Source organism: Harpia harpyja, chromosome 14 (genome assembly GCF_026419915.1).
Source record: "Harpia harpyja isolate bHarHar1 chromosome 14, bHarHar1 primary haplotype, whole genome shotgun sequence".
Lineage (NCBI taxonomy): Eukaryota > Metazoa > Chordata > Aves > Accipitriformes > Accipitridae > Harpia > Harpia harpyja.
This window is the reverse complement of record NC_068953.1, coordinates 952,677-1,504,207: the sequence shown is the minus strand read 5'-3', so window position 1 is coordinate 1,504,207 and position 551,531 is coordinate 952,677. Positions and strand designations below refer to the sequence as shown.

The 551,531-nt window shown below is 50.8% G+C and overlaps 19 protein-coding genes and 1 long non-coding RNA gene across 55 annotated transcripts; 10 read left to right on the top strand and 10 right to left on the bottom strand.

The window, feature by feature from the left end:
- The first annotated feature begins 6,459 nt into the window (after window positions 1–6,459).
- Window positions 6,460–7,337, top strand: LOC128151479 (uncharacterized). Its single transcript, XR_008238382.1, has 2 exons — window positions 6,460–6,603; window positions 7,207–7,337. It is a non-coding gene; the product is annotated as an uncharacterized LOC128151479 (long non-coding RNA).
- A 4,456-nt stretch (window positions 7,338–11,793) lies between these two features.
- On the top strand, window positions 11,794–50,368 carry SLC38A10 (solute carrier family 38 member 10). The gene is made up of 16 exons (XM_052808965.1): window positions 11,794–11,988; window positions 13,325–13,442; window positions 16,958–17,003; window positions 18,961–19,054; window positions 20,284–20,427; window positions 22,166–22,290; window positions 25,618–25,720; window positions 26,545–26,727; window positions 28,679–28,790; window positions 28,986–29,092; window positions 35,084–35,237; window positions 41,663–41,833; window positions 42,116–42,595; window positions 43,171–43,278; window positions 46,480–46,659; window positions 46,966–50,368. The coding sequence occupies exons 1-16, from the start codon at window positions 11,881–11,883 to the stop codon at window positions 48,144–48,146; spliced, it is 3,414 nt and encodes a 1,137-aa protein (XP_052664925.1). The 5' UTR covers window positions 11,794–11,880; the 3' UTR covers window positions 48,147–50,368.
- An 861-nt stretch (window positions 50,369–51,229) lies between these two features.
- Window positions 51,230–51,796, bottom strand: NDUFAF8 (NADH:ubiquinone oxidoreductase complex assembly factor 8). The gene is made up of 3 exons (XM_052808968.1): window positions 51,640–51,796; window positions 51,426–51,536; window positions 51,230–51,315 (listed from the first exon to the last, which is right to left on the bottom strand). Exons 1-3 carry the CDS (start codon window positions 51,718–51,720, stop codon window positions 51,295–51,297), a joined length of 213 nt encoding a protein of 70 aa, XP_052664928.1. The 5' UTR covers window positions 51,721–51,796; the 3' UTR covers window positions 51,230–51,294.
- A 385-nt stretch (window positions 51,797–52,181) lies between these two features.
- Window positions 52,182–57,779, top strand: TEPSIN (TEPSIN adaptor related protein complex 4 accessory protein). 2 transcript variants are annotated; one of them, XM_052808966.1, is made up of 13 exons: window positions 52,183–52,289; window positions 52,645–52,717; window positions 52,878–52,969; window positions 53,149–53,242; window positions 53,464–53,531; window positions 53,687–53,765; window positions 54,187–54,258; window positions 54,829–55,035; window positions 55,155–55,329; window positions 55,632–55,745; window positions 55,980–56,058; window positions 56,237–56,371; window positions 56,674–57,779. In XM_052808966.1, the coding sequence occupies exons 1-13, from the start codon at window positions 52,248–52,250 to the stop codon at window positions 57,163–57,165; spliced, it is 1,722 nt and encodes a 573-aa protein (XP_052664926.1). In that variant the 5' UTR covers window positions 52,183–52,247; the 3' UTR covers window positions 57,166–57,779. The 2 variants fall into 2 exon arrangements, with proteins under 2 accessions (XP_052664927.1, XP_052664926.1); XM_052808967.1 differs by lacking the exon at window positions 55,632–55,745 and having other exon boundaries at window positions 52,182–52,289.
- Window positions 57,780–58,209: 430 nt separating this feature from the next.
- CEP131 (centrosomal protein 131) lies at window positions 58,210–76,004 on the top strand. Of its 10 annotated transcripts, none has more exons than XM_052808377.1 (27): window positions 58,210–58,243; window positions 60,091–60,383; window positions 61,447–61,532; window positions 62,287–62,401; window positions 62,821–62,939; window positions 63,482–63,595; window positions 63,707–63,856; window positions 64,250–64,367; window positions 65,168–65,284; window positions 66,283–66,451; window positions 66,600–66,700; window positions 66,831–67,013; window positions 67,369–67,563; window positions 67,707–67,844; window positions 68,431–68,556; window positions 68,657–68,773; window positions 70,329–70,358; window positions 71,451–71,553; window positions 71,888–72,089; window positions 72,376–72,483; window positions 72,681–72,798; window positions 73,003–73,077; window positions 73,164–73,306; window positions 73,620–73,797; window positions 73,880–74,076; window positions 75,537–75,597; window positions 75,700–76,004. In XM_052808377.1, the coding sequence occupies exons 2-27, from the start codon at window positions 60,129–60,131 to the stop codon at window positions 75,772–75,774; spliced, it is 3,393 nt and encodes a 1,130-aa protein (XP_052664337.1). In that variant the 5' UTR covers window positions 58,210–58,243; window positions 60,091–60,128; the 3' UTR covers window positions 75,775–76,004. The 10 variants fall into 10 exon arrangements, with proteins under 10 accessions (XP_052664337.1, XP_052664346.1, XP_052664341.1 ...); XM_052808378.1 differs by lacking the exon at window positions 58,210–58,243 and adding an exon at window positions 59,192–59,966; XM_052808383.1 differs by lacking the exon at window positions 58,210–58,243 and having other exon boundaries at window positions 59,191–60,383; window positions 66,621–66,700.
- Window positions 76,005–80,767: 4,763 nt separating this feature from the next.
- AATK (apoptosis associated tyrosine kinase) lies at window positions 80,768–102,850 on the top strand. The gene is given in 18 exon segments (XM_052807302.1): window positions 80,768–80,924; window positions 93,036–93,169; window positions 94,270–94,411; window positions 95,283–95,362; window positions 95,502–95,620; window positions 96,146–96,233; window positions 96,469–96,519; window positions 96,521–96,603; window positions 97,373–97,457; window positions 98,135–98,256; window positions 98,443–98,592; window positions 98,699–99,518; window positions 99,520–101,094; window positions 101,096–101,866; window positions 102,020–102,100; window positions 102,102–102,168; window positions 102,268–102,495; window positions 102,689–102,850. Coding segments are annotated over 18 exon segments (4,710 nt in total). The 5' UTR covers window positions 80,768–80,839; the 3' UTR covers window positions 102,718–102,850.
- A 2,643-nt stretch (window positions 102,851–105,493) lies between these two features.
- Window positions 105,494–154,577, bottom strand: BAIAP2 (BAR/IMD domain containing adaptor protein 2). 8 transcript variants are annotated; one of them, XM_052807296.1, is made up of 16 exons: window positions 154,476–154,549; window positions 144,538–144,613; window positions 142,400–142,486; window positions 130,765–130,826; window positions 130,360–130,431; window positions 129,873–130,010; window positions 118,403–118,555; window positions 115,794–116,021; window positions 114,895–115,096; window positions 114,192–114,393; window positions 114,014–114,082; window positions 113,591–113,753; window positions 113,231–113,329; window positions 111,719–111,753; window positions 109,057–109,104; window positions 105,494–107,093 (listed from the first exon to the last, which is right to left on the bottom strand). In XM_052807296.1, the coding sequence occupies exons 1-15, from the start codon at window positions 154,545–154,547 to the stop codon at window positions 109,077–109,079; spliced, it is 1,686 nt and encodes a 561-aa protein (XP_052663256.1). In that variant the 5' UTR covers window positions 154,548–154,549; the 3' UTR covers window positions 105,494–107,093; window positions 109,057–109,076. The 8 variants fall into 8 exon arrangements, with proteins under 8 accessions (XP_052663256.1, XP_052663254.1, XP_052663258.1 ...); XM_052807294.1 differs by lacking the exon at window positions 109,057–109,104 and having other exon boundaries at window positions 154,476–154,577; XM_052807298.1 differs by lacking the exon at window positions 109,057–109,104 and having other exon boundaries at window positions 114,895–114,976; window positions 154,476–154,552.
- Window positions 154,578–161,107: 6,530 nt separating this feature from the next.
- On the top strand, window positions 161,108–167,539 carry LOC128151485 (uncharacterized). Of its 3 annotated transcripts, none has more exons than XR_008238384.1 (2): window positions 161,108–161,349; window positions 166,985–167,539. XR_008238384.1 is itself a non-coding variant. In XM_052808989.1 (2 exons), the coding sequence occupies exons 1-2, from the start codon at window positions 165,029–165,031 to the stop codon at window positions 167,171–167,173; spliced, it is 774 nt and encodes a 257-aa protein (XP_052664949.1). In that variant the 5' UTR covers window positions 164,964–165,028; the 3' UTR covers window positions 167,174–167,539. The 3 variants fall into 3 exon arrangements, 1 of the variants encoding a protein (XP_052664949.1); XM_052808989.1 differs by lacking the exon at window positions 161,108–161,349 and adding an exon at window positions 164,964–165,613; XR_008238383.1 differs by lacking the exon at window positions 161,108–161,349 and adding an exon at window positions 165,654–166,012.
- Window positions 167,540–173,969: 6,430 nt separating this feature from the next.
- CHMP6 (charged multivesicular body protein 6) lies at window positions 173,970–181,731 on the bottom strand. The gene is made up of 8 exons (XM_052808427.1): window positions 181,605–181,731; window positions 181,000–181,109; window positions 180,328–180,415; window positions 179,615–179,701; window positions 179,431–179,496; window positions 179,075–179,155; window positions 178,277–178,331; window positions 173,970–176,745 (listed from the first exon to the last, which is right to left on the bottom strand). The coding sequence occupies exons 1-8, from the start codon at window positions 181,665–181,667 to the stop codon at window positions 176,693–176,695; spliced, it is 603 nt and encodes a 200-aa protein (XP_052664387.1). The 5' UTR covers window positions 181,668–181,731; the 3' UTR covers window positions 173,970–176,692.
- A 2,253-nt stretch (window positions 181,732–183,984) lies between these two features.
- On the bottom strand, window positions 183,985–385,905 carry RPTOR (regulatory associated protein of MTOR complex 1). Of its 4 annotated transcripts, XM_052808232.1 has the most exons (36): window positions 347,082–347,794; window positions 332,802–332,904; window positions 329,485–329,567; window positions 301,606–301,764; window positions 294,709–294,855; window positions 287,098–287,273; window positions 280,100–280,159; window positions 268,425–268,525; window positions 267,330–267,474; window positions 257,552–257,627; window positions 254,003–254,104; window positions 250,343–250,426; window positions 248,782–248,892; window positions 242,912–242,986; window positions 242,206–242,271; window positions 241,371–241,562; window positions 239,950–240,090; window positions 237,254–237,371; window positions 235,659–235,799; window positions 235,052–235,210; window positions 228,125–228,243; window positions 227,704–227,772; window positions 222,421–222,524; window positions 221,241–221,424; window positions 219,256–219,366; window positions 210,550–210,655; window positions 208,062–208,176; window positions 207,434–207,558; window positions 206,048–206,152; window positions 201,908–201,955; window positions 195,085–195,191; window positions 191,816–191,943; window positions 191,644–191,730; window positions 188,864–188,980; window positions 188,148–188,277; window positions 183,985–186,596 (listed from the first exon to the last, which is right to left on the bottom strand). In XM_052808232.1, exons 1-36 carry the CDS (start codon window positions 347,241–347,243, stop codon window positions 186,528–186,530), a joined length of 4,125 nt encoding a protein of 1,374 aa, XP_052664192.1. In that variant the 5' UTR covers window positions 347,244–347,794; the 3' UTR covers window positions 183,985–186,527. The 4 variants fall into 4 exon arrangements, with proteins under 4 accessions (XP_052664192.1, XP_052664193.1, XP_052664194.1 ...); XM_052808233.1 differs by lacking the exons at window positions 280,100–280,159; window positions 347,082–347,794 and adding an exon at window positions 385,677–385,905; XM_052808234.1 differs by lacking the exons at window positions 201,908–201,955; window positions 227,704–227,772; window positions 347,082–347,794 and adding an exon at window positions 385,677–385,905.
- NPTX1 (neuronal pentraxin 1) lies at window positions 364,492–368,943 on the top strand. The gene is made up of 5 exons (XM_052808275.1): window positions 364,492–365,012; window positions 365,138–365,345; window positions 366,157–366,401; window positions 366,485–366,664; window positions 366,804–368,943. The coding sequence occupies exons 1-5, from the start codon at window positions 364,545–364,547 to the stop codon at window positions 367,023–367,025; spliced, it is 1,323 nt and encodes a 440-aa protein (XP_052664235.1). The 5' UTR covers window positions 364,492–364,544; the 3' UTR covers window positions 367,026–368,943.
- A 26-nt stretch (window positions 385,906–385,931) lies between the features above and the next one.
- Window positions 385,932–397,441, bottom strand: ENDOV (endonuclease V). Of its 2 annotated transcripts, none has more exons than XM_052808279.1 (9): window positions 397,359–397,441; window positions 396,633–396,804; window positions 395,331–395,465; window positions 394,850–394,889; window positions 394,635–394,747; window positions 394,457–394,525; window positions 393,661–393,789; window positions 387,350–387,426; window positions 385,932–386,242 (listed from the first exon to the last, which is right to left on the bottom strand). In XM_052808279.1, the coding sequence occupies exons 1-9, from the start codon at window positions 397,412–397,414 to the stop codon at window positions 386,212–386,214; spliced, it is 822 nt and encodes a 273-aa protein (XP_052664239.1). In that variant the 5' UTR covers window positions 397,415–397,441; the 3' UTR covers window positions 385,932–386,211. The 2 variants fall into 2 exon arrangements, with proteins under 2 accessions (XP_052664239.1, XP_052664240.1); XM_052808280.1 differs by having other exon boundaries at window positions 385,932–386,239.
- A 197-nt stretch (window positions 397,442–397,638) lies between these two features.
- LOC128151139 (E3 ubiquitin-protein ligase RNF213-like) lies at window positions 397,639–412,796 on the bottom strand. 2 transcript variants are annotated; one of them, XM_052808237.1, is made up of 22 exons: window positions 412,707–412,796; window positions 410,776–410,986; window positions 409,592–409,782; window positions 409,149–409,277; window positions 408,227–408,337; window positions 407,799–408,041; window positions 407,135–407,216; window positions 406,475–406,509; window positions 406,051–406,145; window positions 405,140–405,299; window positions 404,631–404,811; window positions 403,705–403,799; window positions 402,869–403,120; window positions 402,413–402,545; window positions 401,619–401,702; window positions 401,065–401,245; window positions 400,737–400,938; window positions 400,512–400,589; window positions 400,000–400,197; window positions 399,083–399,172; window positions 398,787–398,965; window positions 397,639–398,254 (listed from the first exon to the last, which is right to left on the bottom strand). In XM_052808237.1, exons 2-22 carry the CDS (start codon window positions 410,978–410,980, stop codon window positions 398,101–398,103), a joined length of 3,078 nt encoding a protein of 1,025 aa, XP_052664197.1. In that variant the 5' UTR covers window positions 410,981–410,986; window positions 412,707–412,796; the 3' UTR covers window positions 397,639–398,100. The 2 variants fall into 2 exon arrangements, with proteins under 2 accessions (XP_052664197.1, XP_052664198.1); XM_052808238.1 differs by lacking the exons at window positions 409,592–409,782; window positions 412,707–412,796 and adding an exon at window positions 411,874–411,988.
- On the bottom strand, window positions 411,598–451,368 carry RNF213 (ring finger protein 213). The gene is made up of 47 exons (XM_052808476.1): window positions 451,260–451,368; window positions 449,585–449,910; window positions 448,348–449,037; window positions 447,429–447,704; window positions 446,192–446,881; window positions 445,367–445,548; window positions 444,495–444,653; window positions 444,022–444,215; window positions 443,509–443,789; window positions 442,062–442,330; window positions 440,830–441,018; window positions 440,106–440,304; window positions 439,378–439,433; window positions 438,959–439,112; window positions 438,331–438,456; window positions 437,548–437,646; window positions 436,002–436,182; window positions 435,550–435,633; window positions 435,220–435,393; window positions 434,770–434,928; window positions 433,879–434,489; window positions 433,409–433,574; window positions 432,545–432,762; window positions 431,832–431,972; window positions 431,463–431,624; window positions 429,880–431,020; window positions 427,994–428,187; window positions 423,151–426,744; window positions 422,120–422,256; window positions 421,702–421,797; window positions 421,124–421,242; window positions 420,396–420,518; window positions 419,617–419,699; window positions 418,658–418,805; window positions 418,152–418,287; window positions 417,527–417,715; window positions 416,921–417,060; window positions 416,325–416,479; window positions 415,749–415,961; window positions 415,180–415,361; window positions 414,269–414,389; window positions 414,057–414,157; window positions 413,606–413,785; window positions 412,906–413,069; window positions 412,707–412,809; window positions 411,874–411,988; window positions 411,598–411,654 (listed from the first exon to the last, which is right to left on the bottom strand). The coding sequence occupies exons 1-47, from the start codon at window positions 451,366–451,368 to the stop codon at window positions 411,598–411,600; spliced, it is 13,386 nt and encodes a 4,461-aa protein (XP_052664436.1).
- SLC26A11 (solute carrier family 26 member 11) lies at window positions 451,260–463,265 on the bottom strand. 4 transcript variants are annotated; one of them, XM_052808250.1, is made up of 17 exons: window positions 462,818–463,265; window positions 462,299–462,491; window positions 462,023–462,108; window positions 461,043–461,122; window positions 460,086–460,228; window positions 459,623–459,798; window positions 459,393–459,465; window positions 458,937–458,987; window positions 458,525–458,585; window positions 458,104–458,159; window positions 457,853–457,993; window positions 457,597–457,724; window positions 457,071–457,170; window positions 456,652–456,788; window positions 456,213–456,285; window positions 453,813–455,421; window positions 451,260–451,396 (listed from the first exon to the last, which is right to left on the bottom strand). In XM_052808250.1, the coding sequence occupies exons 1-16, from the start codon at window positions 463,250–463,252 to the stop codon at window positions 455,327–455,329; spliced, it is 2,028 nt and encodes a 675-aa protein (XP_052664210.1). In that variant the 5' UTR covers window positions 463,253–463,265; the 3' UTR covers window positions 451,260–451,396; window positions 453,813–455,326. The 4 variants fall into 4 exon arrangements, with proteins under 4 accessions (XP_052664210.1, XP_052664211.1, XP_052664213.1 ...); XM_052808251.1 differs by having other exon boundaries at window positions 456,652–456,785; XM_052808253.1 differs by lacking the exon at window positions 457,071–457,170 and having other exon boundaries at window positions 456,652–456,785.
- A 119-nt stretch (window positions 463,266–463,384) lies between these two features.
- SGSH (N-sulfoglucosamine sulfohydrolase) lies at window positions 463,385–467,267 on the top strand. Of its 2 annotated transcripts, XM_052808274.1 has the most exons (9): window positions 463,385–463,513; window positions 463,846–464,006; window positions 464,253–464,358; window positions 464,930–465,080; window positions 465,353–465,509; window positions 465,753–465,834; window positions 465,921–466,124; window positions 466,470–466,627; window positions 466,721–467,267. In XM_052808274.1, exons 1-9 carry the CDS (start codon window positions 463,411–463,413, stop codon window positions 467,027–467,029), a joined length of 1,431 nt encoding a protein of 476 aa, XP_052664234.1. In that variant the 5' UTR covers window positions 463,385–463,410; the 3' UTR covers window positions 467,030–467,267. The 2 variants fall into 2 exon arrangements, with proteins under 2 accessions (XP_052664234.1, XP_052664233.1); XM_052808273.1 differs by having other exon boundaries at window positions 466,470–467,267.
- A 530-nt stretch (window positions 467,268–467,797) lies between these two features.
- On the bottom strand, window positions 467,798–474,994 carry GAA (alpha glucosidase). Of its 2 annotated transcripts, XM_052808247.1 has the most exons (19): window positions 474,549–474,993; window positions 474,326–474,471; window positions 473,783–473,948; window positions 473,262–473,358; window positions 473,059–473,178; window positions 472,783–472,901; window positions 472,510–472,641; window positions 472,240–472,350; window positions 471,946–472,059; window positions 471,739–471,823; window positions 471,498–471,615; window positions 470,945–471,078; window positions 470,660–470,811; window positions 470,298–470,446; window positions 470,046–470,187; window positions 469,732–469,830; window positions 469,364–469,528; window positions 468,739–468,891; window positions 467,798–468,274 (listed from the first exon to the last, which is right to left on the bottom strand). In XM_052808247.1, exons 1-19 carry the CDS (start codon window positions 474,957–474,959, stop codon window positions 468,215–468,217), a joined length of 2,673 nt encoding a protein of 890 aa, XP_052664207.1. In that variant the 5' UTR covers window positions 474,960–474,993; the 3' UTR covers window positions 467,798–468,214. The 2 variants fall into 2 exon arrangements, with proteins under 2 accessions (XP_052664207.1, XP_052664206.1); XM_052808246.1 differs by lacking the exons at window positions 467,798–468,274; window positions 468,739–468,891 and having other exon boundaries at window positions 469,366–469,528; window positions 470,000–470,187; window positions 474,549–474,994.
- Window positions 474,995–475,246: 252 nt separating this feature from the next.
- On the bottom strand, window positions 475,247–488,770 carry CCDC40 (coiled-coil domain containing 40). Its single transcript, XM_052808236.1, has 20 exons — window positions 488,631–488,770; window positions 488,345–488,464; window positions 487,491–487,622; window positions 486,948–487,119; window positions 486,596–486,753; window positions 485,989–486,072; window positions 485,681–485,900; window positions 484,671–484,828; window positions 483,682–483,804; window positions 483,163–483,284; window positions 482,176–482,419; window positions 481,886–482,068; window positions 480,331–480,576; window positions 479,347–479,560; window positions 478,632–478,801; window positions 478,417–478,508; window positions 477,699–477,819; window positions 476,836–477,021; window positions 476,389–476,547; window positions 475,247–475,622 (listed from the first exon to the last, which is right to left on the bottom strand). Exons 2-20 carry the CDS (start codon window positions 488,441–488,443, stop codon window positions 475,377–475,379), a joined length of 3,129 nt encoding a protein of 1,042 aa, XP_052664196.1. The 5' UTR covers window positions 488,444–488,464; window positions 488,631–488,770; the 3' UTR covers window positions 475,247–475,376.
- A 302-nt stretch (window positions 488,771–489,072) lies between these two features.
- On the top strand, window positions 489,073–521,803 carry TBC1D16 (TBC1 domain family member 16). Of its 7 annotated transcripts, none has more exons than XM_052808241.1 (12): window positions 489,073–489,186; window positions 495,899–496,134; window positions 497,176–497,806; window positions 511,522–511,719; window positions 512,555–512,702; window positions 513,756–513,923; window positions 514,619–514,767; window positions 515,551–515,685; window positions 516,825–517,011; window positions 518,162–518,341; window positions 518,884–519,030; window positions 519,558–521,803. In XM_052808241.1, the coding sequence occupies exons 2-12, from the start codon at window positions 495,957–495,959 to the stop codon at window positions 519,801–519,803; spliced, it is 2,367 nt and encodes a 788-aa protein (XP_052664201.1). In that variant the 5' UTR covers window positions 489,073–489,186; window positions 495,899–495,956; the 3' UTR covers window positions 519,804–521,803. The 7 variants fall into 7 exon arrangements, with proteins under 7 accessions (XP_052664201.1, XP_052664204.1, XP_052664199.1 ...); XM_052808244.1 differs by having other exon boundaries at window positions 489,084–489,200; window positions 513,759–513,923; XM_052808239.1 differs by having other exon boundaries at window positions 489,084–489,200.
- Window positions 521,804–544,351: 22,548 nt separating this feature from the next.
- On the top strand, window positions 544,352–549,276 carry CBX4 (chromobox 4). Its single transcript, XM_052808272.1, has 5 exons — window positions 544,352–544,584; window positions 544,670–544,713; window positions 545,579–545,644; window positions 546,411–546,477; window positions 547,022–549,276. Exons 1-5 carry the CDS (start codon window positions 544,516–544,518, stop codon window positions 548,348–548,350), a joined length of 1,575 nt encoding a protein of 524 aa, XP_052664232.1. The 5' UTR covers window positions 544,352–544,515; the 3' UTR covers window positions 548,351–549,276.
- Window positions 549,277–551,531: the final 2,255 nt, after the last annotated feature.

Genomic DNA, 551,531 nt, shown 5'->3' with positions numbered 1-551,531 from the left:
CCCCTCTTCTTCTCCCACTCCTCTCCCCTCCGCGCGCCCGGCGTCAAGGGAAGCCCTTCCTATTGGCTGGCTCCCCGCCAGCCGCCTGCCAATCAGAACGCGGCGAGGGTGGAGACCCTCGACGGCGGCGCCTAATTCAAGCCCGGCGGATGAATGGGGAGGGGAGGGAGGAGGGAGGAGCGCGCATGCGCCGCGCAGCGCAGCGGCGGGGGTGTTGCGTTGCAGCGGGGGTTGCATTGCACCTTCGGTGCAATGCAACCCCCGCTGCAACGCAACACCCTCCCCCCTCCTCCCCCGCCCCCGGGTGCTGATTGGCTGGCCGCCCGCCAGCCCGCTGTCAATCACGCAGTGTAAACAAGGCGCTGATTGGCCGGCCCCTGCCAACAGCGAGGACGGGCCCCGCGCGCGGTTTCAAGGCGGCCCCCGGCCGGGAAAAGGGAAGGGAAGGGAAGGGGGGGGGGAAGAACCGGGGGCTGTTTCTAGGCTCCCCCCCCCGGGCAGACCCCGAGGGCCGGGAGCGGCGCGGGGGAGATCAAAGGCGGCGGCGAGAGGGGAACGGGCCGGAGTCCGCCACCGGCTCCGCCGCACTGCCGGCAGGTCGGGGGGGGGGGCAGGGGGTTATAAGGGGGGGGACACGCAGGACTGCAACGCTGGGGGGCCCTGCGAGGTGGAGGTTTGCGGTGTTGGGGGGGTGGGGGTCCTGCGGTGCGAAGTTGGGGGGCTGTGCAGTGGGGGGGGGGGGTGCAATGCTGGGGGGCCGTGCGGGGCGATGTTGGGGGGCTGTGCAATGGGGGGGGTGCAACGTTGGGGGGCCGCGCAGTGTGTGCGGGGGTGCAGTGTTAAGGGGGCTGTGCAATGGGGGGGTGCAATGCTGCGGGGGCCGTGCGGTGCGATGTTGGGGGGCTGTGCAGTGTGGACGGGGGTGTGCAATGCTGGGGGGCCGTGCAATGTGTGTGGGGGTGCAGTGTTAAGGGGGCTGTGCAATGGGGGTTGCAATGCTGGGGAGCCCTGCAGTGCAATGTTGGGAGGCTGTGCGATGCAGAGGGGGGAGTGTGCAATGTTGGGAGGCCGTGCAGTGTGTGGGGGGGTGCAATGTTAAGGGGGTTCTGCGGTGCAATGTTGGGGGGCTGTGCAACGTGGGAGGGGGGTGTGCAATGCTGGGGGGGTGCAATGTTAAGGGGGCTGTGCAATGGGGGGAGTTGCAATGCTGGGGGGCCTTCCAGTGCAAGGTGGGGGGGCTGGCTGTGCAATGTGGAGGGGGGAGTGTGCAATGCTGGGGAGGCCACACGGTGCAAGGTGGGGGGGAGGCAGTGCAATATTAAGGGGCTGTACGATGCAGGGGGGCTGCACGGGGTGAGGGGAGCCGGGGGCCGTGCATCCCTCAGGACCGTGCAGCGGGAAGGGCGGCGAGCAGGCGGCGGAGGTAGAGCAGCGGCGGGGAGGCCGGGGCTGGTACCGGGAGCAACGGGGGCTGACGGTGCCTGCCACCGCGGGTCCCCGGCAGGGCGCTGCAGGTTGGTTTCTTTTTTTCGAAATAAAAGGACATAATTGATTGAAAATGCTCAAATAAATCTAAATAACTTGTAAAAGCTATTAGATTACAACGGAGCTATTCATTACGCCGGGACGACAATCGAGTTAGGAGGGCAAGCGGCCGGGGGACGCGGCACAGCCCGTGGGGACTCTCCGGCATCACGGCCGCACCGCGCCCCGGCACCGCACGGACAGACCTGCGCACACCGGGACGTACGAACGCAGCACGCTCCTGCACCCGCCGGGACGGGGCACAAGGACAGCCAGCTGGGGCCAGCCGGCTGCACCGCGGGGCACAGCCCTGGCACACGCTCTAGTGCAGGGGGACGTGCAGCTGCAGCAGGGAGCGATGCACAGGGACACATGGACACACGCCCAGAGGGACGCGGGATCGCACCCAGCCTCCTCCACGGCCGCGGTGCGAAGGCCGCGGTGCCAGTAGGCACCGGCGCGGTGCAGGCAGCGCTGCCCGGGGTGAGCACCGCGGTGCTGCGGGCCCGTCGGCACAGCGGGGATTTCTCCTCCACCCGGGTGAGGAGTGGGGCGGGGGCCGGGTTGCAGGAGGGGAGATGTGCTGGGACCCTTGGGGGACAGACCCTCGCTGCATGCTGCCCCCCGAGAAGTTCTTTTTTTTTTTTCCTGGATTATTTTCCCTATGGCGTTTCAATGCAACTGCTGGAGCAGAGCAGCCTGGCCGGCACGGGCTGAGCACTGCGGCCAGATCCGGGGCTCCCACTCGCCTGGGGAAACCTGCTGTGGGGAGTGGGGCTGGCCGCATCCTGACCATCCTGGGGAGCATCTTCCCGTGGATGTTCACGGCAGCGCCGAGCTGCAGCCCATAGTCACCCCCGCGTTCTGGGAAATGTGCTAAAAACATCCCTGTTGGATCCCTCTCCATCCAAGAAAGGCATTCCGGCCTGATAAATAACATTACGGATTAACCCAGCGCACAGAAGCAACGCCGAGCGGCAGCGCGAGGCAAATCCCGGCGTTGGGGTAACGGTGTGCCGGGTGCCAGCAGCCCGGTGGGTTGGGGCCGGCATATTGTTCTGCTGCTGGTGGCCGGGGAGCGCTTGGAAATGATTTCTTACTGGAAAAACCAAAAAAGAACAAAAAGAAAAACCCCCAAAGCGGCTGTGAGGCTCTTCTTTCCCCCAGTGAGCACCGGGGCGGGGGGGGGGGGGGAAGCGGGAGTGAGCAGACCCCCCCGTGGGCAGACCCCCCCCCGTGAGCAGACCCTCCCCCCACGGACAGATTCCCTGGGGGGCACCCCCCCCACCAGTGTGTATACATCCCCCGTGGGCAGCCCCCCCCCACCCCCGCGTGGGCTCCCCGAGCGAGTTTGATCAATGAAGCGAGCCTAGACGAGTGCAATTAAAGCCAGTTTAATGACGGCCCCCCCTCTCACATACACCCACCCCCCCGCCCCCGTAGACGCCTTTGTCCGCGCCCGGGGCGGCCCCACCGGGACCGGAGACAAAGGGCGGCGGGAGGGGCCCGGTCCGTGGAGCCCCGGGACGGGGCTCCACGGACCGGGCCCCTCCCGCCGCCCATTGTCGGGGCCGGGCCGAGCTCTCCGCCCCTTCCCGGCCCCCCCCCGGCCCCCCCAGAGACCAGGAGCTGCTGCTGGATGGGCCCTGCGCAGCTCCCAGCCCTGCGCCGCTGCTGCATGCATGCACCGTGCTCAGCCCCAAAGCCCTGCGCCGCTGCTGCGTGCATGCACGGTGCTCGTCGTGTCGTCCCCCCCCTCCCCCGAGTCCTGCACCTGCGTTGCTCCCACCTGGGTGCATGGGCTGCAGCTCCCGGGCTTTGCCGCTCGGTGCCGGTGCGTGCGTGGCACGGTGCCCGCGGGGAGCGTTTGCGCCACTGGCCCTGCATGCTGCTGCACGGCTGCGTCGTGTCCGGCAGCGGGAGCCAGGCTGGGGCCGTGCCATCGCAGAGCACCCTGAACACGGAGCAACCCTTGGGTGGGCAAGAGAGGACCCTGAGGAAGGGGTGCGGTGGCAGAGGCAGGGGCTGCAGGCAGGGCACTGCCTGTCCCTGCGCAGGGGGGTCTTCCTCTGGCCTGGCCACGTTTGGGGGTGCAGCGAGGAGGCTGCGACCGGCATGCTGGCACCCTGACCCGGCACGGTCCCCAGCTCCTCTGCCTGCCTGGCTGGAGCCGCTCTCCCAGGAGCAGGCACCTGCCCCGGCCGTTTCGGTGCTTCATCCTCTCGGGAGCTGCCGAACCCCCCTGGAAAGGGTCAGCCCCGAGCCAGGGCCAGAGCAACCCCCTGCTCTCCCCGGTCCTCCCTGGCACTGCCATGGTGGGACCCCCCGGGTGATGTGACCCCGCTGCTGCCCATGCACGGCCCGTCCCAGGCCTCTGCGGCACGGCACGGCACGGCACGACATGGCGCAACGCAGGCGGCTCAGCCTCCTGGCGCGCGGGGCAGGCGGGTTTCCAGCTGGCCGCGGGTTTGCCGGCGTGTTGCAAGGCCGTCTGCGACCAAGGGTCGTGTTTGCAGATGCGGAGGGAAGAGGCAGCTCAGCGCTGCCGTCACCTCCGCTCCCAGCCTGGGGACGTCGTCCCCCTGCCCCGTGGCCCGGGGAGGTTTCTGCAGGTGGGGGGTGGCGGGGGGGGGCACAGAGCCGCAGCCGCTCTGGGGTCCCAAGGAAAAAGGAAGGAACTTAACTCCCATTAACTGTCCCATTGTATCGGCCGTGGTAATAATCGGGTTTGCTAATGCAATTGCTGCTGCGATGCGAAAATCCTACTGGAAAATGTATTAGAGCAATTATCCGTCTCACTCCGCAGCCGGGTGTAGCATTAATATTCAATTTTGATGTGGAAGTCCTATTATGTTAATGACTTCGGTGACAAAAGTCGTTAATGTAAGACGTTTCCTTTATGGCGCGGCATTAGCCGGGGTGAATACCACCGCGACACCGGTGCGCATGGTGGGATTGAACGGTGCACGCCGCGAGGGCGGCAGGCCGGGGCTGCAGTGCTGCGGGGGGAGCCAGGCCGGGCCCCCTCCCCTGGCTCTGCACGAACCCTCGCGTCTCCGTCGGAGCAGCCGCTTTCCCTGGCACACGGTGCTGCCGGTGCAAGGGACAGTCGGTGCACGGGGCCGTGCGGGAGGGCTGTGCCGGGGGCACGCCGGCGGCGAGGGCACAGCGGCAGCGGGGTGTGCCGGGGCCCCGAGGAGGGCGCGGGGCGGATTAGCTGCGCCGCAGCGCATCCGGCAGCGGCACTCCCTCTGCCGCAGATGCCCTCCTTTGTTCTCTCCCCGAGCCAGGGGAGATGCACCGGCGCTTCCCCGCCTGCCAGAGAGCACGGCGGTGCTGGCCCGGGGTTCGCCGGCATCCCTGACTCCCCCCGTAACACCGGGGCTGCCCCCCTGCCTGGCTGCTGCGGTGCTGCTGCCTGCGGTTTGGGCAGCATCACAGCCAGGCCTGGACGGATGGATGGACAGACGGCTCTTCCTCGGGATGTGCCGGAGACGTGCGGGAGGCCGGCACCGGAGCTGCAGGCTCATGGCGGGGGGGGACACAGGGAGGGGGATGAGAAGCACAGCCAGGGCCCGGCAAACCCGGCAGCAGAAGCAGCACCCCTCAATCTGGCCATCCCCGGCCACCACCACGGCTCCTGGACGGGAATGGCAGTGCCGTGGCCGGCGCGAGGCTGAGTCCCCGCCGTGACAGACAGCGTCCTGGAGCGCTGGAGGGGATTGGAACTGTCAAACACGGGAGCCGGGATGGTAAAAACGACCGTGACCTTCACCTTTCCAGCAAAAGGCTCATCTCAAGCAGCCATGCTCGCCACCGTCGGCCTGGGAGTGACTTAACACACCGGCTTTGCCGTGAGTGTGGCCCAGCAGCAGGCGGCCCTACGGCACAAGCACGTGGCCCACCTGGCGTTGGGGCCGGTTGGGAAGCAGGAAATTTCTCATGGCCGAGGAGGGGCTGGCGGTTCCCGGACAGAACCCCGGCACGGGCTGGGATTTCCGGGTGGCCTTTTCCGGGCCCCTCAGGATGTTCCCATCCGGCACAGCTGCGGCGGTGGCAGCTCCCTGCTCCCCTGCGTGCGGTGGGTGCTCGGCACAGCCGGCTCCCAGCACACGGATCGGCACATGGCCATACGTCCCAGCCCTGAGGGTCCACGCGTGGGTCCACAGGGTGGGGGCTGCAGGCAGTTGGGCTTTGCTGCCCAACCGGGCACCCGGGACAGAGCCTTGAGGGACCCGTCCGGGGCTGGGACCCCTCCTCACCATGGTCCCCCCGGGGTTTGCCGGGGCAGGAAGGTGCCGAGGTGGTGCCGGCACACAGGGTCCAGCATCGACAGTGCACGGCCGGCCACCTCTCCTTGGGGCTGCCGGGTGCTGGGGGGGTGCCCGGAGCACCGTGCCCCTGGGGTGGCCATCGGCAGGGCCCCAGCCCAGCGCGGTGGGAGCCCCCCCAGGGCCCGGGATTACCGGGATGGGGGGGGGTGGGGGGTCACGGCCACATCCCCACCCGTGGGGAGCGGCTCCGGGCGGGCGGGGGGGGGAGCTCGGTCTTCCCGGGAGAGTGGGACGTGACGGGAGCGGCGGGGCCGGGACTCGACACGTCCCGGGGCTGCTCCGTGTCCCCGGGCACGGCGGTGGCGGCTCCGCGAGCACGTGGCCGGGCCGGGCCATAAGCGGCCGCCCCGCCTCGCCCCTCCCCCCGCGCGCCCATTGGCTCACCCTTCCCCCTCCCGCTCGCCCATTGGCCCCGGCGCCCTCCACAAACAAAGGCCGGCGCCCGCGGGGGGCCCGGCGCGCCGCTCTGATTGGTGAAACCGCGGCGAGGGGGCGGGACGAAGGGGGAGGAAGGAACGCGGGCGAGCCCCTCCCTCCGAGCCGCGCCAGATGCCTTATAAGGGGCGGGGCGGGGTGCGTCCATTCATGCGCGTAGAGGAGAGGCGGGCCTATCGCGTGGCTCCGCCCCCGCCGGCGGCGCGCGCTCCGGGAGGGGGCGGGGCTCTGTCCCACGGTGCCGCGCAGGCGGGAGGAGCGGCCCGGTACGGCAAGGCCAGGTTCGGTTCGGTTTGGTTCGGTACAGATGGTACGTGCGGCTGTGACGGTGCCGGGGCTGGTGGGGGACGGGGGGGGGGAGGGGGGCGGTGGCCCGTCTGATGCGTGTCCCGCGTGTTCGCGGGTGGATCCCCGTCCGGTCCCCGCGGGTCTCCTCGGCCCCGGTGCTGCCGTCCTCCGTTGGCCCGCACGGCTCTGTGCGCCTCGCACAAACACGCGTGTGTGGCTGTGCCTTCCCTGCACGCCCACGCGTGTGTTATGCTGGGGCGGGGGGGGGGGGGGGGTCCCTTTCGGCCCCGTGCAGGCCCCCCCCCCCCCTTACCGGCCGGGGCTCCGCATCACCCCGGGGGTCCGCCGGCCCGAGCAGCCCCAGCTTTCCCCATGCCCTGGGGGGGGGACATCTGCCCTGAAATCCACCCCACGGCGAGCACAGGCTGCGGGACCCCACGGCTCGTGTGCCAGGACATTGGGGTGACACCGGGGTTGGGGGGGGGGTGTCACCACAGCCTCTCACCTCCCCCCGGGACGGTTTGTGCTGTTTAACCCCCACTGCTTCTCGCCTAGATAAATCGGGTCCCTCTCCTCCATTTTCCTAATAGCGACCATAAATTTATTTACATTTCCAATCTGCCAGGTACTCGCATGACACACGGCGGCTTCCAGCCTGCGCCGCAGATATGGATTGAACTTTAGTCTCTGAGCAATTAAGGTGCCTGAAACTGCACTTCATTAATGGTTGTTATGCAATAAAACCGATAAAACTGCCCTTATTTGCAATATAAAAACGCAATTTGTTTTAATTTATGTTTTTAAATACTTGCCGGGTTGTTCCTGGGCTCTGCCAGGCATCTGTCATTGGGGCCGGCTGCGGCGGGGAGCAAAGCGGCCCTGGCCTGCTTGGCGGTGGGTGCTGACCCCTGCAGGGAGGGGGGGACACGGGGTGCTCTGGGTGGTGTGTGGGCGCAGACCCTCGGGTGCACCCACCTCTGGGCTGTGGCATGAGTGCACTCTGCCCTGGCAGCCTGGGAAGGGGGTTCCCATTCCTCCGGGACTCTGCACTGGGGCCCCCCCCAGCCTGCAGTCCCATACATTGTGCCCCCCTCGCCCCAGGGAAGCTGCCTGGCAGAGAAGGGAGGGAGGGCAGGGATGCTCCCAGGGGCCTCGTGGTCCTGGGGGAGAGCTGCCCTGTGCCGTGGGTGGTTCATGCGAGCCCCATGGCACACTGCGGCACAGAGCCCCCCGACCCGGAGCTGCCACCGAGGTGAATTCTTGCAGAGGCAAATACCAGCCATGAGTGAGGAAGGGATGGTGGGGCAGGGATGGGAGCTCCCATGCCTGCATCCCACTGGGCAGAGCCAAACTGGGACATTTTTCCTGGGATACCACCACCCGTGAGAGTTGCAAATCTGTCTCTGCCTGGTTCTGCTCAGCACGGTGTGTGCACACAAGCACGTGCCTGCACACCCAAGCACACGCGTGCACGTGCACGGAGGTGCGTGCATCCCTGCGGAGCAGCATCAGACAAAGCAGCGCTCCCTGCCCAGCCCCAGCAGCTGCCGGACCTCCCCGGGGGGGGGTGTTGCATTTTCATAAAACAGCTCGGGATCCCCAGCCGGCCCTAAGCCACCTTTTCTAATTACAGTAATTGCGGCTCCGGCAGCCCTCTGGGGCTGTTTATTCTCCGTGGCTCCAAATCCAGGCGGGAGGAATCTGGGCCATCGAGCAGGACTGGGAAGGGCTCTGAGCCGCAGGGGCTTCCCGGCAGATCCCGCGGTAGGGATGCTGCCGCCAGCTCCGTTCCTCTCTCTCGCGCCAACAAAACAAATGGGGCCTTGCTTTGCCCTTTGCCGGCTTCCAGGAGCCAGCCGGAGATGCCATGCCCCACGCCGTGCCGGCTGAGCGGGGCTGGGGGGTCCACGGCGCAAGCCCGTTGTCCCAGTCCCCATCCCGGTTGGCATTTCCTCGTGCCGGTGGCTGGCCGTGCTCCCGGGGGGTGCAGGGGGCTTCAGCGCTTTCCAGGGAGTTTTGCGCTTGCTCTTGGCACGTTTGCGGTGGGGAAATGGCCCTGGTGCTGCTGGGGAGGGTCTGGCCTTGGCTGGGACGCAGACAGATGGCTGGACAGAGACCCCGGCACATGCCAGAGGCAGGATTTGGCCCTGGGCTGTTAGTAACGGCCGAGCAGCTGAAGGCACCTGAGGAGCTGGAGAGAACTGTGGTCCCTCAGGACGGGCATGGACGAGCCCTGGGAGCAGTGGCGCAGGAGGAGGGGATGGTGCCGGGTGGGAGCTGCTGCTCCCAGGGCTGCTGGGGGGATAAATAAAGAAAATAACCCTGAGGAGGAGGCAGCCACAAGCACGTGGCCACCGCTGCAATATTGGGCAGTTATTACGAGCAATAAATATACCGCTGGCTCGCAGGGTGCCCTTTGGGCTGGTGGTAATTGCCCTTCGCAGCAGCTCCCGCTGGCGACTGCGGGATGCCCCCCCACCCCCTGCCATGGCCAGCTCTGCTTTCCTTCATTTTAGTCCTTATCTGTCTTATTATTTCACCCCTTTCACAGCCCGTCCCCTTTCCCGTTTGCTGACCAGCAGCATGTTGAGCCCCTGTTGATTTTGGGGGGAAGAAGGTGGGTTAGCTGGGGTGGGGGCCCTCATCCTCCCCCCAGCAAGGTGCACGAGGATGCTGGTGAAGGGGAGCGATGGGGGCTTGCCCCGGCTGAGCCTGGCACCACCGAGGGGATCGGGGTTCCCCAGGACCCTGAGCAGCACCCAACTTGGGGTGCAGCCCCGGTGCCACCCTGGGAGTCCCGGTCGCGTCCCCCCAGTGCCACGCATGGTGCAGACGGTGCCGGGCAGGAGAGCGCGGCTGTCCCATGGCACTGCAAGGGGATGCTGGCAGCCGGGCACCGGGCCACGGGCCACCGCAGGCACCCACCGGAGGAATAGGCTAGTTTTGGAGGGGATGGACGTGCCAACATCGTTCCCAGGGCCCGGGATGGGGGTGGGATGGAGACCACCCTGCACGGGCAGGGGCTGCAGGCAATGCCAGCCTCAGGTTTGCCCCGGGAAGCGGCAGCTGCCTGTCCCTGCCTGCGGCGCCACGGCAAGCGGTGGCCGGCCCGTGGCGTGTGATCCATTTATTTGGTAGTCGGGAGCTGATGGATTGCAGGCGAGCGGCCGCAGGTGGTTTGGATTGCAGCGGGGCTGGGGACACAGCGATTGGAAACACATTGTCCCAGCAGCACCGACCGGCACTATGTGGGGAGCCGGGCAGTGCCAGAGCCGTCCCAGCCTGTCCCAGTGACCCACACCGGTGGCTCCACTCGTGCTGGTGACCCCGTGTCGGTGCCTGCCATGCTGGAGAGCACCAGGGCATTGGAGCTGGGGCCACCGTGCCCCCCGCCGCACCGCGTCCCCAAGCTGGCGCTCGCCCACCCGGGCTGGTGACAGGGTCAGGGGCCACAGAGCGGGGGCTGCTCCCCCAGCATCCCCGTCCCACGGCGCGGGGACTCACAGCCGGCCGGGTCTCGGTGGTTGCCGGGCTCCTGGCTGCCGGCGGCTGCTCACACGCGGAGAAGCCACCTGAGCCCTTTTTTCTGCCAGTGCTGAGTTAGGGGCCGTGTAACGCTAATTGGATAAACATGATTTCCCCTCTAACTCGCTGCAGATGTCTCCTCTGCACGGGAGCAAGGTGCTCTCCCTTCCCGGCACGGCGGGTGGCTGCCGCCGGTGCCTGGCGGCGGCTCTGCCCTCCCCAGCGGGTGCTCAGGCACCCATGGGTGGGAGATGCCCAGCTCCACGCCACCCCCAGCCTGTGGCAACAAGTGGGTGCCGGGGCAGGGCTGCGGGGTGGTCCTGGGACACGCACACATGGGCCTCGCTGTGTGTTCCTGGGGGCACAGGGGAACCCCCACAGCACGCAGGGGTTCCCTTCCCCTGCAGCCCCCCTCGTCCCGTGCCTGGGTGCTGCATCCCATGTCGGGCTACCACGTCCCACGCCTGGGCGCTGCAGGCCACGACCGCGGCTCCCCCAGATCAAGGCAGCGACAGCCCCGAGGGGACCCCCCGTCCCACCTGGGGGACATGCAGGGACGCAGGCACGGCCCCGGCACAGCAGGCAGAGAAACGCAGCCGGCACTGCCGCCACCGCCGCCGGCCCCCGAGCCCGTGCGGCACCTGGAGGGAATTAGGCAGGCGTGTTCACCTCCCTGCAAACCTTTTGTAGAGCAAATTCCTGCGGTTACCCATTGCAATTGCTGCAAATTATACAAGCGCCGCGTGTTTCATTCCAACGGCAGCGTGCAGTTGGCGTGCGCCGCTCCGACCTGCCGTGGTGCGTGGCCCCGGGGGAACCGTCCAGAGCCCCCCGCGTCTTTCCTTTTATTTTCTTTCTTTTTTTTGCTTTCTCCTCCTCAGGAGATGAAGAGCAAGCAGGCAGGTGGGAAGGGCCGGGGGGAGATGCCTGCGGCGGGCAGGGAGCCCCCCGGGTGTTGGGTGATCGTCCGCCGTGGCCTCGTGGGTGCCTCATGGAGGTTGGCACCCATGGCTCGGACACCCCCCCCCCCGAGAGCAGGCTGCGGGGGGTACCCCCGCTGCGGACAGACAGACCCACGGCCACGCCGGAGTCGGGGACCGCTCCGGCCAGGATGGGGACCGCCGGACCTGCTGCGTGCGTCGCGCGGGCACAGCTGGATGCTACGCCCAGATGCGCGCCCAAGGGTCTGCCCACCCCAGCAGGGGGGACCCTGGGCGACGGGCTGCCCTCGGGGTGCGTGCAGCTGCGTTGCGCACACGCGTGGGCGTGCGTGTGCATTCGTTCGCACGCCTGCATCTGCACGGGGGGGGGGTGGGGGTGTTGCGGGGGTGCCGGTGCACGTGTGCGGGCGTGCGCGGGCACGTGCTCGCACCTGCAGGCGCGTGCCCGCCCCTCGGGGGGTTCCCCCGGGCCGGGGGGGGGGGGGGGCGGGGGGGGACCCCCCGGTTTCACTCCCACCCCGGTTCTCCCAGGAGCAGCGGGTACGGTCCTCCAAGGCGGCAGGAGTAGCCCGTTCGACGCCGCTCTGCCCTTCTCCTCGCATTACCCGGCCTTTTGACTTCCCGGAAGCGCCAGCGGAGCAGCGGAACCCGGAAGTGCCGCTGTGGCCGGTGCCGGGGCCGGCGGCGGGGACGGGGGCGGGTCGGGTTTGGTCACCGCTATGGCGGGCACGGGTGGCTGAGGAGTCGCTTGGGGACGCGGGTGGTGGTGGCGGCGGCGGCGGCGGCGGCTGCGAGCCGGACCCCGCGCCACGGGGACTCTCCCGCCGCGGGTCATGGCGGCGGCGGCGGCGGCGGCGGGCTCCAACTGGGGCCTGATCATGAACGTGGTGAACAGCATCGTGGGGGTGAGCGTCCTCACCGTGCCCTTCTGCTTCCGACAGGTGAGCGCTCCGCCGCCCACCCCCCCCGGGCCGCCCTCCCGTCGCCGGTGTTCCCCCGTTCCCCCCCCCCCCTCCCCCGCCGGTTCCCGGTGCTGGGGGGGTGCTTCTCCGGGGGGCGGCGGGGCCGGCCGGTTAGCCCCTCGTCGCCGTCTCCGGCAGAGACTGGTGGGGTCGGCTACCCGCGGGTCTCACCGAACCGGGCGGTCCTGCCGGTGTCCCCGTCGCTCTGAGGCCGGTGAGAGGCACCAGGAGGGTCGGGAGGGACATCGGGGACCGTCGCCGGTTTCCCCCCGCCAAGAGAGCCCCGTGCGGGGCTGGGGGCTGGGTGCGTCGGTCCGTTCTCTAGTCAGCTGGAAGTCCCCAGGGGTTCCTTGGCGCGGTGTCTGCCCCAAGCCCTGGGGGCTGGGGAGGGCAGTCGGGGGCACGTTTGCCCCTGGCCCCAATTTGAAGGGCGGTTCAGTGTTTTGGGGTGGTTGGTAGAGGACGGTCAGTGAAGGAACCGCTACAGACTGAGGTCTCTTGCACCAAACTACGAGTTTTTCCTTGTTGTGAGGTCTGCAGGTAACCATTTCTGCCTTTCCTGTGAGTAGAAGGGAAAAACAATTGAAGAATTTATCCATATGATAAATGTGGGTCAGCTCGGAGGTGTTTGCAAACCAGGTGTTGAGCCCTTACGCTGAGCTGTGCCCCCGCTCCCCCTCTCCAGGAGCTGCCGCCATCCCTGTGGCCGCACCAGGTTTAAATACACAGAAAAGGAGATGGCTGTGATAGAGATCTGGCATCACTTGTACCTCTTTAAAGTCACCTGCTTAAAAAGTGTCCAGTGTTTAATATCCCCTGCTGCAAATGCATGAACCAGCAAGGCAGGACAGCACTGGTAGCGAGCTTGGTAATTAGTTCACGCTATCAAATAGTTCTTATTAAATAAATTTACAACAGAGTTTGCACCTCAGGATTAGGAGTGGTCTTTCTTTGCTCTGTGTGAAGCTGCTGAGAGCTGTGGAGAGCACTGGGGGAATGAATGAGGGGAGCTGTGGAAGTTCTGCTCCACAAACGGCTCCCAGTTCACTCTTTGGTGCTTAAATTGGTGCAGCTGGAAGCTGTGGGAAACAGGTGGCTGCTCCGCGTTGTCCTTGGGCTGCGGAGAGTAAAATTGAGCTTGTACGTCATGTTTCTCCTGGCTGCTCTGAAGTTGAGGGAACTCTCTAAACAGGCAAAAGTGTGGCTGGAAATGTGTGAGGGAGCCTAAAGGGGGTAAGGGACGGCAATAAGGCTGTGCAGAATGACTGACTTTCCATCTTGTGCTTGTCTTTTCCCCCCTCTTCTCCCGTTTCAGTGTGGCATTGTCCTGGGAGCTCTGCTGCTGATTTTCTGTTCTTGGATGACTCATCAATCCTGCATGTTCCTGGTGAAATCGGCCAATCTCAGCAAGCGCAGGACCTACCCCGGCCTGGGTGAGAATTTTCAGCTCTAGGGCTTGTTGGTTTGTTTTTTTTTTTTTTAACTGCAATTTTTCTTTGACCTCTTAATTTACAACTTTCATACTGATATTGTTGGAATAGCAAATGGTTTCTTGATGTAGTTTTCAATTTGTGTTGTCTTCCTCTGTCAGTCTCTCCCCCCTGCCCCATGTCCCCAGGGGAACGCGAGGGTTTAATTCTGCTCTTGACAGTGAATAGGCGCAGAATTGTTTTGACTCTGCAGGGCAGGGGAGGAGATGCAGCACTGACTGATCAAAACCCAAGTTTTCGGGAGCTGGCGTAGTGGGTGTCTGGTGTAAATTATTGGTCTCGGCATGAAAGCCGCGAGCTTCCCCACCCAGTGTGCTGCTGAGGACATCGGGTTCTGCCAGCGGAGAGCCTGGCATGGAGCTCAGGCCGCCTGGATCCGAGCTGTGTGCGCGTTTATGGCAGAGCAGAGAGGAAAGAGTGTGCAAGGTTCCAAGTGGCCAAGAAAATAAAAACATCTGCAAGATTCATGTGTGGGTTTTTGGCAGACTCTGCCAGCCCTCTTCCTCAGAGCTCGTCGCCTCTGCGCTGGCGCCAGGGTTGGCCTCTGCTCGTGACCTCGCTTCTCATTCTGACCGACTTGGGGGGTAGGAGGAGGTGGTCGGGTTCCAGTCCTCTGCATCGGCATGTGAAACGACAGGAAAAGTCGTCTTTCACTCGGTTTCCCTTATTTCTCTGGTGTGGGGGGGAGAGAGTTGGCTGGCATTGGCCTTGGTAAAAGAACTAAAGAAACGCATGACTCACTCGCTGACCGTGTTGTTGACAGATGGGTTTCCTCCATCCTCAGCGTGCCCGAGGTGTTGTTACCGGGCTGCACGTTTTGGCTTCTGCCAAGTTATATCTGCTAGAAACTGAAGAGATCAAGAAGTTCTGTGGTCTGGGAGGTTTTGCCTGTGGTGCTGGAGGGAAGGGGGAGCCCCCACGTAGTGTCCGACTTGTCCCTGCTGCTCCCAGCCCAGCTGCCTGGGTTGCCTCTCCCTGCCCCCTCACAACACGTCTTTGTGTATGCTGCTTCCCCGAAGTACAGAGAGTCCCCTCCACCTTGGAGCGTCTCCCGGGAAGAAGGGATCCTCTGCACTCCCTGAAGCCAAGGGGCTGGAATACACAGAGGGCCAGTAATGCTTCTAAACTTCCTGGCACCTCCTGGCACGCAAACGCTGGCGCTGAAAGAAATGCCTCTGCTCCCTCCCTCTGCCCTGGGAGAGGTGCCACCGGGAGGGACAGCCCTGAGAGGAAAGGCAGCGCTGCTATAATGCATCCTAATGCATCAAGGTTGAGCAGCTCCACACAGACAGCCTTTGTCACTGTGGGCTTGTGCCCTGGTACATCTGCGAGAGATCCTGGCAGCCCCTGCAGCTGATTGTGTGGGAGGCTTTGGCAGTGCTGAAAGATGTAAGAAAGTTTTGCAAATTAACTTTGGTCAGCCAGTCCCTTCCGGAGGAACATTGAGAGCGATCGTTACAGCTACAAAAGAGCCAGGGTCGCAACAGGCTGATATCTAGCCCGGGCGTCTTTGCTCAGCAGCGCTCTGTGCCTGAAGGGGTTGGCTATTAAAAATATTTTGCTCTTTGCCGCTGTTCTCCTGCACTGCGTGGAAGGGAGGGGCCTTGGACGGATGAGGACAAGAAGTGGGATGCAGTTCCCAGACAGACTTTAACCAGGAGATGAGTTCATGCCTCCCCTTACAGCTGCTGAAAGTGGCCTGGGTCTTTGCAGACTACTTGTGTTGGGTACCGACCCCGTCAGCAGCACGCTGCACCCCTGGGAGGCAGCTCGGTTCCGCTCCCTGCAGAGAAAAGTGCTGAAATACAGGCTGCCCGTTCTAGTAACCACACTTGGTTTAAAAGGGCTTCTCTAATTACTGAGCCGATTCAGCTCTGCCCAGCTTGTTAGGCATCTAGAGATCCCATTCCGAAGATGCTTGACTGTACAATTTATTTTACAGTCGTCGTCTCCTTCCTCCTTGCGAAGGTAAAAGATCCAATTTTTCCAGTGTCCCCAGATGGGGACATCTGACATAGTGTTTGAAGGCTTGTTCTCATTAGAACAGCACTTCAGAACAGCCAAGGAGACCGATTGTTTCTCAGCATCTCCAGCCTAGACGACTGCCAGCAGCTGTAGCTGTTTTCTGGAGGCACCTACCTTTCTGTGTGATGAGTAAGAGGAGCTTGCAGGAGCAGTGCAGCAGCAGCAATCCTTGTAGAGGTTGGCTCATTAATGACCCAGTCACCGGGAGGGATGTTTTCCTCTTGCTGGTTCCCCTCTCTCATCCCTGGCCCTTTGGATGTGTGACTGAATCCCCTAAGGGCTGTTGCCTTTTCCCCTTATGGTTGCGAGTTCCCAAAGGAGGTGAGAGCTGGAGGCCAAAGCGGTGCGGCCGCTCTTCGCACTCGGGCAGCGCGCCTGGTGGCGGTTGTTCCACCCGGTCTGTCACCAAGCCATCGGCTATTTTCAGTGCTACCCCACATAACAGCTCTGGTTTATTTTTCTGCTGTGGGTCTCCTGCCATGCTTTTTTCTCATTCTGTGGGAGAACATCTTGTTTCCTTAATTTTTAGCTCAAGCAGTGTCCAAAGAAATCAGAGTTTGTGTATTTAAAATAGCTGAAGATGCTTCCAGAAGCAAATAAAGTTTGTTTTCTGGTGGCCTGCAGGAATGTGTGCTGTACCTTGAGAGAAGACAAAGGGGAATCCAGGGTGGTGGTTTTCATGTTGGACCTCTGCAGTTAAAAGACTGACAGAATTGGGCAATGTGGTCGGTGCTTGGAACTGGAGGTCTCAATTCCCATTCTACCCAGTAAGATCTAAAAATACAAGCGGAGTTTTCTTGGCATTTTCTTTTTAAGAAAAAACACAATGATTTAAAGACTACTGATTATTTTCTGCTACAAGCTACAACCCAAGTATGGGAGGGGAAAAAAAAAAAAAGTCTCTTGGCAGCAGCCCTTTGGTGTGGGTTGTGAATACTGGGTATTCTGGGTATGGGATTGAACATTCTGGGCACCATCTCAGATCTCCCATCCAGCAACGTCAGGCGGTTCAGTTATAGTGGGAAGATAAAAATAAAAATGAGAGTTTGATGAAATTTTGCACTGCAGTAACTTTTTGCCACACAGCATCTTATACATGCATATTTTCTCTTCCGCGCTGACTTTCTTTTAATGGTTGCCATGTGTGACTGCTACTTCACACCACTTTTTTTTTAAAGAGAAAAAAAAAAAAAGAACCTGCTTTCTATCTTTTCCTCATCTTTGTTCCTGTCTTATGTGGTTTTCAGTTTGTGGAGGGCATGTCTGAAAAAGAAAGTGGGAGGGTGGGCAGGGAACAGCCCCAAAACACAACACCGGTGGGTTCCCGCTGCGCTGCCCTTTGTCACTGTTATTGTTTAATTTTGAACTGACGTGTGTGCCACGTTCTGGACCTTTCCTTGTCTAACTGCAACCTTTTTTTCCTCTTATGCCAGCATTTCACGCCTATGGAAAAGCAGGAAAAATGTTGGTGGAAACAAGGTAATCTGCTGCTTTTTTAAAGCTTGAACAGTTTGGTTTTCTTTAATGAAAAATACTGCTTTGTAGCCTCTTGTGGCCTTGCTGCGCTCTTGTTTCTTACCCTCCTGCCTTTTCTGGTACCAGAAGTCTTCCTTGCCACCTAGAATTTGAACAAGACTGTAAGTGAGATTCCCTAAACACAGCTCACAGGTGTCGCCTTCAGCATATCCCACCTGTTCCTGCATAGAGACAGGAGCACTTTCCAGACAGTGGGAGCACAGAAGTCGGGGAATGAACTCATCTCCTGCTCTGCTGCGTGTGCTGTGAAATCATGGGCATGTCACTTGTGGCCGTTTTCCAGGGGTGAAATCCCTGCCAAGATCGCCGTGAGTTAGTGGGAGGGAGAGCGTTCAGTACCTCGGATCCACCCTTTAGCTGCTCTGGTCCTGCCCGCTCCTTGCCCCGCTCTCTGCATTAGGAGATGCTTTGTGCGGGGAAATCCTGTCTCCATTTCAGGGCAGACTCTGCTTCCTCAGATGACCCCAATGCAAGGAGAAGCTCCCCCACAGGTCTCATTCAGCAGTCATGATGGGCAATGGGACATCGTTACACCACTGCTTTTTCCAGCAGAGATTCTTTGGTGGAGGCGTCTTGAGCCCAGGCCAGTCGTGGTGCTGGCTCCTTCCCTCTCCCCAGCTGCAGACTGCTGCAGAACACTAAAAATACGCAGAATATTTCTCAGATGTTACTTGTCCATGCAAGCAATTGCTGTAATTGCCACAGGGATGTTATATAATTGGAACTGGGAGGGAAAGTGGTCCATGCAATCATGAATGGGAGGAGAAGCAGTTCATAAGACAATCTTTTCATTAAAGTGTGGTCCATTTTGTGGAAAGAAGTTTGAGAGCTGATTTGGTATCGAGACTTTCATGGTAGGCGCCTGCTGTGGGGTGTGGGGCTGAGAGAGCCTCTTGTTGATTCTTTTAAATGTTTTTGCAAGAAATAAAGGAGTGCTTGCCATCTCCAAGGTTTGTTTTTTATTGTGGCTCCAAACTGCAGTTAAACCCACACACGGGTTGTCACCAGAACGGCATCTCTAGCCGAGATGTTAGGTGTGGATGCAAGGTGGATGCAAGTTCTCTGGTTTTTATTTTACCAAGGCTGAATGCAGAACTGGTGGCCTGCCCTTCACAAGCCTGATGACAGAAGCATGGTCCTCCCCTCTAGCACCAGTAGTGATGCGCAGCTTGCTCATACGGCTGTGAGAGCTCACTCGCAGCCCACTGTATCCCTGTAGACGGAAAACCTACTTTACTGCTGGTTGCCAAACGTGTTTTCGGTGTGGGTTCAGCAAAATCTGGGGCTCGTCTCCACTGTGACTTGCCAGAAAGTTGTGTTAGAGGGTGGATGTACACTGAAGCAGGGCACACTGAGGCTGCTTTACCTCTGAACACAAGCGAATGACTGCACAAGATTTTAAGTCACTTTAAATGTACCCTTTTAGCTGTTTTCTGTTTAACTCTTCTGGATGTTCCTTGGTAAGCTGGGGGGTGCAGTAGGATCCTAACCAATCTTTAGCTGTTGCGATTGTGTGCAGGATGTAGCCCTTGTGACCTTGTCGGTGCTAAACCTTTGTCTTAATCCTTCAGCAGCAGCTGCAGTGTATGTAGGATGTCTCTTGCTCCCAGCGTATGAACTGTAGCTCCATGCAGGACACGTAGCAGTGTTCTCACTACTCACGTGTCATTTGTGGGGGCCCCATCGCCGCAGGCTCAGTTACGGCAGTCCCAGGCAGCGTCTCCAGGTGTCTCTAAGGTAGCCTTAGCGTTAACAAAGCCTCGTCCTCTCGCGAGGGCTGTGCGGAGTACAAATCCACTGGGAATGTGACTGCTGACACACACCTGCCCAGGAGCAGGGGCCGTGTTCCAGGGTTCCTGCTCCAGTCTCCTAACCTTTGTGTATTTTGTTGTTTTTGCAGCATGATTGGGCTGATGCTGGGAACTTGCATTGCTTTCTATGTTGTCATTGGTGATCTGGGGTCCAACTTCTTTGCTCGGCTGCTTGGATTTCAGGTAAATAAATCCTCACTGGATCACATCTACAATGCAGACAGCGGTCCTAATTCTTGCGTCGAGCTGTGTGTGCCTTAGATACAGCAAAGAGCGTCCTGCCTTAGTAGTGTGCTCAGCAGTGCACAAGGCGTTGTGGGGTCATCTCATGGTGAGCTTTAATGGCACACCTTGTGCACAGAGCATTTAGCTCTATGAAGCGCTGGAAGCCCAGACGTATGGCGAGCAATTAGATGTGTAAAACCTCCAATGAGGCACGTCCAACAAAGGAAGTATTTTTAACTTGGTCTCTATTAATTCTGGAGCAGATTCCTGGAGGAGACGATGCTTCCTGTCTTAATTCCTGCCCCTAAAGTGTAGTGACAGACAGTTCCTCTGTCTGAGCTCTCATCCGCTTGCAGCCCTCTAGTTCAAGAGGGATGTTTGTCCTGTCCCTTGCTGTTTTGGTGGCCAAAGTTACTGTGCGTCTGCCTCCTCCTTAAGATAAAATAAGCTGTGCGATGAGCCCAGTGTTGGCTCAAGATGCGTGGTGGCAAGAGGTGCTCCTTGTGGGCAGGAGGCTCTTGCTGCTCTTTCTGGAGAGCTGTGAGCAGCAGCACTCGGAGCCAGCGTGAGGGCCATGTGGGGAAGCAAAATGGACATGTGGAAGGATTTTTGGCGGGGCTGTTATCTGCTCCGCCTGATGCTGCTAAGCTCCGATTAAGGGACTGTGAAGTTAAAAAGATGCGTTGTGGCTGCAGCCAAATTAGGTATTAAATATTTCCAAGCATTTCAGTGTGTTCTGCTATAATAAATACCAATGTGAGGTTTTGATTAATTTTCTGGATCAGAATTTTCAAGACTTCAGTCTCTTGTCTCCCAAGTAAGTTTAGTTTTTATTTAATTGCATGAAAATACCTAAATAGCTTGTGCTGGATTAGCATTTAAACACCTTCCCCCTGCCCCCCCCCCCCAAATACTTCCACTTCAGGATGGACCTGTCACACACTGTGTAGAGCAACAGTGGCACCCAGTGACTGTATAAGCTAATCACAGACCTAGCCAAAGAAACAGCAAGCTTTCAGTATCAAATCTTTAAATACGTACGGAAGTAGAATTTCACGTTTGAAATCGATCCTGGCTTTGCATTGTTTCTCACTGTGGAAAAGTTAACCACATCAGGGTTTGCTAATTTGGTGGGATGTTTTGAGTATCCTCCGTGCTCCAGTTCTTTATGCAGGTCCCTTTTCCAGGTGTCTGGCAGTTTCCGGATAGTCCTGCTCTTTGCCGTCTCCCTGTGCATTGTACTTCCATTGAGCCTCCAGAGGAACATGATGGCCTCCATACAGTCATTCAGTGCCATGGCTCTGATCTTTTACACGGTGTTCATGTTCGTGGTGAGTATCAACGCTGGGAATGCTGTTTTCCTATTGTTTTAACACAGATGTTCCCACTGGGACAGCCTGCAGGTGCAGGCCTGAAGTTTAAAATGTCCTTCCTGATAATTAGTGCTGCTAGTCCCGGGCATAATGAGTGATCTGGGTGCCTGTGCTCTTGAGCTGGTGGAGGTGGGGAGGTACAGACTGTAGAAACTGGCCAGTGGGTCTGTAAGCTATTACACATGCTAGGGACTGCGGTGGCACAAATAATAACAAACCACAAATCAAGCTGTGGTTTATTCTGCTTGTTGGTGTCTTATAATTTAGGGCTCTGAACTTTGAATCAAAGGATGGAAGATGTGGGGAAGAGCGCCTGGAAGCAGAAGGACTTTCATCATGCGTTAGTGTTTTGCCTTGAAAACCTCAATGCTTCTAATCTGTAGGGGGAAGGCAGCTCTCGTTAAGAACTCAAGCATGTACTTTGCATGCTTTTTTGCAGCTGATGGTTAATGTCTTTCAGGCTGCAAGTAGTTTTATTTGTTAGACACCAGCACTTCTATTTCTTGAGAGTTGAAAGCTTCGTAAAGCCTTAAGTCTGGTACGTGGCGTATACTTGTTCTTGGATATTTCTAGAAAAGTTTTTCTTCACTGAGGTGAATGGATTCTTGACCATTTAGATTAAGTAGGGTAAGCTGAGAGTTACCTAAAGCTGGCCCTGTTTGGCTTGGCCAAGCCCCATTGTATAGTACCATTTACTGAGTGGTGGAGACTTTCACTTGCTTTTTAATGACTTCAAGTTTCTCCTCATGGATGCTCATGTGGTTTGTTCGTGGAGCCCCAGCCACTGGAAGAGCTGAAACAAAAGGAAGAAAAGGGAGGTGTGGAAATTCTTTCCACTTAACTTTTTTTAGTAGGTTGTGCTGGGTCACGCTTCTAAGCTTGCCTCTGTAAGGAGGCTGGACACTGTAAATAAATGAGTGTTTTACAAAACTGCTGTGTTCCAGGAGCTGTACCTTTAAGAAAACCACAACATTTCATGAGAGTTGGCTGCACTAAAACATAATCTCTGGGGATTAGAAAACCCCCATTCAGGCGATATTATAAACAGGCATTCAGACATATTTACCTTCTGTTTCCTGTGCAACCCAATGCCTGCCAGCTTCTCTGTCAATGGCTAAAGAGCTCCCCTGGCCTCGTCTGGGTACCTCGCTCCCCCTGTTTTCCTGAAGTTTATCCTTGTCTTTGGTGAACTGGTGTTGTTAAATGGCTCTGGAGTAGCAGTGTGCAGGTGGGGGTCCTGTTTTAGGAACCTTTGTCTCTCTCTGCTGAACAGGATTCTCCAAGGCAAATGTCGCTTCCCGTTTGGATTTAAAAATGTGTTTAAAAAAGCGCAAAAGAAATTGCTGGGAACAACAATTCTCCCAGCTAAATGTGTCAGTGGAAATTGTTCCACCCTGGTGCGTGCTATGATGTCTGATGGCATCAAACAAGGGGGGAATGTCATAGATCTTTTAAAATACACCCCAGGATCCTTGGTGGCAAGAGGCCTATGGAGGTTGCTGGGAGCTTTAATAACGTGTGTGGGTGGGGTGGGGAGCTGGGGAATTTGACTAATAGAGATTGGGCTGTGGTAGGCAGTGTAAGCTGTTCCTTGCAGAGCTGCCACATGCTGCCTTTTATCCCAGCACCGGCATTACTGCTGCCGTAAAGTTGTTTTGGGTTGGATCTTAACCCCTTTTCTTTCTCTTGGCTACAGATCGTGCTGTCGTCCTTCAAGCATGGCCTCTTCAGCGGGCAGTGGCTGCAGCGAGTTAGTTACACTCGTTGGGAGGGCATTTTTCGCTGCATCCCCATCTTTGGCATGTCTTTCGCCTGTCAGTCGTAAGTACCTGCCATTCCAACTTCTGGCAGTTGTGGTGCGCAATGAGTTTCTGTGAGGGCAGAGGGTCATGAGGATCTGCAAGGGATAGATACCATCTGGTTTCCTATTTTATTTTAATCAAAATATTTTACAGCCCACTGAAATACAGCATCTCATTCAGTTGTGACCCTTTTGTTACCTAGATGTGGGAGGGAGTTATATTTCACTTGGGAGTTTTTGTACTTGAGCAACACAAGATCATTTGGGCCAAACAGATCCTCAGTGTAATGCACGTTGCTTCTGGTACAGCTGCATAAGTGATGAATTTCCCCCGTTTCTTGAAGGGAATGATTTAGTACCAGGAAAGGCTGCGGGGCTGTGTTGCCTAATGGCCGCAGGGCCCCCTGCAGGGTAACGTACACTCCCGGCTGCTCTCTGCTTCCCCGATTTTTTTTTTTTTGAGAATACTCAGAAGATCACACAGTCGTTGACTTTGGAGAGTTGTTCGTGTGTTTCCAGTTACCTGCTTTTAATGAGGGTTTCCATTGGCACGTGGAAGGACGTGACGGCAGACCAGGCTGTTTTCACGTTTCTAGCAGCATTACCTTCTGCACCAAAATGGCAAGTGAGCAATACGTGCCTGGCCAGAATAGTAACAGGCTTTAAATAGAAGTGTAAATCCAAATGTGGACACGGAAAAGACCATCCTCATTTGGAAGGCTGGCAGAGTTGGGCTTTCCCCCCTGTAGTTCTAGCAAATGGGTAGCATGCCAACAGTAAATGAATGTGACAGATAAAATTTGTTCAGACTGCTGTGTTTACACCCACATGCAAGATCCAAATCATCATTTTCCACTTATCGGCTCTCTTGGCAGCTCAGTTCCTACCCGAACACGCTCCAGTCTTGCTGTTTAATGTCTCTATTGCAACTGGCGAAGGGAATTGTATTCTTTTACAGCTTTACCTTGTTAACATTTTAAAGTTTTTAAATTCTAACTTCTTTTTTTTTTTTTTCCTTATGGTAGCCACGCAGTAACCAGCACAATTTTGCTGGGAGTTGGAAATGCGGGGAAATCATTTGGTCGGGACCAGTGTGCACATACCTAAATATAGGCTCCATTACAGCACTTACGTGGCAAGCCGAACCTAAAGCAATGCGTTTTTTCCAAGCATCAGGGCAATACGCTGTCCTCAGCGCAGGCAATCTTTCTAAGTATGTTATTCTCAGCTAGGTAGGTTTAATTTTGCTAGCCTCTGAATCACCTTTTTAAAAAATAAATAACATAAAGCAGAAATCCTTTTCCTTCAGCACGTAAATGCAGCATACAGTAGGGACAAATAAATGCACTATTATTCTAGCTTGAAAAACTTGACCCTGCTTTACTTGTGAGTTCAATACCCTTTGCTTTTTAAAAGCTATCCTGTTGTTGCTGAAGTTGCAAAGTAGGTCACTCCTCTACAGTTATGTAGCATGGAAATTTGCTGTGGAGCTGAGAGCTGGGAGTGCGAGGACTCCAGGGTTACCTCTGCTGCAGACTCCTTGCGTGACCTTGGTCAAGTCACTGAACCCTCTAATTAAAGAAGTGTCAGTAGAGCTTTCCAGGAGAAAACTTCTAACTTCTGGAGATGGCTATTCTGGTGCAGATGGATGCAAAAATGCTGAATTCACAGGGACAGTAAAAGTCAGGATGTTGTTCATTGCCTCTGTGAGCATCAGTTCCCTGCAGGCTGAGTTAGTACTGTGCTCACAGAGCCTGTACAAGGTGGTCCCTACAGTGAAGGTGTAGAACAGATACTCTGAGGTAGCTCTGGCCATCTCTGAAGCAAGGCTGCTTTCTCTGAGACTGCTCTTAACGCTTGTGCTGACTTGCCTGCTCTCTGCTCAGGAGGAGCCATCTACTTGTGCCCTCTTTGAGGTGCAGTGTAACAGATAATGCAGGGGAGGATCCCTGATCCTTTGCTGGCCTTCAGTGCAGTCATTTTGCTTAAAAATAAACCCTGGGCGTGTCAGGACATGCTGCTTGTTGTATGCTTCTTGTCCTCTTGCTCTGCCTTGAGAAGTGGTGATGGTCAGGAGGGCCCAACAGCGTGTCGTGGGGGCTTGAGGGACACTGTGCTGGTCCTCCAAACCCAAGTTGACCAAATGGGTGCAGTTAGGTCATCGCAGGAAGCCTGGGTGCAGCTGGCCTTTGCACGGCTCTTTTTCCCGTGTCACTGCTGTTGCTCCTGCACTAATGCGAACCTGGCCTGGCTGTGCCATCCCGTGCACTGCAGAGCCTCTCTGCTTCCCTCCTTTCCTCTCCTTCTTGGGCCTGGATGTTTGGCTGGCTCCCTTCCCCTCGTGGGGCTGAAGTACAGGACATAGTTGGTTAATTTGGCGGAGGTCGCTGCATTGAGGGCAGGGAGGAATCCGAAATGGAGCTGGTCTCCTCGCTCCCTGCTGGTAAATGGCTGTCACGGTGCTGCATTTGCAGACCCCGCATGTGTCTCGCGGGTTCCTGCGAGCCGATGTGCTCAGCTTCCTTTGTGCAGAACTGTTTGATGTTAAGGGATTAAGGGTTAAGGATTTTTCTGCTTGGCCTCAGCTTGACACACTTTCTCTTAATGGCTTTGTGCCCACTGGAGCTGGGGATACCCCCTTCCCATCTAACTGGATGCTCGCCCCCTTCTCATGAGAGTTACTTCAGTAACATGAAGCCAGGATGTAGCCACTTGAATTAAAGTAACAAGAGGTTAATGAGTTGCTAAAATATGCACCTGATGTCAAAAAGTACATTCCACATGCTTTCCAAGTCTGTAAATACCCCAAATCCTGTGTAATTGGTGCTCCCAGCTTTCTATGAACTGAGCTCTAGCAGCAGCGCTGAAATATGACAGGCGCTGCGTTTAGTTTTGTTTGTTTAACTTTTCTTTTAGACAGTGTGATGCTCTAACCTTCTTCCTGCTTTTACTCTGTAAACACTGCGTTGCTTTAATTATCAGCATAGAGAGCTCCAAGAACAATAATCTGCAATGCGCTGCCTGGCCTGGTGCCACTGGTGTTTCACTGGAACAAACGGTCATTCATTTTGCAACACTTTTGAACCAAAATGTTTACATCACACGTTTAGCTCCACGTGGTGGGGTGGGGAGAGCAGGAATATTTTTGCAACACTTAAAGTTATGAGTGTTCTGAAATCTCTTGGCATTAGCAATATAAATTGTGGAATAGCAGCGAGTGTTTATGCTCCATAGGGGGAAGGTGTCAGGGATTCTTTGCTGCTGGGCTGAGGCAGAGAACGTGCTGAAGTTGGGTTTTTCTCTCTCTCTGCAGAAAGTTTCCTTAAATAATTTACCCTTTTCTACAGTCAGGTCTTGCCTACCTATGATAGCTTGGATGAGCCGTCTGTTAAAATCATGAGCTCCATATTTGCTTCTTCCCTAAACGTGGTCACCACCTTTTACATTACGGTAAGAAACTTCCCCTTCTCTTTCCTTGCCAGAAGTCAGGCTCTGGAGGGGCATCAGGGATGATGATTTATCTTCAGTTGGGGCTGGTTTCTGCTTATCTGTATTTATTCTGAAAGATAAGTCATTTTGATGGAAGTAAAATTAGATGGGAGATGATGAACCAAACAGTGCAGGAGGCATTTGGAGAGTCCAAATTTTCAGCGTGGCACACTTCCTTGGGTGGAGGCAGAGTGGAGACCCAGCTCTTCCATGCGCATCAGCCTGCTGTCTGCCTTCCAGGGCCCAGCCTGGAGCTACAGATGCTGCCCAGAGTTTAGGAAAGCTTCTTTCAGCCTGTTGCAATTGGAAAGATGTGAAGGAAGTTATGCCTCATAAAGCACCGGTTAATAAAACCGAGTTAATAATTCCTGAGAAGAGCCTTGCTGTGTGAGCTAGGCTGCTGTGGGGAATCGTTACGGCCCCTCCTTCGTTGGAGGGGGCTGGTCTGTGGCCCAGGCAGCAAGCAGAATGTCACTGCTCTGTGTCACAGGCAGTGGCAGCGTTCCCTCACTGCAACGTCCTCCATGAAATACCCCAGTATTTGGTGAGAAACTTGCCTCTGCTTTTAGGAAGGTCTCACTATTCATTAACCGCCTGTCTCAACTTTTGGGGGTGCTGCAGCTGGGGTTGCTGCAGGTTGCCCGTGGAGGTGGCCCCACGCTCCCTCCTTGGCTGGCTGGTCCTAACTCATAGGAGGACGCTGTCCTCCACCCTTTTGTAAAGAGCAGATATGAATATGCTTTGGAGTCAAACCCCATCCGCTCACTTCCCCTCCTGCCGGACAGGTGGGCTTCTTTGGCTACGTGAGTTACACTGAAGCCATTGCTGGGAACGTCCTAATGAACTTCCCTTCCAACCTTGTGACGGAGATGATTCGAGTGGGATTCATGATGTCGGTAGCTGTGGGGTTTCCGATGATGATTCTCCCGTGCAGACAGGCGCTGAACACCCTTCTGTTTGAGCAGCAGGTAAGATCTTCTTGTGTGGCCAGGAGCAGCTGGCTGCCTTGGTGTGCACCTTTGAAACTTGCTTTTTGAAGCGCTACTGTGACTCTTTGGCTTCTGCTGCTGGCTGCTGACCTGGGCTACAAATGTGCCTTGGTTCTGTGAGACTCCATTGACAACTGCATGTTTCTGACTCGTGGTAGGTACTCGCTATCCAGAGGGACAAACCCCCAACTGACAGTGAAATTATAAGTGCCTGGTGTGTGGTAACGGTGCAGCAGGAGGCCTGTGGCAGTCTGTAAATCCTGCTCTGCAGAATGATTAATCTCTGGTACTTTGAGTTTCTTGTCCTCTCTGCAGAGGAATTTTGTGGGCAGAAGTGCTGGAGTTGTGAGCCTGAAGCCTACTATCGCTGTGCTGCACCCCAGGTCCCGTGGCTGCTACTTCCCTGCTCCGCTGGGGATTTCAGCTCTCGTGCAGAAGTGTTACACAGTTCAGAGCCGAGGTGGTTCTCCCCCTCAGAAAGAGAGAGAAATGTGCTTTTGGGAACAGAGAAGCCTCCTTATTTCCTGCTGCTCCAGCTGGCATCCTTTTGCTGGCCAGCTCGATCTTGCTTTGCATTTAGCTCAAGCTTCTGTTCCTCGCCTCAGAGCCCAGCCCAGCCTTGTTTCTTCTTGCTTCTGTGTGTGCCTGCTCATTTCTGCTCTTTTATTATTATTCTTATCCTTGCACCTTTGTCAATAGTCCCCTGAGCAGCCTTCTCCCCTCTGGGTTCAGATGTCCCCTTCCTCCAGTGCCTCCCCTGGCTGTTTGGTGCCGGTCTGGTGCAGAAGCATGCGGTGGAATACAGCCCTCTCCCACACGTTCACCTTTCCCAGGGTCAGATCTTCAGACAGCCTTTGTGACTATAGTTGGTCTGTCTGATTTAGACTGTAAGTCCCTTGTGGCAGTAGCGTGTTCTCCTCTGTGTATTGTACGGCACTAAGCATGCCGATGGTATTCAGTAAATAACAGTAAGAGATTGTGGGAATGTTCTGAGGCCTTTGTGTATCTGCATAAATAGAAACCTCTTAGGGCAGGAAATAAAACTTGAGCAATTTATAGCTCTAAATCCTGCCACTTCTGCCTGTGAGAAGCCCCAAGCTCTTTTCTCACGTCGGGAGGGCCTGAGGATGGGGGAAGACGATCGGTGAAAGCCAGCGGGTGCAGAGGAGTAAGCGCTGGAAACACTTGGGAAGACTTTGGTTCTCGCCTGGGCTCAGCTCGTTGCTCTTTCGGCTCTGAACGTGTCACTTTGCGTTCCTCTTCCATCTGTGCAGCCAGGAGAGCAGGGACCCGCTGGTTCTCCCGGGCATGTGGGTTCGCTGGCACCTCTGCCTTCCGCACCTCCCGCTCGGAGGGTGGGGATGGGAAGCGGAGGGCATCTGGAAACCCTCCAGTATCAGCAGCTCCTCAGCAGCACCGATCCTCCTCTCTGCCATCTAGCTGGGGTGTCTTCTGTCAAGTCGGAGGAGCTGGTACATGTGTTATAACGCAGTGAGAATAGCCCTGTTCCCCGAGATGTTAGGGGACACCTTGCTGTAGCAAAACCAGAACTCTTCCCCCTGTGATCATTCTCCCTCCTGCCTTCTCAGCTGCGCTTCTTTCTCATGCCCTTGGCCTTGGGGCTGCTCGCCGAGGCCGGGGGGGCTGCAGCACTGGCACAGGCGCTGGGATACAGCTGCACAGTTCACGTTTGGGACAGGATGGAAACAGCAGCTCTGGCTCCGTACCCCCCCATCACTCTTGTTTTGAAGGTTCAAATGCAGTTGCATATTAAAACTGCTCAACCACATCTAACTGCCCCCCCTAGCATTCACCTCTGCGGGGACCATAGCGTGGAGGTGACAAAGCTGCTGGAGTAATTGCTTAGGAGCTGTGGGGTTGTGATACAGGAGCTAAACTCATTCTCCCCCTCCTGCCCTTTCTCTTCCAGCAAAAAGATGGCACCTTTGCTGCTGGGGGTTATATGCCCCCGCTTCGGTTCAAAGCCCTGACACTGGCTGTTGTGTTTGGAACCATGATAGGAGGCATCATGATCCCGAATGGTGAGTGAGGAGTTGGGGGCAAGGGCTGGTTGCTTGACTATTTTCTCTGGTTTCTTTTATTTGCTTTTCTGGGTTGGATGGCCGGGCTCTCTGGGCTCGCACCCCAGCCTGCCTGGGGGCTCAGACAGCTGCCACGTGCTGCTGCTCTGGCAGTCCTGGAAGGGACCTTTGCTGACTTCTCTTCTTCTTTGCCAGTGGAAACAGTCCTGGGCCTGACAGGTGCGACGATGGGAAGCCTCATTTGTTTTATCTGCCCAGCTCTTATTTACAAGAAGATCCACAAGAATGCGCTGTGTTCACAGGTCAGTGCTGATGCTGCTTGACATCCCCCTAAGCCCTCTTCAGAGCCTGGGAATGTAGTTAATTTGGCTGCAGTGGAGAAACTGCTTGGCACCTCCTCCAGCCGCCCCCTCCAGTTTGCCCAGTACAGGTGGGAGCTGTTCTGGTCGGCTGCTCTGAGCAGCATCACTGATGGACATGCAGACAGCAGCAGAGGAGGTGCTGGCCCAGTGCATGGCCTGCCCCATGCTGGAACACCAGCTCTTTTTGTCCCTCTAGCAGCAAGTGAAGCATTCATTTGGTGCATAAAATGCTGCTTCCAGTCCGCCTTCTGGTGAGCTTCAGGTTCTATATCTGCAGAATGGGAAATCCAGGCAGCCTATAAAACCTTAACAGGCCTTACATCCCAACCTGCCTGGGCTGGGTAAAATAAACAGGGTTTCTCAGCGATGCGGTTCTTGCTGCTGACCCTCAGCTTTCTGGTTTCAACCAAAATAATAATAAAAAGGAACACACACATAGAGGTGTTGCTCCAGGAATTGATTTTTTAAAAATTGGGGTCATTCAGAGGCTGTTAGAAGTTTAGCTTTTCCTCTTGCTCCAGTTTGAATTGGCCTCCTCCGGGACTGAAACAAAGTGGCTCTTTGCTGGGCTTGATCTCTCTGCTTCTGCAAATGCTGTGCTTTTGTGGGGCTGAAATTAACATGTTTTGTTTTTTTCTAACAATAACTTAATACACTGCCTTTTAGCAGGCCTCTGCCCCAGCATTACCAGTCACGACAGTGCTGGGCTGGGAATAAGGTTTTCGGCAAACTGCAGAGTCAGCAGGGGGAGAGCACGACATTTTTGTGGGTCCTACAGAACTAATGGCTTTTTCTGTGTTTAATGACTTGTGGGTTTGCAAACGTACATGAAGTTTTTAAGCAGGGTGTATTTTTTTATTTCCCCATGCTTTCTCTGACACAAGGAAATAGTCCAACTTTCCAGCTTTCACTCTGAATTCTGACACTTTGGTCCTAACTTCTTTGACTGAAACCCCAAGCAGGAGTCTGAATGCCAGCCTGGATTTTTCAGGGAAACAAAGAGCACTTTCAAGAATTGCTTTCTATTCCGGCTGAGCCAGAACGTTTCTCTGCAGTGCCTTGAAACTGCACTTAGGATGTGCTGAGCTCTTAGACTGGCTGCCCAGAGGCGGCTGTCAGCTGCCTAGTGTTGAACACTGGGGCCCTCACAATGCTTGACCTGAAACACTGGTCACAAGGCTGGTGAAGATGTTGGTCCTGCAGAAATCCCCGCAAAGAAGTAAGGGCTTATCTAAAGCATCAGCCCCCAGGTTACCCTGGCATTTCAAGGGGCTGGTGGCAAGCTGTCCAGCCTTCTCTTGGATGATCCATCACCTGTCAAGTTCGCATACTTGCTTTGACCGATGCTCTGAAGTGCTGCAGAAAGGGCACACCTGCCTTCAGAAACACGCTAGGCTGCAGAGCACCTCCCCGCCTCCACTCTGGAGCTGAATTCTGAGTCCACCCTCTCCTCGTTCCTCCAGGTCTTCTGCAAAGACTCATTTATTCTTTCCCTGAAGCTCTGTCTTTGGTCTCCTCCTTCATTCCTGCTTTTCTTTGATCAGGCGCTCCACTCCATCAAAATATGCTCCTGTGAAAAGTGGCAGTCAAGGGGGAGAAGGAGCCAGCCCTGGGCATAGCTGTCCCTCCCTGCTTTTCCCTGTCTGAATACTGTACACGTATGTTCTCCCTCCCTCCACCATCTTTAGCTTTCTTCCAAAGCAGCAGACCTTCTCAACGCCAGCTCTTATGCTTGCCTGAATTATCTTGACTCTTGTGGTGCTGCTGCTGAGAACTGGCTGCTTTTATTGGGCTACCTCGGGCATCCAGCAAAGTCCTGTCTCAGGCAGCTGTCCTGTGTTCAGCTGGGATAGAGTTTATTTTCACAGGCAGCTTACGGGGCTGGTGAGATAGGAAGTTCAGATTTACCGAGCTGGGGAGATGGTGCGAGCTGGGGAGATGGTGCAGGCTGAGGCTATAAAATGGGGAAGTTGCACTAGGAGGAGTGAAGAGGGTTCCAGGGGGAGGGATATGGGCAATCTCAGATGTTTGCTGGCTAGCAAAGAGCACTAGTGGCTTCTGCCAGTGAGTTGTTAATTATCGCAGCCACTGGTCAGCCGGCTGGGGCTGGGGACAGCAGCTTGGGCTAGGCTGGGGGGTGGCTTGGTTGAAAGGCTTGCTGTGTTGCAAAGACGATCAGGTAACAGAGGAGTTAAAAAGCTTGAAGTCAGGCGTGCAGCGCTGTGAATAAATTGGAGAAAGCGTTCCCTTTCTTGTGGTTAAGCATCAAGTGTGTTCCTGTAAAGGTGCAGGTCTGTGTCCTGCTGCCCTCTGGGAGCCTTGAGTGGGGAGGGGGGGGACACGGGACAGCATGAGGTTTGGCAGAGTGCTGCTGAAGGTCGTGTTAAGGTCTGTAAACAGAGTGTTTAACTTCTAACAGGAAGGTGTTGGCTTCCCAGTGTTGACACAAGCCTGTCCGAGAGGCCCCTCCTAGGGAGGCTGGAGTTGCTGTTGTCCCAGTTGGGAAGAGGAGCTGCAGAGAGGCTGCTCGAGGTCAGGAAATGACCCCTCGGTCTCGCTCCTGTGCGGATGGAAAAGAAATTCCCCTCTGCCCTCCCCTGGTAGTGTGGCAGCCAGCACACCTTCACCACAGGCGCTTTCGGTCGGTATAGCCCTTCAAGCGCAGCATCTCTGTCGCAGCGCAGCGGAGGAACCCGGCAGTGACCGGGGCTCTGCATTCCTTCGCCATGACTCTGTCCCTCCAAACACTCAGTGTCCAAAACAGCACAGTTTGGAGGATGTCGTCACTCTACACAAATGCAGTTTTTTTGCTTCCCACTGATGGCTCAGGCGTGGTTAGAGGAGATGGTCTGAGCTAATGATACTTCTGTACAAAGTTCGAGTTATCTTCTGGGAGGAAGGACGGCCGAGGGAAAGCGACCAGCAGAGGAAACGGCCGCGTAAACTTCCTCTCCTGAATTCCCGTCCGTGCTCAGAGCGCTCCTCTTGGGAGACAGGCCCTTGCCTTGCTGACCTGCCTGTTGGAGGACGCTGCAGCCAGAGGGGTTTGCACATCCCCTTGCCATGTCCACGTTGAGAGGTGCTTCTGGAGAAGGATCCCTGCTCTCCTGGGGTTCGCTTTTCAGAGATGTGGGGGAGATCCTTCCTGTGGCATCAGACGCTGGCTTATAACTGCTCTGCACTGTTGTCCCTCTCCTTGTTCCAGGTTCTCAGCTCTTCAGCTGGATGCTTTGGGAGTAGGTGGCTCCTCTGCCTGTGTTTGGTTCCTCAGGACACCGGGTCCTTGCACCCCACGTTCCTCTTCCTTCAATTGTCAGATTAGCCTTGGTGGTCCCTTGAGTACAAACTGCTTGGTTTTCCGTGTCATAAGTATCTCCATGGAATTAAGCCAAATCATGGACCTCTTTATTTTGGTCTTCTGTTGTTGACGGGGTAGGTGAGGAGGAGGTGTGCTGACAGGGGGGAGCTGAAGGTGAGGGATGGCTGCTGGTTTGTGGACAGCCCAGCCTGTGGACTTTTCATGGGCTGCCATGTGTGCCCGTACCCGCTGCTCTGGGAAGCTCACAGATGAACTCCAAATGTTAAACAATCAAAGGGGTTTGAATCCAAGGCATTCAAGCCCATGGTTCCCCACTAAGATAAGAAACAACAAAAATCCTTTTAAAACATTTAATGTTTTCAGTCGTTTCCTACAGTTCCTTTCTCTCCCACGTTGCTCCTAGTTCCTGTGGCACCAGAATAGATCCTCTTTGTGGAAATGTTCTTCCTCTCCGCTGTTGTTTCTGGAAGATGCCAGAACAGCCTTCCAGTTGCAAAATGCATTTCTGCCGGGGCTGTAGATTGTGTGAGGGGAGGAAGTGGACGAACTCCAAGCCGAGGGCAGCAGTGGCAGGGACCTGCTGACTCTGCTTTTGGCCTGAGTGGGGTGGCAGGATATCTGCTCTTTGTGCACCCACACGGCAAGGCAGGGAGCAGATTTTACTTCTGTTTCCTTTGCAACATCTCTTAAGGTCTGGCCTCTGCTCCCTGGCCACATTGCTCACCCCTTGTCCAGAGCTGCTTTGCATCCCGCCAGCCTTTTCCTTCTGAAGGCGTCTGTCTGTCTGCAGGGGTGTGCTGAGAACGGGGTCTCCTGGGCCCGAAGGGGAGAGGAAAGCATTAGCCTCTCCTCCTTCCCCTGGAGGTGCCAACTTTTAAACTTCTCCTTTCAATTTCACTTTTCCCCTTTATTTTCAGTTTTCTCCCTCTGGCAGCTTCCAGTTGTAGCAATGCTCCCCTGTGGCTATTCCTGGTTTTCCTCACACTGAGTAGCATCCTTTTGTTGTGCTTTTTGTGAATCATGATGTAAATACTGCAGGGTAAGGATTCTGAGAGAAGAGGACGAATCCTGCAGGATGTGGTCCTCTCGTGAGCTGGTATGACAGCCCAAGGCAGAATCACCAGTACTCTGGGTGTTGCGCCGCTCTGCAAAGGGGCCAGGCGGCTTGTGTGGTTCCTACTGGACAGCAACAAGATTGTGTACCAAAGCAGCATTTTTACTTCGCAGACTGAGACTTTTATACGGTTGCCTCGTGAAGCATGCGTAGCAAGTTGTTGTTTTTAGGCACGTGGTGGAAAAAGTGGTGTCCTCTCCCCAGCAGCCTGCAGTCAGCATGCACACAGCAGGAGTGGGAAAGAGGGGGGGAGTTGCTGCATCATAAATACCAATTTGCTGCAAACTTTCAGCTTCCCAGCATTGCAGAGGCATTTTCTGTTGCATATGATGGGTCCTGTTGCTTCCATGGTCTGTTCTGAAGAGGAGTTTGTGGGGAGACCCATGCTTCTAGCAGAGGGTGCCGCTTCTTTGCCTGCTTCCTTCAGCACAAACTCTCACCAACTTTCTCCTACCAGTTGTTCACAGCGCTGTTGATGCGTTGACGTGCAGACTAGGTTCCATGAGAAGCCCTTACTGTGACAATTGCAGTGATTAACTAGGTAAAAATAATATATTAGAGTTTAATTAAATCTCCCCAGTCAGTGTTGTGAGCCAGCAATCCATCCGCTCAGCTCTTTGAACTGGTTCCGCTCTCGTCTGGAGGAGCAGGCAGGCGTTTGGCAGCCCTGGCACCGAACACGTTCCTCTGCCCCTGCTGCTGTTGCGCATCGTTTTGCTTGTCCTTCTCGAGTTACCCCGTGAATTGCTAGTGTTCCCAGAGATTTTTTTTTTTTCTGTGCAGAGAGTTTTTTTTATTCTTTCTTATGGCTCATGTGGAATCAGATCCTTTTACATCAATTTATCATTAGATTATAAGTTGTAGAAATGTTCTTTTTGGTGGTGGTCACTTTCTCCTTTTTGAGCTAGAGAAATTCGTAGAGCCCTTCCCTCCACAGGATCCAGATTCTGTCTTTATTTTTATTCTATTTGGTCCCAGCTTTCTGGAAATCTGTGAGTTACTTGTTATCAGCTGCTTGAGCACTGGCCACCAAGACTTGTGTGTAGACATCTTATTCTTGCTTTCAAATATAAGAATTTTTAAACTGCTCCCTAGATCTCAGCCAGACCTGATTTCATGGTGTTCTAATGTAGCTGCTGGAAATAGCAGGGAATGAGTCTTTGCAGCTGGACTCATGTCTGCCACATACATTTTTTTTCTATCCTTACATCCTGTCCACTTGCCTTTGAGCCGTTCTGATACAGGAGTCGCCTTTTCAACAGCTTCCAGCATCTGAAACTCTCATTGGTATGTCTCTACATCCAAATACAAACCTCAGCCAAAAGCTACTGTTTTTTCTCATTTGCCTCTTAAATTTCTCTCCTTTTCTCTCTCTTATTGACATGTGTAGTTGCACTGAGCTTTGAATTGTTTGGAGACACTGTTTGCATGAAGAATGCTGTACAGAGCAGTCCTGTTTGTTTTGCTGTGCTAACTGAAGCTCTGGCATGTTGTGCAGATTATACTGTGGATTGGCCTTGGAATACTGGTTATCAGTACGTATACCACCTTGTCTGCAACGGAGGACGCCCCTGTGAAGACAGAAGCGGTGGGCTTGGAGCACCTGGACAGAGAGGAGAACAGAATTGACCAGGATTCGGTCAAAATCCCAGGTATGTGTCTGCTTGAGTTGTGCTTCCCAGCCCTGCTCCCAGCTCCACCTCTTAAAAAAAAAAAAAAAAGAAAAAATTTTTTTTAAAAAGCGTGGTGGAAGCAGGGTCATTTCCAGGCAGCTCTGTGCATCTAGACAGCATCCTGGGGAGTTTTCCCAAGAAAGTCTGCAGTTTTGCCTTCTGCAAAAGCCTGGTGCAAGCTCCGATGGTACCTTGTGGAAGTTGTTCTTTTGGGAAGGGAAAGGAAAGGTAGGGTGCGGGGCTGGGGTCCGCCGTAAGGCCAGAGCACAGGTCTTCCCATTCGGAGTAATAAACGCAGCTCTGTGAGCACAGCCCAGTGATGGCTCTGTGCTGGCCACCTGTACGAGGGGTGTGAGCGGCCAAACAGGGCTGCTTTCACCATTTCTGCCAGCGCATTGTCCGTGGTTCCAATAACAAGCCATTCATTGCGCTCAAAGGTATGTAAATTTATGGGCACTGACTTTTTTTGGTTGTGAGGATATAAATTTGGATTCGGTTTTAGCTCTGACAAAGCCTGTGATTATGTCTCAGCTTTGTTTACTGGTTCACGTTATTTATTATTTGTTTACTGTGGCCGTTGATAGAATTACGGCTGATCCCTCCCTTCCCCAGCTGCAGGCTTGCCTTGCAAGGCCATCGCTAGCAGGTGTCGTGTGACCCTGTGCTGCCCCTCATCTGTGGCTGTGTCCTGTTTCTTTATTTTATTTTTGTTTGGTTCTGCTCGTGCTTTTTTTTTTTTTTTTTTTTTTTGTTCTTTGGGGGCCTTGAAATATCCTTGCAGAGATTGAGAACGGAAGGGAGAAAGGGGCTGTCTCTTCTGGAGATTATCCTCCCTCCTGGTTGTTGGCTGTGTTCCTGCCGAGCAGCTTTGAGTGTCTCCGAGACACTGGTGCTGCCGCCGATAACATTCACTCCTGGGTTGCTTCGTCCCTGGCAGCGGTGGAGTTTTATGCGTTCGTGCTCCTGGTTTACGCAAAGCGTGCATGCCTTCTCAGGCACTAGGATGCCCGTGAACTCTGAGCAAAAGATGCTCTCAATCCCTTAATCGAGCACACTCAGCAGGGCTGGGAGGAGGGATGCAATTGAATTCTTCCGTCTTGGTTAATTTTGGAGCAGTAATGGCCAAAGAACAGCTGCTCGTTTCAGGAGGAGTCGTTAATGACACGTGTTCTTGTGACTGGGAAAATAAAAAAAGTCCCATAAAAGATGGTGTCCGCTGGAGTTTGCTAAATCTCTTCTCCACTTCTCCGCGTGAACCGGGGCGGCAGAGCAGGACGCCTGCGTCTAATCATCGCGTAGCGCAGCGACTCGTCGGTCGCCCTGCCGTACCCACCGCGTGTGCCCAGAGCTCGTCGGCATTAGCCCTTATTGCGTGGTACTTGCTGCTGGATTAAATAATCCTACCTGGGAGGAAGGCGGTTTTAGTGCTCTTGGTTCGTAAACTTCCCAGGGAGGAGCTGTGCAGCTCCTAATGCGCTGACGAGCATCTGCCCAGGGAAAGCTCAGCTGCCCTCCGGTCCCTTTCGTAGCAGGGGGGCTGCTGGCTCTGCCCTGGGGAGCGGAGCCTGGCCTGGGTGCTCCATTCCGTGGGAGGAGGAAGCGGGATGGCACGGAGGGAGATGGAGCTGGGCGGAGGAAGGGGGACAAGGACTCGCAGGGCGGCCGGCGCTGGGGAAGCGGTGATGGGTGGACGTGGGGCTGCCCCCGGGAGAGCCGCTGCTGCGAACCGCCCCGTGCCTTGGATCCGTGCCCTCCCTGTGCTTCTGCAGGATGTTGGCTTGACTAGCAATGAGAGGCATTAAATGGTGCCCTTCATCCCCCGGCCCGCGGCTCCCCCCTCGTCCTCACCCCGCTTGTTTTGCAGAGCCAGGAGCCTGCAGCCTGGAAAACGCTGCAGCAGCTGCATCCTGTCATTCAAGGGGAGCGCAGGATGCGGGCTGCCCCGCATCACCTGGGTGCCCTCGCCGGCGCACATCTGGTTCGTATTCCTTGCACGGGGCTTTAGCAGAAACACGCGGCTTCTCCCCAGGCACCAGTGGTGGGTGCTCGGCTCCTTCCCCGGGTGGAGGGAGCTGCCGCGTCCCTTCCCTGCACCCCCCCTGCCCCGGGCCGGGAGCTGCCTGGCCGAGGCAAAGCTGGGGGCTGCGCGGGGCCTTTTCCCAGCCCTGCCTTCACCGTCTGACTTTTGCCTGTCAGCATGTGAGAGGAGTTTTATTGGCCTCTTTGATGTTACGGAGACCAGAACTGTACAGACTTTCATTAAAACCCTGCCCTGTGGGCCCTGGGATTATGAATATTAGAACATTGCCCTTTTATGTGAACACGTATTGACCAGCAAACTCTGAATAGTGTTTTTACTAACGACACCCAAGTGCCCATTACAGCCCCTGCCTGTATTGCTTGAGGTTTACTGTCAGCAGCTCTTCGGGAAAGGTATAAAACCCCTTTCAGAAACGTTCTACCGCTCCATGCAGCGTGTGCGCGTATGTTAAAAGGTTGCTAAGCTGCCTGTGAAAGCTCATGAAGGCAATTATCCATTTAAAAAAAAAAAAAAGCTAATTAGGCAATTTCTCTCTGTATTTGAAAGCACCCTAGAGGGTCTCATGGGGTGGATTAAGATTTTGTAATATTTTTCAGCTCCTTACTTGATCATTGCTGCTTCATTTTCTTTCTCTGGCGTTGTGCAATATCGGGTAACAAAGACCTGATTCACGCTCCTTATGTAAGAGCGCCCTTTCCCCGGCGCTCCTGGGAGCTGGCATGCTGGGGACCCTTCTCCATCCATCCCACGTGTCCTCCTGGATGTGGTGGTCTGCATTATATGGACTTGGGTGAAACTTGGGTCTGCGTTCGGCTTCTCCGCTGGCTGCCGGTGAGCTGCAAGGCACGATGCCGAGGGCTTCGCTGTCCCTGCGCTGCATCTGCGTGTTTGCCCCCGAAAAAGAGACCTGCCTGGCCGCAGGCTGCGTCCCTGCAGGCGTTATTAGCCAGAGCAGCCCCGAACATGTGTGAAACGTGGATTATGCACAGCTCCTAATAGCTGCAGGAACAGCTTGACTCTGCTGCAGCTCTCCCTGGTGCTTTGTGCGAGCGAGCTTTTAATAGTGCCTGTGACACAGAAAAGGAACTATCAGCCTCTTGTAATTTGGGTTCGTTTTTACTGCTGGTGCGTCAGGAGACAACTGTGAACTAATTTCAGTGATGCCATTCGATAACCTTGTGAAATCTGTAACCGTTTCAGGGGGAGGGGGGTTCCTGGAGGCACAGCTGGGGCCGGGGGGGCTGCGTGGGGCTCCCCGGGGAGGGCTTGTCCCTGTCCTGCTCGGGCGTGCAGGGCTGCTCGGCATATTTGAGGGCAGAGGTTTTCCCCCATCCCTCTGCCCTGCTTGTTCTTCGTTTTCCTTAGCACGAGCTCTTGGATCTTGTTCCATTTCACTGCGCTGAAAGCGATTTAAGCGAGTCTGGAGCTGGACCGGCACGAGCAGATCCTGAACCCCGTGTCCCTCATCAGCTCTTGGCCGATGCTCCGGGCATCGCTCAGCGGCACGGAGAGGGTGGTGTGTCCCTGAGCTCCCTGTGCTGTCCCTGGGGCTCCCCCGGTCATAGAATCATAGAATCATTTCGGTTGGAAAAGACCTTCAAGATCATCAAGTCCGGATCCCCCTCGGCTCAGGGGGAGCGCAGCGGGGCCCGTCTCGCTGCCTCTGCTGAGAGCAGGCTGTGTGGACCCAGCTTTCAGCTACAGTCATTGCTGCGGTGGACGAGAGCGATAGGAAAACCGTGTGAGGAGGGATTTAATGCCTTTCTGGGACTGTTGCTACTATCCAAACCAGGAGCGGGGAGGGGGGAAGGGAAGCTTTTAGGTTGCTAATCATGAAATTTTATTGCAGCCTAGAGAGGCTGTTGGCAAACCACAACACATACGCGCGCGCACGCACACACACAAATCAGTTGCAGAAAGCCCTGGCTTCCCTTCGCCGCCCCGCGCGTGTGAGCGGAGCTGCTGAAGAGCATCGTGAGCCGGGGCGGCTCGGCAGGACCCGCCGGCAGCAGGGGCTGTGCCGAGGCAAAGCAAACCCTCCTGGTGCTGCCTAACGCCCAGGTCCTGTTGTTGTAAGCCAAAAAGCTTTTACAGCCTCTCAGCCCTTGCCTGTAAAGTCCAACGCCACTCATAAAACATTAAGAGGCGCAGCATTACTGTAACGCTCTCCAAAGGGACCTGGAGGGCGACTAGACAGTTAGAGCGATTATTACACATCCTGAGCAAAATTGTTCTCTGCAAACCACATATAGCCCCTTATAGATTTCCATGCAGTGTGAGAGGTCGTTAATTCACGCCCTGATGATGAACTTAATTTTGTTTCCTGCTGAGCAAATGACGGCTTAGAGGCAACTTTGTCTTATTATGGCGTGGAGACTTTTATTTTTGTTTGTGTTTTGTTTGTGTTTTGGTCTTTTCTTGCATTGTTTGCAGAACAGGGAACATGCCTCTGCCTCTTGATTTATGATTGACGCTTCTGCCAGCAGCGGGTCTCCCCCAGCCCCTCGGTCGTGTCCCGGACCCGCGGGGGGTTTCACCTGCTGCAGGGTCCTCTGGCCAAACCCTGCTGTGCACATGGGGGTAGTTCGGGTTTTAACTCCTCCATTACCCACTTGCGTGGAGAGCTTCCCCCCCACTCTTCCTTTTTATTTCCCCTCTTGAACATCATCTTGCTGCACGGCTGCCTCGGGTCGTCATTCCCTTCTGCCGTGGGAACAGCTCTGCCCATGTTGAGGTTCCCTGGATCCTCTGGTTTCAGATGCACCGCAGCCTTCTCCAAATGCAGCCATCTCCCGGCTTCATGAACCAATTAACGACAAACTTTACTCCAATAGAGTAAATAATTTTTTGCTGCGAGGCCAGAATTTAGCTGGGAACATCCGCAGCCGTGCCGAGCACTCCCCTCCCCGGCCTCAGCCTCCTGCTTCCCAGGGCCCCCGTCCAGGGCTGGGCACTGGTTCCTGCAGTCCATTTTTTCCTGAAAGGAGGAGTGTCCTGCCCTGACTTGCTGAACCCTGGGAAGTCCCTCAATGGAGAGAGGGACCCTTGGGTACTAGACTCAAATTTCTCAGAAAATCTGAGTCCTTTTCCCCTCCCACCGTCATTCCCGAACCAAAGAAACTTTGAAAGCCGGCCAGCCCCAGCGCACGTCCCTTCAACTGGGTGCAGAGCTCTGGGCCAGAGAGTCCAGGTTTCTGGAGAGGCGGTGGGTCCTTCTGGCACGGATCCCTCTGGGCCAGGATTTTGTACTTATTTCGTTGGGTTTTTTTTCCCCCCAACTTGGGTAAGGCCCACGCAGCTGAAGTTGTGGCAATCTCTTCTTTCCCATGAGTTCATCTTGTAATAAATCGCACCAGCCCTGCGGAGGGGGAGGAGAAAATTGAAAGATGTTTATAGAATTAATTCCCCAAAGGAAATCGCATGGGGGAGGGCAAATGGGGGGAAGAGTTGGGAATTTTTTTTTGTTACAGAAGATAGATTTTTTTTTTTTTTCAGTGTTTGTTGGATGGAAAAAAATCTGCAGAACAACTTTAGTGCTGGGAAACAATTAGATTTCCTCCTCTGCTGCTCTTCTAAGGAAGAGTTCACTCCCTGTTCGCGCCGTGTGGGTTGTCTTCTGCCACCCTGGGGTCGGAAGGGACCGTTCCCATCCTGTGGGACGTGCCACGAATTCCACGTGGTTACTCCAGCGCTGAACCCAGTAACTGGTCTGACTGGGATGCATCTTCCGGAAACATCCCATCTCTTTGAGAGAGAGATGGGGAGAGTCCCCCGTCTCCCTCGGGAGTTTCCCCTAATGCCTTATTTAATCGTGCTCCTCAAAACTTCGTGCCTTCCGCGGGGTCGTGCAGCTCTTCTCCCTCCTTCCCTCCCATCCTCCTTGCGTCATTCCAAGGGCTGGGGAAATGCTCGTGCACAAAAAGAATAAAAAAATAAAAATCAAAGAGGTTTTAAGCCGCTTTGCGGCACGCAGCCAGCACAGGCGGGTGATGGGGGGCTGCGGCCGGACCCTCGCCTCGGTTTCTCCCGGTGCTCGGGGGTCCGGTGTGGGGGAGCCGGGAGGATGCTACCATCTGGCGGCATGGGCTCGCAGCGGCAGCCGGCTCCATCCCGGCCCTGCCTCGCTGCCTGGCCTGGGCTTCTGTGCCAGCAGCTCCATAAAAAGCCACTGTAGGGAAAACAAACAAGCGACCCCAGAACAAAAGCCCAAACCCTCCGTACGCTGAAGGGAAAATAGCTGTTCAGCTTGTGTTGGGGGGGGGGGGGGGGTTTGCAGCAGACAAAGCAATTGCCTTGATCCTGCCGGTGGACCGACAATGCAGCTGTGTGTAACCTCGTGCAATTAACTGTCCTGCGTTTGCAGACCAGAACCCGGCAGTAGAGGAGGCGGAGGATGACCGTGATAAACCGAAGCTGCTGGATGAGAAGGAGGAGATGGAGCAGCCACAAATTAAGGTGCCCATGGAGGTACCCAAGAGAGAGGAGGAGAGAGGAAAGCCAGAGGAGAAAGTGCAGCTTGACCGTCCTGATCAAGGTAACGAGGAACCTGGGGAAAGGGTGCCAGCTTTGGAGCTGAGGCGCGTACGTTCCAGGACTATTTCAGATAAAGATTCTGATACCTGCTTGTTACTTCATGGACTGAAGGTGATTTAGTATTTGATGCTCTCGAGGCTCGTTAGGAATGCAGCCGCCTGATGAGGAAGGAAAGATAGGGCTGAAAAAGGGCAGCAGGTAGCTGGGTGCGCTGTGAACCTGCTGCCTGTTACTTTCTCCCATCAGTCTCAAGCCCCCTAACCCTGCCTGTCGTCCGCCCTAGGGATTGCCCTGCCCGTGGGGGAAGCGCATCGCCATGAACCACCTGTCCCACACGACGAAGTGGTCGTGGACATGGGGCGGGAGCGGGAGGAATCTGATGAGAACAAGCTTGTGCCCAGAGGAGCCAACGATGGTCTGCTTAAGCCGGCGCTGGAGGAGCCAGCCGCACTGAATCCCCAGAAAGAGGCACTTGGCCCGAAACAAGGGAAGGAAGCGATTGCTGAGAACCAACTGCAGGGAGGGACTGACGAGCCCGTTAAGAATCCGAAGAACGTCCTGGAGGTGATCGTGCAGCAGGATGGCAGGCCGCCATACAAAGAGCTGGAGCCAGACAAACAAGCGCTGGAAGCCAAGGCACAAGCTGCCATGCCGGACGGTGAGAAGAAAGCTGAGGCTGCAGGTGACAGGGAGAAATCAAAGCTCCAACTCCCCAGGAAAGCAGAGGAGGCTGCAAAGTCCTTGGAGAAGGAAGGCGACCCTGGTAAGCTCCCTCCACGGCAGCTTGTCTGAACAAACTCTCCTCTTGGCCTGTAATCCCCCCCCAGAGACTGGGCAATTTGGTTATTCCTACCTCCATCCCAGTGTTCGCTTTTAATTTCACGAGATTAGCCTATGAGCATGCACAGCCCCTTCAGCAGCTGTTGGGGAGAAGGAGGAATCTGGTGGCTTTGACAGCTACTATAATATCTGTCAAACAGTTGTTCGCTAGCCTACTAAATGTCAGGTGCCATGCTGTTCCTGTGCGTCTCTGAACTCACTGGGGACACGGAGCCGGGAGATCTTGACAGGTAACACATTGCTAAGTGCCCGTCTAAAAGCTAGTTAGAACCGTTCTTGCATTTTAATTGGCTGAGGTAGTTAGCGCTGGCTCGCTGCCACGAGTCTATAAGATTGTTAAATATTTTTTTTATTACTTCCCTTGCAGTCGTCGGGTTGAATTTAAACTGCGCTGGCTTAGGCAGGGAGGGACAACACGATGTGGAGTCATTTTAGAGAACATCTGCTGCTGGAGCATCCTTATTGACTGCAAAGGTCTGTCGATCTGTTTGTCCACAGGTGAAAAGCAGGAGCTGCCCCTCCCAGACAGAGCAGATCAGCTGGAGCCCAGGGAGGCCCGAAACACCGAGGACAAGCAACAAGAGAACGCGGAGAGCAAGCTGGAGGGTGAGCGTGCGTCCCCGGGGTGTGTGGGGAGGGGAAGGCACTGGGCTCCCCCCGGGAGCCGGGGCTGTGAGTGCAGGATTTCTCACTGCTGGAGGACTGTGCCAGCCAGCACTGTTCTTGGCTCTTGCCAGCACATAGCTTTAGGCCGTAGTCACCTCCGCGACGGCAGCAATTAGTGCCTGTCGCCAGCGGGCTCACGCCTGCGGCTGTTCTGCGGTGCAGCCCCTGGCAGGGCTGCTCAAGGACGTGAGTCACGCTGGCACCCGGGCCCGGCTGCTCCCCGGCTTTGGCGGCTTGAGCGCAGGCGGTGCTGCCCCAGCAAGAGCGGGACTGGAATGAAACTGTTTGGCTGGTGCAAAACGGAGGGACCCAGCAGCATGGTGGGGAGGTGGGTGGGCATCGCCCTACAGCCTCGGGGCGTGGGGCAGACGCGGGCTGTAGCACATGGGGAGACCTGGGCACGTAGTCGTGCGGGGCAGCGGTGACAAAGCCCCGTCTGCTCCTTCCACGGAGCCTCGGTGCTGGTACTGGTGTGGTGAGCCCTTCCTCAGGCTGAGCTCGTTGCCTTCGACCTCTGCCTTGCAAGAGGGGTTGGAGCCCAAGCTTGGACTCGCAGCCTGTGCGTGATGGGGTCCAAAGGCTCTTTGCCTTCGTTCTGGTCTGAAGGTGATGGGTGTTTGGTCCGATGAGCGATAGCAGTGGGCAGGCTCTGCTCCTGGGGAGCGTATTGCCCTCCTCTTTTTTTAGCGGTTACATCTTGGTTTTCTAATTATTTTCTTTCCATTCTGTATTGCAATGGGACTTTAAAAACTGAGTGTAAAAAGCTAGTGGTGGGTACGGACTATGAGGATTCTTCATGTTTCAAGGAGGATGAAGGGACCTGAGTTTCTGTGGAGTTTTCCATCGGTCTGTGTGGGACTTGCTGGGGATGCTCTCCCACGAGCATGTCACCAAAAGGTGCTCTGGGTTTGTTCTGCTCCTCTGCTCTGAGCTGAGCTTCATACCCAGAGGCTGGGAGAGGGTGGAAAGGGTGAAAAGGCTTCACGGGAACAAGGCGGAGGGTGTGCAGCTCTGTAGATGCTCTCTGCAAACAGCTGCCTCGCCAGGACCGTTGGTGAGCGCTCCGGCTGTAGCTGCCCTGGGCCATGTGAACTCAGGTACTTTCATTTTATAATGATTTAAGATTTTTTTTTTTATGAAGAGTGCCTGTTAAAATCCAGCCAAAGCACTGGCTGAGGCCTGCTTCCCCCACGATCAAAGGAGGAGCCGGGAGATAGCGCTGCCTTTGGTTTGTGTGGAAGAGGTGTGCTGCACAAACACAGGAGTTACACGTGTTTGCAGAGCTCTGGGTGAGAAATGCTTTGATTTGGCATTAAACCTTTGCCTGCTGTGTGTTCAACCCAAACATTCCCATGCCGAGCTGGGACCTGGCAGTCTTGGAGAGCGAGACAGTAGAAATGACTTCTGTTTTCATTGTTTATTCTGAGCAAAGTGCAAAAAATAAACAGATCTCCAGAAGTCAATTGCTCTCTTGAAACGACCAAATTCCCCTTCACAGCCCAGCTTTCTTTAAACGGAGTGGAAGGGGAATTCCAGGGGCCCTCAGCTAATAGCGCCATAATGTGAACTGGAAATATTTCTCTGTAATCACCTTGTGGGTGATTAGCGGGACAGGGGGAGGCAGTGCATGCTGGAGAAGGATTAACCTGGACAGCATCCCTTTTTAATTTAAATGGCATTTTACAGGCTATTAATTTTGACATTATTTCCTGTGAGGCATAATAGTCTCGAAACACCTTGAGTTTCGGAGGAAAGCTGCTTGCTGGTGTGGGAGGCAAGCAACACACAGGTTCATACCCTCCAGATAAGATACAATACGTCTGGGTGTCTGTCCAGGCGGAGAAAAGGCAGCAACGTTTCCGTGCAGACCTGGGACTCATATTTTGTGCGTGACGTGTCGCTTGCAGCGAGTGAATCAACGTGAGTCACTTCTGCTTGGCCCGAAATGCACTCGTCTGTTTTGTGTGACTTTGCGGCTGCGAAGGGCCAGTGGGCAGGGATTTCCTCCTGTTACGTGACGCGGGGAGCTCAGTTTTATTGCGGTGGCGGCTCGGCTCGGCGGAAGGTAGGGCTGCCTTTCTGCACCGCTGTGGTTTCAACCTGCCTGACCACCTGCGCTGCTGCGTGCGAGAGTTCTCGGCCGTTAAACCGTTGATTGCAGCTCGGGATCCCAGCCCTTTCACTGTGCTCAAAGCCAAAAACTTCGGGAGTGTTGTTCAGTGGGTGTTTTCCTGCCATGGGCTGGGCTAGACCTTCACTTGTCTAAGCCAGGAGAAGAGACAACAGCAGCCTCATCGCTCTGGCTGTAACACAGGACTTGCCCCCTGAAAAGACCCAGCTCAGCGACTGTACCTCACGTGTTGGGTCAATGTTTCTTTGTAGGTTTATCCCACCATGCAGGTAGTTCCCCTCTGAGGGCAGCTCCCACTGCTGCACCTTAGCCGATTTCTTCCAGTTCCTCCTAGGACTACCAGTTTGCTGCCTGCGGCCTTTCCAGGCTCGGTTTAGCTGGGATGAAGTCTTTGCAGTGTGTTAAGGAGGTAGATCATCACACATAGAACATCTGTGTTTGAGAAGCCTGGCTGATCTTGAGAGCCGAGCTGCAGCAGCGCTGGGGCTTCCCCAGGTACCGCAGGCAGCTCTAAAAGCAGCTAATCTCACTTGGGCAGTTGAGCCCCTCACTCTTGACCAACTTCTGCCAGTCCTGTCCTCTTCCAGCTCCTGTGCCAAGCAGCTGCCTCGTCCTTCCCTGCGCTGGGACCCCAGCAGACCTGCTCCCCTGTACCTCTTCTTCACGGCTCCTCTCCCTGAGCAGTTAATGAGAGCTTGGTTTTGATCCTTCAGCCCAGATCTTGGGAGGGCAATGTCCTGTGTTAGTACACGTGGCAGTGAGCAGCCAGTCTGGGCTTTTGGCTGCCGTCCTTGGCGGAGGTACACCGGAGCGGTGCTGCCGTGGTTGCCATCAGTGCCAGCAGCAGAGCTGTGCCGCATCCTTCCCTCCCTTCTGGTGAATGGGCAGCGTTTGCAGAGTGGGACCTTCCTGCCAAGGAAAGCCCCTGCAGCCCCTCCAGTGCTGAGAGATGATTAGTGCGGGGTTTGGGTCATGGATTTTTTTTTCTTTCTTTTTTTTCCCTTTTCTAGAAGCGGGGCAGGCGAAACTGCTGGATCATGCTGTGCTGCTGCAGGTGATCAAAGAACAGCAGGTACAGCAGAAGCAGCTACTTGACCAGCAGGCAAAATTGCTGGCTGTAATTGAAGAGCAGCACAAGGAGATCCACCAGCAGAGGCAGGAGGAGGGAGGAGAGGAGAAGCCAAAGCAAGGTAAGGACATCGCCAAAGAGCGCGACCCCTCCAAGGGCTGGTCACTGTTCAAAGCAGCTTTAAAATCGGACTGGGAGAGATCTGAGTCTGTCTGGCACATGGCAGAGTCTGCTCTGCAAAAGCCATTCCTGTATCTGACCCTGACCTCCGAGGTGGGGATCCCCCCATGACTCTCCTTGTTCTCCTGCATGGCCTTTGGTAGTGTGATCTCTTCTCCTGTCCCTTGTTGTACAGAACATGGTGGCAGAAGAAGGGAATCTCTCACTCGTAGGAAAAAGCTTTTACACGTAGGTTTTTGTTCTGCAGCGGAAACGCAGCAGGAGCCCGCTGTGCCTCTCTCCAAGAGCAAGGAGGATGAGGGCCTCGGAGCTAAGCAAGAAGCCGCTGCAAAGCCGCTCAGCAAAGAGCTGTTGGAGCACCCTGCGCAGGACCCGGGCAGGCAGCCTGCTGACTCTGTGGAGCAGCGCAGGGGGACTGCAGGAAAGCTGGAAGAGGTTGGGCACAGGCGTGAGATTCCTGGGGTTCTTCCCAAGGAGCGGAAGGTACTGCCACAGGAGAATGATAGAGCTGTTAAAAATCCCGCGGAGAACTGGGATCCCCTTCACGGGGATGCCCAACACATTCCAGCTGCCAGAAACCACCTAGAAAAGAAGCCCTTGGCGGAGGATTTAGGAGGAGATCATGAAGCCAAAGTTGGAAGAGACGTCCATGAGAAGAAGAATTCCCTGAAAGCCATGGAAGTAGCTACAGCTTCCATCCAAAGAGAACAGCTGGGGGCTGCCAAAGTTCAGGGAGTAGCAGGAAAGAGTCTGGAAAGAGACTCAGGAATAGACCTTAAAGCCAAAGCACTGAGTCAGGTGGAGCCCAAAGACCTGGCAGTTGCGCTGGACTCCTCCAGTAAAAGGAACGTGGCAGAGAGCGAGCAGCACCTACGGGAGCGTCAGAGAGGTGCAGACGCCGAGGGAGCTGAGGGTGCTGGCAGACGGCAGCAGGCCTCACAGAGGGACCTGGCTGGCAAAGGGGAGGTAATGGAAGAAGCTCCTCGGGAGAACGTGGCGGACATGGCCCAGGACCCGCAGGGAGGTCTGCGGAGCAAGCAGAGGCAGGGGGATGGAGGTCTCTCAAATGATGCTGAGAAGAAACCAGGCCCTGAGAATGCTCCTGCCCAAAAGTCTGAGAAAGGAGCAGCTGCCCAGGGGGACCAGAAGCTGGACCATGACGTCAAACCGAACCGGGACCTGAAACTGCAGGCGGACCTGGACCTCCGCCGGAGGAGACGGGACCTGCTGCCTCCCGAGGAGGGGGAGGAGGAGGAGGCTGCACAGGGGGCGGGGGTCTTAATTGGCCTGAACCCCCTTCCAGATGTGAAAGTAAACGACCTCCGGAGTGCTCTAGAGACACGATTAAACCAAGTTGCGGAGGGGGCTCAGCAGGTGGTCCACAGCCGGCAGATCAAGCAGATGACGCAGGCGGACGGGAGCGTGTGAGCGGGGTGGTTGGGCTCGGTGGGTGGCTGCGAGTGTTGGCCACAGGCACAGGGCTGAGGAGCTCCGTAGGGAAGGTTCAAGTTAACCAGCTGTTTTTTTGGCCACTGTTGCTCAGGCAGTGGTTGGTCTAAGCCAGCAGCACTTTGCTGGACACAGTGCTTGGACCTACAGGATCTCCTTGGACCCGTGAGCACCATTCAGGGGACCGTGGGCTTCTTGAGTCTCTGCGACGGTAGCACCTCGCTGCATGTGCCTGCCGGTGGCTGAGGAGATGGCAACCCTGAAAGAAAAGCTCCCGCTGTCCTCTGGCTTTCAGAGGTTGCCATCTACCTTGGCTCCCTGCCAGGCTGGCTTTTCGAGGACCTTTTTCAACATCTCGTTCATATCAAATTGCCTTCTCCATCTGGCTCTCAACTCTCCTTTCAGAACCGAGGTGGTCTTCCCCGAGGTTGCCCCGCCTGCTTGGAAAAGCTTCCCTGGCACCTGCCTTGGGTTCCTTTGCCCAGGCTGTGTGGGGCTTCGGGGCAGAGGCCTGGGGCTGCGGAAGGAGGGGAACCAGGGATTGCAACATCTCGGGAAAGGCTTTATTCTGGAGAAGCATCAAGTCATGAGTTGAGGACCAGCTTAGCCAATTGCTTTGGTGTTTCTCTTGAAATGGGAGCTGTTAGTCTTGCATGTTTAGGAGATAGTTGTGGTTTAGGAACCTAGTTTAGTAGAAATGCTGCCTTAAACGGGCACAACTGCTGCTGTTGTGCTGCCTCTACTCCCAGGGATTTAATTGGTTGGCCACACACTAGCAATAACACGGAGCTTTGCTCTTGCCACCCTCCCCGGACGCTCAACTCTCATCTGGGCTTTCAAGCTTGACTTCTCCTGTCCAAAGTGCATTATGAAGCTCAACCTGGGGGCTGCAGAATGCCCCCCCCGCCCCTTCCCAAACCAGCTTGATTTTTCTGCAAGAGATGACTAATTTGGGAACAAAAGATGTGGCTTAAAAGGGCGGACTCAGGGGCTTGGCTCAAGCATACCTACCTCTTCTCTCTGTAACGCGGTGGAGCGTGTTTGTTTTGTGCGTTCTTCCCAGCCCCCCTCTGTGCTGTGTTTTACATCCATAGATGTCAGTACTCTGCCCCTGGAAATGTATTTTATGAGCAAGGAAGGGAAGAGCTTCTATGAGAGCCCTGGTTGGTTTCAGGCTCCCAGACAGTGATTCATCCCTTTGTTGGTTTTTTTTTTTTTGGTTGTTTTTACATCCTGACTTGCGAATGTAAGAAATCAAATCCCAAAGCTCTCACTAGAATGGCTGAAATTTCCCAGCCTGGAATCTACAGACCTCATCACTGTGGTGGTTTTTATATCTGTATCTCAAAGTGTCTTTGGTAAACTAGCCTCGTCGAGTTCATGTCCGATGGGACCTCGCAGAGCCAGGGATGGGTCGTTATCGGACAAGTAGGACTGTCACACCGGTTCTGGTCACTTGGGAACTCTGCTGCCGCCTGCCTGGGATGTGTGCTTGTTGCTTGAAGGATGTCATCTTAATTTCTCATTAAAATGACACAGAGCCACAGGGCAACAGCCACAGACTTGGGCATACTTCTTCAGGAGGACCACCCGTGCTACTTCCCCGTGACTGTCATGGCCTTAACCCTCAGGGCTTCCCCCATAGTACCAGTGAGCTTCTCCATTACGCTGTCTTAAAGCACAAGCAACGCGGCCGGGAGTCCTGGAGCCGCTCCGCAGCCGTGTATGTGTCTATTAGGGCAGGGATGGTGGCAGCAGGCTCCGGAGCATGTCTCTCAGCCTGCGGTGGGGATGCATTGTCCCCTGCGGCACCAGCCAGCCTTTCTAAAGTGAGAGGGAGCTGGAGCAGGAGCTGGATCTGCCCCTTCTTGCCCTTTGCTGCCTGCCAGGGTCTGGCCTGGGCTGTCCCGGGCAGGGTGAGGGCAGGGTGAGGGCTGGCTCCTGCCCTGCAGGGTCAGACCTGCCTGTAGTTTGTTGGCATTGAGTTGTCTGCGTGAACACAAAAGGACCAAAGATGCTCCCGATGTTCCTCAGCAGCTGGGAACGGCGCAGGCCGTGGGCAACCCCAAACCGGGCTGGAAGCCGGCAGTAGCCGCATTGCCTCTGCTTGCCGGGGACTGCTCGTACTGGGGTGGAGCGCTTGGTGGGAGAGAGCGGAGGGGAGGCTGAGCTGATCAATAAAAGAAGCTGAAGCATTTTGATCCACGTTCTCTTTTTTTTTTTAAGTAAAAAAAAAGATCGGTAAGCCTTATTTGGCCACAGACCTGTGGCTGCCTGGGCAGGCACCAGCGTCCGCTTTGCTTTGTACCTGCAGGGAGTTACGCCCCGAAGGAAAAAAGAGGCTTTTGTGCTTTTTTTGAGATTTGCTCCTCCGTGCTGCTGCTGCTGCTGGGGAAGAGGAGGGGAGACCGCGATCCTCCCGCTGCTCTTGCACGCGGGGCCTGGCTTGGGGAGGAAAACGTCTAATTTGACATTCAGGTGATCAAGCAGCTGCAGCAGAGCCGCTGCCAGAGCAGGAGTGTTCAGAACCTGATGGCGGGGATGCGGGCTGCTATCCCGAAGCGCCATGCACCTGGCTGTTCCCCGAGCTCCTGCCATCCCCGGGGGGCCGGTGTCCGTCTCGCCCCTGCAGTTCCTGCTGCAGTTGCAGGAAATTTTCTTGTTGAGCAAAGCTGGAGCTCGCCGGCAGCTGGAAAACGGGTCTTGAATGTCGGGAGCGCAGCGAGGGAGAGGAGGAAAGGGCTCCCTGAAGCGCAGATGAAGGCATGGGGTGGGGGGGTGCAAGGGGCTGCTCTCTCCACGCCATGGGGGGATTTCGGTCTCCGCTCTGTCACCCTGGGCACCTTGTCCCACGGCCGTGCTGCCTCTGTGGGCTACCTGGAACCGGGCCGTGGCTTCCAGCAGCCCCGGGGGCCGGTGGCTGCCGGAGCCTGGCAGCCCACCCCGGGCCCGAGGTGCTGGGGTAGCAGCCGGGGGCTCCACCTGCCTCTTTATTCTGTAATTTAAGGACAAACTGGGCCGGGTTTGAGAGGTTTTGGTGTTTTGGAGGGTTTTTTTTATTATTATTTTTTCCGAAGCATCTTCAGGCCGGTGCGCAGGGTGAGGGGCACCGGGGCCGGCACCGTGGTCACTTCGGCGTCGCTTTTGCCTGCAAAGAGTCGCGGTTCAGGCCGGGCTGAGGCACCGGCGGCCACCGGGACCGGGACCGGGACCGGGACCGAGACCGGGGCGGCCACCGGGACCGGGACCGGGACCTACCGCCCGGGCGAAGCAATCCCGCAGCGCCCGGAACTCCTCCAGGCAGACGTCCCTCCGCAGCTCCGCCGTCCCGCCCGCCGCCGCGGCCACGCACCGGCCGTAGGCAGCCGCCTGCGGGGAACGACAGGGGAACCGGAGCGGGGTGCCGGGCTCACCGGGCCGCCCCCACCCCCGGAACCGATCCCCCCCCCCCTCCCCGCCCCGCGGCCCACACCTGCTCCCCGCAGCCCGCCAGCAGCGTGGGGAAACGCCGCAGCCGCGCCCGCGCCCGCAGCCAGACGCCCCGGCCCGACATCGCCGCCGCCGCCGCCGCCGCCTCACGGCCTGGGCGCCGCCATGGCGGAGCAACCGCGATTGGCCGTTCGCCCCGCTCATCGAAGAGACTCGCCCTCGTATTGGGTGGCGGTGGATGCCCGCCCCCTGGACTCGACGATAGGTGAAGCGGAACGCCTATCAAAGCGCGCTGGCTCTCTGATTGGGTGGTGGCTGAAGGTCGTCCCCTCCGCCTTCTCGGGTTGGCCGGAGGGGCCTGCCGAAAGTGCGGATTGGTCATCCGCGGCACCCACCTCCCGATCCCCTTCCGATTGGTCTCTCGTCGCTGGTAGCTCTGATTGGCGGAGACGCCGGTTGTTTACTTCCCGCCTCCCGCCCTTTTGCCGCTGGCGTCAGCCTTGAGCGGCACTTCCGCCCGGAGCTCCGCCCTCCCTCGCCGATGACTGGCCGAACGGCAGCGCCTCGCACTCTCATTGGCGCGCCGCGCCTTCCGGGGGGCGGAGCCGCGAGGCCGCTTTCGGGCCGGGCAGGGCCGGCGCTGGGAGTGTCATGGCGGCGCCGCTGAGAGACCGGTTGAGTTTCCTGAGCCGGGTACGGGCCGGGCCGGGGAGCGGGTGGGGGTGGGAGTGGGGCGGTTGGGGGGTTGGGGTGGGGCTGCCTGAGGGCGTGACGTCACTCCCCCACCCGTCACGTCATCGCTGCACCTTCCCACCTCCCGTGCTGTCGGAGCCCGGGGCCCTTCGGCCTTGCCGTGGCACCCCTGCCCTGCCACTCTGATGTCACAGCTGTGACGTCACTTGCTTCGAGGGCTGTGATGTCAGCGCGGCGGTATGGTCTCCCCGGGTTGTGGGGGGGTTGGGTGGGTTTCTATATTGGCCTTGCAGAGCCTGCGCCGGCCCCGCTTACGCCGTCCGTCCTCCTCCTCCTCTTCCTCTTCCTCCTCCAGCTGCCGGTGCTGCTGAGGGGCACGGCGGACGACGACATCCCCTGCCCCGGGTACCTGTTCGAGGAGATCGCCAGTATCCTTCCAGGGAGCCAGGCTGGGTGCGGGAGGCCTGCGGGGCTGGGGCTGGAGGGGGAGAGGTGCTGGCAACTGGGGGGTGTGGGGGGCTGCTGCTGCCCCCCGATGCGGGCTGCGGTCCCAGTTGGGGGGAGCAGGATCCCTAACCCCCGCCCCAGAGATCTCCCATGAGTCGCCCGGCAGCAGCCAGTGCCTGCTGGAGTATCTCCTCAACCGGCTGCAGAGCAACTCCTGCCACGTCAAGCTGAAGGTAGGTCGGTGGTGGTGAGGGTGAGGAGGGGGGGGAGCGGCTGCTGCGGGGCTCCCCCCCGGCCGCAGAGGAGCCCCGGGGCCGGGGTGATGGGCCAGAGCGTGGGCATTGCCGCAGGGCCGGGGGCTGGCGGGGCAGCCGTGATTTGCCCCTTCTCACCCCAAGCCCCGCGTGCGCAGGTGCTGAAGATCCTGCTGCACACATGTGCCCAGGGCTCCCCTCAGTTCGTCCTGCAGCTGAAGAGGAACGCCTGCTTCATCCGGGAGGCAACAGGTAACGGGGTGAGGAGTGGGGGAGCTGGGGCAGGAGAGCGGGGAGCCACCCTGCGTGGTTCTGGAAAACCCAGCCTGGCAGCTGGGGAGAGCCCAGGGTGGCTCCTGCCTGCAGGGGCTGCTCCAGAGGCCAAGCACTGGCCGGGGCCGGGGTCCTGCCCCATCCTGCCTCGTACCTGGGAGCCGAGCGTCCCCCAGCCCACCCGCCCTCGTGCCTTGCAGTGTTCACTGGGCCCCCAGATCCCCTCCACGGCAACAGCTTGAACCAGAAGGTCCGGGCGGCCGCTCAGGTGAGTGCTGGCCCCGCTCCCACTGTGCCTGATGGACCGCTCAGGCCCCACCTGGAGCGGCAGGGCAGCTCTGCCTCCCAGACCCCCACCTCAGGGCCCCGCTGGGTGCCTGGCGCTCCCCAGCTCTCTGCCCACACCCCCCTCTCTCCCGGCAGGACTTGGCCAGCGTTCTCTTTTCGGATGCACCGCTCCCCCAGCCTGCCGCGCTGCTTGCCCGTCCCCTGCCTCCCACGGGTAAGCCCAGGCCCCTCACAGCCCTGTTACCTCCCATGGGCTGTGCTGGCAGTGCCGGGCTGGTTTGGCTCCCTTTGACTGGAGCTGTGGTTGTGCAGAGAGGCCACTGGCCAGGGGGACTGTTGGGGGCGAGGGCAGGGTGCTGCAGGCCCTGGTGACGGGTGGCTGGCTGCTTCCCCTGCCCCACTGCGGGCCCTGGCACTGCTCGCTGGGGATGTCCCAAAGCTCTGGCCAGAGCCGGCTGCAGGGTACTGTGTCAGAGGGAAAAGCATGCCTGGGGGAGTGGAGGGATGCTGCCCTGCTCCCCAGCTCCTTCCAACTGCTCCAGGCACTCCCCTGTGCTTGCAAGAGGGAGGAACAGCAGGGGAGGGTGACCCCAAATGCCTCTGCTCCCTCTGAACATGCCTTGTGCCTCCCCCAGGCATGGGCTCCAGCCCCAGCCCCTGCGGCTCCTTGCAAGGATTCGGCTTCAGCAGTGAGAAAAGTGGCTCCGGTAAGTCCTTGGCTGTGCCCTCGCCTGCTGCTGCCCCCTTGCCCCGTGTGGGTCCTCTGGTCGGTACAACCCTCCCTGCACACCGTGATGCTGCAGCCCTGGGGGTCCTGCCTGGGGTTAGACCAGGTTTCCAGTGTTTGGAGATGCCTAACATGGTTGCCAGCACTCTCTCAGTGGGTGTTTCTGGGTAGCTCAGAGCAGAGCCACGCTGCACCCTTTGCTTTGGGAAGCTCTCCCCTTTCCCAAGCTGTGTGATGGGTGCCGGGACTGGCGTTGCGGCCGCAGGGCTGGCAGTGGGGGGCTCTGCCCGGGTTCTTCCCTGCTGGGAGGTGTGACAGGGATGTGGGAGGCTGGCTTGTGCCCCGTGGCTTGTCCCAGTAGCTCCCAGGTCTTCCTCGCCCCACCTTTTCCAGCCAGAAGTCCAGGCTGTGCCTGGAACCCAGCTGCCGGGGCTGCTCCTCTCTGCCGGCAGGTCCCCACCGTCCCCTCATGACACCCTGCGAGGTGGTGGGTGCCCAGGGGCTGGACTGGGCTCCCCGGGAAGTGCCTGACGCCCTGGCCTTTCCCCAGCTTCGACGGGGGAAGCCCTGCTCAGCACCATCCAGCGAGCGGCCGAAGCGGTGGCCCATGCCGTGCTCCCCTCCCCGGAGGGGCCCCGGCCTTGCCGCAGGGAGCTCCACGAGGACGCCTACCAGCCCGTGAGAGCCCCCTCACCTGCCAGGAGCCCGGCCGGGGCTGTGAAGCCACCAGCGGCCACCGCAGCGCACAGCACCCGAGGTAGGTCCCCCTGCCGCTGGGCTGGGGCGGCTAGCAGCTGCTGGGGGTCCTGGTGGGGGTCCCCATGAGGTACTGGGGCTGTTTTGGGGGTCAGCACCTCACTGCTGCTGTCCCTGCAGTGAGCCACCAGCCGGGGCTGGCTGGGGGCGGCTGGGAGGAGGCAGACAGCGGGCACAGCTCCCAGGACTCCTCGCAGGGGAACGGCGAGTTGAGCCGCACCTCGGACTCCTGCAGTAAATCGGGCAGCGACAGTCACTCCGGGGCCAGCCGGGAGCTGACCCACGTGGCCGAGAGGTGAGAACGGGGCTGTGGGGGGGTTCCCCTTCCCCCGGGACCTTCTGAGATGCTTTCCGTCTCCAGGAATAGCGCCCTCGTTTTCCACACCATTAATTTGAGTCCCCTGGCACTGCTGGGCTGAATTCCTCCTGGGATGTTTGGCCTCCCAGCCCGGGCAGTCTGTGGGTGGACAGAGCCACGGGCAGGGGAGCTGATCTGGGAGGGACTCCCTGCCTGCCGGAGGGTGGTGGAGTCTGCGCTGGGACCCCAGGAGGGAGCAGGGCTGGCCCCTGTCCCCACCGAGGCATCTCCCTGAGCAGGGTGGATGCTGACAGCCTGGGCGACTGCGTGCGGGAGGTGAGCCTGGTGTCAGCGCTGACCCGTGGTGCCAGGGTTTTCCTCACCAGGGAGGAAGCACAGCACTTCGTCAAGGAGTAAGTGCCTGAGGCGGACGCTTCCCGGGATCGTGGGTGCTGCGGGGCTGGGTGGGGAGTGCTGCGGGGGCTTTGAGGAACAGCCTGAGCCCTTCTCACCCCCCTGGCTACCTTGACCCAGATCTCCGGGGCTGAAATGCTGCCAGACAGGAGGGCTGCCCACTCCCAGCCGGCTCCCGGGGCTGTGGGTGCTGCGTGTGGCCAGCGCGGCCGTAATCCCTTCCTCTTGGCCAGGTGCGGGCTGCTGAACTGCGAGGTGGTGCTGGAGCTGCTCAGCCGGGCGCTGGAGGACCCCAGTGACAGCGTCCGCATGGTGAGCATGGGGGAGTCCCGGTGTGCCGCCGGCACGTTCCTGCGGTGCTGCCCTACCCCGGGCTGTGCCGCTGCAGTTGGAGGGTGGAGGGACGGGGGGAAGAAGCGCTGCTGAGCCGGGGCATTTCGGTGTCTGCCTGTCTTGCCTGTCGGGCTCAGCCGCGCTCTCGTCCCCGCAGAGGTCCATGTGCGCCATCTCCTCCCTCATGTGCTCCGACCTGCTCTCCCTGGACCAGATCTTTGCCGTGACTCGGCAGCACCTGCAGCAGCTCAGCCAAGGCAGCCCCGGCCCCGTCGCCAACCGAGCAACGAAGGTGACTCCTGGGACGTCCCTGTGCCCTCTCCCCGGGGCAGGGGGCTCCTGGGGACTGGCCTGCCCGTCGCTGGGGTCACCCAGCTCTTGGGAATGATTCCGTGCTTGTCCCAGAGGGATGGGAATTGTCTGCCTCTCCCAGGAATGGGGAGCATGGGGGTGTGTGATGCTCCCTGCGTAGGAGACAAGGCTGAGCCCTGGGAGGGGACACCAGGGCTGATCCCCAGCACTGGGAAAAGGGGTTGGGACGTGGCCCCCTTCCCGACACCGCTCTCACTCCCGCCCATCCCACTCTTCTCCCAGATCCTGCGGCAGTTCGAGGCTCTCTGCAGAGGCCAGCCCTCCCCGAAGAACGCATGCCTGGACTTGGACCCCTCTGCCCTTGCCGTGGGCTCAGCCCCATGCGCCGGGGACCTGCTGACGGACATCCCACTCCTGGCAGGCGAAAGCATCCTCACCCCCCTGAACGCAGCTCCGGTCCCTGTGGCCGTGTCGGCCCGCAGCGAGGAGCAGGGGGTAGAAGCGGAGACCCATGGGCAGCCCGGTGCCGTGGTGCCAGCCTGTCCCTGCGAGCAGGAGGCGGTGAGCAGGCTGGCGGGGGACACGGTGGGCACACCTGCACCTTCCCACAGCCTGTCCCTCTTCGCTGGCATGGATCTGGTGGCCCGTCCCAGCGCGGTGCTCTGCCCAGACTCTCCGCCGGCAGAGCCGCAGACGCTGTCCCAGCCTAAGGACAGGCAGACGGACGTAGAGGGCAGCCAGCAGACGTCAGCCTTTGCCTTTCTCAACATGTAGCTGCTGTTGGGCTCCCGGGGGGCTGTGAGGGCTTTGCCCTCCCTCCCTGCGGGGCCTGTTGTGCCACAGCCCTCCGTGGGCTCCTCCGTGGGCAGCCAGCTGCTCCCATACCGGGCTTGGGGGAAATGGGGGTCCTACTCCCCCAGCTTCCCCCACGGCACCCCGGGGAAAAGCAAACGAGCAGCCCTACATGCCCCGTCCTGCAGGGGCAAGGGCAGGGGGGCTGCCGAGGGTACATGGGGTGTGAAATGGCCGTGGGGGCCAGGGCTTTGATAAGGTTATAGTGTCCCTCTCACTGTTTTTTTTTTTTTTTGCCAAAAGTCCCCGGTTTCCCAGGGCTGGTCGAAGGGCACGGCTGCTAGCACCCCTCGCTTGGCGGGGCTGTGAGGGGGGTGCAGGGGAGCCAGGGCAGAGATCTGCCAGCGCCTGCTGGAGCTGAGCTGGGGGGCGGTTTGGGGACCCCGGCAGGGCCATGGGGGGGGCTCCTGGGTGGCCCACTGCCTCTGGCCTCCCCCCCCTGCTCCATCCTTGGCAGCTGTGGGGTTGGAGTGGGAGACTGCGCCGTCCCAGTGGGGCCGGGACCCACCAATAAACCCCACACTTGGGTCTGGGAACTTGAGACTTCTTCCTGCGCCGTTGCTGGAGCCTGCCCCACAGATCCCCCTGCCCCACAGGTCCGTGTGTCCCCCCCAACCTCTAGCTGGGCCTGTGCCGAGCTTCCCCCAGTCCCTGCGGCGCAAGCCCCGCCCCTCGCCCCTCCCTCCTCCTACGGGCTCCGCCCCTCCCTCCTCCTGGCCCCGCCTCTCACCTTCTCCGAATGATTCTCTAGTCTCCAAGCCCAGCTCTTCGCCCCTCCCTCCCACTCAGGCCCCGCCCCTCGCCCCCCTCAGACCCCGCCCCTCGCCCCTCCCTCCTCCCCAAGCCCCACCTCTTCGCCCCTCCCTCATCCCACCCCTTTCTACACCTCAACCTACCCCCTCTCTTCTCCCAGCCCCGCCCCTCCCTTCCCATTGGTAGTCACCTCCCTTTCCCCCGCGCCCCGCCCAATGGCCGGGGCGGGGCGGTGCGCGCGGCGCCGGTAGGCTGCGCTCCAGTGGGCGCGGGGCGGCTTGAGGCGGGGGCGGGGGGGGGAGAGAACCGGGAGCGGGGCCTGCTCCGACGGGGGGGACCGGTACGGGGGGGCCGGGGCCTCGTAACGGCCCCCGGGGCCCTTTGTTGGGGGGGTTGGAGCTCGGCGAGGAGGGGGCCAGGGCCTCGGGTGAGGCGGGGGGCCCCCGGCCCTGGTCTCGCCCTCGGTGCTGCCGCCCCCTCAGCAGGCCCCGGGAGGGGGAGGTGCGGGTCTCTCTCACCCTCCTCTGGGTCCTTCTCGCTGCTTGGAGACCCTTACCCCTGTCACCTCTCTTGTATGGGGCCTGGGGGGTCCTGAGCCTTGGGGGTCTTGGGTCTGGGGTGTCCTGGGCCTTGGGACCTCGGGGTCTTGGGTGTGGGGGTCCTGGGCCTGGGGGGGAGGTCCTGAGCCTTGGGACCTTGGGGGTCCTGAGTCTTGGGGGTGTTTGGTCTGGGGTGTCCTGGGCCTTGGGACCTCGGGGTCTTGGGTGTGGGGGTCCTGGGCCTGGGGGGGAGGTCCTGAGCCTTGGGACCTTGGGGGTCCTGAGTCTTGGGGGTGTTTGGTCTGGGGTGTCCTGGGCCTTGGGACTTTGGGGGTCCTGAGCCTGGGGGTTCCTGGACCTTGGGCATCTTGGGTCTGGGGGTTCTGAGCCTTGGGGTCTTGGGTGTGGGGGTCCTGGGCCTTGGGGGTCTTTGGTTTGGGTGTCCTGAGCCTTGGGACCTTGGGGGTCCTGAGCCTGGGGGTTCCTGGACCTTGGGGGCCTCGAGGTCCTGAGCCTGGGGGTTCCTGAGCCTTGAGGGTCTTGGGTCTGGGGGTTCTGAGCGTAGGGACGGCCCTGAGCATTGGGATCTTAGGGGTCCTGAGTCTTGGGGGTCTTTGGTCTGGGGTGTCCTGGGCCTTGAGACCTTAGGGGTCTTGGGTCTGGGGGTCCTGGCCCTGAGTGGGGGGGGATCCTGAGGCTTGGGACCTTGGGGGTCCTGAGCCTTGGGGGTCTTTGGTCTGGGTGTCCCGGGCCTGGACTGTGGGCCTGAGCTCTGTTTTCCCAGCATGAGCCCGGTGGTTTCCATCGAGAGCCTTTTGTTTACCCGGGTTGTTGCAGCCTGAGGCATTGCCAAGGTCTCCGGTGGAGCCCCAAGGGGAGGGTGAAACCAGACCTGCTGGGGAAGAGGGGTTTAGGGAGGGTTTGGGTAGCAGTATTTAAAGAAATAAAGTGATGTCGCAGTGGCATTTGCCTGGGGACAGCGACAGCTCCTGGCTCAGCGCTGTGGCAGGATGGAATGCAAAGGGATAAAGCGGGCAGTGCTGCCTCCCGAGCAGGGAAGGGGGCTCAGAGGCGAGGGCACGGCCGCTTCTGAACAGCTTCTTGGCAGAAATGGGGAGTGCTTGGTGGGGGAAGGATCTCTTGGGAGCTGCCCAGTTGCTTCTTCAGCATTGCTGCCCGAGGAAGGGTGCTGGGTGAGCTGATCCTCCGGCCGTGGTTGAAGGGGCCGTTCTGGGCTTGCCTGACCCTCTGTCAGCCACGGTCTGTATGGAGTGAAGGAGCCCGGTGTGGGGAGCGGGGCTTTTCTCCGTTGTCTTAGGCACCCACTGGCCTTGAAGCGAGCGTCCCAGTCTGTAAATGGGGCAGCGGGATGTGGGACGGCCAGGGCGTTCGGTCAAAGCAGTGAGGAGATGGCTGCTGGTGTCAGGCACTGTGAGGAGTTCACCTGGAGCCTCTCCAGGCCTTGTGTTCAGGGTTATTTGGTATGTGGAAATACGGTGGAAGATGTTTTGTCCCGCTTGAAAACAGTTACATCTCTGTGTGCCGGCATTTGTAGGAGACAGCTAGGAGCAGAGCACGTCGTTTCCTTGACGCATGAGGCTGGATGCGCTCTCCGTGCCTTCACTTCTCCGTCTGCGCTGTGCTTCCAGGACCCCTTCGTTCTGCTCGAGCATGAAGAGCACCCGCAGCAGCTCCTCCTTCCAGGGCGCCGGTTCCGGCGGCGTGGATCTGAGCCTGACGGGTCTCCCCGCGCCGGTCTCGCGGCGCCCCAGCAGCGCTTCTCCCGCCAAGCACATGGCACGCTCCGTCTCGGTCACTGCCGACGGCAAACCGAAGAGGAACACTTTGGTGAGTCTTGGGCAGGAGAGCTCCTTCGTCCCTCCTGCTGCTCGGGGCAGGGAGGCACGTGTGCGCGGGCGAGCGTGTGGGATGCCTCGATGCAGGACCGCTTTGCCGTCTGCCTGACGCTGGGCTGCGCTGATCCTGCAGGCTGAGCTTTGAAGCGCAGTATGGGGCTGGAGGTCTCACTGGGGAGGGCCCTGGCTCCCCCTGCCCTGAAAGCGTGTAGCAAGGCTGCGTGTTTATGGAGAGCAGCCGCACCGCCTTCGGGAGAGGAGAATTGGGCTGGTCCAGGTGCTAGTTGGAGCTGCAGCTCTCGGTGCTGCAGTGCCATGCGCTCTCTCCAAATCTGATCGTCCTCAATGATCGGCTGCTCGTTAAGTCTCTTCTCAGCGCTTTAATGTATGCAGAAGAGCAAACAGGGAAGCATCAGGCTTCACTCTTTTCCCTTCCTTGCCCTTCACTTCCCTGTGCTGATTTCCTTCCGGAAACTCCCGAGTTCCTGGTATCTTCTGCTGGATGCTGCGGTGCTTTCAGGCCCAGCCTGCTCCTTGCCGAGCACCCTCCATCCCTGCTGGGGTCAGCAGGAGCTGGGGGCTCGGTGTCTCGCTGAGCGGGGGTTTCTGTGAGTGTTTTTTCAGCAGAGTGAATGAGCCCCAGGTACTTACGGGGCTCTGTTAAGATCCAGTAGTGGAGAGTCTCTGTGCTCTTTGCTGAGTAATCCCTGCTATCTTGGCAGCCTTCGTTCACACTCGTTCCCAGGGCAGGTAACGAGCACAGCCCTTCTTGGCTGGGGAGCTCACACAAATGAACACGTTCCTGCTGGCTCAGCAGCAGCGCAGAGGGAGCGAGGTGTCATTGCACTCTGCCTCAAGGAGAGGTTGGCAGCTGCGGGGATATCGGAAACATCGTGTCGGGGCTGTTTTGAAGGGGGTGGAAGGGTCGCACCACCAGCAGTGCTATTTTAGGATGCCTGACTCACGGGGGAAGCCTGCCTAGGCCAGGCATCCCAGCTCTGCCTGCCTGTGCTTCTCCTTAACATCACTGCTGATTTTAGCTCTCTCCCCCGCAGGAAGATGCGGGATCCCGGGCAATGAACAACCTCCGGAGGTCCAACAGCACCACCCAGGTTAACCAGCGGGTGAACAGCACGCGCAGGTACAGCTCCAGCCACCGACATGTGTCCGTCTGTCCCGTGGATGGGGCTGTGTGAAACCCCACCCATTTGTCTGACCTTTCTTGTCCTACGAGGGAACCAGAGCCTTTCAAAAATGTACATTAAGCTCTGTCGTACACATTGGGGGTTATAACCTGGCCTTGGAAAGCCAAGGTCTGGCTTTTTGTTTGGGTTTTTTTGGAGGGGAGGTCACTTGGTTAGGATTTGGGGAAATAGAGTGTATTTCTGTGGCTGGGAAGCCTCTGTCACAAAAGACACTCAATTTAATTCCAAGGGACAGGACCATTCAATTATAACAGCCCCTCATGGACCCTCTGGACCATAGCTGGACTGTGTTAGCAGACAAAAAGTTCTTTTGTCTCCAGTGACCTCCTAGAGCTGTCTCTGTATCGTGATTTTTCCATTCTCTTGTTGCCCTATGCCCATCCCTTTAATGTATTCTATCTCTGCACGTCATGCTGAAATCTAAAGCTCTGTGTAAAAAAGAGTCATTCACAGATTTCATGACTGTGTAATGATTCTCCATCCCTTTTCTCCTCCGGGTCATGATGGCAGGCAGTAGGTGTGCCTCGGCTCTCTGCTGTGCATGTTGTCAGAGCCTGCTTCTCGCTGAAGCAGCCTGTGCAGGATAAGAATCCTGCTATCACTGTCCTGTTGCTCTGTGTCTGCATGCAATATTAACTTCAGAACACATGTTCTTTCCTTCTCTCTGCCTTCCCTGGGTTCGGGCTGAAGCTCAGAGCAGATGGGAGACTTCCTGACTTTCTTTGAGAGTGGTTCTGGGGGAAGAAAGAAACTGGCGAGTCTGAGCAAAACCTCCCCAGAAAAGAAAACCACGTGGAACATCTTGGTGAGGATGGGGACATCCTGGGGTGGGTGGGCTGTCAGCTCTGCTTTCCTGAGGAGTTGGCTGGGTTTGGTGGAGGAGTGGGAGGGTTTCCCTAGAGGCGAGGATGGGGTGGTACATCTGTGGCGGCCAGGCTGGTCCTTCCTCAGCCTGCGGTCAAAGCTGGCACGGTTTGAATGGCCGACATGCTTGGCTGGTCCTCTAGCCTCTGTTGGCCTTGTCTCTGGCCCAGGGCTTTTGGATCTTCACTTCCATGCTTCTGGTGGAGGCAGGCAGAGGCGCAGGGAAAGCCTCGAGGCTGCCGTGCTGTGGAACGGAGGTTTCTTGCATGGGGAAGAAACTGGCTTGTGAAGGAAGAGGGTGGTGTTTGAGGACGTGGGTTTGGCGCTTGCCTGCACTTACTCCTGCTGACTCCGTGGCAGGATGATCAGCCGCGAGCATTCCCGGGCCACTCCGGCTCTCGTGGCGTTGAGCCACCAGCGGGGATGAGGAGGAAAGAAGCCACCGTGCTCCTGGCAGCCAACTTCACCGCCAACAACAGGTAGGAGAGGCGGTGCTGAACCGGAGCCGGTCTGGTGTTGGGAGGAACTACGCCAAGAAAACACTCGGGCAGAGGAGGGGGTGCCGGTGCTCTGCCGCTGCCAGGGCACGGGGGGTCAAGTGTAGGGCAGACTGATGATGGTGCGCCAGGCTGGCTGGCCAGGATGTGTTTGGAAGCCACGCAGGAGCTTGATGGATGTGTGGGAGGGCTGCTCTCGCTCTAGGAAAGGGAACGGGTAAAACTTGAACCCTTCAGGGCCAGGAGAGACTTAAGCCAAGGCTGCGTGTAGAACAGCCTGAACAGCAGGCTGTTAGGTCTGCTTGGGCTGTGTCTGTCTGTGCGTCAGGTAACAGCTACTGAGGAGCAAGCTCTAGAGAGCGGGTGAGTTGCTTTGTGAGGCTTCGCCTGCTCCTCGCCTTGGGAGATGCTCCAGACGGTCACGGTTGGGTTGAGGGTTGCAATGCAGGGAGTGCCCGTCGTTGGTGTGTGCTGTCCCCTTCAGATCCAGCAAGCCCTAACGCCTCGTCTTCTCTCCACAAAAGGAGCAACAAGGGCGCGATGGGCAACTGTGTCACCACCATGGTGCACAACAACTACTCCACCACTGAGAAGGGCCCCGCACCCAAAAGCTCCAACCAGGCACCCAGTTCCCTCAAGTAAGTGTGGTGAGGTCCCGTCTTGGAGGCTGTGCTGACCCTGTGTTCCTGTGCTGATGTGGCACGGGTTGGGGCAGGATGGTGCCAAGTAGCTTGCATCTTCTGCCTTAGCAATGTTGTCAAAGCGACCTCAAACGAGGACGGTGAAAGCAGCAGCTTTGTGAAGTCTCAGAAGAATTTCTCCAGCAACAACATCATGACCCGCAACAACAACAGTAGCCTGCCTCGGAGGAAGGAGGTGACCGAGGAAGAGGCGGAGAGGTGAGGCAGGCCGGTGCGTGATGGCTGGTGGGAAGAGGCAGAACGGTGCCAGGCGGAGGGGTGAGCTCCAGGGGAGCTGGTACTGGTTTGTTCTTGTCCTGTGGGGCTTCAGATTTGGGAAAGGCCCCTCTTAGGGCACCTGCAGTGGCCGATTTACCCTCCCTGTGACTTGGCTCTGAGCTTTTGAGTTGTCTTCATCAAAGGCACAAGTTCCTCCCACCCCAAAAGTCAGCCCGGGAAAAGGCCTCATTGAGTTGGGGTGTGAGGGGACAGAACAGGTCCCGGTGCCATGGGCGAGCAGCCTGCGCTCTGCTGCAGCGGGATGGGTTGGTGCTGCCCGGCCGGCAGCCGAGGAGGACCCCGGGGCCGCGGTGACCCTCCCTCTCCCTGTAGGTTCATCCAGCAGGTGAACCTGGCCGCCGTGACCATCCAGCGCTGGTACCGACGCCATTCGCAACGGCACAGGGCGGCAGCGGCGGCTCTGGGGCGCTTGCTGGCTTCCAAAAGGGAGGTCAGTCCTGTCCGCTGCCTTGTAGCACAGACCCTTCTGATACCCATGTCTCGCTTGCCTCGCTGGTGGGAGAATTGGAGTCCCTTTAGTCACCAGACCCCCCAACTGAGACCTGAGCTGTGGGAGACGAGGGGGCTTTGGCTTTGCATCTAGCCAGCCCCTTGCGGTCCAGAGAGCTGGGGAAGGGTCCTGTCCCCGCAGAGATGTGCTGGCTGTGGAGGGGGAAAGCCCGGGTTTGGTTCCAGGGTGGGGGGGCTCAGGCCAGGAGCCCCCGTGCTCAGCGCTGCATGGCTCCGGTCTACCAGCTCCCTTCAGCTGTGAGCAGGCAGACGCTTGGCAGTAACAGCACAAATCCTGCAGAATTCTTATTGTCTCGGACACGCTCCTGGCCAGAGGAGGGATACCCTGTCTCAGCTCATCGTAGCGAATCAGTAACAAGTTGGCTCATTAGAGAGTGACGAGTCATCTGCAGCTATTTGTGTTTCTTTGTGTTTAATTATTTATCTCAATAACAAAAAGTACTGTAGCTCTTGCATGTGAGAGTCTATTTTTAAGCCTTGTCTCCTTGGTGGTTTCAGACCCAGATGACTAATAATTGCATTTAGTATCTAAAGAAAATAAGCTGCTCTAAAGTGGAGCTTTTCTGAGGGCTCTTTACCTGCATGGAGGGGAGGATTAGGGGGATGGAAAGCCTGGATATGGGGTGACCTCAGGTGCGGTGTGCCATTTCCCACTTCTCTGCTGTGGGTGGTGGGCGCTGGAGAGCTCTCAGTAACATTTTTGACCCTCCTCTCTGGAAGGAAAGGCAGCAGCAGATGGAGGAAGGGAATATCCTGGATTTGCATGAGAGGAAGGATGAGGAACGCCGGAAGATTCGAGAGGAGAAGGCACGCCTGGCCCGACATGCTGCTATCCAGGTACGGACAAGGAAAAGGCGTTGTGACCTGGGTGAGGCCAGTTTGTTGGCGTCTTCTTGTGAGGCAGCGAGAGGGCCTCTCCTCTGTGTCTCTAGGGGCTTTGCATGAAGCAGAATTAGAGCCAGCCTTGGAAATGGAGTGCTCCCTATGGAGACGGAGGTGCCATAGAGCAGTTTCCCGTTGTGCTCCTGCCAAGCCTTGGCAGCTCATTCAGAGCTTGCGAAGACAGTCCTGATTTCGATCTGGTTTTTGGGAAAAGGGTGACTGTGTTGAAACAAGGAGACTGTAACTGCAGCTCCTCGGACAAGAGTGCCCTGGGAAAGGGACCCTCCTTGGGAGCGGGGTCCCTCCAGGGTGGCCTGAGCTTCCTTCCTTCTCTGTCTTCACCCTGTTCTTGCAGCCCTGTTTGCAGCAGGAAAGGGCTGGTGCTCCTGGGGCACAGATGGGAGGCTGGCACAGACTGTGGGGAGTTGCATGTTGGCTTGCGGTACAGCTGAAGATTTTTTTAAAACCCCAGTTTCTCTTTGCCCTAAATGGAATCATGTTTCATCAGGGGGGCTCAGGGGAGACACAGCAGTGAGCAGCTGGAGAACGGCAAAATGCTGCAACAGCCTCGCAAACACGTGCTTGTGCCTTAAGTGACTTCCCAAAACTTGGCTAAGGCAGCCCCCTGGGCATTGCGGCATCGCCGTGCTGTGCGGTGCTTGGCCCTTGGGATTCGGAGGCCCTTTACGGAGCAGCAAAGGACACTGCGCAGGGGCATGGGAGCAGCCCTTGTTCACATGTGGAGCTGGCAAGACCTTGGCCACCACAGAGCAGTGAAGAGTAGAGCTGTTGTTCCTGTGCTTTCTCTAGAGTTGTCCTTGTTAACCCTTCAGCAGCAAGCACGTGTGTTGTTGCTGTCTCGCAGGCCCTTGCTAGCACTTAAAACAGTGCAGGCGTGTGTCAAAGCATGTCCTGTGCTGGGCAGGACGCTGACGGCTTGTCTGTCCCTACAGGAACTGCACCAGAAAAGGGCCCAAAAGGCTTCAGATGCAAAGCGCTTGGCAGAAGAAGAGCTTGCGCGGGTGAAGGAGAGCAGAAGGGTAGCAAAGAAGAAGCCTGCCAAACCTGCTTCTACAAGGAACGTCAGTCCAGCCAGCAGCGTCGCCAAAGCCAATAATGCTGGTGAGTCCCTTCTGCAGGTCTCCAAGCTTTTGGAGCAGTGTGTGACATGAAGGGGAAGGAGGAGGATGGAGGGGCGGTTCTCATTCTGGGGAGCTGCTTCGAAGGGGCTGGTTGTTGCAAGTGCCTGAGAGCAGTCTGGTTCCTGCAGAGGCCAATTTCCACTCAGTAGCTGCAGAGCCAGAAGAAAGTGGCCTCCCAGACCTTGGCTCTGTGCCCTTGCGGGACCCTGGGGCAGACGACAAGCTGCAGGTAGGTCTGGCTTTGCCTCATGGGGCTCCTGGCACCAGCTATTCTGCCAGGGCGGCTTTGGAGCCTTCGTTGACTTCTGGGGAGATCCTTCAAGCTCTTTTACCGCAAGGTACGTCGTCTTCTCGCCTAGGATGTGAGCTCCAGAGAGACGGGTGGCGAGGATGTGGAGACAGTGGTGACTGCTGTCAGCAGGACTCAGTCCAAGGTCACTCTCAATGAGCTGCTGGACACACTTAGGCTGTTGGAGGAAGAGCCAGAACTGCTGCCCCCACCGAAGCTCTTCAAGAAGGACAGATATGCCTGGGTAGACGGGGTAAGCAGAGGTCTGAGGCTGGTCATGTCCACCCTCAGACAGCGACGGCTGCCTGGTGAGAGCAGGTTCTCCGATGGGCTGCCCTCTCCCAGCACTTGCTGGGTGGTGGAGGGTGAGAAACACAGCTGGTTCACTGCCAGAGAAGGCGGTGGAGGAGTTTGCTGCAGCCAGGGCTTGGGCATCTGCAAGGAGGAGCAAAACCGTGCAAGGGCTGTGGCAGGAGTGGGGTTAGCATAGAGGGTAAGGCTAGTTACTGGGGTGCAGTGGGAGGACTGGGCTCCAGTGATGGGGAAGAGCCAGCACCTCTTCTCCCGAGCCTTCCCCTGGTTGCTCATTCGCGGCTGTGTCTGCCCAGCAGGAGGCCAGCTCCAATTCCCTGACTGCTGATAATTTGGAGAAGTTTGGGAAGCTGAACCACTCCCCGGGGGTCCCTGAGGATGGGGCTCTGCTCTCAGAGGCCAAGCTCCAAAGCATCATCAGTTTCCTGGATGAGATGGAGAAGTCGGAACAGGAGAGGCCCAGGTCGGCCGCCTCCGCCACGCAGCGGGAGGTGAGTGCTGAAGTGAAAGCCCGTCTGTATTGGAGAGGTGGTGCGAGACCCTAGTGGGAAGGGTCTCTGATCTCCTGTCTCCTTGTCCTCGTTCCAGGTGGTCCCCACCACTTTTTTTAATAATTTTTTTTTCACTGTGGCAGGGTCTCCTCTTGGAAGAGGAGCTGGCTCACTTGGAGCAGGCATCGGCTGTTGCCACAGAGGTCACAGGCTCCATCATGAGGCTGAAGCTGGAAGTGGAGGAGAAGAAGCGAGCCATCAGCCTGCTGCAGACGGCCCTGGTGTGTGAGCCAGATGCGCTTGCTTGCTGGGGAATGAAGACCAAGAGCCCTCAGCAGATGTTTCTTGGGGCTGTGGCTTTGAAGCACAAGATCAGGGCTCCGTGAATAGGGCTTCCCATCTGTGTCCCCAGCAAAGTACGGCAGCGCTCCCGGAGCTAGTGCCAATAAGCCGGAGGGCCAGAGGCTGCCGGGTATGCCGCAGTCCCAGGCGCTGTTTAGCGTGGGAAAGACCTGCAAGGTCCTTCCCAGCCTGGTGTGGGCTTCACTCAGATTTCTCCTTGCTGGCCCCCTGATTTGAAAGGCATCCTCAAACTCCCTGTCCTGGCAGGGGCCTGACTAGTCCAGAAACCCTTGGTCAGGACCTGCGCTGAACTCTCTTGTCCTCTGTCCCACGGGGGTTTGGGTGGTCCTGCTGGACAGTGGGGCAGGAGGTGTGAGTACCAGGGACTTTGATTTAGCTTTGCTCCTCCTTGTTCTGATCTGACACTGCCTTCCAGGTTCAGTAGTTACCTCCTGTACATGTTCTGGGGCTGGTGTAACTTCTCCCTCTAATGTCTTGTGGCTGTTTCTTCCCTAAATCCAAAAGGCTCAGCAGAGGGAACTGACTGTCCGGCACGTCAAACAGACTGAGAAGGAGCTCAGCCACCAGCTCAGGCTGCAGAGGGAACAGTATGAGGCAGCTATCCAAAGGCATCTGGCCTTCATCGACCAGGTAATCTCTCATCCCACCTTGGGCTGATGCTTCTGAAGCCAGAAGCTGAGGTGGCTCTACCCTACCTGGCTGGCTGATGCCTCTTCTTTACCCTGCCCAGCTCATTGACGACAAGAAAGTGCTGAGTGAGAAGTGTGAGGCTGTGGTAGCTGAGCTGAAACAAGTGGACCAGAAGTACGGCAAGAAGATCACCCAGATGCAGGAGCAGCACGAGCTGGTGAGGGGATAGGAGAGGTGGGGGGGTAGGGAGAGGAGACATGCCAGAGCCGGAGTTGGTTGGTTTTGCTCAAATGGGGCCTCTGCCCAGAGCAGTATGGTTTCTCTCATCTCAGTGGGTCCTGGTTGTTCTGGGAAGCCCTTCTCTGTGCACAGAAAGTCCGTATCACCCACAGAGCTTTGCCCTGGCTCCCCAAGAGGCTGCTGTCCTCTGCTGCCCAAAGCCAGGTGCACGGGACTGACCAGGAGACAGTGCCAGCTCCCAGGGACTCTGCTCGGAAAGACCCTTCCCACACACCCCGCTGTGGACAGAGCTCTTCCCCCTGCTGAGGGGTGACTGGGGGACCTCGCTTCGGCAGAGGTGAAAGCAGGCGCTGGCACAAACCTGATGCCACAGAGGAATTTGTACCTGTGGCCATATCCTCCTGAGCTGGGTGATTTTTTCAGCCCCCTTTGCAGGAGCAAGGGTACTCTCAGAGCTAAATGGGGATAAGATTATAAAGGAACATGGAGCGTATAAGCAATAGTAACAGACCTCTGGGGGTTTCACTGGCCTGTTACCCTGACCAGTGCCCGAACGCACAGAGAGCTGTTTCCCCGGTGAGGATGTGCTGCCTGCTCGTAGGAGCTGGCTGGCAGCTTCCCTCGGGAGCATGCAGAGAGCTCCCTCTCCCGCAGACAGAGACAGCTCGGCTCGCCCTGTGCCGGGCCTGGCAGGAAAGCAGTGCCGCCGGCTCGCAGCTTGGCCGCAGGACTCGTCCTGGCTCTGCTGCCCCGGTCTCTGCTCACCCTTGGCTTGCGGCTGAGCCCATGCCCAGGGCTCTGGAGCGAGGCAGACGTTTGCACCAGCCTGAGCCTGTTGAGAGACGCCCTCACGCAAACAAAGTGAAGGCTTGCTTGGCTCACTTTGCATTACTGTTTCAGCCTGAGTTCTGAGCCCAGCCGAGAGGAAGAAGCCAGCACAGTATTGCTGTGTGTGGTGCCTGGAGGGGCCCCTTCTCGTGGAGGGACGGGGCTGGTTTTGCTGCTGCAGCCTGCACGGGGCAGAGGAGGTGCCTCTGTTCTGTCTTGCTCCCTGCTCGCAGCAGGGCAGCAGCAGTGGGAATGGCCCGGGATCCTTTCTATGTTTGCTCTGCGGCCCCTTTGTTGTCCCTGCTCCTGGTGAGCCGGGCTCCTGGCTCTGCCGTACGGCTCCCTGCTTCCTCTGCATGGTGGGGGAAAGCCACTGAGTAACGTTTGTCCCCCGTGGGCATCCCCTGGTCGCCAGAGCAGGCTCCCAACCATGCGGCACACTCCCCGGTGGGGCTGGCTCTGCCCTTGTCCCAGAGCTGCTGTCACCGGCCGTGCTGCCGGGCCCTTGGCACATCTGTGTAACTGCCCAATTTGGCTGTGCCTCCCCTCGCTCCTGTGGGACCCCTGCCTCCCCGTCTGCCCTGCCTGTGGCTCTTGCATACACACGGCTGTTCGGTCTTGCCTCTCTCCCCTCCCGTCTCCCCTCTCCCCCGTGACTCTGCGATTCCCCTTCTCTCTCCATCCGCTCCTTTCTTTCTCCCCAGGTCTGGCGCACTTTGGGCCCCTTTTGCGAGGTAAATGTGGTCTTTGCTCTTTTTTGTGCCTTGCCCTTCTGCTCTCGCACCCTGACCTGCTCCGGCTCCGCAGGTGCCTGCAGGCAGCAGGGCTGGGCTGGAAACTCCCTGCTCAGCAGCAGGGTCAGCCCCATGAAGGAACCCCTTCATCCCATCTCCCCAGGCTATGTGCTCAACTGCTGCCTTCCCATGTTGATTTTCCTGCCCTTTTTTCCCTAAGAGCAAGTCCCAGGCTGTGCGGGCAGCCCCCTGCTATTCCCTGCCCCTCTCTGCACGGTGGTCAGGTAACGAGCTCCTGGGTGTCCAGCCGCACACTCATCCTCCGGAGCTGTGACATGTCCCATGTCCTCCACGCGGACATCACCTCCCCGTGCTGAAACGGAGCCATTTCTGCTGGGCCTTCCATCGCCCGGTGCTTTTGCCGAGGGGAGTGCTGGGGAAGAGCTCCGTGGGCAGCAGGGCCTGGGTGTTTCTCCAGCTTTTTTGCTGGTGAGGAGGGCCGAGGAAGTAAACGGTGGCAGAGGAGGAAGCGAGGGCAGCAGCTGTGCCTGGGCTGTGCAGCATTCAAGTCTTTGAAGAGTTTTGGGGTGCTGCAGGAGCTTGGTCTGCAGTGGTACTGTGGTGTTGGGAGGTGTGCCTGTCTGTCTGTCCTCCTGCCGGAGGGTCTTCCATGTGAGGGAGAGGGAAGGTTGGAGAAGAAAGCATCTTCACACACGACCCCGTATCTGCTGACAGATGGGCTGCCCTGCACGCAAGGACCACGAGCAGCCCCGAATTCTCTCCTCTCTGTAGGTGCTCTCATGTCTCAGCCAGTGAGTGCTTTCCCAAGGGTTTTTCTCTTTTCCCCCGTGCTCAAGGTCTGTGGGGCAGCATCAGTCCCATCCCATGAGAGAGAAGAAGGTACTGGGAGAGCACAGGACTGCTTCTCTGGACTGGGAGAACATGCCTGGCCTGGGCTCTGCGAGTCATCTGTGCGGAGCTCAGGCTGTCTGCTCTTGCCTGCATCTTCCTTCTCAACAGCCGGGCTCCCAGGCTAACAGGGGTTTTCTCCCCGAGCTTGTTTCTGAAGCTTTCCTGTTTGCTTCCAAATAGGAGATTAAGAAACTGAAGGAACTGATGAGCGCAACCGAGAAAATCAGGCGGGAGAAGTGGATTGATGAGAAAACCAAAAAGATCAAAGAAATCACCGTGAAAGGTATGGGCACATTCCCTCGGCGGTGGCTGGAGTCGGGCTGGTGCAGGGGTCGTGTCCATGCTGGTCCAGGAGAGGGGCCGTGTCTGCAGAAGCTGCTGGCAGCTCGGGGAAGAGCTGCTCGGCGTGGGTAGTCTCTGCTCCCTGTGTTTGGTAGAGACAGATGCTAGAAGGCAAGAAAACCTGTGCGTGCTCACCCCCCCCTTTCTTACCAGCCCCTCTTTGCCAAGTTGATGTGTTTGCAGCCTCCTCACCAGCTGGCCAAGTCCAAGGGCACCGGTGTTGGGGTCTGGACAGCCCCGAGGCTGAGCGGTAACTGTTCTTCCCGCTGTCTCAGGGCTGGAGCCGGAGATCCAGAAGCTCATCGCCAAACACCGGCAGGACATCAGGAAGCTGAAGATGCTGCACGAGGCCGAGCTGCTGCAGTCGGATGAGCGGGCTGCCCAGCGCTACGGCCGGCAGGCAGAGGAGCTGCGGGGCCTGCTGGAGCGGGAGAAGGAGGAGGAGAGCCAGCGGGAGAGGGAGCGGGCCCGGCAGCGGTACGTCATTGCAGTGGGGTCCTCAATGGTGGTTTGGGGCTCACGGCACGGGGGTGGTGTCCAACACCCATGTGCCGGCGGGTTCCCGATATTTGCAGCAGTTAATATCCATGGGGAGCAGCCCCTTTCTCTCCATCGGCCCTGAGGTGGGAGAAGGCGGTGAACCAGGGGCATCCTCCAGCGTCAAGCCCGTGGTCGGCCGCAGAAGGGATGGAATGGGTCAAGGGTGGAGAGGCGGACGAATGCCTGAAGGCAGGCACGTCCCTGAGGCTGCTGTGCCCTGCAGGTGCGAGCAGCAGCTGGAGCAGGAGGAGCAGGCGCTGCAGCAGCAGCGGCGCCGGCTCTACGCGGAGGTGGCTGAGGAGAAGGAGCGGCTCAGCCAGCAAGCGGCCAGGTGAGCGGGCTGGCAGCGGAGCCCGTGCGGTGGCCAAGGGCTGGAGGCGGCCCGAAGCTCGGGAGCAGTGGAGTTGGTTTCCCCAAGTCAGGCTCTGGTGGGGAGAGGGCTGGTGCTCGAGGCGGGCTAAGCGGGGAAGCAGCCTGATGAGGCTGGGCCGGCGCAGATGTTGGGAGGTGCCGTTTGTGTGCGGGCAGGCAGAGAGCGGAGGTGGAGGAGCTGCGGCGGCAGCTGGAGGCGAGCAGCTCAGCCGTCACCAGGGCGCTGAAGGAGGAGTACGCAAAGGAGAAGGAGGAGCAGGAGAGGCGGCATCAGGTCTGGTTTTCCCCTCGTCTCTGGGCCCTGGATTGCTGTTCTTGGGTGCGAGAAGCCCGGTCCCCAGCGTGTGGCTGCGGTGACATGCGCTGGCACCGCTGAGCCTTGTACCCCCACCGGGGCAGTGCCGGGGATGCTGCTCCCAGCCGGCGTGGGGTGCCGCGGCTGCCGGAGCTGAGCGGTTGTTTTCTTGTCTGTCCACAGGCAGAAGTGAAGGTGCTGAAGGACCGGCTGGAGATGGAGAAGCAGGCCTGGGAGGCAAACTACGTGAAGAAGGAGGTAACAGCAAGAGCTGCCCTTCTCCAAAGGGACCACCCTCGGGCTCCGAGAGGGATCGAGGCAACGTTTGCCATCTCTGTCCCCAGGAAGCCTGGCTGCTCTCCCGGGAGCGGGAGCTGCGGGAGGAGGTGAGGAAGGAGAGAGACAAAGAGATCGAGTTGGTGATCCAGCGCCTGGAGGCCGACATGTCCTCGGCCAAGGAGGAGTGCGAGAGGGCAGCAGAGAACAGGTAGGGGGGAGAGGGAGAAGGGAGCCTGCGAGTCCCAGCTCTTCAGGGGGGCTTGTCCGCTTCCCCTGAGCCCTCCATGTTTCTCCAGTGAGCTCTGGATGCTGCAGCTTGCGGGCGTGAGCAGCGTTAGTGCAGGAGGGAGCGGTTGGCGGGGGCAAATTTTACCTCTCACTGAGGAAACAGCCCTGAATCTCCCGTGGGGCTCTCCTCCCTTCGCTGCTGTGTCGTGGTCCCTCCTGCAGCACGAAGGTGGCTGGGGATGGTCCCTGCAGCGCTGGGCTGAGCCAGACTGCCTGTCCTTTCCTCCCGTTAGGATTAAGAGGATCAGAGACAAGTACGAGGTAGAGCTCCAGGAGCTGGAGAGGTCTGAGCGGAAGCTGCAGGAGCGCTGCAATGAGCTGAAGGGGCGGCTGGCAGAGCTGGAAGGGGAGAGCATTCGTCTGCAGGGCCTGCTGAAGCACAAGGAGCAGGAGGTGGAGGAGATCCAGAAGGTGGGTGCCCTGCCTGGCTCTGTCCCTCTGCATTGCTCTGTGCCTGTCAGCGCCTTAATGTCACCTCTTTGCCCTGCTGCAGGTGAGGGACCAGCTGGCCCAGGAGCGGAGCAGCCTGGCAGAAGTGATCCGGCAGGAGTTTGCTGACAGGCTGGTGGGGACAGAGGAGGAGAACAAGCGGCTAAAGGCGGAGATGGCGGAGATGAGAGCCCGGCAACGCCTGGAGCTGGACAGGGTAGTGCGGGAGAAGGACAAAGAGCTGGAGGAGGTTCACAGGAGGTGAGGCTGCCTGGGCTTCGCTGACCCGGGCTGGGCTCATAGCTGGGGCTGTGGGTGCAGAGTTGTCCTGGGCTGCGTTGCAGGAGCATGTCTGCAGTGCTGGATCCTCAGGCATGGCTTCCAGTCCTGTCAGGTCAAAATGGGGAGCAGAGTCTCACCCGAGCTGGCTGCCTGCTCAGCCAGCGTGAATCCTCTGGCCCTTGTGACTTCTAGCCTGCTCTGTGTCATCCTGTCCCCAGGGCTGCTCCCTTGCATGCCTGGAGGTGGGCAGCTGGAGCAGTGTGTGGAGAGGCCAGTGGTGCACAGCTCTGTCTGCGGTTCCTCGCTGGCAGGAGCACTGCGAGCCGGCCCGGTTCACAAGGGCTCCGCTGTGGGTAGTGCATGATACCGGTGATTGCAGCCACAGCATCTTGCTCTGCAGATTTGCCGCTCCAGAGGGGCCAGGCAATGGATTCCACCCCCCCTGAGCATAGGGGAGAGAGCAGCCTGCTGCTGGGTCAGGGCTCAGGTGGCCGCTGTATAGCCGTGGAGGTTGACGGCAGCTGAGACATCCCCAAAATGCGCCGGGGCCCCAGGCTGTTGGCTGCAGGGAGCAGGGGCTGTGCTCGCGAGCAGGGCTCCGGCACTGCGGGGCTGTGCCACGGGGCTCGGCTCCATCCTGCGCTCAGTGGGGAGACGGTGCTGGGAGCCGGGCTCAGTGTCAGGCAGAGACATAAGGCTTCCTCTTCCCTCGAGTCTGCCTCGTGGGAGGCATTTTGCAAGTGAAAGGAGAATCGGAAGGGGAAGCGCATCGTCTCCTGCAGGAGCTCTTTCTGCGTGGGGCAGAGCGCTGTGCTGAGGACTCCAGCGTGGTGCAGAGCCGTCCCTCCTGTCGGTGTCTGTTCAGAGCTGCTCGCCACCAGCTGTAACGAGAGGCTGTTGTACGAGCACACGGAGCTTGCTGGCTTTCCCAGATCTTGCCAAGTGATTCCCACTCGCTCTGAGAGCCAGGGTCATACCTTGAATATGAGATAACGAGGATCCCCTTTCTGCTTCCATCCCTTGCGTACAGCATGGCAAAGGTTGAAACGCAGGAAGTCTGGTGCTCTGAGAGCCGTGGGGAAGAGTCCAGCCATGAGGCAGCAACCGTGGGCTTGAGAAATGGGAAGAAACTTAAAATCCCCTCCCTGTGGTCCTGTTAATTAATTAAGTCTTGTGAAACTGATGTCCCCTTCTTCCTATAGATGACTTGATCCAAACCACATGACGCTCACCAAAGGAATTAAGGCCCTTCTGGCGTGTAACGGCACCCCGAGCCCAGAGCCGCTGCTCTTTGGCTTGCTGCAGAGCGCCGGGTGGGGGGAGAGGGGCTGTGCCTCCCCCGGTGCTGAAATCGCCCTCCTGGGGCACAGGGTCAGCCCGGCGTTTGGGGCTGGGCACTGGGGATGGGGTCCTCAGCCTCTCCGTGTCCATCTGCTCAGGGTGAAGACGGCGGTGATGAGGAAGGAGGAGAGCGTGAGCAGCCTTCGGAAGCAGTACGAAGTGAGTGAGGGGGGCAGCCGGCCCCGGCCCCCCCTTAACCCCTTGGGCTGTAGCTCTGCCCCGGGGCGCAGCGAGCTCTCCCTCTCCTGTGCTCTGTTGCAGGCGGCTATGCAGAGAGCCGACCGCCTGGAAGCCCTCCTGGAGCAACAGCGAAAGCAGCTGCTGGCCACTAAATGACCACCCTGCCGTGCAGGGCTGGGGGTGCTCCGGGGCCCCCGCTGGACCTGCGCTCGGGGGGAGCGGACACCCGTGCGCATGGGGCTGGGGTCAGGCTCTCCCTTCCCTCCCTCTACGCTCGTTTTTTACAGCCCGGTCCCTGTGCCACGGCCGTGAGCCCTGCCGGAGCACTCGGCAACCTTCAGGTGTTTGGTGGTTGTGTTTTAACAATAAATCTGCGCTGGTTTCTACGGCTGTTCCTGTTCCACCTGTGTCCCCTGGAGGAAGGGAGAGCCTCTGCTCCCCCGGCATCCACGCCGCCTTTTTCTTCACTGGTGCGTTTCTCCCCATGTGTATCGGTGCCAGGGCATGAGCCGCTCTTCCTCACGGTGCGAGCGGGCAGCAGACCCTCCCTACCCTGTGTTCCTGCTTCCCAACATCTTCCCCGTGGTGGGATGTGTGGGACCTGTGGGTTGGGTCTGCGCCGGGGGACGGGAACCTCCTCTTGCGAGCAGCTGGAGATTTTGAAGTTGGGGGGCCGGGCTGAGGACCCCCTGTTTTGGCTGGTCAGGGAGGGATGGGTGGAGGTGGGAGCTGTCACCCAGCAGCCCAGGCACATGGGTGCTTGCTTTTGACCCTGCGCCTTGCTCCCCCTCCTAAAACAAAACACCCAGGGTGATGCGGGGAGGCACGGCCAGGGCAGGACGTGATCCCGCAGCCTCTGCTACCTGCAAATCTCTCGGCACCCCGTGACAGTGACGGGAAATGCCTGGGACGGGCCGGCGGCATCTGTTTCCTCTCGGCAGGGAGCGTGCGACCGCTCCTCTGCAGCCTTTTCCCTCCAAGGAGGCCAGGGCTCGGTGCGGGGGGCGAGCAGATGTTTGCTCGCCGGATTCCCAAGCTGTTTTCCATCCGTCCTGCCGGTGCGTGCGCTCAGCTGGGCAGCGCGGGGAAGGAGGTGGGCTTCCCTCTGCCCCGCGGCAGCATGGCCAGAGCCCCCTTCCTCCCGGGGAGACCCCACCACGATGTGGAGCTGCAGGGTGAGGGGCCCTTTGTCACCCTGGGAAGCTGCAGCGGAGCTCGGCTGCTTTCCGGCGCTGGCATTTGTCCTGGCGTGGGTTCCCGGCTGCAGCTTTCCTGGGGGGATGCGGTCCCAAGGCACCCATGGGTGCCATCAGCCCACAAATGCCCCTTTCCCCTGCCCATGCTTTGGCACTTGGCATGGATTTCCTGGGACCTGGGCAGCTCCTCCAGCCCCAGAGTGCTGCTGGCTGGGGCAGAGGCAGAGGGTGGCTGGGTTCTGTCCGGCTCCTTTCCCTTTTGCGCTGGTCTGGCCGTGCCGGTCTCCGCAGCCCCTCTCAGCCATCCGAACAAGCAGAAAAGGACAGGGAGGAGCGCGCAGCCCCGTTTTGCCGGGAAAGGCTGGGCACCGTGCTTGTTTTTGCTTTTCTGACGACCGTTTCCTGAGCGCCGCTTCCGTCCTCCACCCCTTCGCAGCCTCCGCTTGGGCCACCCGGAGCCTTTTGCCGGTGTCTCCTGCTCCCGGCCCAGCGCAGCTCGGGCTGGGTGCTGGAAACTGCTGTGGTTAAATCGATTAATCATGCAAAATCTGGCGTGGGAGGAGAAGAGGGGATCGGCCCCCTCGCTGCCTGTCCTGGGGGGGCTTGCTGCCTGCGCGCAGCCCCGTTGACCGCGTGTAGGATGGCAGCACCCTGTGCCCTGTCCGGCATCACCGGCTGTGGTGTGAGCACCCCTGGGTGCCCCGTGTGCTCCTGCAGCCTCCCCTGGGGCTCAGCCCTCCCCTGGGGCTCAATTCTGCAGCATCTTCCCAGCCCTGCCCCTCCTCAGCATCGCCAAGGCTAATTTCTAGGCCAGTGCCCGGTTCAGGCATGAATAAATCAGCGGCGTTGCATAACCGGGGATGCAGATTTTCACCGGATGGCTGCCTGTGCCCTGCTGCTGCGCCAGCGCCGGACGCCCACCTCCCCGCACCCCGGGGGTCCCCTGGGACCGGAGCTGTCGGCCGTGTGGCACAATCCCCGTCCCTGTCGGCACAATGGGCGGTTAGCAAGGCTGGCGGTGGCGGCGCGGCCGTTGCAGGCTCTGCCAAAGATCCCTGATTAAGGAGCCCCTCTCCCCCTGCCCCAGGATTAGGGTGGGATGAGCGGAACCCGTTGGTTGCCGGCGAGCCCAACCGGTGGGCCGGGAAGGAGGTTAGGAGTGCAGGGTGCTTTTGGCAGCCGCCGCGCAGAGATCACGGCTCAATCTGGTGTCTGCCCCGGAGGGGATTAGCCGCAGCCCCAGACAAATCAGCCGGGAAGCCGGAGCAAGTTGGCAGGATCCGTGCGGGGTAATCTCCCCTGCTAATTGGGGCGAGCGTGCTGCTCGCCTCCCTGAGACGCGGCAGCAGCAGAGCCCGGCCGAGGAGGGGATGCCGGTGGGGCTGGTGCCACGTCGTGCCTCTTGCCGGGCACGTGCCTTGCCCAGGGTGGGACTGTCCCCGCCGTAGCCCTGAGCTCAGGGCTGCACCCTGGGTGGTGCATGGGGGGATTCTTGCTGGGGCTTTTGGCCTCAATTCTTCTTTGGGATCTTCCCCTTTGCAGCCACGTCAGAGAACTGCAAAGAACCGGGGCGAGAGGAGGGCGGCTGGGGGCTCGGGGCGGGCCCAGGGGCGGTGGGCAGCACTGGGGGTGGCGGTGGGTTTGGGGGACCCTAACAGGGCTCAACCCTGCTCCCCGCCACGTCAAATGGATCTGCTGGGGCTGAGCGCCAGGGCTGTCACCTGGGCAAGGAGGGTGCCCGGGCATGGGGCTGCTGTGCAGAGGGTCCCGGCTGAGCTGGGGGTCCCAGGTCTCCCCAAGGAGAGCAGGGCAGTGCAGCCAGACTGGGCAGGCACACGCACCATCCCATCCCTGACCTCATCCTTGTCCCCCATCCCTATCCTTATCCTATCCCAGCCCCAGCCCTAGCTCACCCCGTCCTTGTCCTCTTCCCCATCCCATCCCATTCTCATCTTCATCCCATCCCCATCCCATCCCAGTCCTCATCCTCATCCCATCCTGCCCCAGATACGGGCTGTGCTGGGCTCCTGCATGCCGGGAGGGAAGGGATGCTGGGCACCGGGGCTGCCTCCGCGGGGAGCTGCCCTGCCACCCCCGAACACGTCAGCCGGGTGATTTCATCCCCTCCCACCCGCCGAAGCCACCGCTGCCCAGCGGCAGGAGGGCCTCGAGCTCGTCCTCTTCCCGCCCCGCTCTTGGGTCCGGCTATGTGTCCTCGAGGTGCTGAGGGCGGCTGGGACGGGTGGGTGCCCAGCATGGGCTGCAGGATGGGCTGGTGGGTGCCGGTGAGGGCTCTGCGCAGCCGCCCGCCCCCACCTGCATCCAGGCTTGCCGTGACTCAGCCGACGCCAGCTCAGCCGCACGAGGAGCGGGGCTGGCCGTGCAAACCATCCTGCCGGTGCATGGCCACCCGCTCCCCACGGGACCCCGGCTGCTCCGGCAGGTGCAGATGCCACCGCAGCTCCGAGAGAGCCCAAATCCCCCCCCCACCCCGGCGTGCCGGGCACCGTGCCGGGGCAGTGCCACATTTGCTCGGCTGCTCGGAGGCCCGGGAAGGCATATGGGGGAGATGGGGGGACTCCCAGGCTGTGCCGAGCAGGCGCACAGGGACGTGGCCCTTTGCACGGTGAGGGGGGACCCAGGGCTCAGGGGGTGGCTGGTGACAGCAGTGGGGGGCAGTGGGATGCCAGTGGGCTGCACCCTGGCTGGGAGGGTCACGGAAAGCAAAATGAGTGATGGGGGGGGGTCAGCGGTCCCCTGCTGCCTCTCACAGAGGGACCTTGGGGCCGTGTGGGTCGGAGCTGCTCCGGAGCAGCGAAATGCGGAGGCTTGGGAAAAGCGAGCTGGCTCGGGCTGACGGGAACGTGTTTATTCTCCCAGCAGCCTGTAATTTTTCCAGCCCTGTATCTATTTGCGGCGACGTGACATGTGCAGCGTGGTGTTCTTTGCAAGCTTGAAGCCTTGTAAAAAATTAATCGTGTACGCAAAATTTGGCTTTAAATATTAAAACTGATGGTGGGGAAGCGCGAGCCCCTTGCTAGGAGCTGAGTCCTGCACCGGTCGGGCCGATGTCCTGCAGCGGTGGCTCCTGGATGGGGGCTCATAGGGCCGGGCTGGGCCCATCCCACCATCATCCTGAAGAAAAGTCCAACGTGGGTCCCGGCTGCTCTCTGGGATCGGGTGGGCTCGGTGACCGGCTGCACCCGCAGCTTTGCTGGGGCGCTGGTTGGGAGCTGCCCGGGGCTGTGGGCAAAGCCGTGGGCTGTTCCCTGCCAGGGGGTCGGGACCGTTCGGTTTTTAGAGGATCCCATATTCGAGGGCATGGTCCCACGTGCCGGGGCTGCGGCGTCGAGCACACGAGGCCGAGCTGTGCGGCCGCACAGCGGGGCAGCCCCACGGGCACCCCACGCCGCGGGCTGGCCGGGCTGGGTCTGGGGGCTGCGGGTGCAGAGCCGGGGTGCTGGGGGTGTCCAGGTGGGGTGCGAGGTCGGGGCGCGTGGGACAGCGCTGGGGGCGGCAGAGCCACCCGTCCTGGCCCTGGTCCCCATCCCGGGTCCCATCCCCGCTCCCGGGATGCCGGCGGTGCCCGGAGCAGGTCAGCACTGGAACAGCGGAGCCGAGGGGGGGGGTGGCTGCCCCTCGGCGTGGGCTGGTGGTCCCGGCCCCCTCTCCCCCCGCCGGGGAGGGGGGGGGGGTGTTGGGGTGTCCCGCCGGGTCCCGGCCGAGCCGCGCGGGGGCGGCGGCGGCGGCGACGCCGCCGCGTCCCGGGGGGGAGCAGCGGGTCCCGGTGCGGACCCGGGGCTGCGGCTCCGCCACCTGCCGCCCCCGCCCGCCGGAGCCCCCGCTCCTCGGCGGCGGCGGCGCGGCCCCTCCCCGGGGCACGGGGCGCGGGGCCGCGGCGGCCGCCATGGAGGAGGAGCCGCCGCCGCCGCCGCCGCCGCCGCCGCCGCCGCCGCCGCCGCCGCCGTGCCCAGCGCGGGGCCAGCGGCAGCCGGCGGCCGTGAGGCTCCCGCCGCCGCCGCGCCATGGGCCGCCTCGCCGCCGCCGCCGCTGCCATGTCGGCCGCTTTCCTCAGCCCCAGCCTCGCCTTCAGCTCCCACTTCGACCCCGGTGAGTACCGCAACCCCGGGGCCGCCCCGGTAGCCGCATCCCAACCTCCGCTCCCGGTACCCCCGGGGGGGGGGGGGGGTGTCCCTCCCGGGCAGCCCCCCCCCCCCCCCCCCCGACCCCCGTCCCCGGTTCAGCCCCGCACCGGCCCCCCGCGCTGCCGACAGGCACCGGGAGCGAAGCATCCATCCCCTTCGCCTTCATCGCCGTGAAATGTCACTCGGTGGGCTGCCGGCTCTGCCGACCGCACCGGACCCGCACCGGACCCGCACCCGCCGGGTTCGGCCGCGCTGGGACACGTCGGTGCGGCGGTGGGACCGCTGCCGCAACCGGGCGGCATTTTGTTCCCCGGGGCCGGAGCTTGCGGAGGAATCCCGGGGGTCGCGCTGCCTCTGAAGGCATCTCTGGGATTGAAGTGGAATAATACCGACAGGGATAATGGTGATGGGGAGAGGGAGGAAGATGGTGCCGGGGACTGAGCCCCCGGCTGCCTGGGACGCCCGCCCGCCGGCTGGGGGGCCGGTGGTCGCCCCTTGGGCTGGGAGAACCGGCGGGGGCTCGGCGAGGTGTCGGGGGACGGGGAGCGGGCGTTTTGGGGCGCAGGCTGTTATGTAAGGCGCCGTGTTACGGCCTCGGCCGCGTCGCAGCTGCGGGAAGATGCTGCAGACGCGGGAGCGGAGCAGGGGCTGGCTTTTGTGTGTGCGTGTTTTGGGGCTGCTGCAGCAGCAGCCTCCCCCCCTCTCCGATGCCTTTCGCTCCGCTGCTGCCAAACGCCGGCAGCCGCCTCTCGCCTCGTGTCCCTCCCGGTGCGGCGATCGCACCCGCGTAGGGCATCGAGAACCCCTCGTGCGTGGGACCCGCTGCCCGCTGAGCAGCCGCTGAGGCGGGAAGCCCCGGCGAGGCGTGGGACTGTCCGGTGGGGCTGGCGGTGTGCTCGGCACCGGTTCTTTGTTTACCAAACCGGGGAAAACGCGTGTCAGGGTCCGGCAGCCAAGCGTCGGTGCTGCGGCTCCCGCGCCTCTCCCGTCGCCTTCTCCGTCACCGCGAAGGAGGCGAAGTGTTGACCGTGCCGGACGCGGTGGTGGCGGAGGCTCTGGCTGTCGGTGCCGGGCTCCTGCATCCCTCCCGGCCGGGTTCCTGGTCCCTCCTTCCTTCACAGCACGCTGCTCCCCGCTCCCCTGGCCCTGGGTCTGGCGGCTGCGGACGGTCTGAATCCGTGGAGGGATTTAAATACAAACCGTGCCAGGATTCACCAAACCGCGTCCCCGTTGCCGGAGACTTTGTTCCCAGCCTGCTTGGCATTGATTTCTGTTCAGGAGGAAACCTCTTTATTTGCATCTAAAATGCGGTAGCGCTGGGAACGGAGCCGTGTTTTCTGTCCTCAGCCTCCCGCGTGATTTTTCTCTGGGTTTTCGTGAGGTGCCCCATTTGCTGTGCTAATCCCATCAACCTGGGGATTTGCAGGGCATGTTTGATTTAAAAATCCTTCTGCAAGAAGGTTTCCATCGCTGCCGGTCGCCGTGCTGCCGCGCGCCTGGGCCCAGGGCTCGGCCGCCGCCGTATGGCTGCCACCCACGGCTACTGGCAGGGAGAGGAATTAAAGGGGGGAACAAACCGTGTTCTCTATTTCATGGCTTTGTTGATTTTGTCCGTTTGGCAGCACCTCCTGCCTGCACGGCATCGCCGGCCACCCGCGCCAGCCCGGTTTCCCTGGGGTTTGCTTGTGCCAGCGTGGAAGAGGAGGAAGCGCTTTGCAGGGCACGGTGGCACCGTGGCACCGCGACACTGCGACCGGGGTCCAGGCCGGGCGCGGGGGCTCCGGCACAAAGGGGAGCAAAGACACTCCTGGCCCCGTGTCCCCGCGTTCCCCAGAGAGGGACGGTGGGAAGCTGCAGCTGCCGGGGCTGGGCCGTGGGCTGAGCCGGCCGCGGGGAACGGTGACAGCGGTGTCACCTGGAGGTGGAGGTGCCGAGGGGATGTGCTGAACAGCAGCAGCCCGGGCTCTGGCCTCACCTGTTTGCAGTGAGGCTGCTTGGCTCAACTGTTGGATGCACCCATGCCAGGCTGTGCCGGCTGCCCGGGCCGGCATGCACCGCATGGGGGGATGCATTCACTCCCAGCGCCGGGGGCTCCGGGGAGGGGTCTCAGCCCGTTGGCCTCACGGTTCCCATCTTGCTTTGCCCATCCGCAGGCCAGACCCAGAGGTGCTCCCGTGCGGTGCACGGAGCGCTGGAGCTACCGGCAAAACACCGAACGCCCTGCCAGCGCCACGCCGCCTGCCCCAACCTGTAGCCTGGATCTTCTGGGGTTTCCCATGGGAATTCGGTGCCCTGGGCAGAAGCGCCACGTCCCCTGTGTCACCCGAACAGTGGTTTGCTTTGGGGTCAACAGCACCCCGTCCTCTCGCAGTGAAGGTGACGACAGCTGCTCGGGGGCACGAGGACGTCTCTGTTGTTGGGGGAAAGGCCCGCTCCCCTCCTCGCCCCGCTGCCTGCCCTGCCTGCCCTGCCTGCCCCAGCTGCCCTTCCTGCTCCCAGCCTGCACTTCCCTGTCTCAGACCCAAGAGCGCGTTTTGAAATCGTGAGAAACATCCTCTCTCCCCCACCTATTTCTTCTTCCCCTTTTTTTCCTCCCTTTGGCCACCCCGGCCTTTCACCCCATCCCTTGGCGGCCGGTGAGGTGTCGCTGGCTGCCGGTGGCCGTGGCATTGCTGCTCCCCGCTTCGGCTACGGGACCCTGCTCCTGGACCCTGCGGTTTGGAGGGGTTGTGTGCCGGGGCAGTGTGCCCGCGCCGGGGTCAGCCGGAGCTCGAGGTGCTGGGTGGGGATGGGGGGGTTGAGGTTTAGGGAGGGCAGGGGTTCCCCCCAGCCCGGTGTTTACGGTCCCGGCTGGCACATGCTGCCGTCCACTGCCCCAGGCCACACGGCGGCAACAGCTCGGTGAGTGCTGGTGCTCCGCGTCCGGCATCACCATCCACTGCTGGCACAAGGATGGGAGAAGACTTGGGGGACCGCAGTGGCAAAGGGGCCATAGCGCCCAGGAGGACCCTGGCAGCCCAAACCCAGGGCTGGGCACCCCTGTGCTCCCATCCTGGCACCAACCGCGCCGCTGGCTGCCGGCGATGCTGGGGGAGGACGGAGGGAAAAGTGCCGCTGGGGCTGGACGCAGAGGGGGATTTGGGGCAGGGAGGTGGGAGCTCCTCCGGCGGGAGATGAAGGTGGCTGCTACAGGGAGGTGTAACGTCCTGCACAGCCGGGGCAGCCCGGTGGCCGGCGTCCCGTCTCGCCACACGTTTCCCACGAGGGGACGGTGCGCGGGAGGTGCCAGCGGCGCGGGGCCCGTCCATCTGTCCGGGCTGGCGGGCAGCAGGAGCTGGGCACACAGGCGGGGGGGGTGAGTCCCAGTGCCTGCAGGGATGCCGAGGGTGGGCAGAGGTGGGGTGGCACGCCGTGAGCCCCCTGCCCCGGCACAGCCTGGCAGCTGGGCTGCCGCGGGAAATGGCGTTGGCGCAGCGCTGCAGTGCAGCAGGGCAGCTGGGCCCTGCTTGGCGGGGGGGGAACGGATCCAGGCAGCCGGCAGCGCCGCTCCCCCGGGGGTACCGCTTTGCTCCCCCCTTCTCCCCTCCTTCCCTCCCTCTGCGTGCCGCTCCCGCCCCGCTCCCCCGCCCCGCGCACACGGGCGATTGCGTTCTGGATGGCGATACGGATCCCTGTCAAAGCCAATTAGGAGAAATTAATATGCCGGGGTTGAAAGGGCTCCGCGCTTTGGGGCGGGGGGGGGGGAGCGGGCCGTGACTCACGGGCTCCCTGCCCAGCACTCCCGGCCCTCCGTGGGATGCCATGTGCCAGAGCAGCCCACGGGCTCTGCCGGCTCCAGCACCGCGTGCTCCCGGCCAGAGCAGGGCTCCGATGCCCGCCTCACCGTGCCACGCAGCGCGCCTCGGCCCAAGCCTTGCCGCCCCGGCAACAACTGGGGACGTGGGGCAGAAATGGCAAAATGGCACTGCCAAGGTGCTGCCTGGCTCGGGGCTGCGACGGGGGGGCTGCGCTGTGCACCTGTGTGCGTGGCCACATCCTATCTGCTGACACGAGGGGTCTGCATTTAGCTGGGGGGGGTCTGCATTTAGCTGGGGGTCTGCCCAGTCCTGGCTGCCTGCGGCCAGGGCAGGTAGAGCGGGCGACTCGTGCTTCCCAGGTTTTGCCTCGTTCATGTTACGCTGCCTCGCCATCCCGCTAGTTCCCTGGGCTGGAAAATCCGCTCCAGGTCAGGCAGCTCCTGCGCTCGGGTCAAGGGGGCTGTTGGGCCACTCTCGTCCCACGGCTGAGCCTGTTTCTATCCCGTGCCGCACCGACTCGGCTGCCTGGGATGGAGGGAAGGAGGTCGCGGCCATGCCCTGCAGCCGCTGCTCGTCTCCGGCTGCTCCTGCCCCGGCGAACGCCCCGGCGCGGGGCTTTAAATGTTGGCGTGGGCTGAGCTGAAGGGACCCTGCGGGGACACGGTGCAGGGCACCAGGCTGGGGTAGCTGTGGGGAGGGCTGGAGGGTGACAGTGCTGGCGCGGAGAGCAGCCGAGCCGTGCTGACTCAGCGTGCCCGGTGGCAGGAAAATAAATCTCCTCTGGGCATTAATCCCCCTGACAGCCCAGGGAAGCGTCGGCGGAGCATGCTGCGCGGCCGTCTTAGCGCAATTACTGCCATAATATTGTTTGCCATCGGCTGAGCTCTGTGAGCTGCTCCAGCCTGGCCTAATGGCCAGGGGTGCGGAGGGGACGGGGGGCATCCCGGGTTGCACCGGAGCTGGTGCAGGGCTCGCGGTGGTGCTCGGAGCTGGCTGAGGGACGGAGAGGACGTGGGGCTGGAGGGTGAGGGAGGGCTCAGCACCGGAGGAAGGGGGAGCAGGTCCAGGATTTCCTGCAGAGCCACTGTCCCCCAGCCCGGGATGAAGGCAGCGAGCGTCGGGGGGGTCCCGCTTCCCGTCCCTTCCCTTCTACCAGCCGCGGCCGGCATCCTCCTCTGCAGCCTGGTGCCAGCAGCCGTGTGAAAGCGGTTTGTTTTAATTACGGGAGCGAAGGAAAATTCCAGTGTAGGCAAATGCAGTAAATGGAGCAGCGCTGCCCGCCTGGCTGGGCAGGGACCGGCTCTCCCGTGAGTGCTCCCAGGCTCCCATCCTGGCTGTGCCGGGGTGTCCCGCTGCCGGGCCGCCGCATCGGTGTCCGTGGCCCTTCGTCTTTCCGAAATACCTGTGAGGTTGTGTGCACCCCCCGGCGCTCGCCCGCTCTGCAGGCTGCGGTGGCTGCACCCCAGGCGGGTGTTTGGGAGCAGGGCTGAGACCTGCTCCCGCCCTTGGGTCATCCCTACCGCCATCCCTACGGCAAAGTAGGGTTTTTTTCTGGGCTCCCCGGTCTGTGTGTTCCCGCACACGTGTGTGACGGGTGATTTGGGCGCCGTGGGGATGGCTGAGAGCAGGCGTGGTGCAGAGGGGTGCCGGGCTGGCTGGTGCCGAGCATCCCCCTGGTTCGTGTTCCGAGCATCCTCGACGCTGAGCCCCGCTCCCTGCCGCGCCGTGGGCTGGGGCGGTCAGGCTCTGGGCTGTGCCGGCCTGCCAGGGCTGTGGTGGGGGATGCCCTGACGGCTGCCTGGGAGCGGGGGTCTCCCTGATGCCCACCCCGGTGAGCAGCCCCGGCAGCCGTCCCCTGGCAGGGCCGTGCAGGGCCCTCGACACACGCTGCTGCTTGGGACCGGGACTGGCCACCGCGACTTCGGCCGCCTCCCGCTCTGCCGGCACCATGGCTGCAGCAGCCACGGAGCATCCCGTTGCCGGCAGTCCCCCGGGTCCCCTCCGCACGCCTCACCCAATCCACCCAGGCGGTGTTTGGGCGCGCGGGGCTGTGACGTGCCCTCGGCTGCTGCCAGGTGCTCGGCGATCCTTGCGGTGACGGCACTGCGCGGCTCTCGGGTGTGGGGCAGGCGAGATGGGAGCCCCCGGCTTTGCCACCGGAGCAGCTTGAGGCTCGACAGCAGGGAGGGGAGCCCCTCCGGGGCTGCTGCGGCTGTCAGACCCCATGCCCGGGTTTCTGCCTGCTCCACGGAGCATCCCCCTGCCCGTTCGCCCCTCGACCGCCTCCTGCACGGGGCCCTGCTCCGCCGCCTCTCCGCTTTGGAGCCAAAGCTTCTCGTTTCATAACGTCGCCGAGCGTTTCTGATAAAAATAGGCTGCCCCGCTCCGCGCTGCTTCTCTCCCGCTGTTACGTAAATGCTGCTCTGCCGGCTGGCGAGAGCCTCGTCTTGGCCGGTGCCGCACGCTGCTGGCGGCCGGACCGCGGTGCCATGCTCACGGGCAGCCCTGGATGCATCGCTCCCGGCATTGCTCCTGGCATGGGGCTGGCGGGGTCCCTGCCGGGGCACGGGCAGGGGAGGGGTGGGTGCTCCCACCGGGTACGAAGGGCCGAGGTCGCTCCCTGTCCCTCGGGACAGTGGTTTTACCGTGATGCAGCCGTAGCATCCCTGGTGTCGTGGGAGGCTTTACAGCCCCTGGTTCAGACCTGATTTAAAACACCAAGCACGAGAATTTGGTCTAAATAATCAATTGAATCTTGCTTGGCATGCTTTTTTATATATTACTGTTTTCTCAGAAAATGGAGAAAGTTGGTCGCGGTTGGGCTGTGTCGGCTGGAAACCCGGCTCTGCAGCAGGGCAGGCTTTGATGGAGGAACTTGATTTTTTGTTTCTAATCAGGCTGACACGCTTGGTGTATGCACAACAATGATGCGGCTTGGCCTGTACTTATTACAGTCCTAATTTTTATTTCATCACGTTAGAAAATGATGGATGATCTTTTTTTATTTTCCATCTAATTATTTTTTTACTGCTAATTCATCCCAAGATGATAAAACCAGAATTAAGAGACAAGAATCAATCCTTTTAAAATACTTCTGCATTGGTTAAATAAGCCCACATTAAAAGATACATAAGGAGAACAGATTAACAAGGCGTGCCTTGCATTTAAAATTAACAGATCTATTAATCACCGGAGAGGTTGCCCAAATGGCTCTGGCTGTTTCTGGCGGGAAAAGGTCTTCAGGGCTCGGGGGTACGGGGTGCTGCTTCCTCGCACCCCGGTTTCGGCCGGCCACTGCGAGGGGATGCATAGCTCCCATGGCGTCTTGGTGGAGGATGCTGTGGGTACCGGCTCTGTGCTGGGCTCCCGGCTGACATCGGTGGGTAGTGCCAGCCCCGACCCTGCTCCCTGCTCCTGGCTGCTCCCGTGGCAGGAGGGATCCGGGCTCAGGGGTGCAGCAGCCAGGGCCATCCCGCTTCTTCCCCGCTGCCCAGCTTCCCAGTGCCTCAGTTTCCCTGCGGAGCTGCAGCCGGACTGCGAGGAGCAGCCTCGCGTTTGCGTGCTAAATGGCAGCGGATGGTTTCTTGCCGCCTGGATGCATGTGGGTGAGCAGAGCGCTCGTCCTGTGGGGTGTAAAATTGCTTTCCTGGAAGCTGCCCATGGACCTGGGGATTAACACGTTACCAGGGCTGTGTCTGTGCCGGGAGAGCTGCTGGCACAGGGGAACGCTGAGCCTGGGGCTGAAGGTGCTGATGGGTCCTGTGTGTTTGGATCCTGCCCTGCTCCCTGCCCCAATCCTGCCCTGCTCCCTGCCCAAATCCTGCCCTGCTCCCTGCCCAAATCCTGCCCTGCACCCTGCCCCAATCCTGCCCTACTCCTGCCCCGAATCCTGCCCTGCTCCCTGCCTGAATCCTGCCCTGCTCCCTGTCCCAATCCTGCCCTGCACCCTGCCCGAATCCTGCCCTACTCCTGCCCAAATCCTGCTCTGCACCCTGCCCGAATCCTGCCCTGCTCCTGCCCCGAATCCTGCCCAAATCCTGCCCTGCACCCTGCCCTGCTCCTGCCACAAATCCTGCCCTACTCCTGCCCTGAATCCTGCCCTGCTCCTGCCCTGCACCCTGCCACGAATCCTGCCCTGCTCCTGCCACAAATCCTGCTCTACTCCTGCCCTAATCCTGCCCTGCTCCCTGCCCAAATCCTGCCCTGCACCCTGCCCAAATCCTGCCCTGCTCCTGCCACAAATCCTGCCCTACTCCTGCCCTGAATCCTGCCCTGCTCCTGCCCTAATCCTGCCCTGCACCCTGCCACGAATCCTGCCCTGCTCCTGCCGCAAATCCTGCTCTACTCCTGCCCTAATCCTGCCCTGCACCCTGCCACGAATCCTGCCCTGCTCCTGCCGCAAATCCTGCTCTACTCCTGCCCCAAATCCTGCCCTGCACCCTGCCCTGCTCCTGCCCTGCTCCTGCCGCAAATCCTGCTCTACTCCTGCCCCAAATCCTGCCCTGCACCCTGCCCTGCTCCTGCCCTGCTCCTGCCCCAATCCTGCCCTGCTCCTGCCCAAAATCCTGCCCTGCTCCCTGCCTGACTCCTGCCCTGCACGCTGCCCAACACCTGCCCTGCACCCTGCCCGAATCCTGCCTCTCCCAGCTGGGCACCTGCTGCAGGATGCTGCAGCCTGGCCCAGGATGCTGCACCCTGGGGTGCAGGTCCTGGCAGGTTCATGGGGTGGGGGCCGTGGTGGGGTGGCAAAGGGGCAGGGGAAGATGTGCAGACCATGCTCCCGAGGCGGCGGAGCATCCGTTGCCTCCTGGACGGCCCTGCGAGCCCTCGCCCCTCCGTGCAGCCCCTCGGCAGTCCCGGGGTCAGCCACACTCCCTGAATTACAGATGGGGAAACTGAGGCACGGCACTGTGGCTTGCACCAGGTCCTGCAGCAAGAGGCCAGGCCGGAGCAGGGGGGGGTCACGATGCGCTGTGCCCTGCAGCTTTCTGTCCCGGAGCTATCGTGCGTGCTCTGCCCGGTTGGGGAGGATGCTGGGCAGCCCTGCCTGTACCCGGGTGGGTGGGCAGGAGCCAGGTGCTGCCTGCCCGTGGCTGGCCCCGCACGCAGGCTTCGCCCTGGGCTGGGAGCCCTGAGCTGCCGCCGGCCTCTGCGGGAGCCCCTGGCTCGTCCCTTCCGTACACGTCAGCCTCCGCTCGCCGTGCCGGGCTCCGTTCTCCGCCGGGGAAAGACGAGCGGCGGCCACAGCATCGTCCCAGCTCGCAGAGCGGCCCAGAGGCAGCGTGCCATGGCCGGCGAGGCGGCCGCAGGCACCCGGCAAACGTGAGTCAGCAAAGGCATGGCGGCCGGCAGAGCAGGCAGCGGTGGCGTGCTGCAGGGCTGGGACCCCACACTCGGGCCCCCCCTGAGCTTTTTCCCATCCCTGTTAGGAACCGGCGTTCAGGGCTGCGACCTGGGCTGGGTGGGCAACGCATTCGGCTGGGGGTGCAGGCAGGGCTCTGCCAGCTGCGGGGTGAGCGGCAGCAGCTCCATGGGGTGGGAGGGCAGCGTGTGCCCCGCTGCACCCCGCTGCATCCCGCTGCATCCCGCTGCACCCAGCATCCCTGGTCTCCCTCCGTTGCCATTCTGCTCCTGTTTGCCGGAGCTGGACGTGGGGCTGGGGCTGGAGCTGTGGCCTCGCTGCTGCCACCAAACCCCCGCCTGTCCCCACGCCGCAGGGCTGGCCGGCGTGAGGGGTCGGTGTTACCTGGCTTGCACGCAGCCGTCGGTGCATCGCGGCCCCGCTGCCGGGTGGGTCGCTGGCCCGGGCTGGCCATGGGTGCTGGGGGCTGCCTGAGTGATGCAGCAGTTCCTGCTGGCCAGGCTGGAGGATGCACCGAGTTGGCCGTTCTCAGCCTGACCCCCAGTGGTGAGGCCGGCTCCGCACGAGCGGTTTTTTTTTTTTTTTAGGGTGGGGGAGTGCTGCAGAGCTGCAGCTGGAAGAGTCCCATGGGACCCCCACAGCTGGGGTGGGGGTTCGTGATGGTGCCAGGCAGGGCTGTGCAATGGTCCCAGTCCTCCTACGGTGGTCACCCCCCCACACACCTACCCCGGCCTGGTGCCTGTACCGGCGCGGTGTGCAGGGCTCAGCCGTGGGGTGCTGCTCCCCCTGCCCCACCAGCGCCGCTGCCATGCTTCTCCCTGCGCGGCGGTGCTCCGGCAGCTGCTGCTGCAGGTGCATTCGACCTGGTTTTGGGAGCATTTGGCCTCTGAAACGATGCCACGTTTCCCATCGCCATACCGAATGCCTGTGCTGTGGTTATGGGGAAGGGCAGCGCGTGCTTGCCTGGATAGTGGCAGTGGGTCACGGTGGTGGTGGTGCCCCTGCCCCAGCGCGGCACCCTGCCCAGGCTGGGCTGGTCACAGCTCCCAGGTCGCCGGTTGCGCAGATGGGGAAACTGAGGCAGGACCAGCCGGACCTCACCGGCCCGTTGGTTTGGACAGTGGTTCGTTTGCAAAGCTCCAGCCGCGGCCGAGGGGCGGCTCAGCTGACGGTCGCTGTTGGAAAGGCTTCTGTCGCTGCGCTCTGCTCCCCGTCGACGTTCAAAAGGCTCTTTTCAGTGAGTCATTTTCTCTCTTGCTGTCCCACTATCCAGGGAAAATGGTGACATTCGCGGTACAAAGTGTGTTCACCATGGAAACCAGCTGAAAGGAGCGGGAACGCCACCCCCTGCTCCTCCCAGATTCGGCTTTGCATCCACGAGCCTTAGAAGATGGCTCTTGAGCTCCTTCGCAAGCGCCAGCAAAGAGTTTGCCGTGGCCCAGGCTATGCCAAAGCACATGGGGCCGGTGCATCCGCTCACCACCGTGCCGGGAGCCGGGGTGCTCCATGCCCGTGCCGGGCAGTGCCCGGGAGCAGCCGTGCGCCGCCAGCTCCCGCCGGGGCGGCAAGACCTTTCCCCAGACCCTCTGTGCCCTTCAGGTGCTTTTCTCAAGGACACACGGGAGCTGGCAGCACGGCGTTGAGCCCCAGCGTGGGCGGCAGCAGCGGGACGGCGTGGTCGGGGCGCGGGACGGTGATGGGTCAATACGCCGTGGTCCACGTGCGGGAGCCGCGCGTGCGCCATGAGCGTCCCCGAGGGGCTCGGCACCGCGCTCGGTGGCCTGGGGAGGGACTGCGGCGCTGGACGGGGGTTTGGGTCGGGGGGGTACGGCTGAGCGGGGCCGTGGGTTAGGGCAGGGCACCCCAATGTCCCGCGGGGAAGGCACCGTGCTGGGCACCGCGGGGCTGCGTGCGGGTCCCCGGCGAGGCCGGTTCCGCCGGCGGCACCGTGGCCTTCCGGCTTTCTCCCACCACAATCACGCCGGTTGTTCGGGCAGGCTCTGGGCAGAATAGTAATGTGGCAGCTGCAGCTGGCGGCAGCGGCCTGGCAGGGACGGGCAGCTGGGCCGCGATCGCCACCGCCGCCACCGTGGTCCCTGCCGCCCCGAGGGGACACGGCGCAGGCTGGAGTGGGGTGAGCGGGTGCCCGGCCGGAGCAGCCGTGTCCCCATCCCCGTGGCCTGCGGTCTGGAGCCGGCGCAGGGCTCGGGGACAGGAGCTGCGGTTTGCCCGGCGGTGCTTGCACGTGGGATGGTTTGGGGCAGAGGCAGAGCTGTCGGTGTCAGCAGGAGCTGGGTCTACCCTGTGCCGGGCTGGGGGCTCCCGGCAGCACTGGCAGGTCTCCGGCAGACCCTTCCCTTGGGGGATCTCATCTCCGAGCTCCGCGGATGGGACAGGGCAGGAGCTGGCTCTGCCTGGGTACCGTTTTCCCGTCCTCCCGGCTCCTGCAGGCACAGCATCCAGCCGGCCTCGGGATGCCGCCTCGACCGGGGCTGCTGCCGCTGTTGCCGTATCCACCCAAGGGCAAACCCCGGGGCCGCAGCTCGGCTGGGCAGGGGCGCGTGGGACCCCTGAGCCCGTGCAACCGCTCTCCAAGGGGTGTCATTGCCACCCTGCATCCATGGGGACGGTACCCCCGTCCCGCTCCGTGCAGGCTGCCGGCAGGGTCCTGCCTCGGCTCTGGGGTCCCTCCTGGGCTCCCCACCCGTCCTGGGCACAAGCTGAGCCAGCAAAGGGGGCACAGCGGTGCTGGGACCCCCGCTCCCCCGAGTGCTCCCTGCCAAAGCCTCCCTGAGCCCCAATGTGCCCCTGCATCCTGTGACCCCCACCCAGGCAGGACCCCCCCGACACAGCCTCATCCCTCCCCGGTTCCCCCCATGCACCCTGCCCTGAGCCCGTGCCCCTCCTGTCCCTACAGACGGCACCCCCCTTAGCGAGCTCTCCTGGTCCTCCTCGCTGGCCGTCGTGGCTGTTTCCTTCTCGGGGCTCTTCACCTTCATCTTCCTCATGTTGGCCTGCCTGTGCTGCAAGAAGGGGGACATCGGCTTCAAGGTGAGCTGGGGACGCAGGGACACGGAGGGCAGGGGTATCCCCGGGGCCAGGCTTGCCCAGGGACCCGGGGCAGCAGGGGGGCTTCTCCTGGGAGCCCAGCGAAGGATGGAGGCACCCGGAGGATCCCGGTGCAGGATCCCCCGCTCCTGCCAGGGCCAACCCCAGCACCGGTGCAGGATGTGTTCTGTCTCAGGATAGCTTTGCTCAAGGGGAGCTCAGCCCCCGCCCGTGCCTGCCAGGGTGCTACGAGGTCTCAGCATCACTGTGGGTCATATCCTGACCCAGCCAAGCTCCCTGCTCTGCAGAGCCTGGATCTGCAGGGCTCAGCATCTCTGCGGGACGTATCCTGACCCATCCAGGCTCCCGGCTCTGTGCGGGGCCAGGCCACGGCATGGTTAAGGGCCGCAGCGGTCCCACCCGCACGCCCCCGGGGGTGGGAGGCACCCTGACCTCACAGGCACAGAATGTGCCGAGAAACGGTTTTTTTTCTCTAATTGCTGGGATTTTTGTGGAGGCTTGTGGCGCCCGCGGCGGGAGGGGGTCAGGCGGAGGGGGGGGACACGCCGGGCCATTGTGTGACCATCCCACACCGGCCGCAGCACCTCGCCGTGCCGGAGGGGAACAATGAGTCCCCCCGAGCCCCCGCACCGGTTATATAGGGGTGCACGGCCGGGGCCGGCCACTGCCCGTGTCCGGCGGGTCGTGGCACATGGCACACGGCGAGGCAGCACCATGAGGCAGGGCTGGGCAGGGCGAGATGCTCACCATCGCCTACCTGCTCACCCGGGCGGCTTTCGGGAGCCGAGGGCTGGCCAGACGGCACAGCCAGGTAATGGGATGGGGCGGTGGGGAGTGGGTGCCTGCCCAGGTGGTGGTGGTGGGGGGGGGGGTCTGCTGTCAGGGTGCAGACCGGGTTGTGTGCTTGGGAGGGTGTGATTTTTGGGGTCCCCGTGCCTGGGGGTGTGCGACGTGTGGGGCACGGGTGAGCCCGTCGGGGCGGCGGGCGGAGGGGCGTGCGGGGCAGGTTGCCGGCAGTGGGGAACCCACAGGGTCGGTTGTCTCTGCTCGGTGTGTGCCCCCCCGCGTGCCCCCCGGCCCAGGAGTTTGAGAACGCCGAGGGGGATGACTACGTGACGGAGCTCTCGGCCCAGGGCTCGCCCGCCCCCCAGCATGGCCCCGAGGTCTACGTCCTGCCCCTCACCAAGGTCTCCCTGCCCATGGCCAAGCAGCCCGGGCGCTCAGGTAAGCCATGCAGGACCCCCGAGCACCGCAGTTGGGGGTCCCGCATCACCGCGCGGCGGGGTGGTGGGTCTCCCCTGCTAAGGAGGGACGGCTTCAGCAGAGCCCCGGCTCTGGCAGGAGCAGCTCCTGGGCAGGGGACAGGCAGCCGAGGTCCCCGGGGAATGCTGCCGCTGTCCCTCTGTGCAAGGGTCCCCGGTGGTCTGTCCCCAGCCATGTGCATGGCACCATCGCGGGGGAGCAGCGTGCACCCCGCTGGGGTGGGACAGGACCCGGGCACCCCGAACTGTGACACCCGTTAGCCCCGGTCCCGCGTAAACAAGCCCGCGAGTGGGAGAGGAATGTGGGGGGTGCCTGGCCGCGGCCCCCTCTCGCCCAGCATTGCTCCCCAGCCTGGAGAATGGCAGCAGTGTGGCGGGGCCGGCGCGGTGCGAGGCGGCGCGGCACAGCCCAACAATGGCCCCATTGCTGCCCGCCCTTGGCATGGGTGTCCGAGGGGCAGGACCCGGGAAGGAGCTAAATGCCAGAGCTCCCACTGGGCTTGGCTTTGCTCTCCCTGGTCCCTGGGGAGGAGAAGGGGCAGGGAGCCAGCTCGCCGCCACCGCCCGGTTTGGGGACACCGGTACCCCACGTCCCCCGGCAGGCGTGGCTGCGGAAGGATGCCAGGACGGGAGGATGCCCTGGCTGCAGGGTGCCTGGGGATGGCTGCTGTCGGGGATGCTCCGGAGCCCTCCGGGGCGATGCAGGGCCTGGCACCGGGCGGCACGGTGGGGATGCCAGGGCTCGGCCGGGACCGGCGGGTAACGCAGGCAGGCTGGGCAGGCGGGCGGGCGGACGGGAGGGCGCGCAGGCAGCTGGATGTGCTCTGTTACAGTGCAGCTCCTCAAGTCGGCGGACCTGGGGCGGCAGAGCCTGCTCTACCTGAAGGAGATCGGGCACGGCTGGTTCGGCAAGGTGAGCGGCAGGGGCAGGGTCCCCCGGGGATACCCCAATGGGACACTGGCCGAGGGGTCTGGGCTGCGCGAGACGGTGTTTGGGGTGAGGACGGGGTGCGCGGTGAGGACGGAGGGGACGAGCCTGTCCCTTGCCCCAGGTGTTCCTGGGGGAGGTGAACTCGGGCATCAGCAGCACCCAGGTGGTGGTGAAGGAGCTGAAGGCGAGCGCCAGCGTGCAGGACCAGATGCAGTTCCTGGAGGAAGCGCAGCCCTACAGGTACATCTGGGGTCACTCCGCCGTGCTGCTGCTGCACCGGGCACAGCCGGGAGCGGGGATGCTGGTGGATGGCGCCTGGTCCCCTCCGTGCCGTTTTCGGCTGCCGAGCAGAGCTGCGGCTGCCCCGTGGAGGTGCCCAGCCGAGCTCTCCGGGCAGCACGGCTCTGTCCCGGCCCCACTGTCCATCTGCCTGGGGCTCATTGCGGCAGAATGAGGGCTGTGCCGGGAGCCGCTGGCCGTGGTGCGGGGGCAGCGGGCTGCGGTGAGGTCATGGGCAGAGTGGGGCCGAGGGGGAGGCACGGAGCTGCTCCCTGCCCCAGCAGAGCCGAACAAATGTCCCTTTGTGGCATGTCCTGGGGTGCTGGGACGTGCTGGTACCCGCTCCCGGCGCTCCCGGCAGTCCCTGCGCTGGCCCCCAGCGCAGCAGCAGAGGAGGCAGGGAGACGGTTCCCCAGGGGCTGCCACTGTCCCCCCAGCCCCAGCCGGCGTGATGCCGACATGCCCCCGTTGCTCTGCCCCGCACAGGGCTCTCCAGCACACCAACCTCCTGCAGTGCCTGGCCCAGTGCGCCGAAGTCACCCCGTACCTGCTGGTGATGGAGTTCTGCCCGCTGGTGAGTCCCGTGCGTGTCCCCCCCCGCCGTGTCCCGTCCCGCTGCCTGTGGAGCTGCCGTGGGGCTGGGGAGCGAGGTCTGGTCGTGCGGTACCACGGAGGGGATGGCAGGGCTGCAGGCAGGGCTGCAGGCAGGGCTGCAGGCAGGGCGTGTGGCAGTGCTCTGCCTTGCTGGGCACGGCTGAGCCCCCGGCGAGCCGAGCGCCGGGGAGGGTGACAGTGGCACTGCCCTGCAGGGTGACCTGAAGGGGTACCTGCGGAGCTGCCGGGGGGCCGAGGCCATGACCCCCGGACCCGCTGACCCTGCAGAGGATGGCGTGCGAGGTGGCCTGCGGCGTCCTGCACCTGCACAGGAACAACTACATCCACAGGTAGGCTGGCCTGGTGCCCCGGGGTGGGGGGGGGGATGCTGGGGAGGAATCGGGGGGGGGGGGTTCGGATGTGTGGGGACCCCAGGATGCCGGCGTTCCCGCCCCACCGCTGCTCCTCCTGCCCAACAATATCCTGGTGCTGAGTGAGTTGCAGACAGAGACTCCAGCATCAGTGATTTTGTTGAGGAGGGGGGTGCGCTGCCGTCGGGGGCCACCGGACCTTCCCCACCCGAGCCAGGCTCTGCGGGTGGGTCCCCATCAGGGTGCCCAGTGCTGTGGCTGGGGGGACGCGGGTTCCCCGGCTGTGCCGGAGAAGGACTTTCCTATGGGCATCCCGGCCTCGGTGGGCTCTGCCGCACTGGGGGGGGGGGGGGGGGGGGGGGGTGTCTCGTGTGTGCCCCATCTGCGTGACCCCTCCAGGGCTGGAGCAGCCGCCCAGGAGCCCGGCCCCATGCCAGGGCTCACGTTGCCTGGGGACACCCGCTTTCTGCTTGGCTCAGCGCGTGATGGATGGACGGACAGACGGAGGCGCAGCTGGAGCCGCGCAGGCATTCCTGCTGTGCATTTGGTGGCTGGTTATCGGCACGCCCAGTGTTCAGCAGTGAGACCACTGGCCCCGCCGCTGCACGGCCGTCCCGCTCCCACCACCGGCCCGCCGGCCGCGGCGCTGCCCGGAGGGTCCCCATGCATAGACCCTTGGTCCTCTGGGTGGTGGGTGCCCCTCCTGCCCCTCGCGGCGGTGGTGACAGCACCGGGGTTTGCTTGGCAGCGACCTGGCCCTGCGGAATTGCCTGCTCACCGCTGACCTGACGGTCAAGATCGGAGACTATGGGCTCTCGCACTGCAAGTACAAAGTAAGGCTGGTTTGGGGGACGAGGGGGCTGCATGCTGGGACCCTGCAGCACAGACACAGACACACACTGCACCGAGCCCTGCAGCCCCCCCCTCCACACACACATCTCCCCTCCCCAGGGGTGCCGGGGCAGCCCCCTGGGCTTTGCTGGGACAGAGGGGGGGTGCTGGCCCGCAGACCACCCTGTGAGGGACTCTCTGTGCCCTGGGACCAAGCTGCCCCCCCCATGCTTGTCCCACTGGGCTGGCAGCTCCCCCCCGAGCACCAAGAGGGGGTTTTCTCCCACACATCAGCCTGGGGGCTGTCCGTCTGTCCTGCCTGCCAGTGACTCCTGGCAAGGCTGTGATTGCAGGGCTGGGGCCAGGCAGTGGAGGGGGGGGCAGCGGGAGGAGGCTGTGGGGCTGGAGGGGGCTCAGGATGGGGAGATGGGGGGGGAGCAGGCGGAGGGGAGGAAGGATGCGCTGGGAGGCAGAAAGGAGAGGTGGGTGCCAGGAGGAGCAGAGGATGGGGCTGGGGCGAAGGGAGCAGAGCACATGCTGGGGGGGCATCAGGGACCTGGGGTGCAGCGATGGATGGCTGGGGGTGGCGGGGCCGGGGACAGCTCTCGCCGCGGTGTGGCCAGTCCTTTACGCGTAGGTTTGACGTTCTCTTCTCGTACTGACCCTGCATACTTGGCAGGACGACTACTTTGTGACGGCCGACCAGCTGTGGGTGCCGCTGCGCTGGATCGCACCCGAGCTCATCGACGAAGTGCACGGCAACCTGCTCATCGTGGACCAGACCAAGTCCAGCAACGTCTGGTGAGCAGGGTCTGGGGGGGGACACAGGGGGCTGCTGCCAGGCACGGCACGGGCTGGTGGCCGGAGGACGGAGAAGGCACGAGGGCAGCCTCAGTGGGATGCGTCAGGGTGGCTCATTTTTGGGGCTGCCGGTCGGTAGCGGGGTGGGGGTCTCCCCGTGCCCCCAGCATCCCGCCCTGCCTGCAGGTCGCTGGGCGTCACCATCTGGGAGCTGTTTGAGCTGGGCAGCCAACCCTACGACCACTACTCCGACCGGCAAGTGCTCGCCTATGCCATCAAGGAGCAGCAGCTCAAGCTGCCCAAGCCCCAGCTGAAGCTCTCGCTGTCAGAGCGCTGGTGAGGACCCGGGCCGGGCTGCGGCCGCATCCTGCCCCCTCCCTCTCCCCGTCCCCAAGCGGGCAGGGGGGGGGCCGGGGCTGACCCTCGCCCCTCGCCACGGCAGGTACGAGGTGATGCAGTTCTGCTGGCTGCAGCCGGAACAGCGACCGACGGCGGAGGAGGTGCACCTCCTGCTCTCCTACCTCTGCGCCAAAGGGGCGACGGAAGCGGAGGAGGAGTTCGAGAAGCGCTGGAACTCCATGAAGCCCAACGGCAGCGCCAGCGCCAGCCACCACGGCCCCGAGCTCTCTTCCTTCCCGCTGCTGGAGCAGTTCTCGGCCGACGGGTTCCCCTCGGACGGAGACGACATCCTCACCGTCATGGAGACCAGCCACGGCCTCAATTTCGAGTACAAGTGGGAGCACACCAAGACCGAGCACTTCCAGGCACCCCTGGGGTCCCTGAGCCCCAGCAGCGCTGCCCGCTACCACGACCTCTACTACCCGGCCACGACCGCGGGGCGCCTGAGTTTGGGGGTCTCGCCCTCCTGCTACGAGTGCAAGCCGCCGGGCTGCCCTGGCCTGCCGGCGCCCGGCGTGGTGCCCATCCTGGGCGCCCACAGCCCCTCGCTCGGCAGCGAGTACTACATCCGCATCGAGGGGCCCGGGGAGGGCAGCGCCGAGCTGGACTACGCCATGTGCGCCTACAGCCCCGTGGGCGAGCGGGGGTCCCCGCACCCCCCATCCTGCTGGAGAGCCCAAGGCGCCCGGAGCGGCAGCACCTACGACTCCGACAGCAGCCCCACCGTCTCCCTCAGCATGGAGCCGCTGCTGGGCCACACGCCGGCGGGCGAGGGCTCCTGGGAGTGCGCCGAGTACTACCCCTACCCCTGCCCGGGGCAGGAGCCGCGGGGCTACGAGCCGCCCCCCAGCCACGGGGCCGAGGGGGTACCTGCTGGAGGAGGAGCCCACCCAGCCGGGCAGCCAGGACTGGCCCGTCCCCGGCTTCCAGCCCAGCGTCTTCGCCGACCCGCTGGGCGTCTCGCCGTCGGTGAACTGCGCCTACAGCCCCCGGGGTTACGGGGAGCCGCGGGCAGCCCCCCCGGGCGGGCGACTGCCGGGGCAGAGCAGGGCCCGGCCGGACTGCGTGGCGCTGGAGCTGGGCGACGACAGCCCCCCCGGCGCCCCCCGCCCGCACGGCACGAGCCCCCCGGCTCAGCGGCATCCCTGGGCCTCCAACAGCTCCTCCAACAACAACATCGGCAGCGGCAGCCCGGCGTCCCGCGAGCCCCCGGCCGGCGACAGCTGGTGCTACCGCCGCATGATCACCTTCCGCGGGCTGATGGCCAAGCCGCTGGGCACCGTGCCGCGTGGCCAGCCCCAGCTCGGGGGGTCTCCACCGGGCCACGACTTCCGTCGCCCACGGCAGGATCAGGCCGCCGGCACGGCCGGCGGCTCCTCCTCCCCGTACCGCTCGCCCTCCCTGCGGCGCCAGGCCTGGCACGGCCGTGACTCATCAACCTCCGGCCGCTCGCCGGCAGCGGCACTGGCTGGCAGCCCCGGCATGCCGTGGGGCCCCGGTACGGCTCCGCCAGCCGGAGCGGGGGCCCAGCACGATGCCTGCCCGGACGAGAGCGTGGAGGGGAGCAGCCCTGCCCGCAGCCCGCTGCCCCGTGCCGTGGCTCCACCGGGGCTGGGGGAGGCCGCCCCCATGGCCGGCACGGCCGCCCCGAACCCCGGCCCCCCCGCGGAGCCCAGCCTAGACGGCGCCCAGCCCGTGCCGGAGGCCTCCGAGGCACCCGCGCCAGCGCCCGGGGAGGCTGCCGCCGAGAGCGGCGCGTGTGCCGCCGGCGATGCGGACCAGACGCCGGACAAGACCTTCTCCAGCGCCAGCTTCCCCAGCGCAGACGAGGGGAGCGACGAGGACACGGCGGAGCTGACCTCCGGCGTCTTCACCGACTTCTCCGGGGACTACATGGAGCGGGTGGAGGCAGCCCCGGCGTTCAAGTCCCTGCAGAAGCAGGTGGGGACGCCGGACTCCCTGGAGTCGCTGGACATCCCCTCCACAGCCAGCTCCTGCGAGGTCTTCAGTCCCACCGCCTTCATGCCCGCCGGCCAGCCCAAGGCCCTCGACAGTGGCTACGACACCGAGAATAATGAGTCCCCCGAGTTTGTCCTCAAGGAACCCCACGAGCCCCGAGAGCCGGAGGCCTTCAGCCAGCTGGGGAAGCCGCCCCCGGGGCTGCCGGGGGGTGAGGGCGAGGGTTCGGCCCCCGAAACGCAGCTCTCCACCTCCCTGGGGTCGGAGCTGCACGGCCTCGCCGAGAAGAACCCCTACCGCGACTCTGCCTACTTCTCCGACTACGACGCCGAGGCCGAGCGCGGCCCCAAGGACGAGGAGGACAGCGACGGGTCCCGGACCCCAGAGGCAGAGGAGGGTTCCCAGTCCCCTGCGCAGGACCTAGGGCGAGCCCCCGGGCCAGCAGAGGACCCGCTGCACCCCCCAGGGGCGCCCGGCAGCCCCCCCGGCAGCGCCCGGAGTTGCAGTGGCAGCGGACGCGCCGATGGCGGGGCTTTTGGTGGGGGACTCGTGGGGGGCAGAGGACGGGAGCGCCCCGGCCGGACCCACGGGGCAGGTGCCTGGCACCGAGCAGCGACCCGCTGGCACGGGGCTGGTGCTGGGCAGCTCCCCGCGCCCCGACGGAGACGCCTGTCCCCCGGGCTCTGCGCTGCCAAAGACTTTCTTCTTGACGCCGGTGCCGGCAAGCCCCGGGGAGCCGGCGTCCATCGGAGGGACCCACGTGCTGGAGGATGTCCCTGGACTTGGGGCAGCTGCGGCCGGGGGCGAACAGACTGTGCCCCCCGTGCCGGGGCTTGGGGAAGCAGGGCTGCCCCTGGAGGGGACCGGGGTGGGCGATGCGCCGGGGGGTCCCAGCACGCTGCTACCGGGGGACGACTCGCCCCCGGGCCTCTCCCCGCTCCCGTCCACCCGGGAGCTGCGGCCGGTCACCCCTGAGCACCGCGAAGAGCCGGAGGAGGAGGAGGAGGACACGGAGGACAGCGACGAGTCGGACGAGGAGCTGCGCTGCTACAACATCCAGGAGCAAAGCGAGGAGAGCGAGGAGGAGCCGGCGGCCGTGCCCATCGTGGTGGCCGAGAGCCAGAGCGGCAGGAACCTGCGCAGCCTCCTCAAGATGCCCAGCCTGCTCTCCGAGGCCTTCTGCGAGGATCTGGAGCGCAAGAAGAAGGCCGTCTCCTTCTACGATGATGTTACCATCTACCTCTTCGACCAGGTGGGCAGCCGCGGGGTGGGCAGAGCCGGGTGCCGGGCACGGCCCCACGGCGTTTTTTCGGATGCCGTCCTCGTGCACGGGGACCGGTGGCGGGAGCCGTCCCCAGGCATGTGTCCAGCGAGGGTCCCTTCCCGCCTGTCTCCCCTTCCGCAGGAAAGCCCCACGCGGGAGCTGGCTGAGCAGAGCTTCCCAGAGCCCCCCCAGCCTTCGGGGCAGCCCCCCGCCGGTGGCAGCCCCCCCCAGCCCGGCAGACAGGCTCGGCGCCTCGGACGACTCCTCGGACGGCAACGCCTCGGAAGAGAGTAAGGGGCTGGGGGTGGGTTCACGGGGGGGGGGGGAGGCGGTGGGCTGGGCTGGGGTGACCCCCGTGGTGGGCTCAGTCCCCTCGCTCCGTGTCGCAGGCGGTGGCTTCGAGTGGGACGACGACTTTCCGCTCATGCCCGTGAAGCCATCCCTGATGGCCTCGCTGACGGGGACGCCGGCGGAGCCCGACCCAGCCGTGCCCGCCCTGGTGCCGGCGCAGAAACAGGTGCTGCCTATCCAGTTCTCCCGGTTCACGGTCTCGCCTGCCCCGGTGTCCCGGTTCTCCATCACCCACGTCTCCGACTCGGACATGGACTCCATAGGAGGTGAGTCCCAGGACCCACCGCCACCCCCGGGGGTCTGGAGAGCTGCCGTCGCCCGGTGCCAGCCGCGGTGGGAGCCGGGAGCGTGCGGGACACTCTGCCCTCGTGCCCCGTGGGGACGGTCACGTCCTCCAAAGGGCCGGGTGTCCCACGGGAGCACCGGGACCCACTCATGCCGCCTCTCCGCTCGTTGCAGGCAGCGGCGAAGACGGCGACCGGGAGTGAGCCAGCCGGCACGCTGGTCGGGCATTGCCCCCGGTACCGGCGCGGGGCGGCAGAGGACGGCGGGGCCGGGAGCGGTGTCCGGCCGTGGGCTCCCAGACTGCGCTCTGGATTTTTTTTTAGACAGATTTTATCGGAAGGAACTCGTTTGCTGCTGCGAGTGGGAGCGGGGCCGGCGCGGCCCGGGGCCAGGCGGTGGGTGACGGCCGTGCGTGCGTGTGCGGGTGCGGGTGGCTGTGTGTGTGCGTGTATAAATAGACACATATATATATATAGACATATATATATATATATATAAAAATTATAGCATTTAAAGGGGTAGTGCCCTGACCTTGCTAACATTTGCGGAGTGTCCCCCCTAGTGAAGTCCCCCCGCCTTGGCTTCTTGCCCACGTGTGCTCCCTGAGCCGGTGTTTGTCCCCACGCCCCCCCCACCCAGTGCCGTGCGCTTGGCCTTGCACTTCACTGCCGGTGGCCCCACACGGCGGATTGGCCCCCCCCACGGCTGCCCCACGGTGTTCCCGAGCAAGGGGGTCGCTGGCTGCTGCCGCTGCTTGATGTCGCCCCAAGTGCACCCCCTCCCTGTGCCGGGGCTGCCGCCGGCTCTCGTGACCCCCCCACGTCCAGGGTGGGAAGCATAACCTGGGCGGGGGGGCTGGGGAGCTCCCCTCTCCCTTGCTTTTTGGGGAACAGTCCCGGCCCCGTGAGGGACCCCGAGGGCTGGCGGGACCCCTGCCCCGCTGCGGCGGGGAGCAGCATGGGGAGGGCTGGCGGAGGGGATCCCGGCTGCCCCCCACGTGGGGTGGCCCCCCCCCAGGACCCGCCAACCCGACTATTTTTGTATTTAAAGAAAAGGATAAAAAAAAAAACAAACCCAAACCCACCCTAAAAAAACAAAACTTGCTGTCGACAGAACCCACATTGATGCGATTTTAAGTTATTGCTGCCAAAGAGACGTAACGAGTCGGGGGGTGGGGGGGGGGTAGGGCGTGCTCGCGGTTCTTTGTTCATTTTTTTTTTGTTTGTTTGTTTGTTTTTTTTTAATTGATTTGAGGCTTAGGATAATTGTGCAATTCCAGCTTCCAGAAGGAAATGGAAGTAAGCGGAGCTGAGCGAAACCTTGAAATCAGGGCTGGTTCCTTTGGGGTCTATAGACCAAACCCTGAGGTGAGACATGTACCCCCCCCCGCCCCACACCCCCAGCCCCCCACCCCATGTCCCGCAGCCCCGGCGGGCTCCTGCCGCCCCGTGCACATGGGGCGAGGGCACACGTACTCATGCGTGGACACACACATGCGGAGACACGCAAACGCACATGCACCCACGTGGGGATGAGGCTGGTGCCGGGGGGTTTCTGCTCCACACCGGGGCATGGTGCTGTGGGACGAGCCCGTCCCCGGCTTGGCACAGCTCCGGCACTGCTCGGTGCCCAGCCTGGTGCTGAGCCCAAGCGTTACCGTACTCGCCCAGCCTTCTCCCACCCTCACGGCCAGCCCAGCCTGGAGCTGTGTTCCCAGCCGGGGCCCTCTCGGCGGTCAGGAGGCTGTTGTAGGGGGCTGTGCCCCCCCCTCCCACCAGGGACCCCGGCTTCAGCCCCAAAATCCAGGGCGGCTGTGCCTGCCCCGTACCACCGCCCCCCCCCAGCTGCTGGTTGCTTCTCCCACGGCACCCAGTTGGCAAGTCACTGATGGCAATTATTGCTTTATTTAAGTGTTTTATTTAAGCTCCAACCTGGCCTGTAACATTCCCCCCCCCCCCAGCTCTTGCAAGCTCTTCGCTTACGCTTTGCAGCTGCGGGGGGCCAGGCCCCCCCCCCATGGTGGCCAATAGCATGGGGCACAGCACCCACCGGTGCTGGTGGGATGCTGCCTGTGCAGGAGTGGGATGCGCTGGGGGGGGTTGGTGGGGTGCCAGGGATGCACCCACCCTGCTGCCACCCCTGCCCTGTGCCCCCCACCCTGCCTGCATTGCGGGGGGCTTGCTCAGCACTGCAAGGGGGGGGTTGTTCCTCGACCCCCCCCAACCCCAGGTGTCCCCCACTCCCCCCTCGCACCCAGGGCGGTGGGATGCTGGTCCTGGCCCCCCACCCTCGTTCCTCCCCCCCCCAAGCCCCCCCCCAGCAGCCCGGGTTTGGTCTATGGCGCCGCAGGTCCCTGCCTCTGGAGGGCAGCATGAGGACAGAGCTGTGTCTTGGATATTTTTTTTAATAGAAAGGCTACTATTACATTGTCTATTTTATCAATACGGGTCATAATTGCTGTATTTTTTATCAGTGCTGATTTCCATACAGCTCCCAGCATGTGTGTCAAATATCATCGGGCCAATAATAAAGTTTTTAAAATATCTTAAGCCGTTTCCTGCCCAGATCATTGCCCGGCACGCAGGCAGCTGCCAGCTCTTGCCCCGTGCGGGCCGGACGCTGTGCATCAGCCCGGGGCTGGGACCAGGGCTGCTCGGGATGGAGCCCAGCGATGCTCTGGGGTCAGGCAGATGCCTCCAGCCAAGGAAAACACAGGGGGTGGGTGGGGGGATTTTATTGCTCATAAATTACTTTTTCTCATAAAAAATTATTTCAGGTTACATCTTGCAGGTGCCATCAAGCCAGGAGGTGCAGCGAAGCCTCAGGGGCTGGCTGGAGCCCGGGGTGGCTGCCCCGGGGGGTCCCGGGTGGGCGGCAGCCCCCGGCACAGGGCTGGAAGAGGACAACGCCAGTCCGGTGACCAAGGGGACCCCGGGCTGTGACACCCCCCCCCCCCCAAGCCCTCTCCCACCCACCACCCTGCACCCCAGCGAAGCCCTTCCCCTCACCCCTGCCCCATCTGGCCCCACATCCATCTGCTCCAGCCCTGGGAGAGGAAGAAGCAGCACATGGACCAGAGACCCAGCCAGCCCTTTCGCACAGCCAAAACCCCGGGCGGTGGCAGGAGAAGCCGCTTTTTCCTGTGGCGGAGCCGCAAAAACCATCGGAGGGGACACGGCAGCGATGAGCCATCACATCTGCCTGGGAAAGAGCCCTGCCTGCATGGAAACCCACAGGCAGCGACCCACGCGCCCGGGGCTCTCTGTGCTCGGCAAAGCACCCGCTGAACAGGCTGCGGTGCGCTAGTGATTAAAAGTGCAAAATGACAAATACGACGGAAAAGGCAAAAACCTCTGAGGGCGCTGCCCTCCCCACGCTGCCTGGCGCGCAACCGCTCGCCCACGGGAGACATGGTTCCTGCTTGGAAAACCACTTCTCCCTGTTCCCGTAGCAGGGATGCAACCCCCGTGCTGGCTCGGCTCGGGGCAAGCGGCAGCTGGGAGCTGTGGGAACAGCCCAGGAGCTTGCCTGCTCGTGGGCGCACACCCCAGCAATAAGCTTAGCAAGTGTGTGTGTGTATATATATATATATTTATCTATATCTATCTCTCTCTCTCATGCAGCCCTAGTAATAGAGGAAGAGCAAAGAGCCAAGCAAGAGGTCTGGATGGGAGAGCCTGTCTGAGGGGAGCAGGGTGCCCCTTCAACCGCTGGGCAACCCCAGGCACCTCAAGGCACGCTTAAACAGAGCCCTCACCTCCAGAAGTATTTTTTTTCTAGCTTATATTTTACAGCAGTACCGTAATACCCTACTATACACAGAGACCTGGCGCTGCAGGAGCTCTGGGAGCGGAGCCGTCCCTGTCCCCGTCCCGGCGGGGTCCGCAGTGCCGGCACCCCACTGCCAGCATCCCACTGCCTCCCAGCATCCCACCGCTTCCCAGCATCCCACCGCCTCCCAGCCCGGGGCAGGCAGCCGGGGTCTTGCAGGGGCCTGGGAGCTGCCTACGGCTCCCACCACCCCTTTGGCTTGCACAGGGGATCCTGGCTATCCTGCCTGTCCCAGGGGTCCCCCCCAGCCAGGCAGTGGGAGAAGCATCTCCCCTCTGCCATCATCGCTCTGCCCTGTGCGAGCCCGAAGCACAGCTCACCTCTGGAGAGCTCTTTTCCAGCTGAGGCCTTTTTCCCAACCATGGCAAGCTGCTGCTAAGCCTAGAAGCAAACCTGGCTACGGGCCATGCTGGGAGTATGTGTGGGGGGGCTGCCATCGCGCTAATTCTGCGCAGTCAAAGGACGGGCTACAAGGCAGCGGTTTAACCCTCTGCCACCGAGAGGAATAAGCTGGGTCTAGAGAAGAGAGAACTAGGGCACTAGCTTTAGCCTTTGGCTTTCGAAGCAGCAGGATTAAATAAACTCTGCCTAAAAATGAAGTCCTGGAAAGCCAGACATGCAGCGGCGAGGAGGAGGTGGCGAGTGCCGCGCGGCACGGCAGGTACCAGCGCTGCCGGATCAGCTGATGAGCGGAGCCGAGCGGTCGTTCGTCACCGTTGGCTTCAGCTGGACGTTGGCAAAGGGGTTTCTGCAGAGAAAGAGGAAGGCAGAGTTTAGCAGGAGGGATGGCGGCAGCGGGGCCTGCGAGGACGGGGCACCGGCACAGCGAGCGACAATCTGGTGAGACCTCGAAAAGCTTCGGCTGCAGAGCCGAGGTGGCTCCGCTGGCTGCAGAGGCTGCGCTGGGCACGCTTCAAGGCTAAACCCAAGCCCGAGCGGGGCGGTCAGGGAGCCCGGAGCCGCCAGCCCCGTCCCCTCCACCCGCCCGGGTTCAGCAGGATTTGGGAAGGGGTTAAGCTGGAGCTGCTCTGCCCTGCAGAGCCCTTGGGCCGAGCTGCCCCTCGCTCATCCGCTTTTCTCAGTTAAAGCAGTGGTGGACCTAAGAGATGAGCCGGCAAGGGCTGCTGCATGCTGGATGTTCTCCTACCTTGCTTTCCAGCCAGCCTAAAGCTGGGGCTGCCAAGGAGGGGACGGGGGGGGGGGGCCAGGGCTGGAAAAGCTGCTCCAGCCCGGACTCGAGCCATTCCCACGTGTGGGAGCACCCCGAGATCACCCGGCTCTGCACCTTGCTGCTATGGGGGAGCAGGGGGTTACAGCTCCCACATCCCATCTGCCAAGGGAAGCGCGGGGATACCCGGGCAAGAGCAGAGCTTGCAGCTCCGTGCCGTGCTGGCTGGGAAGCCTTTGGAGAAGCCAAATGATGGAGAGGCAGAGCACGGGGAGAGGAAGGGCACACGGATGAGCTGGCTGCGCAGGAGGAGCTCGGCTCCCGGCAAGCCAGCCTCGGCCACCCTGAGGAACGGCAACGTCCCACAGCCAGAGCCGTGACAGCCGGGCTTTACCTACCTGGGGCCTCCCCAGCGCCGTCCCGCTGCCACCGGCACTTGCCGGCTACGGGCAGGAGGTAACTCCCCTGGGGTGCAGGCAGCCACGGGGGTACTGTCGGCTGCCTGCGGTGCACGGCCACCCTGGGCTGCCCTGAGCCATTGGGTCTAAACCTGCTGCCTGGCCAGCCCCCAGCCCTCCCCAGGGAGCTGCACAAACCCTCGCCTTTCTGCAACAGGAGCAATGGCCACGTAACCTGCGGCAGCGAGACCCGCTTGGCCCCTGGCCCCCGCCATCCCTCACCTCTCCAAGCACGCTTTTCTTTCCTCAAAAGATAAATGGCTTTTGCTTAAAAATAGGGTAATTAATTTCCCACCTAATTAATGCAGATTCTTAGATCACTTTTCCCTCCAGGATGCCAAAATAGATTCTCAGGACTGGAGGGAGAGGAAAGGTTGCTTTGATGAGTCACCAGGGCTTATTATTTAACTATTTTTGCTCTGGCAGAGAAGAGCCATTGGGACTGGAGCCCACAGCTCTGGCAGCCGCGGGAAAACCAGCTCACAGATCAAAGAGAAACAGGGAAGGGGCTCTCCTGGGGTCTGCAATACTGGCGAGGGGGGGGTCTCTGCTCCTGGGACAACTCCTCCATCCCTGCCCTGGGGCCACAGCTGGGGTCGGGACGAGGAGGCTCCCGAGACACTTCCCCAGGGCGGTCTACAAGCAAAAGAAGCTGCTCAAAAAACTTGACATTAGTGCGGATCTGCTCTGTCCCATGGGAGAGGGCTGGGGATGGCGACGCAGCGACTAGGCGCTGGTGGGACAGCAGACACCGGAGACCTACAACCAAAGAGACTGGTTATGGGGAGCAGGGGAAGCGGCAGGAGCAGGAGGAGCAGCTCAGCATCCCCGAGGGAAGCGCGGCAGCCCCAGCGGGCCGCTCGGCATGGCGGTGGTGCGAGGAGCCGTGCAGATGCAGAGCGATTAGACCGGGAGCTCCCGCCACCGGGACGGGGACAAGCGGTGACCAAGGGAGGGGACGCGCTCGGCCGGGTGCAGGGGGGAAGCAGAGCGGTGGCACCGTCCCCACGCAGCCCCACGGCTGTCACCCGCTGCCCAGCACCAGCACACCCAGGGCTCGGCCCCCCCCGAGACCGTCAACTTACTAACTACGGGCAGGGGCACCTCAAAACCTGGCCACTTCAACATCGGGGCTGCAAGGGAAAGAGAAGGCAGGTTGGAGGACACCGGGATGCGCTCCGACCCCTTGATGGGAACAGAAGGTGTTGGTTAAGGAGAGGAACGGGGCTACGAGCCAGCGGCCACCCCGGTGCAAGAGCCCACCGAGCCCGCCGGCTGCACCGCACGCAGCGCCTCCGGGCAGAGGAAGCAGGAGGAAAAAGAAGAAAAAGGAGGAAAAGTTGTGTTTATTGAGTTGCTGGTGCTGCCCGCCGGCTCCCTGCGAGGAGGGGAAGGAAGGGCATGGCCAGCCGGGCTGCCGGGAGCCACCTGCGGAGAGGAGAGGCCAGGCATGGTGGGGGCTACGGAAGGGAGGGGGGCAGCTTCCTTCCCCCCCAGCCCCGGCCATCGCCGCTTTCCCACCACCGCCGGGCCAGGAAAGCGCAGCCGCAGCCTCGGCATGCAGCAAGCAGCAGCAGCAGCAGCATCCCCTCAAGACGCACACGGAGGAGGGACCCGGCCCTTAAACAGTTTTAGCTGCTCCCGCTCAGCAAAGCTGTTTAAAGTCTGCAGGGGCTGAGCGCAGGCAGGCAATACCCAGGGTTTCCCATGGCTATGTAAATGCCGAGGGGATGGAGATGGGAAAAAAAAAAAAAAAAAAAAAAAAGGCATGGCAATGTGCAATGGGCAATGCAGGCGGCGATGGGCAGCACACAGGCACGGCAGCCGAAAAAGACACCGAGGCCCAGCTCAATGCAATAAATAAAACTTTTATTCAAACAATAACTCAGTACAGGGCACATTTCTCTCTGACTTTTAAAAAAGGTTTTTCAGCACTTTACAGTCTCCATACAGGCTTTGCTAGGCTGGGTGGTTTTTTTTTCCCCCCTCTACAGTCATTCATTCAGCATGAAATATCCTGGGTTAAAAATCTTTAGCAAAATTAGGACATCGATGCAGGAGGGTCTTGTTACAATATGCCCATAGGCAAGTATATAAAACAAAAACTTTTCTGTGTGTGTGTCTGTATTGCCAGCAATGTCCTAGTAAACAGGCAATGTAAGAGGTTTTAAAAATCACATCAGAAAAAGAAAGCGTGTACAGCTCTGCGGTGGAGACAGCCACGGGCACTGGAAGGGCTACGGCCGGGCTCAGCTGTGGGAGCGGGACCCCGAGCGCCAGCCCAACGCCGGGGTGGGAGACCCCCGGGTGCTGCCGAGCCCCCCCGGCACAGCACGGGGGCTGCCTCGCTCAAGCCCGGTTTAGGGACGCGAGCACGTCCTCAGACGGCTCCGCACCAGCCCCCAGCGCTAACGTGAGGTAACAATACCTTGCTACAAAAAATATATATATATATTTATAAAACAACCAGGAGTAACCCTTCCAGGGGGGCTGCTGGCTGCGCCCACAGCCAGCAGGACCCCCAGCCGAGAAGCAGCCCTTTCCCTGGAGCGGGAGCTCTGCGCTATCCGCTTCTCCCAAAGCCACCGCGGCGGGTGGTTGGATGGAAGCGGATCAGGCCGAGGGGGAGGCGCGGGGCTGCTGCCCCCCACGGGAACGGCATCCCGGGCACGGGCATCCCGGATGCTCGGTAACAGTACGGACACCAGAGACCATGCATATTTGTTCCAGTCTGGGAGGTTTTGTCCAGGCTCGTGCGAGGCGGCTGGCGTGCAGCCCCAGAGGAGGGATAGTGCATCGCTAACATTCACACAGGAGTACAAAAACTAGGTCCCACTAAAGTGTAAACTGCATCCAGGCTGCTTCAAAGCGAGCACAGACCGATCGGCAGTTTCTGCTCTGAAAAGGCTTCAGAAACAAGGGCACTGTGAACACCAGGGAGGGGTGGAGAAGCACCATGGTTTCCTTGAAGATCACAAGAGTTTAAAATCCAAAAGAAGTAGAGAAAGAGAAACGAAGGGGAAAGAAAAAAAGGGGGGAAAGAAGCAGAAAGCTCTTCCAAGCAGCAAGGGGCCGCCGATAGCCAAGGTGTCCTCACACCGTTGATACCAAACTGCCACTGCCGCTGCGGAACAAAGCACAGGAGACTGCCAGAGTGGCCGGGATCGCCGGCGCGCGCCGCGAGGCAGCACCGTGCCCAGGAGCCCAGCTCCCCGGCACAGTGCCACGGGGACCGGCAGCAGCACCCCCGCCGCGGTGAGCTTGACCCCGGCCCGTCACCGCTTCGCTCGCAGCCCGTGCCCGTGGGTTTGGGGTTTAAACCCAAAAGCAAGATGGGGCAGCTCCAAGGCAGAGGGAACGGGGACGGAGGAGCTGCTGGGTGGGAGAAGGTGCCGGGGAAGAGACCCCGAGAGCGCGCATTCTCCGTGGCCTCGCTATCCGGGCGCAAGCCCCAGAGAGGAGGCTGGGGAGACGGGACTCTTTCTGGAAAAGCACAAGGGGTGCGAGGTCGGGGACGGCAGGGGCTGGCCCTGGGACCCGTCCTCCCCAGGAGACGCTGGGTCCCTCCGCGCTGACAGACGAGACCTGCACCGCGTCCCCTCCGCCACACGACCCCGTCCCAGCCACTGCCTGTCCCCCGGGGAGCCCACGCAGGGACCCCCACGGGGACACGGCACCACGGCTTCACCCAGAGCCAACACCAACAGTTCACTTTCAGGTAACGCAACAGGAAGGTTCAAGTCTTACCTGCTGACGGACCTCGTCCCGTAGTCATCGAGACCCTGCGGAGAGGAGGGAAGGGAGCACGGTGAGGGGTGGGGGACGTGGGCTGTGCCCGTTCAGGTGCTGCCGGAGGGTCACGCGAACAGACCAAAGTGCATCGGGACCCAGGGATGCCGGGGCCGAGAGCCAATGCATTTGGAGAGGAAAGGGAGTTATGGAGGTGATTCGAATGGGGTTTAGACAGCAGGGAGTACAGCTGCACCACTTTCTTCGGAGCAGGACTTTATCCGGCAAGACAAGGGAAAGCAAGAGCCGGGAGAGCCCCGGTCTGCTCTGCCCAGCCCCACTGCGGTACAGAGCTCCAGCCGCTTTCGAGATGCGAGACTCGAAAAGGGATCGAACAAGTCTGAGACACATCAGCGAAATGTTCTGTGGAAAGAGGTGTTTGTCTGTGTTAACTCCCACCAGAAACCCACAGGGTTTTGGACCATTTTCTCCTTCAGCCGGCACTGAACGGCCTTTACAGCGGGGAAGGACTGCACTGGTCCAAGGAGCAGATGGGGACCAGGCTGAGAGGACACCCCTCAAGGACACTGCTCCCTGGGTGAGGACCTGCCCTGGGATACGGCCACAGAGCAGCTCTGCTCTTCATGGCAAACACAGGACCGCTCCAGGAAGGACTGGGAGTTGCTGGTCTCTGAGCTGGCCATGCACCAGGGATCAGAGAACCAAGTTCCCACCGTCCCAGGAACGCTCCCAATCACAAAACCCCAAAACCAGCAGCAAACCCTGCTGGGAAAACCCAGCAAACAGCAAGTGGGGCCACACTTGCCCATCCTCTGCAGAGAGGACCAGATCCCAGCTGGAGCTGCCGCCTCTCTGGAGCACCCTGCCAAAAGGTCGGGTGCTGCGTGGCCACCTCTCCCCCTCCTCATCCTCTCCCCATCTGCCAGCATGTGCCGAGAGCTCCAGGGAAGCCAATGTGGCTCATCCCATCATGCTCGTGCTGGCAGGCAAGCCCCGCTACACCAGCAGCTCCTGGGTTAAACTGAAGCCATCCACACATGCATCCTCCCCAATTTGTTAACTGAGAAGCCCCGAGCTTGTTTTGGACAACTGCCGGCACCCTGGCCGGGGTCTGCCCCAGCCTCGCACGCTCACTCCAGTGTCCTCACGGGACCGTCACCGGCTTGAATAGGCACGTGCCAGAGAAAACGCTTCCAGCTGCCTGTGAACAGCCTGTTTCTGGTGGGAGGCTCCCATAGCGTTGGCAAGTGTTGTCCTTTGGGGGTTTACGGTGCCGTTTTGTGCCACTCGCTCCCCGTGCCTTGCCCGTTCCGCGCAGGCGAGCCAAACCGGCCCATCCTCCCCATCCGCTGCTCTCCTCTCCCACTGCCTCCCTGCATCCCCATCCCTTCTCCCCAGGAGAGACGCTCAGCAAGAGATGGGGCCTCGGACAAGGCACACGGGTCACCAGGCAAAAGCGGCCAACTACCCGTAAATCCCAAGGGAAACATTGCGTGCATTCCGACTTACAGCTGTCGACCTAGTGTAAGGCTTGTAGTGAGCGGAGGGTGGTTGGCAGAGGCCACTGGAATAGTCTTTAATTGCACAACCATAGGGCATTAGGTAGTCCTACAAACAACGAACACAAGTTGGAGAGCAGTCCTCCTGCACCCGCACACCATCTACATCACGCCAAGACTGAGAAGATGCTTTAACACATTTCACCCTTCTGCTTTAAAACCACAGGTGGGACGGAGATGGCACAGACACCCAGGCCACCACACGCAGGGCTCCGGCAGGGACTAACGCCCAGGGCTTTGCTCAAGCATCTCCCATTCATAGAAAGCCCTCCCTAAAGTGGGAGAAGCCCCCGCTGCCCCGTGGGCTCACCTGGGAGAAGGCAGGTACGGCCACGCTGTACGGCCTCTGCTTGAAGGTGTTGACGCCTTGCGCCGGGAAGGCTTGGGAGGCCATGCCGTAGTCGGGCGGCGGGATGGCGATGTCGTCTTTGTCCAGCAGGTTGCCGGTGCTGCTGCTCTTCCCTTGCTGCAGGCTGGGTGGGGGCACCCAAAGCAGAGGCATCAGCACCAGCCCACTCCAGGCTGAGATGCCCAGGCTGCCCATCCACCCGCGGCAGGGGACACCGTGGCCAAAGCCCCCCTGAGCCAGCTACCACCCGCCTGTGACGGGAGTTATTCCTAACGACATGTGTCATGTCCAGGGGAAGCGGAGTATTCCCATCCCAAGCCCACAAACCTGCCCTAGGAGGGGTGCAGGGACCCACCCGGCACGGCACCCGTGCGATGCTCCTACCTTGCGTGGACCCGCTCGCTGCCATCACTGTCGAGGACCCGCGTGTAAGAGAAAGGAAACCAGCCCCTCCTGAAAGGCAAAGGCATGGGATGAAGCCAAACCCACACTTATTCGTGGGGGATCCAGAAGAGGCTGCGCCCGGGGTGCAGCAGTTCACGGGGACAGCCATGGCACTCACATTTTTGTTTTCTCGCTCTCTCCGTAATGCCAGCCGTCCCTGGCCTCCGGCACCAGCAGCGTGATGAGGTCACCCTCCTTGAAGCTCAGGAGGGTGCTGTTATCTCCGGCAGCGTGAGAGAAAATGGCCTGCACCCTCGTCCTGCCGTTCCTCTCAAGCCCTGCGGCCATGGAGCTGGAGCGTGGCAGCGTCTTGTTTTCGGCTGGTGGGAGACAGAGGCCAACGAGTGCCCCAAGTCCTTCACCCCGCGGCCAAACCCAAGCACAAGTAGGGATAGGTCCCTAACCTTGCTTATTTTACCCCAGGTACCAATAAAACCTTCAGTGTTTGACTCCCATCTTCCCCCTTAATGAGCAGGATCCCAGGCAGGATCTGCCACTCTTGGCATCGCCCACCAGCCACGGCAAAGGGAGCAGCCTCCCTGCGTGAGATTCCTTGACGTTTTCCTCCTGGAAATGCTGTCCGTTGGCTGAAACCCACCCACCCAAAAACCCATGGCAGAACCCAGCTCCGCTCGTTTCCTAACGCCACATCCAGAAGCACGAGCGGCACTTGATGCCGGAGGAATGCTGCCGGTCACTGCCCTGCCACCACCAGCATCCCCGGTGACCCTGCTCACCGCGGCTGCGACCCCCCCGGCACAGCCAGCCCCACAGCACCCCGGCAGCCCCCGCAGCAGAGGAGGGGGAGGACGAAGCCTCACCTGATGCGTAGCTGTTTTTCGGTGGCACATTTTTGCGAACTGGGAGTGTATTGGAGTAAGAGTCACTCAGCTGCTTCTGAGGCTGGGGAGGAGATAAAGATTTGGGCTGTGCTGGCTTCATCTCAGACCAGTGGTTGTACCCGTCACTGTCTGGGCCTGAGACTCCGTTCATCACCGGCATGGCCTCCTGTGCCGACATGCGCTACGGAGAGAGGAGAGGAGGGGGGGGAAGACGGGGAACGTCTTCATTAGGGCATCCCAGCACAGCTCCCGCAGCGGGATGCAGCTCCAGGGAAGGTGGTTCACAGCAGACCAGAGCTTCAGCTTGATGGGTTTAGTTCTCGACCTGAGACAAACTGCTCTGGGGGGAGCAGCGGGGTCACCTCTACGGTATTTTACTGCACCAAGCTGCCTTGCACCTGATAAATCCCTCCTGAGCTCTACTGCTCAGCTCAGGCCCCCACATCACAGGGGAGACCCTTTTCTGAAGGGTCTTTCATCCCACAGGTCACTCCAAGCACCTTCTCCTGCAGTTACTGGGGTACCTTGGTTCAGCCCCACAGCTCTGGGACCAGCCTGACTGGGACCAGCCTGGCCAGGCGAGTCCAGCTTGTGGGTTCCCCAAATTCCCCCCCGGGAGGCCCTGCAGCCCCTGCCCCTCTGGAGCTCAGCAATCCCAGGTGGGATGGGATGGGACAGGCTGCCCATCCCCACGTCAGCCATGCCGTACTCTCCTTCCCGCATCCCAGGGCGGTGTGTGCACGGAGCTGCCCACCCCTGCGTATCAGTGACAGTCCACCAAAAGGCAACTTGCTGAGGACAACGGTGACACCGGCCCGGGCTCGTCCCTCCAGCTTTGCTCAGAAGGGCAGGACAATTTCCACCACAGAGATACTTACTCCTACAAAAGGTGCCAGCTCCGGGGGGACAGGGAGAGGTTTGGCACCAGGGATGGGGTCAGAGATGATGAGGTTGGATTTGGATGTAGACAGAGGGCTGGGCATAATGGTGCCATTGCTGCTGGCAGCCATCTGCTGCATGAGCTGTATAGCGCGGTCCGGGATCTTGTTGGGATCCGAGCAGGACTGCTGCCACAGTGGCAGCTTCTGCGTCAGCATCTCCTTCCCCTGCAACAGAGAAAAACGAGGCGTGAGGGCACAGGGGTGCAGGAAAACCACCCAGCTCTGCACCCCTCCCTGGGCAGCACTGCACGGATCCGGAGCTGGCCTGATCCTGGCCGCAAGATCAATTGACTCCCCTGTGCATGGCACAGATGAGATAAAACACAGGGACTTACCACTTCCAGGCTCTGACAGCAGCTAAGCCAGGAAGGTGTCATGAAAAATGGAAAGGAGGGAAGGAAAAGGTAATTCATCTCCCCAGCTTATTCTGAGATATCCTGTGTGGGGCAGCTCCAGGAGCAGAGGGGCCATAGGAAGCTGGGCAGGGTGCTGGGCTCCTTGGGGAACAGCACCGCTCGACCAAGCGGAGAAATAAAACCTGACCAAAGGCTTGGCAGGGCACAGCCCATACTCTGTGCTGTCACCCAGGTCCTGAGGGATCAGCTTCTTGTTTAGGGCTGCTCAGCACCGACAGCCTCTGGCCCCACCGCCCTGCAGCTAAACCCCGCTGTTCCCTGCCCGTGGGCAGGACCTGCAGCCATCCACTGCGGTGCTCCGAGCCAAGGAGGAAAAAAAAAAAAAGAATAAAAAAAAAAGATGGAGCTAAACTTGCCCTTATTCACCTAACACACCCATGCCGTGTGAGTGAGCATCTCATCGTGTGACTCTCCGAGGCAGGAGATGTCCCAAACCACCCCAAGGTCGTTCCTCAGCCAAGCACCCCACCGACCCCCAGGCACCTGCCTAAACACCTCCCCGAGAAACGCGCCGTGAAGAGAAGCGGAGGAGAAGCTCCGGTAACCCTGACGGCCAACTCACCCACCGGCTCACCCCGCAGCAGAGCCGCGCGGCAGAGGGTGACCCAACACCTCTGCGCGGCTTTGCGTCCGGTCTCATCTGGAGATGACTTGGTCCCCATGTATCAAAAAAACCTCTAAAGCCAATTTCAAAGTCCCAGAACGTTTCCCCACTATCGGCCACTGGTTCCAGCTGAGGCGCAGCCTCGCCACCCAGACTGCGGCTGCCGCCAGCATCCTCCGGGAGCTGCAGGCAGCAGCAGGACGGCGTTTTTAGCCGGCAAGGCCCACGCCGGCTGCCAGGCTGGTGCGGGGCCGGGCACCCACATCACACGTACGCCCACCGCGCTCTGGATGAGCCACCTGCAGAGTCCCTCTTGCAGAATCACCCTCCATGTGCTGCTGCTGCAAGAAGTTTTTGGTTTCCCCGTGCCGCAGCCACGCTGCGGGTGCCAGCACCCTCATGCCTGCTGATCTCCCCCCGCCACCAACCCCTGGGGAGGATTTTTTTTTCCCCTCCTGCACTACAGGAGGAGTTTGCATATGCCAAGCATCGATCCGGTCCGCAGCACAGCACGAGGACAGAGCTGACTAATCCAAACTCCTTCTCCTGCTCCCTGGTGCCAAGCGCGGCGGTGACAGATGGGTGCTGTGAGCGACGGGGGGTGGCGATGGGGAACAACCAGAACAGGAGCAAAAGGCTGCGGGAGCAGCACCAGCGTTCCCAGCCCTCATCCGGATGGATTCCGCTCTGGACCAGCGCAGGGGGCTGCTGCTCCCCAGGCTGGCAGGCAGCAGCTCCAGCCCCCAGCCCAGGCAACATGGGCTGTCTGGGAATGGGCAAGAGGGGGTTTGGAGCAGCAATTTAATCTCTGGTTTAATACCTGCCTTTGCTAAGGCCAGGGGGTAAGGCGAGGGTCAGAGTGAGCTCTGCCAGGCGGGCAGCGCTGCTCTGACTCTGAGCAGGAATATTGCTGCTTTGCATTTCTTCTGCTTTTGCAAATCACGAGCTGATGCATGAGGAACCTGAGAAACCTCTGCTGGGGCAGAGCCCTCAGACCTCAGTGACCACGACATGCAGGAGAGGTGAACTCGGCCCCATCCATCTACCATGAGCTCTCCTGCGCAGGTGAAGTCGCACCACGGAGGGGCTGGCACCGCCAGACAGCGGGATGCGCCGCCAGGCTCTGCCGTCACCACCGCCACGTTGGCACTCGAGCAAACCGCAGTCGGTCCCGTCCACCTCGTGCAGCCAGAAGCTGCTTTGAAATGCAGACCAGCACCCATGGGAGACGTGGCCCCTCGTCGGACGAAGTGCAGCTCGGTGTGCAGCCCTGCCTCTCCCAGTCTGGGAGCACATGTATCTCCCAGGGCATCTTGTCCGTGGGTCACCCACGGGTATATTCCCTCCCGCCTCTCTCCCCCGAGCCGCAGGGGCTGCACCAGCTGCGGCTGTCAGGATACCAGCCTGTTCCATAGGCAACGGCTCACGACAGGAGTATCCCCCCGGTGACGGGGCAGCCGGGACCTGCAGCCCAGCAGCCGCGGGAACACGGCAGCAGAACGGCAGCTCCGGCAGGGCCGACTCACCTTGGCATGGTAGGTGATAGCACTCTTCGCTACGGCACACTGTTTCTCTACCAGGAAGCAGAACCGTCTCCTCTCTTCCGTGAGAGCTGTCTTATAGCCATCCGAGACGTAGTTTTCCAGCTCGCCTTGCTTGTTGCTGATGGCTTCGATGTACTAGAACAGAAAGAGGAGCCGCCTTCACCGCTTTGCCCGCCGAGCCCCTGCCCCTCGGTGTGCCGCAGGATCCTCCGGAGAGGGGTCAGCGGTGCGGCCATGGGGCTGGCGAGGGCGGCCAGCAGGCAGGGTGCCCGCAGGGTCCGTCTCCCCCCAGGACACGCACACGTGTGCCTGTGCGGCCCCTCCAACCCACCCTTACTCATTGGAGCCCCCCCACTCCCCGCCACGCAGAGGCGCTGACTCAGCACGTGGGCCGGGAGCCGCGCGGGCGGCGGGACGAGCTGTACCGCGTGCAGCCGCCCTCTCACCAAACGGGCGCCCGAGCCGCGCCGAGGCAATCGCACCGGCGGCGGTGGAGGCCGAGGAGGGTTGCCCCCATCGCCCAGGGCTGCCAACGGCCCCCGCAGCCCCCTGCTCGTCCCTGCCAGGCACCGCGGCGCACAAACCACCACGAAACCCAGCCCGGGCTGAACGCCTCCGGCACCTCCGCCGCTGCCGGCGTCTTTGCCGAATCCCATCGCTGCCTGCAAGGACGGGCAGGGCCACGCTGCTGAGAGCCGGTGGGCCGCAGCAGGGACAGCACGTGAACCCCTCCAACACACGCAACCATCGGCAATGCTAAAACTACCGGCTTTCAGTTTGCGTTTGCCAGTCGGCCGCGCGGTGAGCGGTGCAGGGGACGCAGGGATGGTGCCAGGGCAGCGTTGCACGCTGGCACAGCACTCCCTGCCCGGCTGCAAGCAGAAAGGGGACTGCCGGCACAGCCGTTCCTCGATGCCGCGCGCCGGGGCTGCGCAGACGCCGGGGACCCCGCCAGCGCCGGGCAGAGATGCCGCAGACGCAGCAGCGGGAGGCTCCTCCGCTGGCACGGGCTCCTGCTCTACCTACGTGACTTCTGCCAGCACGGCTGTGCCACGCGGGGCTTTGCCAGCGCCGTACAGGGCACGGAATCGGCACGCGGGGCTGGGGTAAGCCGGCCGCTCAGGCTGATCCCTGTGATGCGAACGTGGCACACGGGAGGGCTCGAGAGCAACACCTGGGACCGCAGGGCTGCTGATCGGCCACACCATCGGCATCCCTGAGCACAGAGGGCATGAGATGTCCCCGGCTCCCCGACCCGGCTGCTTTCTCCTCCCTCAATCCTCTCGGGATGCCCCCAGATCCTCCGCAAGGAGCTTCCACCCTCGATGTGGCACTGGGAGAGCAGTCACCAAGCCTCTAAGAGGAGCATCTCTCTCGCCCATCCCTGTCCTGCCCTGCAACACCTCCTTGGCACCGGCTCTTCCCTGGCACGGCAGCACCGCACTGAAGAGCCACAACCAACCGTGCAGCCCAGGCGCTGCTAAACCTGTTTCAGAAAGTCTGAGCTTCCCTGAGAAGGGAATTAAACTGGAAATTCAGGGCCCAAAGCAGCTTTACTTCTTTCTTCATGTTTAACAGTTATTTTTAGCATGCTACAATATTTATTAGCAGACGCATAAAATGGAACAAACCTCAACAAAAGCAGCGAGATTAGGCGACGTCCCAGACTTCAAAGGGGGCTCATTTCAGAGCTGGAGCTCCTACCGCTGTCACCCTGCTCAGAGCACCCTCCCTCAAGAGCAAACCCTGCGCAGAGCTCGCGGCGGACCCAGCAGGTTTTGGGTCTCCCCACATGCACCAACACAGGTGCGGGAAAGGGGGTCGGCGAGAAATGAATAAAAACCCAGTTTGCAACCATCAACCCTGCTTCAAGAAGAATTTTTTTTTTCCCCAAATGAGAAAATCCAGTGCAAACACCTGTGTTTAGGAACAGAAATAAATGAAGGTAACCGAGCTGATGCCACTGGGCACAGAAGCAGAAATAACAGCGGTTTTTGCATCACCCCCAAGTGAAGCTGCAGGGAGAGCTGAGCCGAGTGGGGGCTGGCAGGGATATAGGGGAGGGCATCGGGAAAGCCGGCAGGCAGCGGGGCTGTGCCGGCAGCAGGCACAGAGACGCCGGGGCCGGCATGGCACGGGGAAGAGGCGGCAGCAGCCCTGGGCACGTGCCGGCAGGCGGGAGCAGGCGGCCGTGGGAGGACGTGCTTGGCGTGAGCGGGGAAAGCATCGCTCCCCGGAGTGGGCTTGGGACAGAGACGCTGCCGGCAGCACGCCGCCTCCTCCCGGGTATTATTAGCCCCGGGAACAGCAAAGGGACAGAGCCCAGAGGCATCAGCCTGGCAGCGAGGATGGGGAGCCAGGAGGGAAAGATGCCCCAGCACCATCCCGGAGAGCCCCCGGCTCCCCCAGGGTCCGGTGCCCCGACCCCTCCATCGCAGCCCTGCTGTGCCCGGGACAGACCGAGCCGCGCTGTCCCCACAGCCCTGTGCTACAGACAGCTCCTGAAAAAGTTTCCTTCCCTTCTCTCCCGAGGGAAGCGGCAGGACGATGCTCCCCCTCCTGCAGAACCCCATTTCTGGAAGGAAGCACAACCATGACAGCACCTGAAATAGCAGGAGCGCAGGAACAAACGCGGCCCCCAACACCCTAAACTCATCCTGCTTAATTTACTAACTGGGCCATCAAGAGCGAGAAGGTGAGGAGTGAAATGAGTCCACCACCGGCTAATTTAGTTCAGTAGCACAAGGACCATCCCACCGCGATTCAGGTTTCCCCAGGTCAGACACAGCCATGCCCAAGGTACGGCGGGGCGGGGGGGCAAGGCTCAGCTCCAGTCCCATAAACACCATACACCGCAACACGGGAAATTCTTCCTTACCTTAGCAATGTTAGATTTTTAGTTTTAATCATGATTTAAAGACGCAAGTTAAAGCCTTATTTACATCTCTGATTTCAATCTTGTTTTGCAAGTGTACTTTTAATTGTTTGCTAAAGAAAGGCTGGTCTTAATGGCTGCAGCCAGTTAGAACATGTCAATTTGCAAGCAGAGAGCCTATGCTCTAAATTTAGTATTCTCAGCGCTTTATATACTTTATGTAAATATGCTTGATGTGCCATTGATTTATTCAGAGCCTTGATTTTTACACGTTATTACATTACAAAATGGCGAGCAACACTTCTTGTTCACTAGATAGCTTTCATTTTGGATTTGCTCAAAATGACAATGGGCTTTCAAACGATGCCTGGAAAGACAATTTAAATGAGAACCTTGTTAAATATGCCAGATGCACAGGAAAAAAAGTAACACGCAAAGCACAATGCAAGATCTCACTACTGTACGCCAAGGAGAAGCACTGTCTTTAATCAGTGAGCAGTCCTTTACCTGCAGCCAGGTGCCCGTCAGCACCATCGGGCTCGTGGCCGCAGGTCACATCTCCTTTCCCTGGGGACGGGGGGGGATCCTGCAGCCATCCTGCGTTTTGAACCCCAGCCAAATGCATTTCTCAGCTTGGCATGACCTGACAACTGGCGTAAGGGCCAGGGGACGGTGCCTCCCCGCCGGCCTCGGCGCGCTCGGTCTCCGTGGCTCGGCAGCATCCCCGCCAAGACCTCACTGACAAGCACGTACCGCTCGAGTGCTGCATTTTAAATTCAGACCTCGATTTAGGTTGTCGGCTTCAAATTCAGATTTTAAGCATTGTCTAAATAAAATTCCCAGTTTCAAGGAGGGAAAAAAACCCTCATTTGTGACCCGAGCGCCCGAGGAGGCAGGGAGCCGGCCAGGGCAGCGCTCATGGTGGTCACGGCCGTGCCAAAAGCCAGAGCACACGCCAGAGCCACCCAACAGCTCCAGAAACCTTTTCTGGGTTTCTAGGTTGGAGAGGCCTCAAATAACTCCCCCGTTCCTCCCCCCGCCTCCCGAATGCATCCACTTCAATTCACCGGGAGCCGCTGACCTAATTAGCAATGTCAGCACGCGGCGGCGCCGGGCACAGCCGGGCAAAAGGTTTGGTTTAAGATGCTGTCGTGGCTCAGGAGCGGGAGCCAGCGGAGCGAGGGCTCCTGCCTGGTCCCGGGAAGCAGCAATCCTGGGGAGGGGGAACCACCCAGGCGGTGGTGGCTCAGCCAGGGACCTGCCGGTTCAACCCGTCCCGGCTTCCCGATTCCCGGGGGAGACGAGCGATGCTGGAGCAAAGCTTGGCAATCTCCATTCAGAAGCCAGACCAAGTTACCCTGATGGGTCAGACAGTAAATTAGGAACAAGAAAACATGAAAGAGGAAACAAGATGCTGAAAAGTCCCTGGCTCAAACAGCTGCTGTCATCCCCAGCACAGAAAAGCCAGGGCACACAAGGGCCCTGCTGCTTACGCTGACATCTTCCCAATGCCACTCCAAAGCTGACAGCTAGAGGTGTGTGAAGATGAAAAAGCAACCGAGAAATGTCAAGACCCAAGTTCTTTTCAAGTGCACGCTGCCATCAGTGTAGTTAGCGCAGGTGAAACAGTAACATCAATACCGAACTTCAGTCAAGCCTTTAATAACCACCCATCCTTACTGGAAAAAAATTAGTTCAAACCGTTCTATCCAAGCAAAGAACGTGCAAGCCAGTCAGGAATATGAGCCAAGGGCAATGCTAATCACCACCATGCTGAGCACAACTGCAGAAATCATCATTACAGATCTTTATCTGCGATCAGATGCGTCTGCTGCTGCCAGTAACAGGCTGAGCAAAGGACCGGCCACAGGGACAAGAGGGAACCAACAGCAGGCAGAAGCCAGCAAGGCTGCCTGTCAGGGGTCACCAGCTAACCACAGTGAGCACAGCAAGGAGTTTTGAGACCACAAAGCCAGTGACACCGCAGAGGAGCATGCAGCGGGCATGATTCTAACCGGCACCAGGAAAGATGCCGAGCAGGGAGGGGACCGTGCCTCCGTGCTGGCTCCAAACACCGGGCTCTCATCCCAGGGAGGGACAGGTCAGGACCAGCGGCACAGAGCAGTGGGGAAAACAGAGGGGAAGGGAGAGAGCTCGGCAAGCTGTGCTGGACCAATGCGGCAGGCTGAAATACCTGGAAGGAGTAAAGACCAAGAGAAGGGAGGATTTATTTAGGGAACCACAAGGGAGAATAATTAGAAAGTAATGGGATAAAATAAGAAAGAAGTTAGGCTGATTAACAGAGGAAGAGCATCTAAGCTGTTGAACAGTCTCAAGGAGAAAGAGCTGAAACCCTACCACGGCATATAGCCAAACTGAGGAAAACAAGAAGCCTGGGGGTCCTCAGCCCTGACAGCTCCTGGGGAAGGAGACAGCTTTTCCTCATTCCCAGGATTTGCTCCTTGTGTGGAAGCTGGTGGACCCTGGAGCAGCCTCGGGAGAGATGCTGTCCCCTCCCGGCTCCCTCCAGCCTCCATCATCGCCCAAGTGTGTTACAGATGGAGAGGGAGGTCGGTCGGTTTGTTTAGCCAGACAGAGCGATGCCATATTCAAGCCCTGGGGTATCAGCAGCTCTTCCCAGTAGAGCATGGTCAGGAAGGAGACTGGAGCTCGGAAAGAAGCCTGAGGTGACCTAACCTCTCTTGTAGTAAGGCAAATAAATCAACAGACCAAACCCTCTCCTGCAGCAGAGAACACCCGTATGCGGGTCACCGTGGGAGCCAAAACACATTGCACTGCCTTTTGCAGGGACAAAGCACCCCCGCAGAGCCGGGGGACCCCACATTGCCACAGCCGTCCACTGTTGGATGGTTGGACAGCTGCCCTGCTCCAAGGATGCCGGTCTCCCCTTCCTCCCCCGAGAAGGGCTGTCTCCCCTCCTTACATTGCCTGTCTCACACATCTGTTCATCGGGGCATCAGCCTCATCCTTTCACTGCTCCTATAAAGCACCATCCACGCACGCATGTGATGTTACATAAAATTTACAGAGAGCAAAACAGCAGGCAAGTGCTTTCTCCAGCCAGCTGTGCAGGGCTTTCGTGATCAGCTGTTTAAAACGTTCCCCTAATACAGGGACACCCCAGATCAATGGCTCTATGCACAAGGTTTGGTACCAAAATACTCATCAGACGCGGCCCTGACCTGTGCCGGCACAGGGACCAAGGGACCAGCTTTCCAGAAGAGGCATTTGAGGTATCTCAGCCCAGAGGAAAAGAAGTTTAAGACTTCATTTTGCATATGTGTAGCAGCTGCTTACAGATTTGTAGAGCCGGTTTCAGGAAACCACGCTTTGTGCCAGAGCCTGCAGCTCTCCCAGGGTGGGAGGGATGCCGCCAGCCAGCCACAGCAGCTGAGCAAACCCACCCGGCCACAGCCACCAGAAAGAGGAGATGGAGACTTTCCTCCTCTCAGTGCTGCCTCTTTCATAAGCACTCACAGACCACAAAGTCTGAAAAAGCCACTTCAGCATATGGCTCTTGTGGCACTGTGTCTGGAGAGAAGAGGTCCAGTGCCTTGCCAGAGCAAGGTGTGCTGAAACCCCACCAGCAGCCAAAGCCTCCCCAGACACGCGGGGCTATGCCCCATGGTAAGAGGGGCCAATGTCACCGGCACGCGAGTTCATGGCTGATTACAGAGTAAACAGAGGCAAAAAATACCACAAGGGATGAGATCTTCAATAAGGTCCCAAGACACAAGCAGGTAATGCTGCCGAGCTACACGAACGCTCAGGTTGGTAATTCCGAGCAGGGATCCCTGTCGGTCCCGACCTGGCCATGGCAAGAAGGACACCGAGATGCTGCCCACGACCAGAGCAGCTCAGCCCCAGGCCTGATGCATCTCCCACCAAGCATTTCACAACCGCTTCCCCTCCCTGCACCCGCTGACTGTATTTGCTGGGTTTGGACACACACCCTAACTCAGCTTAAAGCACGATAAAACCTGGAGAGAGTTACCTGGAACCACCGAGCTTTTACATAATTCTTCCCTATTTGACTTTTACATAAGCCCTTGTAACCTGGTTTGTGCAAACTCCTTATCAGTTAGAGCTTCTTGACCTGTACCTAAAATTATTTCTCCTGATGGGAATATCAAAATGAGGTTTCAATTACAAAAGTTTATAAACCCCCCCCGGGTTATTTGGCACAGTGGTATTTAATGCTTAAAATATTCCCTTAGGAGCAGGTGTAGGTGTGGACAGAAGACACATCTGGGCAGGAGCTGAGCTCAGCCTCCACAGCCCAGTGCGCCCGGCTCAGTAAAGCCCTGGTTTTGCAGGGGCTGGGACGAGCAGGGAGCTCCCTCTGCCCCTCTGGAGTTACTGGTGTGGCTGCTCGCCGGCACGGCCGCACTGAAAGCCCTTTTGCCCGGGTCAGGCGCAGCCTCTCACTGCAAACAGCCGGCTTCAGCTTCGCTATTTAGGATGAATTACAGTCAGCTTCGTCTCAGCCCGATGGAGAAATCCAATTGTTCGTAGTGCTAATAAGATTTGATAAATAGTTTGAACCAACGTAACTTCATTGTTGAGCTGCTGATTCAATCAAGGTCCTAAACCCATCATGACCTTGATTTCATAGCTTGATCATAACCAGCGTTTAATGAAATTACAGCAGTTTAGCTTCCTTGGTGATTGTTTAATCTTAATATTGTTTTCATTCTTCTTCATAAAAGACGTGAAGTGAATGGAATTGGCTTATTCTCCTGGTTTTCAACACAGGTCAAAAAAAATCTCGGTAACTGCATAACTAAGATGAGACATTTGAGGTAGTTAGCTGTCTCAGCTTTCATTCCTTGTGTATAACAAAAGGTCTGGACTGATTCATAAGGAATAAAAAGCCTGGCTTTATTGCGACATTCAGCAGTAACAACCCACAACCACAGCATCTCCCTTGACCATGACAGACAAAGCTTTGGAGGTGGAAAATCACTCCTGCAGCCTAATTACACTTTGAGCTGCTTTTAAGCTACGCAAGTTGTCTTTACTGCAAACCACAAGGTGTTTCAAATCCTCAACCATTTTAATTCTGTGATGCCCGTCCTCATCTATTAAACTCCACAAAACAAGCAGAAGAGACAGTGGCCAGATGATGTGGGACTTGCAGACAACCCTGGATCAGCTCTCTCCATGCAACAAGTGGCTGATGCAGCTCAGGAGATGCCTCCTGCAAGTGTCCATGAGCATCGCACTGCTGCCTTATCCCAAGCAGAACTCCTCAACCCCCGTGTGCCCAAAGCTACTGCTCACCAGCCACAAGATCATTAGTTATGTGCAGTGCCTGCTGAATATCAGCATTTATTTCTGCTTTAGGAAGGGGGAAAACCTGAACTGAAGAGTCACAGGTGAGATGTTTGGGCTGTTTTACTGGGCTTTCTGATCAATCTAGCAGAGGATGGAGCCTGAGCCATGCTGGTACCCTGGCCCAGGTGAGGGCTGTCCTCTGCCACCCAGCAAACCAGAGCCCGAACAGCCCCAAATCTCCTCTCACCTCGGCAGAACAAGACGATGTTACAGAAACCACATCCTGAAGCTCCCCGAAGGAGGACAGCACTGCCTCTCCCACCGTGCTCGTCTCACCCACCCATCTCACTTGCAGGCGATGACAAGATGTGGTCACTCCACATGTGGTGAAAAGGCAGAAAGGAGCAGTTCTGCTTCCCGTAGCATTAAATACGAAAAGAGATGATGACAGAGCATCAGACTCCCGGCTGCCGACGGCTACAGTAGCTTAAGTGGATGAGTCTTCAAAAGAAGAGTAAGATGTTATTGCTTTATTGAAGGAGATGACTGATGCAGCTACCAGGACGTTTCCATCAACAGCAGCTTCTCCCATTATGAGAAAAGTAATCTGCGACAGCCCATTAGAAGAGCTCCATCCAGCTGTTGTCTGATCCATCTGTGGTCCCCAGGCACCAGCCTAATGAAGTCTTCAGCTTCCCCCCAGCATCACGAGGTACCTTCAGCAGCCTCCTCGGAGGTCACTGGGGGTTTTACAAGCCGGCCGCAGGGGTGGCTCTGGGCCAGCTAAACAAACCAAACTGCATGCAGCAGCTCCCCAGGGAAAACTGCGTGGTTCTCCGTTTTAAACCGGTTTAGAAAGTTTTTTTTTGTGGAGCAAAGGCCCACGGTGCGACACCAGCAGCTCTGCTGATGCTCCTGGTTCACTAAGCCTGGCTTCACTAAGCCCCACACAAGGCTCAGGCTGGTACCAACACTTGCGTAGCTCTAGGCTGGACCCACCCTTGCAGCAATCCCCCCGCCCTCCGATGCCCAGGCAATGGTAAGAAGAGCATCAAAGGTGGCCCAAAATACCCTCTATTTCTGTTGAAAGGGAATACCAGGACCGAAGCCAGCAGAGAACAGAGGGAAAACTGCCCTCTTGGCTGAATTCAGCCATTTAACTCCGTATTTTGATCTAGGGGGAAAAAAAAGAAGTAAGCAGTTGAGCAGTCTCATAGCTCTTTAAGCTCAAAAGCCATCATAAGGCTTTTTCAGAGATAAGCGCTTCCTAAATACTTACTGCTGAAAGATTAAGAGAACGAAAGCCTGATCCTGTTTCCCTGCCCAAAGCGGCCGCGCTAACAGGACTACCCCATCCCCGCCACATCACAGCAGGAGGATCAAACCATCGCTCTCTCCCAGCTATATAAACCGATCACCGGGCTGGATTTTCTCCTCCTCTGACTCCGGGTGTGGGATGGAGATCCCTGCATGGCAGCAGCCGGGGGGGGGTTAGGCAGGAGAGGGCTGGCTCTGGCAGCAATTTCGCCCTGTTGTCCCTATCAGCAGCTTTCGCAGGTGGGGGATAACAAAGCAGGTTTAATCCCCGAGTTTCCCCACGCCAAGCCTCGTTGCCTAACAGGGTTTTTCTTGCTCAGCAGGAATTTCAGAGCAAGGGCTTGCGGACATGCCACCGCTCAGAAGTGGTTTAGGCTGCTCAGCTCTCAAGAACGCGCCAGCCCCGGCCTCAACGGGCAGGACACCCGACTCGGGCTGCACTGACACCTTCCAGCGATGCTCCGGCCAGCCGTGCCTCCTGCAAGGAGCTCAGCACGGTCTCGGCAGACGGGGGCTGCAAATGAGCAGGAGCTCAGGGCATCGCGCTCCGGCTCAGCACGAGAGCTGCACGCCGAGCCGGGGTGGATGACTACAGGTGCGGTTTTTCTCTTTCAGTGCTTATTCTGATTCATGCCACCGAGAGAATGACTGATTTCCCAAATTTTAGTGCAATTAAGAATGTCACTTCCCCAGCACAACCTTCATGGTAACGATCTGCCGATTACTTTAAATGCCACCCTGTACACAGCCCTGGCGAGTGAAGTGCCACCGACATTTAGATCCCCTTCAGCAGACACGGATCATTTTGACACATTACTGGCCCATGGTATCCGAAGTAACAGATCCTGGTCCCAACATAATCCATACTCTCATGCCTCAGAGACAGGACTAGGTAATTTCTGGCTTCAGGGTTCATCCTCCCCTTTTCAAGGTACTACCCAAAGTACTACTAGTGCTGCAATCACTCAACAGCCTTAACTCAAGTAGCAGCAGATTACCATTGCCTTAACTCAGGCAGAGCATTAACTCGAGTAGCAGCACGAGAACTTTCAGGCAGAGCAGATTTGCAGGTAGGTGCATCAATTATTCGTTAAAGTTTGCCATGTTCAGCCATGGTCCAGGCAAAGCTCGAACCAAAGGTTGCAGACTTCAGAAGACATGAAACTCCTGCTGCGAACGCATCGGTAACCGTGTGCCACAGCCCGCCGGCACGTCCCGCTCACGGCCCCGGCTCAGCCGGCACCAGCCAGGGATGTGCCCTAGGTGCTCTTCAGTGAAATTCCAACCCCAACTCCCTCCCTGTAGGCAATCCCAACACCTCAACCTCCGACACGTGCCCACCCCGCAGCACAAACCATCCAGGCGGGTGCCGTGAGGGACCCCAGCCCCGCGCAGCCGGGACCCGATTAGCAAACGGCGCGTGGTCGGCGAGGGAGCCCACACCACGATCACACCGCAGTGATTCACCGCAGCCGCCCCCGGCCCGCGCCGCCACCCCGGCAGGCTGGGGGAAGGGGCACCCCGGCAGCAGGCACAGAAAATATTTAAGCAAAACACCATCCAGGGGAAGATGGATCTGGGCACAACAGAAGTTAATGATCTTTTTGGGTTCATTCATTAAGCAAAAAAAAAAAAATAAAAAGCACCAGGAGCAGAGGACTGAGCAGGGTTAGTCACCACCGCACCTCCCGGCACAACATCTGCCGTAAGCAGAGCTGGCAGCCTCCCCCTCTGCACCGTCCTCCCCCGGGGTGGCCATGAGACCAACCCGCTCCCATCTCAGGCTGCCGCCCCCTCCCTATCCACACTTCCCACACCCCACCACGCTCCCGTTCCTCTAAAGAAAACAGCAAGCCTTTATCGAAAGGCTTGCAAGAGCCAGGCCACCTCTAGCATGTGGTACCAAGCATCCGCTGCCCGGCACGGGATGCTCGTCCCCCCCCGCTGCGCCCGGGGTCCTACCTGCAGCTCCTTGTCAGAGTATTTCTGGGGGTTTTTGCTGCCTTGGCTCTTCTTCCGAAGTTTCTTCAGCTCTGCCTGGCACTTGTCGAGCGAGTCCCCCTTGCTCCTTTGCTCCGTCTGGTATTTTTTCAGCGCAGCCTGGATGCGACAGGAGAAAGCTCTGAGCAGCCAAAGCCAAATCCCTGCCTCGGCCGCAGCTCCTGCTGTCGAGGGGTGGCAGAAGCAAGCAGACCCCCCCGGCCTTTGGGAGAAGCAGGTTCCCCACGGCCCGGAGAGCAAACAGGGGCTGCAATAGTCTGACATTGGGGAAAATGCTGTTCTGCGCGTGGTGACGTGTGTGATGGTCGGGGACCCATCTGTAACCAGGGGCATGAGCAGTGTCTGGGCACAACCGTGCCCAAGCAGGGAGCCGGGCGGCAGGAATGGGAAACGCGGAGATGCCCGAGCCAACGTTTGTGCTGCCGGACTACACGAGTCTGTAACTCACACTCAGGTACCGGGAGTCCAGCTCCACCTTCTGCTCCAGCTGCGTCAGGAGCTCGTTGTGGAAGGACTTGAGCTGCAGGCAGAAAAAAAAAACATGGTTCCTTGGTGAGGGCTGGCAAACCCTGCCCGGGGAGCACTGGATGGCACTGGGGAGCACTGGGGCGGGCAGGGGAGAGGGTCTGTACAGAGCGGAGGCTGACAGCAGCAAGGGACAGACAGACACTCAAGAGAGGACCCAGCAGAAGCGGATGCCCAAGGAGACCAAACCCTTTGCAGCTCAGCAAATCCACTTCAGAGGGGCTGGTGTCACCCGGACAAGACATGGAAAACCATTTTGCTTGGCTGCAACACCAGCAGAGCCCATGGCCAGGCAGAGAGCCCAGCATGCCGGGACTGGGGCACTCACCATCTCCTCCAGCTGGTTCTGGATCTGCCTGTGGACTTCTGCCATCTGGAAGAGCACGTCTCCTGCAAAGACAAGACATGGGGAGGGGGCTTGAGGCACCGAGCTTGGGGGGACACCCCAGGGCTGGGGCAGGTGGCACCCCACCAGCAGGGAGAGGTCTGCAGCCAGACCCATGGGTGCTCCTGGAGTACCCCTGGTGCCCATCTTCAGGGAGCTGTAGGCGAGCAGGTCTTCCTCCGAGACACTTGGACAAACACGCACGTCTTATGTAGCATGAAGGGAAACAAGGACAAGCAGCAGCGGGACCCCAGCACCCAGGGGCAGCCCTGCCCGCAACACACTCTGCCGTCGACCACCCCAGCCCTTAGCCTGGCCACAGGGATGGGACAAAGGAGCCAGAGACGATGGGACCAGGAAAGGTCCCTCATCTTGACCTGATTCACGGTCCAGATATTGAAGGGAGCAGGTGGAGATGAGAGATGCTGCACTAATAACAGAGATGGGAATTTAAACAGCACAGTTACAGCCAGGAGCTTCACCCAGTGCTCTCCCAGCTGTGTGTACAGCCCAAAGCCAAGCACAGAGCACCTGCATCCCTTGCCCCCAGCAGCGGGGCAGTGGAAAGACACAGCCCTGGGACTCAGTCCAGGTGACAGGACACGCAGCTGCAAACGGAGCTAAGCCCTAGGTCGATATTTGTCTCAAAACCACTGGACCAGTTCAACCTCGGCGGTGGAGCCAGGCACGGGCAGCCCTGCCCTGGGCAGGCGAGCTGGGCAGCGAGGGCAGAGCCGTGGCACACAGCTGCTGCAAACGCCGCAGGTCAGTCCCAAGAATGGAGAATGGCTGCCCACGGCCAAAGGATCCCAGCTCTGCTCTGTCTCTTCCTTTAATTCTTCTTTTCAAATGCAGAATTCATCGAGCCACACACCCACGGTGCTTTTCCTGGGAGGAAGGGCAGTGTCCTGCCTCAGCAAAAGCCCCAACGTGGCTGGAGCCAGACACACACGTGGGAGCTGCAGGAGCGTCTTCTAGGAGAGGAGCCAGTGCTACCGCTCGACTAAAAGCATCATCTCTGGACCAGAGCAAGCTTTCAGGGAGAGCCGAGCTCTGTCAGCTATTTGTAAGGGCTGAGTTAGGAAGCTCTTACTTCCAGCACAGCAGGTCACAGCTTCCCAGGAGGCTTTCAGCCTACATGGAACTGTTCGTAAACTGAAAGCCATGAGCCGTGTGTCTCTGAGCTGCTCCTGTCTCAGGACTCAGCCCTGGCAGGTCGCACAGCCAGCGGTGGCTGGGAGCCCCCCCGAACACCCACAGGGGCTCTCCAAAGGGAAGCAGCATCCCTCATCCCATCCCAGAAAAAGCAGAGCAGCGCCTGGGGTAACTCAAAGCCCCAAACGTACAGCCCATAAAAACATACGTGGAGTTTTAAGTGACAAAACAGCAACTCCAGGGATGGGAAATGCAATGGGAAGGGGACACCAGCCCTGGAGCCCCAGGACAACGTGTGGGAGGAGATGGTGCAATGCTCCCAGGGCTGCTCAAGGTGGAGGTGGCGGCTCCCGGCAAGGATGAACGTGGGAACCCACTGGGGATCTGGGGGTGAGCAGCCACAGCCCTAATCCCACCCGGCAGTGGGTCCCCCCTTCCCTGGCGTGCCCGGCCCCCCAGCAGCCGAGACATGCACAGCCCAGGTTTGCTTCTACAAGGGGCTGCTCACTCCTGTCCTGCTCCAGCAAGAGCCCGGCCCTGGCAGCAAACGCTGTGGTTTTGGTGTATTTCGAGAGTGCAGGAAAACGTGAGTCCTCCGTGGAAGACAGGTCCCTCCTGGGCTCCAGGACAACTGCATTCTCTGTACATGGAGTCAAACCTTAGCAACAGTGGGACTGGGATGAGCCCAACCAGCATCTCACCAGTACAAGGGAACCATTGGGACCCTCGTTCAGCACAAAACCAGATGGCATACACTGGGCCAGCCCCAGCCCACCGCTCGGTCAGCCCAGCCCTGGCCCACCACATGCCTGGGCACACGGGCCGTATGCCAGCCGAGTGTCAACACGACCAGCCGATCGGGAACAACCTGGCCAAACAGTTCTTTGCTCTTGTGGCTGAAGCAATTTGTACTTTGCACCATACACCATGTCTCAAAACCTTCTGCAAACATTAAAGTCTGATCCCTTTTTGTCCTTGGCAGGCACCAGCCCCCTCCGCCACAGGTCGATCCAGTATCAGAACCAGCTGCGGCACCAGCCAGCACCGACTGGCACCAGGGCCACCGTCCCCCCGTGCCCTCCGCTCAGCTCCTCAAGAGAGCGACGATGCACAAAGCATCCCGCAAAGCGAGGAGGTGACCAGATGGCGTGGCTGCAGCTCCGCTCCTTCACCGGGAGGAAACCGCGCGCCGAGATTTCCGCAGCCACCGCAGCCAGCTGTAACTTTTACGGCAGCTTCGCAAGGTGCTGAACAAAGCGGAGCGGCCCCCGGCGCTCACGCCGAGCAGGCAGCCGGCTGCGGCAATTACGCACATCTGCGGTGAAGAGGTTCATGCATGAACAGGGAGGTCCGGGCGAGGGGTCACCACCACGAGACTGCCAGGAAATTGCTCTCCGGTTGGGCTGCGACAGCTCAATCATGGGAAGTGCACAAATTCCCACTGCAAGAAGGCAATGACGTAACGCCGTCGCTTGGCTGAGACTGCTTTTTTCAAGAGTATATCAACGCAAGGGTGGCTCACTTATTATTTCCAAAGCTCGCGCCACCCCCTCTCCCTTTCGCTTCCCGTTTGGCCGGAGTGGAAACCCCAGCTGAGAAAGCTGGTGCAGGGCTGGCCAAGGGCTTTCTGGCCACTGCTGCTGAGCTCCCAACCCACCCAAAGAGCAGGGACCAGGGCGCTCCGAAATAATACACATATCCCCAAATCTAGCACTGGGTACACCCAGTCCCCTGCACTGGGACAACAAGGCTCTACACCCACCGCATTCCTCACCCAGGGAATGAACCTGTTCCCAGCAGCGGGGAGGTGCTTCTCTCAACAGATACACATCTTTTAGTTTAGACTTTCTCCTCCACCACCACCCCCTTAGCTCTTATCGCAGCGACAGCACGGGGCGTTTCAGCCCCACATCAAAGCAACCAGCGGTGCGGAGCCCTTCCCACCCAGCACAGCATCCCTGTTGCAAGACGCTCCGTGTCCCAGCCCGGGCGAGGGGACACTGCCATTCCCCCCCGGCAGCAGGCTCCCCTGCCACAGCCGGTTTTGCGGCACCTTTGCCGGCGGTGCGGTGCGGCACGGCCAGCCCAGCACCAAGAGCGGCTCAAGGTGAGCGCGGTGCTGCAGCCGGCGCGGCGCAGGAAGGCGGCTGGATGCCTGCCCGGCGTTGGGCTGCGTGGAGGACCAAGAGCTTCCTCTGGAGCCTCTCCCGGGGCTGAGACAGCCCAACCGGCTCCGAAGGAATCGGCTCCAGCCTTCCCACGGCTGCCGCCATCGCTGGGCAGCAGGATTTGAACTAAATCCCCTAAACAGTAGCTGCAGCGCTGTGTGAATTCACGTATAGCACCTCGGACACGCCGATACCTCCGCACCACGAGCTGCTTCACCACCGCAAAAAACCTACAGACCTTGTTAGACATTAACTGACATTTTACCCTGAAAACGCGCAGGCTAACCCGGCGTGGCAGCAGGGAAGAAGTTAAACTGTGACTAAGAGATACCATGGTAGTTGGAAAGCCTAAATATTTCAAACCCTGGCTCAGAAGAGGATCTGCGGCATTGTGCTGACGGTAGATACCGCAAGGCGTTAGCAGAACTCGGCGGCAGGGCCGGGACCACGGCACACGCCCCGGCAGCAGCACGGCTGCCCACGCCACGGGCGTTTTGCATCACCTACCAGTGGTATTTATAAGTTAAACACAGTAATTACCGCTGCGCAGCAGGGCAGAGAACAGGGCAAGAGCTTGGGTCACGGTGTAAATTGTATACAGAGCACGAGCACCGTACTAGCCTTGCTGCCAAAATGCACATCCTATAGGTCAAGAAACCCAAGGTGAAGAGCCTCGCCTAAGCCCAGAGGCAAAAATAAAGATGGGGAAGGGTAGGACTGCAGAGCAAGGGCTTCACCTGCCCATGCCGGGCTCTCACACCTTTCCGCAGGCTGCAAAGCACAAACGGGCAAGGAGGAGTTGCTATTTACGTCTGTCTGACTCACAGTATCGTTCTGGGAGAACTATAGGGGCTATTGTGGGCCCTTCCCTACCACACCCAGCCAGGAACAGGCAAACAGGTTGTTCCACATCCCTCCCATTGCTATCGGCACAGCAAGCCCCGCACAGGAGCCAGCTGCCCCTCCAGAAGGCAGAGCAGTAGGAACCCATCTCACAGGGTTTTGCTTTTGAGTTTTCAGAGCCGAAGGATTTTTCCGCCCCCCCCCCCCCCGCCTCGGGCTAGATAGGAGTCATTTTTAATAAAAATACAAAACAATGCATGGGCGAAGGAGCCAAACTGCTCCGAGCCAGAACATGTTGGTGCTTGTGCAGGGCTGAAGCAGCCCAGCCTGTCCTGCAAGAGCAGCGGGAGCCGGTGGCCACCAGCTCCGGCTGCCACTGGCATCAGCCCAGCAGCAAGGGATGCTTTGACAAGCAAACCGCACTGCACCCTTGCCAGCATCGCTCCTTGCTCCTGTGACACAGAGGACGCAGCACTGTTGGCATCGCTCACCATCAAGATCACTTGCTCTGGAGATTCAGATCCCAAATAAAGAGCATGAAAGGATGGAACAGGGAGTCCAGGGGCTCAGCTCCTCCACTATTTGACATTGCGCTGAGCTTCTCCCTGTTGCTTTTTGTTAAGGGAGACCAGGAAAGGTGCTGTCAAGGGAAGTGACCAAGCTGGCAGAAAAGGAATATTAGCTCCTTAATGAAAAAAAGCAACAGACAGTAACAGGGCAAATTGTTTGAGCTCCTGAAGCCTAAGAGGGAAAAAAAAAAAAATAATCTGCTTTTCAATGGCTGGTTAAATGCTGTCAGCCAAATCCTTTGATGCCAAGCAAGCACTTGAACCCAGGGAGGGGATGTGCCTGTGCCAGCACATTCCCAGAGCAGGCGGAGATGCGAAAGCACGGGGTGCCTGGAGGAGAGGGGGCCAGGAGGTCCCTGCACCAGGCACTGCTCCAACACAGGCACCCATTTCACTCCTCGCAGACTTCGCTGAGCAAAAGTACCTGCTGGACAGGAGAGCTCCATTGGTTTGGGGGTTTTTTTGGAGGCGGGGAGCGGGGTAGAGAGCATCAGCCTTGTGCACATTATTAACAAAGCATTGCTCCAGGGTGAAATCCTGCTCCCCCCCCAGCCCCAGCCTCGCACTTGGCAGAGCGGGGCTCTCAGCCCAGCAGTTACCAGTTCCCCTTTCAGCACTGCATGCCACCCAGTTTCACACCTTCTGTTTTCCACCAGCAGCAAGCGTGGCTGTCCCCCCCCCAGCTCCTGCGGTCACAGCCCATCCCTGCTGCCGCACAGCTGCCTCCCCCCATCCCGTAAACACAGACTGGCAGTAACTCTGCTTGCACATCATGTCATGTGCTGAAGATCTGATCGAGCCAGATTTAAGGCAGAAGTGTGCCGCTGAAAACTTCTGCAATCTTTTTTTCTCTTCCCTCACATTAATGGCTCTTGATCCAAGTTCAAAGACACAGCACAAGCCACAGACAAGCCCTCAAGCCAGAGAGAAGCGCTTTGCAGCCCCACACCTCATCCAGACAAGAAGGCTCTGACTTGATCAGCGCTGACATTCGATTGCAAGACAACTTGGGGGAAGATCCGTGTGTGTGCAGTGGCAAGGATACGAGTGTGGGGAAACAATCAGCTTCTGCACACTGACTCATCTATTTCCTCTTCAAAAAGGTTTCACTTATCACAGCCCCAAAGGATGGTACCGATTTGTTGATGTTGTATTAGCGACTCATCAGCATTATAATGATCAGCTCTGTTTGCAGCTTCTGCTTCAACCCAGCTTGGCAAAGCTTAAGACATTTTTTATTTATTTATCGAGAGACTAGGTGAAGAAAAAAGCAAAAGCTTCCCAAGGCACCCTGACTCAGGCAAGTTCAATGACACACTTCTAGTAATCGGCTCCCTCAGGCTGAGCAGTTGCCATTGACACTTTTACCAGGGACAGATTAGAGACCTGGGTGACCTGTGATGCCCCACGCTTCCCAACAGCCACCCCCAGATATGAACCGATCATGTACCTGTATCATGATGTACAGACCAGCGAGTCCCTAGCACCCAACTGCTCTGGCAGCAGCTGTATCGGTGGCACAGGATCAATTAGCACAGGAGAACACGACTGCACAGACCTCACATTCACCAGCCCGGAACCACCCGGCTCGGACCCGCACGAACAGATCCGTCCTGCGCTCCAGCAGTCCCAGGAGGGGAAGCAAACACCTCCAGGACCCAGGGCTGGCCGCACAACAAGCTGCACCCCTTCCTAAAATCTGCCAAGCTCAGGGCATTGCCGATGGATGGCAGAAACCAGCCCACGGACACACTCGCGTGGCCCGTCCGTCCCTCCCGAAAGCATGGAGCATCCCTGCGGGAGCTCATCCCAGGCTCGGTGCCTGCAGCAGGTAGGCATCCCTGGAAGATGTCGCTGCTGAAGGTGAAACCCAAACGTTACACACAGCTGCTACGCGTTAGAAACTCCAGCCAGGCAACATGCTCTTCGCAGATGCTCATTTAACAACCCTCCACCATTACTTACCCAAACACAGGTTGGTGAGAACAAGCCTACTGCTATGGCAGTCTGCTTTTCATCAGATGATTTGAAGTCAGTGAAAAGGCAATGCAGACAGCAGAAGAGTCCCTTTCTGAGGCAGGCAGCAGTTTTTAAGAGGTCTTTCTTGTGTTTCTGCACCCTTAGCAAGCCCATTCCTACCAGTTCCTTCCCCAAGTGAACTACACAGCTTGGAAGCCAAACCCTGAATTTCTGGAACAGTTTCTCTGGCAAATTAGGCTTTTTTACAGAATCGCAGCTGGAAATGCAGGTCCAGAGCACCCATTCTTCCACCAGTGCAAAGTTGCTACCCTCAAGCCATTAAGTACATCGCCAAGTCCAATTTTAAAAGGATCGAGCAACAAGATTACCGCTGCTCTCCCACCCAGGAGCTCATCTCCACAGGCAGAGGGACCTCACTGCAGGGACACCAAGTCACCCATCACAGGCAAATACTTTCTGCAGTTCAGCTTTGGTTTTTTCTGGGCACTGCTCTGGCAGGTCCCCAGCAGACATCGGGCACCACGGCCACCACCAGCAACGCCGGTCCCCGGTCACACGCTGAACACTGCGCCAACCCTTGACATTCACGGTATCTATATCTGCATCTCTGCTGCTGCAGGAAGCATCTACCCAAAACAACTGCAAATACAATTAACAGATTAACACATCTCCCCGGAGGATTCAGTGCAGCACAAAGCCTCCGAACTACGCCACTGCGAGCCGGGCCAGGAGCTTCCCCGAGGAGCTGCAGGGAAGACAAGAGGCTGAACTTGCCGGGGCAGCCGTGGGCATCCCACCAGGCTGGTCTGCTCCTCACCAGGAGCTGCCACGTTGGCCATCCCACCAGGGCACAGGCTGGTGGCACCCTGGCTCTACGGCAGCATCACGGACAGGACCAGGCTCTGCGCCCAGCTCCGACCGCAGAACCCCTTCTCGGTGCACAGCATGCCCGGTGGAGATGGCTCAACCCCGCATCCCTCCGTGATGCTTATCAGTGGTTTAAAAGCTGTACGGAGATGGTTTAAAATTCTTGAAGCCCAGCATCCTCCACTGACACCAAACAGCTCCACAGCAAACGACTGGACCACGACGGTGCTACTGGTCCTGATTTGATTGTGCAAATTGTCTATCAGAAAGCCATTATCTACCAGAGGCTCATTTCAGCTCAACAGTGATCAACTAATTACTGCATGTCTTGCCCTTTCATAGCACCATGCTTCAGCCAGAGCAGCCTTCACTAAATCAAGAGGACCTTTGAGAAAACCAACCACTAAGCAAAATCCACCTCCAGCCCCAGAGGAGTTTCCTGCAGGTGCCATTCAGCCCCAGCATCCCGGCACATTCCCAGCCTGGAGGGAACTGGTTCTGGCTCCGCTCACCAGGCAAGTACTTCCCTTGGGAAGAAAAATCCCCTTCCCATGACTTTGCCATGGCCTAGTTTTCAAGGGGGGACAAAAGAAACAACATTTTGAGTAGCATCCAAGGGCCCTAAGCAGGAGCCGGACAAGGGCCAAAGTCACCCGAGCACTTGCGCGTGTGAGACTGGAGCTCCTCAGAAGTGTCTACAAAGCGTTCCCAGATCAAGCCTGGAACAAACCTTCACTGAGCAGACACGCAATGTTCATGCTCTTCACACCAGCTTCTCAGCTTCCCAAAAGCCACGGCAGCAACCATGGAAGATGTGAAAAATAGCATAAGGAACCCCTCTCAGAGAGGAACTGTGGGGATGGGTCTAATCCTCCAAGTGCCTGAAACCAGGCAGCAGCCCAGAGAGCAGAGCAGGGAGGGGAGAAGCTTTCCTGCCACCCCTCCGGCTCCCGGGAATGCCACGGCAATGGGGTTCAGACAGAGGTACACCCCTGCCAGACACTTGCACCTGAAAACTCAAGCCACAGAGCCGATTACAACTCAAGTACTTTATTATCACTAAGTTTTCCATTACCACGCAGGATTATCCTGTCTACACACAATTGCTAAAATCTGATGGAGAATTTACAAAAAATGTCAAGTGCTAAGCAGCTGGTGAGCAGAGACCTAAGCTTGGGGGTAGCGTTATTAGGTCGCTAACTCTTTTCAGCAAGACAAACGTGCAGCATCACTACCATCACAGGAACGTGTTTTTAAACAAGCCAGCACCGAGCAGAATGGACCACTCTGGCTCACTGCACCAGACAGCCGGCATGGCTGCACACAGCCGGGGACCGGCCATCGACGGGCAGTTTTCCAGTGTCCAACTTAAAGAGCAGCTCCTTGGAGTCACAAGTACTATCAGAGAGACGACAACAGCAAAACGCGGCCAGTTTTGAGCACTGATCGACAGAGCCACAGCAGCTCTCCCAGCACAGGGCAGCCTCTGAGTGTTCACCCAGCTCCCCGGGGTGCTGCAAACCTGCCCGGAGCTCCCGGTCCCCATCCGTGCTGTGTCACCCAGGGGGTGCAGAGCCCCTGCAGCCACCCCAGCATCACTGCAGCACAGGCAGGAGAGCTAGGGAAAAAGATGTGGCCGCCTTCATCACCTTTTAGACACAGGATCTGTGTATTATGTTTTTTTTGACACCTCCTGTCCCAGAAATAGCATCAGAAAAGTATCCACATTCAGAAAAGAAAGGGTTAAGGAGGGGTAAAAAAAAAAAAAAGAATAATCTCAGATTCTTTTCCATGGAGGCTGGAAACAGATGCAAGCTGCAGCCCCAACCAGAGCATCCCAGAGTCCTGCCTGACCTCTTGGAGCAGCTTTCCCTGTGCTGTTGGTCATGGAGGAAACCACCCACACAGGGAGGGAGCAGCAGGGGCACAACATTAATGCAAGTGGCAATTATGAACATCCCCATTTGCTGCAGCTTCTAGTAAGGAATGAAATAACCCAGACCCCAGCGCTCCTTTCCGGCACTATCAGTAATCACAGCACAGGAACCGATAAGGTAAAGGTGTTCCCAGGAAAAGCTGTACCTTTGGTGAGCACAGCCCCGATCTAAAACATTTTTCAGCCCCTGTTTATACATCCCGCTGGGAGGGGGTTGTGTCCCCAGCTGTTATCGGCTCCAGTAAACAGCAGCCAGAAATTTTATCTTAACTTTCTTCTGCATGGAGCAGCTGCCACAATAAATATCAGCAAGATCAACAAAGCAAGAGGTCCGAGGAGCAGCTGCTCGTCACAGCTCTGGGCTGAGCAGGAGCTGCCAGGATCCTCCCTCGGATGCGCTCACACCAAGAGCAGAAGGCACAGTAATTTGGAAAGATTTTAAACCAACCTCAAAATACTCAAGCCACACACCAAGTGCCCATTGGGAGCCCATGGGAGGGCACTAAGGATGCTTGCTGTCAAACCGCCGTCCTTAGGCGAGGAAGCAGGACCACCAGAAGACACCAAAGCCAGGTTTTAAGTGTGAGCAAAGCCTGGAGCTGCTCTGGAGGGAAGGCAGGGTTTGTGGTCCCCAAGCTCCTGCCCTCGCCTGGCTGAGCTGCCTCTGATAAAGCTTTCCCAAGCTTTCACTCCCAGGAGGACAGAGCTGCTTCGTCTTTCACCCCCAAAGAGGCAGAAGAGGAAGCCCTTGGACAGTAAGGTCTGCACAGCCCTTACAATCTCAGTCGCTGCATGCATCACGCAGAAGGCTCTTGTTTTATTTATTAAACAGAAACAGATTGCTATAGGCAGCTTTAATCCAAGTGATAGAATTGGTTTCCATAGACACTTACTGCTTCCCCATCAAAATTCAGACGCAGGCAGCGAGCTGTGCACGGCCGAGCTGGAGCAGCCCGTGGCTGGGGGTAAGCAGTGTCTGACAGCAAGCACAAGCAGCCTGGCCCCTCCGAGGGGCTGTTCACCGATTGCTTCATCAGTCTTTAGAGCCATTTCAGCGCAACCTCTTCTATTAATTGACTGCCTCAGAGATCGCATTAATGAGTACAGTTTGCCATCTCCTAGCACGGTGACCTGGTGAGCCAGACCTGCAGGAGGGACTGGGAGGAGGAGGAGTTGTTCACCCGGGACTGCGAAGGCAACGAGACCAAAACCCATCTCGGCCCCACAAGAACCTTAACAAGAGGCTGCGGGAGCCCTGGGGGGAACTGGGAGAGGAGCCACCTCCAACCATGTCTGCGCAGCGAGACAGCAGCAAGGAGGGGGCAGCTCAGAGGGAGAGCACAGGAGCCATGTCCAAGCGACGGGAAGACTGGAAAAGCAGCTCCCAAAGGACTTACCAGAGGAGCAAGCGTAAGAAAGGGAAAGGAGGCACCGAGCATCACAGCTCGTGACGCCTGTCGCAACTGTGATCGACTGAGCAAATACAAGTCCCCAGCTGCGTTGCACTGGGAAGCTGCAGACAGCGTGCAGCAGATCTTGCAACAGCTCTGCCGCACTCAGCGGGGCTTAGGGCATAAACACAGCCCTCACCGCGCACAGCCCGAGTGCTGGGGGACTTCCACCAGGAGAAATACTGCTTCAGTACAGCTGACCTGCCCCATTCCCCAAACCGCTGCCTCTCCCCTGCGTCGTCCCCTTCTCCTTCAGAGGACGAAGGCAGGCAGCGCTGCCTCAGCTCCCAGACCAGAAGCCGGTGCTTTTGTCTCCTTTGCAAAGGAAGACAAAAATGCCAGCAAAGCTGCTCTCTGCAAACACTTCCTCTTTGCAAACACCACAAGCTGACAGTGCCCCAAAATCCTGATGCTAAGAATAGCAGGCTTTTTTTTTTTTTTTAAGCTACATTAACAGTAAATACAGAGACACTTTCACCATTCACATGAGGCAGGATCAGCTCCACATTGAGCTTGTTATCCCCATCAACAGCAAAAAACTGGTTTCATTCCTGTGCTTAGAGCCTGCTCCAGACTGCGACTCCATTTAGCAGTAAATAGGCAACTTACCCAATTCTTTAGATCCTTGGCTTTCACTGGCCAACTCTCCCATCTTAACCAGAGCATCAAAGTATCCTTTTGCTGCATATGTCATACCTAAAAGCATCAAAAAACACAGGTTATATTCTCTTTAATGGCTATTATAACTTCTGTGGCACTGAATAGATGCTAGACACTAAAATAGACATTACTTCAAAGGGCTTAACCCCACGGGGAGGGACTAGACAACAAACAGAAGAAAAATGAGTGAAGAAAGAAGAAAGATCGAGCAGCAAGATCACAGAGCTATTTAGGAGGAAAAAAAAAAGGTACATGCAGGACCTAGGTGGTTTTCATTCCAGTTTAACCATCAGCCTGCTTAATGCCGCTCAGAAAAATCACTGTGGAATAATTGAATATCACAGACTTTCATTATAGTTCAGTCTTGTTTGTTGACATTCCAGCTACACACTCCACTTTAATCAGATAAGCAGGGGGTTTCCTCTAATCACGAGAACATGTTGTACAGCTTTAGCTCAACACCATCAAATTATGTGCTGAAACCTCTTCCAGCATGATTTACTGATTAAGACACTTCCTTCAGATGCCCCCACAAGCTCAGAGATGCAAAGTAAAGGATGACCAAAGACAATTTCAAAAATTACAGGAAGATCTTTGCCTTCAAAGCTTATTCACAGCAGGGATGCAAGAAGAACAGAAAACAAGCGATCATACTGGTTATCCACAAAACACTGCAGTTAGTGTGCTCAACTTAAGTGTGATAAAATAGCACATCACAAAGGGACTCCACCACCCGGGTAATTACAAGCTGCATTATCAGTATAACGTTTCAGAAGAACAAATAAAAAAACCCCACAGTCCCAAGTGCAACCTCCTCCTGTCAGACCCTGCCTCTCCTCCCTTCCCTGCTGCCTGCACCTGGCTGGAGACCCAGCAGGGAAAGAGCAGGCAGAAGCACACCCAAATCATGAATCCCTGCTTCGTTAGCATCATTAGGAATAGCTGGGAAATGCTGCTGCTTGTAAGGGTGTAGTAAGTGCCCCATCCCTGGGGATCAGAGTCCACAGCCCCTGTGCAGTGGACCAGGATGGACAGGCACTGCCTACGTTATGGCCAGTTGATCCATTAAAACCTAGTTAAAAACAAGGCTGAGAACTGGCAAGAAAGCAGCATGCAGGGGAGCACCTGCACCTGAGAACGGTAGGAGGTCTGCATCTTAAAAGATCCTTCACTGAAACGTCCAGGAACCTCATTTGACTTGTGGGAAATAAAATTTGCTCCAGGCACAAAGCAAGAAGGCAGAGATCCTTCCCAAAGGTCATATTTCAAACACTGGTGTTTAAGAACATAAGACACCAAAGTTTTGGGGTTTTTTGCACTGGTTTAAGATTTTGACAGCCTCTTCCCTTACAGGCATTTTCACTGAACCAATTAAAAAAATAAAATCCAAGAGACATGTGCAGTGCAGCTCTGAAGTGAGCAGAGCCCTCCCCAAAAGAAAGCAGCTGCCTCTGGGGTGAACAGAGCCTGCCTTAAACCTGCTTAAAACTGAGCCGAGAAGGTCCCAGGCAGTATGCAAAGTCATTTTAAGCCAAATTAGTCCATTTTTTGGTTTTCATCAATTTGTATTTGACTTTTGATCATTTAAATCTACACCTCCCTAACAGCTCCCAATAGGACCCAGTATGCCCAATCAAGAGTTGCCACCAATATTTTTAGGTTTTTTCCTTCTCTCCCAATGCATTCTTCTGGGCAATTCGAACATTTTAATAACACAGCTTTAAACAGAGCTTAAAATCTTAATTCTAAATATTTTAAAGTAACATTTAAAGACAAACTGGTTGATGTATTTGTCATCCAGTTGCCACCCAACATTTTAACACTCAAATCCTTTCCACAGCTGTGGCCCTGCAGCACGCGTGTGCCTTGCACATCCTAACAACATGAGCTTTGCATTGAGGTCCAAGAACCACCTCCCCAGTTTCCTCCCCTCGCTCCCCTTGGGAACAAAGAGCATCCCAAGCTGGTTTTCCAGCTTTCCTCCTTTCCGAGGCCATGCTGGCCAGATGGACCCAGCTGGACCCTCACCAGCTTTCCAGCCCCCAGCGTTTCAGCAATAAACACATCAGCAATGCAGTTTCACTTACTTGCTAAGGCTTTTTCATAGGTCTTCCCCATAGAAATGAAATTCCTGAGGCTGGGATTGAACTGTTCCATGATCGTCTAAAGGAAAGAGAAGAATATCATCAGGGGTTAGCAGAGATGATCGGGAGCTGGACAGAGCAGCTCCGTGCTCCCCTGGGGCAGCCACACTGAACTCGATGCTCATCAATGCAATAATGGAACAAAAAGTCCTCCCATGCCCCTCACAGCAACTCAGCCCAAGCTTCCCAACATCTGCAAGAGGATGCTGGGTTTTGACCGAGAAGCCCACGTCTTGCGAACAATGCTCCAAAGCAATGGCCCTATTGGTCTGGAAGGGCAAATATTCTTTTCATTTGGGGTAAAGTCAAAAGTACAGGATCAGGGCAGGGCAGAAGTAGCTCAATGCTAAACCAAACACTATGATAAGAGCTGTTGAACATAGCCAGGACGTCAGCCGAATGCAACAACCCGTGCTGCCGCTTCAAGCCGTGCCTCCTCCAGCCCTCTGCGAGAACGGTTGGGAGGTACCTTCACCTCTCACCAAGGACAACCGCTCCAAAGGGCTCTTCCCAAACCAGCTCCAGCAAGAGCCGTTGGCACTGCCCTGACACCAGGCGAGAGCAGAGCCCGCACACAGCGATGGGGAGAAGGTGCCCCAGATATCCTCCCTTCATCCCACAGCTTTATTGAGGAAGACCAAGCTCGGGTTTTGAACGCCACGAGGCAGAGGGTCAAAACCAAGCCAGCATGAGATGCCTTGTGTAGGTCCTTCGCCATAAGAGATAAGTGAATGTCCCAAACCAGCAAGTGATCAGATATGGCAAATATAACCAAAAGAACCATAAGTGGCTGTTTAAGACAGCAGGCAATGGCCCTCAGACCGACCATGAAGTTGACCTGAGTTCTGGGAGATGATGGCTGGTGATGTCCCACTCCTGGGGTGGGCTCGGAGAGCAACACCAGCTTGGTCTATCATGGACAAGCAGAAATGGCTGAAGAGAGGTATTTGAAATAACCACCAAGGAGCTGAAGACAGAACAAAGCCACCACCATCCCCACCGAGCTGGGGCCAGCCACAGCTGATGCCATGTGCAAGGAATTACACCTCAGTCTCAAAGCACTTGGTGTCACTTTCCACCTGCCTCTAAATGCATAAATTAGGGTGTCAGTGAACACCAGAAGCGCTGTCTGACAGCTTTTCCTCCCTCGCTTTAAGGTCCTTATTTAAACATGGAGGGGGAAGGAATAATCGGATCACAAAGAAGAACGGCTCTTTGTACGTTTGGCACAGCAGCTATTGACCCTCCCCTGCCAGAGCTATTCAATCCCCGCCGCCGATAGCATCTCTAAAACCAGACACCGATTCCCAGCCGAGCTGTGGAAGAGACAACAAAATCTCCATTCTCTCCCTGCAAATCCGGCCTCCGGACCAAGCCTGGATGCAGTGGAGCAGCCCTGAAGCAGTCCCAAGCCCCGGCCCCACCTCGGGGACAGCCCCTCGCCCTGTCCCAATAGCCTCCCGCCAAGGATACCACCGCAAAATTAAGTTTAATGCCTAAACGTCCCTGCACACCCCAAGCAGGGATGCACGGGCATTCCCCCCGGGGAGGCGAGGGCTCTGCACCCCCCCACACCACGCTGCTGGCAGCGTCCCATCCCGGGAAGGGGAGGGAAGACGACAGACAGACACTTATGGCAAATAAGCTGATTAAGCATCTGTCACCTCATCTGAAGCTGGCCAAACACTATAAAGCTCATTTTCTGCCTGAGGCATTTTTATCCCGAGTTCCTGCTGCCTGGTCTTTGGAGAATGTGACAGTTTAATTTTCTTCCGCGGGTGCACGTGTACGAGGCTCAGCCAGCGCCTTCCCCCAGCTCAAAACAGCCATTTTCTAATGTCAGTGAGCAGGAACCTGCGCGGGACACCAGCTCGGAGGCCAGTGTCGAGCACGCTATCCGGGGGGAGCGTCACCCGGGTGCTGGTATTTGTTGGCAGGAGAAATCCTTGTAATACTCCAAGGAGCACACAGCAGCAGCCCCGCTCCGGGCTGGAGCAGCGGGTTGATGATGGCTGCTCCAAAGCTGGAGCACCAACCCACCAACCCAGCCCGAGCTGTGATGCCCCAAAAGCCGCCATCCCACCGCCCCAGCAGCTCTCAGTGCTTTCGGGTCCATCCTACAGCACCACACGCAGCCCTGCAAAGGACTGAAAATGACTGCAGAGAGCTGACAGGCAAGCATGAGGCTAACGAGAGTCTTCACTGCTAATTAAGGCTGCAGGTCAAGCTACACAGCAACATAGCGCACATGGAAGCTGCTTTGGGGCAGCACAGAGCAGTTTAGAGAACACGCTCGGCTTGGAAGGAGAAAATTAACCTGTAGCAACAAGCCACGTAGCGAGTTGTTTTCCCTAATTGTAGGAGACAATTGCACAGGAGTTAATTAACAGTGATGAGGATTGCTCCATCCTTCCCACGTCACGTTTAACCTCCATCAAAAAAATCTACCTGTGTTATCCCACAAAGCAGCTGGAGGCATGGCATCGCTGCCCACAGTGGGGACAGGGACACGGACACGTCCCCGCCACCGGCAGAGCCGTGGCTACAGCCTCCACCACGCTCGAGCTCAGGCTGTGCAGTCTGAGGCTGAGTAACATTTACGCAGAAGAAATATTGGCAGCATTTCTGTGGGGAAGGGATTTTTAAACAGTTTGCTAGGTTAAGTGCAGTAAGTGTTTATGTATATGTCTGTATACGTGTATATATAAATAAAATTATTTTTGCAGCAGTGCCTATGTAAACATATCTTCCTGAAGCATGAAGCTTAGCGAATAAATGATGGAATAGGATCCACAGACACAGCATCAGCCGCAGAGCAGTAGCACCGGCGACATCGGCGAGCACCGGCCGTCCCCACGGCACAGCATGCTGAGCACGGGTGGGCGCAGACAGCAGTGATGGAGAGCAGCCCCTGGGAGGGCAGCACCGTGCCTGAAGGCTTAAAGCAGCCAAGATGCTCTCTTGATCTGCAGGTCTCGTGGGGATGGATGCAATGGAACAGACTCAAGGAAATCCCCTTCCAAAATTCAGCTCATCTTCCCCAAACTGGAGGGAACCAAAGCATGGCTCAACTCCACAGCTGCCAGCACCGCTGAGGGCAGGACCCCACTCGTCACCGAGCAACAACTGCCATTTTAAAGCAATAAATAAAGAGAAAAAGCCCCCAGAAAGGGTCCCACTGATCAGCTGAAGAAAAGGGGGAGGCGACTCTCTGCTGGCCAAATAAAGTTCATGAAACCTTAGGAGGAAGTTTGCTGAAAGTGAATGTTTTTAAAACATTGCCTGAAGACTCCAACAAAAACAGCCCAGCAGGATGAGGGCACTGAAAAAGGCTCTTCACTACGGAGATAAAAATAGAGTTTTTCAAGCCACCTTCTCACTCCCAGGGTGGGAAGAGAAGGTGACTCCAGAACTAACACACCTTCGCACCCCCCTCCAGGTGAGAAGCTGAAAAGCTACCAGCTGCTAAGGAGAAACACTGAAAAACAAACATATTTATGGCACTGAATACGCTCAACAAGCAATCGCTTCGCACACCCAGGTCAGCCAGCAAGGTGCTCTAACTGCTCCCGTGATGCTGCAGGTTGCATCGCCGGTGGATGCACCCCCCCAGCCACCCCCCCCTTGGCCCCATGGAGCGGGGAGGGCAGAGGTGCCCGCACGGGCTTTGGCAGGGCTTTCCTTCAGCTGGCAAGGCGAAGCCAGGTTTGCAGGACACTACGGCAAAGCCGATATTCAGCAAAATTCTGGTAACGAAAGCAAATCTCGTTCTCCCTCAAATTTTGCTCCATCAGCACCACCCACAAGTTGTTTGCCTTCCACACGCCGCCTGGGCAGAGTTTAGAAAAACACAGACAAAAAAACCTGGCAGCTAAAGGTTGAAAGGGCTTTGCTTTGTTCCACTGCACTAAATTCCCTGGGTAATACCACTCAGCTCTCTGGGATTGGCACGGCTTTATTCAGCTGCCAAAAATGAAACTAATGCAAAGCACGAGGTCTCCAGGACACAGTCCTGCTGAATTAGGGGGAGAAGAGGCAACAGAAAATAAGGTCCCTCTGAGTGCACCCCATGCTACACCAAGGATCTACCGGCTGCTCCGATGCCGTAATAGTCAGCCTGTTAAGTAAGAGTTTAAGTTGTCCCCAAGAACAAGCTGGAAATGGAGCTGGCTCAGGTTGTATCAGGTTTCTCCTGTGTAGGAAAGACCTGCACAACACCTCCTTAAGGGCTTTTAAAAACATTTAAAAACAGCCTACACAGTTCTCCCCAGGTCCATCCCTGCAGCCTCCCAGGTAGCTCCTAAAACCAAATACAGAGCAAAATAAAAAGCAGGCACTGCTTTGCTTTGCTGGGGCAGGAGATGGTCAGCAGCCGCGGTCTGCTGGGCACCCGGGCTCTGCACCACTGGCAGCACCGGCTGCGGTGCATCACCGCACAGTGGGATGGGACCTCAGCCCGCACGGCTGTGTCAGGCCGTTAGCAACATATGCGCTGCCCTGATTACAGTGCCGTAATTACAGCCAGACTTCATGTCCAGTCTCTCCTCCACATGGCAATACGGCAAATGGCTGGACAACCGGGGATCGGGGCGAGGAGGCTCCTGGATTTGACCAAGGGATGAGCATCACCACAAATGCCCCAGCGTGTGCCGTGTCCCGGGCTCCTCTCCCAGCCACCCCGCCGCAGGGACAGCCTGGGCAGCACTCGCTGGGGACATCCCAGACACCTCAGTGAACACAAGTGATGGACTTTGAGCTAAAAAAACCAACTTCGATGTTTTCCTAGCGCCACTCTTTGATGCCCCCACGCAGCAGTAAGGCGCGATGGCTCCTTGCAAGACTGATGCTGCACAGCGGCATGGGTGGCCTGAGCTCAGCCTGGCACCCACGGCTTTCCTGGGCAACTCATGGGTGACAGCAGGACATTACGTGACCATGACGAGTGCCATCAGAGGGGGCAGCACCATGGGACGCTCCGCCACGCCACAGTCACGCTGCAGAAGTGGCTCAGCTATAAGGAAGTTTTGTTTCTAAATGGGTCAGCCCTGCTCCAGGAACACCTTCATTATTTCTGCATTAATATTTAATGCCCAAACCAACCCCAGCGCTGCCTCCATCTCGGCTCATCCTGCCCTGCGCCATCAGAAGACACCCTGTAGTTTTAAGAGCCAAGTTACTGCCGGGAGGGAAGCCTCGCTGGACTCGTCAGTGGGGCTGATTTCAATTGCTTACAACACACCCACCTCGCAGCTCTGCCGCCGGGAACATCCCCATCCAGCCAAAGTCCCTGGCATCTCAGTGTACCAGAACACACAACACAGCAGCAGCGTTTCACAACCCGAGCTGCTGACGGCTGCTGTGCTGCGTCCCTCCCTCACCGCTGGCAAGCCCACCTCGCCGAGCGCTCCCAAAGCTCGCTCCAAGCCCACGGGAACAGCAGAGCCTTTGTCCCCCAGCTAGGGCTCTCACGAGGTCCTGCCCCAAAGCCAGATGGCTCAGTGCAATTTTTACTGGAGAAAAAGCTCAGGAGCAAGGGAATCTGGAAAAAAAAAAAAAAAAAACAAAACCCAGGGTCCACATCTAAAGTCATTTAATTTCTACTAGCTGTCATGTAGGAGGATGAAGGGACCCAAGTTCCAGGGCAAGAGCTCTGAACATCTTTGTCACTGGGGTCTAGGCTTGAAGGAAACCAGAATGGGGATCTGCACGGTGCACAGAGCCCCCCCCCAGCATGCTGGCTCACAGCACCCACTGGGGAACACCTCATCAGTACCCACCAGCAGTCACCCCTGCAAGGCAGACCCGTCCCCCAGTCCCCCGAGGTTGGGATCTCTCGGGGCTGCCGAGCTGGGAGGGTCACCCAGCCCCAGCCCCTTCCCCGCAGACCTCGCACCAAAGGGCTTGACTCGGCCAAAGGCTTCAGCTCCAAGAGCTCGGGGCAGGAGAGGTTCGACGTGCGCCGGCTTACGCCGTACCCTGCCCTGCAACACGAGCAGCACGGGAGCAAAACCTCAGCCATGAGCAGACCCAACGCAACGAGGCACCGAAGGCGAAGCCAGCGGCTGCCTCCATCCCAGGGAGCAGCATCTCTCATCGGCAAGAGCTGCAGGCAGCACGGGAAGCTATTTGGGGTACCTTCGGCAAGTTAGGAGCTACCTGCTTTATAACACTTCTTAATCCATGAGTTTCAACAGTCTGGAGATGCACCATCTCAGCAGAGGTCAGAAACCACTCTCCCAGCCCGCAGCAGCACGGTACGCACGCAGAGGGGATGGAGCAGCAGAAGGCGAGGGCAGCCCCACATCACCACCCCTGTGCCGAGCCACAGGGCAGTGCCGGAGCCGGACCAGAGCCCACGACACGGTGGCCGGACCAGCACAAAGCCTCGCTTCAAATGGACTCAGCTGCAGAGCCAAGACCCCTACAAAGATGCAACTCCGGCAAAAGCGTGTTGCCTTATAAAAACACCACAGCCCTGTGGGTCCTGCGCACCACAGCCGTGCAACGGTGCTGCCAACCGCCGCGATGCACCGGTCAGCTCAGAGCCCCGGTACCCAGCCAACAGGTTTCCTACATCTGGGGTGTGGGAAGCCCCAACGCAGGGAGCGGCGACAGCGGGGAGCACAGTGCATGGAATCTGGGGATGACTCCAGGGGCCAGCTCCTTCCTCCTGTCACACCGCATCGTCCCTCCGCTGCCAAACACACCAAACCACCCGCGATTTGCCTTCTGATTCACTTGAGCAAGAATCGCTCCCCTTCCCTCTGGACTTGGAGATAATGAGGCAAGAGGCTGTTATGCCGGCAATAACATTTATTACAGCTGATGTGTAGCAAATGACTATCAGGAATTATGCCTGCATTTGTGCAAGACAATTAGGCTTTGAGTTTGGGGTGTTTTTAAGCAAACACCTCTTCAAAACGCAGAGCTATTCATACACCATTGCAAAACAATCTTCCACACAAAGAAATAGCTTTAAAATGAAATGGAGGATAGCCTGTAAATGGCAATAATCTAATCCGTCATAAATGAGACAGATTCGCCAGTCCCTCCTTTCTGCAAATAGACAATCCTGTACAAGGGATGAGTGGAGCTCGGCAGCGGTGCCCGGAGAGCTGCCCTTCCACCGAGGTGCCCGACCCTGCGCCCACAGCCGGCGAGGTTTCACCCCCCCTCCGTGCTCGCAGCAGAGCCCAGCAGCTGCACCGCTACGACAGGGTCCACGCGAGTGAATCAGCGCCAGGGAAGGTGGGATTACGTTGGTGGAAGGTGCCAGCAGCCTCCGTCTCCCTCTGTAATTACTACACATGTGTAGGCAGCTGCCTGTAGTGGCAGCATCGGCAAGGGGGCAGCTGACAGCTCCTACACCATCTCATTAGCACAGTCACTCCGAGGGTGAGCACTGGTTCTGGAAAATTATTACAATGGGCTTCCCGAGCAGAACGCCTTGGGAAAGCCTGCGCGGGAGGGGGTGCCTGGCACGGGGAGCAGCCAGAGAGCTGCCTGCTCCAGACTTTGCGGGGAACCGGCTCGACCCCCTGGTCCGGCTGCTGCTGAAACCCCGGCAAGACGATGGCAGCGGCTGGAAGCAAAGCGTGGGGCAGCCGCCCATCCCGCAGCCCTGTGGCTTGGGGTTCAGGGGCTGCGAGGAGGCGATGGCCAAACCTCCCTCAGCATCGTTCCCCCTTCCTCGGGGTTGTCTCCTCCTGACCATGGCAGCGTTCAAGGCTACTGCACACGCCAGAAAAGCATGGGCCAAAAAACATACTTGGGCGATGGGGATGTGAAGCATCGGAGGAGGTTTTGGACTGGGAGACTCCAAAGCTTACAGAGCTCTGGAGAGTCCACACAGTCCCTGAGTCTCCAGCCCTCACGCTGGGCTCCAGGAGGTTGCAGAATTCTTTAAAGAAACAGGCAAACACCTGGTTCCTGCACACACCCCATGCCACACATCTCCAGAGGCCAAGAAAAGCATCATCATCTTCAGAGGAGAAAAGGCTCCTCATTCACTGCAGAAAACGCAAACGGAGTCAGGACAGTCCTCCTCCAGCTCCCAGCGCAGAGATGTGGTTTTACCCAACATCAGCAAGATCTGCCTCCAGCTCCACGTCCTCACTCCCTACACCCCAGCTGCTCCCACTAAAATACCAAGAAATTGAAGTGTTCGCTACCTGATGGAGGCCTTTGGACTCCTCTCGAGTCCATCTTTGGCTCTTGGAGCCAAGAGGCCCCCGTGCACCCTCTGCACCAGCTGCATTTCAGCCAGATCAGCCAGGCTTCGATGGAGACGGTGCTGCCACTTGCTCCGGGCCAAGGGCGCTCTGCTCCCTTTGGCCCACGGCTCACGCAGCGCAGGAGCTCCGAAGCTGATGGTCAGAGGCAAGGGAAAAGCCCAGCCTGTATTCTTCCCTCATCTCTTGGGGGGAAACGAGCATCACTTAAGCGCAGTTGTTGCGATGGCCCACGAGCTGCCCTGCACGCTCCTTACAGGGCTGCGCACGGGCGCCCGGGGAAATTGCGACCTGCTCCACAAACCTGCTATTAGCGCAGTTCTTCGAGGACAACACACCTCAAACAACAACTGAGTCACTAGCTGAAACTGTTCCCAGCAACTGTCCCCAGACCGACCAGACCACCACCCAGTCCGGGGGACCGGCAGGGCCGGGTGATGATCTCCAGCAGCTCTCGCCCTGTTTGCCCAGGCAGCTCCCAGGACCCGAGCCGTGCTGATACGCCAACACTCAGCTCCGTGGGAGGGAAAGACTCCCGCCTGCGTGGGGACCTGACCACGTTAACACCCTGTGGGTGCTGGGCTCTACCCAAGTCCAAGAGCAACCCACACGGCGGTGGGTCTGGGTACACCGGCTGCATTTAGACGGTGGAAGGGAGCCCCAGATACCCAAGCCCCAGCTGTAGTTAAATGCCATAACCAGAAAACTCCATTTGTGGACCTGTTCTACATCCAGCGTAGCCAAGATTTGGGGTGCCATTAGCTCTGTCTGAACAGCTGTTATGCCCCAGGATCCCCAAACCCAAGACTTCAGAACTTCAGTACCTTAGTATTTTTTGTACTAAGTTCTTCTCCTAGAGGTTTTCTTTTTTTTCTGCTTAATGCTCCCAGGTAACTCAACCTAACTACTTAAAATGCAGGAAATCATGCAAGCTTTCCAGTTTAACAAATGACATCCTGCATTACATGTTAGGCTAGAAAGGTTTTATTAGACTCGGTCACAGGACCCAGCAGAGCAGAAACCACTTCCTTCACAAGGAAAATTAAAGCACATAAATTATTTCATTTTTCTCATGACACTGGGAGCAAAGTAGAAAAAAAAAAAACCCAACCCCGAGAGATTCACAAACTCCGGCTATAACCAAGACACAGAAAAGGCTCCGATCGCTTTTAATCGCTGCAGGAAAGCGAGAAACCGCCGCAAACCTGCCCCGGATCGAGGTGATTTGGGGACAGCACTGCCCGCCCGTGGGATGAGACCAATTCCCACGCACACTCCCGGTCCCCGCGGGCTCCCCCACAGCACCGGGGTGGACTCGGGGCTGTTCCCCGTTCCGGAGCGGCGGGGCCGCCGGCAGCGGCTCGGGCAGCCGCTCTCCCTCCCCGGGCTCCGGTCGCTGCCGCCGTACCGACAGCCCGAGCGCATCCCCCGGGAGGGAGCGGGGGCGGCCGCGGCCCCCGGCGGCACCTCCTCCCGCCGCCCACCGCAACCCGCTCTGCCCCCGCTCCCGGCGGAGAAGATGGTGGGGGGGGGGGGGAAGAAAAGGAGGAAAAAAAAAAAAAAAAAAAAAAAAATAAACCCCCAAATAAAGGGCAGCGGTGCCCTGGAGCCGGCGGCAGCGCCGGGCCGGCACCTGTTGCCGGGGCTCACCTTGTAGACATTCTCGGTGAGCCGGTGCACCTCCTCGGAGCGGGACATGCCGGGCGGACCGGGCAGCACCATGGGCGGGCGGCGGCGACGACGACGACGACGGCGACGACGACGGGGGAAAGGGGAAAAGGGGGGGCCTGCGCGGCAGCGGTGCGGAGCGGCGCGGAGCCGTGCGGCGGGCGCGGAGAGCAGCGCGGAGGACCGGCCGCGCCGGCTTTTATCAGCTCCCGGCGGTGGCCGCCCGCCCCGGCCCGCCCCGCGGGGAGGAGCCGCTCCGAGCCGGGCCGGGCCGGGCCGGGCTCCGCGCCCCGGGCGGTGACGGCAGGGCGGGGCGGGGGGTGGGGGCAGGGACCGACCGCGGGGTGGGGATGGGGTCGGAGGGGGGGACACGCACCGGGGAGGGAGGGCTGTGAGCACCGGGGGGGGGTGCGCCGTGCTGTGCCCCCTCCTGTGACCCGCCTCCTGCACCCCGCTATGCCCCATCCTGTACCCCAACCCATTCCCCATTCCATAACCCCATTCCCCATCCCATACCCCAGTCCCCATTCCCCATCCCGTAACCCCATTCCCCATTCCCCATCCCATACCCCAACGCATTCCCCATCCCCTAACCCCATTCCCCATCCCCTAACCCCATTCCCCATCCCGTAACCCCATTCTCCATGCCCTACCCCAGTCCCCATTTCCCATCCTGTAACCCCATTCCCCATCCCATAACCCCGTTCCCCATCCCATACCCCAACGCATTCCCCATCCCCTAACCCCATTCCCCGTCCCGTAACCACATCCCCCATCCCATACCCCATTCCATTCCAAAACCCATCCTCCATTTCCCATCCCGTAACCCCATTCCCCATCCCGCACCCCAACCCATTCCCCACTCCCCATCCCGTAACCCCATTCCCCATCCCGTACCCCATTCCATTCCCCATTCCCCATTTCCCATCCTGTAACCCCATCCTATACCCCATTCCCCATGCTGTACCCCCTTCCATGCCCCATCCCATACCCCATTCCCCATCCCATACCCCATTCCCCAGGCCGTACCCCCACTATGCCCCATAACCCATCCTACACCCCATACGATAGCCCATGATACTCCATACTATACCCCTACTTTACCCCACCCCATGGCTCTTGCTGTACCCCACATCCCTAAGATACCTCATACCACAGCCCCTGCTGTACCCCACACCCTCACTGTACCCCACACGCCTGGTGCTGTGCCCCGATCCTCAGCTCTGCAGTGTGGGGTGGATGGGTGAGGAGCAGCTGGAAGGGGAAGACCAGCCGGTGGTTTTGGTTTTATACCTGGAAGGATGGTGGATGCTGTCCAGGACAGCAGAGGTGGGATGAGCAGTCACCACGGTGCATGGCCGGCGCGGTGCGGCACAGCTCACGGTGCATGGCTGGTGCGGCGCGGCACAGCTCGCGGTGCCTGTCCTCAGCCTGGAGCAGCGCTCGGACCAGGGGACACCAGCCCAGGCAGGAGGAGATGTACATGTCCCACCGCCTGGCCAGCCAGCAGAGCTGGCCTCACACCGCATCACCCTGCAAGCACCGGGATTTCCCCGGGAGGACCTCGCCAGCCCTCCCGGCTGTCAGGTCCCCACGGAACGGCAAAGCTATGGTTCCCCATCCTTCCCGTCCCTCGGGCCAGCGGCGACAGCTTTTGCACAGGTCCTGAGGGACACGAGGAGTGGGGCCGTGCTCCGGGGCCAGCATCCCGCATCCCCCGGCCTTACAGCCCTCCCCACCATGGCTGCTGCTCTCCGAAAGGGTGATCGCTGGTTAAAAGGGAGCTTTACGCGGCCGGGGTGTCACCGTCTGCCTGTGGCCGTACAGAGGAGGAACATCTGGAGGGCACCGGGCACAGACTGCCACCGGCTGCCTCATCCCAGCCCTCGGACCAAGCCTTCCTCTCCCTCCTCTCTGCCGCGAGAAGTGGTGAACCAGTTAAGCAGCTGAGCGTGGTTTTTTCCCATCATCTCCTCCATCAATTCCGAGAACAAGGAGCCCAAGCAGCCGAGGTCGATACCTTGGCCCCAAACCTCCCGTTTCTATTCCCCTTGCTGCCTCCTGCCCTCCATCCCAGCCCCGGCGAGGAGCAGGGGGGGCACCAAAGGTGACCGCTCACTCTGGCTGCGTTTGGGTCCCATTTTGGCTTCTACCCCCTCAGAGATTTCACACTCCAGAGGACAGGGAAGAATTTATGACCCCTGAGGAGGGTTTTTCTCATTTTTCTGGAGCAGCCAGTTAACCCTTTCCCACGAGGGCTGAGAAAGAGAAGCGGCAGTGGGATGTAACCCCAGGGGGGACCTGGGAACAAGGCTGCCATGGGAGACATTCCCAGGAGGGATGCTCGGCTGCCTGCATCGGTGCTGGGATCTTGTGGTGTCCCTTTCCCGCTCGAGTCCGCTCCATCCCGAGCGGCCAGGCTGTGATGGGCCCTGGCAGGATGCCGCTCCCTCGACTGGACACCGGCGCCTCGCTGGCTTTCCAGTGCCGGCAAAGGATTTCAGATCAAGCGTCCAGGAAGAGAGTGCCTCTATCCGCATCTCCATCACCTTATTTTTAGTTACGTTATGTAAGTTCTTCGCTACGTCATGGATGTGGGGGGTTCTTGCATCTAATTCCAGCGTGACAGCCCAGCAATTCAAACAAGCTGTTCCTCTGGTGAAGAAGATAAAAGGATTTGTAATTTCTCATAATATAAGAGGCCTTTTGGGACGACCCTCAGAGAATCTCTCGCATCTAGGCCTGCTCTCAGACAGCCGCTCCACTTTCCTCCCATCCTCTGCTTCTCCTTATCCCCAGGAAGTCTCAGTACTGAAAACCTTTCTCCCTCGTACCCCCTGCTCCCAAAGAGAGTCTTTGGCTGGAAGCAGCCAGTGATTTCTTATCCTCACATTAAGAGGCAGATTTAGCAAATTATCGTTGCCCCTGGCTTTTCCCATGTCACAAACTCTTGATTGGCAATGGCTGCCCGGGGCTGGTCCGTGCTGCCCGTGCTGCCTGCGCTTCCCATGCCCCGCGGGGCTGTGCCGGAGCCCAAGGTAGAGCTGCCGCCCCGCAGCCACCCGGAGCACCCTGGGAACTCGTGGCAGGAAAAACCTGCCTTTGCCTCGTGCAGTGCCGTAACATTTGCTTTGATTGTCTTTTTTTTTTTTTTTTGGTTTTTTGTTTTTGTTGCTAGCTGTCTTTTTGTCAGAGTGATTCACTCCCCAGGGCTCAGCGGCAGCTGGAGCGTGCCCAGGGTAACCATGGTGGCAGAGTCCCTCTAAATCCCCGCGGCACCTCCCGGCACTTCTCACGCGCCCTTTCCAAAGACAGGGACCTTCCACCGCGCGGGCTGCGCCGGAGGAGCAAAACCCGGTGGGTGCAACGTGGGAAACCCACCACGCCAGACCTTTAACACCAGCGGGATAAACACGCAGCAGCCCTGCACTGACCCGGAGATGGCCTCGCCGGCACTGGAGCTGGCACCATCCCCATCCCCGGAGCAATCCCTCCCCTTGGCAAAATCAGGGTCTCTCCCCAGGGCGACGGCACATCGGCACACGCGGCACCGGCCACCTCCAGCCCCGGGTGGAGCGAAGTTGCTGTGGCAACACCAACTTATGCAATCCACCCCGCTCGGCTGCAGGTGTGGGGAGGAAATTGTGCTATTTTCGAAGTTTCATTAGGTTCCTTCTTAATTACCAGCGTGGCGTCACGCCAGCTCTCCCGGCCGGGTCACGCGCCCCGGAGCAGGGACCAAGCGCCGTGCCGGGGCAGCGATGGCCGAGGGCAGCGGCTGCGCGGAGGGATTGTTAGGACCAACAGCTCCTCCGGGTTTCCAGCGAGGTGGACACGCACTCCCCGCTCACCGAAATGCCTCCACGGGTGGGTGCAGTGCCCGCCTGGGGAGGGAGGTGGCTGCAGGGTGGCATAGCTGCCCAGGGAGGGGAAAACGATGCTGCGTGGGGTCAGCGGGAGCTGCCGCATCCTCAGCGCCTCAGGAAAGCCTCCTGTGATGCAGGAGAGAGAGAAAAAAAATAAAGGTGGGTTATAACCTCTCATAGGTTTGAACGTGATGTGTCACCGGCCAATACAGAGAGGAGGAAACAGGTACAGCCCCCCCCCTCGCCATCCCCCTGGCATTTCTGCCGAGGGGCACGGGCGCAGTTGGGTGAGTTGCCACCAGGAACGGCTCCGGGTGGTCGCTGCTTGCTCCTCGGCACCTGGAAAGAAGACAAATGGTGTCAGAGTAGGAGCCACCGAGCAGGGAACAGGGAGCTTTTGCAGGCAGCTGGACGAGGCTGAAGAAGCCGCCTCCATCTCTAACTCACCTGCTCGTCCAACACAGTCCCACGGCGGGGACGGAGGCAGCGGCTGCCCCGCTCCCTGCACACCCACACCTCAGGGTGACAGTGCCCTTCGTTCCCTTTGCCTCCTTTTTGTTATGTACCAAAAGGAAAGGAGAAACCCAACCACCCCTCTGTGACCTCTGCAAACAGCCTGGCTCGGGGCAGGCACGTACCTGCAAGTGTCAACTTGTTAATGAGATTACCAGAAAATTTCCGTGCTTTTTGTCTCAGGCAGATGGCTTCCCCATCAGAGTCCTAATGCGCCGCTGCTGCGCAGTCGGCTGTGAGCCCTCTCCATGCTGCGCCAGGAGTTATTTATTTCTAAAATAATTTAAATGTGATTTTTCTGACATCTGGGGGGGGGGGTCACTGGGGAATCAGCCTGACAGGTTTGAGCAAAACCAACCCAGCCGCAAGCACAGGACGTGCTTTTCCCTGTCCACCTTGCTCAGCTCGGACTCCTGCCTCCCTGGCTCACCGCCGAGCAGGTGGGGGGGGCCCTCCTCAACGCTGGCCTGTCCCCTGCTTTTTTTGAGCACCTCATTAATCTCTGCGAGAGCTGGGGCAGCAAACCCCAAGCCAATACCTGGGTCCCGGAGCCACCCACCGAAACATGGCTTTGCTCTTCCCTTTGCAGCGGTGCTGTTGCTCACCGGGATGCCGGCAAGAGCGGCTGCGGTGCCTCGGTGGTACCCATCGCTGTTTGTACTGGTGAGCACTGGTCCCTCCATCACCACGGGCGCCACGTCCCTCGAATGTGCAATGTTAAGTGTGCAGCTTCAAGTGTGCTGCTCCCAGCCTGTTGCTGCCTGTGCTACCTCAAGGCACACACGAGTTCACACCTTCTGTTTCGTAGGGTCAGGACTTAACAGTTGTCACAAAACTGGAGATTCCCTGCATGTGCCAGCAGCTCTCAGCCAGTTAAATCCTCCCGAGCACAAACAGCAAATCAAGTAAAGCCATTTATTGCAGGTTAGCAAAGGATGAACAATTCGGGCTCTTATTTTACTGGGTGGGAGATGCAGCACTGAAATCCAGCGCAGAGTCTGAAACAGCAGCGACAGAGGTTTCCAGCACCTGCCTCGCACTTTGCCGAGCAGGACCCATGGTAGTTTACAAAGTGGGTCAGGATTATTTCACAAAGGAGGAAACTGAGGCATGGCAGAGTAACTGGCCCCTCACCATCCCAAGCAGGTTTTCCCTAATCCTGTTGGAAGCAGCATTCGAACAAGACTCTCCACAGTGACAGTTGCTGTTTCCAGTAATTTGTATACCGGGAACTGTTTTGCTTACTGATGTGACACAGCAGCTCTTTACCTGCATTGCTCTCTGCATCGGAGCACGTGGCCCTGCTTACGGCAAGGGACGCCGCCGGGCTGAGCCGAGCCGGGCGTCGGAAAGCGGCTCTGCCATCACCGGCCTTTCCATCGGCCGCACTGAGCCAGGGCTGGGGGCTGCGGCCGGGGTCGGGTCTCATCACCGGGGTCACTAATGGCAATAAAATAAGTGGTGGCCCCCGGGGAGGGAGCGTGGGCTGGGGGAGGCGCTGGCAGAGCGCTCGGCTGGCACCGCTGCAGGGACGGACCCCCCTGCTCCCGCTCCCGCATCCCCTGAGGGAACGGGATGCAAAAGGCAGAGTTTTGTTGGTGGGTGTGATGTGAAGACTCAAGAGACTGTTATAAACAATTATATTAATTGTTAATAATTGAGGCCTGTATGTGTAATCTACTGACTGTGGTGATGTCCTTTTTTTGTGTTTTGTATCTTTGTATCCCTTGATTTATGTTCGCCTAGGCAAGTTTAAACCCTTTAGTATGTAAGAAAACCTTGAGCTTTGTTAACAGTAGGCACAAAGAGATAAGAAACCTTGAGTTCTGCTGAGCTTCGTGATTAAAACTGGCCAGGGTCAGCTAACTGGGAAGAAAGAGATAAACCACCTGGGATGACCCACACTGCGCATGCCTTAAGAGAAAGGTCAAATAGCGGACACCGTGAGGAAGACTAGCGAAGACCACCAGAGGACGTCCGAAAGACCACCAGAGGCCTTAACACGCATGCGTAACGAACATTATAATATGTTAATGACTTCTCAGAAAAAGGATGAATATGTAACGTGTTTCTCGGAAATCTAATGCATATACATGAACGCTCTGTATTTAGTCTGTACACTAAAGCCTAACGGTGTGCACGATAGGTGGAGCGATCCCCCGTGCAACCAGCGCTGCTAATAAAGAATACCTACTTAATAGTTAAAATTAACTATTGAGTCAATGTCCTTTGAATCAATCTGGCGACCCAGATGGGACTTTCTCTGCTCGGCTGCAGGACCCGCTGAGAACAGGACTCCCTAGGGTACCCCCGGGATTTTCCCGGAGGGGCTCCTCGCCTCACTCGGATCACTGCGGGAGCAGACAAGAACACCATCGGAAAGAATAAAAGGTATTCTTTAAATTATTAGTTGGGGACCGGTCATTTGGGCTGTCCATAAGTCATAAGATTTACTTATGCAGGATGGCGTATGCCAGGTAGTTGATGCTCTTGGTATACCTTTGGTTTTGGTTTAATACGTGTCTGGACATTTTTGTTGCAGTATACTCTGTATGCTGTTGTGCACTTTGCGTGCTTTTGGTTTAGTGCCCATACATGTATTTTGGTTTCTGGTTTAGCTTTGTTTCAGACCTTTTGGCTAACTGAATGTGGTAAACGACTATTGGATTGGAAACGGATTACGGAGATCATCGTGAGTTTTGAGTCAAAACTGTGATAAAATCGAGTAAAAAAAAAAAAAAAAAAAAAAAAAAAAAAAAAAAAAAAAAAAACGGTGAATTGAATGCTTGGGTGAGTGAGAGGCAGCTGCAAAGTGTGTGTGAAATTCCGATCCGCAGACTCGTATCTCCGTAGGAGGTACGACCGGAGATGAATGAAGTGTGATTGATTTACTGATGATTTGGGACGTGAACTTATACATTACTATTATAGTTATAACTTTGAGCTTGGTTATTTTATTAACCTTGTGTTGTTGTTGTTGGAAGAAGTTCCCTGTCTGGTGTATTCTATAAATGTGGGTATTTGAATGGTGTCTTCTGCATCCAGGAAATGAGTGTAAACCCGTATATATCCTAGAGTGTATGTGGTGTAAACAAAAGCTACAAATAGATTGTGGAAAGGATATTGAATGCCCTAAGTGTCGGGTCTGGGCTTCCTGGGACAAAAGAGAGAGAGTCACGTATATAGCAGGAATAATTTGTGGTTGGGAAGGTAAAAATCAGAGCAAGTAATATGGGAGGTAGACAGAGCGGTGGAATACTGAAAAAGAGCCCCTTAGGTTGTATCCTAGCACATTGGAAGGAAATTGGGGGACCCCCAGGTGGGAATGTGGATAGAAAAACTCTGATAAAATATTGTAATCAATGGTGGCCCTTATATAAATTAGATGATGATGAAAAATGGCCCTTGAATGGGACACTAAACTACAATACTCTGTTGCAATTGATGCTATTTTTGAGACGAGAGGGAAAATGGGATGAAGTAATGTATGCAGATATGTTTTTCACTTTAAGAAATCATTCAGACTGGCAGAAGAAATGTGGCATTAATTTGGCCCCACAAGACCCTCTCGTGCTAGCGATAGAAAAAGAACAAAGAAAGAGTACGGGAAAAATGAAAAGATGTTGCTCAGCATGTAGTATAGGACAAAGGTGTATAAAATTAAAGAAAAATGAAGAAAGGATGGAAGAGGACCTCGATCTCTCTCTTTCTGTATTACCTCCACCATCCTCAGAGGGAAATTCCATTGAGGATGCGGGTGCGGAGGAACCTGAGGAAAATACAAAAACAAAAGATTTAGGTTTCACACCTATAACGGCCCGTACTCGAAGTAAGATGGGCCCTATTATTCAGGCTCCTCTGAGACAAGCGGTGGGGGTTACTGGCCCCACTAGAATTAAGATACCATTTACAATGAATGATTTGGATTCATGGAGAGAAGTAGTAAAGGAATACCGAGACGACCCCGAAGGAGTTGCCAAAAGATTCGAGCTGATTGTTAAAAATCAAGACCCAGATTGGAAGGACATCGATTTAATGTTGGATGCCTTAACTGAGACTGAAAAACAATTAATAATAAAGAATGCACGAACTCAAGTGCAAATTCAAATAACTGCTGGGGTTTTACCCGGTGTGGTAGATAACCACATACCGAGAACCGACCCCAATTGGGACCCTAATGATAACCATGATTACCGATTATTGAAAAAATATCAAGAATGGATAAAAATTGGTATTGAGAATGCAGTACCGAAAGCAGTTAACTGGTCAAGCCTGTACGCAGTAAAACAAGGTCAGACTGAAACTCCCACAGAGTTTCTTGACCGGTTAAGAGCAGCAATGCGGAAATATACTACATTAGACCCTGTTTCTGAGGTAGGGAAACAGCAGCTAGTCTCTTTGTTCTTGGGACAATCCTCAGAGGATATAAGAAGGAAACTTCAGAAATTAAAAGGGACAGAGATAAGGGATTTAGAAAAGTTGATAGAAGAGGCCTGGAGAACGTATCGGAATAGAGAAGGGGAGGAGAGACGAAAAATGGGAACAGCTATTGCCGCAGCTACAGTAGCCGCGCTGGGAAGACAGGATAACTCCCTTCGTGGGAGGGGTCGGGGAACTGGAAGGAGGGGAGGCTCGCGCCAGCCCCTAAGGTCAGATCAATGTGCTTATTGTAAAGAAATAGGTCACTGGAAAGGACAATGTCCCAAGCTGAGTGGAGCACAGGCTGTTGTAGCCAATATCACCTCTGGTCAATGAGGGGGACCGGGGGAATCCACCCTAGCGGATCCACTGGTTAAAATTAAGCTAGGGAAAATAGAACAAGAGGTGGATTTTCTTGTAGATACGGGGGCGTCCTATTCAGTGTTAAATCAAAAGCTGATACCGGAGGATGAAGAGTTTGTGACTGTAATGGGAGCTACTGGCCAGCAGAAAAAGGCTTATTTTCTAAAACCGCTTAAATATAAATTAGGTAAACAAATGGGAATACATAAATTTCTGTATTTGCCCGGATCTCCGAAATCCTTGTTGGGCCGCGATTTGCTAGAACAATTGGAAGCAGAAATTGTTTTTGAAAAAGGAAAAATGAAATTGAAAATCAAGGAGGACCAGCTAATTAACATTCTAAGTTTAGCATTAATACAAACTAAACCAAAATTTGAGGTGCCTCCAGAAATCATTGATCAGGTATATCCTGGAGTCTGGGCCTCCGAGGTTCCGGGAAAAGCTAAAAATGCAGCCCCCATAGTAATTAAACTAAAACCAGGAGCAGAGCCAGTAAAAATTAAACAATACCCCCTGAAATTGGATGACAGAAAAGGAATAAAGGAAATAATTGATAGGTTCCTACAGTATAAAATATTAATTGAATGTGAATCAGAATACAATACCCCCATACTGCCAGTTAAAAAAGCAGATGGAAAAAGTTATAGGTTAGTCCAAGATCTGAGAGCTGTAAATAAGATTACTGAAGATATACATCCAGTAGTTGCAAACCCATACACTTTGTTAACAAAACTAAAAGATAACCAAGTTTGGTTTACCGTACTGGATTTGAAGGATGCCTTTTTTTGCCTGACCCTAGCCACAGAAAGCCAGAATTTGTTTGCTTTTGAATGGGAAAATCCTGAAACTGGAAGAAGAACTCAGTTAACATGGACAGTATTACCACAGGGGTTTAAAAATAGCCCCACTATTTTTGGAAATCAACTGGCAAAAGAACTTGAAACTTGGGTACCTCCGGATAATGAAGGGGTTTTGTTACAGTATGTAGATGATCTCTTAATAGCTACTGAAACCAGAGAAAGTTGTATTCAATGGACTGTGAATCTTCTTAATTTTTTGGGTTTGAGTGGATATCGAGTCTCTCAACAGAAAGCTCAATTAGTCCAGCAACACGTGACCTACTTGGGACTCGTAATCTCGGGAGGACAACGGGAACTTGGGACTGAACGAAAAGAAGCCATTTGCCAAACTCCGGAACCCCAGACGGTGAAAGAGCTGCGGACCTTCTTAGGGATGACAGGTTGGTGTCGCCTTTGGATACATAATTATGGATTATTGGTGAAGCCATTATATGAGCTGATAAAGAAAAACCAGTCAAAATTAATTTGGACTGGAGAAACACGAAATGCATTTAAACAGCTCAAACGAGAGTTAATGAGAGCTCCTGCTCTTGGACTGCCGGATGTTTCAAAACCATTTTGGCTGTTTTCTCATGAAAGACAAGGAATAGCCTTGGGAGTACTAGCACAAAGACTTGGTCCCTATAAACGGGCAGTAGCTTATTTCTCCAAACAACTGGACGAGGTGAGCAGAGGATGGCCTGGTTGCCTTCGAGCTGTCGCAGCAGTTGTTATCAATATTCAAGAAGCCCGAAAGTTTACCATGGGACAGAAAATAACAGTGCTGGTCTCTCATACAGTTTCAACGGTCTTAGAACAAAAAGGAAGCCATTGGCTCTCGCCCCAGAGATTCTTAAAGTACCAAGCAGTATTGATAGAACAAGATGATGTAGAAATTGTGGTTACTAACATTGTCAATCCAGCCTCTTTTCTTAGTGGGACTCTGAATGAACCAGTGATACATGATTGCATAGAAACAGTAGAAGCTATATATTCCAGTCGACCAGACCTCAAAGAAGAACCTCTGGAGGATGCTGAAAACTCCTGGTATACCGACGGGAGTAGTTTTATAAAGCAGGGACAACGTAAAGCAGGATACGCAATCACAACCACCCAACAGGTAATTGAATCTAAGTCTTTACCTCCTGGGACTTCAGCCCAGAAGGCGGAGATAATTGCCCTCACCCGAGCATTGGAATTGGCAAAAGGTAAAAAGATTAACATTTGGACAGATTCTAAATATGCATTTGGAGTAGTTCATGCTCACGGTGCAATTTGGAAAGAACGAGGATTGCTAACTGCTCAAGGAAAACAAATAAAACATGCAGAAGAAATCTTAAAGCTATTAGAGGCTGTAAAGCAACCAGAAAAGGTAGCGATCATGCATTGTCGAGGACATCAGAAAGGAAACACAGATCCAGAAATTGGAAATCGACTGGCAGATTATGAGGCTAGGCGGGTGGCAGAAGAAGCGAAAGCAGAAACATTATCCTTAATACCAGACGGTAAAATCCAAACTGTAAGTACAAATCAAAAACCAAATTATTCAAAAGAAGATCTAAAATTAATTGAAGATTTGGAAGGTAAACTAGAGTCAGATGGATGGGTTCGTTTAGCGGATAATCGTATAGTAATACCATCCAATTTAATATGGACAACAGTTTTAACTGAACACAATAAGACGCATTGGGGAGCAGATACTTTGTACAAGAGCTTAAATCAGAAATTAATAGGACGCAATCTGTATACAATGGTGAAACAAATATCTCAACAGTGTGAAATTTGTTTACGTAATGACCCTAATGTGGCGAATAAAGTAAAGTTAGGAATAATTGGTAAAGGGAATTATCCAGGACAACAGTGGCAAATTGATTTTTCGGAACTCCCAAGAAAAGGGGGGTACCGATACTTGTTAGTCATGGCTGACACATTTTCAGGCTGGCCAGAGGCCTTCCCCTGCCGAACAAACAAAGCAAGGGAAGTAACTAAGATATTGTTGAATGAAATCATTCCTCGTTTTGGAATTCCAGCAACAATATCTTCCGATCGAGGCCCTCATTTTTGTGCCAAAGTAGTACAACAGGTGAGCAAAACTTTGAAGATAGATTGGCAACTACATACCCCATATAGGCCTCAAGCAAGCGGACAGGTTGAAAAAATGAATCATTTAATTAAACAACAAATAGCGAAAATTGGTCAGGAGGCCAATCTAACCTGGCCCCAATCTCTCCCCCTGGCGTTACTTAGAATAAGAGTAAAACCAAAAACCAAGGAAAACCTAAGTCCCTTTGAAATATTGTATGGAAGACCATATCAGTCCCAATTTACAGGGGAGGATTTAACCCAACTAGGTACAGGACATTTGTATGACTACATGATATCCCTCCAAAAACAATTAGAAAATATAAATAAACAGATTTTGGGAACCAGGGCTAGAGGATTAGATCAACCAATTCATCCCATTAAACCAGGTGACTATGTATATGTAAAGATCTTTTCAGGACAACCCCTGGAGGAGAAATGGGATGGCCCCTATCAAGTGTTACTGACGACCTTCACTGCCATTAAGATCAAGGAACAGCCGGCTTGGATTCACTATTCGAGAGTGAAGAAAGCACCTGAGAGGCCATGGACGGTCACCTCTACAGGACCCACAGGTCTGCGATTTTCCAGATCATGATAATAACTGAGTTATTACTTGGTCCAAATGAAGCTCGGTGGAACTCGAACTCACATTTCTCCTTGACACAAAACGTTTCCCAAATTCTGAACAGAACTGATTGTTGGATATGTACTCACATGCCAGAATATGGTGGAAAAGGGATCTCGCTGATTGGCATCCCGATACCAAGTAACCACTCCTGGGCCACTCTTTGGGAAAGTACCACATGGTATACTGGCAATGACGAAGTTCAGAAATTAGAAATAACTAGTCCTAAGGCCCAGGAGCCTTATTGCACGTGTGTACAGAGGTGTAATCCACCTAAAGGACTCGGAAAACTTGACTGCGTTAATGGGACGTATGTAGGGAATCACACAGTTTGTAATAAAACTATAGATATTGGAACTTCAACTTCCGTTAATACTACAGCATGGCCAGTGCCAGAGGGAAAAGGATGGTACTGGCTATGCAATGACACTGCCCGGAAAGTTTTACCAAAGAATTGGATGAGAACATGTACTCTGGGAGCTGTAGTACCGAATATGACTATACACAGTTCTCCACCAAAAGGATGGGTGCGAACACACTTTCACAGGTTTAGACGAGAAGTTGAAAATCCTTTAGTAAGGAGACCTACTGCCTTTCACAGCTTTGTCCGATGGTTCCTTCCATGGTTGGGAGTAAGTGAGCTAGAAAAAGCCATAGTTAATATTTCAGCAGTAATAGAGAATCTTGAAAATAAAACAATTGATGTAATAAAAGCCCAACAATTGGAGATATCCAGTTTATCTCAAATTGTACAACAAAATAGAATGGCATTAGATCTATTATTGGCCTCTCAGGGTGGAGTATGCACAGTTATAAACACGAGTTGTTGCATGTATGTGGATCAAAGTGGAAGGATATCCACTGACTTAGAAGAAATTTGGAAACAGACCAAAATACTACATGAAATAGCAAAGGATGACACTTCATGGGGATTTCAGGAATTATGGGATAAATTAACCTCATGGCTACCGAACTTTAAATGGTTAAAGCAAATATTCATAACATTTATAATTCTCATAGCCTTAGGGATAATAGTATGCGTAATGCTTAAGTGTTTCATGTGGTGTAGCCAGAACACCACCGAGAGCTATGAGAATTGGAAGCGGAATAAAATTAAACATCAAGTAGAAACTGGGAAATATTTCGCTCGGTCTCTTGAAAATAACGGAATTATATGATTGCAAAAGAATTTGCAAAGGTATAAAGAAAAGGGGGGGAATGATGTGAAGACTCAAGAGACTGTTATAAACAATTATATTAATTGTTAATAATTGAGGCCTGTATGTGTAATCTACTGACTGTGGTGATGTCCTTTTTTTGTGTTTTGTATCTTTGTATCCCTTGATTTATGTTCGCCTAGGCAAGTTTAAACCCTTTAGTATGTAAGAAAACCTTGAGCTTTGTTAACAGTAGGCACAAAGAGATAAGAAACCTTGAGTTCTGCTGAGCTTCGTGATTAAAACTGGCCAGGGTCAGCTAACTGGGAAGAAAGAGATAAACCACCTGGGATGACCCACACTGCGCATGCCTTAAGAGAAAGGTCAAATAGCGGACACCGTGAGGAAGACTAGCGAAGACCACCAGAGGACGTCCGAAAGACCACCAGAGGCCTTAACACGCATGCGTAACGAACATTATAATATGTTAATGACTTCTCAGAAAAAGGATGAATATGTAACGTGTTTCTCGGAAATCTAATGCATATACATGAACGCTCTGTATTTAGTCTGTACACTAAAGCCTAACGGTGTGCACGATAGGTGGAGCGATCCCCCGTGCAACCAGCGCTGCTAATAAAGAATACCTACTTAATAGTTAAAATTAACTATTGAGTCAATGTCCTTTGAATCAGGTGTCTGGGATGCTCTTCGGGTCAAAGCCGGAGCCTGCCTGCGCGGTTAAAATAAAGCTGGCAAAGCGGCAGTGTGCCCGCAGCATGGCCCTGGCAGCCCCCGGCCCCCACCTCCTGGCTTGCTCGCATGTCCCCTGCAGACCCCCGCACCCTTCCCGGCTCCTGCGGCGATGGCTACGGGCAGGGCACGGGCAGACCCATGGCAGGGGTGACACAGGCCAGGCCGCACAGGAGAGCGACGGAGCCGACATGGAGGAGCCTGGGCTCTCCCGGGAGGCTCCTGGGGAGAGCAAGCGCAGGGAGGAGCCGGAATGACGGAGGAACCAGGGAGTGGGTGGGAGAACAAAGCGCTGCGGATGCAGAGAGCTGTGATGGGGACTGGGAAGATGGAGGGAGCGGAGGCACCGGGTGGGATGGGGGGAGGTGGTCGCTGCTGGAAGAGGGGAAGGGGCAGCGGGGCTGGCACCGGCCGTGGGAGAGCCGGATGGGTCCCTGGCCGCACTGTCTTCCTCAGGGACCGGGGGAGGCTTGGAAGGGAGAAATCTCAGCTCCAAAGCAAACCCAGCCTGTGCTAAGCCACGCTGGGGTGGGAGCAGGCAGGGGAGCGGTGCTGTGTGTGCTGGAGGAGCCCAGAAATGTGCTGGGGTCGGCGGTTCCTCCGCGCTCCCAGGCTGCTGAGCAGCCCCTCTCGCTCCGCATCTGCCCCAGGTCCTGCTTTCATGAGTGAGTAATGCTGAATTAGAGATCGCTAAGGAGATCTCTGGGGATACTTCTGAATGACAGGAATAGTTTATGTGATTTGCATAATTGGCATGATGGGATTTTGCATCACGTTGCTGAACTCGAGGAAGCGGACGGGGCAGTGCCTCCAGCTGAGACATTGCGCAGGGGCACTGGGTGCTGTAGGGACCTTTGGGTGCTGCCTCCCCACCCTGCCCAGCCCCTGCCTGCCTGAGAAGGACCAGTCGGTTGCAGAGGGGGGGCTCACAGAGAGGAGGCTGAAGGGACAGGATCAGGTCCCGCTGCCATCACCTGCCCTCTCCCTGCCCAGCGTCACCTCTTCCTTTCCATCAAGCCAACACTACTCTGGGCTGGTACGAGACCCCAGCCCCACAGCACCCTTGGTCACGTTTGCTTGTTCCATGGCCCCACCGATGAGCTCAGTCAGGCTGTCGCAGCCCTAACCAGCTCCCAGGCTGCGGCAGAAACGCTGGTTTTGGGGGTTGAAGCACAAGACCGAATTCCCACCGCTCCTCTTCCAGTGCCAAGGCCACCCAGCTCCCAGCATGGCATCTCCAGCCTTTCTGCACGGCTGGGCTCACGCAGGAGCATTGTCTCCTTCTTATTCAAAGGCACAGGCACGGCTCTGGAACTCGTCTCCACTCGTTTCCTCCTCTTCCTAATTAATCGTGCACTGTTGGGCTGTGACTCGTTCCAGCCCTGGGTGCAACCCGGCACCAGCCCTCCTGCGCAGCCCGGTTGCTGGCTGGGAGCCTGTGCCGAAAGCAGCCGGTCCCGCGGCCGGGCCGGCCGGCTGGCAGCCAAGGGCAGGGGACCACTGGTCACGCTGCAGTGCTGGCCCTGCAGGGACGCCCAGCATGTGTCCGCAGCTTGTCCTACAACTTGAGGAGCCACATTCCACTGCGGGGCAGGGAAACCAGCCCACGTTTGGGGGAAGTGGCAAAGGAAGGTGACCCAGGGCCAACAGCCATTTCCCAGTGCTCCTTCCACATTAGACACCACTCTGGCAGGGGGTCTGGTTTTTCCCCAGAAGGCGAAATTCTGGCTTTCCTACGTCAGAGCAGTCACTGCTGAAGCATTTCAGCCACTGCCAAGCACCACCGTACACCGACAGCTCCCGTCTAGCACTAAGAGCCAGCAAAGGTCACATTCCCAAACTCAGCCGCGCAGCTCTCTAACAAATCTGCTTTGTTCCCATCACTGCTCTAATTAGGAAATTGCGCTGATTTTTTTTCCCACAGTTGAACTATCAAAACTCAGGCTTGTTCTCTGCCAAAGCCTCTTCCATCTCTCTGCTGGTGACTCAGTGTGACACCAGGCCACTTAAAATATGTGAACAGGGAAAAGGAAGGAGCCAGCGGCTGATTCCCCATGGTTCTGAGTGTGCAGCGGGGTGGGGGGTTGGCATTGCAAGGCTTTAAGTGCAAAACAAACCACCACCAGTGCTACCCCCAAGCGTGGGCAGCACCTTGCCCCTCGGGCTCATCCCCTCCGCGCAGGGCAGGGCGAGCTCGGGGTGCAGCGTGATGAAGAGGAGGAGAAGGAAAAGAGAAGACCCCCGGCTGCAAACCTCTCCAAACCAGCGCCGGGTCCTGACTCGGTGTTTGCCGAGGAGGGTGGAGGACAAAGGACGCAGGGAGGTTGTTCCCAGCAGGGTGGGAGCCGAAAGCCGCAGCTGGGGGGGCTCCAAGCGGGGCTGCAGGGGCAGCTCTGCCCCAGGGCTGCTGCTCACGGCTGCAGACCCGGGGGGCCGTGCCCCCCCGCCCATGCCCAGCACCCCAGCAGCGGCTCTAAGCTTGTGCCAAAAAGCGACTGGACCCAGACGAAAGACCTACGAATCAGCTGCCACTGGGATTTTCATCTCACCGTTTGTTTTTCCACGGGTGTTTCAGGAACCATTTGAGGCAGCGGGGCGCGCAGCCGTGTCGGGGTGCGCAGCCGTGTCGGGGTGCAGGCAGCCCCTCTGCCTCCCCAGGCAGTGCCGCCATCCAGCTGTGTTGGCATAGAAACTACCACGGCTCTGCCACGGCGTCACCGCGTTACACAATTCAATTAAACACCGAGTGAAAGAGCTGCTGCCATTTAACGAAGAGGGGGGAGAAGCTCCCGGGCCGTCGGCGAGGAGGCCTTTGCCCCAAACCAACTTCGAGACAACTTCCAGAGCATCGCGGGGGTGGGCTGCAGAACAAGAAAACAAAGCCCCAGCGAGTGAGCGAACGGCGCTGATGTTCAGCGGCTCCGCTGCCTCCTGGACAACATTGAATAAGAGTCTATTTAAAGGCAATGCCGCTTGCATAACGCTGGCAGTAATTCCCTCTCCCCCACAGCCTCATGCGTTGCTCCCAGGGACGTTGGCAGGAGGAGGCTCTGTGCAGGCAGCGGTCCCCGGCCGGGCAGAGCCCACGGGACAAGGGCATCCGCGGGCAGCGTCCCCCGGGACGGGGACCTTCTCTGCGGAGGGGAGCGGGGAACCGTCAGCGCCGTCTCCCAGCGGAGCTTCTCCCTTCCCCCAGCCGCTGCCTCCTGCGCCGGGCGATGCTCCTACATTGCCACCCAAGTCACGTTAAATGCCACGGTGGCTGGATCCGGCACCGAGCGGCGCGTTGGAAATACCACAGAGATCTCCGGCAGCCGCTCCGGGAGGAGTGACAAATCACCTTGCTCCTGTAAATGTTAAAGGACTGAAATTCACTGTCACCTTCACACGTGCTGTGTCTGTAACGGGCAGGTTTGCCGCGGTGTTTGTCCGGTGGCCCAAACCTCTCCGGTGCCTCTGGCAAGGAGCCAGGGCCGTGCCAGGGCTGGGGGCACCGGGGAGGGCTCTGGGCGCCGTGTGGGAAGGAAGCAGCGTGAGGTTGCTTGTATTCTCCAGGGTTTAATTAGCAACGAGCAATGTTGCCTCAATGACTTTCTTCGAGGGAGGACACTCCTATTTAACTAAACATCTGGCCAACTAAAACACAGCTGGAAGAGCTCCATGCTCAGCTTGCACTGCAGGGTGCCGGCTCCCACCCCACTGCCACAGCTGAGCGGGTACAAGGGAGTGTTAATTAAACACCGTTAAACACGGCACAGCTGCTTTCCCAGGGACACGGGAACCCCGACACCGCCTCTGGCAGGGACAGGACCCGGGGGGCTGAGCTACCACCGAGGGTCCGGCTGGCCCAGGCAGGAGAGACCCGCAGGCATCCCGCTGCTTCCATCAGCAGAAGGGATGCAAATCCAAAATAACGGGGAACTAGCTGGCGTCAAAGCACCAGCCAGTGGCTCAGACACGTCCCTGGCGAGAGGCCCTTGTCCTGCACCCGTGGGGCCACTCGAGGACCGAGCGTGAAGGTGGTGCTGCATGAGGGCACTGCTCCTGCAAACGGTGCCCTCAAGACCCGTGCCCGTTTGAAACGGGTGCCACTTGCACACAGGAGGTCCTGCGTTGGCTGCTTGGGGCCGTTGGGCAACCCCACCGAGCTGGAAGTAGAAAATCCTGCTGAGGGAGGGGAAACGAGACCCCAGACCAGGCAGGGGCAGGACAACACGGCCACTGCTGCGCTCTGGACAGAGCCACACGCTCCCTGCGAGTCCAGCATCCTGGTGCAGACTGTTTATAGCTCAGTTTGTCAACAATTCCAGAATAATCCTTGCAAAACAAACACCCCAGTTCAAACCACACAGCTGGAAGGCTGCCTTTCCAAACATTCCCCCCCACCCCGTCCTGGGATCCACCCCATGCCCCCTGCCTGCAGGAAAGCCCTTTTCCCCTGGAAGCCATTTCTCCGGGGAGCTCCGAGGGGACCTGCCCTGCTCCTGGCCCGCAGGTGACGAGGGACAGGCAGGCACAGGACTGCAGCACGGGCAGGGGCTGCTCTGCCTTGGCAGCAACGCCACAACGTATGGAACGCCGCAACATATGGGCTCTCTCAAATATCCCTCCAGCTCCTCTGTATTCAGCTCGCAGGCAGTGCCAGGGCTGTCGGGGCACTGCTGCTGTGTGTTACAGACGAGCCTTCCTGGGCCATCCGGGCAAACAGGATTGTTTTTCTATTACACACGGAGCCTGTTCTGAAATTTCCTGCCCACATCTCTCCGAGGAGCAGGGAGTAAGAAGGGGAGGGAGGAGGAAGGCAACTCTTGCTCATCCAAAACATTTACTGTGAAAACACGAGGCTGGAAGATGAATCGGTGAAACCATTAGAAATAGTTTATTGTTACAGCACACCACACCACAGAGGTCACACACCACTCCTGGCTCTTCCTCTCAAGGAGACACAGTACAATCTGTTTGGTGCAGGGATTAGAAGAGGAAGCTGTTGGCAATCTGCTCCAAACTTTCCTGTTAGTTCAGTAAATGGCCTCTTTAATGTATTAACAAATGCAAGGAGCTACATTAACCCTTTCAGCACTAACCTCACTCACTCTCTGGACCAGCTTCCACCCGAGAACGCAGACAGCACCGGGCGTTCAGCTCCCTGGCCGGCAGTCCCCGGGACCTGGCACAGCCTCGCCGCAGCTTCCCCCGGGGACGGTTGGCTCATGTCGCTCTCGCTGCCAGGACGTTCACGAGAAAGAAAACTGGAGCATACGGCCTGCGGCGCTCTCTCCCTCCTCGTGCGTGGTGATGCGTGCCAACCCTATTTAACAGGGTTTACACAAAGTGCTAGCAGCAAAAGCTGTGCTCCCAGGAAAGGTCCCCTCAAGACCTTCTTGGGAGAGTCCAGCATTCACTCCTATGAATTACAAATTAAATAGGGTAAAATTAAACAAGTCGACACCAGGCTAGCAACGGACTGAAGGAGCCTTGAAGGAAAAACGTTGCACAAAAATGCTACAGACACCACCGTGCTGATGAAGACAAGGCTCTCTCTGGTGGAAAAAGTATGCATTACAAGACAGCCAGGATGGTCACTCAGAGCAGAGCAACAGCCTTGCCTAGAGAAAAAAATCACAGGAGCATAGAACAGGATACAGCCCTGTCCCATCTTAGCTCCGGCTGTGAAAGCTGGGTGACGGGTTTGGCTGTTCCAAACACTGGCTGGGGTAACCGGTGCATGCGGCATAGGCACAGGAGCAGTTTAAACCCGCTCTGCCGACTTCAGAGAAAGTTATTTGTTTGCTAAAGTTGCACTGCTTAGTAAACACGGGTCCAAGGCTTGTGGGACCCCAGCTTTGTTACAAAACATTAATTAAGAGAAAGAGCGCAGTGGAATTGAAAACAGGGCAACTCCAAGGTGCATGCTGCCTTGAAGGCACATGCATGCGGGAGGACGAGGATGCCCCGGCCAGTCTTTGGAATGTAACAAACGGAGATGACACGGAAAGCATGACTCAAACAGAGCTGCTGCTGGCCCGCCACCCCATGGAGAGCAGCACGGTCTCTGGGATTACTTATTATTGTCTAGCACCAGATCACATAACCCCAAAGGCAGTCACTAGAAGTCTCCAAGGACCCTCTGGTCCTTCTTCTGCTGTCACAGAAACAGGGACTAAGGGTTGTGGCTTCAAGAACGTAATAAAGAAAGATCTGCAGTGTCCTGAAGAGCATCTGCAAGCTGGCAAGTAAGCTTGCTTCCAAGAACAGCTAAATCTGCCTGCCACCTGGCTGGCCAGGCAGCTCTCCAAACACCTCATCATCCATGCCGACCCGAGCGCCCCGCTACACCACACTAAGCACCAGACCATCCTCCACAGTGCGGGCTCAGAAGGAACTGGTCTCCCCTCTAACTACTTATTGAACAGTCTTTGGAGTGTCGATTTAAGAAGCTTCATGCCTCATGTCTGGTGCAGATCGAGCCTCGTGTTTTCCCCAGCCTGACCTTTCCTGTCTCTAACCCTACGAGGAAATATCAAACACAAACGGACAACTGGAAGCAGAATCGATCTCAGCCCATCTGAACGTTGCAAAGGTGAACTCTGATGATGGTGCAGAGCCAACAAGGGATGACTCCTGGCTCATAACGTAGGCAGAAGACTCCTTGATGTAATTTTAAAAGGCTCATCAGATTTCTGTCACCCCGGGTCTCACTCAGCACCACAGGTTAACAGAGGCAGGCAGACAGAGCGGGATCTGAACGGGAATCGTTACAGACTGCCTCTGACTCACGCCCAGCCAGAGGCCAGCTCTTCACCTCGCACGGAGATCAGGCTTTTCCCCCAGCAAATCAGCACCGCTGCTGCCAAATGCAAAGCCAAGCAATCACTCTGAACTTTGCTCAAATGAAACACCCTCACGCGTAAGCTGGTTTCACACAAGGCTGATGGAACCGTTTTCAACCCCGTAGCATGAAGCGTCGCTGCCTGCAGAAGCTCAGGGTTGCTGCCTTCTTCTAAGCTGCCTGCACTCTGCCTGTGCCCCTTCAGGGCCCATAGAGGCAGCCAGTGTGATTTACACAAGGACAAGAGACACTGGCAGCCCCTCCACAAACAGAATCAGAAGAGGCAAAGCAAAGGGACCGAGAGGAGTGAAGACACCAGTGCGGTCTGGAGGGCTCCCGAGGGCAGTGGCTCGTTGTCGCGCAGCCTGATGCTCAGGAACAGCCATTTCAAACACACGATCGCTCCGAGGGTGGGAATTCCAGGGGACTCGGAGCAAAGGCAGATTTACCACTGAAATCAAACCTAAAGAAAGCATTTGGCTTTGGAAGTTTGAGAGTTGTTGTTTAATCCCGAGACAGCGCAGCTGAGTGAGTTTAGAATTTAAGTTACAAAAAAAGAAAGCACTAGAAAATAATCTTGATACAAGAGCAATAATCAGCTGAGGTTCCCCACCCTGCATGGGGAATCCTGCTCCACAATCCGCCCAGCACAGCTGGGATGCTGCCAAGGCATTGCTTGTTCCCAGCACACGCTGGGATGGCAAACTGTCCTGGATGAAAGTTATGTGGGGGAATCCCCAGACGTGGGAGTTAAGATGCTGCCACCAGTTCTGGTTTTGGCCTGTTCTTGACGGGTGACACTTCTGTGGAAGAAAAAAGAAACTTGTTACAGAAACAGAGAATGCAAATAATCTCCAGTCATCTCCTGCAGAAGAACTAGGACTCGTAATCCACTTCTCTGTAGAATAACAGCTTGCACAGCACCTGGAAACTCACTGGACTAATAAAAGTTCGTTATAAATAATTCCACCTATCAAGTATGCCCCTCTTTTTCACAGCACTTGAAGAATTAAAACAGTTTCAGAATGTACCCAACACAACCTTAGTAAGCCACCAGCCCACAGATCTAGGGCAGCGAGTGATTTCTTGGAGGGCAGTGGGCAGACAAGCTTTTGCCCTCACCCCTTCGATCTGACAACATGAGTCTAAATGAGGCTCAATCAGCTGCACGCAGCAGGGGCAGCTTGTATTTTGTTTGGTCATCCTGCTGCCAACATGCAGATCAGATGACATCTGATCCATGTTTACTAGTAAACAAGCACTAAAAAGAAACCAGCCCTGTTCCCCACATCCCAGATTTCTCCTGGGCAGATTCCACAAAGAGGAAATGGCCTCTTACAGCTCCTGGTTTCCACCAGCACGGATGTCAAGCTTCTGTGACTGATGGTTCAGTGTTCTGCTGCCCCAGGAGACACACTCTTGACCAGTTTGCTTTCTGGCACCCAGCTGAGTCCAGCTCTACCTCACTGTTTGTCTCCAAGGGCAGGCTCCACCTTCAGTTCTTCAGCATGGACAGAAACCTGGTAACGTTCTGTGAAGACTCCGTCCTCACCAGGCCAACAGTGCCCATCTGGTCATTCTGCTTCACGAGCTCTCTCCCGCTTCCCTCTTCACACCCAGCTGCACAAATCCCTGCCACTGAGGTTTTGGATCGCTCAGGAGCAAACACGCATGTAGCAACAGTTGTGAGGAGTTTGCACTCTGACAGTCGTGGAACTGTGGGACTCCAGCGCTCCTCATCCAGCTGGTTCAAAATTACCACTGTTACCTGAAGCAAGGTCACAAGAGCTACGAGTCGTCACGAGCCTCAGTGAAATCCAGTTTTATGCAGTGTGAATGCCAATATCCGTGGCCACAAAACATTGTTCCTGCATAGCAGCATGTTGCAACAACGTGCAGGGGACCAGTTTGAGTGTTGTGTGAGAAAGTCTTGCCTGGGTCAAGCAGAGAGCCAAGGAAGGAGTTCCTCATGGAGTTTCACAATGGAACATACACTGGATGTTTCAAGGCAGCTGGTAGTCTCACAGCAGGTACAAAGCATGACTTAAGAACAGCAGATGTAACAAAAAGGAACTCTTCAAGAGGAATGACTAGATGCCAACTGAACAAAGAGACTAGAGCCTTGGGTCCTCTTACGGTAAAGGGTCAGCTGGATTTGTCAGAACCATGTGAGGGAAGCTTGCGTAGCCCAGATCAACAGGGCTTTAAGGCAGGAAGTTTATATTCCTTAACATTTGCTAGGACAATACTTACAACATGAGAGGGTCTCAGACTATTGCATGGAACTGAGAAGTACAAGAAGCCAAAGCTACAGAGCATATAGAGAAAGCGTACCTGGGATCTTTTCTGGGAGTGGCTCAGAAGGAACTTCTGGAAGCTCCATCTGTTCCTGCAAGAACATTAAAGACAACACATGACACATACCCCCCATACCAGGCAACGGTCACAGACCCCCGCACCACAGTTTTGTGCAAAGACTGTGTGGGAACAGAGTAATAACTTAAGAGATTTCACATACAAACTGACATCTGCCTCCAGAACTGCAGGAAGGGTTATGGGCTTCAGTGCTGCCCAGTAAATGAGTACAAGGCTTTTTTTTTTTTTTTTTTTTTTTCTTCATTATTAAATGAGACTTAATAGGACCCTGTATTAGCTATGAGTCTCCCCAAATCAATGCTACTTGCAGAGCCTCTCCACCTCAATCTCCACTGGCTGCACATTTCCTACAGTGGAGCCAAGCCGAGCCAGTGTTTGGAAGAGCCACAGGGACCACAGAGATGGGTGGGGACAATAACACACACTGAATTCTGTTATCTGAGCATGACCCAGGACTTCCAAGGTCTTCATCTGGTGAAGTGGAACAGATACGCAATAAGAACAGAGATCAACCGACTGTAACAGACAGCAAATAAAGTATAACCCTTAAAAGCATCCCATTTTTAAATGGCCTCTGCATGTGGAGCAATTAGCTTGATCTTTGATGACGCAATAATTGGGCATAAACAGGTATAACTGAGATCTCTGGCAGAATAAGATAAACTATTGATAATGGGAAAAAGATACTTTCTCCCCTATTACAAACAGCTTCCTGAAAATGTAGATTTAAAGTAATTACAAGAACATCAGTCCTACCTGAGTAATAGCGTTTAATTCTTCTAGAATGGCATCTTCATCTTCCTCAGTAAGGCTGCCAGCCAGTATCTCATCTATTTGCTGTGAAAGAGAGGAAAAGACATATTCCAGTCAACACAGCGTAGCAGAAGCAGCTCTATGGCTTGCAGCATGGTACGTGCACACGGGAGAGCAACGTAAACATGGGGTGAAGGGGTACTCCGAAAAACTAACAGAGCTAATTTTTCTGCAGGTAACTGAGATTTAATTCCCAATCTGATTACCTCTTAAATAAGGCTGGGAACACAATGCACATCAGAGAAACTCTGTATGGCAGGCGGTCTCTGCTCACAACTACTCACGCACACAGTACGTACCCTCTGGTACTCCACAGCATCTTGGGTTTCACCTATTATTCTTTCTACTTCTTCTATTGACATAACCTGAAGAAAAGAGCCAAAACCCATGCATGAGTGAGGTCTGCAGGGAGACAGCTACAAACAGCCAGGACTCTGCCTAGTCCAAGGCAAAAGCGTGCTCAGCTGACTTGGTCACACATACCTGGTGCATTTTGTTCAGACATTCATTGCCTATTTTCAGACCCTCGATGACCTTCATTTCAATCTGGGTGAATTCAATATCCTGGACCTGAAACAGAAAGGAGAAGGGGAAACATCAAAGGCTGTCACGTTCCCATCATTAGCCAGATACAGACTGCCAAGATCCCCAGAGAAACTGCAAGGAGAAATCAGCCAAGAGCCCTTTTTCTAGTGAACAGAGGATTAAATTATACCAGTAGTAAGAAACACGCACACAAAAAGCCTTAGCACAGGCAGCTGCAAAAGCATATCCAACAGCCCTTTAGCTGATGTTTGAGCTGCCAGTCTAAGCCGAGGCCATAGTTGCCACGGCCACCCCAGAACAAACACATCCATTTCTGAAATCAAGGTACTGAGGCAAGCCCGAGGAAGTTTCTATGGCAGCTGTCCACCCTGTGACTAAAGTTTTACTAATTTACAAAACACGTATTTAATACATACCCTGCACTACAGACTCAAAACATACTCACCACTTGGTTCTCTAGGGAAGAGTCACGGCATACGTATGATTTCAGAAACGTCTGCCTTTCAGACAGAGGACTAAACCCTTGTTAAGGCTCGACAGTTAAAATGTAATTCCACACAATCAAAAGGAACACCCACCCCAGAAAAAAGACTTATACCAAGTGCACACAGTGGGCCGCTCGCAGCCTACAGCAACTGATTCTCACTTACCATCCGCTCCAAGTTGCTGATTTGGTTTTCCGTTTTATCTAGAAGTTGCTCTTGGTAACGCTTCTTCTTTAGCAAGAGCATGGCTTTTCTGAAGGAAAACAGGAGGAGGAAAACTCAGCACAGATGAAAGCAAATAAGCCTAAAAGAATCACAGCAAAGCCGTATTTGTTTTGTGCTTTTTCCAAGAGAGGAAAAAATCACGTGTAAATTAAATGACAACTCTGAACTGCTCCTGTTAAGAATAAGGAAGAGCAAATTAATCATAAATTTGCTAATCTGGTGCCTGAAAATTTAGGTATATTTGCTGTGGATTAGGAGTTCACTGGGCCAGCTGTGCTGTAACAATGCAAAACAAAGTCCTTGCACAAAAGGCTTGTGACACACACTCAAAACAAGACATAAGAGGCGGCCACTGACACTTTGCAGTAAAGAAAGAGAACCACTTTTTGAAGACCTGTTTTAACAGCAGCCGTGGAACACAGGCAGTCTCTCTTGGCTGTCAGTACAAAACTTTAAACAAAACTTCCTTTCTGAAAGGAGAACTTGGAACTATCTCCACTACGTTCAGTAACTTTTCCTTTCCAGGAAAACGGCCCTTTATTTTGCACTGAGGCTCCCTGCTCCTGCCAGACCCTCGCACCCCCCGGCTGGAGGTGCCACCCCCCTACTCACTCTTTTTTGCCTTCTTTCAGCAGTTGCCTGGCCAGGGCTCGCTCTCTCTCCAGGTTCAGACTTATCCGCTTCTGATACTGCTTCAGCTTGTCTCGCTGCTGCTTCAGTTGCTAAAGGAGACGGATGGATGGATGGACGGACGGACAGGCAGACGGACAGACCCCCCCCAGCCACAAGTCGAGCCCTGATGGTTCCAGCAACACCCCCCCGGTCCCTACGACCCCCCCTCCGACCCCTCCGACCCCCCCGCCGGCTCACACAGGCCCGCCCTCTTCCCCGCCGCGTTACCGGCAGCACAAACACCGGGGATACAGCAGCAGCCGCCGCCGTTAGACCCCACACGAGCCCCCCCAACCCCCCCCCCCCAATCCTTCCGTGCGCCCTCCGCACCGCGGGGACCCGGCTAATCGCCCACCCGCGGGGCCAAGGCCGGGCAGGGCGGCGGCCCGCCCGGGAACAGCGGCTCTGCCGTTCCCTGCGCCGGCGCTGACCGAGCCGGGCCCGGCCTTCCCCGCGGCACCGGCCTAGCACCGGGGCCGGGCGGGGGGGGGGGGGGGGGGGCTCCCCCAGGCCCCCCGCCGGGCCGGGCCCGCCGCCGCGCTCACCAGCACCGCCTTGTCCTGCTCGGTAACGCGGCTCCGCCGCTTTCGCCCGAAGAGGTTCCCCATGGCCCCTCCGCCGCCGCCGCCGCCGCTCCTGCCCCGGGCGGCGCGGCCGCCCCGCTCCGATCCCGCCCCTCGACGGCGGCCGCGCAGGGCCCGGCGCGGCAGAAAGCGAAGGCGAACGCGGTGCAGGGGCGGGGAAGCGCCGCCGGGGGGAGCTATGGGGGCGCGCGGGAAGGGGCGGGGGGGGCTGTAAGGAGGGGGCTATAGGGGGGAGGGGGGCTATAGGGGGGAGGGGGGCTATAGGGGAGGGAGGGGACGGGTCGGTGCAGGGGCCGGGGGGCGGTAGGGCAGAGGAGGGGGCACCGGGGGCTCTGCGGGAGGTGTGAGGGGGCGGTGGGGGGGTGGTGGTGGTGATGGAGACCCTCGTCCCCACCTGCCGCTGCAGGGACGTGCGCCTGTGTCTCCGCGTCCCTGCGACCCCACGTCCCTGTGTTCCCACATCCCTGTGTCCCCATGTCCCTGTGTCCCCATGGCCCCGCATCCCTGCATCCCCATGTCCCTGTGTCCCCATGTCCCTGTGTCCCCGCATCCCCATGTCCCCATGTCCCTGCATCCCTGTGTCCCTGCATCCCCGTGTCCCTGCATCCCCATATCCCTGTGTTCCCATGTCTCCGTGTCCCTGCATCCCCATGAACCCATGTCCCCATGTTTCCATGTCCCTGCATCCCCATGTCCCTGTGTTCCCATGTCCCCATGTCCCTGCATCCCCATGTCCCCATGTCCCTGCATTCCCATGTCCCTGTGTCCCTGTGTCCCCCTGTTCCTGCATCCCCATGTCCCTGCGTTCTCATGTCCCCGCATCACTGCATCCCCACGTTCTTGTGTCCCCATGTCCCCCATCCCCATGTCCCTGCATCCCCGCATCCCCACGTTCTTGTGTCCCCATGTCACCCATCCCCATGTCCCTGCATCCCCATGTCCCTGTGTCCCCACATCCCCATGTCCCTGTGTCCCCACATCCCTATGTCCCTGTGTCCCCATGTCTCCACGTCCCTGCACAGGAGAGGCTCTGGCACTGGCCGCAGGTTTGGGGTCCCTGGGGGCGGTTGCGCAGGAGAAGCAAACGTGGCCCCACCACAAACGGCCTGATGGCGGGGAGAGGGGACGCAGCTGGGGGCCGGGACAGGCCATGGCGGTGGTCGCGGCTGTCACTTCAGCTTTATTATGCCCACACCGAGGGGTGCACCGGGTCTTTCCCCCCGAGGGGTGGGAGTCCTGCCCCGCGCTGCTCCCGTGTCCAGAGCCATTCCCACTCTCCCTTCCCATGTTATTCTGCAGCTCAACCACAACCCGCTTGCAGGGGTTTGCCCAGAAGAAGAGCCTGCAGTACGGCACTCCCCGACGGGATCAAAGCTCACTTAAACAATTTGGGTCTGTGAGGCAACGTGCCAGAAAACGCCACTTTTTTCTTTGCCGTGGTTTTGCTCTGGACCACCCAACTGCTTGTTTTGTGCCACCCTGCATCCCTAATTACAGTTTTGCCTCTGGAGAAAGTGATTAGAGACCGGCCCTTGTGTCTACGCTGCTGCTGCAAATGCAACGCTGTCCTGCAGAGCAGCAGCTGGGTCAAGGTGAAAAACAGTAGAAATAAAACCATGTAGAAGATGGTTCCCAGTGCCATGGCCCCAGCGATGCTGAGCCTTTGGATGCTGTGTGCCATTTAAGCCCACCGGGGTCCATGCGGACGCCCAGTGCTGCCGAGGGGCAGCGGGGACAGGACCCAGCTCTCGGTGGCTTTGACGGTCGCCCCAACAGCTCCTCCTGCGCGCCCTTCCCCGCTCCTGAAGTCCCTGCCCTCTGGATCTAGCCGGGAGAGACCCCCGACGCCCCTGTTCTTTCACTGTGGACACTGGAACAGGAATGTGCAGTACTGGTCCCAGTGCTGGGGGACCCAGCAGGACTGCGGGAGCATCGGTCACCATGCTGGTGGAAGGGACACCCCGGGAAAGGGACGGGATGGTGATACGCACGCCCTCAGGACAAGGACAACACTGACTATTCCAGTTTATGTGCTCGGAGTGAGCTGGCTCTGGGCTGCAGGCAGTGCACAAGAGCTGGACGTGGGGCTCAGACCCACACGCACGTTCCTGCAGAGCTGCGAAGTAGAAACATCACGTTTCTGCTCAGCCTCAGCAGCAGTGACCTGGCTTGTCCAAGTGTCTTTTGCCCAGGATCTCCACACGTAACCAGCCTCTTCTCTGCAGGGAAACGGCCCAGAAACACACAGCCTGACACCTAAAATTTAACTTGGTTCCTTCTGGGGCTGTAGCTGTGTCTCCTCCCCACTTCTGCCCCAGGAAATAATCCTCAGACCGGGAAGTGTTTCTGCATTTATTTTTTATTAACCATTTATTTGTTTGTAATTGTTTTACTCTCACATTACAATCGTGTGGTTTTTTTATATTTTTTTATTTTTGTAAAATAAATAGAGATAAGTGAACTTTTAGGTAGGATGCTCTCCAGATCCTTGGTTAAACTTCATGATTGAATCTCTGCATCAGACCTGTGAAAATACAGCCCACACACGCACACGCTTAGATGAAAGCTAAACAGGCCGAGTTAGTTAAAAACCCACCTCCTGGCCGCAGGGGCTGGCTGGCACCGGGGAGCACTGGCAAGGAGCAGCAGCTTCCCACCACGCACCTTTGCATTTTGCCAGGTATTTCTTGTTCCTTTAATGAATACACTGATATAAGTTAAAAATCTATTGTTTTTTAAGCTGTGTATGTTAATCGGTTATGTGTAGATCCCAAACTCTGGCTCCATGCTTGCCGGGCCCTCGCTGGCATGGGCAGGGACGGAGGGTGTGTGTACCGCTGGGACCCGACACCGGAGCGGCACGGGAGTGGGTCGGGAAGAGGCACAGCTCTGTTAGACCATAATTAACTTTTGGTAACTTAAAAGTGGACTTTTAGGTAGTTTTTCTTAAGTTTAAAGCCTTTGATTCATCATCCTTGTGAAGTGGCCCTCGGCCTCCCTGCTACAGGGGGGACAGTGACGGTGCTTAGGGTAAGGACACAGCGCCCAGCCTTCGGCATCTGCTCCACCTCCACGGCTCAAGGACCCTCACCAAAGCCAGCATCCAGACGTGCGTACGGCACTTTGCATTTGGCTTCCCTGCATCGAGCCTGGGACAGCCACTGGGCCATCCCCACGACCCCTGCACGGCCCAGCTGCCTCAACACATATAGGAAACAAGATTATCTGGTGTATAAGGAGCAGTGACAGGTCAGACGCACTATGTAGGTGCCATGGCAGAGGTGAAGCTGCCATCTGCATAGGGAGAGAGCGTTTCTCACCCCTTCCCTCATTAGTATTTCTTTCACTGTCAGCCTCATCGCTGGCAGAGTTTGCTGGGAGCCTGCAGGCCCCGTGATACCGACTGGAAGAAAAACTGGGGACTTCTGGACTTAGCAGGTCAACCTTTGTCGCCGCAGTGATTTTTGCACAGTGCAAGTTCTGTTCTTGGCCAGCTAAATCGCACCTTGGCAGTGCTTGAAAGAAACCTGCCCCTTTTGCTTTGCCTACCCCCTTCCCCACATCCATCCCCAGACCCATTATGGATTTCAAGGGACAGAAACATTCATTATTCAGACACGGAAGGTGCGGAAGATGGAGCAGGCTTTCCCCTAGATGGCTGGGACAATGCTGTTTTGCTCAAAGCAGGATCACCTGCCGTCTTCCCCCTCTTTAGTGATTCTCTTGTGCTCAGACCATGCGTGGTTACATGCCCAGTTCTGCAGGGACAGACAGACAAGCCACAGCCACATCCACACAAAGGTGTGCAGCTGCATACACACAGCAGCAAGTGTGCAAATTCTCCTGACCATCACCTTGCTGAATATTAGCACATCAGAGCAAATGAAAGCCCGTGGCTTGAACCTGGAGCCTCCCTTGCCGGCTGGGCAGAGCTCCCAGGCTATCAAACATGTTTGCGGAGTTCGCTGTGGGCAGAAGGACAGTGACTGCAGAAGTAACAGTGACCGAGATACCCCAGACCTCCCCACCAGCACCGTGTGCTTGGGTGGAAAGTGGTTATGTGAGTGACTTGCTCCAGGCTTGTTGGGACGTTAGAGACGTTTGTTCTCTTTCTTTCCTCTTCTTGTATGTGCAACCTTACGGTACGGTGGCATCCTGCCCTGCTCCTGTCATCTCCTCAAGCCCCTTTCCTTAGGACCCCTGCCTCCTCTTGCCACCAAGCTGCCTTCTGTCTTTGCTTCCACCGGAGAGGATGCAGCAGAGAGGACAAGGTTCGTGCAGAGGAGACACTTTCCTGCTTCCCTTGCCCACACTCAGGCAGTGCAGGAGCACATACACTGTTCTGCAGACAGACAGCTCGGGTCTCGCTGCCGTGTCGGAGGAATTACTGTTTGGCACAGGGTAGGCAGCAGCTGGAGGGGTCCCACGGTCCGGTTGAACGCACAGAGCTGTAGGTGAGTCCTGACTTCAGTCCTTAAAGCAACCTACGCTCCAGCAAAACAAAGAAACAAAGACTAAAACAGAAAGCCCTTTTCAAGGGTATTGCCTCATCCAGTCCTTCCAAGCTCAGGAGCCGTGTTTCTAACGGAGAAGCCAACCACTGGAAACAAAAATAAAATGTTCCTCTTCTGTAGCTTTTACAGGATATAGCTGGGAAAAAAACCAAAACAAAACCAAAAAACCCAAAACAAAAAAGGAGATTGTCTCTTTTCCCCTCGTCAAAATCATCAGTAGCTAAGTCAGGAAAAAAAAAATGTTCAAGTTATGGGTTGCAGCAGCAGCCAACACTAAACATTCAAGTCGATAATTTCACTATGTACATTATGGGTGAGACATGGCCCTGCCCGCTGGGACTCCCTTCTCCAGTGCCGCTGCCACGAGCCGTTATCTGATCCGCTTCTCCACTGAGTACACCGAGATGTAGTAGTCATTGCTTCCGACTGCCAGATGAGGCTGTGGAAAGAGCAAATCGGGGATAAACGTACAGGTGTCACGCGGTAATGAGAGGCACATCACAGGCAAAATGGTAACGGCCGACATTTTCAGCAGTAACGCCCAGATGCTCGAAAGCTCTTAAGTGCATCTGCCAACGCAGCTCTGACGACATTTCTGCCAGCACCTACATCGTCCCAGCGAGTTATATGCCCGTTTCAGCCAGAGGGAAAAATTATGGTGACTATTAGTTGCCAACTGCTAACATAATTTTTCTAAATGACTGCAAATCTGCTAGTTAGGAATGGTTGCCTGGACTGAAAATTAGCATTCCCTCCACTGAGAGGCCCAGGAACAATCCTAGCCGTGGAGACCCAGGCTGGACAGGGCTTTGTTTGTTTGCTTATTTAAAGAGCAAAACATTTCAAATGACTAGTCACTTCTTTCTTCGTTCCCCCAAACTGCAGAACAGCAAAATCACTCTTTAGCTTTTTGCAAAGCGGCTTTTCAAAGCCGAGGAGACAAGCTTTCCTTTAAACTTGCTATCTTCGGGATGTAAAATGCACATAACCTAGGCAGGGAAGCTGCCTTCCCTCTCCCTGCCCAGCTAATACCAAATCATCACAGGCTAGCACAGCTCTTCCCTCCTCTCTTCTCGGCCCTTTATCATTCCCACCACTCTTTCCCATTACATATTAAATATTTGTGTTCTGATCTGCAGGTTTCTAAAATAACTGTCTAAATGCCTTCTTTAACCTCCTCCTGTTTTTCCTACCCATTCACGTTGTTTTCTTAGGCTTTCAATCTCCTTCATTTATTCTCGTCTCTGGGTGAGCAGAAGTCCATAATGCAGATGGGCACCTGCCACCTAATTAAGTAGCAACCAGATTCTCTCTCTAACAACTACTGCAGAGCCACCTCAGCTCTGATGTATTCCAAAACTTCCTTTTTACTCTGATTCATTCTAGCCTTTATCAGCTTATGCCTTTAATTTTTGCAGTTCTCTCATTTTTCTGACGTGCAGTTTTACTACTGCACAGCATTAGGTCTTCCTAAAGCCTTACATAAGGCGATGTAAAAGCAGCCACAGAGACACGAGGGTAAGCCCACCGTCTGCAAGAGAAGAGGCATGGAATAAATAAGCACATAAAATTTTGTGTGCTGGAAGCGAGAGACTTCACCTCTCCAGTCAGCTCCAGGCAAATTCACCTCGGACAACTTCTGTGGCAAGAACTACAGAGCTAAGCCAGGCTGCAGTCTCAAACTGATAGGAAGAAACGGGAACAGTCTATCAAGTCAACCCGCGAGTAAAAAGGGCTCAGCCATTGGGAGTCCTGTTCTAGTCTTAGGTGCACATCATAAACTGGCAGCACCGGCAGCGTGGTCATCTGGAACAGCCTGGAGGACAAGCACCGAGGACCTGGGCTGAGAGTCAGGCTCAAAGCATCCTCAGAAAACTAGGATGGGACAGCATCTCTCTGTGCTAGAGGAGTGTCTGCGCCTTTCCCTCTTCCAACACAGACATTAACTAAGAAATACAAATTCCAAAATCCAAAGGGAGAGAATACAGACCCAGTGAGGATGGAAAGCCAGACAGCTGATGGCTCCAACTCTTTGTCCCATAAAACCATCGTAGTATTTGATATTGTTGATCAGCTCCCCGTTTCCGTTGTAGATTGCAGTGAACTGATTCATTGAGCCACTGGAAGGGAATCAAGAGAACACGGTGTCACTGAGAATGCTGTGGTAAGAACAATACTGTTGCCTACAGCCCCCTTTCCAGCTGTGTCGACCTGAGCTGTTCATCAGACTAGTGCGCAATGAGTTCTTCTAAGTGGGGAGACTGACTTTAACTGTACCGCGGCAACCTCAGTGCAGAGAGATTTACAGAAAGGCTGGAACCACAGTTACCTGTTACACTGAGACAAAAAAACCACGAAGAGCTGATTCACACACACACACTGAAGGTGGATCCCCCAACAACCCCAGGATACGTGGCTGTGGAGCCGTTGCTGGTCCCCACTCAGAGCCCAAAAACACACATGCTGACTTTGAACAGGGATCTGACATAGGGGTGTAAGACTGTACACCATCACGCCAAGTCACCAGTGCAGAGGTTTCACTAATGCATGCAAGGGATAAAATTCCTGAGCTGCAAAAATGGGAAAGAAGCCGCACTGTTTGTGGCGAGGTTAAAACGAACAACAAAACCAACAGAACGATGTCTGCAGAGACAAATTGTCCTCTCCATCCACTCCAGGGATGCAAGAGATGAAACCAGAACTTACCATGCAAAGAGGTTGGCTTGGGGGTGAATGTCAAGGGCCGTCAGCCCTTTGACTATCTGAAGGACCTTCATGGACTCTGGCATCCGGGGGTCAAAGAACCGCACATCTCCATTTACACTGCCAACACATGAGTTTCACAACGTCAGGCTGTACCCAAACCAGATCCTAAAGCCCAGGAAATGGAGCCATATGCCTGTCGGTGAGCTGCCCACCTCGATCAGAAAATTAGGATAGAGAAGACAGGCACCCTTGCCTTCTCTGTCAGTACAGCTGAACTCCCACTGATGTGACTTATATTTGGTACCATCCCCAACGCATTAAGTGCTGTGCAAACGGCTCTGCCCCTGCCCTCAGGGGTGATCCATTATTACTTTTATCGCTTACAGCTCATCGCTGAGTGTAAGTGCCTTTACTGTTATGTCATAGTCAATACCCCAAGCTGCATGTCAGACCCAAATTCCTTCTCCTTTTCACAGTAGGAAATTGTATTAGAAAACTCTAACCAGATGGGATCTGCTGGTACCATCCATTATGCCAAATGTCTGGACACAGATGCACAAGTCCTCGCTGTCCAAAGTACTCTGTGGACCAGGCGTAACAAACCCTGCTAACGCTCAGGCGATGTGTCAATCCTGTTAATGACTTTATCAAGGAAGAGAAGGTGGGGAAAGCAATAGTGGCCGTGGCAAGATACTGTGCTTAGTAGATCAAGCACCTTTGAAACACAAATTATTTCTTTTCGTTAAGTGATCTCTCTGAAATACATCAGTAGAATCATGTCTGTTAGATGTGAAGAGGGTGCCTCTTTTCCTACAGCCCTGGAATGAACAACTGAAGATTTTGTTATGGTACTTCTGTTCTTCTGAGACCCTTATAAGAGACTGGTCAACTGGTGTACAGAAAGACAAACAGAAAAGTCTCTTATGGAAATTAAATTCAAAATCAACTCATCTGATCTTATTCTGCTGGCAGCAGAAGTAAGGCCTTTGGCATCACAACTTTTAAAGTGTTATTTTTTCCAAGTCACTGATGGCCATACAACTGTGAATCACCATACAGAGTTATGAACAATGAAAGCATTAAGAAGCATATTACCTTCAGTTTCTTTACCTCTAGAATATCTAATACTAATCAAAAGGCTGTTATACAGAATTACTTTTATCATTATAGGAAGCTGCAACTCCAGCTGTCACATAATTAAATTCAAGACAAATTAAACTTGAGGTTGATTTAGATCCCGAAGACTAGATGGAAATATTGTTTGAAAGAGATCAAATAGACAGTAAATTCATTTAAAGCTCTGAACCATTATAAGACTTGAAAATGGTTCTGAATATATTGGAAGACCATGCAAGAGCTTTAAAATGGAAGTGAAGTTCTGTAATGAGGGACTACATAGGAGAACACGTCCCAGGTGAACAATAACAGGCAACAACAAGTCAACAGCAGCTAAGCTACTAAACTAGAATATTCAGAAGGTGTTTAAGGACCTTTTCTAGCAACGCTGTCAGCCCGATAAAAGCAGACTTGCTGGTTAACGAGAAGCACTGTGGCAGCACTAGCACATAGATCAAAGTGGCTGAACCCAGTACGATGTGCTGAACCAGCACTGGGCAATGGAGAGCCGCAGGATCCGGCTCAGAGTCACCATTCCTGTGTTACAAACTCCTGCCTCTGGTCCAGAAAAAAAAGTTTCACTGAGGTTCAGAGAACTGCTCCACAAGCAATACAATGCCTTCAAGTTTTTCAGGAAACAGCTAGACCAAGACCTCGCTACGTCCTAACGTTTTTCTTGGATCTTACTGTCAACTGAAGAAGAGCGTGAACTGGGAGAAACTGAAAGCAAGGTGGCTTGTCTCAACAAACCAAGTTCCTCTGGGATAAGACCAGACCTGTCTTTTGAAGTATGACATTTTCTCATAATTATTCAATCCCAAGAGAAAGCACCACGTGCTGAGAAGGGCACTGAGGAGAGGGAAAAAACGAGCCTGCAGACCCAGGCTGGCCAAGCGTACAGGCCTGACCCCTAGGATTGTTGAAGGAGATTACGGAAAGGAAGATTAAAAACTCTAATATGTGAGCTCGACAAATCTGGCAGCTGCATCACATAATCCCCTTTCTGAAAATCTTAATACATTTTTGCTGGCCCATCCCCCACCTCAGGAATGTTCTGAATCCTGGAAAATTATGTTCTGTTTTCATTTTGTAATCAAGAAAAAGAGCTTCTTTGTGTGCAAACAGTGGCTTTGTGACAATAAATTATATTCTGCTGTTCTTTAATGGCCAAATAAGTATATGCTGCTCTCTCCACAGTATTTACCAGGCAGCAGAAATGGATTTATGTGTAGAAAATTGCTAGACAGCAAAGTAATCCTGCACAGCAATATGCCCAACAGATGCAACATCAACCTTCCTTCTCATGTTCTCTCTAAAATGACCCCACAGAGACGTTGGCAATAAAGAACAACAACCATAAGATATAGTATATCTAGCTTAGGTTTCTGGTTCACTCCATTCCTCCCTCACACGCCTCGTGATAGTGATTTCAGCAAAGACGCCTTCTTGTTTACTCTCAAACCACACTAACAGGCTTCCAAGGAAAGCTTCAAATTTCTTTTTGCCTTCTCTCCACCAAGTTTGGAGCAGGAGTTAATTACTGAAGCAAATGTCAAACTAAAGAGCTTTACCCTCTTAGCTCTTGAAATACCAGAGGCAGAATTTAAATGGAATAACAAACCGTGTTTAAGAGAAAACAGCTCAAACAGTAAAATCTCTTTTACCTGACACTCATGATGTTGCCTTCTGGATGTTTCTGCAAGTACGCTTTCACCACCCAGGCTGTGTGCTCTCGGTAGGTCATGACACGGCTAAGGAACAAGCAGAGAAATGTTTTGAAGGGGAGGAGGAGGAAATGTGAGCACCCCACCGAGCCTGGGAAGGACGGGTAGTTACCATTCACTCAGAGCCATCCTCCTGTCAAACACGCGGATGGAGCCGTCACCCAGCCCCGCCACAATTAATGAACGATGAGAATCACACGAGAGGCTGGTCACACAGCTGTCAGCTCCAGTGGGGATATCCTAAGGAGAAAGCACACAAGAACCAAGCTGAGAACATGATGTGTCTTCAAGTCATTACAGTCAAAGTCCTAAACCAGACAGACCCAATGTCCTCCTCCTCTTCCTCTCCCCATTCTGTAAATCAGTCCAAAACTGAACCAGGGTTTCCACCTGTCACTCAGAACACTATGACACTGCATCAGTGTGAAGTTTTCCTTCAGGCTCTCCAGACATGACCAGAAACGAGGAGGTGGTGACCCTGGGGACGACGGTCACTGCTGCTGCCGTGTTTGAGCCACAAGTCCCACAGTTCAACCCAAAGAGCCAGGCCCAGAGAAGGAATTCCAGAAAAAACAGCTTTTGCAAGTCATTCAGCTTTATAAACCAAAATGAAGGCAAGGTCTATTTTGGGAAGGATGAGTTAACATTATTCTCTACTAAGAATATCTAATTAGTTAAAATAAATGACCAGAGGAATTATTTCTCCATAAACCATCTTTGTTGGGTACAAGTTGTAAATGCCTACATGTAAATGTAGAATGGCAGGAGAGACAGTATATATCTGGAGGAGAAGAATCATATAAGACAAATATACCTGTATAAAGCAAAAACTCGTAATAGCATATATAACACCACATATAAAACCAAACATACAGTATGCTATAGGTAACACCACCCATGCAAAAAAAGGTACAACAAAACTGCAAGGTATTAGGTACAAAGCTGCAAGGTATTAGCCCTTTTTGTGCATCATATCAACACCCAAAAGAGTTCTAGGAAGTTATTTAAATACCTCTTGTAAAAGCAGCTTTTTTTTTTTTTTTTTTTTTTTTTTTGTCCGTACCAGACAAAAAAACATATCTGGGCCGTAGAAACAATAAAACGATTATACCGGAAGGCAGCTCCCTTTACCCAGAATAGCTCCAGTTATCATTAATGAAGTCCATTTCTTTCAGTTTCTTTTTATTTTATTCTTTGAACACTTAGCTCTCTTCCTCCCTTCATCATTAGGATCACCATTACACTTCTGCAGATCCCTGGTGGTGGTGCAAATGGGCCAAACTAAGCAGACTATGGTTGGACTGTCTGAGCGTGACCTTCCTCTTCTCCACACCTGGCAGCCGCAGGCAGCAAGCGGCGGTGAGGCTCTTGAACAACGTCAGAGCGGACACGTAAGCCTCAGACAACACAATGAGCTGCCTGGCTACAATACAGCACCGGAGAATCACTTACACAAGATAAAGAAAGACAGTGCTGTGTCACCTATCAGTCCCCACTTTAGGACATGTGACAAGTAGATCCAGGTTATCTCATTAGATGCCACACACTGTGTGTATTAAAAAAAATGACATGGAAAAGGCTGGAGCTTGCAAGGACAGCTGTGCTGAGAACACGGTGTGCACTCTTACTCTAGCGCTGCTACTTTCCCCCTTTTTACTTGCTATAAGCAAAGTAATTGTTGGGAATAATATCTACGCCTGTTATGAGGAAAACCATTTTCAATTAAACAGGTAAAAAAGCTAAGCAGGACTGACAAAGTAGGATAACAATCATGAGGCACGTTAGAACTGCATTAGCTAATTTCACACTTCAATCCTATTTTTGCTTCTGTGCATATTCACCTTTCCTAGCTGCTATTCACAGCCTCAGCTGAGCAAAGATGCTGCTGGCTAGAGGCACCAACCTTCAGGGCTGTTCTCAGCAGCTCTTCTAACTGCCTAAACCCAGATCCTGTCTTTGAAGCAGGAACAATCAGCAGAAGTGAAAATGAAGTACTTGCTTCTTCAGCTACATCCCAAGTGCTTCCAGAGGTACACTTTTTGTAGTTCAAAGAGTGGGAAGGCACCTTTATTAGCTTGGATTACATAGCTTCGCTGCTCTTTGTGCTGAATTTCACTTTTCCAGTGTTACTGAGTCAGGAAGTTTCAATCACTTGAATTTCAACACAACCAATCTTTGCAATTAAAAAAGAAACAACATGTTTTTAGATACTTTCAGTGCAATCATTAATCATCATAATTTAAAAGATTTTCACCTCCTGAATTTTGCTGTTCCCTAATTTACATAGAAAAAATAATATGTGAAAGTAATTAAGATTAACATAGGCTTAATTATCCTGCATCGCAGGGTCAAAGTGTCGTAATTAATGTTCATCCAAGGGTAATTAATTTCTAGAAGCTTTGAAAACTAGTCTTCCTTTTTTCTCCAGCACAGTGACTCCATTCTCACAGACCAGCTGCTTCTCCTTATAATTTCTGAGAAACTTTCATTTGATTACAAGCAGCATGAACGCTTGCTGCGTCTTTTCTCCATTACACTGCACAGAAAGTTACGTACGACTGAAATACTGCTTTCGTCCTGCCTCGTTTCAGAGGCGAGATGTGAACACCGTGGGGTGCCCCAGTGCACGGGTCTGCCCAGCTCCCCAGGGAGACGCGGGGATGCTGAGGGAGCTGCCAGCAGGCTTGCAGGCATCTTCATCCTTTGCTACCCTGGGCCAGACAACATGGAGCAAACTTCTGACCTGAGTCAGACTGGCCCGAGCTGGCAACAATTCCACTGGCTGCACGTGAGCAGTGCACGGTTAGGAAACGCTTGTGTTTCTGTCCTGTCGAGCACTGGGGTCCTGACTCAGGAGCGGACTGAGCAGGTATGAACGTGCTCTCTGCGTGGGCGCAGATTCCCTGAAAACAGACCTTTGGCTGGCAGGTACCAGTGCAGCGTTGCTCTGTAAATAGCTCTGTGCGTGTCCCAGAGAAGCAGAGATAGCAGCAGTAAGTCTGAATGCTCTACCACCGACCCAACTCACCACTGAATTTCCTCAAGAATTTTTACACTATTTCAATTACGTGCTAATAGGAAACCTTATCTGTATGCTGGGACCTGCCTCTGGATTTCACAGCCTCACCTTTCCCACACACTGCTGCACACTGCCCAGAATAACAGCAGCAGCTTCCAGGAAAGACCTGACATGCTCACTAAGTTCGTGTGTATTTTTATTTATCTTGTAACACGACTCTGAGGCAGGGAAGCAAGAGCTCTAGAACCTGTCAGGTCTTCACAGATGAGTCTCAGATACTTTGGCTGTGCACGGGGTAACTCACTGCATGGCACATCTTCTAGGAGGGAAAAAGGTGAATGGGATAAACACGCAGATGTTACCTGTACTTTCATTTCCCGATCTGTGTCCCAGATCCGGATTATCCTCACATCTCCCGATGTCATCAGGAGCCCGGTTTCTTGTTCCCAGTCGACTACCATTCCTGCTCCTAAGATAAAACACAGGCAGGACATACAAATTACTCTCCGCATCAGCACAGGCAGAGCTGCACTAATTAGAACACCAGCTTTCATGACCTCACGCTACAGAAACTATCATTAGAAGAAATATAAAATTACATACACGTGCATCCATATGTCCTCCGAATGGGATCAGATTAGCTGGTCCTGGATCTGAGTCCAAAACATGTCTTTGACCCCTTGTCTAGCTTAAGTGCTTAGGAAAGCCGAGGTGCAGATGGCCCCTCTGTAGGCAGGTGAATACAGCCTTCCAGGGACCTTGCCAAGCTACTGGGGACTTCCAAGAGAGTCTTAATAAATTATCCACTACTTTAAGAAAACACCAGATTAAATGATGATTGAAGTAGACTAGACTGGTGACATCTCACACAGCAAGACCTGACAGCCTCTGGATTACCATGAGTCCTCATTCTAATAGAAATATCTGGCTAAGGGGAGATGTTTCTAAACAAGGAATAGCATAGTCATTGCTGCAAGATAATGAATTAAAACAACTTGGTAGGAGTAAAAACCAATTTGCTATACAGACAGGTAAGGAGGGGAACATCCTGCAATTACACTAGCTAAAATACATTTACGAGAGCTTTTTTTTCCTCATCTTTGAGGGCATAAACTGATAGCTAGGTGAAGTTTAGAAAAACATCTGATCCATGTTGTAAGAGAATTACAAGGGGTTTTCTATCCCCAGAACACCTGACATGGGCACCTGCCTACAGACAGGTTAGTAGCCTGCATGAACTCATGAACTTTGCCAGCATGGCTATTTCCAGAGAAGAGTAAATGTATGTCACCTCCTTTCCCAGCTGGACGAATAAGATGTCCAAAAGCCATCGAGTGAGCTGGCTCTCTTAAGCACAGAGCACACAAGTATCAGAACAAACTGGATACTGGGACTTGGGAAATAGCTGGCAATAAAACCCCTGATTTGGCAGGGGAAATCTCTGGGGAACAATTCTTGTTCATTTAATTAGAAGGGACTTCTCCGTACCTGTGTGCCGCCTCCACAGTACAGAAACGTTCTGCTTAAAGCAGAGAGCTGTACACCAATTATCTCTTGCTTTTTATGCTGCAAAGGCTGCCCAACCCCAAATCTACTGGTTTTCCAGGGAGACTCTTATTCATACATTAAAAACACAAACAGAAAACCCCAGGAGCGCTACATGAGGGAACCGGACAAGAACTCCATTTTTTGTGTTTGTTTTCATCTCCTCAGGCAGGGCTCTCCCTTCAGCAGAGGCAGAAGCAGGATCCTTGCCTTGCAGAGCAGTGGTTCACCCTCTCATCTGTGCCAAACCGAGACTCTGGTGCTGAGAAGTATTCCATAACCACATGCAAGCCAGAGTCAGAAAGCACTCTGCAATGCATCAGGACTGCAGGCTCCTGCTCCGAGCCATTCGCAGTCGCCTTCAGTGGGATTCCTGTATTTCCACTCCATAACTTGCTTGTCCAGAAGGTACCAATGTGAATTTGTCTCGATTTACTGCTAGGAATTAGCCCCAACAGCAAATTAAACCTACCCCAACATGCTCTTTGTCACCAAAGGTCCCTAAGTACTTTTCACCAGACCAAACACCTTTACAGGGCACAAAGGGAACAAGAGAGGCATCCTACAAACACCGAGTTTTCTTCAAAGATGATGAAATGACCTTGTTTTGCACAGATCCAGATAAAACATTTTGCCCATCTTCCCCTTCCTAAACATCACATCCAAGCTGTTTCCTGATCTTGCTGCATACCACTGAGAAGATTACTGATGTTTATTGACAGTCCGTCATCTTACTGCAGGAAATTCGGGACTCTCAGCTAAGCTGAGAGCTTGTATCTTTATCTTGTGAGTCAAATTGATTGTTACTTCAGATTGCCTGGCAGCTCGGAGGGCTGCTGAAGATCCGAGGCAAACAAGCAGGCAGTGATTTAGATGATAAACATCACTGAAGTGTTTCCATTTGTCATCTTGTTTATGGCCCATGTGACAAGATAAACCTGGCAGGCTGAGATAGATATCGCCATTACCATCACTGATGGAGTTAAGTAGGCAATGTGCTCTTAGGCAGTTTTAAAGCTCCCAATTTTCCAGTTACATTCCCCAGTTTGAAGACAATGTTTTTCTTCAGTCTGATCGGTAGCAAGTCCCCAGCCTGCTGTGGTTCCAGGTGTCTTTTCTGTGGAAGGGGATAGAGCCAGTGAATTCGGAGTGATGACTGGCGGTTTTGGTGCCTATCTTGGTGCATCTGTCAGGAATTTAAGCACTGAGTATATTCAGTGATGCCATCTAGAAGGCTAGGGAAAGTTTCACTGAGGGACGAAGCTCTGGAGGGGTTTCCCTTTATGTAAAATGGCATAGACATCTCCCATGAGAGATGACCAGGTAGAAAGGACAAGGGTTCACCCCAAACCAGGAGCTGACAGAGAGCCCACAGGTGGAAAGAAAGGAGGGAGATGATGTTGGTGTATGTTGTGCTCTTCCAAGCAGCCAATGCAGCTCCTGCCTTTCTTATAAAACTTAAATAGTCCATATAAATGATAACCTCTACTCTCTGGAAGAGGCAAGGGCAGCATTTTGATCATCCCATAACAAGGGATCTTCCCTTTCTTTTATCAGCCTTCTTCTTCTCTCAAGAAAATACAAAATACCGTTTTTGCTGCTTCTGATGCACGGCACTCGCGGGTGGACTAGGCAGTCTCAGAGTACAGTTTGCTCATATTGCACCACAACGCAGGCATCAGAAATCACAGAATATTTGCATAAAAGCCGCAGCCGAGGAGAACTGCTGGCACCTTCCCGCTGGGAGATGGAGCCGGCTCCATCTGCAGCCCGGAACGGTGGCGGGTCCTGGCCGCAGTGGTTGTGCCTGTGCCGAGCACCAGTCCCGGACCAGGGGGGTCCGTCCGCTCCCGCTGCAGCCTAGGCGATGCCCTGACAAAGACGTGAGTGAAGGAAAGGGGGAAAGGGGACCCCAGGATGTGACTGGCAATGCTAAACCAGAATTCAAATGTGTCTGAAAAGAGGAAAAGCCTCTGTACATAAATTTAAGTTGTTCACAAGCGTGTAACAGGGAAGGAAAGCTTCCTCTGAGTGTGAAATGTTAAATTCAAAGACGACACAGTACGAAATGAGACATAAATAGCTGAACCACTTCTGTGTACGAGCAAACGTTTTCATGGTGGAAATGATAACAGTATTGGCTCATGTTTATATGTTAAATTCCTAGTACTTTGGGATGAGAAGCAAACATGGGACTTAATACTAATTATCATTTCCTTTTTAATTAACAGAGGTCCTTCTCCAGGATGTTACAACTGAGACTGCAGTTCACCTGCTGGGTTTTGGCTTGCACATTTGGCACCTAAGATGCTTCTCAGCCTCATTCTAGCAGAGAGGTAATGTACTCTGCAAACCCATGCAATCGCAGCTCCTTGCCTGAGCCACGCAGCCAGGTTTTGCATTACCTGCCACCCCACATCCAAACTCCCACCTACGTACAGAAACGGAGTAAAGAGGGGCAATGCCGTGACACCAACGCAACCATCTGATAAAGGCCAGTAGTGAAACCATGGCACTCTCAGAAGCCAATGAATTGCAGAAACAGGCATCCTAGCAATACATTTCTTTTAATGCATCATTAGTTAAGATTACAGTTTTCCCATAAGGAATGTTATATTCTCAGATAATGAGCAACAAATCTTCCACAGCTCAGGAAAATAAATTTTTAAAGGTTTGTGTTTTTTTTTATCGTTCGGAGTTTTTTGGTGTTTTTTTTTTTTTCTTTTGAGTCTTTTAACACCAGTACTTGCAGTTCTGTATGATGTGAGTTTATATACAAGGCAACACACATCAACAGCCGTTCTTGAAGCTGTAACTTTCTATGGCTGTTCCCTCAGGATTCCCCCTGAGCAACAGATATTTGTCTGGATGGGATAGTTCCTTGTGTAAATTTCAATAAATAACACTGGTGTTGAAAGCGGCTGCACATTCTGAGTGTCTGTACTTATTTTTAATGTCACTGGAATGTGGCCAACCTGTACTTGGCATTTCAATGAAATCAGAAATACCTACATAGAACACAATATAAAAGCATCTCGGATTCTGATTGATGATTTTTTAATCATGGGCCTTCCTAGTTGAGCAATGAGGTGCATCACTGTTTTAATTTCCAGGAAGCAGTGGGAGGGTTGTATGACCTCACTCATCATTAATTTCTACAACATCCTTTCAAAACGTATCGCTCTTTGGATGCCAAGGACTGCGCGCAGCAAGGGAGAAGAGTAGCTGTGATGCTGAGAATCCAATCAAAAGAACACAAACCCCTGGAGCTGCAACTTCTCCAATTATTTTATTGCCATGAAAAAATCTGACCAGAAATAAGGTTCTTCTCCCTAACTTCTTATTCCTAAAGGACAAGATACCAAACCCCAGGGAGATGTGGAGAAGAGCCACTCTACTTTTCTCTCTCCTCCAGTATAAGCTCTGTTTGAGTGTGATCAATTTGATCAGCTCCTTTTGCAGGTTAGAGCCTTCCCTCTGCCAAGGCTCCTCTCTGTCGCAGGCTGCCCCAGGCAGCTCAAGAGCCCTGCAGCTCCCCATGAAACTTCCCTTCCAGTAAGCTGCTAAATTTCTAAGAACGCTGCCTCTCCACCCTCTCCCATCTGGATTGCTGACTGACTGCCAGAAGAGTCAGCAGTATTCAAAGCAGAGCAGAGCCTCCAGAGGGCAAGGTCCTGTTTTTCTGCAGAGCAGGTATTTGACATCTTTCACTTTGTTTCAGAAGCCCCAGGAGAGCAGGAAGGAAGCAGGGAACTGGCAAGTATGTGCTTATTTTTTTTTGCTTGGCATCAGTAGAAATTTTCTCAAGGTAAGACAGATTATGGCTGTTTACATATCAGCACCAACAACCCCCACGAGGCAGCGATGGATAGAGGTGGGCACAGGTCAGATGTATGTTCTCTCATTAACACAGTCTCCTTCTTCGTATCGCACATTCAGTTATGCCGACGGGAGGTAATGCAGCGGTGTGCTGAGACACCCCGAAAGAGCTCTGATGGAGCAGGAGATGAAGCAGCCTGGGCAGAAGGTCACGCTAATGCGTCTCAAGACTCCTGCTAGCTCAGCTGCCTTCACAATGCTGACTTTGCCCTGTGCTCACACGAACTTTAGGGATTCCCGGGCTGACTCGCACAGTGACCTCATATGACCTGGACCATTAAGCCACTGGTCTTTCTCTAATTTACCGCTGATCTGCAATACAGCAGTGCCTGGTAATTCCTGCCTAAAACCAGCACCCAGCGATGCGAGAATGAAGAGACAGTCCCCTATCTTTCTTTCAGTAAAAATTCCTCACAGAAGCCTAGGCAATGAGAACAGATTTTCTGTGCTTTAGTGACAAAACTAGTATATTTTACCTAAATATTGAAGATGTATTTTGCTGTCAAGCAAATAGCTAACCTCATACATTTTTAAGACTTCTTCAGTGGGAGAGAAGAAATCCTTTTGCTGCATTTTTCACTAGGAGAACACCTGGCCAGAAAATGCTGGTGAATGCATTTTATTGATTCACAGTTATTTGCATGCTTGGGACAGAGCGCGATTGCTTGGCATCAGCAGTATTGATCCAGCAAGGGAGTGGCTGGTATTTCCTTAAACTGTTCGGATACCCAGTTTACTGAGCAGGGAATTCCCTGCAGCCAAGCCTTGCTAATTTTAGCCTTTCCATTTGCCAGTGGATTTTTGAGTGAAATGCAGAGCCAGGCAGCTAACAGCAACACATCAGCTTCACTAATTTCCATCCCAGTGCTCTGTCTCTGAACAGTGAGGGAGAGATTTGCAAAGACCTCAAGCTAAAGAGCTCTGAATCACACACCACTGCAATCATCTTTGTCCTATTAATCATTACATACACATTCAGCTCTTATCAGTCAACAAATATTAATAATTGATGAATAATCCAAGATGACTACATCAACATTAACATCCATGGATGTGCATACACACAAAGATGCCCTGACACATTAGCCATCTGTTTCCCCTGAAGACCTCAGCAGCAGAGGAGGGGGCCAGGCAGACATTGCACAGTCCTAGCTTCTACAGATGGAGGCTGGGGAGTTCATTTACCTTCCTTCCACGTGAGAGAAGAGAATTTGTAAAATTTATTAGGCACAGCCTTGCCAAAAGTCCACTATTCTAAGCCTCCCGGGAAAGATTCATCAGCTTCTCCTTTTCACATGATGTTTATAGCAAAAGTGTATTACAAATAAACCCCAGTAAAATCCACAGTAGCTTAATGGTGGTTCACGTTTGGAACCTGTCATTCAAACCCTTTTGTCCAGAGATGCTTTAAAATCTTCCTGGAAAAGAGAGACTTGTACATCCCACCCACACCTCCTCTCACTGCCGAAAGCTCAGAGAGTATGACATGAAGATGCCCTTTTTCTCGGCGGTTGGCTACGCTTACCTAGGGAGCACAGACACCCTCCCTGCGTTTCTCACAGCTGTTACGGACACAGACACAAGGCAAGGAATGGGCGAGGTAGAAGCAGCAAAGCTTTCCAGGAACCACAAGGACACAGCAGTCATTCAAACAATGCCAAAAAACCAACCAACCAACCAACCAGTCAACCAACCCGAAGCCAGACAAGGAGGTCCTTCCCACCCCAGCTGATCGTAGGTAACAGGAAAGAAAGCACTCACCTCCCTGTTTACTTCTGTCAAGATAGATTGAAACCCTTCGGGCCAGACCTGTGAGAAGACAGGGATTAAGGGGTTGATGCTAAGGGTAGGTTGGTCAGCCAGAGGAAAAATAAATCTTAAAAAAGGATTAGAAAAAGCAACTCAAATTAAAGGAAAGAACATAAAAGAGAAGCAGAAGCACCAAAAGCAGCACATGCCTCCATCCAGAGAGCAGGCACTAGTTCAATCACAGCATTCCCTGGGAAGCCATCAACGGTGGTGCTTGTCATGTGTGAAGTGAGTATTCTGGCTGGCTGACAACAGCACAGATTTGACATTTCTTCTTGAACAAGGAGACTATCCTTTGCATGATCTGGTCCCTGTTCTGAAGTAAAATGCATCAGGAAGTGACAGACAGAAATCCAAATAACTCATGGCATCTGTACAAATCAAATGAAGCACAGAACACCAGGCTTCTGCCATGGAAGGTCTGGGCTCCCCGCAGTGAGTGTCGCTGTACTGGGGCTCCTCTGCCCCACACTTTGGTGATAGATAGCTAACCAGCACGCAGAGAGTGCAAACAATTTATGGGTACTCCATCATGGGTGCTGTTTAAACAACTCTTAAATGGGAAGCTAGCCTCAGACACAGACTAGTTTCTAGCCACTGTAAACCTCCAGGCAATAAAAGAGCACAGCAGCAAATGGGGAAGTGAGAGGCACCTTGGGGCAACCCTAGAAAATCTTGCACAGGGAGCTCCAGGTGTTCAGGAAGAGACCTGGCTGAGCCCTTCAGCCCTTGCCCTTTAGAAGCAATAAACTGGTTCTCTTTGCTGGACTGGAGAGGGGAAAACAATGCAGGCATCTGCAGAGAGCACACAAGGAGCTGGGGAGGGAACAGCTGAGCAGACGGCGTTTGGTAATTGTGGAGCAGCTGGTTACACTTCTGTATTTTTCCAAATTCCACAACTGTACTGCTTTCAAGGGCAAAACCATTCTGACCAGGGGATCGTAGCTTGTTTCGCTTTGTCACAAAGAAACAATACAAAACATGTCAGATTTGTTCAGAAGCACGAGCATGGCCACTTTTTGTAAGAGACAGCCTGAGGGTGGCGTGACCCAGCCGGCGGCTCTAAACCGAGCTCTCGTGCAGGCACCAGGCAATGGGTCTCTGTGCTGCTCTGCAAGCTCACGCTACTCACACAACCCGCAGCCTTCAAAGATCCTTTTCTACAGAAATTGCCAGAATTCCCAAAGTCTCCTGCTGTGAAATCACAGCTTCAGAGGACGTCTGGTTTATGTTCTTCCTATGCTGCTCAATAAAAAATGCTTAGTTTTTCCTACACCTTTTGAAACATTAAGCTATTAGCAACAGGTGTTTTGGCTTTTTCTCAGCCTCCTCCATCTCTCATGCTGGGGATTCCCAGTCACTGCCTTACACTAGAGCACCTGGTACCAACACTGCTTTAAATACCCTGATTTTGATTGAAAGAGACTTTCTTGGTGCATCACGAGTGCAGATCTAAACAAGACCAAAATGAAAAAATCCTATACAGGAAAAAGAGGGTGCCCACATAGGAGTTTGCCAGTGTTTAAATGAAGACTCACCTACCCTGAGTCTCAAGTCAACTATTAAGTGCAATGAACCGGGGCCAAGTTTAACTCACTAACTTGGCTGTATCAGCTCATTTCTCTTACCTCAGGCTGCACACCACAAACAAGTCCTTTACAGAGTGCAAAAGCTTAAGTTCTGTGCCTCACTCTGGTCTGCTCCCCCCTCTCAGGCAGCCCCTGAGTATGTTATTGTTGACCTCCCATACTCGGACAACGTGGGGATGCTTTCCAACCTTCCAAAGGATGTATTTAGGTATTGCATATTCCTCTCTCCTTTTGTAAGTGGGAAAACTGCCTAGAAAAGTCAGCATTCTGGTTGCTGTCAAGGTGACTGTTAAATTCAGAGATGAGTATGACACGGGGGAAAAAGGTGGGAGAGGAGAGAAGGAAATCAATAGTAGGAGCAAACAAACTCCAGTAAAACTCCTGAGCTCTGCAGCTTCAAAGATGCATCTTCAGTTTTATGAGCCAGTGCTGGACCACAACTATACTGTTGGCAGCAAAAGATAACTGTTGAAGAGAGTCTCATTTCCAAGGGGACTTGATCCGCGTAGCTCTTTTGAAGCGACTACATTTATTTCTCTCTCCACAAAGAAATCTGTCCTCTTCCTCCAAACTGAATTCTATTGTTCCAAAGGTGCAACAGGACCCAGACTTCCTAAGACCATAAGGGAAAGAAAAGGGCAAACCCCCACAATCTTAAAGAGACCAGACTTGAAAGTTTCAACACTCCTGTTCTGGCAAAAATCAAGCTCTTGCCTCAGCTCTTAACCTATTCTGCAATGCCAAACATTGATGCTTACAATCCTTTCTGCTGTATTAAAGGCCTGTAGAGAGTAAGGTACAATCAGCAAATACTATGCCTTGCTAAGGTGCACGTGGAAAGTAAGGCAGGAAAATGGAATTAGCCTGAAGGAGTTCAGTCGACAGTTGTCAGCATCCTCCCTGAACACGACTGATGCAGCAAGAAGCCGAGGATCAGAGCAGCCTGGGGGAATTCCCAGTTGTTTGGGTGAGTCTGTTACCAGCACCAAGGAAGCAAGATCCTGAATCCAGGGATGGTAAACATTAACCAACATCTTTCAGGAAAGCTGGTGTTGACAAGAAATAAAGACCAACCAAATGACACTACAAAGGGCAACTTGAGATGACTACTGGACACTTTCCTCTCCGCCTAAGGAGATCCAGCCTTTCACCACTTGGTGCGGTACCACTGTTTTCCTCCTGCTTTTAATGACATCTCTGAAAGAGCAGGGTTTGACCATGGCAGTTTTCACAGTAGGCTGCAAACTTCCAGCAGGTTATAATCAGTTTTGTGCACATACCGCAGCGAGGCACAGAGCCTAAAGTTACCTCAAATACAGTTCTTCTTTCCTGTAACACCAGGGACAAACCATGAGGTGTTAAGGAAAACACAACAGATACGAGCTCAACAAGGCAGCACTAGTAAAATCCAATGAATAGCTAAAAGAGCCGTGTAATAGCTAAAAGAGCTGTGTCAGGCTCCTGTGATGAACCGAATAAGCTCAGAAATGAGAACTGTCAGATTTTAAGGTCAGGAAGAATTACGATAGTTGTCTCATCTGACCTCCTGCATAGCACAAGCCAGGGAGCCTCACCCAGCAATTCCTGCATCAATCCCACAAGTGCTGATTGAACTACCGCACATTTTGGGAAACTTGTACCGTTGATGAAAAATATTTAAGTGTCAGAGAATCACCATTAGAGCATTAGCGCATTACCAGGTCTTGGAAGGATGAAATGTCCACCTCCTTTAATGTCCTAAAACAGAGTTCAGGGTTACTCAAACTGGTCTTCTGGCTTCATCCTGTGTATGGCTGGATGCCAGTGCTCCTTTTTACATCTTTTTCTATCCAACTTTTCTAACATTTAAAGCAGGTCAATGTCTAACTGTGCTGTCCTTCTGCACTGTCAGATTTAGATTGCATATTCTCTTGCCACCTCCTGACCCACAACAAACAGCGAAGAGTAAGTGCCAAAATTTGAGCTCAGGCTAAAGGAGGTCACAGGTGCAACATGCAAAGCTGTGCAAAGGCTGAGCGGCCCATCAGACGGAAAGAGGCAATACGTGAGCTACTATCCCACCCAAAGGGGAAGAATAACCTCCTGCCATGACAAGCATGGAGCAGGGCAGTGCCCAGTTCCACCGTTGTTCTACAGTTCTCTCCTTAAGAACACAGTTAAGAGGAACGCTTGGGCAAGCCAGGTGCTGTGAAGCTTGTGAATGGTAAGGACTTTGTACCCCTCTGCTCCCCAGCAAGAGGCTGCTCTGGTTGTTCTTTGGTGTGCGTGTGAGGTTGCTGGTTTGGGCTTTTGGTTATGTTGGTTTGTTTTGCGAGAACTGGAAAAGTAATTCCTCACCAAGGCCTGGCAAAAGGTCATTCCAGAAGGCAGAGACTGTTGAACAAGGATGTTACCAATGGCTGAAGTTGAGAAACCCATTTTACGCTCCCCATCCCTAGGAAAAAACCCTACCATCACAAATTATTTTTACCCACTCCTCCAACAAAACTTAGTGGGAACACACCTCGTGTAGTTGGCAGCATGTCTGACAGCCCCTGCCAGGCAGTGACCATCTCTGGGTTCTTTTCCAGGTCTGCAAAGTTCTTCCATACTCTGATGGCACCATCATCTTGAGGAACACAGCAAAAGAGAACACAATGCAACGTCACTGCTGATGCAACTCTCATAATTACTTGTGCACAACAAAGTAAGAAGAGAAGCAGCAGTGCAGTCATACAAACTCCAAAAGTGAGAATGTCACTTGACCTTAATCCTTTTTATTAGAGTTGTTTTTCCTCTCTAATCTTACATCCATGAAACCTAAAGCATTGTTCTACTGGGAACTGTTCTGGAAGAGCTTTTCTCCTTCCCTTGAATAACACCTGACCGTTAGATGTCACTCCATTTCTTTGACCCATTAATTTTCTCTAGGATTTGTCTCTGTCCTCCTTGCTATTGGTGCTGAGAGCCACAAAAGCATGCTACTAAATAGAAAATACAACCCCACAAAAGCAGCTGAACCAAAGCCCAGCCCATCAGCAGCAAATCTTTCAAGAACATCGTGTATTTTTTCAATTTGTGCCCCATCTGTGAAACTTTTGTGCTAAGAATCAATAAATTGAAAGGAAAATGTCTTAAAGGCCCTCTCAGCTCCTCTTCCACCTCTCCTAATTATACCCTACCTGTACCTTTCAGCATGAAGTTTGAAAAGCTATTGAAAACACTTAGACTGACAGGTTAAGAATGGTTCCTTGGAAGAGAAGCAGATCTTACTCACAGCTTTACAGACCAATGAATGGGAAAGAGCTCTTCATGCCACCTTACGTGATGCAACAGGGCATTCTAGTGAACTGTTTCCCCTGGGTGAGATATGTGGACTAGAGAGAAACTCAGAACTGTTTGAGAAGTTTTGTGCTTAAAATAAGCCCTGCCTGCTCTGGACTTAAAACAGCACAAGTAACAGAATTTGATTTCTTATACTTTGGTTGCAGCATGATTTCCTTTTCAGCTCTGGACAGTAGCTTTTTAACCAAATAAAATCATGTTGCCTGAGGTATCGGAGGAGGTTACCATGAACTTGCAATGATAGATGAAGACTCAGAATGATGTAACATATAAAGCTGTGATTGGAAGTGGTTTCAGCAAGCACTTGTTAGTCATTTGAAAATTTTTGCAGCACCTACTTAAGCAGTTAAGATATTTCAGTACTGCCATAAACAACTTTCAGGTTTGGTCCTGGAAATGCCTCCTCAGCTAACACCAGGCAGGCAAGCCACAGGGGGAAGGGAAGGGTCAGCTCAGGCCAAATTCATAAAGGGGGGGGCAAGAGGTCCAGAACAGCTCACACGGACTTGAATTCTGCAAAGGCCCCCCAGTCCTGCCCTCATACATGGGAAAATGTGTTATTTACCTGTGGCAGTCAGTAGCAAGGAGCAGTCCTGTCCATTCAGGTACTCCATTGCTGTGATCCTGGTGTATCGAGGGTTCCCGTTGTGGAAATAGTCCAGCTTTTCCCCTTTCTCCCAGTCCCAAAAACTGGGGGAAGAAAAAATATCAAGTCAGTTCTTAATTCTCTGTGCAAGTGTAAAGAGATCTACTCATTACACTGAAACTAAAAATTATATACATTCAATACCAATTCAATTTGTTCTTCTCCTTTGGTATTCAGCATCATTTTATTAATAATGTATGTCAACCTTCTGTGAAAGAAATAGGATAAAAGCCCAATTGTAAGTAACTATTATAAATCTGTCAGGACTCACTTGCAGCCCTCTAACCCAGCACCTCCTGTAGAAAAAGACTCAGTGAAATGCTTACAACCATGGCACTGAACTCTGGGAGCACTCTGCCCCGTCTCCCTATCCTGCAAGAGGGAAGGATGGCCACAGAGGGGAGTAGGGAAAAGAAAAGGAACAACATACAGCAGTGCTACCCCATGATAATCCATACATGCTCTTTGATGTGCTGCTCTGAACCCGTCCGCACGTGCTGCGCGGCGGCAGGGCAGCGGCACTTTAGAGACCCGGGGAAACTCTTACCAGATGCTGTCTTTGTCGGCTACGGCAATGCAGGGCGTGAACGGGTGGAACTTCACCACGGAGGGGACGCCCGGGTTCCTGTTGAGGAAGATCTGATCATCCAGCCGGGAAATACCTGCGGGGGACAGGAGGCAGCCACAGCTCAGTGCCTGGGAACATCCCGCCCGAGGGACGAGGCTCGGACCTCCCCCAGCTTCCCGGTGCCATGTGTCACCACTCTCCTCCTCCTTCTCCCCAGTTCTCACCAACAGACCCCCCCCAACGCTTTCCTCCTTCAAGAACCTTCCCAGATCCCAGTTATCTGACAGCCCCGACTCCTCCATGCTGATTGTCATACGTCTTAAGGTACAAACTAAAAAGTGCGATGACAGATCAGGGGGTGCTTTACTTTGGTAACTGAAGAGAACATAGCAAGCAAGCACAACCAAGCCCAGAGAAATACCGGTTTGTGTTGACAGAAAAATCAACATTATTTTTTCAAAATAAAGAAATGAAAACTTTTTTTTTTCCAACTTAAAATACAGCATTTCATTTTAGCTTGTGGATTATTTATTTAACCTTCCATTTCAGTTCTTTTAAATTTTAGGTTAATTTGGAAATGAAAAATGTATTTTCCATGGAGACATTAAAATGATGGTTAAAGACCTTTCCCATCTTTTCTTTAGAACAGTTTGCTGTTCACAAACAGTTTTGGTACCCCTGACACTGCAATTTTTTGGCACAGTATGAATTCATCACACAAAACCATAAGCCCAGGAGACGTTTAGTTATTTCTAGTTTGTTTTAGAATGCATCCATTTAATCTGATTTTCATTAAAAGATTGTAAGTCTATTTTAATTCTTTTTAATATTTCACATTTTCTTTTTTTTTTTTAATAAACACTGGCATTTTAGTCATACGGGTCAAGCAACCAAATAGGAACACTGTCTAGAAAAAGATTTAACTTCTTCAGGCAAGCATGAAAAATCCCCTCCTTTGTATTCAGAAAGATCTCCCAAGCCATCTCCTGGGCTTCAGTTTCATTTCTGTATTACTCTGGTTTATGATATTCTGCAGTTTCACGACATCAAGCTACCCATTGTACCGACCCGAGCCCAGCAAACCTCTAGACAATGAGGTACATGCAGGAGGCTAAGCCTTGGGCAGTTCTTCATTCAGCAAATTATTTCCAACTCCGCGCGCCTCAGCGAGCATCCCAGGAGAGGAACACCACCCACCCGTACGGCTCTGCCCCGGGAATGCTGCCAGGAGGATGCCATAAGAAGAGCTCCCATAAATGCCACTCCCCAGCCTCTGCTGTTCAAGGCTGGAATAATTTAAGTATGCAAATTCCTGAGGAAACTTCATCGGGCTCCACTATATTCGAATAAATTCCTAGGCTAAAAGAATTCTAGCCCAACCGCTGCCTTGCAGAGGCATAAAGAGTCATAAAAAAAAGCAGTATCAGCTTTCTGGAGAGTACACACTAACGAAACATGAACCTGAGGCACGTTAGAGGGAAACGTCTAAGCAGCACACATAAAGCCATACATACAAGTATTAAAAATATAATGGGATATAACGGGTAAGCAATCATTTACAGAGTTCAGCAGAGTGGGGAACGTGAAAGACATCACTGAGATGTCTTCTGAGCATGCGGAGGACATATCCAGCAGCTTGGCAGGGCTGGTTTGCCACAACCGGCCGTCCAAACGGCGTCTGACACACGTCAAACACTGCCTGAGCCTTCTTAGCCAGACTGCAGCTCTGAAGTTCATCCTGCAATATTCTGCCTTCTATCCCTTTAAAAACATAACCTACAGTATCCATCCAAAATTTACAGGACAGGGAGGAAAAGCCCAAATGGTAAATCAATAGCATCTGGTAAGGGCCTCTGAATTATCGATTTCATGCTGACTGCTCCGGCTCTTGCGGAGGTGCCGGCTGTGATCGGGTACGCAGCTGAAGAGCTCAGCTGCTGCCCGTCAGCTGAGATGGCCCGGGAGCCAACACTTGCATTGAAAATTGGATGCTCTGTCAATTCTTGTAAGTGAGGAAACCTGCTTTGGTGGCAAGCTCTCTCCTCCTTCAAAGAAGTCATTACTCTTAGGCTCCTCCACTCCCGTGCTGGACTCGACAGGTTAGCCAGCCCGATGCTACGCTCCGGCTGAGCACTCCACTTGTGACCAACCACATCATTTTCTAACACGGCGCTGTAGTTAAGTTTTCAAAGGGGAAGGCAGACATTTGACATTGTAAGTGGTCACTCCCCTGATCTGGCAAATAAAACCAGCAGCTGAGAACAGAAGGGTGCGTGACGATTAGCAAAACACCCTACAGCAGCATCACCTCGCCTGCACATGGGAGAGAGCACAGGCATCTTTCCAATTTGAGAGTCAGCATGGGGTCATTATTAATTGGGGTTTTACAGTTCAGCACCCTGGCTAAGCGCAGTGCTCGGAGCTCGAGGAAGCTGCCTGCGGCACAGGCAAGAAGGAAATCACTCACCCTTCTGGATGATCTTCTGGGCTTGCTTCCTGACACGAGCATTGCGCAGAAACCGCCACTCTCTCTCCTTGCGAATCTGGCTCTCCAAGTCATGCTCTTCTGGGATCTTTCAGTATATCAACATATCCACAACACAAAACAACAGTAACCATCAAAACTCCACGAATTACCTTTGTAACACATGCTCATACACATGCACGTCAGACTAAGCCATAAATGCTTTAGGGTCTCCAGCTTCAGGCAGTAAACAGAGGAGCTCATGGGACCTTATGTTATTAAATACTTGAGCATCTTTCTGATCTAAATCTTCCCCATCATCTGTAATCTCTTCCCCTTTCCTTTTATTGTCCTGTATTTTGTTTTGTCTTTAAGTCGTAGGCATTTCTCCAAAGTGAATGACATGGGGTTTCTGAAAAGCCACGCACATTCAGATCACCCGTCGCTGTGACACACGTGACGGGTTGGTAAGGAACCTCTTTCTACTGTACACGCAGTCACCGTAACCCCTCTCCTCCCTAAACAATGCAAGTCCGATTTTGGTGCAATACAGATTACTCTACTTAACACTTTTCAGCTGAAAAGCATCACGTAGCAATCTTGAGATTAAAGAGAGAACGCAGCTTTGATACAGAAAGCTCAGAACACATTAAAATCTTTCTTTCATTGCTAATAGATGACTGCAGGCCAAAAAAGGCATTACTTTATTTTCAGATCCCTGAGATGCTCAAGTTACAAACATCACATTTACTAGTAACAGCAACCATTTCAGTTTCCCATACCAGAACTGGCTGCAAGAAAATGATGCCCCCATGTCATCTTGGTTTGATTACATACAAACTTCCACCTGAAGTTGAAGAGAGGCCCTGGAGCAGTCTACAGCCACTCTGATCTATTTTATTATATTTATTCACACCCCATAGCCTCCAGGCTTCAGCATACTCCGTGGCTTTCCTGCAAAATCTGTCCTCTAGCCAGAAGGCCAGTTTGGGATTCTGCACCAGCACTACTGGCAGCTCCTGCTAGGGACTTGAGAAGTCAAGGTGCTGCTCCTAACGATGGGCAGAGACCACAGGTATTCCTACCCTTAGTCAAAGTACAGGATCAGAAGGAATAAACTCGTATGATCTCATCCCCCAAACCACTGCAGGAGTTACGTATGATGTGTCTTTTATTTAATGCTTTAAGAATTACCCAAGACTAGTAACATTACTGCTCTAGAAACATTCTTGGGTCAGTTAAAGGGCTGAGCTACAGGACTCTAGTCTAGCTTCTTTTGATGATGGCTATTCCAAAACGAGTAACTCTTGGAGAAGGCAGACATAAAAGACAAAGTCCTTTCACTCCTCCATTCCCCACAAACACACACTTTTTTTCCCTGAATAAGAAAGTACTTAAATTGTCTGTCACTATTACACAAACTATCTTCAAAATGCACTATACTTTGGAAAACAACTATTATTGAGCTGAATTTCTGCTTCTTTAAAATAAATAAGAAACCCACCCTCCACCTTTCCTCCTGCAAAAAAGAAAAAGCACACTACTATTTCAATTTTTCAAGAACACAACATCTATTAGAAAGGCAATGACAAACGACCAATAATGTAAAGCAATAAACAAACCTAAGACAAAATACATCAAAGGAGATTTGAGAGCGGCGAGATTACACCTACACCTTAATGAAAATCCAGCTTCTCTGGGAATAAATTAAAGACCTAAAAGGCCAAGGGAAGAGAAGGGAATGAGCAGAATGGTAAATTCTCCTACAGCTACCCAGCGGCTTTCACAGTTTAAGACTAAGAAATACACAGTTATGCAGTTGAGCAAAGCACTCTCTATTCTAGCAGATAAAGAATATCAGATTAAAGGAGTTGCTGGGCTTTTCAGGTCTGAAGAAAAATAACTCTTCCAAGGAGGCTGAGCAGGCAGTTGTTTTTATCATCTGATATCTGTAATAAAGATTCCTCCTATAACAGAGATCTCTCAGGGTATGGTCCCTAGACACTATAGCATCAGTACATCGCATATGGCAAGACAAGCCTCACACACAGCTGGAAGTACGCTTAGTGCAAGTGACTGTAGGATGAAATACTCTGACAAGAGGGAGACTGTGCAGGCTCCCCGTCAACAGGAACAGTGATGCAAAAAGGCACATAACGCAGGCCAGGATAGTCACACCAAGCTCATCGAGACCAGCAAACACCCCCCCGCCATGCTACTCAGTGACTGCCCATCCTCCCAAGCTCGCTAGGACAGCTTCTGCCTCAGCCACTGCTGAACACCAGCGAATGGGGTTTGGTGGCAGTAGTGGTCTTTCCATTCAAAAACCCCCTTGCCTGGTGTGTCCTGCCTACTACCTGCAAGCAGAGGAGCAGATGGCAAAAGGGACTGAGCAAGAAACCAAGACAGAAGTATCGCCAGCACCTATAGCTTGTCACCGATGGGATGACAAATCTCTGGGGAAGTTCTGGCAGGCTGGCTTGTGAGAAATCTCCAATACTGCTTGTTAAGTTTAAACTGCACATATTGATTGCTTTGGAGACAATAAACTGCCAATGTCCAACCATCAAAGGTCCAACCACTAACAACCCAAAGCCCCCACGCACCTGAGATCCTTTCAGAAACATAAGTGAAGACCTGCATGACGAACGCAGCAAGAGCACAAGATTTTATTGCAAAAAAAGTACAACTCCTCTTCCCCAACAATGCCAAAACACTTATTTTTGAAAATGCACATACAGATCCTTTGAAAACTGTGTGCAATAACGTGCTGCTTGTGCGATACCACCGACCCATCAGTGGACGTCCCCAAGAGGCTGCAGTGTGCAGGCCAAGCTCTCCGATGGGAGCGTGTGTTCACGGACAGCAGGCTGCTGCAGTGCACTTTCCCAAGGTGCAGAAGGATGCAGGTGCTTGTCTCTATCCACTTGTGCTGGTTCCTGCACCTCCTCCTTTCTAGGCTGCCAGCAGGCAGGGCCCAGCTCCATCCCATGAGTATTCACACACATAGTGCATGTCCTTGGTCCTCACTGAAACCTTGTCTTCTTTTTGCACAATCTCTGGAGCACATTTACTCTCCTTTCAACTGTAGCATTCTGCTGCATCCTTGAGCCCTGCATTCATTTGCAGGTCCTTAAAAAAGGAATTAAAATGGTTATTATAATTTCCTTAGGCAGAGAGTAAAGGCATCTTTATAGCCCACTACTTAAGGCTTTCCTCTCTACTGTCCAGGCAGAACTGACAATGACAAAATCCTTCTATATCTTGTTAGATGTAATCTCTGATTGCTTTGACCATTCTGGAGACAATGCTTGTGCTGGGTGAATAACTCATCTGTGCTCTGCCAGGTCAGCAAACATGATTCTTCACAGAAACCAAACATACCCTGCCTCTGCTACCGCACACAGCTCCTGCAGATACCCTGAACTGCAGGGCAGGGCAGTAGTCAAAGCTGACTCAGTAGATGTATCAGGAAAACATTAGGGAGAGATTATTTCACTACCTCAGATCCCCAGTACATTAGTGAGATCCAATGCATGAGTGAGGCATCAACTGATGAGGGGAGAGAAAGGCCCTGCCTGGATTTTCCTGCATGGAATCCTACTTAAACAGTTGCTTTTTGTTTCAGTTCCCATGTTTGCATCTGCACTGCTGGTGTGCTGCTTGACCGTGACAAACCTAAAAGCTGGACACGACCCCCAGCAAAAGCCTTTACTCCCCCAGGACAGCAAAGAACGGATGATGTCTTTACCTGGCCCGTTCCACTTTTGGTGCCTGGGCATCTTCCTGCAGCACCTGCAATTCACGTATGCTCTAGGGCAGCCTCTGCCTCCACAATCATCTGTTTGCCATCTTTGTCTTCCTCTTCGTCCTCTGAAGAGGTGAACAAAGGGGAGTCCCAGATGCTCACCCAAAGGATCGCTATGTTGTGAAGGGGTTATATCCATGCATCACTTTACAATGCAATCCAGCTCCTTGCAGTAGAACACTAAGGGCATATGTTAAAAAGTCTTGGCTTTGGTACAGTTGACTCAAACAACCATATTCTCTGTGCCAAAGGCTCTGCAGATGGTGAATGTCATCACCTTGGAACTGGTAAGGGAGGTTCCTGCAAAGATGCTTCCGCCAGGATCTGTGTGTGTCCAATAGCTTCCCCCAGGTCCAGCTGGGATCACAGCTGAAAACGCCCAAAATATACTCGCTAAGCACTATATACTTACTCTAGGTGGCTCCACTTCTGGTCCAGACTCTGGGTCTCACCAGTCCCAATGTTATCATTAAGCTGATTGATGCTGGATGGAATTCGGTGAACAGGCAAGTTAAGAAGAGAAAGTAACGGGGCCTGAGCCTGCATAGAAAGAAACCTGGCACAATACTGCAGGAAGGTCACGGAGCTTTGAGAGAATTAAAACGGCAAGAATAATGCAGAAAAAAATCCCTGTGGGTCCTTCTAAAGTGTTATTGGAAAGTAAACATACAATATCCTTAATGAAATAAACTCTGTTGAACTCAACTTATCCTTAAAAATCATTGCAAACAACTGCAACCTAGCAGAGACGCTCTATACCAGTTCAGTTAAGCGTGACGCAGGCAATTAGCATACTTTGCTAAACAGGCAAGGTTTTACTGACCAAGCCCTTAGACCATCACTGTAGCGAGCAGAAAGAGTCAGAGCATGCAGGCAGAATGCAGTCCTTTCCTCCCATGCCCATCCGCCTGCAGGACAGAGCTGTATGGATGATCTTGTCAGGAGGGAGTAACAATCTATGAAAATATGAACCCCACAGAACACATCACAAGGGAGCTTCTGGTGACAAACAAGCACAGGAGTACGTTGGGATGTGTGTGTAGCAGAGAGCCATGACCTCTAGCCCAGCTGCTGCTGGCTGGAAAAACAGAAATTATTATTCAAAAGAACTATTTAGGCTCATCATTCGTGTCTTTGTCTCCCTCCCAGCCAGCTTCCATTTAAGCATCAGAAAGTCATTTTAGTAAAAAAGCACCTGGTTTTGGCTGTTACTCAGCTATCCTCCAAGCAAAGCTCCCAGAGGTACGTGGGAGTCACAAACAGTGCTACACGATGAGGATCATGACATGCCACCGATTCCTAACATCTCTGAGCTTCCACTCACACTGAAACCAATTACAATTCTAAAACCTCCCTACCAAGCAGTGTCATTAAAAAGCCAACTAAGTTTTTCTTCTTTAACACTTTGTCTCTCCCTCTCGACATGGAAGTCAGGGTTTGGAAGGGAGCAGGAAAGATTCAGCAGACTGCTCCAGAAGTAAATACAGTTTTTCCATGGTTAACGTTACTGCAGCAATTGCACGGAAGGCTTGCTTCTCTACCAGGACTTTGAACAACGGCCAAGACACAGTGCTGAAGTTAAGGCGGGGATTTATCAGGAAGGATTTCTTATGTAATTCTCACCTTCCAGGATCCTTACCAGCTCCTGCCTGCATGTTCTGCCAGTTCTGGAAATAACAGATGCTGGCTCCCGCTCTCCTTGACTCAGGGCTTCCTGACAGCTGGCAACAAGGCTTTCCTGTGCCTCTCAGTCCAAGACCGCCTGTGGTTAGCAGAACAGCCTTTTGCCCCAGAGTCTTCAGGAAGAGGAAAGACTTTTGTAGAGATCAGAGCTAGAGTAGGTATCTGTTTTTCCTGGCACACTGAGAATTCACAATGCAGTATTTTCTTTCTCCATTTATTTGATTAGATAATCAATATGTCAACTTCTGTATGATGGCTTGAAACTGAGCCAGTGATTTACACTGGAAATTAATCCCTCAATCTTTCCAGTGAAAGCATTCTCAGAGCAAGGTCTATGAAGCAAAACTAAATTCATAAATTAAATATGACTAAGATGCACTCACAGTCATTTTATGTTTATTCATTACAGGAATAGTTGTCCTGTCTTTCCCTGTTTATGATGGTGGGCAGCATCTCCAAATGAAGCGTCGGAATTAAACACCAATATCATCTTTTTCCATCAGTACTCGTTAGACTTTACTCTTTGCCTTTTTCATGAGGCTGAAGTTCCCAAAAGACAGCAGCCACCAGCCAGGGCTGTTTGTTCCTTGTTCCTGCAGGAACAGCAATGCTAGGAAAGGAGCACTCTAGAAACTCAGCCAACACCCGAGTTACTGGATGGCCAGTCCTGCCTGATTACACAAGCAGCAATCAAGAAACGCCAAAGAAAGTTCCCATAGAGAGACTTCTTTCTGTCCCTTGCACACACACCAGCCACTCTCATTATGAGATTACATGTAATTCCCTGTTAGGACAGGATAACACACAAGTCTTCCAGCAGAAACCCTCTACTGGCCTTTTAAAGCTGCTTTACAGAAGTAATGGGGAAATCAATTCTCTTCCTTGTTTTGTTAGAAAACACAGATTTTGTTTTGCTCAAACTTTACCTAAAACAATGCTGTTGAGGACAGTCTGTGCTCAGAAAGCTCAACCCCAGTCAGTGAGTATTTCCAAACAAAAACACTTAGGAAGCTATTAAAAGACCACCGCTGTCATGCATGCTCCTACATGCTTACTACTCCTGCTACGCTAGTAAAAGCTGAAGACACAGACCACTGCACATGGGGTGTGCACAGGGGTGTAGTCTGCAGCACCTTAATTCTCATGATGAGACACTGAACACTCTGGGACTCACTGGGGTGCAGGGAAGCCCTCAATTTCCATGAGTCCCCCTCCCTGGCTTCTGTAAGTTAGTACAGGAATGCTCCACAGTTTTTATTTCCTCCCCTGAAGTAATTTTCTCTATTTTATGCACATGAAGTGGTAAACCCATACACACACATACAGCTCCCCATCTACTCACTGAACCTGCCTTTGATTGGCTGTCTACCATGATTTATTTTATTAATAAAGACACCCCTCTTCACTGGGAAGAGCTTTCCTTAAAAAGTAGACAAATGTTTTTAATAAGAACTAAGACATGGAACAACATCCACCACCTCCTCCTCCTCCTTCTCTTGTACTCTCTCCTGGACTTGAATCAAGACACCAAAACTCATCTTGATAAGAGAAAACCCTGGTTTAAAGCTTGACCAAGCAACCAAGTCCCACAGGCCAGATGTATGTCCTAATGAATTATTCTGCTAATGATATCAGAAGAAAGTTAATTTCACTAGCAGCTAAGAAAGTGTCAGGCAATCACTTTACCATCTAGTCTTTCCTCCCGGTGATTCTCTAAAGAAATCAAAGCTACACAGAAACTGGCTACCATGTAACTACTTTTCTGATATCCTTAAACTTGGGGGCAATTACCTCACCTCATCACCAATCAATTTAACATGCCTAAAAAGTGTAAGGAGCAGTGACAGATAGCTCAGTGGCAATTCTTGGATGAGACAGCACATAAAACGTACAATTTCTTCATTATTAAGATTTAAATATCAGTGGTTGGATACAAACATCCATTGTGGAGTTGCTCAGGTAACAGCATTAATACAGACTGTGCATCATTATTCACAGAAATTGCAATACCTCCAAGAAATTAAGCTGAAAGTTCTGTCACACTTTGTCCTGCTTGACTCCCAAGGCACCTGGAGACTTGCCTTATCGTGTTTGCTTATAATAAGGTGAGATTTACTGCTTGTTTTGATTTCATACTTAAAATTGAAACCTGATCTTTGGCTAAAAGATTCTGGGAATTCAACAGTTTCTCTTTCCAGTCACTGATTATCTTTGCCCATCTCTTAAGAGCTCTGTTTTGTTTTTTTCCTAGAACAAGGCTCAGGTGTCTCTCTCACTTCACATAAAGCCAACTTAGTTACCAGAACACACTCACTTCTAAAAAGATCTCAGTGGAGATTTGTTATTACCACCCTCATTCTTTGCCATAATAGAACTTTTTTTTTTTTAACTTTACAAAACAACAATGATGCTTCCAAAGTTTCCCCCAGGTAGTCATGTGGATGTCCAGTCACTATCACTTTCTCCTTTTTAAGTTAAAGGCATCTATACAGAGTGCCTGTAAGCAGAGCACAGCTCTGAAGTCACGCTCGAGTACAGAATCAAGCCTCACTTCAAGTAGAGGGTATGTTCTGCTGCCACTGGGATTATGTGGTCTTCACCCAGGGCAGCAGTTTCCACCATTTCTCTGCTTGTTTTAGCATCACCACAGCCAGAAAATTCAGCTAGAATGTCAGTAAGAAACAGCATCTCTCCTCCTCCAGCCTCTCACAGCTCTTTCTGGAATAAAAGACCCTCCCTATTCCATTTTTTTTAAATTAAAAAAATCAATATTTACTATAATGCAATTTTCAATTTACACACAAAGCACAACATTTACAGTGAAAGAACTCTGCAACACAACCTGCAACTGTGCAAAACAGGTGGATCCAGACCAACTATAGAACCTTCCCTCAGTTTTACATTCTTTCTTGAACATGCTCCATGGGGTGCAAGGCTTTTGTTCTGGGCTCTTTCCCTAGTAATACACCGCTGTCCCATCTGTAACTCTTCTGCTCCATCTGATGATTTCTTCCCTCTTACGTTACAAGCACAGTGGTCACACAGCTCCACAGAGCAGCATGATGCAAGTAAGTCCATTCCTTTCCCTCCCCAGACTAAAGGAAAAGGAAGGGAAAAAGAATAGGGAAAGCCACTAGCCTACACTCAGGACACAACCACTTTTCAAGAGCTGCAGTGCCATAATTCAGAAAGCATGCACAGAGATAACAAATAATTACCTTCATGACTGGCTGAGCAAAATACTTCGCACTCCAGTCACAAAACCCCGTCTGCACTGTAGCCGAAATGAAACTTTTGTGTCCAACGGTATCATCAGCATCGTCAGTAGTCTGTCCAGAAAGAGAACAGGATGTTAACCCACGTCCCTCCCATTCACGTGGGCAAGATGCATAGGCAGTAATACCCAGATTGCCTTCAACACATCACCAGGCAGAAAAAAGCTCAAACACATTGCCAAGGATATGAAATTTTTACATCTAGCTTTAAGATCACTGTCATTACATTAACTCTTTGGAAGTGCGCAAATTCCCTCATCTGCACAGCACAAGACATAATCAGGCTACCGTATGAATCAGGGCTGAAGCATCAGTGTATCATCACAATAAAGTCCCAGGATGAGTTTTCTCACGGTCTCCCAAGCATCTGGCATGAGAAACATGGAGCAGTGAAAATGATTCAGGATAAAGCACAGCCAGACACAGCTTCACGTCAAGGGCATATGTGGATTGAATATCTGTTACAAAGCACAAGACATCCAAAAAGAAAACAGAAAGACCACTCCATCCACTGAGGTGTCAGCCATGTTTTCAGACATATGATCCAGGCTAGTGCTGCCATGCCCATGAGAAGTGAAGGTGTTCCTGCTAAGGCTTCACCATTTTTTTCTCATAACCACACAGAAGAATTGACTCCCCACCTCCGGAACCTTCTGTGAGATCATTCATTAAAGAAAGGCAGAAATGCCAATTTAAGTGAAGAGCAGTTATTTCTCAGTAGTCAGACCATGCGAAAGCTGAGCTGTCCACTTGTCCTGTGGACTGCAATGCACACAGCCCACTGCTTCAGATGGGAGAATCCTTCCCTTTTATAGCACCAGGAGGGAGAAAAGGAGGGTCAGTGTCCTCCCTCCATCACACTTTGTGGATTGGTACAGGCAGCAGAGCACACCTGCTGCCTTTTCAGTTTCCTCCCATCCACAGAGCCAGCACCAGAAAAAATCTTGGAAATGCGCTGAAGTAGAGTGAGAGGTAGGCACAAAACTATTGCCAGATAGCTGACTCCTGAAGAACTCTGACCATTTGTAAGTAATAGTCTCTGTCTTCAAGTGATGGGCACAAGCACATCCAAGTGTGCTTGGACTCAACCATATTCATCCAACATGACTCATCTAAAGTTATCTGAAGGTGACATTCAGAGTCCTTCGTGCATACTAAGATCTGACTGATTGCTCTACTTGGCACCACATCAGTCCTTCATGCTGCTGTAAATGGAAAAATGCCCAGTACCTGATGATTATCTTTAGAATGCTAAAATGTATGCAAAACCCTTGCTGGATTGCTTGCATGCCAAAAAGAGGAGTCACTGCTGTTCTTCCCAGAGGTCCTCACAGCTCTTAACTGGTCAGCACTCTTCCAGCAGGGTGACCTGTGTAATGAGCTTTGGTCCTCCTAGTAATAGTCTGGGCTCACATCCTCCCTTGTGCATAGTGAAGAGGGGCTGCCAAGCGTGGAGTGGGTACGGGCTGCTGGAAAAAAGGTGAATATTCTGGTGCAGAAGCACCTAACAGTCTCTCAAGAGGAATGCCAGTTTGTATGTTAAAGGAAGAGGAATCTCCCCTTTTTCCTCCTTGGTCCCTGCTTTGCTTGAGGTTGGAGAAAAAACATCTGAGGGGCACAGATCTGACTCTGTGTTATCACTCAGGCAGACAAATGTTTATGAAAGAATAAATAATTAACTCTGACTAAACACTTCTTAGTAGCAGAAGTGAATAATGCCCTATCAAAAGCTACAAAACAAAATTTATCCTGAAGAAAAAAAATTAAAGTTAATCCATTTTTATTTTGCTGGTTAGAGGAAGCCAATCTGGAGTTAACAGCAGCTAGAAGCAAATGAGATATGTAGAAATAAAACACAAAGAACAGAATGTGTAGCAAAACCCAGTGGAGCACAGAAGTAGTCAGATCTGAAAGGAAAGTCTCTTTACCTGTTCTGGCCCTTTGTCAAACATTTTTCTTGTCCTGGGGAATTGGTGGGAGTGGGGAGTATACTGAACCCCCATGTTGCCGACATTGGCAGGTCTTACAGATGTGATGTCCCGACTGACTGGCTGTTTTGTCACATCATTTGTCAGGCTGGAGCTGCTTGTACTAGTGGTTGGAGGTGACCCTCTAAAGATCAAAAAAGAGGGAGAGGATTTAGGTATCATTGGACACAAGACTCTTGCATGTGAATTACGTTACTTTTATATTTCTTTCTTATAAGATATATACTTCACTGCTGTGCTTCCTCTACAAAAACAAAAGAACACAATCCCCCCATCCCATCCAAAAGCCATACAAACCCAAAACCAAGAGTTAACCTTGAGTGTGCCAACTCCAGATTGAGGATAAGAAAATTAACATTTTCGGGAACCTGCAGGTCCAACAGTCACACGCCCACAGGTTACGATGCCCGACCTAAGGCACACTGATTAGCCATTGTATTTCAATGGGGAGACTGGAAGTCCTGTCAGCCCACAGAAAAGCATTTTAATTTACATGTAAACTGAGATTTATCTTATTGCACAGTTACTATCAGAAAAGATTAAAAAAACATCACTGTGCAGTTCTGGGCCCTCCATTCCAACTCTGAATCTTACTGGTGCATGTTGATTATGGGACCGCTAGATCTAAAGTGTGGTATTTTCTCTTGGAGAGCAGGTTTTGGGAAATAATCAAATTTTCAAATCCTAGCTTCGCCCATACCATTATCTCAATTTCCCTGCAGCTTAGGCATCTCTTGTTGATCATCAGATAACCTTGGCTTTTATCATCGGATGCAGAAAATACAGATCAGACTTCAATGGGAAAGTTGGATACCACACAGGTCAGGCCAGAGTGCATCGGTAAAATCAGCAACAGTTAGCTCTTCCTTTCAATTAATCTTTAGACAATTAGTGTGGCTTGTTACCCTGTCCAAAAAAGAAAAACAGGAGAAACTCCGCACCTTTTCGCAGAGCTTTTGTTTCTGAACACCTTACCAGCGCTAAAACAAGAAGCTACCGAGACCTCGGCATATTCACTCTCTCTGGTACGGTTAACTGGGATGGCTGCTTGAGCAGTGACTGTCAGGGAGCATCTAAACCCACTACAGCAAAAGTGCTAGAAAGCAATGCTGGCGCTTACCCCACTTGGTGGATGTGCATGCCCTTGTTGGTGGGGCTGGCGGGGGCAGACTGAGTCAGCGAGGAGGTGTCGAGGATGCGCTGGGGGCGAGCATTTACTGTTGCCTAGAGAAAAAACACAGCAGAGTCCTGAACAGCCAAGACTGCAAAACACCAACCGCCGTCGTTTATTATCTAATACAATTGCACATCTGGGGTTAACTGAAGTTTAGCTCTCTATCAGTGCGTGTGTGGGTGTTTAAAAACGTATATGAAAAAAAAGCCCCTGTGCAGTTCCCAACACATAAGATGGTTTTACTACTTTTTCAGTCAGAAAACACTTACCAGAAAGTACCCTTCTGTCACTTACAGGGAAACGGCTTTGACTAACACATAAGCTTTTTCCCTAAATCAGTTGTGGCCTCCGACCTGTACCGGCACTTTGAACCAAGCTGCCACTGGGCCGGCAGACAGCCCGGGGGTTCCCCTTCAGCAACCAGGCTTTCCCTCCCACCTCGTGGCAGAGGACTGCAATTCATACCACAACCATAATTCAAGGACACATTCTGACCCTGGTATCATGTTTGAGTCAGAACCCTCCTCGTAAATCTGGCAGCTGCCTGAAACTGTCTCCTGTTGCTGCTCCATCTCCCCTAACGAGCTTTTCCGGAGTTCGTTAGCGGGTGCCCTTTCCAGCAGCACCACATCCACTCTTATGGGGAAGGCAGGGGATTTACATCGTTGGGTTGCTCTAAGCTCTACAAAACACAGCCAGTCCTCCTGCAAAATGGTACCCAGGCACTCAGCCACTAGCTAGAAAAGACCTGTTTCTGAAAGAGCCTGAGAAATTATTGTTCCTTCTCCTGGGGAAGGCCTCAAACATAAGCCAGGTGAAAGGCAGCGAGAAGCGCACAGACCACTACATCACCATCTCGCACTGCTCCAGGCTGAGCACGCTGCTCGCACTGTGCAAATGAGCCTCCCCTTTAGAAAGGGAGAAGTCTTCCATTCCTTATGGACTCCTTTCCTCCTCTTCCACATAACCCCACCTTTTGTGAAATGTTTGAAATTTCTCACATATTGAAATAATTTTTAAAGGAAGCCCCAGACTGGCATAAAAGACCTGGAGGAACAAATATGGCTATCCAACAGGCAAGATGACTTTCATCATCTCTTAGAACACTAAGAAAATCCACCTCGCACAGTGCAAGAGCTGAGCAGGGTTCTCAGGTGATGACACTAGGGTGGTATCCAGCTCAAGCCAAGCAAGGTTAAGACCAGCAGCTACTGAAACACAGAGCCCTCAAAAAGCAAGAGCTGTGTGCATGGTCTTCTGGAGCCCAGACAGCTAACGAGCCTTTCATAAGTTAATGCCTTTACAAGGCAGAACCAACAACCAACATCGTGAACAAGAGTATCTGTCTTTGCACTCAAAGCCCACACGTGTCTCCTGCAGAGAAAAGTCTGAGGCGCTCGAGCTTGGGAGACACCCTGCCCTCTCCTTGCAGGAGCCCAAAGGCCTTCTGAGATGACCTCCACTTCTCCCTTCCTCCAACGACCCAGCGAGGTTGTCACCTCCCTCACTTTGACAGGGTTCAAGCCCTCCTGACCATCATTTGTTTGGCTCCAAAGGGTAGGAGCGGTGACGACCGTCACCGTACAGCACACCTACACCGCAGCAAGCACCAGATTGCTACGGCTGGGAAGGCAAGTGCCATGACCTCTGGTTAGCCTGGCTGCCCCCTGAGCTAGCCTCCTCGTATGAGACACGCTCATTTTATGTGTTATTTTCCTCCTTTTCATATGGGGGTGGGAGAGGTCCTAAAGGCCACTCATCTCTCCATCACTCAGGAATGCAGTGGGGTCTCCGGTGAGCAGATGTTACTACATGGGGACAGACAATCACACCATGAGAATGGAAAGAAAGTAGAAACAATTTAGCAACTAGTGACATATTATTATTCATAACTGATTTTAATTAGTCACAGAAGGCTCAGTTTTAAGATTCTCACAGTCAGGTCTCTGTCACCTGAAACGGGTCAGGTCACCTAGTTTCGCAGCAGAGGGACAAGGTCAACTAACAATAATTTGTTGAAGGGGTACACAGAGAGATGAGCATGGCAGACAGCCTTCCTTTTCCTGGGAAAAATAAAAAAGCAATTTCTTTTCTGAAGGCAGCAAGCAGTGTGAGGGCCACAGTTCAGTGATATGACAGTGTATTTTGCTGGAAGCAGCAGCTCCCCATTTCCTGGGGATTTGCTCCTCTGCTAGCCAAATCATCTCTTTTCAAGAGGGGAGACAGTAATTCATAATTTTGCAAATTGACCCCAGGTTTAAAAAAAACAAAACAACAAAAAAAAAAAGCACACACTGTCAGAATTACTTGCTTATGCACAGAAAAGCCTGTACCAAGGAGTGATGTCGTGGAGGAATAACTCCTGGGATAATTCAGCCTCAAGCCTTCCATTAAAAACAGCTGGATGAAGCAACCTGGGAGGAAGCAAACTTTCCTTAATTGTGATTCAAAAAGTCTTAAAAGGCCAACATTGATTACTGGGTCCTTTTTGTTTGTTTTGGTCCACGCAAAAAGCACGTTTTGGATTTTTTAAAAGATCAGGCTGGGAATGGGAGTTGTACCATTCCAATCTGCATCATAAATATAAATCACAACACAGCCACAATCTGTGTGAGAACTAGCAATGTCTAATCAGCCCGTGAAATAAAACGGTGTATTTCACATCCAGGAAGCATGCACGTCTGTGCAACCTACTCACCGGCTGCTCAGAAAGACATCACCCTATTTAAAGATCACTGGAGTTCTCCTGTAGATAAAGATCTATATTCATGCCTTCATTAAAAAAACTGAATAGGACTGGTCTCATTTGAAAACAAAAATTCTGCTTTAGATTCACGCAGTGCCTTGCAAATAACTATTTTGCAAATGCAGACTCATAATCTGAACTTTTGCAGTCACAAAACTCGCAGTATTGGCCCCATGTTTTACTGCAGGGGATCAAAAGGTGTAGCAACATTTACTTCTAATCTCTCCAGCCACACTGCTCTCAATGTGTTGTCTGATCATCCATCTGGGCAACTGAGTTACATGACTAACACCTGCCTGGTACAAAATACGTTTAAAAATCATAAAGACTTAAAGCACAGAGCTTGGCAACATTTTGAGGCTAAATATTTAGTTCACCAAAATGAAGATGCAGTTCACCAATACCATCCAGAAGTATAAGCCAATGGCTAATTTGTTCAGGTCCTTCAGCTAAGAAGCCCAGCAGTAACAGGCAATGTCATACAGATCGCAGTGTTTTGTTCAGTTGTGTTAATATAAGAAAATTTCAGCTGTCCAAGTTCCAAAATGAAGCCTCTCATTCCCTGAATTTTGTATTATTTAGAACAAAAGGATTAAATCCCTAGAATATTCAAGCGCTTTACTTCACCTGAAGCAGTATTTTTGTTTAAGCAAGAAAATCAACTTTTGTTTTTATTCAATGATAAAATTCAAACAAAATAGAGAATGCATTGTTTGCAAATACTCGGGAGGACCAAAGGGCCTGTGGGCAGCATCCAGGCTGCTCCCTTTTACATCCAACAGAGGTCCATTAGCAGCAAGGAAAGATGTCAGCATACAGTTAGCAAAAATTTAATTGTTACTAATTTGCATTACACATCAGACAACTCCTATAATCTGCCTGAGCTCACACCAGCAGAGACACAGAGTTCAGGCTGTAAATCCTGGCAGCACTGCTCACAGTGGGAGCTTTGTCCATAATGAAATGAATAAAGGCCAGATCATGATCCAGGATCTGAAGCCTTAACTTCCATTTTGGTGGGTTGGTAATAGGGTTGTTTTTTTAGTTTGGGGTTTGTTTGGGTTTTTTTAAATAAAAAAAGCCTTTGTAGAAGCCACCTAAGCCAGGTGGTACTGGCAAAAGCAAAGTCCACAGTATCACAAAGTGCACAGCAGTTAGCCCACTATATATGCAGCTGCCCAAACTGCTGGACAAACTGTGCATTTAAATACTTTCCTTATGGATCTTATGGCAAAGGCAAAGAAGAACAAATAAATTTTGTTCACTGAAGCATCCCCAGATAAAAATTTTTGTAAATGGGAATGCTTCTCTTACTGTTTTGCAAAACCATTTGAAAAGCCACTGCCTTAGAAAGCCAGGGACAGAGCAGCTGTCTGAGAAGCAGAGCATGAGATGCATGATATCCACCCACTCGAGCTTTTGGACTCCATTCAGTACCAAGACATTTAGGTCCAAACTTGTCAGAATCAACACAGAATTTACCAAACCAGTCGTAACATTCACTATGGATATCACAACATAACGATCAAAATTCCTGCTGGCTAAGCGGACCCACAGCAGTGCTAGTGAAGACATCTGCAGGGCACAGCAGCATCTGTATTAATATTGACACATCTCTTTCCACTAGCAAGGGAGTAAGTCCTGAAAAAATATTTAAGACTGGAAAAGCAGATCTGCTTCCTCTTTATATCCCTTTTAATTCCACAGTAGGAGTAAGATTTCATTTTGCAAAGAGCTTTCCAAAATACAAAACTGAAATAGTTTCATGTATCTAGAGCAGAGAGAGGGAAATCTTTAACCTCTTCCCTTTCTTATTCACCTTAGTTTGGCATCTCCAGCCTGACAGTAATTTGTTGTACACCCGTACCATGAGGGAAGGGCTGACCTCGTTGCCCCCACTGGCAAAATAATTCTCTATCCCAAAACGCAGATTTTACCACTCACTGACATGTATACTTAAAACAAATAAGAGTTCAAATAAGTAACTAGTTTCTCAATAGAAAATCAGATTTAAAAGCAAGAAATCTCTAAGGCATTAAAATGGTAGTGCACAATGCTGGCATCTCTTACTGCAACTTTAGCTTAGAAGCCTAAGTCTGAAGATTTAGGATTATTCACTGGAAATCATCAGTAAGAGACGTCATCTTGCATTGCAATGGCTCATGGTCTTGATGCTAGAGCAAATAGAAAGCACGTGGGAAGGACTGCGTTCAGACAGCTTTCTGACACCACCGACCAGGGCAGGAGGAGAAAGGCAGTTGGTGAGAAGATGTTCTGGGGTGGCCTGGTGCTTCGTTTCAGGTGGAAGGTGAGGGTGCTTCTACAGCTCCCCAAGCTGGCAATTCTGAATCAGCAGTGACGGCAGCCTCCAGGGACATCTTGTCACCCTTGGAGGATGAAATGTGATGAGGATGGTGGTTTAGGCGGATTAGGCCTGGGTTGAAGAGGTGAGTAGTGGCAGGGGTGTCTGCATGCTGACTCACATGTACTAGTTCACCTGGATTGGAGAGCCGTTGTGGCTTCAGTCTGCAGGCCAGTCCCACTTGCATAATCTAAATCAGTTTGCAAACGGATAATTTAATGAAGTATATTTAAGGTTTCTCCCAGGGGCTCATCTAGATAAGCAGACTTCTAAACAAGACCTACTGTCTAAGGTCTGTACCTAATTTATATCCTAAACCAATCCCAGGCCCTCCCCCATTCATTTATTTTACCTGATCGAGAGCTCATATGAGTGCTTATCATCTGGAAACATTAAAAGCTCCTTCTGCAACAGATCCAGACTGAACTAGGCAGAGCCCTCCAACGGACCTATTCAGTTCAGTCTGCCTACGCTCTGTCTCAGCATGAAAAAAATTAACATACAAAAACCTCACAGACACACACGAACACAGAAAGGCATACCTTGTAGGCAATACTGTTGAGAACTTTCATAGCCAAGTCGGAGACATCAGGATAGGGGTCAGCAGCTAGGTGAAGGAGTACTCTCCAAATTTGGGTATAAACACTGTTGAAACTCACACCTAAAATAAAAAAAAAACAAAACAAAAAACAAAGCCCCACAGCACATGACAATCCATCAACTCAAACTCTTTGATCTTATGTGAGAAAATTCATTAGAACTCCAAACATCACAATGACATCTAAGAAAACATCAAGAGAAGAGCTCAAAAACACCCTACAGGGGCATTTTGTCTCCATTTTGTCTGTCTTTGTGAACTCTGCAAGGGCTTGTAAAATGAAAGTGGGAGAAAGCAAAATAAATTAGACTACCTAAATAAGCTTCAGTCAAACTGCTAGTTTTCTAGGCTCCTGAAACAATCTGAAAAGGCCAAATGGATAATGTCTTTGGATTTCCTGAGCTAAAACACTAAACAGTATAAAACCACAGTTACTGGCTTATAGTTTTATGGTTATTTTTATTGATGCTTTAAGCATTAATACTCAGCTTGAATGTTCAGGGCTTTATATATTCTACAAGTCTACTAAACATCTAAATGTTAAAAAGGAAGCTTTAGGACCTGTACCTTTGCGAAGCAGTAAGTCTAACTCAGTCTTTCCTATTGACATTTGTATCAATTCCTCAATTGCCAATTTGATATTTAATGAGAGTATCTGCCGTTTGGTATTTCAGCAGAAGGGACTGACAGATTTGAAGTACAAATCAAATTAATAAGCATTTGCAAAACAACTGACAAAATTCTGTGAACATTTTATTTTGCTGCTTTTAGGTGAATCTTCAATTTGTTATTCTTTCTTCTAACCCTCACAATGTCTAATAGTTGTAACACTGTTGTTTGGGAGTTGAGCCATTTGGACAATATTAAAGTGGTTGCACTAACAAAAAAAAGGAACTAAAATAAGGATTTCAGATGAGTCACAATCAATGGTAAATGACAGATCAAGCTGTTGCTGCATTTCCTTTCATGTTTCTGGAGGCATCTAAATATAAAGCGTTAAGTTAGGAAGAAAGGGTTCCTTGGTCAACAAGTAGCTTCTCACCTTGCATAGCTGCTAAACCTGAGACCCAAATCAACAGAAAATAGACCTGGACAGTCCAGCTTTGAACTTTGGCTGAAGAAGGCAAGTAGCACACGATAATGAGCTTCAGGAGTATGCACGCTGCACTTCATATGCTTGTCTGCACTAGCCAAGGGAATCTTTCTTCTGCCAGAAAAATTCCCCAGCATGTGAGAAAGCATTCTGCAAAATGCAAAGGCAATAACCTAACTCCATCCTCTCATTTGATCTGAGAAGAGAAGGGTCTCTTACTCAGCTGACATCCAAAGGATTTTCCAAGTGGCATCCGTGCACGGAGTTTCAGGCAGAAATCTCACAAATATTTATGCTAGTACCACTTGGACAGTGCTGTCCATTTGCTGGGGGCTACCTATACAACAGACTCCTATAGCTAGTCTTAACCTTTCCAAGACAGGTAAGATACAGGGCCTGACAAAGATACAACAATGTTAAATTCACCCAGGAAAAATGAGTAAGTTGATAATCCGAGAAAGCAATAACAACTGTCAAGATACAAGAGAGTCAAAGGGCACTGATATGTGATATTTGGTTTATGCCAGCTGAGGACAGAGCCCAAAGTGGACAAAATCAAGGAACACCTGACTACAGCATGCATGAGTTGAGCAGAACTGAATGGTGCAGATCCAAGTTCAGGTTTTGGCTTTGGTCATAACAGGCAAAAGTCATTGTTTTTTTCAGAAGCTCTTTATCTATGTTCAAATAAAGAAAATGTCAATACACAATAAATAAGTCTTCTCTCAGAAGAAGAGGGTTAGGCCTCCCAACCATAAAGGGTGGTGATACAATGCTTGTCTGTCTTCTCCAGGCTTCTGACCATTTAGGTTTTATTTTTGCCATTGCCATGTTCATCCTGGAAGCTTCTATTACCAGGGAAAGAAAGAGGGGAGGGGGAAGGATAAAGAACAAGACGGGGAGAGAGACAAAGTGCTACGAGCTGTGGGAGTAAAAAAAGCCCCAGCCACTGAAGCAGCTAGCCTGGTAATGTAGTCTGAGGTCTGCTCAGAGCTCTACCCTCTACATTCGGTCCTGTGCAGAAGTTACATAAGGACCGATGGGAAATCTGAACAGCTTGATTTCTTTTAAAGCCCTTGAAAGACAGTAAAAGGAACGGGAGAGAAAGGGAGAGCGAGAGGGTACCCATCAGATTTTCCAGCGTCTCTGATAACCACCTCATTCATGACGCAGTCATGAAGAAAAAAAAACCCAACATTTTTTATACATCTAAGCATCATGAAAAAACAAATTTAAAACAGAACTGCACCAGTGCAATTCCTCATTCATTCGGCAGCCTTTGAAAAGAACAGAGGGAATTTCTACAAAGGCATCTCAGGCTCAGAGCTGGTGCTCGAAGGACTGGTCCTTTCTTCTGCCATCCTCCCCCCGCCCATGTTAGTGTTGTTCATTGCACTGATTCAATCAAGTGACACATCTGACATAGCTCCTTGTAAAAACCTGAGCACCGAGTCAGTGGGATAATGGAAGGCAGCAGAGGTGGCAGGAGGAACAGCAGCTTGATTTCATGTAATGGACTAAAATGCAAAAAATATCCATGAGATGCAAACAAAGAGCCGAGCAAGGGGGACGGGGTGTTAATCTAAGCAGACAGCTCTGTAATTAGTCAGGCTGATTCAAAGCCAGTTAAATGGACCTTGCAGTATAGATTTACGTTTACAAAATGATTCCTCTCTGCTAAGAATGTCAAAAATAAATTGCCTGCCTTTACTGACGACTTTGATTTTCTTTGCATATGCATAACTCCTAGTTCAATTTAACAGCAAGCATCATGCAATGGCCCTGAGGAAGGGACCTGGCTGAGGTCCTGCTGCCAGGTCACTGAGTACACAAAGGGTAGAACCACGCTGGATGCAAAAATGAATGCTAATGTTTTTATTAATTCTTTTTGATTTGCCAGGCTTTGACAGGGTTTCTTTCTAGTCCCTTGTAAAAATCACTGCAGTGATTTTAAGCCTTGATCTCCAGAAGAAGGTGCAGTCCACTCCCCACCCAACACAGCAGCAAAAACTGACCAATGGCTGAACCGGCACTGCTGCACGCCTTGGACCAGAGACAGCTCTCCTCTCCTGCGCCTGCACATCCCGCCTGCGGGGAAAGGCAACTTTCGGACTGGCACGCAACAAAACGTACAGCTGAAATATTTCAGACTGAACGGTATCCGAGGACTTGGGTATCTGCTTCCCATTAACGCTAATCCCACCTGCTTTGTAAATGTGTATCCCGCAAGTCTCTCCTCTTCCCGTGAGTGACAGAGACGGTCCTGTGAGAGCTACTCGGATGAAGAGAACATCTGAAATCCTGATTGCTCTCTGAACTCTACTTCGACAAATGCAGACGGCAGCCTGTTCCCTACAGGAACAGCAAATCAGCGTTTCTTGCACAGACCTGACAGTCTCCAAGGTGGTCTCTTTGCATGGGGCCATGCAAAGGGGTTCCTGCACACTCCAACCCCTGATGGCGATTCAAATGGCAAAGCACAAGCTTTTTCATGTTTCAACAGAAACCAGAAGCAGCTCATGAGGAAAAAGTATGTTCCCTCAGAGAAGGGAATGTTCCCCTGGACCAGGGCTGTCATAGCCAACATGAAAGCAGCCCACCACAACCAGCCTCTACATCAAGCTTCCATTTCCCAAAACCACTCAGATCCCTGTATTTTGCTACTATGCAAGTTAGTATTTATAAATACTGCTTGTTGACCAGTTACTTCTTATTACATCTATGCATTTAAATATATTGCGTAGTGATAGAGAAGGAGGCTCTACCTGTCCCAACAATCCCTCTCATTTGCTGGGGCTCACTGTCCACCTGCATCTCTTGCTCTCCTCATCCTCACTGCAGTAACCTCCCGCTGCAAGTGCTATGTTGAGGCAGCTCTTCAGGACAGATCCTGTGACATGGCAAGTAGTTTTCTGCCCCCAGCCTCTCCTGCTGGAAAAGAGAACTATTCCCCAGCATCTCATCGCTCCAAGATTTATTTTCCTCCTCCTTTGATCATTCCTTAATATAATCTTTCCAGCTATGCTCTCTGTAGGACAAAGACTTTAATCGCACAGTTTGGATACGAATAATCAGCCTCAAGGTATGCAAAACCCCCGTCTTAATTCCCTCCCTTTTCCCATCTTAAAACTAAACTAAACTAAAAATTACCAGGACATCAAGATTAATGACTAGTTGTATGGAAAAAGCAGCAAGGCTCAGCTTCCCGTCCAAACTGATGTCTTTGTTGACTAACCAAAAACTGCCTCTTGCCAGCTTGCAAATGTGAGCCAGACATAAATGTCTCTTCTGGTAACAGGACTGTCTGGCCAAGGAACAGTCTGCCAGAAAACAGCACACCTAGACTATAAGTACATGTTGCATTTGGGGGTGCGGGGGGGCACTACATGGGGCCATTTGGCCTATAGTTAGCTAAGCTGTTTCTAAAATGGCACAAGAAGGAATGAAGAGGTTTTCCTCAAGTTTATGGGAAGAAGTACATCGTATGATGCTGCAATGCCAGTGAATTGGATAGACTGATCCAGAATAACCCCTCTAGCACCATGTTCCTAAAATCGCAAGAGAGGAAGAAAGCCCTGAACACCAGTGAATCAACCTAGGGAATGCACAGTACAGAACATGGAATTAAACTATGGTTGAAAATTTCTACTTTTATTATTACAGACTAGATTTCTGCTTTGGTCTGAGTCTACTCTGTGCCCAGAGCATCCTTTTTACTGCTTTGCCTGTCTCAAATATTTGGCAGAGTCATTCATGCAGAGCCGAATCACCATTACTTCTTCCAAAAGATAGAGAGTAGAGCAAAACATTTCTTCAGTCAAGACAAGTCTGTCACCCAGGTGGACTCCCCTCCGAGTTACCCCAAGTTGCTAGCTGTATTTTATTGCGCACTAAAACTTTACAGAAAGGGGTTAATCTGAGCCCAGGCCAGCTGTGCAGCAGCCACAGCACTACGGAGGGTCGCTGGAGCTGATGGCATTTTGAAAACTCTTTCCCTGGGGAGCAGGCGAGAGCAGGCTGGAAGATGGTAATTCTTCAGTAGAAATGAAAAAAGCCTGGCTGTTCAGCAGGCAAATGCTGAAGGTAATGGGATTCTGTGTGAGTTATGAATTTTAAACACTTCTATAAGCTCTGTCATTTCCAGCTGGATATGAGCTCTTCCGATTGAATAGGAATGAGGGAAGCTTTGGAGAACTGCTCTTTTTGTTTTCCTAGGTCTCCCTCACTCATCTCCAGCTCATCTCTAGATTCTTTTCCAACTGTACTGTAAAGCTCTCATGAGACACGCACAAGCCATCAAGCAGATGCCAGTGTGCACCAGTGGAAATGAGAAAACTCAAGTTCTAGCTTAAGATGGAGAGAAATTTCCTAACGTTCCTGTCACACTTAAGAAGATCTAATTTCAATACCTACAATCAAAAGCAAATTAATTGATCAAGTTTCTAATGAACGCATGATTTTAAACTGCCACAGGGGCTCAGGAATTAAAATCCCAGAATCTTTCAACTCAGGAGAGCCATGTCACCATTACTTCTTCCAGAAAATACAGAATTGAGCAAAATGTTTCTTCATTCAAGGCAAGTCTATCACCCAGGTGGACTCCTCTCTGAGTTACACCACTCTTTTTTTCACTGATTTTTAAAGGCTAGAAAAATATGGGCACATTTACTGATTACAAAGAAAATACAGAGACTTCCTGCAGCATTTCTCCGCTGCATGCTGCCATCCCTGCTCCCTGGAAGGAGGCCATTCCAAAAGCTAGATCCTTCTGCATGTTGTCCATGTTATCATCCCCAATTGGTTTAGATTATATGAAAAACTACAGCTAGTTTAAAGCAAGGCTATTGTTGCAGTCAGACATGACTGCGAAAGTTACTTGAAAAGCAACTGAGTTGAACTAGCTTAATACAAACATTCCAGTTTTGTTCTATAAAAGAAATGCAAATAATCCATTACACGGAAATCAGCCATGCACTGCATAAATACAAGTAAAATTTCCCTTCCTTCTGTGTTATAGCACTTGACTCTGCAGAGTTCTGTGCATTACCCAGAGAGTCAGATGCCAGGAGAGAAAGGGACTGTTGAGTGGTGGTAAAAGGTTCAGTGCTGTTAGTGATGTTAGAGCTGCTTATCTGGGAGGAAATAATGGAGATGGAATTGGAGGCAGCAGGATCAGCCATGAAACTTTTTGCACAAAAGCATATTTCTATGACATAGTCAGTCTTTTTGCTTTTAAGACACAGCCTGGGATTCCTTCTTTTTTAAGTCCTATTTTAACAACGTACATATAAATCTGCATAGGAAATCAGCTAGGTAAGGCTTCCTTGGATGACTAACACAATAAAGTGGCTGTGCTGTACAGAAATACAACCCATGTAAAAAATAACCAGGGGAAGCAGCTAGTGCCAGTGTGCCCAGCTGCTAAGTCCATGGGATGGGGAGCCCTCGCTTTCATTCTCTAGCCCATGAAACTGCAGTGGATATGAAATTCCTGTATACACCACTTTTTTGTGCTTAAATTTCTAACAGGACTGTTGTCCATCATGGTGAAGCTTACAGCTGGAGCCAACAGCTCTCACTTCCAGTCTCTCCATCAGAGCAGGAGTGACTCTGCTCTACATGTAGCCTAACCAAACACAAGAGTAGCATTTCTACTGTTATGAGAAATTTTGCTGGAGTAAGATCTAGCAGAAGCTAAGATCCAAACTTTCCACAAAAGCTAGAGCAAGCATGTGAAGAAAGGTGACACCAAAGGAAGGGAGGAGAGTCTTAACTCACCTATTAGTGAATTCAGAGAAGAGTAAGAGCTGACTCGTCTCATCTTGTCAATAGTCTCAAACGACAGGATATACTCTTCATTCTCAGGGCTGCCCAAGGTGCTGCTGGCACTGCTGCTGGTGCTGAGATTCCCAGGAGAAAATGCAACAGAGCTTCCAGCTGCCAAAAGAAAAGAGGGCAGATGCCGAAACAAGAACTGGTGAGAGAACAATTTTTACCCAGGCATAACAGCCCTTTTCTAAATCCTGCAACACTCAGTGAAGGTGTAGGCAAATCCACAACATTCCCTTTTAAATACTGAATGTTTAAATACAGAGTAAGCATCAAGGGGTCAGAAAAGATTCAGTTAAAAATCCATATATGTCAGGAAGTTGGAAGGTACCTTTTTGGTCCCCACCAAATACTCAGAAAAATCAATACTAATGACCAAAAATTTGAAACTAATTATTAGGGGGCTTCTCATCTAAGCCCTTGGAGCTGGCAGCTGGATAATCTGGGCTAAAGTTTTGGTTTCAGCTCATGTTGTCTTGCACATGGTATTTCCTAGCTTGCAAGAGGCGGGTAAAGAGGAGGTAAAGAAAAATCAAAGAATTTTGAAATGTCTTACATTCTTCATTCAGGCTGAGGTTCTGCAAGGACTTGTTCAGGTTCCTAGCTGTGGTAACCGCTCGGATGTTCCCATAAGAGCTGACAGACCGCAGCCTCGGTGTACATGGACCATCTCGCACTGGTGTCAAACTCCCACCCTCTGTGGATGCAAGATTTAGCAATTAGAGATGTAACCAAAGTGATCATAGCCTTTTGGTTATTTCCCAGCAAATACATAACTAAAATACTACCAATACGAACAGAATTTAGTCATTGCCCCTTAGGCTAAACCAGAATGAGGTATGACGAAAGATCCTCTGTGCACATTATCAGCAAGGACCATGCGTGTCTACTGTTTAAGCTCTGATTTTGTTACATCCAATAAAAGCAGGTGAGTTGAGCCTTGCCAGTGCCTGCAGACTACCCAGAAAGGCATGATGACTCTTCTCTCCAGGTCGATGCTTGGCCACTGCCTAGACATTGTGCTAGCACATGCTGCTACAGCAGACGCCATTTAGTAGGCAGCATTTACAGGCTTCTGTCTGCTTCTGCTCATTAAAAATGCAGTAAATTTTCTCATTATAGAGATTTAGGAAAATTCTGATTTCCTGACCAAATTTCAGGCCTGGTTTCAACTCACATTTCACCCGTGACCTGGATACTTATAATTTCCCAAACTTTCTCATTTTCGTTCCTAAATACGCACACAGTACCATGGCTTCAGAAGAGCTATTATTTCACTGCAGAAGTGGCTGCATTATGGTGGTGGGGCCAATGCTTCCAGCACATCCTGCTTATAAATACTTCAGGATTATTTTGGATAAGGAAAAGCACTATATAAACTGCATGGAATGTTTATCTCCTGCAGCAAAAAGGACAAATGGGGAAAAGCTTATTTTCTGATATGATTTAGTTATTCAGACAATAGGGAGATTCAACTACTCATTGCAGAGACAGCACATGCTCTTGTCTCCAAGTTTCCACTGCAACAGTCCCACTATCCTTCAATATTTCCAATGTACTTATCATCTAAAGAAAATACGAGGTTAGCAACAATTTCACTAGGGCTTTTCATTCCTCACGTAAAGCAATAGACACAACAAAAGGGATGGGACGGGAGGCACAGAGCATAAAGTTCTTCACTGCTTCTTGTCTGGTGCTTTGCAGCAGCAAGGAGTATAGTTGGTTCGTTGTGGTCTGGTGAGGCTTCTCATTAGGTCAACATGACACTGAAGTTTCTGGTGTAATTTGAGGCAGCGGGGGGGAAAGAAGTCTGGTAAGCCTGTGTACTGCCTTGACAAATATACTTCAGTCTTGATCTGAAGGGAAACCCTTTGAATTTGACAGGGTGTTCAGTCTCTACAACTTGCTGGTGAGCTATAGCTGTGTTTTAGATGGAGACTCAGCAGAGGATGCATTTCTCCAGTGCAATATATTATGGTGCTAAACAGACATTAGAGCTACCCACCATGCCGCTCAACTTTGTAGCAATGGTGCTGTTTGGTAAATCACCACCAGCAAGAATTTCATTGTGTTGGGCAAACTCCTTAAATAAAAGTTCCCAAGCACTTTCAGGCTACATGTTTCCTACCCACACAAACACAAAACACGTACCTGTGGCAGCTGGAGAAGGGAGAGGGTAGTTCTTCTCTTCTTCCATGAACTGCAAGGCGACGGTGCAGAAGTTGCTCTCATACTGAACCACCAGGTGACTTAAAGCCACCACCAGCTCCTATGGAAAGAGCGGAAGAAAGGTATTTCATGGTCACGTAGGTCAGAAACAATAGACCAAAGGGAAACACAGAACAATGTGGTCATTATTGTTGACATTATTGGGTGGCCATCCAGGCTAATAATTTTCCCTTCGCTTCACAGGGATGAACTGAAGAAAGCCAGAGCACTCCATTTCAAATCTAATTCTCCACAAGTCTATACACGAACAGGCTACCACTACTCTTTGATTATGCCCAATATTGTCAAACTGATGCAGTGTCACAGAAAGTACTGAACTGGCGACTAACCCCCAGCTCCCTCTGCTCCTGTGCGTGCAGCAGTCTCACCCACAAGAAGCGTGTGTTTCCTGCAGAGCAGCAACGAGCCGTGCCGAGGATCGGTGTCCTCGGCCCTCTGTGGCACAGCCTGACCCTCTCTCCCTGTGCAGCACATGTATGCATGGAGCGGAGCTCTCGTCCTACAGCTTGCCCTATCTTCGCTCTGAGCTGAAGAAAACAGAATCTGACAAGAGGCCCCTGGGGACATGGCTCAGCTCTTCCACAAAGAGCCTTGGTGTTTGAATCCTATGCTGAACCGCAGTGTCTTGTACTGACCTGCAATGTCAGCAGCTGTCCTGGTTTCGGCTGGGATAGAGTTAATTGTCTTCCTCGTAGCTGGTATAGTGCTGTGTTTTGGATTCAGTATTAGAAGAATGTTGATAACACACTGATGTTTTCAGTTGTTGCTAAGTAGTGTTGATACTAAGTCAAGGATTTCTCAGCTTCTCCTGCCCAGCCAGCAAGAAGGCTGGAGGGGCACAAGAAGTTGGGAGGGGACACAGCCAGGGCAGCTGACCCAAACTGGCCAAAGGGATATTCCAGACCATGTGACATCATGCCCAGTATATAAACTGGGGGCAGTTGGCCTGGGGGGAGCGCTGCTCGGGAACTAACTGGGCATTGGTCGGCAAGTGGTGAGCAATTGCATTGTACATCACTTGTTTTGTATATTCCAATCCTTTTATTAGTATTGCCATTCTATTATTGTGATTATTATCATTATTAGTTTCTTCCTTTCTGTTCTATTAAACTGTTCTTATCCCAACCCACGGGTTTTACCTTTTTCCTTCTGATTCTCTCCCCCATACCACTGGATGCGGGGGGAAACGAGTGAGTGGCTGCGTGGTGCTTAGTTGCTGGCTGGGGTTAAACCACGACAGCAGCTAACATGAGAACGGTGCTGCCCACCTGCAAGGGACCATCAGTCCGTTCATTCTCATAGCTGCAACTTGAGAACCTCAATTACTGGGGTGGGGAGGGTAGAGCGGGTGAAGTTCAGACCCTCAGTTAGGTACTGCTTGCTAGGCACTTGGAAATAGCAAACAGGAGAGCTAGAGAGCTGGCTTCGGTTGCTGTTCTCTGTTCAGGGGACTAATCTCCAAAAGAGAGATTTATGAATCTCAAAGAGCATATAGTGTGACATGCATTTCTCTCTTGAATTAAACTGATTAAATGCTGGAACGAGACAACAAAAATTAATCCTCACAATGCTGGTGGCAACTGTCGGGGTATTGATGTTCCAGTTAAGTAAACACAAGCATTAGGACATGTAAGTACACCCATCAAGAACAATCCAGAATGTCAAAAACTATTTAATGTACTATTGATGTACAATGGTGCATCAGAAATTGCAATTCTCCAAAACCTGAAGAATTACTTTGTCTGTCATCCACCCTTGTGGTTTCTAAAAGCAGCAAGATCTTTTTACTGAACGGAGCTCTCCTGTTCCCTCCACAGCACTCTTACTCCCTCTCCTCTTCCTCCCCTAGGACTACCCCATACTCAATGTTTCTAGCAACATATGACTATTTCATGTAAAACCTGAGATCCTGTAATGTAAAATATTTGAATCAAAACACTAATCAACAGAAGAGCATTAGTAGAAGGGTAGCCCAGCAAGAATTCTCAGTGTTTTGTGCACCTGGAAAAGACTTCAGTGTAATTGCTCTCCTTCCTTATCCCTGTCTTCGCATTCTCTTTTAAATTAAAAAAAAAAGGGGGATATAGAAATTCCCACAAAATCCTGAGATTGTTACTCCTATTTCAGATATTTGTTTAGTGGAATACATGAGCTAGATCAGAGGTCCAGTGTTAAAGAGCAGAAACATTTTGATCTGAACAACAATCTTGTCAACACGTGGACACAATGACATACTACACTTGTATTATTCCTGTCAGCAGGCCCCTTATATTGCAGAGTAAATGAAATGTTGTAATATGTGCACTGAAAAAGGGTAAGTGGATAAAACAGCATCCCAGAACGCTACTGCACATGACCACCCTGAGCGTGCAGTGTAAGGCTCAGTGCTCAGCCTTCAGCCACAGCAGCAGGTTCACGCTGCTGTTTTCACTGGTGTCGTCATTTCTGCCTATTGCTTCTTGGCAGGAACTGAAGTTAAAAGACTTCATGATGAAACAGATACTTCCAAATGAGTCAAATTCATTGAAAAGTCTATTAAATAATGCAGTCTCTGATTAGGCATAGTGCAGAGCTCATCAGCATGAATCCAAACTTCTGTACCGCCAGCCTTTCTGTACCTTTCTAACCATGGGGCTCCCATCGTTGATGAGCTGGGCCAACATCATAGCTACATTGTGATCGATGGTGGTGGAGTGATCGGTCCGTTCAGCTGAGTTGCCCACAAATGTTCCCAGTGCAAAGACTGCAGCACAGCGAACCTGTGAGACACAGACATTCGTTATTATTCTCCTCTTGTTTCCAGCCTGAAGTTTGCCAGTGGGATTTTTTTATCCCCAAAAATGGCATCTCTGGAAACCCAGACTACTGTGTCAGGTAAATAGTGAGGGTTAAAGGGAAGCCCATGGAGAGTAAACAGCAAAACAGATTCAGCAAAGCACTGAGTTTTAAGTATTCACAGGTGCAGGAGTATATTTAATTTCCCAGAATACTCAGTGACCTTCCCATGGGTGATGTTCCAGTTGACGTTGCCTAGAATATTAACTAACAGGAATAAGGTACACAGGGAGTCACTGTTGGGATGTGAATCTCTTTAACAATAGAGTGCTGAACTAGAGTCTTCAGATAAGGGCTTACAGAAAGGTAGGAGATGATGGAAAAAAGAAAAGGAGAAAAGACAGCAGCTCTAATCAGGGTAAACTTTGCCAGATTACACAAAGAACAGAGGGATCAGATGGCTTGGTAATCTTACAGCTAGCCTTGGCAGAGCCTGCAAACGCTGGGGATACAGTGCAATCAGCAACCGCAGGATGTGTTTCACAAAGTAGAAACACTCACTCCAGCTTCTCAAGGAGAAGTGCGGGTGTGCCGTTAAGGGCAGTCAACCCATCCTTCGCACAAATACTGCTTATAAAATGGGAGAAAGATGGGGCCAGAGAAAAGAGGTGGAGGATGCAGGAAGAAAGGCTGAATGTAAAGGAGAACCCAATCTTTAATCACTGCACATTAGCAATGGTGTTTATCTCCAGGCTTACTTCTCCCACACACGATGTAATTTCACTGGGGTCTGACAGGCTCTGTCAATCATAGCCGAGTTCTGCACAAGAATTGCTTCTCTCTTGGACAGTTTGTCACAAAAGTAAAACACGTTCAATTAAAGATGTATTTTCACACATACCAGGAGAAGAACAGTTTTTGTACTTGGACAAAAAGACTAGAAGGTGTTTTGCAACGCACAGTGAGTTTTGAGACCACGTTTTTAACAAGCTTCTGATATGCAAGTAAGTAAAAACATGGTGTTTCCTAACTCTGGTGCCAAGATTCCAGGGCTTTTGGGCTGTATGACCCTACATTTCTTTGGTTACTTCTCTTGCAGGCTTGTATGATTTGCACCACCTTGAAGAAACACCAATAAGATCTTTCTTTGAACCAGACACAATCGTAAAGCTCTTGAAGGCCCTGCTTTTGTAAGTATTTCTGTAGTCCTCTGCCACAATTCTGACAATTCAACTGGCGTTTACTTAAAAAGTTGGATTTTTACCTCTGGGATTGGATCCGAGAGGAGACTGTAGAGCTTTTCATGAGCGCTGTCTCTCACACCACACCACCTGGCTGAGTCAAAGTTCTGCCAAATACGTCCTAAACAAATGGCCACCCACTGACGCAGAAGAGGATGCGGATCATTTAACTGCTCCAGGCAAATAGCAATCAGGTTTCCTTGAAGGCAAGCTTCCTAAAACACAAATCAATGCAATTTATTTTGGATGACAGCTTCCCACCTCATCATCAAAAAAGAAGATTATTTCTGAAACAGACAGGAAATCAAGAGAAAATAATCATTCAGTGGTTATATACTGATTTTGTTACAAAATACTATTTGGAAGCAGCATGAAGGGAAGGTCAACTATGTGCTGCTATAGCTAGTTAAATAGTTGAACACTAGAAATGCTTCCTGTAGCACATAAAGCCTGTTTTTTCCTCATTGGAAATACTCCTTGCACCTGTCAGAGCCCCAAGGTTTATGGCTCATTCCATATACCCTTCCCAAGAACTTTATCACAGCCATCAAGTTTCCACTTGACAGAAACTAGGCACCATTTCTTTAATAGCACGTCACTATGCTGCCTGGAGGGGTAGTTGTTGAGTGACTTGTGTCCTTAACCTCCACTTCCAGGTGCCAGGTACATAATGTGTTTGTCACACCTCCAGGTCAATTTTTCTTTTAATCCACACAAAAATAATGTAAAGCAATCTCCTATTTCAGTTTTGCAGTTTGGGGTTGTGCTTTAATGCAAGCAAGGACTTTTATCAAAGTAAAGGCACAATGCAGAGAAGAGGTAGGAGAGAATGAAAGGAAAAAGGATGTTGGGACTCACCTGTCCAGTGTTGTAGTTGTTAACAATTACAGCCAGGATAAAAGCCGTCATTGTCCTGTGTTCAGCCTTAAAACAATATACAACGAATTGTTATCTAGAAAACAGGTCAGAGAACAACTATATCCCTTGCTTTCTGAAACATGAGATTATTCTAAATGCAGTTTGTATCACATTGAAAGAACAAGAAGGGAAAGAAAGCTAGAATTTTCTTGTCATCCAGTCCTGTCACTAGTTACACCTGAGACACTTCATCAGACTGCCAATACGATCCTCCCAACCAGCCTCCATATATTGCTCTGGAGGAGGCATACAAATACCTATCGCAGGAAATCACAAAAAACTTTTACAGAGGGAATTATGAAAGTTGCAGCGCAATTAGACTGCCTCTGCACCCAGCCCCCAGGAGCCCCCAGCTCCCATCATCACCACTGAGTAATCTGCACTTATATAACTTCAAACAAGTTTGCAAATTCTTGTTTGGTTTGGCTGTCTCTATCACACAACCTGGCAGGAGCATTTTTAACTCCCCTGGTCACTGACTCCACAGCTCAGCAATGACTCTCTCCAGTAAAGCAGTGGGTGTCACAGGAGATGGAGGTGGGAGGCAGTCCTACGTTAGCACCGACTGCATCAGAACAGCAACAGATAAGCTAAGACAAGCTAAGCAAATGCTAGAAGAGTCTGAATAAAGATGACTTGTCCTTACTGGCATATAAGGATCTGCCAGAACTGAAAGGAAATACTTGTGACCGTTGTCCTTCACAAGGTCAGCTTGGCATGACTGAAAAATGAGACAGAGACAAAGAAAAAATGATGAGTACAATAACATAAAAATATTTTTTCCTCCAATGACATATGAATATTTCACATCTTAATCATTTTTCTCAAATCTCCTTTTCATGTGAGAAGCAAAATAAAGCACAAGCCCTCCATCAGGGCTGCAAGCAAACATCCCCGCAGGAGAACGGTCGACAGGGAAGAGCGGTGTCTAAAGCAAGGAACCTTCTGCCACCCTCCAACACGACAGAAACAGTAGCTGAAAATGTCACCTCCTGCTTAAGAGAAGAGTTAGACTTGACATCTCTCTGTCCCACATCAAACCTTCACCAGTGTTTGAGAGACACCAAAGGCAAAACCGAGGAGGAATGCAATTAATTTTTTTTCTCTTTTTTACATTTACCAGAATAAAAATTATGTAAGATGAGATCTTCTAAAAGCTCCTAGTCTTAATTTTCCACTTGTTTTCCAATCCCATGTCAAGGCAATTAGCTCACCATAGATCAGGTTTGCTGATAAATGCTGCTCACTAACTTCTAGCTGTACAGTTAAATATCTACCTAACTAGTGCAAAATCCTGGTCAAATCTGTAACGTTCCCCAGGCACAGAGTAAGTGACCTTTCCTTTTAGAGAACATTATGATCACACGCTAGCTACCAAGAGTCAAGCAAGCAGCTTGTGCTGCGTGTTCAGACGTACACGGGTGTTCCTGGCTGCCGAGCACGTGGCACAGGCTGTTGCAGATGCTCTCGGGGTTCGTCCTCTTCCCCCTGGCTGCCCACTCCGTCTTATCCACAGGACTCCAGAGCTAGGGAAGTTTTTGGGTGAGTCTGCTCTGTGACCCTGATTATGGGAGGTACAGTTTGATAGCACAGACAGTCCTTCCTAGTTCTTTCTGTACCATTGTAGCTGATTTTCCAGTTCAGCCTGGCAGCCAGGATGTGAGAGTAAGTGTCTTCTGAATGTTAAAGTGCCATCTTTCACAAGCAGGAGAACTCTCAGAGACTGCCGCATGCAATAAACCTAGCACATGTTTCTCTTACAGTGGCCCACATCACTGAGCAATTACCAGTAAATCTGTAAGGCTGGGGGATGGGGCAGGAATTATTCATTCTTTATATACTCATTCTTTATATTCTGTCTAATCCCCTGCCTAAGTGGGACTAGATTTTGACAAGAAGATTTCAACTCATCTACACAAACGAGACTAATCACTGTATTTATTTGGTCAAGTGCTAAAGTGTATTAAATCCCTACAACAGTAGCATGTAGTAGCATGATCTCCTACTACACACAATCAAAAACTGTGGAGCAACTTCACTGTCTTTAAAAGCTTATAAGGAGAATAATGCAGGTTTTCCTGGGGTAGTATGAGGAGTGAAGCACATGGCATACACCATGGTTTTGCTAACATACCAACTCAGGCTTCAGGTTGACATATTAGGGTCAAATTGAAAGAATACATACTACAACGATGAAAATTTAAGGGAGGAAATACTGACTTGGCAATCAGTCTCCCCCACGACTGTGGTTCTGTTGTATGCCTCATGCCAGAGACAGGATCATGTATTTTTTATCATGCGTAGAAGGTGAAGGAGGGAACTAATTGTTGAAGGGAGAGGGGATGGCAAGACAGAGATGCAAGAGAATATTTTATTGCTGAAGGGAGTGAAGATGCTGGTTTTGGCAGACCAAAGAGCAGAGGGAATGGATTGATGCCAGGCTGCAGCTACAAGAGGCTTTCCTGACTTCTGTGTAATGCTGCACAAAAAACCCAGGAAAAAATTCCCCCTTTTCATCCTCAGCATGAATACTTTCTGTTCCTTACAAAAAACAATCTCTTTGCTATAATGTAGGCAAACAGACACCAGCAAAGAGAAGGCTGCCCATCTTCACACTACATTTATTTTGCTGCCACTGTTACCAAATACCTGAGGCTCAAGGGAGGGAGGCAACTTTTATAAAGACAGCACACTTGCTGAAACCCTCCCTGTTTAGATCCTGTGAACAATATGGAAAGCCAGCATCAGTAACACCTCCTCCTCAAGGAATAAGCAGCTACACTTGTGAATAATAATACAACATGACCAAAACAAGCTGCAGGCTTGGTGTGAAAGTTCAGAACTTACATAAAATATAAAGTTCCCAGTGCTGGGGAGGGACTAGAGCACAGATCTCCTCTTTCTCCTTAATATAACATATGTGCTATGTAACTTATCCCTAAAAATCTCACAAGTTCCTGGAATACAGCAGCACTGCCACAGCTCAGGGGTATCCTGGGCGACCATGCTGGTCAGTGAACCCTCACCGCCCCCCCCCAGGTGGGTACCTTTACCACATTATCCTCAGGGAAAACTTAACTTGAATATTTGTATTAACCATAAGATAGGAAACAGTAGTCACAATCCTGCTAACAAAGGACACATCTGGAAAGTAAGCATGCTATTTATGTCATGCCATTGCTTTAAAAAGTATGAGAAATGTTTGTTTTCCACTGTCTTCGGCCAATTCTTTGGAGTGGTAAGGTCTTTTTTTCGCTGTCCTACTTCAATAGTATTCACATTTTCAGTATTGTTTAATGTGCAGGTTTTTTTGGTCTTGCTTAAATTCCTGATTATAGTCCTTATTACAGGTGGGGGGATTTTTTTTCCCTTTAAATTCAAGTATTTAAGATTTAGAGGGTGCTGTTTACCAAATATTATCAATGTGGCATGTAGCAAATTCTTGACCTAAACTGTATTTGCAAGTGTTATAGCCATCTCCATGTGGCAGCGCACAACACTACTCCTACACCAATCTATACCTGCCAGATACCTACAGTAGGCAACTTTGAACCATCACTTGCTATGCAGCTCTGCAGGTGGATTGTCTAGAAAGACTCCAGCAGGTTTGAGGCAGAGATGACTAGAGTCCTCAATGAATATCCTATGAAAAATCATCTGATTATACATGGAATTAAAGCAGATTAATCTAAATATTCCAATGTTTATTAGGGACACCTAATCACACCTAATATCACCCACAAACAATTCTGCCTGAGGTGCAATGTTTCTTGAATACCATTGATTTATCCTCTAGTTTTTATGACAAAATGCAATTCTTCACAGCATACCATGCCTACTGAAGGTATCGTCTGAACAGACACATGGCATACTACACTGCTGTCCCATGTCAGAACACCTTTCTTCTGCCTCCCTGCCCAAAGAGAGGGAGGGACCAGAACAGAAATACTATCTTAGCAGGATATTCTGCTCTCCAGGGCACTAGCAAGTCTTATATAACTTGTTCTCAGTCACATCCAAATGCAAAGAGGAATGAGCAATTAGCTGAACTCCAGTCTTAAATGAAAGTAATTTCATCAGCTACAGTCTCCTGAAACCAAATGAAATACACGTACAGGGGACAGCAGATGAAGGAGAGAGACAGCACCATACAATTATTGCAAAGATGAAGATTACCTGGCAGAATGTTTGAAAATAAACACGCTCTCATATGCTAGGGCAATGGCTTCTGCCTGGATGATGGAGGTAGCACCCACTCGAACCAGAGCCAAGCCAGGTAGATGCACACCCAGCGCAGGCAGAGGATTGCACCCTCAGACCCACACACCCACCCCACGCGCAGCACTAGTGCTACAGCGATTCCATGCAGCCTAACAATTAATTACTGCATCTACCCTTCGGTCAGCATCTCCAGCCTGCCTGCCTTCATACTCAGAGAGCATGCCCCTGCAGTTGTCATCCCCCTCCGAGTCTTATAAAAGGCCGTCTCTGAGAAAACGATGCTGACATGCAGCATAGCGTGCTCTCCACGGCTCAGGTCATGAACTGCAGCATCACTGGATCAACCAAAACACTAACAGACCTCCTCTCAGCCTGGAGTATGTAAATACCAGTCTTGTGGTTCGTTTAGATAAATTTACCCTCTGGAAATGCAGAGGGCTGGGGAAGTGGAGCGGGCTATAGCGTTAGAGAACTTGGAACCTGCACAACATGCACGCTGCGACACTGGTTTTCGTTAAACTTTGTTTGAAACTGAATTTGTTTCAAACATACATGGCCAAACCTTGTGTCAGCAGAGGAGGGAAAAGACATGTCTCTATTGATATTTAGCATATAACAGGAAAGTATTCTTTTAGCTTCTGATATGACGATGTATTTGTTCTCTTTATGGTATGACAGCTCGAGCCGCTGCCCGTCTCCTCCCTCGGCAGCATTCATTGCACTTTCCTGCTGAAGCTACCCTCTCCTCCCTTCTCACTTGTACCACGTGTTTGTGGAGCTAGTAAGTGAAACAGCAGAAAAAAATCCAAATACAAAATTTAAGAGTATTTTTTCTGTTGTTTTGTTGTAAAGCACAGCCTACCAAATGAGTGAGGCAATAAAATAGAGCATGGGAGGGAGCAACACCAATGGTGGCAGGAGGGGTAGGGGGGAAAGAGCCCTCTCAGATTGGCTTCACCACCAGAGAGAGTGAAGGATGGCATGACACTTCATGTAAATTATACATGAGCCTACTCTGAAACGTACCTGGGGCTGAAGCGTCAGCCATGGAGAGGCATGCATCAAAAAATAAGCTTTTCAAGAGTAGCTTTAAGATGAATAGTTTTCATTTTCTTTGTTTTCCAAAATCCTCTTAGGATGTTAATGAAAATGTATTTATAAAACTAAACCTGACAATGCTAGATCAACAGTGGGGAAAAATTCCAACAAATTCAATATTATTCTCCATACTGAAATGGAAGTGATATAACAAAAATAAACCCCCAAATAAGCAAGATCCAACTTCTACAAGCAGTTCAGACAATTTCATATTGGCTTATAATCATGCCTGCAATTAACTGTGCGCACCACTCCTAATAATTTTATATTGCCCAACTAATTGCACTTACAAACCACAGTCTCATATATATATCACTATACAAATTCATCTGCAATTACTTACCTGCTTAATTATTTATTTTAAACCCCACAAACTAGAGCTCTGGCTAAGGCCATCTTTAAAAATCAGGGCTCAGTTTTTAAACCTCAACCCAAAAGGTGCCAAAATGTTGTAGAGAAGACCAGAATCATGGACCTGTGATAGGAATAATCTGTCTTCTGTGGGGGGTAAATACTTCTATGCCAACCGTCTTCAATGCATCAGCACGTGCATTAGACTTGGAGCAGGATTTATAAGCTGAAGTCACCAAAAATCACTTTCATTTCTAGAAAAATTCTGTGTCTGAAGACTACCCACAGCCTGTTTTGACAACTGACAAAATGGTCTTGAACAAACCAAGTTTAATCACTATCTGAAGTGAACAAATTGAGGGAGAGTATGAGTGCGTGCATGTGCGCTCTCACCTGGGAATATGTGACAGAAGATAGGTGTGCATTTTAAGCCCCTTCAGCAAGCAAAGCAATATCTTCCCCAATAAAGACGCAATCAGCGAGATCTGATGGCTTTTACCTAGAGCACCTACACCCTAGAACCAGAGGAGGAACTAGGAACTGTGAGATGTTAACGTGACGTTGCAGCATTAATAGACAGAGCAAACCTGCTTTCATCCTGGGCAGGCGTGAAGAGGTGGGCAGCCAAACTACCCAGTGTCAGCACCTTAATGGGGGTTTCCCATTCACAAAGTTTTGGAAGCTAGCTTTCATACCAGTCAAATAAATTAATGAGATAATATGCTGGTCTCCAGCTAATGCAGCGTGTTTTTGAAGTACCTCAGGAGAAAGTCCCAAGTCTAAAGCAACTGGATAAAGCAAACGGGAGGGGGAAAAAGGCACATTGCCAAGTTCAGAAGTACTCACACTGTCCACTGCCAGAATTTTGGCCCAGATGAAGACAAGGAGTGGTCTCAGCTCACGAGCTGAACTTTGAAGTAGCTTCAGCACATACGGAAAAATGCCAACAGACAGGGCCTGGGGAGCCAGAGAGAACAGCAAACCCTCGTGAACAGCTCAGCCTTACTGCAGAGGCAGCACCGCGCAGGGGCAGGACTGAGCGCTCTGTGAAGATGCGGCATACTTAATGACACAGATGAGAAATCTGGTAGAAAACAATTTCATACATTTCTAGTAAAGAGGAGATCCCTGTGTACTTGTCTATTGCTTGTTTTCATCTTGGATGTCACCAGATATTTTCAGACTCATTTGGTCCACAGAGACTCAGAGTTAATCTAGCACTAGCTTTTACTCGTTACAGCCTGTGCTATTTTATGCTTCATGATACGTTACGCTCTCCTCAGATGGGGCCATTTGCTCTCACAAGTAAACATATTGCAAAAGCTTAATAATTACAGCCTTCCCACTGGAAATTAAATAAGCCTCTCGCCTTACACAGACTTTTTACCAAGCCTTTTCCATGGGATTAGAGACTATGCTCACAGGAGGACATGCAACACGTAAAATCTTTGAGAATCCCACTGTGATTGCTGATACCCTTCCCAAAGCACAATGTAAAGGAAATGTATGGTGGGGGGCTGGACTTGCAGCACCGGGCTCCCGGGGGGGTTACCACCCACACAACCTGCAGCAGCTGAGCATCACCCAGTGATACGGCCAACGAGGTTTATAAAGCACGTAATAGCCAGAGCAAAGTCCACTGTGGCTGACTTGCAGCTATGTTTTGATCCTCATAGAAGTTTATAATCCAGAGGTCTTAAAATCACCTTTAGTGCATACTTTCTTCCTACCACTGAGGGCTAAGCTGTCCACGAAGGTGGGTAGTCTTGGCTGAGAAGGAGGAAGGTTAAGAAAACCACTAAAAAGTCCCGTCATTGAGCTATTCCACAACCAGCTGGTGGTTCGTCTTCATCACTTTTATCAACAAATAGCTCCATTTACAAGAATGTTTTAAACTGCTCCTCTGTTTAATTCTTATTTACTATCCACACTGTGCTAGCCACTTTCCAAAATGCAGAAGGCAGCTGCTGCATTCTCAGCAGAGCTTATAAAATCCAGAGACCAAATAGATAAAGGAAGAGAAGAAAATGATGCAGCTAGAAAGCTGAGAGAACAGACGATAAATGTATGCGCTATTTTTTTGTTATTTATTTTACATGATAAACCTTATTTGTCCCAGATATTTCCTCCTGTTTTGTCCCTTAGAATATTTTACACTAAACTATTACCAAGGAAATCCTCTTTGTTGTAATGCAAATGAACAGCTATTCAGCCTTTTGATTAATACAAACCACTTTTTTTTAGGGATGCTTGCTCCATTGCACACACACGAACACTTAAAATACTGGTCATTTGTCAAATCTGTGGAATATCTTCCACATCTTCCTTCCATAAATCATCATTTGTATTTATCGCCTATACTGAGATAAACTAGACTTTTACAAGACAATATGCAACATCCACGCACCAAGCTAACTGCCCAGGGACCCAGGTCCAAAAATCTTCCCAGCAAATCAAGAGCCCGCAGCCGATGTACCTGGCTCAGCAGCACCTGCAGAGAAGAGGGATAACGGTTATTGCTAAAAAGAACAAAAATTCTTGGGACTGCAGAGCGAATCTAAGACGACCTCAGGATCATTACATCACTTTGAACAATCTGATGGTCTGAACAAAAAAGCTGGAAGACAAACCCTGACTACTGAAAACTTTCACCCCACTGAACAGTGTCACCAATGGGTTACTGCCCCTCCCGATAACGCTCTCCTTCATGAAGTTTCTGCAGACACATACAAACGTTTTCCTAGGAATGCAGTTATCCTTGATCTCCACGTCATTGCTCCACTTGTTCTCTCTGCTAATTTTTCTCTCAAACGCAGTGCTTCCTATGCAGCATAGCTCTGCTAGATGGAAGCAGCCCCTATGGATTTCAAATATTCTCATCATACCACCTGCCTTTCCCCAGTAAACCAGGAACACAATTGTATCTGCAGGAAAGATTCAAAGGTGAGCAAAAGGCCCAGTCTCCCATTACTCAAAACAGCTCAGAAGCAGAAAAAGAGGCTTTGCTTTCCTTGGCAAATGGATGTAAGAGACTTAAGAGGGAAGCAAAAGGTCACATTAGTCGTTAATAAAAATCTCATTAAAACGGAGTCTGACAACGATAATGAGGCAGTAGTTTACTGGCTTATACCTACCCTGGTGTGAAATATTAACAGACAGACTTTCAGTTCTTAATCTCCTTAACAGATGTAAGATATTGGAATGCAACGTTTAATCCTCAGTTTAAATTGAGTAACATCCCTCAGCATGGATCTCAGGGAAAGCAACTCATTGATTTAGCTCCCCAATTCCATCCCCTTCTCAGTGTTTTTCCACTCTGCATATTCAAATTAAATTATTTTTCATGTTTAATATTGAAGAATAACTAAATTACTTGGCTCATGTCTCATCCTATGGACAACTGATACTAAAGTGCAGAAAAAGTCCAGAAGAAGAAGAGAGGAGGATGTGTTAACGACTCTAATCGTTTCACCTCTGAACATTGGACCTCAGATCTCAGGACAGGTCGTAAGAGAAAGGATTTTGGTCATCCTGCCCTAGTTGGCACCAGTCTATTCCATAAACTTACTACAGAACTTGGCACAATTAACAATGTGCTTTAAAGATGCACAGAACAGGAATAACAGGGGCAGCTGTTTGAGATTAAAGCAGTAATAGAAACCAGGGCATAGTGGAAGCTGGGGCAGGGCTGAAACAACAGACAGGAACATGTTAGGTGCAGGGTGCTTATGCAGACAACGGGAGGCATACAGATAGACAATGCTGTTAGTATCTGACCTGCAGAAAAAAACCCAGTAAATCTACAAATTCTGTCATAGCTGGGGAAAAAAATGGATGTTATTGAAAAGGATTTCCAGGTGAAGATACAAAACCACATCTCAACATTGCTAGCATCCCACGAGAACCTTTAACCAAATCAAATTGTGTCTTATTTTAAAAGCTCCATTTCATTATTTTCAAAAACAAAAAAAAGCCATCAGTCTCTCAGGTTTTTATATTCCCACTTCCCAAACTGATTTGCACAATAACCTGAAGCCAAACCTGACACGAATTCTAGAGACTTGCATGAGGATATGGGGAGTCTATGCACAATTTATGAACTTTTAGTGAAATTATGAAATTGTTACGCTGTGCCACTATATGCACACAGCACTGCGTCACATCCCTCCCTGACATTTGTCCATCGTTATTCCTAAACAGAAGGTAGGGAAGCTAATTATTTCCACACATGCAAGTTAGAGATTAACCAGGAGAAAACAGGATAATTTAGAAGTAACAATCCACATTTTAGCAGGAATCTCCTAACAAATGCAGGAGGGAAGAAGGGGACTGCAGCAGTGGTCTCCCCATGGCCTTCTATGGAGTAAGTGCTACGTTTGTCTGCATGCACTGGAGATCGCATTGCAGGAGGTACGTCCGCAAGGATCGAGCATCTGCTGCTCAGGCTCGTTCAGGCTGTGCGTATGGCTAACTTCTCTTCGATGACTTCTCTCTTCTCTGCACCAGGAACCCACGTGTGTCCAATCTGCCCCATGCACAGCAAGAACTCGAAATGGAAAGAAACTTCTTGAAGTCAATTAAAAGGCCATTTACAAAGGGCCATTTCCCCATCCTTGACAAACCCAAGCTTTGCATGGCTGGCATCATGGCCCTGGCACTCAAATACCTTCTTCCCCCAGTCCCAAATCTAAAATGGGAAAACAGAATCAGCCTTTTTTAGGCTACAGCAGCGTAGTCTAAGCACTCCCAAGGGGACAAAGCAAAAAGACAAACAAAAGGGGTCTGAAATGCACTTCCTTCCCTCTCTGATCAGTTGGTCTCTGATTCAAAGTATCTCAAACCTGTTAGCAAGCAATCTTATTCCACTATAGAATTAATATGCTTTAATTATAAGAATAATTACATTGCCCTAGCTCATTTTTGCTCCAGGAAGGAAAGCAGGTTCCTTTGCCAGGTGACCTCTCAATTCCACTGCAAGGTTAAGCTACCTGCAGAGCCCTCTGGTGCCAAATAATTCACTGGAAAGCAGCAAAGCTGGTGCTAGAGTAGAAGCCTGCCTTCTCCCATTGCAGTGACAGAGATAAACCATACATCTGTTTATCCAACTGATCTCTCAAGGCTTGGGAGGCTCAGGGAAATTCAGATTTGGTCTTACAGAGATTGATGGTGCTGTCAGTCACAAAACAACCTGGTAGCTAACAGAGGGAAGGTGAGTCTTCTCACATTTAGTGAAAGAAATCACATATCCTTGTACAAGTGACTGGAATCATGTTCCTTTAAACGGAAAGACTTTAAATTTTGCTGCCTGGTAGAGAAGAGACCACAGCTACCTTGATGAGGGTTTATATTTCTGTCAATACAAACTCCTGGGGAGGAGAGGGCAAGAGCAGATGACAACTTTAATATGTGCCTGGCCATAAAATATTATTTGAAATGAGGTGTTATGTTTCTCCCAGATTTACTTCTCCTTTATACATATGAACTTTGTCTAGTCTGAGCAAATGCCTACCAGAACTCTACATTCCTTCCAGGCATGGTCTTCAGAGACTTGTTTCTATGTTCTTGCAGCAAAATTTCAGCATCACATTAAAGGGAACACTTTCCAGGCTGTACCAGACAGATAAAGAAGCCATTTCCAAACTATTTACACTGCAGTAACTTCCACTTTCTGAAAGCAGAGAGAAGATAAAGTCTCTGCCTGACAGAGCTGGCATAGAAGAGGAGATACTACAGGAGAAAACAACAAAGATGTGCTACTCTGAAAAAGTCTTGCCACTTCAGAGCAAAAGAGGAGGCAGCAGAGCCTGATACTGTTGAAGCTGCAAATGGACTGTAGCAGGAAGTTTTCCTCAACAGAGAGCGAAGGTATGGGAGAAGAAAAGCACTTTGTCTTCATCTGCACAGGTCTAGTAAACATGCAATCAGCTCTAATTAATCCTGAAGGAGCCCACGTAATTTATGTACCCAAACGCCATCTGGTTGATAGCGCAGCGCTCAGCGGGCAGGGAGAGGCATGCACAAACACTCCATGTCAGCTGTGGCCGAGCCCCCTGCCCCGGCCGCTCACCTGCAGGACGATGGGGAGCTGCTCCGGGGGATTGCGGTTCTCCACACCCATGGTCAGCCACACCTGGAAAGCAGTCAGCTGCTCTGCAAAGAAGGGACTGTGCTGTTGAGGCAAGAACAGGAATGCAAGTTTGGTTTAAAACAAAAACAAGTGAAGCAAACAGTTTTGGCACTTATGGACTCGCACAGTTTATTGTTTCCAAAACCTTCTTTTTAACTGACACACGTTTGTTTGTGTTTTTTTTAAATGTATAAAAATTTTCCAAAGGCTGACCAGATATAATTCACTTTAAATATGTTGGCATTCTCTAATGTAAGTGTTTGGAAAAAAGGAGAAGGAAAGAGTAGAGAACCAGCTAAAGATATCACAAAAGGTCTTAGGGAAATCTGGTTATTCTTTTCCACATGAGAAGCAGATAGAACAGCAGTGGATTTATCTGTTCTGCAGAGGTAGTTTCACTCCCGTAGCAGCACACAGTGCTACCTCTGCCCAGTCCACAGTGAATACTACCCAACAACAACAAAAAAATATGTCCATCCACGTTTCAGTCATCCCTGGCTGCCATAAACCTCTCCTACAAACAGGTGGCAATTCAGATGTGCTGGTTTGGGCTGTAAGAAGGCTACCTCCTATTTATCAGTTTTTTAATTCAAGCCTTTTATTTAGCTATTCATCACTTCTGACACCCGTAATGCAGTAAAAGGACTTCATACAGGCAAACAAAAATCAGAAAATTTACTTAAGATCTTGAATCCGCTAATTTAATTAGAGATATCCTGGTAGCGTGGGTAAATGAGCACAAAAATAACATGTGGAATGCTACAGTATTTAATAGACTTTACACTAGTGCCCTACTAAAGATACAAGGGGTGGGATGAACTCCCACCAGCTAATATCTATCAGTTGTACTTTGGTACTTGGTGCTTAAGACAGTACAATCATATGTTATTTTACAAAATGCATCTGAATGGCATCCAGTAAATATAAAGGATACTAGCTCGTAGGATCTCTAGACATAAAGGAATCTGGTTTAGGGGACAGCAAATACAAGTAGAGAAAATACTGCATACTTTGAAAAACATATGACATAACTATGGTCTTACTCTAACAAGATGTGATTGATTGGGGGTGCACCACACTGGCTGATGAAATAGGAAGTTTACTTGGTGAGATCTGACATTCTGCAGCACATTTTAAGGCCCTGGAGCCTGCTCAAAAGTGCAGAGCAGCTCTCGTCTCCTAACACCGGTGGTGACTGGCCAATGATCTGACACTCATTCCCCAAAGCACTCTACTCTGCAGCGCACACTCAGACAGTCCTTGGGCACATCAGCATCCCCTGCCAGCGCAGCAGCACTTTGAGAAACATTCCTTTTGCCATCTGTCACACCGAGTACGTGGTACAAGCTAGGTATGAGAAAGTACCGACCAAATCTCACAGCAGCTTCCAGTTAGAAATCCACAGAAAAACAGAAATCAAGGGGGAAGGAGGCAGGGAAGAGATGGGAGGAGGGAGAGTAAACCAACCCAAACCTGCCAGAAGCCCAATCGCTCCCCCGCCATCCCCCCCGTACAAGCGCTGTGAGCCCGCAGGCCCTTCTCCATCACGTTATCATATTTTCCAGGTCTGGCTAGGAAAGAACACCTAGAGAATAAGCAGAAGTCAGACACACGTGGTTTTATAATGTGCTGCTGAAACAAAACAGCCCTGAAGAGATTATCAATTGCTTTATCCAGGGCCAGACTGGACTCTAAACCCACAGCAGCCAACGCGGCCGGCGAATGGATGGCAGCAGGTAATCCTGTGACTCACCCGGGCATTTGACATCCCAGACACTGATTGCTGCTTCTGCCAGCCTAGTTATGAAACAGGCTGACTAACCTCAGTAACACAACGCTCCTTCCCCCTGCCTTGCATTGAACAACAATTTCTCCCGGGATTACTGCTGGCCAGCAGCAGCTAACCTCCTCTGATACACAACAGTTCTTGCCGGGCATAAATCAAGGGGTTTGAGGGCAAAACGTTGATTAGAACACAAGGAATAGATCAGCAACTGTCTGTCTGCTCCAAGCATTTGTCACAGCGTAGAGCTAAGCCCCTTCCACTCCCTCCCAAACTAACAGCCAAGTTTCATATTCCTGTAGGTGTCTCAGAGAGAGATGTTCAACAGGTTAATATCCATCCCCTCTCTACAGAGCAGGCACAAACCTACACAGCATTAATCACGCTGGATTTTAAATGAAAGCGTAAGGAATAGCTCAGAAGAGGACTTGAGCCTGCCTTTACATCTAGTGCCCGGGCTAGCTTGGAAATTCGCAGCATTCGGGCTCCCAGCTGTGACTACACATTGATAGCTCTAGCTACCTCAAGTTCTAGCCAACATACACAAGAAATTACATTTGTCAGGCTTGAAAATCTGCTTGCAAATTGCTTCCACCCTATCTTGAATCAATATCACTAGTTGAGAATGACCACTCTTATTTGCTGATCTCTTGTTTAATCTCTAGCAAGTATGTGCCACCTCTCATCCCTGAAACACACAGAAATTTGCTAAATTTCAACTCACTTGACAGTGAGTGCCTAGATGAGGTCTAAGACTAATATAAAAGCACCCACTGACATTGTTAAAGACCCAAAATAAAAATGAACATAAGCTAGAAGAAAAATCATATTTGTTTAAATTTTAAAATACAGCACATACAGTGGGGAAAGAAAGTGGTGGGAGGATAAAAGCCTCAGGGCATCTTTGCCAACCCCCACCCTCGCAGAAGTCCACAGCTCTCCTCCTGTACTTTGGTCTTTGGAGACAACCTGCAATCGCAGCCAGAAAACCTTTCAGGAGCTTGGCAACATAAATAAAATGGAAGAATGTTACTGTAAAATTAGAGAGAACATCACGGCAGAATTGGTATCTGAGGTTGTCCAGTAATTATTATTTAAAGGTTTTCATTCATGAACGTCAAAAGGAATATTGAGAAAAATCCAGTCTGACTAGATGAATTTAAGCCAAATATAATATTAAAAATTTTACTTTTCTGCTCTCTGAGATTAACTAAAGTAGAAAAAACCCCAGTGACTCATGTTAATGATACTACGCTTAAGAAAACTCTTTGGACATAGCCTCAAGCTCTATTTTATGTTTATTTGAAAATAACTCTACTAAGAGACAATTTTTGCATTAAAGTTTTTCATTTAAAAAAATTATGCTGGCACGTTGGGATTTTTTTCCTAACAGCACTGTTAGTCAAGACTCAGGGCTCTGAAATTTTAGGAGTCAGGTCTCAGGCATCATTTCTACTGGTAGGAGTTTCCTCCTTACCAACAGATACAGGCTGAATCAGACATCTTGTACAACAGTGAAGAACTTAAAGTTGCTTTTCTATCTGTTCCTCTAAGTGAGGTGAGTAGACATTTACAATTTTCCAAAAATATAAACCCTTAAACTGCAACAATTCAAGACTCAACAAGCAAAAGTGATGCGCTGAACTGAGGTTTCAAATAATGGGTTAAACTGGGCACACAACACTTCAAGATATTATCCAACTTACCCTAAAAGCAGTTCCTTCCTCTATAATTGTAGGTAACTGGGAAAGGCAAATATCAACTGCAAGGTCCCACGCTTGCCTAGAGAAAAAGGTGAAAGGAAAGATAAGCCATTACAAGTTATCCATAAGTAATATCTAGGTAAATTTGAATTCTGATCATACAAGTACCTGGACAAAGCAGTGTTGTCTGACTGGCTTAGAAATGCTTAATATTCACTTTTTTTAAAAAAACAAGTAAAACATATGAGAACTATTCAGGAAAAACAGTGAGAAGGTCTAGTCCAGCGTCATATCAGGCTGACCAACAAAATGAGAGCAAGGTAAAAAGATCCCTAGCTGAAGTTCACAGAAACTGCTCCTCTCTATAACATAGAAAGAAGCCACAGTGAACTGAAGTCTTATTATATACCTGTCCTCATGCAAAAATGGATGACTTTTTTTTTTTAAGTAGAAAAATGAACTCAATCCTGGATTAGCTCCAACCTATAATCCTTCAACGCACACCTCTATATGCATCCAAACCCTCGCTTGCTCTGATTCAAGTCACATCAGAACGCCTCAGGAAGATGCATTCCTGTCGACAAGCCCTCCAACTCACAATACATGGACACATCTACACCACTACACTAATTCTCCTTTTCCGCATTCTCGACACAGATACCGTATCACTGTACATAGTGCTGAGAAAAGTAACTCGGTCTCCATTAATCTAACTCTGAGTTGGGTTTTGCGTGGCAACCTTGTTTACAAAGATTGGCTCTCCATGACTCACCCTAAGGATGGAGGGATGTACACTAAACTAGAAGAAGAGAAAATATTTAAGGATTTCAGTTTTTACGCTTACCTACTGTATTATTTAATGGCTAAAGTATTGTGACTTACAATATTTTAGTGTTAGTGTTATAACAGCACTTAAATTACATACAGTGGCCAAGGAAACTTGTGGCTGATTCAGTGCAAATGAAATATGTTAAAAGTCTGCTTCAAAATGCTCACAAACAAAAAGAGGACCAAACTAAAATAAATGCGTGTGGTCTCCAAAGTTCCTAAAACACCTCTAAAAAAGTGAGAGAGTTACTTTTTACCCCAGGAATGATTATCCCTGCTCTATCCACAGACATTCCATGCACTTTTCATTTTAACACACGTGCTCCGAAAGGCTAGTGAGTTAAACCACCACCCACTGGGTTTCTTACACAAAAGAAACTAATTTACTCTCCAGACACATTTGCTCTTCCATGGCTTGTGGCCATCATGTGTTAACATCAATAGGCTAAGCAATTTTTCTTCCCCTAGGAACATTTGCAGACATAAGGCTATAGGCGATAATCAATACAGTGTATTTTAGTTACCTGCTCTAATAAGTTCTTAAATCACCCTGTTTTGAGTCAAACAAAGCCTTCCATTAGAACAACTGCCGAGTGAAATCTATCCCATTAGCCTAACTGGCAGCTGTTCTCAACTGAAAACAACCTCTCCAATTAGATAGAAAAATAAACTATAAGGTTCCTGCATTTTTTCTATGGATTTGAGAGATGCAGCTTGTTTTAGTTGCCCCAGACCTTGTCCCTCTGCTTCACAGCATTCACCTTCACTTGACAATATGCTGCCAATATAATTAAGAGGTAATCAAGAGATAATCAAAGCACAGGCAACAAATGCTTCCCACATGCTCAATAAAGACCCATGCTGGAGATAAAATGTTTACACAGAGCTGATGAGAGAGATATTTATTCCTGGTTGAGGCTAAGGCAAAGTCAATTAGTGCAAATACAAAGATAATTTTACTTCAAGCAAAGAATGAATGTTTCCGACTTTCAGGTTTCTTGGGGGAATGGGCAATACCACCTAAAGAAATTCTCTCAAACATTAGAAAATGTCAATACATATTGCCTTTGAGATAAGTTTTGCTGCGCAGCAGAAAAATGGTTTAGAGATCAGAGACAACTAGTCTTATTTTGGCTGCCTACAAAAGGATTCTGCATAGGTCATTATACTGCAGAGACACAGAGCTAAGATGCTGAGCTCCTCAAAGTCATTTTAGGTAAGAAGCACTAATACTGCTACGAAAATGTCCAAAGCAGCCCTGCAAGGTCACATCTCAAAGGTTTTAAGTGCTATCAGAAAGAACAAACAAAAATTTAAAAAGAGATTTTAGTAGATTAAAACAAAATCTCTTTTTACGCTTCTAAAAACAGGCCATTAAAAATCAGTGTAGCCACACAGCCAACATTACTCAATCTTTCAAAAGAGTAACCACCAACATAAAGTCTTAACATTACTGCTCATCACAATCTAGAGAGCTGGTGATTAACATCAACTGTGTAAGAGACTCTAATCAATTCAAATACTTAAAATGATTATTCTCCAGCCTTTCCAGACTAGCCCAACACACCGCTTCTGCTCTATTTCTGCAGGAAACCTCCCCACCCAATGAGACATGTGAGCAAACAGCAGTTTTGCTTGAAGTAAAACTTTGCTATTTCCAACTACTAGAACAGCTACACGTTACTTGCGAGACTTCAAGCTGGACACGAGTTGCCACATAGCTAACTCGGTGTGTTGACAAAATAGACAATGGCATTAAACAGGCATTACAACAATTAAAAGATTCAAACCCTGCCACAAATGAATGGTAAAGGACTAACGCCATCAAGTACGTGAAGAGAAACAGAAGGGGGAAAATACTTGTTATAGTCATGCTGAAAATAACGGCTGTTGGTGGTGGGGAGGAAGAGCAGTGATTGACTGTTTTAATATGCCAAAGGGAACTAGGAAGGTGGGCAAATTGTAGATATGCTCGCTGAACTAATATTACACTTTAGCACACAAACAGAAGATAAATTAGGGAGCAGCAGTGGAACAAGGATAGGTGGTGTTGCATCCTAGAAGTGATTTATAAAGGCCAACCCAAGAGATCACTACTTCTCTTCCTTCTTTGCAGAGATTGCTGTTTGCAAAGCGCTTTGGAAGATTTGTTTTCACTACATTAGCTACAAAAAGAGCTTGGTAATACCTCAGCATTGTTCTTTCCTCCCTCCTTACTGCACTCTTCAAATAACCCCAAACCCGCCACCGTGACAAGACGACACTATGATGTATCCACTGGACAATAACCTACCAAAATATCGCAGTGTTTCGACTTCACTACATTACGCTACTAAAGAATGTCTTTATGAGTTTTTTTTATACTATGTTGTCCTAATCGCTCTGTATGTACAACAAATTGATAAAGCACTTCCATAAGAAGTGAGGACGCCTCCCCTTTGTACATCCCAGTTAAGTTAGAACCTATCATATGCTTAACGTAAGGTTTTATACACATTCCTGTTATGTCTTCCCCAAAAGGGCAATAAAAACAAGCAATCCCACGCCGCGACTGATTTGACCAAGTCCAAAGGATTTCCATCATACACCACCTATCAGGAAGTGGCCGTTTCTATGTGATCTAAACCCAACGTGTATGAGGCAGTAACTAGAGAGAACCTGGGAAGAGGCACCACAGGAGGTGAAGCTCAAGTTACTCATCAGCTGGACCACCAGCCCTCAAACCACAAGTTCAAAAGCTTTTTTTATGCAATCAACCACACAGCACAGCTATACTTACTCTTATGCTTGTTCGGGACCTGGCAATTTTCGTAGTGCAATCTCGTTAAAGAAAGGGGTCAAACCCACAGACTTTCAGCTATGTTAGGATGGGGGACTCCTTAGGTTCAGCTACTGGGAAAACATAGTATCATGCATTTCCCATATATATTTCAGAATAAATGTATATTAAATCCTCTCCTTAGTTAGAAGATTGACTCAGTTAAAAAACAGGCAAGAAAGTGCTTTTGTTTATCCAAAACAAGCAAAGCAATGCAGCATGCCAACAGAAACAGTCTGGAAAGAAAACAAGCTAACAATGCCCTGCATCTCTCTCTGCACTGATCAATCAGTTCAACAAGGTACTCAACATACAAGATGCAAGCCATCATCCTGCAAAAGGACACTGCATTTCAGAATATATGAAAATTAAAAAAGAAAAGGCATTGCTCCTCCATAATTCTACAATAAAAAAATGAAACAGGGAAAGAGCTCCCCCGAATTCCGTCAACCCTCTTCTCCTGTGACAGAAATACTCATACATTTGTCTTTATATTTTAGTTTCAGTTTTTCTTAGCTCTTCAGCACAAAGTTCCTATTCACATGCCCCCCAGACTCCATCTATCTCCCCCGCTCAGTCCAATACCAGTTTCATTACAGTAGGACTGTTTAAACTTTTAATAATTTAACGTGAACTCATCCAGCTGCCTTTATTTTGTTTCCCGGAGGTGCTGCAAAGTTTGGACTTTTAACCAAAGAACAGGCTGAGAGTTCCAGCTTTGCTCAATGACTATTTTATTGTGCAGATCCATGAAACGTTCGGTAATGGAAGCCCACAGTAATACTTTAACAGCATAAATGAAGCATGGTTACAGAGATGCACGTTAGTCTTTCTTCACCCACATGTACTATATTAGCTGGCAGATCATGAAGGCAGATTTTCTTAACCTCAAATTTTGTGGGCTGAGTCAATGCCTAATGCTTTTGATTCTCATGTCACATTTTTTATAACATATTATTGATGTCTTTTAACATTCTCTCTTCTCCTGGGAATAGTTTGTATTATATAGCACTGCACATAATATTAGTGAAAATGAGTATTTCTTACTGGGACAGTCATGCAGCTGAAGCTTTCTGTAGTCTTGGGGCTCAGGCACCAGGGTATCTGCTTGCTTTGAATTGTGTTTCTGGAACTGCTAAATATTTCAGACTTTAACAAGTATGTTGGACAAGATTTTTCATGTTTGTTTTTTCTGCAAGTACAATTCAACACCATACCCTGTTTGATTGAATTTTCAGACTTCAGCCTGAATTCACCTGCTTCACAGTGACACTGTGAACTCCCTAAGCCTGCTTTAGGGGAGACAGCTGGGAAGCTGCTCAGACACAGCTATTTTTAAAAAATATTTATTGCTGTGAATATTTGGTACAACTATGAAATCCTTCTTTCTTCTACCAATGCATTCCCCTGCTCTACCCACAACTTAAAGCACATACTTTGCTATTTTTGTCCTACATTTCTCTCCATTAAACTATTTGTAGTCCATTAATGGGTCTTGGAGATGTTAAGACTAACACATAGACACACAAAAAGAAATCTGGTTAAATCAACAGTGTAATCTGAATTAATCTAATCCTTCAAATGTCAAACAGTTCCAAATACCCTTTCAAACAATCACTTTCTTCTTGCCGAGATACTAAGTCTTTCTGTGCAGCTAAATGAGACTCATTTCTTTGAGAAATCGGCAAGCAGACCTGCATCCATTCTGCAACACTCCCACAGTGTTCAAAGACTCCAGCTCCTCTCTTACCTGTAATTGGGTTGCTATATCATGGTTTTCTTTTCAGCTAGAATTCCAAGATTATTTTATTTGCAGTATGTTATGACTTACTTTCAACTAGAATTTCATGGTTGGTGTACACACTATTGCAATATTTCTATTATGGACAAATCATAGCTCTTCCAAGGCATAATTAAGGCACTTCGTTTTTAATATATGACCTACGTTAGGAAATATTTCCAAACACATTATTAGGTCTTTTCAAAGGCTGTGAATATAACTTGCTGGCAACAGCAGTAATGTATAAACCATAATCCATCACAACAGAGATCAAGATGCTGACAGAGCATCAAGGCCTCCTATTCTTACTGCACAATAGACGGAACAACTCTTAAAGTTGAATAGCACAGCCAGTCAATCAATATATATTAATATTAATACTTGTATTATAGTAGCGCCTGCAGCAGCCAAGAATCTATGGTGCGAGGCACCATACAAATACAAACAGCCTGTGCCCAGAAGGGTTTACGCCTAAGCAGGTAAAACAGAGAAAGCCAATAAAAGTAAGAACAACACGAAGGAATGAAGTAATATGTCAGAGCCTACCAAACAGGGCAAGGTCACAGAGATCAGCTCTCCTGATTCCTAATTATGGTGCCCTTCTTGGTGAAGTAAAAAGACTGACAGCTTGTGGGTCAAATTTTCCCTCAAAAAAAAAAAGTTTTCACTCTTCCTCAGTTGTTCAGGTAAAACGGATAATTAACAGAAGAGGTAACAGTGGTCTCCCAAATGAATTGACTAGAACAACAATTTTATAGGTCAAAATTTTAAAAAGCTGTTTTCAAAAGGACTAAACCAAAAGGAACAGAAGTTCATATCTCCAGCAACCTCAGTGCTTCTATTACAACCGTGCCAGATACTCAAGCCACGAGACATTTGAGTGTAACTTAGGGAAAATTATCAAACAAGCAGAGACAAAGGTAAGAAAAAAGATAAAGAGCAAACGGTTCAGATTTTACATCTGAAAAGGGGCAGTCGTAATTATTCATGAAGTAAACTGATGCTTAATCCAAGCGTAAGGAACATTTTGCAGTGTCTGCCCACCCCTCCAGCACACTCACAGCCAGCTGCACGCCGCCAGCCTCGCTCAGCTCTTCTCTGGCTTCCTCTCAGAACTGGCAGAGCTCTGTCATCCAGCTACAGACAGCAAAGTGGAGAGCAGGAATGTCGTGCTCTGACCTCAGAAGCCCATCTGCATCAGCGAGGCATGAGCTCTTTCTGCTCTTTTCCCTCTCACTCACTGCGAGATGTTCCCAGTAAGAGAGTTGCAAGGCCAGTGCAGAGCACCACGAGTGCAAATTCACGGCTGCTGCTGCGATGAGGAGGGACATCCAGGCAGCGTATGCAAAGTTCAGAAGAGATTGTGCTTACGATGCTATATTCAGTGAAACACTGACATTTACTTGTGCCTTTTCTGCAAAAGATGGTGCAAAAAAAATGTACTAACATACACCAGTAATTTTGCTTCTCCAGTCAGCCTTCTGCTGGGATAGGGATTACGTCTGTATGTAGATCCCATTTTTAGTCACTATCCCAGCTGTGAATGTGCAGAACGGCTTGTGTCCATAACAGCAGAGAAACATGGTAATCTTATATTACCTTTGTCCATGGAGGAGCAAAGCCCAGGAAGCCAGATGAGCATCCAGAGGATAATGGAAGAGAGGAGAATATATGTATGTATGTACTGGAGAAGCTAAAACATCACATCACCACTTAGGCTGCAAGCAATAAACCAAAACCCGAGTCAGGAACACACACCCGGTGCACACGGGATGACAATGAAAGGTATGAGGCCCTGAAACAACCCAAGTAAATGAAGGCCAAAAAGTACAGAAGAGGGGAGGAAGAGGACAAGGGGCAGGGAAGTCCCTTAAAGTCTGAAGTCAGATCCTTGAGGAGCACTGGCCAATATACACCAGAGCCACTATTTGCATTCATTGCGCATTCACAACACTGTAGGAGAGAACCCTGGAGGTTCTTGCCCACTGCTTGCAGATCAAACCATTGCTGACAACGCAGCAGCCAGGACTCGCTCCCCAAAACACTGTCTGACATGCTGGGTATGAAAAAATCTGTGAAAAGTCTCAATAACACAGCAATCGGCAAAACCTCGCTGTATCATCCACCATATAACAATGCAGATGTAGATTCAACGTGGTCACCAAATCACATTGTTTGAAGTTTCCATTCTTTTCAACACTCCTTTGGCCAACTCTCCTGCCCTCCAGTCACATTACCTAGTTTATCTAAACAGTAAAATGGGTTTGGAGGTTTCGGATCAGGGATCCACTAGAAAATTCTTGAATGAAAGGTGATAGATAAGTGCAGATAATTATTTTTAGAAAATATTTAAGCAAGCCCTAAATTACTTTCTAAATCTGTCCTTACTAAAAGTTCATTATAATGAACTGAGCCACCTCTGACAAAAATGGAATTTTCCCCTTTGCTAGATTTGCTTCAAACTGCACATTATTTGGAGGACGCTGAATAAAGTGTGTCAAGGGATTCTCTGCTCACTTGCTGTCTACTTTGCTAGTGTCTAGGATTCACAAGGAAAAAAGCCCTGTGTGTGACTCTTCTTAAGGAATTTCTTCTTCTGGTAAATCCTAAAAAGCAGCACCAATGCCATTATCCTGTAGTATGGTTGAGGGCCTTTACAAAGGTATTTACAGCACCATTTTACACCAGGAGAACTACAATACAAGCGAAGAAAAGAATGCATTTCTAGAATCCATCATGCTACAATACGGGTCTATGAGAGATACAGAATGGGATCCAGGTCTTCCTAGTTTCATTCCTGTGGTTCAGCACTTGGATGGCAACAACACCTCCAAGTCAAGTCATACTCCCATAGGAAACCAGAAATATAGGCTTTTAATACACTGGCAATAAAAATGAATTATATTCCCCCAAGGAACTGGAAATATAGGTTTTTAATATGCTGGCGATAAGCAAGCTATAAATAACTCAAGAAATTTACTGGTTTAATTTCAAAATTTCTGCAAAAACGTGTTCCACTCTACTGCAACTGGAAACACACAGTTCTGTGGCTCAAGCTCTGCCACATCTAGTGGCAACATCATCTGAAAGACACCATGGGAACTCCAGTGTTTTTTCCTACTCTTCACTTACAAATGTCCCAGTCCCTCATGTGACACAATGATAAAACAACTCACCATATTTATAAATGACTGAAACAATTTTCCTTAAAAGTTACTAATCCAAAGCACTGAAGAACATTGTTTGCCATGTACACACAGTACATTTAAAATGTGAGGCTGCCCAGTTGCTAATAATTCCATCCAAAGTCTCCCCTATTGCCTCCATGGTTTTCAATAATTAAAACGTCTTTGTATTACCAGCAAATGCCTCCTCGATGGCTGCTTGCACCTGCAAATGCTCTTGGGGCTCTCTGTTGTTAGCTTGCCTCCGTTTCTTAGAGGAAACCATGCCATATAATTTGAACTCACTGATGCTGCTATCAGTTTTACACTGATCGTCATCACTTCATACCTCCTCTACATTTATTTTCCTCCACAACTTTATGGAGGAAGCTTATCAAAAGGATTTTGAAAATGCAGGCAAATTAAGCCCACTCAGCTACCTTTACCTGTCATTTTATTAGCCTTTTAGCAAGTTACCCAGCTATCATTTTCTCCTACAGGAACTACGTTAGCTTGACTATACCAGTTTGTACTTAGCCAAATTTTGTACTGTTCTATTCTTAATCATACTGAATAAAAAAAAAATGAAAGCAAGCATTTTTGTTATTACTGTTATTATTATTTTTATTATTATTATTCATGGGACATTTGTTTGATAGTCAAAACCACATTTAAGAGGTTTTCGATAACTGCGCCACCTCCATTTCCATTAATCATCTTAAAAGCAACAGTAACAGTAGATGAAATCTGCAGAAAAAAATTTCTTCTACTTCAACAACGCAAGTTAAGAATTTTTCCCTCAGGCCCTCAGCTCTCCCCACCCATCACAATCACAGGTGACCAGCTTTACTTTGTGAAAATAAAGGTAGCAGATGCCCAATGTCTTTTCTATTTGGAGTGAAAGATTACATGGCTGAACTGAAGCTTCTGTATTAGAGAATGTCCTGGTTTAGTTGCCAGCTGGGGTTAAACCACGACACGTTATAATTATGTATGCACAGACAAGAAATAGATTTGGAGATGGGTATTACGCTGCCACATGCTGTTTCATTTTTGATCCACTGACTTAATCAGTAAAGCACTGTGTAGATTTAAGTAGTAACAATCTTTCATGACTACAGTGCCTGAAATCTCCTTAAGGCATCAGCATGCAGCCTTTGCAGCGAGGGTAACCTGTTGGCTGTGACTTACCACATCGCATGCATGTATGTTGGAGGTAGACGAGGGCTGCTGACAGGGGTACAGTTGTAAGATCTCATAATTCTTTCTGCCAAGAGAAAGTTACGAAATAAACTGGCCACAAGCAGGTCTTGCCTGAAGAGCTTCTGGAAAAGATCTGCCAAGAGATTGCATGAATTACTAAATGCATATCTTTGTAATTTAAGTACCTTAGGTAATATGCAAAAATCCTTTAAAACGTAAAAACATGTTACTGGAATAAAATATTAACAAGGAATCTACAACAGTTTACCAGTGACGTGATATGACAACTATTAAAAGGAAATCCTGCCTTCTGAGTTCCCTTAAAGCATCGCAGTTACTCTCCATTTTACATTAACAGAATTAAATGCTTTCTACCTCAGGTTCTTTTTTGCCTTTTCTGGATAGGGTTCTCCTTTTGGTGTTTCACTTAAACTCAGCCTGACTAAGTTTTTGGAAATTACTGAGGGAGAAAAGGACCTCTGTGTACTATTTAATCAAGAACTATACACCTGTTAACTAGCAGTTTGATGTGCTCATGAGAAGCCAAAATGAATCCTAAAAGATAGCAAACGTGCTATCTTCTGTAGAGGTAAAGAAGAATTTATGCTGTACTGAGCATTAGAAAGAGCATAGTTGGAAAAGTGTTTAAAAATTTGGCCACCCATGCTCCAAAAGTACAAATTCAAAGCAGAACATGGGTACAGAAATGGGATGAAGTTACTCATGGGAAATGCAGACTGCCTTACCAGCAAAGAGGATAAAACCCTTTATTTATGATACTAACAAAGGCCAGAAGAAAATAGATTGCTTTTTACAAATACAGTAAGAAAGAAAATTATTAAACCTAAAGCAATCATGTTAGCAGTAGAAAAAAAAACCTTTCTGGTTTCTAATGATCAGGTTGCTGAAATGCTTCTGGTAAAAAGAGCAAATTAAAAAACATTAACTAGCCTTAAGATCCAGTCTGATCTGTTCTTTCAGTATCAGGCTTTAATCTTCTCCTTATTTCACTCTTCATCCTTCTACTTTGAATAAGCAATGCTCACTTGGGATGAGAACTTGATTCACCTGCCCAAGTCTTACCTCTAGGCAAGACATTCCATGCAATGGTGTCTGTGATAGCGGTGAAGATCCAATTCAGCTCTCCCAGGGGAGTTCTCCTGTCATTCAGTCTTCCAGGAATCCTACAAGTGGGGAAAAAAACCCAAGTATGTTTCCTATTAAAAAAACATATTTTTTGAGACACATACACATGCACACCTCTAAGGCTCAATCAAGGCTCACAAAAGGCAGTTTTTCCAGAACCTTAATTCTTAGCCAAGAATTAATGTTGCTAGACAAACTTTCCTTATCCAAAGTCTGTTACATTTGCATTTGCTTGCAAGATTAATTGCCAGATAAAGGATAATAAACAAGGAATTGTTTATAGATAACTGAGCTAAAGGAAAACATCTGGGAAGATATCACAGAGATTATGTTGATTTCCAAGACGCGATGGAAATGCCTTTTTCTTCAAAACTGCCACTCTGCTTCATTTTATCCATTATTTACTTCTTGCTGAAATATTTAATAATAAATACAATTTGTATTACAAACTGTATGTTCACGATCCATAATGTCGCTGTGTAAGAACTTCTGAGTGATCATATTCCAGAAAAAAAAACAATTACTATTTTTTAAACAGAAGTCTCAGAACAGTTAGAAAACAGTCCTTTTGTTAAAAATTGTCTGACAGTGATGCACGTACGTCACAGCTCCCCGTTGCTGCAAAGTACTGCCTGTTCACGAAGAAACGCGACCCAGTAAGATTCACCTTATCGTTCCAGCTAGACTATCTTTTAAGTCAAGATCAGAACATGCATGTGCCTGCTACAGATGGTGCGGCTGCTCGTTTCCAAGGGGCGTGTTTGCTACTCCGTACAAAGAAACACAGTTTTTCACCTAGTAGGTTCTTTGAAAACTTGAATTCATGAATTTAGTCCTTGGTTGTCTACAGATTTGTTGCACTGCCATCATTACTGCATGCAGGTGCAAATACAGTATCTTACTAAAAAAAGTTATTGAGCATAATCAGCAGCTTTTCGTTCAAACAGGAGATGTTTTCTGCAATTAAGAACTTTCCAATGAATACACAGGCATCCATGGAAATCGGTAACTTGCATGTCAGTTCCTTAACCTAATCTAAGATTTAACATACTGCCCCAGAGAAACTCAACAGCAAGAGACATAGTCTTTCTAATTTATATAAATCAGGCATTATTAAAACCAGAGTGAAAAAGATCACTTTGAAAAGCGCCTTCTAATGAACAAACCAAAATGCTGCTGAACGCTGCGCTCTGGAGCCCTCCTATCACAAAGTCACAGCACAAACTGAGGCACCACGCTTTACCCTTCGCTGGCTATATGCAAGGTTTGACGCTTGTCTAGAAAGAAGTATTTACTTAATCCAGGTTTCAGTGTAGTGGTAGTCTACACACACTGTGTGTAGTCACTTCATAATCTTACCCATGTGTGCCATGACGGCACCTACATGCCTAAAGTATAAAATAATAAAGCAAAATTCTTTTCTTTCTATTGTGTTCTCCCCCCCAAAGAGAATGAATTCCTTTCCCCTAAAGAGTCAGGGGACTGGCAGCGCGGCGCGAGGGAAGCAAACAGCAGGCACTGTCACTGCTGCTGCAAGCTGTTCTGCGACCCACAGCATCTCGTGGTCTTCCTCCATCGGGTCAATACGCATATCTACATGGCCTGCAACTGGGAATATAGTTTCAACCCCAAGAATACCAAAATCGCATCAGCAATACATACCAGGAGTCTATTTGTGGTGTAGTAAGGTACCAAAAATGCTGAGGAGTCCAACTGCTAATTTTATTAAATATTTTAAAGTAGAAAAAAGTTGCACTAATCAATATCAGGGATGGCAGCTTTCCAAATAGCGATCTACTCTTGTCCCTGCTCATATGTAGGATATGCAGTGAAAGTGAGCAAAGGGTTGGGTGGTTTGTTTGTTTTTTTAAGATTATATTTTAGACAGGAGAAAATAACCCGAATCATGCAAAAAGCTGAAATATTCATACAGACGTCCCCCTCCTCAAAGAAAGCAAAAGCAGAGGGCCAATTAGTAATTCTGCTGGGACAATCCAGCTGCATGTTACATGAGCATTTAATAAATAAATGTTTTTAAGTGCACTGCCTTAAAGCCAGAGGGTTATTATAGTAAACACAAGTCGCATGGGTCTGAAGTAACAGTTTGGTTTGTCACAGTGAAGGCCTTTCTATGACTATGTGTGTATATTTTGGCTATAAGATGACCTGCATTTAATAGAAGATTCTGAGAAAACCTGAGCTGTTAACCTCTTTTTGAAAAATCACTGGCATCAGGTCCCTTAAATCTTGGATTCTGAAGCTTTACAGCGGTATGCTCACTATGGTTTTAACAGTGACATCTATAAATAAAAAGGAACTCTTTGCTGTAAAATTTCCATGTTGCATTAAGACTCATCAACTAGTCAAAAAAAAAAACCCCAACCAAACAAAAAAAACAACAACCCCCCCCCAACCGAAACAAAAACCAGCCCACTCCAAAGAAACACTAGTTTACCTAGGAAAACCCTATGTATTTAGGGATGGTAACATACAGGCAACCGAGCACAGATCCTTATCACAAGTAGCACAGCAGCCTGTCTTGTACAAGGGAGCGAGCAGTGGACAAAGAGGTGATTTTTGCCTTCTATCACTGAGAATGATACTAGAACATTTTGCCTAGTATTCACATTTTGGCATTCATTTAAACTGCTTAAAAACAGGACATACGGAATATAGAAGATGCAGAAAAAAAAAAAAAAAAAGATAGCAAATGAATGTCATACAGTGAGAAATTTAAGGAGGTCATTCTATCTACACAACCAAGGAACAACTTGAACATTGTGGATAAACACCTGCTAGAGAGAAAAATCTTGGTGCCAACAAATACCTTGCACAAGTGGAGAAAGAAAGAAGAGCACTTGTCCATTAAAAGAAAGGGAAGCAATTCAATCTTCATCTTTCAAAGGTTCAAGGCATACACACTTCAGAGGAGCACGAGTTATTTGACTCTTCTGAGGAGTAACCTAGTGAAATTCTGTAGCCTGAGCTATGCAGGTCAGAGGAGACAAATTAACGGTCTCCCCTGGGCTTAACATTTATTATTCTGAGCATCAATACACCAGCGACAATGGACTGACCAAAGCACATTTGGTGAAGATGGAACAGCAATGTTCCACCAGGAATTTTGCTGTTCCAGGGTCCAAGATCTTGGCTGATCAGGATCTTGCTTTTGTAGATTGAAAAAAGTCACTCAAATTTATTTCATCCAGGAACTGAACGCAGATCTCATACTGTATTTGTTCATCTGTAATACAATGTGAGCTCCAAAGGAACCACAGGACCAACATACAATCTGATTTCTGTGATTTAAGAGATCAAATGACAGACAGTCTACTGTGACTCAAAATCAACATATGTGCAACGCTACTTAAAGAAAGAAAAGTGGCTGTAAACTGTTCTTCAATATCTCTCAGCTTCTGCCTCCACACTGATCAGCTTTCCTAAATATGCCTTCTAATGCTTATTTGCTTCTCACAAAAACAAGAAAAAAAAAAGGAGAAAAAACCCTCAAAACCCAACCAAGACCAACAGACTCAGTCCTAGCTGTCTTATTAATACTCAGACACTCAAATACACAAACACAACGTGGCACTCTCAAGCACAGCTTTTTTCCCCCTTGAGAAAGTATCAGAAATAGGATGGGGAAGTTTCAGAAACATGCACCCCAACCCGGTAAGACATCCTACAGATTTAATCCTAACATACCCTAGCTTCCCTTCTGTAACAAGTTTTCAAATATTAAAAGTATCAAGACAAACTACATGAAGCAAGCGCTTCCTCCGTGGCAACTTATTCTTCTGATATGTATAGCAGTATTATTTCCAATGCAGGTTCAGATGAAGCATATTCACTTGTATAAATACAGTTTCTAAAACAGCTAGAAATTAACATCTTATAAAAAATTCCTGTCTGTCTTGATATCAGAGGAAAAATATACATCTCTGAAACTGTTTGTTAACTGATCCCCCAGAGCAAGCAGAGGGAACACAAGGCCACACAACTGCTCTTGTGAGGATTTCACATAAATATTTGCATTGCAGAACACCCTCTGCAGCAAAATAGCAGCATTTCATAAGTCAGAATGTTATTAATTAGAAACCAAAGTGATCCTTGCTGAGATACCCTAGCAAACCAAATGCTGAGCTTAAACCATTTGATGGCCACTTTCAAGCCAGTTTTCAGTGGAAATAGAAATAGGGTGTTTCACAGTATCGAGTTCGAATCTTTACAGCAGATGGAGAGTTCTGCACAAAGTTCATACTAAATTCTCTTTTATTAAACACAGATTGTGAGTTGATACATATCTTACTGATGGTATTAAGCAGGAATGACAGGCTGAAATCCAAAGTTGCTGCTAGCAGCCCAACCTTAGAAACTCCTTGTGACTTGAATATCTACTTTCTTGGGGAACGAGGTATGCTTCTTATTTTTGTGTTTAAAGATTTAAAATAACTACTCATTAGTATAGTATAGGTTTTATTTTGGATTTTAAAAAGCATTTGGTATTTTTTTCACAATATGACTGTCCTTTCTAAGACTGGCTGCAAAATTCATAGAAAATACAACTACCAAAGGGGGACTGCAGTCAAGAAGCAGAAGTTAATAGGATGTCATTCTCACATCTTATGTGGTGTCAGGTGAGTTCATTTTCTTTCTGCCCTCATATATAGTCAGGAAGATACTAATTTTGTACCTAGCTCCAGCATTGTGAAGATTAATGCTGTTCAGCGCTTTGAAAACCTATGCATTAGGTGTTAATGGCGAGGGCAGAGAGAATGTGGGGAATAGCACAAGCATGAAAGGCAATACATTTCCATAACTGCACAAAACCCTACCAGAGCTTTCAGATTTTGAACTGGCACTAGAAAGCAGCCATTAGAAGGAAATTGGCAGCAGTGCTGTTCTCTATGCTGCACACAGGAATCAATTAAAGTTGGAACAGTCAGCACTATAAATCGGCAGATGAAAATAAACACAACGTATTTTCTGTTCCTAGATGGGACTACTCCAACCCTCATCCCAGAAAGTGGAGCACAGTTTGTAATACTCAAACGACAAGCTGAGTGATCCGAGGAAGGGATTTTTAACACAGTAGTACTCAATGAAAGTAGATCTTAATCATCTTTGAGAATTAAAGTTTAAGCTTCCAAAGGCACGAGAAGAATGATTCTTAACTCTCAGATTACATTCAAACACAATCTGATGATAGGGACAGTGAATCAGCCGACCGTCATTTAAATATGTCAGACAAATTCCATCTCCATGCTCTACAACTCAAAGGTACCAACCTCCCATCCCAGTTAGGAGAGCTGCAGCACAGCACCACATTAAAATAACCAACAACAGCATATACTAGAAAGTCACAAGAGAGACATACAGCAATATCCTATTTGTTGCTTCACACACTTATAAAGATTTATTTGAAATAATCAGTTACACTTTTTTTTTTTAAACATCATCTATACCTCTCTTAAAGAAGTAGAGGTCACTTTACTTTTGTTATTTTTGTGGAGTTCCACTACACAAATTTACTTAATGTCACCTTTCAGATAAAATATTTTGGGGTGAGTACATTTCGCTTGTACAGTGTGCACTTTCAAATCCATCCTGTGGCTATAAACTAAAGCTCCTTTTAATTTCTATTTGGGCATGCATCTACATAACCAGAACATCGCAAGGCTCCTGACAGTATTTTTGCCCACAAGGAATATTGCTATCATCTTGGTATCACTTCTCCCGATGTCTTTCACATTATGCTTTGACAATCAGCAAGAGCCTTTGACAGTAAGGACAAAGCAGACCTCATCTGTAAAAACTATTTTTGAGGAAGGGGAAGAAAAGGAAAAAAGGGCAGGCTGTCTCAGCTGCTGGCTGCAATTTAACATCTCTGGACTCTCAATTGCTTCTTCCATCAACTTCCTGACAGACGCCTTTACAAAGGCCTAAATCACAGCAGTCTATTGTGAAAAGTGAGGACTACAAAATGTCAGGGTCACTAAAGAGCTCGTGCTAGGTGTAACCATCAATGTCCTTGTCAGAAATTTAGCAAAATCCCATGAATCACTTTAATTACAGGGGAAGCATTTACTTCAAAGGATGCCAGGTTTTCCCCTCAGATGGGCTCCATCATTATCTCTACTTTTGGAATATAATATATATAACACTGGGAAACACAATATCATACTTAGACTTCAGAAAAGAAGATGCTTTGGTACTGATGTATATCTGTGAACATTCGCAATAATTTTAGTTTGGGGAAAGAAAATAACATAAGTATATTTCACTTTTCACACAGCAAATGGTGTAACAGTAATTCAGGCAGGATATATGCCATGGAAATCTCTTGAACTGGCAAGAGCTGCTTAGATAGGATCAACATAGTTAACGTGCCCAAAGACAACATGTCCTCGTCACAAGACAACATGAATGATACAGACGTGCCGTGATTGGGCTCCTGAAACCTTGGCAAACTACATGAGAAAGACAAAACATTTGAGGTTCTTAAATTATTTGTTCGAGAGCACTGTAAAGCTTTGTACACTAGTGTTCAATCCTGTCATCTCTCTGTATAAAGATATGAAAGAAGTGTTGCCATGAAAACCATCCTTTCGAGTATGATCTTCACTTTGTATTTACAATAGGCTTTGCCTACACTAGAGACTGATACCCTGTAACAATGGCAGTAAAATTAAATACTCCATTTCAATAAAACCAGATTTATTACAGAAGCGAAACTTTTCAGAATAACATCTTCAAAAGCAAAGGTTTTCCTCAACTCAAGTACTAATGAGCGATATACTACCAACAGGTAGCGTGGCACAGCATCCCTGTTATACTGTGGCTAATAATACTTACTAAAACACTTATATTCTGAAATATGCTCTAATGCCTTCTGCTGAATTTTCTAGAAGAAAATAAAGGGGCCGAAAGCTGCCTAACCTAGGTCTAAAGGCACACTAAGAATTATAGTTTTCCCACTATAAATAAAATAATGAATATAAAAAACCCCCACAAGCTGCAGTATTTCAGAATTTGGCCTAGCACATGGTTAATTAAATATCTGCAAAGACATCTTAACTTGTGGCAGCTGTGATGACACAGACCTGCTACAGAGAGACCACGGTCCTGTCAACATCAGAACTATCATTCTGCCTTCAGCTGCCTTTTAGTCACTTGCCCAGGAGGCAACAGTGTTTGTCCCTGTCTGGTCCTGCTGAAAATAACAGAACTTTTTTCTTTTAATCAAATGCCTTTCTCCATCTAGTTATGGATCTTGCCGATTTCTGCCAAGTCTAAATACCAGCAGCTCTGGCAGTATTTCCTCGCACTGGGTAGGCAGTGTATTTTAGAAGGCAATATTGTAACTTGGAAATACAATTTCAGTTTAGCACTCGGCCTCATTTGCTTACACAGCAACAACAATTGTGTTTGTTTAAACACAAGTACAGTCAGTAAGATTGTTACCATACTTTGATAATTTTTGTCCTTCTGACTTTTTCAAACAACGCATCATTTCCCAGTGACTTTCCACACAAACTCTTTTCCGAGACTGATGTGCTCAACTTCAGTAAGTTAGCAAAAAGCCGCTGTTCATGTTAAACTTTGAGGGGAAAGCACTAAAGCAATACTCATTTAACCCCGAGCAGTGACCGGGCAGCCAGGACCAGGTCTCTCTGTGCGTTCCCCCATTTACCCAACACAATCAGCCCAACCTCCTGCTCTTGGTCACTACGGTGTGGTCCCAGGCAATGTTATCCTAGACCTCTCCAGCCACAACATGCAGTACGCCAGCCCGGCAGAGGAAAATTTACTAAAAGGGACTGGAGTAGCTGATATTTGCTACTGGGACCACCTGGGGAAAAAAAAAATTATGATACTAACCAGCTGCTCTCCTTCACCTGCCCTCCAATTTACCATCCTGAAGGCAACTGATTAGCTAAGTTCTCAGAGCATGCACCAAAGATATTTGTTATATTACAGCATAATTTCTACATTTTCTCCAATTACATTACTTTTGCCGTGTGATATCTTGGGATTTTATTTTTCCTAGTTCATCTTTAAATTAGCTCCTACTGAACCATTACTCATCAATAATCAATAGACATTAAAACATCAGTAATTTCCAGTCTGTGACATTCGACAATACTTAAAGTGGAAACAAAAATTTATTTTAGTCTCAGATTTGTTATTTCTAGTGATTTTTATAAATGGATTTTGTGCTGGTGAATGACAGCCTAGAGATGGGCTCTCCTCTCAGAACAGCAACAGCACACACTGCAGCAAGACGAATTTCTCCCACACTGCTCCTGCCTACGTGATGCAGAGCTGACATTCAGAAAAGGTCCTCTGTCACAAAACCCTGACAGCAAGCGACTAGGCTCCTTTCCAGTTGTGAAAGTAAATTGTGGTACCATATTCACGTGGTCATTTGAAAAGACTGTGTTCTAAGTGGCCCCACCAGAAGCACGAACAGCTCTCGGGTCACCAGGATTTTTGTTTAGAGAACTCCCTCCTTCTGCAAAATGGACCCAGGAAAAAAAAATCCCAGGAAGGCAATACACCATTCTTGCTCCCCTGAGAATGTGATTTCAGAAGAGGGAGCTTAATGCAGCAGTATAGATCAAAGCATTCTTGTACCTCCCTGATTCTTGGCATCCAGCTTTGTATTCCCACCCTACACTAAGTTAAACGATTCCTTAGGATTTTTTTCCAAAATTTTTAAAAAGCAGAACAAAGCCCCAGTTCATTTCACTCAGCAGCCACACAACAAGTGGTGCCAGCACAGATGACAGGATGGCTTGTGATCAAGCAGAAAAGACCAACCAAGGCAGTAGGAATATCTGACACTGATGCTGCCACTGAAGAGTCTTATGAAGTGGTAGTCAGAGGTTTCTAAATTCCTAGAGCTTCGCCAACATAATTTTCCTTCCATTTTTCTTTACGTTTTACTGTCTGGCTCCAGCAAAGATCTTTATTTCTAAACTAGGGATTATTTTGGCTTAATCTCAGAAGATCTGTAATATAAGTGCACATCAGGATACACCACACATTTATTCATCAGGACACTGGTTTAGCCCAGATAATTAGAAATCTGAGCCCTTCAAAGAAGGTGCAGCCTAATTTAGTCTCAAAGTCTGCAGCTTAATTGCAATATAAACTCTTTCCCCCATTTTAAAGACAGCTAAATTATAAATTACAATATACACGCAGGCAATCCAGGAAGTATTCTAGGTGTATCTCGAGACTGTAATAAAAAAACATGTGTTTTCTATAATTAATATATGTAGCAGATTAAGATGCTGAGGTTTAAATATTTGATATCCACAGGAACCTACTTCTGGCATGCTTTCCATGAAGACAGCCTTTAAAGAATGCATGTGTGCTGTGGTATTAACCAACAAGAATAACGAGTAATTTTTTTTTTTTTTTTTTTTTTTTTGCCAGTAAACCATTATTTAAAGAGTATTTAACCCTCAGCAGCACATCCGAGCATTCAGTGAAGCAGATTCTTGAGCTACCTGGCTCAAGACCTTCATTGACCCTTGCCATATGTTCTTTGATTAGATACACTCTTGTAGCAATCTGTTAATTGCAATTAACATAATATAGTCATTGTTCTGGAACACATTTATCAAGTGGCCTGAGGTGATCACTGTCCACGCTGATGATGAGCCCATCAGTTCAGGAAGAACTGCTTACTTTTGCTGTCCAACAGCCAGAGATGACCAAAACAACAATCACTCACTCTGCCCATTTAAACAACAGTCAGGGAACTACGCACCCTTCTACCACTAAATAGCTTTTAACTTCAGGACCATCTAACCTTCTCACACCAAAAAACCCTGTTAGCACACCTTTGAGTACATAGGCAAAGCAAGGTTAACCCCGGGTAGATTTCCTTCCTGCTTCTCATCTCCTTAAAACCAAAAGAAAAACAAAACCTACCACAATGTTTTCTCTGAAAGCCAATTTCCAGTGGTGGACCTTTTCCTAGACTGATGCATCTCTGCAAACCGCTCTAACACTTCCTTTGATAGATGGGGTCCTGTCTCCATTATCTTAGTTGTAAACTGAAAAATTATTTTTGTTTTGGTAAGATTAGTGCCTCTGAAATACAGCTTTACAAGAATCGTTGCTTAGCTTCCCCAACTGAGATGAGATAGGATAATCAAATTTTCACGTAAAAAATTAGCATGATTAAATACCTAAATACTACTGATGAGTTGACTATTCTAAAATGCATATTGTGGAAGAGCTAGTAGCATTGAGAAGCATTTCTAACCTCATCTGAATGTAAAACATGCAAGTTAACATGGAATGATTTACTAAAGCAAAAATTGAACAAGAAATTTTAGCTGATGCAATCTTATCCTCATTGCTTCTGCTATAACAGATAATTTGCTATTGGCAGCATGAGCAATGAATGATTGCTGCACTTCGCTACACCATGCAGAAGCTTATTAAAAAACAAGGAAGTATGATAACATATTTCCATTAAGAATTCATGTTTATTATCCAGATTCCTGTTCTCCTAAACCTTTTCAGGATGCCCTTCAATTCTACAGTTTTCATCTTAGACAAAAGATGATCACTGGACTCTGGACATCCACGTGTCAGAAGAGTTCTAATTAATCTCAACAACAGTATTTCTAGAGTCAAAATTTCTCAGAAATTGAATGAATGATCTTTAATTAATCACTCCCAGACAGTTTGTGCGTGTGTATCAATGTTCCAAGAATAAAGCATTCAAAAACAATCTGCAGGGAGCACAGAACTCCTGCATCTAGTGGCTGCAAGCATCGAAAGACCCTGTCTTTAAGAATATGCTTCCCTTAAGATTTTTTTTTTTTTTTTTTTTTTTAAAACCCAGCAAAGACTACAGTGGACAATTATTATTATTTCAAAGTCCACCTTTTTTGTATAAACTGAAGTAGAATTTGAAGACTAGTTGTCTAGATTAATCAGTTTGCCTCAGCTGCCTGACAACCAGTAATTATGCTCAAATATTGCTTGGATAAAAGGATTATAACATGTTTCAATGGTGTTAAGTCTGAAACATAACACCACTATCAACAAAGAATAGTAGGACAGCATAGTGATGAAATGACAAACAGTATTTTTGGTTGAGTGTTTTTCTGTTCATTAGGTGGTTTTGGTGACGTGGGGTGTACAGCTCGCAGAGCTGCGAGCACGCCTCCTCTGTCAGCGCTCCCATGGTCAAAACCCACACCAAAACCAGCCACGCATGTGGCTTGTCAGTGCTGGAGTTCCAGGAACATGGGCACAATCTGTGTCTGCAGTTGCCATTTCTCTGGCTAGCCCACGACGACAGCACGAGCGGCGAGAGCTACAGGACTCTCGACTCACCGAGCTTAGCAAAGCCCCAGTGCAGCCATAACTCCCGGCTGCAGTGCCGCTCCCCGAGCGACCACTCACTTTTATGGCCACTGCTTATTTCAGCAACACATGGTAAGGCAAGAAATGACAAATACTGTAGGTACAGACTCTGCAAGAAGCTTTCCAAAGAAATTTCCTCACAGACAAACAAGGGAAATGCTAGAAATAATGAGGAAATTAAGAGCAACAGGGGGGAATCATAAAATTTGGCTTACTTCTCTATTAAATCCAGCGTGACTCCCGGCACCAGTCTGACACTCTTCTGCATACAGAACCTGTGGAGAAGAGAATAAAAATAAAACATACTAATTGAATATTTAATGACAAGGTTCTATGGAAAGAATATGGAAGGAGGTTTCTTTATTACAGTGCTTCTGCTTTTAAAATGGTGTTTGGGTAGAAAACTTTGCCGCAGCATAATAAGAATCAAACAAGGCCCTCAATATTTGTCACACTCATGATTATGCGGCGATTTCCATCGTCAGGTGTCAAAACTGGGGTATTGTAACTGTCACGGTGACAAGTTTTCCAACACATAGTGGTGGGGAAAAGGGCTCACAGTCATCCAGCACAGTCTCTCGGGAGGAGCAAGACGACACGAGAGCCGAGGAGGTTTATGCTTCTGGAATAATGATTAGCGTTGGCTGGGTTTCCCCGAAGAGATCTGGCACTGCAGGCAGGAAAGTGAGAAAGGGAGGGAACGAGAGGGATTCATCAAGTTCAAACACCTCCGTTATTTAATTAAAAAAAATGCTGACTCCATTTCCTCAGCATTACAAATACCACCACTTCAGGAACGCCGGCCCTGGAAAACGCAGAGTCCTGTTAGCACCGCCACTCGCTGTGCCTAGAAAATCCCAAGAGTCACTAAACACAAGCGGGTGTGGGAAGACAAGATGACTGCCAGCCCAGTTTCCAAGCACTTGTCTCCCTCCTCCAAAACTCTGGGGGACGCGCTTTGCGGCCCTGAGGGCAGAAGTGGGAAACAATAGATGTGGGAAGAAAAACCAGCAAATTCAACTTGAGAAATTACTTCCTCAGTGATATCACTACCCTCCCAGACCATTTTCCCAGTACTTCATGAAGAATTTACCCATCAGTGTAATGTAAGTTGGTATTTAACCCCTACACTTCACCCCACACAGCAACAGAAAGCTCTGCGGGCAGTGTGGGACCAGGAGGGCTCGGCTGCCCGGGAAACCCACCTCCCGCATCCAGCAGTGCCTGGAGTTGCTGCAGCAGGAGCCCCTCCTTTCACCAGAGCCATGATATCCACATCCAAAAGGCTCTTCCCCAGGAAAAGCAGAAAACAATTACTTCTTTAAAAGACAAGATGTGCAGAGCCCAGTTTTGAAATCTTGAGGATCCTCCAGTTTTCTTGTGGCATCCCCTGCCTGCAGGACATCCATTACTGCCAAGAACAGGGATGGGCTCTGAAAAGCTAAGTGGTCTCCAGGCTGCTTTTCTGATGTGTGCGCCATCCATCATAAAAAAAAAAAAAGGCATAAAGCTATCTGTGAACACTACAGTGGGATCCCTATACAATCTGCTAAAATATAAAAATCTTACAACACCGCTTTACAGAATCATGCAGGTAAATACCCCTCTCAAACAAAACCTGCAGGCACAATTCAGCACGGCAGAATTAGGTCATTGGAATCAGGCTGGAGTCTCCCTACAGACTAAGGATGACAAAAGACTAACTCCTCTGCTCAATGCCTCTACATTACGACATATCTGAAAGAGGACCATAACAGAGCCAGCACAACTTTGTACTGTTACACATTTGCTCTCTATAAGGAATGAAGAGTTCCACCTATCACCATGTCACGCAGTATTTTGTATTTACTTCAGAAGCCTCTCATCCAAGCCATGATTTGACCTAACCTCACTCACTTAGCAATATTTTACAGGCTCACAGATTAACAAGGCAGCACTGCACAATGTTGCAAGACACAACACCAAAAAAAAAAAAAAAAAAAAAAAAAAAAGATGAGCATCCTAACTCTGCTCAGCACAACCAGTCTCCTCCGGGCCAGGGGGCAAGAGTCTGAGAATTGATGAGCAGGCTCTTGCCTGGTAGCAGAGCACATTTGCCAGAGGGTGAACAAATACATTAGCCTCCTTTTTGCAAGGATTTTTCCTAAGCACAAGGCTTTTGATTACAGCTTGTTGGATTAGAAGCAGAAAGCTTGCCCCGCGCGTGCAGACATTCAGGACACACAACAGGAGAAATGCCTGAGTGCCAAGTGTTTCCTACAACTTCTACAAGAGCAGGATAGGCACACCTTTGAGGGTCAACTATAAACAGATACTTTCACATCTAAATGCATTCTGCAGCTGTCATTTCACACTTCCTTAGGGACCTGCTAGTATTGCACCGTGGGCAACATGTAAATAAGCTTAGATTTCAGTTATTTCATTTGAGCTCGTGGCTGCTCAAAGATGACAAAATAAAACCAGATTACATTTGACTAGTGAAAAATCATCCTTTCTGCCCTGACCATGGATCTGTTTGATATTCACCAGAATGGGAGTAAAGCAGCAAGCGCTTACTGCTTTTGCATATACTGGGCCTGTTACAGTAGAAGCCCCCACCATTGCCCTGAATATTTTGAAAGAGATTAGTTCATTAAAACCCCATTTAACCAGTAGCAGACTATCTGCATTTCCTCTTTAACAACCACTGATTGCCAAGAAAATGTACTCGTAAACAAAATGTTCCTCATCCTGTATCTGCAACCCCCTTTCATCACTCCAAGGCTCTAAATGTGAGGTCTCAAGTGATGGTTGGTGTCATCATCACAAACATCAGGCAAAATATGTTAGATCTGCACATAAACGTACCAATAAATGCGAGGCAATAAAGAAGAAAACCAGAAATACACATAACAATGCTCAATCAGGTTCTGCTCAGACATCACAGGAACATTTTGAAACTCAATTTAGTTTCTCTAAATAAATTTGGGACAGAGGATTGGCTTAGTTAACCCCCCCAAAATCTCAAGCACAAATGCAAAATAAATACCTCAGAAAAAAAAAAACCACTTGAAGCATTTGTTTTAATTGATCCAACAGAAAATCAGCTGTCACAGGTCAGGTTCTTTTTTCCATGCACTTAGAAGCTTGCTGTATTAGCGTTCTAGTGTACAAACTGCATATCCAAAATTCCTGAGTCTGAGCAGTTCCCAAACTTTTTGTTTCTTTTTGATTTAGGGGGTTTCCAGCACTTTTCAGGAGCCCTATTACTCTGAGTGGGACTTCATGGTTCAAAGCCTTAGGGTCCTTAAGACAATTTAGACAAGCACAGCCTTCTCCCTGATGTGTAAAATCCTGAATTGCAGCTTGTTTATGTCTTAAGGGACTGATGACAATTTAAGCATGTGACGCACTACTGATCACAACTTTCAATATAGTTGCTTTTTGCTTTAGACAGCATGAGAGAGACACATCTGTGTAAAACAGTGCACCAAACACACCCTAATTTCTGCCTCTTCCTGCAATAGCTGCGTCTACTTCCCGATTAGTGCACATCACTCAAGATTAACAATCCATACAGCTTATCTCTAAGCTTGCCTCACATATAGCTATATATAGTTACATATATTTGGAATACACATATACAACATATATTTGGAATACGTCAGCTCCCAACAGTCACTACACATGAAGATAATCAGTATCAAGTTAGCTAGAATTTAATTCATACACTGGATTCCTGGAATTGTCAGACTGTCATTAAGAGTTTCATGCACCACATTCAGAAGGGCACAATTGACCTGTGTTTCTCCTACCAGCATCAATTTTTCTTCCCCTGAAATCAGACTGAAGTGGATGCAGCTGCAACCCCATTTGGTAAGTGATTTTGTCCATCAGTTGTTTACTTAAAATACAGAGCACAAAATAGGATGTATAGAAATTTATTCATCAAACTTTTATTTGCCCATAAATTCAGTATATGAAACCTCATTAGCCTGTCAGTCCAGAATTGCAAAAATGCTTTATTTCAAAAGCAATTCTGCAGGGTTCTGGATCAGCTTTAGTAAAAGGGCTAGGCCGAAGTAAAAGAGAAGTTTCAATGACAAAGGTTTACATCTTTATTTTTGGTTAACTGCCTGCTTTAAGACACCAACATACGGTTTGCATCAAACAGCTGGAATGCAGGAGGAGAGTCTGCCTTTGCATGTATTATATTTAACAGCAGTGAATAACAATGCTCTGCAAGCAAGCACTTATTATTTACAGGACTTGCATGGATAAAAACATAACCATAATAATGCCAATCAATAGGGAATATGAAAGGAGAACAATTTTCATCAGAGAATAGAGGATAAATTCTTTTGTGTGCAGTAAGCAACACACGTAATCATTGGAGTAGATGTTGTAGGAAATGCTTTACTTGTCCAGGAGTTTGCATGGCATCTACCCCAAGAACAGCTAAGGTTAATAGTTTTAAATCCTTCCCCTGAGCTGCATTTTTTACAAACACAACATGTCCTATCAAACACAAACGAGACACAACTCTGAGAATCTCATGCTTATGCCAGGTGTAGCTCTGCTTGAGAACCTGCCCTGATCACCCCCTCAACCACGTTCCCATGGAGATGAAGTAACAGAAAATTCCTGAACAGATCATAATATCCAAAAAAAACCCTTTCTCAGTTTATATAAACTGTGCATTAAACACTGTTGTATAAAGCAGTATAAATGTTTGGAAGGGACTTCCTAAAAAAAAAAAAAAAAAAAAACCACCTAAAAAACAACAAACCAAAAAACCACCACACCACAAACAAACACCACCAAAACCCAAAAAAACCTCTTACAGACACTCAGCATTTTCAATTTAAATATGGCACAAACTGTAAAGTATGGTTCCAGTAATTGCAAGGGAAAGAGAACCCTGAAGTCCCAATGCTGATAGTTTTCACTTCACTTACAAAGCTTCAGTTTGCTATAAACCAGTTAATCTTCAGTAGGCATCAAAGCCCATGCTAGGGATTCTCACAAAGATTTAATGAATTAGTGAAAACAGCACGAATTAAGTGGTGTCGCTGTGTCTGCATGGTATTGATTTAACACACACGCACAATAATGAGTTATTCAGAATAACTGCAAGCCTCAGCGTATCCACCCTGAAAAGCAATTGTTCCACTCTTCTCCCCACATTAACATGGTGTTTTGGTGAAACATTCTCCCTGAAGCCAAACTTAAACCTCCACTTGCTGAATCCTGTGCCACTTTTTATTTATTAGTTGTGGACTCCATTCAACAAGTAATTTTAAAAAACCACATCATTTGCATTTACCAAATTGCATTCATTGTCACCTGCTGCTAGCCTTGAGCTAATCAGGTGGAACATTCAGTTAAATTTCAAAGTCTTTCTCCATAGATAAAAACAGCAGAAATCTAAACTTCTTCACATTTGAATAGCAGTGATCTGATTAGCAGCCATATGATAAAAGTAGTTCCCTGCGACCATATTTTCTTGGTTATAAAACATAGTATTTCTCGAAGTTCCCCTAAAGGAATTTTGCCGCATAGTAACTTTCTTCAGCTTTTAAAAGACAAGGATTTATGCAGGCAGCTTGAGAATTTTCACATAGCAGGCAGAGTTCAGAGCTAGCCTACCAGCAGCACGTCAGCATCAGGAAAAGCAAGCTAGCAGAGCTCCATGTCAAGGCGGTCACTTCACCAATGAAGAGCTGTCACAGTAACAGCTATATTGGAAGTTAACCTCCTCTTTCTGTTCACCTGTCCCAGAAGAGAAGCACATCATTCTCTTGGGATTAGACAAGATCAAATGTCTCTGGCTAATCAACCAGCTTGATCCTGTTGCATACCTGCAAGTGCTCACTTGTGAGTTTTGATGAGTGGTTAGTATAGCAACCAGACTGGTATCTTAGGAAAACAACATAATGTTTTGTTTTTACAACAGAAGAAAGAAAAAGTAAGATGAAAAGGCTTTTAAAGCTATGAGAGGAGCACACACCTGCCTAACTTAGTTAGAGGTTTGCCATTCCTTGGCTGAAACTCTAGGCTAGTCTCCCATTACTTCAGACTCCTGGTCCATGACACCTGGGTCAGAAAAACCATTCTCTCCTCCCTAGCTCTCTCAAAACCTTCCCTTGAAAATATTCCTAATGTCACTGAAGCTCTTTGCTCTGCTTTTCAAAATTATCCAAGACTTCTGCCAGTGTTTACAAGCTGTGACTCTCTTCTGTAAGAAAATACCCTGTGAGCTCACAAAATCAAAAACAGGACAAAAAATTAAACAGATCTTGTGCTGTCCCTCACAGGAGCAAAGGGTATCAGTCAAAAGCACTACATATCTAAACAAGAACCTGGTCAAGTTAAGTCACATAGTTGGTTGCTTATTAAAGGCAGAAAGAGTATAAGAACTGTAAGTTATTATGAGTATCTCCAAAAGACAGCTAATAACTCTTAAAGCTGTGGCGACTCAATTGCTTACCATTGTCTGCAATGTCTATAGGCTTTCACCTGTTTTAACCTAGTCTAGCAAATGACCTGGAGTTTTTCATTCTGGCCTACACATAACCTTGAGAGGATCAAGTGAAACATGCCGATAGGAATGAATCAACAGAGCTATGTACTACCTGGGCGCACATGCTGGATTCCTCACACCATGTCCTCAGCTGGCACCACAATTGGTCGTGATCTTCTCTGTTGTTGAGTAAAAATATTGCTCTTCGAAAGCTCCTGCTATTTGTAGCAGTCTTTTATAACTTTCTACCTAATTAACTTGGTATGTCATTCCATAACATCTTTCTTTGGTTTATCGCTCAATTTCTTTCACTACAGCATTATTTAATGCTACTGTATTATTTACAGCAACTGCAATATTTGGAATATGATTTGTACAAAGGACAATTTACAAAAAGTTGCATTACACTATGTAGTATTTCTGCTCTCTGAAGAAGCAGATATTTAATTCCCAGAACAGTAAATCCCTTAATCCGAGCAAACCTAGATATTGAGCTGGAATCTAAAACGTATTAAGTAGAAGATAACAATATTTTCACCTTTCTAGTTCTGATTAATAAAACGCTGCCCCAAATGCATAGTTCAAATCCAGTAATTCAATATTGCAGAGAAACTTTAGGTTAGAGAAGCATTTGGATTAACAAATCTACCATTTCAACAGAGAAGCTACACAAATTATGCACTTGCCTTCAATAATGGGGAAGATACTCACCATCTCAGAGCAATTTTGATCGGCGTAGTAAGGCAGGATGTGAAAAGGTCAGCTGGCAGATCAGGGATCATGGGTAGCAATTCATTGGCTTCACATGCTGCCAGCTGTATGCAGTTCTTCATCGATGGCGGCAAAGGCATTTGAGCAAGTGGATGGTTTGGGTTAATTGCAGCCACCTGGAGAGATCAAGGAAATTACTCAGGCAGTGAATTCAGTGAAGTTAATTTCTGTACCATTTTGAAAATAACCAATGGAGAGCTGTCAAATTTCAATGGATCTCTGGATTCGGAGAAATTTATGACATCGTAGCACCAGCCATAGCTTTAACTCACATACAATTAACAGTATTTAAGTGTATTTACCACATGATACCACACACCAAAACCTGCAACTTGCAACAGACTGAACTGTGATCGCCACTTCAGAGTCTTCAGTTCACATCTGCCAGCTTGGAATCAAGCACTGTAGAAGCAAGTTGGGCTAATTATTCTTTCTTTTACATTTAAGCAAAAAACATCCTTCCTGTGGCTCATAACCATTCACCACAGATGGCAGAATAGCTTCAAAAGGAAAAATGCAATTCATTTGGCTGTACTAGGCAGCATTTCCTGCCACGGAGTATAGAGATGACCATTGTTGGTAAGCCAGAAGAATACCGAACTCCCTGTGTTTCTCCCCATACATGTTTCTACTTCACTAGAGCAAAAAGGTCAAGCTGGAAAAAGGAAGAGAGAAAATTACTGTATGTAACTAGAGAGGCTATCTTCCAAATAAAGAGAAAAAGAAATGTGCACTGCCTTCTGCAATGCAAATATTAACATATCAGCAGATACAAGTTTTAATCAATGCTTTAGTAAAAGTGTTCAAGGTCCTTATACATATTCCTCTGGATGGAAAAAACACGGTAATTTCTGCTCTAAGCAGTGAATATTACACTGAAAAATAATTCTAAGGTAAGGTCTTTGCATCTCAAGATCTAGAACTGTTCTAACAAGACATAATTTTCCAAGATTCAATTAGTTTATATTTAATTGGGCTTAATCACCTGTTTAAAATACTCAGAACTGGGACACATGTCAGTGCAGATTTCATGCTAGCCATGGACTGATGGAATGCATTGGTCCGATGGCATTTGTGCATCTGCAGACAAGAACCAGCTTTGCATAAATGTTATTCAACTCTTTCACTCCACATGCTGTCGATCAATTTTCAAAAGGCAAGAAAGAATGGGAAACAGAGCAGACACATGGGCATATTCAGTGGGTTTTTTTAAATCAGAGTCAAGTCTGCTGTGAAAGAGTTGAGTTTCTAAAATTCTGACCTGCACTATGGCAATCGATTAATCTGTCCAAACATCAGTCCATAAAGTAGAAATACCATATATATCAGTATTCCCATTTTTCAAAACCACAGTTATTCTCCTAATTAAAATTTTGATTAAGAGTATGATTTTTGAGACTAATACTTCACAGAAGGAAAAACATAATTTTGATCTATGGTACTCAAAGATTCTTAAAGGAATAGCAGAAAGAAATGTAACACATGCGGTGTCTTCATTGCCCTTTCATGTAACAGTTAGAAAGCAGACACCCATCAAAGCGATCTATATGCTGTGTTATCAAAGTTAACAGAAGTACATTCTTTCAAAGACCAACTCTTCAGCCAGTTTCTTTTTTTTTTGCCAACTGAGTAAGGTGATACAGTTGACTAATAAACTCATTCTTTACCGTCTTTATACGTGAAAAATTCTGTCTATCTGAAGAGGAAATCCATTAGGTGTCTCAGAAAGGTCGATGGGGAACAGAATACTTGTGTTACAAACCAAGAGCCTGGCACAATCATATACCTCTTGTCTAGCAAAGCAACCTCATAAGCTACAGAGAAGTTTCAGATGCTATTTCACAAATTCTGCAACCTATTAAGCTTTTTGATTCTTTAAATATTTTTTTTTCCATTCTAATCCCAGAGGCAGCAGTGACACACTTTGACTTTCCCAAGTTGTCCAAATTAGCTAAGACCTGTCCTTGCTCTCAGTTGAGTTGTGCTGCTCTCAGCAAAGATTCATGCCATACCTTGGGTGGAAATGAAGCTACCCTCAAGTCATCACTTGTCCTCTACTGACATTTACTCTCAATAAAACTTAAGCTGTATGCTAAAAACAAAAAAAAGGTAATTAAAATACTGAAAAGTTCTTTTATTTGAGGAGAAAGGCATAAGACACAGTGTGGAAAAGCATTAGCTCTTCCCAGATTTATAAATATAAAGCAGTCAAACTGCTTAGCTATGGCTATTCATTTCCTAAAGAAAGACTTGCCCTCTGGGCATCCTCATAAATGGGCTCCGTAGGTGGGAAGTACATTTAGATGGATTTTCTGCTTCCTGAGTAGTGTGAAACACTGATGACTTGACATTTGTCATGGTCTGGTAGTGCCCCTCAGTTCTGATGGGGAAGTAGCTCATACTCCAAGACCTGCTCCACTCTTGGCTTCTACACAGTAAAACGAACTAAAGAAGCTGTGACACATGCAGTGTAAATATTTGTCCATTAGGAGACGAACTACTAACAACCATAAAATGAACATACAATACCAGCTAGTAATTACAGATCTTGCCAGACTTCTAAGGATAATGATATAGCAAAACATTCTTTTACAAGTAAAAGAAAGGAGAAAAAGAAAGGAGAAAAAAAAAAAGACGGTTGAGTAAAGCCCACTGTGAACATCTATTTTGCATCCTTAGAACATCCACTGAAGTCAGACTTTCTAGACTGCTTGGTTCCCTCATAAATGTAACTTTTTATTAGGGCAAGATATGGAGTAAGTAGAAGGCTAAAGAAGGATTAAAAAACATAAACTGGCAAAAATGTACTCATTCACAACTGTAAGAATAGTAAATAAAGTACGTAAAGTTACCATATATGAAAGGTTACCAGAATTATCAGTATGCATTTATCTACAGTCTTTAATTGTTTTCTGTAAGCAGTCAACCAGATGTAGACCTTGCAGCACGCCATAACTCGCAACTTCTTTCAGCAGAAACACAGTCTCAAAGCAAAGGGATGCATATTTTCCTGTGTAAGCTTTGTAAGTAAAAATTCCTTACTATCAACAGAGTACTTATTGTGTTACTTATTGTTATTTCAGGGCAACTGACAATCCTCAGCCTTTCAGACAAAATAATAGTTGTAATATTATGTTATCAATTATACTGAAACATGCTATCATTCCTGTAAAATGGTGGCAATCTGAAAACAAATTATAGCTGCCCAAGCCAAGGAGCACTCAGGTTTGCTACTTGCAAGCACTCTGTCTATCCAGAGGAAGAGCTAACAGATTTGCAAGTATTACTGCTTGTAATTAACAAAAAGGGAAACAATATATGTATTTTAAACCACTGTTACTGAAAACATTTATGTACCTATATAATTAGACTGAGAAACAAGCACTTGATAGACAACCAAGCCTTTTTTGAATTAACAGACTTCTTCAAGGTAAACTTGAGAGGAACTGAACTCCTAGTTTCTGTCTCGGGGCAATTTCAAGTATTGACCAGACCTGCCACCTTCACACAACTCCTGCTGTGAGAATCCTCTTCCCCTGTGGAAGGCATTAATGCAACTACAGAAAAGGAGATGTTCCTCTCTCCCAGCAGATGGTGGATTAGAAAAACTCTCCCCCCAGACACGATGCTAATGCCAGATAACATTCTGCTGTGCTGTCGTTAAGCTAATTTTTTGAGAATTAATGTTGAATATGGAAAAATAAAAAATGAGTTCCTCAGCTCCAATTAGGACTCGTTAGTCATATACCCTGCTGGAGGGAAAAACGAACAGGCGCTCCCACCGCAACACCAAATTCCTACACAAAGAACAAAACAAGTTAGTATGCAGCTGTAAGGAACGCTGTTGAAAAATTCAAACAATAAAGCTGCAAACCAAAAAGTTGTATCTCGTGCAGCAAAGCACACATCTAGGAGACATTTCAGCCTTCACTTCTGTACACCTCAAACGTGGCCTTAAGACAGCAGACCTTTGCTGTATGAAACCAAGTATGAGTCAGAGGAAACACAATGTCACAATCACACAGAAAATTAGTCAGAAATAACCAGCCTCCTCTTTTATCATTGTTAGCACAGCACACTTAAAATGCCTGCTTAATTCTCCAGAATTATGGTGTATTTATATACACTCACGGAAGCATCGCAGCTAGCTAATTAGATGATCAAGAGCACCCAGTGCCATCACTTCCACTACACATTACGAACAGAGCTCAGAGCTCCAAGGCAGGCATAGCAAAGGTGTTTTCTAAGCAGGTTACTGCCTGCTCTGTAGACATCATTTCACCTGCCACTTTCTTATAGTGGCAGGAGGTCAAGTGCCTGCCAGGCAGCCCTCTGCACCCTCTTCTGCCACCAATATTCACACTGGCCTTACTGCTGTCGTGCTTAGTGATGCCAAACAGGACAATAACCAGGAATTCCAGTTACTAAAAGCTGGGGTCAGTTTCCAGGTCTGAAAAATGTCTTTTGGGAAAGGAAAACAACAGCATTCTATTACAAATATCAGGACAAAACCAAAACAAACAAAGGCAGGATCAACTAGAAAAATGAACTTTTAAACTAATTTATCACACTTAATACTATGCCACATCATATCCACATCATGCTGCTAAAGGGATGTTTCTTATCTGCAAAATACGTACTTTTGTTTAGCTACATATTAAACCAAATCCTTAACTTCCCATCCAGTTGACAATTAAAACAGTTCACAGATATTTCTCTGAAATAGTCAAGTTTACCACAGTCCAGGGAAACCACCAGTCCTTACATCAACAGCATTTAACTTAAAAGTTTGCAAACACTGTAACATATTACGAATGATGGGGATTGGTAGACCTTATTAGCTTAATTGCTGCCCTATAATTACACAATACAAAGCTATAATCAAGTGACAAAATTATCTCCACTACCCATTCCCCATCCCACCAAAAACCAGTTACAGCTGAACTGGCTCTGGCGTCTTCAGAGCTAGATCTGCCTTCACCCTCACGTCCCTCAGACAAGCAGTCTTGCCGAACATAAAAAATAATTTCCAATTGCAATCTGTCCACCAGGATAAGATATGACAGATTCCTGCCTCTGGTAAACAAAGTCATCTTCTTACTGAAACTGATATACTTCTTTCTATCTACACAGCTCTTCACTCACACACACTAACCATACTTTATTTACTAACAAAGGCAAAAAAAAAAAAAAAAAAAAGGTATTTACTATTCAAGTGCTGTTTTGGAGGCAGCTCTCTTAAGAAGGCAATGTACCATGCAGTGCTACAATATTATCTTTTCTCAGGTACCTTAGAGAAGTGCTAACTGCTTTTCTATCACTCCCAAGTTATCATTTCTTTCTGTGCTTCCCTCTCTTTGGAGGCTGAACAAGATTTAGATTTTACATTAAGAAAGAGTATACCAGCCTTTATATTCCATGAACAATGAAAACACAGTATAATGGGGTTGCAAACTTACCTATAAATATGTTGTAATTAATTTTTACGTTTCTGGTGGAACCATGTATAATCTGATGGCACTTGGCCAGTGCTCTGTGCTATCAAAAAAAAGGGATCCCGAAAAAAATAAAACAAACAGCCATGGCTTCTCTCAGCCTTCACTCTGTCAGATTAAGAGAACGGCAAACTCCTCTAATCTCCTTTCAGTAAGATGGTCTAACAATTATCTTGATCACTCTAGTAGCCCCTCTTGAGTACCAGTTCCAGCTTTACTTCACCTTTCATGAATTTGAACAATTCAATAATTTATAGTTTTCTGAATGAATTCTCATCTATACTTTGTATAACACTGTAAGCACTTTTCTATCTCTGTTACCAGGTCTTCCGCTTTCTATTACTAATAAGCGGTTATCTCAGTAAGTGATCAGCAGCTAATGAAATCTAAAGATACAGAATGGGAAGCTGACATATAAGCCTGAAAGTATTTTCATAATCAAATTAACTGGTAGTTTTATCCTGTGTTGCAAAGAGAAGAAATACTAAAGCAGTTTTCTCATGTAACCTCACATATTTCACAAAACAAAAAAAATAAAACAGAACAAATGGAATTTAGTATTTTTGTTGAAATACAGACTGACATCATTACTCGTGCTTATCTTTCTCTCTGTAACCAACTGTCCTTGTCTGCAGACAGTCTGGTTTGTCTGACTTGCAGAGAGGAACTTTTCCAGCCCAAGCTTCACCTAAGCAATTTATCTGTCTCACAGCAGAAACCAACAGAGACACCTGCGGCTGCCTTCCTTCCAAAACAGCTTCAAAGTCATTCTAGAGCTCAGCAAGAGCCAAGGAAAAAAGGAAATTCATGAAGAAAGCAGGGAAAGGGAAGGTAAAGTTAGGCCCATTTTTAACCTGCTTAGGAATAGAATGAGAAAATGAAACAAAAATCCAGAAGGGTGCTTTGTACGAACAAAAGAGAAAGGCTCCAAAAAATATCACAACGGAAGTCGCAGGCCGATAGGAAACTTGCAAAAGGAGAACAGAACATGACCACCAGACATTTTCCTTGACTTAAAAAGATGGTAACCTTCAAAAAGCATCTACTACCAATACTATTGATCTGTGTCTTGCAGTTTCATGTTCTTCCCAAGCCACAGACTTTGGGAAGTTTCTTATCTTTACAAAAAATGGCATTATCACTGGTTGAAGAGAAGGAATAATGAAACGATCTACATATCTCAAGCTGTTAAGACTGTTTTCTGTCAGTAGAATGGAATTCCCACCTGCCAAAAGAGTCACCACAAAGCATCTCCAAAAACTGGAATTTAGAAGAAAGGAATTGTAGCCAGGGATGCTGTTAAGACCTGCTTGAAGGTTGTATTTGTGACAGTCAGTTGCCTAATTAATTAATATTCCTTCCTTGATTTTTTTTTTCTTTTAAATAGTGTCTTAGAACTGTGAGAGTAAAAAAAGTTAACCTTTGAAAAGTATGCTTTCTCTGTAAGCTAAAGCTAGCAGGAATTTCTGGCCATGGGGAGTCTTGCCATCCCAAGTTGCTGCACAAAGAATCCTGACTTCTTACCTTCTGCTTTGCATTTCAGATTTACTTCAATAAATTTATTAGTAATTACATTTGCAACGAAAGACAGCTTTTCATTAGAAACACATTCAACTTAAGCACTCTGCAAAACTGAAACCACCAGTGACAATCCCTCTGTGCATCAGGTTTCTTTTATTTTGTTTTGCACTTTCACATTCACTTCAACAGCACAAAACTCTAACTGCATCCAAATACATACCCAGATACCAGACTTTTGCAATTAAAATAAATACGTCTAGTTCACCTCAGCATTTATCTTAGCAGAAAAGACCATTAGGGCACAAATTGATTCTATTAACATTACCATTTAATTAGTGCTTGTATTAAAAATTGTTCCAAGTTTAATAGGATAGCAAACTGAACCAGAAAGATTGGAGTGGCAAAATTATCTGCAAATTAATTTGCCTTCCAACAGAGTTTTAAACACATTTTTCAGCTGTATATAGCAAAGCAAGCATAAACTTAACCCTGCAGCACAAACACAAATGAAACCTTTGCAATAGACTGATCTCACCTCCAACTCTTGCTCCCTCTGTAGTGCAAATTGTTTGAATGACTTGACAATAAGGCCAGCATTAGAGCAATCATAGACGAAAATGGAAGGACTGCCCATCCAAGTCTGCAGGTCGTATATGGAGAGAGGAATATACTGAGTGTAGTTCTATAAGAAGAAAAAAAACAAAACACTCAAGTTACAAAGAGACAGAGAAGCAACAAAACGTGCATTGGTGAGATGATAAAATACGTACAAAAAAATTCCAATTCTGAAATAACAAAATAAAACCTAGATTGAACATTGGGCATATTAATCAATACAAATACCAATCAACATCTACTAATAATGAGGACTATGAACCCAATTCCAACAAAAACGACAAGTAGATTTTATTGTGGTATTGTTTGAAACGCTCAACTCTAAACTAAAATTCTAAAACTCAGCAAAGAGTGCTTTTATATATGCTAACAACTCCAACCAGCATTTAATAGTCCAATTTTATCTCAAATTTCTGCAACACTGATAAAGAATGTAAACCAGCTGTCTCTAATTTAACATCAAACATCTTAAACTGAAAACTTCATCAATAAATCAAGATTGATAATTAAGACTCTGTAGCCCATCAGCAGCTATGCTATCTTAGTTTAACGAGATGCTTCATAATTTTATTACAGCCTTTAACTTCTGTGCAACTTCCAGAATTATCCAGTAAAATTAAAACCAACAAAGCCTGCCTTCAACAAAGTGAAGTACCAACAATTCAGTTTCTGTAAATATGAAGTATTTTGTTCCTTGTCTTCCATCTTAACCCCCCTTAAATAATTGGAGGCAAGAGCTTCTTAAAATACAAGGAGGATAAAATATCAGACATTTAAAATTAGCTATGAAAGGCCACACCCTAAACTAAGTGGCAGAACTGGAAATATAAACCAAAGCACATTTCTGCCATTTAAGCCTGCAAAGAGTCACTACCAAATATACAGTGGCTGACTGCATAATCCTTCCCATCCGCAGCCAGAGGGCAACCTGTTCATGTTCGTACAGCATTGAACTCTGCCCAAAATCTACAGTAAAAGCCGTGATGTTCCTATTAACATCAGCAGAATGATGGATGGGATCATAACTCCCATTTAAATTCCAGAGACTTAAAATAGCTGTAATAAAACCAGTAAACTTTTACAAAAATCAAATTTTCAAGGACACATATCAGCATATATAAAGACAGAAGTGATCATAAACCATATGTTAGATAAGGTATGAAACAGTAAGTCATTTCAAAATCCAGTTTTGCCCATATTTAAAAGTTTTGGTTGTTTCATTAAAATTAATAGGAAAAATTGTTTATAAAAGCCAAAGTTTTAGGGAGTTAGGAGCTTTGCAAATGGTTGCAGTATAGAACGATACATGAACAACTCACCCTTGGCCCAGACCTTTGTTAAGGACATCATTCAGTTTAAGCACATTCCAATCATAGTAAGTTACAAAAAAAAAAAAAACAAAAAAACAAAAAAAACCAAAACCCAAACAAACAACCTGCTCTGACACATGTAATCAATAAGATTTTATGGGCATGCACTGTTTTAACTTTGTATTTATAATGCATGTTGCTACAGTTAAGACTGGATTATAGCTCTGATTAATATTGTGATATTTCCAGCCAGAAGAATTTTATGTTCCAACTTTACTGTGGGGTCACATATAACTTATCAAATTTGCTAATGATATGTAAATGAGATAGTTTGAAGAAAAAAGGAGTGTTAAATAATAGTTTTCTAGCACGGTTGCTCAGGGTGATCTTTTGATGCTTGTTCATCTTGTCTCTGCCATGCTGGGCCTGTCCTTATGTTTTGTTCTCAGTATTGACTTTGGTTTTCAGCAAGAAAGTTTCTGCTCTGTTAACACAGCTCCCACCATCCCTCTGTGACTGTTTAAAGGAATGACACAACAAAAAACTAAACTAGAAGCTGATTTTGAACAGATTTCACAAGCAAATGCTTAACGAACAACTCAAAAATATGAAAAAAAACCCATTCTTCAGATTTTGCAGAGAAGCTCCCCAGAACTTCAGAATAAACATGTTTGAAGTCGGGGCAGGGGGGTTGATTTTTACCTTTTTGAAACCACATTGGGATTTTCTCAGAAAATAGCAGCAAGCAAAACTAGAAAAAGAACATTGCTCCTTATTAATACAACAGCACTCACAATAAATATATGAAAAGCATGTTATTGCATCTTCAAAATCTGGCAAAATGCCAGACAATGCCAAATTAACTGGTTTACAAGGACTGTCTCAACCCTTCCTTTGTATGCCAATACTGTACAGAGAGCCAGAGCAGAAAGCCTACAGTAAAGTAAGGTACAACTCCATAATTAAGTACTGGCTTGTAATGCAAGTCAACAAGAGCAGCCAGTTAAAACAACAAGCCATGGCAATCTGCTACAGCATGAAGGACGACTGCAGCTTCTGGCCCTTATTTGGTCAAACAGAGGATGTTTCAGCAGAGCTGTGGACAGGATGAGTGGTATGTAAATAGTTTCCAAAGGACTTAACAGAAACACAATGATGATGCACATTTTGTGTTGCATATCCTCACATTAGCAGCAGAATTTGCTTCTGATAATGCACACATTTCACATCTTTTTGTACGCCAGTAAGACATAACAGACCAAGGAAAAGGACATTTTCAAAATAATCATTCCTTCCAAAGCATGGCACAATTTCTCTTTCCATTTCCTATCAAAGATGAAACAATGTTTGAAGAGTATTCTCTAAAGAGATTTCTCTAAAGCTAAAAAGCTTCCTCAGAAGATTGCTGTGTTCAGCTTCTGTCCTGGGATTTCTGAACTTCGTGGAATCCCTCAGAAATCTCAGGAAACGAACCTTGTGGCAATGAGCTTACAGGAATCCATCCCCAGTTCTTTCTATACGTCCTATTATCTCTCTAACCGAAAGAGTTCAGGAACATTTTGTCAAGCTGCCAACCAAAAATTAACAAACTAAAGCACTATAAACGCCTTCACGTGCTGCCTTGGAGTAGCACTGCATTTGCTGAGCAGCTGTGATTAAAAGCTAGGAAAAAAAAATTACAACTGAAAATACTTTCTGCTTCCCTTAACGCTGTCTCTGACCCCACGACGTTACCGAGCTGAAGTAATTTTTGAAGTGTGTGTTTCGAGGGGAGGAGGAAGGGCGCAGGGAAGAGGAGCAGGCACCTTCCCACACTCACCATCTCTGCTGCAAGGCAATGCAGTCAGACACACTCCTCGCTACTGTCTTCTTTTCTACAAAGCATATATAGAAGGTCAGGTTTAAATTCTAATAAAATGAATGCAAATGAGTATCAGATTATTTATTTACTACTCTCCTCTTCATCTGCCAGGCTAGATTAAATATCAAAAGGAAAGGCTTGCTTCATAGGTGAACCCTGAAAGGTGAAGGTAACCAGAGGTATTTATACTACAGCAAGCACAACTTGTCAAAATCTATAAAAAAATTAAACTCAAGGAAAACCTGTCTGTAGGAGAGAAGGCAAGTTTGGTTTTTAAAGACCAAGTTAGTTTAGCTACTAGCTTTTCAAGTGCCTTATCCAAATCGTACCATACTCCTTCCTCTTCCACACACCTCTCGAAGCATTTGAATGCTGTTAACTGAACAAAGTGACTGAGAAGTGCGGCTGAAGTGAATCAGGCTACATGGTACTCCTGAAGGTTTTATCTTTTTTAATCTACATATCAGCATATACCATGCTTAATCTCTCCCGAATACACTACTGCCATGCAAGGAAGGCTTCTTACAGTGCACAGAGATCAGCTGCAAATGTCTCCCTCCAACAGAGCAAGGGGACAATCTGCTAATAAGCTCTGGCAGCTCTGCAACCCCACCGTCAGAGAAACGGCAGAGCTGGAGCAGGGCTACCCATCCGGGTGCTCCTGGGACACCTTCAAGAACATGTCAGTCCATCTGCCAGGCCCTTTGTCAACTAATTCAATCAGCTACATAAGCAAACAGTTTTTCAGAGGAGTAGATAATAAAGCACGTAAGAGAAGCATTCTCCTTATATTACCATTTTAAAACATCAGTTCAGACAGAGCACCAACTGTGCAAGGGCAGAGGTCTAAATTAATTTTGAAATACCAACTCTTGAGAAATTAAGGGGAAGATATTAATGAAGATCTAACACTTTGTGAACTTTCTCCAGCATCATTACAAAGTGCTCCTGCACCACATCTATTTGCTGTCTCTGACAGCTTGCTGGCACATGTTGGGAGATTTAAATAATCTGTGGTGCTACAGGAGAGATGCTTACGAGCAGTCATGTCCTTTTCCCCTAGCCACAGCATACCTCCTCCAACCCCAAACACAGAATTGCTTGGGGTATTCCGACAACACCATGACATTCCTGGCACCATAAGCTTTAGTAAGAGCTGAAAGCCATAGCCTCTCACAAAACATGAGTAATAAACAAACCTAAGTGTTGTGACAGCAAAAGTAGATTTCCAAAGATGGCTAGTTGTTACAGGGGACTTGGGTGAAAAAGAAAAAACTGAAGAGGTACTAAGGTCCTCTAAGTTTCCAGTAGCTACCAACAGCACTGCAAAGCTTTTACTTCTTCCCTCACAGTAAACCGGCAGAAAAGAAGAGGCATTGGGTCTGCTAGTCTGCATCCCAGAAAGCTCTGGCAGCCATAAGGCACAAGGTCGCTAACCCGTACAGCTCTGCCAACTTGTGCTGCAGGCAGGCTGGGCTGCAGGAGCACAGGGAAGGCAGGGCCGGCTGCTCAAACCCAGTGGGAGAAGTCCTCTCTGTCACCACCTACGTCATGAGCCCCATAATGGCTGCACACCAATTTTATGGGAGAAAAAAAAAAAGGAAAGAAAAAATGAGCATCTACAGACTGAGAACAAAAGCATATTGAAATGTTTGGACAGACTCTTGAAATTCCATTGTTGTCTCCTATCCTTGAAGTAAAACAGATGTCGCACCTCCTATTTGCCACACTGCCCTCTACTCTCCTGCAGCACCTGCACCAAAACGTTGCTAACAGACTGATGAGTCTCACCAGGACCACACGCTCCGGGGAACAGGAGAAAGATGCTCAACCCACGGGAAGTCAGTATAATTCCAAAAAAATTTTATTTGCTTCGACAGACACAGGTCAGCCTGTAACACACCACATCCACCAGCAAGTCATGTTTCACTCCTTTCGGCCCCTCACTTGGATGATCTCAAGGTCCCTTTTAGCTCTGCCTTCATGCTCTTATAACTGAGACTTCAAGTGCATGCATGAGCATTTTAAATCTAATTTTAAAATGTCAGCACAGTCAAATTTCAGTACCTCTACTATTTCAATTCAAGAGGGCTATAATACTGAGCCTCATTAGGCCCTCTGCTTAGATCTGAGACTGAATTCTTTAAGACTGATTTCTAAACACTGCTGATTTCCACACTCACCCCCCCGCAGTATTTCCTTAAATTGAATCCTTTGCTTAAAAGAGAAGTTCCACTCCTGATTCGTTCTTTCCCAAAAAAAGCCAATATTTGGTAACATGCTGCAAAAAATACTAAACTTCAACTTTCCCCACCAACCTCTATGACAATCAGATTTTTTTTTTCCACCGCCTGTAAGATAAGTCGGAGAGAACTCAGCTCCTAATCACGAGTGGTGTCCACACCACATTATCCCAGCTGATACTGCAGGCAAACTGGCAAATACCCAGTAAGCTCTTAATAAAGCATTTGGCACAACACACAACTTCATTGAGCAGTAATTTCCTCTTCTTTCATGTGTAACACAGTCCGCCCAGCGTTCTTTCTGGCTTATTTATTACCCACTGGCTGTTAAGTAAGAAGAAGGTCACTCCTATTTGTTCTTAAACACCAAATTCAGCTCCAAAATGAATTAGTATTCAGACCAATTGTTTATTGGTCTGAATACTAATCAAGTCTCCAAATAGATGCACCAGAATAAAGCGATGCCCTCTTGCACTTTCTCCCCTTCCCTTCTACCCTGCTCTTTCAAACCCAGCGAATGGTCATTCAATTATAAAAATAATACACGTGAAATATGAGAAAAGCAGCTCAGTAAGCTCCCAAAATAAAATAGGAGCATATATATAATAATGAATGCAAGTCCTATGTCAGCTGAATGTACTTTTCAGCTACAAGCAGTATCTCTCAATTTCCTAAGATTCCATTCTAAATCAGTTACCCTTAATAGAAACTAAATAGCTTAACTAAAGGGAAAGCAAAGTACATTTAGGTCACACTTGGAATCACTCAAAGGGTGTTGCACGTGATCTACATAGCTGTACAAACCATGGCTACAAACTATGGCTAAGCAGGAATAACAAATTCTTTAAAAAAACAAAAGATACCTCTTATATTGTACTTGGGGTGGCTTTTCAGTACTCTGTGCTCTGGAAGCAGAGCTAGCCATATGGTTTATAGTCCTCATGCAGTATCTCTAGGTAGTTTGAACAATGGCTGTTCAGAGTTAGTAGACATTTTAAGCATAAACTTCATGGTAAGAACTTAATAATCAGTCAGTGATGTAATGCAGCAAAGCCAAGTCCATTGAGGAGCCTCACAGTTTACCCAGACATGAGAGAGCTGGGGTGCTACCTCTGAAAAACAGAAGCAGGGAAGTAGCTGGCTTTTCAGTGTTTTGCAAATGAGCTTTAGAGCATCTGAGAGTAGACCCTCCTATCCCACTGGGAGGTGAGGGACAACCTATTTGGTCTCACAGAAGTTCAAGAACATGAAGAAAGCAAACAGCTGTCAGCAGGGAACCAAACAAATACCTGTGAACACATTTTAAACCCTGAAAATCCAGCTGTTCTCTAACAGAACACTTCAATAATTTATACAACAGTAAAAAAAATTCAGCTGTTCAGGACTGTTTCACAAAGACGCACCTTATTGAAGACCCAGATCTCCCCATTTACTGTTGGCCTGGGGACACCATGTCCATTGTAGTGGAAAAGTACCCGCTCTTCCTTGGCGTTTCGACGCAGAGATGTACACAGTTTCTTAACTTCATCCACCGTAGGATCAAGACTCTGCTTGTACCTGGCCTAGTAACATAAAATGTAAGATAATAATTTTAAATGTAAACCCAAATCTATGTAAGATGCAGGTACCTAGTTAAGACAGAAGCATGTATATAAATTGGTTACTTGGAAAAAGAAAACACAAAACATTTACTGTAGAGCTGAATAAACAAAATATGTCTGCTACTGGTGTGTGGGATCGCGCGCACACACATGCAGTAACAACACAGGTTTTCAAAAAGCCTTCAGGAAGGCCAAATCCGTTTTCAACATTGGCCAGCCTCAAGAATAACCCTGCACAATTCTCTTAATCGTCAAATTCATACCCTATACATCTCCAACTGAACAAAATTCCCTCTTAAAGACAGAAAATTGTATAAATTAGATATTCTGTAAACCTCAAATCTCATTCTGAAATGTTCCTTCCATCCCAATATGGAAAAGGGACCCAGCTCTTGCTTAGAGCCTTAAAAGGAACAAAAATACCAGACTGAAGGGTGGAGGAGAAGTTCAGATAGCTATTCTTCATGGAATAAGAATAAGAATAGAATAAAATGGAATAAGAATAATAGAATGGAATAAGAATAAGAAAAGCAGCAGACTGATCCTATTCCTAAGCCCCAACTTTTATTCCCTTTTTAGTTCCCCTTTTATTACTAAGACAGATATAAAAGAAACCTGGCCAACACATCTGCAAATATGTTAAACCTAGACAGAGTCTTGCCTTTTCTAGATGGACCGACAGCAGACACAGTGAAAACTTTTATGGCAAAAAGTTTGTTTTCAAAAAGAAACATGGCCAACTTCTTGCAGCTGTACTATGTACACTATGGGCATACTCATTTTCAGTAACGAGTTTACTTTGAACTTGCAGATCTCTCCATCCCAGCAGCTCATCACCACTACTGGTTCCACCAGGCCATAAACATGACTATGGCTCAATAGCTCGTCTGCTCTTTGCATGTAAGAGCTGTAGAGAATACTGCTGACTAAAAGTACAGCTGTTTTAAAAGCAGACTAGTTACCTGCAGATAGCAGAAGAGACTACAGAAACCTACAGAATTACAGAAAAGTTAATAAATGTGCAACCAGCAAGTACATGACAATTTTATTCAACATTCAGTGATAGATAAAAACAGGGAAAAAAAGATCAAAGCAATCTAGCATAACACTAACATACTTTTAAATTAACTTATTAACTATTAGCAGTTAAGATCAGGCACTAGGTTACCTAAGACTGTATTGCACTCCCCTCCCTAAAGAAGGGTTATGAATATAACTATATTTCATAACCTCACCTCAAACAGCTTGTAGAAAACGTCATTCTCAAGATAAAAGTGCACAAAAGTCCCAGAAATTTGATATTCACACAGCTGGGTAAAAAGAGGGAAAAGTGATCGAGACCCCTTGGCAACCAACCCTTGCTTTTGGAAAAATTTTATATTCAATATCATCACAACTTTGGTTGCGGACACCACATTATCGTTCCTACCTGTACAGCTCTACAAGCACGTAAATCAGAGCACACTTCTATGTTTGAGAAAAAACCCCAACTGTTAAAAAAACCTCAATACTTCAAAAACATTTTTACTCACTTAAGTTCAAGATGCCTATGTAGTAGCTAGTTTATCATACTCAAAAGTGCATTTTTTTGAAGCAAGGCCAAATACTAACAAAAAGTCTTTCAACTGTCCTTTGAAAGACAAAAGCCTGTTTCTTCCTCTCTTCTTCAGAACTGCAGAGAGAGACTGAGAATCCAGAATCACAATGGCTTAAAAAAAATTAAAGCCAATGTATTGAAATAAAGAACCAAGTTTAAGAGCAGGACAACCATCTACATACCTCTATAAAAATCTGCTATTGAAAGCCTGTTTATAATCAAATCAAGGTCTCAGAAGTTTGGGTTTTCATCTATGATAGGCAAAGATAAGAAAGTCTTAAAATATCACAGTAAAAGAGGATGAAGCACTTCAATATAAAAATGGTTTGCTTATCTATGAAGCTTGAAAAACAGATATCATGCTGCTCAATTAATATTCAGCATCTCAAGCCAATAGGCAAGATAGATACAATGAATGGCATCATTTACATGATTACAACAATAAAGAAAAGCAAGCAAAAGGAGAAAAAAATATTAAGAAAGAACCAGTGATCTAAAACACTCATCCTTTCGGGGAACTTCTGCACTAAGTAAAGATAAGAGGCTATATTAATCTTAACACGGATCCCCCCACACCTCTTTCTTTCTCCTTTCAGTGTTGTTACGAAGGCGCTGATTTGCAAAAATGTGCACCTTAAATCACGTTCTGCCTGCTGGCATCTTTACAAGACACTATAACCAGAGTGGTTGGTAATTTTTCAGCTCCTTTTTTTCCAAAGGAAAACATGCTCATTCAAACACTCCTCACGTCCTTTTAGCATAAATATTAAATACAGCTCGCAATTAATGGAGGTGAATTCACACTCTAAAACTAAAGCCTGTAGATCTAAAGATCCAAACTGTAAACATATCATTTGTGCATTGAGAAACACGAGGCTGAGAAGAATGAAAAGGAGAGGAGGGAGCCTGTAAATAAGCAGACAGTCTTAGTCCTACCTGTCAGCTCAGGACTTCCAGCCATGAGTGCATCATTCATGCACATACAACAAGAAACAGGTATCTGAGTAACAAAGTAGACCAGGTGGTGTCTTTTTTTTTTTGTCTTTTTTTTTTTTCCCCTAAAAAATACCTTTTCATTGGTATGCAAAAAATACCAGGAGAATAAGTACAGTAATTATGAGAAATGTTCAGGGCTTGTTCATCTGATTGGAGTATGGGACATTAGTTGTGGGGGGACATGAGGACCTTACTGGTTTATGTGATGCTCTGTGGGACAAGGTGCTATTTTTAATAACTGTTAAAAACAAATAAGGTCTCCTTCCAGAACAGAACTACAGAAACTGAAGTTCTTCGAGAAGAACATAGAGAAACAGCATAAAAACATTGCTAACCCATGGGCTGCCACTCCTACCCAGTACCAGAAAGCACATTACCTATGACCAGCTCTACAGCATCCCATCACATTTAACACAGCTGACACCCAGATGAGCTGCGGTCCAGGAGGATTCACTGATTCAACAATTTTACCTTTCCTTTCACAGTATGAAGAAGCATTTCTTAAACACAGTTTTAGTTCTCATACGAACATTTTGCATTTTAGCATCACTACCCTTTTGATGAATAATTTCCTTTTGTCATCCTCCTATATTTCCTTCTGTCATTATTCATTTGCCTTCCCTGGCAACATGCTACATTCCTTCCCTTCCACTTCCAAACAGATGCTTTCAAGCAGTAGTTAGTGCAAAAGGTAACAGAGAGCCTAATCGGAATCCTCAAAGATCTGTTGGGCTTAATCTCAGCAACTTCTGTTGAAGTCACAAACAAGAAGGCTTTATGTCTTGTTTTCCCTTTGTTTTTATGAGCTATTGACCAGTTCCAGATTGTTACTGCATCTGAAGACCTTGCTGGCCTTCCCGGCCTTCTATTATGTGTTGATGACAGATATTTTCTGGTGTTTGGCACAGAGTCTTTGCTTCCTGACGCAATTATCAGACAAGACAATCTAGACTTCGATTCCTCTGCAGATGATGCCCAGCTGTATCTGTTGCTCCCAGCTGATGTTGCAATCATAGCATTAGAGCTGTCAAAAAGCCCAACCAGAGCACTGTGATGGACAAGCATGAAATTGCTGACGGTGATGTCAGCTGGCTTTCTAGTGTGAATTTGATTTTCTGATCACTTCAGTGTCTCACTGAACAGCTCCTGTCAAAAGCAATAACTTTGTGGCAGCCTGATCTAGACTATCCTCATTATTCTACTCACGCAGGCAAAATTAAAAGTTTTGCTTGTTTATGTAATATTGCCACATTTCTATGAAACACTCACTGGTTTATCCAACCTTTTTCCTGTCCACTTGTTGAAAAATACAGTTTTTATGTTAATTTTTAAAACATTTCAATTTTCAGTATGCCACAAACTTCTGGGTTGACAAAACATTGTATTGACAAAGTTGCAAGAAATAGGAGGAGTTTCAATGGAAAGGGAGTTCTGGCACCCAAAACAGGAAGAGAGAACACTTTGGGGCTAAATACCAAGTGCATTAGCTAGATGTTTTTGCTGTGGACATTAACATTAACCATGCTTAATGCTGAAATTTAAAGTGAGATGGGTTTTGCTCTACAGTAGTTATGCCAATTGCCTATTGACACACTCTCTCAGAACTACTTTCCAAACTATTTCCAAATTTCCTATCACTACAAAATCAAAGCAATCATCTTTAAGAGAGAAAACAAGGATTCTCAAAAGACGTGATCTATCAAAGCCGTATCATTTCCTTATTCAAGACAAAAGCAACATTCTGGCTATATCTGGTTTGAAAACTGTCGTTAGGATCTACACCAGCTCCGTGTCATTTTCATCAGGATGAGCGAGCAAGGTCCAAGTGAGCCAGCAGCGCAGGGCTGACACTACCAGTATAATTAGCAGGTCTGGGAAAACACCAGAGGAAAAGTGTCAGTGGGCAAATAAAGCAGAGTTAGAGCTGAATAGCTAGTCAGCTCCTACCCCAGCCTTGCTGAAGGGGCTGCACTGGGACACCAGGGCTCAAACACAAAATACAAAAAGCAGTAGCAATAAAGTACTAGCATTGTCGCATTTGTTTCATGAGGGATTTAGTTCTTTCAAAGGATAAATAAAACACCCACATGTTTACTGATTAGCAGGTGACAGCAGTAACCTCTCCAAGACAAGTCTGTCTGGAGGGGAAAAACCAATTCACTGTGTTCATCAACTTCTATCCCACTGGGAAATGCCAGTATGAATCGGCTGCATAAAGTAATTCCCACAGTTCTGTGGATTTTGTGCTTAAATTAATGGCTTTGCTTTGGAAACTTCACCTAATTACAGGTTTTTTCTTTTACTTTGAATGGGGCCAAAACATAAATCAAACAATGAGGAAAAGTCAAAGTTCTTCAGGCCCCTTTCCCAGGATATCACCAAGCTATGCTCAAAAGAGCAGGGGCTGCAGAAGCTCAACAATTTCGTGACAAAGTGCTTTTGCTGTCATCTGAGAAACCAGAACCTGACTCATTATCCGCATTCCAAACTCTGGTGTGCTCAACCCTGCCAGATGCTGAGTTCAGGAAACTCACCTCAGGATTAGGTCCTATAAAAAGGATGAAATGCAGAGTGCTAAAAGTGACAATTTGAGAATAAGTGATTTAAGTTGCTGACGTTGCTTAACCATTAATGGGCAATGGAGGAAAAAAAAAAAAAAAAAAAAAAGAGTTTTGGAAGCCAGACCAGGTTTCCATCATCATTGGCACTCCTCAGCCCAGCAGGGTGACTGATGCATGCTGGAGCACTATGGCATTTTCATCAGGGACATCAATTTTTTTTCCCCTCAAGAAAATACAAGGATAAACCTATTTTCCCATCAAAGTTATAAAATTCAAGTCTTGATCCTTCCTTTTCCTGCAGCCTAAGACCTCAGTCTTTGTTCCAGAAAGACTCCACAAGACTTAGACCACAGTGTGCCTGTGATTCAATGCCAAAATAGCAACACCTAGCACAGCAGATATGAACTTGCGATGGGTTAACCCTGGCTGGACGCCAGGTGCCCACCAGAGCCGTTCTATCACTCCCCCTCCTTCTCAGCTGGACAGGGGAGAGAAAATATAACAAAGAGCTTGTGGGTCGAGATAAGGACAGGAGAGATCACTCACCAATTACCGTCACGGGCAAAACAGACTCAGTTTGGGGAAAATTAACTCAATTTATTACAAATCAACCGGAGTAGGGTAATGAGAAATAAAACCAAATCTCAGAACACCTTCCCTCCACGCCTCCCTTCTTCCCGGGCACAACTTCACTCCCGGATTCTCTACCAACCCCCCAGCGGCACAGGGGGACGGGGATGGGGTTTACGGTCAGTTCATCACACGTTATTTTCTGCCGCTTCATCCTCCTCAGGGGGAGGACTCATCACACTCTTCCCCTGCTCCAGCGTGGGGTCCCACCCACGGGAGACAGTCCTCCACAAACTTCTCCAACGTGGGTCCTTCCCACGGGCTGCAGTTCTTCACGAACTGCTCCAGCATGGGTCCTTTCCACGGTGTGCAGTCCTTCAGGCACAGACTGCTCCAGCGTGGGTCCCCCACGGGGTCACAAGTCCTGCCAGAAAACCTGCTCCGTGGGCTCCTCTCTCCACAGATCCGCAGGTCCTGCCAGGAGCCTGCTCCAGCGCAGGGTTCCCACGGGGTCACAGACTCCTTCGGGAACCCACCTGCTCCAGCGTGGGGTCCTCCCCGGGCTGCAGGTGGAGATCTGCTCCACCGTGGACCTCCATGGACTGCAGGGGGACAGCCTGCCTCACCGTGGTCTTCACCACGGGCTGCGGGGAAATCTCTGCTCCGGCGCCTGGAGCATCTCCTCCCCTCCTTCTTCACTGACCTTGGTGTCCGCAGGGTTGTTTCTCTTACATGTTCTCACTCCTCTCTCCGGCTGCCGATTACCGTCTGTCCCAACTTTTTTTCCTTCTTAAAAATGTTATCACAGAGGTGTTACCACTATCGCTGATTGGCTCGGCCTTGGCCGGCGGCGGGTCCGTCTTGGAGCCGGCTGGTATGGGCTCTCTCGAACACAGGGGAAGCTTCCAGCAGCTTCTTACAGAAGCCACCCCTGTAACCCCCCCCGCTACCAAAACCTTGCCACACAAAGCCAATACAGAACTACATGAAAAATTTATCCGTTGGCATTCATAACCTTTGCTATTTACAAGTTATAATACTGCCCTCCTTTCATGCAGCATAACAAAAGCCTAAAGTCACTCACCTTTTATCCCTAAGATACCTTACTAAACCTGATGGGCCTAACTTCCATAAAATACATTTATACTCCATTTTTCAGAACTCATACTGACACGTATGCTTTCCCTAGTAACTTCATACTGCTGAGGTGTGACGCTTTTGGTGAGTCTGGGTTGAAGAACATAGCTATTCCAATGATCTCCCCAGCCGCTACAGAGACATTAACTAATGTGTACAGCTGTAATGAAGGTAAAGAAGGTAAAACTGTGCTCATCTGAGTGGAGAAAAGGCATCATCTGCACAAGGTCAGAGGCTCACACTTAAAAGTTAAGAAATTCTCAGACATAACTTGGTTAAGCAGGATTTAAGCCCCTTAGCATTTTGCAGATTAAGCTCTACAAGACTGGAGTGGGGTCACAGGGCACCAACAAGAAACAACTTCAGAGAGAAGTAGCTGGGGGTAAAAAGGTAAACAGTGTGGAACGCCTTGAAATTCACTGCGTAAGGACTAAGGAAGCTCTCCATGAAATCACAGCCCTGTTTCTGTTCATATCTGCCCTTCTCTTGTTCCCATCTCTCCTCAAAGAGATCAAAATCACCCTTACCGTCAGACACACTGTTGGGTAAAAGATCCCCCAAAACAGGAATGGGTCTGGTAAGACAGCTCTGCTCTTCTTGAGAGACTCACTGGCACTGCTGCTCCATTTATCATCTGAAGATGCGTTCCCAATTTATCAACAGAAGAAATTACTCCAACATTCAATATTTTATACTGAAACTGTCTTTTACACCTCCTTACAGAAGAAGCCATATGCATGATCCTACCCAGGATCTACAATGAAGTATTTTTAAATATAAATTTTTAAATTTACAGCTTTTGCTTTATTTTGCTGAAGATTTGTTTTTAAAACAGCTGTTGGGTAGAAAGAATCCCACATGCAAAATAGCGCACACAAAGCAAGAAAAACACAGTTTCAGAGTTACTGCTACAGGTAAAATAAATAAAACAGAATCAATATAGTTGTAGCATTTGAGTTTTTAAAGTTCACTATAGAACTGTCAGTTGATATGCAGAATATGTACAATAAAATGAACTGAAAGGTTTCCTATTCTGCACCCTGCCATCTCATTGCTTAGTCCCATAGAATCTCAGAAAGCAAGGCTGGGTTGGATTTCATGAAGTAATCTAGTCCCATCCCAGTTACCCTGATGCAGAATCAATTACACTTGCATCCTTCCTGACAATTGGTCATCTAACCTGTGTTAAAGCCTTCCTATAGCAGATGCCCAAAAGACTTGCAAGGCAGCAAGTGCTGCATTTCCCTTATCATTATAAACATTTTTTCCTAACATAGCCTAATTCTTCCTTAGAATGATTTATAATCTTTTTCTGCTTAATTCTTCAAAGCAACTCTACTGTTCAAGGTGAACTTCTACGTAAATGGGACATCACAGGATGTCGTGCAGCTGCTGCACTGTGACTTGGATCAGATTTGAATCCCAGTTTCCAAATGCAGAAAATACATTAAACCTGAGACTTTGTCATGCACACAGACAGCCTACTTAACATGATTTAATTAAAAGGAATCAAAGCAATCTAATTATTCCAAGGGAGTGGTTTTTGGAACAATGCCCAAATTTGAAAAACAGAAATATAAAAAGCCTTACAAAGAAATAAGTTACTAAAACCCAAAGGTAACGAAACCAGCAGTTTCAAGGGCCAAAGATGTGCAGGTTTCATACCACCTCTCTTGGCTGTGCGCATACCAGAGCCTCCAGCCCAGCACACAAACCACTTTGCTACTGCTCAAGGCATCAAGGTCACTGCTCAAAACTGCTGCTGTTGCTCCACTAGCCAGTTTAGCTAGCATGGTTTGTGAGGACGGAGGGAGCAGAACACCAGGAAAAAAAGGGGAAGAGGAGACCTAATAGCAGGTTCTGAAATGACAGGAAAATTGTTACGGAACTTGTGTAGTCAGTTTTATCAAACTGACTGTTAAAGGTTAAAATTTTGAGAACACTTACTCAAAGGCATGCCAATGGTCCTGGAAGGAAGCAAATCCACACTGCTTCCTCCTGCTCCATTCTAACAAAGCAGCACAGTAACTTCAGAAACAGATTATTTCTACAACAGACAAAAGAATTCACCCAATTCAGGGTAGGGTGCTCCGGGGAGTGACACATCACTCTAATCTCTGCATTCCTGACTGCCACCTCTTCGTTACACACAAGAATCCCTGCAAGTTCCCAGGACTGCAACTGTACAAACCATCCCGCAGTTAAATCCGACAGCCACATCTTCTACCAGCAACACCAACACCAGCACACTGGAGGGCCACTCTGCGATATATGGCAGCGCAGAAGCAGTTATGCATAAGAGCATGTTAACAATCATTTTCACAGTAAGAGAATTCAGACCAGTATCTTATATCCAAAGAATAAAAAAAATCCTGCAGCCAGAGATGTTTCTCAGATGTTTGAAGACTACTAATGATGAACACTAAAAATCCTGGATTTAGTTTTCCTTAAAGCGAAAAAGATAAAATTGAATTAATTCAGATTCCATCTTTTATGGGGTAACTGCCAGTTTGATGCAACATGTTCCTCCGAATGTCTGGAACAAACTCTGGCTTAGACGTATAAAATAGGCATATATATGTCAAACAGTTTCACAGGCATGCAATTGGACGACCATGTTGTGCCACACAGCAAAGCAACATCATTGATGTTTTTACTTTTTTTTTTTTTTAAACTATTTAACACACTGAAAGCATACAAAACAATGAAAAAGAACATTGCCAAAATGATGGCTCTGGTCTTCCCAAGCAAAACATAATAATTCATTCAAATACTGGTGTTACAGTTATTTTACTTAGCTTAACACATTTAAATAGAAATTTTGAGCAACATAACCATTCAGAAAATTAGAAGGCCCTAAACGAAGAACGGGTGCATGTACAGGAGAAAGAATTATGGTGAAAACTCTGAAGATCACTGGAGAAATTTAAACGGATACCACACCTACACACATGTGCTTCTGGCTTCATTTTCATTCTTGCGTAAGAACTCTGCCAAGCTGCATCTCCATTACAAAAGCAACAAAGTGGAGAGATGAGGAGTATCTTCTCTTTTTTACTATTTTAGAGCTATTCACCACGAAGACTACCTCAAGGTAGCATTATTATTCCAGTTGCTACAATTTAACTTTTGACAAAATCAAAACATCATCTATCTCCTATTGCTTTCTTTTCTATATTTTTATTAGATAATAATGATGAAATAAGGAGCAACAATGCACACTTAAAGAGTTTTCACATGATGCTCAGCACTGACTGAGATATATGTGAGTTAAACTACACAATGAAAACCTTTGTGCTTTCTTATCCTGTGACTTTCAGTGTAGAATAAAATAGCTGTGGTCGGAAAAACTGAAGTAAGTCCTTTTGAACTGAGTGACCAGTATATTAAAGTCTGATTCTGAATTATGGTACAGGAAAAAGCAATTCTAGTCTTTCAGCATTGCTCTAGGTTTTACTTACTACGTCAGTAGTATCACAAAGTGGTAACTATCCCCTTAATAATACAGGGTAACAAACTGGCTCAACAGAACCCTCAAAAAAAGCCAGTGGGAGCCCAACTCTTAGAGAGCACTGCATTTTTACAGTGATGGGCTGGGAACATTTTGGTACCATCAGCCTTTCTGAAGGCTTATTAAAAGACTTTAAACAAAAAACTCTTCATAAGGACAGCATAAATATATAGCAGATAAGCCGAAAGAAAAATTACCCGCAGTGGCACTGACAGAAATAGAGATAATAACTTCTATGTATATCTAAATCCTGCCGAGGAGACAGAACCTGGCCAGCCAGGTTACAGCCAACGCTGGATCCCCAACACCACGACCTGCTGCGGTTCCCAGTTGTCTCTCATGCAGCTTAGAAACATAAGCTCTGAGAATGAAATGTGCATTTGATTTGTTTTTGCATGGCAACGAATTCTCTTTCAGATCTCCACTCACTGAGGCTACAAAGTCCTGGAAAATCCTAGCTTAAGTGATTTCAAATAAATTTTTTTTAATTATTAAGAACAAAAGTTTAGGAAAAAGAGAAGACTAAAATAGCTATTACTTATAATGGCACAAAATTAAGACAGGGCATTTTAAGCATACACCACACAGATAAGCTTCCGTTCTGTTTTAAAACATTCCTCAAACACTAATCCTCACTTAGTAAAGCAGCAGTAGGGAAACAGCAGCATTTATACGTGCACATTAACAAATTAAAATACAATAGAAATAGCTTAGATAAATTAGAAGAGAATAGTGTTACCATAGTTTTATTTATTTATTTATTTTCAAAGCATTCTATGAAATCATCTTGTAATGACATGCAGGAAAATAAAAAATAGGGTCAAAATAGTTCAGTAAGCTACTCAAAAGGTTTAAATCATATTCTAGTGCAGTAGAAAGGAAGCTCAGTGATTTGTGCCATCTTTTTTGTCCTTTTAAGGACTGGAACTTCAATTTTATTATTCTTGACTGGATGCTCAAATTCACCCTTTTTTCCATTTCTCTAAAGGTCACATTAGATTTCTTCTCTGAATATTCAGAAATTCTTTGCAATCACCTCCAGTCCTTTTGTTAGGGAACTTTTTGATGTTGAGCAGAAAGAAGAAAAAAACCTAAAGCTCCAAAATGAGTTGGAACATGCAGACAAGCTCATATATGCACGGCATTCAGGTAGTTACCCAAAGATCAGATAAAGCACAAGTAATCTCCAACAGAATCCCATGTAAGTGTGTGCAAGGGCTGTATGACCCAGCACTATTATCTTGCACTGGGTAATATCTTGCATCAAGTAAGAAAACTGTGATGAATACAGTCCACAAAAATATATTTTTATATTTGTACATATTTATGAATTGTAAGTTAATTTCTATGAGGAAATAGTACACAGTACATCTAGCAAATACTGGAATTCACAGTTTTCTAAACACCTTTCTGATTTCCTCTGTCGAGTTGGAAAAAAAAAAAAATAAAAAACGTTTAAGCCCAGCCAAGCCTCAGCTACACAGAGTAAGAATTGTACACTAGCTGTGACTGTGAGGCATCACTATGCTTTGGGGGTTTTTTGGTTGAGGGGTGGGCAGTGTTTCTCCGAGCCTGAGAGTTTTCTTCTCCTTAGGAAGGTTTTCAAATAAAAGTTATTATATCACAAAACATAATTAAGATTTAAGACTGACTTCCATTTTGATTTTTGGCATTAAAAACACTTCAGATGAATCAACATTCAGATCAATATTTCAACTACCAACAGAAAGTCTTTAATTATATCTATAAGGTGGGTTCCGGAAAATTAAAAAGAAATTACAAGATACACAGGGACTAGCAGAAAAACCTGGAGGAAGCTAATGCACAGCATGAGTAGTTGTTCCAAGTGATCAGGAGTTACAAGCTTTGGAAAGCATATGCTTAAGGTTTAACTTGCTGGTCGCCGTCAATTCGCAGCTACAGAGCTGACACGGCCATCATCAACCGCAATCAGTTACAAGCAATGAGATCACCAGACTTTCCACCCCCCTATCACATCTCCAGGAGTGATGGAACAAAAGTGTAAACTAAATTAACTCAAGTATTAAATTACTGAGCTTAAACTGTAGAGGGTAACCTCAGTTTAAAACTGCCTGGGTATCAGGAAACGCGAAAGCAGTAAGCATGACATAATTCTTTTAAGTGAATCCAGAGGAAATCCAGAACAGTCTGACATGTGTGCTGAGCACATTGGTAGGAATAATAATAAACAAACAGAAACATGAATAAACACCTCCGGGAAGAGTCCATTTAGCATCTATAATGAGAAGTCATACTTTTTTTTTTTTTAATCAAACTCTTATCTTCTAGAGTTTTTTAAAGAAATCAAAGAGCACGGAGATGAGAGAAAGTATCTTTTTGATATAAACCCATTTTGATTCCCAGAAGACATTTAGCAAGATCTTAACATGAGATTTGGAAGAAAGTCCATATATAAAGACTTGCTTATAAAACAAGTGGGTGGGGGGACAATCATTAATTTTGTCCATGGAGGGAAGTCACTGTGAAGTTCCAAGGGTATCAGTTTTGTAGACCAAATCATCCAACATATTAATAAATACTACTGAAAAGGGAATGAGCAGAAATATGACAGTCTGTTGATGACGGAGGGTTATTCAGAATTACTGCAGGCAAACCCTGCGATAGGGAGTGTTTCAGCAGCAATACAGAAGAGGATATCCAATACGGACACATCTAAAAAGTTATGCAAGAAGAAACACCATTCTGTTTTTACACAGAGAACAATTAGCCTTGAACTACATACTAGCACTCAGAAACAAGATCTTGGGAGTATAAGGAGCTGTTCTGTATAAACATCAGCCCACCAGCAGTCATAAAAGCAAGTACAGAGTTAGAAATTGTCAGGAAAGCAAGAAAGAAGCAGCCCCAAAACCACTATGCCACTGTAGAGATCCAGCAAACACCTGTATCTTGAAGATGGTCTGGTTTGGGGGTTTTTTTTAGGTGTGCAATAGCTTTCACATGAGGAGTGATTAAATGGCCTAGGATTCATCTGCCAGGAGAAGTGATACAGAAGCTATACGTAACAGTGGTCTGTAAAATGAGAACCAATTATGCTTTATTCATTTTCTCTTGGCTAGCCATTATGTCTTCCAACACTAGAACTAGGTAAACTAAAATGAAAATATCCATTGACATGTTTAGAGCAAAAGAACAGAGACACACAACTTAACTAAACATTGTAGAGACAAGCATGTCCTTGCCACAAGACACCACCATTCAATCACTTCTTTGAACTATTTTAAACTTTTCAGCTTTCATAAACTCCTGGAAGAACAATATATGCAGGACAGTAAAATACCAAGACTCCACCTCCGGCTCAAAAAGCCATCAGGTGAGTAAGATACACGCTCAGTTCCTTGTGTGAAATGTTTTTATGCATCTGCAGTCGGTCAGGGTACCAGCCAGGGTCCTGAATTAGAACCAGGATAGCTCTACTGCTCCTCTTCTCTGGTACAGCCCAGTTGGTCCAGTCCAGTTACCTACCCAGACAGTTTTTAATCACCACTTCATTATTCATCTTTGCTCACTCACTATAGTCTTGGCAGGGACAGTGCTAGAACTAATCTAAGGGATAAACCTCTCCTTGGAGACTGAGCTTCCACACAGACCTCTGAGGGTCTGCATCTCAAGCAATTCTCTCCAAGCCATTTGTTCCACAAATTCTTCCAAAACACACTAACAGTTCCTGTTCCTAATAACTTTCACTACTAGTTGCTTTACACCCACTAATTTCTTTTCAATTAACTTCACTACTATGGACTTTTCACAATGTTGTTATACCCACACTTTCTTTCTTTTTCTATATATGACACTAAGTGGGCCTACTTCCAAGTCTTCTGATGTTGAAGCTGTTTTAGTGAAAAACTACGTATTTCATTCACAGCAAAAATATTTTGTTCTTTGGTTCATTCAAAACCGTTATTAATGTATCAATCCTGTGATTTACCGTGATTTAATTTTAATACTTACCAAAACACATCTTTTTTTTCTTGCATCAAAGAAAGATTTAGGATCCTGAATTTACACTGCCTTTGGAAACACATCAAAGAATAGACAAATTTAGAACTGTACAAGACCACTTTTATTTTTGTGCAATATCACAATAAATGAACAGTCTACACAGAAAAGAATTCTTTCATGAGCAGTAGAATCAAGCCAATTTTTCTCCAACTTTGCTGCTCATTTTTGGATTTTCTGTCACCTGATCAGATGTAATCTCTTTCTGAAGGTTGGGGTGTTAGTGGTGTTTTCTCTCCATACGTAGCTGTTAATGTCTGGTAAGAGTTGGGCTCAGACTGCAGCCTGTTCCTTAGCTGACCATGAGAGTAACAACATGCAGTCTGTCCTCTACCTCCATCCAGCTATTTTCACAAAATGTTCAGGACAAATTTAAATTCTGAATTGTCAACCCTTGTAAAAATAGCATGTGATGTGTTAAGGTTGGTGGGATATACGATGGATGCAAGATGCAACCACACACTGCATAGTTTTAAAAGCCTGGCTTCCTCAGAAAATCAGTCAAAAATATATTCAATCTTTGTAATTCATATAGCAACATGTTCTGCACTACCCCATTACAAGCATTTGTTTAAAATAACTCTTACTACATCAATAAAAAGTATGTCTTGTAATAAATCTGGATCCTTTTCTCTAGAGGATATCTGACATTTTATCCAAAAGCAATGTACTCTAATTTGTGCAGCTGTTTTCCACATCCACCCCAAACAAAGAAAATAGCAGCAAAATCTTAGTAAGACAGAAATCCTTTACAGGCAGCACATGACCTTGTAGTCACTCCCAGTTTGCTGTCAAGCCTGGAAAGGATAGTAGTATGACAAGTTTGTCCTAAAGTACCTGGCAAACTCTGTCTAGCACAGAACTTGGCAGGAAGCCTGCAGTCTCACAGCGGGTTTTCTGAATTGCACAACATTTGCACTGATGCAACTTTGCTGTTCATTTCCTTATGCTTGCAAACATGAGTGCCAGAGCAGGATTTTGCTGTACCAGGTCATCAGACTGCAAAACGCGGGTAGCGGAGAAGTAAACAGCTGCAAGAGCATGTTATGTGATAACTTCAGAGATCAATTCAGCAATGTAAGAAGTGATTTCAATTTATACCTACTATCAATCAATCATAAATTCAATTGCCTGTAAGCCCAAGCTGATATGACCACAATAACTCTTGGGTTAGACACTTGCATGCAAATACAAATTATTCTGAACCATATCCACAGACTCCAGGCTTTTTTTTTTTTTTTAAAAACACCTTTTAGGTGTTTTAATCTTAGGCTGTGGGCACATGACATTACCCTGATGTAAATTCATGAGGATTAATCAAAGATAATAAAAACCTGCATATTTAAGTACAAGGGAGTATGCTGGAAATCCCAAACTGATGTTACAAGCAACAGCTTAACCTGGTTAACGCAGGCCATGAAAAATGTTTCTGATAAAATTATTAGTTATTGCTAACTTGAAAAATATTAATTACAGTGAAGACGTATTATAACTTACAGATACTTAAGTTTAAATGCTAAACTAAGCCACAAGGAAGACTCTTGCAAGTCTTAGGCAAGTCCTCTGTAGATATTTGGTTGCATTTTAAAGATCCATCTCAATCTCCTCCATGCTAATATATTCACAAGCAGCCCAAGACTTAAACAGCTTAATTTGCTAGATGTCTAGGACAAAATGCATTACTAGAGCTAAGCTATAAGGGTGGAACATTTATTCGCTTGACTGTAGTCAGCAGTGTAGTGACTTTACCTTTCCTCTGCAGAGTCTTTGACCTTGCTTTTAAGTCCAATGTGAAATGAATTCTGAAGTACCTAATCCTCATTGTGTGGACTCAGTATTCAACAATACTTCCAAAAAAATACCTTTGAGCAGTCTGTTCATGAGAACTGATGTTGACAGGGAAGACAAAAATCAAGACTACTAACCTTGAATATCTGCTACAATAGATTCAGGAGACAGGTGTGTTTCTTTCTCAGCAATTACAAGCTGCTACACACTACAAGTTTGCTCCAAGATTTACAGAAATTCTACCCACCAGCCTACCCTGTATGGTAAGAATCCCTCCCTATCTGTTCAAATAAAATAAACGTTCTGAGATGGCTGCATAAATAATTGTTTATTTTTAAACAAAGGGAATTGTAAAAGAACTTAAATCTGCTTCTCATATGCCAGATCTCCATCCTCAGACTGATGACAGTTTGATGGCTTTGATGGATCACATCACAAAATGCTCTAACAGGATTTTAAGTACACACCAGGACACCTCTTTAAAACCTACTTAGTCAAATAACGTAACTCCTAAGCAACAGTGTCATTTTAGTACTATTCCTTCTTTATAACCTCTATTTTAAGAGCTCTTTAAAGTTTCAGGCTCTGCATCTTCTTGTTTCTTAAATATAAACTTAGATATTACTCAGAGCCCAGTTTAGGCTGCAGGACCACAATCTGGTGCATAAGTGAATCCTCAAACTGGTCGTCTTTATTTTCTGGTTAAAGTGCATCGTACTCAACAGGAGGAACTGCTATCCTGTACTCATGCCAGGAGAAGTTGTTAATCTTCTCAATACTAAATAATTATTTAGCAATTTCGGGTTTTCCTCTGATTGCAAAGTGATTGTTTAATGAAGCAATATTCAGATTAACAAACAGCTTAATGAGTCAGGAGAAGGAAAAATAATCATTCAGAGGTTTATGCTTTGTTAAGATCCACATGAAAGGAGTTAAAACCAAAGTATTTCAGACTTTCTCATTCTGCCTTAGAGATGAGCAGGATTATAAATAAAAATGTAAATAGTTTTCTTTGTAAGTGCTCTAAGTTTTGCACAAAACTCTGATGTCTATTCAGAAAGAAGCTTCAGTTGTCTAATACAGTATCATTTGCATGTCCAAGTTTGCAGTGACTGAATCCTTGTCCAGTGGATCCCTAGTGGTATTTACTAGATAAAGAGCACCAGGGTCGATGCAAGTGGATCTGCAGAATGCTCCTCCCTGTCTCTAATCGCCAGTGATTCACTACTCTCCATGGAACACAAAGACAAGGTATTTTTAAATAGGTCACACAGAGGCTGGGTGGTAATTACAGAAAAACGTTAATCAGATTTGAGCAGGCAGAGCTGCTTATCTCTTTCAAGAAGCCTTTCTAATATCAGTTCTTTCTTCACATCTTAGGACAAATGACATTAAGAGCACAATGGTCATATGAAAATACCCTAGAATATGCAAATCTTGCTTGTCTGCCAACTCTGGCCTCATTTTGATGACAAAATACAAAACAAAACAGACAGGCAGTATAAAACGTGAATGGATCTTAATTTCAGAATACTACAGAAAGCAAAGCAAGAGAAAGCATGGTCACTGAACAACTGCATTCAAATAGAGGATTTCAAAATTAATAGGAGTTCAGATGCTGGGTGATAAAGCAAAGGGAAAGCATTTCAGAGGCAGTCTCAGGAAGTTCCACCTTGGCAAGGAGGGCCCATTGCTTCTGCAAATGACAAAGTGTGTAAGGGAGGGGAAGGCAGTAGGTAAAATAAGAATCTTGTTCTTGGTGGCCTTAGGCCCTTAGCACCTTCCCTGCCAAGCAGGCCTTACTCAATGAGCATCTGGGAGATTCTACCGGGTCGCTCTTCGCATTTTCAAGGGGAGTTGTTTAAAATGTGCAGAAATAGCGATGGGATGTTCTGGAGCCTCTCTCCTGCAGCAATGCAGGTCTGCTTCCCAGAGAGAGCACAACTGAGGCAGGCATCATCATCCAGCAGCTGCTTGAGCAGTTTAGTGATTTTGAAGACTGCCACGTTTCAGAGAGATACGCTAACCTAAACGGTCACATTACTGCATCACTTTTCAAATAAAATGGGAAGAAATTTTGTTTGTTTACAAGTTAAACGTCCTTTTCATTGTGGTTCAGGCTTATCTTTCTAGACTTCAGCGATAGCTTTCCCCTTTGCCCCATCTCCTTCATTCAAGGTCACTCCTGCCTGCAGTGTTCGAGGCTTTCAGCAAGATGGCAAGACCCAGAGGATTTTCCCACTAAACTGATTTTGCAGGTTCGCTGACTTAGTTCCAGAATGCCAGATCACTCCTGATCTGCAATGCATGAACAGTTCAGTTCACAAAACAGCTTAATGCCACTTCCTTGTCTTTACAGCTTCTGAACACACTTCTTCACATCAGTTCATGCCTGTAACCATTTTTTCCTTCTTGTGCCCCGCTTTTCCACAAGAATCTCAGAGAAATCAGTATTAAGTACATTACTGCTGCAATTTCGAGTTTCCACTTTATTTTCAGTAGTGTGTTCAAGATTTATCAAATTTTTTTTTTCTTACTATCAAAAGAATTAAAACATGCATTCTACCTAGACTGAGCCCCAGAATTGCAGTAGGGAGCTTTCCACTTGTACAGCTTACTCCCAAATCCTTCAGTTATCATTGCTATAGGAGATTTTTTTATGTACAGCTACTCCCATCCGAAAGCAGTCACATCAGCAGTGCCTACAGATACACTGCTACAATTCAGGCTACAAAACTCCAGGGAACCTATGCAGTGGTTTAAGATGCTAAAATCTCCACAGTCGTTCATTGTGACTTCCTCCCGATGCTTAGCACCCCAACTGCAGAAGAAAATAGGTGGCCCAGTTCAGATTTTTCAGCACAAAAGAGTAGCTTCAACACAATGCATCTTTGTTGATGGTTTAAACTGAGACCCTGGTCTTGTGTCGTCCCCTGCCAAGCTATGCTGTGGATGAGTGGATGGTTGGGTTGCAGACCACTCGGAGAACTACCAAAAGGAAAACTACAAGTCAGATACTGCTTAATTTGCCCTCATTTTCTCCATATTCACAAGACATAAGAAAGTGGCTTTCATCATTTACCATACTTACAATCTGTGCTTTTCTGGCTAAACTACCAGTTCTTCTAGAGGGATATTTTGCGAAAACAGCACGTGGCTAATGGTCAAACTCCGAATGGTACCACGACAATTTTTCAGATAAAATGAGAATGTGAATAACTGGTTTTGGCAATTATGCTTGTTGACCCCTCTTCTATGACAGACTTTTTTTTTTTTTTTTGTGGAAAAAAAACACTGGTTTATGCTGAAGATAGTTGATCTTTAACAAGACAGCAAAGGATTGATACAGCAAAATTTTGCAGAGCCTGAAATAGCTGCCAGATTCAAGAGGCTGTTGGGAAATAGAAAACAACAAACATAGTCCTCTTAGGAAAAACCTGGTTTTGTTAAACAAGGTCACAATGTCTTTTTTTTTTTTTCCCTCTTCATTTTTTTGTTACATGTTCTTATATCTGCAGAGTAGGGAGAGACCAAGTACAAGTTTTTCCATTTTACATTTTCCCCTTTGGAATTCTACAGTATTTCTTCTTGCAGGAGCAATTAGTATTTGCTGTTGTTTTAAAACAAAAACCCTACAGAAATAAAGGAAAAGTATGACTCACAGAGACACCAATAATTAGGTCATGTGTTCAATTAGTTTTCATGCTTAACTAGTTACTCTTTAGGAAATGCTCAACCTTTGATGTGCAGCAGGCAACTTACCAATTAATTAGGCAGAAGGAAGCAATGTAAGGAATGAAACCTCAGAAACCGTATCAAAGCCCAGAGATATCTAATGAGGGAAACAACAGCATCAACAACAGAAAACATGCACAAAAAGGTACAGGCTTTAAATTATCTGTTTCAAGTATCTTGGCTGTACTTCCTTTGAAATTAAGAGAAAACTGTTGGGAAGCAGACTAGAAAAGAGAAAGAAGCAGCCTCGTTTGATCAGAAAAGCATCAGTGTTTCCTTGAAGGCTTGCCACAAAAAATATAATCTATCCGCATTGTATGAGATGTCTCCTCAGAGACCATCACTCGCTGGTGGATGCGAGCTGCAAGAGGCATCACACAACATATGATATCGGATTAGAAAAAAAATAGGAAAACCTTTTATTTAAAAACCTGCATAGTTAAGCACAATGGGACACACACACACTGCTGGGAGTCTCAACCTGGGACCAACACCTCGGGGGAAAAGATAATATATAGCTATAGTTCAACTAACTAACTAACTAACTATTTCTATTAATGCCACACATAAAAGGAACAGGCATGCCTATCTGGGATTAGTACCATGTTTCTCAGTTCCCTTAGGCCTACTTCAATAAAAGATTGCTGCAGTCACTCCTCCTTGACTATGTCACCTCTTTGAACTGAGTGAAAAAATGGGTACAACCATGTAAATTAAATGGGCTGGAAAGACCTAAAACATGCCTATATCTGCCAGACTAATGAGTTCAGATATGTTACTGCCTGTCTCTTAATAAGTGACACTAATGTAAGTAATGGAGCATCAAAAAGAGAACTGCATAAGGAACAGAAGCAAAACTGCTGTGTGACAGTGTCCACACCACCATTAACACAGCATCCTCAATGACTAGGGATGCTACAGATGCAGGCAAATACCAATATTTGCTTTCAAGCCACCCTTCCCAAAGGCTTTCTAAAAGTTTATTTAATCCTGCCTTCTAGATTTCTCCACTCCTTCCCCTAACTGGGATTTTCATCACCCTTCATAGCTCATAGTTCTCCTTCAGTCCGGGGATGTCCATTCAGGTGGAGCTATAATGAAATACAACTAATCCCATTAGATAATCAAAATAGTGCAGATGACTGTCTTAGCAAAAAAGGAGGAAGTGGAGACAACAATGTAGTACTTGAATTAGAAAAATCAATACTGTAATTGACTTTGTTTTATTTAGGCAAGTGGGTATAAAGGGAAGAAAATTCTTTGGGATGTAATGTTTAAAGCTCTTCAGCGTTGCTGGTGTTGGTTATGGCAAGGGAAGTACAAAAGCCCTACAGCTACTGGCCTGAAGGGACAGGAGGGGGAGTGGGGGAAATAGACGTTGCACAAATGACAAATTACAGACCTTGCTGTGGTTAAATCTTACAGAGAGGTACAAACCTCTCACACGCCATTAAGTTACTTATCAGAGGATGTAAAAAATCCCAAATTCCATAGAAGAATTGACTTTCAACTTGAAGTAAAGGTCTATATAAAAAGCAAGATCCCACTAAAACAGTTTTGTAGGATCTCAGAACAGCTCAGAGTGCGTCGCACCTCTGTACCTTCACTGGCTCGCTTCCAAATCTCTCCAAGACCAGAGCCCAATGCCCACTCCCTTCAGTGGCAAGATGGCCTGTTTAAAGAAACTGACACTTGAACGTTGTACCCCTGCAACTGGCGTCAATGAACAGCAAATATTCAAATTGCTACAAGGGTCTCCAGAGCAATTTTCCCCCTCCCCTGAAACCTCCATACACATCAAAATAAGATACCAGACCAAAGTTCACCTTAAATATAGCAGAGAACGCAACTTTCCTTTTATTCTAACCCATTCATGGTCCTCAACTCTTGTGTATCGTAACTAAAGTTTTATTTTCTGTAACAGTCCAGCTTAAAGGGTAACAGTTCCACTCCAGTTCTTGGCTTTGCTTGGCAGCAAGGCTGTCAAGGTTCTTTGACGGACCTAGTGAACACGCCAATTACATACTGCTTCAGCTCGAAGAACACGCTGTTTGTAATTACTCTCTAGATATCCTCTCCTCCAGCTCTACTATTACTCCTCTTCTTTTCACCTTCCAAACCTTATTTCTTTCAGTAATCACACATGCAAACCGAATTTACCGACATCGCTACACTCTGGTCTGTTCCAAACCTATTGCTCTCGGTATATTCTCTTCCACCTGGTGACTGCACTTTCAAAACTCCCCTACAACCATTTGCCTCTTATTTCTATATTGTACCATGCTGTAACATTTACCAGCACGTTTAGAGTCGGGCTTCTGTTATGCTAAGACCCTATCACATTGACTGCTATTGTTTTACTGCCTCTTTGTACTCTCCCATTTGTTTGCATCAGTCTTATTTGAGACTGCGAGCTGTGCAGCAGCAGTTTCCATGTCATCTGTACACCTGGCTCAGCCGAACCCTCCTCCACAACCAGGGCTCCTGTGCGCTGCAAGAATACAATTAAAAAAAAAAAAAAAAAAAAGGCAAAAAAGGGAATCCTTACCAAACCACACTCAAGGGAGTCACAAACATCTGCTTTTCAGTGGTCTCACAGCTAGCTGTGCAAAGACCACCGCATGGCACAAACTCTCAGGAAAAGGAGGAAGATTTTAAAAAACTTAAAACATTAATTTTCACTGGGACAAGATCCTGCTCCTCCAGTGTTACAAATGCACTTCGTGAGCAGTAGAGGAATCTAAGTGTCTCTGAGACAGCTTTCTTAACCTCACCTCTACTAAGAAAGAGTTACGAACAGCAGTTTTTGACCTTCCACTGGCAGGACTGGGAAAGTTTCTGTTAGAGAACAAAGAACAGTACTGCAAAAAGCACCTGTGTAGGTGTAGGAGTGCCATTGGGATTCATTTGGACTAGTAGAAATCACAACAGAAGCAACACAATTCTTGAGCAAGATGAGAGAAAGGAAGAAAAGTCCTGTGAATTTTCTGGTCAGTTTAGAGTTAAAGAAACTGGTCAAAAGCCATAGCCAACAAAAAGAAAAAAAAAAATCTATAATTTCATGCAAATTTAATAAGCATATGCTCCAGACTACCTCATACCAGATCCTGAATTATGTAAACTGTGCATCATTCAACCTACAGTTCTGCCTTTGGCTACACAGCCGTATTCTCAAAGGCATACACACAGTAATGGAAACAAAGGAAACTTTATTGTCTAGGGAAGGCTAGATGCCAAGTAATGAGATGTCCATTACGAGAAAGGGGAGAAAAAAAAGTCTGGCATCCTTCTAAGAACGAAGCCAGCAATCACAGATCAACCTCTTCTCATAGCATTCTGTGCAATACTGCACACAATGATCATTTTACACAGGGTAACTGGCACTTTTTATACCAAAGTACTGTAGCTCAGTTCAGAGAACTCCAGCCAAGAGGATGCAGAAAAAGACACTCTCTCAAACCAGTCCACAAGAAAAGGAACAGCGTGCTGAACAGAGAAGCAGTAGAAAGCTGAATAACACCTTCATCCTCTCCACTAACCCCTCTGCTCCAGCTCTGCAAATGTTACAGCAAAGAACCCAAGTCCCAGGCTCTGCTGATAAATGGATGTAAACTGGGACTTAAGTTTCTGCTCATAAAAATCCTCACTAGCTACTGCATCTCTATAAACCATCTCACTGCAGCAGCACTCAGAATTCACAGTCTATTACTCCTATTTTCAAACAAAGTCTCTTGACTTTTAAACTAAGGAAAGTTCCTGCCTTTTGAATGGCATAACATGCAACACCACCAAGAAAACTAAATTTGCATCCAAACAACAGGGAAGATATTTGCTACTTACTGCCAGCACAAGCCAAGGAGTGCTCTCACTGGTCACTTACTACAATGTTGCACCTAACACAGGCAGTATTCTGCAAAGGGTAATAAATGAAGATCAGAAGCAGAGAAATACCATTTCAATGTGATCAATTTCTTATCTAAATATTTTAAATACAGAGCATGCGAAGAATCTCCAATAGAACTTTAAAGTATTTTATTCTGGGCAATTAAAGTGATATAATGTGCTGTCTCAGCTAAAGGCTCTCCTTTCTCATGGTGTTATGCTGACACTGCCTGCCAAACTCTTTAATCTAGGCCCTGTAACCGGCAAGCCCCAGTTTTGCTCAGCTCCACCAGCCATTTGCTAATTGATCAGTCCGCAGATTCCCCCAAACACCAGAAGAGCAGTCCCAGGGAAGGTTTTTCCCCTCCAATCAGGCTGGGCACTATGGGGTCCTGTGCTCTTAACTTTCACTACCTTTTTCTCCTTTCATTCTCAGCTGCTTAAGCAACCCCTTTTATCCCCTGTAATTGAGCCTGCTTTCCAGATTACCCTCAGGTTTAACCCCTTCCACGCCCAGTGAAACTCAAAACCCATGACCCAAGGTAGTATTAGAGAAGAGCTCTTTTTTTTTCTTTCCACTTTTCACTACCACCTAAATTACCTTTGCACTGAATTGCAAAAACTCTCCCTTGTTCAGAAATTTCTTTATAAAGACAGATGAAGCCTACAGTTTTGTCATCTCCTACTCTCTTCCCCCAGTAAAATTTTCATTTGAGAACTGCAATGAAATGACTGAATATTGTTTAACTGCAGTATTTTGCAGATGAAACAACAGCTGAAGCATTTTTTACTCCCGCAGCACACAAATTTATGTAGCTACACAACAATAAAGCAAAGTCTTAAATTTAATCAGAAGAAATACTTCAAGCAATGGCAAGCTGTTAAATTATTTAGAAAGGGGCTCAATAAGACCTGGAAGGAAATATGCATCAGCTGTGCAGCCTGGGAGCTTCCAGAAACAAAGAATTTTCATGCTTACCCCTTTTAAGGCTTTTTCATATAAGCTATTTGTATTTAACAAAAACAGGCGTGTATTTGAACAACATCCTACAAATTATAAGCAGGCAAGCACTGCACTAGTAGTGATGTCACAGGACTTCCCACTCAGCGTTTATTACTGACATGATCCATTTACCAGTAGTTAGCACCATTTGTGCATTCACAGTAAGATATTGACGACGGGCATTTCCTAGTGTAAGGATTGACAGTGACAGCCCAGTGATATTGGCTATTTCAGAAGATTTTAATGACTTGGTCTTTTTTTCAGACTGCCTAGTTTTCCCCAAATCATCTTCCTTCCATCAATTCTTCAACAATTCCAAAACACTGAGAAATAGACAAAACTAGATGTATTAGTATTTATATGAAAGGTCTAGGAAATTCAATAATGTTCCTATTGTTTTATTGCAGATGGCACATCAACTTCTCTTTATTACTGCAGAAAACTCAAGAGCCCTGTAGAGTGCAATAAAACGGTACGTGTATAGCTTTGCAATGTTTCAAAGGGCTGTGATTTACTGTTCAGAACCAGGCACCTTGCACACAAACATCTGAGCTCAGTAATTGCCTCATGTTTTGTGCAAACTCTACAAGGCAGCGTGAGGTCGGCCCACACAGGGTACCTGCTGCTTCTAGATGCCTGTCCCTCATTCCCCAGTAATATGGACTCCATTATTAAACGACAGAGAAAAAGGTTTGTTTTCACCTTTGCATCAAGATGTTTTACTCTTCTATTTGATTTCAGACACTATTTGAATTTTCTGCCAAATTCTTTGGCTGCTAGAGAGAGATTTTAAAAAATTGTCAACGTACCTAGAGGAAAAACGCAAGAGTAAATTCTCTTGTCTTAAATATATACCATATATGCTTCAAGACAAGTCCTTCTTATATAAATATACTTACAAAACACTTCAGAAAAAAGCATACCCACAGATGATTTTCCACAGATTTAATAATGTAAACATTTCACCACTAAAAACAGTAAGTCTCCTTCAGGTAATACATTCAGCTTTTACTGAATGATAAACTCACTTCTAGTCAGTCAACCCTGAATAAGGGAGCAGGGAAGTATCGCACAAAGGCAAGAGGCAAAGAACCGGTACAAACTGTATTTACATTCAAATTGCTCTGAATATAATATTATTTCCATCAAGTTTGAATTAGAAAGTAGAAGAGGAACTTGGAACGCATACAACAAACTACTTCACCAGCAGCCTTTAACAACACACATGCCAACAACCCTTTTTTCAGTGAAAAATATTCTCAGCAGTGTCTGGCAAAAGAAAAGTTTGTATTTACTACTGCAAAGATAATCTCAAAGCCACTTGTCCTTTATCTGAAGGTATCAGTCCTTCATGAAGGAATGGAAGACTTGGGGGGGGAGCAGGGAAAGAATAAAAACCCAAGTTCTCTATCTCCCTGTAGGAACAGGGATGTTCAGAGCTTCTAGGTTCCAGACCCAAACAAAATATCAGCAGTGGCAATCTATCTTTATTGATTCTATAAAGAAACTAGTAAATGAATGTAACCCATCACAGTTTAAATAGAAGGACTGATTAAAAGTACTTAAGGGCACTGCTAACACAAAGGCCTTCTCAACCAGTTGTCCTCTACAGAGGACAGGGAAGTACCAGTAACTTTTCCAGTTGCAGACCGTACTCTTAAACTATATACTAACAGACATTACAGAGACATTCAGTAGATTATTTATACATTAAATAAGGTAGTGAGCAATGTTAGAAATAGAAAATATAGTCCTGGTGCTGACAAAAGTGCATGTAATTATTATTGAAGACAATCTAAAAGGAAGAGAAGAAATAATGCCTCCCTAAAAACTGAAGGCCAGGTTAGCATGCATGCCACATCATAAGGAAAAAAAAAGTTAAAGCAAATCTACAGGCAGGTTCATTCAGTGAAGTTACTGTTTCTGTTTGGGTTACACATTACACGCTTATAATGATAAATTTATGATTTAGTAGTCAATAGTCCACGTACTTTGAAGAGGAATATTTTGACCCCCAACTGCCTTGAGCATACAGATAAGGACATGAACATACCAGGGAATATTAACAGTGAAGACAATTCTACAGTTTGGTTTTTGTATCTATTTGGAAAACGCTGCAGACTTCAAATTTCATTCTTTAGATCTTTCTGTAGTTTATTTACTGAGACACATGAAACTATGGACATTGAAATATCCAGAAGCAAAACACTTCCCCAATGGTGAAAGAGTGAGATGTTACAAAACAGGAAATAAATAGTCAGTTGCTTGCATGTTTCTTTAACTCCTGCTTTGTGTCACTACCATTCAAAACATTCATTTTCAAAAATGTATACACACATTATACTTTAGTTAGAATTAGCAGTTACCAAAGCTCTGAAATCATGTTTTACAACAAAGCCAAAAGCCTTCCTCAGCTACTAACTGTACAACATTCATTTGTTCCAAAAGATAAAAACAGTACTGATGAGTGCGGGGACACAGTTTTGAACTACCCAAGGCCAAACACATTTTTATAACAGAAGAAACTATAAACTCAGAATGAAAAACTTCAGAACATCTCAAAAATACAATAAAGTCAGCAGAACCTAAATTTTAAAAAATCACGGTAGGACTTAGTACTTTAAACAAATACCCCAGACATAATCAAAGAAAGTGCTAGCCAAGAGGGGCATCAGCTAGAAAGCTATCAAGTTTGACAGGCTGCAAGAATTTATTCACACTGATGGATGAAGGAGGCAACAAATGCTGCAAGAGCACCTCGCCACGTAACAGACACACATCTTAGCTTTCTGCCGTTGAATGTTATCACAAAGGAGTATCATATCTATAGCTGCAGAGGGGAAGCCCAACGAATACTTACTCTTGGCTGCCAGTTTTCATACTGCTTCTGTAAATTTGCACCAATGGTTTCCAGAGCTTTTTGAGGACCCATTGACAGAGGATCTAGGAAATATAATACAAATGAGTATTTTTGACCACAACTGAATCACTCAGCTTGACCAGAGGCAGAAATTATTTCCAACTCTATGTGCATTTAACCCTTTAGCTACTCCACATTATGTTTCTGTAAAATCCAGATCTACAACCTGGGAGATCAAAGTCTACATCAAAGCATAAACACCACCCCCCTTTGCAGAAGAAAGAAGCCAAAAGCTTTCCACACTTTCCCTCTCCAGTGTTCTGCTTGCAAGAAAGATCATTTAATGACATTTTAATGCAGGTTCCTTTCATGCATTCAATTTCAAATTCATAAACATTACATTCTTCATGGAATTTACTTGGGTACAATATCCAACAATTATCCCCAAATTCTTCACTCAAGTACAAATTAAATACCATTAAAGACTATCAAATCTGGAAGATTTCTCTCACTAAGGTAATAAATGCAATTTTATTTGGAAAGACAGGAGAGGCATTACATTTGTTTCTTTTAATATTGAAAAAAGGTTTCTATAGTAAATAATGACAAAAATTTAAATTGGTGAAATATTTGACGATAAACATTTTTTCTTGATGAATGCAAAATCCTGCTTAATTTACTTCCATTGCTTACTGCTTCAGAGATTATAAGCCATTTGTAATTTTTAAGAAGTTAATTTCATCACTAGATAATTGCCACCATCCATACATACCAATACAATTTCAGCTTATGTGCTTTATTCAAAAAACATGGCCATATAATTGACACTATTAATAAAGTTTCAAAAAAACCTAGAAGCTAATATTTTGCAATTTAATATAATTTTAGAAGCATTTAACCAAAACAATGAAGTTATTTTTTTTAAATCTTTACAAATATTCTACCTTGTACTGTTAGAAACAAAATATAATAAAGTAGGATGAAAGCAGGATTTTATGACTTAATTTTCCTTAAATGAATAAAAGCTAGGATCCTATTTAAATTTTAGTATACTTTTGTAGAAAGATTTAAGGTAATGTGAGTATACCATTTACCTTTTTTCAAAACAAACACAAACAGTAGTAAATTGTCTGCTCAGACTTCAAGAAGCCTGTCTACTGCCTTTGGCTGAGCTGCAGCTGTTGTTCCAGAAGCCTCGCCAGAGCCGTCTCCAGGACGGAATGAGCACCCGCTCCCCACTACAGACCCTGCCGTTGCAGCACTCACTGACATACCTTTCAGAAACATCTATATATATTGCAGCAGTCTTTGTTCCTCTGAACTGCAACAGTCCCCTTGCTATTTAAGGTGAGCTGATACCCTTGAGATGTTGAACAGTAATCCCCCCAAAGTATTCACACTGCCTTGTAACATCATTTGTTAGTTAATATGTCATTAGCTACTGCTCAAATTAAAAAAAAAGGAAACAAAAAAATAGCATAAACACACCAGAATTTTGAGTCCTTCAAAAGGACCAAACTGAAGTTCAGAAAAAGAAATTAAAAATACTTCACACGCACTTTCACAGCAGAGGAATGTAGTTTGTGGACTCTGGAGTGCCTTCAGAGCAATTAGCATTATTAACAATACCCTTTATACAAAAACAAAGTACACTGGTGCCATTCCAAGAGCCAAACAATGGAAATTAATTATTTTTCTAAATATAGCTCATGCCACCACAGTCATTACGTGAGCTTTCAACCTCCCTTGTTGAGTGCATACGTAAGGCTAGCGAACGCCTGCAGATATGTAGGCCAAGATACCTTCGGTATCATCACGGCATGAAGCTCTCTGTGCCTTCAACCGTGCCAGGTTGACACTGTAGCACCGATGTCAGCTAAGGCTTAATTCTGGAGAAAAACAAAACACTTCAGATGTTCTAAGGGTGCATCTGGAAGGTACAGCGAGAACTGCAAGCAGCTTTTGTCTGAGACTGCAACAGCCATTTGTCACCAGAGTTCACAAGCTGGTGATCTCAGCTCAGTTGTAAATAGCAGCAATTGCACCAAAATTATTTCCACACTTCCTTGCACATCTGGCAAAGACATTATGTTTCCACAATACACACCATTAGCTTCTCTTGAGACTGTTGTATAGAAGAAAAAAAACAGCAGATATTTTTGCAATTACCTTTTTCAGATAGTTAAAGTTGGCTAGAAATGGAAATGAGTACTTGTGTATATATACACACTAAAAATTTAATTAAAAAACTGCATTCAAAATTCTTTGTTGATGATAGTCACTAATAACCTTATTTTAATGACTCTGCAACGCTCCTCATTCTCTTTGCTCTGTACTCGTGCATCAATGAGAAATCAGAGCTGTTCTCTCGACTGAATAGATGTATTTGTTAGTGCATGCTCATGGCTTTTTAACTGCTTTAAAGTCATCAGCTTTTTTAGGTTAAAAAAAATGAGATGCTATGATTCATAAAGCAGGTAAGGCAAGGTTAGACACGAGATGTTCTGAAAGTTTTTAAAGAAATTCAGTTTGTGCAATGATTAATTTGCTTCTGCAGCCTATCGTAAGCCCCAGAGTTTAGGATTATAGTGCTCTGCATGTTACTTGCTGAAGACTGAACATTTTCAACTCCTAGATGAAAAACAAATCTCTCTTAGAAAGCTTTCTTATACAAGGTATTTCCTCCTAATATTACTTCAGATTTGTTTCACCTTGATAATCAGACTTGATCTCCAAAACCAAGGGAACTTTCAATTTATCAACAAAAAACTAGGAATTTAGTCCAATACTGCATCAAAGTAGCAAGCCCAGGTGTTGGAACGGCTAGCAAGACATCCTTGGGAATAATTCCAGGTCTTCTGAATTCATGATCCCAATTAAAATAGCCCCAGAGCAGTCACCTCAACATGCAGTAAAGTCCATGCATTTTATAGAAACTTATTTCTGTATTGTATGAGGTAGGGTAATTTTAAACCTTTGCAGATCACAGTACTTTAAAGATGTAACTGCTCAGAGATTTCCTTAGATATTTATAAATCTACAACAATGAAAAGAAAGCTAAGTAGCTAATTAACAGCTTTTTTTCTCTATGCTATCTCATTTTAGAATAAAGCAGGAAAGACGACCTATGGCAGCAGTTACTGCTGGACTCTTAATTAACTCATATAGACAAAGTGAAATCAGATGCCAGATTTCCTTTTGTTCACTGTAGTTTTAAGTCCAGGAAACACACAACTTCAAGATTACTATACATACTATAACTCAGTATTTATAAAACTAATAGAGTTAGCTGGAGCTTGGAAGTTCTCAAGACTTACCGATCCAACACTCCAGACGGGCACAGGGAGTAGTTTTCACTACATCAGGAGGGTCCACACCGACATTTAGGCACAAAACTAAGGCAACACTAACAGTCTTCATCTGCAAAGACAGACAATAAAATGCTTGCTTAGAAACAAAATCAATTTTCACTTGTGTTGAAATTTTACCACTGCTATAACTTTTGAAGGGTTTCTACAAACCTTTGTTATCTGCTCTTTAACATGGACTATTTTAAGCAAGGCATGACTGATTAAATTTTTTTTTTAAACAGAACAGTACTTAGACTTTATGTTACTATTTTTATTATTATTTCCAGAGCCCATTCTTCTTTACAGAGCATGGAAATGGATATACAGTGGACTTCTGCTACTCAAATTAGTCACTGTCCAACTGAAATACATTATTAAAACATGAGAATATGCTATTCAGGGTCCCTGATCAATATTATGGTATAGTATGTCCTCTCTAATATTAAAACTAAAAGCATTACAAGGGAAAAACACCCAAGTGACCAACCGAACCATAACAAAACGTTTAGTCCATTTTTTTGTTTTGTTTTCTTCCCATGTCAGTTACCCTGGATAGCCTTATTTTAGGAGAAATCATCACTTGGCTCCCCTTCCTGGTCTTGGCTATAGCTGCTGCTTCAGTACCAGTCCCACAGCCCTGCCCAGGCAGCACATTCAGCCACGCTGCTGGAGCCACAAGGGGCACCACGAACACAGCAAATCCAAACCCACTGACACCTTGCCTGTGACCGAAAAGCTGCATTAAAGCAGTGACTAAGCACTACGGCCAGTTAAAAATATTGCTTGAAAATTATTATTTCACGTCTTTATGCTCTTTTCTAAACTCCCTTATCCCAATACCTAAACCAGAGAAGGAAAACAAAAGAAGTAACGTGGCTCACAGTACTTCCATCGAGTGTTCGGCACTCGCTCACTTGTCTGAAGCGAGGCCACCCACATCTCCACTTCCCCAGGGTGCTCATTACAATTCAGAATGCAGGCAAAAAGAAAAAAAAAAAAAATCCAAACTTCACACTTACAGAAAAAGCTAGAGCCACACAAATGTATAATTTCTAAAGAAACTAGAAACTGGAGCAGAGAGTCACTATTCACACCAACAAGGGGGGACAGGCTCTACATCAGGACAGAAATTCTGCAGTGTCCACTCACTCCCTTGTCTATGATGGGGAACCCGAGTAAAAAATTAGCAAAAAACCTGGTTAATGGCCTCATCCCAAACTATGTTCTTGCTAGCAAAACCCTGCAATCACGTAGGAGTTACTCATCCCCATGAGTTAACAAGGAGGAAGCAGCACTTTCCAGAATACAGATGAACACAGGAGTCTGAATGAGGATTCCCTCACTGGCATTTCACGAGGGTTCCCAAAGGAGTGCACACAGATGGGGTGACAAGGTCCAGAGCTGATGTTTAGCACTAAGTACACATGCACTAAGAGAACTTTATCAAAATTAAGAACAATACATAGTAAAAGTATAGTTACTGGCAAAATGAGGATCAGCTGCAAGATGCAGCTTGGTCCTCCAAAGCTGAGAGCAGTCAGGTAGCCCTGAGGCAACACCACCAAGACTTGGATGCCTGCAACCAAACCTGGGGGCTCCCGATGGAGAGCAGACGTCTGTGCTGACAACCAACCTGATTCATTCCTCTCCCCCTGGAAGTCTTTTCCATCCTCCTCCCCCTCTATCTGCTTCCCTTATCTTTGGCTTTCATCTCTCTTTTCACCTCGCTTTCCTTCACTTATTTTATCAACACCAAACTGCTACCCTCAAAAATAAATTGTGCCAGCAATTGTTGACACTTTTCACGTTGTTCACACACATCTTACCCTTCCCTCTCATTTTTTGGTTTAGAAAATTACTTCATCTGGACAGAGGGCAACCGCTGCCCTGGTTTTAGAGAACCCAGCACAAAGATCTCACTAGTCATTCACTACAATAAAGACTTCAATAAAAACCATTCTACAACAGCTGCAACAAAAACATGATATATTTACAAATGTAACAGGCACATACCACATGGTTCACAAGAAGTGCACCCAGTTAAAAAAAAGCTACTTCAACATCCAAGTATTGACTGATTTACCTCCCAATCCAAACCACACACAGAGAATCCATGACCCACACAGAAGGATACCAGACTTCTTCCCCAGCCCAAGAACCGCATACCACTACACTAGGAGTTATTTTCAGGAAACAGATACACTGAGGAAACGGCCTCATATTGCACTAAGGGAGGTTTAGATTGGATATTAGGAAAAATTTCTTCACCAAAAGGGTTATCAAGTGCTGGAACAGGCTGCCCAGGGAAGTGGTTGAGTCACCATCCCTGGAGGTATTTAAAAGACTTGTAGGTGTGGTGCTCAGGGACATGGTTTAGTAGTGGATTTGGCAGTGTTAGGTTTACGGTTGGACTCGATCTTGAGGGTCTTTTCCAACCCAAAATGATTCTATGATCCTATGATTTTCAAGGTAGCAAAATAATACCCAGCACTAGTAAAAGGAAGAATAGTTCCAAAATTTTTCAATTCATCCAGTACAAAATTTGTATGTTATAAAAACGGACTGATTTTTAAAAGTGATCAGAGGTGGCCTGGAAGCTCCATGCACTTTCTGTTACCAGTACATCCATTACTGGGCTCTGTGAACAGATTAGCTCCTACATGATGCAGGCTGCAGTACGTAAGTGGCAATTGGATGAAAACAGTTCCCTTTAGTCTTAAAGCCTAAGGGACAGGCTTTCTACCCAGTAAAGCAGATGTCTGGCATGGGACACTTCAGTGACTTATTTTTCCTCAGCAAGTGCACTTGGCTTTCTTCCTGCTCACCTATTTCATGTACAGTATTGACTATTGCACCAATGAAAACATCATGTTACTTCGATGTTGCAATAAATACTTATTACAACATGCAATTTGAAACCTTTCTATTCGTTTTGAGAAGATAACAAAAGATAAGGAAATAACTTAATTTTGAAAGCAACACCTTTCAAGATTATAATTTAGTGTCATCTTTTCCTGCCTTCCCTTTCCCAAAACCCACAGAATATGTTTAAAACAGTAATAGGCACACAGTTCCTGTTGAGACTTTTGGCTTGACCCACCTGTGCACTAGGCAAAAATAAGAAATTAATCATATTTAACAAAAGATCTTCAATAGGTAACACTTTACTATTTCAAGAAGCATAGAAGTGTTATGTACCAACTACACATATTTGTTGAGAATAGTAGTGCTTAGCAGTATAGTCTAGCAGGAAGAAGGAAAAAAGAAAAAAAAAAAAGAAGGAAAAGGATAAAAACACCCCAAAAAGCCCCCCCCAAAAACATCTGACCATTACAGAACTACTTGCACTGACTGAGCTTTAACCTGCACACCAGGACACCTCTTCAGTATGCTACATCCATTGCCAGTTCACACAGCCTCAGAAAAAACATGGTACTGCAGGGTGTTAAAGAGCACGAACATCCCCAAAAGTAATCACACACTGGCAAACAGGCACTAAAAACCCAGAAGGAAACAAAGAAAACTACAGGACAAAATAACTTATTAGAAGTGGAAACACACAAATCATTCTTCCAAGAGAAAGTATCCTGCCAAACAATCTTTTCTGTCTTATTTATTGTTTCCCATTTGTGGTCTAATACTGACTTATTTTTCAATATTTTACTAGTAATGTCTGATCTGTGACTTACGCTGAACAGGCTGATATTTATTTTCTATTCCCAAGTTCAGTGTTTTAAATAAGCATTTCTCCTTGAAAACAGACAGCAAACCGGTAATGAAAAGTAACAGTCTAACTGATCCCAAAGACAAATAGGGTTATTTCCCCTCTGCCTACCTCCCCACAAAGCACATAAAGTATTATACTTCACGACTATTTGTTCTGCTAATAAAGAGCACATCTTCAGTAAGAATTACAGTGCTCTCATACTCCCCTCCGACTCCTACTCAACATCCATCTATGATGTTGAATCATTACAGATCAAAAGAAAACCTGAGCCCAAGAAATCGAATAATGCTTTTCACATTTCTAAACTCTTTTGGAACATACCACCAGAAACTTCATAGCATATTTAAAGCTTCTTAATGCAAGAAGTACTAGGACATTCTCATCTGTTATTACGACAGTGGAAATTTTCTTTTCTACATTTCAAGAATATATCCACCAGAATACATTTCAATGGATTTTTGTTAGAATTAAAAAATTAAGCATAAGAATGTTTGGCAAGCTTCTAGGAAAACCAATATCCAAAATGCTTTCTCAGCAAAGGCTCAAGATCAAAACCATAGAAGCTCTTACTGTGGACTCTTCTCTATATGGTGTAGTTTGTATGTTAAAAAAAAATAAATGGATAAAATTCACAACTTTGTATTACATTAAAATTATTTAATAACCCTGGGTCAGAACCTGCAACATTTAAATTGCAAAATCCACTCAGTCAAAAAGCTCTTCCTGAGACGTAATGGTACTGAATTTAAACCCCAAATCCATCAGAAATGGGAGTAAGTGAGCAGAGGTAGTTCTGTGTGTATTCAGAAGAGAAGATGCTTATTAAAGCATTTGACATTAAAATGTACATATTATACTAAAGATCAGAGAACTTGTAAAATATTTTTAATTCACCTCTTATTTCGAGACAAAACAGATTTGCAGATGAGAGAGAGTAACATCACCCACAGGTATCTCAAACCAAAATTAGTGCAATTTCTGCAGTTATTCTCTGCTAAAAGAAACATTACATTATCTTCGTAAGAATGGTTTTGATTGGAAACCTGAAGTTTTATCATCACAGGGAGCCCAACTTATCCTATTGCAGCACACTTGAAAGTAATTCCAGCCCAGACTGTAACTGAGACACCCCATTTCATCAGTTGCTAAAGATTTGTTATAGCCTAAGTAAGAACCAGGTTAGCAACTAAGAGAAGAGTCATATAACTGTTTTATCTTCTAGTTCAAGTAATACTAAGAACAAGTCAGTCCATCAATTTATGAAAATTTTGCATTTTGTGGTAAGACACTCACATAACATTTCAGAATGGACATTTTCAAACCCATAAATATTTTATTTCTACACTGCAATTTTCAAGCTGAAAAATTTCTGTTTAAACGTTACATAGATGAACACTCAACCGTTATAAACCTGCCTGGTTTTATGCCAATAAGTTAAAATTGCTTCTGTGAGCTAATACAAACACAAGATTAAGTCAGCATTAAACATAAAATATATGTTGCTACACTATTTTACAGAGCTGAGGGTGAACTTATCAGCATTAAATACAAATACTGGAACAGATTTCCAGACTGAGAAATCCTCAAATCCGTCTCATTTGGGAATCTTCATTGGGCAGCAGGCTCAGTTCTGCCTGCTTGTTCAGTAAATTCGTTCCCTTCCTAAAGACTTTTTTGGGATATTTTTCTTTATATACATTTACACGGATTTAGTACAAGCCTCTCAACCAAAAGGCAAAACCAGCCGTGTTCCACAGATAACTCTAAAATGTTAACTGTTTCGGAGACATGCCATTAAATACTTCAGCAAGGAGTTCTCTAAACACTGAGCAGTAACAGCAATATTTAGCAACACGCAACATTGTTCTCCCTTTGGAGTTTCAGTTACAGATCATTCTGCAACACCCAGAAAATCATGTTTTCTCTTCCCCAAGCCTTGTGAAAGCTTTTATACATCACACCCACACCTGGCAGGCTTTCTCACAACAAGGTGGCCTCTTGTAGCAACCTGCATGCTTAAGTGGAACGGGGTTCTTCTGGGGGTGACAGAATTCATGGCAGATCTGCCGCGGGAGAAGATGGGCATCCTGAGCTCTCTGGCAGCTTCCCGTTTCAGGCTCCCAGCTAAGAGGTGGCAAGTGGCAACACTTTGTCCAGATGCTCTCTAACAGCACACGCATCATTTCCAGGGCTCAGGCACAAAACACACCACTGAAGAATGCCAGTTCGGAAATCAGCTGGTGAAAAGGCTGAAAATTTTGAACAGGCAGACAAAACCTTGACCTTCCTGGTCCACTTGATCACAGAACTGCACACAAAAACAGAGAAAGGTTTCTGAAGGGAGTGACTCACACAGAACATATCCCACATGTACATGACTTATCTCTACCCAGCAAACAGGCAGAAGGAATACAGATCCTTGCTGCAGAAGTGGGATCTGTTTGATGCATTGCCCTTTGAGCAGTCACTTATACCATCAAGCTCTAATTTGGTACCCTTCTACACTCATTTTGCATCACACAGAGAGATGCTTGAGAATCAAGTGTTACTCTTTTTTTTAATGGATCTTCCCTTTAGCAGGCCAAATACCAAAAGGAGTGAGATGTGCCAGTCCTCTTCAGCGCACCTGTAACATTTGCAAGGTAAAATACCTGAAAAGGAAGAGCTTTCAGTTTCAAGGAAGTTTTTTTATATAAAGTTTAAAAGAAATAAATTGTTATGGAAAAAATCTCAGTGTGCTTCTCCACAGAGATAAAAATAGTAGAACGCAAAGAAATACTTCCAAGTTAACATTAATTATTCAACACCTCTGCAGGTAGTCTTCAGCCATCTGTAGCCCAAAAGGTCAGTTCTTGCTGTGACTGTTGCGACAGCATACACTAGATTCCTAGATCAACTCCTCCTTAGTGTTTGTTTTCCTTTTCTAACCTCTGTATTCTGCACTAATACTATGAATTTTCTTCAGAGGTTTATTATGTCCAACATGTTCGTTTACCCAGTGAATGCGGCTAGTACACAAAGTTCAAGAGCAGTCAGTAATGCTAACACAGCTCCTCATAAAATGGACTTTTAACTGCTGGCTGCTCTATTTACTTTATAAGCACTTCTTAAGCTTGTAATGAATTACTACTGTCAATCAATACCCAAGATATACCTACACACTTTCTATTTACTTGCTCTGGGAAGAGCGTGCATCTTCTCTGTCTGATAGGGAATAATATCAATTGACATGCTATGGCCCAGCAACCTCAGCTTCTGAATTCAGGTACCCTCAGAGATCAAAGGTAATCGTGCATGACAGAACTGCTCTGAAGATTAAAAACTACAAAGTCAAGTAGGCTGATTCACTCTGTCATAGCAAAGCATCAAAATATTGCCTTTAAACCACTGCTTAGATGCATATAACCAAAATAGTGTTTTCTCATCCCTATCAATCATTTCTTTAAAATAATGAAAAATAATAGGAAGCAAATATTTTACTTCTATGATCTTTGCTTTCTTCATACAACATGCAAAAAGAATCAACAAGAGACATTTTCTAGATGTTATTCCTCATTTGATCTGTGACAACGGCTTTCCTTCTCACCTCAGCACAACTCTGTATCTGCTTTGCATTCTGTACAGGCTTCTTTTCATCATTCCACCACATTCCCACTCCTGTCTAGCACTATCTTTAAAAAGGTGTCCATCTTCCCATGCATTGACTTACTACATCTTCAGATCTTCCTTACAAACTATTATTTCAAATTATTCCTAGACGACACTTTTAGATCTTTAACAAGTCAATAATAGATGCTACACAACATACATTTGATCAGGAATCACACTGCCCCGTTCAAGTGAAATCCCTGAGCTACAGCCAACTTCACTAAATTAAAATAACTTTTTAAAATAGGAAGTTTCCTGAGCCTACAGGAGCAAGTAGGAGAAAATGGTAAGGACAAGATCAAGTCCATAATTTCAACTAAGTGTCAGGAACATAAAGATGAAGATGTTTGGTTGTGTTGAGAACCATAAGGTACAGAACACTGTCCCCCTGCCCAGCAAGGCTCAACCACCTGATCACTTCAAGGGCTTTAAATTTCTTACTGCTGATATGCCATGGAGAGAAAGGAGGAGTCACTGAGGGAAGAGTGTCAAGCTTCTCAGAGCAAACCATGCTATAGACGGTGCTCCTTCTTGAGGCTTTGTCAGACTACAGGGAAGTCAAGCAGAGGGACAGCCATGAGCGCAGAGCTCCACCCAGATGGCAGGCTGCACAGAGAGGGATGGAATGACTCAAATCATCACTGTTACCACAGACTATTTTGCACACCCCTGAAGCACTGCTCCTTTTCTCTGTTCTGCAGAGTATAGCACTAATTACATTGCCACTCTCATCCCCTACCCAACAAAAGGTACTCCAGCTGTAGATCACCCTGCCACAACACAGCAAGAATAAATAAATAAATACAAATACAGAAGTAAAAATACTGGTCACGGTGTCACTGGTAGAACCACTGGGACAAAAAGATAAAAAGGAACTCTTCAGGCCCTGAGCCCATCTGTCACCTACCGTATCCCACATCATAGCTTTGTATTAAAGAATGCCATTAACACAAATCTAGGTTTTAAGTAGTTCACTAGGTAATTTATTGAGAGAGTCTACAGTACATTCTTTAGAGAAGAGCAAGACAAACATCTTGGGTTTATCAAGTTTAGTTGGAAATGCCAGTTAAAGCTATGAGACACAGAGAACAATCAGTAATCTCCCTCAGTTATACATGACCATACTACGCTAACAGTCACCTTTGGAAACGTTCAAGGGTAGAAGATCAGCACAGCAGCAAGCCAATTAAAGCAACATCCCAGAAAGAAAAACACAACCAAACCCCCCAAACTTCCCAGAAAACCTACATAACCCGTGGAGACAAACAAAAACGGAACTCCACAGAAGCCTGGTGCCCTTGAATTCCTCTATCCACATAAAGGCAGAGAAAAGAAATCCAAGAACCAGAGAAGCATTAACAAAGCATTTCTAAAACATTCACATAACCTCCAGTCTCTCAACTATCAAAACACGCACAATGCCAAAATAAAGAAGTGGTAGTTGTCAGCAGAACAGATGTTTCACAGTTTTTGCCACAAGAGCTTCACGTGAAGCAGCCCGCTACCATCTGGTGATCTACCACTGCACCAGGGTTCTACCAATGTTTATTAACATTTACCACACTTGAGAAATTAGAGGAAAAGCCTCATATAGCGATACATATTTTTAATTAAAGTATACAATTTGCAGTAATAGTCCAGCACTTATGTATATCTTTCAAGGTGAATATTTTTTTCATTGTCTGCTATTCACAGGCCTTTCAAATTTCTACAAACATGCTGCGGGGGCAGGAAGGTAACTAGCCACTACAACATATATCTTGATTTTAATTAGCAATAATTGCCTAACTCCTTTCCAAATACCATATGCTCAGCATTGCAGCAACACCAGTCTCCAAGACTGCCCTAGTCTCCAAGTCAAAAAATGAAGCACATTATTTATAAATATCCTCTCACTCCATTTTTTGAATGCACGAACAAAGATATGGTTATTTTCTGTCATACCATTTGCTAACGGTGCTCATTTTACATCCTCTAGATCTCAGCTGAAGCGAGAAAATTCATAGGATGAGAAAGCAATTGACCGAGTTGAAGATTGCAGTGTATCCTACTGATATATAAAGGTAAGATCTTTTTCTTTCAAAATATGTGGCTAGTTATACTCTTCAGAGCTGTTAATGAAAGTCCCCTCTCTGCTTAGACGTAAGAACATTTGTAGATAGTGGTAGATAAAGCGCAAGCTTCCCAACTCTATCCAATCAATACACAACCATCTTAATTCAAAGTGACCTTTGTTCTAGGTAAGAGAAGATATAAATCTATAACTTAGATGACAGTGCTCATTACTTACAGCAGGGGGTTCAGCTCAGGGAAAAGCTGGGGGTTTTGTTTTGTTTTTAAAGACATCTGTAAACCAGCAGGTGCCCTATGCTACCACTCAATTCACACACCTCACTAGACAGTAATTGCCACTTTTAGTAACTATTGAACTAAAATGGATTTCAACCACTGACCTAGAAGAGAGAGATTCACACCATTACCAGTTCTCAGGACCATGCTATAGCATCAAAGTGCTCCCAGCTAGTCTTCCTAAGAGTTTATCTTCATAGCAGGGGAAGAACGGAAACTACATATCATTTGGGTTAGATCCCAGACTACTTACTGGGTTATCAGTTTCCTAAACATGAACACAGTTGATAGTCCGTGATCATGCCTAAGCAAACAGAAAACAAACATTTAAGATGGAATAAGTCAAACTAAAGTGAAGGCTGCTGCCAAAACATGAACTCCCACCCTTTCCCCACACAAGATTCCTGCTGCCTCGTTTCAGCTCACAAACAACACATGAAACTAGGCTCAGAATAGAGCAAGGAGATGATCCTTCAGCGCTCTAAGAGCAACCAGTAGCCAAGCCACGTTCGTTACAAGAGTGCCTGGGAAGCTTCCTTAGCTTGAAACAACTATTTCAAGCTGAAATGATGTGCACAAACCTCCAATGCTACTATTCTTCATTAATTTCCTTTGACACATGAAACATTTACCATGCAGGCAGGTAAACTCTGCTTCTCTGAATTAAGCGCATTTGTATGCGGTCCTGCTTTAATCTGCATTTCCATAGAAACCTAATTGTGTATTCCTCTTCTCATAAAAAGAGGATTTAATTCTCACTCAGTAAGTTATGAGGCAGCAGGAAAAAAACGTTAAACTATTACAATCAGCTTTGTTGCTCTCCGCTTATTTTGGAAATCAATATTTAAAGTACAGCAAATCTTAATTTAAATATTCTGAATTTAGTAGCAACTTGTCAGTAAAACCTGGTGTATTTGAAATCTTTTTATTTAAATCAAGTTTCATGATTTGGTTGCTACTGAGGCTGTGAGATTTAATTCAATACACAAAGCATAATTCCAACCCTCTTGTGTTAAAAATATTCTTTAAATAAATAATAGATCAAAGCAGTGTCACTTTGATGGCATATGTAGTCCATGAAAGCAGGAGACGAAGGCTTAAATGTTTTCAGAGCAGTCCTTCTGGATGAAGGGGGCGGGGGGGGCAAGCGAATGTTCAGTTATTTTATCTAGATTTACCACTCATTACTTTTCTTATTTGATTCTTCCCTCTTATTAGAGTTCTGCCTTCTAAAGAACCTTCAAGTTCTTATAAACTCCTTTTTTTAGAGCAATAAAGCAAGATGAAAAAAAGAGTCATTCCATACTAAATCTTAGTGAATCATTTCCTACAACTACAGTAAAGCTAGGATCACTCCCCAGGACTACTCAAGAAGATGAATAAGGGCAAAATCCACCACTGCCTGTGTTTTTTCATGATTCACAGGGAAAAAATGCCACAGATTTACCTGCAACTTGGGCAAATAGAGACTTGTTTTGGTTAACCTTTGAGAATTTCTTGATTTAGAGATAGGCTGGTATGTTTAAATACAGATAAGGGTTCCCATCCTAAGCTTTGACAAGTTAATTTATCAAATTTAAAATAATGGAATGTTTTCCACACTCTCAACTCACACCAAGAGGTATATCCCCTCCAGCCCTCAAGAAAATCTTTGAGATGCTATTGAAAGAGATAAGACTACATCTGAAGTCAATCAGACCTGGCTTGTGGAAAAAGGAGGCAAGAGACAAGAGAAGGAAGCTAAAATAAATTGGGGAATGCAACAGAGCCACAGTCAGATTGACACTGGAGGGAAATGACTATGTGTTGCTTTTAATTTGATTAGCAGCTATAGACAGACATCAGAGGCCTTGAATGCTGACCAAAACAAGCATGGCTGCAACACAAAAATTCTGATCACTGAGGAATAATTATCTAAAGCAAGAAAAAAGAAAGAGAGGAAACTTTCTGAAGACAGCTAAAGCAACAAGATGAGAGGAATAATTAATTTATAATGCCAGAGAGCACATAACAAAACAGTTAAGTGAAATCAGAAAAAGGGAAAAAAAGGAAAAATTAAAAAAAAAAAAAATCAACAAAAGGTCATTATACATCCTGACAGTAAAGGCTGACAGATTACTGCATATCTTCCCTCACACTATTATTTCAAAATGCTTCATAATAAAAACCCCACAAATCTCAAGTTCCTGCATTTTCGTTACAATGCTTGGTTTGCTGGACAAACCTGTTCCACTCAAACTGCTATCTTCAGTTGGTCTACGTGAAAACAACAGCAGCATGAGCTAGCAAGCTAGCCTTCTACCTTCTGTTCACATAACGCAAGATCAAACCACATTATATGACTTTATGAACTATTTCGCAGGATTAACCTAACTTGAGTTAGCCGTGGGAAAATATTTAACAAACATCATTTTCCATACAGAATTCTAAACACCCCATCTTCAGACCCCTTTCTTCACCATTTTTGGTTCTGGTAAGTTTGTTATATCCCATCAAATGCTAAGGAGACATCCAATGATAGCTAAAAAGTTGAATAAAATACAAGATATGAAAAGTAACTATTAAGATTTAAAAGTAATGAGATTGAGCAGTCTCAAATCAGCTTCTCTTCCTCTTTCAGATGTCTTTATCTGCTTTCTATATATTCTTATGAACCTGTTCCTAAGCAAAAAGTAATTATACACAACGGCAAGTTTGTCCAAACAATGCCTAATAAAGCTGTCCAGAAACAAATGACATATGAGCAGCACCACTAATCCTAATATAAAGAAAAGTTATTTGATTCAAGCTGACAGTGAAAACAGAAGGACCAAACAGAAAATTTCAGATTTGCTCTTATTTTCTTCATTTACAAAAATAAGACTCAATATCTTGGAGAATGATTCAGGGTCTGATTTCACTAAGCTCATTCACAGCGAGTAGCACACTATTTCACAACAAGCACCCAAATCACAGCACAGAGGACTCTTAGAGGAAGAAACTGCAACTCCATAGGAGTAAGGACGGTAGGAACTGGGCAGTGATGATCACTGTAACCAGTGCTCTTGTCTTCACTGAAATGACTCTCTTTAGCTGTAACATGCATATGAAATGATTAACAACAAATACAGAGAAGACAGCTGATTACTACCACTTTACTCATGCTTATGCTGTACAACCTATTGGTTATCTTGATCAAGTCAATGTCATTCCCAATTTAGAAAAAGACAACTTTGCAGATCAGGAAATAAGTGAACAGGAAGCTTCACAGGAAGGCAGAGGGATCACTAAAATAGACAAGCAAGCTCATCACACCTCCACAGTCTACTAGAGAAAAATCTCTTCTTTGCCAAAACCCTTTAAAGAAGACATACCACAAAACTTTGTGTTCTGTGGCTCATTTAAATTACACCCCAAAAAACCTCAATTCAATCCATTAACAATCTGCCAAGTGAAATTTTCAGTACATGATTCTACTCAGTCAAGTGATTCTGGTTCAGCCACAGCCTTCCCCAGAGCTTCTAAGCACTATAACCATTTAGGTGAACACCCCTCAAGGAACATCTAGGCTCATGCATAGCATCCTCATGCCTGGTCATAATGCCTCTGGAAAGAAATTACAGGATGGAGTTTCAACAGCAGTTCCCAAGTTATTCCATAGTATTACAAGAGAGATCATAAACATAACAGAAGTCTGGTCACCCAAAAAAATTCATACATATTCATAAACACAAAGTTATGGGCAAAACAACTTTGAGACCTAGGAAATCCTGCAACCTAAAGCAGTTTCCAAGAATAGAATGAGTGGAACTGATGATCCATGACATTTCTTAGGTGCTTTGTTTGTTTGCTTTTAACTTAAATGTTTAAGTTGGGACATAGATGCAACGCAGGATTCAAGACCCTCTGGCAGGTATCTTTCTTTGACACACTTGGTTTTATCAGTTTAATATGCGACATACATTCAAACACAAGAGAAGCACCTTGCTTTAATACAGTGCGTGCTTCATCTAATAACTATTTTCTGCCCCCCAAAATCACATAATCTCAGTTTCCCCACACACAAAGAATGGCTTATTTCTATATTCCACAAAACATGCTGGTGGCAAGCTTCAAAAGCACAAAGCTTCCGTGCATCTTCACCACTAGACAACTGTAATGACTCCATTTATTGCACCTTGTGCTCACATCATTAACCTGCTGATCCAGAGAGCTCTTTAAGACCTCATTAATTTGTCTTTCCTGAAAATCACCAAGTACCCAAATTTCATGTAAAGATCTTAAATGAGGGAGCTACTCAAAGAGCGTACTACCGTGAACTTGGAGTCAGTACTCTTGACCCATCTGAACGTTTGCTTCCTGTAACACCATATGGCAGGCACACAAACTAGAGGCAAGTTAGACTGTCGGATCAAATACGCAGTGTTTCGTCGGAAAACAGACTGCTGCTTGAAGTACAGCAGCCCTCTGAGCACTTACTCCTCCCTTTTCACCACTTGCCCCCCCACACCTCCTCCAAAACCCACCCTGCCCTGGAGCATTACCCGGTCCTTCATCCTCCAGCTCTGAGCCAAAGACTTGGAGCCTTCGATCTTCTCGCAATGCCTCTTCTTCATAAAGGCCAGAGGCAAGTTCCAGTCAGTCAGGTCAGACTCATCCTCCTCCCCAAGCCCCAGAAGAGGCGACTGCAGCATCTCAGACTCCATCAGAGGAGAAGTGCCAGGCAACAAGTGAGCAGCAATCTCCAGCCCAGCACGCAGCGGGGGCCGAGGGAATCCCTCCGGCAAGTGGAGGCGCGGAGGCGGGCTGGCGGGTGGGGAGGACGGGGCAAGGGCAGAGGGAGGCTCCTCTCCCAGGTGTGCAGGTAAGGACGAGCCCGGAGGAAGCAGCGCCTTCCACCTGGAGACTCTCCTCCTCCTCCTCCTCCACCCGCGGACAGCAGCCCCGTCCGGGCTCCGAGGAAGGCGGCGTCTCCCGGCCCGGCGGAGGGGCCGAGGTGCCGGCGGGGACCGGGCCCCGGGCCTCCACTGGCGCCTCTAGCCCTGCGGGCCCTGCACTCTCTGCGGCGGGAGCCGCGCCCGGCCCATCGCGGCTCCCAGCTCCTTCGCACACCGGCGGGCCGAGAGAGGATCGGCGAGCTGCGGAACGGGAGCGGGCGGGAGGCGGGAAGAGAAGGGGAGACTCGTCCTGCGGCGCCGAAGAGCCCGACTTCTCTCACCACCACATCAAGGAGGCGGCCATCTTTCCCCCGGCCCACAATGCACCGCGCTACGGGCCGCCGCGTGGGACAAGCCGGGCCGCCGCCGTCCAGCCGCGGTTACCATGGTGACAGCGCGGCCTCTCCCGGGCCTAGCGCGGGCCGGGCGACCCCGGGAGCCTTCCCGGAGCCCCCCCCGGGACCCCCACCGGGAGCCGCAGGGCTTAAAACAGGCCAACCTCCCCCGGGCAGGCGGGGACCACTCGGGTGAAGGTCCCCCGCTCGCCCGGTCCTTCCCCCGCCGTGCGCGGCCTCAAGATGTCGGCGGTGGGCAGCCCGTCCCGGGGGCGGGGGGCACCACAGACTGGGCAGGTTTGGGGCTGCGTGTGGGGAAAAGGCGTTTCAAGGGCAGGACAGGCACCGGCGGGGATCCCAGCCCGAGAAGCTGCTCGGGTCGGAGGGCGAGGGGTTGAGCCGTGGCGGTACCGGGGGGGGGGGGGGGCGGCGGGGTTGTCAGTCCTGAGGTGGGGGCTGAAGGTCCTGCAAAGCTGCACGCAGAGACCGAAAGGACAAGATTTCGGCCATGCCATCTGCTCCTCGTTTTAACTGCCCCACCAAGCTGCGTGTCCACCACGGGCTTCTTGGCTGGGAGGCGTAGGATGCGATCTCTTTGTTTCCTCCAGGGATTTTCCCTCCTCCAGCGCTGAAGGGAGTAGTTCACCGATTACCTTCGAGGCACCAAAAAATGAATGCACAAAAAAAAGCCAACATAACTTAGGCTTCCATCACGTAAAGCAGCGCAAGACTGACTGCACATCATACCGAGCCTTGCAGACCACCCTGCCCTACAATTACAGATCTGATGATCTTCATCTTAAACAGAGATAAAAATAAATCCGTGATGTCAAGCTCCTGGCTCTGAGCAGCACGAGCATTGCACTGGTGTGTCCTGGTTTCCCCAAATGCACCCTGCTGCGGCACAGGCACAGGTACTAGTCCGATGGTGCCAGTTTTTGGACCTCACTTCACTTCCAGTTGTGTGGTCACTTCTACTGGGGCAAAAGAGCAGGGAAGTGGTGAAACTGGACAATAGACTCCAGCAGAATTACACCTGATTTATGTTCACTCCATATGTGAGGAAAAGCAGATGTAGTATTTCAGGAATATATCCTCTTCATTATCAAATAAACTGAAGGTTAATGAATATCAAATATTGCTCCTAATGAAGTTCCTCAGAGTGTTTGCTCTTAGCAGCAATCAAGTCCAACCACGTTCATGTTTGTAATACTTTAAATGTGTAAAAATGATTTCAAAGTAGAAATCAAAGAATACATGTATAATTTGATTTATAGAATCATATTAATTTTCATTAGTATTTTCAGTGTGTTTACATTCATGGACTATTTTAAATGCAAAGACCTTTCTCTACAATAGATTGGAAAATAATGTTTCTTGGAGGCTCTGGGGTGGCCAACATTTGCTTTTGCTCCTCCGATTTACTGACTGAGCTGATTCATTGCCTTACGGGTGCTTTATGCTGATGGCTGATCATAACTACATGATTGTTATTGAAATTAATTGCCATGGCATAGAAAGCGCTTATGGCTGTGTTTCTGCTAACCTTTAATGAATTCCTCCTACCAACGGCAGCTACACAAAATGGGAGTTACAATCCCAACACGCCACCTGAAAAAAATTACAGCCACTGGAGCACCCAGGGCAGCTAATCCAGTGCCACGGCTGCACAGATGGACCCTCGCGCTGGGCAGCGCAGGTCGCTAATCCCGGCTCCCAACAGCTTTAGGGAGCATGTGCCGAAGCCAGCGCCTGCCCCACCAGAACGTGCTGCTGCGTGGCCTTGGGAGCTGCCACCGAAAATACCTTTGAAGGACACAGCTGCCAGAGGGCAGAGAGCACAAATCTGCCTCGCTTCCCATGTGCGCAGCTTTAAAATGGTGATTATTTAAGATAAGGACCCTGTGTTTTCACAGTCGGCCAGGCGAAGTCCATGGCCTGTGCTGAAAGAGCTGTGCTTTCCCCTGTCCCCTCTGCACGCTTTTATTCAGGGACTTCTCTGAAATGCTGCCCTGCTCCCCTGAGGCTCTCAGTGCTCCCAGTGCTTTCATCCCATCCACACCAGCGTCTCTGCTCGGTTCCACCTGGTAGGAGCTCTAGGAGGAAGGGGACGGGGAAGGTGGCAGGAGGAAGACTCCGCAGAGCAGAGCCAAAGTGACGGCTTGGCTGTCAGGATGAGAACCAGACGGCAAGAGCGGGCTGTCAGCAGACTTCCCACACAGCTCTGAATGCATCAGCTCTGACCTGCAACGCTCCCGTTATCGCAGACATGCACTTGCTGGGAGGACCTCAGTCTAGACCTGCGGCTCTCCACTTCACTCTTCCCGTTGTGGATCCACCCTCTCCTGTTTAATTGCATCCTTTATCGTCACTGCTGGCCAGGATTTCCTCTGGTGTTGGCTTCTCTGTACCGAAGGCAGCATGTGGTGATGCATGCTGCTGCCATCAGGACCCCCCATTTCCTTGCAAAGTCAACCCTCTGGCCCCAGATTCTGAGCAAAATAACATTAAATTGACAGATTACAATTTTTCTTGCCTTAGAACAATAGGCTGATAGAAGGTCCCTACACACAAGAGGGGCTTAGCAGCCCTTTATGTTCACGCTGTACTGGATCGAGGTGTATACAATTTTCCACAGAAGAATAAAACCAGACATGTTTCTGGGCATGTCTGTGGACACAGATGCTCACAGGTACACACCTGCTTCAGGCTATGTGACCAGTCCCTGTCCCCTGCAGCAGAAAGCCCAGGGCCAGTTCCCATGCTGGTAACGGGGCTGCGCACACAGGCTCTTCTCACAGTTTTCACAACAAATATTCCTCCAGTCGTTGTGTGGTGGATTCAGGATGGAGCCCTTGCTACCCCCAAGGATTTGGGTTGCGTTGTCAGAGCATTGCAGAAGAGCCAAATGAGCAGAACATCAGGAAGGCTGGCTGCCTGGAAAATAGGGGGACCTCACGGGCTCCTTATGACCTTTCTAAGCCTGCTGTGCCATTTCTACAAGTGATAAAACACCATAAGAGTCTGCGGTCGGGAAATACCACCTGCACAGGCAGCGACTCAGCCAGGAGTGGGCTGAGGCAGGGCATCGTCGGCGTGTGCGTCCGCACCTACGACAGAGCGGTACCGCGCTGCCCCAAGCAGCTATTGCCGTAGGGCTGGGAGTCCCACCACCCCCAGCCCACGGGGTGACTTACTGCTTCCCCCAGCCTCAGCGGGCACAGCGCAGACCACGGGGACCGGCACGGCAGAGCACCCGTAACCTCAGCAAAGGGGGGGTGCTGCTCTCGTGACGGTTTCTGAGACCTGGCCGGGATGACATCATCTACACGCTAAATACATGTTATTTTTTAATGCATGATGAAAAGGGCATAACATTTAGTTTTAGCAAGTCTGTGATTGGGAATTTGTGAACTGACCAGAGCCAGTAAATATCAAATGAAAAAATTTACCTGTACTTTATCAGATCTCTGAACAAGCCTTGAAAATATGCTTTTCTAAAGGACACATGCTGCAGGTCTGGGGGGTCAGTCTCCATTTGAATTCTTAATTTTGCAAGTTTTGATGGAAATCAGAATGAATTGATTTGTTCAAAAACAGCACTGCCAAGCACTTGGCCCTGATGGCATCTGCTCTCTGATAATGAAAATCTTCAAGATGGTAGTCATGGGCTCTCTGATAATTTGCAGCTCTATGCTTTAATCAAAGCAACTCACCTTATTTCAGTCTCCACAGGGCAAGAACCAAAGGGAGACATAAATAATCTTCCATTTATATCTCCATAAAAATTAGTTGTTAGAAGTGATGCCATTCCCTGGACTTCTTTCATTTCACTCCATAGTCCAGTGTCAGGTCCTGGTTTCTTTCATGGCAGAGGAAATTCTGCAGCGTTTACTCATGCAAAATATTTCTCAACGTCATCAGGCCGTGGCAAGCCCCATACCGCTAGAGTATAGAATCTAGGCTACATATGTGCTTCTCCTGCTGGGCTTGTGTGGGCTTTCTTAGTGTTCTGATTTATTTATTTATAGTGTTTAGTTCATATTTCTACAGTACCACAGACTCTTAAGACCTCCAAGGATGGAGGCTATGTAACTTCTCCAGGCAATGTACCCTTGACAGCTAATTTCTGTCTTAAAATTAAAGGAAGTACTTCATTCCTACCATCAGTGGGCAGAGAAAACAGCTTATTTCTCCATACTGAAGTGAAACTAAATCTTTTTAGCTGTCTCCAGTTTGTCCAAACTTTTCTTAATTCCAGCCCCGTCCTCTGACATGCTCCAGGCACACTCAGCTTTAGTCTGAAAATCTAGTAAGCATGCTTCCTAATCACTCATCCAAGTCAGCAGCAGCAGTTGTCAAGGCAGCTCCAAGCCCCAGATGGACCTCTAGAATACCCTGCTCCTTCCATGTTGACAGTGGGTCCTTGATAACTCATATCAAACATCCAAACTGCTGTAATTTCATGTAGACCACATTTGCTAGTCACTGCATGTGTTGTGTGATTTTAGGCATTAGCCAGGTAGGTGTCTGTGTCTAAGCAAGGCATCTGGGCTTCTATTAGAGTTGATAAAGACCTAGTCAAGTCAGTCAATAGAGCTTAGCAGTGCAATTCATCTAAAAAAACGCAGGGTGAAGTGAGCTGTGTCCTAAACTTGGTTGGCTGTATTGACTACGTCTCTGCCTGCCTAACAAGGAAAACGTGACTACATTCAGTCTGGAATGTCAATTATGTTTTAGCGCTCTGAAAATATGACTGGGAGCCCCACAGTCAAATGCTCAGTTAATTTATTCTCCTATGCATTTCAACACCAAGGAAACTTTTATTGCAAGTGCAGGGAGAAGCTTCAGCTCCTGCTCCCTTTGGAGGTACTTTAGCTGGTTCGTATTAGTTTATTGCACTCCACATCTGCCTGCCCGCAGGCTGAATTTTTCCCTTTGAATTCTTCGTGGCACTTACTGCCTAGCTGGCTTTGCAGCCCCCTAAAACACACACACACACTCACGCTCATAGGCAGAACTTCACCTACTGTACTTCATGTTGGGAGCTCACTGTGTTTCAGATCACTGTGTTCCAATCCTAGTTTTATCTTTTATAAAGCTGAGCCCTGGTTTAGCAAATCTGTTCTCGATTAAAGTGGCATTGTAAAACCCTTGTTCCTAGAGAATCTAAGGAGTGGAAACACCATGTCAAGTAAGGCACATTAAGTGATGTCCTAAAAACCAAAATGCAGAAGGATTATCTTCCAGAAACACACTTGGACAAATTCTTCCACCTGTCACTCTTTTTAATGAAAAATTCTCCTATCCCAGTCTCTGTCAGTCTCCTTTGTTTTGCCTTATTCAGCCAGCTAATTCTAATTCCACTCTGGGGCAGGAAGAAAGAAAGATGTGGAAAGAAGAATGTTATTCATAAATAACAAGAGAGATTTTATCTTTAATTTTCATTAGTCAAATTCACAGGTCACCAAATGACTCAAAGTCAGATGCAAAGGTCTGTGCCCTTAGCCAAAGGGTTACCTTTTCTAAGGCTTTAAGAGTAGGTGTTTGTCTATACATGTGTGCATGTGAACACATACCTTCCCCATACACAGCCTCTCAGCCAAGCATTATTTGTACAGCCATGGCCGAGGTTGTTTTAAGCATTTAGGGGCTAACAACAAGGTTTGTTTTAACACTTCGGTCAGGGGAGCTTTATATCCTAAAGACAGTAGGTAAAATATTTATTAGGAAGAATATCTATTTTTAACTAAGTATGATTTCAGTTCTATTATTTATGTGTGTACAGCACATAGACTTCCGCGCTTGTCTCCTTGCAGTAAATGTGAACCAAAGATTTGAGGCTGGAAACGGGAATTGGAGCCTGGGGAGGAAGGGATCGGGAGGCAGGTGAGAAGGGGGTGGTTGATGTTATGTGCCAAATCCAATACACATCAGAAAATGATTCATAAAAATTGACTCGCCATCTCGTAAAAGAATCCCAGTGACCTCCCTCTTTGAGAAAGAGAACTGAGGAGTCTATTCCTAGCACTGCCACGCTCTTCCTAACTCGCTTCCTTTAAATACACACGGGCGGAGAAACGCGCACTCGTACAGGCACTGCCCCAGCGCTGCTGAGAAGAAGCAGTTGTAGCATTAAACCTGTCAGATTGGGCTTAACAGAGCACTTGTCTGACTGCCTGCCAAAGGTGCTCTACTACAAAATACCATCTCGTGAGTAACTAACTGCTGCTGCAACTTCTGCTTTCCAGGCAGTTCACCTACAGCACAGGGACCGGCGCAGTGTCTAGGGGGAACAGAAAATCTGAGGCTTTCCCCTGCCCAGACAAGAACCAGCTTGAGAAGACTTGAGGACAGAAGATGACTCAAACCTGAAGCAGAGGAAACCACCACCGGGCTGCTGAGTCTTATTCCAACTCGTTGTGCTTCCAGAGAGGGGAATACACATCCGTACAGATGCAGTCACACCACCCTGCTCAACACAGGGCCACGCCAGCCCGCACTTTCTGCAGAGCAGCCACCTCTCTACGCTGTAGGAAGGACACAAGCGTCCCTCTGAAAATCCTTTGCCGTCTGCATTTGAGTATCCTGCAGCTGATGCAGAGGAAACCAGCAGCCACTTTATTCTAGGAGATGCAGAGGGGATTTAGAGAGGGCTGGGGATCGTGGCCACAGCATTTGACGTGCTGGTTGTTCTTAAATGCCCCTGGCCCCTCATGCTGTTGCAATGTGCTGTTATGAACACACTCACACCGCCTTAAAATTATGGGAGACATAAAATAGGTGCAAAGCTGTGTCTTAGTCAGGAGCACTGCATTAGGAACATGACAGGGATTCTTCTTCTCATGTTGAAAAGGCCAGAATAAATACTAGGTCAAGAATCTCTCTTTGCCCTTTCAGTGGAAGAAGTGCTTTGCCACAAGGGGCCTTTTTTGTCACCAAGGAAAAGGAGAGAGAAAGAAGAGGTGATGCCGCAGTTCAAAGTAGGTAACGTGGGAGTTCTATCTTTTCTCTTTGCCAGCACTGAACTATAAAAGGGCAAGTTTCTTGACAAATCAGTAGCTGTAGAGTTTAGTTAATGAGTGTATTTGACATCCTTGCATACAAGGTAGTAAAGAAGCTAGAAGTAATTTAGACTGTGAAGCAACACCTGCGTTTCACCCCAAAGGTGGCTTTAGGTCACCAAAAAATGTAAAGATTTCTGTGATCCTGCTTGTACAGGGGAGGCTTAAATGACCACTCTGAAGACTGACAAAAATTGGTTGCTTAATGGAGATGTTTTTCTCATAAAGCCTGAGTGAAGCTGCACTCAATACGTTTGGGGATACAATAGATTAGATAGTTTGTAGAAGTCGTTAATAGAGTTCTCAAACCACTTTGCTATCCATCTCAATGAAAGGCGTTGTATAAATGTAAGCTCATTTGTTATCATTATCTCCCTTTGTCTCTTTGCAATCTGGATAATTTGCTAGGTTATCAGGCTATGTGTGTTTAAAAACACATGATAGATGTCACCTCAGCAGATACTCACTGGTTTTCTCATTATTGAGAGCAGAAATGTTTCCTTAAACACTCTGTAGCTATTATAGATCAGTATCAGCTCTGACTCAGCAACAAAACCACCCCAATACACTAGAAATAGAAGCCAGTGAACTCTGCTGGCTCCTTCTGAGCCTGTCAAAAGCATTCAGACCAAATGTCCTGTTTTCTGGCATATCTTTTTGCAGTCACCTTGCCAAGCGCACCTTCCCACGGAGGGCAGGCAGGACTTGACATTCCCTTTAACCAGAGCTGAACTGGCTAATAAGGAGTAATTCAGCATTTTACAGGAAGTTCTTACCATCTTCTTCTGGGGCTTGGGAATGTGAAAGTTATTTCACGGAGCAGCCGTTGGAAATGCCCTGCGCAATGATGCAGAGGTTGCTTCAGAATCAGAACGACTATGGTTTGGTTTTATGGTGAGCAATAAAAGAGGCAACAACCAAGAGGCTGGGATCCAACCAAAACAAACCCTGAATGGAAAAATACAGCCTGGGTTGGCTCCTGTAGTGTTAACTACTAACATTGTTTTAGATGGAGAAAACCAAAAATCTCTTCCTAGACCTAGGAAAGGTAATTACCCATGGTATCAGCATGTTTCTCTAGTCCTCTCTTTACCATTCCCATGAAATACATCAGTGGAAACCTGTTCCTTATGCCTAGGATATTTCAAACTCCAGTTCCTGATACAGAGTGACAAAGTGATCAACATCTATTTTCTAAGTCTTGGTGGGTTTCATGGCTGATATGTTAGCTGCTGAAATTCAGCAGGTTTCTAAGAAATAATGTGGCTAGTCTTATTATAATTAATGGAAGTGACACGAACATATACACAAACTTCTCTTTCTGTCGTTTACACTGGGGAGCATCCATACAGCTGGAAAGTAAAGGCTTTTCTACATGGTAAAATAAGCACTACATAAATATAAAGTGTGAATTTATAGTCCACTAATGATTTCCCATTAAACTGCTGATTGAACAGTTAGGATGTGGCGAGAATGAGAAGCTTACTCCGCTTCCAAAGACCATGCCAAGAGTTTCTGTCCTTGGAAGCAATGCCGCATAGCTAGCATATTCTGGATTAACGATTTAATTTATTTTGCATTTCCCATGCAGAAAAGCCCTAAGAAGTAACAGCATAAGGCAATCAGCCCCACAGACCACATGCTGACAATATTATTATTATTATTATTATTATGCACAAGTAAAGCAGGGCAGTGCTGATGCTCCCAAGCTTGGATGGCATTGCAATTCTAGTAGTGCAAAATGCTGTAACAAATAATAAAAGAAATGTGCATCACTCCAGGTGTGGAGCAGCCCAGCGTTTTGCAAGTCCATCTTTCACCTCTAAAAGATACGGTGCTTCAGGGCTTCCACTGCCACCCCAGTCCTGGTTCAGAACCGGCTAGGAAGACCTCCACTGGGCTCCTGCCATTCCTTGCATCTTCAGCTCAAGAACTGTCAGCTCCACACACCAGCCAAAATGTCTCCAGCTTCGCTTACTGCCTGGAAGCAGCTTCTATGTCATTCCAGTTACACTTACTAGCTCTGCAGCTTCTTAAGCCTCAAGTCTTGAAAAGGAATCAATAACATACCCAGCCCTAATGGCACCCTTGCCAGCAAAGAATCTTCAATGTCCTAAGAGCCCCTTTCCCCCACTAAAAGCTACACTTTAGGCAGGGGTCAGCCCTCACAGCAGGCAAATGCAATGAATTCCTATTGCATTATAGCATCTTTACCCATCCTGTCTTTAAAACCTTGCTGCGTTTTAACTCCAAACCATCATGAGCACAAACACAAATTGACTTTGGCACAGACAATCAGATCTCTCACCCACCACGAAGGACCAGAGCGTTCCTCCCTCTGGGGAGCTCTGCCTCTCTGAGACCTCACCGTCTCCACTCCAGATTCTCCCTGTTTGGGAGCAGGTGCCAACACTGAGCTCCCAGCTCCCTGATCCAGGGCTTGCATCTATACCTGCGCTTGCACACATATCTGCCCGACCCAGACTAGTCATCTGTCTGCCTTGTATGCGCTTGGAACTCCCTCCAGACTTGTCCTGCCGTACATCCATCCTCCCTTCAACTCCATCCCAAAGGTGTGCACAGAGGCATGCGCAGCCTCCACATACACGTACTGGGTTTGTGTGGCAAGGTTTTGGTCGCAGGGCGGGCTACCGGGGTGGCTTCTGTGAGAAGCTGCTGGAAGCTTCCCCCATGTCCGACAGAGCCAACGCCAGCCAGCTCCAAGTTGGACCCGCCGCTGGCTAAGGCTGAGCCCATCAGCGACAGTGGTAGCACCTCTGGGAGAACAGATTGAAGAAGGGGGAAAAGTTGCCGCACAACAGCAACTGCAGCCAGAGAGAGGAGTGAGAATATGCGAGAGAAACAACACTGCAGACCCCCAGGTCAGTGAAGAAGGAGGGGAGGAGGTGTTCCAGGCACCAGAGCAGAGATTCCCCTGCAGCCCGTGGGGAAGACCACGGTGAGGCAGGCTGTCCCCCTGCAGTCCATGGAGGTCCACGGTGGAGCAGATCTCCACCTGCAGCCCGGGGAGGACCCCACGCCGGAGCAGGGGGATGCCTGAAGGAGGCTGTGACCCCGTGGGAAGCCCGCGCTGGAGCACATTTTCTGGCAGGACCTGTGGCCCCATGGAGAGAGGAGCCCACGCTGGAGCAGGTTTGCTGACAGGACTTGTGACCCCCCACGCTGGAGCAGCCTGTGCCTGAAGGACTGCAGCCCGTGGAACAGACCCGCGCTGGAGCAGTTCGTGAAGGACTGCAGCCCATGGGAAGGACTCACGCTGGAGAAGTTCATGGACTGTCTCCCGTGGGAGGGACCCCACGCTGGCGCAGGGGAAGAGTGAGAAGTCCTCCCCCTGAGGAGGAAGGAGCGGCAGAGACGACGAGTGACGAACTGACCCCAACCCCCATTCCCCATCCCCCTGCACCACTGTGAGGAGGAGGTAGAGAAATTGGGAGTGGAGTTGAGCCTGGGAAGGAGGGAGGGGTGGGGGGAAGGTGATTAAAGATTTGGGTTTATTTCTCATTATCCTACTCTGATTTGATTGGTAATAAATTAAACTAATTTCCCCAAGTCAAGTCTTTTTTGCCCGTGACAGTAATTGCTGAGTGATCTCCCTGTCCTTATCTCAACCCACGAACCTTTCGTTATATTTTCCCTCCCCTGTCCAGCTGAGGAGGGGAGTGATCGAGCAGCTTTGGTGGGCGCCTGGTGTCCAGCCAGGGTCAACCCACCACGATACATTAACATAATAGAGCAGAGAGCGTGGGAGAAAGAGAGCAAAAGACTGTGCAAAATAATAAATAATCATGGAAAAAACTAGGGCAACAACAGTGTCGCTGGCTTTTGATGTTTCCTTCTCATCCTGCCCTGCCTTTTCTGCTGTGAAAAGGGAACACTGCAAGGTGGGAAGAAGCCCCAGAGCAACAGGGACACAGGGCTGTTTCTATTCAGAAGCGCTAGCAGGATTACAGATAAATATTGAAGCTATCAAAGAAGCTTAAGGGATTTAGGAACCCACTCCCCATTATTATCCTCTCCGGGGGGAGGGGAAGCGATCTTTTGCAAAGACCTACAGCAAACACCAGGACAGTGCTGACTTCTGAAACACCCCGCTCTGGCTACAAATGTCCCCTCCTTTGTTGGACAGGGTAAAAAAGGACCACTGTGATTTTTTGATAATAAATAGAGTCACAGTTCGTCACTTGTGGGTGCTTCAGTGAGAGGCCAGGCTCTGTGCAGACCCCACGGGCAGCGCTGCACTCCCGGACTGGACCGTCCCTGTGTCAGAGCCAGGCTGTGGGCAGGAGCAGCAGGTCCAGTCCCACGGCCTGGGCAGGACAGGGAGGTCCATGTCCTGCCGAGGAACTCGGATCCATCACGCAGCCAGCACCCTGCTTTCTCTTACAGCAGGTAAATCCTGAGAAAGCTGAAAAATGACTTGAGGGATGGTCTGGAAGGCAAAGCTGTTGGTTATTCTGATGTGTGTGTGTGCAGATAGGGGTGGAAATTACTGTACAAATCAATTCTGAAACTGAGAGGCGGATGTGGGATGTTTTAAACCTGCCTCCATTCAAATCTGCTGCTGAAGCATCACAACAAAACTTCATTAACAAAACATGATACCAGGCCCTATTCCTCCTCCTGTCTCCCGGTTCCTGCTGTAGGACAACTTCACTGACGGTAAGGAGATTTTTAATTTGCACCAGCATAAGACAGTAGAGAAGGATGTCTGTGATCTCTACAAAGGCATTAGCATCCTCTCCTCTGGGACTCCTGGGCTCACAGCTAATTCCCTGGGAGCCTGCACAAGCTACAGACCAGCTCCTGTCCCACAGCCCCAGGGCACAGCACGTCTCTCTCTCTCATTCTGCACTCCTCAGAAGTTACCGTCTTCTTCACGCATAAACTAACCCCAGATCGGTGCATGTAGCTGGAGTGGGCTGCAGTGAAATGGGGTAAGGTCTTTTTTGTGCTCACGTGTGGCTGCTAACCAGAGACACAGGTTAATGCTTAATTCTATACTCAAAAAAGAGCATCTCACAGCTGGCAGGAGCCCAACAGGACACCGTATAGCCAGATGCCAAGCCCGAGTTCCCTCCCTCTCTTGGTCCAGCCCGTTGGATTCCTGGGCAGGGAGCATCACCACGGTACCGAGCCCCTTCTGCAGCTCTCCCTGCAATTTTTGGCTAATGCAAGATCAGTCCTGAAGCAGCCAAAACGGTTTCTCTGCTACACTTTTAAGGGAAAGCTGCAGTTTTAAACCACAAATTAAATTTTTAATGAAACTTCATAACTGTTGTACCCAAATGTAATGTAATATTGATAGGAACTGTGCATCCAGCTAGCATGAGATTGCCCTAGAAAGCTTTTTAGGATGTTATGCAATATATAGCTAAATTAATTATTTGTAATGAAAGGATCTGTGTCCCTATAGCATCACTGAGTCCTACTAGTACAAAGAACGCACTCCTCATTCTCACTGGATGTAAATGTCAGGCAATTTAGAAGGAAACCGACTTTTGAGAGGGGAACAATGAAAGAAAGGGAAGGAAAAAAGGGGAGAGAGTGAATGTGTGAGAGAGAGAGAGAGGGAGAGAAACAGAGAGGGAGAGATCTGCAAAGAAAGACTGCAGCAAAATGCAGCAAATTTCCGAACTCCAGTCCAAAGTGTTTGTCTGCTACAGAAGGGAATACTCCACCTTACACACACTGTATTTGTACTAGCTACACACCATGCTCAAGCTGTTCTAATGACAGCTGCAGATTTTAGAAGGTGTAAAAAAACCATTTTGCATACGCACTATTCTGCAAACTTAACGACGGAGCAGCTCGGAGATGCGTGCTGGTTCTGTGCGTCTCGTCTGGCTGCACAAGGCAAAGGGCTTTGGGAAGGATCCTGTTCCCTCCACATGTGGGCTCCACACAGGCAGCGGTGCGATAGTGTGACCAGAGACCCTGTCCTTGCTGTAGTCCCCCTGAGAACAAGCTTTTATATTAAAAAAACCCCAACAGAACAGCCTCATAGCCACTGCCACGTCCTGCTTTAAGCATGTTGGGGATGGGGGTGTGCAGGCAGGGGCTGGAGTGGACGATCCCTCTGGGAACCTCAGAGAGAACACGGGCACGACCAGCCGCTCAGCTGCGTACCAGCTAGATGCACAAACAAAAGGATTTCTCGCTCGATGAAGTCTACCCATTACTGTTTCCCATCGCAAAGCTGTCTTCATCCCATAATGGATCATATTGTTCCCACTCCGCAGAGGAGACTTAAATGCGGAATCAGCATTACCCCACAGGAGATGTTTTATGTACAGCAGGCTGCACAAACAGGAGAGAAAGCTTCTACTCCCTGCTCCCTAGGGCTCCAGCTCCTGGGATTAAAGAGATTTGTCCACTTAAAAAAAACGTCCTTTACGCGTTTGTAACTCTGCTGTTCTCACACAAAGGTTAGCGTTGAACAGATTGAATATTTGCATACCTCACCTCTGCACTGGACAACTGGCGGTGGCAGAGGGCACTGGGATCCAGGGCTTCTGGTCCCTGGAGGGAGCACCCTGGACTGTCCAAAACGATACTAGTCCATCACAAATACAAATGTGCCTGCTGGCTCCTGTTCAGAACTAAATCATCTCCAAGGGTCCTTGATAGCTGTGCTCAGCTCTTTTCAGCTACAGAGCGATAAATCAGCTAGCTACAGAGCGCGCTTTGGAAGAGGCAAGAGAAGAGTTAAAAATAATAGGGGCTCCATTATTCCATTATACCCCCACAGCTCCTAAACCTACAAAAGCAGTAACGGATCCTACTGCATGATTCAGTGGTTCTGGGAAAGCTGAAATCTTGATCATATTTTCTAGTTCTTTCTTTGCATTAGGAGACACAGGGGTTATTTTGCTTATCTATTGTAGTGCAGCTTTGTTGTTTTTTCCTATCTAGGTGTTTATACGGTCTCCATCACCATAGTATCAGAGTGTTTATTTTATTGCACCTGTCACCTTGGTCTCATCTCAGCATAATGTACTGTGGATGACAAAAGATTCCTAGTCAAATAGGTTCAGTGACATGAACAGCTTTGCCAATACCATGCAGATGTTAACAGAAGCGGGTACCAATTCAGCTGCCTCTCAGACCAGTTCTACACTGGTGTAATTGTATTGCCTGCAGTAACATTATTTTTGGTTTGCGTTCCTGCCTGTGGCAGAAGAATTAGACCTGCAGTCTTTTCAGCCTTTTCCATAGCATCCTTTTTCTGAAAAAACAAAACAAACAAACAAAAAAAAACCCAACCCAAACCCAAACCCAACCAACCCCAAAACCAAACCAGCACAGAACAGAGACTGGTCTGCCCAGTAAAACACATCCTGCCTGTCCCCCTCCTTAACTCCTCTCTGCTCCATTCCCGTTGCATTGAAATGCTCTACAGCACAGAGAGCAAACAGCAGGAAAAGTAACCAGGGCAATAAAGCCAGAAGCGAAGAACCTAGTCGAAATGCAGATTTTCCCCCAGAATTTCCTGAAGCAAAGCACACAGCACCAGAGGTGAGCTCCTCACGGGTTTCAGGGGGCTCTGAACTGCTGTGCGGGGGCAGGATCAGCAGAAAGAACCAGAAGCCTTAGGAAGGCTACAAAGAACGAGTCTCTGCGGTCCCCATAAGCACTGGGACAGGTTGGATGGAAGGCAGCAACGAAAGCACCGCAGGATCCCAGAGAAGGTGCTACAGAGGTGCTGAGCACTCTGGCATATCTCCGTACTTCTTGACCACTTTTGTCCCAGCGCTGCCCTGGCTCCCCTGGGCTGGGCATCAATGGCCATACCCAGCCACGGCAGACAACTGGGGGGTTCTGCCAACCCTGCCATCCTCTTTCTGCTGGGCCTGATGACAACCCCAACCCTCTGGGTTTGGCCATGAAATGCTGTTTTAACTGTAACCCACAGAGCACTGCTGGGTGAGGAAGGGGGCCTCGCAAAAGCAGCTCAGGTGCCTTTGAGAAGGAAACGCTCTATGCCAAGGTAGTGTGTCATAAAACTCTTGGGGCTAGATAAACACCTGCAACAGAAAAGGCATCAAACTGAGTCACGCAGCCACAGGTCTTGCTGCGAGCAGCTCGGTGCGCTCCAGCTCCCGGAGAGGGCTCGTCAGGCCCACATCACAGGGGAGACAAAGGGGGTAAAGGACCACGGAGCGGTAGTACTTCATCTTTTGCGGATCCGTGGACTGAAAGTGTTTGTATTTTACCGACCCACTTCGCTAATCAAAATTAATTGCTTCATATTTCACAGGGAAATACTCCAGCCATATGGACTGCTGCAGTGCAGGTTGGGTAGAGCAGGCAGCGAACTGAACCGAGAGGACCAAATTCACCTATGGTACAGTCAGAAGCACATTTACCCAGGCAGCCTGCTAGCTAAACCTCTCAGCAGTTTAGGTTATTTCCTAACACGATACAATACCACGGAGAGAAGACCAGGATAAAACCAACAGGTAGGAGAGCCTCAAGGAGCCGGGGCTGCGGGGCCGGCCCGGTCCGGTCCTGCTCCTGCTCAGGTGTCCCGGCCAAAGGAAGGCTGCGGGGAACAAACACGGGGAGAAGCCGCTCGCTCGCTTCTCGGGGACTGGAGAGGAATTGGCCTTGGTTGAAGCGCTGAAAGATGAGAAAAGCGGCGGTTCTGACGGCCACGAACTTATTTCCACCAAGGACAGATCCAACCATCGCCTGGGGATTTTTTTTCTTCCCTTTTAAAAAGGAAGAAGAAAAGCAGCAATCGCTCTCGTCTGCCCACGGCAGAGCTGTGCACCGACACCCCTTTGCCGCACCTCGTTCCTGAGGACACGCAGCCATCGCTGGGCGCCCGCCCGGGGCCGGCAGCCCCTCACCCTCCTGCCCCCCCCCCCCCCGCAACCCCCCAGCACTCGGCTTCGCTCCCGACCGAGCTGCTTGGGCTGGAGGGCAGAGCCCCCGGCCCCGACCCACAGCCCACCCGTGTCCTCCCCACGGAGCGCCCGGGAGCCCTGCCGCGCTCCCCTGCCGTGGGGGCTGCCCGGCTGGGGAAATTACGGGCCGGGGGGGGGGCAAGACCGGGGATGCCCGGGGAGGGGGGGGAACGAGGAGACGCTTTGCCGGGCTGCCGGGAACAGCCCCGGGCGGGGCAAGGAAACGGCACCGACACCCCCCCCCCCCGGGCACGGCGAGCCCGCGGGGGGCGGCCCCCGGTGCTGCCATCGGGCGTGGGGGGGGGGAGGGGGAGGCGGGTGTGGGACCGCACACGGACCCTCACGGACACGGACCCCACGGAGAACGCGGGGCGACCCCTTCCAGTGCGGGACCCCCTGCGCGCGCGCCCCCCCCCCCGCTAGCACGATCTCTTCGCCACGGGCCCGCGCCCACTCACTCCCACGCCCCCCCCCCCTCAACTCGTACACACACACACACACGCAGCCACACCCGGACGCGCCCCCCCCCCCCCGCGCACACACACTCACGCACACACTCACGCTCCCCCCCACCCTTCCTCCTCCTCCTCCTCCTCCTCCTCCCGGTGGCGCGGCCGGGATTCCACGCGCCGTGACGTCAGGGCGCGCGGCCCCGCCCGGGCGCTATAAGAGGGGCCGCGTGCCGCAGTGGGCCCGGCGGAGAGCGGCGGAGCCGGCCCCGGTCCCGGTCCCGGTCCAGCCATGGCGGCGGGGCCCCCCGGCGGCAGCCTCCGCTTCTTCCTCCTCTTCCTCCTCCTCCTCTCGCTGCTCTGCCTGCGCGGCCGCGGGCAGAGCTTCGGGCAGACGCGGTTCATCTGCACCTCGGTGCCGCTGGACGGGGACATGTGCGCTGCCACCGCGCCGGGCACCGGCTCCGCCGAGGAGCTGAAAAGTACGGTGCTGCAACTGCGGGAAACGGTGCTGCAGCAGAAGGAGACCATCATGAACCAGAAGGAGACCATCCGTGAGCTGACGGCCAAACTGGGCCGCTGCGAGAGCCAGAGCGTGCTGGAGGGGCTGCCCGGCGAGGCCAAGGGCGGGGGGGCCGGCAGGAAGGCCGGCTTCTCCAAAAACACCATGGGGGACCTGTCGCGGGCGCCCGCCGCCGAGACCCTCAGCCAGCTGGGGCAGACGCTGCAGTCCCTCAAGACCAGGCTGGAGAACCTGGAGGTACGCGTTCCGCCCCGCCGCCCCGGGGGGAGCCGCCCGGAGCGGGGAGCGGGCAGCGGGGCGAGCGTCCCTCCCCCGCCGCGGGTCGGGCGGTAACGGCCGGCTCCCGCGCTCGCCCCTTGCAGCAGTTCAGCAGGATGAACTCCTCCAGCCAGACCAACAACCTGAAGGACATCCTGCAGAACAAAATCGACGACCTGGAGCGGCAGGTGCTGTCCCGGGTGAACAGCCTGGAGGAGGGGAAGTTCAACCCCAAGAACGAGTCCGAGGAGCGCGGCAAGATCGAGAGCACCCTCACGTCGCTGCACCAGCGCATCAGCGACCTGGAGAAAGGTACCGGCAGCTCCCCAGCCCCGTTGCCCGCGGGACACCCGGGCCAGCCTCCCGGCGGGGCCGGTCCCGGTCCCGGAGCCACCCCCCGCTCCCCGACCCCGCCACCGGCCGTGCTCGCTCGCCGGCGACCGGGATGCCGAGCCGCTCCGGCCGGGCGGGATGCTGGGGACCGGGAATGCCGGGGACCGGGAATGCCGAGCCGCTCCGGCCGGGCGGGATGCCGGGGACCGGGAATGCCGAGCCGCTCCGGCCGGGCGGGATGCCGGGGACCGGGAATGCCGAGCCGCTCCGGCCGGGCGGGATGCCGGGGACCGGGATGCCGGGGACCGGGAATGCCGAGCCGCTCCGGCCGGGCGGGATGCCGGGGACCGGGATGCCGGGGACCGGGAATGCCGAGCCGCTCCGGCCGGGCGGGATGCCGGGGACCGGGATGCCGGGGACCGGGAATGCCGAGCCGCTCCGGCCGGGCGGGATGCTGGGGACCGGGAATGCCGAGCCGCTCTGCCCGAGCGCGATGCCGGGGACCGGGATGCCGAGCCGTTCCAATCTCCCAGCCCTGGAGCGGTCCCTTTCCCCCAGCCGTAGCCAGACGGTGCCCGCGGGCTCCGCAGTAGGAGCCAGGGATGCTCCGGGCGCTGCCCTGTGCCGGGGATTAGGCAGCCGTGCAGGGCCGGAGGGATTTGCTCCTCGCTGCCATCTCAAGGCCCGTTACATAACGGGGGGCGGGGGGGGGGGGGGGTGGACACGACACCCCCAAAGCGGGCAGAGAGAGGGGGTCCGGCCAGAGCCCACCGCGCCTCCACCCCTGCAGGCCAGAAGGACAACCGGCCCCCGGACAGGTTCCAGCTCACCTTCCCGCTGCGCACCAACTACATGTACGCCAAGGTGAAGAAGAGCCTGCCCGAGATGTACGCCTTCAGCGTCTGCATGTGGATGAAGTCCAACGCCTCCCCTGGCATGGGCACCCCCTTTTCCTATGCTGTGCCCGGGCAGGCTAACGAGCTGGTGCTCATTGAGTGGGGCAACAACCCTATGGAGATCCTCATCAATGACAAGGTACAGCCCTGGGGAGCAGGGAAGGGTGCTGGGCAGGCTGGGGGGGGACCCCCATGCCCACCACCCTGACCCACCACCCGCAGGTGGCCAAACTGCCCTTTGTCATCAACGACGGCAAGTGGCACCACATCTGCGTCACCTGGACCACACGGGACGGCGTGTGGGAAGCCTACCAGGACGGCACGCAGACCGGCAGCGGCGAGAACCTGGCACCCTACCACCCCATCAAGCCCCAGGGGGTCCTGGTCCTGGGGCAGGAGCAGGTAAGGGCTGGGGGGGGGTGTAGGTGTGGGGGTCTCTGCTCGACTGGTTGCACCCGAGGGGATGGACGGCGCCGGGTGTTCCCAGGGTGGGTTGGGACAGCCCGGCCGCGTGCCCCCCGTGACGGTGGCTCCTCCGCAGGACACGCTGGGCGGCGGGTTCGACGCCACGCAAGCCTTCGTGGGGGAGCTGGCCCACTTCAACGTGTGGGACAGAAAGCTGAGCCCCGGGGAGGTGTACAGCCTGGCCACCTGCAGCACCAAGGCGCTCGCGGGCAACGTCATCGCGTGGGCCGAGGCCAACATCGACATCTACGGCGGGGCCACCAAGTGGACTTTCGAGGCCTGTCGCCAGCTCAACTAGGGCCACGGACAAGCGAGAGAAACCTCATCGGGTTCTTTTTTTCTTTTTTCTTCTTTTTTTTTTTTCCCCTCCTTTTTTTTTTTGTTTTTGTTTTTGCGCAAAAACAACCCAGAACGAAGCCACCCGTCTCATCCCGAGGAGCGGGGATGCCCCCGGCAGCGGGGCCACCCACCCCCGGAGCCCCACGACCCTCTGGTTTCTGTCTTGCCAACGTCCTTCAACGCCTGCGTGCCTTGGCCTGGCGCGGCTGCGCCCCCCTCCCGCCGTCCCCGTCCCCCCCCCAACCCCCCCACCGGGCCCGGCCACCCGCTTCGCCGCTGCCTCCCCCCGCCGGGACGGCCCCGCTTTCCCTGGGCACCGGCGCCTTAAAAGGCTGCGGGGCCCGGACTGGAGCCCCCCCCTTGGGGCTCTTCTCCCTCCAGCCTGAAACCCCCCCCGCCCGGGGGGGGTGGTACCCCCGGAGCTGGGGAAGGGTTGCAACATCCCCCCCCCCCTCAGTTGCACTCCCACCTGGGATGCAGTAGCAGCCGGGACTCCGAGGAGGGGGTGACCCCCCCTCCCCAGGTAAGGGAACCCCCCCCCCACCTTCCCAGGCGAGCCCCGTTGCCCCCTTCCCCGGCCGGCGCTGCTCCCGAGCACCACAGCCATAGCCCCGGGCTGCGGTGGGCACCGGGACGGGACCCCCCCGGACGGGACACCCCCCCCCCCCCCGCCGCCGGCCCCGCTCCCCGACCTGCCGCACTCAGGTACGTCCCCCCGGCCCCACCGCCTGCAGCCCCCCAAGGCCTCCTACGCGCCGTAGCTGGTGAAAAATAGCCTTTACCGTCCCCTGGAAGTTTAGCTACCACTGAAAAGTCTGAAGCCTTTCTGCTTTTGATAATACACTATATTATTTCTCTTACTGTAAAGGGAAGTTTATTACCAATAAAAAAAAAAGGGTATTTTTATGAAGATAAAAAAAATATAGAATTAAGCAGTGCTCCCTGAGAAAAAAGTACTTTGAGATTCTGCAGGAAAAAAAAGAGATAAAGAAGCGTATTTTGAAATAATAGATGCATTTTGTATGGTTTGCTTTTCTAAACTCCTGGTTTGTACTACAGATTGCAGAAATCACCCCCCAGCCCCCCCCACTGACCCCCCGAGGGCTGCCCTGGGTGGCAGTGGAGGATGAGGCAGAGAATTCCTACAGGGCTCCAGAGCCTCCCTGACCGACTCCAAAGATGTGGCAAAGAGACGTGCAGCGTGGAGGGGCCCCTACGGAGCCGGGCAAGGCCACGGCCGCCCCCGGCCGGGAGCACAGAGCTGGCCCAGCCACCGTCGCTTCGGGGAACCAGCGTCCAGCCGAAGAGCAGCACATGCAGCGACACACAACCCCCGAGATCGAAATACCTTCGTACGAACTGTGGCTCAGGGCAGCATATTTTAAACTGTGCTCTTTTTAAAAAAAAAAAACCAAAAAAAACCCAACAAAAAACCACCAAACAAAATCCAAAACCATCGTGAGTTAATTTAAGTTCCTCCTAAGAACCTGTTCACATCAGCAAAGCGACAAGCACAACCTGCTGAGAAGAACAAGACCACTGAAAAGGTTTCACCTACAGTCCCAGGTGCGTCGGATTTGCCAAAAAATTAAAAGGGTGTGATGTCAACACAATGTATATAGTGTATAGTAGGGGAGAGAATAAACGTATCTTAATTTGTCATTATTTTGCTAACCAAAGCTGTACATTTTTCCTGTTACTTGCTCTCTTTGTCTCCTTTGGGTTTTGAATGGGTTACAATATACTACGCATCCAGTCCGCATCAGCAGTTCTGAAAATGCACTGTTTCTACTGATACTCATGCTTTTTCCATTTTATTGCCGAGATTACATGAATTGTTGACTTTATTTTTACACAATAAAGAGTGAAGAAAGACAGCGGGTTCTCTTAAATGTGTCAGTTCCCTGAGCAGCCAGTGCTTGGGAGCCGATCTCTTTACAGAGGAAAGTTTTGCCTGTGTAAAGAAGGAATTGCTGCCCGGTTCCCCTCAGAGCCTGCACGGGCACCCCCTGAGCCTCAGCCGTACCTGCCAGGCTCTCTCCTTCTCCTGTAGCATTAGACCACACCTTTCCCTGGTTTATGCAACGCCATCATACAAAAATTGATTTTTTTTTTTTTTTTTCCCCCCTCCCCCCAAGACGCAGGCTGGAAGCTCAGCTCCCCCCGGCTGTCTCTGCCAGGCTGGCCATGGTGGGGACAATGACACCCCGCAGCCCACAGTGCCCGCCAGCTCTCCGCAGCAAACGCTCCCGGTGCGGGCAGGACCGTGCGGCTCCCGCTCCCTCCCTGCAGGCAGGAGTTGCGCTTGGGGAACTTTGCTTGTCCTTTGGGGGAGCCAGGCTGGGCTCCAAAAGCAGTTCCTGGAAGGCATCGCTCCAGAGGGCAAATCTGAGCGCAGGGGTGACGCCGGGGCACTTGGCTCGGAGGGCGGCGTGGCTAGAGGCCACCCGTGTGCCACTGGCACAAGGACTTGGCAGCGCAGGGCTGCGCCTCACAGGGCGGCTTACGCTGCTCCTAAGTCACGGCTACCAACTCCCTCTTGTTACGCATCTGCTGCAGAACAGACTTGCCAGATAAATTGCTTTTAGCATCAAAGATACAAGCAGTAAAACCATTATTTACTCCTTATAACCAGCCAGAAACAACTCCCCCCCCGCACACACCTGTAACCCGCCCCATCCCGTTGCAACTGGGAACGGGAGCTGTACGGGTCCAGTTCAGTACTGCTGCCTCGGGCACCACGCAGCACTTGGTGGCACCGGCACTCCCCTTCCTTCCTCCCTCCGTAAGAGCAAGGACACGGTGACACAGCCCCGCGGGACGCAGCCGGCACAACTCAGCAGAGCCCTCGCTGCTGCCACGCTTGTGGCCGGGGGGGTCTCGGCTCCCGGGAGCTGGCAAGGGCCATGGCGAGGGTCCCGCGGCCGCTTGTGCTGCATCTTCCCAAGCAACCTCTACAGCCAACAGCAGCCTCTGCTAACAGCATCCCTGAGCGGTCACCTGCCACCTCCCGCATCTCCAGCTGCTGGAGAACAGCCACACCGGGACCCCTCTCCTTCACCCAGCGCCTGCCACCCTCATAAAGCCTCTTTTCCTTAGGAGGGTTCGCTCCTGTGACTGCTCCAGGTCCTTTTCAGGATGCCTCGAGTTGTAATACATCATAATACAGCCAACAGCATGAGGGAGAGAGGGGGGATGCTTCAAGCCAAACTGCAGGTCTGGGGACCCGGTGTGTTTTCCCGTGCTGCCAGCCACAGAGGCAGAATTCCAAGCGCTGGGTACCCTGGGCAGGGGACAGTCAGGATCAGGAATCCTCTGGGGGCAAGTGGTAGAATGATACATCAAAACTGGTTTAGGGCAATTTACTGAGCCCCACAGGAGACAGGCTGAGAGTGTAACATGCCACTCATCAGTCACTCTTGCAGGTGATTAGAGAGAAGGCACAGATGGGCTGCCAAGGGAGCCTCAGCCAAGGCTCGTAGGTGGGCAGGATGGGGAGCAACGCAGGCACAGGAATTAAAGCAGGGGCACGGTGCCAGAGGACACAGAAGGGGTGTTGAAGAGAACCGTGCAACCGAGAGTTTCCCCCTCCCCGATTCCCCAGATCCCCCCCCCCAGGTCTAGAAGTGCTTTAGATCAGCATCTTGACAGCCTTACAAAGGCACCAAGATTGCAGAGCTCCAGCCAGAAAACCCCCACCACGCACACCCCCCTTCCCCAGGCAGCTCTCCTCCCCAGCCCTCGGAGCAGAGCTCAGCCCTCCCCGGCGATGCAGATCCCATCCCCTTCCCCCCCGCCCCTGAAAACCAGCTGCTCCAAGGACAGGCTGTGTGGTTTCGTGTCACTGGGAACAGCCTACATCTTTGCAAGGGGAATGCTATTTTTACCCAGGGAACGGGGTGGCAGCTCCTGCATTGTTCTCAGCCACCGCCAGCCCACCCCAGTCCCATCCCAGCTCCGAGCAGGGCCCTGCCCGCAGGGACAGCCGTCTTCTCAGCTCCACTCAGCCATCCCAGGTGCCAAGATAAAACTACAGTGCCCACCCGCTACGGCAGGAGAGGGAAACGATACCCTCAGCTGGAGGCTTGTGCTGCACTACGATTCAAACTGCAATAAAAAAAATTACACTAACAGGCTGCTTTTTTTTTTTTTTTTTCTGCTGGTAGCTGGAAAACATCACCGTGATTAAAGCGGGGCTGTCTCGCTCCCCGAGGCGGGCGGCAGCAGCACGGCAGGGGCAGAGCAGGTGGGAGGCTGCTGGCGAGAGCAAGGTGGGATGTGGGTGACGGCTGAGGGGGCTGGAGCTGGAGGAGCCGAGACTTCTGCATCGAGAGAGGGGGTAACAAACCTCCCGGGCTCCCCAAGGCTGTGAGGGGACCCTTGGTCTGCCTCTCAGCCCCACAGAAATCTCTGGGTATTGAACCCCCCATGCCTGCCCTCACGCCTACAGCCATTTCAGGCAGTGCAAAGAGGTGCAGAGCAGCCCCAGGACCATCCCTGCCCGTCCCTCCCGGAGCAGCTCAGCACACCGCAGCAGCTCCGGGTGTGCGACCTGCGCGTCCCAGCGCTGCTGCCACTGCAGCAACGCCGGCTCCCGTGTTGGGCAGGGAGGGAGGGAGGATCCTGCGAGAGGAGATGAGCAGCACAGGCCCATCAATAAGACTCACCAATCCTGACACCTCACCCTGCAACCAGAAACTGCTGCTCGGGGCTGAAAGCTGTTTACCGGCACCAGCTCTGCCTCGCTGATGCTGGTGACAGCCAGCCTAGCATCCCCTGCAAGCGCAGGGATAAGGGAGAGCGTTACCCGCACCGGCGCCGAGTGCGCTAAATCCAGGAGGCTTTTAGAGCAGCGGAGCAGATGGAGATCTTGGGCTGCGTGAGGACAGGCCCCTCGACTCGGGAGATGGCTCAGAAATATTGACAGGGGCGAGGGAGAGTTCTTAAGGGCAGGATACAGCTGGGATTTACAGCTCTGATCCGACTTCTCGCTGGCGACTCACACGGAAGAGAAACCACTCTCGCGCGCGGGCGTTTTGCACCCCGTTGCCCATCCTTTTCTCCCCACTCCTCGGGCACAGGTCAGCTCCACCAAGGGCTTTCAAGAGGTGAGAGGAGGTGATGGGCTAGATGAAAAATTAAATTGGCTGTATTTTATAGCAAAACGCCCGTGAAAACCAGAGAGACGGCGTGTCCCAAGACGGCCTCTCCCGCATCCCTGCCCTGTGCAGGAGGGCCTGGGGGCACACACACACACACTCCCCCCACCCCGGAGGGGAACGGCTGCCTGCAAGCAAAGCTGTCTGCAGCACCGGGTCCAGAAACATCCCAGAGCATCATTATTATGCAGTGCCAAAGGCATGCTAGGTACTTAATAACACGCCGTTAGATTAATTAGTAGCGAGCGTGTCATGCCGTATGCCTGGCCTGCGCTGGCGTGCCGGGAGCACATGGCTCCATGAGACCCGGATTAAATATGCATGAGACATGGAGCAGGGAGCTGGTGCGCAGCGGGCAGAGCCCCCAGGAGCAGCGAGGGGGGCTCAGCTCTGAGCCTGGGCAGGGCTGTGTCAGGGGAGCGATAGAAATGTTGGCACATGCCTACAGAAAACCCTCTTTGTCTTCATTTCACAAAAATTGGAGGTGATGGGGTGGGGGGGAAGAGGGGTGTATAGGCTGAAGCATCCTCCCCCTCCCTAGCACGGCTCCTGGATGGGGTTCGGAGCGTCGGCACCGTCCTTCCCAAGGCCAGGGAGCCCTGCAGCGCTGGGGGCTCGGGCAGCGGCTCCAACCTGCACCTCAACGCCCCGAGCAGCAAGCGTGGGGCCAAGGAGCTCAGCCAGCACTGAGCACCGCTGCGGCTTCTTGCCGAGGCTCCCTGCTGCGGAGGGGGCTGCCAAACCCCAGGCCGGGCTCCCCGAAGGACGCGGCTCCGAGCGAGCGACTCGCAGGCGGCATCGGCGAAGCACGGGAGGAGGAAGAGCGCGGGGAGGCAGGCGGCCAAATACCACGCTTCGGGACAGCAGGCTGGGCTGGGAGGATTTCCCGACTTGAGGAGGGAAGACATCGGTCCCCCCCCTGCCCCAGGGTCCCCTGCAGCAAGAGGGCAGGAGGAGGAGCAGGGTCCCGGAGCCGCAGGGCACCCAGGGCTGCGGGTGCCGCAGCCGGCCGAGCCCTGCCGCTGCTGCGGGAGTGCGGGGACCGGCTGGGTCACTGCAGGCAGCTGGACGCGACCCCGGGCACAAAATCAAGGCCGACAGACCATTCCGGTCACAGGGGTGAGTCACGACTGCGACAGAGCGTCCCTCAAATGCCACTCAGGAGCCTTCGCTGGCAGAGCACCGTCTCCCCACACCTCCGCACCGCGGCCGCGGCACTGCCCGGGCATCCTTGCCAGCACAGCTGAGGAAGGGGCTTCCTTGAGCCCCTCCTGCCCCTGGGAAACCCAACCAGAACTGGCCAGGGCCCCGCTGAAGCAGAGCCAGAGATGCCCCGGCTGGTGCCCGTGGGCAGGCACGGAGCACAGCCCCAGCCTGTCCTTCCCGCGCCGTGGGACCGGAGGAACAAGAAATCTGTTTAGCGCAGCGAGACAAGCCTCTGGCCAGACATCATCCTTTTCCCGGACCTCGTAGAGACTGTTCCTACAGCAGAAGTAATGAATCTGTAACACGAAAAATCTCCCCCAAGACAACAGCTCCGAGATCCCTGAGCGAGCCAGCCATGGCTCCTGCCGCAGCCACGGCAGACCTCAGCCAGGCTGCAAAACCTCCCCAAGGTCTCCAAACGCTCGGGCTGCGAGCTCCTGCCAATCTCTGCGCTGCCATAGCCACAGCCGGCACGACCCACATGGGGATCTCACACCGAACACCCCTGAGCAACGGCCACCCCAGCGGGACAGCAGCCCGTCCCCACAGACACCCCCTCCCCGGTACAAAGCTGCCTTTGCCCAAATGGCACTGGAAGAGCAAACACCATTTCACACGCTCAGCCACGGTTAAATTAAGAGCAGCAGCCTGAAGCGGCGGGTGTCTGATGAGCACCAGCCCCTTTGCAGCCTCCTCGCAAAGAAACTGGGTCAGTAGAGGCAAGGGAGAAGAGGAGCGGGAGCTCGCTCTGCTCCCCGGGCCCTGGGGGTCCAACGGGGCTTGCAGCAGGTGAATCAATAAAACAGGCTCCCTTCAGTAACCCAGATTCTGCAGTTTAATTAGGCTCTTGGTGGCTGCAGGATTTATTCAAACCCGTGAGGTGTTCAGGAGCCTTGGTGAGGGGCAGAGAGCCCTGCAGACGTCCTGCAGCACCTCTGCAGCCCCTGGACCCCACGGCAGCTTTGGACACATGAGCCCAGAGCACTTCTATGGGATGCACCGGCTAGCTCCAAGGCACGGCCCCCCCGCAAGCCCCACCAGCCCTCCAGTCCTGCACATCTCACTCGCTCCCACCGCACCAGTACCCCCCTTAAACCAGAGCCCCCTCGGTCACAAGAGCAGTGAAAAGCCCCGATGCTGCCACTTGCCATCTTTGCAAGACCCAGCAGAGCCTCCTCCAGCAATGCAGGGACGAGGCGGTGGCAAGGACAGACCCTGGCAGGGTGAGGCTGCGGGGGGACACACACACGCACCCGTGGGGAGGTTTTGCTGCATGAGCATCACGATGTTCCCACGTGCCGGCACGTGCAGAGAGCTGGGACCCCCCCGGTCACAGACCCCGAGCCTGCTGCCTCCATCCTGCTGGGAGGCAGATCAGGCTGTCCCTGCGCCGCAGCCCAGCTGATGGAGCTGGGGAGATGCCTGGTGGGTAAACACCAGGAAAGGGCAGTGCTGTTGTCCTACGGTAACGGCTTAGCAGCAGCACTCGGTACAGCTCAGGAGGGAAATCGTTTTGAGCAGCAGAGGGGAGGAAGCCGTGATGCCGGCAGCTCCAAGTACGTGGTCGGCGGAGGCGGGATGGGCAAGGACGGAGCGGGGAGGTCGGGGAGGGCTGTTTGCATGAGATGATTGAAATGGGGACACACCGGCACTGCTCACCAAACAGATCATCTCCAGCAGCTTGGGCTCTGGGAATACCTTGCGTACTGGGGACCGGCTCAGCTGCCGGTGGCACCGCAAGCAGACGGCTCCCACAGGGTAATCTGCCCCATCCCCATCCAACGTGGACCTACCAGATTGCTGGCGGTCCAAATCCTGCATACACCTACCCCAGGGCCCCAAAGAGATCTAGATTCACCTCCCAGCCACTAGCCTGTTTCTGTGCAGCCCTTCAATTAGTTAAATGACGTATTTACCCTTCAGTCCTGTTGGCTGAAGACAATTAAGTCTCCTCATCCCCTGACTCACAATATTGGCACACTCAGCTCAGCAGACCCTCTGCAGAGGGATGAGCTGCAGGCAGCCCCCAGGCCCGGTGGAAGGATCAATCCTTTACAGCAGCAGCTCCCTGCCAGCCCTGCTGCATCCCACCCCAAGGGTTAGTTTTAAAGCAATTTTGGAAGAATCCTGATGATTCTGGATCTTTCCAAGCTGCTGCCTCCCCTGCTGCCAGCTGCAGGAGGAGAATTCTGCTCTCCAGGGCGTCCTGCAAACATCCCCCCTCTTACACATCACTTTTGGCCACGCATGTCACAACCTCACTGGTGCCACAACCTGCAGGACTGGGACCCCCCCCGCGGCTGCAGCAGACATATTTGTCCACTTTAAGTGGCACTTTGCATCTCTCTGCTAAATGTTTCAGAGCAAAGTTTGCTTTTTGCACCCCACAGCTCCCTCTGAAGCAACCCTTCCCCAGCCAGGGCTGACACCAGGCATGCCCCAGCAGCAGGGAGACCCCATCCCACCCGCACTGGGGGCACGGAGCTGCTGAGAAAGCTGGGCTGCCGCCTCCCCCCCATCTTGCCTTTTCAGAATATTTTTGCAACCTTTTCCTGGGCTGCTCCTCCTGTGATTTTCCCAGCTGCTGTTGAACGTCACCTTGACAGAGCTGAGCTGATTTCCTCCATCCTTTCCATCCATCCCTGATGGATTACGGAGGGGCTGGGATCTCAGCAGGAGCTCAGACTCCACCAAGGAGTTTGGGGGGGGGGGGGGATGCTCCTCTGGCTGGGGAGCCCAGGAGGGATCCCAGCCCCATCCCAGGGGTGCAGAGGGGAATAGCAACCGATTTCCCACCAGAGGGTCCCTGACTAAGCACCGCTCCACCGTGGGAGAGGCTGCCGGTGAGCACAGAGCAGAAGGAAGAATCTATCTTCCAAAGCTGATTAAAAATAGATGCAGCACCTCACTAATTATGCCGTGTAATTAGCATTTGTTTTCTGCTTAGCAGAAATCTGCAGGGAGCGAAGCTGAGCTGGACCCCGAGTATCTTCTTTGCCCCAGCTTGGGCACAGGAGGCTCATCGCATGGAGGGATGGGCTGCAGCAGGGTCACAGCCCACCCTGTGCTGCCCCAGCACACCCAGCCCAGGGTAGTGCAGGTCCCCATGCCACCCGGGGCTGGGGGTACTGGGGGGGGGGCACAGCCCGGGGGTCCCCATGCACCCTCTCCCACACTTAGCTCCCTGTGAGCCCATCTGCACCCAGGCTGTAGAGCAACAGATGATGAGATCCACGGCGATGCTGGAAACGGGGTCAGTGATAGCCTGCAGCAGATTTTAACATTTATCATCCTGGCGAGGCTCTTATGCAAGTCAGAGATGCCACAGGGCAGCTCCACGCCAGCGGCCGCCCCCGGCCCGGCTGGCTGAGAGCAAAGGAGGGATGCAAAGGCCTGGATCACCCTGCGATCCCCTCCTGCCAGGGAGGGGAGAGGAGAGATGCAAGGCTCCATCGCACCACTGACTCAGTGCTTATGAAAGCCGGAGACCGGCAGCCTCCCCCCAGACACCCCCACACCCTCCTGCCCACCCGGCCCCTCACCCCCATACCCCGATAGGGTGGTCAAACGCCCAAGGGGACACAGCTGTGCTGATTTATTCCCTCCCGAAAGGGAAGCAGGACCCCAACTCCCCAGCAGAGCCCAGAGCCCCCAGCTCACACCAGCCTTTATTATCCAGCCCCCCCCAGCACCATCCTATGCCCAGAGACCGGGTTGGTTTCTTGCACCGATGTTAGATTTGGGATGGGTTGTGCTTCATAATTGGCAACGCTTTCTGCTCCTTTCTTCTCCCTCCCCAGATCACCCATATGTTGGTGTCATTAATATTCATGAGCTCTGTGGAAGCATCCAGGGCTGGGAGCGGAGTCCCCAGCACCAGCATCCCCGGCACAGCACCGCCTGCTCGCACCCAGCCCCGGTAGCCAGCTCTTGCGGCTCATCCTGGGGGTGCTGAGCTGCCAGATCCCCAGGGATGAGCCGGGGCTGCCTGGCTCATCTCCGGGCTCTCTCCAACAGCAGGAGAGCTCTCCGGAGCCAGATGTGCCCACAGCCCCTCTACACGATGCTTGGCCACCCCAGCTGCAAGTCCTCAGCCCTGATGCTGCAGCCTCGACCCCTCCTTAGCCCCATCCACCTCGCAGAGCTGTCACACACCCAATATCTAGGACCCTTCCCAAGGGCTGGACTGGGGGCACCGTCCCCCACACACTCCTGCTGCAGCTCTGCCCTCTTTTACCCAACTGCTTGTGCGATTTAGGGAGCAGCTTTTGCATCCTCTGCCGCTTCCCTCGCTCCAGGCGCTGCAGCCACACGGTCCAAGCGCAGCTTGGCAGATCCCGGGGAAGGAGGCAGGAGAACAGCAAGTGGCACGGTGGAGGGAAGCTCTTTTCAGCAAAATGAAATTTATCCACCTCCAGTTGGAAGGAGAGAGGAGGCTCCGGCCAGCTGCAGGGACGGCTTCGCAGACCAGCCTGACCATGGGGCTTCGAGCCCCGGTGCCCACCCCCGGGCTACAGAGGGGGACTCGGCTCAGCGGGAGCACCAGGGGAGGCTGTGGTGTTATCCTCAGGGACTGGGATTTCCCTGGCCCTGATGCTGCCCCGCAGGTGGGGAAGAGCCCGGCCACTGCCAGCGCTGCCCTGTCCCACCGCCTGCCCCTTCCCTGCCTGCCTCTGAAGCTGTAGCGGCCTCAGTGGTGTCAGTCACAAGCAATAACCACGTCAAATTAATTGGATACCAGTTTACTGCAAACAAAGAGAAACCAGGTGACATTTACCTAGCAAACTAATTGATATGCAAGTAATTTGTCGGAGTAACCTTGTTATACGCCAGCTGGATTTCCCAAACCCTCCCAATCCGACTCATTACAAACAAGGTATGTCTGTTAATCAGAGAGCTTTAATCGCATTGCTGCCCACCATAGTTTTGAGCAAGTTAAAGCTACCAGATTTATCACAGGCTTTCAGATCCTAAACACTCTCTTAAGAATTTGTTTGATATTTTATTAGCGGGCAATAATGCTCTTCGTGAAGAAGACGGACATTTCTCTTTCAAGTGATGACACAGGAGCAAAGCTGGCTCACAACACCACCACTCCTCCCTTTCATCTCCTCCCCTTCATCTCCTCCCCGCGCCTGTCATTGCAGGCATGTAGCCCTCCCTCCAGACATGCCACTGGCCTGGTTAATCACATCCTCCTAATCAGCACACAAACGGGAGCTGTTTCCACACAAGAGAAACAGCTCCAGTCAAAACATCAGCCAGGAGATGCTCGTCCCCCTAGCAGAGCCACCTACATCAGGCAGGGTGCGAGGCAGGAGTCCCTGCGTTCACCAGGGGCCTCCCATGCACAAGGTTCTCAGGAGTGCTCAATAAATATAACATTAAAAAAAAAAATAAAAAAAATCAATGCACTAGCTCATAAGCACCAGCAGCAGAGTGTGAACAGCTGGGGGTTTGCAGGCTGAGGTACAACAAGCCAAGCAGCGAGTCCAAGAAAAGCAAGAAAAAGCACGTTCCTAAGGAAACATTCTGCATCAAGCCCTTGAGTTGGGAACTAAACCAAGAATTAATTACAGGCTGATTTTACGGCCTTTATTTTTTGTTTTTAAAGCTGATCAGGCCTCCAGAACGGGGACAGAGGCACTCCGAGCGCGCCCTCGCAGAAGGAAGCCGGCACGTGCGGGGCCCTGCAGAGCATCCATGTGCAGGGCCCCGGGGGGCTGCCCCCCCAGGAGAGCAGCCAGCCCCACTTCACCTTCTGTTTTGCCACCCCATCCTCCTCCTTGAGCCCAGGTGCTGCGGGAAGAGGCTCGCTGCCCTGTCTGCTCAGCACCGATGGCTCTTTGGCCCCCGATAAATCCAGCCAGTAGCCCAGGAGATGGAATGGGCACCTTCTCGCGTGCCCCAGCCCCTGCCGTTCTCCCGTGCGGGGCAGCCGGTGGTCCCGAGCCCGGTACAGCTGCCTGCTGCTTGGGTCGATCTGCCCGGGCAAGGCTCTACCTCTGCCCACCGAGGCTCACAGCCCCCGTCAGCCAGCTCCCCTCCACGCAGGCAGGTACTGTTGGCCCTGGGTCTAGAAGAGCAGGTGCCACAAAGAAATCAGGTCTTCACTCTCATCCACCCAAGAGCTCACGCATCCCCTGCCTCCCACCCTCACCCTCCTGGCTTCCCCCTCCCCAGTCACCTCTCGGGGCGGGGGGACACGGCCCCTGCCCCCAGAAAGGAGAGATCTGTGTGCGCACTGCAGATCTGCTGCCTTTTTTGGGGCTGAGCCCTGTACAAGCTGCTCCATCACCCTAATGACACAGCTTATAATTACCTCATTTGCTATTAATTTGGATGTCAAGAGAAATTCCACTCATTTGCTTTTTATTAATATGGCCTTAAAATAAAGCCAAGGGGCTGGCAGGACTCTGGCAAGAGGCGTCTGCCTCAGTATTAGAGAAGATCAACTGAGACCAACAAAGAGAAGAGTGGTTGGGGTGGAGAACTATTGATAGGACAAAAGGAGACAACTGCAAGGGACAGTGATGCTTCCCAGCCTCACCAGTGCCCTCTGCACACACAGGTACTGTCTCCTAGCACCAACCATCACATCCAAGGCACAAGACGCTTCTGGATGCCCTGACGGGGCTCAGCTGTCCCCGAGAGGACCAACACTAAAAATGCCTGTTTGCAGCCAGACACTGGGGCCCAAAGCTGGGGAACAGCCTCCCTGCTCTGAGCAGAGCAGAAGGGACAGAGCCAACAGCACACAGCTGCCCCAACCAGCTCAACGCAAGCCGAACGCACTGGGAACATGGGAGGGGAAGCTCAGCTGCTTGTGGGTGCATGCTGTGCCCAGATGATGGCTTGATGCTATCAGGCTACAGATGGACTTGGTTTGGGGAAGCACGAGGGAAACAGCCCCTCCTAAATCTACCTGAGCAGCACGAGTCAAAAGGGAAGAGGAATGAGAATTAGGGGCAGGGAGCATGGAAATCCCAACAAAACCACTTTCCCCTGTCCTCAGCAAGAGCATCCCAAAATACAAACCTTCACCAGTCACCAGAGCTCAATCCTTGCAATACAAACTGCACAGGCAACATCTAGCCTACCACAAGCTCCAGACACGGAGGTGGGAATTCATCTCACCCAGCTTTAGACATCTGTGACTGAGTTGCTCATCTAGAATCCCTCAATAATCAGAGAAGAAACAGACTTGCACCCTAAAGCATCTTCTCTCCCTTATCAAGGGACCCCAGATAAGCAGCGCATGTGCAGAGAACTTCCTTTCCAACCTCTAGGTGTCTACAAAAAATGTAGGGGAAGCAGATCTGGAGAATCTCTAGCAGAACAAATTATTCAGCATTTGACTGGCACAAATCTTCCATCTCCTTTCACATCCTCAGAGGACAAAGAGAGCTGTAAAACAAGTGGCCATAAGAGCTCTCAGGAGGCGGGTGAGAAGCTCCTACCTGGAAGGGTGGCACCAATACCAGGTTCAAAAGGGGAATGGGTTTGTTTCCTTATGCCAGCTCAGGTTTGCATGGAGAAGCTCTTAAGCGGCCTTTGATCTGCCTCTGACTCCATGCAGGGCTGAGCCTGACCTGCAGAGCCAAGCTCTTGCAGTAAGGAGGCTCCACATGGGGCAGCTCAGGTTTAATTAAGCCAGCGCAGGCTGTGTCTGTTGATGAGCCTAAGCCATGACAGCCAGAAAGGGCTCTCCAACATGTGCATCTCAGCAGGGCGAGTGACTCCCGCCAGCCTCCCCACCAGTGAAGCCAAGAAATGGTTCCTGCTTTAATTACCAGCTTCCTGGAGGAAGGAGCTGGCTGCAGGGCAGCGACTGGGGAGCCCAGGGGGGGACACGCAGCCCTCTCCTCGCTGTTGTGGCTCAGAAAGCCACCCGGCCACGTGCCCTGCACGCAGATGCCGTGCATGGGAGGCTGCACAGGCCACGCAGATCCAAGCATTCCCAAGAACAGGCAGTTCTTTAAAGCTTTCCTCCTCACACATCCCCTCCCAGCAGTGTGTTCTCACGCAGGGGAGGTATTAGGCACGCTCCACACCCCCAACACGACTCCAGCAGGAATCATTTTGCAGAGCTGTCTGGGTGCCACATCTCTTATGGAAAGCACAGCAGGGAGTCAGGAAATCCAAACCCACACAGCATTATCCCAACAGTGCGGGCTACGGAGCAGCCACCCAGAGCAGAGTGGGAGGATGCTAGTGCTACAGCCCAGCCCCACCTGGCAGCACCAGCTGAATGATAAGGCAGCAGAGGTGGCAGATTAGTTTAATCAAAGGTAGTCAGCCTCCATCCATCCTGCAGGCACACAGCAGAGGGGCAAGGATTGTGCTACAGTACACTATTTCACTGTAGTGAGAAGCTGAAGAACTATCCCAGCAATCCTTTCTTTTTTACAGAGCCCCCACCACAGCCACAAGAGAGGATTGGATCTTCTCCCTTCATCTCTCCATCTTCCTCCCCTTTGGTTTGTACACCAGCAGCACTGAGGAGTTACCAAGCAATGAGACCCGTTCAGAGACTCCTGAACAATCACAGATAGAAACGTTAAAGAGAAAAGTATCCTTGGTGATAACAAAAGGCAAGGCTTTCTAACAAGTCAGCAGTAAGTTGTTGGGAACCAGAGAACAAATATTAACACCCAGAAAAACTAATTTCCAGCAAACTGAGAGTTAAAAAGAAAGAGATGTGCCTAAGTTTACTTAGGAAGGACACTCAGGCACTAGTCTCCGAGTTTCCATTAAGAGGAGGTTTCATGCATTACAAAGCGATTTTCCCTTCCCTAGTTTATAAGCCAATTAGATAAAGACCAAGTTAATCCCTTATTGTGTTCAGAGGGCCACAAGTAGACACCAAACACAGAGATTAGTCCGTTTGTTTAACCGCCTCCCCAGGTTTTGGCAGCTGAGAGAGCATCACACAGTATAAATACTAAACCCAAGCAGAACAGAGCCCTCAGCTCCACTGGGTCTGCAGAGGGCTGCAAGGTCTCACCACCAAGGCAACACCCCTCCTCCATCTAAACCCTATAAAGGTGACTTTCATCCAAAATCATCTGATCTCAGGAGAGGGAAGCGGCGGCAGTGATGCCAGGGGGAAACAGTGCATAGCAATGTTTTTATCTTTTTTTTTTTATGTTAGCTTTTTTCCCACTTCACCCCTCTGGGCAGAGGCATCTCCCCTGCAGCGAGGCAGGCTGCAGCACACAGCTCAAGACAGCAGCATTACCAGCCCCAGCTCTCTCGCAGGGTGAATGCACAGGCCCTACATGCACCAAAAAGCCCAGAGCCCAGCAGAAGGCAACCCCCAGCTGCAGACCCAGAACAGCACGAGCCTCACATTCCCATTCAGCAAATAGGCTCAACGTAGCCCAGCTCACATCTTTTCCTGCAGAATTTCTACCGACCAGCACACCCCAACCCTCTCGTGGTCAAACACCAGCCAGAAGCACACCAAAACACCAATATATCAGAAGAGCTTAAGACCGCAGACACTCACCCACTTCAGCTGCACGGCCAGGTCAGGAGGAGCTACAGACCCATCTGCTGAGGAAACCCCTTTCCTAGCAGGGCAATGCCCAGAGCACGAGCTGCTCCGCTCCCTGACAGACCCCTCCTCTGGCACAGCTGAACCAAATGAGGTGCTTCAGGACCACCGAGACACATTTGCAGCAGGAGCGGTGGAACCCAAAATTTGAGATGAGCCTGGGCTGGTCCTGTGGCACCCCAGCACAGGCTGGCTGCTCCCTGGGCCAAGGTAACCAGCAAAAAAAGAATGAATTTCTCTGGTGTTCTGCCTGTAAGATCTAAGAAACAGCTGTCCCCTGCCCACAGCATGTCATTTGTGCCTAAATTTGTGACAGGCTTTAGAAGACTCTGTCCCCGTGGTTTAGTGAAGTTGCTGCTTCATGTGTGGTCGGAATGAGAAATGGATGAACCATTTGCTGCTGATAGCAGTCCCATGGCTCCTGGGAACAGCTGGGAAAGGTCCCGGACCCACTCCTCCCAGTAGGAACTTACTAGTTAATAACGCTGCCCCTACCATTTAGGGGGGTCCTGCAGGGCTCACCCCCAGTCCAATAGTTTTGGCAGAAAGGGAACGAAGGGTGTTTGTGCTCAGAGCTGAAGGCACCCAGCCATGTGCTGAGGCAGGGAGCACAGGAGGTGGTTTTAGGGGGTGTGGGGGTTCCCACCCCAGCAGACCTCCCTGCGCAGACAGCTCTGCACAGCAAGCCCTTCCTCGTTAAGCCAGATTTGAGTTTCCTGTTGCAGGGGGAGCGGGCCACTGCTGCTAATTACAAGATTAATTCTCCTCCCTCACAAGAGTGTCCAGGCTGCGGCAGCTCTCTCTGCCATCCACTCCAGCTGTGGGTCATCACCAGGGTCCCCTCCCCACCACACCTGGGAGCTGGGAAGCAGCATTTTGGCTGGGCTAGCAGAGCAGCTGGCCTGGCCACCTGCGAGGCCTTCAGCTCCCACTGCTCTCTGGACAGCTCTGGGTGTCTTCATAGTGGATGAGGGAAGCGGCAGCACGGGGGAAGGCTGTTCCCACGGCATTCGGTTGTTTCACTGGTTTCTCAAGCTGGCAGTCAGCACAGTCGTGGGGTTGCTTTTTAGGAGGCTCCATCTCCGCGCTGTTCCGTCAAGACAGGGGACGGGGCAGCATCTGAAGAGGTGCTGTGGCCACGGCATTGGGAGCGAGGCGAGAAGGCTGCCCTCGCGTTCCCTCAGCCGGGGAGGGCTGCCCACCAGCCTCCCGCAGCCCTGTCCCCTGCCAAAGCCAGCGTCAGACGCAAAACCAAACACTTCGTCTTCCCCTGGCCTGCCAGGCAGCCCCTCTGATCCCACACACATCACCGCGATCAAAGGAGCACGCTTTCACTGCGACGTTTTTCCCTTCCCAGTCCCTGTCCACCCACATAACAAACTCCCATGTGAAAACAGCTTTCAGGCTTCCCAGGAGATGGCAGGCTCCTTGATGGGGTTTGAAAACTGCAGCTGCTTCTGGCTTTGTCTTTTAAAACACATCAATCAGCAAGGTTTTTTTGGGAAGCACCCTGTCAGCACCTGTCCCCCTCAACACTCCCAAGGACCAGCCCAACAAAGCTCCCCAAATGGGCCCTGGGGGAGCCAAGTTTGTTGCTTCCTCCCTTTTTCCCACCCGGGTTTCAGGGTGTAGTGCTGAAGGAGGAACCAGCCCAGACTCCCGATCTAGCAGATGTAGCACAGACATGTGAAAGGGGCTGAATGTCCTCTATACCCAAAGCAGCACCAAGACCGAGGTGGTGGCAAGAGTAACAAAAGCTGTAAGATAAATTTATGCAAAAGTGCTTGGCAGCATTTAAAACAGACCACAAGAGTCCTGACCCTGAGCACCCCTCTCCAATACCAGGAAAACATCCTTTTTCCTCTTCAGGCTGGAATCTTACAGAGCCATGTTTTTTTAAATCAACATGCCAGAGTTTTGGCTGTGTTCAAGAACTCATGCATCTGCTCCAATTTTCTTCGGAAATGGTCAGGACTAACCTGCCGAATACAAGGAGGAACCCACACCTTTGGAGGAAAAGCTTTAGCCCTGCAAACTGGACAAGACTCACTGTATTGATTCAGGGATAGAAACGGATTGTTCTGTGCTCTGCTGCTAAAGCAAAGCTTCAGAAATGGCTTAACTGATGGGTGTTGGTCCAAGCGTACTGGGCACAGAGAGCTTCCTCCTGACCTGGCACAAGTGCTCCCAGTCCACTCAGACTGCAAAAACTCAAGCCTGGGATCTGGCCATCCTGACCAATTTGTGTATTAGGAAGGACCTCCCTCCCCATTCTCCTTGGTGGGAAATTCTCCTTTCCCCTGAGATGATCTTTCCTTTAGGAAAAGCTGGTCTGCACCGTGAGCCCCCTGCCTCAGTCACTGGACAGAGGGTGACGGTAACACCCAGCAAGTCTGGGTACCACAATGCCCTTCCATCTGAATCGTTCTTCAGCAGCAATGCAGAGCAAGTTCCCAACAAGACCAGCAACACCAGAGCACCATGTGCCCAGCACAGATAACGACCTGCACACAGCCACCGGGGTCTGGTCGCTGCTGCATGGCACCGAGGCAGCAGCCATGCAGAAGCCACTGACACCAAATAGACAGAAAGCTTCTCAGGTACTGGAGCTCAGACCTCCGAGCCTCTTCCAAAATCCACAGCAGACTGTTGGCTCCGTCCCCTCCCTCGTGAGTCACACGCCCACCTGAAACACAGCGTCCTCTGCCCGTCTGTCAGGACCAGCCGGAGCTGCGTACTGGCCTTCTGTTCCCCAGAGATGTGCAAAGGGAATGTGAAAGTACAGGCTGCAGGTACTAGGTGGAAGCTGTTCCAAAAATGACAAGAACGGAAGTCTCTGTGCCACAGAGGCGTGGTGGGAGCCAAAGGCCAGCTCTGGAACTAAGTGCCTCAGCATCTCATTGTAAATCGCCTCCTGCAATTGCCCAGGTACCCAGGGAAGTTGTTGCAAACTTAACAAATGTACATTTGCTTACACAAATATTTTTACAATGCTTAAAAATCAACCCTGAGAAATATGCTCTAAACATTATCTTAGAACAGAAGATCTGGTCTGCCTGTCCACCAGAACCACGCACAGTGGCTGGCCTTGTCCTGACTGACACAGCCTGGCACTGCTCTCCCCTGGGGTGGCACTCAGGTGTTGCACTCGACAGAACCACAGTCTTGGTGGAGGAGAGGATCCAGTGAAGAGGAGCCCTGCAGTTTCTTCTGGCATCAGACTAATCATCCAGTTCAGCCTCCTCTTTTCTGCTAGGAACAAAAACAAGGAAAGGTCACAGACTTAAAAAGTAGAAACCAAGAAGACCAAATAACTATGTCACTTGGTTAATAAGGGGCTCAGATACATGGGTTTTGAGATATATGGTCATAAATGGAATGAGTTTGTTTTTTCTGTTGCACAGACCTCCAAACTAGCTGGCCTTTGTGTAAGCTTCAGCATCTGCCATGGCAGGAAGGTGTTAGAGGTGTTAAGAGATGAAGCTCCAGTACAAACAGGGGACACCCAGCCTCACACTGCACAGGGCTACACCCATGGCCTGGCCACGCTGTGCAACTGCCACTACAAGAGCAGCGAAAGCCCCTTCTTTTGCTTCTGGCTGCATGACTCAAAGAATAGAGGAGCTGAGCTGAGCATGACCAGTTGCACCATCCAGGTGTCCTTAGGAATCCATAAGAGGTACCTCAGTCAGCGTTAAGTAATCCCTCGCTATTGCCACTGGCAACCCTCACTCCTTCTGGTCCATCAGGACCCTCAGAGCAGAGTGGACTTTGAGTCCTGACACATTTCATTCATCCCCGAGCAGCTCTTCAGGCAGGGCTATCTGGTGTCTGTCCAGCCTGGTACTGGTGTGGGTCTGAGGGAATCCAACAACAAACTCTTGTGAACCATGCTGAAGAGGCAGTGTAGCCCCAACACAAAGAACTCCTACACCTCAATGGACTTGCTATGGATTTACACAGATAAACAGAGCAGCCGCTAGCCTACATTATGTAAGAGTGGGGGAGTCTGACCCTCCCCTTGCTTTCTGGGGGCAGAAACCAGCTCCCTGCAGGATATTTCTGTTCACCCTCGTGTCACACCTGTGGGCGTTAGTGCTTTGCTTATCGCAGGTGCCAGAAACAGACCAAATCCCCAACGACCTTCCCCAGCCTAGGACACGGTGCTCTGCAGAAGAAACGTGTGAAGTAGCATGGCTACAATCACCAGAACTCACCTTTTATGGAGGCAGCATACGTCCTGATGTCACTTGAGCTCACCTTGTTACCCCATCTGTCCCTTTAATGCCATTACTGAAGATCATTACATGAGCAGATCCCCTTTGGAGAGGCAGTTGCTTGGACTGCCCACACACCTACCTCTCTGGCTCAGAAGAGATGACCTCCAGTGGTGAACACAGCTGCTTCCGAATATACTCCCTCGATCTAATATCAGCCTGGAATTAAGGAGGAAAATGAGTGAAAATGGATTGATCAGCCTGCTTGGTGCTTCCCCTTTGTTATCTCAGTATGTCCCTGCACACCCTGATGTCAGTACATCACAAATAGCTCTTGTATGACTGTGTTGCAAAGAAGAACCTGCATGTTTCTTTTCTTGTTTGGTTTCTGTGCCTCACTGCAAGCTGCTTGGCAGAATGAAGACTTAAAATGAAGAAACAGCGGGTCCTGGACCAAACAGCCTTGCTGGAGTACAGTCCATTTCGGAAGCAGAAATGACATTGGCTGAACCCTTGCTGTTTGCCCCTTTACTTCTCATAGGAGTAAGGAGATGAGACATTGGGCACAGATAGTTCCTGCCAGCCAGTGCCTAAGGTCTGCTCAGCCCTGACCTACCCCAAGCATGGCAGGATGAACAGCCAAAGTAGGACCCAGACTGGCCTTCCTCAGCAAATCCCAGCTGCAGCTGAGTGCAACCAGCCTTCACCAAGGGCCCCTATGAGACCCAGAGGATGAACTAGCACAGGCTTCCAAGCACACACTGCGTGCAGTGAGCCTTCTTGCAGCAAGCACTGACCCAGCTGGAATCCCTCATCTTCCACCTACACTGAATGGCTGCTCATCATCATCCAGGGATGTGACAGGCCAGCAAGGATTTCCAGAGGCTTAGTAAGAAGCGGTGTTCACTGGCAAAGGGAGAGTTGCTGAGGTGATGGGCTGCTTTTCCATTGTGCCTTATCTCTACACCAGAACTGCAACTCTTCTTTGATGAACCCTGGCAGCAGAGCCAGACTGGAAGAGACTTGAGAGTCTGAGAGTGCTCTAGTGCTTTCATCCTTAGAGCCGACCCAAATGACTTCTTCCACATGTAGGCACCTCCAAATGCAATGCAGGAAAATGTAATGAGCAGCTAAGCTCCTTCACAGGCCTTCCCCAGCAATAGCTCATCACTGTCTGATGAGAGATGGAATAGACTTGTTAGAAACTTCAGGGCAGGGCAAGTCTTCCTTCCTTCAAGAGTAGATATTCCAAAAAGTAAACCAGCTCTCCCCTTGAACCAACGGAATTTGCTCCACCACCCTCGCTCTGTAAAGGGATCACATGCAGGTCTCTGTAGTGCTGAGGAGTTCCTGTGCATCAGCAAAATGCTCACAGATAAAGGTGCCCAAAACAAATTACTCCCCTTCAACCCAGGACTCTGCCCACCCTTCTATTTATTGGGATCTTCTTCATCCCTTTTGCTCAGAGCTAGCAAAATCCTTCAGCCTGTACTGATATACAAAAGCAGTATGTCCCCTGGCCCCCAGAAAGTTGTTGGGAGTGCCAAAACCATATGGATGTGAAGGCAGATCTCTGCAGCATTGCAAGGCAATTTAGCATGAGACAGTGGCTCATAGATCCCTTCTCCAAAGGTGGGGAACTACTGGAGCATTTTATTGACTTGTCCCAGAGCAGCAGAATGCCCCAGGGACTCTCCTGCAACAAGCTTCACTGTATACTCAGTGAAACAGAAGCTGTGTCCCAGGACTATGCTAAGAGGGATTCCCACTGGCATTGCAAGCAGGTATAGGCTGCAGCCTTCAGGCTCACAGCACTCCAAGATCATTCATGGTCTTTATAGCTGTGACACTGTGATGCTCCCAAAGGATTAGCTCTTCTGGTCACTCATCAGCTGAGAAATGGGACTCTGCCCTCCACAGGAAACTGTAAATTGAGAGGGGGAACGGGGCTACGGAGAGGGCTGTAAAGTTTGGGAATATGGCAATCCAGCAGGCGAGTTCTCAACAGGACATGGGATGAAAAGAGAGAAGCTGGCATTGCCCGTTCTTGTACCCATCCCTTTCCTTCCTCTGTTCCAGCAGTTGTATGATGCAGCAACAGATGGAGAAGCACACCACTCGTCTGCTGCATATCCTTTTCCCTAGGCAAGAGCTTGGCTCATCCTGCCTATGCGCCTGATGGGCTGGCTGTGTGATGGTAATTATGCAGCTAAAGCAGGTAAAAACATCCACTATAAGCAGAGACAAGACATAACCACATCCTTGGCTCTATCGCTTCTTGGCAGCAATTGCAAGGCAAGTGGCTGACACACCTTTCACACTGTCCTACCTCATGAGTCCAAAGGCAAAGCTGCCACGGAAGACAACGCCAAGACGTATCCGTGCTCTGGGCTCTGCTTTCCAGTACCAAAATCAAAAGGAGTAATGTTGAGAGTCTACCAAATTCATGGTTTACTGCCCTCCTCATTTGAAACTGAGCTTGGAGCCATCACCAAACCTCATCAAACCCATACTCATGCAAGTGTCCAGTTCCTCCCTTCCTCTTCTGATATACTCTCCGGTGACATGAGCCCTCCTGAGCTCACCAGGAAAACGAGATTGGTGTCTCTTACCAGCAATGCAGGATAGTATGTGGTCAGAGTGGGGCAAGAACACCAATGGAAATCCCAAGAGCTGCAAGAAAGTGTTGCTGGACATTTACTGGATGTTCTTGTCCTCCAGAAGTATTATTGTTCAGCTTTCCACTGTTGCACCATATTAGCAGAAGACTCTTAGATGCTATCACAAGCACGCAGATCCTGGGCTCTTGGACAACTTCGAGAATTGGCAGTTGATTTTTACATTCCCTCAAAGTTTCTTTTTTAGAAACTTCCTTTCTCAAAAACACTGCTACACCATGACATTTTAGAACAGCTGCTGTGCCCCACCTCAAAGGCAGAGTGTCTCTCTCCACTTAAAAAAGCAGTATGTGACCTTCCCAGCTGGAAAAGCTTCACAGCATATGATGATCATGCTAATAAAGTGGGTTAACACATCCCCAGTGGCTGTCCTTGAAGCATTTGCTACTCTCATCACTGTTCTACTTCTGAAGCATCTCTCCCGCACCTCAAGAAGCTCCCCACCACCCCTCCATCCCTGCCACTCCTAGTCAGACCTCTCGGGTGGAGGCTCTGCCTGCTTACTGCTGGAAACGCAGCTCCACAACTGCTTAATGATTCTGCAAGCTCGAGAATGAAAAATAGTTATGTAAGGGGTGGTTTGTTTGGGAGATTTTTTTCCCTTCTCTCTATAATTGGACAGTTTCGTAACTGAACTGACAAATAACTTTGATCACTCTTCAGGATAAGAGATTACATGATGTATTTTATAACAAGGGAAGGAGGTTGTTCAATAGAGTCCCTACTGGGAGACCAAGGCAGCAAGAGTCACATATACAAACTATTTTTCTGGCGAAAAAAAAGCCCAACCACCTTCTGCTGATAACATAAGCTAATGCTTGATTAGGTGGCAAGTTACTAGCCAGTCCTCACTCCTAACACAGTGCTGAGAGACAGCTTAACCCAGCGTATTAACCAAGAGGCTAATCAATAAGATGGATAACTGTCCTGTAATAATCCTCACAGATTGTTTCTATTTTCAGCGGGGACTAGTGCTGGCATTAGGGTCTGGAATTGTTGCTTTGCCTATTTTGTGAGGGGCAGTGGTGATCCCTGTGCACCCAGCAAGCTTGCAGTGGGGGGTACCTCTGAAGGGAGTTAAGAGTTTCAGGATATCAGCTACTGATTTCCCTGCTGCGCAGCAGGAGCTATTCACACAGAGAAGAGGGATGATGGCTTATTTCTCAGTTCTCCTAAGGGCAAGTGTTTAATATTTCACATGAAGCGACCTGCAGAAATTCACAGCCCTGTGCAGGCCTACTTCTGTCCTTCTTGGTGGGCTGGAGCAACATCAGGCTGTCCCATCAGCCACATCCTGAGCCAGAAGGAACCACTGGGCAAGATGCCAGCTGGAGCTAAAAGGATCATCAAGTGAGCTGGAGGCTGGTGTGCAGCCAACCAGGAACCTGAAACAGCAAGAGCAGAAGAATCAGTCCCAGTGCAATCCTTGTCAGCTGGAGAGTGTTAAAAGCTTCTCTTTCCCTGCTGTGCGTGGGGATCCTGGGTCTGAGCAGGCTTGGAGCGTGGGCAAACACTGGAGAGGGGTTCTGACCTCTGCCAGACGTAGGCAAGGGCAGTTGCTCTCAGGAGGGCTTGGTATTGTTCCAGGGCCACTCAGTTTGAATGCTTTGCTTATTATTCTGGGATGACAGCTCCTGCCTACCTCAATCCCTGTCTGGGTAGCTCCAAATGACCAACCCTTTGCAGAAGAGCCTCAAAATCTCACAAGCTGGCTGGGCAGAGAGATCACGCCCATGCAAGTAAATTCTCCCGGATTGGCCTTGTGCTTAAACATGGAATAAGGACTAAGCGGGATGTAAATACTGATTGTAGGTGATAATGAACTTCCCCCTGCTTTCTCTGAAAGATCACTTCTCTCACCTGCATCACAGCCACAGTTCCTTTGGCAGCATGACCACATTGTGGGCTGAATGCAAATCAAACTGTTTCTGATCACTGCCTAGACAGTGTTGCATGCCCAAGCACAACATACCCTATACAGACCTGCCAGCTGTACTTCTAGGAAAATAGAAGGTTTAAGTTCCCACAACAGTTACATAGCACTACCCATGCTGCAGCATAGTACTGCCTTCATACAAGCCATAAACACAGCCTCAAGAAGGCATGGGCAGCTGAGCTTTCTTAAGAGCATTATAATTCTAGGGCTACCAGAACTTACAAACTAGGAGCTAATGATCCAGAAGTCTTTCAAGGCACTGGGAAAGCCATAAGCACATCACCCATCAGGTCTGCAAGCTTGTCCTGGGGACATGCCATAGCAAAAAGGGCAAGGAAGGCATCCACAGCAGGACTCCCCACAGCCTTCTACCTCCTAACTCCAGCTTTAGGTGCTCAAGAGCTGAGGCTTCCAGCACTGCCCTGTGTCAAGATTTGTGGAAGTTACCACACAGAGGAACTGTGACAGGGAGAAGTCCCATAGAAAGGTTTAAGTGTCCTCATCTCCTGCCATTCCTCTACCTCTACAGTAAACACACTCCTTTTTGGATTTTTAATTTCTCTGTAAGGAAAGTGACAACAATTCATTCCATCACCTTAAATAAAAGTCATAGTTAGAGAACTGGAAGAGTCTTAGAACATAGACAAAAACTGGAGATAGCTGGAAATGAAATTAGGGTGATGAAAAGCTCCAAGTCACCTTCTTGTTTCCAAAGGGAATGCTTTTCCCTTTTTCTCTGAACATGCCGAACTGCAGAGCTAGCTCAGAGCTCTGCGGAGGCATCTGTCCCTTGCTGGAAGAGATTACATAAGAAGATCTATCAGCCTACTCCCGTCTGGCAGGTAGTGGTTTATGAGATCAGAAACTCCAGTTCTGGTATGGACACTTCAAGGTTTGTTTTGCTCTAAGGCGTTAGATTTTTGTCTGGTTTATAACTATAGGCTCGAGACTCTGTTTTCAGAAAACACTGCAGTACCAATGAGAAGCTCCTGTGTGCAGAGACTGCGTAACAGCCCTCAGCAGGATCACCTTAGTCCTGCTCTGAGGAGCTGCAGAGCAAAGGTGGCCAGACACCTGACAAGCACGGCGGTGTAGCAATACGAACGGCATGTTCCAGGGCAACGTTATGAACACGAACATCTGAATGGGCCCTGCGCCCTGGGCAGTCGCTGGGTCTGGCCTGCCTGAGCCACTAACAACAGGGTGACCCTGAGAGAAGGGAAGCACTTGTCAGGCTAGAAGTCCCAGAGGCTTTATACTTCTCCAGATCCTTTCCTCAAGGCCTGCTGTGATTTAATTAGTCTGAAGCTGAGCCTTGGTGGCAGCTGCGGCTCACTGACAGTGATCCAGTGCTGTCACCTACTGGCTGGCTGCCGCCCCAGAGCCTGCAGCTCCTTGCGGAGTGCAGTAGCAGGAAAAAGCCCAGAGGAGCAGCACTGCAGTCTGTGCTAGGCTCAGAGTGCCCAGGAAAACTGCATTTCCAGCTCCTCTGTATTAACATCAGCATCACAGAAGTTGCCTGCAGAGTGGAACCAAGAAATCAGTCAGGCTGGGTCTGCAGTAAGGGCTTTGTGTGCTTCCAGGCACTGTGTCACAAGAACAAGCAAGGAAGAAGGAAGGATCAGTTAGCTACCACGTAAACACCACCACAACAGGCCGGGAAGAACAGGCCAGCAAGAAGGGTGCCAGCTGCAGAACTGTCAGTTGCAGACGGGTGGCAAAGTGAGGCTCTGAAACATCGCCATAGGCTTAGCATCCACAGCCCCCCTCCGCTGCCTGCTTGCCTGCTTCCCTACTCGAGGCCTGCCGTCCCCTTCCTCAGCTCCCCTGCTTTTGTACCTGACGGATGGGCTCCGGGATCCGGTACCTGCAGCAGGACTTGACTAGGTGCACAGCTGTCTCCAGGCACACCCTGTGACCCACAGAGATATAAAGCGGCTTAGAGCTGTTGTTGTAGCTACGCAGGACCTGTGCATTCAGAAACAAGAAAGATCAAATACTTAAGAGGCTTATTTTAACAAATACAGAGTGGCAGATGAATTATAAGCTAGCCAGTTGCCTTCAGAAGGTGGGATGGTGGCTCTGTATTTGGCAATTCCCAACCTTCTTGAACCTCTTCTACCTCCCAGTATCTCCTCATAGGGACTGTTTACCCTTTTAGACCCCTGTGGCCCTTCCCCAAATGCCTCACGCTGCTCTGGGAAACAGAGAGAGACTTGCTAATGCAGGCTATGTTGAAATAACACCAGACGCAGGAAGTTTCTTACATCTGCCCGTTTCCTGTGCAGCGCCCTTCTGAGTCAGATGCTCCCATATTGCATCCTGGTAAGCTGCTACAGAATTGGCACCTCTCCTTAACTGTGGTTCACAAACGGGGGTGCTGGAGCACGGCACCTCAGATGCCATAGCCATGGACACGAATGTAGCCAACACCTGAACTGTCAATTCTTTCTACAAATGTCTGAACCCACAGAAAGGGGAAAGCACTGTTACTGATCACCTGTTCACACCGTGTTTTCCTGAACTAATATCACCAAGACAGTCCCACTAGAGAGACAGCATGCTCTAGTGCTCTCAGCTACACAAAGCTGGAAGACTCGATGGCCAAGCAAATAGGAAACTCCCCGCAGCTTACCATGCCCAGGACTCTCCCTGAGGTGCCGGTCAGTGGGAACGTATCTCCTTCCCTCTGCAGGGAACGAATCTAGGGATAAACACACACAAGGTCAGTTGGTTAGGAAGTACTTGTATGTGGCTGTCCCAGTTCTCTTGGGATATTAAAGAGTGGAAATAAATTCCCAGCCTGGCCTAACCTGCTCTCTGTGCAGCTCATTCCTGACCAAGCCATCCACCTGCAGGAGGTTCTTGGCCACTCCAATGCATGGTAGATCCGTCAGGACTCCGAGGTGACAGGCCACACCAAATCCTGCCAACAATGAGTCACTGTAACTGCAGAACACCAGAGAACAGGAATCTCAAGCAGCAGCACAGGGACCCTGGAGAGCACTGTTCTCCAGTAAAGTCCTACCTCTGGGATGGAGCAGGCCATTCCCATCTACAAGAAGTACCTGAAAAAGCCAAAAAAGAAATGTTACTTCCCATGCGCTGAGAGACACTCGAACAGGCAAACAGTGATGCTGGCCCCGTGAGGAAGGAGAAGTCTCTCTCAGTCCTTTTACTTCTCTCTACAAGGGTCTTCCTGCGGTGCTGTCTACACCTGACTCTTAATCATCATCAGCATGAGCTCTTAGTGGCTGGCAGCACTCTTCACTGGTGCTGCACACAGAATGGGACTCCCATTGCCAAGGGAGGCCTGGCTGTTCTTAGCTTAGCATCCCTGGTCCCTAAGGAAAGGGCAATAGATGCTTCAGTACAACTCTGACACCACACTTTCCACCTGCCAGTGGAAAACAGCCAGACAGTGTGGTCTCAGGAGAGGACAGAACACCTTTCAGCAGTACTCTGCACCCTCATGACATCTCAACGCAGGACAAAGAAATATGCCATACCTGAGGTTTAAGCTTGGGCTCCTCCTGCTGAAGTCTCTGAACAGCTTCCACCAGGAAAGGGACCTCTCGGAAGGCTAAGAATCCTGCCACGTACGGGGCACTCACAGCCACCATCCGGCAATCCTCGTACAGCACCTGGGAGCAGTGGGACAGTGCAGAGACAAAGACCTCCAGGACTTCGCTGGTTAGTTCCTGACTGTTTCAGAGGCATCTCCTCTGGTTTATGTCCCCTACTCTCATCTTTTTTAAAATAATCTGCTTCTAGATCTCTCCTACAAAGCTAAGGCCATTGGGTTGTGTCATTCTGTCACTCAATTAGAGAAGGGGATGGATAATGGACTGCTGACAGAAGGCAGGTGGACGTCACCTACCATACCCCGCTTGAGAGTCAAGTCCTTGAAACAAAATCAGGGCAGCTCTTCAAATAGACAGTGGGGGACCTCAAAGTTCACCCAGTCAGAGCATTATCAAAGGGCGTCTGTCTCTATACAGGGATAAGCCAAAAGAAACCCTGTAAGATAGGACAAAAAACACGTTCGCACAGGGCAAGTCAAGAATCAAGGCAGGATTTGAGATTCAGTTCATAAAAATCCCAGCAGCCAGTATCAAACTTTATTTTTCTGCTTGTTCTAGGTTTTATAGTTAAAGATAATTTTTATATCATTTTGAAAGCTGGGAAAGAGGCCAAAAATCTTTATTAATTCAAGTAAAATGACTGGGGGGTATGGGATTCACGGCGGTTTTGAGAAGGCTTTTACATATTACATCCCGTATTATTAATTGATTCCCAGCAAGAACTCACAAACAAGACATCTGCTGTTTGAGTGCTACAAATACTTTAATTTCCTCTGTTGATCGGCACCGATTTTGTCTCCTTCTGGGTAGTGGCCAAGACGGATTATTTTTTATATACACCTAAAGCAATTAGAGACTTCTGTGGCTGACCATGGACTACACCTCATCACAGTATTTTCTGATTTACCAACTAACTTGAATGCATACTAAACCTCTCAAGGCCTTTTAAGTTCCCAGTAATCTTACAAACCTCTCACAATTAGGAGTGGTTTGCATCGCATCTTCCTAAACTTCTGACTAAATCCTTACACTTTTTTTTTCTGTTTATCTTTCTTGCAAAGCGTACGGCTGGAGACTTTGTTGAACATACACGTGATAACGTACTGATGTCCTGTGAGGCAGAGGCACAGCAGATAATGGCCTTTACGTAAGTTTTCTGTTAAAATCCTCGTGTTCTTGCACACCTGGACACAACGCTAGGGCGTGAAGTTGTTCACTTGCCGTTACCTCAAGAGCTGGGTAGCTGAGAACGACCAGGGAAGCGCAGGCACTGGTATCATCTCCTTTGATATAAGATAAGTCCACACCTCCCACTCTTTCCAGTCCTGCAAAACTTGAATCTTTCTGCCACTCCTCGGTGTCCTCCTCAACCACGCTGGCTTTTAACTGGGCCTGCTCTCTAGAGAAAGACCACACAGCTGCAGTCAAAAGGGTGACCCTTCCTCCTCTGCTCCAGGCCTCGTCCAGCACCGAGGCCCCGCTCCATCCCTCGTCCAGCACCGAGGCCCCGCTCCATCCCGGTCACCACAAACCGAACCGCGCTCAGGCTGTGCCCCGCGGCCGGCAGGCCCAGGAGGAGCCCACCGACCCAGCTGCGGGGGCAGAGCACCGGGGGGGGGGGCTCTTCTCGAGGGACCCCGTAACTTGTGGGGACGCAGGAACCCCTCCGCTTTCTCCAGAAAGGGGAGCCGGGGGACGCACCTCCCCTCACTCTGCGCTTGTCCCCGTTAGGGCCGGGGGGGGGGGAAGAGGATCCCCGGCAAGGGGACCCCGCCGCGGCTGGCCCGCTACCGAGTGGGAGAGAAGGGGGGGGGGGAGCCCCGCCGGGCCCACCACCCCGCCGGACGAGGCCCGGCCGAGCACGGCCGCCATGGCTACCGCACGGCCAGCTCCCCCCCCCCACACACACACAGAGCCCCTCCCGCGCATGCGCAGGGCGCGCCGCGCCGTTACCGTTCCCACCGGCGGAGGGTGGCGTCCGGCGGCGGCCCCGCCGCGCGCCCCGCCATGGCGCCGCGCCGGAAGGGCCGCGTCAGGCCCCGTCAGGCCCCGTCACCGCCACCCGCAGCCGGGAAGGCGGGCGGAGAAAAAAACCGGGAGGAGCCGCGGCAGCGAGAAGGAGCTTTATTGAGAAACAACTCCGGGGCGGCGGGGGGGAGAGGGGTCCTGCCCCCGGGGGAGATAAGGCGGCGAAGGAGCGGCTTCCTCCGGTGGTTTTGGGGTGGTTTTTTTTCCGATTTGGTCCCAATTCGGCGGTGGGGTTGAAGAGGCTCTGCCGGCGGAACGGAGAAAGGGCGGGCAGGGGAGGTTCGGTACCGGAGCGGCAAGGAAGGGGCAGGGGGGAGCAGGAGCCTGGTCTGCAGCTTGGTGACAGTTCAGTGTCCAGAGAAAGGCAGATTACAAAAAAAAAAAAACACCCAAGCTTTTTTAAAAAAAAAATCCTTCATCTTTAGCAGGCAGCTTTGGTTTTTATGATGCCTTCACAAGTCTCTTCTTCTCCACCGTCCTTCTGATGCATGAAAGCATCTAATCTTTGCAGCATAGTTTGGGTACTGAAGTTAATAAAAAAAAAAAACACACAAACCCAAACAACCAACCCCCCCAGGTTCTAGAATCTCACCAACACCACGTGTTTATGGCACTAAAATTGCCAGTGTAACAGGAAGGTCAGACAGACCCAGTGTTCCTAGTGGTCCTAGCTTTCCCTATGCTCTCTTTTGAAGAGAACAGCTGCTTTCCATGTAGCAATAGCATGACAGAGAAGAATCTCATCTGGAAACAGCTCTTGCAGCTCTGTAGCTAACTCAGAGTCTTTTGCATCAAGGTAAGGAATGAGTGATTCCTTCAGGCTGGAAAACAAAGAGCAAAAGTAGTATTAATAGATGGTGTACAGCAAACTACAGGTAGTATTTTGTATGGTAGGAATGCACCGATATTAAGTATACTGAGTTTTAATGCATGTATTTTGTAATGAGAAGGATTAAAATAGCCAGTCAGATTTATAGAGAGGCTAGAGAACCCAGAAATGGGAGGCTGCAGGTCAGAACCAAGCTGCTAGGGCCAAGCTGTACGTGTGGACAGCTGAGTGACTGACTGCAGAAGTGCCTGTGTTTATCTTTAGAGCTCATGAACAGCAGCTCCTGGCATATTCCAGCAGTGTTCCCAAAATAGCTTCTGTAAGACGAAGAAGAGTCATACATGCCAGAAACAGGCAGTGTGTCTTAGAACTAGCTGCATATTCTTAATGTTGATGGTTGTGCTTTGTGTCCAGCAGGGCAGTCATTTGCCAAGGGAACCATTTCCATCACGTGCATTTTCAGAGACAGAGAAGCTTAAGTTAATAACAACTGTGGGCTGGTTTGGGCTGCTTAACCCTGTTACCTCCATATGGGTCTGAATTCATCCACAGCTTGGACACGTCTCAGCTTCAAGACAATCATTTCATGGAGCTCCTGCAGGAAGGTTTCCAGCCTTGAGTGGACAAGGAAGGTGTTGAGGAGCTTGGCGATCTCTGGACTGAGCTCAGCTTTGTAGGCTGTATTGATGTCTACAAAAGGATCCTAAAAAAAGCAGTGAGGGAGGAAAAAAAAAAAAACAACCAACCATACACATTTGAGCAAATTCATTTGAGAAGAGGCAGCAGCTGATAAGACACTGAAGTTATCAGTGTACCTTACCCTTTTGAGGCGCAGAAGCTGCTCAGATTTGCGGGTAGAAAGAAGTTGCCACAGGGCTATGTTGTGCTTTAAGTGGCATCGTCTAAGGGCCTGAAAGAAAAACACACATATATGGAGTGAACCTGGATGTAAGGGATGTGTTTAGGAACTTGTCCACACCCTGCCCTGCCCATGCAGGTCAAAACTGCAGAGGAACACAAGCACAGAGAGTTCAGCAGGGAGTTCATTGAGCCCTTTTAACCTTGGTATAGAAGCCCATCTGCAGTAGGCTTCTCTCTCCATCTTCCCCATTTTGCCTTCAAGAATCCATCTTTTTGGTATCATGAAAGGGAGTGGGAAAGCAATAGGGCTAGTCACACATACTTGTCATAACATAGTGCTTTTGCCCCCTATCAGTAAAGGGCCTCTTTTCACACATCATTAGGAGATAAAACCTTCCCCTGTCACCACTTTTGAGAGGTAAAGGGATATTTTCAATCCTGCTCGGCACCAGGCAAGCCAGTGTCACTGAAAGCTGACTCATAATTGAAAGTTCTCCCTTTTCTCAGTTTTAGCATTGCAACTAATTATGCTGATATGAAACTGAGAATTCTCCTTCCTGGTGCTGACAGAAGAACTTGCATCTGCAGAGAAGAGTTTGACCTTCTGCATATCCTGCACCTGACCCTTCTGTAGGGTTTTGCAAGAACATGCTGAGCATCGCAAGCTGTTAAGATGCTCCCACCTTGCAAACACTGGTTGCAGGGGAAGTGAAAATTGTTTCCCCCCCTGCTATTGAATCTGGTGGGGAGGGAATTCTATCACATACCTTTTCAAGCTGAACTTTTGCTGGGCTTGGAGATCAGACTGGCTGGATTTAGTATAAACCAGTGCAGATTTTATCTTGTAAGAATAAGAGCTTTGCTCTCAGGACTCACCTGCAGTACATGAGGGTTTGTCTGATCACCCATCTGCAGAACATTTTCAATGTAGTCAGTCAGAAGCATTTCAGCATTCTCTCCAGCCATGGCCAGGAATCCCAAGGTAATTTCAGTGATGGACAGAGCATCACAGACATCACTGTAAGACTGTAGTTCCCCACTGATCATGTTCATCACAGAACTGGGGAGAGGACTCTGAAAACCATGAAGTCAAAGCAGTTGCTAATATTAGTTTAGAGCTAATTATTAGTTTAGATCCTTATTGCTGCTTAAGTTGCTAAAGTCACAGAAGATGGCAGAGCCCCAGATTGAGGAAACTGAAAATGCTTAACTATATCTCTTTCCTTTGGCTGACAAAAGAAGGCCAGTTTGTATGTACTCAAGGCATGCCGAGAGACTAGCAGAGAAGCCTTCAGATGAACAAGGCAAGTGACAGAAGACAAACCTAATATTTCTTGGGATATCAGGGGTCACATGCTTGCCCTGTTTCCTCCAATGCAGAAACCCACCTGATCCAGCTTATTCCTGACATCATTGAACATCTGCTCATAATTCCGATCATGTCTGTACACAAGGGTAGGTATTCCCTGTCGGGAGAGAAACCCATGGTTGTAAAGCTTTGGTAACATTGCTTACCCTGCTGCAGTGCATGCCTGGCTGCAGCAAACACTGCAGGGCTCCAAAATCAGCCAAGAAGTTGTCTGCAGAAAACATAGCTAGCTGTCTTGTCCTACCTTTAGGGTGATGAGTGGTTTCCCCTGCAGGAACTTGCTGATGACTTGCTGCTGGATCCTCTCCAGATCAAAGTCCTGCAATGTCTCCCCTCCCTTCTCCATGCTGTACTGGCAGTTGGACAAGATCAGAGGAATCAGGTCTCTCTCAAGCTCATAACTGATCAAGTGCAGGTCAGCCACTTCTGATGGACTGATGAAGTACCTGCAGAAGAGAAAACAGTCTCCATTTAGAGAAGCCTTTATGAAGCAGGGAAAAATTGGTGTGATTGTGTGGTAGCTGGTAACACAACAGAGCCAAAAAACATGCCTAGCTGGAATAGCAACATACCTGTCATCTTCCTTGATGTGTTTGTTCACTGAGTGGATAAAGTCATTGTGCAGACTAATGAGGTAACTGGCTAAGGCTGTGGAGCAGAGGCCCAGCCCCTGTCGACGTGGCAGAAGGACCTCAAGCTTGCTGTCCAGGGTCAGGTCAGCATCACAGTAGCCTTTAGGAAGCTTAATTTCCCCTGAAATAAAAGGCAGAGAAGACTGCTTGAGGTGGCCCAGAGCCAGCCCACGATGAGCAAGCCTCTCCTGAGCTGACCCAGGTCAGGAGAAAGTATAGAACCTGAAAAAAGCTGCACTCTTTCCATTACATCTAAGCACTAAAGGCAGCAAGTTCAGGTGAGAAGACTACAAGAGGGAAATAAATTCTTCCATTTGCACCTAGATCTTCTTAAACCTTTAACGGCCAAGGTCAGTTCTGAGGATATGTCTCAGCATCGCTGATGGGAGGAACTTGAACTGTCAAAGAGTAGTAGTAGAGGAGCATTGTCTGACAGCTGGCAATTCCTTGCTTCCATCACTCTCAAAACAATGCTGAGAAAGAAGGGTACTCACCATTGGTGTCCAGCGAGCTTCTCAGCTTGTTCCAGACAGACAGAAACACATTCACTCTCCTCTGTAACAGGTCCCTCATCACATCTGAGGAATAACAGAAAGACGAATCCTTGAAACACCTTTTACTGGCAACACCGTGAAACTCCACAATACAAGAATTTTCAAAGCACACCAGTGAACTCTAGGCAACCGCTCAAACAGATTGAGAGAGACTAAACAGACATTAAACAGTTTTCTAATGGTATCAAATTGAGTAATTTTCTCTGTTTGTTTATATTCTTCCATTATGGTCTGCTATTGGCCCAGGCTACAAGGCTGGATGGATCCTTGGTCTGATTCTGCATGACCTTTAAGTACTTTTCCACAAGTACTTAAAAATGTTAAGTAACTGTACTTACGTACAATGGAAGGACTTGCCACAAAATGTCTGTATGCTGCTCATGAATGGAAGGGAAGGACATCTATTCCACCTTTTAGGCAGGCCCTACTCTAGGGCAGCGCTTAAAAACTCAACATACCCACTGCTGCATTCAGGGATTTATCTTGCCTATCTCTGAGCAGAGTCCCCACCCCTTGTGAACAATCTTCCTGTGCTTAATTCTTTTCAAAGTCACCTGATGACTATTCCAAGCATAACTCCAGGGTTAAAGTCTCCAATTCATTTGGATGGGAGTTAAAAGGAAAATATCAGGGCTTAAGACTGCAAGCTCAAGAGTAGTTTTCATCTTCATTTTCAACTGGACTACCCAGTGCTTTTTGTTTCACTAATTACAGTTTTGGCAGAATCTTCTCACCTGAGAGGGGTTCCTTAAGGAAGTCTCTGATCGAGCAGTGTTTGACAGCAGCAGTGTTCTGAAATCGCCTCACCAAGTCTCTCTGCAGAGCCAGAATCTCTGGCAAGAATTTAACCAGCCTCAGTTCTGTTTCCTGGAAGAGGAAAGGGGGCCTATGAGTAAGGTTGTTCTTGGACAAACCAGTTCCAAATAGTTTTATGGAATTACTTTTTAAATGTTTAAGAGAAAAAAAAATACTTTACACGTGCAGTTCTCAAGATTATAGGAAGTTATCAGAATGAAGACACTGTATAATCAAACAGTGGTTTAGTCCTGGGCAACTGGCTCTAGGTGACCCTGCCCAAGCAGGGGGTTGGACAAGGTGACCTCCAGAAGTCCCTTCCAACCTCAACGAGTCTGTGATTCTATGAACTGATCTCTGAACATTGTGGGGTCTCATCCCTGTGTCACACCCACCTTCTGCAAAAAATTCCAGAGGAGAGGGACAGTGTCCTTAGCATTCTTTTGCTGGACTACATGGCCCAGGTTCTCCACTGAAATCCTCTTTCGGCAGCTCCACATCTTGGAATGATGTATGTGACTGTCCTTTGGCAGCTGGGACAGGAAAGTGACTGGGTCACCATACACTATTTTCACTATTGGATTGGAAGAAATTCTCTCATCCTCTTGTATTTGTCTATTTAACTTCCGAATTTTTTTATCCAAATCCTGCATTAAAAAAAAAACAACAAAAAACCCCAAATTATATCAGAATTGTTAGTGTCCTGCCATCTTGAACCTCCACTAGAGTATATTTTCCTAGTAGCTTGATGACCAATTGACACAGAAATATGTCAAAGCAGAAGATGAACTCTTAGGGAAGGCATGTGAAACACATACTGTAAGACAGCTGTTTGTACCATAAAGTTATTCTTTGTTCTCCAGCTCATCCAACTTGCAGGTCTTCCATTCTTGAGATGATGTATACGGGGAAAAAAAAGGCAGACAGGATTCACTTGGGGCAACCATATGCTCACTTGGACAAATGCTTTCAACTGAGCTAAGACATTTCTGCTTTTCCAGCTATGTAAAATCATCATAGCACAACTCTAGTCTCAGATACTCATTTCCACAGGTAGAATAAAGTTGGCTGATCCTTACAAATTAAAGCTAACCTGAAGTTGTGTCGTAGATGGATTGGCTTTGGGAATAGCTAGGTGAAAAGCATAGCACATATTACCGCAGGTCAGATTTCCAAATAAGTAGATTTTTAACTGCTCAGCTACTGAAATTTTATACAGCAAATTTCTTACCTCCAATTCAGGAACGATAATTGTGTTTGCAACAATTTCTTCCCATTTGTTTCTCTTCTCCTTGGTGGAGAGCACATTATCAAACCGAACTGGCCCTGCAACAGGAATATTTATCTCTTACGTCTGCACTATTTCAGTTAAAAGAAACCACAGATTTTCTAACCTTCCAGATGCGACACCCTTGCAAATTAGCACGATGAGCCAAGAACAATTACAGAGGTCCTAGAAGCTAACCGAGTATCTTGGTCTATCTGGAGAGTGTCATCCAAAACAGCACACAGTGATCACAGGTTATCATAAGCTTCTGTCCAGTCATTCATTTGAATGATGTGGACATTTATACAAGTCCCAGAAAGGTTAAACAAGTTGTTCAGGGTCAGACCATGATCAATGACAGACCAAAGAACAGAGCTTGGAATACTGATTTGTGCTGTCACACACTAAAAATATGGCTATTACATATAAATCCCCCTATGACACAATGACTCATGTCAACTTGAACTCCAGATTCTACCATGAACCATACTCTGCCATCCCTCTTCTACCAAATAGCTTCTTGGTAGTCATTTAGAGGGCAGTATGGTATATAGATTATACACAGCATGAGCCATTGTGCTTTGAGTAGCACCTCTGCTTGTGAGCTGAAAGCTCTGTAAACAGATCATGAGGTTATTTATTCAGTAATTCCTTTTCAGAATTATGCACCAAACCTTGCAAACCCCACATATACTCAACCAAAAGAGAAGTAAACAGCCAAAAATTCTTCACTTCCTACAGTCAGAAACAAGCCTCAAGTTTCTGGATCTTCCTCATCAGCTCAGCTACTGCCAGTTGGAAATGGTCTATTAGCAAAGCAGCTAAATAACTGCTGCCCTTAAAATACTGATATAGCTTGCAGATGTGATATAGCAGGTAGTTGTCCTTACACTGGCCTGGGTGCTGATGGGTGTTCTTGAGCAGGCTGCTGAGGACAAGATGAAGGATGGCGATAGTCTCATCCACACTCTTCCCCAAAATTTTTGTCAGCTGTGCCAAGTCCTCCCGAATATGCTGCTGCAGGAAACTCACAGAGTTGTGCACCGGTGGCTTGATAATCTTTTGCAATGACTGAAGAGAAACAACAGGCAAGAATGAGCATAGCCAATAATGTCCAGTTGAAGCAGAAGGCATGCAGAACTACAGTCTTACCAGAAAGTCAACTCCATCCTATAGGATTCCTACCACTTGAACAAATACAGGCAGGTATGTGTGTATATGTGTGCATGCAAGTGCATGAAGGAACCAAAATCACTTCTGGGCAAGGAAGGAAGTGAATCTGGGTCTTGCATCTTGAAAGACTGCCCTAGTTGCCTGGCAATATAATGAAAAGGACCAGCATCATACAAAGGTTTCACTACATTTCATGCGGCCGCTTGGAACTATTATTGGAAGATACCTGAGGATCTTTTGTGGCTCCCAGCAACATTGTCAAATGTGTGAGCAGGCGTATCAGAACAAAGACAACTGGGGACATGGCCCGATCAGACACTCCCATTGTTTTTCTGTGTTGTACATCTCCAAGTATGTGGCCAGTTTGAGTTCTGTCTTCATTACTCCTGTTGGAAAGTATACATAGTATTTTTTTTCTTTGACAAAAAACACACAAGAGATGTCTTTGATACCCAGTAATGTCTTTTTGACCCATAAGTTCTCTGAATGCTATAAAAGCTGCCAATTAGAAGTGCTACAGGGGAATGAGGACTTCCAGTAAGTTTTGTACACAAATAAGCCAGTTTAGTTTTGCTGGCTGATTACTCTTCCTTGGACATCTCTTCCTAATATGTTTTCTACAAAAGAGGCAATGTCCAGCCCTGCAGAGCAAGATTAGCCAGCTCCACGCTAGATAGATGAGAAGCCACTATTAGAATTAGTGACCTTAACATTCTTACACAAGGGCTGTAAGTGCTAATCCAGAGAATCAAGGAAGGGGGAGCACAAGTCATAGTTAGTGGAGCTCTAGTAGAAATTCTTCAGTCACACTGATCCATTTAAGAAAATGTTGCCTATTACTATATGTTGGTATAGAACCACATAACCTATATCAGCCTGGATGAACAGGGAGATGAAACACCCTAAACCAGCAGCTTGACAAGATCTTATGTTAAGACAGTTTCTGCAAAGTCAGAGTTATACCAACACACCTAACAGCTGAGCCTCTTCCCCCTCAGAGGCCAATGTCTGAGCTAATGGGGAATCCTAAGCGCCACTTTTCAGGTAGCAGCGTGAAGTGGTTGGTACCTTTTGTCTTGAAAGCATGACAGGCAAGTACTGCATCAATTAGCACTGAAAAGGTTAATCAAAGCATACCGGAATTCTTGAAAGCCACGCAGTGGTTTATGCAGTTGCCCTCCAACTTGGGCGCCACAGTCAGGACAGTGGCTAGTTTCCATGGGGAGGCCACACTAGCAAAAAGCAAAAGGAGAACACTGAATTCCAGAGTAAGAGCCTCTCCAGCAGAGAAAGAGAATGAAACAAAAATCCAGGCTGTAACTGGTTAATTCAAAAACTGCTATATACTGGGCAAAAGACCTCTGCCTGTCTTGTTTCCTTGATTTATGGTATAAGCTATTAGATCTCTTCTAAATTTTATATTACAATGGCAAAATTATTACTAATATAGAGTTTAGAAAATGAACCACTGTGCAACAGAACATTAAAACTAGTAAACAAAATAGAAGTGTATTGTTGAAAACACCGCCTGCTTAAAAACCCACCAGTCTCAAATTCTTACCTCTCCTACAGTGCAGGGGTGGCCATTTGGACATGCTATCAAGAAAGAGAAACAAACAGGACAGTATTATAAGACAGACATTTATAAAGCCCCTGTTATTTCCTTTCATAGGGACCATCATCTTGGAGCAAGAAATATGCTTCAAGATCTAATCAAAAGCATTGACTGTTGCAAAGCTCAAAGGAATGACAGGCCCATATAGGAACCCAAGGAATTTTTCAGTGCTTCTCTCCTTGAGAAACAAGGAACAGAAGCCTGAAAGATTCTGCTACTGAGTACCAAATGGGCCAGTAAGCATGAATGCTCCCACCCCTGGATTCCTAGCCTGCACTAAGATCCTACTGCAGAAAACAGAGGACTGAAAGCTGGCTAGAAAGGTGGCAAAGTGCTCTTCTGTTCACACCACTTCAACATTGCCAGAAGTAACAGGACAGGTCTTCTGCACACTCAAACTTTGTAAACAGCTGTAAGCTTGAGACTAAACAGAAGCTCAATGCATTTTGGTGCATTACCCACATAAACTGTAGCTACAAGTCTTAATTTACAAAGGATAACTCATGCTGAGAAGAGGAGTGTGTCTGTCCTCGCATTTGGAACAGTTTCATTCAAAAACCAAGGATTATTCTTCAATTTCTTTCACAGCCAGTCAGGAGCACTTACTGTACCAGCGCAGAGTGGCCACTCCTTCCCAGGCCCTCGCCTGAGCCATTATATCTTCTGGCATTGTAGGCAGAAAAGAGTGCTAAGGAGGAAAAAGGAAAAAAAGTGACGAATATATAAATCAGTTCTTTTCCTGAAGAAGTTGCTCACTGGTTCTTTATTCACGATGAAGAACAAGAACTATCAATATTGTTAAGACTCGCATGTGCACTCTCTAGACACCCTGAACTGGACTCCTCTTGGTGTGGCCTGATGTGCCCTGGCATGTACCAGAACGTTTCCTTGCACCTTGGAAAGCCAGAGGAAGTAGAGCAGCAGATCCCTCCCACCCTGACTCAGCCTAGGGCTCCACAAGCCATTATCCACACAGGTCTCCACAGTATGACCTGCCAACTGCTTTCAGACTTGCTCACTCAAATATCAGCAAAAGTATTTGTCTGTTACTGCTCGGGATGCAGAGGTACCTTGAAAAGGTATCAGTCCAGAGCTGCTTGTTGTGCTAATTAATCCCAACAACACTGAAATAATCCTACATCGGTAATTCACAGCTAAAACAGTAAGTTGGTGCTTTTGATGTTAAGAAAGGTTAGGTTATAGAGGATCCAGCAGATACATGAAAGAACTAGCAATATGCTGAATTGCCATCTGAGTTAAATCTCTTTACCTCCATGGTGTGCGGATGGAATGCCAGATTCCTCAGGGGCTGCAGGACAGGGTTCTGCCCACACAGCAAGACAGCTGCGGTATGAACAGCCATTTCAATTAGTGCTCCACTGTGGCTGAAGCTTTGAGGATCCACTCTCAGAGATGGCAGTGCATTCATCACAAGAGAAGCTGCAAAGTGCTGCAGGTCTGGAGAATTCAGGACTTCAGAGTTCTGGATGAACTTAGTCATAACATCTGTTTGCTGAAAGCACATATTAAAAGAAATAAAGCCAGCATGATATTGCCCACCAAACTGAAGAGGACTATCAGGACATAACTGTATTTGGGGTAGAAGAACAAAGGGCTCTTCCACCAATGACTCAAATCTCATTCATCCTTATCAACGAAGCATGTTTGTCACTTCACTTCCAAAGTGAAGTATCTTACCTGCTGTTTGGGATGAAGACTTGAGTCACTAACTCCATACAGGGCAGTGACCTCTCTGAAAATAGCCAGGAGCAGATGGACAGATCGTACAGCTGGGGAACTGCTAGATGCCTAGAAAAGAAGAACTGATTATATGGCAGAGAGCAGGCTACAGCTGTCACAGCTAAAGTTACTGGATACGCAGGCTTCAGCAGGTCTGTGGTAAAGCTCTCCCCACAAATGAAGGGAGATAGTGCAGAAATGGCTGCTCAAGCCATAAATGAGTGATCTGACAGCACTCAAGCTGATTGAGAGCTTTACAGCAGAAACTTGTCAAGTATTTTATTCTTCTAACATCCAGCTGGAATTGCGATCTCACGAGGCAGCAACCTGTACATGCCTTCATTCAAATCAAATCAACATGCAAGTGAAAAATTAAATCACAACCAGTGTATAATAGACAATAGAGACATTCAAAGGCGCATTGTTTGCAAACTTCTTGAAGATTTTCATACACAAAATACATATTGGAAAAAGGTTACAATTATACAGAGATCACCCATTTGATTTTTGCATGGCAAGACACAACGCTAGGCAGATACGGGCAGGCAGGGGGCATAAATCTTCTTTGATTATCTGTCTGCTCTCCCATCAGTTGGCTACAAGGTGCCTATATTGCTTATTGTTAAAACAAACTGCTACAATAGATTAGAAGGGGAGAAAAGTGAGATGAGGCAACCAACAGAACCTCAGTTACATATGCTAGAACACAGGTGAGAGTAAAGCAAACATGTGTGTCTGCCAGCGTAAGCCACAGTAACTTTCAAGCAAAGGAACCCAGGCATCTCCACTGGAAGAGACGCTGCCAACAGGAACACATAAAGCTTAAACGCTGGCCATTCAGAACCCACAACAGAATTATGGTGAGGAGAGAGCACCCTACCTTCTCCGCCTCTAGAAGACCCTCAGTCTTACACTCAATCATGGCTTTCCCCACAGCATCACGCAGGACTCTGTAATTCTTGCCACATGCCAGGTAACGATCGATATGATTAGACTGGCTGTTCTGTATCTACAAAGGGAAAAGCCCATGGTGAGCACTGTAGACATTAAACAGCCATTGGATAAGGCAGAATCTCCTCTTCCTCCCATGAACTGTGGCATTTCAGCCTTCGCAAAGAGACAGCAGGCAGGCATGGCAAACCAAATGGCTTCTCACTGCCATAAGAGACTCCATTCAATAGAGCGCAAAGATAAGTCATCTTCACAACCACTCTCAATGTGGTGAGTCCCCCAAGAGCCACACAACAGCAGAAACACCCCAAAGCAGCACAAACTGAAGACTAAGAGACCAGAGCCATCTCCAGGGAGACACTTCCTCCTTACCTGTTGCAGAATTTCCACCGGGAACACCCAGTTAAACTGCGCCTCTGTGACAACCTTCTGAGCAAATTCCATCCCATACTGACTAGCAATTTTCCGGACTAGGTAAACACGATGCCAGTTGTTCTTGGCGAGGCTACAGAACACCCTCACATTTGCCAGGTAACGCTGCTTCTCCTCTACCTGGTCTTGCTCTGGGGAGAAAAAATAAAAAAACCCCACCCACATTCTACCTTGTAAAACTTTTCTGTTGGCAATGGGTGTAGCACCAAGCGCCTTTTACTAGTACTGACTAATTACATAGGAGACCTTCAGAGCCCTCTCTTCATCTCTCTCAGATGCTTATCTAGAGTGTTTCCTCAGCAGGATTTTAGACAGTAATTCATTTCTTCAACAGAGGATGACATACTCTACTTCCATTTCCTCCTCTCAAGGACAAGTTTTCCCATTTATTGGTAGTTCATTCTCAGAGCTCTTCCATCTTGCTCAATAACGGCTTTCCATTGCCTCAACTGCCAAGGTGATGGTGTTCCCTAAGAACAATCTCCTGGGATGCATTTTGCTAGCCTGACATCCTCGAAGAAAGGGCTGGACAGTGAAGTCCCTTGGAATTAGCTACATTACTACACTTTGATGCTTCATGAACTGTGTAAGTATCTGAGACTCTCCACACACTGTTCTCCTTTATTGGGTCAGGAAATCAGCTCAAAACTTCTTTTACTTTTTTTTTTTAAGTATCTCTTCGTCCTTTTTAGCTGCGCAGAGCTCTCACTCATATAAAACAGAAAGCCTTACAGCAGTCATGTATCTGAGGCATCATTTATGCTTTATTCGTTTATTCATTAAAGTTCAATTTAGTTGGCTCTAAATAAAATTTCATTGTTAGCATCTGGAGGATAAAATAAATCTCCTTCCAAAGGCACAACTGCTATGTAACTACACCCTAGGGGTCACTGGCACAGCCTTGCTACTAGTTATAGAGCACTTCTAATACATGGTAGAGGACAAATAATGACTGACACTCCTAATGAAAGGGAAAAGAAGAAAGCTGATGCACTTGTTCTTGGCCATGCATCAAAACACGTTCTAGCATAGCACAGGTGCATTGACTGTGTCAAGCCCATCTCCCATGGTGACTTTGCTCTGTATACAGCATTTCCACTTGATAGCAGAATAATTAGACTTACCTGTGGGCTCATGCAAGTCAAAGACCAGCTCTGCAGCTTTACTCAGGTACAAGCGAACCTTGGCTACTGCCTGCAGATATTCAACAGATGATTCCTGAGGAGTTTCTCGATTGTTCTTTGGGAGATAGTTCTCTGGAAAGCTTCTGTCTCCAGGCAGATAGTTAATATACTCATATCCTATGCTGCCCTCAGACTTTTCACACATGGAATCCTAAAAATGGGCCAGAATATTGCATGAGTGGCAGAACCACTTGAATCAGATGTCCCCTGCATTGGTACTTTGTATCTCCAATGCATCCACACTGCAGTAAGCACATTAAATTTTCATGTCTCTCACGGCACCCTCCACCCCAATGCCATTAGCTCCTCCCTGCGATCTCTCCGGTGCTTATCCTAAAGCTCTGCCACATCACCCAATACCACTTTCAGCAATGCACCCAAGCTTTCTCCCATATTTCCTAAGCATGTAGCCGAGCAAGAGAGTTATGAGCATGCTGACTGGCCACACACATGCTGAAACACACATGTCCAAGATGCCAAGCTCTACCTGTCTTTCCCTTAGCAAGAATACAAATTTTTATCTTATCTACAAAGTCACCATTTTAATGAAGACTATAAGAAATGAAACCTCTACCCTGCTGTCAAGTTTGTTTAAAGTTGTCCAAAGCATTAAAAGTTATGCAAGGGAAGGGAGAAATCCAAACAGTGTAATCTAAAGCTCTGCAAACAAAGTGTCTGCGAAAACAAGAAAGTAGTCTAGTAGTGGACTACCACAACTAGAAATCCCCCTGCTTGCTGCACTCCCGTGTTGAAGTTTGAGTCTTATTGGGCCTCACACCTACCCAAGGTGTCCAAGAGAAAGAAGAATTTAATGTAATGCTGCAAACGCACACAAGCCTTACCTCAAAAAGCAAGGCTAGTTACTGGAAAGCAGGTTCTGACCAGGTGATTTGATATAAACTTCCTTTCAGTCTTTCTAGTTAAGCAGCTAGTTACATGCACAAGAAACTTGCCTAAAATTGCAGAAGAATTTCTATTCTTGACTTTAAGTCCTGCAACAGTTTTATTGCCCAGCTCTTACCTACCCAGCACTCTTACCTCTAAGCAGTTGACAAAAAGCAAGTAGAGTTCTTTTTTATCATTTTTCTCTAGGATCTTGCTGTGCTCTACCTGGGACAGGTAGCGTTGCACATCATTTTTCACTTCATTGAAGCTACAGGAGAGAGAAACACCCCCTTACCACAACTGCAATACTGACGGCTACTATTTATGTTTTAAATCATGACCAAACTGCTAGTTATGCCCATGTGACAGAGGGGTCACTCTGGATCCATCTGGAAGACGGAAAAGCAGTTGTGCCATGTTTTGCCAGATGTCATCTAGCTTCACAGCCTGATCTAGGCTTCTATCATCAACAATGCTAAATTAACGTTTCTAGGGCATAAGTCATCTGATCTATTTTAAGCAACTGATTTAGGAGATGATCACACTTGAGAAATGGCTTTCTGTGCACTGACTGCAAACAGAGGCTGGAAGAGCTAGTGTGAACTGAGAGGTCTGTGTAAACATACAAAAGATCACTCTTGATTAAATGTCTGTGGATAAGGAGTATTGCTTTGCTGATCTACAGCATATCAATTAATCAGCTATCATCGTTACCCAAGCCATCCACGTTCAGCACAGGTTTAGGTTAAGAATAGCTAGGTAAACCTTGGCACAGACTGGTCAGATACTTCAACACAAGCTACATGCAAGCCAGCCAAGCTGCATAACTAATACAAGAGCACAGGATGAATTTCACCTGTAATGATTCAAATTCAATTAATAGCATGGAAGTGAAGAGAACAATCAGATTGGTTTGATGAGGTCATGAAAAACAAAGCTGAACCACCCCCTAGTGTAACATCCATCAGTTGTCTGACTGTGCTCACCTGTACTTCAAGAGAAGCTTCAGCATTACTGAGCGGATGATGGGAATTTCATCCACTTCATCATTAAATGGGGACAGAAATTTTGTGTAGATAGCAGGGTGATCTGTGGAGATAAGAAAAAAGACAAGTTTGGCAGGTGAGAGAAAGTGGCAAGAGAATCAGCTCCATAAGGCTGAGCATCAGGATGAAGGTAGCTCACCTGAACCTGTCAGGAAGCTTCTGTGAACAAACAGCAGATTAAGGAGCTCTTGGATCACCTCTGCCTCAGGGGGTTCATTGTCCTTAAAGCACATGGTAGTGACCACATCTATGAAGAAATTATTGCATCTCTGCCGGAACAGGGCATTTCTTGCTATGGCATCTCTAGGGGAAGAGTAAAAAGCATTAGAACAATGTCCAAATACAGAACTACTTAAATAATGGATGAAGCAAAGCAGACACAGGCAAAAGTCACCAAGGTGAGATACTTTTCCAGCTTTCCAAAAGGCTGGATTTATGCAACACTTCAGTAGCATCATCTGCAAAGTCTGTATCACATTGACAACTAAGATCACAAATGGCAATTTGATGCCAGATACATTTACTGAGAGTTTTTTGCTAAGCTATCACAAAGCAATCCAAGGTGACAAGCAGTTCCCTTGTCCAATTCAGCCACTGACAGTGCTTTAGTTTTACAGGGTTTTGTAACTACAGTTTTCTTACAGGGGCCAAGGCAACTTCCTCCCTTCTTTTGAAACAATAAACAGAAAAGGGACAGGACCTGTTCCGGTTCCAGAAAGACCAGAGCAGAGTTCCCTCCACCCATTCTGCTCGTGTTGACAACCACAGAGTTGCAAATTAGAATTTCCTCACACAACTGGCCCCACTGCAATGCTTCCACCCTGAAGACGGTGGAGTACCTGAGCTCCACAGAGACATTTAAATGAACATCCTCCATGGCAACTCTGCAGTATGGACAATGCATCTGTGCTGGTACTAGCCACATTCTGATGCACTTCTGACAGAACACATGGTAGCAAGGCAGGCAGACTGGATCCTTCGGCTCTCCTAGGCAGATCGGACATGACTTCACACCATATCTGTAATTCAGAAACAGCAATGAACACAAATGCTTCAATGCTGTCTTACCAAAAGCCTTTAATAAGATGTTAATCTGCAACTACACCAACAGGAGATAATGCAAGACCTGTTGGCTAACTGCTTAGCTTCAGAGTGCAGAATAAAATGGAAGTTACTGCTCTTCATTTGGCTTTCACTACATTGTACGCAGCACTGCCTTATGCTCAGAAATATGCTGGCAACATAGGTAATATTCCTCCTGGACCCTGCAACTTGTCTCAGTGTCACTACCTGTAGAGCCTGTTGCTGACTTCATCCTTACATTGGCGCAGTACTTTCATCACTGCAACAAAAGTTGGATGAGTCTTCATGTCTGAATCATGCTGAAAACACTGCAGAGGAAAAGGACAAAGCTAAATGACTCAGCTCTAACACCTGAGACAAAAATTAACATGATCAGCCGAAACAAAACAGGGAAGAGGTGAAATCACATCTTTGCTTACCTCGGCAAGATGCAAAGTATATTTTTTCACTAAATTCTCAAATTCTGGCATCAGAGTGTTGATGCCAAACAACACGTGTTCGACAAACAGAGACATGGAGAAAACCCGGTTCCAGCAGACTCTGTGGGAAGGAAAGCGTGATTTCAGAAAGTACAATTATGAGCTGAGAGCATGAATGGAAATGCAGTATCAGGTCAGTCTAATGATCTCACTGCTTTTCATGCTCACCACTACAGCATTTGTGCACTTCTCATGCAACTTTTTGCTTTGCCCTTTGGTTATCAACCCTGGCTTTTTGTCAAGGACAAAACATGTAACAGCACCTAACATGGTGAACTTATGGCATAGGAGCCCGTCCTGTAGACAGCACTGCAGCAGAACTAGGACCACTGCAAAGACCTTCTCACACCTCTAACTTCTATATCAAGGAAGTAATTAAAAAAAATATAATCACCACAATTACCTACACTTTCTTCACTTCAGTTAAGCTAAACAAGGTCTGTGAGAAACTGGGGTAGCTCTCTGGGCTTGTCTTCCAAGAGACAAGACTCCATCTTAGACGCAGTGAAGTTCCCCATCTCTGTTCACAGTCTTTATGCACAGGGGTTGAAGTGGGGAGACACTGCTGGTTAACAGGAACCTAAGGAGAGTTTTAAACAAACCCTGAACCCAGCTGTTATGCACTGGATGATACTGCCAGATTTAGAAGGAGAATCTACACGAGATGAGGGAAAAAAAAGTAAATCTGGTTCTTAATGCTTGGTATGTAATTAAACCTAGTAGGAACCTGGAAAGGTTTGCAAAGTCTTCATCTGAGAAAAACAGCACCAGAGCAGCTTTCAGCCTGTACTAATATTTGCATTAACAGCAAGGCAAAAGATCAAGATTGTGAGCAGATCTGTGGTACATACTTGAGTTCTTTTAGCAGCTGATGGCACCAACTCCCACTCCTCTGTAAATCCTTCTCTTTACAAAGAAATTCAATGGGCATACGAAGATTCTTCACTTTCTGCAGCCAGATCTCTGGATGGGCTGTCTGTACTTGACTCTCCAGCTCTTCAGCACATACCATTGCAGCTAAAACATCTAAAACCTAGATACACACACAGGTTGTAAGTGTAACACAACAGCTGTATTTCAGAATTATTTATGAACCTTGGGCTCTCAATCTGGTTTGCTATAGCATATGTTCTACTGAATAATGTTCTACTTGATTATCTTAAGCTCTGGAATTCTCATGCTCATGGCTCACATCATTAGCACATCCTATTAACGGATGCAAAAGCAGGGCAAACTATTTTAAAACCTGCTAGTAACAATGATAACATAGATTATTCCTAATGCTGAGGATCCTGACTGAGCTTTGGCTTCCCACTTTACTGTTGCTGAAATCAAAAGGAGACTGAACACTAGCTAATTCAGTAAAGATAGAGCTCTCTGCTGGGGCTGAGGATCACAAAATGCCTGACAGTGACTCTACCATCTCCAAATGTGGTATTTCATATCCTTCCTGGTTAATAAGGTAGTCAACCACACGGGGGTATACAGCGAGGATCCTAGAAAAGTTCTGCAGGCGGCTCTTGAACTGATTGTATCCAAGGTGGACCCAAGGCAAGGATGGCACCGTCTCCTCTCTTCTGGGAGATGTTGCCTTCCATTCCTCTATGCAGGATAAGAACGCAATTCGCAGACACTGAAAGTTTAGAAAAAAGTTAAAATCAAAATTAAAAAAAAAAGAACTTTTATAGTTCATTTTATACTGAAAATCCTGGCAAAATTCTCTGAAAGAAGAGAATCAGTACTTTACAAAGATAGCCTTAAATGGTGTGTCAATTTTTATAGGAGCTCCTGTGGAAGTGCTTTTCTGAGTAAGGTCTCAGCAATTTCAGCAGCCACTCAGTGACAAATGCAGCTGCTTTGTGGCTACCTTGCTATTAGTCTGTCTCAGAGGGGGATTTTGTCTGAGAAGGCAAGATTGATACAGAAGGGTACATTCACAGGCATCATGCTCTTCTCTCCAACCAAAGGGTTTCCAGCTCTTGTTCCAGACACTGACCTGCAGCTCCTCTAGGGAGGACACACCAATGGCCAAGACAATAAAGTCTGTGATGTAGCACTGGAAGAGCATCCGCCTTTCTTCCTCAGTCAGAGCAGAGATAAATTTTCCCAGTGCAGTTTTCTGGAAGATATCCACGAACTTCTCAGCTTGGTCTGGAAAATGAGAATGTAGAGAAAAGCTGAATAATAGGAGGAGGCTAGGTTTGACACAGCTTCTATCCTAAAGAGACTGATACCTAATTAATCACTGATGCATACAGCACTCCCCTCATTCAGAGCACTAACAAGGGATTTAAGGCCAGGCCTTCTCAGCCCAGGCACTAGCATCATATTTATGGAATCTCACCATGTCATTAACTCTTGGCATTTCCACAGCATTTTGAATACAAGGGCACAAAATATGTGAGAAAGACTAATAGCGAGAAGCACAAAGAAAAGCTAGTTGCACAAAGCTCTGCTGGCTCATATAAGTACAGAGAGATTGAAGGTGACTCCAGGGTCACACAAAGGTAGAGGAAAGGTAGTAACAAACCAGAGTTTACAGGGCAGGTGGATGGAGATGCTCCGTGTCACAAGCTCAAGCCAGGCTCTCACCTTCAGTGTTTTGGATGTATTGAGCTTCCAACCACATCTCATCCAAGTACTCCTTTATCCTCCAGCTGAAGGGCATCTCATTCCCAGCATCAGCAGACACCATCATGTTGTTCTGCACCAGAATTATCTCTGGCTGAGAGCTAGGAGATTAAAAGGTCATTAATGCACTGCGCTTTTGCCTGGGAAACACATTTAGACAACAGAGGCAGGAAGCTGCAGAAAGCAAGAAATTAGCCTTAGAAGGGGATGAGGGAAGGGGAGAGAACTGAAGGACTCATTAATACAGCTCATCCTGCCAACTGTGCAGCATTTGGACTTACTCAGTAAGCATTCCCTGGCAAAAGGGCTGTAATAGCAGGACAGGTTGGCTTCAGGGGCTGGGTAAGAAGTGTGAGCATGCCAAGAGCTAGAGAGCAAAGCCCAGGAGTACTAGGGATAAGGTAGAAAGAAGAGACTTCTGAAGTCACTGAGAACTGCCCTGCTGCCTTCAGCACAGCACAGCGGAGCAACCAACAGTGTTAATCTCCCATGTGAGTTTAAAGCCAGTGCTGGACTGGTCTCAGTGCTGCCATCCAAGCCCTCCTGCTGCTCTCTCTAGTGGCTCACCTGTTCTTACCCACACCATAAGGGACAGTCAGAAGTTTTGTATCACTGAAGATGAACATCCACAGGTTTGTCACCCACTCAGCTGCCGGCCTGACCAACAGCTCCAGATTGCCATTTCTGTCTATGACAGCAATCAGGAGAGCCAGGAATGGAGTGATCACGTTCTGGACTCGCTTCCACAAGGTGTGCCTTTGGGGGCAGAAAGAGACCAAGAAACCCAAAGGAAAGGTGAGCAACGATATCAGCAAATCAGGAGGTGGTTGTCCTGAAAAACTGCCGACATTTGCCTGTGAGAAAGTCCTAATCCTGCCTTTAAGGGGAAAAAAATACCACCACCAAAAAACCCTACGCTTCTCTCACTCGTGGCTCGCCTGTAATCCTACTGTTCCACTCAAAGCACTTGTGCATTTGTGCATTCCTGTCCCAGTACAGCCCATTCAGCTATAAGTCAGCTTCCCTCAGGAGCCAGGAGAGGACAAAACTGCCTTCGGAGACTTTCCAGCAGACTGGATACTGACACTGCAAATATTCAGATTACACAAAACTGCTGTCTCTGCTGCATAGTTGCCATTTGCAGACTTTTCTTGGAAGCCTGCAGGTTACGAGATACTGCTGCTGTCCTCACCTGAAGGTGCCTGCCTCCTGGAGAGCACTGAGGTTGGAAGCCTCCCGAAGCACCCAATTTTTTGGGTAAAGGGAATTTTCTTCTTGCTTCTTCAGAAGGTTGGAGAGACGAGCCTTTGTTATCTTCAGGAAAGAGGCTAGAAAACAACAGGGAACTTGCATTTTCTCTTCTATTGGCATTGGATCCAACCCCAAATATCACACCAAGCACAGCATTTTACAATTGTTTCAATAATTAGTCAACCAGGAAAAAAACAGCCACCAGAGCTAGCACAGCCAGAGGAAAAGCCATGACCTGAACTCCAGGAAAAACCCTACAGCCATCAAAGGAGCAACAGACTGGAGCAGAGACACACACACACTCTTGGGAGATTGCCTGGGAGGTTCACCTTGTCTACACTACAGCAAGGACCACTGACCTTTGGGTCCCCAGTGAATTAACTTACATGTTTTGGTGGTCCCCTAGATGCTCAGGGACACTACCTGCTGCAGCCGGGGAGTGCATACCTTTCAAGCCATCCTCTTTGGACAGAAGGCCAAGGAGAATCTTAATTCGCTTTCTGCTTCGACTAAGATCTTCATTTTGGTCCCGTAGCATCCCCACAGCACTTTGTACACAGGTCCTCAGGAGTACAGTGGTGTCCAGGATTTCACCCTTCCCAGGAACAGCATGAAAACAAGTTCATTACTCTTCAGTTTTACACCCTTGCACACACACCCCTCCCACCATCCCTCAAAATTATTATAGTGCTCTCTAGAAAGGACCTGTCCCCCTGGCATCTCATCATCCAGTTTTCCCTCTCATCTCAGGCAGCAAATCTTTTGCTATCAAGTACATGATGCAACTGCTGTGGCCTTTTCAAACTGGCATGCAACACAGCATTTGGATTAAGATAAGACTCCTATAGAGAGGAAAAAAAAATCAGCAGTTCAGGGGAAAGAAGTGGAAATTATAAATGTGACTAGGGAAAATATGCCTTCCCTGAGAGGTGCTTAGGCATTAGAGAGGCAAAAGCCACATGCAGTCACCCTCGTACTGGGCATCCTCCAGCTGATGCTGTCAGGGGAACATGAGCCAGTCTTAACATGGCTGCAGCACAGCAAAGTCCACAGCCAACTCCAGCATGGCTTCAAATGCATGCCTCAGAAAGCACAAACAGCTAGAGTTGACCATTGGGTGTAGAAAGACAACAGAAGCTTTTAAAACTGATTTTTCAAAATTAGGAGCATGAAATGACTAAGGAATTAGAGGGTCTTTAGAATGGTTTATTTCTTTAGTGATGCCAATTTTGACTGGGCAGTGGGGGGATAAATTTGTGTCTGATCATTAGCATTCATGACACAAATAATATTCCTGATGGATTTCAAGTGAATGGGGATGCAAAAGGTGTGTTGCACCCATGGATGACAAAGAGCAGAGAGCCATATTGACAGCTGAGAAGCAAATAAATGTATTCTGAACTGACCTCATAGTGCTCTGCTTCTGACACTGGTGTTTCAGCCCCGACCTCGTTTTCTTCCTGTTCTCCATTCACAGGCAGAGCTGCAACTAAGGTGTAGAACTTTTATTAGAAAGCAGTACACTTCTGCATCAGATAAGAGTTTATTTAGCAACTGGATCCCAGAGCAGCAGAACATGTCAGAGATCCATTATCACCTGCATGAGTAGCTGAGATCCACCTCTCTAAACACAGCTACAGCTGCTAGGGCTGTCAACCTTCACACAGCAAGAACTGGAAGAAATATGACACTCAAAGCTAATGCACTAAGCTCTACCAGAATCCTGCAAGGCAGCAGGTGAAAGGGAAAAGCATAAGAAAAACCTGAAGGGAAAGAAAAAGTCTTTTCTAACCTTCCTACAGGTTTAGGTGAACAGATCTATATTCACGCAAGTGAGGGGATTCTCTGGAGCAACTCCTTGGCAGTGGCCTCTGCCATGCAGCATCTGCTGCCTCCTGTGCTGGGACAGCACTCAGGGTGTTGCGTGGTACAAATACCACATTTTTGTCAAAAGGGAAAACTAACAAATTAACTTACTTGATGACCCAAAGTTGCAGTAACAAACTAAAAATACAAGTTGGTAGCCACGTAGTGACACCCACAAAAAACAGATACTGAGCAGGGAAAAACATTAGATACACTGTACCAGGCATAAGTTCCACTAGCACCAGTCTGGGACCACATCTCCCCTTTTCCCCACTGGCATGTCAACATGACTGACTGGCACAGCCAGCATGCAGCTCACCTTTGGTTTTACCTGAATCCTCACAGAATATCTGGCTGATGGTGAGGTTCTGCAGGGCAGTCATATCAGAGATCATGTCCTTGGATCTGCGGAGATCGTCTATGTGCACCGACTGCCACAGTCCTAAAGACAGAGGACAAAAAAAAGAAAAAAATCATTTCATGCCTGCAGCATGCTCTTCTAGAAGAGCTTCCTAAGAATTCTCCCAGTACCTGTAGGCTAGCAGTTCACAGTCAGAGTTTGCTTACTCTCACTTCTTGATGTAGAAAGGGAAAGCAGCAATTCACTTTGAACACGCTAATTCATACTATCCTGACTGACGGGGTGTGCACACTACGGGGGCTTTGAGGCTCTTAGAACCCACCACACACAGCAGGAACCTTGCTGCTGAAAACAGAATATGTAAGCACATATTCAGGAGCCTCCTGGAGGAGAACATACCAATGCGGTTAGCATCATGTTTGTTTGCTGCTCTCCAGCTGACTCGAAAGAGGACTCATCTGTCAGTGGGCAAGGCAAGGCACTCTCACAAAGGAGACTAGGACCCCCAAGGAACTGACTCCCCAGGGGCAGTCCCTGTAGGCAAGGGAAGCAGGCCTGACAACCCACAGGACACACTGATTCCAGATTTTAAGCATTAAAAGGGAAGGTGAACAAAAGAAATGTTGCTCTGGTATCTTTGCCTGAAGCCAGTTGAAGAGTGAGGAGCAACAGATCGCTAGACCCACCTCCATGGAATCCCACATAGGACATTCCTCCTTCCACCCGGGAAAGCTTCATAATAAAGTAAACAAAGACAGAGACTTCTCCCAGGTCCACCTTGTTGATTTCGTTAACAACAGTGTATCTACAACAAAGAGGAAATGCTGTTGACAGATCAAAGGCAGACAAAAGTTCACAGCCACAAGTCTTTGCTCTTTAATAGGGCACATTTCTTCCCCTGTACAGACATAAGAGATTCGCTCACCCCTTCCTCCCAACCAGCTGTGCCAAGCCTGCCACCTCTAGCTGTGCCTCGAATGATAGCCCTGATCCTCAGCTCTTCAGCACTTTTGCAGCCAATGGCAAGAATTCACACTTCAAAGGGGATAATCTGGTAATTTGACTCAGTGTAGTTTATTTTGACTTGGGTTAAGAATTATTATTTGAAATACAATTAGTGCTTCTAGATTCATTCCACTACAGAATAAACAAAGGATTACACATTCCTGATTCTGAAATCCCCAAACCAGCACTAATAATCAAATGGCAGTGAGGAGTCACCAAGCAGAACAGCTAGCTGGGAACCACTTCACACTTGACTTACTTGGCTGAGGCAATGAGCTGGGCATTTTGAGAGCCATCTTCAAAGTCTGTCTGAATAATAAGGACTTTATTTCCTGATGTGGCATCAAGGAAATCTCTGAAGAGTGAAAGGGGATTTAAAAGAAGTCACTAAGTGTAAAAACAAAACATTAAAAACTGTAGAAGTAGTCACTTCACATTAGCTTTGGCTGCTGCTGGCAGGAGAGATTAAAACACCCAACCTATGGGGATGGTGTAACTTCAAAGCCCCATCTCACTACAATGGAGCTAATACAGCTTGCACCAAGCCAGTCCACTGTTCAGCACAGCATAGCCTCTTGCCTCCCTTCTCCATATGGGTTACTCCAAGTGTTCTGCCCATGCATCTTCCACCCAGATGACAGCCTATTCAGAGCAGGATAATGCAAAACCAGACTCACCGGATGCTCTTCAGGAATGAGTACTCTGTGTCAAACTGCTGCAGGAACAGGATTTGAGGCCTTTGCGCTTTACCCTGTACTTCTCTCTCCAGGCAAGCACCGTCAGCACTGGTGAGAAGTCTCGAGAAGGTGGTGACCTGGGAGCATGAGATGTAGGTTAGTTCTTTGCTCAGGAATGCAGTAGGAAGGCAGTAAAGGCTTACTCATTTATACCCCCAGGTGCTGCTAACTTGCTGCAGAGCTGGACTGCACCCCCCAAAAAAAAAAAAAAGTTTATTTGCCCTGCCAGTAGGCAAAGTGTTAACACAGGCTGTTACACTAACCCAGGGCCACTGCTGGGTAGCTGGACACAATGACTCTTGGTGCTGCCAGAGCAGTGGGGCAGCTGAGAAGGAGCAGCTAAGGCTTTGAGAAACTTCTCGTGAACCCCTGTAGCATGCCTTCCCTGCAGCACTCTCAGGGAGCAGCAAGTCTAGCCCCAAGAGAAAGCACGTTGTCTCCATGTGAGGCAGGAGAGGGAGAAAGTCTCCAGCCTATCTCAGCTGAAGTTCTTTAGCTTTGGTACTAGGCAAAAGTAAACCAGAGGTTTTCCCATTAAAGGCCCATAAGATCTCTGGCTGTTTGTGGCTTAGCTGGGTTAAAATCTTTTGTATCTTTAGGACCAGAGAGAGACACAAAGAAATGAGCGTTCAAAGGCTCCTGATGAATTTTTCCACAGCCAGTAGCCAGTTTTGCTGGCTGCGTACGTGGAGACAGAACTACTTTCTAAGTAAAGAGATACATCAGCTGTCCAAACTCACTTAAAACCCCCACTTGCCAGGGAGCATCAAATACTGCTTCACGCGCAGCAGAGGTACTAGACTCTTCAGGATGCAACAATACACCTGCTGAAACACCCACCTCAGCACATCTGGAAACTAAGCAGCAAGGCTGTTATCGAGTTTACTCAGGCATAGCCATAATGCAGCCCTAGCAGTATAAACCTCAGTGCAGGTTGGGAGGGTTCTGCGAACACTCTGCAAGACACTCACCTCTGTAAAGACTGTTTGGTACCCAGACCCAGCGTGGACATGAGCTCGGAGGAAGTCTGCAAAAGACGTGTGTTGCTGCTGCTTGAAGTATATATTGGCCAGAGAATCTGCCATAAACAAACCCATTGAGTTGCAGAGGCGGATCACAGAGTCCGGGGTGGCACAGTTCAGCAGTGCCAGCTGGGCTTCTCTCTTCACACAGGACATTAGCTCACTAGGAGGACATACTGGTTTCAGCCTTTCCGTTGTCTGCAGGACCACCGAGGCACAGGTATTGGAGTGGTAGCCCACAAACACATCAGAAGGGCTGTATTTCTGCTTGCTTATGAAGTGCTCTTCTGTATTGACTGCAGTGAACTCACACACCCACTTCTTCAGCTCTTTCACAGTTTCTCTTTGCCCTTTGTCCAGGACAGTACTGATATCCAGGTAGTGCTTTTCCAGCCTGTTGATCAGTGGGATGGGAAAGTGCTTATATACCACATCTTTCTCCTCAATGACTATCAAACGGAACTTTGGGTGCACTCGGCACTTGACCCGGTGGGTGCCCAGTCCCAAATCAACATACTTCTGGCCAGCAAGGTACACATAGTATTGATTGAGAGCATCGTAGAGGCTTTCATAAAGGTTTTGCAAGTTGAGGAGCACAACCATTTGGCCAGTTTCCATGCAGACCTTCACACGGTTGATGTTCCTGCATATCTGGGTATACTCTTGGTCCTTAGGGAAACTGGAGCCAAAGATAATTTCTGGCTGTCGTCGGGCAGTAAAAAAAGCTTGCTGGAGGATCTGCAGTGCTGCATAATTCTCAGTCAAAACAAGCAGGTACCTGCAATCACCATCCTGACCACTGCTGTAAATGTTTTGTCGTATCAGCTCAATTCTACTGATATCACAAGCATGTATTTCTCCTTTTTCCGGTAACCGTGAGGTGAATATTTCCAAGGCATTGACATCATATTTGCCACCGAAGTTACGAAGAACAACTGTAGCTATGTCTTGAGGTGTTGGCTCACTCTTGGAGCTCTTAGCCAAGGCAAAAAACATCTTTATGAGGCTGTAATAGTCACGCAGACCAAAGAACTCCCTGTCTTGGGCCTTGCAAATATTTTCATATGCATCTGCAAAGTGACAAAAATACTGTTCGACCTTCTGCAAAGCCCCTCGTGCTGAGCAACAAATCCCCTTCGCACTTTCTATGAGCTCTTCTTTGCTGGGGTCACCACGTGAGACAAAGATGCCTCGATTCATTTTAGCAGGGTCCAAAGCCCAGTTAGAAATCCCAATGAAGCCAACCTTTTTGTGGGGAAGAGGGACATCATCTATGCAGCCATCTTCCAAAAGTGGATGTAAAGTCTTCAAGGGCATTTTGGGAGAGTCTTCTGCCAGCCCAATCTCATCCAAAACCACCACTGAGACATACTCCTCCAAGTTCTTCCCTTCCTGGAATCGAGCACAGTGCTTGAAAGTGCCTATGATTCCCTCTGGAGTAGAGAGAGGGCTGCACTGAAAAGACACTAGATGGATCTGCTTCAGGTCCTTGAACAAATCTGAATGAGCTGCTTGGCCCTGCATAGCATCAGCCACAATGGTTTTCGCAAGTGATTTGGAGCTCCCAGGCTTCCCAACAAGAAAAAGAGGGATTTTCAACTCAATGCAGATGACCATCATAAAGACATTTTCCTTCAAGGCCAAGTTTCTTGCTATGGTATCTTGGAGGTACACACCACTCAGGAATAAGTCCTGCATCAGGGAGATTTCTTCCAAAATCTTTTTCTGGGTATCATAAGGTTTTGGAAGGACCTGGCTGATAGCACTTCTATATGCCTCCTTCTTTTCCAAGGATGCATGATAGCAGACCCCGACTGCCAGCACTAAGGACCAGATAATGTTGTTTCTCTCAACAGGGCTCTTTGGAGCTCTCTTCTCAGCAAGGTACTTCTCCAGTTCTTTCAGCAGTAGCTTACTGCGCTTGTGAAACCACTTGAAAACTTCCATGCAGCGTTCCACATCCCGCAGGCTGACAAAGCTGCATTCATCGTCCCTCTGCCTCATGTATTGCTGGGAAGCAAAAAGCACTTCTGTAATTACCTCTGCGTCAAACTGCCTCATTGGGACATGTTCAGTAACTCTCTGTACAATCTGTTGTATATACATTTTTTCAGTTAAGTTGTTCAGCTGCCCAAAATCCCATACTAATGGGATCATGCTGGGTGGGAGCGCATGGACCCGGTACACAAGCTGTCTCAGCGGAATAGATCCAAGCTTATCCTTAGTGTCATCTGCTTTGACACGGTAGCCCAATCCAGCTAATTCCAGGCGTTGAATCATCTTTGGTGTGTGCTTACGATAAGGGTTGCAGGCTGCTATGATCTGCAAGCCAGAACAAGAGACCAAAGGTTTCCCCTGTACTGTGTGGTCACACAGAACTTCCTTGATGCTGCTTACAGCCTCTGTTGTGTTGGCTTCATCGAAAAAGAGGACCGTGTCCAACCCATGCTGCTCCTTATTGGTTTCAGCAAGGGCTTCTGCTTCTTTGATCCTGGCGTAAATCATCTCTGCAGTAGTACCTCCATGAACTTTAACAAGCTTCATGTTCTCTACCTCTACACAGCTTCTGCGTAACTTGCACAGAAACTTTATAAGTCTGGTTTTCCCACAGCCTGTTTCTCCCATGATGACAACTGGGATGTTGCATCTGAATCGCATCTCAATAGCCAAAATTTTTAGCACATTGTCTGTTGTGAGTTCATATGTCTCATCAGGGTCTATTACCCAGGGGATTCCCAAAACCATGCAAAGCTTCTCTAGCTTCTCGTGACGAGGCAACTGATCAAACGGAATATTGAAGGGAACTCTTTGGAGTAACAAGCCTTTGTACAACCGTGAAGTCATGATATTTTTCTTGATAATGTTGCCATTCAAAGGATTAATGGCGTCAACACCGCCACTGCCATTACGCTGAAAGTGGAAACCAATGAATGTCATGGACACACGATCTTCATTGAAAAACAAATACGGATGAGGTTCAGACTCCCACTTTTTCCGAATGCGGAAAGGAAGAAGATCTTCTTCTGCAATGTTCTCCAGGTTGGAGGAGTGCCTTCCTGAACTTTGATCAGAAATGTTTAGGGAGGGTGTTGCAAAATCCCTTGCCATTAAAATCATGAAGGTAACAACAAAGTTTTTGAAACCTTGCAAAGTGTCCTGGACAAAGTCAGGGTTGCAAAAGACAGAAGCTTCACAGTCTCTCAACTGAACATTGAGAAACCATGCAAAGTTTCGGAGTTCTGACCAGGATGGATCTGTGATCCCACAGTGCAGGAGGAAATGCTGCAAGCATTCTGCAGGGCTCCCTTCCACAGAGTGCACTTCGTAAAAGAATGTGTCCAGATTGTACCCCTGATCAAGTCTTTTCAGATACTGGAAAGGTCTCTGGAAAGCCTCACTGCAAAATTCTTCTTTGTCCATTCCTGGGTCTGAAACATCCCCAGACTGGTTCCCAAGTGTCTCCATTTCTAGTACTTCCTTGGGAGATTTGCATGTTACTTTAGGGAACACATCAAAGAAATTATACTTCTGGCTTGCTGACATCTGGAGTAGAGGAAAAGAAAATGTGTCATCACAAAGCTGTAGCCCTAATCTTCTTCAGTCTGTTTAATCTGTTCTTAACAGTATTCTTGCCTAAAATCACAGACCTAACTGAATAACAACAGCTAGCCTATACAATCATGACGCTTTTACCCCTATGCATCGCTTCTGCTTGAAGTGCATCACAACAATTAATCCTATTTCCTCCTACAGTCTCCTTCCTGTAACATTAGTCCTTTGTTACCTCCAGTCCCTTCTCAGTGTTACCTCGAAGAAAAAGAAAACTAAAGCCAAAAAACTGTTATAATTTATCCCTGTCCCTTCTACACTCTGTTCTTATAGCTGCCCACAAATATTCTAGAACTTTCAAGCATGCAAAGTAACACGAGGAAGAATAGATTTTGCATTTTTGTGTTCCCTATAAATGTTAGGGTAGGGCCAACGAGGCTTGGACTAACAGGCCTTCAGAAATTACCAACCCGAGAAAACCACAACAGGTATAATTTACTGTCTGGTTTTAATATCACTTTGTACACCACCACAAACACCACTTTGTAACGGAAATGCACAGTACACCCTGATACAAACAGGGAATTCCTATGCTATGTTTACAGTTATAGTCTCTACAACTCATATGCAGCTATATACAGACATATGTGCAAAATGACTGAGAAATTCAAAGAAATCAAGTATTGCTGTGTACATACACGTCTTGCTGCTTTCTTTGGCACTGGCGATACCTCAAGGATTTCAATGATATACAAATGGCACTTCTGTCGTAGCCACATATTTCCATTATTATCTGTCAGATACTGCAAAACCAACAGCTTGAATAGAAACTCTGGAACTCCACTTTGTACCTATCACAACAAAAAAACAAAGGCATTTCATATTTATTTACTCATCGTAACTTCACAGAATCATAGAACAGTTGAGGGTGGAAAGGATGTCTGGAGATCATCTTGTCCAACCCCCCTACTCAAAGCAGGCTCAGCTAGAGCAGGCTGCCTAAGACCATGTCCAGTCAGGTTTAATATCTCCAAGGTTGGAGATGCTACAGCTTCTCTGGGCAACCTGTTCCAGAGTTCAACCACCTTGATGGTACAGAGTTCTTTATGTTACTTATACAATAATTAGAAAACACGACCTAGCAAAATGGCTTACTAAGAAACAAAAGCTTTAAAGAAACAGCCACTGCAAGGATCCACACAGAACTTCTAGGACAAGGCAGCTGTGGGAGGGATGTACTTACTGAAGAGGTGATATCAAAATGGAATATCATGGGCTTTGTCTGGTGTTTTCTCTTCAGAAAAGGCAGAAGAGATGTTAGCACTTTATCTTCATCCACTTCTGGTTCAATTAGTCTGATGGTTTTCAGAAGTTTTGTATAGTCAGGCTGCTCTTCTTGCAGTCTCTCATGTAGCCTCTTCACATAGAGAGATTTCCCTGTTGTCATAAAAAACACAAAAAGAATTAAAGCTACCAAGATTGAATACATCATATTAAGGTCATAAACATTTGACTTCCTTCTTTCTGTTATATGAAATCTCTGAACCTTCCCAACAGGCATTCCAGAAGAACGCTTAAATCTGGCTAGAGTAGCTGCAGCCTGGAATCAAAGCCATTGCTGTTGTTGGCTATTGAAGGGTGTCATTATCTACATGGCTTGTTTTGCTTAGACTACCTGAGAAAGGCTTTACTTTTTATTAGGACTTGAATCTATACTATTATGTGGTTGTTTCTAAGTCAAAACATGGAGGGAGGAATGGTTGTTGTCAAAGATAAAAGTACCCTCAAGTTTCCTAACTTATCCTGTAGAAACTAATTTTGCCAACATTCGGGCAATGCCAATGACTTGGGTTTGTTGTCTGAGGTTGGCTATAGTCTGCATCTGCTGTTTCCCAGATTAACACAGTGAATGGAAAGACTGTTCCATGTCCACTGGCTACATCCCATCATACCCTTTATGCTGTATGTAGTGCAGGAGCTGGCTGTGGTAGGTTCATTCCACAAATACTTCCCAGTTATGGGTATCTGGGTAAAGGTGTCTCTTCCAACCTTTTGGAAGCTCCAAACTCACCCTCAGCAGTATGAAAGATTTGTAATGTAACAAAAAAGGTGGGTTTATATAGCTTTCCAGACTGAAGCTAAGGCAGCAGCCATTCACAGATAACACCTGAGAGCTGCCTTGGATTTCTGAAGTTTGATGAAGGATGCCATTTGTTACCAAAACTGTTTTGGATTTTTTTCACTAATCCCTGGAAAATAATGTAGCATACTTTCCCTTTTGAGCCTAACCTTTTCCATTGGGGTGGTACTGTATCAAAGCCCAAGAATGGCTGCTGTAAGGAAAACGCAAGGTCTGATGTTGCTCCTGTATGCATGCACTAAAAGTACTTCAGACTGTAAGTTTACACAAGAAACACACACAGCTGGACAGCAAAAGCACTTACTGGACTATCAATCTCTAACAGGGGACAACAACTAAGGAACAGGGTAAGAACACAGCTGACACACAATGACTCTTTCCCAGTATTTTTTCAGTGATTTGTGGCTCAGGACCCCAATGTCAGAGATAGCATCTTTGTGTTTAATAGCACTTGATGGATGTTTCTCTCATGACTGTATCTAATCATTTTTTAAGCCTGTGTAAAGCTTTAGGTTCCACAATTTAACTAAGCACTGCTTGAAGAACCACCTTCTTCCATTTGCTTTTCAGCCTGCCAAGTAGTTTTATTTAATGTCCTCTAGCTTTTTGCATTAAGAGACAGCCAACAATCATTTCCTATGCAAGAAAAAACAGGCAGGCTTGTCCCATCCCACACACATTTTCCTGCAGGCATATTTTAACCTCAGGAGGTAAGATTCATCTTATCCAGCATTAGCTATCTAATTTATGTTAATGACTTAAGTCAGTAGAAAGAGACAGGTGTCAGATTAGCAAGATGAACCATCTCTAGCAATGCCTATCTCAGGACAAGACAAGCTGCCTTTACAGCTTTCACCTCACTCCACTGACTGCAGTCTGAATCATTCTTTTTTCCTAGATGGTTATGACTTGGACACAAACCCTGGCAAGGTGAACCCCACTCTGGTTTTCAACACTCAGCAGACCCCACTTTGCATGTGACATCTTACCCACACCAGCTCTTTTGGAGGACACAATCCCAACACACATATTGCCCTTGAACACAGAAGCAGCTGAGCTTGAAGGCTGAGCAACTCTGTAGTGGTGCTGAAGGTATCGCTGGATTTCAGCTAGTGGCCTCTGGGGTATCATGTGCACTTTGTACTGGCTGAAGACAGAAGGGATGTAGCTGTGCTCCCTCTCACAGTTGCACAGAATGATGAGCCGGTAGGTGCTGTTGTAGCGTTGCAAGTGCTGGAATAGCTCCTCTGCTCTGCAGCTGACATCGTAACTCAGCTCATCTGCATACAGCATGGTGTAAATTTTCTCTCCTCTGCTGCAGGGAATAAGGCACCTCCTGAGGAAGAGCCCCACTTGCTCAGCAGTGGTCTGAGGAGTGCACAGGAGAACTTCGTCAAAAGTGGGAAGGGGCTGGTTGGGGCTGTTCATGTAAATAGCCAGAGCAGATGTGAGCACCTCAGAGCGAGGGCATATGATGAGGTTGGGCTGACCAACATACAGAAGATCCCGTGGAAAGTCTCGTGCAACATGCTCTCTCTCCCAGCTGGCCAGATTCTTCAGCCACCTACCAAGTGTATCAATATCCAGGCAGTTCGGAAGGAAGGAGCCCATGTTGCACATGTAGCACTCCCAGATGCACTTCAGCCGTGCAGCCAGATCCTTCCCTCCATCCAGCATCACTTGGAAGTCAGAAATAGCCTTCCTTGAGCTGGGAAGCACCTCACTCCTGGAAGCTCTAAGGACATCCTCCTCAGTGCAGTTGTGTTTTAGGAACGAAAGCATCATCAGTGCATTCTGGCTGGGCATCCCCTGCCCCAGTTCTGTGCACAAATAGACCAGCTGCTCAGCAGTGTAGTAGTTCAGGTAGAAATGCTGGAATCGTTTTTCATATATGAAGCTTTTCCAACTCTCCAGGAAACTCTCCATTGTCTTGCAGAGGCCTGGGAGCACAGCTGCCATATCTCCTCGCCCTTCTAGCACTGGGATCAGTCCCAAAGAGAAGTCTATAAGAACACATGATTCTCTTTCGGGTGAACAATACACATGGGCAAGCCAGGAGCGGAAGAGCATGTTCCCAGCTGAATAAAGGTCTATAAAGGCCTGTGCAAGTCTTTGGACATTGGAAAAAATCTGTGTGAGGATAGAGGAGAGGTAAAAAAAACCTAAGCTGATTTACCAAGACAAGTCCCAGTCATGAAACCACAGGAAAGACTTTCAATCAAAATAAAGGCTTTGGTTCCAAGCCAGGTGTGTCAGGCCTTGTACAGTAACAAGACTCCCTGTGGCTTTTTAACAGCAGTATCCCCAGGAACCCAGTAAGGAATCCCCAGCACAGCAACCCTCCCAGCCAAAAGCATCCCCAGTGCAGCCAGAGGATGACAGTACCAGTCCACGGCCCAGTCTCCAACTTAGTTCCACCTTAACAGGGAACCAAAGAGGTAGGAACATCTATCTGCCTGCTACCATCCACCCCCAGCAGCTCAGCTGTAAACCATAATCTTAAAAGCTGATATTCAAGGCAAAATCCAACCCCAGCCCCAACATCAGTAACCCATTGGGTTTGAAATCTGACCTCAGAGAACTTCTCCACCTCCAAGCCTTGCTCTCCCTTTGCTGACATGAGCATCAGTTTGTTCTGCAGTTCACGGAGCTCTGCCAGGGAGTATTTCCGTGATGCCTCATTATCCCCAGAGCTCCTTGGGAGGGTGAAATGCACAACATTGTCCAAAGAAACCTGCCAGAGAATAAGTCAATAGTGCCAATGTGGACTGAGGTTCCACCCTGAGGCAGTGCTATGCCCAGCAAGGGCAGCACTTAGGAGGCAGCAGTCCCCAAAAAGGAACCGTGCAGAGTGGGAGAAAAGCTACAGCACATTTCTGACAGTCATCAACATGCCAGCAGTGTTGTCTGCAGGAGGGGTGGGAAAGCCAAGCAGCCTCACCTTTTGGCCATCAGCTGGTGCTCTGAGAACATATATTCCTCTGCTGTTGATGGCAGCTGCCAGCGACAGTGATGACAGCTCCACAGACCCATGGCTTTCTTTCACTATTTTCAACCACTCTAAGTGTTGAGCTGAAGCATGCTGTGGGAAGAGAAGACATGGCACTGCCCTAATTGCTCCGACTTGGCACTTCTTTCCAGGATTACATGTGTGTTCAGGACAAACAGCTTGGGCTAGCATTAAGAGTTTCAGGATGGGGAAGGCAAAAAAAGGAATGACTACTGGCCACAGCCCAATCTTTCTGCACAGCTGTTCTTTACTAACACCACAGGAGGCTGAACAAACAGAGCCCACAGTGCTTCAATGCCTCTTGCTATAGAAACATTCCCTGCTGCAAAAAAATAAGACAGAGTTCCCAGACATCTGCCTTCACTGTTTTGCATCATCATTCAACTTCCTGCAAGAGCAAAGCTACACCATGCCACACCTGAAAGCCTCAGCAGTGCTCTGGAGAAATCCATGCTATACCAGTTACAGTTGCTCTAGTACATTTTTTGTGCCACAGAAACATAAAATATTTTTCTTCCAATAACAAGAGCTACTGCGATGTCCCCACACAAGTGTAATTTGCCCTGTGCAGTCAATCTTCCAGCCACTCTTGGAAGACAGAAACGCAAGAGGATGCAGAGAGGACCTGCTCCAGCAGAACTCACCAGTTTCTTGGGAAGATTCTCATCACTGTCCAGGGCTCGCCACAGCTTCCCCAAGCAGTGCATGAAGTCCTTAAACCCTGACTCTTGCTTAAGTTCATAGAGCAGGGAAGAGTAGCCATGCACAGTGTCATGGAAACATGCCACACGGTCCACATCCATGTCGTTCTCCCCAGCAGAGATGGATGCCAAGTCTACAAATACCTTCAGCTCATTTGTACCTTAAATGAGATAAACACCTGAATGAACAACAAATGAGGCAGCTTTAATGCAATTCCACATCACCACCTTTTACAGAAAATGCAGAAAGAATGCCTTTGAACAGCACTCCCTGTGCAACTTCTCTCCACCCATCCTGCTAGCAAGTTTACTAGGTGATTCATCCACATTAAGGACATCCTTGGCCCTGGCTTTTCTCCGCATTGCCATGAAGAGCAGATTCACAGCCAGGATGGAAGCAGTGCACAGGGTGTGTGTCTCTGCGCATGTAAGACAACCAAGCTGGCAGACACACAACTAATCAGACCACTGCCATCCTGTTAAATGGATGGCCTCTGTTCTCTTAAATAACCAGTCTGAACTGAATAGTAGCAGCTATTACAACGCTTCAGACCAAGCTCAGCTATCAGGCAGGGTAGCTACTGTGCACTGCACGAGACTACAGTGGCACGGGCATGTTTAAAGGGACTACATAGCATCGTTCCAGACCGAAACCCGTAAGAGATGCTTGTAACTATCAACACCAGAAGCTGTGAAGGCATCAAGCAGATAGCAAATGAGTCAGGGATATGGCATTCCTTCTGCCCCCACACAAACTGGCATCCCTTCTAGTACTATCTGTCTAATTTCTGGGTGAGCAGCACACACCTTTCAGTGCTTCTCTGACCCAGCAGACAAACTCCTTCTGCTGGGCCAGCTCCCTCAGACACCCACGACGCTTCACAGTGATCCCCTGCAGCAGTCTCTTGGCATGCATAAGCTCAGGGCTGATGGAATCCAGCTTTTGTGTCTTGTATGATTCAAGCTTTTCTGTCTACAAAGCAAGCGGTGCAAACAAACATTCAGTCTGGAAATGGGAAATACAACCTGTTCTCCAGCAGGGAAGGGAAAGCCCTCTGCAAAGCTACACCCCAAACAGAGGAATACCACCTTCTCTCTATTAGGCAAGATTACACAAAAGCACTTTGTTTGAACACTTAATTTTTAATCTCAAATAAGCATTTTGGGACAGGGAATGGCTCTCAACAGACTGGGATAGACTTAAGGGAAGGTTCAGATTTACCCAAGCTTTCTAGCCAACACCCTGACAGTACAGAGCTGAAGAAGGGGATACTTACTATGTCCAACAAATTTTCCAGGATACTGAAGTCACCAGAGAGGTTTAAAATCTCTCTGACATTGGCAATGATCTTCGCAGCATCAAAAGTTAAATGCATTTCATGGTATTGCTGGATCTGCTGAAATCGCTGATCAACCCAGTCTCTGTCTTCTTCAGGTCTAAGCTTACATATGGTATTTAGTTCAGTTTTGATATCTTCAGGATGATTTGTGAATTCCTGAAAAATTGTATCAACTACAGAAAGTGTGAGACTTCCAGATCTGAGATCATCATACAACCTTTCATAGCTCACAAAACAAGGGGAAATTAGACTGCAGAAAACATTACTAAGGTCCAATGCAGGAACAATGTTGTCATCCTCTTCCTCCTCTTCTTCTTCTTCTTCTTCTGAACTTTTATACTCCTTTCCTGCCTCCTGCGCTGCTTCCTCCCAGAACTGCTGGAAGATCAGGCTATCCTTAAAAGAGTGCATTTTCTGGGCAAATTCTTTCAGCTCTGGACTCAAGTTGTAGTAGGTCTGTAGGGGTCTCTTTCCCACATTCACAACCGTATTTAGTCTTTTTGAGCGAAGATCTTCCGAGTGTTGCAATTCCAGTTCACCTACATCCACTTTAAAACAGAGACAAGTCAGAGATAGATAAGATGTCTGGCTTGTGTCCAGCTTACTTCATCTAATCTGCCAAGTTGCAAAATGCATGTGGACCCCTACAAATATCATTTGATGCATAAGCACTCACTTGATCCCTCAAATGCTCTAGGTTTACTTCCCCAACCCCTCCCCATCCTTGCCGTGGTTTAGAATAAAGCTTGTTTACAAAGCCCAGTTGTTTTCAAAGAAAATTATGTTTTCTGGAGTTGCCACTTTCAAGTTGCTCCCCCAGAACACTACCTTTCACAGATGCCTGCACCTTCCTACACATGTTCAGAAAGGTTCCTATTGCTTTTTGATCTTTTCTGAGAAGCGTTAATTCTTTTTGCCTCCTCTGCAGCAATTCTTTCAGTTCTCTCTGGAGTAGTTCTTTGTTTTCACATAACAGCTGCTGGTGCTCTGAAAGAAAAAACTCATTGGTAGTCACAAAGCAGATACTTAGATACTTCCCAACCCCTGCACCCATAACTCAGGTTTGGATTTGCAGAGTCACAAACAACACAGTGAAATGCAGACAACACAAACTGGAGCTGGGAGCTCCATATAAAGTACAAAGACAAGGGCAACACTGCTAACTGCTGAAGTACCCAATTAGCATTACTAATCACTGAAGTAGGTTAACAGAGTAGGCCATCGATCACTACAATGATGCTGTAAGCCAACAATGCCACCTTTGAATGGTGCTCTTACTTATCTCCCAGATACAGATGAACTGTTTCTCATGCTGGAAAATCTCTTCCAGATGTTTCACAAGGATACACCCTTTCTGGATGTCATCGGTGACACTCATGAACACAGAGTCTGCTATGGCCATGACATTCTTTGCTTCATCTGTAAGTTTTTCTAGGAGCTTTGTGTTTGTTCCTGTTCCAGAAACAAAGCATGTAAAACCTAGATCAGTCCTGCTTCACAAAAACTAGGCAGAATCAATAACTATTCAGTGTCATGATACAGAGTCCTTCCATTTCCCATTCAAATCCCTACCCAAAAGCCTGTGAACTCATCACACCACCCTCCAACCCCTCATGTTTTTCTGAACAGAAACAGCCAGGATCTCAGGAGAGCAATTCAGACACCTTCCCATGGAGAGCCCATACCCAAAACCTGTGGAGGAAACACAAGTCATTTTGATCCATTCACATGACAAACACTTTTGCATTTTTGTGTAGCAATAACTTATTAGAACTTCTCTGAGAAGGAAGTTATGTTCTACAAATCCACTTGATCTACAGGTTCAGCAGTCTAGTACAAATCCTGAAGTGGCTGCAGGGGATTATCACAAGAGGAATACTAGCTCCCTCTTCCTTAGCCTTTCCTCTCCAAAACCAGGCTGAATACCTTGAGCTTTGAGGTGGGGAATAAAACAAGAGCAGGACAATTTTTATATATTTGTTTGCTGCTCTGCAAAGTGGGAACAGCAAGGCAGCGAACAGCTTTTCATAGACTCCTGTAAATACAACTAACAGACATACCATTAAAGCTGAAGATATGTTTGATGTCAGGCCACGTAAGCACGTGGCGCAAAACCTCATCAAAATCATCCTCAGGCTGCCCATTCTTGATGGGCCACGACTTCACAATGATAGTTGATACAAGCTGGCTGAATCGGCCCATGTTGTAGGAAGACAACTTCTCAAGGAGATTGCTCTGAGTCTGCACAAGGCATATAAGACAGAGGAGAGGGGAAGAATGCATCAGTGTTTTGGATGACACTGCATCTATCTTTGTCTTGGGATCAGGCACTGATGTCAAGAAGTCACACCTCCAGTGCTGAGGCATATTCCAAAAAAGCCATATGACACAAATGACACCAGAAACCACGATGGCAAAAGCATTACAAGTATTTTTCATGGACGCTTTATAAGTGGATCCTCATTTCCTGATTTCTTGTCAATATTTTTTTTTTGTTGGTTTAACAAACTTTAACAATCCACAGCAACTCAAGCAATAACAGACTGAATGTGCAATTCTCCTTCCACCACAATGCACATCCCTGTACTATGCAAAAGGATTTCTACGCAACAGGAAATTTGACTTCTTTTCCTACCTTGAAGGACAATACAATACCTGGCAAGCTGCAGTTACAGCCTCTGTGGCACAATTACTGAAACACCAGACAAGGGAAGAGTCAAGTTGTGCAAATTGGGAGTGCTGACAGCAGTAGACTAAGATTTGGTTAACTGGAGGCTCCTAGAGGGCAAAAGGGAGATTTCTTATCAACTTAAAAGTTTCCAAAGTGTTTCTTCTGAAAGCATGAAGGAGTGTTGCTATTAAGACAATAAAAGGAATTAAGATGAAAAGTTTAAGTTTCCTAGTGGAGCCAAGCATCAGCCCATTTATCAGGGCCTGGAAGAGAGATGGAACACAAATAAATGCTTGGAAAATCTTTTAGATTGTTTCCATCTAAAATGTTTGATTACTTAATATGCATCTCTGCAAGCCAAGCTTCCACCAGGAAATATTTGTTTCCTGATTATACCATGAAAATCAATGGCTTAACAAATTTTGCAACTCATGTAGAAAGATGAGGAGATATACAAGTTCAGTTTAGAAGGGACCTACACAGTGTGTGCATTTGGGAGCCTGGACAACACAATTTCTGCACTATGAATGAAAAGAGACAAGTGCCAACTTTTTTTTTTCCTCTAAATCCTTGGGCGCTTACTTTACACCCACTGTTTCTTAAAGCTACATGGATGGTAATTGCTTGAAATGTACAATTTCCTTTAAAGCATTAGGGTATCAGCCACTGCTAGAAACAGACCAGCACTGCAGCCAGGCTAGCAGGCTACTGGAGTCTCTGACACCAAGAATACAGCATGGTACATATTCATGTCCAATTTTTGAGCATCCATAACATGGTTTATAACAGCAATGGCAATTTTTATGACCAAAGCCACAGCATTTTCGCTTGTCCATTCAGGCTCTAGAAGCTATTCTGTAAGCACAGCAGAAGACTGTCTATCTGCTCTGAACTTGGCCCACCAGCATGCAGTGACTGACTGTAGTCCACCCTACCTCCTGAATTCTTCTCTCCAGATCTGCAAGTAAAGTTTTCTTCCACCTCTCAGTGAACTGTTCATCTGGAAAGCTGATCTTCAAAAATTCATCCCAGGCCTGCAGTTGAGAAGCAAACAAACCCAAAACACTAAGTGCTGAAATTTAACATTCAAATAAGAAAATTAGAAGAACTATGCTGAGGAGAGGCCCCACACTCCTCAGACAGCCTCTAGTCCTTTCAGATGTTTCCATCCAGAAGAAAAAAGAGCAGTCCCAGAGCTGCAAATGGCAGCTTTTAAGCCCAAACAGTGTCAAAATGTCCCAGTTACTAAAGGAGACATTTGGATGAACCACTTCCACTTTGATGCTGGACACTGTCCCAGGGAGAACTGGGAGCAGAGTGAGTCAGACTGTAAGGAGCTGCTCTGTGCTTTGCCTGCTGGAAGGCCTGAGGGACAGCCAGTAGGACATACAGGGTGAGCAAGACAACAACTCCAGTTAAACACCAGCAAGGGGCAGCTCCTCATCACAGCAATGCCTCTTGGAACAGTGAGAAAAAGGAGAAATAAGGTAAGCTGAGCAGCACCAATTATAGCCCTTTGCTTTTCAGCCCAATAGTGTTTAACAGCTTCTCAGCTTGTAGTCTGTACTGCCTGTCCCCATCTCATTCCTTACCCAGCCACAGCAGCTACGGTTCCCGTTAGACTCAAGACTATATGGTTAAGCTATGGTAAAACACTTTTTTATTCATATTATTAGAAGATGACAAACCCAGAGTTCCCAACAAAAAGAGAATGTCACATGCTCCGGGTATTCTTTCAATAACTTGTCGTTTAAAGCATTTCTGAACCAGGTTTGAATGTGTCTCATAGCTTCAGTGAATACTTCTACCACTGGAACCTCCTGCATAGCATCTCTTGGAACCTGCTGCACACACAGGAGAAGAAAAAAATAAATAAGAACAGTTCAAGCAGGAGGGGAACATACAACTGATTTAAATAAATATTTCTAAAAAAGAAGGCCTAAATGCATCCAAAGCACAAACATGCCCAGCAACAGAGACCCACCACTACTTGAATAAAGGATAGAGGGAGGCTGGGAAAATGTAATGCTCACAAATAGTTTGTGCTTAAGAACACTTATTCCAGGAAGTCAAGACAACATATGTTTAAGTGAGAAAAAAAAAAACCAGACATAAACCAAAACCCACGACAGCCAACCTAGGCATTTAACCTTATTTTCAATAAGAAGAATCAAAATCATTAAATGATTTCACAACTTTTTTTAAAGTACCACAATCTCGGTTAGAGTATTAGAGGTTTTCCAGACTGAGAATGGATACAATCTAAAACCAGTCTGTTGTACCATTTTTGTAGTACTTCTAGATACCTTGCTCATATCAGCCCATGAATGGTTCCTTGCTACTCACCACTGTGGGCTGAAGTTTGGCAACCTTCGAAATCATCATGGCAGAAGTGGCAGGAATCATGAACCACTCCCCCCGCTTCACATACTTGCAGACCCTCTTGTGCAGCTTGAGGCAACAAGTCAAGCAGGACTGCCAAGAACAAGCTTCCAGAGCTCTGAAAGACAGGAATAAAGAAGAATTTCTTTTCTGCTGGGGGGGGGGGGGATTTTCAATTTCAATACAGTGTGGCAACTAACCACCCCCCCCCCCCTTAGATGGATTTTTAAAAAGTGTTGCTATCTGACAGAGGAATAGAAATACAGGATTCTTTTATTCACACAGATTTCAATGCACACATTCAAGCTACAAGCATAACCCCACCCTGCAGGCATCGTGTAAATAAAAAGGACTATGCTCTCATAAAAGTGCACTTCAGTTACCTGGCCTGTTTCTCATCCAAGGTACACAGCAGTGTCTTTAGAAGACTCTCTACTAGCTAAGAACGAAAAGATAGAAATATTAAACTGTGGAAGGCATTTCACACACTGGTTTCTCATTAGTTGAGGGGATGCTGTGAAAGAGGGTATTCAGTATTCTTCCATGCCTTCTCCAACACTTTTATAAATACTCTATAAAATTGCAAAAATTATTTACTGGATGTCAGAGTTAACATATAGGTGGCTATTATTCTTTACAAACAAAACCTGCACTTAGAATAAGTTAAGGATTTTTCAGTTTCCCATGCTCTACCAGCAAGCAGGTGCACAAGAAGCTGAGGAAGCATGGCCAGGACAGCTGACCCGAACTAGCCAAAGGGATATTCCATACCATAGGACGTCATGCTCAGTATATAAATTGAGGGGAGTTGGCCAGGAGGGGTGAATCGCTGCGTGGGCATTGGTCAGCAGGTGGTGAGCAACTGCATTGTGCATCACTTTTCTTGGGTTTCATTTCTCTCTTTTTGTTATATACCTTTTCACTAAAATTATTATTGTATTTTATTTTAGTTATTAAACCATTCTTGTCTCAACCCATGAGTTTCACTTTTTTCCCGGTTCTCCTCCCCATCCCGCTGGGAACAGGGAGGAGTGAGCAAGGAGCTGCATGGTGCTTAGTTGCTGGCTGGAGTTAAACCACAACAGCTGGGTAAAACTGCCAAGAGACAAACCTTAGAACTGTTCCACAGAAGGTCAACATTCTCTAATCTGTAAGAAACACCTTGAAGAGTAACTAACAAATCACTGGAGAACTCTTTTATAAATTCAGCCAGGCCCTCCAGGGACAGCACACTGATCCAGGACTTGACCAGAGTCTTATCCAATTCCATCAAGTATTTCTTCTCTTTCATTAGTTGCAGTAGGGTCCCGCTGGAGGAAAGACAAACCAAAATCTTCAGGTTTTCAAGGTATAAAAGGCTAAGAGCTTGTTCAGCCCACAGAGGACTCATTCTCACTCCAGTGCTTTTTTCATTTACAGCTGAAGATCAGTAGAAGACCCCAAGACCCAATGATCGCAGCAGCAGCGTCAAACTACTGAGCGGAAGCACTCAAGGAAAATAAACTCCAGGTCTTGCTTAGATTCTGCACAACGCATATCATGAGCGGCTTTAACTCACGCCAGGCATCACCAACCACACAAGCTGCTCCACAGCTTGCAGAATTAAGGGTTGTTTGTGTCTGAAAGGTAATAGACTGCACAGCTTTGCTATACACCATAATTTCTGAGCAACCAATATGTCTGTGTTCATCTATCCCAAATATCCACCATTAACATGCTATGTTTCTTATTTTTAAAAAACAAGGGAGAAAAAAAAAACAGATAAAGTAAGGTGATCACCACCAACTACACAGCGTCAAGGCACTGGATATAACTAGTAATTCTAGAAAACTCACGTATCTTGCTTCTTCCTTGTTTCAGCAAATGGAAGCCCTTCCAGCCCTGCCCAGGTATCTTCTTCCATCGGCAAGTGGTCATGCTGCATAGGAGCAGCAACGAAATGCAGAAGAGGAAGAATCCACACCCACTGGTCTACTTGCTCATCAATGCATCTCTGGCACAAGTTTGTCAGGTGAACCTTCAAACTAAAAAACAACCAAAACAAACACAGAGTAAAAAAAAATAGCTTTTTACAGGACTCAAGAATGTCCTTGGCAGGCTAAGGCTTCATCTCATGATTCCATTATGTACCTTCAAATAACTTCTGGCAATTATTTTAGCTCAATCTTATCTTCATTGAAGAGTATATATACAGTAAAAGTTCAAGACTCAAAGCTGTAATCTTACTTGAATCTCCCTGCACAAACCCTACTAATACAGCATTAAGAAGTGCCAATATTTTATCTACAGTTTCCACATGAGCACCCCCCAGTCAGGGATCAGGTGACACAGATGCAGAGCCAGGCATTCTAGGGACAATTATTGGCCTCCTTGGTTGAGCTGAAGTACTACAAAGGCCTCCAAAAGGAAATTTAATAGCTGCAGCTGTGCAAGTGAAGAACTAGAAATTCAAGTGCCAGATAAGCAGTTAGATAACAGTCCAATAAGCAGGCACTCTGAAGAAAAATCAACAAAAGACATGTAATGATGCACTTCAGAGGGGGCAAGAAGAATCCAAATATGGCATTTAAATTTAAATGAGTAAACACATGATGATCCTGATTGCTGGAGTTTGTAAGTATGAATAGCAAACAGGTAAGAAGCTAGGAACTGCTTGACAGAAAAGGGTAACAAATAAGATTTTTATATATAAAGAAAAAAATAGTTTTAACTCAAATCTACTACTCTCACAACAGTGAGAAGTTGCAATAAGGGGAGTCCTGTTTGGACAAAAGGAAAATATTTTTCACATCAAGAAAAGTATGTGACTGTAAGAGTGCCCCAGAGAGGTTGCACAATCTTCATCCCTGAAGTTTTTCAGAACTCAGCTGCAACATTGCCTGGACATTAGCCCTGCTTTGAGCAGGAGGTTGGAACAGACACCTCCAAAGATCCCTTCAAATCTGATTTTCTTCTGATTCTCTGACACTAGAGAGCTGAATTCCTTATTGTTTTATCACAAAGTGTGATGCCTGCAGGAAAACCAGCCCAGTTAGTTACCTTGTAAGTGCTCTAGTAACATACATACCTACTAACTGCTTCAAAAGCCATCGTGATAGGATGCATCTCATCCAGTATGGTTTGTTTTGACACTTTATCCAAGCACAAGAGGCTACACAGGTCAGCCAGATGGTTTTTAAGTGCTGGAAGCTTGAGCATATCAACTACTATGAGAATGGTGAGCCCCAGAGCTACTTTACTTTTTACTACTAGGTGCTCCTGCAATGCTTTTGCATCTTCTGGTGCAAGGAAAGGAAGAGCTATTTTCATTATGTAGTTTAGCAGCAAATCATTCACCTAGGATAAAGAAAGGAAGAAACAAACCAACCACAGCATTAGTTCCCCAACAAGTCTTTTTATTCTGAAGCCATTTTCTTCTACCGGTTACAGTGAGGACACTTGATAGCCCTATACACCCCACAGCACCATGGTGGTACCAAGATATAAACACACGTGGTACTGACCACCACCAGAACATCTGGTGTAGTACCCCAGTACCTGTGATGGTTTGGTGCCCCTCTCTGTGCTACCAGCTCCCACCACTCAGTTACTGCTGCACCTTCCCACACCCAGCAGAGCTGAGGAGCGTCAAGGGACCGAGGTAGATCTCGGGAAGGGAACCGGTGAGCTGAGCAGTCGTACACCCAACGCTGCCTTATGTCACCATCACACACCACCAGCACACTCCAGCTTCCCAGTGGACTCAGGCTTGGCTGGGACTCAGCAAAGGGAAAGAGATTTGTGTCCTTACCCACAGCCCCCAACAGCTACTCTAAAACGACACCCAGGGGGTCCATAGTACTGTAGTGCTTGGTGATCCAAAATCACCCTTCTGAAAACTGGCAGTGACATGAAACACCCGTGGGCTCTGCTGAGCTGGGTGGGTATGCCATCTTGTGGCCTTTCCCGCGTCACCAGGAGGAGGGAGGCTGCGGAAAGCCCTAACGCTGGTCTGAAGCCCCCAAAAAGACATGACATTTCTGCTATAATTCATAATTATGCCAGGTAAGAAATTTAGGACTCCAGAAGCCCTGTCTGCATCACTGCTTAGAACTGGACCAGGACGAGCTTGTCTCAAAAAAAAAAAAAAAAAAAAAAAAAAGAGGCAGGTTTGGAATCAAAGACAAGTGCAGGTAAGTTGGCGACAGAGTGACTGGCAGCAAAACTAAAGGGCCAGGCTTAGGAAATTAATATCCAGACACAAAACCCACTCAAGTAAGAAGCCGCCACATCACAGCTCTGCTGTTGACCAATATGGGATATTCAGAACAGCACCTAATTGCAAAGGTGTGACTGAAGTTCCCAAGGCAGACAGTGGCAGTCACCCCGAAAGGATCCCTGTGGAGTCTGTCACACCTGAACTTTTTGAATGGAAAAGCAAAATTAACCCAACAAGGTCAACAGCAAAATTAAAAGTTCTGTGTTTAATAACTGAATGCCTGTTTACTAGTATCTGTTAAAAGAAAACAGATTACCTGCTGTATGCCAAAGTTTAACTCTGTCCATAGCATTGCCCTGCCATCATATACACATGGGTCTACTGTAACAACATAAAACTGGCTCAGCTGGCATAAGAAGTTTCTCAGGTTGTTGGGACTCCAGGTTCCAAGAATGCTGAAGATATTTTCTAACATAATATTTGCAGCGATTATCTTCCCTTCCACCACTTCTTTGTTTTTATTGCGAGAAATCATCTTCCAAAAGTTTTTCATTACAGAAGGCTTTGCGCACACAATATCGTCATACTGATGCCATTCTAGAATAACCACACAGACGAGAACACAGGAAAACAATAATTTGAGAAACATACACACATTTAAGCATAACTTCACTTTCAGCTGTCCACAGAAATACCCCCACTGACCAATTAAGTTTCCAACTTCAGACAGTGCTGTCTGTTAATAATGCTAGTCCATATGAAGTTAGAGATCATCCCACCAAAAAACCATGGATTGTCCCAATATGCAGATCCAGTCAGAAAAGCTCACCTCCATTGTTGAGAAAGTTGCCTCTTATAAATAAGCAGCGATTCACATAATTACTTGATACTGAATGCTTGTAAATAAATTCATAATCCCCTTCACCACAGGTAACCCAATATTTGTAAGGAATGTATTTATTTATATGTTCTTTCGCAAGAGTTACAGTGCCTTCAATGAGATATCCATGTTCTCCTAGATACCTAGGAAACACAAAATACAGCAAAGAGAGGCAAAGGGCATGTCAGCTGACCTATATACTTCCTTTTCTATGCATCACTCCATTTTTAATAGGAATGGTGATTATTCTCTCATGATGACAGTTTTAGAATAGGTATCTCCACTGTGAAAACTCTTTGTAGCAATACCCACCTATGGGCATATAGCTACAGTCTTCTGTATTAAATGAAGTGCCACATTGCGTCTTGTTCTCCAGAGCCAAAACACTCCTGGGCCTCTGTGTGACTCAAGAGGGTACTTACTTGGTGCAGTTCAGCTCACAAATGTTGTCCTTCCAGTCTACATAGGGAGAAATGCCTTCAGCCCTGATGAACACTTTATGGGTCTCAGGGTTTAGTTTGAAGTCTTTGGATAATACTGCATGGAAATATACTGTAACACCATCACTTCGGCTCACAGAACTACAAGAAAGAATTAGAAAGAAAATAGAAAGAATTCTAATTTTTTACTTTTTTTTTTTTAATTGCACAAATCATTATAAACAAATGAGATTTGAGCCACTAGCTTACTGGATGGAAGACCCATAAGCTCTGTCAGCAGTTCACTCAAACTGATGCTACATAGCAGGCCTAGTGTAAAGACTAGTGCAAAAAGGAAAAATGGGTTCCTAAAGACAGCATGAAATGATCTGGCCACCTGCATCTGGGTCACTGCATTGGTAAGCCAACAGGAATTCCTCACCCAGCAGAGTCACATGAAATGCCTGCGCTTTATCCCTCTTCCAGCTCATACACATTAAGCAAAACAAGTTATAAAAAAAAAAAATCAAAACAGCTCTTCACACCATTAATCTAAAGAGTTACATGTGTGAAGCACATGTTGCTCTTAAAAGTAAGAAATAAAAGTGCAATCTCTTTTTTATTCATCTGATAATCAAAAAGGTTCAAGTACCAGGTGTACCACATTACCCAGTACATGACCTGTGCTGCAACCCCCATTTTGCACAAGCAGTAGTTCGCCTCAGTTTTGAGGCAATTCTACTTCCACATACCCAAGACACGTGCAGACCTAATCTTAGTACTTCAATCCCCTGCCTCAGACTGGAGTCCTCTAGTCCTCCTCGCACCAAATCCCGTAAGTGAAGAATACTGGGGAGCAGCAGTGGTGTTCTCACCTTTCTTTAACCTTATCCACAGGTTTCTGGTTCCTTTGTTGCTTTTTCTCCTTGCAACTGCCTGCTACAGTTGAAGCACCATCCTTTCTAGCAACTTCAGGTCCTTTGGTCTGACTTGCCTTCTCAGTTACTTCATGCATTTTCTCACTTGGGGTCTTCTTATCCTCTCTTGTGACTTCATTCTGCAATAGGAAGACACACAATGCCAAATTAAACAGAAGACCCTGGAACTACAACATCCACAGAAATATCCAACAACTCTTCAGACGGGTGGGGATACCCAGAAATCACAGCATACCAGCTAGCTTTACACTGCTGGCGATACTAATCCCTTACTGAGGGAAGCTACTGGTTACAGGAAACAGCACGTGATTGCAGGAGGAATCCAACCCAAACACACTGGCAAGAAATCAGGTCAATAAGCCGCAGGTCCCCAGAAGATGGGGCGTAAAGAAAATGAAAGATAACCAACAGTAATTTACAGCTTAACAGGCCTGTCGGTGAGTGGAGCGCAGACACCTACAAAGCACGAAGATCTCCTCGTCAGAGAAGATCCAACAGAGCTCACTAGAAGAGCTGGCTGCAGAAGAGACAAGTTCACAGCTCCTAGGGGTAAACGAGCAACCACTCAGTCAGAGCACTGTGCTAGAACTAACACACAGGAGAGAACAACTCAAAAAATAAACACTTCGTAGTGTTCCCTGCTTTCTCCCCATATCCCCAGCCTCGTGGTCTTCAGCTTTACTGAGAGCACAGAAGAATCAGAAAGCGAAACTTTGCCCTGCTCAACCAAATACTCACCAGAGCGTTCACTCACACACTTACCTTGGAAGTCAAACAGCTCACTTTCTGCCTGGCATCTTGTTTATCCTTCCCAGCCTGCGAGCTCTTGACCACAGGTGGAGTCTTTGCACCTTGACTTCGATCTTCAGTATGAGGAGTTGCAGGCTTACTTTTAGGTGCTCCCGTACCAGGGGACAACCCAGAGGAAATGCTCGCGCTCTCCCCTGTTGAGGCCAGTTTCTTACTGCTGCCTGAGGACTGGGAATCTGGTCTGGTTTCTGGAAGCTGGCCAGCACCAGGGGAACAACTGCCCCCTTCCACATTACGCCTGACCGTTTCTCCACACACTGTGGTACTTTCACCCCCCACCTTCTCCTTTGGGGCCGCAGAGCTTGGAGGAGGAGGGGCAGCCACATTATCCGTGCTGCTCTGCTTTGGTGGGGTCATCACATCCACGCTGCTGAGACTGCCTCCTGCAACCGCTTCCAGACTTCCAGCTTCCTTTCCCAAGTGACCCAACGCCCCATTGCTTTCACATGCTCCTCCACTGTCACCAGCAAGTACATCAGCACCTGCCTGGGCTACTTCACTGCCCAGGGTCTGGATTTCTTGTGGAATAACACATGTATCAAGCAATTCTGTCATTTGAGCTGGTGCTGTGCTTAGAGGAGGCAGAGAGTCCTGCTCCCCGGAGCTGGAAGGACCCTTCTTTGCTCTATTCCTCTTCTTTTTCTATTTAAAAAAAAAAAAAGGAGCAACACAATGTCTGTTTATTCATTGTCGAACAGAAATTCTTTGTCACCTCCTCTACTGCAGCTAGTACCAACATCTTCCTGCTACACTGGCTTAATGGAGAACAATCAGGAAGAGAAGGGACAAGACCAGCTACCGTCTTCTATAGTAGGTGAAATGCAAGTACCTCTTGAGAATGCTGTAGTTTTAATATTCAAGACTTTCTCAGCAGGAACATGGAGCAGCACCGAGCATGATGCTCACTAACAAGATCACACCAATTACTAAGCTGAATTCTGTACTGTTTCCCTCAATGCAGCAAAGGTACTGTTAGGGGGAGCTGTACCACTCAGCACATCAGCTGTCTGCATACGCAACGCTTAACGTAAGCAAATGCATCTACAGTTTGCCTAGGAACTCAGGCAGCAGCATCCAGATGCACGCCAAAGGGATTCGTGCCGATGCAGCCCAGCCTCGTTGCTTTACAAAAGAGCGCGCAACAAGTTACCAGCTGCCACTGCTCTTCAGCACTGACAAAGAGCCTTACCCTCTTCCGTGACTTCTTGGGAGAATCACTGGCCATGCACTGAGGTGCGGTCTTCGAGCTATCACTTGGAGCTGTTACACCCTCCGGCAGCGATGCTCCCTCTTCCTCCTCCTCCTGTTTTTCAGTAGAGGAAGGAGGCCCACCTGAAGTGCATTGAGGTGTGATCTCTGAAGTATTTATCAAAGCAACCTCAGATCCTTTGGTCTGACTTGCCTTCTCAGTTACTTCATGCATTTTCTCACTTGGGGTCTTCTTATCCTCTCTTGTGACTTCATTCTGCAATAGGAAGACACACAATGCCAAATTAAACAGAAGACCCTGGAACTACAACATCCACAGAAATATCCAACAACTCTTCAGACGGGTGGGGATACCCAGAAATCACAGAATACCAGCTAGCTTTACACTGCTGGCGATACTAATCCCTTACTGAGGGAAGCTACTGGTTACAGGAAACAGCACGTGATTGCAGGAGGAATCCAACCCAAACACACTGGCAAGAAATCAGGTCAATAAGCCGCAGGTCCCCAGAAGATGGGGCGTAAAGAAAATGAAAGATAACCAACAGTAATTTACAGCTTAACAGGCCTGTCAGTGAGTGGAGCGCAGACACCTACAAAGCACGAAGATCTCCTCGTCAGAGAAGATCCAACAGAGCTCACTAGAAGAGCTGGCTGCAGAAGAGACAAGTTCACAGCTCCTAGGGGTAAACGAGCAACCACTCAGTCAGAGCACTGTGCTAGAACTAACACACAGGAGAGAACAACTCAAAAAATAAACACTTCGTAGTGTTCCCTGCTTTCTCCCCATATCCCCAGCCTCGTGGTCTTCAGCTTTACTGAGAGCACAGAAGAATCAGAAAGCGAAACTTTGCCCTGCTCAACCAAATACTCACCAGAGCGTTCACTCACACACTTACCTTGGAAGTCAAACAGCTCACTTTCTGCCTGGCATCTTGTTTATCCTTCCCAGCCTGCGAGCTCTTGACCACAGGTGGAGTCTTTGCACCTTGACTTCGATCTTCAGTATGAGGAGTTGCAGGCTTACTTTTAGGTGCTCCCGTACCAGGGGACAACCCAGAGGAAATGCTCGCGCTCTCCCCTGTTGAGGCCAGTTTCTTACTGCTGCCTGAGGACTGGGAATCTGGTCTGGTTTCTGGAAGCTGGCCAGCACCAGGGGAACAACTGCCCCCTTCCACATTACGCCTGACCGTTTCTCCACACACTGTGGTACTTTCACCCCCCACCTTCTCCTTTGGGGCCGCAGAGCTTGGAGGAGGAGGGGCAGCCACATTATCCGTGCTGCTCTGCTTTGGTGGGGTCATCACATCCACGCTGCTGAGACTGCCTCCTGCAACCGCTTCCAGACTCCCAGCTTCCTTTCCCAAGTGACCCAACGCCCCATTGCTTTCACGTGCTCCTCCACTGTCACCAGCAAGTACATCAGCACCTGCCTGGGCTACTTCACTGCCCAGGGTCTGGATTTCTTGTGGAATAACACATGTATCAAGCAATTCTGTCATTTGAGCTGGTGCTGTGCTTAGAGGAGGCAGAGAGTCCTGCTCCCCGGAGCTGGAAGGACCCTTCTTTGCTCTATTCCTCTTCTTTTTCTATTTAAAAAAAAAAAAAGGAGCAACACAATGTCTGTTTATTCATTGTCGAACAGAAATTCTTTGTCACCTCCTCTACTGCAGCTAGTACCAACATCTTCCTGCTACACTGGCTTAATGGAGAACAATCAGGAAGAGAAGGGACAAGACCAGCTACCGTCTTCTATAGTAGGTGAAATGCAAGTACCTCTTGAGAATGCTGTAGTTTTAATATTCAAGACTTTCTCAGCAGGAACATGGAGCAGCACCGAGCATGATGCTCACTAACAAGATCACACCAATTACTAAGCTGAATTCTGTACTGTTTCCCTCAATGCAGCAAAGGTACTGTTAGGGGGAGCTGTACCACTCAGCACATCAGCTGTCTGCATACGCAACGCTTAACGTAAGCAAATGCATCTACAGTTTGCCTAGGAACTCAGGCAGCAGCATCCAGATGCACGCCAAAGGGATTCGTGCCGATGCAGCCCAGCCTCGTTGCTTTACAAAAGAGCGCGCAACAAGTTACCAGCTGCCACTGCTCTTCAGCACTGACAAAGAGCCTTACCCTCTTCCGTGACTTCTTGGGAGAATCACTGGCCATGCACTGAGGTGCGGTCTTCGAGCTATCACTTGGAGCTGTTACACCCTCCGGCAGCGATGCTCCCTCTTCCTCCTCCTCCTGTTTTTCAGTAGAGGAAGGAGGCCCACCTGAAGTGCATTGAGGTGTGATCTCTGAAGTATTGATCAGAGGTCTTGCATTCTCCATCGGTGATCCCTCCTCCTCCATTGTTTCAGTGGTGGAAGAAGGGCCATCAGCACCTTCTCCCCTCACCTGTCCTCCAGGCTCCGCTCCTGTATCAGGGACTGGAGCGAGCTTCACCTCTCTTCTTTCTGCAATGGAGGCAAAGTTCATTGTTAAACTAGACAGTAAGAACGAAAACAGTTCTCAGCTGGTGGCGAGCAAGCAGAATATGCACTGACTAAACGTATCAATTGAACACACAGGAGCTGCTTTGCTGTTCCCTGCTCAACAGCTACCACTAGCAGAGACACCATCCTCCCTAGCACAGCCTCCTTCCCTCTCCAAGGCCCCTGCGGTCAGTAGCAGAATAATTAAGATAAGAAACCATTGTACTGAGGTATTGATCTATCCCTATCCTACCTTCAGCTAACATGCTACTGGCCAAAGCAGCAGGCACTGGGAACCACAACTGCCTGTCAAAATGCTCAAGGACCCTCAAGACATGCAGTGACAATACATGGGCACTTGTCAGCTTTCACAGCCTTCTGGACTGGCTGTGTGAATTCTACCACGCAGCTGAGTGTTGTGCCCAGGAAGGCATGGGAAACTCCCTTTTTATCTTCAACAGTTTCATCCAGCCCTTAAAACTTGTGAAAAGGCAGCTCAGATCCAAGTCAGGCATCAGAGTAGATCTCTACCTTCTGCAGACCTGTTTCACAGGCTCTTCAGCACTGCCTCTAACCCAATTTTGAGATATTTCTCCAGCATTTAAGAGCTGGAGATCCTGGGTTTGTTCCCTTGCCATTCTAGATTGCAGAGGGATGTGCTAAGAATTGATCTTGTCAAGACTACAGCAGGCTGATTCTGATTTAGTGTATTCTTTTAGGATCCTACTCCTTCATATCAACAAATCAAAAGCAATTCTGGTGGCCCAGTTCATTCTCTCTTTAAGCAAATAAAGGATTAGGAAATATTTCCCGCAGTGTAACTGCATTAATTGTGTACTTGATTCTGTTACTGTTCACATAGGCTGAATTAGCATGTTATCAAGCAGAAATTCAGGGAGTGAATTCTAAACCTAACAATAAGCTGAAGATAGGAAATTCTGGTTCAAGAGGGACTAGACCTCTCTTTGTAATACAGCATTCCATAAAAATGGCACCAGTTCATCGGCAAAACAGAAACAAGTTAAACACTGCAGATCTGAGTGTGGAGAATGTGCGTAGGAGGTGTCAGCAACTCACTCGCTTCTCTCTCCGTCCCCTGCCAGTCACTGCAACGCGAGGAAAACTCCCTCTCTGGCCAGTAATGCATGGGAAACTTGAGACGGGAGCAGCATGTAATGACCTGGCCAGAGCAGAGCAGCCCAGACCTACACAAGCACTGGGGCTAACACAAGAACCAGTGGACACCCGCAGCCACTGGTCACCGTGCAGCCCCAGGGCATGCCAGCCCCCCCACATCGTCCCCAAGCTCACCCCACATCGCACCCTCGTACCTGAATCCTCGTCCCCAGTGCTGGCGAAGGGAGCCAGCTGGGCCCCACACTTGCTGCAAGAACCAGGAGAATCATCCCCAGAAACAAAGCGACACACACGGCACTTCATGTTTCCCAGCCACATACACCACGATAAGCTTTTCGGAGCCACAGAGGGAGAGAAAAGGATGGGGCAGAGAGAGAAATAGAAATATTAATGTGAAGTAATGAACCTTTGTCACATAACCTTCCTCTCGGCTCTGGTTTTATTTTCAGGAAACAAAAGGCCCTCAGCGGCGGGGGCTTCGCCGGCCGGGCCCCAGCAAACAGCCGCTTCCCTCAGCTGCGCCAGCTCGCAGGCTGGGAGGGGGGAGAACCACAAACACTTTAAAAAATAAACAAATAAAACCAGCTACTCCACTCTGCGCAGAGACCTTCTAAAACTAAAGGCGCTGGGGAACGCGCCAGACCCGGCAGGGCACAGCGAGGGCAGCGCGGCCCAGCGGGCCCTGAGGCGGGACGAACCGTATATCCCGCCGCCAAGGCGGGCTCCGGCGGCCTCACTGGCAGGCCCCGCTCCCTGGCTCCCACAGCCCGGAGGTCTGCAGGGTACTGCTCCCGCCAGGCAGGCCGGGAGCCCCGTTCCCCCCCGGGCTGCACCGGGGGAGGGTTGGGGCCGGGCCGGGCCGGACCGGGACCCGCGGGCCGCAGCCCCCCACCCTCACCTGCACCGCCCGGGGCGGAGGCGGGGCTAACCCCTTGGGGGGAGCCTATATGCAAATGAAGCGTCGCTCGTTCCCCGCGGAGAAACGCCAGCTCCCCCCCTCTGCCGGGTAGATATGCAAACGAGCCGGGTGGATAGGCCAATGGCGTGGCGAAGGGGCGGAGGAATGCAAATGAGGCCCGTTAGGTGAGGGCTGGCGGGCAAAGGGCGGGGCTGTGCGGCTCCCAGCCTGAGCGGGGGGGGCGGGGTCACCGGGGTCACCGCGGGTTCGGGGCGAGGATGCTCGGGGGGGGGGGGGGAGCGCCGGTATGGCCGGGGTGCACCGCGGGGAGGACCGGGATCACCAAGGGATGGGGGTGTACCGGCTGCACGGGGAGGCGAGAGGAGGAGAGGGATGCCCAGGGGATGGCCGGACGCACCGGAGGGTCGGGGCTCACCGGGGAGGTCGGGGCGCACCGGGGGATCGGGGCTCACCGGGGAGGTCAGGGCTCACCGGGGGTCTGCAGCGGGGCCCGGAGCCCTCAGCGTGCCGCCCCGGGCCCGGCAGGGGAGCCCCTCCGCGCCGCCCGCACGGGAGCCCCCCGTGCAAGCCCAAGCCCGGTGTGCCACCCCAGCCCGCAGCGCAGCCCCGCCGCCCGGCCCGGCCCGGCCCGGCCCGCCACCCCGCCGGTCCCGGCAACGCAAACTCACCGACGGACCGGGGACCGGGCCGGGGAAGCGGCACTTGCAGCGCCCGCTCCGACGAGCCGAGCCGCCGCCGCCGCCGCCGCCTTTCCTCCGGTAAAGTTTCGCTTTTCCGCCGAGCCGCCAAGTTTCGTTTCTGGGACGTCACCGCCACCGCCGCCCCCCGCCCGGCCCCGCCCCGGCCAACCCCGCCTTCCCCCCCGGGCGGGTCCCGCCGGGGTCCCGCCCTGCCGCGGTCCCCCCCCCCCCCCCCCGCCACCGGGGACCTGGGCGTCTGCAGGCGGCAGCGGTGCCCGAGAGCGGGCCGGGCCACCGGGCATCCTCCCGGGCACCGGAGAAGCGCAGCAAAGGGCCGCTGCCGGTGGAAGGGGGGCGGATGCTTTGCTTTCCCCGGGACCCCCAAACCTCGGCCGGTACCTCCGCACCAAGAGCTTTCCAACAGCCCAGCCCGATGTGGAGGGGTCTGGGAGAAACCTTTCATTGCTGTGGAGGCCAGTTCCAGCCCGGAGCTGGATGCCCGCTGCCCGCTCCAGCTGCCCCCGGGGAGGGGGGGACGGGCCTGGAGCTCAGCCCCCTTCTCTCCCTTCTGAGCCCAGATTCAGCAGCTCCCAGATCTCCAGCAAAGCCCCTCTTTTTTTCTACTTTGGGCTGGTAGGGTGGAGATAGACCAACCCCCCCACCGCTGCCTGGAGGGAAACGTCCCTCCGGCCACCATCGATCGCTTCTTGTTGCCATCCAGTCTCTGAGCTGCTGCAGTAACACAGGCAGCAAATGGTGATAAACGGGCTCCTCGGGCTGCTGGAGCGGGGCAGTGTCAGCGCTGGGGGTGGCCGTGGGGTGTTTCACCCCTCTGTTGAACGCACGTGCCCCCCCGGACAGCACAGGGATGCAGGACAGGGCCTGCCAGCAGCGGCGGGGAGGGCAAGTGTGTTGGAGGAAAAGATACCGTGCTGGATCCAACAGTCAAAAGCAGGGATGCGGCTGTCACCCCCGTCCCCCGATCCAACTGGGACCGAGCTGACCTGATCTTCACTAGTGCTCACACACTCACCCGCACACACAAGTTCACGTACACGTGCTATTTACACACGACCGGCCTTTTTTACCCCCTTACCCCTCTCTTTTCCCACTCTTGTTCCTCCCAGCATCCCCGAGCAGGGGGTTACCTGAGCCCCCTCCTGCCGCTGTCTCGCTGAGCTCCTCTCTGGGCACACGGAGCAGCTTCCAAAGCACGACCTCAGGCAGCGCAGGGCTGCAGCCAGCTGCCACACGACCTGAAGAGAAATGAGTCGAATCTGTCCCGTCTCTGCGCTGGTCGCTCCTTGTCTAGGGAGACAGATAGACGGATGGGAAGAGAGGGCACGTGTGCTCTTCCAGTTCTGCAAATGCTTATCTGCTGCGATGCAGCAAGGAACTTGCTGCCCAGCGCTGCTCCGCTGCAGAAGCCAACACTCCTCCAGCCTCCAGCAGCAGGACCTGTCGGCCCTGACAGTTTTGTGGCTCCCGGACACTTCTGCTGCCCCTGCAAAACCTGCGAAATCCTTTGGCAGGAGGACCTGTGCCGGAGCGTGCCTTCAGGCACTAAGCAACCGGGCAGCCTGAGCCTGGTTTCAGTTTCTTTTCCTTGGTCTGCTCAGCAGCGCCCAGAAATTAGAGTTTAATTTTTCTTTCCCACACGAAAGGAAAAAGCTTTTCCCAAAGGAAGGCAGAGATCACACTGACTCATTTGCAATTACTGCTTTATTATACCCTCCTTATAGGGGTGTCAGCCAAAGGCAGCTCAGGAAAACTGCCTTCTCCCAAACGCTGCCTCCCCCAGCCCCGCTGCCTGACAGCACTATTGCTTTTTGCACTCATTTTACAGCAAGGCAAGCACAAGCTGGTGCCACGGTGCCTGTCCCCTCCGGTGCCTTGCAGGAATCGGGTGAGGGACTGCACCCACAGGGGGACAGCCCAGCCCTGCCCGATGGCAGCGTTTGGCAGAGCACCCCACAAACCAAGAGGGATCAGTAAGGAGCAAAATCACTGATGTTTTTAATCTCCCAGCAACCTGAGGTTGAGAGCTGCAGCATGCCCTTGGGCTTGGAGGGCAGTGCTAGCATCATTAAAACTTGCTTTGACAAAAGTACGCTCTGCGTCACAGTTCGGTATGTCCCAGAATAAGAAAAGGCTCCAGAATTAAAACAGCTGATTTAAAAAAGATGGCAGCTTCAAGGATGGGGAAGGCCTGGAGGAGGGACGGCTTTTTCCCGACGACGGTGATCGGGAACCATTCTGCTCCACTAATCCCTTCCACGGACCGCCTGTCCTTGGTCTGCAGAGGCGGCGAGGTGCCAGAGCTCCAGTGGGGCTGGGAAGCTGGTGTGGGACCAGCCAAACGCCTGCTCCCAGTGTCTCCACCAGTGCTCCCTCCCCTCGTGCCGCCTGCGCAGCCTGTGTGGGTTTGGGCTGGTGCCGCTCCATCCTCCCCTGCGTGGGACAGGGGGACGGTCCCAGCCCCGACAGACATCCCAGGAGGCAGGGCAGGGGCAAGTGGCTCCTGTGGAGCGTGTTAGTCGGATGTCACCGGGATGTCACAGCCACCGCTCTGCACGGCACAGGACGTACAGCCCTGGCACAATCGGAGGTGAGGAGATGGTAAGGCGACGCTGCCCAAGGAGGTCCCAGGCGGCTCCTCAACTCACTGGATGAGCCCCGCGGGCAGCAGCGAGCTCTCGCTGGTGCTGGCGAAGGGGGCTGCCCCGCTGCCCCCCGGCTCCGCTCCTCCGGACCGCTCTGAGCCAGGAAGGGGGAGAAGCAGGAGAGTTAAGCCAAGGCTCGTGTCCTGCTTTCAGCTGGGATAGAGTTAATTTTCTTCCTAGTGGCTGGTATAGTGCTGTGTTTTGGATTTAGTATGAGAATAATGTTGATAACACACTGAGGTTTTAGTTGTTGCTGAGCAGCGTTTACACTAAGTCAAGGACTTTTCAGCTTCTCATGCTGCCCTGCCAGCGAGCGGGCTGGGGGGGGCACAAGAAGTTGGGAGGGGACACAGCTGGGACAGCTGACCCCAACTGGCCAAAGGGATATTCCATCCCATAGGACGTCATGCTGAACAATAAAACTCGGGGGAGTTGGCCAGGGGGTGGCGGCCCGTTGCTCGGGGACTGGCTGGGCATCGGTCAGCGGGTGGTGAGCAATTGCTTTGTGCATCACTTGTTTTGTATATTCTTTTATCATTGTTGTAATTTTCCCTTCTTCTTCTGTCCTATTAAACTGTCTTTATCTCAACCCACAAGTTTTACCTTTTTTTCTGATACTCTCTCCCATCCCACAGGGTGGGGAGTGAGCGAACGGCTGGGTTAAACCACAACAGCTCGCCGTGAATCCCCGAGGCCGGGGTGACCCTGCTCTCCGGAGGGGCTCCTGCTCCCCTTCCCGGGAGCCAGGCCCCTGCGGCCCCCCGCACTGCAGCTTTGGGGCTTGGCAAAGGTCAGATTCCCAGGTTTGTCTTTCAGAGCCCTGCTCAGCAGCAGCCTGGGGGACCCCAGCCCCGGGAGAACACTCGGGGCAGCCCAGAGCCTCACCTGCCTCCTCCCGGCTGGGGAAATGCTGGAATCCTTCTAGGTCTGCGGACAGCAGGACTTGGAGAACAGGGTCCTGAGGACAGAGAAACCTGGGCTGAGGGAGCCTGCTGCTGGCCCCTTCCCATCTCTCCAGGGCTGTGAGCCCCCCAGCCAGCCCAGGGCGGAGGATGCAGCCCTTCCCCGCCGTCCCGCATCCCACAGCTGGGCTCAGGTGCTGCAGCCTCCACCTCTTTGAGACGAAGGCGCTTGAGATGATGAAGGCACTTGAGATGATGAAGGTGCTACCAGAAGAGAGGCAATAGCCTCCCTGTGGCAGATGCCAGCGGCCAGGGCAGAGCCCATCGGCGCAGACCCTCCCCTGGGGAGCAGAGCTGATGCCTGGCACAGGGAGAGGCAGCAGGACCCGGCACGGGGCCAGCCGAGACTGCATCCCACATACCTGCAGGCTGCAGAAGGCCAGCGAGAGGCCGTGCTTGCGCAGCTCCTGCTGCAGCTCTGCCAGCCCCACCACCACTGTGTAATCAATGCTGCTGATGTGGCAACAGTCCAGGACGATGGGGCGTGATGGAGATGCTGCTGGAAGAAGAGCATACGGTCATGTCCCTGATGAGCCCAGAAACGATCAGCCTGGGGGACACAGCCCTTGGAGCCAGAGCCATGGCTGGAAGGGGTGAGACAGCCTTGGGAGAGCGGCAGCGGCCAGGGACCGGTCCCCACCGCAGGGAAGCTGTGCTGTCGCTGCTTGCACCCGCAGCCTGGAGGTCTGGGCAGCACTTGCCACCCCCAGAAGTGATCCAGGTGGGCACCGGGTTACAGCTGGGTCCCCAGGACAAGCCGGTGGGCCGGGGAGCACCGTACCTGCCAGAGCACGGCTGCACACGACATCCCGGAGGTACTCGATGGCTGGGAAGTGCAGGCTGCTCCCCGGCTGCAGGAGGAGCGCGTCCCCCTCTGACACCTGCACAAGACCCCCGTGGAGGGGGACAAGTCACGGGGAGCTCAGGGCTGTGACCTTCCCCAGGCAGGGACAACTGCCCGTGTGACAAAGCAAAGCCCCGTCCTCCTGGCTGGAGGGGGACACAGGGGAGCCCCCACCCCTCAGGGAAACTCCCCTCCTGCAGACACCCCAGTGTCAGCAGGAACAGGGACAGCAATGCCTCCCTCTCCTGCTCTCAGCTCCTGGGATACTCCTTTTCTCGTGATCTTTGAAAGGGGTCCCTGTGCTGCGCCGACGGCAGGCTGGGGACACAGGAGAGGATGGGAGCGGGAGAGAATCACCCCGCACCCCAAAACCCTGCTGCCTTCGGGGAGCCCCCTCCCAGCTCCCCGCTCCCTGGCGAGCCCGGCTGGCCCTGCTGCATCCAAGGGGAGGTGTGAAGCTCACCTTTATTGGAGGCCTGGCAATGGAGTAGAGCAGAAGAATCCCTGAGACCAGCACCCCGGCCACGATGCCGTACTGGACCTCCCAGAAGCAGAGCAGGAACGTCACGCAGAGGGGCACGAGGTCCAGCCCTGCAAGAGACAATCCAGGCTCGGCTGCGCCTTGTCCTTGTGCCACAGGGCCCTCCGGGACAGCGCCTGCTCTGCAGGCAGAGCCGGATTGCACCAGGGGATCGACCACCCCCGGCTCGTGCCCTCACTCTTAACCCGCCAGAGCGTCCTGAAGATCCCAGCATCAAACATGGGGACCACAGCCGAGATGATGACGGCGGCCAGCGCCGCTTTGGGGATGTAGTAGAAGAGTGAGGTGAGGTACGCCAGCGAGAGCAGGACCAGGGTGCCTGCAGGGGATGGGGAGCACCTGAGCCACGGGGTCCCCGATGCCCGGGGGGGAGCAGGTGCTGGGCATGGGGACCTGCAGAGCAGCCCACAGCAGGGTCAGGGTCTCTACCTGTGACGAGCCCTCCCGCGGGGGTGCAGACACCCGATTGCGCGTTCACCGCTGTCCTGAAATGCAAAGCGACGCGCTGTCCCAGGCTGCGCTGGGGCTGGCAGCTGCCCCCACCCGCTGCCCAAAGACCCCACCCAGGAAAACCACCCACCCCGTCAGACCCCAACGGGGAGAAACACGAGCAAACCCGTGGCTTCCAGCCCGCAGCGGGACCGCAGAGCATGCAAGATGGGAGGGAAAGTCTCGCGGGACCCATGCATAGCCCGGCAGCCAAGGTGGGCAGCTGGGGACCAGGACACGAGCTCAGGGACCCACTGGGGTCCGCACAACATTCCACCCAAGACCACGCAGAGCCCCCTCACCGCACAGCCCCAGCGAGCGTCCTGCGGGCTGGGGCTCTGCTCCCCGTCCTGCTACCCACCGGCCAAAGCTGCCCGTGATGGGATACGACGAGACGAAGGAGCCCAGGATGTTGGCAAAGCCTGCAGTGGGGAAGGAGAGGGGCTGGGGATGCAGCAGCCGAGGGAGGCACTGCCCGGGGCCGCGAGATGGGTCTGTGTCCCTGTCATCACCTCCTCCATCCCCAGGCTGGTACCCGGGGCCAGATCGGATCCCGTCCAGCTGTGTGAGCTGGGCTCAGGCTGCTCTGGAAATTGCTAAGTTGTGAGAAAGGCTTGGGGTGGGGGCAGCATGCAAGATAAGAAAGGTAAAACTTCAGACCGAGGTAGGACTGCTGAGGTGGGGATCTCCGGTAGCTAAGAGGCTGTAGGACACACAGCAGCACGGGGGCCGGATCCCCACCCCCTGCTCTCCTGCTCCAAGTGGCCTCTTACCCATAGCCAGCAGCTCCTGGTTGGGGTCAATCCTGTAATCGTTCTGTGAGGCTGAAAGGAGATGAGTGGCTTTGCCCCGAGCTTTCCACAGGCAGAAGCTGCCACGCACACGGAGCAGAGCCGGCAGTGCCTGGCACAGCCGTGGGCCCCATCCCGGCACCCCCCGGGGCATAGGAGCACCCTGAGACAACACTCAGCTCCTGTGCAGATTTTAGCTGTGCACGATGCAGGGAACCCCCAGCCCACTCCCCAATCAGGCACGGGAGAGCTGCCTAGCTAGGGGAGGAGGTCGGCAGCACCCCGTGGGACCCCTCCTGCCAGCCCATGTTATGAACTGGGCTTGGTACAGGCAGCCCAGTCCCTCCCACTGCCCCCATGGGAACAGCACCCTCCCCAGCACCCCAAGCCCCCTGCAGAGACCCCTTCCACGAGCGTAGGCGCCTGGTGCAGCCGTACCAAAAGCCTTGGCAATCGCAACGGTCTCCAGCAGGCCCATGAGTGGGACCACGGCCAGCCCGACCCCCATGTCCTGGGAGGGAAGGGGACGCGGTGAGTGGTGCCACCGAGGGACGAGGGTCACCCCACAGCAGAGCCTCCTCCCGCTGCGGGGGGAGCCAGCAAATGCAGGAGTAAGGAGACAGCAGCCTGCGGGGAGCCCAGTCTCCGCCGGCCAGCCTGGCACCCACCTCCACCATGCTCCAGAAGGGGACCGTGCCGTTGGGTGCCGCCACGGAGAAGCGTGGCAGCCGGAAGGCAGGGAGGCCCTGGGGGATGCTGCCGGTGAGCGTGAGCGGCTGGGAGCCCATCACCTGGAAGGAGTAAGCTACCAGGCCAGCAAACAGGACTACGAGGGCGTTGCATGCTGCAGCGGAAAGAGCAACCGTGAAAACCTGCCTGGAGCCCGGGGGGGGCAGGAGGGACGGCAGGAGGAGGTACCTGGGCTGCTGAGGTCTCCCAAGCCTTAGGAAGGGGCACGCACAGCGGCAGGACCATCCTTGGGACTTTGTCCTCCCCGACCCACCTCCAGGTCTCAGCTCCTGCCCACCTGGGCTTTACCACTTTCAGGCTGTCTCTTCCCTGCCCCGAAAGAGACGAGACCCCAGGAGGGATGGCCGCGGGAGGAGAGAGGGCAGGGGATGGCCAACGCACCCGTGGCGGAGGTCCAGACGACGAGGTAGCTGGCTCTGACAGCCAGCGGCTCCGCAGGGGCAGCTCGGGGCAGGCGGCTCTTCATCACCCGGAGCCCTGCCAGCGCGGCCAGGCAGGCCAGCCCCAGGACGGCATCCCCAGCCCTGCAACAGGCGCATCAGTGCCAGCCCAAACATGCTGCGGGGCACAGGGAGAGGCACCCCAAAGCCCCGCGGGAGGAAGAGCGTGTGCCCGGGTACGTGCCGTGGCTCTGCAGGGAGGTGCATAGCTTGCAGGGATGCTGCTGGGACCTCCACACCACCGGCAAAACGAGTTGCTTCCCTGGGGGGCAGCAGGAGAGGGAGGAGGGGGTGTCCTCTAGTCAGCGGTATGATGTTAATGGGTTTGTGGGCTCTTTGTAAACAGGGAAGAAGGTCCCCTGCAAGAGGCAGGATCTGTGCGGCAGGATTTGCCTCCTCCCCCTCCTGCTGCTGCCCCTCACAGCTAGGCAGGGAGGTGTTCTGCCAGCCGCGATGAAGCTGACCCTGTGTCACTGTGCTGTGTGAGAAACCCAGGCTGTGGCAGAGACCCCGAGCCATGGGTACAGCTAACGGGAGAGGGCGGGGGGCACGGGGATGCCTAAGTTCCCTCTTGGACTGTCAAAAACTGGAGGAGGATTTAAAACACAGACGGTCCCGAGGACGTGCCTTTGGGCTGGCAAAATCCTGATGCACCTAACTGGGAGCAAAAATAGGACAAGCGTGCCGCATCCTTCCCCTTTAGCAGCTTGGGAGCCCGTGTGCTCCCCCATCTTCAAATTTCCAGCTGAAATGGAAATGGCTGAGAAGAAGCAGTTGTGTCACAGCGCTGGGCAGGGACCGAGAAATTGGTCCAAGGTGTGACCAAAGAGATGGGTAGCGAAGCAGCAGAGCCCGAGACCCCACAGCTGCAGGGGTACAGAGCAGGGTGGGTGCTGACCTGGTCTCCCCAATCCTCCTCAGCGTCTCATACACCTGCAGGAAAAATTGCCGAGGAATCCCCTGCAGTCCCAGGATGTTCTGTGCAGGAAGACAAAGCCTGGTGAAAGCCTGGCCCAACCTGAGCTGCCACGTGCCATGGAAGGACTGCCAGGAGCACCAGGGCTCAGCCCTGGCACACGCATGGTGTCGGCACTGCTGGTGGGAGATCTCCTCACCGACCGCCCTGTGCTCCCGCATGCACGCCAGGACAGCCCTTTCCCTGCACAGCTCCACGTGGGCCAGGCTCACAGATGCTCTGATTTTTTCCCTGTTCCCAGGCCCTGAGATGCCTCCACCCTGTCCTGCACACACGACTGCGCAGCTCCCGGGAGGGGGTTCAGTTTGGGGCCCCAGCCCAGCCTGCGCAGCCCTGCCATCCCCCCGCACCGTGCTGGGAACAGCAGCAAGGCCCCAGCGCCTTCACATCAGTCCCCCGCTGCGACCGCAGCCATTAGCCAACACCGGCCCTCTGGTTCGTCACACAGCCTGACACCATCTCCCGGAGTCTCTGATTTTGGTTAACCACAAAGGAAGCATTGCAGCCCCAGAAGAGCCAGAGGACCTCAGGTCCCCGAGAGGCCAGCAAGGGACCGGTGGAGCTGCAAAGCCACCACACCTCCCATTGCTGCAAACCCACCGTGCCGAGAGACTCACCCAGTACCTCTTGCAAGTGACCAAATCAAATGTCCTGGTTTTACTGGTGTTCTGAATGCCACCAGCTGGTCACAGACAGAGGGTGCGTTAGGCTTGGTCTGCACAGAGCAGAGCGCTCGGGGACCCACCAGAACGGCCGGCAGGGAGGACCCGTGCCCCCTTTGGGGCTCCTTCCTCTTGCTCCAAGCACACTGCCCAGCCTGGTGCTAAATCTCCCAGCTCCACAGCACGGCCGGCTGCAGGAGAGAGCGGGCAAGGCATCCAGAGCAGACCAGCAGAACCTACCTTGACCTGGTTGAAGCTAATGGTGATGGAAGCAGCCGATGTAAACCCTTTAATGACTGGGGAGGAAATGAAGTCCAGAAGAAAACCTGCACGGGACAGGCAGCAGTAAGCATGCTGCTGGCCCTGACGGGGAGCACAGGGTGTTTGCGTGCACACAGAGCTGTCACAAGTGTCAGCAGGACAACCCCAGCGTCTCAGAGAGCACAGGGCGGGAACAACTACAGGATGTACAGTGATATCCTAAAAATACAACCACGGATGGCAAGAGCGTCTCACCGAGGTGCAGGATCCCCATGGCCAGCTGGATGCAGCCGGAGAGGAAGGCGAGCAGGATGGCATAGACAGGCTCGTGGAAGGCGTAAGAAGAGACAAGCAGCGACATGATGGCTGTGGGACCCAGCGTCACGTCCTTGGCGGTGCCCAGGAAGCAGTAGACAAAGCAGCCCATGAAGGAAGAATAGAGGCCGTACTGCACGGGGACAAAAGGAGCACTGGCACAACGCTCGGAGCTGCTGGGAAATGCCAGACACCGCCAAGACGAGGAGGGCTGGGCTGCCCTCGCGTCCCTCCGGCGCCCGCAGCCAGCCCTGAGCAAACCCACGGCGCCTGTGGCTTCCTGCCCTGGAAAATGGGCGACACGGCACAAGAACCGGCTCTCGGCCGCCGGCCGTCCAGCCCTCCTCGCCCTGCCCGCCGTACCGCCGGGCCGCGGGCAGCGGTCGGGCAGCGGTCGGGCAGCGGTCGGGCAGCGGTCGGGCAGCGGGCACCCACGTCCACGGGGGCACGGCCACCCACCTGGAGAGGCAGCCCGGCCACCTCGGCGTACGCCAGCGCCTGCGGCACGACGGTGAGCCCCACGGTCAGGCCGGCGATCAGGTCGAGCTGCAGCCAGGCCGAGGAATAACGCGGGAGCCAGCGCAGGACGGGCAGCCTCGTCCGCAGCCCCGGGCACGGGCAGCTCCGCCCGCGCTGCCGGGGACCCGGCGCCGCCATGCCCGGGGCAGCGTCCCCCAGCCCGGCCGGCTCCGGCCTCCAGCCCCCTCCGGGCACGCCGCGGGGCCCGGAGCTCTCCGGTCGCCCCGGGGAGGCGGCAGGACGCCCCGCAGAGCGGGCCGGGCCGAAGCGGGACCGGGCACCCCCGCGGGGCCGGGGCTGGAGGGGGGGGGGGGAGGGGGAGCCGCCGGGGAGACCCCCCGTTCCCAGCCGCGGGACCGGCGGCTCCCGGCGCATCCGGCGGCTCCGCCCGGGCCGGATCTGAACGGCCGGGGCCGCCTCATGTGACCGGGGCAGAGGAGGAGCCGGGGCGGCCGGAGGAGCCGCCGAGCCCCGCCGCCGCCCGCCCGCCCGGTGCCGGTGCCGGTGCCGGTGCCGGTGCCGGTGCCGGTGCGATGCGGTCTTGGGCGCCGGTGCTGCTGCTGCTGCTGCTGAGCGCGCTCCGGACCGGCGGGGCCCTAGCCCCGGCCCCGGCCCGCAACGTGCTGCTTCTCCTGGGTGAGTGCGGCCGCCGGCCCGACGGAGCCCCGGGACCGGTCCCGGGTCCGCCCCCACCGCCCCCAGCCCTGGGACCGGCCCCGCGGCGGGGTACCCCTGCCCGGGGCTCGGGGAGTCCGGTGGGCAGGGGAGGGACGGGCCCGGGGGTCCGGCTGCATCCCCTCTGCCGGGATGGTCACGGCAGCACCGGCCCCAGGCCGGGCCATCCTCAGCCCAGGGCTGCTCCCAGTGTCGTTAGTGTCCCCTGGGCTTTGTCCCCCCTGCACAGCTGGGGACACGCCGGGGGTCAGGCCCGGTGCTGGAGGGCTCACCCCGCACCCCTCCCGCTGCAGCGGATGACGGTGGCTTTGAGAGCGGCACCTACAACAACTCGGCCATCCGGACGCCCAACCTGGATGCGCTGGCCCGGCGCAGCGTGGTCTTCCAGAACGCCTTCACCTCCGTCAGCAGCTGCTCCCCCAGCCGGGCCAGCATCCTGACCGGCTTACCCCAGGTAGGGGCATCCGCATGCGCCGGGGTGGGGGCTGCCAGTCCGCGGTGGGCACTCGGGGATGACCGGAGCCGACGTGCTTACAGCACGGTCACAGGACCTGGCAATCCCCCTATTCCCACTGACCCACTCTGTCCCCTGACCCCTGGGACCTGCTTCCCATGCACACACACTTGTTGCACAGCTGGACTTGTTTGGGGGCCAGGCTGGCAGACGTCGTCCAACCGTGTTGTCTCTCCCTGCTTGCAGCACCAGAATGGGATGTACGGGCTGCACCAGGACGTGCACCACTTCAACTCCTTCGACAGCGTGCAGAGCCTGCCCCGGCTGCTCAGCCAAGCACGTGTCCGGACAGGTAGGGAGCTCTGGGCAAGTGACACGGGCAGGGAAACCCCCCTGCTCTGTGCACCGAACCCCATCGGCTGAGAGAGCTTGACGGCTGACCTGCCTGCGAGCTAGACAGCACCGACTGGACCCATGCCTGTGCTCTGTGCTGACACCTGGGTTTCGCTTTGCTCCCTCCACCGCTGCTCCTCTGCCATCCTCGTTACACCTCACTTTCACTTTCTGTTCCCCATCCCGCTGCTTCCTGGTTCCCTGGCTCACACAAGGCTCGTGCTTGACCCAAACTTCCACCCAGGCTGCTCAGCTGCTCTTAGCACTTACCCACACCTGTGACCTGGGGCAGCGTGGTCCCCGCGTGGGTCCCATTTTCTGACCAGACGTGGAAGTGCCTCTGCAACTGGCAGAAATGACTGGAGAAGCTGGCAGCATCTTCCACTCTCACCAGCGTTTGCTGAGCGCAGCCCATGCTGGAGCGGATGATCTGTGTCAGCTCCCTGGAAGGAGACAGCAGCAGCAGCAGCCGGCGTCCTACTCCCCACTCCCCGCTTCTCCTGGCACACCGCCTGTCTGCGTTCTTGCAGGGATAATTGGGAAGAAGCATGTTGGGCCCCAGGCTGTCTACCCCTTCGACTTCGCCTACACGGAGGAGAACAGTTCGGTCTTGCAGGTTGGGAGAAACATCACTCGAATCAAAGCGCTTGTCCGGCAGTTCCTGCAGAGCCAGGATGAGAGGTGAGACGGACCCGGCGTCCCTAGGGCAGGCTGCGAGGGGGCACGGGAGAGGAGAGGGAAACCGGCCTCGCTGAAGACGTGTCTCCATGTCCCAGTTGGTCACAAATAGGAAGGGACACCTTGTCTCAGGGTCACCCCACATCCAGAAGCCCAGATTAGGTGGGAGTCCTCCCGCCGACCCCAGCTTACCCCTGCACAGCCCAGGGAAGGTCTTGGGGGGGGTGGGCAGCCCTTTGCTACACCACCTCCACCTCCACCCTCTCCGTCTCTAGCCCTTTCTTCCTCTACGTCGCCTTCCACGACCCCCACCGCTGCGGGCACTCCCAGCCCCAGTATGGGGCCTTTTGTGAGAAATTTGGCAACGGAGAGAGCGGCATGGGCTGGATCCCTGACTGGAAGCCACAGCTCTACCGCCCGGAGCAAGTGCAGGTGGGAGCCTGTGGGGCTGCATGGGGCTATACGGGGCTGCATGGGGCTATATGGCACTGTGCGGGGCCGTATGGGAGCTGCACACTTCAGCAGCCTCCGCCGGAGCCAGGCCGGCTGCAGGCTGGCCCCCACCTCGGTCACTGCCATCAGCGTTACGGGCGAGAACTGGTGAAGGCCACCCCGGCGTACCCGCGACCTCCTTCCCCGTGGCGGCCACGTGCCATTTTCCCGTTCTGCATTTAGGTTCCCCACTTTGTTCCAGACACGCCGGCTGCCCGGGCGGACCTGGCAGCCCAGTACACAACCATCGGGCGCATGGACCAAGGTAGGAGCCGCGGGGGCCAGGCTGGTGCCGGCGAGCGCTGCGATCCCTCCCACCCCCCCGCCTCAGCTCTGCCCCTCCATCCACAGGGATCGGGCTGGTCCTGGAGGAGCTGCGGCGTGCCGGCTTCCACAACAGCACGCTGGTGATCTACACCTCCGACAACGGCATCCCCTTCCCCAGCGGCAGGACCAACCTCTACCGGTCTGGCACCGCCGAGCCCCTGCTGATCTCCTCCCCCGAGCACACCGAGCGCTGGGGACAGGTCAGCCAGGCCTTCGCCACCCTCCTGGGTAAGAGCCCGTGCCCCCCAGGAGGGAGCAGAGGCACGCAGAGCTGTGCTGGGGGAGCGTGAGCGGGTTCCCACCCTCCCCACGCCAAAACCCAGGGTCCTCTCGTGGAGGACAGCCTGCAGCCCTCAGCATTGGCACGGCTGGCCCCGGGAAGGGAGAGGAGGGCTGACAGAGCAGCAGGGTCCCCTGCAGGGACGTCATCCCGGGGCTCAGCTCTGCAGCTCGTCCCAGGACCATCCACAGCCCACAGGGCAGCAGACCCCGGGGACCTTTCTGCCCCTCTCTGGGGTTGAGTTACCTCCCACGGGCGCCAGCCCCTCCTCTCACCCTTCTCTTCCCCTCCAGATCTGACACCGACCATTTTGGACTGGTTCTCCATCCCCTACCCTTCTTACAGCATCTTTGGCACGAAGCGGGTGCAGCTCACTGGAAAGTCTCTCCTGCCAGCGCTGGAGTCGGAGCAGCCCTGGGCCACCGCCTTCAGCAGCCAGAGCCACCACGAGGTGACCATGTACTACCCCATGCGAGCCATCCAGCACCACCAGTTCCGCCTCATTCACAACCTCAACTACAAGATGCCCTTTCCCATCGACCAGGACTTCTACGTCTCGCCCACTTTCCAAGACCTGCTAAACCGCACCAGGGCCGGGCAGCCAACCCACTGGAACAAGACCCTGCACCAGTACTACTACAGGGACCGCTGGGAACTCTTCGACTGCAGCCGTGACCCCACCGAGAGCCAGAACCTGGCCCCTGACCCCCGCTACGCCACCGTCTTCCAGCTGCTTCGCACGCAGCTCTTGAAGTGGCAGTGGGACACGGGTGACCCTTGGGTATGTGCCCCTGACGCTGTCCTGGAGGAGAAACTGAGCCCCCAGTGCCGGCCACTGCACAACGAGCTGTGAGCATCACCTCTGCCTGGCGTCCCCCATTGCCACGGGACAGCCGTGCGCTGCCCGTCGGGCACGAGGGGGTCGGAGCAGGATCCGGCTGGGTGACACCCCGAGGCTCTGCTCTCTGTATCGCAAACACCGCCTGGCCCTGGAGCATTTGGGGATCCCCGTGCCTTTATTCTCGGCCAGAGAAGTCGTAGGGCCAAGTTGCTTCTCAATAAAGCCTCTGGAGAAAAGGGCTCTGTTTTTACCTGGAGCCAGCTCCCGGTGCCGTGGTCTCCGTGCGGCACTGCCTGCTGCCAGTCCCTCTGCGGAGGGGCGGCTGCACACCCCTTGAGGAAAACGGGCCGGGGGGGTACCAGCGAGGAGGCGGCAGGGGTACGGTTTTATTTAACAAAATATCCAAAAAGTGCCCAGAGTCCCTGAGGTGCGCAGGCCCAGGGGTGACGGCGTCTGCTCCCTCCCTGCGCAGCAGAGGCTCGACCAGAGCCGCACGGTGGGGGCCGGGGCTGGCAGCCCCCAGACGGCAGCAGTCCCTGGGCTTGGAGCCGGCAGGACGGGCTCTGCGGCACAGCCAGGGCTGCGGGAGCAGCCGGGGGTCCCCCAATGCTTTGGGAAATGGGGTGAAGCCTGCAAGGGTTGCAGGCGGTCCCGCTGGAGGCCCCAAGGGTGGGACGGAGCCAGAGGGTCCCAGCTGGGCAGGAGGGCTGAGCCAGGGCTCAGCACCACGTTTCAGGACGGGCACTGGCAGAGAGAGGCACAGACATGGCCTGGGGGTGCTCCCAGCAAACAGCAACTTTATTCACAGCACTGCTCCCTCACCCCGCTGCATGGATCCCCCTTCCCAAAAACACAGCTAGGAGACTCCCCGCAGTCCCTCGACAGGTTACCAGTTCCGCATGTTAACAGGTTTGCTGTCTCATGAGGCACTTGGGTCTTTTTTTCCCCGTTTTGGAGGAGATGAGGGCTTCCCCATCCCTAGGGGTTGTGCAAGCCCCCCCCACCCTGACACAAGTCCAGTGCACACATCTCCAGTTAAGTCACGTTAGCCAGAAGGGAAGCCAAAGCCCAGGAGCTGAATTGTGTGGGAGAAGCAGCAGCAACTCTGGTTTTACAAAGGATGGGACAGATTCAGCCCCAGAGCCAGAGGGAGCAGCATCACCTCTCCCCGCCAAGTGGCACAAATCCAGCACGGGCTCAGGACCAAGTGATCACAAACTGTTCCCACATTGGCAGCGATACAGGGACTCTCAGCACCTGAGTGGGAGAAGGAAGGGTCAGCATGGTGAGAACTGGCCGGGATGGAGCCCAGGGGGTTTCAGAGCCGAGGTGGGTGTCCTGCCCCCCTGGGGTGCACCCCGACACAGCCCCGGTCCCACAGACCTCCCTGGGAAGGGTGCCCATGGCAGCCAGCCCCAGGAGCAGAGCCGTGCCACTGCTTCTCGCAGAGCTCCAGCCCCATCACCACGCATTCTTCCCACCCTCCATCTCCCCATCCTTGCCCCCTTCCACAGCCTAATCCTGCCCCGGCCCCAGGGCAGCAACGCAGCCCACGCCGGGCAGCCCTTTACGCTCCTTGGTGCCAACAAAGCAGGTACTGTGCCATCACTGCGGCCAAACCCCGCCAGCCCCTCGGCTGAGCCCCAGGTCCCTTCCCAGCCACCGGCCGGCAGCTCGGCCCCCCGCCGCCACCCCCTCCCACGGTGGGGACGAGCACTCGCCTGGGTGTCACTGCGGTAGGAGAAGTCACCCACAAGGGCACCGTTGGCCAGGACTTGCCGGGGAGGGCTGGTGACACCCAGCACGGTCACAGCCTCCAGCAGGACCCCATCGAGGTGGGCGCCCACCCGCAGGAGCTGGCTGAGCACGGCACCCTGCGGGGACAGGGGTCCGTCACCCCATGCTCCGGGCTTCCAGCCACCCCGCACACCCCCAGGGCTTCTTGATGTGCCCTGCCCGACGCACCGCCCGTCTGCAGGGCACCGGGCCCGGGGGGGTACGGGTACTCTGCCGTCACTGCGGAGCGGCAAAGCCATTTATCAGAGGGATGGGGCTGGAGAGCATCCGCTGCTACGCAGCACTGCGGGTGCAAGAAGAGAGCACCCACCTCCCCAGCGCAGCCTCTCCCCCTCCTAAGGGGGTTCCCGGTGGGGTACAGCCCCCATGGGACCCCACCACCCCACCAGCGCACAGTGCTGTAGCCGCTCAGCCTGGCACTTTCGGCATGACACACCTCGGCTGCACCAGGGCACGGTGCTGCCCGTGACCGCGCGTGCCCCAGGGGCACCAGGACCTGCGCGTGGCAGCGAATGCCCGTGCCCCCCGCTAGAACCCCCCCTCGCTCACATGTGTGGCCAGGAAGAGGATCTCAGTGTAGTCCTCCTTCTCAAAGGTCTGCCAGCTCTCCCCATCATCCCAGAACAGGTCTCCTCTAGCGAAGCCGTCCGGTGTCAGCGCCACGACCAAGGCCATCCCCTTCTTGCGGGACTCGGCAGTGCTGAATGCAGGCTCCTGCAGCCCAGGATCAGGCACAGCTCCGAGCGCTGCGGGAGTCGCTTTTCCCCAGCCCCGGCCGACCACCGCGGCCTCGCGGCTTATTCGGCAATGTCCAGTCTGCCGGTGACCGCGTTGCAGCCCTCCGTCCTGCCCCACGCGCCGGCAGCGGCTGGCCAGGCAGGTCACCGCGGCGTCACCGCAGCACAGAGGGGGCTCACCTGCAGGGGCAGGATGTGTCCCGCGCGGACATGGACGTTAATGGTGTCCAGGGGAGCTGGCAAGAGGATCCACTGCCCTTTGCTGTGGATGGTGGAGTCCTAAATGACAACAAAAAGAGGAAGAAGTTAGGCGCAGGCCGCAGCGTGCCGAAGGGGGTCCCAGCCCAGCGTTGCTGCCCTCGAATGGCCACGAGAGAGGGCAGGCGAGGAAAGAGTCCTGAACGCAGCCCTGGGGGGCCGGTACCAGTGGTGGGGTGCGGGGACCCACCGTGCGGCCACCTGAGACCCCCGTGGCGTGGCAGGGGAGCACCCACCCCGGCAAGGCTGTACCACGTCCCCGCCGGGAAGTAGCCGCTGACTTTGGTCTTTCCTGCCTCCAGCACGGGTGTGATGAGCAGCCCCCCGCCCCACATGAGCTGGCGGTCCACGGCCCAGGTGTTGGGGTCCTGGGGGAACCTGGGGAGGGATGCGGAGGGGTAACGCAGCGCCAGGAAGACCCTGCACCCACCTCCCGCTGAGCCCGGCGGGGACCGGCACCCATCGGCCCTGGATGGGTCGGCACTTACTCAAGGAAGAGGGGCCGTGCCACCGTCTCCCCGGCGGAGTGAGCCCGGTGGAAAAGGGTGTAGAGGAAGGGCAGGAGGGAGTAGCGGAGGCGGAGGGCATTCCTCATGGCAGCCTGGGCGGCCGGGCTGAAGGCATATGGCTCCTGCGGCTGCAGGGGAGAAGCCGAAAGGGAATGCTCGGACTGCGCGGGGAGGAACGGTGAGCGCCTTTTGGGGATGCAGGACAGACTCCCCACGGCACGACCCCGGCACCGATGGGACGCAGCCCCGCAGCTGCGCCAGCCGCCTTCCCACGCAGGCAGGGCGGCCCCTCGCACAGCCCCAGAGCACCCCCCCTGCCCGCGAGGGCTCCCGGTGCTCACCCGGGTGCCGTGGTCGTTGTGATTCCTCATGAAGGGGTAGAAGGCGCCCAGCTGGGTCCAGCGCACGCACAGCTCCTCGGACGTGTCACCCACAAAGCCGCAGATGTCGGCACCCACCAGCGGCACCCCGAAGAGGTTGAAGAGCAGCACCTCTGCGGAGGGGGTGCAGAGGGCATCGGGGCTCCGCGGCACCTCGGGCACAGAGCCCAAGGAGAAGCTGCTGGCTGCGGGGGAGGCGCAGGGGGGAAGCAGGGGTGGACGCAGCCCCAGCGCCCCGCAGCCTACCTGGTACGGAGTAGTAGAGCTGCTCCCAGTCACTGCTGACGTCCCCTGTCCAGTGTCCCGCGTAGCGCCCGTGCCCAGCGAACGTGGAGCGCGAGATGACGAAAGGGCGCTTGCCCCGGACCCTCAGCAGCGCGCTGCGGGCAGGATGGGGTCCGCTCAGCACCACCCAGCCGGGGAAGGGGCTCAGCGGCTCCCGGCAGCAGCGCAGAGCTGACACATGCCGGAGCAGGCGCCCAGCACCATCTTGCCCATGGGGAAGGTGACATGGGGCAGTGCTCAGGACACAAGCCCCCAGCTCAGGAGCCAGCGCGGCTGCATTGCACCAGCTCCAGCCCAGGAGCCGCTTCCAGCCCCCTCCAGCGCTGGGCTGGCAGCAGCAGGCAGCGCACTGCGGTATAAACCAAACCCTCGCCCACCCACCAAATGCCCCCCCATGCCCAAACTGCCCATGCCGCAGTGCGGGGAGGGGTCTCTCTCCCGGCTCTGGCATCCCCTGGGACGTGCACCAGCTCCTCTAGGACAGCAAGAGCTGTGGCACGAATCCCAGGCTTACTCGTGGGAGGCGATGGCCTCGGTCAGCCCATACAGGCTGTGCAGGTTGTAGTGGGAGGACAGGTACTGCTGGCTGGAGGCACAGATGGTTCCAGCTCGGAGGCGTCCTCCAAACACACCTATACGGGAGGGGCGGTGGTGAGGGTGAGCTCGGAGCCCGCTCGGCTGGGACCAGAGCATCCCCGGATTCCTCCCGGGGCTCCTCGCGCCCCCAGGCAGAGGCTGGTACTCGCCCCCTGTACCTGGCACGTAGGGGGGCTGCTCCAGGCTGTTGTTGGGGCAGCCATCCTGGGAGCCCTCCACGAAGTTCGATGGCTCGTTCATGTCCTGGGGAGGGAATGGAAGGGGAGGGAAAGGACGGGATGCCCTCGCTGCCGCGCCGGAGCCCAGCAGAAGTGCAGGGCAGGAGCCAGTGAGCTGCAGCCGGCAGCTCTGCGGGGGCCACTCACAATCCACATGCCATCAAAGGGCACTTGGTCATGGAAGTCCTTCACCATGTCGTGCCACCACTCGTGAGTCTCGGGGTTGGTGAAATCCGGGAAGGCCGTCGGACCCGGCCAGACCTACAGGAGTGAGGCAGCAACAGGCAAAGCCCCGCTGTCCCTGGCCCCACTGCGCCCCGCAGCCCCTGTGTGCCATTTTCCCATTTTCGACCATGGCCATTCCCCGGGTGTTTCCCTCCAGCTCTCGGGCCCCCACTCAAGCCCCCTCCCGCGGGGACCAGGGCTGCTCCCTGTATGCACCTTCCCAATCAGGGGCTGCCCCGTGGCGTTTCGGATGAACACCCCTCGCTTCAGTCCCTCATCGTAGGGCTTGTAGGTGCCGGGAGGCCCCGAGCTGCTGATCCCGGGATCCTGGTGGGGCACAAAGCCAGGGCTTCACCACCAAGGGCAGGGAACGGCCTCCTCTGCCTTCCTCAGGGGAAGCTCCATCTCCGCCCTCGGGGACAGTCGGAAACCCCGGTGCCAGCCCACCCGTGGGGGAGCCCTGGCGCGGCCGGGGGTGTCACTCACCACAATCATGATGTACCTCAGGCCGCTGCGATGGAAGTCCCGCACCATCTCCGGGTAGTCCTTAAAGCTTTTCTTGTTGAAGGTGAAATCCCTCTTGGCATCCATGTAATCCAGGTCGTTCCACTGCACATCCTGCAAACGGCAGCGCCCGGTGCTCGGGGAGGAGCAGGGACCCCGGCACGCTCCCACGGGACCCCCGCCCCATGGGGGCTCCCCATCAGCCCCCCCATGGCCGCTTTCAGGCAGAGGCTCCGGGGAGCAGCCGAGACCTACCAGGGGGAAGCGGGCTGCCGTCATGTTGGCCACGACCTGCCGGGTGATGTCGGTGGAGGAGTAACCCCAGCGGCAGAGGTGGAAGCCCAGGCCCCAGTATGGGGGCATGAAGGGGAACCCTGGAAGCCGGGAGGGTGGGTGCTGGGCAGGCAGGCGCGGGGACAGCCCAGCATCGCGTTCCCCCGCAGCCCCGCTCTGCCCCACCGCGCCGCTCGCAGCATCCCGGCAAGGCCACCCCCGGAGCGCCCGTACCCCCCACCCACGGCTCGGCCCTACCGATGACATCCAGGTACTGCCGCACCACGCTCTTGGGGTCAGGGCCCAGGAAAACGTAGAAATCCAGGATCCCACCCGTCGTGCGCCAGGTCAGGGCCGGGCTGGGCTGCAGGAGCACGTCTGGGGAAGCACAAGCACCGGAGGAATAAGCTGAGGACAGGGACGGGGGCCAAGCCTGTGCCCAGTGCCTCTGCGGGACTCACCCATCGCGTTGCTGTTCAGCAGAAAGACACCGTGGGCCGAACCGCCGTCCTCCATCCCCAGGTAGAAAGGGTGGGAGCCGTAGAGGTTGACCTGGGGCTGGAACAGAGCACAGCGCGGTGCCAGCAAGCCTCCGCTGGAGACCCCGGCGCAGCACCCACCCACCCACCCACCCACCCACGCGCCTGCCCCTCGCCTCTGCCCAGAAGCACCGTCATGGCTTGGAGTGCAAACCCAGGGCTTGCAGCCCCAAGCGCTGCCTGAGTCAGCAGAGCTTTGCCCCAAGCAAGAGCCCTGGACCGCACGGGGGAAAGCGGCTTCTGAGCAGCACAGACCCCCAGTGGGGCACAAAGCCCGACCTGGGGACAACGGTCCCATGGGCTTGCCCAGGGCTGAGGCCAGGTCCCAGAGCTCAAGAGGCTCAGACGCCTTTTCCCAGCCCTGGACAAGACGTAAGAGGCCACGGGGCCGCCCCTGCAAGCACAGATGAGCCCTCTCCCTCTGCCTCAGCCCCACTCTGTACCACAGGCGCCATGTCCCGATTCCAGAGGGTGACCCTGGTCCACGCCGTGTCGAGGACCAGCGGCGTCAGGTGCTCCCCCAGCCCAGAAATGAAATGGGAAGGCAAGGAGGTGGAGATCTGCAGGAACTGGTCTGCGAAGAAGAGGGGCGCGACGGTGGTGTTCAGCCTGCCGGAGAGAAAGGGAGACTCCGGCAAACAGCCCCGGCGGTGCCCAGCAGCCGGGGAAGAGGCAGGCAATGAGCTGGAGGACCACCAGCCCTGGGGAGGGACATGGATGCTCGTCACCACATGAAACAAAAGCAGGTTTTGGCTGAGCTCTGGGATTTCTGCTTCCCTTCCCAGCCACCGAATTGCGGAGGGGGTCAAAGCAAAGCCCCCGCAGCCACTGACAGCCACCCTGTTGCCGTCCCCAGTGTCCCCTGCCGCACCCCGGCTCCCATCCCGCACATCACTGGGGTCGGTGTCAGGTCCCGCTTCCAGACCGAATCCCTTCGGGAAGGCGAGGGGAGCCTTCACCCGGCTCGGGGCAGGACGGGCACTTACAGGACCTGCCCGCCGCGCTGCCGGTAGACGACGAGGCCGAAGGGATCCTGGCTGACCTGCACCCCGTAGAGCGTGGAGGCGGCTCGGCCGCTCACCCGCGGCGTGGCCAGGGGCACCTCGTAGCGCTGCCGGGCCGGGTCCCGCAGCTGCGGGGGCAGAGAGGGGGGCGGTCAGCCGGGACCGGGACCGGGACCGGGACCGGGGTGCCGGGTCGGGGGCGCACCGTGAAGCGCAGGCGGGCGGGGGTCTCCATCGCCACGTCCAGCCGCAGGCTGCCCACCTCCCCCGGTAGGAAGCCGGCAGCGACGCGGCGGAGCCCGGCGCTGTAACCGCTGGCGGTGGCCGTCAGGTTCTCCGCCCGGTAGCTGCGGTAGCCTCGGGGGAAGAAGCACCAGGGAGGACCGGGGCCGGAGCCGGGGCCGGGGCCGGGACCGGCGGGCTCGTAGCAGCAGCCCCGCGCCTCGCAGCCCGCCCGCGACAGCAGCCGCTCGGGGCCGCAGTCGAAGCGGCCGCCCGGGGGCACCTCGCAGCCGGCGGCCCCGGGGCTGCGCGCCGCGGCGGGCACCAGCAGCGCCAGCAGCGCGGCGGCGGCGGCGAGCGGCGGCCCCGCCACGGCTCCCGCCGTCCCCGCCATGGCTCCCGCCGCCCCGGCCTCCCAGCAGGCGCGGCGGGCCCGGCCCACGTCACGCTGCCGACTGCGGGGCGGGACCGGCCCGGGGCGGGCGCCTTCCCCTTCCCGGAGCCGCCCCGGGAAGGCTGGAGCGTTGCCGGGGGCTTGGAGCGTAAGGGAAAAGGCGGTGGGAGAGCGGGGTCCCGGGAAGTCAAGGCTACACCGGTCTGGGTGGGCCCGGGAAGCCCCTCAAACCGGGCCAGGCCAGGGCAGCAGGGGCAGGGAAATGTAGAAAGAAACAAAAAAAACCGTGCAACGCTACCTCTTTAATAAATGTTACGCTCTACGCATGCTTATTCGTTTATATTTATTGATTTACAAAGCCTGCAGCCTCTCCAAGAACAAGAACAGAAGGTTATATGTATTTTGTCCGTGTCTCTGTCAGGCTTCCTGGGAGCCGACCCTGGACTCCAAGCACTGACTGAGCCACTGGAGAGCCCTTCGGTGCTGAGGATGTTCCTGCTGGATCTGGCGGACAACGGCATCGATGGCCCCGAGCCGGTCCTGCAGTTTCTGCTGCTCGTTTCTCCGGGCTTGCTCAGTGCGGCACAGGGGAGCGTACTTCCCTTCCTTCAGTGCCTGCAGGTGCTTCTGGCGTGTCTGGTAGGCCACAATCTCCAAAAGGTTCTGAGAAAAGCAACAACAGAAATTGCTTTGACAGCAGACTGCACACACAAAAGGACTAAGAGAACGACGTGATCCGTGTCGCAGGTACTATAACCATCACATTTTGAAATGGAAGGGCTTCTTAAGAAGGACAGTGCTGTGAAGTCCCCATTATAACAGCCAAACAACCTCTGTTGTAGAGGTACAGTCATAGAATCAGTGAGGTTGGAAAAAACCTTTAAGATCATCGAGACCAACTGTAAACCTAATACTGCCATGTCTACCACTAAACCACATCCCCGAGTGCCACACCTACGTGTCAACTAAGGGAAAAAAAGTGGTTTTAAATGCTGGGTGTCACAGAATTCCATAAATCAGAGAAACACCTGCACATACAAGGCAACTTGTGCCAGGACAGAGTTTCACCAACTTAAAAACTTCGCAGGGGGTCATTCAAGACCTTGAGCTGGCTCTCGAATTTGTATCATACCTGCGAGTAGCCAGCTAGCGCTCACAAAGGATAGTTGTCACTAGATATTTTCGAGAGACAAACAATGTCCTTCTAGGCTGATGTTTCCAGGTGAATGCTGCCTTGCTAAGCAAGCATCAATTCTGGACCGCTAGGAGCCCTCAAAATGTTCTCAGCTAACTTAAAGTGTTGCTCAAATTACATGCCAAGCACGCCCAGTTCAGGATGGTGGCGAGACGAAGAGACAGGGAGCTGGCAACAGAAGAAAGCAGCAGGTTCTATTTGGCTCACGCGCTGCAAGGAAGCAGAGGTGCTCACCCATCGTTTCTTGTTCTGAAGACATTCTGCATCTGAATCAAGGCCATCAGACTCAGCCTGCAGTCTGCACAATTCTTGCTGCTTTTCTGACAAGGTGGCACTAAGGGATGCTTGGGTGCTCTCCAGCTCCAGGATGGTTTTGTTGCAGTCTTGAGTGTTCTAGCAAGTGGAAGAGAAGGAAATGGCAGATTCTGGTTCTGCAGTTCAGCTGCATTCCCAACCATCTTCCCAGAGTTGGTTTTTTGGGGGGGGGGGGGGTTGTTTTTTTGTTTTTTTGTTTTTTTTCAAATGAGTTTCCAAAGCCTGTACCCTGTGCAGTGCTGTACCTGTACAGGTGCAGGGTCTGGGTACTGACACCCCGTGTGTCTGTGCTAAGTGCGCGCTGGTGCTCATTACAAGGCAAATACAGGCTACGTGAACTCTTGCAGCCCTGCTTTACTTTCTCACCTTCTGGGTTTCGCTGATCTTCTTTCTCAGCTCCTGTTTCTTGCGGTGGAAGTCGCTCTTGGTGAGCCGTTTATCTGTTTTGTTCTGACCCTCTCCACGAATCGCTATCTCCTCTCTACGAGAAACAGATGCCTCCATATCACGAATCATCTTCTCCTGCCGCTTCATCAGCTGGCCATAGCGGACCTGCCATTTGTCAAGATATAAAATAGGCTGAAAATAATGAATATTTACGAATGGCACCTAACTGATGCCTTCTGTGTGGCACATCCCATCAACACAAACCAGATAATATGTGACACGTGAGCGTTGGCAAGATAAATTTGCTCTAAATCCAAACCTGGTTTGCCCTGTGTGGATCTGGAAGGCAGAGGACTGGATTATCAACTCATCTAAGTAATCTTCAAAATGTTTCACTGGAACTCATTAGCAACAGCAAAAGCAGAAGAGCAGAAGTATCCCGAGAATGAAGGGGAAGAGTTGCTTTGCCAGAATATAGAAGACTTCCCCTAACCAGTGATTAAGATGATGCAATATTTAGTAATCAACATTTCTTTGCTTATAAATTGGGGTCACAGAATAAGGTGGCAGACAGATTACACTTTAAATAGATTTCTCAGGTATATCTAGATTCTGCTGCAGCCTATTACATAGCATGCACAAGGAATGCATAGAGTGCATGCATGCTGGGTGTGTTTAATTGAATCTAGCTGCAGGGTGGTAAGACTTCCAATGCTGCTATGGCCTTGAAGATGGTACTTCTCCAGCCTGTTTCTCATCTCCTGCCTTATGTTTCAGTAACTCCAAAGCTGAATACGTTGTGTGCAGCTTCCCCTCCTCAGTCCTCTTTCCCAGTGGCTTACTTGCATCCTGTGAATCTCTGTTCTCATGGCTTGGATTTCACCTTGTCCTGTCTCAGAATCCACTGCTGCACGCATCTCTCTTGTCAGCTGGATCTTTTTGTCCCATAGCATGATTTGATGCCTTCAGTGACAGAAAAGGAAAACAGTGCCTTTGTAAACAACAGAAAGGATGCTCGTTCTGTGCATCAGTGGCAGCACACTCCCGAGATCGATTCTGAACACAGAACTGAATAGTTCAGCAGAAACTAAGAATTTGCATATGGCACATGTAAAAGGGCAACAACAGAGCAGCGTCAAATCAGATGGGAAGCTACGCAATATAGAAAATGGCATCATGACTGTAAAAACCAGCACGCCCAGACTGACAGGGGGCTGATGGACCCCAATTAATTGCCTAGTGCAGCACACTCACTCTGTTACTGGCAGAGGAGATTGCACGCAGTTTTCCCATATAGATCTTGGCAACGTCCAGCACAAGCATGCTGGAATCATTAAAGCCAACATCATCTCAGCTCTTGCTGGTTCCAGAGACAGCTAAAGCACCTTTCAGTTTCTGCATTTCAAAAATTCATTAAACTCCTTTCCTCTTCTCCATTAAGGACAGAAGCACATTTTCTCGCACTAGTTCAGTTTGATGACTGGAGAAGAAAGGTAACATGGACACATATACAAAAGTTCAAAGACTGTGGCACAAAGCAAGAATCTCTCTGGTACCTACTCTGCTTCCACCACGCTGTTTAGGAGTCTTTCCTTCTCCTCAGTCAATTGACTGTGCCTCTCCTGCATCTCAACTGATTCTTTTTCTGCTGCCTGGATTTGGGAAGCATAAACCAATACAACACTGTCAGACTAGGAAAGATTTACAGGATCACTGTTTGCCTCTGATCTGCATGGAACGTTGAGACCTGGAAATGAGATGTCAAGCATGTGTACCTTGAGAGAGCGTACAAACTCGTTCTCTGTGATAATGTTGCCATATTGCAGCTCCTCGAAGCTGCTGTTGTTCTTGTTGATCAACACATTCAACTTTATCAAGTCATTTGACATGTTCCTCATGTGACGTTCGATGTCTTTCTGTTCTTTTGTTTCCTGCTGAATCTCGTCTACAGGTAAACAGAAAAAGTCTTAAAATTCCCACAAGCGCTGGGTTGAATACAGGCAAGGTGTGACAAACTGCTATTAGCCAGACAACACTGCATGCGGAGCCACCTGTGTCCCACATACCCAGCCAAAACATTTTTCCACAAGCCCAAAAACCAAATGAGGTTTTGAAGGAGACTACTGTGGAAGAGAGTTCGTTTTGGCCTAGGAAAGTGCTATCGTTGATGTGGGCATTTACCTACCAACTACTTGCAAAGTTTATTTAAGAGGTGTAACACGTGACGTGATCACTTAGGGTTTGACTGTGTCAGTTAAGACAGCAGGATCAATCGTTATAAGAAATAACAACACGCAAAACAGCAGAAGGTGCCTGGCTCTTAGCCCCAGAGTATAGTACTGTGTCCATTTGCATCATTGCTCACACATACGTAGGAGCACCGTGGGCATTCTTTGGTGAAGGTCTGGCATTACCCATCTGTAAGCCTTCACTCCGCTTTTTCTCCATTCATGGATGAACTTCTTAAGAAAGAGTTAGAGAATTACTTACTTTCAGTGCGCACTTTCTTCTGCTCCATTATTGTGATCTGTTTCTTTAACATATCCAAGGAGGCTATTTGTTCCTCCCGTTCGTGTGTTAACTTGACCAGCTCTTTCTGCCGATTGAGCCAGTACTTCTGTAGTGTCATCACCTCGCAATTATATTCTTCTATCTGCTTGGTCAGCTTGTTGATCTCAATTTCCAGTGGTCCCAATTCTTGCCCCTGTACGAGGGCAAGGTTTGGGATAAATCAGGTAGAAGCTGCTGGAGCACTTGTTTATAGCATCACTGCAGAAGGCCAGTCCAACTGCTGCATGCCTACTAAATACTTCAACTATACTGTTGTTTTGTCAGTTAGTTACCTCCTGCCTCCATTTCCCATGAGTTGGATGGGACTAATTGTTCCTGAGCTCACAGGAATAAATGGGACAGAAGCCCGAAAGGTTCTCAGACTCTGTGGCGAAAGGGCCTCCTAAGTTATTACAACAGGTACATCTGGACATTCAAAAGTTTGCCAAGCATATGTCACAGTACTCATTTTTGCATTGGTATCCATAAAGGTCTTAACAGCTCACAGTGCTAGGGACAGATCTGGGTATCATCTGAATGGGGCCAACTATCAAACTACTTAAATTACACCACCTGCTCCATTCTCCCCTCGTCAGTCTTTGCAGGTTTTATAATGAGATCCTATTTACTCCCAGAGTATTGATGTCATTCAACATTTTCATCTGGTGTAGACAACTCCCTGCAGAAATCTGTGCTAGGCACACCCTCATTTCACAGTTCCCTAATGCCAGCTCCTCTTCGCATGCATTAAGAACTGTTTGACAAATACAAACGTTTACACTAGCTAGTGCAGCTTTTAAGTCACAATACTGATGCCTGAGAGTTTTAACTATCCAACACTTACACAGTTACATTTATCAAGAACATCTGTGGTCACCACAAAGAATAAAATCAAATTTGTGACTGAAACATAAAAGTACATACCCCCTGCTGAGAAAGAATCATCTCCAACCTCTTGTTGTACTGGCTGATGACCCCTCGCTTGTTCTCAATCAGGAGACTGCACTTTGCAATCTCACTTTCCCTGCAGCTGATCAGATCATAGATATTTTTTATTTCCTTGTCCAGTTCACAAAGTGTTTTTTGGAGAATTGTCAGCCTGCAGTTGGTATGAGTTGCATTCAGAATAACCTGGGCGATATCATTCTCAACCTTGGAAAAATGCAGCTCCTAGGAATATCAACAGACAGAAAACAAATTACTGTCACCAACAGCAACTCATTGATTTGTAATGCCTACTTATCAAAGCACAGGAATCAGGGGATTTAGATTCTACTCCCAGGTCTCTGCTACAAGCTGTAAGCAAGCTACTTACCCTCTCTGTACCTTTGTTTCTCCATCTATCGACAGGAGATAGCAATATTTACCTCTGTCATAAGGCTGTTGAAAAGCATTAAAGAGCCTAAACATCCCCAAACCCTTCAAGAGACTACACTGATCACTTCTGCAATTATCTTCCCTGCCTGGATGTCTCTAGCTACCTGGCTAACAGTAGTAGGACATGATTGTATTGTACATTCTCCACCATACCTGACAAACGTATCCCTCACCTAACAACTTTACTAGCCAGAAAGCGTGGCTATGCCTTTTGTTTGAGTGCAGTATGAATGCAGCCAGGTAACTTTCAAGATCCTGTCTGCTACTTCTGCACAGCCTGGACCACACTCCAAGAGGTTACAATTCGCTCTTTTCCAGGTCCATAGTCTCTGCACTATATTCAACCATGCAACACAGATGCTAATAGGAGTCAATGCAGAGTACCCACGCGTTCATGTATCTGTCAGGAAGGGGAGTGGAGGGGCCTTTCTCACAATAGAAGCCAACCCTGGAAGTCTTCCAGTTACTTAAGATATGCCCTTGATTTAAAAAAGCCAGGGGCAGGCTGAAGTAACCCATGAAAATGCAGAGGTGTGAGCACGTTGTGTTAGTGCCAGCCCACACAACTCGGTATGATAAATACTATGCTGAATCTTCTAGTTCTTCTATCTCTACCAGTTACACACTCCCAAAGAGAGCAACTTATTGTGCCATAAAGAACTGTGGGTCTGGTTTGTTCCCTGGACTGTAATCCTTACTTAGAAACTGAGAGCATGCCCATATCACATTCCGTGATGCAGTATAGAGCGATAAGTTAGTTTAATGTGGAGTACAGAAGTACCACACATCCACTGTCTTCCTCCAATACATAAGAACTGGCAATACTTTATATTAACTACTCCCAGCATTCATCATTCTGCCACATTTTTTAAGTAAAGAAAGAATAGTATGTTATCTGTCAGGCCTTTTTGGCCAAACTCTCTCACATACACCAGAATCCTGCAATAAGGTCACTGGAAGGACCAAATTGGAGTTGCAAACTCAGCAGACCTTCAATTGCAGACCTGAAAACCAGAATGAAGACACTGACAAAACACACTTGAGAAACACTGCTGCGGGCAGTTTCCTTCCCCTGCCCTCCCAACTGAAAGGGACACCATACCAGATCTGTTTTTCTTCTACGAAGTTTTGCAGCCAGCTGTGAGAAGTGCTTTGTGGCTTTGCTGGACATCATCTGCTCCTGAAGCTTTGCCACGATTTGATTCTCGATCTGCTCTTTGGCATCAGTTCCTTTCTCTATATCCTTACTGATGGACAGCAACTCATTCAGATGAGCAGCTTGATCCTAAAAAGTACGGAAGACAGAGACAGGATCACTACAACTGTTTGGGGAAGGGGATTAAATATCCGTGTCTGATTTGAAGGATTCTTCTTCCAAGTAAGTCTTCTCACCATCTTGGTCCTGTTGAGGGCCTGCTCTGTCTCATGGAGAACACGAGCATAGGTGCCAAATTCAACCTTCAAGGCCTCCTGCCTTGAAAGGCACTGGGCAATCAGTTTCTTTGTCGTGTTGGCATCATTCTGAGAACGGCTCAGGATAGTGACAAGCAACTCATTCTTCTCCTCCTCTTTCCTGATCGACTTTCGACAGCCATGGATGTCCGTTTCTAGGGATTTGAGGTCATGTCTGTACTTGCTGGAGCAGCAAAGAGGATGGAAAATCATCACAGGCATTGATTTGTGTGCTGAACGGTCATCTACAAATTCCTCTTTTCAAACATGTTATTGCAGCAACAACTGACCAAGAAGGAAGATCTTTATAAAGGCTAGTCTGCTGTGACAGTGCAGAGTCATCAGAAGATGGATGGAGAAATTAAGATTTAAAAGGAAATGTATGCAGGAAAATTAATTCCTTCTTTCAGTCCTGTCCCCAACCCCCATTCTTACCAGGATGCCACCATATAAAAGTATATTGTTTGTTCTCAGAGAATCAGTCAAGCTTTAAGACTCCAGACCAAATAAACACTTCCTTTGGCAACAATAGGAAGGTTTTCCTGAAGGTTTCTAAAGGCATCACAGACACCTAACTGAAAGTGATAGATAAATCCTTCTTGATGTCTAGCTCTTTGGATTGAGAGATGTTGCAAAGGTGAAGGAACTCTTTTAAAGAAATAAAATACGAATAGAAAAACTCTAAACAGCTTTAAAAAACCCACACATTTCAAGGGAGAGTTGTGTTTTGGATAAAGAAAATAGTTACAAAGAACTGTGCTTCTAATCCTTTAACCTTATTATGTGCTTTAGAGCAGCAAACTTGTTCTGCCTGACATATCCTGCACGTACAGTCATATACTTGACAGCAGACATACTGCCCCTTTTGGAGTCCCTCCCGTCCAAATTATTTGAGGTCTCTCCTGGGACTGTTTTCAGATGCCATACCTCAGCAGCTCTTGTGTGGCAATATAGGCCTCATCTCTTTGCTTCATTCCAGCCAAGCTGCTATTCCAGTGGTTCATCAATCGCTTTTTCTCCATGTTAATAGCCTGTACCTCCATACAAGCCTAGGAAAGAGAGAGTTGGTAGACAGGATGAATCTATACTGTGTTGAAAAACCAAATTCATGTTACAATGCAGTATTTTTTTTTTTTTCTGTTCCTAATATGCTGGGCAGGAACAGCTTCAACTAACATGTGTCTGGTTTATTGCCACACCAGACCACAGAGCATAGGTCTGCAAGAAAAAAAATGCTGAGAAGGTTGGGGAGGAAGTGATTTACAAGCAATTCTTAAGGACAAAAGGAAAAAAAAAAAAAGAAAAAAAAAGAAGTCTTCATTCCTCCAAACAGGAACAAGCCATACAACTCTGGCCTACATTGTACATACCACGTGAGCATGAGCCAAAACGGTCAGTCCTTCCAGAGGGAAATATTAACCAGAAGTGAAAAAAGCACCCTCTTACCTCATTTACTGCTTGCCGAGTTACTTTTGTGCCCTCTGCCTGAGCCACAAACTGAGCTTCAAACAGAGCAATCTGTTCTTGTAGTTCATAGGCTTTTCTTGTTAAGCGGTCCAGTAGAAGATCCTAAAGAGTCAGAGCCAAACAGTTCAGGATGAGTAATATAATCTCAGTCTTAACCAACTATATTCTACAAGAATAACATAGGCTAGAAAAGGAATTAAATTGGCAACTGGATTAGATTCGATTCCTACTGAAACTTTTCCATTCATATACAAATGACTCCTGAATGCAGCAGCGACAACTTTCAAGAGAATGAAACCTTCTTTGCTGATTTTTTATTATCCCATTTGCAGTAGTAAATTGATACTTCAGATCTGAAGCAGCATTCATTCCTGTCAGCATGGATTACACTGTGCCACCTCTCCAGCAGCTTGGAATCTTAATAATTTATGTTTTAAAAGCCTTTGTTAAAAAACATCTAAATCCATTCGATTTCAACTGTTTGCATGCAATTCTGTATTAATAATAATCAGTCTGTGTCCTGCTGCAAGCAGAAGGCAGCAGAGGGAGCTCCAGCACACCAACCAGCTCAGTTCATTTTCAAAGTTCACTTTTCATTGTGAAACTTGCTGTCGCTCAGAATAATTCTCCAGACTTGAACATATGATACTTCTTCACTAAATATCTTTCTGCCCCCACACCCCCTTTGCTTGAGTGAAGAGTGATTTACTATTGTAAAGCTTGTCAAAAACCTTTGGGCGGTACATGCCACTATCTTGGTGGGGGGGATTCTTCTCATTTTTAGAAAAGCCTGTGGGTTTGGGGTTTTTTTCTTTTTTCAATTATTTGGGAAAAATATCCCCACACATCTTCCATGATTCAGTCACTATAGCCTTCCTTCTGACAAGGCAGCACATCCTCCAAGACTCACCACTAACTGTCATCTGTATTTACTTACTTATTTTAAAGAAGACAGTTTTACTTGATACCTGTTTTTTCTTTTCCACCTCAGCCTGGACCTTCTCTGCCTCAGCCTTCTTTGTCGACTGTTTCATTAGTAAAATATTATGACGCATATCCCGGTCCATATTCTGCATGTAGAAGAGATGCAAGGCCAGGTTTTCAACCTGGGTCTGCATTGCAGAAACTGGGGAGGCAGAAGGAAAAATATTTAGAGAGAAGCATGTTTGTAGGATACACTTTAAACAGACATAAAAGGGAAAGAAATACAGAAGCACCCAAAGCAAAAACCACACACAGAGCAGCTAAATCAGCCCTCCCTGAAATAAGAATTTACATCAGCTTTGGAATATAGCTCCATAAGCAAAGCTAAAAATCTTGGTAAGCAATTCCTTGATTCCCAGCACACAAAATCCCAGAAAACCAAAGAAGGGGCCTCAGGAGGCTGTGAATCCACTCCTCTGCCCCAATACAGAACTGTCTCTTTCTCAGTCTGTTGAACGCTTCTCTACTTTTTTTCAATAACCTGCAAAAACTTCCTAGGCAATTTATTTTAATGCTTAGCTATCCTTGCCATTGCAATGGTTTTACTGTTTCCTATCCAAATGCCTGCAACCCAAAAAGAATGAGTCAAGTCCATTTCTTTGGCTGGAATGGGCTGCCACATGGATGCTGCTCTCATACTACTGGATGCCCCTAATGACCTACCTTTGCAATCTCATCACACCCTTACAGAGACACAGGCAAACATAACAGACTGATGGGACTTTTCTTCCTGCTAAGTCACACAACAACCTACCTGCCAGGAAGGGTTTTACTTTTAGTCCTAAAGACCTTCTTAGAAGTACAATGTAGCAACATGGTCTTAGAAACAATAGAAATTATATGGCAAAAAGGAGTATCTATGAAACTTTTCAATGAGTGCATTATTCCTGATGAATTTTACTGTATTTTTCAATCCAATGCTTGACTTATATTCAAATTCATTTCTCCACATAGTACTAGAATTAGGAAATATTGCAAGGACTGCCTCAGTCACCTTTCTTGCGTTCATCATCTGTGTTCTGACACATTTTCTTGTAAGTAAGCCTGAGGCCCTCCAGTTCCTCTTCCAGCTGCCGACGTGCTGCGGCCATCTGAGAATGGCGGTCATGGCTCTTCTCCAGTTCCATCTGCAGATGGGCCAGCTGCTGCTGCGCTCCATAAAGAATCACCCCAAGCTCTTCTCTCTGTATTTTGCCCTTCTTTGTTGCTGTCCTCTGCAAACACAAGAGGAAATCAGCTCTCTCACTCCAGCTTGGACAGGGATGGGCTGCTGTGGGAAGGCAAAGAAAGAATGCCCTATACCAGTTCCTGAAGCTCTAGGTTCACTTTTTCCATCTGCTTAGTAAGGTAATTCTTCAGGGCAGCCTGGAATCTTCTCATCAGAGGCTGTAAAGAAGTATGACGTTGATAAAGTTTAACATACTTGTGTAAATAAATTATGAAGAAACCTTACTGCTACTCCCACTATTAAATAAAACACCTTATTTTCTGCCATAGACACTTGCATTCTTATTTTAGCTACACTCACGGTAACAAGTGAGAAGACTTACATAGTGGCTATTTGTTGACATCAGAAAGTGACTACTGAGAATATTTGAAAGTCAGAAACATATAGGAAGAGCTACATCTGAGAACCCATCCACTCGCTCTTGCTGCAAGTACTTCTCTTTCAGGAATACTGAAGAGTATCCGATTTGCCCACTACATTGCTCACTTCTGAACCTGCAACTTTGGGGTTAATATTGAGGGAGTAGACACATTCAGGAGTCAGTACTTTTGCAAAAGCAATTTTTACACATGTTGTTATAGCGTACAACTAAGCCACGGCTTACAGTTTACCTTGTACATTTTATACAAATAAAAACATCAAGTGTGCAAAGAAGAATGACAAGATCTGAGGACTTCTCACATGTTCTGGATCCAAGACGACCAGTTCTGTTTCTTCTATTGTTTCTTCACTTCTTCCGCTTATTTCATGTTCCTCAGCTCCACACTGCTGGCGCTCCTTTTCCCATCTTTGGTCACCGTGCCCACTAGTGAGCTGACTGAATTGCTCAAAGGCAGACTCTAAATAGAGAGAAATGGGTTCTCCAATGTTACCTGGACAGCCCCCCCCCCCCCCAAAGGTAAAGGAAAAGGCTTAGATTTCATAGTATTATGCCTCCAGTTGGATTAACAATGATCAGAAAGGAAGAAAACTAGAAACTGTACTTGACAGATGGTCTTGAGTATTGTACTGTTAATAAGGAACTGAATGATACCTGACTCTGTGCAGCTGTTCAACTCCACTGACAATGCAGATGCCTGCAAAGGAGCTCCTGAGGACGTATGGGAAGGGTTCCCTCTCTCTGTTACTGGCTGCTCCATGTCACCCAGTTCAGGAGGACAACTGTCTAATGTTACTTTGTCCGAGAAAGTCTCAGGAGGTTTTTCCTGAAACATAAAATCCATCACCTGAAACAGCTTTTCAATCTAACTCTATTTGCCCCTAAAAATCTGCTTATTTTTGTAATCGTGAGGCATGAACAATGCAGACAAAGAATCAACAAGAGGGCCTTGTTCTAAAATCAGTGCACAGATATACTGGCAAAGCTGTGTCACTCCTGATACAGCACAACAAAAGAACCTCTCCAGTCTTGTCAGAGTTTCTGTATACTTCGTGCTTGACCAATTAGCTTCTCTCTGTTCCAATTCTGATTGGTTTTGCGTTTGCAGCAATGAAACTGCACCAGGAGAATTTGAAGTTACAACTACTGGTCATGCATTCCATGAATAAGATTATATATATTATTATAGTGCCTCACTTCTGCAGAGCCAACAAACAGCTCTGTAGCTCCATAGACTCCGCTTTCTGCTGGGGGAAATGTCTCTTCTTGGTCCTCCAGATGAACAGACCCTTCCTCTTCATTGTCACTCCCATTCTCTGCCTCTATTGCCTAGCATGCAACACAGGCAAAAAGCAGAATAGCAGCATTATAACGGGTTGTGTACTTTGTTCAATGTTAATGCTATGGTATGGTAGCAACTGCTTTTTATCACAGGGCACAGAAGTTTAATTTAGAAGTTTAATCTCATTTGCAAAAACGGTCACCCAGCTAGCATTATGATAGTAACAATCCTGACAAAAATTCTACACACCACTTTTAATTTCACGTGTTTCTAGCTCACACCTCTTTAAACAAAACCTGCCCTTTAGGGATTTATTAAAAAAAGTCTTCCAGGTTGCACTGCATATAGCCAAATTATTCTCTTCTTTCTTTTTAAAGAGACACTGTTTTATCCCATAACATCATTTGCCAAATTCAAGTATTGTGCAGTGCCAATGGAAGAAAAAAAACTTATCACCAATAAACCTGAAAAAAAGAGCCCGAGTATGCGCACCTATAAAATGTGGGTAACTCCCTTTTTAAAGTGTCTATAGCAGAAACGTGCTATCTAAGAACTGAGTGAGAAACACATACTTCAGGATGCTGCTAACACACAGGAACTGTAACTAAATTTACCGTCTAGTGGCTTTTTTTTTTTTATATGCAGGGCAAGACTGCAATAACTGCTCCGGCGTTTTACTTCTCCCTATTGAAACTGCTTCCACGAAGACATCGCCCTGTAAGGAACGCAGGAGAACACGCTGCCCTGTGAACGTTTCAAAGGAAATCACCTCCATAGCAGAATGCGACGGAACTCTGATTACATCCCGCTCAGCGGAGCCGAATTCCACCCCAGATCCCTCTGCTGCCGCACCGGGGGCCTCCTCCATGGGGCTGGGGCTGGCCTGTGCCTGCAACCAGAGCGTCCCGCAGGAGAGCGAGAGTGAGTACCGGCCCGGCTCCCCGCGGCTGGGCACACAGGCCCGCAGGGGACCGGGCAGGCCGGGCGGTGCCGAGCCCCGGGGCCGGACCGAACCGGGCGGCGGAGCCCCGTCCGCGGCCCAGCCCCGCACTCACCCTCCGCCGGCCGCACCATCTTCCCGTTGCCAGGCGACGCGTCAACACCCGGTCACGTGAGCGCTGCGGGCCGCACCACCTCAGCCCGCGAGGGGGGACTCGGGCCGCACCACCTCAGCCCATATGAGGGAGCGGGGGGGGGGGGGGGGGGAAGCTTGGGCCGTACTACCCCGGGCCACACTACCTCAGCCCGCCGCTGCCCGCCGGGCCCGGGGGGGAGGCTCGCGGCGTCCCGGCCGCCATGCCCCGGTGCGGGGCAGCAGGTAACGGCGCCGAGGGCCGGGATCCGGGCGAGGTATGCTGGGGGGGACCGGAGGGGTGAGAAGCGGGGGGGGGGGGGGGGTGTCCCTCTTTACCCTTCCCTCGCTGAGGCGGCCCCGCCTGAGGCGGCTGCCGGGCAGCCGCGGGTCACGCCGCCGATGGGCGGGGCGGGGCGGAGCGGGGCGGGGCGGTGGCAGCGTCCCCCGCGCAGGGCCCGGAGGGGGCGTGGGGGACGTCGGTTCGGAGCCCGCCCGGGGCTGGACCGGTTCGTGGAGGCGCCGAGAAGTTTCCCCGGGTTCGTCTTTACCGGTAAAAGCGCCGGGGCCGCGCGGGGCGTCGGTCGCCACGGGGGCGTTAAGCCGTGGGTAACGCCGGCTCCGTGCGCCGGGGCCGTGCCTCTAGGGCTGCGGTGGGCGGCAGCGGCTGCCCCTGGCCCACCCGGGTCCCTGGGCCGGCTGCTCGTCACGCGTGTCACTGTCACACGGGTTCGTGCCTGGGGATGGGCCGCCCGGGGATGGGCCACCCGGGTATCCTGCCCGGCACCCTGGTGATGCATCCATTTTTTTTTTTATCCCACTCTTTGTCTTCCCTTTCCCTTCCTACACCCCCCCCCTCTCCGCCGCCGCCTTCGCAGCCCCCGAGGCGGTCGGTGTTGCTGGCGGCTCGGGGTCGGCACAAAGCGGAATGCGAAAATAGTTCTTTAACTTTATCTTCTGCTGTTTTGGAGTGGCTCCGTACAGCTTGGGGTATTTTTATGATTTCCTTACTTTTGGGGAGGTGGTTTTCTCTCAAATTACCCCGATATCTACCTCTTCGTTTGCTGAGTTCTGTTATCAGCGGAGACGTGAAGATGGATGGTTGGGATCCTTGGCAATTATTTGATGTATGGCCTTCAGGCGCGCCAGGGCAGGGATTACGTGTTGATATATTGCTTGCTGTGTCGCTGACGCTCTGTAAAATAACTCTGCTTCTTCCTCTCTGAGGTTTGCCCATCTTCTCTGTTCTTCAACTGGTAGCTTGTCTTGCAAAGGTATTATGTTCTTAGTTGCCACTCTGAATAGGAAGTAATAAAAATGAAAGATCGTTTAAGAGAAAATAGTAGAAATGTTAAGTCCAGGACAGCTCAGGGTAAAGTTCTCAGGCTTGCTGCTTCTTTTGTAGAAGCCTCCTTTAGGTTTGTAGGCTTAGAGGAGCTCGTTCTCATTCTGGTGATAACTTGGCTAAAAGCAGAGAAGTCTCTGAAAGCTGCTTCTCTGACCTTGCATTGAATTTGCTGAATATCTGAGTTTATTCTCTATGTCTCGCTGTGTGGTGGCGTAAAGCTGGAGAGCCGGGATGGGGCAGAGTGTTGCTTTCTCTGTCCAGCAGGCAAGAAGGGAGGGGGGCATGGTCCTGCCTGTGGCACGGTGAAAAGGAGACTATTTCAAAGTGTCAGAATGGCAGACACATGGTTTGATGTCTGTCATATTAAGAAAAGACTTTGCAATTAGTTCATCAGTTCAGCTGTGAAACCAGGTTCCTGGGATTTTTTAGCTGCTGATATTGAAGGATCTAGTACTGTGAGTGTTATCAGGCCACGGCTACAGGATGCTAGAAATAAAACGCCATAGAAGTGTTACCTACTGCACAAGCACTGCAGTTAAGTAATATGAAATGATGTTTAATCTTGGGATGGAGGGACCTATAGCACAAGTAATTTCTCAGCACTAAAGCACGTGTTGTGGTTTGACTTTCAGTGCTGGAGGGGTGGTAAGCTTTTTGTTTGCTTTTTTATGCCTAAGCAGGTGTGGCTGAGAGCAGCAGGCAGGCTCTGATGATAGCATTTCATTTCCCTTTTTATCTCTGAGTCACAAACTTGCAGTATTTAGTCTGCTGTCCCTTTTTTACCTTCTCAGCTGAAATGCATCTGAGCGAAATCTGTTCCACTGAAGTGACTGGAATTGGAGTTGTGCGAGTGTCAGGATTTCAGCCTTCGCTGGTGACTGCTGTTACTTTTCCTTTACTCTGTACTCTGCGTGCCACTGCTGCACCAGCAGGTCAGGAATGAAAGACTTTGTGGTGACCTACATAATTCTCCCCATGAAATGGGATGACTTCAGAATGGCTCCCTATGGTAAACTTTTTTCCTTGATTTGGCTAGGTCATCTTAAATAGCTCCAGCTAATAGCTAGTAGTTTTGAAAGCTTTTTTTTTTTCCCTCTCCTAATGTAGAGGTATTGCGATACAAAGGGAAGGTCGTTACAAGGGCTCTCATGTATACATAGAGAAGTATAGATCAAGTGAGTGACTAGCTGAGAGTTGCATAGAAAATCCAGTCAGAGGACTGGAAAGAAGCTGCGAGTCCTGACTCCCGGGCTCCTGTACTCCATCTCCGGTCGCGCTGCCTTCCAGCATGCTCTAACCTGTGCTTGAGCTACCAGAGTTGCAAACCCGGCATTTGATTTTCCAAAGGGGAGGAGGAGGCAGGGACTTCCTTAGTGTTTGAGACCTGCCTGGTGCAGTGACTCTATACTCTTTAAATATGTAAAATCAAATTCAAGTTATTAAGGGCAAAAAAAGAAAAAAAAAAAAAAAAGCCTGTTGCACTTTTCTTACTTAAGGCGTTTCATGCTTAAATTTGGTGCCGATGTTTGACAGCTCATGTTTCTTTTCTGTGCCCAGACATGCTGTAGGTCTCATGTTTCACTTCAAGAGCCCTGTTGCTCGGCTTATTTTGCTTGTAAATCTATTAAACTCCAGCACAGCAAATTTGCCCTTGGAGCCACAAGACCCACTGCCACGCACAAAGTGCTCAGCAGTGTGACTTGTTGGCTGCAGCTGACCCCAAAGCGCAGGCTGTCATATGCCTCTATAGGCTAAACTTATTTGTGAGAGAAGCCTTGTTACCTTGCATGCTCATGAACCGCTCTGGTGTCAGTGTGTGCTGCCCAGATAGGGAATAATGTGCTGGAGCCTGTGTCAGCCCGTGCAGGAGCCCTGCATTGCCTTCCTTGCTGGAATACAGGAATCTTGTGCAACCGGAGGCAGCAACATTTGGTCCAGCAGCGTCTGCCAAGGTGAGGGTGCAATCTGCCAAGCCAAACAGGATTTTGTTGTTGATCAGTTTGTGAGAAGGGGAAGGGCATTTCTAAGGGAGGCAAGCAGCCGGTGTTATTTGAAATGCTGCTGGCTGGAACTGGTCAGGCTCTTGTGAAGAGACTCCTGGGGTGATTTCAGGAGTTGGCTCCCCAGCACGTTTGTGAGATCTCGTGTAGCTGAGAAGTGCTGGCATTGACTGGGAGAGCAGCCAGGGTCTGCGCGAACAGACTTGGTAGCTGTAGCAAAGATTTTTAGCGGTGACAGTTGATGTGTGGGAGAAGAAAATGTATGTGTTCTTAATAAATATTGGCACTCAGCAAGAGCTTATCAGCTAATTCAGTGCTTCAGCTTCTGGAGAGCTGGGATGTCTCTGCCACACTGGAAAGAATCCCTTCAGATCAAGGGATAAATAGAAAATTAATATGAAAAATACTTTTTTTTTTAAATGGTGCTGATTTAATGCTGACTTAGCTGTAGGATGGTTCCTGCCTGTCTTCCCAAGCTCACACAAGAGGCAACAGCAATACTTCCTTCTCCTTGCGACCCAAGCCCCATGGACTGTGTGTGCAGACATTGTCCCACACAGAAGAGGGCTGAGAATAGAGCAAACCCTGCAGATTTGGTCTCTTTGTTATTTGCTGGTTTGTGTTGTATGAACTCCTCTTGTCTTTTAGGAAGGAGAGGCACATTCACAAGCTGTGTTTCAGAGACTTCTGGGGTTGTACTAGAAGACCTTAAGAGGTCCAGTCCATCATCTGGTCCTAGCTGGGGCCAACTGCCTATCTATTTCTGCAGCCTGTCTTTGAAACCCCCCAGGGACAGAAACGGCCTTTTCAGGTTGCCCTCTTCTGGTGTACCTGCTGTTAGAATGACTAAACTAGATATTCCTTGCCACAGTTCAATTGCCCTACTATTTCTCCTGTCTTCCACAGACAGCTCTTCCTTTTTTTGGCAGTGACAATTCACACATATGAAGACTTTTAATACATTTCCCTTCCTTTAGTCTTCCTTTGGCAATCTCTTTCCAGATCACTCTTGTCACTCTCCCTGAAACTGTCCAGTGACTTGCATCTGTTTTTCTTTAATGCTGCAACCAAAGCTACGCAGAATTCCCTAGCCTGTGGCAACGATGAAAGCATTCATTTGAGTCTTCCTGATGATACTTAAATATCCCAGTATATTTGGCTATTTGTTTGCAGTATCGTAGTGGAGTCTCTTTGATTTGTGGTGCATAGCTCTTCTGCAAGACAAATGCAACAGACTAAATTTCTACGTTGGCAGGACACCATATTCTTCATCTGTCTTATTTTTGTTTCCTCTTCCCAACCTGCATATGCGTGTGCATACCGGCAGCACCATCCACCTGCACATCAAGGCAGTGCTGAAGCAACAGATGTTCTGCAGGATCAAAGCAATATTTCCCTTTAAAATCCTCCTGCTTTCCAGGGAGCAGCTTTTGATCTTTTACCTGTTGCTTTGTTCTTTCTCTGCTAGGTAAAAGCTAATTAAATGTTGCCTCTATTGGCAGAGAAGTCGTGCACCTCTGCCTGTGTTCCTGAGAGCCCCTGGAGAGCTGCAGTAGGACATTACACAAGCTCTTGTTTCATGCATGCATCTCCATCTGCTGTCCTTAGTAGGAAAAGCTCACTGATGTCTTCTGAGGAAGCATTCCCTCGTCAACAGCTGCAGCCACCTGGTACCACATTCCTCCTTTGTGTACGCAGGTTCAGCGCTCTTAGAGTTCTGATGAAATAGCTGACATAGCTAAAGGTCTGGATATCTGGGCTGGTTTCAGTCTTGACAGCAACAGGGCATAGCTGAGCAGGCTGTGCTGCCTACAAAATGTTGTGGTAACAGATGACCCTCTTCAGATGTGAGGGAGGCTCAGGGCCTCTGACGCCATACAGGTTGCTCCACACCACTGCTTTGGACTGCCTCAACACTGTGTTGAAATGGTGTGTTGTGACTTGGTGGGAAGGAAGAATTGCAGCAGAGTTTACTGTCTGTGTTCTTGCAGGGTGCAGTGAGAGGAAAGGTGACTTGCTCTTTAAATGTGGTAGAGGCAAATTACTTTCTCCAAGACGTAACCCAGAGTCGGAAACAATACTGTGGTTTTTGGCATTCTGGACAAGAATGAGCATATGGCTCCATTGGTCTTTGGTTTTTGGGGCTGAGACATGAAGATATGTGTCGTGTTTGGTGCTAGAAGGAGACATGAGTGCGAAGGACTTGCAAAGTAATTGTCTTATCCTAAACACTTGCTGGGCACAGTACATAGCAGGGTTGAGGCTTCTCCGTCAAGTTCCAGGAAAGACTGAAATGCAGAAACTGCTTATGCTGTGATTCAAGCTGACAAATGTAGTGATTGCCAGTTAAACCAATAGTTTGTCCTTTAATGAAGGCTCTGTCAACTACTTGGCAGTCTCATTTGCAATCTTCTGTATGTACAAATCTGTCAGAATCAGGACAGCTATATTCTTTCCCTGCAGCTTTCACTCTGCTTTTTGAGAAATGCTGGTTTCTGTTTCCCCTTTCTGCCTTCTTGCTTCATTGTTTGTCTGGAGATACCATTAAAACCATGTTTAAAGAAATTGGAGCTATTCAGTGTTTGACAATGCTTGCTTTAGGCCCCTAAATGTTTCCTGCATACAGTGCCCCTGACAGTACAAGTCAGAGCCTGTCTGCTTTTCTTTTTATTTCTGGCTGCCCCTGTTGTGTGCTGTGCAGATCATGGTGTGGGATTTGTCATGAGGAACACACTGAGCTGATCTCTCCAGATGGTGCCCTTGGACCTGCCACCGTGGTGATGTGTGGTGCGTGCCAGGTCGGACTGGCCCGTTCACAAGCAAGTAAGGCCATGTAAATACAAAGGAACAAAAGTAGAGGTTTCCTTTCCTCGTGTACTTTTGGTGGAACAGAAACTGCAGTGCCTCTGATGGTCTGCTTCCCAGCTAGGGATAGCAGCAGTGGGTAGAGCCTGCCCTGCATTGAAATGTGTTGGGCTATCTGTGGGATTGCTTTGTGCAAGACCCACCTGCTGTTTCAACACGTCGAGTCTTCTTCCTCATCTGTCTGCTAAATAGTTGATAGCTTGAGTGACCCCTCTGGATTCACTGCAGAGCTCCTCATCAACAGCCCCAATGAGGAGCACGTCTCATTTGAGTACAGAGCTTACGTGGTGATTAGTTGAGGATCATACTCCACAGTTAGCTAAAGTTACCTATTGATAGGTGAAATATTTGCCTTGAGTTGGCATGCCATACTGTGCTATTGGAGTCTGCCCGCTCTGTTGAACATGGGTCTTTTGCCACTTATCCCTGAAAAAGCTCTATTTAACCATCACTGCTCAAAAAAACCAAATCAAAACAAAACCCCAACCCAAAAACCTCAAATGCACAGCAGGATTATGCCAAAAATTGGTAAGCACAAGATGAACTTGTTTTGATTAATGTTTTTTTTTGGAGATCAGTGGTTACTGTGGATGAAGCAGCAGCCCCTTGTTTAATGTGATGGTCTCAGCAGTTTTTCTGTGCTGAAGGAATCCTCCAGAGTCTACTCTGACTCTCTTTGACATCCCCAGGACAGTGATACATTGGGCAGCTCTGCATCACTGAGCTATTCCCTTAATGGGCAATTTTCAGTGACAAGCATTACTTTTCTGTTTCCTCCTCACAGTAACTATTGAAATGTGGTTTTTTGCTGCCTTCATATTTCTTCGTTGCAGAGAAAAACATTCCAGGATTCTGTACTTCAGCATCTTTAAAACATAGAAGTGATGTTACAGATCCAGGGCAATTGGAGGCTCTTGCTTGAGTTGTACGATTGATGCAGCAGTTGATGGGAGACCTGTTCCTTCTCAGACAGTGGTAGGCACATGCTGTGCTGTCATTATATTTGTTCTAACACTATTCTTTCCTCCTTCTTGGCAGATCTTCTGAATTTGGCTCCTGATTAAAGCTGACAGATAATGGAAACATTTTCTTGGCGATGTCTCTGGGGCGACTCCTCCGACGTGCCTCTTCAAAAGCTTCCGACCTCCTGACCTTGAATCCTGGTGGTGGCAGCAGTTCATCTTCGACACTTGATGGGGAGATTATCTACTCTAAGAACAATGTCTGTGTTCACCCACCTGAGCTGCTACAAGGCATCGGGGAGCATCATCCAGGTGATAGGGTGTTGCAGACTGCTCACTCACTCTTTTTTCTCTGTCCTGGGCTGTGCATTTGTATCAAATTCTACATCTTGGGCTCTAAAGAATGAAGAGGTGCCAGTGGGGAACAGGGCAAGGCAGTCTTATGGAAGACTAAGGAAAGCCATCCACAAGCTGATCCATCAGCTCTTCTTTTAGTAGGAAAATTGATGATATTTCTCCTTTCTCTTCTGGTCTAGCATAGATTTACGTGTTTTAGTACATCCTTTTGTATTGCCAGAAGATGGACAGTTGTTATTTGAGGACAGTAACTTCTGTTGCTCATTCAAATACGTATTGTTCAGGAAAGCCAAGTATCATCTTGTAACTGTCATTGCTAAAGTGGCCTCAACAACCATTGGTAAAGGGAAAATAAGGAAAACCTGATCGTGGCTGTATGCACTGGAGTAAATGAAGATAAATACTGCTCTGTCCCTTTATTCTCAGCTGTTACTGCGCTCTTTCATGTTTTCATCAGAGAGCCATGGCCACTGGCTCAGCTTCACAAAACTAATTATTCTTTGAACATTGACCCACACTTCCCTTTTTGTGTGTGTGACTTTTTTTTCTGTTGGCTTTCCATGGAAATTGTAGCCCTTTAGCTACACTAAGGTAAATGTACTTGAGAAAGAAATGTTTAGCTGGCACTTGAAATTGTTTAACTAACAAACAATAGAGGTTTTTCATGTGGCAACATATTTCAGAATTTACTCTTGATTAGTAATCCGTCCAGGAAGTTGAAGTATTTGCATGTCAATTCTATGTCCACTTAGGGCAGAGGGAATTTAGACTATTCAAAAGCCATATGCAGAACTGAAATTATTTGTAAATACTGAATAATGTTGAGCACTCCACAATTCATTTGGCAGAATTCTCTCCTGGTAAATAAAGGGATTGTTTTGTCCATGTGTAATGGTGGTGAAGTGGGGGGAGATGGGGAAGTGCAAATTTCAGGCTTACGCAGTTTGCTTAGAATAAATCTGTGTCATAACTGATGGCTCCTTTGCTTTCTCAAAGGCTATTTGTGCTTGTACATGGAGAAAGATGAGCTACTGGGAACCACACTTATCCTTGCCTGGGTGCCAAACTCCCGTATCCAGAGGCAGGATGAAGAAGCCCTGCGCTATATCACTCCTGAGAGCTCCCCTGTCCGTAAAGCTCCCCGCAAACGTGGCCGCCACACTCAGGGTTTTGGCATTGTCCAGCAGGCTTCCCCCACCGAGCAGAGAGGGGCAGTGATCCTGAAAGGAGAAGACATCTTGACTGTGTCACAGCTTGTGAAAGAAGTGGCTTACATCAGCTCCCCCTCTTCGGAAGGGGAGAAGCTCTCCCAGTGCTGCCCCGCAGCAGACGGCACCCACCGGTCCCCCCAGCCTGCCCGCAGTGACTCAGGAATCCTATCGACAATCAGTTCTCAGGAGGAGCAGAACAGGTCGGAGCTGTCGGTGGAGGGGACGGAGGAAGGTCTGGACTGCAGGCCAGAGCTGGGGGAGGATGACGGCTCCTTGGAGCTGTCTGCTGATGACGTGAGCAGGGACAGTACTTTTGACTCTGATTCTGATGCCTTCTCTTCCCCCTTCTGCCTCTCTCCCATTAGTGAAGCCCTTGGGAAAAGCAGTAGTTCTGTGTTTCTGGATAATGAAAGCAGGTGAGTGCATCCTTTTCTCCAGTTTTTGGCTGAATAGCTGGTGTGCTGGTTGCTGAGCTTGGAGATGCTGAAGGAAATTGAGAAGCTTCACAGTGACATTGAGCTGAATATCCTGTCTTGCTTCAGACACTTGTATAATTTACAGGAAATTGTTTGCCAGCTAGTTCTGCTTCTGCTCAGTGAACCCTGGCCCTGAACATTCAGGGCTGTATATGTACAGTCCTTCAGGTGAACTGTCTTGAGCCCTGGAAGCAGCATTACTAAATTAAAAAGGTCCTTTGTTGGTCTAATTGGCTGTGCTGAGGAGATGTGCTAGTTACTTCTTGTGGAGAGCCACATCAAAGTGTCTGACTTCCTCTGAGCTGGGGCTGCCTCTCTGCAAGGCACCGTGTTGACATGAAGTCTGCATGTATGAGCTTGTCTTGCTGGTGTTCAGAACGTGGTCCCACTTAAGACATATAAATATTAATTCTTGCATGTCTAACCTAGATATTTTAGTCAATGCTGGTATGTCTAAGTGTCAGTGTTTCTCAACGGCATCTGCAGTAAACTCTACATAGTGGAAAGAGGGCACCTTGGCAGAGGAATAATGAACAGTAGGATACCTATATAACTTACTGTATCGATATGCAATGTTTCTGGCTTTCTGGTCTGTGCTCTGTGCAGTGTATCACTCATGTCCAGCTTGGGGAGGATGGGTGTGCTGTGTTCGTGAAGCACTGTGGGGCTGACTTTGAGGATATAGCTCAACTTTGAAAGTACGCTTGAAATTAGGAAAAACAAGTTCTCCTTTGTGCGTGTCAGCAATGTACAGACTACATTAAGACTTGACTTTTGAAGAGATTTTGCCGCCTTATTTTATGGGCTAATCTGAAGCCCAGAGAATGCCAGTAAGGACAAGGTTTATGAAGGAAGTTTTCTAATTGATTCAACTCTCTCTGGATATTTTGAAACACTTCAGTGCAGTGATCTCAGACTTTATATCAGCTTTGCATTTGATATGTGTCCTAGCAGTGTTCTGCTAATTAACTGCGAGCCCACAGGGTTTTCTGGGCTTGAGCTCTGCAGCAGCTGGGTGGGCAGTGGTTTGAGCAGCCCGGCCAGCACGGCTGTCCCATCCCATCCTGTCCCACAGCAGCTCTCCTCTGGCTGCAGAGGGGCATTGCAAAGCAGCTGCAGAGTGCCCAGGATGGGCCTTTGGTTTCCAAATTGTGTTGAACAATGTCAGTTTGACGGTGACCTTTTTAGCTCTCTAAACATGATGCCTGACAGTCTTTTTTGACAAGTATTCATAGGAATGTAGAAGACTGGAACCTACATAAATGTCACAAAACACACCCTGAAAACATTTTACAGAGAGGCCTTTGAATGATTAAATATCAGTTCTATTAACTGACTTTATTTTATTGGTTCCTAGGCTTTTTGTCCCATTCAGTTTGTGTTCTAACACTGGGTTACTGCTTGGGGGTTGAAACTTCAGTTGCATACACTTGCAGAGAATGTTGTGTTGGCTTAGAAATTTCTTGGCCTTGACTTAAAAAAACAGAAAACCCCCAAATCCACTGCTGCCAAAGCCTTGGTTTGTTTAAGGTGTGTAAAATTTTTTTTCCTTGGAGCAGCACTGACAATCTGTGTGTTTGACCTGTCTCTGTCACTCTGAAAAAAATGAAGTTTTGGGGGTTTTGAAGCATTTTTTTGTAAATAAAGTATAATTAAAATGCTTCTGTGAACATTTCTGAGTTCTAGCAGTTAGATTCTTAAAGGAAAAATATTTCTGTCTTTCAGTGTGTGTGTGGGGAAGCTGTGGCCTCAGCTGTGGCCCAGTTCACCCACACACCCTGACTAAGGGGTCATTATCCCCACTTGAGTGGTTAGAAGCAGGAGTAGCGAGGGACACGTTCAGAATAATGTCCGAACTGCTGAAAACCAGGAGACTGAACTCATCCTGGGGAAATCCTTGGCCTGGCCCACAAGGCCATGTGCTGTCCAAGGCGTGCAGCAGTCTCGGAGAGTTTTTGCACCCGACAGCGTGCGCCAGGAGAGGAGCTGGTGCAGAAGGGTGCCAGCGCAGCGTTTGGGGGCACGGCAAGGGGCCAAGCAGCGTTCTGGTTTAACTGTTTTGCAACGCTTGTGCTCTGAGCTGCTAATAGTGTCAGGGAAGGAAGGAAATACAGTTTATTGCATCTTTACTACCTTGCCTGTGAATTCGTGTAGCATTTCCCTGTTGTTTCACAGCCTGGCTCGGGCGAGCCCTCTGCCGGCTTTCCTCGTGTGCTGCCAGAGTCCTGACAGCTCCAGCAATGCAAAGCCTGCCTTTGCAAACACACTGCTCGTGGTCCTGGTAGACTTTTTTATTTCCCTTTCTTCTCTTTTCTTTTTTTTTTTTTTTTTTTTTTTTTTAACTCCTCTGGCACCAGTCTGGAAGCCTCGTACAGTGTATGCGGCACTCATAATTTGCAGCAGATTAATAAAACAGACCTTTCATTGTTTGGGACTTCAGACTTGAAAGGCTTTTGTCCAGTGTGTCCATTTTTTATGCCAATTTGTTCTTTCCCGTAGAGCCCCCTTGCATGATATCTGCAGGATCTTACAAACTGTTTGAGTTGGAGATTTTGCATAGAATACTTTGTAAAAGTCTTATTAAAAAGCATTCTCTTATTTCCTGTGTTCATCCCAGCATTTTGGGGGCGGGGGATGCTGTTTCAGAAGTCACTACAAGCATAAGAACAGCTTCCTTGTTTCTTAAAGTTGTTTTTTTTTTTCTGCTAGCTGCTTCCCATCTGAGCCAGAATTGGAGCGCGAACAAAGTTTGTGCTGCTGGCAGATTGTTTCAACTCTTTTCCCTCCCTACCCCCTGGTCACCACCTCCTCCCTGCAAAGAGGACCGAATGTTTCTGGTTATTTCCCTCTGCACTGGGGAGCTGTTGTAAAGAGAACTTTGCTTTTCCCCGTGATTGTTTCAGCAGCTGAAGCAATGCATTGCATGGGTGTTTCAGTCCAGCCATCTTTCTTTCCATGCAATTATGTATCATCAGAAATGGAAAAATGTGACATTGTGAAAGAATTAGGATGTACATGTAGACTTGGATCAGATGAGATCAGGGGCTCAGCAAGCTGCTTGCCAAAATATCTGTATGACCAGGAGTCACAAGTCCCATGTGCTTCTTGGAGCATCCTCTGAGAAGGTGGCCTGGCCTCCTGGGCAGAAGGGAGCCAACAAACACATACCGGTGCGTGCAGAACAGGGACAGGGAGGAAGGAGGGAGGTAGGCTTGGAAGCATTTGAGTTGCACAACGAGTCAGTCATTTTAAGTCAACAATTCGCCTTGTAGAACATAAGGAAATAAAAACGTATCCATTGTTGTTTGGGTTTTTTGTTTGCCTCTGCTTCTCAGTTTGACAGGCTGCCAGGGATCCCATGCAGCGATCGATGCTTTCCTCCCATTTACACAATTCCTCAGGCTATGAGCTATGGGAGTGTCCCATCACCAGCATACACATTCTTCCTTCTCTCTTTAGACGAGCCTGGCACTTCTTCTGCATAGTGCACTCATTTCTCATGGAAAGGTGGCTTTACTCTCTTGGTTTTTGTGTCCGTATTAACTTTGGGGGGCCCTTTCTGCTCATAGTAAGTGGTTCCAGCAGGGAGGTAGCTAATGTGGGAAATGCCTGTATTGATAGCGGCTTTGTCATTGACTGCATTTCTGTAGGAAAGGAGGGATACTGGGAATAAAATTGTTCCATTTTGTTCCTTTTCTCTCTTGTTACCGTTGTTTGCTGTCTGTCAGGAAACATTTGCCTTGTTGTCTGAAGGGCACTAATTCAGGACAACTGTACTCTATGCCCAGCTTTGGCTTGTTGCTGCCCTGCTAAATTACTCGGCTTCCATTTTCCCCATCAGTAAAGTGAAACTAAAAGCCTTTTCTTATATCCTGGTGACAAAATAGCATCTGACACCTATATAATGTCTTTCAACCAATGCTTCTGAAGTTACTTTAACTGACAATGGCATCAGATCTATACCAATCGGTTGCGGAAGCACTTAGCGCTCTGTAAGTGGGGTTTGGTTTGGGGGGTTTTTTTGTGCTGTGCTAGAGTGATCCCTGGTTAACAGGAGCTTTCCCTAGCAATGGGTGGTAGGGCTGCTAAAGGCTTTTCGCTTCAGTAATAAACTGCAGTTGCTGTTACCTCATGAGCACCATGCAAAAATGCTGAAGAGGACAAATAAATGCTGGCATTGGTTCCTTCACTAACTTCAGGCTGGGATGTTGGTCGATACAGTCAGAATTTGGACTGAGAAGCCTCACTGGTGGAATAGTACGAGTGGAGCATGGGGCAACATCTGGCTGGAGGCTGGAGCTCGGTGAACAGTCCTGCAGGTGATGGAATAGATGCCAGCTCACGCTTCCACAGCGCTTGCTTTAAAGGACGAGCAGAAGCAATGTGACCAATGTGGTCACAGATACCAGTGCAAGAAGGAAATGTCTTTCTTAAGAAGGCAATCGTTTTAGCAGCCAGTAATAAAAATAATGAAACATTTTCATAATGGAGCTGAACGATGGTACAGTTCCCGTGTTCTTCAGCTGACGTGAATTCACCGAACAGAACTATTACAAACGGTCTAGGCAAAGCACACAACACAAGGAAAAACTCCTTTGGTGTTGCAGTTGATGCAATTTTTACAGATGTGTTGCACATCCTGTTGTTAAGCCTCTTCCCAGGGAGCTAATCAGTAAATTACCTTCTCACGAGGGAGCGGAGGCGCAGCGTTACGGAGGGTGGCAGCAGCTGCAGGAGCGGGTGGTAACAGAGCGTACGGTGTTGCATCATGTTGTTTTGGCAGCTCACCTGAAAGGCTTAGTGCTGTTCAGACCTCTGCAGAATAAACAGGAGGCAAAATTATAGGGGAAATGAGCTGAAATTAGTGTAAACTGGCAGGAGCTCTGGAGTCATCAAGAGGGTGGGAATTCATCGCTGTTGTAACAGAAGTGATTATATTCTTAGAACCGGGGGAATTGGTCACAGACTTCTAAATCTCATGTAACTTCTTGCAGCATCTTGTGTCATGCTATCTTACTTTTGATGATTTCAGCCTTAGGGATGAGTGCATGGGGTGCCTCGCTGCTTCTGGTTCAGGCTCCAATTCCCCAGGACCTTGCCCAATCTAGTGTGATTTATGATGTTAAGACTCCAAAGCACCTAATTGCATTTGTACCCAAACCTGTGCCCAGGAAAAAAATATCCCCAAATCCTTCTTCCAGCAGAAGGACAGTCCTTTTTCCCTTCTCTTTGAGTCGTGGGGTAGGTGTAAACTTCCCAAGGCAGTACTTTCGGGTGGTCTGCGTGGAGCCAGGTACTGGGAAGAGGAGCTGGCCTTAGCCGTTGGCCGTCAGCAATGCTGTGTAATTAATTAAAGTTGTTACCGGCTGCAAAGCTGAGAAGGTTGGACAGATCCAAGAGATTGCGGAGGCATACGGCTCTATCTTGCTTTATATAAATATTTGAACAGCAAGAACATTAATTATAGCAGGTTTGTTTTTTCCCTCCGTTGGTTCGCTGCCAGATTTCTATGGAAGAAAATAGTGGCAGCTAACTCGAGATCGGGAATTGCAGCTAGCGGGCTCGTGAAGCTTATTTATTTGGGGTTTCAGGGGAGGAACAGTCCGTGACGAGAGCAGGGGAATGCCGAAGGAGGAGATCCCACGGCCACGCAAACGGGAGGGATGGAGGAACAGAGGGGAACCGCTTTGCCCACCCCACCCCCGACCCCGGGTTTCTGGGGCGCCAGGCCTTGTTGGGGTTTGCTTACGAGGACGGGAAGGCTTTAAACTCCCGTTTTCGGACGGGGCTTCGCTTTCGCAGCGCCGCCGGGACCGGGGCCGGGGCCGGGGCCGTGAGCGCGGGGCCGGGCCGGGCGGGTGGCGCGGCGCGGCCGCCAGGGGGCGCGCTCTGCCCAGCGGCGCGGCCGGGCGCTGCCCGGCGGCCGCTCGCCATCCGCCCCCCGCCGGTAGCCCCGGTAGCCCCGGTAGCCCCGGTAGCCGGTGAAACCGAGGGCCCGTGTGCTGCCCGCCCCCGTGCTGCCTCAGCAGAGCCGCGTTAGGGAGCGCTTTGCCCCCGGGTACAGCGCTGCACCACCCCCCGTGCCCCCAGGCTGAGGGGCCGTGGGTCCCTACCAGCCGCCTTCGCTTGGGCAACTGCAACCCCACAGAATTATGGACAGTAAAATTACAGCCTGGGCTTGTGCTAGAGAAACAGAGAATTTCTGAGGGAATGCAGGGGTTTGGGGTGGAAGGCTGGCGTGACAGACCGGCCAGACTGCGAGAGCAGGGAGACGGGGCGGGCAGGAGCGGGGTAAAATACACCAGTGGCTGTGTTCTCCGGGAGGTATTGCAATAAAGTGCCTTTTCCCAGGATATTTTTGCATTTCTTCTGTTCCTTATTTATACGATCGTAACGCCCAGAAATCCTAATTGAGAGTGGAGATAAATGGTGCTGGCCGGTATCCAGAGCTTTGTGGGGGAAGAATTGCGTTAACTGGATCAAAATAAAGAGCATGTCCCCTCTAAAAGTACAACAGTATATGCAAATAAATCTGCATAGTCTCTGTCTTCTTGGCTCGGTCCTCGCAATTATAACAGCATTAAGCATTTGCAATAACTCTGAAACATGCTTTTAGTCAGCTCTCCTTTTTGCTCTCCCTTTTCTGCTACTTGAAGAAAGCTCTCCCCTTGGGAAATCCGCATTGTATTGTGGAAACAGTGAAATTCTCTCTGGGTGGTGTTGGCTCTGCTAATACTGGGTCAGCAGCAGTGCAGAGTCCGGGGAGTTGGTTAACTTTGTCTGTCAGTAAAAAGTCCCCCTGAAATTCCCAGTTCATTGCTTAGAGCCAAGAATACAAGAACAAAGGTAATCTTCAGGGCTTTCAAGGGACCAGGGTTTTGAAGGCTTGATTGTAATTAGCATAATTAGTGTAGAATTTTATTTTTGCATGGATAGAACTGAAAGAAAAAAGCAAAATAATCCATTGATTTTAAATATAAAATAAACACTGGTAAGAAAGGTCCCCTTTTCCAGTCTGGAATAGGCTGAAAAGCAAACATTCTTTTTCGGGCTTTGCTGAGAAATCACTTTTTCCATCTAAGGAATTTTTTTTTTTTTTTAAGTGTTGCATTTCGATTGATTTATTAATGAGCTAAAGCCTAGGCATGAGGTGCCCCTTCTCTGTATGGATTGTAAAAATCTGCCATTCAGCTTTTGGAATATTTTCCTTCCTTAAAATGAAGGTAACATTTGCATCATTGAGCAGCATACGCTCGGCTCTAAATGATTTGTTGTGTTTGGCTTCTCGGGAGCTATGTGTATTTTATTCATAAGCATCGAACTGCTAACTCTGCCCCTGCTACCTCACTGCAACAAGAAGTCACAGAGAAAAACCTTGGGTTTTACCTAAGTAGCCTACACCTGTCTGGAAGTCTCATCTGTGAAAAACAGATTGCTTGTCTTTTAACTGAAGGTATATGTGTATCACATTCCAGACATCGATTGGGTAAAAGAGATTAAAACACAGATTAATTCACTGCAAACTTCTGATTTTTTTTTCCCCTTCCCATATAGATTCAAAATAATTAACTCAAGAATTCTGGGTTTATTTTGTTTTCCTTCTGGTTTAATTCACAGCAGTTGGGGGGAACCCTTTGGAGGTGAGCAGGACTGTTTTTCTAATGCCCCCTCTCGCTGGCTAAAATCACTCGGCTTCCCTTCAGGCCACGAGGACTTGGAGGAATGAGTTAGGAGCAACAAAGCCCCCAGTGTAGTGAGGCTTCTCGCTCAGCTGCCGCCCTCCTCGGCGGAGCGGGGCCGGAAGGCAGCACCCAGCGCCGCTGCAGAGGTGGGTCATCCCGGGGCGCCGGCCGCTGCGCCGCACAGGTCGGCTTTTGTCCGCCAAGATTTGGGATGATGAACCGGCGGCAGAGGCGGACGCTGCGTGTTCTACCTGCGCTGGGTGGTTGTGCGTGCTCTGGGAAGGCAGTCAGGGTGCTGTAGAAGCGGATTGCAATAGCCACGTAAAGCATAACAAATTGTTTTGATCTTTATTTCTCAAGGACAAACCAATTACGCCTATCAGAAGGCAAAGCTGCATAATTGGGTTTCCTTGAGTCCCTCGTTCCGTTGTGTTAAAATATTTTATGTCAGGCTTGTGTTCGCAGAGTTGATGTTAATTCAGAGCCCCGTCCCTGATCACGAAGTTGCTGTTACAGTCCAAGGTCAGAGGGTGAACGCAGAAGTTGCTGCCCTCCCCACAGCATGTGCCGGTGAGGTGGCCGATGTGTAGACGGCTGGTGACCACAAACCACCTTCTGCTCTTTTCCTGTACAGGGAAAGGGAGGGATTCCAATGCTTTTAAGATGTAAACAGCTTGTTCTTTGAATATCGTTAATACGAAGAGTGACTAACAATAATACGCTGACTTTAGAAGCGCTGTTGAATCTGCTTCCTGGTGCCGAGCATGAAAGGATACAATTATTTTTCATAACCTTTTATTTTCCCTTTACGGCAAGCTAAGCAAAGCAAGTTTGTCAGAGGCAGAGTGCTCCTAATTTGGTCTCCAGTGACCTCTGCAGCTGTGATTGGCAGTCTGGTGTCAGGAAGGAACTTGTGCCTGTGAGATAGAAATGAGCAGAACAAATGCCGTAGGACAGCTTGGGTTCCCTGGAGGACACAGGCTAAAAAAGGTGAAAGAAGTGCAATTACAGGAGGTTTTCAGCACAGAAAGTTAATTAGCTACTAAATAGCATTTAGTGCAGTTCAACGTGAGGAAATTTATGTTTTGAAAGCAAACAGATCAATGGAAAGCCTGTGGAACAAGCTTTTGGAAAGTCCATGTTGACATTCGTGTACTTTGTACTGTAACGTCCTGTGCAGTTTTTCACAGGTTTCCCCAACAAATGGGAAGAATTGTTAGATTTGTTTCCACGCGCGTTTGCAGACGTATAGATACACTTCCACATGAGGATGTTTTGACATTTAATTTCAGAAATTCTGGTTAGGCTTTCATCCAGACTATCTAACACCTTTTTCCCTGTTCAGCGAGGTCAGTGTAAATCGATTCTGTTCAGGCTCTCTGAGGCAAAGGAACTTCAAGTTCCAAATATTTTCAGCCAAAGGGTGAATTTAACACAATTCTTAACCTAGTTACTCGTCTGTGCTGATCAGATGCGAGAGCTGGTGCGACTGCAGCATTTCACTGTCAACGACTGGCTCTGCATGGCCACGCTCCTCTGGAAGCTGGTGCCATCCTGCGAGTGTCCTTCCAGTCCTCCTCTGCAGCATTACACAGAACGAGCAGAAACATTTCGACAAATTTTTTTTAATCCCAAATTACCAATCTGTTTTCTTTTGCGCGTCTTTCATATGTCACTGAAGTCAGCACGTTTCACAATTCATAATATATGTATATTGTCAAGGACACTTTTTTTTATCAGAACAATAGATTTGGGTTCCAGCTGCCCAATATTACCTCACTTTGTATATTACCTCACTTTGTACATTCGCCTAATTTTTAGGCATTTCAGGATAGCTTTGAACTTTTATTGATGGATTATTTATTTGAAGCTATCTGTCTTACATGTTTTAGGCAGCTGATGCTGCCATGAGCTATTTCACCTTGCTGGAAAGAAGAGGAACCTAGAAGGTCAGTGCCTGTGGGGAATAGTGGAGAAACAGAGAAATGCTAACCCCTGGGGAGGAAAAGGGGCATGTAATTCCCATTACATGGATGCTCATACATTATGATGATACTTATTGTCTGTAAATGATGCTTCACAAGCCAGCGTGCAGGAATAGCTCGGGCTGTAAGGAAAGCTGTTATTAGTGAAGGCATGCTTTAGTACAATGGTGATGGAGAGCCAACTGAGGAGGGTTTGGCTCTTGCAAGAGGCTCTCTGGGAATCGGGTGGTGCATGCTGACAGCTTAGGTAGCTGCCACATCATGGGTATAATCTTCAGCCCCTTTCCCTCTTATAATTACATTTGTCACATCGTGTCGTACAATGAGTTACTGGATCTTTGTTGCTGAAATAGCCTTCCCATGTAATTGGTGCAGGTCTCTGCCCTGGCTCTATAACAGAAATAATAAATGGTTTTATCTCTCTTTATGCTGTAGGTGTGTACAAATGCTTTGACTGAACAGTAAGTTAGGTCCCATTACTACATTACTGCATGTCGAAAGTCTCACTTGCAGTGTGGCTGACCTCCTCAGATCGGGCGTGTGAGAGAGTTCCCGTGCAGTGGGAAGAGGATGATGGCTGCCTTACGCAAGCACTTGCTTTCTTAGGGGCTACAAAAGTTCGAGGAATGTAGATATGGTTGATTGCTGTAGTTGATTGTTGAGTGGAGAAAATACATCACCACCTGTTCTTGCTCACCAGCAAGAATGAGATGTATTCTGAGACAAAAGAGTAATGGGATTTCAGTAAGGAGAAAACACTTAAGTGGAATCATGAATATGTCCGTGGGTTTCCTGCCTCAGGTTTTGCTAATCCTCCTTATTTTTTTTTCCCTGTCCCTTTTATTCCCGTAGACCATGGCACTTGTTCTCTTGTTTTGCTGAGCAGTGCTGCATACTAGCTGGCGCTCTGTTTTTCCTGTATCCCACAACTCAAAGTCTCTCTGGAATGTTCCTCCAGCTATTTGCCTTGCAGTGCTTCAGCTCCCTGCTTTTGCAGGGCACTCTGGTATAAATTCCTCATCTAACAGATACAATAGTCTGACAAATAATAAATTCTTCCCTTGCATCTGTGTATCTTGTGTGCCTAGTTAGAAGACTCCCCAGAATCCACAAAATTAGCATTGATCATACTACTTGTTACTTACATACAGAATGATCTCAATATTAAAATTATATTTAAAAGTAGTCCAACAGATTAAAGTCTTTTTTTTTAAATCAATATATACAGGAAAAAGTAATTTTAAACACAGTGAGGTTTTTTTTTCTTAATTTCCACAGTGATTAAGTATGCACCAATGTAGGCGGTGGTACTCTCTGCATCTGTACTATGTATGAATGTAGGTGTGTTCATCGACCTCTCTGAAGGGCATGGGGTATACAGATGTCTCTTTCAGATTTCATCTTCTACATCAATGAAAACATTGGAATTGCTTCCGTGTATGTTGGATGCGTGTGCAAGCTTGTAACTAGTGGCTAAATGTAAACATTTTGACTTGAAGAAGCATTTCCAGAAAATATAACATTGCCAGCACCTTTGTAACTGGCCTTTCCAGCCTCCGGTAGCTACTTGCATATCTGAAGCAGATTTTGGTTACATAGCAGAAGGAACTGCAGCTGGCAATAGCGTTCTGTACTGAGGAGCTACACAATTCCCGGGGATCAAAGCAAGCCTGCCCAGCTCTACTGGTAACTATTGTTTCTTGGCAGTCATCTCTCTGCCGCTGGTCGTTTGAGATGATGCTCTTGAAGAATGGGCATGTTGGCCTCTGTGACGAGGGAACTGCAGGACAATGATCCTCACAGCCAACCCGGCTTCCAGCCCTTTGTCGTACTGACCAGTTCATCTTTGCAAGAGTTTTAGAAAATTGGTTGCCTCTGCTTAGTCTTTAAACTAGTTTGAGTCATCTCTTCCAGGAAAATCCTGTGTAACCAGCTGTGGCTGTTATGAAGTGTTGCTCCATAAATACCAGCTGCTTATAGCAAGCAGTCCGGCACAAGTGTCTTGAACCAGGACTCCTATTACTTTTGCATTAACATGAGATACTGAATGTTTTAGAAAGTGTGATATTTTGCAGCTTTATCAGAAAGTAATGCTTGATTTTTCACAAAGGCGAGTACAGTTTTCATGCAAAAATTCACAAGGTGCAGGTGGTAGCGTATAGCTACGCTTGAGACTGGAAGTATCCTGGTGTCTAACCTAGAAAAACTGCTATCGTTCCTCTTCGAGGGAGTTTGGGTATCTTGTGTGATCCCTGCTCACATGGCGATATTGCCGTGTCACTTCTAAGACCTCAACCTCCAAATGGCTTGAATGTAAGTTTTGCTTTGATGCTTTCTTTCAGAAAAACGGAGCAGCAGAACTTCATGAACAGAGTGCTCTTTTAGCTGAAAGTAAAACAGACTTGGTCTCATCTACATAATGCTGCAGAACCAGAGAAGGGGGCTCGGGGATTTATTTCCCATGCGTGTGGGCGCTAAGGTTTTGAGTCATACATTTGAACTGGGCAGCTCACAGGGGCTTGGTTAAAAATTTAACCCACAACTAACTGGGATGTCCGGAGACCTGTCCATTGGAATGCAATGACCTGAACCATGAGTAGATGCTGCAAATAAGGCTCGTCCCTGTGGAAGAGGCACTGTAGCCAGGCTTGGAAAGCATACTGATGTGGTGTGCTGCAGATGCATGCTGAGTGTGTGATTTTCAGCGTTCAGTGCCTACATTGTTAGATAAGCGGATTAGAAAACATTGCATAAAGTGGCATTGCAGGGGGCTGTCTTTATACCTGCTACTTGCCTTGTTTTGCAAACCCTGATTTCACAGCGGAACCCATTCAGAGTTTGCGCTGAGATTGTTCACATGTATTGGCCTTTTTAAGAATCAAGGGGTCACAGTTTCAGATTCACTTAATTCTCAAAGCAGTGATATTTTTCTTTTGGGATCAGGGCTGGTGGCGGGCATGTGGGTTTTTTTAATCTAAACTCAGCTTACTCTTACAGATAAATATCTGGGGTGCAGTGAGCTCCTAGCATATTGGAAAACAGTTGGGTTCACGTTCTCTACTTTGTGGTGGGTTAAAGAGCCCATGTGTAACTTCCCGCTCCTTAACTCTCCGAAGTTTCAAGTTTGCAAGCAGAAACCATTTGTCTAAAGATTATACACATGAATCCAGGCTTGTCAGGTCCACTGGCAAAGGTGTAATGAGAAACTCGAGTTCAGGGGACATATCTTTGGATCTTACTGGTCACTGAGGGAATTTGCCAGATGAGATCCTGAGTCAATGCTGCCATCTGAATGCGCTCACTCCTCCCATCCCAGCCCCGGCTCAGTGCGGAGCAGCTGAGCTGCCTGCTGAAGAGGTTGCTTAAGCTGTGGGGCAAGACGTATCCTTGGGATGTTATTCACTAAGTGCTGCTGGAGCTGCTGAAGCAGCCTGTCAAGCACCTGTACTTCGGCAGTCATGTTTTTTCAATGGCCCAAGGTTTTCCATGCCAAGGGGTCATCAATCCCAGAAGCACAATGGTTTGAAGGGGTCCTGCAGCTTAGGGCTCTGTGGCATGGGCTGGAGAGCGGGCAAGTGCCTGCTGTACCAGCTCCCCAAACTGGTCCTTGTGCTGCGCCAAAGGAGCAGGGGATGGGCCACTCCTCGGAGCAATCTGGGCTGTTCCCACATAGGGCTTCTTAATTTTGCCTTCTCAAAAGTCAACGTTTTGAGGCATGGTGTTGGCTCTCCCCAGTTTGGTGTGCAAGTTAGGAACAGACCAAAAATAGGATCGTTTTTTGGGATGGTAGGGAATTAATTTAAATAAAAATAATTTAATCTCTTGTGTGGGCTGTCAGTTATTGACTCCTTAGACCTGTACTGAATTCCAATTTCAGAGCTCTGACAAAAGATTTTTAACATGGAGCATCTGTGGTTATTGCATGTAACTGCAGTCGTCTTTGGCTGATGTCTTGCGGGGCTTTCTTCCTCCATGCTCTCGTCTGCAGGGACACGTGTGACAATCGCATGACCTGCTCCACCAGCTCTGCCTCCAGCCTTGACGCCAGTGCCCAGTTCCAGGAGAATAATGGGCAAACGCAGAGCACCAGATGGGACGAACAGCAGAAAGTATTTGCCCTCGAGCAGGTCTGTGGTGTCTTTAGAGTGGACCTGGGACAAATGAGATCCCTTCGCCTCTTCTTTAGGTAACGTATTATTGTGTGTGGTATTTGTGTGCGCTCTGGATCAGTGCGCACTGGGCTTTGGAGGCAGATGGCTTCTGCAGTCCTCCTTGGAAGTCTTTCCCTAATGGTTGTCTCCAGGAAAACAAGTGTCAGCCTTCCCAAGGAGAGCCTCTGAATTACAGTTATGGGGCCTAAAGGACTTTTTTCCCTACTAAGGTAAAGGTTGCTCTTAGCTGTCTTACCAAAAATGTTTCAGATAGCCTGGAAGCGTGGAAAACTTCTTTACTTAGGGTACCTCCTCCCTTGCCTGCCCCTCACTAGGGCTCCTCTAGGGTCTTGCTGCTCTTAGCCTCTTCAGTTATCTTTCAAATTATTACAAAAGTTATTAAAAACATTTTTACTCCCTATTTTCACTCTCACTCCCTGCTTCTTTACACAATGCTGTGTGTGACCAAGTCCGCTCATCCATAGGAGCTGACTTTGTGTACTGCCTTAATGTTGCTGGGGCGTACTTCTTGGGTTTTTTTCTCCAGGGAAGACAAAATTTAATTCCTTCACGTGATGGAAGGGTAAAAGAGTGCCATTACCAGGCACAAGTGGAGCTTCTTGAGGAAAATGGTCACTATGGCCATGTCATAGAATCATAGAATATCTCAAGTTGAAAGGGACCATAAGTATCATGAAGTCCCAGAGCTGTAAAATTACTTCTGTGCCCTGTTTTAAGGGACAACTTGGTGCTACACTTCTTTGTAATTTGCTTTCCTCTCTCTCATCTGATATTCCCCCTTCCTGCTGGGCCCCTTGTTATCCTGAACAATAAATGCAGGTTGTTCTCCCATGTTTTTTTGTCCCACAGTGATGAGGCATGCACCTGTGGACAGCTGGTTGTTGCGAGCAGGGAGAGCCAGTACAAGATCTTCCATTTTCACCATGGTGGCCTGGATAAACTGTCCGAGGTGTTTCAGCAATGGAAGTACTGCACAGAGACCCATCTCAAGGACCAGGTACCCGAGCAAGGTTCATGGGGCAAAGGGGTTTTTTCCAGCAGATGTTTCACACTTAGGCTTTTAGCCAGGGGAGCGTGTTGGAGAAATGAAGCTATGAGTTCATGTCACCAGGTCAGGCAGAAAGCTGCAATGTTTTGGGTGTTGTTTAGGATGCAACTGCGAGTCGGACACGAGGTCTCTCTTGTACTTGCTTGTCCCCATGCATTCCTGTTTTGCCTGTGGAATATGGGGGAAGATAATACAGAAGACTTGCTTAGGTAGTTATTTTGCTAGACCCGACAGGTCACCAATGTGCTTTAGGCATGTAAGGTGGCTGGGAAATCTGCAGTGGTAGGTCTGAAATTCTGTCAGAGTCTTTCATCCATTTTGTGAAGCGTAGCACACTGCTTTGGAAAATGTTTTGACAAGGCATCTTGCCATATTTTGTTCAATCTACATACAAATGTGATAAGAGCTCTTTAATTATCTGTTTAAGATACTGTATGTGCTTATTAGAAACAGTGATTTTTAAATTTCCATCCTTCCCACAGAGCCCCCTGCTGCTTTTCTTATTATGGTCGCATGGGCTCACTTTTTGCATTGAACAACCTTTGATTTTTAAATTAAATGTCAGCTGCAGTCTTGCACTGGGATCATGAGTGCCCTTAGAGAGCCTGGCAGTGCAGTTCCCTGCTTGCCTAACAGCAATCCCTTTGTATATGGCCAATCATATGTAATTTATTGCAGGCATTCCTGGCAGGGTGAAGTTTTGCTGTAAGCAGCATTAATTCAGTTTCAGGTCAGGGATAAGATTGGGGGAGGAATGGAAACAATTTTTTTTTAAGATGAAGCTGTTTTGTGGTACTCAGATTTTTAATTATTCTAATCACTCTTGCTATTGTAATGGTTGGAATTTAAAAAAAAAAACCTCCCCAAGTGCAGTGCCTCAGTGCTTAATCCTATGCGAGCCACGCGAAAAGGTTTTCCTGCTCTGAAAATAACCGGGTTTCATACTCTGCTGCTATCTCTGGCTCCTGCCTTCAGTTTTTTGTTTTGTTTTCCCCCATTCAGCAGCTAACTGATGAGAAAACATGTATGCAGTTCTCCATCCGCCGTCCCAAGCTGCCCTCCTCGGAAACCCACCCGGAGGAGAACACGTACAAGCGTCTTGATGTGTCTGCCTGGCTCCATCACCTGAATGAATCCGGACAGGTGGAAGAAGAGTACAAGCTGCAGAAGGTGAGAGGGCTGGCTGCTGCGGTTTTGATCCTTTCTCTCCTGCTGCAGAGTGTGAATCCCCAGGTGGAAGCCACAAGAGTTTGCTTTCATGCTGGGGGCAAGAACTGGGTGTTTGAGAGTCTAAAGACTGGCGTATAGTGCTTGGCTGGAGGTCTTGCTGGGACTGCAGATGAGTCTGCTACAGGCAGGATGGTAGAGCATCTCCCTGGCCAAGGAGGGCGAGGTTCTCCAGCTTCTGCTGCCAGTTGGAATTAGTAAACCAAAGTGTCCAGTGCTAGACGTGTTTGCAAAATGCAATATGAACAAATCAAAGAAAGAAAAATCGAGATTACGGTATGAAATAATGCAGGGCTTGCGGGGGAGCACTGGGTCCAGGTCCTGAGAGAGAAGTTTGCAGTGAAATGCAGTGTCTCCAAGATTGAGGATTAAGCCGTGACATGAGAACGACACGTTAATCATAGAGCCTCTCCAGGGGGGGTTATTGACATTGAAATGAGCCCGATTTGTGTCTCGTCTGGGAATAGAAGGCCAGCACTTTCCCTCTAAACATGTGCAAATTGCAGGAGCTTGAATCAAGGCGTCACTTGTCAGGAAAGAACTGCAAAGCCACCAAAGCATAGTAGCGGGCAGTTTCTTGTTGCTGTTCTGGGGGATGTTAAAACTGTACCAGTCATAACTTTTGCTCCTTCTTCCAGGCCATATTCTTTGGTGGGATTGATATTTCCATCCGTGGGGAGGTGTGGCCCTTTCTGCTGCACTACTACAGCTACGAGTCCACCTCTGAAGAGAGGGAGGCACTGAGGCTGCAGAAGAGGAAAGAATACTTTGAGATCCAGGAGAAACGGTAACAGACCAGCTTCATCCTCCCCTGCTCATCTCTCCTCAGGCCTGACGTCACAGTAATACCGCTGGTGATGTACAGAGTCTCTGCCTCCTTCAGGAGAGGCTGATTGGAGTAGAGAAGTGAGAGGGATGGTAAAGGAGGTGTATCAGGCACAGCTGACATCTTGAGGGTCTGGAGCTAATACCATATAGCTCAAATATTTTCTTTCTTGGGGTCTTGAAACAGGCTCGCCAGTACCACGTAGGGAAGCTTATCTCACAGGCAAAACTAGAAGCAGAACATGTTAGTTTAGCATCCAGAAGGTGAAAATGGGGTCTTGTATTTCTTTGTAAATATATCTGGATGTAAAAATTGGAAGGAAGAAGAAATATCTAATTCAACAAAGTTATTACTGCAAGAACTGTATGTTGTAATCTAGTTGTGGGTACACTTAAGCTGGAGAGGGACAGTAGTATTATTAATTAGGAGACAATCAAAACAAAGTGGTGAGTTCTGGTGTGACACCCACAAGGAGCAGTGGAGAGCAGAGTCCGACTGCTTCTGAAGTGGAGTTTATCACATAAAACACATAATGTCATCCCATTTATAACCCAGGAGGCTCCTTCTAGTAATACATTTGGACAGAAAATCTGCCGTTCTGGACAGACCTGCTTGTCTGTTTTTCAGGTGATGAGTACAGAGATAGTTTTTCTCTGAAAACTCAAGCTGAAATAAGGCTTTTTGTTCCTTGTGGCAATCATATTCTTTCTTGGCAATGTAATCCTGTTGCTGCTCAATTTTCAGGCTTTCAATGACTCCAGATGAACAGAAAGAGTTTTGGTGTAAAGTACAGTTCACGGTAGATAAAGACGTCGTGAGGACTGACCGCAGCAATCAGTTCTTTCGAGGGGAGGACAACCCAAATGTGGAAACTATGAGGTGAAGTGTCTGATTCTAGTGTCCCAAACAATGTGTCCTACTGAAGGTATAGAAAACTCGGTAAGCCCCCCTGGCCCAGGCTGCCTGGGTCACTGCCTTGGGAATGCGGAAGAGCACCGTGCATGTGGTGACTGGTACCAACTGATGCAAAAACAAGGACTTCTTCCCCAGTACTTTCACTACAGCTTTAGCCATTGACTTCTTGATATAACAGCCCTGCTCCCATCACCTAGCTTCCCTGCGTACATAGGCACAGAAGAGGTGTGAGTCTTCTGTAGCTATGGGAGGGTCATGGGTGCTGCAGCAGGGTTGTGGGCAGTTGCTTGGGTCTGTGGTTCTCCTGACAGGGTGGAAGACAAGAACACCAGAGTCTTCTTCATGGGTGTGTGACTTGTAAACGTGTGCCTACAAAACAGTTGGATTTCATCTAACAGTATGGCTTGGAGCCTCATGGATGTGTAGGCATCAGGTCTCCTTTCCCATGGGCCCTTCATTTCTGTCCTCTTAGTCTTTTTAAATTCTCATTTTCTTTTTATATTTTGGTGTCTGTGTATTGAAAACCTTAACCTGGAGTTTATTTTGCTGGACTGATGTTTGCAGCAGGGTTATCTGTATGTGTTAAAGCACCTTACAGTAGGGTCATGTGTCTTTGTACCTGAGATGAACTGTGTTGTTTGTTCCTACTGCACTGCTCCCAGTGGGCTGTACTGTGGTTGGGAAATAGGAGCCTAAAGGGGTTCTGTTCAAATCCATTGTCTTAGGCTGCTGTGTGCTATTCAGAGTTCTTGTTGACCATCCAGGAGCCTCTCTGGATTGATGCAAAAATGATATAATCCTAAAAAATGAGAGTTCCATTTAGGTATAGTGTTCGTGTATCTTTGTTATGCTTCTAGATATAGTTCTTTCAGGGAAAGCAGTTCTGTGGAGTGCAGCATGCTGTACAGATGCTCAAAAGTTCACAAGCCTCCGGGTGCAATTGCGAGTTAATCTTTTAGATGGCAGGAGTGATCTGTTGCTCTTCTGCACTTTGCCTGACTCAGCCTGTACGGTGGCAGTTGGGGTAGAAGGGAAAGGGCACTGCGCTCAGCTGTGACATGCCCTCTCCGTGTCTCACCTCTCCACTTGCATCTCTTCTCCAGGAGGATCTTGCTGAACTATGCAGTATTTAACCCAACAATTGGATACTCCCAGGGGATGTCCGACCTGGTTGCCCCACTCCTGGCAGAGGTCCTAGATGAGTCGGATACTTTCTGGTGCTTTGTAGGATTGATGCAGAACACAATCTTCATCAGCTCACCCCGGGATGAGGATATGGAGAAACAGCTGGTGAGGCTGAATGCTGAGCTCCCTTTAGCCCTGTCTTTAGCTTCTCCTCTCCCCAGTCAAATTAGAAGAATGCCATAAAGCAGTTACCTGGGCTGTTGGGTTCCAGCATCCTGAATCACACTCCAAAGCCACAAAATACCTGGTGGATAAAATTGATCCCGAGTGATTGGGACACTCCAGAGGCAGTTATAGCCAATACATTTTCAAAGTAAAGTTACCTTGGCTATGCTAAAGGGTGCTGATTCAAGGCATCTTTTATGATCAAATGTATTTAGGATGCTGCTTGCTTTAACTTTGCACTTCTCTCAGGCAGTGAAGACTCACTGGTTTGGTTTTGTCCTGATTCTGGGGCATTTGGTGTGAATGAGGCAGAGGAGTTGATTGAGCTGCAGCCCTCTTTTTTTGTGGGATTTTTTTTAAGGTCTTAATATTTTTAATAGATTTTTTAAATTTTGTTCAAATGAAAAGCCTTATATATCTGACAGAATTTCTTAAAATAAGGTGATCTTGTTTAAAAATGGGAACTTTTTAGGTTTTAACATGAACTTCAGTTGTTTTCTGGTTAAGATCCTGAAAAATCCATTCTAAACCTAAACAATCCTATCCGGGTCATGATGGCACCAATCTAAAGCAGTAAACTTGTGGTGGAAACCCCATGGGAGGCTGCTGGTGAGGTGCAGTTAGTTAATGTACAGATTTATGCACTGTAATGTGCCTGTATAGTCAGGCTTTCCAAAATCACTTCCATATTGCTCGGCCTCTATTGAATTGAAATATTGCCTGAGATAGCTATGTCCTTCCTTTTCTCTAGTTTTTACATCTCTAGCTGCTTTCCTCAGCCTGAATCTCTTCCCTTCTTTCTTTTCACGATGTAGCTGTCATGGGATTTTCTTTTCACCCTCCATCCTTCCTTGTGAAATAGCTGCCGTGGTCTGTGAGCTCTGGCCTTTAATGATAGATCCAAGCATGCTCCTGGCTGTGCTGTAATAAACAGGCCGTAAAGCTGGAGCTTTTTGTAAGAAAGAGAACTGTGGCCAGCTCTGCGGGAGCCCAGGTCTGGCACGCGGTGCAGGGGCTCCCCAGGATGGCGGGTGAGGGCGGCACGAGTCCTTGTGCACGAAGCAGTGGCTCAGCTCTGCATCTTTTCCAGATGTACCTGCGAGAGCTGCTACGGCTCATGCACCCACGCTTCTACCAGCACCTTACTTCCCTGGGAGAGGATGGCCTGCAGATGCTTTTCTGTCACCGTTGGATCCTCCTCTGTTTTAAACGCGAATTTCCAGATGCTGAGGCTTTGCGCATGTGGGAAGCATGCTGGGCTCACTATCAGGTTAGAGAGCTAGCGATGGGCACAGTGCGTGCTGGGCAGCAGTGTGTTCTTTGCTGAATCCTCACCGTCCCAGCAAGTGTTGCAGAATTTCCATAAAGGCTCTTAGTAGCAAAGTCTCCAAAATAAGTAGGTGTTACAGAGGGTCTGTAACTATCAAAGAGGTTTACCTATGTAGCAGGAGGATGGAGGCCTGCCTCTCCTACTTGAGGATGTCTGGGCTTCAAAAGCAGTTTTTTTTCAGAAAGTGCTGAACATCCACTTCTGAAATTCAGACTTCTTTTACACAGTTGGAAAATGTCTTTCCAAAAACCACTAGTCTGCTTTGAAAGCTGTGGTCCAAGCCTTGCTACCGCACTGTAAAGGGAAGAGACTTTGACTCAGCTGTGGTTCGGAATTCACCAATAACTCACGTTCTGTATACCACTAGGCAAAACCGGAAGGAGCAAAAAATCTCACTAAGGACATGCTCGTAGAGGGTGAGGAGGTTAAGTCAGACCTCTGCCTCCACCTGCTGTACTCCAGCCCCTGTTTTCTCATTGCAGACTGACTATTTCCACCTCTTTATCTGTGTGGCCATCGTGGTGATTTATGGGGATGATGTCATTGAACAACAGCTGGCCACTGACCAGATGCTGCTGCATTTCAGCAACCTGGCTATGCACATGAACGGAGAACTTGTACTCAGGAAGGTAAATGCCCGTGTGCTGACGTGGGCTGAGTCTCAGGTCCAAGAGATGAGTCAGAGCATTGAGAAAATCAGGCACTGATGCTTCATCTTTCGCATCTCCTGTATTCCCCGGCTTGTCTGAAGCCTGGGAGGGTAGGATGATGCTGTTTGCCTGGAAACAAGTTTTGCAGAAATAAGAGATAGTTGTAGAGTGCTTAGGAGGTGATGGTACGGTTGGGATAACCCTTGCAAATGCTCAGGGAAATGGCAGACAGAGCTGTTCGTCTTTGTACCACAGTCCCCAACCCATCTCGGGCTGGGAGTGACTGCAGGCCGTGGGATGTGCGGCAGCTCCTGCAACCTGGCAGCGTCCCCAGTGGCTTGTTTAACCTTCAGGTTTGTGTTCAGGAGGGATGCTCCTTTGCTAAAGCTTTGACTCTCCTAAGGTAGCCAAACAGGAGGATGGGACAGGAGGCCACAGGCTACCCCTGCTCTCCATGTTCGTCCCCTGGTGAGGAGTAAATGACTTTGTCTCTCTCTCCCCTCTAGGCGAGGAGTCTGCTCTATCAGTTCCACCTGTTACCCCGCATCCCCTGCAGCCTGCATGACCTGTGCAAGCTGTGTGGGACAGGAATGTGGGACAGTGGCTTCATCCCTGCTGTGGAGTGCTCTGGCCATCACCCGGAGTCCGAGAGTTGCCCGTATGGGGGACTGGCAGAAGTGTCTTCTCCTAAACCAGGAAGCGAAGGCAAGAGAGGCTTGAAAACACGGGACGTCTTTGCTTTCCGAAAATAGCTGTAGAGGAACAGGGTGTGACAGCGGAAGAGGGAAGGGCAGGAAGGATGTGCATAGGAAAAAATACTGAAGACAAAAATGGAGGGATAGCTTGTCAAGACTCCTGAGAAGACTGAAAGGTGGAGAATGGACGAGGAGTGAAATCACTCTGCAAGGAAAGCAAATTCCAGTGCACTGGTGGTGGAACCTGAACAAAACGCATCAAACCAGGAACAGTGTTTGCACGTGTTTGGATTTGATTTTGTTAGAAACATGCTTTTTCTAGGTCTTAACAAGGACTTTTTATTCTGCCTCTGGGATTGGACTGGTTAGCAACCAGAACTTTGTTACTTGCTGATGAGAAATGAGAACACTAAAGAGAGCCAAGTACAACCAGCAGCGTTTGTGGGTCAGGTGGAAGGAGCAGAGCTGTGGCAAGACCTCTGCCTGCAATGTCCCTTCATCCGAAGCATACCACACACGCACTCTCTGCTTCAACCAAAACTTGCAGCTTAGTGGCTTCTCTCTAAAGCCATAAAGACCATTTTAATTATAATCTGCCAAAAATAAAACTGCAGACTATTGGGATTGCAGGGAAGGTGTCTGCCTTGTTGGCGAGGAAGAACTGGTCACCTAAAGGTCTTGTCTCTCGCCTTTTTTTATATGGTATACTGGCTGGCATGATTTTTTTTCCATTTGTACAGAAAGTGTACAGCCACTGTTCTTAAAGCACTGCTTTTCTGTAGTCAGGGTATTTCATAGACACCTTTCAAAGTTTATTTCTTCATGACAGTACAGCAAAGCTGTTTCTTTATGCTGACAGCTACAGACTTTAGACACTTGTTCGTGGAAGTCTGTTTCCAGTATGTTTCCCATTGCGTTTCCTTTGGCTCTTCTCAATTACTGAATATTCACTGTCCTTACCTGTCTTTGCCATAGGCTGTAGCACATACACTCCAAGTGGGCTTTAGGGTCTTCAGTTGGTGCCAGTAGTGCACCCTCTTCCCCATCCCAAAGTGAAAATGAAATTTGGTTTGTTGCAGTCATTTTTTGCTGACCTCCATCTCTGATAAAGGTTTCCCTTGAAGTATTTTTGAAAGGACAGCATGTTTCTCCTCTTGTCTTCTGTAGAATTTGCCAACTAGAAGTGGAGCTGGGGCCTTGAGCACAGCTGTGTTGCCAAATATCCTGACCAAATTCAGTGGCATCCAAAGGTGTGTCCTGAGCCAGCGTTTGTGCCAAACAGAGCCAGGGGAATAGTTTCCCTGTAAGAATGAAAAAGGAGATGAGGTGACAGTGAGCTGTGCTGGCTTTGCTGCATCCCTCTTCATGGTGTATGAAGTCTTGCAGCCTTTCCCGGTTGTCTTGCTCCCTCTCACTTCAACCACATTGCTTCTGTTACACAACTGTGTCTTGGTCTGGCAGGGGGGGAAGTCCATACTCACTTTTCAGCATTGCCTATCAGGCTTGTTTGTCCTTTTAGCAGCGTGTGTGGAAAACCCTGTATGCTCATGCATAGTGCTGCAGCAGGTTCCTGCATCTGACAAGCAAATTTCTCTAAAAATCTTTCTGCAAGGCCTTACCCACAGCCTGTTCTGGAGCCCACATGCCCCATACCTGCTGGGAGGTGAGGCTGGCAACTGGGATGCTTTGTGTGAAACCAGCACAAACCAAGTGCATGCTGCATTCGTAAGGGGAAGAAGACTTGACCCTATGCAGGCACCATGCCAAAGACTGGCTGTTGTGTGGCAGAAGGACAGTTTGGCTCCTGATTTGTGTGCCTTTAATTCAGAGGATGAAAACCTTCCCCTTGATGAGAGCAATGGTGAAACCTACTGCAGTATTGCACACCTCCGGTATAGCCCAGCTTCGAGAGGTACCGAGGCTGCGAGGCTGCAGGTGTGTCCTGGGGTTGTAGGAGGTGACACCTCGTATAAGGGCTGGTGGCTGCTTTGCTGTGAAACAGGGAGTTCTTCAAGATTTATGATGTTTCAGTGAATAATAAAAGTTTGTGTGAGGCATTTGTGTGGTACATTGCTGTACAGGCTGGGTGCCGTACCTTATAGTCAGGGGACAGCACTTGGCTAGACGCCATCCCCACAGCTTGAGCCGCTCCTTTTGCAGCCATACAAAGAGCCGTGTTGGGTGCTGGGTCTGCATCGCCCTCCCCGGGCTCCACTGATTTCAGCCTGGCGACGTGCGGCAGCACTCGATGTATTCATCTAGATGCAAGCTCTAAGTGGCGGTGGTTGAATTAGGGTCAGAAAAATGACGTGTCAGAAAATGCCAGAAGCATCTTCCTGCAGAGCGGCTTGGTGGCACATGGGCAGGCGCCAGCTCCCCACGGGGACAGCAGGAGCCAGGCACTGCCTGCTGCCACCTGCCTCCCCGCACCGGACGGGCATCGCCGCGAGGACTTCCCACCACCGTGGCTCGTCCGTCAGCGCCAAAGCAGCTGGGTGCCTCCCCGGGAGCACGGTGCGAGGAGCGGCCGGCGCGTGGGCAGCTCTGCCGGGCTCTGCGCGCTGGGCACGGGGTGGGCAGACCCCACCGGGGCTCACTGGCTGCTTGCAGGCACCAGCAAACACCGACCAGAAGATCCAGAGATGGTTTTGCTGCAGCAGTTGTTCCCAGCCAGTAAAAGACAATAGGAAGAGATGAAGTAGATAATTTTGAGCATTATTTTTCCACTATTAAAATGTCATTCAGCAATGTGGAAATCACTCAGGATTTGTTTAAAGACTCTGCACCGCAGTTCTCCAGCATGTGGAAAAAGCTGGTTTTTCTGTTTGAAGCGGCACTCAGCCGCATGGGAACACATCGCCGGGACCAGCACGCCGCCCCTCGGCCAGCTCTCCTGGGCCTGGTGTCCCCTGCGGGTCCCACCGCCAGCGGGAGATTTCAGGTGTCTTTCTACTGCAGCAGCCCTTGTGCTCGCCATCGGGAGCTCCCGGAGCTCCTGTCATATGCTGACCTCCACTTTGCAATAGTCAGAGAAATAAAGAGACAGAGGTGATAACCTGGCTGCTCCCCATTTACCAGCAGCGGTCACTTCCCAGGTGTCTTGGTTCCAGTCTCAGCCTGTTCATTAACTTGTGATGCCATTATTAAATTCACACTGGATATCCACAAACTTCCAAGCTTCTTTTGGGTGGAAGGTGTGGGGACAGGAGGGTGTGTGGAGCCAGCCTGAAGCCCTCTGGCAGCGGCTGGGGTAGGGTCAGGAGCAACCTTGGGATTCCTCTGCAGTGAAAGAAAGGCAACAAGTCAAGTGTTGGACAGGACAAGGTCCTTCTGACCTGTCCCCAAGATCCCCTTTTCCTTTGTGACACTCTTTGCCATCTGAAAAAAAACAAGGAACAAAAAAGAAGCAAGGCTTCTGGCCCCCACAGAGGAGTAAAGTGGATCCTAGAAACAATGACCCTCATGTGGCTTCTCTCCTGAATCACTGCCCTGTTCATTGAATTAGCTGCAGCTGAGCAGCCAAAAATAGACCCTTGCAAAGGTAAATAGTCAGCTTAAGCCTCTTTAGACTCAGCCTTGAGCTGACACATCCTTCTGCCTCCTGGTGCCAGGGGGAAGGGGAGCAGGGCAAGCAGGAAAAAAGAAAACTCGAGTCCTCGCTCCTGGCACTGGTAACACAAAGCTTCGTAATCCCAGCGGGGAGCCCATCGCCTGCACTAGAAAGCCGAGGAGAGCGGTGTGCACCGTTGCAGCCCAACACCTCCAAGGATGGGACTCGGCCATGCCAGCCCACGTCCCGTCCCACGATGCCTGGGCTGTGGTTGGGAACGAGGGAAGAAGGGAGCCCTGCCCTGCGCCGTCCTGGGGCCGGGAGGAGGCAGCCAGCCACCCCACGCGTGGGTACACGGGAGGGGATCAATGAAACGGCTTCACTTGTGCCTGGCATTAAGCATTAACCACGCGGGCGGCCGAGGCCCCTGGGGCGGTGCTGGGCACGGAGCAGCGATGTTCAGCCAAACTGCTGCTGGAGTCTCCTGTGCTGGGGGAAAATTTGCTTTTGTGAACTGGAGCAAAGAGGCAGCTGGGTTAGCTTGGTCTTGCTTCCCGGGTACAGGGTGTGTTTGGACATGGCTGTTTGGCTGTTGTGTTCAAGGGACGCTGTCTGTCAAATGAAAAATTACAGGTCACAAGAACAAAGAGACTCACCTGAGTTATAACAAGCACCAAAGAATTTAAAACCCAACTTAGCTTGTCCCCTGTGGGCTGGCTGATTAATCCCCATGTCTCTCTGCTTGGGTCATAAAAATAGACCAGTCTGGCCGGCTGTAGTTCATGGTCACATCCCGCTCCAGGGCGCTGGCCCAGCCCTGCCCTGCCTGTGCTCAGCACTTTGGGGAAGGCTCCGCACGCCGTTTATTTCTCTCATTTAAACATTTAAGAAACACAACGCGCAATGAGGTTTCACACCACCTGGGAAGAAAAGCAGAGGCCAGCAGGAGCCGTGCCAGCGGTGACGGCTTGGACTTGCCGCAGGGCTGTCGGTGACTTTGCGACCAGGAGCTCCCTGGTGAGCGGCCGGGCTGGTGCTGCCCGTCCCAGGGCCACCGGAGCACCGGTGGAGAAAGCCCTCCTCCGGCAGCGCATGGCTCAGCCCCGTGCCCAGTCCTTTCCCGAACTGAGTCGCACCCCAAAAGCTGCCGGGTCCCCCCCTTTCCCCTCTCCCTGTAGGCTGCTTCAGAACCAGGTTGCTCTAACTGCAAGGCTGGAAATCTAGAGGAAGCTTCTTAAATATTTTTGTGGCCAATTTTATGGCAGTCTGTGCTTCAGCCAAGAGCTTCAACATCATCCAAGTACCCAAAAATGGCTGCTCTTTGAATGGAGTTCATTTCTTCTTCTAGTTATGAAAGGCAACTCTTTCTTAGTTCGAGCTTAAAAAGAGCTTTGAAAAATAGTTCTGCTGTGAAGGTCTAGGCTCACCTGCTTCAAAACCTCTCCAGGTCACAGAGCTGAGCTCTGGCCTCTGGCCTCCCTTTGGGTCATGCCTGCTGCCGAGCTGGGCTTTTTACCATGTCCTGCATCCCTCACGGCGGGTGCATGAGGTCCCGGTTCACTTTCCTCCTCCGCAGACTGAAGTTTTCTAATAAAAAAGCAAGATCTTTTCAGAGCTTGTCTTCTGCCCGCGGCTCGCAGCTGGTGGCCATCACCGCTGCTCCCGGCCGCTGTGCCCGGCTGTTGCATTGGTGGTCTCTGCCCACGGCTTCCCCCCGCCAGCTGATCTAACCTGGGGCAGAAGGAAGCTGAGCAGAGTACAAGGATGATCTCTGGAGGTGTTCAGCCAGAGAATCGGGCTCTTCCTCACATTTCACAGGGTTTCTGCCTTCAAAAAACAATTTTCGGGCAATTTTGATGCTGTAGTCTGGAAATTGCAGGGATCAAGTGGTACGTATGGTGCCTTAACTGTTGAAATTTAGTGTCCAGGCATGTAGCAGAAGCTCCATGAGCACTCATATCCATAGACCCAGCCTCAAACGGGCTAAAAAAAGGCCAAAATTTTCAGTTTCAAAATATTTCATCGGCTGAACCTGTCTACAGCCATTTGCCTTGATATGCCCATAGGACTCCTTTCTGGCAGCACAAGGTCTACAGGACAGCGACTGCCCTCCCCAGATGGCCACACCAGTTCATCGCAGGGCAAGGGGATGCCACGGTGGCTGCGGTGGGTGCTGGGGCAGAGTCAGGGCTCACCATGGGTCCAAGCACCCCGGGGTGCCGCAGTGTTCAGCCCTGGTCTCCTCCACCATCCGCCAGCAAGCTAGACACCATTTTCTATTTTAAGACCTATCTGAAGATCCCGTGGTTTGGAGAGACTTCTCCAGCCCAGTTTTGCAACAGCACATTCACCTGCCAGGTGGAGAGCGGTGTGTGTTTGGATGCTGCTGGTTTTAATAAGAAAATATTTGGGTAATGTTGTCATGAAGCAAGTCTCGGTAATGAACCCAACAGGCTGGTTTGGTTTTGGAGAGAGATACTTGAATGCACCAAGCTCTCGCCTGGGTCACTTGCTAAAGGCGACCTGCAGGGCTTTCCTTGTCAGCGCTGGGTGTCGGGGCTGGGGCAGCACCCACGGACCCGCTTCGCTGTAACATCCCTCACTGCTTCTGGGGGCAGAAATGCCACCCTTGTACTTCAAGGGGGGGTCATTAAAATAAATGTTATGCTTGAAACTGATAAAGGAAATACAGCTGATAGAAATAGTGCTGGAGAGATTCTCCAGAGAGCGGATTTTGGCCATGCAAGCCTTTGAGCTCTCCAGCAGCTGGCCAGGTGTGGGGAGCTGGGCTTGGAGAGGGAAGAGGGACTATGCCAGGCTCTCATCCACGGCATCAGGATGAACCATCCCCAGGGCAGGGACTGTCCCCAGCCCCTTCTCCCTCTCTTGGAAGGCTGGGCTCGGCCCCCAGCCCCTGGGAAGCAGGGGGATCCCTGCCCACCCTCGTGGCTTTGGTGGTTTGTTTCCAAACCCATCATTGTCTGCAAGCTGCTGGCATTTAAACTGATGTTCTGCAGTTCACCTTTAAAACAAAGCCCCAGCCTGTCTCATGGGAAGGGAATATCAAAGGGGGCTGGGTTTTTTCCTCTGTTTCCCCTTGCAAGCTCACTCTGTTCTGTTTGGCAGGCTGGCATGTCTTCAAATAAATAAATAAATAGAGCCACGCCATGGTGCAATGGTACAAACAGCAGAAAAACATAGTGAAATCAAAATACATCCTCCTGTTAAAGTACCTGGGGCCATCCCCAGGGCCACGACGTGAGCGTGAGCACCCAGGTTAGGATTCGTTTTCACATGGGGACCTGCTCCACCCCATTGTTGCTCTGGCTGCACCATGAAATATCCTCCTGTGTTTTGCTGGACTCAGAGGGTTGGCGGTGCACCCCAATGAAATAATAGCAATTCTACTGCAAGTGATTTTTTTAAGCAGGATTAACCAAGCCACTGTCCTTGAGCGAGGTCTTCTCAACAAAGAAAAATTGCCGTTAAGGGACTCGGGTCTTCCTGCGGCCCAGCTGGATGTGTGGAACCGTCTGGGTCTCCTGGGGTCCATGACTGACCCAGTGACGCCAGGCATGCTCCAAAAACACCAGAGTGAGCATGGTGACAGCTCAGGCGATCCAGTAAAAGGGACCTGGTGTCAGCTGGCACTTTTATTGGTGCTTTTTGCCCACTGGAAGAGATTCTCCAGGTACCCTCGACCCTCCACCATGCCCAGATACACCAGGTCCCTCTGAATTCAGCCAGCTGCGAGTTCAGTCCCTGCCAAAGCTCCTGCTTCGTGTGGGAAAGCAGCAGCAGGGACCTGGAGAAGGAGCAGCCTGAAGACTCTTCCTGGGATTTTTGATTTTGTTTGGCTTGGGTTTGTCTTTCAGGAACCACAAACAAGTTAAGCTGCTTCTGTCTGCGGCTGGTGCTTGACTAACCTTGGCAGTGACAGAGGCGGCCGGGGAGGTGGCTCAGCCGCAGCGGCTGGGCGGTGGGCATTCGCCAAAGTCCTCTGCTCTCCAGAGGTTTCTCAGGTGCTTTCACACATTGGAGAGGTCAGCGTCCCACAGAGACATGCAGGGCTGGGGAGGGGTTTGCTGTGTCCTGCCTGCGCTGAGCCAAGATTACATCTTGCCTTTCACAGGCTTATACACCACAGAAAAACAGTCTAAAAATCTAAAATTACTGTCCCAGGAGCGACGCTGGGAAGAGCATCACTGAGCACCGCTGCCATCCCAGAGCACCAGCTCTCGCCACTGGTCTCCTCCCCACCCTGGCTGAGCCCCGGAGGAGCTGCTGGCTCTTCGGTGGGTTGAGCTGGTGTTTATACACAAACAGGCCTCCCCTGGCTTCTGCTCTTGCAATACCTCCAGCTCTTCCCGGCTCCTGGAGGGAGGCAGAGCAGCATTGCTGAAACACCTGAAGATCCGGTGAATGGCTCTTTGCACAACATGGAGCCTGGGCTGTATCAGTGTCCGGGCTCCGAATGAGTGCGTTCCCCTCCCCAAGACTCAGCCCCACTGGCTGCCAGCCCCATCGACCCCACGTTGCCCAGGGACCACAACCCGCTGTGGGCACAGCCCTCGAATCCCAGCCCTTAGCCACCACAATGCTCTTACCAAGCCCCAAAATCCCCTGCGTGACCCCGAGCCCTCGGCACCAGGCAGAGCCCGTGCTGCGGATGAAGGCAGAGAGCCCTTCGGTACTGCTCGTGCTGGGGAGCAGGGGCACCCGCTGGGAGGGCTGCCCGGCCCAAATCGGCTCTAGCAGCTGGGTCCCAGCTCCAGGAACCCAAATCCCATATATTGCACGGGAGGGTGGGCACTGAAAAACTTCAGCAGTGACTGGAAACCCTGGAAACAGCCCAAACACCAGCTGGCCCTCAGGCCTTCTGCCAAGGTGATAAATCTGCCCCAACGCCAGCGCTGCAGCAGCGAGCACTGGGAAGGTGCTTGGTGAGCGGCAGCCACCATGCTGCCGGCTCTCCCCAGGGATCGGGACAAGTGGGAAGAGCGCGCCTCGGTCCCCGGAGCAACCCCGCACCACGGCAGCCCCCAGCCCCGGCTGGGGACGGCAGCACCGCCGGCTGCTTGCCGAGGGTGCGCGGGGATGCGGTACAGCCAGGACCAGGCTGGGAAAGGGATGCCACACGAAGGCTGCGGGAGAGCTGGCGGCACCGAGCAGGATGCGGAGCAGCTTCCCCAAGCTGGAAGATGCTGCGTCCCCTCCTGCAGGCGTGCGGGAACAAGGTCAGGCCCAGCTGCCGCAGCCAGAGGATCACAGCCACCATGACGCAAGCTCCAAGAAGCCTGCGTGCTCAGCCGTGCCTCCTCGCAGCGCAGCTGCCGGGAGGAAAGGGTTAAGGAGCTGCCAGAGCGGGGAATGAGACCAGGGAATTCAGCTGCTGACGCAGGTAGGAGATCTGCAGGCGAAGCATCCCTGTACAGACGCAGCAGCGTCACCTCACCCCTCGCTTGGCTGTGCTGCTTCGGAGCTCCCCCCGCAAGCAGGAGCAGCACGCGGGGAGTGGGCGGCCGACTCAGCTCCACGGATGGAGCAGACCGGGGGCCCTCCTTGGGCTGCCACCCCACACGGTGCTGCCCGGGTCACCCAGCACCACCCCGGGGTGCCCACCCCTCTCCTTCCCACCACAAACACGGCCTGACCCAGCCCTTCTCCTGCAAATTGCCGCTGGAAGGATGCCCCATGGCACCTGGATGCTCACTGGCATCACGGAGGTGTGGGGCAGAGCCGAGCCACAGCCCTGCCAGGAGAGTGGGCACCGTGGGGCAGGCGACGAGGGTCCACACGTGCTGACTTTTCTGTTCTTGAAAAAGCGCTCATCGGCGGTTTGCGTAATAAAAAGGCTCGGAACAAGCAAGGCTGAGATTGATGACCCAGGAAGAAATGGCCACCCGAGACCTGGTGCTCTTGGGGCTGTTCCCCTGCGTGGGATGGGATGGGATGGGATCGGGGGTCCCACGGGACCCCGTCGCTTGGCTTCTCCTGGGCTTCACAGGCAGCACACGAGAGGAAGAGGCAGGCAGTGCTTCTGCTGTGGCTGGCCAGGGGGAAGCAACGAGGGGAGGAGAGAGACCTGGGAGGGGATACAGCCCCACAGAAAGCGGGGGGCAGAGAGGACACGGCCCCCAGGCCCGCACAAACAGCTGGAGCAAGCCCTGAGCTTGTCAGAGCTGGGATGGCCCCCGAGAGCCCTCCGGGCATGGGGGGGGGGTCCCCGAAACAGGAGCCGTTTCCCTTGCAGGTGCATCACCGCTGGCTTATGGGTTCTGCTGCGCCATCCCTGCCGGAGGACAGGGCAGGGGCTGATGCGGGACCGTGGACCTGGCGTTACCAGGGTGCCCGGTGCATCAGGCTCAGGGCTCCGGAGAGCAGAACCGAGCAAGGGCTGTTTGCATCGAGCTCCTGCCAAGGCCACGTGTGCTGCCCCTCCAGGAGCCAGCTGTGAAGTCAGGCCCGATGGAAATATAATGGGATAATCGATGGCCTATTGTCGCTGGGCTTAATTTAGCCGTTCAGGCAGGGAACGAACAGTGTGAATGTACGTAAGCAGAAGCCAAGGCAAGAGATGAATCAGCCCCGTGTCCTCTGTAGCGCAGGGGGGCTGAGTGGGCACAGGCAGCCGGTCTCCCCTGCACCTGCCAGCCCCAGGGCCGCAGCCCCCAGACCCCCACGGCAGCCACACGTGGGGTGCGAGGAGGTGCCGTTAACGGGGATTTATTTCGCTTTGTCTAATGCCAGGTTTAAAATGGCTGCAGCTGGGCTTAGTGTTACATGCGTGCGTCGCCAAAGACCCCTTGCAAGCTGAAACGGGAGCAAGGAAGCTGCTGGGTGTGCTGGGAAGGGGGCCTGAGCTGAGCGCCGGGGACACGGCTCGGGAAGGACATGGCTGCTGCCACGGTCCTTCCCAGCCACTGCCCGGGAGCACCAGCCGCATTCCTGCACCAGCTCCCCGTCCCAGGAAAGCCTTCCAGCCTTTGCCCGACCCAACTCGAAAGGCCCCAATAAATGCCATTTAGGGAGAGTCCCCCCACCCCGTCCACCTCGCCAGCTGGAAGCATGTCCCAATGCACGGCCCCAGATTTCCAGCCTTCACACTTTGCCCTGCTGCTCAGCGGTGCCCACCCCAATACCTGGGGAATCACCCTTCCTTCTCACTGTTTATCTTCCTCGCATTCCTCCGGGCTGGCTCACACCCCACCCTGGCTGGCCCACAGTGCCGCGGCACATTCGGGCTTTCCTCATAAATTAGTCACTGTTCTGTGATGGGTCTGTTATCTGCCCATCTCTGCTGTTCTCTCTGGGCTTTGGTCAGTGCTTCAATCCCTGCCGGTAAGGACGTCCCTGGGGTCAGCCAGAGCAAGTCCCCAGAAGAAATGAGTCCTCCTGCATGACCCCAAAATCTCACTGCCTCCACTTTTTTCCCCATTATTGCCCTCTGGAGCTGGCTGGTTTGACTGCATTTACCGCACATCTGCTGGATCTCAGCTCACTGAACACCTCCAAGCTCTGGTCCTCAGCTTGTGTTGCAGAAGGTCCTACATCAGCTCGGTTCAGCCAAAACACTAGCATGGAGTTCACCACCACTGTATCTGCCACCCTGCTCCTTCCCCTCTGCCTCAGCATCTCCCTCTCGAGACGCCCCTGAGCTCGAGCATCCCCCCGGGATGGATTAGTAGTGTGGCTTCAGCCTGGATTTCAGTTCCATGCTTTCAGCCATGCCAGTCTCTCCTGGTCCCTCTGATTCCCGTGTCTTGGCATCTGCAACACCTCCTGAGTTAGTCTCAGCTGCAAACATCCTCCCTGTGCCATGGACAGCCACTGCCACCCCGCAGAAGATGACATTAGATAAGAGCAGGCCTGGCTCCCAGCCCTGGGGAGGGCGCTTGAATCTAAGTCAGCGAGCCCCTTCCCGGGGCTGTGTGACCAGCTGGGCACGGCCGTGCCCATGCAGGACCAGCCGGACGCGCTCCCCAGCACCCTGAGCACCCATGGGTGTTGGGGTGGGGGCCTGCCTGCAGGGACAGGGGCTGCCTGGCCCTTTCCCAGGTCCAGTGGGGCACAGGCTGTTCTGCAGGGAAGCAACAGGCTGGGGGCGGGGGGCCAGAGCATCCCCTCCGTGGCACAGCCCCACAGCCCCAATTCCCAGTGGCAGGTCCCCGGGACGTGCGGCGGCCCCGATGCCGCAGGCCCAGCGCCAGCACCCTCCCCAGGCTGCCTTTTATGGCCCTGCTGCAGCCGCGGTCCAAACATGGGCTGCGGGAACGGCGGAGCTGGGAGCCTCCCCGGGGCTGGCCCTGAGATCGCCGAGGGCTGCCCCGGACGGACCCCCAGCCTGGGCAGCTGCGCTCGGGGAGCCGGGGCTGAGCAGCAAAGTGCCCCGTGTTGGCAGCACCCCACTCACCTGGAGGGTCCCCAAGCACCCTGCATCCCTGCATCCCTGTCCCTCCGCCCCTGACAGCCCCCATCCCTGCCTCGAACAACCCTGCATCCCTGCATCCCTGTCCCCTCCACCCCTGACAGCCCCCATCCCTGCCTCGAACAACCCTGCATCCCTGTCCCTCCGCCCCTGACAGCCCCCATCCCTGCCTCGAACAACCCTGCACCCCTGCATCCCTGTCCCCTCCGCCCCTGACAGCCCCCATCCCTGCCTTGAACAACCCTGCATCCCTGCATCCCTGTCCCTCCGCCCCTGACAGCTCCCATCCCTGCCTCGAACAACCCTGCATCCCTGCCTCGTGCTCCACCCTGTGCCAGTCTACCGGTGTGCACAGTGTCACTTCGCACCTCCCTGCCCCCCCCCCCCCCCCCAAGCCACACGGTCCCTGCAGCCCTGTCGTGCCCCAGACCAGCACGGCACAGCTTGCACCAAGCCGGGGCAGAGACACAATCCCGGTTTTGCTCACAGCGCGGCAGGGAAATGAGCTGCCAAAGGGCAGCGAGACGAGGAACCGACTGGCACGGCCAGCCCTGGGAACCCTCCTCCCGCCTGGTACCCGGGCAGGGCTTGCGGGGAACCTGTGGCTGGGCGAACTGGGCTCCCCACCGGAGGAAAGGGTGTGCCCCGCTGAGCGACACGGGGTGTGTCGGAAACCAAATGACTCGACCGTCCCCACGGTGTCACCCCCCCAAGAGCGGGCTCTCGCCTGCTGACTTGCTGCCCGTCGCCACGGGGCTCTAGCAGCTCCTCACCTCCGTTTCAGTCCCAGCCATGCTCCAGCTGAGCCCGGGCTCCACCACGGGTCATCGCAGGCTGGGACACACGTGAGACCTCACCGCAGCGGCCGGTGCTGGCCATGCCAGTGGCCCAGGAGGCTTCCAGCTGGTTCCTTCAGTATCCAGCACACCAGGCAGCCACGGGGTGCTGTGGGGAGGGACACCCGGGGTGCACGTCCCCACCTCGTGCAACGAGGCTGTCCCACGTCCCGGTCACCGTGGGAGGGTGTCCTGTGCTTCACGGCTGTGGGCAACCCAACGCAGGGACGAGCTGGGCTCAGCGTGAGCGTCGGGGCAGAAAAGGGAGCGGGGTGGCTGGGTAAGACCGTGCAAGGGGGAGTCTGGGACTGAGCCCTGGGTTGTGCCTGGGCTCCCGGCTGTCCAGTGTGAGCAACGCGAGGAGGCTGCATTTGCTGTATTTCCTGGCTGCGGGCAGTAAATCCTCGGGGACTAGGACAGCGGTTGTGTTTTTAATGACAGAGCTCCATCAATCAGCATTGCAGTCGTCCGCATACCCTGCGATCCCGTCTGCCGGGGCAGATCATCAGCATCATCAAAGCCCCCAGACCCAGGCTGAAGCCACAGCCCTTCCCTGGGCTAACACTCACCTGTGTCCTCCGTGCTCTCACATAGGGAGAGCTGCTGCTCTTTTCTGGTCAAAGTGGCAAAGCTGATTTGGTTGGCTCATTTCTCAGATTTTCCTGACTCTTCCTGGCTGCTGGAAGCCTGAGACTGTCTCAGCCCCCAGAGAGTCCAGTGCCGGGGCTTTATCCCAGCAAGCAATCAAGGAGGGGAGTGACGCAGCCCTGACCACAGCCTGTGCTGCCAACCTGGGAGGATGCTCCTCCGGACTGGGGGGAGCTCCTTAATCCATCGCAGGGAAACCCAACCGGATCCAACAGCTGGCTCCCCAGGCACCGCGGGGGTGTCTTGATGGTGGCCTGGGCTGCCCCGACATGTGGGCTGCTGTTACAGTGCCGGTGACGTGGAGCGAGTGTGCACATGTGGCAATGAGAGCTGTCCCAAATGGTGTCCTGTGTGTCCCTGTCCCAGACTCTCCCCAGGCCTGGTGTGTGAGTGGGGGCGAACGGACCCTCATGTGCACCCCAGAGATTGCAGCAACCACAAGGTACAAAATCTGGAAGATCCCTGGAGCGGGGAAATGCACTTGGGGTGAAGTTCAACCCCCCCCTCCCTGGACAAGGCCGTCCTGCCCGTCCTAGGAGCGCTGGCACTGCCGGCCCTGGCGAGGGGTGTGCGGGGGGGGGGTCTCCCATGCCAGGGCGGCTGCAGGAAAGCGGCAGAGCTGGTACACGTGTTGAGGAGCAGAGGAGCGAGCTCAGGAAGCGAAGCATCTCTCGCGCTGCCCGAGAGACAGCTGGAGTTCCCAGAACCTGCTCAGCATCCCCAGGGGAAACCAGACAGTGAGCGGCAGCCTAAAAATAGCTGCCCAGGGCACACACACTCGTCCGAGAGAAGGGGAAGTGAAAAGGGAGATGGTCTGCAGCTTTCCAAGGAACAGCCCCCAGCCCAGCCACGGCCCCGCTCAGCCTCGTGCATGAAGGGACCTCTCCATCCTTCTGAGGGACAGCAGCTCTCTCCCTTCGCCTGCTAACTGCTCTCCCGGGACATGCCAAGGTCTCCCCTTGCCACAGACAAATCACTTGCTGCCGTTTTCCCATGGGTGACTCTCAGCACTGCAGGGTGGCCGGTGCTGGGCACCTTTCACAGCACTGCTGCTGCTGCCCAGACGCTGCCGGCAACCCCTGCCAGCCATGCTGGGCTCCTGTCCTCCAGCCCAGGATGATTCTTGCTCAGGTGAAAACAGTGCATCCAGTTTGTGAGACTGTGCTTGTGCCATCCTGGCAGCTCATCCTGGGTACACGGTGCCTGGAAGGACCCAACCTTGCCATGGAGCTGCCATCCCTCTGCTGAGAAGACATCATTCCCTTTAAAATATCCCAGTGAACGACAAGCAAAAGGAGAGGTCTCAGTGGAGAAGTTTCCCCTGCCCAGAGAGACCCTCGATGTTGGGGTTTCTCAGTTTGCAGGACTCTCTGGATGGGAGCACCCTGCTCTCACCATGCTGCTTTGCCACTCTCCCATGTGTGAATTGCAAAGTCTTTCCTACAACACCTTTACCTGAACATTCAGCATGAAAAAGCATCCGAGGGCCAGGCACCAGCACCCGCAGAGCCCAGGACAATGTCACTATGGGACAGGACCACTCTGCCAGGCAGGAGTAGTGCAGGATCCCAGGAGTCCAATTTGAGTCCCTTAGCAAATACTTGGCTCTATATAATCAAATACAGGTAGTCCAAGGAGGGGCAGAGGTTGGAGGAGCCAGTCTAACCAGTCAGCGACCAGTCCGTGTCTCCCCAGTAGTGCTCACCCGGCTTCTGCATGGCTGTTTCACCTAAACCTGGCATGAGCCGGTGCACCCGCAGCCGGCCGGGAGCCCAGCACCTGCTCTGCCCTGCTTAACACACATGCAATGGACTGGCAGATTATCAACCTTTTGGTTTAAGGAATTTATACGCCATGCAAATCACATCCAGGCCCAGGGCTGAGCTTTCTGCAGCAGCGGAGTGCCCCACGCCGGGTGCGGGCGCTGACTCGTCGCCCAAGCCCCGCACGTCGGCAGGAGCTGGGGCGCGGAGCGGACCCCCACGCTGCGGGATGCATGGCCGGTGGCTGCCTTGGATTGAGGCCCACAACCCTCTGGGTTTCTGCCCTGCAAATACAGATGGGCTCCCACCCCCAGGCAAACGTGTACACTTCCTAATAGGTTTAATGTAGTTCGACTTGGGTTGGACTAAGCAGCTTTATAGCAGGGAGCGCTCTGGTGACAGTGTAACGCACAGAGGGCGGACAGCACACCCAGTAAATCTTTCTGAAACCTTTGAAAACATAAATACTTGGTGTAATCCGCTGAGAGGATAAAGTGCCAGGGCAGTCACTGGGTTGGCGAAATCATCTTGCAACCAGCCACGGGCTCCGGCTAAACCTGCCGAGGCGATGCTCGCAGAGCGGCGCGGGCGGAAGGAAGCCGGCCGGCGCCTCAAGGCAGGCAGCCGGAGGGAAGGGCTGCTGGGGAGCCATGCCGCTGCCTCGGCTCAGGTGCAGGGAGGATGGAAACTGCCTGACCGCAGAGCCGCGCAGGCTTCCTCCCTCTGCCTGCACGCAGCAGCGCCGTGCACGCAGGCGAGACTCCTCGGCCTCGCCGCTCGGGCGTGAACCAGCAGCGCCCTTTCGAAACCGTGACGCCTCTGTCAAACGCTGCATTTTGCGGCTGCCGGATGCCAGCGATGGATCTGCCGGAGGGGAGAAGCGCAGGGGCCGTAGCTCCTCGCTCCCGCGCAGCAGCGCTCGGTCGAGTTTGCAGCACGGCTGCCGGATCCATCCCGGCAGCTCCCAGCTCCCTCCCGAGGGGACCACGTGAGGGAACCGCGTGCCTGGAGCAAGGCTCCCGTAGCCATTCGTGTAAGGAGAGACCCGAGAGCGCAGCCCCGAACCCACCCGCTGCACGGCCGCAATGCCGTGTGCCGGCAGCTCCGCGGGAGCCGCAGCTCGCGGTGCCGCAGCCCTGGGGACACCGAAGGGCCCCTGGGTGATTCACAGCCCCCAGAGCTGCAGAGAGTCCAAAGGTCCCCATCACCAGCAGTCACCACCTCCGCAGCCCTCGCAGAAGCTCAGCCCAGGGCTCAGCTCTGCAGCGCTCGGGAAGAGCCGGGCAATTTGCTGCCACCACCAGCACTTTGCCCGCCGCCCTGGCCAGCAGTTGCCAGCCTCTGCCGTCTGCCATTCCTGGACTGCGAGGCAGGACATGTGCTGACAAGGCCCTCGCCTGCTCCTCTTCCTGCAGCTCCCTGAGCTGTCCCAGCCCAAACCAGTAATTATCACTTCTGTCTGTGGGCAATTACCAAACTCATGGCCATGATGCCCGGGGAGGGGAGGCCAGGGCGTCAGTTTGGATCGGCGCCACGTGGTGTCTAATCGCCCTGCCAGAGGAGCTGGTCCTGGCAGCGAGTGGGAGTCGTAGCTGCGGCTCGGCCGTGCCTGCTGCTGCACAAACGCTACCAGGCTGCCGTGGGAGCAGAGCCCCTGCGTGGTGCAGAGCACAGAGAGAAAAGTTCTGCTCCTGGGAGCCCGCACGGTACCCACCACACAGGTCCTGGCGTGGGAGGGCTGCAGCTTTCCCTGCTTCGCTTTCTCTCCCTCCTCCCCATGCCCCATGTGCCTGGAGCAGCTCTCTATGGGGCTGCCTGTCACCCTGCCCTTCCTAGGCAGCTCATAGCAGCACCTGGGTGCAGGCACACTCTCCTCAGCTGTAATCATAGCCAATCAATCAATCAATCAATATCTGCACTTAAATAGCTTGGCATAACTAGCTCTGCTTCCTTTGCAGCTGGGGAAGGTCTTACGGATACTTTTCCCTCCCAGGAAGAGTTGCTTGTGAGGGTGGGAGCCGGGAGAGTTTGTGCATGGGATGAAGCAGCCAGGCTACACCTCTGAGGGCGCTGGGCTCGCTGTGCCCTAGAAAGCCTGGCTGAAGCCCCTTTTCTTGGGGCATAGCCCAGCTCCTGCCCAAGAGGGAGAAGTGGCACCGAGTGTCTGGAAGCTCGGTGAGGAGGAACGGGCACGGGGCCGTCCCTGCTCGGGGCGGGTGATGAGCCCGTGGGTCAGAGGAGCAGCCTGGTGTGGGATGAGCAGAGGCTGGTGCTGGCATTCCCGTGGGCGCGGGAAGACCAAGCTGGCTTTGCAGCCACATGAAGTGGAGGAATCAGGTTTTGCCGCATATGGCAATTCCAGCAGCATGCATTATTGCTGAGGTTCGGGTGGTGGTTTATCTCCTGAGGATGTTTTTGGGACTGTTTTTCCCTGTGTTTAATGTTCTCTGAAAGGTGACGCTCTTAAAAGAAACTTCAGGTACAGCTGCTCCAATCTTGTTTAATTACTGAAATGTCACAATAATGCTTTTGTGTTTCAAAACCATAGCCCCTCCAGAGAAGCTGTCTCCCTGGCTGCCAATGCAGAGCTGGAGCAACCTGAGAAGCTCTGGCTGAAATGCTTCCCTGGAAGCTCTGGTTAACTGTCCAGCAGCACAGCTGCGTTGTCAGCCCTTATCCTGCCATCAGACCGCACGGGGCAAACCCCTGTGCCCGGTGACTCCTTTGCATGGTCAAGACTTTGTACTAGATACAAATCTTATATTGTCTTCCTAGAAATGGATAAGGACCGTCCTGGAGGTATGTGCTTTGACTCACTTTATTAGGACTAGTTTGGTGGTTTTGTTCATTAAAGAGCGTGATCAGAGGCCAGGCTTCTGTTTGCTGTGATGGTGGAAGTATCTGCCTGGAGGCTTTTGTCTTTGCGTCTTCAATGTGAAAAGAGCTGCAGCTTCTCAGCCTGGCCCCTAAGAAAAAGGGAATTTCTTGCTCTCATCTTGAGTGTGTTGGAGAGTCACATGGGGGAAAAGCCCTCTGGAAGCCCTGGGAAGCCACAGAGGATAATTTTTTCCCAGTGCCTCTGTTGATGGCATTTCCAAACCACCACCCTAATCACCACCCCAACCTGCTCTCCTCAGCAAGACATCCTGGAGCCTCCAACTTTCTCACGCTCTCCGCAGCGGGTGCAGGGCAGGCGGCAGCGTAGCTCCCGTCTACCTGGAGAATGGAGAGGGGAGAGGAGAGGAAATCCCAGAGCCACCTCCAGGCTGTTATGCCTGGGCCAGGGCCAGCTGGAGCCATCCTGGCTCCTGGCCTGTGTGCGGGACTCCAGTGTTCCTTGTGTGGCTTTTGTTGCAGAGGAACCTTTGTTCAATATGTTTTACTTGGGGTTTTGTGTCCAAAATTAAATCTGACTCCAGTAGCTTCTTGTTTGATTTTGTGGAGTGGCTCGAAAGTTGAGCTGTCTGGGGCTTGCAGCGTGTTGGCACTGTTTATTTTTTGATGGAAGTTTTTGTGATTCCAGTGGATGGAGAAGATTGGAAAAGCTTGCACAAAACATCTCAATCCTTTCACAACTTGCTGAGCGACTCCTTGCTGCTGCCACCAGCGGATTGCAGCCTTGCTGGGAGACACATGCGCAGACCCATTTCTGATGGAGAAAATCTCGTAATTACACTCAGCTGCCAAGGAACAGTATCAGCTTAAGTGATAAGAGGAGGAAGAGAGCTCCAAATACAGCCCTCTCCAGGGCTGCTCGATGAGCCGAAGCGGTCAGTAGAGAAGGTGCAGGGCAGGACAAGGAAGATGATGCGCACCAGGCTCCTTGGGGCGCACAGGGGAAGGGGCTCCCATCTCCCTCTGCCCCAGACCCACAGCTCCCCTCTGCTCCCACCGGGCAAGGGGAATGCGTCCCAGGTGGGAACAAGGGAACGCTTCCCTGGTGCTCGCTGTCTGGTGTCCCACGCAGTCTGCTTTGCTCTGGGGCTGTGGGGCAGGCAGGACCTGGTGCCACCAGCTGAGCGCTGAGCCCTGTGCTGTGGAAGGAAGGTCATGGCCAGAGACAGAGGGACTTCAGTGCCTCTTTCCTCTGAATTTCTCCTGATTTGCCTGACTCTAAGAAGATTAAAGACAGATGGTCTCTGAGGCTCCCTTGCTGGCACCCATGCTTGAGGCTGGGGGTGAAGGCACAGCAGAAAAGGGCCCTGGGGAAGGGGGGTTATTCCCGTCCGAGTCCCCAAAGAATGGAGTCTCCTGGGAACGTGCTGTTCGGTGCTGCCCGCCCTGCTTGCGCTGACTGTGGCTCTGCAGAGCAGGGCTGTCACCTCCTTCTTCATAGGGGGGCTCCAGGGTGAGGGGAGGTGGGAGAGGGGAGTCCAGCCGTGCCCCCAAAACAACTGCTCTCATCATGGTGCCACCTGTACTCTGCGTCTCGGCCCCTCCATCGGCTACACGAAAGCAGGCTCCATTGTGCTTTGTTGAACCGCTGTGGAAGCGCACTGTGTACTCCTGACGAGTGTCTCATTTGTGGGGATTTTGCACACAGCCTCTCCTGGTTTGCGCTGGAAGCAGCACCAGAAAAAAGAATTCACCTGATGTGGCCCCACGTGCACCAGCAGCAACTGCAGCGATGCACTTGTGAAGCCATTTAAATTTCCACGTGATGACCCAGTTCAGGGTGGTTTTGCCTCTGGATTTTCCTACTGCTGCTGTTTCTGTATGGGTGGTGGCAGCCCCAGACCCTGCTGTTGTACTTGGTTTTAAGGCCACCGCACTTGCTCCACGCTGACAGCCCCAGCCTTGAGTGCTCAGGCTCTTTATGGTGCTTTCCCGAGTGTTACAAAATGCTGGGCTCTCTGCGCTGGTTTTCTTCTTGCAGCAGAGTGAAAATACTCTTGTGTGCTCCATGGTCCTGTAGGTTTTACTGGAAGCTTTGAAGAATAAACAGTTTGTTGCAAAGGGGTTTTTGCTGCTTTAGAAAGCCTGTTACACTGGGGGCAGGGCACATGTCACTTCAGCTGCTGGAGCAAAGGTGGTGGGGACGCTCCAGGGGTTTTCAGTGCATGTGTTGGAGTAAATTCCAGCCCAGCCTCCAGCGGAGTTGACTCTTCCCTCACCATTTTGAAACAGCCCTGGCCAGCAATCACTGAGCTTCTCAGCACCAGCATTGGGTTTGAACTGTGAGGCAAAGGGGCAGCTTGTATTTAGAAGGAGACAATAATTGCAAGTCAGCTTTGCTTGTTCAATACTCTATTGACAGATTTGCCTTGGCAACCTGGAACAGGGTTTCATTGTTTGCATCTTACCTCATGGCATCCTATTGATTGGGTGTGTAGGTTTTGTTTTTTGTGGATTTGCTTTCTTTTTTTTTTCCCCAAGCCTACCTACTCATCCTTTTCTTGTCTTTCTCCAGCATGGTGTTGACCTCAGCAAGGGCTATGTTATAATCCGGTTTTCAGACTGGCCACAACTTCAAATGCAAGCCAGAGCTGACAAAAGCAGAAGGGCAAATCCATGAGCCCAGCTGGCCAAGGCTGCAGGCAGCCAGGTAGGAATGAATGGGGCCAGCGCCCTCCCCCTCCCTCCAAGGACACAGTCATGCAAGAGAGTTGCAAAGTCCGTGGCTGGCCGCCTGTGAGAGCGGCCTTGAAGAAAATGCTATAACAATCCATGAATTAACTTTCTGTTATTATTTGGTGCTTAAGCCTGGCGTGCTCCTGGCCTGTTTGGGCTCCAGGAGGAACTGTTGGCCCTGCCGGGGCAGAGGGGAGGAAAAGCTGAGCACCTAAACTGCAGCCTTGGAGTTTTCTTGGTGGAGTTGGAGGATTACAGCTGAAAAAGAGTTGCTGGTTTGAATTGCTAATAATGATACAGACTAATGAGCAACATCAGAAATGATGGCGTGTGTAATCAGTGCTGCTTGATAGCAAACATACAGCAGGTCTGCAGGAGCTACTGGCGTAAGAGGTGAGGGGAAGCGGAGCATCTTGTGTTTTGGAGAGGCAGAACCCAACCCAAGTGAGGCACTGCTACAGAGCTGGCTCTGTCTCTGGGGTAAGAACTTTATAAATAATGATGAAAAGAGTAAATCTAGACAGACATCAGCTCTGGGTAGTAGGAGGGAACATGGCCAGCAAGTATTTGAGGGGAAATTGCCTTGGTATGCTTCCTAGCACCTGCAGGAAGCCCATCTGTCTCCGGCTGTTAGAGGTTTTGTCTTACAGCTGCACCCCAGCAGCCCCCACTCTGGATCAGGCCCTTGCCGGGCTGCATGGCACATGGGGGTGGCTGGAGCCCCCCCACTCCATCTGCCCGCTCCTCGCACCTCTGTCTGGGACAGAGTCCTCCCGCTGAAAGGAGCCGTGTTCCTATTGACGATGCTCTGCAGATAAAGGGGAATCTAAATTTTCGCACAGGTGTGTGGCAGAGGGGAAGAATACCCACAGAATGTGTATCTGCACCTCGAACCTGCCTTATAAACAGGCAAATCAAACAAAATGCATGGTATTAACCAACTGCTAACTTGGCTTTAAAAGGCAGCGGTTGGCTCTTGTTTCTTTTGGTTGGAAACCCTTTTTCTTTTCTCATCTCTGTGATATGCCCCAACCAGTTGAGAAGAGGCAGCAGTTGGAAACGTTTCCTGCTTTCCTTATTTAGGATATTTTATGTGGTTCAAATAAGGTGTCCTCTTTCGAATTGACAAAGGGAGAGATGTATCATTTCATGAACTGCTGCTATCTGAGCAAGGTAAGAGAGAGAAAATCACCACCATTACAATCATTACTGCGAATCATGTGCAATCAGCCCAGTAACAGAAAGCAGATGAACATCCTGCAGAAACCTACAGGACAGGAGCTGGTGCTGAGCTGCAGGAGCCACGAGCCAGGCAATGATTAAAATGCTTTTAATGTTAGTTTTCAGTGTCGCTTTCACCTTTTTTTTTTTTTTAATACATATATTATATTTCATCAATGGCCTCTCATACTGCTCCCCAAGCAGGTTCTACAGAGATGCCAAGGATGTCTGGTCACACATTTAAAAATATACATATTTTATATCTATCTATATATATATGCAGCTAGCTAGCCCCTGACCTCCTTATCTCCCATTCCCGGCTGTGTCCTGGGAAGAGCTGAGCCTTCCCAGCCGGGCTGGGCCCGGAGCCGCCGTGGCTCTGCGGGCTGGCCGCGTGCTGCAGCTTACCCAGATTGGAGGGGAATCGCACCAAATTGTGCTCGTCCCTGGGCATTTAGTTTTATTGCAAGCATTAGTGGTTTGTGCTCGGCTTGTCTCCTCTGGCAACAGGAGAAGCTTGAAATGTCAAAGGGGAGGGTTAACAAACTCCGCTGGCATAAATTTCAATGAATGTATGTTTCTTAGGAAAACCGCTAAGTTAAAAAAAAAAAAAATTTAAATCTTCCTGTCTGTGCTTTCTTTCGGCTGCTGTTCACAATGGATAATAATTCTTACATTAAGCCCCTTCGGCCCTCCAGGGAAATCAAAATTGTAATATCAGTTTGCTTTTTATTGGCTCGGCTCTACGATCGTGGCGGCTGCGTCTTTGTTACGGTCTCCGGCGCGGTGACATTCAGCCGTGCCCCCCCCCCCCCCCCCGGTGCCCCCACACCTCCAGGCCCGGGAAGGGCCCCTGAAGGCACAGGCTGCTGCCGACCGGGGCTGCCCGGGATGGGGGTCGGGAACGGCGACCGGGAGAGCCCGCAGGCCTCGGCGGGACCGGCCCCGGGGCGGGGGGGGGGGGGGGGGGAACGGACACGAGCATCCTCGGGGGACCCGGCACTGCTGCCCGACCCCCGGCAGAGAAGCCGCTCCGGGCCCCGGTGCCGCTCGGGCTCGGCCCCGCCGCTCCCGCACCCCGGCGAAAGTTGCCGGGAGCCCCGGCCGCGGGGGGTCCCGGCCCGGCGGGGAATGCTCGCCCCGTGCGTGGGCCGGCGGGACGCCGCGGCCCGGCAGAGCCGGGGCGGTGGTGGCGGCGGGACCCCCGTCCGCCCCGGCCCGGGGGCGGCCTCGCTGCGCACCGGGCGCGGTGGGTCCGGTCCCGCCCCGGCCGGGGCTCCCCTCCGCCGCCCCCCCGCGCGTCCCTCTTCCCAGGCGGCGGCTTGGGGGGGGGGGGGGCAGAGCCCGGCACCTGCGGGGACCGAGCTCGGCCAGTCCCGAGAGCCGAGACCCCCGGGAGGGTCTGGGGGCTCCAAGCGGCGCCACCCCCCCCCCCCCGCCGGCAGCGCCTTCCCGGGAATTGCCCCACGCGGGGCCGTACCCCTCATCCTGCCCCCCCCCCCCGGGGTGCCGTGGCCGGGCCGCGGCGGGGAAGGGCCGGAGCTGCCCGCCTCCACGGCGGGGGCTCCGCACCGGGAAGGTGCCCGGCTGCTGGCGCGGCTCGGAGCGGCCACGGGGCACGGCCGGCTCCGCTCCACCTGCCCGGGGGAAGGTCGCCTTCCGTTCCGGCACCGCCACGTTCCCCGCAGCAGAGCGGGGAAGGGCTGGGGGTCCCCCCCGCCGGCAAGCCGGGGATCGGCGCGGACACGCGTGGGCCTCAGCCTACTGCCCTTCATCCGTTCAAACGAGAAGCGAGTGCGCGGAGCCGCCCGCCCCGGGCTCTCCGCCGGTCCCCGCACGCCGCCGCCGTTTGCGGCTTCCGGCACCGGGCGAGGAAAACTCGCCGCCACCTGCCCCGGCCCCCCCCCCCCCCCGGGTCCTCCGGCCATCTTGCAACGGGGGGGATCCCCGCCGCTGGCTGCCCTCGGACCGGGCTCCCCGCCGGCCGCAAGGGACCCGCCGAGCAGCGCGGCGCCCGGCCCGGGAGCGGGGCTTCGGGCTCCTCCGGGCCGGTCCCCGCGGCCGCTCCCTCGCACCCGCCTCCCGCTGCGGGCCGGGCCTCCACGGCAGGAGGCGGCGGGCCCGGGCCGGGCGGGGGGTGGGCGCCGCCGCCCCCCGGGGCCCAGGGCAGCCCGCGACGCGACGTGGCGCGGCGTGGATTCCTCCCGAGGGCCCGTCCCCCGCCCCGGGACCCCGCCGGCCCCGCGCGGACATCCCCCCCCCGGGCACCGCGCATCCTCCGGCGGCCCCCCCCCCCCCCCCCCGACACCCCCTTCCTCCCCCCGGGCGGCGCGTGTCGCGCACCTGCCCCGCGGGCTCTGCCGCCCCCCGCCGGGCCCGTGGGGGCCGTGCTGAGTCACGCGTGGGGCGGGGGCCGGGCTGCCCGCGCTGTTCCCCCCCCCACCCCACCCCCCCCGGCCCTTCCCCTCCCCGCCGCTCCTGCCCGGCCCCCGCCCGCCCCCTCCCCGCCTCGCTCCCCGGCAGGTCTGCGCCAATCCCCCGGCCCCGCCGTTGACGGGCAGCCGGGCCCGGGAGGCGCCGCCTCCCTGACGTCTCGCTCCGGGATTTGCACGGGTTTGCGGTGCCGCGGCGGCCGGGGCTCAGTGTCTGTCGGGTCGGCGGCGGGAGCTGCCGGAGCCGGAGCCCAGCTCGGCTGCAGCGGCGGCCGCGGACGCCCGGCCCCGGCCCCGGCCCGGCCCCTCCCGGCTGCGGCATGGAGCTGCCGGCGGTGGGGGAGCACGTCTTCGCGGTGGAGAGCATCGAGAAGAAGCGGATCCGAAAGGTGAGGAGGGGCGGGGGCGGCGGGGGGCGGCCGGGCGGGCGGCGGGTCCAGCTGACGCCGTGTCTTTGCCTCCCGCGCTCCGCAGGGCAGAGTCGAGTACCTGGTGAAATGGAGGGGATGGTCGCCCAAGTGAGTACCGAGCGGGGATGGGGACGGGGATGGGGATGGGGTAGGGGCGGCCCGGCCCGGCGGCGGGGCACCGCCGCGCTCGGTGCCCCGGGAAGGGCCCCGGCCAGGGCGGGCGGCGAGAGGCGACCGCGGGGGCCCGGTGGTGGCGGCGGCGGGAGCCGAGCGAGGCGGGCAGGCGGCGGCTGATGTGCACCAGAAAATGGCTCCTTCCCCCTTTCCCTCCTCGGGAGCCGGGCTCCATATTGCAGAACCGAGCGGGGGGGGGGGGGGGTGGCGCGGGTGGGGGGGGGGGGGGAGAAAGGGGGGGAATAACCGCAAAAATAACCCGCGCCGCCCCGCAGCCCGCGGCGGGCGGGCGGCCCCCGAGAGCCGCCCGCGGAGGCGGAGGCACCGGCCGCGGAGCGAGGGCGGCCGCTGCGGAGTATTTGGGGTTTGCATGACAGTGCCGGCGGGGGGGGGGGTTGGTGGTGGCGGGGGGGGTAGGGGGTGGCGCGGGGGGAGGGGGTCCGCGCCGCTGTTCCGGACTCAGCGGCCGGGTCCCTCCTCCGCGCCGCGGCCGCTTTCCTGGGTCCGGGAAAGGGGATTTGGAAAATTTCATCATGACATGCCTAGAATTCCTCCGGAATAATAACTGCGCTAAATAAACAGTTCCGTCCCCGTACCCCCCCCACCCCCCGCGCCTCCCTCTCTCCCTCCCCCCCGCCCATCCCCCTCCCCCGGGACCCGAGCCCCGGACACCCGCTCCCAGGCGGGCCCGGTGCTCCTCGGCCGTCAGCGGCGGCGGGGCGCCCCTTGCCCGGGACCCCGGCCCCCCTCCCGGCGGGGCCCCGCGGCTGACGGCCGCTCTCCTCCCCTCTCGCACAAGATATAACACGTGGGAGCCGGAGGAGAACATCCTGGACCCCCGGCTGCTCATCGCCTTCCAGAACAGGTGAGCGGCAGGGAAGGTCGGGGGGGGGGGGGGGGGGGGACACGGGACACGACACGACACGACACCGGGAGGGGCGGCGGGCACCCGCGCCCGCTTCGGCAATTGCAGATGCGTCACGGAGCCGGGGGGCCGCGGCGGGGGAGGGCGCGGGACGGGGGCCCGGGCTCGGGCTCCTCGGGGGCGCGGCCCCGGCGGGGCGGGCGGGCGCGGGGCCGCCGGGCGACGCCTCCGGTTCAAGGTTCCCCCCCGCGCCGCGCTCCCCCCACGCCGCGCCTTGCGCTCCTGCCTGCCCGGGGATTTGATGCCTGCGAGTGGAGGAGGCGGCGCTGCTGCTGCTGCTGCTGCGCTTGGACGGGCTTTGGCTTGCTTTTTTTTTTTTTTTTTTCTTCTGCTTTTTTTTTTTTTTCTTCTTTCCGTGCATTTATTTCCTGTAGTATTTTGGCGCAAACTGTAAACTTCAGCCCCTCGCTGCAGCGGGGGGAGGCGAGAGCGGGAAAGTCGTCTCGCCAGGCGCCTGCTGCCTCAGCGGGTCGGCCGTGCCGTTCCCCCCCTCCCCGTCCCGCCGCCTCCTGCGGGACCCCCGGCCTGCGGCTCCGCACCTGCAGGGCCTCGGCTCCCCTCCCGCCCCCCCCTCGCACCAGCTCGCTGCACCCGTGTAGGGTCATTGGCACCGCAGGAGCTGCCCCGCGTGGGGCGCGGGGAGGGTTGCCCCCCGGGGGTCCACGTGCCGCCGCGGGGGCCTCGCCGTGACTCTGTGTTCCCGCAGGGAGCGGCAGGAGCAGCTGATGGGATACCGCAAGCGGGGGCCCAAGCCAAAGCCGCTGGTTGTGCAGGTAAACGCATGGTGGAGCCCAGCCCCGCACCTCCCGGGCAGCCTGTTTGCAGCGCGGCCCCGTCCCCAGGGAGCCGCTTTCAGCGGGTTTCATCATGCTGAGGAGCCGTGCGTGCAGTCTGGGCGCTTCGCGATGCCCCAGGGACCCCCAGGCCCCAGCGCTGAGCTCATCGGGCGGTCCCAGCCCCCCCTTCTTCTCCGGGCTGCAGGGCAGACCCGCTGCGCCTGCAGCCGAGCGGCATTAGCAGGCTGCTCGCAAGCTCGGCAGCAGCGGTCCTGCTTGGCCCCTGTTCCCGGACAGCTGATTGAAGGGTGCTTTTCTTCTTTTCATTGCTTCATTAATCTGGAGCAATGCACAGCCTGTAAGTTGGAGTGGGCTGGGGCTGCCTGCTCGAGGACGCTGCGCCCCGTGATGCAGCGTCCCGTAACGAGAGCCGCCGGAGGGGCGGAGGTTTCACCGGGGGGGGGGGCTTCGGCACTTGCCGGAGCACCGGCACCTCCGCCTCCGGCACCAGCTGACCGTGGCCCCTGGTTTTGTGTTGCAGCTTCCCTCCTTCGCCCGCCGCTCGAACATCCTCACGGGGCTGCAGGACCCCGCCGTGGACAACAGGCCAAAGCTGGATCTCGGCTCCTCCGGCAAGAGCCAGCAGCACCAGTATGAACTCAACAGCAAGAAGCACCACCAGTACCAGCCCAACGGCAAGGAGAGCAGCATGAAGCACCAGTCCCACAGCAAAGGGAAGTATTACTACCAGCTGAACAGCAAGAAGCACCACCACTACCAGCCGGACCCCAAGATGTACGAGCCCCATTACCAGCCCAGCAGCAAGGAGCCGCAGAGCCAGGCCTGCCTGGACAGTAACAAGAGCCCCCTGGTCGCCCACCCGGACAAGTGGGCTCACGGCCCGGCCAAAAACCTGCTGGGCCCGGTCAAGAACCTCGCCCCGGAGAGCAAGAACGGGGCCGAGAAGAACCTGTCCAGTGGTACCGGGCCTCCCCCCCGGGACAGGGTGGCCAGCAACGGCCTCGGGGGCAAGATGAAGATCGTCAAGAACAAAAACAAGAACGGGCGCATTGTGATCGTCATGAGCAAGTACATGGAGAACGGGATGCAGGCGGTGAAGATCAAGTCCGGGGAGCCTCCGCGGAAGCGGGCCGCGGAGGAGAGGACTCCTAAGAAGGGTGGGGAGGAGAAGCTGGAGGCTTGGAGGAAGCCGGGGGAGGAGAGGGTGGTGGGCAGCAACGCCCTGAGCAAAGCCGAGGGCGAGGGCCGGCAGCCCCCCGCGGAGCTCGAGGAAAGTCCCCGAAAGACTCCCCTGGCCAAGGAGCTGCCCCTTCCTCCGGCGGAGCAGCCCCTGCAGCTCACCACCAAGCCGGACCTCGTGCCCTGGTCCCTGAGTCCCGTCTGCGAGCACAGCCCTTCCTCCATGGGACTGAACCTCTCCAGCCCCGGCTCGCGGAAGCGCTGCCTGTCGGAGCCGCACGCGGAGCGGGAGCCGGGCAAGAAGCGCCTGACCTCCCGGAGCATCAGTGCCCCCACCTGCCTCAGCCCCCCGGCCCCGGAGCGGCCGGAGCCGCCCGCCCAGCCGGAGGTCATCCTGCTGGATTCGGACCTGGACGAGCCCATAGACTTGCGCTGCGTGAAACCGCGGGCGGAGGGCGAGCTGGCCCTGGCGCAGGTGAAGCCGGAGGTGCCACCGGCGCCGGCTGAGAAACCGGCCGCGGAGCCTCCGCAGCCCCAGGAGGCCGCGGAGGAGGAGGAGGAGGAGGCCGAGTCCCTGCAGGAATTCAAGCCCTTCTTTGGGAATATAATTATCACAGACGTGACCGCAAACTGCCTGACCGTGACCTTCAAGGAGTACGTGACGGTGTGAGGTGGGACGGCGGCTGCTCCCCGTGGGAGCTGCCTGCCCGTCCCGGGGCCGCCGGCCCCACCGCCTCCCTCTAAGGTACTGGTGCCCCTTCCCCGGAGCCCACGTGCCCCCTGCCCACGCCGCGGCGGCCGAGCCTGCCGTCTCCGCCGAGGGGACGCCGGCGCAGGGCCGGGCACGGTGGCCGTCCCTGCCACGCGGGGTGTCCTCGCCGCTGCTCCCGCCCCGCGGTCGGGGGCTGCCCCGGGACCTGCGGGCGCCGGGACACGCGAGGACGGGGCCTGCCAGTTACTCAGAGTTATAGTATTATATTTTAACAGTGCTAACTTGTCGAGTGATTCTTGCTCCCGTTTGTACGTGGTGTTATTGAAATGTATTGTTTGAGCTGAAAGCTGGTCGCTCTCTGGCCACGCTAATATATTTATTTGTAGGTATTTATATAATGAAATATAAAGCCTAGATTTATGGAGTCCCTAGATCACCTTATAAACTATATCAAACGACTATTTTCTGTTCTCCTTTTTAACCATTCAGCATTTGTTAGTCTTGTCCCCTTGCCCTCCTTACGCCCCGCAGGACCATCCCCGGTATATATTTTTTGATACTGTACACATGTGGTGTTTCTATGTGCAAAAAAAAAAAAAAAAAATCGTTATCTAAAGCTAAACAAGCTATTATAGAAATTGCTGCTATTAGAAATGTCTAAACTATAAGCTTCCAATTATTAATTGCTTGAATGTAAATATTAAATGGAGATGTTGAAAGTGCATTTGATGTTCTGCAGCTAGTGTAGATCGGATTGCAAAGCCCAGCTGCTGGGAGGTGGAGCGCGAGCTGCCAGCGGCGCTTCCTGGTCTGAGGGCTGTGTCGCGGGGGAAGAAATGTATCATGCAATCATTGCAAAGGACTATAAACCTTTACAAAAACTACCGGGATTTGGAGTGCGTTTGTTACTGCATACGGACGGCACAGAAAGCGTCCCTGTGCGGGCAGGCTGTGGCCGGGGTGCCCCGGAGCAGGTACCTGCAGGTTAAAATCAGCTCCGAGACGCAGCGTATCAAATGCAGTTCTGGCTTTCCCCCAAAAGCACGGACGAGAGCGTGCCGCCCGCGGTGGGTGAGGGCACCCACTTTGTTCCTCGTGCCACCCAGGCGGGCAGCAAGGCCGTAGGAGGCAGCGGTTCGGTGTTTCCCTCTCCCCGCGGTGCCGAGGCAGGGCTGGGCTTCTCCAGAGCAAAACGGGCTGCGTGAGGTCTGCGATGGGAAAACTGGAAGGCGGCTGGGAAGGTGGCTGCGATGGATGGGCGATCGCTAGTTCTCAGCCTGATGCTGCCACCCCAGCGGCATTATTCCTGGCGTTGGGGAGGGTCGCAGTTAGATGAGAAGTTGAACTTCTCCAGAAAGGAAGATGGTCCAAATTCCACAAAAAAGCCTGCAGAAGTCTCTGAACTAGATTAATAATTGCTGGAGTCCACTGAAAATACAGCGCAGGGCTAATTCTTCACAACGTGGCTTGCACGAAGGTGGCAACCTAGCAGCATGCCCGTGGAGCCTGCCTGGACACAGCTGAGATACAGCGCTCAGTCCCCGGTCCCCCTGGGATCCCCTATAACATTCCCAAGCAGTCGGGTGCTCATACAGCAGCTGCCCTCGGAATCTTGTGCTTGCCAAACTGGCTCCGTTGCCAGTCTTTCTTGTCTTGGACTTTTGCTTGAAGTTGATTTCTCTTCCAGGAAAGATCTTAGTTGAAATATTGTCGTTGATGGCGCATCAATGTGTGCGGACAAGAGCCTCAAGCTTGTGAGAAGCAGAACTAATTGGTTTGGGTAAGGTGGACCCTGCAGTTACACTGGAGCTACCTGAAGACATGGGTGAGTTGCCCCTGCTGTGTGCGAGAGCCCAAGGGGTGGGCAGCACCCTGCGGGCTCAGCCCCTGGGTCCTGCTGTGGCACAGCGTCTGTCTGTCCGGGCGTGTGGCAGTGCTGTTCCCAGAGCCAAAATAACCCTCTCCGTCTCATGCTGCCCACTTCTGGGCCGCCTAGTCCTCCCAGGCTTCGTTTTATTTAAATAAATTCAAAAGTCGGCTCGGCGACTGTTCCTTCGCAAATCCTGAGGATTATGTGGTATCCGCAGAAAGGTGGGGCAGCATCCAGCCAGGCGTCATCTGCTGGGGCTTGTTCGCAGCGGGAGCCACTGCGTGAGCCGTGTCAGCCCAAGTCTTGCCTACGGACGTTCCCGTGCCAGAGCCAGAGTGCTTTTCCAAGGCAGCTCGGGTTAAATCGGAGGGGAAGCAAACCATTGAGTGTGTGGATGCCGTTTTCTCAGCTGGGACAGCAGCGGAGGCTTGTATCCAAGTGGAACAATCTCGACTATGGACATGGTTGTTGCAGATGTTGGTTGTGGTCTGGTGTAGCTCAGGTCTGCTACTCGGTGTGGTGCTCGTGTGGTGGTGGGAATGGCTTCTGGGAGCTTACACCAGAAAGCAGGCTCCATCCCAGCTATTTGGTTAAACTGGTTAGTGTGGGCAAGGTCAATACTGACAGCTCGGTTCTTCTCTTGTCTCAGTTGATGCTTCAAAGTCAATGGAAACTTGTGCAATATGTTTAGTGCTTGTGATTTTCACCTGCCTGCATGGAGACCCCAAAATCTGATTGTATGTGCACAGACAGCAAGTGGAAATAGGTGAACTCTGATTAAAATCAACATTTTGCCTGTTAGCTCTGCTGAATCTTAAGAGGGTTTTAATCAGCTCTGCCTGTCACCGGGGCTGTGTGAGTGACAGGCAGAGGGAGCGGTGGCCGAGGGTGCTGGCAAGCAGGTGTCGGGGCAAGAACCTGCGGGCTGTGGAGGTGAACCCCAGCCTGCACCGGGGGGGTGCCCAGGGATGGTTTGGTGGGAAGCATTTCCCTGCCATCCTAGGCTTAGCTGGCAGAGCAGACAATCAGAAATTATGCATTTCCCTTGATTAATTAAGCTAATGGTTATCTGAAAACAAAAATGGCATGGAAGAGGAGACGCATGCTCAGAATGCAAAATGTGATTTATGAAAGGGGAAGTGCTGCTCGACAGACAGCGGCAGGAGCCAGTCCAGGAGCGGGGCTGGGCAGGCGGGCTCGCTCTGGGGCAGAGTGTCTGCGAAAGGAGAACTTCACCTTTAGCCAGGCAAAGGTAGATGAAACCAGTGG

Coding starts and splice junctions, on each gene's coding strand:
- SLC38A10 (XM_052808965.1), top strand. CDS start 11,881: ATGGCGGCGGCGGCGGCGGCGGCGGGCTCCAACTGGGGCCTGATCATG. Junction 26,728..28,678: donor CCCTTCTGTTTGAGCAGCAG/GTAAGATCTTCT, acceptor TTTCTCTTCCAG/CAAAAAGATGGCACCTTTGC. Junction 29,093..35,083: donor AGAATGCGCTGTGTTCACAG/GTCAGTGCTGAT, acceptor CATGTTGTGCAG/ATTATACTGTGGATTGGCCT.
- NDUFAF8 (XM_052808968.1), bottom strand. CDS start 51,720: ATGTCGGGCCGGGGCGTCTGGCTGCGGGCGCGGGCGCGGCTGCGGCGT. Junction 51,537..51,639: donor TGGCGGGCTGCGGGGAGCAG/GTGTGGGCCGCG, acceptor CGTTCCCCGCAG/GCGGCTGCCTACGGCCGGTG. Junction 51,316..51,425: donor GGGATTGCTTCGCCCGGGCG/GTAGGTCCCGGT, acceptor GACTCTTTGCAG/GCAAAAGCGACGCCGAAGTG.
- TEPSIN (XM_052808966.1), top strand. CDS start 52,248: ATGGCGGCGCCGCTGAGAGACCGGTTGAGTTTCCTGAGCCGG. Junction 55,746..55,979: donor GCACAGCACTTCGTCAAGGA/GTAAGTGCCTGA, acceptor CCTCTTGGCCAG/GTGCGGGCTGCTGAACTGCG. Junction 56,372..56,673: donor TCGCCAACCGAGCAACGAAG/GTGACTCCTGGG, acceptor CTCTTCTCCCAG/ATCCTGCGGCAGTTCGAGGC.
- CEP131 (XM_052808377.1), top strand. CDS start 60,129: ATGAGGCTGGATGCGCTCTCCGTGCCTTCACTTCTCCGTCTGCGCTGT. Junction 60,384..61,446: donor AACCGAAGAGGAACACTTTG/GTGAGTCTTGGG, acceptor TCTCCCCCGCAG/GAAGATGCGGGATCCCGGGC. Junction 68,774..70,328: donor TGCAGGAGCAGCACGAGCTG/GTGAGGGGATAG, acceptor CTTTCTCCCCAG/GTCTGGCGCACTTTGGGCCC.
- BAIAP2 (XM_052807294.1), bottom strand. CDS start 154,547: ATGGTGCTGCCCGGTCCGCCCGGCATGTCCCGCTCCGAGGAGGTGCAC. Junction 144,614..154,475: donor TCACCGAGAATGTCTACAAG/GTGAGCCCCGGC, acceptor TCTTTCCTTTAG/ACGATCATGGAACAGTTCAA. Junction 115,097..115,793: donor AGCTGGCACCTTTTGTAGGA/GTAAGTATCTCT, acceptor CTCTCTCCGTAG/CGCATGTCGGCACAGGAGGC.
- LOC128151485 (XM_052808989.1), top strand. CDS start 165,029: ATGAGAGCTCCTGCTCTTGGACTGCCGGATGTTTCAAAACCATTTTGG. Junction 165,614..166,984: donor CAATCACAACCACCCAACAG/GTAATTGAATCT, acceptor GTATATGTAAAG/ATCTTTTCAGGACAACCCCT.
- CHMP6 (XM_052808427.1), bottom strand. CDS start 181,667: ATGGGGAACCTCTTCGGGCGAAAGCGGCGGAGCCGCGTTACCGAGCAG. Junction 180,416..180,999: donor CTGAAAGAAGGCAAAAAAGA/GTGAGTAGGGGG, acceptor GTTTTCCTTCAG/AAAAGCCATGCTCTTGCTAA. Junction 179,156..179,430: donor ATGCTGTGGAGTACCAGAGG/GTACGTACTGTG, acceptor TCTCTTTCACAG/CAAATAGATGAGATACTGGC.
- RPTOR (XM_052808232.1), bottom strand. CDS start 347,243: ATGGAGTCTGAGATGCTGCAGTCGCCTCTTCTGGGGCTTGGGGAGGAG. Junction 228,244..235,051: donor TTCTCTGAATTCACTAATAG/GTGAGTTAAGAC, acceptor TTTTTATTTTAG/GTGTGAGTTTCAACAGTGTT. Junction 219,367..221,240: donor TTGACAAAGGGCCAGAACAG/GTAAAGAGACTT, acceptor CTTTCTGGACAG/ACTACTGACGATGCTGATGA.
- NPTX1 (XM_052808275.1), top strand. CDS start 364,545: ATGGCGGCGGGGCCCCCCGGCGGCAGCCTCCGCTTCTTCCTCCTCTTC. Junction 365,013..365,137: donor CCAGGCTGGAGAACCTGGAG/GTACGCGTTCCG, acceptor CGCCCCTTGCAG/CAGTTCAGCAGGATGAACTC. Junction 365,346..366,156: donor CATCAGCGACCTGGAGAAAG/GTACCGGCAGCT, acceptor CCACCCCTGCAG/GCCAGAAGGACAACCGGCCC.
- ENDOV (XM_052808279.1), bottom strand. CDS start 397,414: ATGGCGGGGCGCGCGGCGGGGCCGCCGCCGGACGCCACCCTCCGCCGG. Junction 395,466..396,632: donor TCAGCTACCCAGCTCTTGAG/GTAACGGCAAGT, acceptor CACTGCTCCCAG/GTGCTGTACGAGGATTGCCG. Junction 394,748..394,849: donor TGGCCTGCTCCATCCCAGAG/GTAGGACTTTAC, acceptor CATTGTTGGCAG/GATTTGGTGTGGCCTGTCAC.
- LOC128151139 (XM_052808237.1), bottom strand. CDS start 410,980: ATGTGTGAAAAGTCTGAGGGCAGCATAGGATATGAGTATATTAACTAT. Junction 409,278..409,591: donor CGGTGGAAATTCTGCAACAG/GTAAGGAGGAAG, acceptor TTCCCTTTGTAG/ATACAGAACAGCCAGTCTAA. Junction 400,198..400,511: donor TCAGGAATAAGCTGGATCAG/GTGGGTTTCTGC, acceptor CATGGTTTTCAG/AGTCCTCTCCCCAGTTCTGT.
- RNF213 (XM_052808476.1), bottom strand. CDS start 451,368: ATGAAGTGCCGTGTGTGTCGCTTTGTTTCTGGGGATGATTCTCCTGGT. Junction 437,647..438,330: donor TGAAAGAATACCCGGAGCAT/GTGACATTCTCT, acceptor TCTCAACTGCAG/GCCTGGGATGAATTTTTGAA. Junction 414,158..414,268: donor ATACTTTGCATCTTGCCGAG/GTAAGCAAAGAT, acceptor TTTCCTCTGCAG/TGTTTTCAGCATGATTCAGA.
- SLC26A11 (XM_052808250.1), bottom strand. CDS start 463,252: ATGCGCCGGGAGCCGCCGGTCCCGCGGCTGGGAACGGGGGGTCTCCCC. Junction 461,123..462,022: donor TTAGCTTCAACCAGGTCAAG/GTAGGTTCTGCT, acceptor CTTCCTGCACAG/AACATCCTGGGACTGCAGGG. Junction 458,988..459,392: donor TGCGATTGCCAAGGCTTTTG/GTACGGCTGCAC, acceptor ATCTCCTTTCAG/CCTCACAGAACGATTACAGG.
- SGSH (XM_052808273.1), top strand. CDS start 463,411: ATGCGGTCTTGGGCGCCGGTGCTGCTGCTGCTGCTGCTGAGCGCGCTC. Junction 463,514..463,845: donor CAACGTGCTGCTTCTCCTGG/GTGAGTGCGGCC, acceptor CTCCCGCTGCAG/CGGATGACGGTGGCTTTGAG. Junction 464,007..464,252: donor TCCTGACCGGCTTACCCCAG/GTAGGGGCATCC, acceptor CCCTGCTTGCAG/CACCAGAATGGGATGTACGG.
- GAA (XM_052808247.1), bottom strand. CDS start 474,959: ATGGCGGGGACGGCGGGAGCCGTGGCGGGGCCGCCGCTCGCCGCCGCC. Junction 474,472..474,548: donor CCGCCCGCCTGCGCTTCACG/GTGCGCCCCCGA, acceptor CTGCCCCCGCAG/CTGCGGGACCCGGCCCGGCA. Junction 471,079..471,497: donor GAGGCCATCGCCTCCCACGA/GTAAGCCTGGGA, acceptor TCCTGCCCGCAG/CGCGCTGCTGAGGGTCCGGG.
- CCDC40 (XM_052808236.1), bottom strand. CDS start 488,443: ATGGAGGAGGCCCCCGGTGCGGCAGCAGAGGGATCTGGGGTGGAATTC. Junction 486,754..486,947: donor GAACAGCTGCACAGAGTCAG/GTATCATTCAGT, acceptor CTCTCTATTTAG/AGTCTGCCTTTGAGCAATTC. Junction 477,022..477,698: donor CAGAGATTCACAGGATGCAA/GTAAGCCACTGG, acceptor GACAAATGGCAG/GTCCGCTATGGCCAGCTGAT.
- TBC1D16 (XM_052808241.1), top strand. CDS start 495,957: ATGTCTCTGGGGCGACTCCTCCGACGTGCCTCTTCAAAAGCTTCCGAC. Junction 511,720..512,554: donor TCCCTTCGCCTCTTCTTTAG/GTAACGTATTAT, acceptor TTTGTCCCACAG/TGATGAGGCATGCACCTGTG. Junction 519,031..519,557: donor GAGAACTTGTACTCAGGAAG/GTAAATGCCCGT, acceptor TCTCCCCTCTAG/GCGAGGAGTCTGCTCTATCA.
- CBX4 (XM_052808272.1), top strand. CDS start 544,516: ATGGAGCTGCCGGCGGTGGGGGAGCACGTCTTCGCGGTGGAGAGCATC. Junction 544,585..544,669: donor AGAAGAAGCGGATCCGAAAG/GTGAGGAGGGGC, acceptor CGCGCTCCGCAG/GGCAGAGTCGAGTACCTGGT. Junction 545,645..546,410: donor CTCATCGCCTTCCAGAACAG/GTGAGCGGCAGG, acceptor GTGTTCCCGCAG/GGAGCGGCAGGAGCAGCTGA.